General features: G+C 42.1%; 2 protein-coding genes across 3 annotated transcripts; one reads left to right on the top strand and one right to left on the bottom strand.

Annotated features, from left to right (window-relative positions):
* The first annotated feature begins 57,525 nt into the window (after positions 1-57,525).
* TRIL (TLR4 interactor with leucine rich repeats) lies at positions 57,526-62,224 on the top strand. The gene has a single exon (XM_075419086.1). The coding sequence runs from the start codon at positions 57,703-57,705 to the stop codon at positions 59,938-59,940; it is 2,238 nt and encodes a 745-aa protein (XP_075275201.1). The 5' UTR covers positions 57,526-57,702; the 3' UTR covers positions 59,941-62,224.
* A 52,645-nt stretch (positions 62,225-114,869) lies between these two features.
* Positions 114,870-370,724, bottom strand: CREB5 (cAMP responsive element binding protein 5). 2 transcript variants are annotated; one of them, XM_075417436.1, is made up of 11 exons: positions 370,698-370,724; positions 328,787-328,858; positions 325,571-325,664; positions 316,419-316,540; positions 286,717-286,889; positions 187,305-187,431; positions 185,047-185,157; positions 127,230-127,553; positions 121,293-121,520; positions 120,172-120,280; positions 114,870-118,976 (listed from the first exon to the last, which is right to left on the bottom strand). In XM_075417436.1, the coding sequence occupies exons 2-11, from the start codon at positions 328,838-328,840 to the stop codon at positions 118,813-118,815; spliced, it is 1,506 nt and encodes a 501-aa protein (XP_075273551.1). In that variant the 5' UTR covers positions 328,841-328,858; positions 370,698-370,724; the 3' UTR covers positions 114,870-118,812. The 2 variants fall into 2 exon arrangements, with proteins under 2 accessions (XP_075273551.1, XP_075273550.1); XM_075417435.1 differs by lacking the exons at positions 286,717-286,889; positions 316,419-316,540; positions 325,571-325,664; positions 328,787-328,858; positions 370,698-370,724 and adding an exon at positions 215,634-215,678.
* Between the last annotated feature and the right edge of the window lie 78,116 nt (positions 370,725-448,840).

Raw genomic sequence — 448,840 nt, forward strand, 5'->3', positions numbered from 1 at the left:
CCTGAGGTATTTTCTCTTGGGAGAAAGTGGCATTGCAGCTGTGGTATCTGAAGCATAACGGGTTTGCAAAGAAAATCTTGTTTTGCCTTCTCATCTGTTAGAAAATGTATCATCCCCTGAATCACAGGAGGTGTTTGGGTTACTTTGCTGTTGTTGGTTTTCCCTCTTCTGACACAAATATGATGAAATGCCTCAAATGATTTAGGACTCTGAAATGATAAAAAGAGATTTTAAAAATCAGGAAAGATTTTTCTTTATTTATGTGATAATTTTCATAATATGACTTTGAATCTCTGCATTGTGGTGTTGGAAATAGGTGCTGGCTTGTTGTTTGGGGTAATTTTATTCAGTTTGCAGCAACTTTCCCAGCAAATCTCCCTTACAACAGGATCCTGAAAACTGGAGAAATTTTGCAAATGTTTCATTGCTCCCAGAACTGAATAAATTCACCCATGTGAGAAACCACATTTTCCACAATGGGACTGTAGTTGCATAGTTTTTCACTGAAAATACGATGAAGACAATAAAGCCTTGTTAGCTGCATTAATGCATACAAGAGCTTTTAACCACCTAGTCTCTGGTCTTGTTTCTGTGCAGAAAGAAGTTTCCTCACTGCTTACACGCTGCCTATATCCCATCTCCTGTTCATTCACAAATCATTGATCCAGACATTGGGAAGTTTCTACCAAAGCTTACTGGTGTCTCATGAGGAATCAATCAAAGATAAGGCATTGTTTTTGCTAGATCTGCTAATGTGCTCTCTTCATAATTAGGAAATACAGCAAACTACTAGGCAGAATATTAATCCTTCTGTAAAATTTCCTGAAAGAAATCACCCCCCCCACACACAAATCAGTAGAGGGAAGTTGCAGCCCTGAGGTTTTTGACTGAAATATCTGGAAAATGAATTTATAGTTCTCCACCAACATCTGAATTGTGACCAGACTCAGTTGTAGTCAAGCGACTACTAATGCACCTAAAAACACAGCTGGATTTATAATACAGCTTGCTGTAACTCACTGTGTGGGATATGCGAAGGAATGTCCTGTAATAACTGCTGTGATGGGTCCTGGGGCCCTCTGCTCTTTTATCAGGGCACAAGCAGTTGTGGATGAAGTACATAATCGGCACTTTTTTATTTGGTACTTGAAATTACATCAGAAAATGCTCACAGCTTTCTCTGCCAGAAACGGTGCTTGTTGCACTGCTCTCCTTGCAAGCCATGATGATTTTCTTTGGAGGATCTAATAAAAATAGAGGAGCTTCAGTGAAAGTCTACACCTCCCACCTCCCCAAAAGAAAAAAAAAAGCTGCAGTGATGTCCTTGGCCCAGCAAAACGAGGGTGTGGAGGAGGAAGCGATGCAGCCCAGGCTGCAGTGGGAGCTCTGCTGAATCCAGCCCCCTGAGCCAGCAGGAGAGCACAGCAGGACCCACATCATGTTGGGGCAACATGAACACGACTCGGCTGCGCTCTGTGAACGCAGGACCAAATCCATCCCCCCGTTCATGCGTCTGACGGGCTTGCCCCAGCGAGGTGGCTGTTCTCCGCACCTCATTCAGTGATGATGAGGATCAGGCTCACCCCAGAAGGTGATCTGGGTCTGGGATGAGCATCTTCCTAGCACACACCTCACAAGCCATCATCTGAATTCATGCATTCAGGCCGAGAGAGGCTATTCATCATCCTGAAAGGCAGATCATAGTCCTTGAGTATACTGGTCATTGTTTTTAAAAGTTGCAGAATTACAGTCCTATAAAAGACCAGTAGTGTTTTATGTAATCAGCAGGCTAAGCAGTCACTCTCCAAGGCTGAACTGGCTAACACTGCTTTGCCGGAGTTTTTGTTTTGCAAAGAGTGTTCTTCCAGCAGCTGCTCCAGCTGACCATCTCACTGCAAAGCTATTACAGTTTGCCATTGGCGGTGTGGGTACTCTGAAGAGTTTCTGGCTTCCCTTAATTGAACAGAAGAAACTAATTTAAATTTTAAAAAATATAATTAGTTTGACTTCCTCTACCAGGAATTCTGTAATTGATACTATGAATAAATTATGGAATGCAATAGTGAGGGTTCTTAATTACAAAGCTTCTTAGCTGCACAGCTTCTGCACTGATGAGTGATACATGTTTTGTCCTCCAAAATGGAGTATAATCCTTGTCATAGGATACATCTGCATGCCTCAAGCTGGAAGTGCGGGGCTGAACCGAGCGCACAAATCCTGACTGAATGCTTGCTGAGGCAGGTGTTGCTCAGTTTATCTGTGCAGAATGCAAATACAAAGTGAAGCAACTGGTCCAGGCTAGTCCAAAAGCCAGAAGGGGTTTTAACTTCGTGATTACAATTAGCTTAAGCCCTGCGCAATAGACTTTATTTTTCCAAGTGTCTGAATTAATTTTCAGCCGTTGCCATGCTCTCCAGCTGCTACGTGTGAGTTTCTTTCTCTCTGAGCAAATTATTTTCTAAGAAATAATTCAGCCACTTCTCTCTCCTTTTCCTTATCTATGAGTTAAATTTCGCTTTCAAGCATTTCATTAAGCACAAATGACATTGCATACTTGCTCCAAACTTGTAGAGGAAACTTTAGAATATGACTGGATTTAATAGTTATTTGGGGTAAAAATTAAATAAGAAATAAATCTCTTTAATGAAATGTAATCTTATTTACTAAAAATGCCTTTGATCTGAATAGCAATATAGACCTTTAAACATCTCATTTAGCTAAAAAACAGTGAAATCTCATGCATTAGCTGCCTCTAGGGAATGTATAATGGTTGTGTTTTCCCATTTCTCATTGAGATGAAGCTACCCTTTCACAAACTTCACTTCCCATGCAGCAGAGTTTATTTCTTAATCCAATGTAAAATTACCTCTTTATATACTTCCTCCACTCAATAGCTAGCATTGACATTATTGAATTAAAGAGGCCAGAGGCTATTCAATATCCCTGTGGCAAAGCATCCTAGCTTATTTTTTTTTGTATCCCTATCCCTATTACCTCTTCCTCCCCAAAACCGGGTGGCTGCTTCCAAACCACCCTCCCAGGCAGTGCCAAGAAGGCAATGCTGATCAGGCAGTTCCTCCTGGATGGAGCTGCATGGGTGAACGCAAGGGCCGTGCTGGAAATCATGCCCTGCCCTTGGTTTTTAACAGGGATATGGCTATTGAATGTGAAATGGAGAAGGAAGGAAGGAAGGAAGGAAGGAAGGAAGGAAGGAAGGAAGGAAGGAAGGAAGGAAGGAAGGAAGGAAGGAAGGAAGGGAGGGAGGGAGGAAGGAAGGAAGGAAGGAAGGAAGGAAGGAAGGAAGGAAGGAAGGAAGGAAGGAAGGAAGGAAGGAAGGAAGGAAGGAAGGAAGGAAGGAAGGAAGGAAGGAAGGAAGGAAGGAAGGAAGGAAGGAAGGAAGGAAGGAAGGAAGGAAGGAAATATCTGTTTTCCAGCCTCAATCACATCTCAATGTTGGTTGTCGTTAATGTTATTCATTCTTCTGAATGCCCTGCAGTTGGTGATTTTGGCATTTGCTGCAGTTTTTATTTGCTACAACTGTCATCAATTTCATAGCCATCTGCCTGCCCAAAATCTACCACCAAGCCTCCTGCAGCTTCTGAACTTTGTTGCCTTCACTATTTCCAAGGTCGGTGAGCCTCGGTGCTCACCCCTTTCCGCTACCTGGCCAGGCAATGCTAGGAATCACCATGGCGGGGTACTCACTGCTTCATGCTGCTCTAAAGCACCAAAGAGCAGCCAGAGCTAGAAAACCCATCCACCACTTCACAGGAGCAAATGCTAGCAAAATAGTTGTTTTCAAACAACTATTGTACCAAAAATTTTTTCTTTTACTTTTAAAATTTTGATTGTATGTATAAATTCTTTCATTTTAGAAACACAAGGAAGTCCTTTTATTTGAAAGCAGTAATCAACTGCAGTTCGGCGAAGCTACTGAAGGTGAAGGGTTCTGGAGCAGAGGCTCGCGCCGAGGGACCCTTTCTCCGGTGGCAAAACCGCAGCGGCGAGGCGTCAAAAAGCGCCGAGAGAAAGAGGAGACCCCAGCCCCCCCCCCTCAGCGGGAAAGCGGGAAGTGCCAACGAGCAGCAGCTCTGACTCAGCGGGGGCGGAGTCGAGTGTGACAGCGGCCAAACCCCCTCAGGGATAAGAGCAGCCCCCAGGGAGCGCGAGCGAACAGAGCCGGCAAACAGAGGCGGCGCAGCAGCCCGGGAGCGGCGCAGCAGTTCGCGCGGGCAGGGCGAGCGGGGAAGGCGACTGGCAGGGTGCAGCCTTCTGGCAACTCAAGTAGTGGGCATCGCTCTTCCAGGAGATATTCTAGCCATGGTTACCACCCGTGGTAAAGGTGTTGCTCGAAGGAGTGTGGGGACCCAGACGGAGGCCCCACGCAAGAACGCGGGTGTCCAGGTCTCTGGCTGCAGGGAGTGCCTGAGCCTGGCGCTCGTACCGGAGGACAGCAGAGACAACGGCTGTGTTCGGTGTGAGCAGGTGAATGACCTGCTCTGCCTGGTGGCAGAACTGAAGGAGGAAGTGGAGAGGCTGAGGAGCATCCGGGAGTGAGAGAGGGAGATCGACTGGTGGAGCCGCACCCTGCCGTCCCTGAGGCAGCGGCAGCAGGAGGCGGCTCCACAGAAAGCAGAGAACCCCCATCCCTCTTGCCACCGAGCAGAAAGAGGGGGCCTAAGAGATGGGGGGGAATGGAAACAGGTCCCTGCTCGGGGGGGCAAGCGAATTTCCCCCCGGCCTCCCTCACCTGCTCAGTTGCCCTTAAGCAACAGGTATGGGGCTCTGGAATGTGAGGGACTGGCCACAGAGAATGTGGGTGAAGGTGAGGCTCCATCCAGGGGGTTGCCTAGAACGAGTCAGACAGCCCTACGTATTACAACTGCCTCAACTAAGAAAAAAAGGAGGGTCATTGTCATAGGCGATTCCCTTCTGAGGGGAACAGAGGGCCCGATCTGCCGACCGGACCCATCCCACAGGGAAGTCTGCTGCCTCCCTGGGGCCCGGGTTAGGGATGTTGCGAAGAAACTCCCTGGTCTGGTGCGGCCTTCTGATTACTACCCCCTCTTGGTAATGCAGGTTGGCGGGGACGAGGTAGCAGAAAGAAGTCCCAAGGCCATCAAAAGGGACTTCAGGGCACTAGGGCGACTGGTTGAGGGATCAGGGGCGCAGGTGGTGTTTTCCTCCATCCCATCAGTGGCAGGGGACAGCACTGAAAGGGGCAGGAAAACTCACCTGGTTAACAGGTGGCTCAGGGAATGGTGCCATCGGTCAAATTTTGGCTTTTTTGATCATGGGGAGGTATACACAGCACCGGGCCTGCTGGCAACAAGTGGAGCTCAGCTATCACAAAGGGGGAAAAGAATTCTTGGCCACGAGCTGGCGGGGCTCATTGAGAGGGCTTTAAACTAGGTTCGAAGGGGGAAGGGGATATTGCCCAGCTCACTAGGGATGAGCCTAGGCTTGGAGTGCCAAGGCCAGGGGTGAGATTGACAGCCCAGCTCAAGTGTGTTTACACCAATGCACGTAGTATGGCCAATAAACAGGAGGAGCTGGAAGCCATTATACAGCAGGACGGCTACGACTTGGTCGCCATCACAGAAACGTGGTGGGACAACTCGCATGACTGGCATGCTGTCATAGATGGCTACAGACTCTTTAGGAAAGACAGGTCAACAAGGAGAGGTGGGGGAGTTGCTCTATATGTGAGGGAGCAACTGGAATGCATTGAGCTTGGCCTGGGGGCAAGTGAAGAAGGAGTTGAAAGCTTGTGGGTTAGAATTAAGGGACAGGCTCACACGGGTGACATTACGGTGGGTGTATACTACAGGCCACCTGACCAGGAGGAGGAGGTTGATGAAGCCTTCTACAGGCAGCTGCAAGCAGCCTCACAGTCACAGGCCCTGGTTCTCATGGGGGACTTCAACCACCCTGACATCAGCTGGGAAGACCATACAGCTAGGCAGGCGCAATCCAGGAGGTTCCTGCAGAGCATTGATGATAACTTTCTGATGCAAGTGGTGGAGGAACCAACAAGGAAAGGCGCGCTGCTGGACCTCGTGTTAACAAACAAGGAGGGACTGGTGGAGGACGTGAAGGTTGGAGGTAGACTCGGCTGCAGTGACCATGAAATGGTCGAGTTCAGGATCCTGCATGGAGGAAGCAGGGCGATAAGCAGGATCAAAACCCTGGACCTCAGGAGGGCTGACTTTGCCCTCTTCAAGGAGCTACTGGGAGGAATCCCGTGGGCCAGGGCTCTCGAAGGCAGGGGGGTCCATGAGTGCTGGTCGCTTTTTAAACAACACTTCTTCCATGCACAGGAGCAATGCATCCCCCTGAGAAAGAAATTTAGCAAAGGAGGCAGGAGACCTGCATGGTTAAACAAGGAGCTTCTAGCGGAGATCAGGCAGAAGAGAAAGGTGCATGGCATGTGGAAAGAGGGACAGGCCACTTGGGAAGAGTACAGAAACGTAGTGAGAGCATGCAGGGATGCGACGAGGAAGGCCAAGGCTCACCTGGAATTGAAGCTGGCAAGGGATGTCAAAAACAACAAGAAGGGCTTCTTCAACTACATCAGCAGCAAAAGGAAGGCTAGGGACAACGTGGGGCCGCTGCTGAATGAGGCGGGTGTCCTGGTGACGGAGGATGCGGAGAAGGCAGAGCTAATGAATGCCTTCTTTGCTTCAGTCTTCAGTGCTAAGACTGGCCCTCAGGAATCCCAGGCCCCGGAGGTAAGAGAAGAAGCCTACAGAGAGGACGACTTTCCCTTGGTCGAGGAGGACTGTGTGAGGGATCGCTTAAGCGATCTGGATGTCCACAAATCCATGGGCCCCGATGGAATGCACCCACGAGTGCTGAGGGAGCTGGCGGATGTCATTGCTGAGCCACTCTCCGTCATCTTTGAGAGGTCCTGGAGGACTGGAGAGGTGCCCGAGGACTGGAGAAAGGCCAATGTCACTCCAATCTTCAAAAAGGGCAAGAAGGAGGACCCAGGGAACTACAGGCCGGTCAGCCTCACCTCCATCCCGGGAAAGGTGATGGAGCAGCTTATCCTGGAGGCCATCATCAAGCAAGTGGAAGAAAAGAAGGTTATCAGGAGTAGTCAGCATGGATTCACCAAGGGGAAATCATGCCTGACCAATCTGATAGCTTTCTACGATGACATGACTGGCTGGGTAGACGAAGGGAGAGCTGTGGATGTTATCTACCTTGACTTCAGCAAGGCTTTCGACACAGTCTCCCATGATATCCTCCTAGGGAAGCTGAGGAAGTGTGGGCTGGATGAGTGGTCGGTGAAGTGGATAGAGAACTGGCTGAATGGCAGAACTCAGAGGGTTGTCATCAGCGGCGCTGAGTCTAGTTGGAGGCTGGTGACAAGTGGTGTCCCTCAGGGGTCAGTACTGGGCCCAGTCTTGTTTAACTTCTTCATCAACGACCTGGATGAAGAGTTAGAATGTACCCTCAGCAAGTTTGCTGATGACACCAAACTGGGAGGTGTGGTAGATACACCAGAAGGCTGTGCTGCCATTCAGCGTGACCTGGATAGGCTGGAGAGCTGGGCAGAGAGGAACCTGATGAGGTTCAACAAGGGCAAGTGCAGGGTCCTGCACCTGGGGAGGAACAACCTCATGCACCAGTACAGGCTTGGGGTGGACCTGCTGGAGAGCAGCTCTGCGGAGAGGGACCTAGGTGTCCTGGTGGACGACAGGTTAACTATGAGCCAGCAGTGTGCCCTGGCTGCCAAGAAGGCCAATGGGATCCTGGGGTGCATCAAGAAGAGTGTGGCCAGCAGGACAAGGGAGGTTCTCCTTCCCCTCTACACTACCCTGGTGAGGCCTCATCTGGAGTACTGTGTCCAGTTCTGGGCTCCCCAGTTCAAGAAGGATGAAGAGCTACTGGAGAGAGTCCAGCGGAGGGCTACAAGGATGGTGAGGGGACTGGAGCATCTCTCCTACGAGGAGAGGTTGAGGGAACTGGGCTTGTTCAGCCTGAAGAAGAGAAGGCTGCGAGGGGACCTTATAAATGCTTACAAATATCTGAAGGGTGGGTGTCAGGAGGATGGGGCCAAGCTCTTTTCAGTGGTGCCCAGTGACAGGACAAGGGGTAATGGGCACAAACTGAGGCACAGGAAGTTCCGTCTGAACATGAGGAGGAACTTCTTCCCTCTGAGGGTGACAGAGCACTGGAACAGGCTGCCCAGGGAGGTTGTGGAGTCTCCTTCTCTGGAGATATTCAAGACCCGCCTGGACAAGGTCCTGTGCAGCCTGCTGTAGGTGACCCTGCTTCGGCGGGGGGGTTGGACTAGATGACCCACAGAGGTCCCTTCCAACCCCTACTATTCTGTGATTCTGTGATTCTTTGAAACTGTGTATAAATCAGTCATTTAAGATAATCATCACAAGAATAAGCATTACATCCTCAGGAAATCCAGACTAAGATTAAACTTCAAGGCAAGTGAAAGAGATACGGAAGTACATAGCTGAACAACTTTTGCATTGCCTTGGAGCACATAGGCGACAAACATCTTCAGTGCTTTCAATACGCTAGTTGGGATTCAAGCTCACTGCTGCCCTGATCATAGCAGAGTATTCACTGCGTGGCAGCAAAACCAGGTGGAATTAATATGATAGCTGCTTTTGTGGCTGGCGGGAACAAGTTGGTTTTGAAAATTCGATGCAAGAGGTCTTGTTGGTGGAGGATTATTAATATTTGTAACTCTTCACTATATAAGAATGCAATAGCGTTACTGAGCTAAAGGGTTTCTGGGAAACCCTTTTTTGGCTATAAATCTTTTTTTAAGAGGACTACTGGAATTACTGGGAGAAACTGGAGGGAATAGAGGGAAGGTGATTGTTTCCAAATGGTCACTTACTCTTCATTATGCACCGCTCATGCTGGAACAGGGGGTGGATAATTTCCATCAGTTTATCTATTTGATAAATTACAGTTAGGAGGGAGCTGCTGCATTAGGGGGACTTTTGGCTGGAAAGTCTTGGAAAACAGATGACTAAATCAGACTCGGTCCTCTGGAGGGATCCAAAACCTGGTGAACTCCTTGCTGCTTCATCCTCTCAAATCACGTTAGATTCTAGCATGTTTCAGAAGGGCTTTTAATTAATTCATACTAGTTTGCTGAAGATAAAGTGTGCAAAATCTTATGAAAACATTTTCACTGCTTGGACATAGGACAGGGATTTTTTTCCTTGGACTATTTTCTGGCTGTGCTTTGGCGGTTAAGCTGTGTTTTTAGTCTGTTACTTGAATGTATGATTGTATCAAGCTGCCTTTAAAGCAGAAAGAATTTGGTAACTTTCTTTCTTGCAGTTGCTTAAGAATTTCATTGCATTGTTTACAGATTTTTATCAAGCTTTTCCAGAAGATGTTTTATACTGCCCCTTTCAAGGAAATATTATACCAACAGGTTTAGGCAGTGATTAAAACACGGCACATGAGGAAATTTGCCATCTTTCAAGGCTCTCCCACAAATTTGGCTGTATTATTCATACTGAAATCAGAAGACCTCAGGAACAAATTCACATACATTTAAACTACTCGCATTAAGTGTTTGGCTGCTGCTATTTTAATTGAAAGAAAAGGTGAATGATACACTGTGTTCTTCGAATCCCTGTGACTGGCCGAGAAAGATGTTTCATAAACCAACAGTAACCTAGCAAACTCTCTTCTCCACAGACTCATGATTATGCTATGCCACTGGTATATGAGAATGGTACAAAATTCAGGTACTACGTGGCCTGTCAGTGTGAATTGTGTGACTCTTCTGCCTATCTCCCAGAAACTGGTGGTTCATCACATTTTTCACTCTTTTGTTAATTGGCAAGGGACAATTGCGCATGTTGTGGCAGTTATTTGGAAAAGATTGCATATAATGGTTATTGGCACTTCATTCCATGGTTGTTGTGTTCCAGATGGAGTTATTCAGTTGGGACATTAGATGACTGTTGAAAGCTTTTGTCATAGTTGGATATTATCCACCCATCTCTGAAAGCTGTTTCGTAGAGTCTGAGAAGTGTGCAAGCAAGTGGCCTGTAAAGATCAGTCACAGCAAATGTGTGCTCTGTGCTAAAGGAGGAAAAGGAATGAAGGAGAAAAAAACTGTAAGTGATCACGCAGGTATGGCACATATTACATTTCAGCTATCCTAGAAAGATTAAGATTTAAAAGAAAATATTCCCTTTATTGGGTTTTGAAAGCATTAGCAATATGCTAGTGTCTCCCATAGGGAAGCTGAGGACTTCATCGTCTTCAAGTAACTTTTTTATCTGTTTCAAATAACTTTTTTTTATCTGTAACATTCCCCGTGTTAAGATTTGACTTGTCAAGAGTCATGGACAGTCAGAAGCAATTAATGGTTGCAGATCACTTGATACGTGGACCCATGCTTTATCTAGCAGACTTTCTCCTTGATGTTTGTGAACGTTACGAATAGAGTTTTTCTAATGTTGGGTTTTGCTCTCTTTCTGTGTTTGCATTTCTGGTCCTCTTTTATGAGGTGTTTTATTGTAGGCTTTCTTTGTGCATCCTCTCCATCACCCAAACTGTATTTGATGTGGCTGCGGATATTGGATGCCCTTGATATCCTACCCGACTATGGCTACTTCAGAGGATCCTCTTGTCATGAGACAAACTCTTCTAGTCACATAAACTAGATTAAAAGGAGCAGAAAAAAATATTTAGACTAGCATGGAGAATGATGCTTGCTCTGATCAGAGTGAGAAATTTCCCTGACACTACAGGAATTTCCTGTTGCTAAAATATTGCGTAGGTCCTAAAAACTTTGCAGGCAGTTGTTTCTCCTCTGGGCAACTAGAAAGGTCAACGTGCCTTGGGGTAGGACGTAGGGTTGCAGTGTTTAAGAGTTCATCTAGTCAGGAAATTATGGCTGTAAAGTTACATAGCCCTGTCACTTATCATTACACAGCTCATTAAATCTCAGCTAATTGCAGCTTCACCCTAGTATCCAGGTCCTAATGTTTCTGTGTCTAATTAGCACACTGAAATCCTGAAATCCAACTGATTTTCCTTATTTGAGTCACTTCTCATACAGAATGCAATGGAATGCAGAGGTTAAACTCGTTCAGCAAAGCAAAAAATGCACCCTGGTTTAGTTCAGTTGTTCGAGGTAAATGCTTATTCCCAGAAGTGGCTGGAAATGCAGAGGAAATTATATATTTTTAGTTCAAGATACTCCAGTTTGTGCATTACAGTTGTTTCTTTTTCATTTATTGTTTATTGTATTTCTCTTGCTCCTTCTGTTCCTTCCCATGAATAACTCTCTGAAGAACTATCTATAAATTATCTATCACATTTTTGTCACCATATAATTTGCTGGGACGAGTCATGTCTCTCTGACAACCAAAGAAATATTTCATAAGCAAAATCACAAGAAAAAATATTTGAGTAGTTATTTTCCATAAATAACACACCTTTATGTGTGAAGCCAACCTAGTGGCTTTCTATGATGGTGTAACAACAAGGGTGGACAAGGGAAAACCAATGGACGTCATCTATCAGGATTTTTGTAAAGCCTTTTACACGGTCCCCCACAACATCCTTCTCTCTAAATTGGAGAGCCATGGATTTGATGGGTGGACCATTCGGTGGATAAGGAATTGGTTGGATGGTCGCAGCCAAAGGGTAGTGGTCAACAGCTCAATGTCCGGATGGAGATCAGGGACGAGTGGAGTCCCTCAGGGGTCCGTACTGGGACCGGTGCTGTTCAATATATTTATCAATGACATGGACAGCAACATCGAGTGTACCCTCAGCAAGTTTGCAGGTGACACCAAGCTGAGTGGTACGGTTGAGACACCAGAAGGACGGGATGCCATCCAGAGGGACCTGGACAAGCTGGAGAGGTGGGCCTGTGTGAACCTCATGAGGTTCAACATGGCCAAGTGCAAGGTCCTACACCTGGGTCGGTGTAATCCCCGCTATCAGTACAGGCTGGGGGATGAAAGGATCGAGAGCAGCCCTGCTGAGAGGGACTTGGGGGTACTGATAGACGAAAGGCTGGACATGAGCCGGCAATGTCCGCTGGCAGCCCAGAGGGCCAACCGTGTCCTGGGCTGCATCAGGAGAAGCGTGGCCAGCAGGTCAAGGGAGGTGATTCTGCCCCTCTACTCTGCTCTGCTGAGACCTCACCTGGAGTACTGCGTTCAGCTCTGGAGCCCTCAGCACAAGAAGGACATGGAACTGTTGGAGCGGGTCCAAAGGAGGGCTACAAAAATGATCCGAGGGCTGGAGCACCTCTCCTGTGAGGACAGGCTGAGAGAGTTGGGCTTGTTCAGCCTGGAGAAGAGAAGGCTGCAGGGAGACCTGATTGCAGCATTTCAGTACTTAAAGGGAGCCTATAGGAAAGACGGGGACAATCTTTTTAGTAGAGACAGCAGTGACAGGACAAGGGGTAATGGTTTTAAACTAAAACAGGGTAGGTTTAGGCTGGATATAAGGAAGAAATTCTTTACAATGAGGGTTGTGAAACACTGGAACGGGTTGCCCAGAGAGGTAGTGGAGGCCCCATCCCTGGAAACATTCAAGACCAGGTTGGACAGGGCTCTGAGCAACCTGATCTAGTTAGTGGTGTCCCTGCTCGCTGTGGGGAGGGGGAGGTCGGACTAGATGACCTCTAGGGGTCCCTTCCAACCCAAACTTTCTATGATTCTATGATTCTCTGTTTCATTAGAACACTTAAAGCATATTTTCACATCCAAAAAGTTCTGCTGCTAATGTCCAACTTTAAAAGTGTGCTGGAATACATCATATCTTGTACTTGAAATATAAATATAATCTAATTCTCAGATGCTTTTAACAAAATGGTATTTTTTATTATGACAAATTAAAGGAAAAGTCATAACTTAGAATCACTCGTAAATTCACAGGAGTTTAGCTCAGGAGCGATCCCTGAGCCAGAGTTGTGACAGAGTGCTTTTTTCTCCAGAACAGGCTTCTCAAGATGGAGATGACATGCACCAAGCTTAGTATTATCCTTGTTTGTACTGACTTTTATTTTGCAGTTAAAGAAACCGATCGCTTTCCGTCATGCATATATGATAGAGGCAAATATACCTTTTTTCTTACTCTCCCCAAATTGCCTATTTCAATTGACAGAAGTCTTTTTTATTTAAAAAATAGACCTGTAAATAGTATATATATTTGCTATGCAAGTTTAAGAATTTTTGTAGCAATGGGAATAATTCCAGTATAATTTGCATTTAGATCATTGAAATAAATTAAAAATTCTTGTATTTTTGCACGAATCTTCTGCTATTTTTAACACCTTCATCATCTTTATTCCACCTTTACATGCAAGATTCAAAGTGTCTTTTCAAATGAACTGCTTTGGTAAATAAATTCAATTTGTAGTTAAACCTACTGTTCGAGATACATTCTCACTGTGTGATTTTCTGCGAGGAGCTGAAACTGTGGGTAAGCATGCTAACGTACTAGCTATTGCTGCTGTTTTTACTAGGTTTTGCTATACTTGTTAACCTAGATTGATTCTGTTAAATACATTGCACTTACCTATGGGCTGTCTTTTCAGACACTATATTTTTTGAAAGTGGTAAAGATCAATCCTGAAGGGAGAAAACTCATAAAATTAAAAAAAATAAATAAGTGTTGCTGTTAAGCTAAAAATCTAGCAAACACACGAAGATTTCTCTAGGGTGTAATACAGCATGCATTTAATTTTTACAAAGCTACCCTTTTATGCGTAGGAAGAGGCAATGCAGTACTGCAAGATTACCCATGAATCTTCTGATGCTGAATACTGATGTCTGGTTAATAATTACTTCTTGTTCCGAGATGATCTCAACGCAGTTGTTTTTTTATTAAGAAACTCTGGAACCCTGATACTGTCTCATGAGATGTACATTTTCCATACAAGTGCATGTTTATAAATACTAACAAATTAGGTCTTGCAGAACTTGAGCGATGTAGGGAACATCTTCACTGTATAGATGAATAAACATAAAAGCCTGAGAGGTTAGCACTGGGCAAAGTACAGAGAAAAATGCAAAGAGGCCGGTGCTTTTTTCCTGAGCTGAGGCTCATGTGGTGACCAAGCGGAGTCATCTCATGCCACCCTCAGCACCACTTTCTCAGCCTTTATGGACCCAGAACAAAAGATTGTCTTGTAAAGATCCCACATCTCCTGCTTGCTGAACAGTGCTTGTGTGACTGCTATTTTTAAGCACTAGTCACTTACCATTTGAGACCCATATACGAAATATTGCTATCTAGCCATCATCAGAACAAATGAGTCCTGTAAGTTACATCTGGAATAAATGAGGCAGTGTTCCAAGCTCCCCAGGAAAGCCTGCAAGGGCTTCGCGTGGCTGTTTGGTCGATCGCCGTCTTGGAGTCTTTTCCCCTTCCTCTGTTGATTGATGCAGAGGCACTCTGCCCCTGCATACCTCCACACAGAAATACAAATGTTCAGCCCTGATTTTACAGTTCGTCACAGATCAGTTATTAATTTGCATTCATTTGTCAAGTGCTGGAGGCCAAAAATCTTCTCTCAGACCCTTTTTTTTCATTGTTGGCTAGTACAAAGGGGACAGGACAGTTGAGTAGTCTGGGCAGGATATTCTTCATGCAGCCTGTTTTATGTACTAAAGCATGCCCATGCTATTACTCTTTTCAAAGCTGATACTGCTTGATCTTGCTGAAATGCCTCTGTTTGCTACTAACGCTGCAGCTGTTAGACAACATGGAGAATTTGAAGGCGGTGGCTCTCCCCCAAACAGGTTTGTTTAACCCCCCAGAGTCCCACCAGCCGGAGTGGCGGACTGAGGGCAAGCTGGGGTTCCTCTGCTCTTTCAGGCATCACACTTGGAGTCGTGAAACCCTCTGTAGATGAAAGCGACGGTGCTCAACATGCTGGTCCCCTGGGGCTTGGAAAGCCCTCGGTGAAGCCTGTGCCAGGCTCCCAGTGCTGCGCGTGCAGCTCGCAGCCTCCAACAATTATAACAGAACTGACAGCTCTGGAACACAGTAACATTTACTTAAATGATGGACTTCCTTTACTTTAACTTTCCTGGACTTGAATCATGCAGGAATATTTGTCATCATTATTTCTGGATGAACTTGAAAATGTTCAGGCTATTTCACGGTTACCTTGCTCATTAATTTCCAAAGGACAGAATCCATGATGTGCAACTGCCTGTGACCATACACTTTATTCTGAACTCGTCCCGCTGTTCAGGAGCGTTATTGCATTGTCTCTGACTCATTGGAAAACAGTTAGCAGAAGCATCTCTTTTCCTAATTAGGTCAGGCACTATGGTGTCTCATTTCAAATTTTAGATCTAATTTTGCATTTACTTTAGCAATAAGGAACACACTGGTAAAAAAATGTAGAACTTCACTTTGAAAAAGCCAAAATAAATACAGATGTTGTTGCACGCTTGTGCATTTATTTTTATTTCGGAAAACTGTGGACATGTAAGATTCAAAATTCCATAAATGCATTGATCATTTATTTTCTGTGTGGAGCCTCCCTCCACAAAAGTCTTAAACATATAAGCTCTTCCTGCCTCTTTGAAAACAGACAATCACTCAGAAGAAAAGAAAAAAGAACCCCACAAAGATCTTTTTTTTATCCATGAAAGAAACAGCAGCATTAACAAACCTAGATTCCTATGGTGTTGTTTCTTATGACCCTTTACAGCCATAGTCTCAGCTCCTCTCCATTAATCCTTGCTGTAATGTCATTAGATTAACTCTGTGTCTCCTAAATCCTCCTACAGTACCATGCTCTCTCTCCTCTGTCTCCTGAACAAACATAGACTGCAGCCTTGCTTTTCTTAGAGTGTTAATTCAGGTTTCTTTTTCCACTGTTTAGACACAGCTTTTCATGAACATTGGCTTGAAGTCGGCCAATGGGTTCAAAAGTGGTCCGGTAAGGTGGGGAGAGCCAGACAGACACCGCAGCTGCAGGAGCCCCAGATCCTTCAGAGATCAGGCTGAAAATCAGACTGCTGCACTCATCCGTGACTTGCACAAACTCGGTATTATTTGGTATCGCTTGTCAAACTGAAACATGATCTATATATCAATGCCTTCCTCTAAACATAGGCAGAAAATCAGCCCCTTTGATTTGACTCCTTTTTTTTCCCTGAAAGGCGGGAGAAAAAAGCCCTCTGCTTATTTTACCTTTTCCTGCTTTCTCTTGCTGGCCTATCTGTGGTTGTTTGGATAAGGCGCAGCATGGACCGCTGTCAGGGACCGGCGTTTAAAACAATCAGAATTTTGGTCTGCTCTTTTCTGCTGGCTTACTGTGTGATCTCGAGGCAGTCATTTAGTTCCTTGAGCACTGCCTTCCCTTCTCCTTCAGACTGCGGCTCCTTTTCATGGGGGGCTGCGGCTCCGCAGAGGGGGTGAGCCTTCGGTGAGAGGCTGGCACTGCAGGAGGAGGAGGAGGGACAGTGGGGTGAAGGTGTTACCTTCTGGCAACAGCAGACTCTTAGACCAGCTCAGCTGCTCACCAGACCACACCGTTAAGGGTTTTAAAGAGTTGAACTGTTGATTTTAACTTTGGGGTAAACGTAGACTCCAGGCAGTGCTGGAGGAGGGCTGTTCTGTACAGCTCCTTTTAAAAATTCCCCTTAGTTAGTGTGTGTAAATTTTCAGATTCTGTGGGGAGAGTGATAATTCTGTTTAATTGAGCAAACTGGCTTCATGTCACCTAAATTATTATGACAGCTTTCAGGTTTTCCATGTAAAATGATCTCCAAATATCTCTCATGAATTTCACCAGAGGAAACTTTTCCAGATGAAATGCATCTTAACAACTAGATTTTAACATTGCTTTCAGAATGATACTGAGCTATAACACAGAAGAGATGGGCATTTTTTAGCAGTGATTGTTAGAAGAATCAGAGAAGGAAGATTAAAAAAATACAAAGAAGCTTCGAGATCTGAGAGATTGTCTTTTCTCAGCATCCCATTTCTAGGCGAGCTCTCTGAGAGAGGTCAGAGAGAACAATGGGAACAGAGAGATATGGCAACTGTGGATATTTTGAAGATTAATTTCTAAAAGTCTACGGTTATGAGTTATCTCTTTGTTACTAAGAGATGTGACAATGAGGCTCCAACAGAACTTTTGGTGACCCTGAGGTTGTAGTTGTTTTCTCTTGTTATTAATGTTTTAGCTTCTTTTCAGAATATCAAAAATAACTTTCCATTTGAGATGGATAAATATTTTTACTTTAATTGTTGCATTTGTTCGTGACTGCTGAATGAATACCTGTCTTTTGTGATTTGTCTGCCTCAATGGCTTTTATGAATTCCCGGTCTGTATCTTCTCTGAGGGTTTAACTGCAAAAAACTGATATTTTAAGCTGCAACTATTCTTCATAAAGCACAGCTTTACAATGTCTCTAGTACAAGAGAAAAACATGATTCAAACTCACAATTTTTCTGCTGTACAACTTTATTTTTAACTTCAGTGATAAGCTTTAGGTTCCAATATTCAGACACTTGAGTTATGCGACCTGTCCCCCAACCTGTAAGAGCCTTGGGCTGAAAAGCACAAACCGATTGCAGTGATGTATCTGAATACTGTTAATACAAATTTGAGATTGAAATAGTTCCTGAGATTGTCTCTACTTAGGGAATGACATCCTTTGTCTGTCAAACACAGTATCATGGACATGTGTATACACATACACATATTTATGTCCATATTGTAATTTAGTGCAGGTTTTAGAATCCAGTGTCTGATATGACTGCTCAGAACCTTGAAATTTTGCCTCCAGCAAACCCTCTGAAGTATTGCACAATATCATGGTAGGTTGAAAATTGAAAAAAGAAAACTTGGGACCTTACCTAACTTCTACCTTCTTAAAGCAATGTACCTCAGCAAACCTAGTTCTACAGCATGCAATCTGGCAAAAAAGACAAGATGACAGCTATATAGCTCTTGTAGAGGGCCCATAAAAGTCTTCTCACATCATGGTTAACCTTAGAGCCTGGATGAGCAGTATAGATTAGATATCAAACTTCTTGATTGCTTTTAGGCCTTTGAGAACACAAGTTGAGTTTAGGAGTCCAAATAAATAGTTATGGAACCACATAAATGTGTGTATGTGCTCTCCTGCTGCACTCCTGCAGCCATTTCTGGGACAGGGCTGTTTGAAGCACCAGATAATGTTGTTCCAGTTTTCAGCTTGGTAAGGAAAGGAACCAAAATTCACATTCACAGGGACTTGGGCCTCTGAAAGTGCTGGGTATGCTGCCTGGGTCATTTTCACTCAGAATCCTTGTTCTGAAAAGTTCTTGAAATTGCAAGTGTTTCATAATGTCCATACCGTTCTCCTTCAGGCATGCATGGACTTTTGCAAATGTAATCGCTTCAGAAGCTGAATAAATCTGTTCTGGCAGTGCTCGTTGATGCAATACAAGGACATTTTAATTCTGTAAGAGCTTTCTTTTCCGTAATTACAAGTTTTACGGGAAAGGAAAAACCCTCTTCAGACTATTTTCTTTTTTCTTAGTCTTTTCACCTAGTAATATCTCAAAGGAAAATACAGTTATTCTTGAAACAAACAAACAAAAAACAAATTGCAGATAAATTACTGTATTTGGCAACGTCTTCATTGTTATATGTTCAGAGTTTGACTCCAGGTTTACTAAATGTTCTTTAAATATGTATTTATGCTCAAAAATATGAGTGAATGAAAACTACAGTAAAAGGAAGTGTCTTTGCCTTGGTATTTGTCTCTTCACAGTCTGCTAAAACTCTAGCTATAAATCCCTAACAGCAGTTTGCTGTTTCTGTTACTTTAAATTAGCCTTAATGAGGTAAATCGAGCCATTGGTGTCTAACTGGTCTTTAATGAATTGAATTCCTCAAGAAAAGATTTATGGAGAGTTTACCTGACACAAATAATTGCACAAGGGAAGCTCCTTCTCCTCCCCTCCCTCCTCCCCTGCAGCAAGGGAAAAACACAGGAGACACAAAGCAGCACAAAGCTGAAACTATTGCGTTGCTGTAGCTGAAAGTGTTTCCAAATCAGGCAGGAATCTCCAGCACAAGGAAGAAATACGTGCTTTTCCTTGCAGATGTTTCACTGCCATCCTGATTATCATCTTGTTTTGGCCAGTGAATAGAAGAGCGGTCAAAATGCAGCTACCTTGCAGTCAATTGGGATCAATCTGCTGAAAGAGTCGAGGTTGCTTCTCTAGCTCTTCCCCATGCAGGAAACCACAAACCATTCGAGATTAAGGTCACTGGGTCATTAGCGAAGGTCCACAGGTTTGTCTGCAAAGTATCATCCTCTCCTAGAAAGAGGCCAGGATATAATAATGAAAACAGTTTAAAAATGCAAAAGGCATTGAGACTGTCAGGTCGAGGGAGGCTATTCTGCCCCTCTGCTCTGCTCTGGTGAGACCCCACCTGGAGTCCTGCGTCCAGCTCTGGAGCCCTCAGCACAGGAAAGACACGGACCTGTTGGAGCAGGTCCAGAGGAGGCCACAAAAACGACCAGAGGGCCGGAACAGCTCTGCTGTGAGAAAAGGGTGAGAGAGTTGGGGCTGTTCAGCCTGGAGAAGAGAAGGCACCAGTACCTGAAAGGGCCTACAAGAAAGCTGGAGAGGGACTTTGGACAAGGGCATGTAGTGACAGGACAAGGGGTAGTGGCTTCAAGCTGAAAGAGGGCAGATTTAGATTAGACATAAGAAAGAAATTCTTTACTGTGAGGGTGGTGAGGCACTGGCACAGGTTGCCCAGAGAAGCTGTGGATGCCCCCTCCCTGGCAGTGTTCAAGGCCAGGTTGGATGGGCAGCCTGTTTTAGTGTAAGGTGTCCCTGCCCTTGGTGGGGGGGAGGGTGTGGAACCAGATCATCTAGGAGGTCCCTTCCAACCCAAACCATTCAGTGATTCTATGGAAGAGTAAAGCTTTCTCTGCATTGAGCAGGGAGCCTGAAACCACCTCCAGCGGTTGCTGTGAGCGTGTAGCTAAGGGCATCCAGGAAGATGTGACTTGTTTGCATGCCTTGGTCCATCACCTGCTTTCCCAGGCCATGGCTCAGTGGGGAAGGATGTCTCCTGATTTCCTCTTGCTACCTGCACCTAGCTTCAAAAGGACACTTAGCCTGTAGACACATTTCAAAAACCCTTTACACCAATTTTAAATTCTTTGTTTATGCTCCAGGTAGGGCTTTATCTCCTTTGATATACAGATTACTTTATTGACAATTCTTATCCTCTAAATGTCTATGCCTGCATTGTAGGTAAAACCATCCATGCAAATACAAATCCACATGACTATAACACATATTTGCGTGTGTGCTGTTAGCTAGTGATATGAAATGTTGAGCTCATAAATTCTTTAATCAGAGCTTCAAATACAGACACTGTATTTCCTATCACCTAAAAGTAAATGAAGAATTTGTACTGGCAAAACTGTCCCTCTATCTGTCTTCTAAATGGTGAAGTATGTATTAATCTAATATGGGCTTTATGGAACACCACAGCCTGCTATGTATCCCCAAGGACATCTGATGTGCCATCAAGCATTCAAAAATCATGAGCCAGGCTTCAAATATAATTGGATTGCCATAGGATCAGGAGGCTTTCTAAATAACAAAGAAAAAAAAAAGCCAATATGTAACTTGTGGCTCTTTTAATTCACTTCTCTGGTTTTGAGCTTCCAGTTTCCAGCAAAATTAACTTTGCAAACACAAGGGTTAGAAAGTGTATCTGTGAGAGAAGGAGGCAGGGAAGGAGGGAGGAAGATAGAAATTAACCAGCACAGGAGTCCTGAGCTCCGCACTTTCAGAAAAACATAATATCATCATATTGGACCCTGCAGCAGTTTCAAGGCAAAAGGGGGATTTCCTGGTGCTGCAGCAAAGGGTGACTCCTCCTACAGTGGAACAATTTTGAAAAGCATGCAAAGAACCATGAGTTTTTCTGCCAAAAGGAAGACAATCAGACCTCCAGTAGCCTTTTTTGTTTGTTTGTTTGTTTGTTTTTTCTGCTCTGGCTCAGTGGCTCCAGGCCATAGAGAAAGTTTCTACTGTGAAAGTCTGGAATAAATCTAAATCCCTTTTGCTTCAGATAGCAGAACTCCCCAAACTGCTTAAAATTAAATACCTGGCATCAGACAGTGCAATTTGAACATGTCTCCAATCAAACTTTATTACTGTTAAGCGTGGAAGGCAAAATATCTTTTATACAAGCATTACTACTTAGAAGCTAGCTTGCTGCCAAGCTGCCTCAGACCTGCCTTTCATCTGGTTGGCTTTCCTGGGGTCTCAGCTTTCTTACACAGCCTCAAGCTGACATCCCCGCCAGCAACTGTGTGCCCTCGATGGCTGGTAATCCGGGAAGGATCGTACAGCTGGCTCGGAGCCCAGCCGTAATACCAAATCTGCCATAACTCAGCTGCCATGAATATGTCCCTCTGAATTCCTCCTCTGAAAATTAATGGTGTTTGCATGGCTCAGTACCTGCATATCTAATACACGTTGATATACTAGGGGCCAAAATACTGATATCATATTAATAATTACCACTGAGGGATCCTAGAGCCTTAGGAAGAGAAGAGAGAGAATAATATCAACTGAAAATAAAGGAAATTCTGGTAAATTGATAATGCATTTAATAAGTCTCTGACTGCTTCTGAATAAAATAGCGTTAATGAGAAAATATTTTATATGCACTGAAATAGTCTAGCTCATCTTCTCATGTTGTATTCTTCTAATAATCTGCTCAACGCATACAGATCTGCTGTTTTCCTGAATGTTAGAGGTCTCGTTCTTTCCAGTAAGAACCATTAAAGTAGCAATTCATTCTTCTGCATCAAACAAGCAACAATTGCTGATGGAGAAAATGATGGAAAAGGGCTATGATTTCTAGCTGAATTGTATTGTAGTCCCATATTTGCATTACATTGGAATACACCTTATTGCATTTTCTATGTAGATAAAGCTACGTACACTGTAATAAAAAAATTTAGCCATAACAAACAGCAGAAGAAATTAATGCTAACAATGAATGTAATCTGAGTGATTGCTACCATTGCAGAAAGAGTACTTTCTGGAAGAATATCACATTTAAAATGCGCAATCGTGGTTATATAGTAATTTTCTGTGTTTTCACCCATACTGTGTTGTATAACAGTGATATAATGGTGTCTATGCTGGTAAATATAGCAACTGCAGAAAATTCTCTTAAAGTTCTGAGGAATCCAGATTTCTCAACCTCACTTGCATATATAAACATTGCAAGCAGTCCTTCATCTGATGGGGATGAGCCTTTTCAGAAAAACCTTCACGCCTGTCTTGAGATTTTTAGTAGCGCATACAGGAAATGTTCATGCTCTACACACAAGAAAAGATCTTTATCTTGGTTTAAATCCTACCAAATTGCTGCTATCTCCTGATTGATACAAAATGTAAATACTATTTCAGCCTGGAATTTAGAAAGGAGTATTACCCAATGTATCATTTTTTTGACTATTGATAATATGTTTCCTCTAAAGTGATGTGTGGTTTCAGCATATGGGTACAGTTTTTTCTTTACTTCTGCTCCCGGGCCAATGAACCACAAAAAGCATCAGCCTCCTTCCTCCCAACTTGATGAAGTGCGCCCGTGTTGGAGTCCAAGAACATCTGATTCGCACATTTATCATGGTGTCTTCCATGGATTTATGGTTCCTTGTGCTGCCACCATGAACCTATACCAGGAAATGTTCAGAAACACAGTCCAAGGGTTAAGTGCATTTTTTACTGTATCAACCACTTCTGTAAATAGTGATTTTAAGGAAACATTAAATCCTACAGTGTGCGTAAATATTTTAACAAAGTTTTCACCCTGCTTTATTTATATGCTGCAACAGTTATATACCATGTTTTGAAGCACAGTTCTTCAAACCATTTCTTTTTGTACCATAAGTGCACTTATGAAAAGACAGGGTACATTTTTTGCTCACTTAAATGTGCTAAGGGCATCAAGGTGTAATTTTTCAGACACTTCGTATTTTGTTGCTTCTACAGATGCAATTCATTACAGAAATCTTTTCAAACACTGAAATTCTAGTTCAGTTACAGTTATGAAAATGTATGGTGAGACTGCCTTAATGTTTTTGTTTAATTAATGGCTGCATTAAACTATCTGATTTCCTAACTTCCATCACATGCAATCTTTTGCATTGACATTTAGAGGAGTGTTGATGGAGGCTAATCTCTCTGCACTTCCTCTACAGGAACTGGAAAGAAAGGGGCTCCTTCAGAGGTATGATTTAGAGGCTCTGAAGTTAAGCTCCTGCTCTAAATCACCCCAAAAAACTCCCTACTGTTGACGCACCTTCCCATTGAAGTGAAGCTTTGTGAATTCCTCCTTTGTCACTGAAATACGAAATGCATGTACACTATACAGGAAAATGAATAGCCAGATAAAATGCTGCCACTGAAACTTCTCAAAAAGCGATGCTTTTATTCAGTCTCTGGAGGTTGTTAGGAGTCTATGGACAATGTTAGAGTCAAACACACCTTGTAATACCTGGATTTTTAGGTCTTTCTGATGGCAATTTGGGTCTAGCACAGTCTCTACAAATGTACTAGTGATCACCAGCTAATGATTTTCTTTTTAAAAGAGAGGACCAGGGCTGGGAACTGATGGTTTGCAGAAGCCCTGGTAAAGAAAGAGAAAGGCAAAGAGTATGGCCAAAGATGGCTTGAAGTACTTTTCACTTTTGAAATTTTAGGCTGCTTTAAAAGGTAATCAAACAAAGTAATCAAGCAGAAACTGGTGATGTTCTCCAGGGTCCCTACCGGGTCCAATACCGTTCAATATCTTCATTAATGATCTGGATGATGGGGCAGACTGCATCCTCAGCAGGTTTGTTGATGATACTAATTGGAAAGAGTGCAAACTGGAAAGAGTTATAGCCAAGAAATCCCTTAGGATTCAAAGTACCATTAAATGAGAACTAGGACAAGCGACTGACATCAGTCCAACTTTACATCTTGGGTTTGAGCTCTTTTGTAGCTGAGTTTTGGGTCAGGAGTTTAATCCACTGCTCCTCTGTGGTCTTCTTTAAGGTTGTTTTCTTGTAAGTGGCTTCTCAACAACTCTGAAAAACACAGAGCACTTCCCCAAGAAACAAAATGCATTCAATGAAGCCACCCAGCTTTAGAAACCCTCTGCTTGAAAACGAACGCAAACCAGGATGGTTAGTATTGGGCCTGTGTTTGCCAAGAGCAGCATCTTCTTGGTTTGGGAAAAGGTGGTGCGCAGTCTCAGGCAGAGAAATAATTGCTGAGAGTCGTTAACCAACACAGCCCTGGCAGAAAACAGCTCACAGCTGTGGGCACAACCCCGCTGTGTCCTGTCCCTGCATTCAGCAAGAGACTTGGAGGCTCAAGACATTTCCTCACTAGGGCTGTTCTCTTGCTCAAAATTAAAACTAGAGCTTGGTCTCCTGTTGAAAAAGTATTTAATATGGAGATCCACACTAGTTCGTTTAAATTCTTCACTGCATCTCCAGCCAAATTATCACAGAATTAACAATGCAAATACAAGTATCAAAATAATCCGTGTTCTTTACTAGTTTGAGGCCTATTTATAAGATTCTTGTGGTATTTTTCTTCTTAAATATGACCTCCTTGTAGCCCTTGTTAAATTTACTGTTAACTGAATTACAGTTCTAAATTTTTACCACAGTACAGGTAACTTTTGTGGGTAGCTGGAGAACACCAGTAGAGGTGCTTGGAGATTGGATGTTGGGGACAAGTGCAAATAGCTCAGAGTGCTGGATTTTGCCATACTTCATTTCAGAAGCTGGAAAATTGCCAGTTCATGAGAACACTCTAATTTTGGAATATAGCTATGAAAGCTGAGAGTCTGAGGCCTCTTATGGTCATAGTATGAAGCTGGCAAAATGCTCTACTAAATGTCTTTAAATATGAAAGACAACCTCTTGAAGGGGGCTGGCAACAGATGGAGATTCATATCATAGCTGATAGCTTCTTTGATCTCTTTAGTGACCTCTTCTAAAAACACTAAAATATATATAGGGATGTGATAGGGATGAGTTCAGGTTTGTCAGAGTGGAAGATAACACACTTGTTTTCTTAAATAGCACCTCAAAGTGGCTCTTTTTCTTCTGAATATTCTTCCGGAACTCTGTCTTGTTACAATATGCTTTAAACTGTCTGTATTTGCTTACTGGTTATAATGAGAAGATTAAAATGTGCTAAAAAAAGCACTTGATTTGACTCCATTCCACTTACACATGAAATGGTTAAGAAGAAAAGAGCCAGAGCACACACTGATCCTGTAGCTAAAGCCAAGAATAATTTTGTCTGCGACCTTCAGGATCCAATTCAGAGAGGCATAAAAAAGGTGCCCCTGGAGAGCACAGGCATCCTATGGATTTGTAACTGCTTCAGGTTGAATTTAGCCTGTACCTACATTTTTTATTGTGCAAATTGAAGTAATCTCTTTTGAGAATAGGTCCATAACTTTCTGTGCTGCCCTGCTGTTGTGGGCTTTCCATGCATCTCTGCTCTCCCGTTTGCCCCCTCTCCCCCCCACCCTCACATCCTTCTTCTCCTATTCAATTTGCCACCCAGAGAAAGGGCAGCTCTTGACTGAAGGCCTTTCAGTTCCTTGCCTCTGGGAAGTCACAGAAATGCCTTCTGAATATCTTGTTTGACAACAGATCCTGTCCAAGAGGAAAGATTTGTTGAGCGGCTCGTCGCACAGAGCGCACCGAGCAGATGCCCGGTGTTGTCACATGCCATCGCTCCTTGGCATGGGCTGCTCCTGCCCCTGCTCCCACCCTACGGGAGCATCACGCCGCAGCACACAAAAACGCACGTGTTCTGGTGTGGTTCAAGAACCTCTGTCCTCGCCGTGCTGAACTGCCCCAGGGCAGCCCGCAAGGTTGCTCTGTATCTCTGTTACAGCTGGCCCCAAGGGTCTCGACAGCCACATCAGTGATTCTTTGAAGGGCAGTGGATGTACTGGGTCAGCAGCTGGGGGATTAGTTGAACTATTTAGGCTGCCTGAGTGTCCCATATTGCTGCGTACTTCAGAGTTGAAAACAACTAAGCCTTCCTGGAGTTTAGTCTACTGCAGAGAGTATAAACCATATATTCTAAAGTTGGGTTTGTGGGGGATTTTTTTCCTGTTTTATGTCTGGAGATCTACAGCAGGTAAGAAAAAAATCCTAGGCACAAGAAGCTCCTCTTTCAAAAACAAGGTCTCAGGAAACCCTCAGGTTTCCCCCTGTATTTTGTTTCTGTGTATAAACTCTCCCACATTTCTGCCTGGTTTTCTGACAACTGCTGCTCTTGGAGTACTTAGCAGCCTGGAAGGTGGATCCGATTTAAACCAGAATAAACCAGGTATATGAAAAGACAAGCAAAATCAGTTTATTGAAAGCCTTATGAGAAACTACTGGCAAATTACAGGGTGCAATTAATTCTTTCCATAAAATAAGGCACATAATCATAAATAAATATGTAGCTGGCTCTATTGTCATTGCATTTTTCTGATGAAAAGCTTGTCCAGAAAGAAGTGATAGGATTTTTCCTGGTGCCTGTAATAAAGTCAAGGGTAGAAAATTTGGGTCTTAGAAGTCTAAGCCTCGTGATTTATCCAATAGACGACACTGCCTCGACACATATGTTGAGAAGAGATTCTAACATTTTGTAACAGGCAGAAAGGGGAAAAAAGAGACTTACATGTGTTTGCGATAAGTAAGAAGTGTTTAATTCTGTATCCAGGCCTTTGCATTTTTATATAGGTGATTTAAAAATTTTGGCAGAGATCCTGTCTTCTCACTGCTCAAGAATCAAACACAATTGTTGAACAGTAACAAAAAAAGCATTCTCTATGAAACTTGGATCTGTAGAGACTTTACAAATGGTGAGTGTGTGGTAATGGAAAAATGGGCTGTAATTGCTGTGGACTTTCATTTTAGCATTAGTTACATAAAACAGAAACGTATGCTTGTGTTGACCACAATGAAAACTTTTTCTGCCAAACCCTTTGGCTCTTTACTTTAAAACAAACTACAGTATGATAGATGCTTACTCTCTGTGCTTAGTGTGTTAAAGAGAAGCGAGAAAATGTTATGTTTAGAAAAAAAAGCCATAAAATTAAGAGCAAAGAAACATGATCCCAAGTAACTAGGCAGAGTTAAGTTTTGATCTTCAATACAGTTCAAGTTCCTTATTCAAACGAATCAAAGCTAGCATATCACCAACTCAAGCTGGATTGAGAGAAGTCAAGTTTAACATAGCTAAATGTAGGTACGCTTTTGGAGTTTGCACAATTGGCTGACTCGCTTTACAATATATTTTACCTGGCACTATCTTCTTATATAGGTGAGGCCAACGAAAGGAGAACATGAAGATTTAAGGACATGCTACAACCACATGTCTTAAGTCGCTAGTACTGACTATGATATGAATATCTGATGAGTTAGAATCATAGAATCATTTAGGTTGGAAAAGACCTCTAAGGTCATCAAGTCCAACTGTTAACCAAGCACTGCAAAGTCCACCACTAAACTATGTCCCTGAGTGCCACATCTACACGTCTTTTGAACACCTCCAGGGATGGTGACTCAACCACTTCCCTGGGCAGCCTGTTCCAATGCCTGACAACCCTTTCAGTGAAAGCCCTCTCAGTTCACACATCAATTGACATTATAGGAACTGGGTAAAACTAAAGGTCAGTCTAGCCTGGTGTCCTGCCTCTGACACCGGCCAAAAGCAGATTCCCAGGGAAGACTATGAGAGCTGAGCAAGGGCTGTCCCAGCCTGCAGCCATTGATCGCTCAGGGACTGTTGGAATCAAAAGTGACGTCTATGCAATCCCTGCAGTCTCCCTTTGATTTCCTATCAGTTTCCAGTTTTCAGAGTACTGTGAAAAAAAGAGATTGATAGGCTACCTATGCATTAGATGGAGAAACTCCTCCTTTTTTTTGTAAACTTTGCCTGCTATTAGCTTTATTAGTCTGTAGTGCTTGCACTGAAGACAGTGAACAACTGGTTGCTATCCATGCACTTCATGCCTCTCATGATTTACTAGGTGCATATTTTATTTCAACTGTCATCTTTCAGACTGAGAAGACCTGGTTTGCTCAGCCATTCCTTAAGAAGACACTGGTCCATTCTTTTGTTCTTTTCCTTGTTCTTCCTTCCTCTCTCTGCACGTTTCCCAGTTCTACTTTAACCCTTTCAAGTGGAGGAGGGAGTGGCGTTAGAAAGATAACCTCATGCAATATTCAGCCTTTGTAGGAATACATGACAGAGACGGAAAACAGTTGTAAAGTTGTCACCTGATGATACCTTGGTAAAGTAAGAAAAAAAACACATAGAATGATTACACATTGCAAAGACGGCCATACTGGAACATCAAAACATTTGAGGCTAAGTCATGTTAAAGCGTTATTTTAGTAATAGGCTGCTACACTTGTACACTGAAAATGGGATTTTGATTAACCTTACAAATGCTAGTTTCTTAAACCAAACTAGAACAAGTCTAGATATATTGGCCTGTCAGCAAACCAAAACCAAAAATCCCCGAAACAATCCAAATCCCTTTGCTTAGGATTTTTAGTTTAATTTCAGTGAAGCAAATGTGATATTTATCAAACCTTAATATTTGCAACATAATTTTTAAAGCCTAAATGTTGTGGTATGTAATGACCTCAGAGGTGGTAGTATAGAATTTTAACCAAAGCAACTGAATAAATAAAAGCAAATGCTTAGTAACTTTCTAAGCAAGCTCTTTTAGAGGAAAAATATACAGGTAGCAAACCGACAAATCCGAATCAAATATTTCTGCTTTTCCCAATTGCATTACATCGTATTAGTCAATCTGCAAACTGCTAAGTAGATTTGGGAAAATAATTGCTGGAGCAGCTCTTTCTCAGGAAATAAACCTTGATTTTTTTTATTGTGGTCACTGTTAAATTACAAATGCAGATGCCTGCAAAGCATGGAACTGGATTCACATTTGCTGTATAGGCACGGCTCTCTCTCAAAGAACATTCAGTAAATAGTTTGGATATAACCCATAAACAGCACACACCCTCTGAGTATTTGACACTAGTTCTTGCTAGACAGACGTGTGTGCAAACCCTGTAGATGGATGGGTACGCATTTTGTCATCATTAGATTCTCCTTTTTTCCCCCAAATACAATCCTCAGCATATGTTCCTTTCACAATTCCACTACCAAAAAACTCAATCATGTGTAGCACAGGCTGAGTTCAGAGAAGCTTAACAACACTAGGATTTTGTTTCAGTAGTCAAACACAACAGGAATTAACCCTTCTTCTGCATTCTCAAGAGAGCAGTGATTTTAAATAGGAAACAATTCCATGAATGAGGAAGTGGCAGAACAGTAGCTTACCATTGCTGACCATATCACCTTTTAAATTTAGATTTTAAAATATCTTTGGTGGTTGTCCATTCTGTCAAAATCTGTGTTTTATTGTGACTCTGCTTATTTTCACAGCCTTTGTAATCCTAATGAATTAAATAAACACTTCTTGTCCAGCCAGTGAAAAAACTAACATGCCAAATGATTTGTAGCTTTCCACCTGAACTGTTCCTTGTGAAATTGGGATTATACGCCTGCAGGCCCGCACATGGTAACTGAGTCTTGTCTTGGATTGCCTACTGTGCTTCTAGTACTTCTACAGAAGCAGCTGAGGCTTCCAAGAGCGGCCTGAGTAACAAAAATGCCTGTGTGTTAACACCGTGAAGTGCAACTTAGTAGTTTAACTTTCACCTTTATAGAATGAAAATATAAAAATCACAAATGTTTTTCTGTCCATTTCTCTCTCCTTTCGCCCTGTGAAGTGGATGTGAACATCTCACTTCAGCTACCTACACAGATGCAACTTAATCAATTAGGTGTACCAAGATAAATAGCACAGTCCTGCTGCAGTTTCTGGCTGAGGTAAATGTGCAAGTAAACATGTAGCAAATGTTGAAAATTCCTCAAAAAGAGACAGGACTAAGACAAATTATCCTACCACGATACTGCCATACTGTATGGAAGTGGCCTGCTAGAAATCACCTAGATTGGACCGCAAATCAAGTCCAAGGAACTGCCTTGGAATCCAGATAAATACTTACATCTGTAAACCTGTAGCACAAGAAAACTGCAGTCTTAACTAGGCACTTCATAGGCGTTACTGTAAAATAATATTTGATGATTAAATTATACAGTTCTGAATGATGTTCACATGAAAAAGTAGGATTGACCCCAGTCTGGATCATCGATGGGGCCTTCTTCACAGAGCAAGCAAGCAACTCCTCCTCTCACCTCCCCCTCCAAGATTTTTATTGCATTTATTTAAAGTTGATGGTTTTAACTAACTTCAAACAAGTTCTTGGTGACCTCAGTTTTATTTCAAAGCTCCGAATTCCCCCAGTTAGTTGCTGAATCACCAAGGATTCTTCTGTCTTGGAACAAGACTGTGAGTGGTGCAGCTGACACAACCGCTACATAGCACACAAGGGCAGCACAAGGAACAGCTTCTGTAACGTGTTCAAAACACGGCATGTGCTGCCATTAGTATCTGCAGAAAGAAGAACTGCTGCATTCATTTCAGCTGCTGAGGGTCAAACTGGACAGGCACAAGCCACTGGTGTATGGAAAATAGCTGAGAAGCACTTTGTGCTGGCAGAGAAGAAAGGGGCTTTTAATAGCACAATTTTTTTTTCAGAGTAATAAGTGGCAGCAAATAAAATGGGTCTTTATATTGTCTAGTGTTCACAGCTGATACAAAATAGATATTGCCTTTGCAAGCACTGATTACGAGTCAGTGATGACTACTCTGGGGTGTGCTGCGGAGAGAGGAGTGAATCTGTCTTGCACGCTCTTGCTTAGGGAGAGCAGGATCCTCCTCCATTGCATTAACTCTTGCAAAAAGTACAGAAGCGAAGGACAATACACAGTCCTTTTCTAGTGCTGATGTAGGAAGCCAACAAAGGAAACACACTTGTTTGGGTCATAAAAAATTGTATGTGTTACTTTGAACTGTACAATTGGTTTAGATTTTACAATGCTGTTTGACTGTTCAGGATGCCGTTTCATCTTTTCCTGTTGGGTATGTGAGTCAGTTCACATTAAATTCTCCCTGTCTTTCTTACTGTGAAGTCATTGTAGAAGATTCACAGTATATTCTTAAGAAAAAAGCAACTCATTGCTGTAGTTATATTTGAAGTTTAAATTGAAGAAAACTTGAACTTGTCTCTGGTATGTTTCATACAGCTTTATCTGAAAATAGAAAGTTTCCATAGTTTCAGTACGCAAACAATGTTTAAGATCTGTACAAAATCTGGTTGCAAAAACATTAACATATGAATTATGCGATGTTGATATTTATTAATTTGGTACTTCAGTCTGTTTTTCTATATCTACTGGGAACGCCATACGAGACTGTAAGCCAAGACACCCGTTATGCTCATTCAGAGCTACTCCAGCATCAATCTGAGGCTCCTGGATCTCCACCCACCCCACAGCTCTTGGTTGTCTTTCACTTCACATCACATCCAGCCTCTCCGTTTCCTGCAGTTGCCAGCCATCTGCGTGAGGAGTGAAGCTGCCTCTTATCAGAGTTTGGTCTCCAGTTTTCCCTATGCAAGGCAGGTTGCCCTGTGAGCTTTGGAGCAGAGCTCACTGCTTCCACAGCACATCCCAGCCAGGGAACAATAATTCCACATCAGAAGTCCAGATGCTCTCCCAGATGATATTGCACTGTGGTACCACAAAGCCACGGGGCTGTTCAAAACACCCACTATCAGCCAACTCCATTCCCCTGCCAGAGATCAGAAAACAAGAACACGCTTGGCCTTCTCCGCTCGCTGCTTCCAGCAGTTCACCCGCCCAGCTATGCTGGGGTCTGTCCACATCTGTTTTGCAGCACTCCTTTCACTGGCTTAATTGTACATGCTTACTGATATCCTAGACAAACCACAAGGAACCACTTGTATAAAGCCAGCTAATGAAGAAAGGAGAAAAGAAAGACAAAGAAATGCCAGCATTTTAACAAAAATAAATGTGAAACCATCATTTCTGTGTCACAGAAATAAATAGTATAAATTCTCTCTCTGCAGACATTGCTAATTACACACAGCAGTTTAATTCTTTCTTTTTTTACTTAAAAAATCTGCAAACTTCACTCAAAATCTCTGACTTGCCCTTAGCAATGACATTTTTTTGAGAAAAGGAAGGATGTCAGCTTGTTTTGGTAAGACCCTGGACAAACATACTGACCCTTTAATAATCCATTAATTCTCTAATAACATCCTTTAGGGAGACTGGCTACTTCCACTGATTGTTTTAGCACTTATTCTGAACAATAGGCTTACTCATTTAAGAAATTAGGTTAAACTTTAGAAGTCCTCGCTTACAGGCCTTTGACTTGGTTGCTCATGTGAGATGTGGGACAACACTGCTCTGTGCTGGAAATGTCCAGTGTGGAGAAACACTTTCCCTCCAGCTCTTTCACATGCAGCGCTGCAGAGGTGCCCCAAGGACTCTCCAAAGCCTTCCTGACAGCAAGCCACCAGAGATAGTTGTTCGGATTCAGTCCATAGGTGCGCACAGCCAATAACAACAAATGTCCATAATGATCTTGGCTTTTCTGCAGGAGGTATGTTATGAAGATTTGACCACTCTTGGAATCACAGAATCATAGAATCATTTAGGTTGGAAAAGACCCTTAAGATCACTAAGTCCAACTGTTAACCTAACACTACCAAGTCCACCACTAAACCATGTCTCTATGTGCCACGTCTACACGTCTTTTGAACACCTCCAGGGATGGTGACTCCACCACTTCCCTGGACACCCTGTTCCACCACTGCTCTTCACTAGAGCAGCGTTGATCACTACTATTGGAAAAGTTCGGCCAGGAGACAACAGTTGTCAAAAGTATTAGAGGGAAGGGATAGGAAAACGGATACAGAAAAGACAGGCTCTTATTTCAGCTACTGGAAAAGGCAGGTTATAGCATAAAAAACCCTCCATTTCCTTCTAAATTGTGTCATTTATAGAAGAGCAAAAGGCAGCTTAAAGTAAACGGAAGGTAAATAAATACAAACTAGAAAGAAACATTACTCTGCACAGCATGTCAGCAGCCCATGGGCTCCACCATGGCACCAGGTCAGTCAGCTGCTGTAGCTTGCTTCTTAGAGAGGCCAACAATACTAAATGCATTGCCTGTCCTTGAACGTGGGAGGCTGGACGCATGTGGTGAAGGCAGCAACATCTGCAGTCCCCTCTGCCTGAGGTACGTAAGGATTGCTGCATGCAAGGGAGCACGCAATCTCTCCTACACGTCAGAATACAACTGTAAACACAGATCAAAGACTATTTTGGGATTATTTTAATCGGAACCGTGCACAACAGGAGTACAATCACTGAGACACACCACAATGTTGTCATTCAACCAACTCGATGTTTGTTGGTCTTATTTAAATTCCCGACTGCCCCAAATCACACAGGGTAGCTACATCCTACAGCCAGTGCCCTTCTCACCAGCAACACGGAGGTCAAAGAGGAAGGTTGGGTCACGGCCAATGTGAGCAGGGTCACCGCATCCCACCGCTACCCTCGTTTCTCACGAGGGTGCCAAATGCTGCCAAAGCACACGGGCTCTGCTGGGGGACCCCTCTCCCGGCGGTCCTTTGCAGCAGAGCCTGGAGCAAGCAGGGCTGCAGATGTTCACCCGTCTGACTGAGCCAGCCATTGTCTCGGGCCTCAGGTTCCTGCAGGCCAGCAGTTAAGGCAGAAATCTGGAAATCCACAGCACAGTTAGCAGCTTCTGGTCATGGTGGTGATTGGATTAGGGGAGAGAAGATTGTCTGGAAGGATACAGTACTGGCCACTCTGGGGATTTAAACTGATCCCCCAGCCAAAGAAAAATGAGTGTGGTGGCTGTGGTTTTCTTTCCGTTAACATTCTCTTACAGTGTATGTCCTAAAAAAATTGGCATAGCTGGCAAATCCTGGGAGCTCAGCCCAAAACTGATTTAGCATGAAGCCTGAACTTTCTCTCACCCTTTGAAGTCTGGGTCTTCCTACTCAGTGTCAAGGCAAAGCGACAGAGTAACGCAGTAATGTTTCTCTTCCTGTATTTTCTTCTTGTTTCATGTGAATGACAGAAAGCCTGGACCCTAGAGATTTTTTAACACATCTACTAATCTTCCCATCAGAATAATTATACATTTTAAACTCATCTCCAGAAAAGAGACTCTCATACCTTAGAAAGTCAGATACAGAATTTTTCTTCTCAGGATTTAATTAGACTGGTAAAATGAGTTGGATAGAAGTAATTTTTTTTTTTTTAAGGGTGAACCTTATGAGTTGAAAGCAATACTCTGGATTAGAGTCTTTTGTGTCAATGAAACATAAATGATACAAAGTTTAACATACATGCTATTGGACACGAAGATAGCAGAGAAGTTAAAGAAAAGCTGTCATTCTGTGATATAAATCAGATTTTCCCTTATTTTACTTTAGTGGATTTCAGTTTACTAAACAATTTATTTTATTAAACAATTAGCTAATAGACCTCCTTGCTCACATTTATATATAGTTGGAAGAATTATTCAGATGTCATTTGATACTGGATGTATCTAGCAGTGCTGAAACTGTATGCAATCTAATATGCACTGAGTTAACTGCACTCATTTTTTGACATGATTAATCCATTCAAATTTTTTCAGCAGACCAAATAGTCTAGGAATAATTAATTTGCAAATGTCTACTTGGTAAAGTGTAAGTTTTTTTAAAAAAATGTATCTTAACAATACAAGGAAAAATTTTCAAAAGCCACTAATATCCTATTCTCAAAAGCAAGTTGGATGCATTGCATAAATCACTCATCAAAAAAAAGAATTACAGTCTTTATATTGTTCAAAGGCATTTGAAACCATATTCCTAATTGCCACTTCAAAATCCTGTACTAACCAATCAAAGAAATTCAGAAACTTCAACCCATACCCTTTTAGTGCCATACGGTGTTTTGGAGCTTAGCAATTGGCTCTGTGCTTCAGAGGCTGCAAAAGACATATTCAATACTACACATTAAAAAGCAGCTCAGCATGAAGAATTAGCTATTGAATCAGAAGGATTCTGCCCCTGATTAACACTGAAGGAGCTTCACTGCGTGATGTGAGTTACTTACTAACACCTCCCAGACGCAGTGAAAGAGTTGTGACTACTCTCTTGAGCAAAGAGGTTGTGGGAGACGACTGGATTTCAGCCCAGGATGGATGGAAGAGTTTGGTTTATTAAAGTTGGGGCCACCAAGGTCTGTTCAGAGTTGCTACAGCCAGCTGACTACGCTTAACTGCAGCATTCGTAAGAGATTTTAGGCTGAAAAGTACATTTCAGAGAGGTGTAGCACTAGAATCTGGGCTGCAAAAAATGGTGAGCTACAATCCCTGCAGCTGGAGAGAGGCAACTTAACTTGGGGTGGGTGGACAGCTGTTGCTTGCGGATTCCCTTACCGTAGTCCTGGGTAGGCAGGGGATATTGGCTTGCAAAACCGAGTTCCTGCAGATCCTGGAACAGCTGTCAGGCTCTGCCTGAAGTAGTGCTTAACAGTGACACTAATCCACCGTCCTCTGAATATGGCAGAGTTTTAGGAAGACTTTCAGGTTAATGAAAGGATCAGGGTTGCCCAGTTGATTTCTTGCCGAGTCTACAAAAAGCTGCAGAGGACCAGGGCAATGTAGCTGTAAGTACTTCTGGACTTCATAGAAGTCATTGCTTTCATCTCAGGATTGGGGTCAGTACTGCTTTCAAATGTCAAATAAAATCCTAACAGGATCCATGAGCTAAACTGAAGAGTTTTAGAAATCACCTAACCATGCCTCCACTGGAAGGCTTGACAGAAACAGTCGTCTCTTCCTGAGCTTCAGCCTGTAAGGTTAATAAAATGGCTAGCTGTTAGGAGTAGCAACAAATCCTTTGCACACCGTTTGTAACCAGGAACGCTTTTCCTTATTTACATCTTCACGTGGCAGGGTTCTCCCGTGGAGCCCTGTCACTGAGCTGCCCTCAGATGAAATGGGCCAGAAAGCACGAGGTGACAGCTCGGTGGAGCAGGGCTCTCAGGTTTGTTACAGGGCTGAGGGTAAGGAAAGAGCCTTTTCTTACATTCGAGGCCAGTGTTCGCATCCTACCATCAAAAACAAATCTGACATCACTGGTCTGATCAGACCAAGAAGCTGCAGAGTCTTTCCTGCTCATGCCAGCCTGAACCCTAACATTAACACTAATCCTGAAATTAAAGCCACACCTAGATTAGCAACCCCTGTCAAACTCCCGATGATGTTAAAAACCATGTTGATAACAGCCTGATCGGGGCAGCAACACTGACTCAGTGATTCGTATCACCCAACCCTTCACCTTGCCCCTCACGAGGCCTTTCTGTATGTCAGCTCATTCTGCTTCAGCAGCAACCCCTGCCAAACTAAAAGCTAAGCATGGCTTACTAGCTCCCATTTAAAACACATTCAAAATCCTCTAATATTCCCTTTTAAACCCCACGGTAACGTGGACTCAACCATGAAGTCAGCTCAACTTCTAGCCCTTACAGCTGAAATGAAAACACTACCTACAGGAAGCCAACTGGCACCCAGTCCACCTCTAGCTCAAAAAGCTCTTTTCAAACTCAAGACTAATGCCAATGTCATAGCCTTCCCTAGCCTGACACGGTAACCCAACCTGAAGTCTAACACTTGTCCTTCTTGAGATGCATCAAAGACTATCAGTTGCAATTTTTCATTTTTCAATCCTAATGTTACTGGGTGTAGCATACCACTACTGTAATAAAACTGGGTGTGTTGGAAAATTATTAACTCTGAGTCGCTATTTAGCATCAAATCATCAAACTACCCAAAATTTGTATTCTTAAAACAGAATCACAGAATCACAGAATCACAGAATAGTAGGGGTTGGAAGGGACCTCTGTGGGTCATCTAGTCCAACCCCCCCGCCGAAGCAGGGTCACCTACAGCAGGCTGCACAGGACCTTGTCCAGGCGGGTCTTGAATATCTCCAGAGAAGGAGACTCCACGACCTCCCTGGGCAGCCTGTTCCAGTGCTCCGTCACCCTCAGAGGGAAGAAGTTCCTCCTCATGTTCAGACGGAACTTCCTGTGCCTCAGTTTGTGCCCATTGCCCCTTGTCCTGTCACTGGGCACCACTGAAAAGAGCTTGGCCCCATCCTCCTGACACCCACCCTTCAGATATTTGTAGGCATTTATAAGGTCCCCTCGCAGCCTTCTCTTCTTCAGGCTGAACAAGCCCAGTTCCCTCAACCTCTCCTCGTAGGGGAGATGCTCCAGTCCCCTCACCATCCTTGTAGCCCTCCGCTGGACTCTCTCCAGTAGCTCTTCATCCTTCTTGAACTGGGGAGCCCAGAACTGGACACAGTACTCCAGATGAGGCCTCACCAGGGCAGTGTAGAGGGGAAGGAGAACCTCCCTTGTCCTGCTGGCCACACTCTTCTTGATGCACCCCAGGATCCCATTGGCCTTCTTGGCAGCCAGGGCACACTGCTGGCTCATAGTTAACCTGTCATCCACCAGGACACCCAGGTCCCTCTCCGCAGAGCTGCTCTCCAGCAGGTCCACCCCAAGCCTGTACTGGTGCATGAGGTTGTTCCTCCCCAGGTGCAGGACCCTGCACTTGCCCTTGTTGAACCTCATCAGGTTCCTCTCTGCCCAGCTCTCCAGCCTATCCAGGTCACGCTGAATGGCAGCACAGCCTTCTGGTGTATCTACCACACCTCCCAGTTTGGTGTCGTCAGCAAACTTGCTGAGGGTACATTCTAACTCTTCATCCAGGTCGTTGATGAAGAAGTTAAACAAGACTGGGCCCAGTACTGACCCCTGAGGGACACCACTTGTCACCAGCCTCCAACTAGACTCAGCGCGAATTAACCTGCAATTAACTTTGAAAAGGTACCTTTTGATGCAAAAGTATTAGTGTTAATCCATCCCCACCATCTCAAAGGTACATGTTCAAGATGGAGCATATGCTTTACCCCGGCCAGCCTGAAAGAACACTGGACGTGATGGACAGATTTGGCCTGGAAGAAGATAGTGCAATGAAGATTAAAAAGACAGCTGCCCTTCCAAGTCTTTCAGAGAAATTATGACTGGACTTTAGAGAGAACGCTGTCATGTGGAAATACCATTAAAATGAGAACGACAGTAAGTGGATGGAAGCATCATTTTTTCTTTGATGAAAATTATACTTTGATAAAATGCCAGAAAGAACAATGTCTGCATCTCACTTTCTGAAGTTGCCTAGACTTATGATGAAAATGCTTAAATCCGAAAAAAGTGAATCTATCAAAAGATATCAAATAGTTTACAAAACCTACTTTGCATTACATACACGCATAGGAGCCCTAATTCCTGCAGTTGCATGGTATCAAGCATGCATAATTTTTGAAGGCAATGTAGTTAGATCTAGAGTTAGGACAAAGGCTTTTAGTCTGTGTCTGTAAGCTGAAGTTCGCAATAAACTTACTTGTTATGACTCACTACTTAATATATTCACATAAATGCTTTAAAAAGAAATCTTATTCTGTCCACATAGCAGCAAATTTTCAGGCTATGTATCTTGACTCAAGTTTACATATCTTGAGTTAGAGAGACTGGCAAAGTTCCTGAGTGAATTCACAAAATCCCCGAGATCCTCACAGGCTGCAGTAATTCATGTGATGAGGGGAGAAGCAGTGTATCTCACCAGAAACTGTTTTATTTGGTCTGTCATTGTGGAATGATGTCCGTTCTGCACTGCCTTTCAGATTCTTTGCATTTCTCAAGTGGAAAGCAGCCTTGTATATTCAACTTAAAAGTTTCCTAGGTTGACTGGAGTTCCCAGCTGACAGAGAACCAGTGCAACTGGTTCCCATTCAGCCACTTCTTAGGATATTTGACAATTTTGACAGGCTGATTTAGAATAGTGTTGTTATGAAATGAAATTTTCATAGATTAGAGTAGTGATACATGTATCAACAGATAAATCTCTTTAATTTTAAGCTTTCTTTTCCCCAAAGTGTCCAAGCTGCTGACAAGTCAGTCTGATACACTATAGTCATGGAGAAAAAAGACAACCTTTTATTGTATACACATAATGTTACTGTTGAAAAAGCAGAGGGGAGAAGAGGAATTACACATAAAGATGAAAAGATACTGGAAATCTCACTGTCTTCTTATATTTTCTTCATAATATAGAAGCATGGCACCATGGTCTAGTTAAAAGCAGCTGAGTGCCAAGACAGAGCATGTGTGTTCTTTCCCTATCAGTTTAACAAAATCAGTTTAACAAAAGTAGAGGATCAAAGAACTTCAGACGAGACAAAAAGAACCAAGCAACACTCACTGTCAGCCAAGTCATACAGATCCATTACACAGAACATGTAAGCAATCAAAAAAGAGAGAAAAAATGCTTGCATTATCCCAACAGCACTCAGTTCAGAAAGTCAATTAAGAAAGCATAATTGATTGGTTTATTATGGTTTGTAGTGCAAGTAATAATTCATATTAAAACTCTGGTAAAATTAAGTTTGAAACAACTGTATAAATCTTAAGTAGCTTTAAGAGTAAATTAATTTGTAGTAAAATAAATACAGGTTATTATCTTAATTTAATATTATCTTAATATTATCTTAATTTACCATACAATCGAAATTCCTATAAGGGCACACTGTAGATACAAATGTTTCCAGTTGTTGGACAGAGAAATACTGGCCCTCAACTTCTTGTTTAGCTTGTTGGAGACTACACCATAAAAATTAAAGTGTTTTATGTCACGCCATCATCAATCTCTTTTTCTCTTCACTAAAAAAAGGCTGCAGAGAATACAATCTAAATCAAGAGTTGAATCCTTGAGACAGAAGATTCATAAAATCTATTACAACAGTATCTCCTTGGATGTGATATCAGCTATCAATTCCAGTGAGTCCATGCAAAGCATCTGTGCAGGACATGAAATTCAGCCTGTGGTTTCAAGCAATTGAATTAAATGTGAGTTTGTCCCAAGTGCAAATTTTCTCAAAATCTATGTTCTCAAAATGGTATATATTTTTCTCTCTGGAAAAAAACTTCAAGCTTGTGCTCATCCCACCTTTCTAGAAATAAACTGAACAGAATGAACACTCATGCTGCATGAAGAAATCATACAACTATAATAACCTGTTATTCAAGACTATTCCTACACTAGGACCATGAAAGTGAATAATTAGAGAGATATTTCTGCTTCAGAAAGACTATCAGACTGAAGGGCCGATTACTTTGCCCTAGAATGTAACTTTGTTCACATAACTGGTAACAAATACAAATTAGGTGTCTTTACCTTGCAAGTATTCATAGAAACAAGATTGGTGAAAAGTCCAACCTGAATCAGTCTTCCTAGCTGTCTAGATCAAAATCACAGTTTATAAAGAACACTAAATAGCACCTCCTGCTGCAATATGACCCAATTTCCTCTCTAAAGTCACCTAACGTATTCTTGAAAATTTTATATTTAGATTTTTGGCCTCTATATCACATGGAGCATCAGGCAACTTATTTCTCACACTCTGTGGATGGATTTCCAAATTAGTCCATCTTCTTTAGCTACTAAAGTAAATGAAAAAAGAGAAATATAGGCAAGATTAAAAAATCAAAAAACTTGCCTAAGCATCTAAATCCACAGTCAGTTAAATTTTAAGTTAGTTCAATAATGGATTTCTATATACCCAACATTTTTTTTAGATAGTTTACATTGTTACTATGGAACAGCACAAAACACAAACTGCACCCTCTTTATTTACAAGAAACAAAAGCTGATTCTGAATGAATCTGACTAAGCAACATGTGTGGTAAGACTAGAGCTGAGATCAAGCATCAAGGCTTCTTTGGACAGAATACGCATTAACAGAACATCACTTGCAGATGTTCTTTATCCAGTTGGATTCCCTGGATTTTCACTGTCTCTGCTCACGTGAGCCATGGCCAAAACAAACAAGTTGTCCTTTCCTCAGCAAAGCGCATTTGATGGTGCCGCATGGATGGGAGGCCTCCAAATCAAAGGCTCTCAGCATTCCAGCTGATTAGCTCTTCTAATTGGCTCTGTCTCCTCCCATCCCAGGATCTTCTCACAACAAATCTAGTTAGGAAAAGCTGCATAAAATGCAGTATCAAGGAAGTACCAGGGACATGGTCTGAAAGTAACATTGCTTTTCAAGCTACATTCCTAGCATAAAAGACCAAGAGTTTATTTCCTCTTGGCAGATGTAGAATGTAAACAATCTTTCTTGGTCATTTTGCTGCTTGATCATCTGTTTTTATATGTTTTATATCCTGTCTCATCATTAGCAAGTACTAGGATGGAAAGCACGAGAAGAAGTAAAAAAGTTGGGCTGTGCTGGTGCTCCTCAAAGTATTAAAACCTCTCAAGGACAGCGAGTTTCACCTTGTTCACATGCCCACTTAAATAAGTCACATGAATTAGCATCAGAAAGAGAAGTCCTGTTGGGAATTTTTTGCCTGTAGCATGTATACATACACTATATATATACTTCTAAAGATCATGCAGAAACTATTGATCAAAGATTGTGTTACCACATTTGCAATGTTTCATCTTTCTTCCTATGGTAGTTTATAACACCCAGCCTGTTTTACAGGCTTTTGTAGAGTGTGTGGTGGTAAAAGGTGCAGACGGTCTCTAGATCCTTTTAGATTAACCATCTATTGCATAGTTATCTACAATCACTAAGACATGGAGCTGTTGACCAATGCAACAGCTTCTTTTAGAGGGCTGCAGCTAGAAGAAAAAGTCAATGCTTTAGACAAACTGCAGAGTGTCCAGCATTCGGTGTGAAATTATCTGAGATTATTACAAGGTGGCCAAAGTGTAGGATAATGTTTAATATAGCTCTGGAACCCTGATCCACAACAGATGCCTCCTAGATTAAAGCTTCTTTAGATATCTGAGGTTTCTTGCCTTTTTCAATGAGATATAAAAGCCTTTCACTTCAGAATGGGCTCAGTTAAAGCAAACATACTTGTCCGATACAGTAGAAGAAAAGGAAATTACTATTAACCAACTGTGAGAAGGCTGAGCCAATTTATTTGATTCTCTAAAGTCCTTCATGCAAAATAAATGCATGTTCTCAATATAAGTTTGCAGCCAGGAAAGCTCAATTTCAAATAAGAACTGTAATGAATTACAGTAAGTATTTATACATGAAATATCATAAATCACACATTTTTGAACTGGAGAAAATCAAGATACACGTTAGATGCAATATTACACAAGTCATACAGGGGGTTCCTGTGAAACCTGGAACAAACTTGCCTATAGGAATCTCCAAAGAGCAGTACTGGCAGAGATGAAATTTCCATGTTTCTTCCTCTTTAAACCAATTCCCCCCTTAAAGGGGGAACTGGTCACCTGTATGACTTCCAACGTCATTCACCTGTGAACGTAGCTGTCAATTACAGCAAAACTATTAAAACTACTGTTTATTTTGGACAGCAGTTATTTCACAGAACTATGTCTTTGTTACACACATTACTCACAAGGCATAATGATTGCGTACGACCTCGGTATAAGGAGTTAAGAGTTTACATTTTTAATTTCCTGTACCCCTCTTGCGTTTTTCACTTGGTTATTTGGAAAGCTGATACACATACATATTGAATGACTTGTCACGAAAAGTGAATCAAGTTCAGTAATATCTAACTTTCAGAAAGACTGAACAGACTCATGGATTTTTTAAAAAATTACTTCTATGTAGGGTATTCGAAATATGTTTGCAGTTCTGTTTAAATAAGAAAAATGCAACGACTAGTCTAAAAAATTACTTCCCCAATTCATTCATTTGTTTTTAATTTTCCTGATTTTCAGCATGCAGGCAAGCAGCAAGGATTAAGGAAGGGCTGAAAAAAATCTTCATGAAGCAGAAACAGATATTTCGACACTTAAGTGTCAGACCAAAGTCACAGAGCTGTTTGCCATAATTAAGCATTCAGTTCATGCAGCTTGGTAACTATGAAGTGAGTACTTCACAAAAAAAAGGAAAAAAAAAAAAGATAAATCCTCTCTCTACTTGAGTTTCCAGGCTTGGGAGTTGGCATGACAACTGTAAGCAAGTAGACAAGTCAGGCACCAACTGAGAGTAAGAAGCTGAAAGAAATCAACAGAAATATATAAAAACCAGGAATACAGAGAATTGCTAAGAAAAGAAATTATAAAGTGTGGACACCACAAAGCTTTAGAGGTGTGGGCACAAACAGTGAGTAACTATGTCCCTGCATAGCAGTAGGCAGAGTATCATATAGCTGAGGTGGTGACTAGCTGTTTCTCCAGCGAATAAAAAGATTGTGCTACTCTAGGCAAAACTCCAGCTCTGTTGTGTGCCAACAGAAATAGCTGATCAGGCTGCACAAGTGCGGTTTCATAGTGAGCTGCAAGTAGTGATACATAAAAAGCTTATCAATCTTCCTTTACCATTGAAGCAAGTTTAATTTCCAGAAAATAGATATTTGTATCTAAATCAAAGGCAAGAATTAAGAAGGGTATAAAAAATCAGAATATCTGACATTTTTATGGATAACTCTAAATCATGTAAAGACAGAAAAAGGAAAAAAAAAGAAAGAGAAAATGAGAAAGAAAAAGAAAAAAAAACAAAAAAGAAAAAGGAAAAGAAAAAGAAAAAGAAAAAAAGAAAAAGAAAAAGAAAAAGAAAAAGAAAAAGAAAAAGAAAAAGAAAAAGAAAAAAGAAAAAGAAAAAGAAAAAGAAAAAAGAAAAAGAAAAAGAGAAAAAAAGAAAAAAAGAAAAAAAAAAGAAAAAAGAGAGGTAGGTTTGTGAATAAGAGGAGACATTCATGGGTATAGTAGGATAGGTTATTCCACACCTTTCTCTGCAATGTTTTTAGTTTGTTATTGTTACCTCGGCGTTGTGACACAATAAATTCTCTTCTGTCTCCAACTGCCAGGCAAGCTGGAGAGTAGAGCAACAACCCTACTCCACCACTCTGTGCACATGGCCTTGGCTTGGCCTCAGAAACCATTTTCTCCCTATACACTGACATCACTGTCACGTGTGAGGACAATAAGGCCAGATTAGCCCACAGCAGAAGTCTTCAATCCTGTATTTCCTTACCCAGGTACAGTTTTTAAAGTGTTGGAATTTTAATAACCTATTTCAACTGAAATTATGACCTAAAGTCGTTTGTGTACAATTACAATCTTATTCCTTGCATGTCTTCTTTCAGTAACTTGGTCATTATTGTCATGTTTGTCAAATGACTAAAGTCTGCGTATTTTTATTCCATTTTTTAAAACACATGTATTTTAAACACAAACATAGCAGTGGGCTTAATGTGTATTTTATTCTCTAGCCTGCCAAGGCTGCCAGAAGCATGCCTTCAAAATAGAAGCAAGACCAGAGACTCTCTCTCACTTAGATTAAGCCAGAGAGGGTGGACTGACCCCATTGCCGCCGGCATTTCCTACTCAAGAGTCCTAAAGCTGAAAGAAGAGAGTCCCACCTGTACTCCAAGCTTCCTTCCAAGAATCCCATTTTGTGTTTATGCTGCTGGTGGACTTGACAACTCTGAAATGGGAAAAAAATCAATTTTCATTGAGATGAGGAAGCTTGAAAGCTTCTCATATGATAAGACAAAGAAGATTACAGCCTTCATGCCCAAGTGGCAACTGATCAGAATTCTTCCACTCCTTCTGCTTCAGATACTTATTTCCTGACCTGTTTATACAATTATTCTGAGAACTGATATTTGAGCTTTCTAATTTAAACTTGCAAATTTCTAAATCTATGGTATTCACAATTAATGATGGCATAATATAAAATCTCATTGTTTGTTACTAGCAGCAAAAGAGAAGGATCATATCCCAAAGGTGTAACAGTTCTTCAACACACAAATCATATTTCCTGTGATGTTTCAAGAATGAAAATAACAAGCAGCAGTCCATGGAGGAAGGTTTTACTTATTTCAGGTAAAGTTGTCTGAAGGAGGAAGGCTGGAGAGGACAAAGCTGTTCTTAATGCAGGCACCACTGGAGAAGGGGGGAGGAACTTCTCTGCTTACAACGTTGAAGTAAGCGAGCAATGAGAAAAGGTTTTTTACCTCACTGCTTAAATCTTTTATTAGAAACTTTAATAACATGTTTAAACAATTCTATCACTATATGCTCTGTATGTGTGTATATATTCTATCACTATAATTCACACTGAATGTTAAACCCTGTTATTATACAGGGTGAAGTCCTCAGTGAATGACCTGCTTCAGATTCACCTTTGTTCTACATCATGAACAAAATGGATGTTATAACTGAAAAGTTGCAACTATCCTTTCTTCACCTTTCTTATTATATTTCAGCTTCTGAAGACAGTAATATTATCACTAGAAAAAAAAAAAGACTTATTTTGTTGGACACATTTAATTTTTATGGTAATTCGGCCTCATACATAAATCAGTCTCTCCAGGTTATAGAAGATTTTACAGTGTTTACAGGAAAAGTACGTGTATGTTATACCACAGACACAAGTATATTGTTTCATTAGAGATTCCAGCTAAATTGACTATTTTTTTACAGACCAGTTTCCATTACTTTCAGGCTGGATAGCACTGGCTTGTGTTATGCAAGTATCCTGGCGACATTAGCATTTACTTTCTTTTCTCACGTGGACTGTACAATCAACAGTAGGTCAGCTATAACTACTCACTGTAATATAAAATTATTTATGAAAGAATAAGGATAATCAAAAGCCATTTACAGTAATAAACATCAGATCAGAAAGACTGAATTCCTTTGTAAGTAACCTGAAAATAATAAAAAATAGAAATCAACAAGATTCTTCCCTCATGTCTGTAGTTCTCCCTTCTGTTCCTATTCCCTTCCTCTGTCTCTGAAACTAACTTTCTGAACATATTTTGATTAAGATACCTGTAACATGATACATTCGCACTGATCCTACATATTGCTGTTAACAAGCAGTCCATCACAAATGTGGCTTCTATTACGTTTTATTACTTTCAGGATGTTAAATTTGGTACAGACTTATTTTTCCAATTTTGTGCAAAAACACTACCCATCATATTAAACAAACAGAGGTGGGAAGGTGGAAAAAAGTAAGAGTGAGTTAAAACAATGCTGACAGAACAATGCTGATGTAGATATCTAAACACCCAGCATTAATGTGAAATAGTTCCTTTTTGACACTTAATTTTACAGTGGCTAATTGAACAAGACTAGGCACAAGCCCTCTCAAGACCCTACGACATGTGATTCTAGTCACATTATACAAGGCTACAGAAATAAAAACCATATTATGTATGACTATAGAAATCTACATTCTAAATCTGGTGTGCTATATGCGAAATACATAAGAGCTCTTAATCAAAGAAAACACTCAGTTTAGAACGTAACTCAGCATCCACTGTCCAGGTAACCTCAGACTTCCCAGAAGACAGTGACTTTCAAGCAGGACCATCAGTTATCATGGTGATACCTGGGAGCAGGTGAGGATTGTTCTTCACAGTCTGATATGGAAAAGTAGTCAATATTTAGATATTTTCTTTTATAACGTATGAAGAAAAATATAGTACCACCATAGTTCACAGGAGTATTAGAGTACTTAAAATGTTAAGAACTTTAGTTAAAAATATGTAAAAATCACATTAAAATATACTATGATTCTAGAAGTTAAACATTTAGCTATTAAGAAATTCTATAATTTAGGTTGCCATCAAACCTTGTCAGCATGTATATACACATATATTAAAATACATTCTGATATTAAGTATTGCATAATTCTTTATGAATGAGCAGGGATCTTGGGGTAGTGGCATGGAAACTCAAAGGCTCAAGGAAGTTGTTCTCAGCAGGACACGAGACTGAAATTGTACACAAGACAAGAACAGGAAGGGTTAAGGAGAAAAACATTTCTTTAGCCCAGATACTTAACGGCTGCCACAGGGAAGTAGATTCTATCTTTGTCTCTATCGCAGATCAACCGACAGCCCCCATAACTTTAGAGTCATTTATTTCATGACTTGTGTAATTTGAAACATCTGGGAAGTCTGATTTTCAAAAGAAGTGACCTCTAAATTAAAGGTGCAAGTTTAGTTAGCAGAAGCTCTATACTAAATATTTAAATACTACACACATTTTAATGTGTATAAAACAGGTGATGAGCCTCTCAAATTAGACACTCAAAAATTACTGAGCTCTGTTCCTCAGTTAACCACCCCAAAAATAAAAGTAACACTTCCTTGTCTCACCAGCATGTTTTTACTGTAAGACTTCTTACTTATAGTGGCGAAAACAACAGACATGCACATTCCACCAGCCTATATATCCTCTCCTACTATCAAAGCCACTTGTGGCACTCCTCATCCTTGCTGCCTTCCCTGCCTACATTCTCCCCTTCACCATATCCTTTTTTTGAGATAATGAATTACTATTTTCCTCAGACCATTTAATTGTCAAGTTAATTTTGAACTCTGACCCTACTCTCCCTCTCCTTCTGCAGCTCCTCCTCAGTGTAGCATTGCCTGCAAATCAAATGAGCATACTCTACTCCATCATCCAGATTTTTAATGACAGATAATAATGCACAGCAGACACAGGATAAATCCTTGCAGAACCAAAGCTGATAAACCTAACAAGTTTTAGAGTAATTACAAACCCAGATCAGGTTTAAATTTTCCTGCCACTTTTAGCCCCACCTTACACTATTATCATCTAGTCTACACTTAGACCCCGAGAATATCAGAGTAACTTCTTATTTATGTTAGGTCTTCTTCTAACTCTTTCCTCACCAGCTCTATATGTTACACTATAGCAAGCCTCTCTTTTGTCCACAATGCCGGACAATACCACGTACTCTTCTTTGGAGCTAACTGCTATATTCAGCTACAGCAATTTGTAACCCATTATTACAAAATATAATGGAATCCTACCAATAAATCAGCCATTTTAAACAAGTCTCAGCTACAGCATGAGCAACAGCTTTGATCCAATATCACGTTTCATCATGTGGTATGAAGTACAGTGCAATCAAAATGCAAATATTTATAAAAATAAAAGAATGCAAAGGCTACAATGCTTTTGCTTCTACTTTTTTCTAGGTCCTCTCATTTTAACTACTAAATATTTTGAAAAACTCTACAAACACTTTATCAAGGTACTTATACAAATGAAGTGGCTGCACAGAGCAATCCCTAATACAAGATTAAAAACATGTATTTCTCTGCTTCAAAGGCTCACTATCTGCAGCGTTAAGGGAAAGACAGAATGTTTATGTCTGTCCCCCTAAATACACATACATCCACAGGTCAATTTATACAGAAATGCTCAGTGCTTAAGACTGAAGGAGTACATAACACTGCCTTACTGCCGATTTTCACTAAAAAATACGACTCTTCGTATCACATATTGCCACATATAGCAAAAACTTGTTATTAAGAAGCAGTGATAAAATTTTACAGATTTTTCAATCAAATCTAGAGGTGTCACTGTTGACATACGACCAGAAATGTACAAGTTAGCGAAGCGGGTTGAATGAAATGGCCTTAAGTGATTTCAAACTGAGTACAATTTTAAGCATATGAAACTCTCTTCAGGCACTAAAGAGATTTTATCTGTAGATTTCTATCTCTCATATCCATGAAAGAGTAATTAAAACAGAGATGAGACACACTGGCAGCTACAGGGGAATCAAGAGTCTATCTGCCTATGGCAGCTTAAACCAGTTTGGATTGTTTATCACAGCAAAACAGCCTGAAGGGATAGGACTGGGCTCTCCGTAAATATCAGAACAGTAAATGCCAAAAGATAAGCAGAGTTTTTTACATTAAATGATAATTTAGACCCCCGAGAAGAAATGCATACTAACCAGAAAGAAGTTATGTCAGAAATTATAAAGCTGCCTACTACAGCCAGAATGTTCTCAAAGATGCTTCCAGTGGCAGCAAAAAGAGAAAAAAAAAAACCCTGAAATAACTTCTCAAAAGGATGTGAATGGATTCATATGACATTCGCTGATAGCAGATGACTAAACCTGATGATCCAGTCAGTCTTTCTAATCAAAACATAAGTCATGTGCTTAAACGGTTTCTTAAAAACCCTCTAGGACTTGAGGCCAGATCTTTGGCTGAAAGCACATGAGCATATGGCTCTATTAACATCAAAGGTACGCTGAGGCATTCGAGTTTACAGTTCAGCATGCTGTTTTCAATTGTTAAAGACTCACGCATACCAATTATGAAACAGTAGTTGGGAGCACATGTTGATGAATTGTGTTGATGACAATTTTTTGATACAGGGGACTGGCTAGCTAAGTAGGTGCTCTGGTGAACCTGCTTCCATGAAATATCAAGAACCAGCTGGGGTTGTGAAAGTTGAAGGGAACCTTAGCTGCAATGAGCGTAACATTGTGGAGTTTAAAATCCTGAGTCAAGTGAGCAACATAAATTATAAAAATCACAGTCCTGGCCTTGAAGAAAACAGACCTTGCATTGTTCAGGGATCTGCTTTGCACGAGCCATGGGATACTGCCATGAAGGACAACAGGGCCCAGAAGAGCTGTCTGATTTTCAAGGACAACCTTATCAAAGCACAAGACTGGTCCTTTCTGACACTCAGGAAAACAAGCAAGTATGGCACAAGACCACAGAAGATGGACACAGAAACAGACTACTTGAAGAAAGGGAGATATTGCCTGAGCATGCAGGGTTGCAGACACAAGAGCCAAAGCCCAGCTGAACCCAAAACTAGCTAGAGATGTGAAAAGGAAAAATGAGGAAGGCTTCAATACCAGCAGCAAAAAAATGACTACAGGTGAGACCTCTGCTTAATAGGGCAGGGGACCCAATGATAAAGTAAGTGGGAAAGTCTGAGGTATTAAACACCTTTGTGTCCCTGTTTTTATTTGTAGGGGTTTTTTTCAGATGTCCCAGCTCCTTCATCTTAGTAGCAGAGTCTGTGGGAGTGAAGCATCACCCACAACAATGATCAAATCAGGAACCACTAAAACTAATTGGATATACACAAGTCCATGGGCCCAGATAGGCTCCATCTGAGTTGGCTCCTTTCATTGCAAGGCTGCTCTCTACTGTCTTCAAAAGATCATGGGAATTGTGTGAGGTCCCCAACGACTGGAAAAAGACCATCTTCAAGGACAGCAATGAGGATCCAGACCACACAGCCTTGCCTCTGGTCCCAGGAGGGTTATGGAGTAAGTCCTCCAAGATGTGATTTCTGAGCACATAAAGTACAAAGCAGTGACTGAAAACACCCAGTGTGGATTCATCAGGGACAAACTGCATCTAACCAACCTAAATGCCTTTGGTGATAACATGACTGGCTCAGCAGACAAAGTGAGAGCAAAATACAATGTTTACTTTGATATTAGCAAAGCCTTCAACAGTGTCCTGTAATACCACAATAGCAAAATCAGTGAGACACAGGCTAAGTAAGTGGATAAAGGGGATGGAAACTCAGTTGGACTCTCAGACACACTGGGTTCTGATCATTAATACTAAGTCCAGCTGGCAGCCAGTTACTATGGGCATCCCACAAGAACCAAAAGTGGATCTTTACCCACTCTTTAACATCGTTTAATACTCTTTAACACCCTTCTTAACAAGCGGCACAATGGGACAGAGTGCACATGCTGCAGCTTCATAGATGATAACACATGGGGAAGCACCTGATATGCTGGAGGGCAAGACTGATCTTCAGAAGGACCTCAACCAGCTGGAGAAAAGAGACAATTGAAACCTCTTTAAATGGATCAAAGGCAAATGCAAAGTCCTGCACAGAGGACAGTATAAGCACAATGCAACAGTACGATCTAAGATGGCTAAGAAGCAGCTTTGCTGTAAATGACATGGGAGACCTCACAGACAACAAAATGAACATGAGTTCGCAGTGTGCCCTTCCAGCAAACGTGGCCAACAGCACACTGGGCTGGATTAGCAAGGGTGTAGTCAGTAAGTCAAAGCGATTACTCCCCTTTATTAAGCACTTGTGAGCACATGGAAGCACTGTGCCCAGCTTTAGAATCGCAGAATGGTTGAGGTTGGAAGGGACCTCGGGAGGTCATCCGGTCCAATCTGCCTGCTCAAGCAGGGTCACCTAGAGTAGGCTGCCCAGGACCATGTCCAGATGGCTTCTGAATATCTGCAAGGACGGAGACCCCACAACCTCCCTGGGCAACCTGTGCCAGTGTGTGGTCACCCTCACAGTGAAAAAGTATTTGCTGATGTTCAGACAGAGCCTCCTGTGTTTCAGTTTGTGCCCTCTGCTTCTTGTCTCACCACTGGGCACCACTGAAAAGAGCCTGGCTATGTCCTCTTTGCACCCTCCCCTCGGGTATTTATACGCTTTGATGAGAGCTCCCTAGCCTTCTCTAGGCTAAACTGTCCCAGTCCCCTCAGCCATTCCTCATATATCAGATGCTCCAGTCCCTTAATCATCTTAGTGGCCCTGGGGTTTTAGCTATCGGGTTTTGGTTGTCCCAGCACAAGAACAGTATTGACATATTGAAGCAAGTCCCGTGGAGGGCCACAGATGAGGCTTCATGAGGCTGAAGTACATCGGTGCATGAGGAGGGACTGAAAGAAAAGGATTTGTTTAGCCATAAGACACCTTTGGTGTCTTCAGCTAACTAATGGGATGCACTGTGATACCTCCATCCTCGGAGAGTTGACAGAGCCCTGAGCTGTCAGATCTAGTTGGGAGGCTGGACTAAATGACGCTGAGCGATCCCTTCTAACATGATACAGGTCAATAGCATCAAACAGTGAGTGTTTTCTATTTATCAGAACATGTTTTACCAATTAGTAATAGAAGTCCTGGTCCAAGTGGTATTTTGTTTAATCTTTTTCTACTACAGACTCTCCAAATTACGGGATGATAGGAATAGAAAAGAGCATCTATCACACTAAAAACATGGCAAGAGTCTATTACGGCAATCTCTTTCGTAATGGGTAAGTACACATATCCTTTTATGGAGAAAGAGAAGAAGAAAATGTTTTCAAGAACACTTGCCTGATTTGTTACCCCATTATGGAAAAACTGGTCTAACAATACTGCAAAGATCAGTATATAAACAGATAAACATGCGAAAGAATTGCAGACACTGCAACAGCTAATTGGCCCTGCATAAACGACATAAGCATTTGTTTTACATAATTACACCACTGTTATCCTGACACAAGTAGGGTTCTCTCTTACCATCACAGATGCTGAACTACACAAAAAGTATGTACTTCCATTAAAGAGTTTCCCCCTCAGGAAGTAAGTCTTGGGTAAAGCAAAATACATCAGCTAAATAGTCTGTTAGACTTTTGCAAGTACGATTCAGTCAATCTAACTGACGAAAGCCAATTTTTAAGTGATCCATACAGGCAGAGATCACTACACAAAAGAACACAGATACCTAACTCTCCATTTATTGCTATGAAATACTAATATTATAGCAACAACATCCATTACTTGATTTGCATTTAATTGTATAGACTGAGCTGGCTGATTTTTCACTTGCAGACAGAACACGTGAAAACAGTTACTTGTGGATGCAGCTACAATTAGTTTCCCGCAGTCTACAGAGGGAAACCCCAAAAAAACAGCTTTGAAATTGCTTGGGCAGTAAACTAATATGCACCAAGGAACCAACTGCTGTAATCCACATGAAGTCCTGGAACCGCCTGCCCAGAGGAAGTCTGAGAGGCACAGCCTACACTAAGTGAAATTCAGTGGGTTTTGACTGTTTGACAGAGCATGTACACAATGGTAAAAGCATGTCTAGACTAGCATCATATGTCAAAAAATCACAAATACTTTACTCAGATGTTTAATTCTGAAAAGATTTAAAGATACGTGCAATCAGCAGAGCCTTGTAGGCCGCAGACCTCTATGGATGATGGGACCAGGTACCTACTAAACGTCTGGTAGCTTTCGTTCCACAGAGCAGAACAGGCACATACGATATTAACTGCTGGCCTGGGAGTCATGCTTTATTTCTGAAGAACTGGATATGGCAAACAACATTTCATTACAAATGAACACAAACCATCGTATTGGGAAGAAGTTTTACTTCAAATGTTAATTACTACAGTAAATGCAATCAATGCACATTACACAACATAGGTGAACTGTTGGTGCAATTTCAAAGCAAAAAAAAAATAGTACTTTTGGCACTAGAATTCTCATATTTTCCTACACTATGGTATTTGCATTACTGGCACTGACATACAGAATAGCACCAAAACTGGTGACCACTTAGAAGCTGCTTTAATCCATGAGCTGCAGGAGCTGCTACCAAAGACTCTGATGGTGTACGAACTGTTTTGTTAATACTCCGCCGTGCTCCACAACATTTTTATCTCTTCAAAAAGCAAAGATACCTACAAAGGTATAAATTCATACAGTGACACTTTATCAGCTAGAAAATAGGAATGGTGTAGTATCTTTCTGTTTTCCTTTATGCTTACTTGGCAGGAACTTAGCATGACTCATGGAGTCATCATGTACAGCACAACTTCCAATGACAGTGTAAGTCAAATAACTTCAAGTTAAGTTTTTATATTCTAACAACTAAACACGTTGATATATCAACTTAGAGAAGCTTTTTGTCTTGTTTTAAAAGGGAATTCTGACACTAAAGTTGAATGGTTTAAAGTTTCTATGAAGCCAGACAGCTCAGTGAGAAATAAAAGTTTAAAGCTAACACTTCTAGAAATATCTTGTACAAATCCAGATGAAAACACCTGTGATGTGCAGTGGGCAGAAGAACTGTACAGACCAATGAAAAATTCTGCTTTTGAGATAAAGCTCCAGCTCCACATAACTAGTTACCATTCCCAGTAACTACATCAAGCTATGAGATATCAGCCCCTAAACTTACCAGTTCAGCATCTGTTCTCTTATTCTGGAATCAAGAAAGAGTAATTTTGTTTAATGGAAGTTTGTCATGGGGATGTTGCCACAGTCCCAGTACACGCTGGGATAGGCTCCACTGACCACTTTGCTTCTTTCACTCCATTTTGCATTCTGCCTACTAATATGTGTTCAACACTTTCAACCCCCAGTTCTCTGATAAGTGCCTAGATAACATCTCTCGAAAAAACAAAAAAAAAAAAAAGAGAATCACAGAGGTATTTGGTCTTTGGTATCACAAACATATGGATACTATTTAGTCATGAAACAGTACCTTACTTAAGCTCAATTCTCTCATAATCATCACAGGAATAGATACATATCAGCAGAGGGATGGTATTTCTGGTTTTGCTCTTTGTTCTTGGTCCTTAAAAGTCCTCATGCTTCAAATCTTAACCATGAAGGTGTATTTTAAGATAACCTTTACAGCTTTTAAGAATAGGCTACTTTTTAATCCCCCCCTCCTCAATTTTTCATAGTCGGATTTACGATTTTTTGGTTTGGGGTAAGAAAGATTATTATTTTTCAGTTATGCATTAAAAATTTCACTGTGTTCTTGGATAAGGAAACAATAGCTACTGCAGCTGGAAAGTTCCTATTCCAAAGTAGCAAAACAACCGTGGCATCTTTCATCTGAGCAGGTGTGTTCCTAATGTCTTTTGAATAATAACATCCTACTTTAATTTAAAAAAAAAAAAAGAGCAAAAACACCATTGTATTTGTTTCTGGTATAAAATATTTCCAGTGTGAGAACAAGTGTGTGATGAATTCTCTTCTTAAGATTCACTAGTAAAATTTTTAATTGAATTTCTGTCACTTACAATTCCCCAAACCTAGTGAAAATAATGTTGGCTAAGTGTCAGAATGCATAACTCAAAAGCAATACATAAGGCACAATCTGACTTAAACCTTTAGTATTTGCAATGACACATGACTAGAAAAAGATCTATGGTGCTTCTACAGGAAGGACAGTTCATAAATTGCCCTTATAAGCTTGAGCATATTTCAAAACAAAAACCCAAAGGAACAGAAAGTAAGCATACCATTATACAGAATGGTTTTCCAAAATTTCAGTATTTAAAGTATACCACAGTGAAGGAAATTTGTTGGGGGGAAAAGTCACTAGCCAGTTAGGCTTTGCTCAGAAGTAAAGAAAACGTTGAGAACCAGGATGTCTTCCCTCGCACTGCAGTGGCTTTGGGAATGAGCAAAGAAACACAGTCTTTGTAGGGTGAAAAAAATCCCTCTACTTTGTTCCGAATATTAGACATGATGTGATAGACACTGAAAAGAAAAAACTGGCAAGTGAAAACATATTAAGGAAGAGACCGAGCTGAAAGGTCTGGATTCTTAACCCATGGACATTCAAATCATGAACAAATGCTGGACAGGCTTCTTCAGTAATTTGCGAAAAGAAGAAAAAAGGCAAGCAGTAAGTTCCTCCTGTGAAACTTACTCATTTATTTCCAGAAAAAAATGCCTTACTAATCAAGCACGTACTGCTCGAAGTAAAGCAGTTAGAAATAATCAAAACAGAAACTCTCCACTTCATTCAAGAAGTGGACAAACTTCTGTCTGTCCTCAGAAAACAATACAGTGACAATTTAGGACACAATTTTATATCAAGTTAATCTAAGAACACGCTTGTTTGATGACAAGACAGTGCATGTCTGCAGAAGTCAGCAGGTTCTGGAATCGGACAACTTTGATTTCCACCATTTTTGCTTCCAAATTTTTGACGCAATATACTATAGTGCCTTCCTGTGTGCAGATTTTTAAGTACCTCATCTTTCAGTTACTCTTCTAGCTTACCAAGACTGCCTACGCAACTGCCATTTCTCACCAAAAAAACTCTCTAGCTTTAAATTTCGTGATGCCCTTCAACCAGCTCACCTTGCCAAAACCATATTCCAGCACATTATTGTTCACATTGGGTTTTCCCAATGAGCAAGTTATATAATTCTGAGCTGCTGCTAACTTCATTTTAGAAGATACTTGCAAAATTCACCCAGATTATTTAAAATATCCCTCTCCTGCCCCAAATATGACTTCCAACACCAGCATAATGCAGCTACCACTACAAGAAGATTCTTCTTCATAAGGCCCAGCCTCAGCTAACTACAAAAGCTAAGAATGAGAACTCTCATAGAGATGTTCCTTTGACCGAGCCAAGCCTCATCCCTTCTCTTCAAGGTTTCTTCAGACTGCCAGTGTGCTTTTGAAGCGAATCTGTTGATGACATCCATGCAGAACACTGTGCTTCATGCTCCAGAGCAGGCTTGGACACTTCATATTCTCTAACTTCTAAAAAGCGGGACCAAATCAGAGCTAGCTCAAAGTAACAACAAAGCAGACAACAGGGGCTCAGCACAAACTACCATATCATGCCACCTGCTCATGTTGGCACAACGATGAAAAACAAAGCTTCCACATAGAGCTATCTAAATTCTGCCTTCTGGTGAGAGAAAGGAGCATGGCTTGTACACAGCTTTAGTCCAGAAGCGTATGCAAAGTGTGTGCAGTTGGATAAGACATCACACGGTAACACAGTTTCCAATGTATTTATTAAATTTGCAACACGATCTATTGGGCATTATCTTCTTTCTTTCATCATCCTTGACAGCCTTATATACACTTCTAGGCATTTTCTCCTGCCCATAGACACCTTCTTTACACCACTGGCGACATCTTAGGAAAACAAAAATGCCAACAGGAAAGAAAGGCAAGTCACTGAACGGATGGGTACGCTGTCTATTTTGATTTCAGCAAGCTTTCCAACACTGTCCTTTCACTCTGAATTTGCACGCTGTTGAGACAGAAGATTCTTTAAAACGGGAAATCTTTTTAAAGAGCACCTTCATCACCCCGACGAGCCCCTCGTGCAGCTGGAGCTATGTTCAACTTCGCTGGTAGTTTTCTCAGGAACCGACTGGGCAGGATGGTACGGAGAAAGAACGAGAATTAATTCTTTGCTGTACTTACAGGTAGCTTAGTCCCCTGATTGTTTCGTTTTAAGCAATGGGCAAAGTCCTTAATCCGTGGTAAACCGTAACTATTGCTTTTGGCAGGTTTCTAAATGCAGGCAGGAAAAAAGGGGGGGAGCGGCGGTCGACAGCTAGTTTCCTCCTGTTCCCTCCCCCCTCCCCGATGAGCAGTCTATCTGCGGCCCACGGGGCGGGGAGGCAGCCGCAGCCGGTTCCAATTCCTACTTTCCCACTTTGTGCCCCTGCTCGCTGCCGGGGCCAAGCCGAGACAGGACCGGCTTGGCCTTCCCCACCCCCCGTCCTCCCTCTCTCCCGCTCCATCCGATCCTCCGCTCCCCCGGGGCACACTGTGGGAAGTACGAATTTCCGCTGAGTTCTCTCGGCAAGTTTCGGAGCTCGTCTTTCCCCCCCCCCCCCCCCCCTTCCGCGCTCCGCCCGCCCCCTCCGCCCCGGGAGAGCCGGCGGAGCAGCGGGCAGCCGCGCCGCAGCCCGCCGGCCGCCCTCCCGGCCCCGCGACCGCCGAACGGCAGGCGGGCGGCGGAGCCCCCCGGCCGAGCCCATGGTGCCGGGCACCGCGACCCACAGCCGCCGCCGCGCCCGCCCGCCCGGCGCGGAGCTGAGCCCGGCGCGGAGCGGAGGAGGGGCCGATTAGCAGCCGCGGAGGAGGAGCGGGGGGATGCCGGAGAGACACAAAGCCGGCGGGGGAAGCAGCCCACGGCTCGTCCCGGGATGGGGGCGCCGCTCCGCCTGATGGTGCTGCCGCCGGTGCTCTGGGGCTCCGTCCCCCTCTTCCTCCTGCTGCTGCCCGCGGCCGAGCCCGTCTGCCCCGAGCCATGCGACTGCCAGCAGCACCAGCACCTCCTCTGCACCAACCGGGGCCTGCGCTCGGTGCCCGAGGCTGCCGAGCCCCGGGACGTCCTCACCTACAGCCTCGGGGGCAACTTCATCGCCAACATCTCCGCCTTCGACTTCCACCGCCTGGCAGGGCTCCAGCGCCTGGACCTGCAGTACAACCGGATCCGCTCGCTCCATCCCAAGGCCTTTGAGCGCCTGGGTCGGCTGGAGGAGCTCTACCTGGGCAACAACCTGCTGCCGGCGCTGGCCCCCGGCACCCTCAGCGCCCTGGCCAAGCTGCGCATCCTCTATGTGAACGCCAACGAGATCGGCCGCCTCAGCGCCGCCTCCTTCTCTGGCCTCGGCAGCCTGGTCAAGCTGCGCCTGGACGGCAACGAGCTGGGCTCGCTGGGCGACTCCACTTTCTCAGGGCTGCCGAACTTACTCTACCTGCACCTGGAGTCCAACCGCATCCGCTGGCTGAGCCGCGGTGCCTTCACCGGCCTGGCTAAGCTGCGCTTCCTCGACCTCTCTGGGAACCAGCAGAGCTCCCTTCGCCACCCGGACATCTTCGGGCCGCTGCGCTCCCTCCACACCCTGCTGCTGGCCAGCAACAGCCTGCAGCAGCTGGCAGGGGGGCTCTTCCAGCACCTGCCTGGCTTGGCGAAGCTCTCGCTCAGCGGCAACCGCCTGGCTCACCTGGCCCCGGACGCCTTTACGGGGCTGGGTTCGCTGAAAGAGCTGCGCCTGGAGGGAAATCTGCTGAGCCACCTGCCAGCTGCCCTGCTGGAGCCACTGAGCAGCCTGGAGGCGCTGGACCTCAGCGGCAACGCGCTGACCGCCCTGCACCCTGCCACCTTTGGCCGCCTCGGCCGCCTGCGGGAGCTCAGCCTGCGGGACAACGCACTGGCCACCCTCCCCGGCGAGCTCTTCGCCTCCAGCCCGGCTCTCTACCGCCTGGAGCTGGAGGGGAACGCCTGGAGCTGCGACTGCCGCCTCCGCGGCCTCAAGCGCTGGCTGGGGGCCTGGCACGCCCGGGGCCGCCTGCTCACCGTCTTCGTGCAGTGCCACCTGCCGCCCGCCCTGGCTGGCAAGTACCTCGACTACCTGCAGGACGCCCAGCTCCCGCCGCCGCAAGACGGCGGCCCCTGCCACGACGGAGCCTCTCCCTCCTCCACGTCCCCCCCGCCGGCCGCCGAGGGGCTCGGCGGCAACAGCAGCGGCGGCGCGGGGCTGCCCCACGGGCCGCCGGGGCCACCGCCTGCCTCCACCGCCCGCCTGCTCGGAGCGCCGGCCAGCCCCACTCCGCCGCCGCCCGCCCGCCCGGCGGCCTCCGGGCCGGTGCCGCCCAGCGCGGCGTGGCCCCGGAGGGCCGGCAAGCCCCGCTCGGCGCCGGCCGCCGGGGTCCCGCCGCTGGTGTCCGACCCGTGCGACTTCAACAAGCTGTTCCTCTGCAACCTGTCGGTGGAGGCGGTGGGCTCCAGCTCGGTGACGGTGCGCTGGGCCGTGCGGCCGCACCGCAGCCCCCGCCCGCTGGGTCCGGCGCGGTTCCGCCTCCTCTTCGACCGCTTCGGCGCCGCCGTCAAGTTCCAGCGCTTCGTCTACCTGCCGGAGCACGGGGAGCCGGCCGCCACTCTGCGGGAGCTCCGCCCGGACACCCCCTACCTCGTCTGCGTCGAGGGCGTCCTCGGCGGCCGCGTGTGCCCGGTGGCGCCACGGGACCACTGCGCCGGGCTGGTCACCCTGCCCGAGGGTGGCGCGGCAGCGGGCGGGCCCCGCGGCCCCGACCAGCAGCTGCTCACCCTGGGGCTGCTAGCGGCCAACGCGCTGCTGCTCTTCGCCGCGCTGGCGGCCTGGGCCTCCCGCCTGCTGCGGAAGAAGGTGCTGGGGCGGCGGCGGCGGAAGGCGGCCCCCGTCCACGTCCGGCAGCTCTACTCCACCCGCCGGCCCCTCCGCTCCATGGGCACCGGCGTCTCCGCCGACTTCTCGGGCTTCCAGTCCCACCGGCCGCCCCGCGGCGCCGCCTGCGCCCTCAGCGAGGCCGACCTCATCGAGTTCCCCTGCGAGCGCTTCATGGACAGCGGCGGCCCCCGCCATGGCGACGACCACCTGCTGCAGCGCTTCGCCGACTGAGTCCGCCGAACTACAGCTCCCGGCGGGCCCCGCGCGGGAGGCGGGCGGCGGCGGGCGCCGCCGTGCGGCCGAGCCCTCTGGGAGCTGTAGGCGGCGCGGCGCGGCGGCCGTTGGGACGTGAGGGGACGGCGCGGGGTCGTGGCCTGCGCGGGGGAGAGCTGCGGAGCTGTCGGTGCCTGCGGCCGCCCCTGTTACCGGTCGGGGCTGATGCCGCCTGCGAGACGGGCCTTACTCTGTCACCTCTGCTGCGAGGTCACCGTGTTCTCAGAAATCGTCGCTAACCCGAGCGAAAGCCGCGACTGCGGCGGGAACCGTTCCTTGCCATGAGGAGAGCGAAACGGCGGGAGCTGCTGCGAGCGGGAGCTGGTGTCTCCTTTAGGCGGACTCGGCCTTCGACATAAGCGTGGTATTTTACAGGTGGTGTCCTCAGACCGCAGCTGGGAATGACAGTTACAGAGAGCGGCCAGGCCCCGCCCGAGGACGCTTTGAACTGACCTTTTTAAGGCGCCAGCCCTTCCTAATCCAGCCGTTGGACCGAGGGTCTGCTTTTGATGTTGCTGTTGAAGAGTCTGGAGGCCTGGAAGTGTGCGTTTTGCGCCGGGCAGTTTTAAGGCTGTGCCATTTTATCTCAAACGGAATGTGAGGTGATTCAGTGTGTGCGAGCGTGTTTTCATACTTGTTGGTAAATGGGAAACAATAATGCAGCTGGTTAGTTTTACAGAAATATATTGCTGACACCACTAGGATAAACTAACAGAGTTTTGTAACATGTTTACAAATGAGCTATTTTAAAAATTGTTTTTGAATAAATACTGCTTGGTACTTGTACACAGTAATGTGGGCTGTAGTTGTCTGGGTCCGTGATGGTCAGTAGGTCACTGACTCGCACATAATCCATTTGTAAATGTGTGGGTGCAGAGGTGAACTGTTGATGGATAAATAACATTGGTGCCTTCTTTCAGAAACAATAATAGCTGAGAATATTTCAGGAATGTGAAACAGCCTTTATCCTAACAGGCAATTCTCTCTTAGCCTTAGCCTACTGAAGTTAGAAGCTTTATGTACCTCACTGTGAAATAAAACATTTTTGTGTATTAATCTAGGTTCCGTGTTTTGTGTAGCTGAGTTGAGTAATGCTAAAGTTAAACCCTTATGCAGTAGTGTATGATGTTTGAGTTGTTTTGTTTTGGGGTTTTTTTAATTTGAATTTTGCTTTTGGTTTTAGAGCAATGCTAATCATTTTATGATCGGTTGCTCTCTGCTTTCTCGGACTCTTACTTTACTAAATATTTACAGAATGTGGTTCTGTTACTATGAAATATGGTGGTTTAGTTTACATTAATAATTCTTTCTGTGTGGTCTACAAATGAGCTAATTAAAAAGGTCCAAACTGTGGTTACACTTCAAATGCAAATATTTTAGATGAAGTTTGGTAAATTGTTGAGACCGTTGATACTACTTCTGCTCCCTTGAATTTAATGTGCAACCTCAGATTAACTCTTATGGAACTGAATGGCTTGAAGGAAGTGTTAGTGGACTATGGAGACATTCATCTCAATATCCTGCATTCATTGCTGACCTGAGGTGTTCGTGACTACAAGTTGTTTATTACCATATTTGCAAGTAAGTGATTTGCATTTTTCTTCTTTTTTTCCTTTTTTATTCCCTCCCCCCCCTTTTTTTTTTCAGATGAACAAGTGTTTACAAAAGACACCATAGTAACTGCTACCTTCAATTGGAGTTCAGTGACTGAATGGAGAGAACAAGACTTTATGTTCTGAGGGAATTTTGTTCAATCTTTAAATTCAAACGGGAGGAAAGGAGAGAGTGTAGGGATCATTTGTCCTAATCTTTGCTTTTTAAATGGAGAAAAAGAATTTTAAGTCTTGATTCTAGGGTCAGTAGCAAAAAGTCCTTTGGGATTTCATTTTGACAGACAGCAGTTTTCATCAATATTAGGGGCCAAATTCAGTGCACAGATTGAAATTCATAACTCTTATAGATACAATGTTGAATGGAATTAAAACTGAAGGAATCCAGGATCAGGATTTATTTTTTGTTAAGAATCTTAAATTTCTGTTCTTTTGGACCTCTGGGTGCTTTCAGCCATTTACTGTGGAATACACCACTGTTTGTTGTTAGAAATGCAGTGGGGATTATTGAGTAAAGCTGTGTATCACACTAACGTTAGCTCTATCACTGGATATTCTTCCAATGGGAGACGCATAGATGCTGTACATGGTAATAATCAATTATGTCAATAAATCTATTTGCTGAAAGAAAATTGGTGTCTCAGATTGTGTCTGATAATGCATCGCTCTTCAGTCATAGACTGGCTGTAACTTCTTCATAGTACTAGGACTGCTGTTTCTTAGGACTCTGGAGAGTGCCTCATCATTCATTCTGTCATGTCTTTTCACCATACATTACGTTTTCTATTTTGGTTGTAATATGTTTGGATAGTGCAAACACTAAAATAATTTAAATTGTCAGTTCTGAAACAGGTAGATTACTGTGCCCAGATACAGTAATAAGGTCCTGTTACATCAGTGAACTAATGATCCTTTCTAAGCTGAATAAAAAATGATTGTTTGGCATATTACAAAATTTTTACATTCATTGCAAATTACAGTTCTGAGGGTTTTTCAGTGTTATCAGGCTAATGATATAAATGCATTGTCACACTGAGCATATACGTGTTGTTCTAATTAAGAATTCACTGCCTTTCTTTTTAATTTATACAAATGCCGGGAGAATTGCTAGAATGAAATGGCTCTTTGCTCCAGCCTGGGAGAAGTAAATACATAGATCAACACAACAAAAAGAAAAGATGAATAATAGAATGAAGCTGGTGACTTCTTAAAAGTCACACTTACTGTAACTCTAGGATTACTTAGGCTTTGTATACAGATGTTACTTACAGGTTTTTTTGCGTTGGGGAGCTGTACTGGCAGGCAGTTGAGGAAATAATTGTCAATGACATTCAATGACTGAATGATGTAAATATTACATGGCTCTATTTTTACCAGTAGTAAAGTATTTGTAGATATTTGTGTCCTTTTTAAAGTAAGGTCCTGTCTAAAGAATGACTGTAAAAACAGCCCTTACTAAATGGATTAATCCTCCATCAATTTGTGCTCAAAATGTTTCTCCTTCTAGCAGAAATAGAGTTTTACTGCCCTGTCCCCTCCCGGCATCCATGCAGCTTGGGGAAGACTGAACTGGGTGCTGTTCTCCTGCTAAGTAATTACCAAGCATGTTATCTATCAAAGACTGAAAATCACCCAGATATTGTCCCCTGAAATGAAGTGGACTGCTGCTGGGGGGTCCGCAAAAGGTGCAGGGGCTTCGCTGGTGGCAGCCCTGCTTGGTTCAGCAGCATTTGCCCATCGCCTGCTCTCCCCTTAATCCCTGACCCTTTGCCGCAGTCAGCTGGCATACTTGTTTGTGCAGCTGGAAGGTGAACGGCAAAATTGATTCTCCTGGAAAACAACTTTTCCCAGTACCTTCCCTCTCCCCTATTTTTCTGCCAGCTCAATTTCTTTGATTCTGTTCAACCCGCACAAGTACTGGAAGTGGCAAAATGTGGGGGTGTATCGCAGAAGCAGGAAAACACAGTCAAAGACGAGAAGCTGCTTAAATAATCTCAAGTAGTCTTCACACCCAATGTGTCCACAGTCTAAGGAAATCCAGACTGTTCACATTAGATGAAAATCCTATGTGGAGTATATATCTTTATTGGAAATTTGTTAATGATTTGCAAAACTGAAAACACGTAAAATTTCTTTATGAGCTCCTGGAAACATTGACGTTACAGCATAGGGCTAGAGAGAAATAATGTAAGGAGAACAGGGCTATAATGGTGTCAGTGAAGGTTTACGTGTGTGTGAAAAAACCTTGTGGAAAAGCACTCTGCTTGACTGTCAAAGCCTATGTTAACTCAGCTGGGTTTATGAAAATATTGATTTCTTTATGCAGTGCTATCTTTAGTTTTCACAATGCACTGCAAATGCCACATTTTGAAATACCATCATCATTTAAACTATGTTATTACCCTTACAAGAAGAGACCTGGGAAATTCAATATATGTATCTCTTGTGCTTTTTCCTTTCTGCTCTTTCCTGGGAGAGATTTGGAAAATGAGGAACTGGAATAAAAAAAAAGGAGTCTACACCAGTTTTATCAGGATATTTATTTAACTAGTAGACCAATATATGTATCTCTTGTGCCTTTTCCTTTCTGCTCTTTCCTGGGAGAGATTTGGAAAACGAGGAACTGGAATAAAAAAAAAGGGAGTCTACACCAGTTTCATCAGGATATTTATTTAACTAGTAGACCAACATTTAGATTGTAGTGTATGAGTCCACAAAAAAACATTTCTTTTCATGACAGTATATGTATTTGCAGAAAACTCTTTCAGTGAGGAGGAGAAATACTACTTCGTTTCCCAAAACCTGGCTCACACTAATTCATGTTTCTCTGGCCACCAAGGGTGTGCATATGTTGTGTGAGGTCCACAAGTGAAGCACTGCTTTAAAAAATGATTTTTCAAATCAGCCAAATTGTGTGTACACAGTGATTACTTGATTTTTCATCTGGGCAACTCTTGAGAGGAGTTGCTGTGTAAATGTTGGTCTATAATTTGATATTTGTTAAGTAGAAATGGGGAATAAATGTAAGGAAACCATGTGTGTTCTTGATGCTGGATTTGTTCTTTTCGGTCCATGCTAAATATAGCATAGTTTTGGCAGCCTGTCCAAATACTACTGTTGTGTTTTTCTCCATAAAAAGTTGAGTTTTCTCAAGAGCATGCTTTAATTCCCACAGAAATTAAATTCCCATAGAAAAATAGTCAATTGTCTTTAAACACAAGTATTTATCTTAATATCATTGTACATGAATTTATTTATATAGATGCTCCATGATATGTTTTTTACAATAAATCTATATCTCATTTGTTTTTACAAACAAGGCTGTAAGAATTAAAATGAATAAGACAGTATGAATAAATAGCTGGAAGAAAACTGCCTAAAAATATAATAGAGATATTTACTAACAAAAAAGGATCTGACACTTGAAAGAGAATTTATCAGTATTTATAGTGTGACACATATCTCATTTGTTGTTGGATTTTTAAAGGTAGATTTATTTTTAATTTGATAATCTATGCATAATAATTTGATGTCATAGAAATATGCTATTAGTCCAGAGATGGGGAGGTCCCCAGACAGATAAATCTTAAACTATTAAGTGCTGCAGGGAAAATTGGGGTACTGTTTAAAGTATTAATTCTTCACAGAATCACAGAATGTTAGGGGTTGGCAGGGACCTCTGGGGATCATCTCTAGTCCAACCCCCCTGACGAAACAGGGTCACCCAGAGCAGGCTGCACAGGACCTCATCCAGTTGGGTTTTGAATATCTCCAGGGAAAGAGACTCCACAACCTCTCTGGGCAGCCTGTTCCAGTGCTCTGTCTCCCTCAAAGTAAAGAAGTTCTTCCTCATGTACAGATGGAACTTCTCATGCTTCAGTTTGTGCCCATTGCCCCTTGTCCTGTCGCTGAGCACCACTGAAAAGAGTCTGGCCCCATCCTCTTGACACCCTCCCTTAAGATATTTATAAGCATTTATAAGATCCCCTCTCAGTCTTCTCCAGGCTAAAAAAGCCCAGCTCCCCCAGCTTTTCCTTCTAGCAGAGATGCTCCAGTCACCTAGTCATCTTCGTAGCCTTCCGCTGGACTCTCTCCAGTAGGTCCTCATCTTTCTTGAACTGGGGAGCCCAGAACTGGACACAGTACTCTAGACGAGGCCTCACTAGGGCAGTGCAGAGGGGGAGGAGAACCTCCCTCGACCTGCTGGCCACACTCCTCTTAATGCACCCCAGGATCCCATTGGCCTTCTTGGCAGCCAGGGCACACTGCTGGCTCGTGGTCAACTTGTCGTCCAACAGGACACCCAGGTCCCTCTCCGCAGAGCTGCTCTCCAGCAGGTCCGCCCAAAGCCTCTACTGGTGCATGAGGTTGTTCCTCCCCAGGTGCAGGACCCTACACTTGCCCTGGTTGAACTTCATCAGGTTCCTCTCTGCCCAACTCTCCAGCCTGTCCAGGTCTCACTGAACAGCAGCACAGCCTTCTGGTGTATCAGCCACTCCTCCCAGTTTTGTGTCATCAGCAAACCTGCTGAGGGTACACTCTATTTCTTCATCCAGGTCATTGATGAATAAGTTGAAGAAGACTGGGCCCAGTACTGACCCCTGGGGGACACCACTAGTTACCAGCCTCCAACTAGACTCAGTGCTGCTGACGACAACCCTCTGAGCTCTGCCATTCAGCCAGTTCTCAATCCATCTCACTGTCCACTCATCGAACCCACACTTCCTGAGCTTCCCTTTGAGGATATTATGGGAGACAATGTCAAAAGCCTTGCTGAAGTCAAGGTAGGCAACATCCACTGCTCTCCCCTCATCTACCTAGCTGGTTGTGCCATCGCAGAAAGCTATCAGATTGGTCAAGCATGATTTCCCCTTGGTGAATCCATGTTGACTACTCCTGATCACCTTCTTTTCCTGCACTTGCTTAGAGATGACATCCAGAATGAGCTATTCCATCACCTTTCCAGGGGTGGAGGTGAGGCTGACCAGCCTGTACTAAACACCCACAACAGTGCAACTAAAGTATTACCTGTTTTTTCATTGCAAAGCTCATTTGAAGTTGCTGCCAGGCACAGCCGTGCTTAGCTAATACATTAAATGGCGTCTCTTGACTTCAGATAGATAGGTGTAATCCCATTCCTTACTTTACCAAAGTTTTTTTAATGTTCAGACAAACATTTTCTCAAATCACATTAACTTTTTTTCATAAAATTTCAATTTTTTTCTGTATTCAGTGTTTCAAAATACTTTACTGCTCTTCCAAGATCCATCCACGTGGAACCTGTACCAAGAGAGAATCTGGACAAACATTAGAGCAATCTGTCAGTCAACATATGTATACTAATTTGTAACGTAGCAAGTACTCAGAGGTTGTGAAGTGAGGGTTCTATTTTTTATAATCTTGTGAGAATGAACAACCAACAAAATACTCGCATAGGGCCACAGTTGTGCCCTCTAGCTATGGAAAATGTACTACTAGTCTGATTCATTTTATTTTGTCATGTGACACCAGAAAAAAGACTTGATTCTGAGACCTGAATTTCAAGGAAATATAGAGGATAAGCTTTTTGTGAGGTCCTTGGCAAAAATCCTGTTAGGCAGACTTTTGCCTGGTTAATTTAATTAATTTCTCACGTGTGCGGTTTGTTTCATTGTCATTAGTTTAGTGTATGTTTGCTTAGCTGTGGTAAATGTTCAGAAGTCATTTGAAGGCCTGGAAACATATAATAGATAAAAATTATGTACAGAAAGATAATGAGACAAATTTTCTCATGGAGAAACTGATTTATCTCATAAGGGACAAATATTTCAGGGATGTTGTTAAAATAAACCTGAACACCACTTTTAAGTCAAGAAAGAAATTCTCTTTCTTTAGAACATGAAAAAAGTAGGAAGGTTGTAAATAATTACATGACACTTTTATTTAATTCCTTGTCAATAAAAGAAAAGATTGGCATTATGTTAACAAATTATATTACATGGGGATATGCATGTATTCTGTCTGGATCCAGAAAAGTTCACTGAAATTATGTCCGTGCTACCACTTTTAAACTAAGAGATACACTGTTACACTGCTGTAGATCATCCTGACAGTGAGAAAGACCTGTTTTGATTTGTCCAAATCCGTGTTTCAGTACAATTGTTAATTTCACCTGTCACTGTACCATTGACATATGTATCACTGTACCACTGATATTAATTTTCTTTCTATCTTGCTTAATGTTTAAATATTAAAGTTTAGTTTAAATACTGAATTTCCTTAGCATGGTAGCAGCCCCTGTCTGACTGCTGTAAACCAATTTGAAATAAGGGAGGATACTCAGTGGTGATACCTATCAACTGAAGGGTCAGAAATAATTTTACTCTAGAGGAACACACTCAGGAAAATCATGCTTTCAGAAATAAAAATAAATTGTTTTGTTTATAAGTGAAGGATAGCATGGTTTATTTGCCATTACAATGTCATGATCTAAATCTTGAATGAGTATACTACTAGACAAGGCTCATATGTTAGACTTATGAGACAATTTGGAGTGTTGCTTAGTACACATAGCAGATGTTTTAGCATGCCATTTTTTTGCATCAACAGCTTGATCCTTCTTCTGTTTTCACTCCATGAGAGTGGAAAGACTTCAAGTATCTTAATTTAGGTACCCATCGATAACAGGTCTGTGGCAATGGAATTAACTGTATTGCAGAACTGTGCTCTAAGATTCAGTGTTCATCTTATAAAAGAAAAAAGTATTATTCGGTTCTTAGATCTGATCAGCTTGGAGAGATGAACTTCAGTGTTAACTGGCATGGCAATATCTTTCTCAGTTGATAGTTACTGAAGAGGGAGAGTCTTTCATGATCATTGTACTAAGCTGTTCACTCTGAAACCTAAAGATGCCAAACCAGACACCAACTGTTTCACTGTCAATGACATTACCATAAGGACCCAATTAACTCATTTTGCCCCAAATCAAACTTCTGCACTTCCTCATGTTGCCTAAAAAAATCTGCTTATTATTTAAAATATTTTGTCAAAATCTTCATATTTTCTTTCTCCCAGCAGTGCTCCTGCATTAAGTATTGACCGTATAAAACTCTGCAACCTATTGCAACTTTATAATGTAAGAGTGGCAGAAGTAACTCAGAGAGAACTGTACTCAGTCCAATATGAAAATGAATAAAGTAGTAAATGTGCCAACAGATCTGGAACTTGCCAGTAGTTCCCGTAAGCCTGGTGCAGGTGCTGGGGTCCTTTCTGTACAGTTCTGCAGTGCCGCTTGTGCCTTCCTCCTGACTGCTCATACTGTCGAGGCACTACCTTCTTCTAACATCTTACTCATTGACACAGGGTGTTCTCCAACAGATTAGGGACATTCTGTTCAGCCTGGTATCCATTCAGTTATTTGTTTTTTCTTATCTCATTTTTAAAATTCTGTAGAATGGGAGTTTGTTTGGGTTTGTTTTATCTGGTCTGAAATAGAGAGAACAGCTGTTTCAAATAGAGTCTACTTTTCGAAAGAGAAGGAAGGAGTACATGAATTTTAAATAAATCCTGCTTAAACGGAAGTTATTTTATTCAGAAACAATTTGTGATTGGAATCATTCACTGGGATCCCACTGATACTATTCTGCTGGCACAAAGGGAAGTGCAGAGGCTTCTGGTTTTCCTGCCAGGATGTATCCCTGAGAACCTGAGACTGCAGAGGTCCAGTGGGAACTAAAGACATTCCTTCCTTCCATTTCTGTGGCTCAAATGGAAAAGAGATTCAGGGTCAGCATCTTTTTCACTGGCTAAGAACTTTATTTATTCTGTAAAACATATATTGACCTAGGCTGATTTTGTAACTGGAGAGTTATAAATAGGTTTCACACTAAAGGCAGCATCAAAAAAATGACATTTTTTGAGACAAAACCTCCTTATTTTTCCTCTGTAAAACCCAAATCAGCACAGACTAAAGTAACTGGCAGTTTGCTGAAGGTGTTAACAACTCTTTGAGGTGTCTGTAATATGCAACTGGGCACACTTTATTCAGTTAAAATAGTCTGTTGTGTCTTTTATTTAGAGGTATTTAGAATATGTCCCAGGTGGAAAATACTAAAGAATTCCAAACTGTTAGCTTGTAATGATGCTGACCTACTTAGAATTTGGATTCGTTTGTTGTTTAAATTTGCACTTGCAAGTGCACCTGAGGCATTCCTGAACTTCACTCTGACCGTATGTTTTTATCCAACCTGCTAAAATCACCTACCATTCCAACAAGGACAACTGTACTTGGAAAACTCCTGCCCTTCTCACTTACATTTTTTTACTTTTACTCTTTTCACTTATACCATGGTAGAAAATCACCTAAATCTACAAGCTCCTAGGCCTTGTGATATGCAACTGCGTATGAAACAGGAGAATGGACAGTTTCCAGCCTTCCAAATGCAGCCAAACTCTAACAACCAGAACAGGGTTGGGTTGGGTTTGGTTTGGTTTGGTTTTTTATGTGGTAAATAACTACTAGATTAGAGCTTTTCAAAGATACTACAGTTGCAAAAGTCTACCAGTAGTGACAGTATTGGCAGGACCCAAATGTGTGTGCACTGGAATAATCATTTGGATTGGAAACTCTACAAAATTTGGACATGTGCAAAGCATCACTAGGAATTATTTTAGACCTTTAGGACTTACCAGTTATGTTATTGTGCATTTTTTCTCCAAAAAGTTCTTTGTCTTCTCCCCTGTTCTATTACCTCCTTCTCCATCTGGCTAGAGAGTTTTGGATTAATGCAACAAAAGTGACTGGAACATGTGTTTAAGGTTGCTGAGTACCCAATGTGTCTGAGAAGCTGCAGGTGCTTAGAAAATACAATGCCTTAGAGAATGTGTGAAGTATAGACTTCGGGAGGCATTCAAGTTCAACATTGACGGCCGACTTGATCGTAGAGGTCTTTTCCAACCTTAATGATTCTATGATTCTATGATTGTGGTCATTATGCAGAGATCTGTCTGAATTCATGTGTTGTCATTCCCATTTTATCCCCTTATCACAGTTAGCTGCCTGTTGTTCCTTTTTGTGATCTGTAAGGAGGTGTCAAGGTTTGTACCTCTTACATTGTGTTTTGACCTGATCCTGACTACCATAGCCAGTCAGACTGCATTTCTCTCCAGAGTGGCCAGGACATGTATTGTGTATTGTTTTTATGTAGTATCAACGAAGTACAAGAGGTAAAGGATTATGGATTTAGAAAACGTGTTTCTTGCCTAAAGCTTTACCATTCAGCTGACGATAATCCAGGCAGACAGCTCCTGTGATCTATAGTTTGGTCTGATTCTTCAGGAAGGCTGCTGCCTCTCTCCTGAGAGGGGAAAAGCTGTCAGGCTTCTCCTGTTCTGCCTTTGTGATCTTTCCGGTTTGGATGAAACTACTTTCCTACGTTTCTTTACAGAAGGAGGTAAACTCCTGACATACAGGCCAGTGGTAGAGCTTTTATCACCTGTAAATGTTTTCACATCAAAGAACTTGTGTAGCTGCCTGTTTTTCACACAGTGCCCTGTGGACCTAAAGTGGTCAGAATCAGACAGGAACAGTCAGACACCAAATTTTTATTAATGAATCGGAATAATCAAACCAAGAGTATTTCATACATTGCACAGAGGAATTCTGAATCCAGCATAACTCTTCTCAAAGGCACTAATCTCACTTTAGGCAGCCTTGTCTTTCTGGTCCCCAAGGGACCTGCGCTGCGGAGGGGTCCCTCTCTCCCATGCCACCTCTCTGTGCGCTGCTGGGACCAGTCTGCGTTTCTCAGAAGCCTGTGGAGGGTTTTTTGCTTCTTGTTTTGTTTGTTTCCTGATGTATAATAGGCCCTATCCATGTCCCCTCTTTCTTTGCCTTATTAGGCTTATAAAATGTCAGGATTACGGCAACTGGGTCATTACAGCAGAGCTGCCGAAACTGATGTAATGACCTCTCTGTGTTTTGAAGTCAGGAGTTAGAATCGATGTTTTATAATGCCGAAACATTTTAATCAATCTTTAATAATTCCTCTGCCATTTTTGTGTCCTCAAATTCTCAATTTATTTTTCTAAAAAAGTAAGTGGAGTTTTTCTGCCTCATCTTTTCCATGTAAATCATTACGCTGGACCCATAAATATAAAATTCCAAAGAACAAATACTCTGCATCTGAAAAGGTCAGAATGGCATGTCTTTTCCTGAGGGGACAGAAGCCCTCTCAAGATATCCAGGAAGACTTTATTAACCATCCATTTAAAAGCACGTAAAGTTAAATATCACTTTGCAAAAGGGATTGTTTTGGAGAGCTGCAGGGATGTAACTGCAACTATATATATTATATATTACTAGCAAATATAGACTACAGGATTACAGCATAAAACCACAGTTGTTTACTAATCCTCCAGATTAAATTGTTATTCCTAGAATTATTTGTTTTATCAGTGTGAATACATAATGCCAAACCACTGCAGCACAATGGGTCCCAAGGCAGCCCAATTTTTGCTAATTTCAGTGGATCTACATCAGACCTGGACATGAGCCAGTCTTTCTGTTTTTCTGCTTCTGCTGCAAAAATCATCTGTGCGTATTAAGAACTGGTGGTCTATTTAAACAGGAGTCTGATTAAAAAAATCAGTTATTGATTTCTTTCAGGTAACTGTGAAGTTACAGTCTTATCATTTGCGGCACAGTGTGTGAAACTAATTAATTTCTGGAAAATGTTCATCTGTGATTCAGCTACGCCTGTTGTACTTCTTGGAATATCACACGGAAAATGAAGCTACCAAAAGGAAACATCTGTTTGTATCTGAAAACCCAAACATTTCTGAAGTTTAGCAACATGCATTCTTCTTGGAGCTGCCACCTATTATACTCAGCTCTAAAGCAAATACCAAAAGGATACTTGAGGTGACCTTTTGTATCAGATTAAACAAAATGAGAAAACATTTGGCAATCAGACTTCCTCTGCTAGGCCATGGGAAACAGCAGAGCAGAGGAACAGATACAGTAAAAACATATTAATTCAATCTCATTTGCTTTGGAAGAGTCCAGCAGTGAAAAGAACAACTAACTGTGAAAAACCTGAGGTCTCTGTTACTTGGCACATCTTGAAGTCTGGCTAGATTCTCCTGACGAGGGCTATCAAGCAGCAATAAAACAGGAGAGGATGAAGAAAAACAAACGACGAGAAAATGTTATGTGGGAAATGGTTTTCTTTCAAAAGCTATTTCTTAGGAAGAAAATATCCCCAATGGACTGCAGTTTTGCATCAGTGTTCTTGTTGCATGTTAACACACACTGGCTTTGAATATTCTTTTAAAACAATGTGGATTTCAAGGTTCCTTGTGTTTGTGTAAGTCTGTGACTCCCTTGCTTGTTGGTGTGCTGAGCAAAGCTAGGGGAGGAAAACAAACTGTAGTTTCCCAGTGAGGTTAATCTACCACAATCCAGAATGCTGTAAAAATAATAGTCCTGTTTGCTGGTGGATGCTGATTCCTTCCATCTCTCCATCCAGCACATGGTGGGTAATAGCACTCCTGGCAGTATAAATTGTCACTCCCTGCCACTTGTTGGCAAGATCACTGGATTGTTTGTTTGCATCTGTCAATGACAATGCATGGATAATAGGAACAGTCAGCTCTACTAAGTGAATGGTAGATCTATGATCCAATGACATCCCACTCTACAAGGTGAACTGATAAAGCAGCCATCAGGGAAGGGAGCATAAATGCAAATGTTTAACTGTTATGATGATTGGGATTATTATGCAGTAGGTCTATACACCAAGGCTCTATCTATCATGGAATCATAGAATCGTAGAATAGTTTGGGTTGGAAGGGACCTTTAAAGGTCATCTAGTCCAACCCCCTCGCAATGAGCAGAGACAACTTCAACTTCCATCATCTAAGGAGGTTCAATTTTAGATCTTCAGTGCACTAGGGGTAGTTTGATTTGGTTTGCTCAAACTGGTTATTCAGTACCACAAGTGATTCTCTAGCTGTGTTGCAGCCTGCCTCCAGCATGCCTTGCTCCTTGCTGCTGCTGCTTTCCATCTGCAGCAGTTGTTCATGCTCAGATCTTGGAGTCCTTCCCTGTGTACAAGCACTCAATCCCTGCAGGCTTCTCTTAACAGTGTGGGACCCAAAGGACAAAGTCCCTCTGTCTTCCAGAGGGGAGCAGCTCCAAGGAGAGTCACCACAGCCATGCAGGAGAGAAGCCCAGAGGACAAACTTCAGGACCAGTTGTGTAACCAGTAGGCAGGGATGGGAAAAAAGAGAGGGAGACTTTGCCTGTAGACAAAACTGTAGTGACAACAAGGATGATGGCTAAACTAGGGCTTGGTGAGGAAAAAAGGTTGAAGCATGCAGAACCTTTAACCAGTTTATGAAAATTCAAGGCCAGTAGTGCTCACAGCGTTGTTTTGGCCTGCTAAATTCTTCCACTCTTACATCCCTGTCTAACAGCCAGGATATAGAGCTCCCTCTTTGCCTGGAGTTTTTTAGAAGAAAGGAATATGAATGTTTCAATACTCTCCCTAGCCCAGACCCTTCCCCCTTGCCTATCTGTGCGCTGACTAGTCAGAGATCATTGGCGACAGAATTTTTCCTGAAAAAAGTGGCCCATCCACACTGTAGGCAGCTATATCCAGCAGGAAAGTCTCATTTATCAGTAAGCAGATCTAAAAGCAGTTTCAACACGGTCACAGACTCTTCCTGGCTCTGGGGCAGCTGGAAGGAGAGGCACCACAGACAAGTTCCCACCTTTGCTTAACAGCATTGCTGCTTCTGTTTCTCCCTGCAGAAGTTGCAGTGCATCACACTTGCTCTGCCAGGCACCTGGCACGAGGCTTACGGCTGTGGGTTGATGATGGTAAATCACAAGTAAGCACAAATATCACATTTCTTGGAAATAAAAGTAATTTCTTTAAAAGCTGCTGAAAGACTGCTGAATGAGGTGTATGTGTAAGCTCCCATCAGGGTAATGGTGGTGTTGGCTGGGTGTTGCAGCGTAATTTTTAGCAAATGTAGGTGGACTTTGCATGGAGTTGTTCTTCTACTTACAAGACAGATGGTGATGTGTGGGCAGGTACACAGGATTAAACTCAGTTCTGATTTCAGCCACAAAACCCAAAGGTAACTGAGTTGTCTAGGTACTTTTCAGGAGTAAATGGGATCTTCTTCCTCTGCTCTCACTGGAGGTCCCATGCAGAGTGTGCAGAGGTGTGGAGCGATTCCCTGCTGCAGCTGACTTGCCCAGTTGGTAGAAGAGCTCCTGGGGATATTTGGCCTCTGGAGAAGTTGTTTCCTGGACTGAGAGTTCAACTGGTGGTGATGTACCCCGGGTAAACCTGGTGGGCTCGCCTCCGAGAAGGGCTCAAGGCACACCACACAGTTATTTAAGCGTCCTTTTAAACAGTCGGGCTACTCGCTGCAGGCACTATGCAGAATTTGTTCCATTCTGCCTTTGTACCCATATCCTCCTTCTCAAACCTCTCTTCTTTTCCACTAAGAGTCAGAGATCAGTATGAGCCAAAACGCCTACAGACTCTGTGAGGCCAGAGAAGCTGAATGAAAGAGAAAGCCCCACTGGATGTCCAAAATAGTAGCTGAATTTTTTGAAGTTTTGGAACTATTGATAGAGAGAAAAGGGAAAAAAGAGCACAAACATATATACATTTCTTAAAATGCAACCCTTATGCTATTTTTGCCTTTGTGTCATTTTTGGGGTTTTTTTCTCTCTCTTTCCTTCACTTTTTCATATTCACCCATTTTTCTGTATTTTTCTTTGACTTTAACTCCTTTCTACTGACATTGTTCCCACACATCTGTTAGAGCCCTCACGGTGTTCTTTCTGTCTGGGTGTTGATTAACCTTTTATGTTGTATTGCAGAAAAAAACCCAGATTAATTATATTTCAAAGATTCCCAGCATATCTGATGACAGATTTTCTCATGGTAACTTTGACCCGTTTCCTGAGCACAGCTACTCTCTTCTTACTTCACAAAAATCTATGGCTTACAAATCAACTCCTTTAAGCCCCTTGAAAAGTTGTGGTTCGAGCATGCTTCCTCACAAGTTCATCCCTGGGGATGTGCAATTTACCTTCTCAGAATTTTAATGTTGTTGCACATAATTACAGAGTTGGTATATTAGGATTATAAACAAGCTAATCATTAATTTGAGAATGTATATACAAAGCTGGATGACACAAAAAACCTCAGCACATGTATTCTCTGCCTGAGTTACCCTAGCAGTCTGCAACGTCCATGTCTCTAGGCCTTTTCTCACTGTGCATGGCTCCTTCTGAAAACCGTGGAGCATTCCTAGGGCAGCTAGTTTTCTTTGACCCTTTTCTCCCTGTTTTACTTGGATCCCCTTTCCCAATATGAAAGCACACTTATCTCTTTCTCTCCCTTGTCCAAACATCCTTGTTTGATTTGGTGAATGAGTTTATATGTCTCCTTCATAAAATTTGGACGTATATTTATTCTGAAATTAGTGATTTGCAGTCTCCAACCACTTTCATAGACACAGAAAAAAGGTTGCTTTATTAGGTTTCCACCTCCCTGTTGCTCAAGGCATATCCAGTTCAGTAGATGATATTTGGTTTAAAGACTGACTGTAGACTCCTGTGTGGCAAAGTTGTGAAATCATCCTGCACAGATATTGAATGCTGTTCCTTAATTATGTCACAACTTCAACTGGAATAGATTTCCACAAATTATTTTAACAGGAAAACTTTTTAACACGTTAACATGCCTCAGATCCTTAGGGCCTGCCTACCCTCCTGGGTTATGTTGGGAGGAAGCTGCTTGAGAAAGCCGCAGTAGAGAGCCCTGAAACCTGGAGCTTACTTCAGCACAACTTTCAATAAATGGTAACAGATCTGAGCTGAAAACTAGGAGTTACAGTTGTTTGTTCTGTTTTTTTTACTGCTAACATTAACCAGGCAGATGAATTTTGGAGGAAAACTGGAAGGAAGGTAACTCATACTGTTTTTAAAACTGGCTTAGGTAGTTGAATAGGTATTTGGGAATACATTTTTCTTCTTGTTAGGATATGTAGATGCAAACAGTATTGACAGCGTGTCTGTTTGAGTACCCACACACTAGTCACCACATCTGGTCCCAGAACACTTCTTCAGCTCAAAGTACTTAAAGAAACCAAGTAGTTCTCACCATGTGTTCTATCAGCAAAGTTTTGCTAATAAGTAACATAAACCAAAATTACTTTGTCAAACTAAAGAAGTTAAAGAATAGAATTAGTAAGGAGTTGACTCCAAGAACCATCTAGACACAGTCAGAAACTGTCTAGACACGGTCCTGGGCAACTGGCTCTAAGGGGCCCTGCTTGAGCAAGGGATTGGGCCAGATGAACTCACAGGTCTCTTCCAAGGTCACCTCTTCACTTGCAATTCTGTAATTCTGTGTCTTAACTTTCAGCCGTATCCATTTGCATTATTTAAGTAGTAATGGAAGGTATTTTTATCCAAGGTACAAGCAGAACTACTAGTTGAAGATGTGTAGGTTTTTTCTCCTAATCACATATACTGAGGCATATGTGCTGCAGAAGTTCGTTAGGTGAAAATCAGATACGTTTGTTGCCTAGACACTTTGAGCATCCAATAATGCTGGGGTTGGCTAGTCAGGGATTTTTTTTTTATTCCCCCAGAATGAAAATGTTGTCTTCACAGTCTTTGATGAATTTCAGCTTTGTGACTCTTAAGCCTGTTCAGATGACTTTCAGCAAACAACATGGTAAATTAAGTCATTCGTCCTATCTATCTACTGTCCATAAACAGTCACTGTTTTTCCCATGCAGTACCTGAAACCATTCAGTAGATTTTTGTTATGATCAAACTTTCATCTTGATTCTCAGTGAATTTGAGGGTTGATCTGTGTTTTAGTATTCGAATATTGTAGCTAAAACCACAGTCAGTATTATAAATAGCCATCTAAATAACATGGAAACTTCTGATCAGGTGACTCCACCTTTGTAATTACTGCTTCCTTCCTGGAGTAATCATATCATCACAACAATTACAATCACCTGCGGTGAAAATACAAGCATAGACAACCACTAACACTGGGTCATGTCCAATTTAGAAGTCACCAGAGTAATTGCCAGCAATTTACCCAGCTGCAGTCATCTGTGCTTTTAATTTTTTTTTTTTCTTTTCATCGATTCTTCTTGTAGTTTCACTTTGATCAGTGTCTGGGAAGAAGAAATAAACAATGATCATATTGGTCTGCACTTGCAGTTACTCTATTTTGTTTTGGAGGAGGGTTTTGCAGAAATACTGAAGGGAATACAAAAATGGCTTTCATTTACACTTCCCCCGTGCCCTTTTAGAGCCCCCTCACAGTGAATAAAATATTAACTTTTTTTTTTTCCCTCCCTGGAGTGGCATAAAGAAGCCTCAGCAACACTGTGAATTCCAGTCATACAGAAATTGCAAGCAGAGCAAAACAGTGGATTTGGTGTTCATGTTCATTTTAATTTGCTTTCAATAGTTCAAATTGCACTGTTTTCTATCTTAAAAAATTCTCTGTGACTGAGAAGGCTGGAAGCATACTTAAAAATAAATTTTAAAAAAGACGCAAATATCTCTTGCAAAAATGTGGTGGATCAAGAGCTGGATAGTTTAAGGAAAATAGCAATATTTATGTAAAGCTGTAAATTTGAAATGCTGTCACGCAAATCAGACTATAAGACTCATCACCAGAAAACAGCGCTAGATAAAAAAAGGAAGGTTTTCTTTTCAGATGAGGAAAGTCTTAGATATGAATTTTAATGTTTAGCTTCCTGATCAAAATGCAGACTGTAATCTTGGTCCGTGTGATTTTCTGGCTTGATTTAATGGCTTCTGGACAGTCTTGACAATCCCCCTGTGTGTTGTAGTGTCCCTGAGTTCTAGATAGAGCTTTTCTTCCACTTACCATCTGATGAGGCATATTTGGGTGTGTAAAAATCTTTATGAATAACAATTTCTGTAAACAGAAATCAAAAAGAGTGACCAAGCTACACATGATAAAAAAAAAAAAGTGTTTAAGGGAATTAACCTTCTAAAGTAATTTTACATGTACATTTGTGCTACAGTTAAAAAATTTAACTGTCTTGAAAAATCATGTTCAAACATAAAACATTTGAGGTAGTTTAATATTTGGCACTTAAAGTAACTGCAATTTGATGTTCAATTCAAACCAGATGTTTATTTTTTGCAAGAAGTCTATTCTGTTGTCAGGGGAGAGAAGAAAGCATTCAAGGTTATGGAGCAGACATTTCTTACTGCAGTTGATTAGAACAAATTACCAAGAGTTGCACTTCACGTTTGAAAGACTGAGGCGTTTATGATCTCAGGCCCCAACAATTAAAGAAAACAAAAATAAAGGGATTGAAAGTATACATACTGTGAGCAGTTAAACTGCAAGAATGTTGTGGATCCCAAACAGCTGGATTCTATTTGAACTCAAAAAGTTTAATAGCCTAAGCCTGCACATCTTCTTTTCCACTTCTGAGGATCATCTGCCAGATGGAGAAGTCCCCCCCCCCCCCGCCATTTCCTTGCACTGTACAATTGTGTTACAGAATAAAATTACTTGATGTGCTGGAGCAGAACCAGGACTTTTAAACCAGGGAAAGATACACAGCTCTTAAAAGAGATCAGTCTGATGTAAAGGAAACAAAGGTAATAAAACATCCAGCTTCAGTAGTTAAATGATTGCAGGAAAGTTAGTGTATTCAGGTACCCAGCACGCCGGTAACATTGATGCAGTACTGAAATCTGCATTCCTGGAAGTGGGATGCATTACTCAGACCATGTTTTAAGATCATGGAATCTTACAATGTGCCCAAAAGTGATTTCCTACTCATTGTTTTGAATTATATGTCTCCCATTGTCATACTAATTTGATACTCGACAATGACTCCTCTGTACATTGTCCAAACATGATTTGGAAATAACTTTAGTGAGGAAAGAAGTAGGGCGAAATGTAATTCTTTTTCAAGACAGTAGTGGTCTAGCAACAAAGCTGAAAGAAATCAACAGTATACTAGATGTCGCTCTAAGAGGAACTGCAATTTAATGCTCTTCAGGCTCTTGCTGCTGTCTCCAGTCCCACACAGGGCCTGTAGAGACCGTCTGTGGCGTGTTAAGGAATGTACAGTTCCTGTCTCATGTCATAAAAGCTTGCTTCCAGGAAGATACTGGTTCTGCTGTCTGTGGGACCCTTCATGCACATGAAAGGAGAGGAGGAATTGCTTTTTGCCATGTAATTTAACAACACTAATTAAATAAAGATATCGGCAGTGCACTGAATAGCATTAATTACAGCCCATTTTGCACAGAGTGCATGTCTAGTGGAGGAATTGCACAGAAGCCAAATCACATAAATGTGTTTTAAGTACATGTGCTGGAACTCCACCAACTTCAGCTCTAATAGCAGCGCAGGAGTGAAAGTCCTGCTGCTGACCCTGAGTGCTTCGGGGGGAAGAACTGAAAAAAAGTCTTTGGACCAAGCTTGAATTGCAGGCAGGGGCTGTATGAGACAACTTGGCTTTCAGACAGTCAGCGTCCCTGAAGTGCAGCTCGCAGTCTCAGTGTCCGGAGATGAAGGGGAAGCCAAAATCGGTGAGCTGCTCCCAGGGTTTCTGTGCTTCCAGCTTGGTTTACAGTCAAACAAATGCATTCTGTGGTAGAACAAAAGCACATAGACCTCGAAAGCCTGGACGGGTTATCTGCAGCTGTAATGCTGAATTTCAGCCCTGAAGCATCAGCTTGTACAGCACGGTTAGATGGTGCTGTAAGGATCAACTAACTGACCTGTGCTAGAGAGGATGCTGAAACTTGGGTGCAGTTCCATTGATCAAGAGTGTGAGGCCACAGAGCTGCTGCGATGGATCGTTACAACAGTTCACTGGCTGCTAATCCAGCATCTCCCTGTTGCTGAACGGATACTCCTTATACAGTTCACTTTTTTTCCCACAGCATGTTGCTTCTGGCAGAAAAAAAAAAGGTGCCGTCACTTGAGCCACGGTGCGGTCAAGCTTACAGAAATCGCTTCCTGCTCCAGCGGTGTGAAAGAATTATCTGTGATTTTGAGACAAATGTCCTCAGCCTGTTAAGATTTTAAAGTCACTTACTTTGGTAAGAACCGACAGCACTCAGCACATCTTTATAAGCTGTATTAAGACTCATTGCCTGTTTTAGAGGGCTTGAAAGGATGTATATTACTTTCATGGTTAGCTTTCTCCAATAACTCTGTAACTATTTCTTCAGTTTAGAAGTACAAAGATGCCTTTTTAAGTTCAGGTCCCAAGCTCTAGCTGAGTTTGAGATGGAAGCTGTGTTTTTCCAGCTCATCTATCACTAGTAATATGATTTCTGCAGGTTGAAAAGTACCTGTGGAGCCCTGTTGACCCTCCTGGGGCCAAGGACAGCTTGCTTACTATTTCTGCTTGTGAACGTAGCACTGACTGTGTCTGCTTGCAAGTGCTGGGGAGCTGTCTGTCCAGACACAGCAGTGGATGAAGAAATAGAAGATGCTGGGAAGAGATGTACTTCCGAAAGAAGAGTTTATCTGGGATTAAAGACCAGTGCCAATTATATACGTGAGTTTGCAATTATACAATACTGAGGTTGCAAAAATGTGAAGAACAGTGTGTCTACGCTCTTCCTGCATATTTCACTGGGGCTACTATGTAAGAACGTCTCCGTTCATGGGATTACAGGTGGTATTTGTGCCTAGCAAAACTTTTACCTTGGAAGAGGATTTTCTCAGCTGTGCTGGAGCCACCGAGCGCACATGAAAGCAGCGGTCCCGACGCATTGCCACACTCTGCCTCTCGAGAGGAACGAGAGCTGGCACGGACGGCACAAGGGCACCCGCGGGATACCCACGGCCCCCGAAACGAGCCGTGACCGCAGTGACGGGTGGGCTCCGTCGCTCCCGGCTGGTCCTGGTGGGCTCGGCTCGGCTCCGGCCGCTCGCCCGCAGGCAGCGGCTGCCACCCGGTGGTGCCGGGCATGATTGCAGCGCTGCCCATGGTTTGGCTTGGATTTCTTAAAAACGCCGGATTTCGCTTGGTAGTGGAAGAAGCGGCGAGAAACGAGGCCAGTAACATCGATGAAGAAGTGGTCTAAGCTCGCGGATGCTAAATGTCCTTCCCAGGGCTGGGGGGAAGAAAGCAGCAGAGGGTGTCACAAAAGTATGTGGCATGACCTCCTTCGGATGCGAATGAATTGCCTGTGTCTGAGGTGTTCCAAGCTGGTTTACTCTGAGTCTGCCAATACTTCTGCAAAACAACACGTGTATACTAACGTGCAAACTACAGATGTTTGAACAGCCACGAATTTTATGCAGCTTCAGATAACCTGTAGTTCTGTCAGTGACCACAGCTTCTCTGCAAATGGGAAATGAAAATGTTGGTTAATGTACGGAAGGCTATAATAAGGTTTCAAATACTGTTCAAATGCTGCAAGACCCTCAATTTTTTTTTTTTTGTGGAGTTCTAAAAAATGGAGAAAATGACAAATATTGCAAGAATGAAAAAAGGTGTAACTGATCATATGTTGCAGTTGCCATATTATCATGAAGTGCATTATTCTGTTGATATTATATTCACAGAGCGTAAGTCTGTATTATGTTTACAGCAAGCCTTCAAGTCTGAATCTATTTTGCACTTTTTAAAAATGTGCCAGAGCTAAAAACATGTATTAAAAGTATAATTATTCGATTCCGTTATAAATCGTGAAAGGAAAATCTTGAATCCAACAGGTGTTTTTCAGGAAACTCTAAAAAAGCTGGCAGCAAAAATTTACAAAAAACCCTTTCAGCATGGCATATTCATTGTATGGTTACTTAGTGTGTATGAGCTGTGAAAATGAAACCAGAAACAAAGCTAAAGTAGAAAAGAAATGTACCATAAACAGTGAAAAATAAACAGTGGCTTTTTTCCCCCTTTTGTATCTTCATTTTGCAGTCTAAAGTCTTTCTAGTCACATATAAAAAAAGACAATTAAAATTATTTTATTTCAGCAAGGCCTTTATTACAATCTAAACAGTTTCAGAGTTAACTAAAGATGTAGAGTCTGGAGGGTGCCGGGGAACGCACTTGAGATCTTTGTGTGGCAGCAGGCTGATGGTGTAAATGATCTAATAGGGTTTTTCCATCTATAGCTTTCAACAGCTTTATGACTCTATTTTTTTTTTTAATATCAGAACTTATGCATGCCCCCAGCTTGTCACTAGGGACCTGTGCGGACATGCACAGTTCTGGAAGACACTGTGCTTTTCATTAGGCTCTTAGTCCAAATCTCAGTACCAGGCCTGGTCCTGAAGTGTATTAATATGATCTGTGGTGCTGGACTTTCTAGTTTGGCAAATTAAAAACAAACAAAAAAACAAGCTAAGGAGAAGGAGAGATTCATCCACTACACCAGAACAGAAGATACCTGTAAACCTTTTTTTTTTTTAATTTAAAATTGTTTAACTGAAATTATTATGTGCTGTAGAAAGTACTTTATGTTTGTTTATTTTATGTATGCAGTTGACATTAGCCTGTTCCTTTCAATGTACCAAAATCTACTGACTTCCCTAAGAATGGCAATAATCTCCTTTGGTTTTGCTCATGCATTCATGCTTTTATGCTGTCCTTAAGAGATGCTCATTTCAGAGCTTGGACTGATATTTTGGCAGCCAATCACAAGGGGAGCTCGAAGCTTTACAGGGACTTCCACCAGTGCTGAACAGAGCACTTCACAAACGGTTCACGCAGCACATTGCCAGCAGAACTAAGTTAAACAGACAGTTAGTAAGAGACTTGCTGAAAACCTACTTTCTTGTTACTCTGGTAGGTGTTTTTTGGTCCTACTACTGTAGTGTAAATCCAGGTGGAGATATCCTGTTCAGCATTTAAACAGGTGGGAACTAGGATCGTGGGAATGTGGGAGTCTCTACGTATTTTTTATGCCGCTCTTTTTGGAGCAGTATGTTCATTTGCAAGCTGTGTTACCAACTGCTATCAAGGCCAGCAAGTTAGAAATGTCGTGAAATTTCGTAATTTTACTGTTTGGGGATCTTTTTTTCCCTTTGAGATTGCTAACTTACAGTAATCAACAGTTAGATTTCTTTTTTTTTTTTTTTTTTGAGTAGGAAGGGATGTCTCTTGCAACTGCTAGTAAATCAGTTGACCTGTTACTGTAGATCAGTCCTTCCCCCTTTCTGTTCCTTCATTGTTTATTTGTGGATTAGGTCCTTCCTCACCTGCATCACCTTCTGCTACCATATCTGTGGAGGAAACCAGGTCTGGGAACAAAGCTGGTGGATGGGTAGGATGAGTAAACCAAGAAAAAACCACGGGGGAGCTGCTTGTTGCTTTCAGCTGGATCAGTTCCAGGGACCACCTTGGCACGAGAGAGGTGGTGAGGGCAAGTGGCACGAAGACAGGTGAGGGAGGGAAACATCTTTCTGCAGCAGGATGGACTGGGACAAATCCTGAATCATAACCCTGCCTTAAAACATAGAGAGGACAGGTTTTCATCCAAAAAAGAAATCTTTTGGGTCTCCCTTTCATGTTATTTTCCATGCCAAAAGCTTCTTAAAATCCCATCCTTACAACTCTTTAACTCTTTCATGTCTCCCCCCAGCCCTTTGTCTGTCCACTTTAACTGTGTAGTGGGGTCACAAAGTCCAGTTCCCTCTCAAGTCCTCTTTGTGCTGCTTTTAAATAAGTCCTTTGTATATTCATTTATAAATGCTTATTTTGGTAACTATGTGCACAGAAGATTACACAGTTCCTCACTTCAGTGATGGAAATAAGATTGATTGCACTAAATGTCAACAACGACAGCCAGGCCAGGAGGCTGCCATGGGAGGGCCCTGTGAAATTTCTTTTAACTTTGATGAGAACAGAGCTTGGGACTAAAATGGCTGACGCAAATGGCAAGGACCACTATCCCTGGAAAGGGTATAACCCCTTGGGGGTAAGCAAGTGAGGGCAGCTTTGTGCAATAGTTGTCATAAAATGAATAAAATACACATTTTTTCCCTTCTTCTCACAATAAATGCCTTGGGGTTTGATGCATGTTATCCTTAAGAGAATTTTTTCCTGCTTACCTAGATATTATTATTCCCGTTGGCTTTAGCTGAACCATTTGGGCAAGCCGGAGCTGCAGGATCTGAGCCCTTTTGGCATGTACAACGCACATTTAATAACATGACATAATTTTAAGGCACTTCACAGATGTTAGTGAAGCCTCCTGCCACCTTTATGAAGCTAATGGGTGTGATAACTTGGGAAAGGGTGGGGAACAAGGACCATGACTGAAGTTTATTACTCCAGAGGTGTCTTTCCACAGTATTTCCTAAGAAGCCACCTCCCTGCTTTTGCTGTGTCCTGTCTGGGTTACCTGCGCCCTGGTCCTTTCACCTCCCGCATCTGCTTGCTCGCACTCACAGCCCTGCCCTTGGGTCAGGCTGGTGGTGGTGTGGGTGATGCAGGTGGATCCTGCCACAGAGTCACACCGTCTCCAGTTTGTGTGTGATGAAATATTCGGTCAACAGGTCATGCTACTTACAACTAAATTAGTAGTTGTAAGTGTTTCACATGGCGGGGGGTGAAGGGGAGATGAGAATTATGCCTGTTGTTACCAGTAACAGTAGTGGTTGAGACACCTTAAAATCTGGAAACATTTTTTATCGTGTAGGTTTACTGTATTCTGTTTTTCTGCTGTTGACACAGGCAAACATATTAATCGGATTTATTTTAACTCCTTTTTCAGTTCATCTCACAGAATGATACAGTGTTGCTGGGACACAAAAGACTTTTCATGCACTGCTTTCTGGAGAGATCAACTTTGTTTTAATTCCTAACTTGGAAACATTTCTGTCGGCTATGGGTTTAGATTGGCTTCAGTTTTATGAAAATAAATGGTTGTGGGTACATTTAACCTGTTAGTCTTGTTTTAAAATAATTCTCACCATTCCCAGCCTGGTGGAACTTTCTTGGGGAGTTTATTGATTGCCCAGGAATCAGAATCCAGGCTTGTGCTTATAAGTGACAGGCTCAATAGGGTAATTATGGGGGTTTTTAGTTTTTGTTTTAGTGTGATCTTTGTTAATTGCATGGATTCATTTGGTGATTTTTTCTGTTACCCTTACAGTCCTTGCTATGAGTACCACAGAATCACAGAGTGGTTTGGATTGGAAGGGACTACCATAACTGTACTTGCTTTGTAGGCTCTGGGTAATAGCTCCATGCTTTATCGTTTTGACCTGGTTTTTCTGTGTTTTCCTTTTTGATATGGCTGGGCATTTCTATCTCTTTCTCACAGGTTGGTTATTACCAAGGACGTGGTGACATGGCCAAAGAATCAAGTTCCTAGCCAAGGCAAATGGCCACAGACAGTATATTTGGAGCCTTCATGCCTCTCCCACACTAAGTTTCCCCAAAGAACAGAAAGGATATGAAGACATCATATAATATCCTTACTAAATCTTATTAAAAAGAGGAAGAAGCACATAATAAATCCTTTTTGAAACTACAACTGGTGCAGAAAATAGAAACAGATACAAAATTGTTCCCATTGTAGAGCTTGTGTTTTGATCCAAGGGGCAATGTGTCCCTATGTCCTGCCTGACAAGCAGGGAAGGTGTGAGAATCCTGCATCAGCAGACGTTGGATGACTTGCCTCCCTCATTAGAGTTAACCTCTAAGGATACACTTAACCTCAGAAGTGTGAATTGTAATGTCTCGTCCAAAGTTATCACCATTAACGATGATTTATCCACATGAATATTTGGTTCATTTTTGACCCTTGCTAAGTTCATGGCCTTGACAGCTTCCCATTGCAGTGAATGCTGAAACCTGTTTGCACATCATGCGGAAAGGTGTTTTCCTCAGCCAGCCTGGAGTTTTGTCAACACTTAACTTTGACAGAATGTCTCCTTAAGTTCATGTTATGAAAGAGATTAGGAATTTCTCTTTGGCCTCTGTTTTGTGAATAATGCATTGTTTTATATACTCTTCCAATGTCTTTTTCACTTGTCTTCGAAGATGCTCCCTCACAGAATTAATTCCTGACGCTTCTGCCACTCTAGTACATGAGGCTTTTTTGTATTGCTTCACATATAGGAGCCAAGTCTATGACACTGGTCAACAGTAGATGCCTGGGGGAGAGTTTTAGGAGAGGAAAACGTATAGTGATGCTTCCCTGACAAGACTCTCCCAGCCTGCAGCTGTTCATGCTCAGGGATTGCCTGGACCCAAGATGGTGCCTGTAGGTTTTTTGACAGAGTCCTATGCATTAAGAATACATTCAATGAAAAAAAGTTTCCTCTTGTCTATCTGAACCTGCTGCTTGCTTGTATCTTTAGGTGGTTTTTAGTTCTTAGATTGGAAGATAATGAACAACCTTTCCACATTTTACCTTATTCTGATCACTAATGATTTCATTAGCTTGTAGCATATCACCCTGAAGTCAGGTCTGGAGAATCTTTCTCCCTAATCATCTCTGATATGACATCTGTACCTTATCTTCGATCACTATTGTTGCAGTTTCCACATCTTTTCTAGATCTTCTAGAACTTCTTATGTGGGGCAGAACCAGAACTGCACAATGATATCTATTTTGTAGGTGTAGCACTGGAGAGTTCTCCATTTTATTCTTTCCTCCTTTCCTACTATTTTACGTAATATGAACTGCCTTTCTTAACTGAAACATTTTCATAGAGCTATTTTAACTGCAAAATCTCTTTCCTGAGTAGTCCTGAATTGTTCAGAATCCTTCACCATGTACATAACATAGAAGTGATGTCTGGTTTTCCTGGCCATATTCCCTGTGGACTTCCTCTTGCCATTTTCTTCACTCAGTAAAGTATCTTCTGATATTTCTGCAGTTCTTCCCAGTTGTCCTTTAGTCTTATAACCCTCAGAAATATTGTTGCCTCACTACCCACCCTGCTTTCTACATTTTTTTGAATTTGTTGAACACCATGGCTCCCAGCACAGGACTGTACCAGAGTATTTGATGGTCTCCTTCTATTAAGCAGCCTTCATATTTTTTCCTACTGCCTGGAGAGACCTTCTGTCTTGCTCTGTTGCAGTTTAGCTTCTTCTCCAGTCTTTGGTGAGAGAGCTTGTGTAAATCAACTGTACCTTCCTTGACCATGGGCTGGCTGGTTAGTTTAATGAACTCTAACATATTAGTGAGGTATCAGAGACTTTTCTTTTCTGTTCCCTCTGGAATTATTCAGGTGATCATAGTACCCCTTATCTATAACTTATTGCATCTACCACTGAAGCCTTTAACATAGTTCTCCAAGCCACAAAATTGACACTTCATGGGATGTGTTGTGGATGCACTCTGTATGGCTGTTGGCTGGGCAACTCAGGTTTCTCCTCCTCCTTTAGAGGCAATGAGTTCCCTTCCTTTCTTGGACAGGGCATTATTCTGGACTTCAGAGTCTTGCTCAGGTCTTCTTCAGAGTGTCTCCAGGAACACTGCCTTTGGATTCAACTCCTAAGTGTCCTATTACTAGAATTCCTTATTACTGTAGCTCTTGGTATGTTGCTATATGGAGCAGACATGTATGCCCAAAGAGGCATATTAGTTTGAAAGTATAAGGCAGTACCAAGCAGATCAATCTATAGTTGAGTTTAAACCGAAGAGAACTTTTCCTGCTAATTAGATTTTTTTGAAAGAAAAGATACAGGCCCATTGATGAAATACCGGATGGCTGTCCTGGAATAATGAGGCAAAATTAACTAGGAGTGAAATTTAGCCACGGTCAACCAGGTCAAGAGACCAATTTTCATTCTGCATGAGCCTCGTACAACAAAGAGGTAGTGACATCCTTTAAGCTATTTACATTGAAAAATCATTCTGGTTTTGTTTCATAATATACCTGCTCTGTTTCCCTGTGAAATTCTTTTTTGCTCTCTGTGCAGTCCCAACACTTGAGCCCAGTAAAATGGCCCTATTTCATGTGCCTGTGGGAGGGGTATGAGAGCTAAGGGACATCTAAAAGAATTACAGTAGGTTAGTTTAAAACTGAGGAATACCTCAGACAACGTTTTGGCACTGGGGAGGATTATGTCATTTACTCAGGGGTCGGATTTAGCTTTAGCACTTCTCATTGTTTCCATTTGCTGCAATCTTCAGAGGAAAGACTACAATTATATATCGCCAGACTAATTCTCACACTTTTCCAAGAAAACAGATCTAAACGGGTAGAACAAACCTAGGCACTTAATGTCTTTCCCTCCTCAAGTCTGCAGCTAACCCTTCTGAGTTCATGTTTGTGCGCACAATGTTCAACAAAAATATGTGAGCTGTCCCCAGACTTTCTGGGCCATTTAGGATGAATAACCGTAGCTATTCTTGGAAAAAACCTTGTGGCACGGCCAGTGTAGACCTCTAAACGTCCGTCAGCAGGCGAGATTGTTTGAGTGCCGTCAATGGGATTCTGTGCAGGCGAGGGGGGCTGCCACACTGAGCCCATTGTGGGACCCAGGCCTTCCCCCTCTTGCAGGATCAGATCTATTTGAGGACCAGGCACTTAACACAGTCCGGTTTGCAGGAGGTAATGAATAACCTCTCATCCTGCTCTTTAAGGACCCCTTTTAGAATACGCTTTTTCTGAAGTTTCAATGTAATGTCGGGGGGTGGGGGGAGGAATCCATAATCAGTTGCCTGAGTTTTATTTTTATCAAGTGTTGGGAGGAGTGGGGGAAGGAATGCTATGAACCTAAATCTGGTCCCTTCATCAGGCTGATCCACACAAGTGTGAGGGGGAAGGTACAAATATGGGCTGTCTCCTCGTTGTTCAGATGAACCCCATGCTCTGAATATGCCTTGGAGGGAAAAGAAAAAAGCTTCCTATTTTAACTTCCATCCCGTCACGCTCACTAGTTGCTGCATTTCAAACTCTCATTCAAGAACAGCTAGAGTTGTCTGAAGATATGCAGATAAACTGTTTTCACAAATAATAACAATAATTTATTTTAAAAATCAAATCTCTTTCTGTGAGTGATGGAGAGACACTGAATCTTTAATTTCCTCACTGAAAGGCTATAAATCCCTTGAATGAGGGTTTCTTAACACAAAGAAACACAGCACAAAGAAATTACAAGGAAAAAGAAGGGAGTAAAATGCAGGCCAATTATGCTCCAGCTCTGGAGTGTTGCTGCCAAGGCTATTTATTTTCACAGACACTGTTAATTTTGTATGCACACACACAGCTTTGCTTGCTGATACCACAGTGAATTTTAATTTTGGAGGAGGCTCTTGTTCTTGTCACCCTTAAATTCACCTCCCCCATTTACTGGATATGACAATATTTTTGACTGGAGATCTCCAGGTTATTTTCTTACATCTGTTTATTGGATTTACATGTCACCATCTAAAAAGGTTTGCAGGTGATCCTAACAGCATCCTTCTTGAGTGGTCAAATAGGCCAAATGGAGTTGAAGCCTTTCCTCTGGGTAAGACATAGACAAAACAACCTCTCTGATTTAAGGTGCTAGCTGAGCATGAAGGCTCAAAGCCAGGCCACTGAAGTGATGGTGACACGGTGTGATGGTCTGGCATCTTCTCACCAGCTGACTCCATGTCCCTACTTTCCACATAATTACAAAAAGAACATAGCTAAATAATGCCATACATGACTTCTAAGTGAATCATTCTGTAGACCGTGTCCTGAACCTCTCTCTGCCTCACTGGAAAATCAGTCTTTGCACTTGTGCTGCAACAGTTTGAAATGACCTTAGCAATTCGCATCTGGCGTTGGGTTCTTTAGCTACAGCAGATGTTAATTATCGATTGGCAAGGCTTAATGCTGACAATCCAAGAGTGAAGGTACCATACATGAAGCCTTACTGCAAGGACTGCAAGGATTCACTCAGTATTCAGTCTCTCTTGGAATGCATTCTTACACATGAAGGATTGTTCATAATTCTTTTCTTCTTTGTTATAAGGCATTCTTTCATGTTATGATGATGTCCAGTCTTCCATGATTTAATGATATTTGTGAAGTGGGAATGGCAAAAGCAGTCATGGATTTACTTAACTTAGCTTCTGTTTGAGCTTGACTGCTTGAGTGAAATATTAAAACACTGTTAAATTTGGAGGGAGGACAGTAAAACGCCTGTTGAAGCTCAACTTTGTAAATAAGGTTAATGTGCATAAATCACTGCATTGGATTTTATGTTAATTAAAGCTTTTGTGCCTTCAGTACTCTAATTGAGGTGTGGAATGTCTCATTCTCCAGCCTCCTTTGCATGGGGAACTGCAGGTGCTGAGCATTTTTGAAAAGTAGGCCAGCATGGTGCACCCAGAATCAGAAGCCTCTTTGAAAAGCCTGATTCTATTTACTAAACAAAGCTCTTATTTTAACCATGGGCTCTCAATAAATTTATCCTTGGGCTTTCCTTAAAAACCCAGTGAGGCTGATGATAGAAGATTCCTATGAGTTGGACCCCTACTTAGAAACAAGTGAGGAATAGTATACGTGTCTACTAAAGCATCATAAAAATTTACTTTTTCAGATAAAAAAAATTACATTCTTTAGCAGAGTCTCCAAAATGTCAGTTGAACATGCCATGTATTTTTTGGGGAAGCTATTGCTTCTCTTCACAGCAACCACACCAAAGCTTGGCCCACTAAATAAAGTTTTTGGTTTTAACTTTCTTCATGTGTGACAGTGTTTCAGTTTGGGAAATCTGATTTCATAACATGTAAATTTCACAGATGGAATTCACCAGGATTTAGGTAATTCTAAAAGTGAGGGGTTATTTGGGACTGCTCTTTGAAATGTAGAAAACTTCATGAATTCTATGATAGCAGTTGTAAGCAGGAACTGTGAGATGGTTTGGGTGGACCATGGGGGGGGTTGTGTTACCTTTTGCTCTTATTTTTGGTTGAATCTCATTGTTACTCTTCAAAGAAATAGTAAATAATTGCTACAACTAGAATTTGGTTTATAGACTTGCAAAAAGCTTGGTGGAATACTTCATATCCACACATCCTGTACACATTTGATATATTCAAAACCTTCTCTTTGGGTAGATGATACTAAATTATTATGATGGTTCTATGTTGTTTTATAACTGTACCACTGGGATAATAGGTGCCTTGTCTTGAGATTTCTTGGGCATTTCTTACAGTAAAATTGCAGCAAGTCTCTTAATCCTGAACCATAGGTGAGATCTGGTAACAATTTGGTCAAAGTTTGGTGTGATCTGAATGATTAGAGCATATTCATTGGTTTCTTTAAATGTGAAAGATGTTTCTAAATTTCTGTCCCCTGTGTTGCCTTTGAAGCTTCTTGATCAAACCCATCTTCAGACATCCAGCCTCTGTGCTGAAGAACATTGGTTTATAAGAGTGCATTGCTGTCAAGGCAGTGTAAATAAAAGCTCCAAAAGTCAGGTTGTGTTTCAGTAATATTTATCTAACTTTTCTTGATGGAAAGCAATTAAACCATTTGTGTTATTTATATAAATGAGGTTAAATAAAGTGTGGTTCAGTAAAACTGAAGACATTTATAGTGGAATCTCTGTGATGTCATATGGCACATTATCGTATCTAGACAACTTATCAAACTTCTCTAAACACTGAGTTAACTATAAATAAAATTTTGGAAAACCATAAGATCTTATTCTTCTTACTCTCCTAATAGAAGTCTGTGGTAGTTTTTTTTTTTCTTTTTCATCTTTTGTTATTTGATTGCGATGGGGATTTTTTTTTAAAATCCCACCTCCTTTGATTGCCAAGTTAAAGAAAATCAAGTCCTTTTTCAACAGTTCGAAATGTATACAGCAAATTGTCCATAGGGAGCAGAGTTATCATGCAATGTACTTAGCTCATGTAAAAGGTATGAGGAGACCTCACAGCCAACCTGAAGTCAATGACAGTGCTGCAGTGGACACCATGAGAATCAAGCTGTCTCTCTTTTGTGGTTTTATCTACTCATTTCCATGTGGCTAGATGAACTATATCCCAGCTGGCAGCAGTAGCCAACTGCTGCCTCCTTAACTATACAGGGAAGAGAAAAACACTGCTTTTTGAATCCACCTTGTCCATCTGCAAGGTGATGGCTGCTGTAAGCCATTTGTATCAAGATAACAACCCTGGAAAGTCTGGGTGCCCAGCTGAGCTGCAACAACATACTGTTCTGGGGAGTAAACTGGGGATATGGTGCTGGGAATAGAGGGGAGCTATGGTGGCATGTGTGTGAAAGGAAGGGAGGCATTAGTGACCTGATGGCAAACATACACCAAAACAAGTGGTTTTCTGGTAGATAAATAATGATTGTCCACTCAAGTGAGAAATAAACTCTTCATCACCCAAATTTGAAATGGGAGAACTCTGTATTTATGCCGCTCTGCATGTCATGGAGACTAGGTGGGTAAGAGAAGAGTCTTTGAGGTTGATAATCCGTGGCTCCCTGGCATTGTACATTTAATTTTCTTGGCTTTGGGTCAGTCAAAGGTGACAAGAACTGTGAAAAGCTCCTCTTCAAAGCTATACATGCCAGCCTGGAAATCCAGAAGCTGCAAGTCAGTCACCAAATGGCTGAGGAAGGTATATGTTTTTCCCACAAATAGGATTCGAGACTAAAACTCAGTTAAGCAGTGATTGAAAATTGTCACCTCTTTTGAGTGGTTTAAACAACTCAGTGATCTTTATTCTGTTATGAGTGATGTGAAGTTTACATTCCAGAAGATCACCACCTCAACAGGTATCTTTCCATGGACTTGTAGAGAGGCATCATGTGGTGGGCAGGAAGACTGAACAAGTGTTTTTGCTTCCTGGACTTTGCAAGAGATTTACATTTACCCTGTATCCATGTGAAATGAATGCTGATAAGATGTCTTGCACTCGTCTTCTTGCTTGCAGTACGTTATAATGTGAACTCTCACCTGGTGCTGGTTGGAACGGCTCAGAGCAGAAGTGGACAGAGCCATCAGCATCACTCAAAACACTTCTATGGGAAAGCCTCTTTCTATTGTTTTCTAGACAGAAACTCTCATAGGCATAACAAACTTTAGATTTCAGGGTGGCAATTCAAATTTCTTACATTTTGGGGGTTTCCCTTTTAGAAAAACAAGCATGCACTTGGTAAGCAGAGTTTGCACCATTTTTTTATATAACGATGCATGCAGTCTTCCTGCATTTGGTAAGGGCTGAATCCATGTCTGAGAAGCTTCTGATTCAGACACTCCCATCCTGAAAACTGTGTATGAATTTCTACTTACTCCTGCATGCAATCCCAGTGGCATTCAGAAGTGTTTGGGTCTTGTGAGGTAAAATGTGCGTTTTGAAGTAACCACTTCCTATACGCTTCCAGTTACTGGAGTGTGAATACTGTATATTTCTGCTGTAGCAGACGTTTTCGTCAAGTGTTTCCATGATTTTAAACTGATTTTGCATATCTATGTTTCTACATTTTAATACTCCATTGATCCCATAGTACTTTTTGACCTTTTAAGAAGTTAATACTTGCTTTTCAAAAGCTTGTTATAGAATCCAGCTTTTAAAGAATTTTAAAACAACTGAGCAAAAGTCCAGTGGTTATTGCAAAAGAGAAAAGAAACAACTCTGGTGTTTCTCACAAAGTTATGGAAAGTGGGTTGATTTCCTCTCTACCTAGCATGAAGGGCTAGTGCTTTTTTCTCATGTTTTCAAATTACTTCTCAGTCTTCATCAGTATTAGATTTTTTCCAGGGGGGAGAGAGACGCTGGCTGTTCAAGAAAAAAAATAGCAGAGACTCTCAACAAGAGATAGGGCAAAAGAATTTATTGAGCACTCCCCAGCACCCAAATTCCAACACTGCCCCAAAATATTCCTGAAGTACTCATTGCTCTAAAGGCAGCAATTTTTTCTAGCAAGTGGGTGGTGGGAGTGCTGGAGTCTGAAAAGCAGAGTGCATGTGGTTTAGATCCTCAGTTTGCTTGAGATGCTCCTCTTTCCTCCCTGCCTTAAAGTCTGTGGCTGTTAGGGTCCTGTCGGTGGGTCCTTCTTCCCTTGGTATTCATGGCAACACTCCCAAGCTTAAGCAGTTCCTGGCCTTCTTTTGCTTTTGTGTAGCTGGCACAACAGATGGCTCAGAAACATACGTGCTTTGGGGCCTCTCATATTCCAGCTCCCCCTTTCGAAATCCAAACCCTCATCTAATATCCATAATCCTTCATGTCAACTGTTTCACATTAAAAAGAGATATATTTTTGGTTTGCTAAACAAAATTTCCTAAGGGCAGACCTGCGAATGATTAGCTGATGTAACAATGCCCAATAAAAGCAACTTGTAGTGGGGAAGTAAATATTACCGCACCCAATAACCAACGGAGTAATTTCATTGTTTGCTGATTTGCAGAATTCAATTGTGAAAGTTTTAAGACTAATCATGTAACTCTTGCATTCACCTCATGAATACTTCAGGAAGTGACTTGGATTTTTACTAGCGATAACCCAATCTCCACCATCTTTCATTTGAATATTTGATAGTGCTGTACAAACAAGTCTCAGAATACCATGATTGCACTAGTTTTTCTATGCTGTCTCCTTAATGTACTGTTCATTTCTTCTCAGATCATTTAAGTCAATAGGCAAGGTTAATGTCTTAAGACATACCAAAAGTTGAGTGGAGTCATTGTCTCCATGCTCCTTTGCACCAGTCCTAATGTTTGTTTGAGTGTACATGAACTAGTCTACAGCAGGATGCTGAAATGGCTATATGGCTGAGAAGGTAGAACTGAACCCAAACTGGAAAACTCACTGCGACATGAGGTGTGGCATCAGCATCAGTTACAGCAACACACATGGTGGTGTCAGTCTGAAAAGAGCGACACTGGAAGGGAGGCATTACTGACTTGATCTTCTGAGTGGGCTATGACCACAATGGCTAGAGAGCCCTCGCTTAGGTTTCAGTTTTGAACCTGTGGCTTTCTCTTTGTCATTTTTTTAATCATGTTTGCAAAGGAGGATACATTTTTACAAAGGTCTAACCTGAAAAACATGATATTTCATTTGATGTTGCTCTGATGGGATTTATGTAAACACTCTGGCAACAATCAGTAGTTTTAAAATAGTGGGTTTTGCCAAAGCTCTGTTGGCCTATAGATCTCAGGGTCAATTTGTAGCCAGTTGTACCTGAAACAGGAGAATTACTGAACTTTTGACCAGCATTTATTGTAAAAAAAAATTCTTGATGCAGCTGTTTTTCAACCATTGCAAGCAGCCCTGTCATAATAAAAATAACTGTCACAAACTTGTTTCTCTCTTGAGTTTGGGCAGTAACTTACCTCATCTTTAAAGAATAACATTGGCACTCTTGCTCCCAGTATCGCTGTCTCTTTGGAGACCAATATTCAAATGCAAAGAGTCAGCTCTTACTGCCATACAAGTTTTTAATGAAAGATCTAAGTTCCAAGGGTGAAACGTATACCAAATTTTATTGAATCTGGAAAGAAAGGGTTTCTCATTGAGAATGCCCAGAATCAGTTTCACTTGGGCAAAATAATTACCTGCAGTTGTCACAGGTGAAAAGTGTTAGCCAAGGAAGCACATAAGCCAGTCCCTTAATTTGCTAAGAGACTAGGTAGAATACTTTGAACTGAATTTCTCTGCCTATTGGAGAAAAAAAACTGAGTGTGTCCCTTGACTGATTCACAAAACTGTATAATTAATGACTCCAGAGAGAGTGAGAAAGTTAGAAAATTCTTTGAAAGGGTATTCTGAGTTCTGAAATGACATATTTTAACATCAAGTAATCAGCAGATGAGATTCCCAGCCCATTTAAATATTCAATACTTTATGCATGAGGATATCAATCATTCTCACAAAGCACAAGCTCCTGCAAAACCTCCTGTGTTTCTCCTTACCACCAATTTTTGCAGTAAGTATGCAGCGTGATTTACTACCTAGGTCTCTGTATGGAATTTCTATTGACATAGTGAGAAGTGTGTGTGCTCCCAGTCACGGGTACAGTTTGGCCTTTGGGCAGTTCTCCTGCAAATGAGTCCATGGAGAACAGTACCACACCAGGCTGCCAAAGGAGCTCTAATTTCCATGATTTTGTAAAACTGAGTACTGTTCTTTGCAACCTTCCAGAAGCAGTAAAGCTCCAGTAGAAATGTAAGTCCTAGGCCAAACACTAAGAAGCTGAGGGAAACCTTTGAAGCACTACACCAATGGATTTTGTTTGAAGTTCTTTTAATTTTCTTTGCAAGGCCATAGGTTTGATTAATCTTGGGTTTCTCCAGGATAATTGTTCCAGAATTTTTATTTTGCTGTAAGTCCATCCATGGACAGCCTTATTCTGTACAATTCTAATCTCAACTCTGTTGACTTTGGGTAACTACTGCTAAGGACACTCATTCTGGAGTAAATATTTCACTAAATTCTCGACTGTAGAAAACTGCAGAGACTTTTTTTCTTCAGATCACAGTGAAGGTGAATGACTGTTGTCAGTTGGAACACACTGGTTTCATAAGGTAACCTAAAATTAAGACAATGCTCCTGAATTTATCTTTATGCCTTCGACAGCCTTGAATCCCCTGACTTTGCTCTGGATTTCGCACATGCAGCTAACTCCAGGTGGATCTTCATCTTACTAAGATAGAAGGAGAGGTCCAGTAAACACTATGGCATCATTTCTATGCACATCTTACTCACATGTCTACTCTAGAGTCACTACAACATAAATATACTCTGTCCAGTCTGCTTGCTATCTACTTCTTCACAGAGAAGCTATTTCCTCTCCTAGTTTACATTAACTTGTATTCTCACCAGCTACCACCACTCTAACACCTGCCCTGCCAGCCGCTTCTGTTGCCTCTGCCTTCCCACGTCTCAATATTCTTTCACAAGCCCTTCAGTACATTCATCTTCTCAGAGTGCATGTTAATGTCATCAAATACACCCCGGCTCAATTTCAGCCTTTGCATTGGTCAATCTGCTGTTCATCCATACTTTCAAAGGCTTATGCTCTTGCAACCTGTAAATAAACACCTGTTGGTCACTTAATCATCAGTGTGGTGTACCATGCAGTACTGGGAAAAAAAAGAGTAGGCGAATATTATCTGATGTTGTATAAGATTACCTGCCTGCATTAAAAGATGTAATCTTTGCATTTGTGATGAATTACTGCCCGTAACATTGCGATAATAGTTTTAGTATTATGGTATTACAGAAGAGACCCCAGTCTATTCCAGAAGATAGTTAATGGTGAGATACAGAACAGGATATAATAAGTAAGACAGGAACATATGGTCTCTTGTGTTTCCCATCAAATCCAGAATCAGAAGAATTTCAGACCTATGCAGGAATCTACGACGACAGTGCATATCAATTCCAGTGCCTAAGCAATGGTAACCACTGCCACTTTAGACACTCTGCCTGCCCTTCACCTGCCTTTCCAGAGGCTGCAGATGTGCTGTAGAGTCTATGTCACATTTGCCAGCCTCAAGCAGGTGTCTTGGAACCGCAGGGCATCAAAGGCTACTTTGCCTCTATTGCATTAATTGCCTGTGTTTTGGCACTTGAATTGCTCTTTATGTGCCCTGAGTCCCAGCTAAATGCCTTGGCCACAAACATTTTTTTCTTACGAGGATGTAAATTCTCCTGTCATTACAACTAGCACGGAATTGAATTCTTCATTTCAGAAGGTATTGCAATGGAAGAAAATTCTGCTGAGTACTTCTCAATGACATAATTAAAGACATAACACAAATATGAAAATTACATGTCTGCAAGACAAATTGGAAAACTTTCTCTCCTCCCATCCCTTTGAAAGTAAATGTGGAGTGAAACATGAAGACTCTCAACAATCCATGTTTTGTAAGATTGCAAACATCTTAAGTGATTTATTATCATGCTAGGTATTTTCTTTACCACACTTGGCTTTGAAACATTCTTTTAAATACAAACATACCTTCGATTACTCACATGGCGTAATACCGTAAGCACCAGGGTGCAGCGATGGTGGGTGGGCTCTTTTCTTTTTCTTGCTAAACATAGGAATTCTCTAATGCTGTAAGTACCAGCACACACGAACCATCCGTGTGGGATGGTCCCATCCTCCCACTCCTCTGCTGCCTCTCTTTCCTTTCAGTTAATTTAGTAAAGCCTCCTGAGTGTTGGAAGGTGGAAGATGAAGTCATGCAAATCACCACACCTTAAATCACTGGGCAACAAAGGAACCCTGTTGATCTCCCCAGACTTTTCTGTCCAGGAATGAAATCCCACGTGAGGCATACCAAATGCTTCTGCTTATAACAGAAGTGCCGATTCCTCTTTCTGGGCCGAATGCTACTCTTAGATGCATACGTTAGGCCCAGCTGAGGAAATGCAAGCCAAATGGAGCATCCACTAGCAGTCTTTGACCCAGAGATACCAGGGAAATTCCCAGTCCTGTTAGTTGACTGCAATGGTGCTGCTAAGGTTGTGACTTACATCAAAAAGTGATGTTCCTCGCCTTGGGAATTTTGCTGTGAAGATCTCCACTGTGGCACAGGCAGAGGTCTCTCCTGTGTTTCCTATTCCCACCTCAAGCAACCTATGTTGACGTGTCTGATATGCAACATTTTTTCCCCCAAAAAATCCATCTGAATATCTCTGACTGTGATTATGTACTCTCAGGAAAATGGGACAAGCAACACATTTTCTTGCTGAAACCTATTAGAAGCTGGGAGAGATGCGAAGAGCCAGATTCTCTGCTGCATGGAGACATTTTGTACTGTTAGAACAATGGGACCAGAACGAGATGGATCTTCCCACTATGCAATTCATTCTGTTATTGGGCAATCTTTAGCCCCAGTGGCTTCTGCAGCTGGTGGCAGGCAGAACGCTGAAGACAGGAGATGACAGGAATAGTATTGCTGTCCCCTGCCCTTGTGAGCTCTTGATAAACAGCTGGTTTAGCTTAGAGCAGCCCCAAGGCTTTTGGTTTTTTTTAACTGCTCATGATCTGGTTTAGATCAAATTGGAACTGGGAAGCAGCAGCCAGCTCCATTGTCATCCTTCTACCTTTTAGCTGCAACTGGCAGCTGTAGGGTACTGCTCAAAATGCCCAGGGACTTGCTGCTTATCCCCGTCAGAGACGCAGGAGGCTGCGCTGTGCCTGCTGCTGTCTCTGCAGGCAGCTTCTCCCTCTCAAAATTAACTCCTGCTCCTAAAAAAATCCTGATTGCATATATTCCTTCAGAGTCTTGGGGACAAAGAAATACCCTGGGTCCCCGTCTGCCACAGTCTGTGGAGGGGAGGGAAGCAAAGACTGGGTGTCTCCAAACCCACCAAACCCACCAGACTACGTGCTCAGTCCAGGCTGCCCAGGGAGTGGTGGAACCATGGCTTTGTGCCTTGTGTGGGGATGGGAAGGACTGTGCTCACGTCCGCCTTCTCCCTCGATGATGGGGCAAACATTCTCTCTCTCCTTTATCCATCCCTCTCCTTCCCTGAAACTGGTTGGAGCTTTGTGACTGCTGCCCATCTGACTTTTTTGAAGATATCTGATGGTTTCAAAAGTTATTGGTGGGGACATAAAGATGTACACTCGCTCCCCTGCATACAGTGCATAACTATACTTTCCTTAGGAAACTAGATCTAAAAACACAAAATGTAGCTAATTTTGGTCATGTTATTAATGCTGGATTTTCATTAGTGTGACAACAGTAATGCTACTCATTCATAGAGATATGACAACCTTAAAGGTTTACCATTTTTTGGCACCCCTGTAACCAATTACCCCAGCAGAAGGTGAGTTTAAACTGCTATCAGTTGAAAATAGCAGCATTTTAAAATCACTTTGTGGGTTATGTAACACTTCAGAAGGTTCTGTGTAACCATGAATCAAGACTCGAACCTCCTACCACATGTTAGGAGACCATCTAAATCTTCTGATCCTCTCAGTGAGGAACAATAACTTTGACTCGAAAAGACACTTTTAATGGCAAAATGGATTAAAAAAAAAAAAGAAGAGGGGAGAAGGAATAATAATAAAAAACCCTTCAATCACTAGACTTACAGATGCAACTAATTGATTTGAGGGTTGGCAGGGGAGTGCCATGGCAGCTAGTTTGATGTAGTAATTAATGCAATCATCCTTCTTTGTTATTACTTTAATAAGGTAAACACCCTGTTAAAATAAACTGAAACAGTTGTCTGTGGCCAAGAGCTTGCAGTTGTGGTGAGCAGCGTAATAACCTCACAATGTAAAACTTGGACAGGAAAGAATGAATTACATTAATCCCCAAAGGTTCTTACTGCAGACTTTTGAAGTTTTAACTTTAAAGTTAGAGTAGAAAAGGAGATCTGAAACTCGGAGGCTATTCACACTGTGGCTCCTGAGAGAAAGCAGTGTGTGTCTGCTCGAGTACCCTGAATACTGCTAATACGGGCTGGAGATAAGCTCAGTTTCTGCAAACACTCATGTTTGTGCTTATCTGCACTACCACAAATAGTCCCATGGTACTAAAAGTTAGGCACAGGCATAAAAATCAGCACACGCACAGGTAGCTTTTGTACCATATCGGAGTATCAGTATGAAGAGGGAGGGTTTCAGCTTTGATTTTAACCTAATGAGTGTTTCTTAGAAGTAGTTTCCAGCAAAACCCATTTTCCGTAGCATGATTCAAAGGGCTGCTTTATTTGTTTGGGTTGTCTGCTTCAGATCTTCGTTCTAAACAATGGCATTAAGACAGATAGCAGCACTGTGTTGTTAAGGATCCTTTCAATAAAAGGGAGTTGCTGGAACACACAGCAAAATGGAGAAAATCAATTTACCAGTGAATAATAACAGTATTTTTCTCTCCTATTTACTTACAATGTTTTAACTGTAAGATATGTGCAATTGAGAATTTTGTTCAGATATTTGAGATTTAGTGGTTTTACTGAAAAAGCATGAGCACTCCTTTGGACTGAAATCTCTGCACATGGGCTGAAAATTTATGAACAGTTTTACACAAAACCTATCTGGCTTCTTTGAGAAGTCCCATGTGACCAAAAGATTTGGATTTCTTCTCAGTTCTCACTTTTCCCATTGATGCCTCAAGCATGAAGAACCTAAATGACAATATGCCAGATTCCCATCAGATACAGGTCCAAAGATGAATTATATAATTGGAAATGCATGAGTAACTTTTGCGATGAATAATGTAGTTTTCAAGATGGTGAGTGCAGAGTATGTTGTACTGGGGTAGATTTACAGTGTGAATGGGTAATAAGGGGTTATGGCCTCCTTATTCATGCCAGCCAACATAATGTGCTCAGGTGTCACAGGGAAAATAGTCTCAATTTGGGGAATTTTTACTTTATTATTGCCATATAACATAAATTTCCTATTACTGGTTAGGTTACTGAGAAAAATAAAGCACCAACAACTAAACAGCTTTCCTCCCCCTTCCCAATGCTCAGCTTAGGTCAAACACCTCTCCCAGCCCTAACTCATCGCAGCTCCTCTGATTTCCCAGGCAGGTTACGCTGGGTCTGGCCCAATCCCTTCGGCGAGGCAGCTGGTTTCTGTCTGCCATGCTGGGTGTATAAGTTTCTTCTGGTTTCTGCGTGCTTTTTGCTGGTTTCCCTCTGCCTCTTACTTGGGTCACCCTTGGCCATAGTCCCTCAGGTTTGTCCCTGCCCCAGTGTGGGTTGCCAACAGTCCCTCAGAGGTGTCCCCCTCTATGGCAGGGAGAGCCACCAGCCAAGAACACCCCCCCCCCGCCTCCAGCCACCTCCTCCTCTGCATCTCCAGCCCCACGTCTCCAGGAACATCACTTGTCCCTGAAGGCTGCTGCTTGCTTTCTTAAATACGTCTGAGCCACAGCACCACGTGCTCCTCACATGGGCAGAAGTTTTGGCAAGTAATGGGCTGTTTTCTTGCGCTGCAGGGATGGCTGTGCTTGGCACTTGACTCCTCGTGGCCTCCTCCCACACCAGTCAAACCCCTGCTACCAAACCCCTGCCATTTCTTCCCCACGCACAGGGTCCCTGTGCAGGCTGTGCTGTCCCCTCCACAGAGACCTCCACGCTGCTCGTGTCATTTCTTTCAGCATCGGCATTTTAACAGAAAAAAATCTTCAGAGAGCTGAATACTGCCCTTGCTGTACAGAAGAGAGCGCTGCATCATTCACAGCACGTGGCCGCGTATGCTCCTCGTAAGCCCTGGAGCTTTACTCCAACCGAGCATTTTCTTGTCGAATTTTATCATTTCTGCAATGGTTGAAGTTGGTAACAGCAATACCACAGACCACAGAGAAAGCAGCTGAGATGAGATATATATAGATACATAGATATATAGATATACAGATATATAGATATATAGATACATAAAAAAAGAATAAGGATGCTACTAATAATGACAACTCTCTTAATTGCCTTGTTTTCAGTCTGTGGCTGGAATGCTTCATTCACATTCCTACAGCTGCATCTTCACAGCTGGTTTCTTGCTGAAACCCAGAAGCGGACGGCGATTTCAGGTGAGCAGTAAAGGACGTGAGGGGACAGGGAGAACTGTCAGCTCTGAAACAAGAAAGAGAAACCCGCCTGCGCAACCCCCTCCCCGGTCCTTCGGCAGCGGGGCGGGAAGAGCGAGGCGCCAGCCCGCGGAACCCGCGGGGGTTTCCAGCGCCCTGCCCAAGGCTCAAGAGCGGCCCTGGGGAAGGACAGCCATGAAGGACAGCCGTGAGGTGACCCGGGGCAGCGCGTCCCCGGCGCGGCTCGCCGGTCACCAAACTGACGAACGCCGTTCCCTGTTCCCGCAAAAAAAGCACCGCGCCGAGGCCTGACGCCGGCTCCAGCCGCCACCCGGCGCTGGGCCCGGACTGCCGAGCCGGGCAAGCCGGGCCCCCGCCCCGCAGCCGGCGCCGCAACCGGGCTGCCTCGGGCCGACCGGCCGCGGCCGCCTGAGCTTCCCGGGCGCGCCGCAGGGGGGCACGGCCGCACTGGGAACGCGACGCTCCGGGCCGGGCCGCGCCGCGCCGCCCCGCACAGCCGCCGCATCCCGCTGCGCCCAGCGACGCCCGCCCCGCCGGGCCGCGGCCGCTCCCGGCCGGTCCCGCTTAGCGCGGGTTTGTCCCCGTCGCCGCCGGCCGTCCCGGCCCGGGAGATGCCCCGTCTGTTACGGCCGGGCCCTGGCCCCGTGCCTGGGCTGCCCGGCCGAGCAAACCCGTCTGCGGCAGACCCTGCGAAACCTGGGGGCTCTCCGGGTCTGTCCCCGGCCGCCTGCCCGTCTGGCCCGAGTGAGAGCGTGGCTGGTGCCCGCCGGGGCTGAGGATGGCGGCGGGTGAGGGAGCGAGCAAGCGGGGCCTTGTCACGCTCACACTCGTCGTCAGCCTGAAGGTGTGGGAGCAGGGGACAAAGCCCTTCGCAGTGTTTGTGGGGAGCCTGGAAGAAGCGTGGAAGGCAGAGCATCCCTTTTCCCTTCCCTTCCCTTCCCTTCCCTTCCCTTCCCTTCCCTTCCCTTCCCTTCCCTTCCCTTCCCTTCCCTTCCCTTCCCTTCCCATCCCTTCCCTTCCCTTCCCTTCCCTTCCCCAGTGTAAATGAGAGGTTGGCTTGTTTCACGTTGCTGTAGCAGATGGCAGGTGTCGAAAAGCTCTGGTAACCATTAATGAAAACATGGTTTTGCGTGTGGCCCCTGAGCATCTTCGCACGTGCGACGTGCATCTGGCCAGTCGCGGGAGGAGCTGTTGCTTTTTCGCACCCCAGAAAGCAGCCGGCAGAAACTAAAACGTGGAAACCCAGTCACTGTGGTGCGGGTGATGGTGCAGCTCTCTTACACGCTGCCGTGCCCTCACCGGCCCTTGCACACGCGTCTTCCAGTGCCTCGGGCCCTGCGGTCAGAAGAGATGTCTCCTCCCCACCCTGCTGCCCCACAGATGGGTGAACACGGAGGACACTTGCTGTCTGCAAAGCAGACCTTTCTCTGGTGACCAAGGCAAGCAGAGAGGCATTTTTTTACCTCAAAATCTCTTGCGCTTATTCTACTTGTAGGCCACAGTTCTGCGTGTATTTACATGCATGCAGGGGTAAACGGCTGCGGACTTCAGCGGGACGGTCCCTCTGCCTGTGTGTGCGTGCGTTTGGAGGGTGAAGGTCTTGCACGTTCCACTCCCATTATTACAGGTGAAGCTGAGGCAGAAGAGGGCCCTTTTAAAAGCAGGGGATTTTATAGTGGAGCTAGTGGGAATCAAAGAGCAAACATACCTCTGAGAAGCGAACGTGGAGAGGACCCTGTGCCAACTATAATAATCAGTGTGACTAATAGGGAACAAGGAGAACTGTTCCATTATATCATGAGACATTACATGGTGCTTGAAAAAAGTCTTTGATGACATGCAAAGGATTGGCAAGTGCATTTCAGGGAATCCTCCTTTATTTCTTCAAGGGTTTCAACCCATGTTCATCTTGTTACGCATAATTTAACTTTCTCAGAGGTTAGATTGAACTTACTGGTATGGGTTTTATATAGTCATCATTTAAATTTGGGGGAACAGAAGGTGTATTAACTTATTTTAAAAGTTACTCATTTATAGTTCCTTGGAGAAATTAGAAACTGGGACTTTACGATAATTTCACCATGTATTTCCAGCCCTCGCCCAGTGTGCTATGGTTTTGCAAAATAGCAGAATTAACAAAGCTCTGTTTGCATTTAGTCTCGTAGAACGTGCAGAGTAATATTTCTATATAAGGTATTGTGATATTGAGTCATATTTTTTGTAATTTCAGTATCTCAAGTGTCAATCGGGAAGGAGATTGTTGCCTTTATTACAACTAATATAGCAGAGCAAAACAAAGAACTTTTTAGAAAATGAATATGCTCTGGGGAAATTCAATAAATCTTTGTTAGAAGAAAAAAGGTCTTATATATAAATATATAAAAGCTTGCTGTGTATTGTGCAAAAGTTGCTTACTGCTAAAGGAGTAATGCATTGTAAATCAACAGTGGGTCCCATAGCACGTTATGGCGTATTTTATTGGGTTTTTACCTTAAGGTAAGGTCTTTTATTAAGAGTATGTAAGAGCACACTCTGCTGAATACCTTGTTTTTCACAGCGCTCTATACATAATGGCTTTTTTTTTTTTATTTGCTTCATTAAACATTCCTGTAATTAATGCATTTAATGGGAATCCAGCAGTAACAAATATAAAATTTATTGTGGTTTAAAAAAAAAAACACTTTGGTTACTAGATTTTCCATTAGCAAATGGCGATGACCAAATTCCTCAAAATATTTCTGCACTCACCCCAGAAATCTTCTGCTAAAACAGGTGATGTTTTCAACTCTGTAATGGGAAAGAAATGCCACATAAATAATCCTTGTGAAGGAATCAGTATAAACGTAGAGAGAGAGAGCACCAAAAAGTGTCTGTAAAATAATCCCCCCAAAAAACGCTGTTTCAAGCTCGATAAGAAGACGTCTGTATTAGCCCTGGAGCTTGCCGGGTGAGTTATTAGGTGTTGAAAGACACCGTCTAGGAAGTCTGACCCATCAGAATTTGAATGTAAAAGGCAAGTGACAACTGAATACATGAAAAGCCTTAAAGCGCGGTCCCAAAGCCCTCTTTCCCCGCCTGAAAAGCCCGTTTATCTTCGGATGAATAAGAGTTACAGAATTGGAACCTAAGGAAAAAATCGGTGGTATCCGTGGCCAAGGGAATGTCTCCCTCCCACCCGTTTGATTATAACCATGTGCAAGTTTGGCTAATGAGACTGCAGGGCTTTCCCCTCGCCTCTGTGGATGATTGTGGCATTTTATTTGAATGCCGATACGGTTTCCCATTCCTGTTCCTCACAAGATTTTGGTCTGGGCAAATAAAAAAAGAGATGTCAGAACCGGAGAATCTTTTTACAGTGTATAAAAATCTTCCCATCTAATCCAAGAGGAAATCGTAATGTGAAGAACATTGGCATTTTAATGGCCTCCTAATGAGGACGAGCTTGGCCAGAGCTTTGAAGAAGACAAATGGAAAGCAAAACAGCTCATTTCTCCTTGAGGGCAAGGATTAAGATTTCTAGAGAGGACTGCATGGATATTTCTTCAGCAGGTAAAGCTTTGCCTGCCTGAAGTCTCCTGGCAGGGCCCTGATGTACGGGCTGTTGGCATGAGCAGGAAAGGGGGGTAGGAAGGCGGGGGGCGTGCTCACGTTTTCTGGTTTTGCTGTCAGTCTATTCCTCTCCGCATGCTGCTGGGAAAAATTGAAGACAATTATATTTACCTAAATCCCTGGTTAATTAAGGCACTAAATTAAAGCCTGAGAAGCACTTGAAATTCTGATGAAAGAGCCCATACATGGACAGCATGCTTGTAACGTTACATGTCTGGGGTTCTCCCTAAGGTACGGGGGGATACACAGCAAATACTCCATACAGCCACAGATAGGTGATCACATCTAATTTAAAAGCCCTCATTACTCCCTCCTGACAGGCCTGGATGTTTGCCTGCCTGGTTCCAAGGCCAGTGTCGATCCATTTAAAATTAATATTTTTCATTCCTCTCTCCGCCGCATGCATTTAAAAGCTGTCCTTGGCTTCCTCTCCCAGCTGCTGGCTCCGATTAGCCCAGCAGCGGCTGCTGGAGCTCTGCTCTGCGGCACTGGTGGGATCCTACGCCTCTCATACCACGTTAGGAGTAGAGCTGTCCTGGGAAAGGGACTTCCTTGCTCCTGATGTCTTCTGTGGCTTCAACAAGCTGGGGGAGGCTTTATTTCCCATTGGGAAAAATGGGTCTTTTCTTTGTCCCATCCTAGAAGGGAGCTGTGAGAGCCAGGGCCCCGCTGGGTGTCACGCTTTAGCACCATCCCTCAGCAGGGCTCAGCCCTGTGCACTCTGCACTCAGCCAGGGCTTGCAAGGGAAGGAGAAACATGTTTGTGAGAGGCATCAAAATGGTACCTGGCTTTGCTGCTGCAGAAAGGACTTTGTACAATTCTCCTTGAGTGACACGTGGCATAACAAGGCAGAGCAAATTGTCCTTGTGAAGATATGTCTGAAACTCCTCATAAGCAACTAAAAATGTGGGTTCTGCTCTGGAAAGCAACTGTAAAAAGAAGAAAAAAATGCATTGTTTTAGTCAGCAGCTTGGTTTTCCCTCTATCTGCACAGTCAGACTTGCTGACTCTGAAGGCAGAGAGCAGGTCATGTTTTAAAGGTACTTTTGGCTTCGTGGGCTTTGGCAGGGCAGTACATCTCCAGCTGAAGCCTTGCTGCTGGGTCAGCACCGGAAGTGCAGCCTGGTGGGTGAACCTCACAGCGAAGACGGGGCAGCACCATCACCACTGCCGGCACAGGCTGTGGATACCATCTTACCTGAGTGTCCATCTGGTGTCCTGGGCACAGCATGGGGGTACAGATTCGCCACGAAGCAACTCGCAAACATCTTGGCCGTCTCCATCCCACCACCTTCCCTGTGCTCTGTTCACTCCCTGCCCACCCACCTGCGGCTCTCACCTGCCCTGCCCATGGCTCTCAGTTAGCCACGCCAGTTTCAGAAGCTGGCAACACGATAAATGCATTCCTCTGCATTTTCCCCTGGTTTCAGTCAGTCAGATTGGCTTGAGGTACAGCCAGGTGAATGACAGGACCTTGGTTTAGCTCAGCTCTTGCAATGTGGTGGCAGTGGTCACCTGCAGCGCGGGAGCCGAGCGGGTCAGTACAGTGGGACCCCTGCAAACCTCGCTGTCAGCATGGCCACGATGCTTTAGTCTCACGTCGTATTGCCATGGGTGTCCCTGCAGGCCCTCCACCGCATCCCACGGAGTACGAGCACAAAGAGGTAGCAGGAGGGCTAACAGTCTCTCGGCTGTTTGAGGGGATGAGTTGAGGATTGTGGGAATTAGGGGTAAAAGGGGTGTCAGTCAGTGCAGCTTGCACGTACTCCAGCTGAATGATAAAAGCTTTGCCTCTAAAGGCAAGCCACCACTGCGCACGACAAAAGGAATTTAAATTTAATTCTGACAATTTAACTTTCAGATCAAAGTGCAGCGAATAGCTACAGCAAAATGCCAGCAACAAAAGACCCAAGCCAAAACAACGGCTGGTGTTGTGATACCAAACGCAATCCTGTGTAACCGGAGTCCGCGGCCGTGTCCCGCTGCCGAAGGTTCCTTTTTGTCATCCACAGCTACATCCACAGTGTTGTCTTTGCAGCACAGCTTCTTGAAGCTAAGAAAAACTTTTACTAAGCTGGAATTGGTTTGGCCGTCTTATAACACAGAATGAAAATGATTAGTGAACCAAAAGAGGAGGATATAGAGCCCTTCCATACAAAGCCTCCTGTCTTCCTACGTGATCCATTATAATCCAGAGGGCCCCAGATTTAAACTAATCTGTTTCTGCCTTTATTTATTTTTTCTTGACTTAATTTCCTACATGAACTGGCCAGTTATGTCAAGTATTTTTCTTTCTTTTAACTTCACTTGCTGTCAGCTGAATGCAATGCCCTGTGAAAACACTCGCTGACCTGCTGTATACACACGTACACACGGACACGTCTTTACCATCTGCATCTATATACCTGTATCATCTACATGTATCTTTATCATCTGTGTCTGTCTATCTATATTTATATCTATATGTATAATTTGCTTTTACAGTGGGGAACACAGCTTGCAAATTCCTTGAGCCTCTGCTAACTACACCGTCAAGCTCCCCTCTCTTTTGTGCAAGGCAGCTGCCCCGTTGCTTCTAGTTCAGGCTGCTCTGGCTTGCTCTGCCGGCAAGTCCTGGGGGAATGGGCTGATCAGGTTCACTAATGGTCGGGCTCTCATGGTATTTGCTTACCTAACACAATCAGAGCACGCGTCTTAAATATTTTATCAGCTTCGTGGGGTCATTCTTGTGCCGTGGAGTTGTGTTGCACTGGAGAATAGAGCAGGCTGGAGGAAAAATGGTGCTCAAGAGTGCTGCAGAAGGAGGATTTCAAGCAAATGGCAACGATTAATGCCCTGCTTAGAGCTGCTAAAACAAATGTCCCTGATGCAGCAGGGCAGATCAGAGGCAAAAAGAGGTCAGGGCAGTTGCAATAAGAAAGCAGACCAAAGAATTGAGCAAATGGCCCCAAACCCTCAGCTGCTAGCTCTGATCTGAAGTGTGGTGGTGGTCCTGGTTTAACTTTGATCCCTCCTTTCCCACTCTTACTTGCTTAATTTATTGACTCCCTTGAAACTAGTTCTCAGGAAGTTTTGTGTTTAATCTTGTGCTTATTCCCTGTGGGCTAAGCTGTCGAATGACTGTCAGTAAAACCTTCATGTAAAGAAAGTGGGTGCAACAGGATAATTCTGGTGGTAGTCCTGGAGCTGCAGCCTCCCATACTGGGGCCTCAGCAGCCAGTAGCTATTGTTGAGAGGAAAACTGTTTTTCCTCTAAATTCACCCGTTGCCTGCCTTCAGCCAGGCAGTGCTGACTCCAGGGTGGGCAGGGAGAGCAGACAGGTAGGTCTACACTGCAAGCCTTTGCTAGAGCTGTGGGTGGGAGGGCTGCTGATCAGGGGACTGTAACCAACCGTGCCATTTCTGACACTGTCCCCAAGTGCTGTGTGCGGGGAGATTTCCCAGGAGGGAGTCAGACTCGCTTTGGCTCTTTTCTGCTGGGAGTCAGTGTGATACTGGAGAGCTTTGCATCCTTGCATGTTCAGTGTTCTCTCTATCCCAGTATTTTATAAAAATCACCCCACAACTAACAAAACAGCGCTCCTGTCTACCTGCTTCTCCATTCCCTTGCTGAAAGGTTTCTTTAGCACAAGACCGCTTCCAATTTCTCAGCTCCTGCCTCTGTTTATGTCTGGGCTCCTTTGGGTTTGATGCCCTCCTCTAGCCCCACACCCCTTATTTGGGGGGAGGTGTCTGCTTTCTCCGGATGGTTGTTCCTGATCTGTGATGCTGCCTGCTTTGTGGCAATGCCTTTGGGTACCTGCGGTGCCCCCTGTGCTCGCTTATCATCCCTACCCAAACTCTGTACCACACTGCCCTTTAGCTTCGAGCGTCCTTACAGCGAGTAGCTGAGACTGTAGCCTGGGTTTGGGAGAAAGCTGGGGGCAGTTATGAGGGGCAAAGCAGGTCCAGCCAAAGCATGAGGGGCTGGTTTGGCAGGGGCAAGGGGTCTGTCTGCACCACTGCTCCGACTGATGTAAGCTGGAGCAACCCTCTCGCTATTGCAGAGCGTCCTCAGCTCAGTCTAGTTCTGGCTGCATCCCTGCAAAGGAGAGGGGAAGGAGCATGCGCTCACACTGATTCATTTTTTCTCTAATAATAACTTTGTTATGATGTCCAGAGCAGCCCAGAGAGAGCAATAGTAACAGTGGACTGCTTGGAAGAGGAACAAATATTGCGATCGGGTTTGGGAAACCATGAATCAGCTGTAAAGGGCAGTGTTACCTCAGCTTGGATACATCTTGCTTAGCTCATACTGCCAGGTGTAAATATACTGTGTGGACAATAACATAGTCCTGTGATACGCCTTCATGAGAGGCATCTATTTTTACAGATATGATGATCCTCTTTCAGTATTTGGTCCCAGAGCAAGAGCCCTTCTGTACAAATACAGGTTAAGCTGTGGTGTGACAGCCCTGCTTTAAAGGCGATGCAGGAGTATGTGGCCTCAGAAATGGCTCCAGCTAATGCCATGCCTTGATGCTTGGGGAAAACACCTGCTGTACCTCCTTAAAGAGGGAGCCATGTGGGCCCACTGCCCCATCTTCCAGCTTTTACAAAGGGAGAATGGGAACAGGGGCATGGCTCTGCCTTTTTTCCTACCCATTTTAGGAGGGTGAATGCTCTTGGCCAGATTTAGCCTTTTGAAAACCAGGGAGAGAGCAGCAGAAGCTGCACCTGTGCCTGGGCCTCCAAGGGAGAACCACGGTCATGCCACACAGGACCGGTCTCCCGCGGCGTGACACTGGGACCGAGCGCTTGCAGGCGGACTGGTCCCCGCAGCCGAGGCTGCACCTCTGAGGTCTCGGACCCCCATCGCGTCAGCCCATCACTCCAGGGCTGCCAGCAAGGTCATCGAGTTGCGTTGATCTAAAGCTGGCTTTCCCGCTGGAGAGATGGGTTCATCCTGACTAACTTTAGATTACAGTTTACGCATTATTGTGCCAAGGTCTGTATTGGACCAATTTATAGTGAGAAATGAGGTTGGCAAGATAACAGGGGCATCACAATTAGAGCTAATTAGCCCAGCAGGAAATCCATTTCCAGGCAGCTTTTGGCAAGAGACGAGGTTGGCGGGCTAACAAGCATAGAGTGTATTTTGATATAAGCACACTCCAGCTGCAAGGGAAAGTAAAATAACAGCTTGTCTTATCCTTATGCGGAGGCCTCACGTCAGGCTCCACCACGTAAGTCTTTTTGTTTGAGGCTTTGCAGCCTCCCTGCTTGGAAAAAGTTCAGAGAACTTGTTCTTGCAAAGCCTCCTCAGCTGCCAGAGGGCAAAAGGTGGGCCGTAAGGTCTGCACAGCCCCTCGCTCCCACCGCCAGACAGGAGGATGCCCAGCACCCTGGTCTGGTTTCGGGGGAGATGAGGGATGCAGCTCAGAATAGAAATCACTGAAGAGTAGCTTGGTTTAATTGCAGGAGTTATCCGTACCGTAGAATGTCCAGGGTATAGACACAGCCAAACTATTGGAACTATTTGTATTTGAGTGCTTTATTATATTGGAATTGCAGTGATATTATTAACATTTGTACAAATGCACAAAATTCCTGTCTCTTCTAGCTAGAAAGAGATGTAAAAATCAGACCTAGTTGAACAGTCTCAATGAACTCATTGTCCATTTGTAACAATAATGGGTTCACAATGCAACAAAAAGCTTAACATAAAATTAAACATATTAAATGCTGCAGCAAGTATTTACACTTATGTACCAAAAAAAAAAAAAAAATTTATCTCCTTCCAGTAAGGAAGGTGGTTGCTTTACAGAATAAAACAAACAGACAAACAAACACAAAACCTTTGCATACAATACAAACAACCTCAAGCCCAAAACTTACTGTGACAGCACCTTTTTTTTAATATTATATATATATATATTTATCTATAAACTTCGATAGTTTAGGCTTACTCCAAGCAGTGCTAAAAAGTTCCTTAAAACCAGGACAACAACAACAGTCCAAAGAAGCAACGTTCACCCATGAGTGCGACCCAGTGTTTGAACGGAGCTGTTGCAGAGAGGGGTGCAGAGCTCACGGCCATGGGCTGGGAAACGTTTGGGTCCCAATGATCAAAGTCCTTGGCAAAACTCTCAGTGGCAATTATTCGTATTCAGGAGAGCAAACAGACCTTTCGTGCAAAATCGTGTGTGTTGTGGAAGCATGATAAAGATTGTCTCTGACAGAGATCTCTTTGCAGTCTCAGCTCCGAGGGGTGGGGGAAAATTTCTCTGGAATTTCCTAAATTCCAGCAAGAACATAATTTCACTTGAAATGCCCTACCAGCCCTCCCCCCCCACCTCGCTTCCTGACACTGCGGCAGTTTCGGCAAAGCCAGAAGGAGCTCTCAGTCTTCATTCAGAAGGCTGTCACACAGTTTTCTAGTCAAGAAAGAGATTTGGGTCCAAGAGTCTCACGGCATCAGATGGCATGCTCTTACCGTGGGCTTGGGAAGAGTTCCACCAGGTGAAACTCAACATCACCAACATTTAATTTGCATAAATATAGAACTGGAGATCCTGAATCCCAGGTATTACACACTGGTCTAAATATAGCGAGTTGCAATTATTGATTCCAGTCCAAGGAGAGCCTGGGAAAGGATCAGATTTCCACTTAGAGAATCAATCTTGTCTGTGAGCATGTGCGCACACTGACATTTTTGGCCTCACGCAGTTTAGGATTTGCTATAAAGTCGTTTTGAAAGCTATGGAAAACCAGCAATGGTAAGCAATTTAGCTCTTATGTGTAAAGCCACTGATAAAACTGAGATACCTGTAAACTCTGAAAAAAACAGAGATTACGGATGTAAACAGTCTCTTTTGTCTTTGCAGTAAGATGATTATTTCAGATGATGAAAAATCAAACAATTTTTGCTTTTTTGGTGTTCAAATCACTTGAGATTTTATTGCTTTTGTTTGTCCTTAGAAGTTTTTAGTCTCTTTTCTTACTTTTTTTTTAAAGGTGCTGTCCCTAGTCAAGTTATAAGGCAACATATTTTATTGATTCAGAACTCGAATACATAGTATGGCCACTGTTCTCACTGCAGCTTCGCAGCTACCGTGGGTTGGACAACAGTCAAAGTGCATGACAAAGCACAACAGAGCCAGTCTCCTGACCTTACGATATACAGGACACTTTGGTTCTTGGGATGAGAGATTATACATGTAGCTTAGATGCTGCCTCACACACTTTGCATAATAAAACATTTATATGCTGTCATGAAGAGGGTGTAAAGTCTAAGTCACACTGCAGGCTGGCTGTTCTCAGCTTCTCCATTCAGGCAGGTGTGAGAGACAAGTTGTAGATATGCCACCAGTGAAAGCATATAAATGTGTCTGGTGCAAACGTTTTACAAGAGTATTTATAAATGATTCAACAAGGGAGAGCAAGAAAGAGAGTGAGAGCTAAAGTGCAATTTTAAAATAATATAAATAATTGAAACGTAGAAATAAGATACTAATTAGTTGTAACTGGTTTTGTTTTATAGGCACAGTTTAGTTTTTATGTCTACAGATCAATCTTTTTCTCTTCTTCCCCCTCCAGTAATTTTCTCTGATGGATAATGGAGTTTCAATGGTCTAAATCTAAGGAACACTGCTTAGTAAGAGGACAGAAGAGGCAATGATAAGGCAGTATAGTGCAACTCACTATGTGATACCAGAAAAGAAACAAGGATGGGGTTAGATCTTCCATGGTGATGTATAAAATCAGCCTTATAAAAAAAGAGGGAAAAAAAAAAAGACAGGCTTTCCAGTCATATGTTGACCCGTGCTTTCTAAAATGAGAGAGCACATTTTGCAATACAAAGGAAACAACTGAAGGTTCGTAATTTGTTTTGCTGTTACCAAAAAAAAAAAGGGAAAAAAAAAAAAGCAGATGCTGCTTTAAGGAAAACATTTCATTCTAGGAATTTCTGTACAACTGACCTCAGCGAGCTTTTCCATCTTAGATGGATGACTTCTGCTTGAGACCCTGAAAGATTAAGATGCACGCACACCTAGAGTAGTTTATTGCAAAACTAATATTGTAACTTAAAAAACACAAACAGATTCTGTACAAGAATACTGTTCAAATGGAATGTGTTAAAATAACATTTATTAATAAATACTTTATAAAATTCTATGTGAATACTAAATTAATAGATTCCTGTTTTAAAATTGCTTTGGTCCTCATGAATTTTCATAAATTCACTCTATACGCTTTTTTTTTAAAAAAGGTATTAGCTGCTAAAAAGCACATTTTGCCTAAACTAAAAGGCTAGTTTTCAACACTAAATATTGTTGCTTAAAAAAATATGAATCCTCAAAAGTTGGGCATTTAACAACAGTTATAGCTGGCGTGTTAGTTAACAGGACAGAGTCAGTTAGCACACTAAATCCACACGCACTGAGGCACTGAACCATTGACTTTCCACTATTCAGAAGACGGGCAGCAGACATTTAGCTTCGTAGCAGGAATTAACACCCAACAGCGTGAAATTCTCCATAAATCATCACCATCATCATCATCATCGTTGTCCTTACAAAACACACCATGATAGCACACAAACTACTTGTCTCCCACAGGCAGCGTTACGAATATGGCTTGCATCAATCGAGTCAGGGAAGGGGGGGGGCTGGGGATGCAGGAACCGGATCAGAGCATCGTTCCTTTCCGATCGAAGTATTGCAGTTGTCCGTGGCTGAGATTTCCAGCGCGCTCCCCATGTTGCGCGATGAGAGGTGCCGTCCCCCGCAACGCCTCGTCCGGAGAGAGCGGCTGGCCGAGGATCGCTGCCCTGCTAGTGCTGGCGAGGGAAGCGGTCCGAGTCGTCCGCCGGCAGCGGGATGGGGCACGGGATGGGGCATGGAGCCCGGCAAGCCCAGCAGCGGGCTGGATTGGTGTGACAGGAAGGAAGCGGAGCAGCCTCCAGTAGTAGCTCATGGAAAAGCAGGATTTATCCTCGATGGAAAGAGCCCGGGAAGTGCATTTAGAGTGACGTGCTTAGGAAGAGGCTGCCACCACCGACGGCATGGCAGAGGGACATCCCAGGGACAGAGGGACAGGGGCTTCTCCCGCAGCCTTTGCTCAGTCAGCCTCCGGCACCTGGCCGGGCTGGCAGCTTGAGGAAAGGCTGCAGGATCACGCTCCTGGAAAACAAGAGCATTTTAATGCAGAAGCAAATCTGATGAATAATATAAGGTGCCTGGTACGGTTGGTCCTTTTGCCGACGATATAGCCGATATAAATATGCTGCGTGTTGTCTTGGCCTGTGAACCTGCGACAGAGTTACAAGAAGCAATAGCAAATAGCTTTTCATCCTTTACTTATTTCCACATCACTAGCAAGGATTATACCTAAAGGCCAATAGTATAGAGAGGAGACATTTCATTGTAATTACACATTTAGGCCAACATGTGTGGTTGGCTTGCCTAGTTAGCATTAAAAAAAGAAATAATTGAGCTATATATAATACACATCAGTCAAACTGTCAAGTTGCTGAATTTAACAAAACTTAGGCAAGGTTTTTGTATTTTTTTCTTTTTTTTTTTCTTTTTAATGTAGAGGCTTTCAGTTTAACAGCTAAATATTTTAATTGAGGAGACTGAATAAAATGAAGCTAAACCGTAATTCTAGTGCAGTGTAGCTCAACTGGGTATTCTAATATTACCAAAAACTTTTGATTTTTATTTTTTAATGTATTTAAGTGCTACCCATATAGACAGAAAGTTTTTTAAATTAACCCTGCAATGGCATTTTCTTTTTCGTGGTGAATGATGAAATTCAGACACAGGGGAAATGCTTATTTGGGTTTTTTTTACACAGTGGATACTCAGCTGGAACATTTTGCTCAACTGCATATTTGAAAAAAGTTCCCTTGGGAGCCATGATGAAGCAAAACCATTTAGCTATTACAACTGGAGGTTAAAAAAAATTATAGACTCAGTATTTAAAACATTTTAAAAGTATATGTTTGTCTAAAATATAATAGAAAATCCTTTACATTTGTATTTTTTCATAATTTTTTTTGGTTCTTAGACTATATAATCAAGTCAAGATTTACACTGTACATTAAAAATCTTCTTCTTTTGAATGTATTTGCATAAATGGAAAGCGAGCTGTTAAAGAATGCTGACTAAAAGTTAGTTACCAAGATAAGAACTAATTCGGAAACAAACAATCCTCAGAATTTTGCTTTCCCTTCCAGGCAGGCCCTGCTCCTTACGGTGCCTCATGCTTCAGCTGTTTCACTCTGCCTCCCGCATGCAGAAGAGCCACCCTTTTAAACCTCACAACTCCTCTAAATACCAGAGACACACCCTTTCAGGAGGAGAACTTCGTTTCAGAATAAAGTCTGCTGAGGGCTAGAGGATTTGCCAGGAATAACGTGAATTAGCTTTTGCTATTAAAGCTGCAGCTCAAAATGTTTGAACATTTATCACCAGCTTTCCGGGGAAGCAGCGGGAGGTTTTGTTGCTGACAGATTTGAGAGCAAAATCAGGTCCCAATATACAGCAAGGCAGCGTAATTAATGGGCATCATCTCCACCTGATTTTCCCATCAACCACTTATGCCACTCGGGGATGCAAATCAGTCGCGCTGAGGGGCAGGCCCAAAGTCCAAACAAAAACCTGAACCTTTTCCAGACCCTCTTTGCAGGACTGAATTTTATCCAGAGTGTAGTGGGATTTGCCATTCTTGCAGCACTTTTTAGCGGCTGCATGCCTTCTAAAAATTATTTAGCGTCCTAATGAGACAGTTCCTCACCCGCGGTTAACGGGCGTTAAGTGCCATTAAAGTCAGTGAAGCTACATTGCTGTCTGCCAGCTCGGGGTCGCTCTGTAGACGCTTAAAGGAACGCCTGCAGAGAGCAGGTCTTTTCCTCGGAATTAAAAATGGCATTTTTCCAACTGGTCAGCACCGTTACGCTGATTTATTACTCATTTATAGCCCACGAAACTTGAGGCTGTCAGCTTTCGTTGCCACAACAACGCAACCGGGTTAGGGAACAGAACTTTTCTGAATTATTATATGCTACATGTTTTTTAGTTTGTTAACAATGTTTTTTAGTTTGTTAACAACTGGCAGTGCAGAAGAATTGCTGTGATTCTCAGGTGTTGCTTGCTACGCCTGTACCGCACCACAGAAGCTCACAGGGCTGCTAGCATCAACACAGCTGGCTCTCAATCCCGCTTCACCTGGGGCTGCACTGCTTTTGCCTCTCGCTGTTTATTAAAAACACTAAATCAGGAGCGCTCCTATTTTTTAAAAGCCGAATGCTTGGCGTAGCCCAGCTGCGGGTGAAGAGCTAGTGAAAGCAGCAGCCATGCTGACAGTTTTTAGGTGGGCTTGAAGTTTTTGCTTGTTCATCACCATTCTTTGAGAAAAAGAGAGGGAAGTGAGAAAGCCTTGGAATGGAAAAAAGAAGGAAAAAAAAGCTGAGGGAATGAGAAGTGTTTGGGAAGGGAATAAGGAAGGTGTAAAAATAACCAGAGGAGAAAAAGGGCAGGGTATGCGAGAGAGGAGAAGGGGGAGGGCTAGACAAAAGAGCACGTTAATTTGGGCTTGATTTTGTCCTGATAGCCACATCCTATGTAACCGCGTTGAAAGAGGCTCTGAATGCAAGATGGGGTCTGCTGATAGCACAACGCTAACTCATTTTTTATTATGCTGTCAGCAGATGCCCTCTCTCTGTATTTATAGCCTAATTACTCCTAGTTACCTACATGAGACTCTGTTTAATACTTTTCATGCCTCATGTTGGTTAACAAGCTGCAGTTTAACACAACTCCGTATTTCTGAGGCTTCAGGCTAGATTGGTGAGAAGCAAACGTGACTATGTACAGAAACAGTTAGGTTTATAAACAAATAACTGGTACCAAAAAAACTGGAGAAAGCACCAAAGCATTTCTCAAGCTGATAGCATATTAATTGCATAACTCCCTTTTATGTAACTAAGTATAAAAGACATTTTAATAACTATAAAAATGAAAGTCAGAGTCTTTCAAGAACTGAGGAATCTTCCAGGCTTGAGTTAAGGTTGCAGATGTCCTTAGCACAGAGGACGCTTTGATACGCTACCACACTCCCCTAGCAGTTTCTGATCAACCACTTTTAAAGGATGGGGTTGATGTCTGTTCTGTGGCTGGCGAGCTGGGTAAGAGTGGAGCTTCCCACGACGTCGCTGACGGACGAGGAGGTCGTGATGGTGTTGTGCTGGATGACCTGCTGCTGGGAGCAAGCTGGGACCGGGCTCGCGGGAGGACTGCTCTCGGGACCTGGGAAGGGGGCGGGGGGACAGAGACAACACACATTCAATTATCCATCCCACTAACAAGCCCAGGCTTGGCGACACTCCTGGAAAAGGGATGTACTACTACGGCAGCAATACTAACAACCTGAGGCACGCACAAGTCACAGGATTTCAAGATACACAGTTATCCAACGCTTTCCGTCTTCTGATCTTTTGCAGGCTTTTTTTGTTCTGATTTTTTCTTTTGTTTAAAGCCAGCTTCTCTGGTATCAACCTGACTTCAAGAGTTGGGAACTTGAAAAAAGTCCAAGACCTTAACGATTGTGAAAACAATGTCAGGATAAAAAGTCCAATATCTTGAGGTCTACAAAATCAGGTGGGATGCTTAAATGGTTTATTTGCTCCAGCAGGAATCAAAATCAGAGTGCAGTGCACTGCAGTACAGAAAATCTAATTCAAGCAACAGTTGACAGGTGTGTAACACAATTATGTATTTTTTCTCTGAGCACTGTTAAAAAGCCAGATGCATAGTGATGCAGAGGAGACAGAAATTGGCTCTTATTTTAAGAGAATGCCGCAATTTAGCAAATATTAGCCCGGAGGCTCTTCTGAGCCGTTCTAGTGCCAAGCAAAGAATTTGTCCCTAAATTACCACAGTCCTAAAATGCATCAACTAGCCAGAATCGATTTAACGTTTCCATCAGATGAGATTTTTTTGAAAAAAAAAAAAAAAAAAAAAGATAAGAGTTAAAAAAGAGCTGACAAACCTTGAAAACCTGTGCCGCGCCTGGCCTGCGCCACTGTCAGAGCGCAGTACCATTTTCGCTGGAGGGGACTGTAATGTTTTCCTTTTTTAACTTCCCTTTTGAGAGTTACTTTAAGGTGCTGGTAGCGTTGCGCCCAGGAGGACTCTCTGCAGGTTTGGAGCTGTGAGTTCAAGCGGGATCCTCCCCAGGGCAGCGAGCGTCCATCCGTGTGCATCTCCTTGCGGAAGGGAGGGGTGGGGAAGGCTAGCTCTGCTGGGTGGGATGGAAACCAGGGCTTTCGGGGGTTTGAGCGGGGCTGGATAAATAAGGGCAGGAGACTGGACGGCTCAGATGGTGTTTGAGAAGACAAGTTCAAGTGATAATATGACCAAGAAGAGGTTTTGGAAGGAAGAATTGGAAACTTTGCTTTCCTGTGAGGAGTGTGGAGGCAGTGCAAACATACCAGCTACTTACTTAGATATCCTTGCGATTCTTTCTGCATAGCTGTTATCGGACAGTCTTTATGTGTTAGCAATAACTGTTTCAGCTGTGCTACCTCATTTTTCAGCATGGAAACCTCGTTCTAGAAAAGAAAGAGAGGACTTGGTTTGCCACAAAGCTTAAATCAGGCTCTTCTGCAAAGTTTAAACCCAAGAACACAGACAGTTCTCTGCAACTTCGGAAAAATTGAGCAAAAATGGCACTCAGTGCTCATGTGCTAGGTTTATGCTAACACTTGTCCATGACATTATTTTAGAACTTCTTCTGAAGGCAATTTGGCTTCCAGATTTGATGACATAAACTGACAAATGAACTAACTTCAGAGCACCAGAGATACTTGAGGCAATGTTTTAATCCACTCAGGAAATACTCTGGCTCTCTGCATCAGGGCAGGGGGCCAGAACCATGGGGGCAAACGGCAGCCTGCGCACTTGGGGGCACAGTGGCAGGGCTGCTGTCACCTACGGCGTGTCACCTACAGCTCTGCTACAGCTGGTGCCTGGGTGCTGCTCACACCTCTGTGTTTGGGTGGAGGATGTTCTGGGGGAGTGCCATCACGTGAATGGTCCTTCTGCTCTTGGCAGCGCACAGGCACACTTCTGGACGGGGCAGAAGTACTGTGCCCACCATAAGAAGGGCATCACCATAAGGAGGGCTTTTATTGTATTAATGCAGGATATTTTCATCCATTTACTTCATTCTTTTCGCTACTGGTAGACTGAGCTATTTACTCTCCTATCTCGCTGGCTTTGAATGAGCATTTAGCTACATGCCCTGCTCTGAAGAAGTGTTTTACAGCCGAGTTAATGGCACTTCCAAGAAAAAATCCCCACAAAAAGCGGTGACAAGAAAAGAAAATAAATACAACTCTGTCTAGTGAAGGCTTCTAAATCCCAAGACAGCTTTTTCCTGGCTTATCCCGCTAAAATGCAATTATTTCTTTAATTGAAGCACACACATCTTGATTAATCGACCTTGATTATGCCCGCGCTCGGGGCCGGCTGTGCTGGGGCAGCCCCGAAAGCGGCACCGCCAGCCCCTCCGAGCACAAAGAGCCCCTCTGTGTCCTCGGGGGTGCAGACAGTGGCTCGCACCTGAAGCTGCATGTTTGTCTGGGTGAGCTCTTCTGCTTTCTTTTCCAGTGACATCACCCAGACCTTCCTCTTCTGTCTGCAGCGCGTGGCGGCGGCTCGGTTCCTTTCCAGAAATTTCCGCCTCCTCTCATCCGGGTCTTCGTCCACCACCCTCCTCCGGCGACCTCCGGTCGGCTGCGGCGGCTGTATCGTCTGCGTGGGCTGCATCTGCTGCGCCGCTGGCGAAACCTGGCGGGGAAGAAGAGGTTTGGCAGAGGGTGCTGAGGGGGGGAAGGTTACGGAGGGGGACGCTGAAAGAGGAAGGGAAATTTCACACCCTCCTTCCGCTCCCCGGCGAGGTCTGCAGCAGGCACAAGGCGAAAGGCTGCGCCAGATGCCACTCAAATTAGCTGCTGGCAAATCCTTACCATGGGCAAAGGGGAGATATTTTTGAAACGATCCTCTGAATATTAGTAGGGAAAATATTTTCCCCCTTACAGTTAGCTGTTAAAAACATTCACTTAGGTACCTTCTCTGCCACCACCTATTTCAAACCTGAAATGTCAAGTTTCTCTCAGCAACTGTTTTAATCAAAGCAGAGGACTGTAGTGGCCTTATTTCTGTCTCTCTCTTTTTTCTTTTTCCCAATTGCCTCCAAAATTTTAGGACATTTCTATTTCACAGGCTCCCCCGTCTCTGCCTCGTGCTTTACCACCTATGGAGATGGGAGCTGCAGGGTTCTTTGCAGAAGAGTGCAGCTGGGAAACTGCGGGCTGGGATCATGCAAGGCCAGCAGACCTCGGTGGCCCTCCGCTGGGGGCAAAAGAAAGGGTTTAGGTACCTGAACTCCAACTTGCGTTTTAGTATCCCTGCACTCCATGGAGGAGGGATATTCCCCTTCTCCAGTGTTTCCATTTGACCCCTTTGGACACTATGCTCCATTTTATTCAGCAGCCTGGCTTTGACAGTAGCGGCACACCACATCCAGCCCCGCTGCTACAAAACTATGGAAAAATACGTATTTATGCTTTTTCAAGTGCAGGAGAGTATTGACCCCGCTCCTGAGAGTAACTGGCCAATGCCATTACAGAAAAGGTGCGTAGTGAGGGCAGCCCCACGTAGTCCGTGCTCCGACTCCTGGGAGGATGAAAGACATGCCCACATCCCTGTCAGGAACCAGCATCAGACTTCACCTTCAGCTGCCTGGGAGCAGCCAGCTTTCGGACTGCTCTCCTGCCTCCCCGCAGCACCCAGGCCACGGGCTCTGGACTGTGCTCGGGGCTCAGGAGCCCGACCCACCGGTCCCATTGCTCGCACCCAGCTGGAACTGGAGCCGACACTCACGTTGCTGCCGCTGCTCCAACACAGTCTGGAACAGTCTGGAAACTTGAACTGTTGACTCAAAATTAACCCTCGTGTTCTGGCAAAAGCCCAAACCTCCAAGGTGCTTCCTTTTGGCTCCAGGGAGTGGACGTACTCAGTGCTTTGTCAGACCGAGCCCTGAATTTCAATTGCGGCAATTAACATGTGTTTGCCTAACACCTCTGTCTGTCTCAATTAAAACGATACTATCGTCTTGCGAGGTCGCTTTTCTGTCTAGAACCTCGCCACAAACTGCGAAGAAGTGTTTGCTCCCTCTCCCAGCTGACTTGTGTCAATTAAAGTGGCAATTTTATGTGTAATTATTCTGTGCATCTGATAACGCTTTTCACATAAAGCTGAATTTATTCCCAGCTTTTTGTTGCACAGTCAGGGAATCTCTCTCACAGGAGCAGAAAACTGTTTTAAAAAAATAACCTTCTAAAAATAAATATATCACCCCGCGCTTTCTGACTGGTTTTTAAAATTTGTATTAAGTCCTTATGTTTGCTGGTAAAATCTCCAGCCCTCTGTCCACACCAGGGGTTGGAGTCCCAGGGCTACGGCAGCTGCTCCGCACAGGACCTCTGGCCAGGAGATCGCTGCCGAGGGATGCCAGCTGCTCCCTGTCCACTGCGGCCGGGCACGCCTCCTCTTCAGCAAGATGTCTGAGCGCATAGGCCTCAGAGATCCCTTTTAGTGTCACCACCTCATCAAAGGCCTTTCATTTTTTCACATACAACACCTCTCCGGATTTCAGAGATCTGTTATTTATGTTTCCAGACACCAAACGCTTTCTTTATCCCATTTCTCTCCTTTTTCATGCAGCATTAAAAATTCTTGTTTCTTAACTCTCTCCATGGGGTCTGCTACACAGGCAGAAAACAGTAACTCTAGATTTCTCTTTTTTCTCTTTCCTCTCATATGGTTGTTTTCTCCTGAATAACTAATGACTCATTTTGTTTTCAGAATCTGCCAGTCAGTCTTGGGCAGTCAGAGCGCATTTTCAGAACAACACAATCTTCTCTCCATCTCTGGCAGATATTAATTATAAAGGTTGCCATTACATCACTAATAATGTTACGTGAGATAATTCACTGTCTCTTAATAGATAACTCTTAACCCTGAAATCTGTTGGGTTATATCTTAGTAACTGTCTAAGCATCATTCTCTAGCAGGAGTTTGCTGCCCTGCCTAGGGGTATAAAAAAGAAAATGAACATATATTAAAATTGAGGTTAATTTTTTTTTTTTTACAGGATGATAATCACATATCCATAATGAAGACAAACGTACGACAACTAACAGAATGAAACAACATACAAACCCCTACTCTACTAAAGCTATCACTCTCGCAAATTTGATATGAAGAAACCTTCAGGGGAGCAACACGAAAATAATAGCATTATTTTTGTAGTATTTGAGGCAACAAATCTACAATTTGATAAAATATCTGTCTTTCTCAGAAAGATACCTATCAGAAGGTGATTTCTACTTTTATCCTTGATCCAATACTTGTCTCTGTTCTTTGCAACTTACCACAAAACTAATACCCATTCACTCATTCTACAAAAGCATAATTCATGGGCTCCTATGTATCAAAATGGTAGCTGAAAAGCATGAAACAAATTTTGACATTACACCAGGGTGTGGCGTAGACCAACATCAGTCTCATCATGGGACCACATGGCTCACAGCGGCATGGACCATGTCATTTGGCAGGTGATTTGGAATGGAAGAATCTGGCTCAGAAGAATAAGGAGGTTAATAATTAGTAAAATGCACCATAAAATTAATGTCTGCTGGAGCAAGCTGACCCCAAAGAAGCCATTACCATCGGGACTATGGATGAGCTTAGAAAGTAATAACCATGTGGTTACTACTCAGCAAACCCTTCTTTTCTCCCCAGTAATGCATCTGTTCAGAAATCACTATTGCCTTTGCACCATGGGAGCAAACGTGGCAGCAGGAGCTCTGCTGCCCCGGGAAGCTGCTGACCCTAGGACTCCTACTCCATCGCCCTCTGTTCCCAATCCTCTTGGCAACACTTACACCTATGGACAAGGTGAAGACCTCCTTGATCCCTGATGGGCCCATGGACTCCAGTGACATGCTGGGACACAGGGTGGATCTGACACAGCTTGGTGGCTGCCAGTCAGCCCACCTACCCTGGTGTCTGTATCTCTTCTTGCCTGACTGCGAGTCTTTTGGGGTGCCTAGCTAACAGAGAATAAAAGCTGTTCTAACTAGAATAAGCATAAGAAAGACATGGACCTGCTCGAGAAGGTCCAGAGGGTCCAGAGGAGGGCCACAAAGATGAACAGGGAGCTGGAGCGCCTCACATATGAGGACAGACTGAGAGAGCTGGGGTTGTTCAGCCTGGAGAAGAGAAGGCTCCAGGGAGACCTTATTGCAGCCTTCCAGTACTTAAAGAGGGTCTACAGGAAAGCTGGGGAGGGACTCCTTATCAGGGACTGTAGTAATAGGATGAGGGGTAATGGTTCTAAACTGAAAGAGGGTAGATTTAGATTAGATATTAGGAAGAAATTCTTTACACTGAGGGTCGTCAGGCACCGGAACAAGTTGCCCAAAGAAGCTGTGGATGCCTCCTCCAGGGAAGGGTTCAAGGCCAGGTTGGACGGGGCTTTGAGCAACCTGGTCTAGTGGAAGGTGTCCCTGCCCATGGCAGGGGGGTTGGAACTAGATGATCTAGGAGGTCCCTTCCAACCCAAACCATACGATGATTCTATGATTCTATGACTCAAAACCAGCTTCAGCAGCACAGAAGTTAAGAGGAAGAGGCAGCCGTAGTGCACTAACTCGTTGCTCTTATCCTTAAAACTGGGAGGTTTGTTTTATCTTGTACCCATGCCTTCTCCTCACCTGTTAAAAGTGGTAATATGGATGTTTTGCAGTGGTGCTCTATAGTGTGGTATCTGACTCCATCACCTGCATGAACATGTTTATCCTCCCTACCCCTCGATGAGGTGTCAGAACTATTACCCTCGTTTTAAAAGCCTGAGAGAGGTTAAGTGACCTCCTCCATGTCATCCGTGGAGTCTTCAGTCTGCTAAGCACAAATTCATCCTTACTCTGTCACGGATCTCCAAGACAGCCATCAGGTTACTTTTGGGTTCTCTGTTATGAGATAATGTCTTTTTATTGGAGTTTTTAAACAACTCCAAGGAAAATAACTCATTTAACAGATGGGAAAATAATTGAATTCACAAAGTAAAAACTGAACTAAACTTAGGAAAGCTGCGGACATCCTCTCACAGGGGAGTCTGCTGCTCTCTTATTTAGACTGTTTCTCTAAAGCTGACAATTCATTTTACATTAGCAAATGCTTTAGGGAAATCCCATGTGCTTGCAGCCTCTACAATAAGAAAGCTAGATGTTAGTAAATAGTTAATGTTGTGGGACACTGGGATGTCAGCCAAATCCTCTCATTTTCTTTAATGTTTACTAAGAGCTTGCCTGAAAGGCATTTGCAAGCAACACAATACTTCACAGATTGAACTTCTTATGGCTGGCACTCCTCTGTGTCCTCAGTCTATGCACTGCCCATTTGTCCTCCTTAAATTTTCTCCCCTGACCTGACATGACATGTTACAGTCACTGCCCCCAGAGCTTTATTTTTCATGTGCGATCCTGATGAAGAAGCCTATCATCTTAAGACATTAATAGAATTCCTCTTAAAAATGGCTGCTGAAGCCCATGCTCACTAGTTCATTAGTTCAAGAAGCATTCCGTTCAGATCTTGAATTATCTAAATTGCTGAAGCCAATATATCTGGTTCAAAAATGGAGACCTCCACCTCATTTGATGGAGACATTCACTGAGTTCTCATCACCTGAACCCAATTCAAAATTGCCTTCCCGGTTTAAATCTTTCTCCTTGCACTAGCTTCATCGTCTTTTTCTCCTGACACAACATCCACCAACTATCGCCTGCACTCAGCTAATCTTGGCTTTCTCTCATACTGCACAGCTGGGGAGGAGCTATCCCCTTTGCAGCATCTGGATCTTTTTTCCTTTTCCTCTAAGTCAGTGTATCTTACCTTAAAACTACCTCTACTATCTCCAGTTTTGATAGAAAATAAATAGTTCATTAAGTTTGGTGAAGTTATTTATTTACACACACTTCTTGCTTTGAGTGTGCACATGAAGTGCCATTTCACTTCACTACAGATTGTGTTATGTATTTCTGTAGGTAGAACACATACAGCTCTTTCAATTTTGGCCTGAGAAGTTTAGGTTCAAACACATTAAGCAACATATACAACATGCTAATCTCCATAATAAACCTCATCCATAATATGTGGCAATATTCAGAGCTCAGAGCACTGAAAAACCTTGGAGCTCCTTATAAAGTAAGATATTACAAATGTCTAGCAAATTAAGCAGCAAAACAAGTTGTTGCTTCACTCCGTTTTCTGAATAACATTTGTGCTTCTCCACCACCAGCAGCAGACATTTATGAGTAGCCTGAGGGGCTTGTATTTGATGAGACATGCGTGCAAGAAGAAACAATACAGGGATCAGGCTTTAACTCCACAAAACAGCAAAGCTCAGCAATGCAGCACGGCATGAAGCTCTACCTGTGCTTGTCCGCCGGAGTGCAGCGGCGGGTGCGGCGAGGTCTGGTGATGTGCTGGGTGCGCGTGAAGGTGCGAGTGGGAATGGTGGTGGGGATGATTCTGCTGGTGGTGAGGCTGAGGATGAGGATGGTGCGCCGGATGCTGGTGCTGATGCGGGTATGAGTGATGAGGTGGCAGCGTCTGGTGCTGATGAGGATGTGAGTGCATATGATGGTGTGGCGTCTGGTCCTGCCGCGAGCTCATCATTTCCATCATGTGGCCCATGGTGTTCATATTCCCATTCGACATGGCAGCAGGATGATGAGTCAGCGCTGCCTTCAATCTCTGGAACAGAACAAGGCAGAAAATTCAACATTCATACATGATGACCTGAGCAATCAGAGTAAGATTTTTGCTGTTGTAGAAACGGTGCCTTGTCCTGTGTTTTGAGATTTATTTAGGGTTTTTTCTTGCTCTTTCCTTGATAAAAGGCATCTTATTTGAGTTTGAGAAAGAACATTCTTGGGCTCTGATCTAGTTTTACACTGTAAATATGTAAAGATATAAATGTCTGAATTTAAATTTAACAGTTACACATTGCCTACTGTGCTGCTGAGAAAAAATAACTGGTTCTCATCCTTTTCTCTTTGGCCAGCTCAGCAGTGGTAGCTTCATCAAGCTTGTATTCTTGCTACTTTTAAAAAGGAAAGTCTGATTAAGATAAAGGTGAAACAAAGTTCCCCTATTGTTTTTACTACACATATTATTTTAAAAACTCATTGATAAATACATTGCATCGACATGTTTTCCAAATTCAGACTCAAATATATCCTACAGTTATACTAGCACCCAACCTGGTCTTTCATCAGAAAGACAGGAAAATAAGGAGGGTGGCCTCAACCTGACCCTCTTTCTTTGCTGGAAAGTTCAAATGCCTGCTGTGTTGTTACTGCACGCTAATCCCACTCTCCGTTTTGTACTCCTCATGTTGTGTACTGTCACTGGATTAGGCCGTGGATTTCCGACCAGGGCAAAACTCTCCTTAATATCAATGGAATTTGTTCATTTTTACCTGAATACCACCAAAGGGCAATGGGAAGGGCTGCCACATTTTGGACTGCAGGATAGGGCCCTTGTGTACTAAAGCTATACCTAAAACACAAAGAAAAAAATGTTCCCTTTCAGCGCAATTACAGGGTCATCCCAAAGCTGTGAGCTGTACTGGCATACAGGCACCTTGCTGGTGTCATTCTACCCTCTACTGAAATTACCAGCGTCCTAGAAGAGTGTGCCAAAGGCAGAGCCTCACATATGTCAGCTAGGAGCAGGGTTCCTTCCAAACCCACAGAAACCTCCTTGGTATCCATGGTTCATCTTGCTTAACACAGAACATTCTTTATAGGCAGGCACCCAAGACTTCTTTACATTTTTTAAGTAGTCAGTGTAAGCTTGGTTTACCCTCACTGATGCAAGTAATTATTCAGCAGAAAATAGTAAGATAAAAATTAAAGGAAGGAGGTCCATGGTATCACTTGATGCCACACTAGCCTGTGAATAACCACCCATCAACTAGCTCATAATTCATTATCCAACCAGAGGACATAATGAATAGCAGATAGCTCATCAGTAAGAGATGCCACCTATAGACAGCCAGCAAGAAACAGCAGTGGTATGAGGAACAGAGGTGTGCCTTTCCCCATAGCAGATACCTGCAGATCACAGACGATGGTAAGAAGATCCTTCAAGCCAACATGGCTAAAATCTTCCAGTGGAGGAGCAATGACCAGACTGAATACATTTTGGTTTTGTCTTTAAAGCAAAGACAGTGACTGCCAGGACACTCAGAAACTGTAGACAGGAATTTCTATCTACTTTATATTGAAATAACATGTGTCTGTGCAACTCCACTGCAAGGCCACAGGTAAAGGCTCCTATGTTCAAAGCTGCTACACTACTGTGTTTGTGCACCCTCAAGTGAGGAACAAATAAATTCTTAAGGAGAAAAAAAAAAGAAAAATATTAGAGAAAAAAAGGTTGTGGAAAGCAAAAATAAGTAAATAGGGTCAATTATCAAATATCACCCTCAAATTTTGGTATTCTATGTGCTTTTGCAGACTTCATGAAGGTCATTCCACCAAGACACTCTAATAGAACCATTAATCCAAATTTAGTGGCTAATTTCACTAGCGATCAATTGGCTGAACAAGACTTTTTAAAAAAGGATACATTTGCAAAACACAGCAGTGCCTCAGTTTGCATGAAGGAAAACTAGACAGATGACTTTTAAGAAGTTGCCTTAAAAAAGCCCACCAAGCTATGACGGCACTATGCCATGTGTCACAACTTGACAATCTTCTCAAAAAGAGATTGAGGCAACTACGGCAGCAAGGTTAAATACCTCCTTCCCTATATCTAAACGGAGAACAGAGCTCAGTCTAACACCAATAGCAGTAAACCATCCTGGGTATAAAATGGGGGATTTAATCAGCTATTGTCCTTAACATTTCCAAATTCAGGTGCTACCCTGCTTACTGCAAGCAGCTCTTCACAGTGCTCAGAATAACTGGTGTTATCCAGCAGTGTATTATGAAAAATATGGAAAACAACACACGAATAAGTCGAGTAATTCTGCACATCTTCTTCAAAACTCATTATGACCTTTTTCACAGGATTGAGCCAGCAGGCAGATCTAAGCCAAAGCACCAACAAAAGTTGTCGTTACTTTGTTTTCTGAATCAAAATGCAAAAAAAACAAGCTCTCATTAGCCAGCAGTTTTATGTGATGAATATGTAACAAAATCTACCAATGTTATATTTGTCAAAGGTCTCTGAAGCTGAACTACAGCATGTCTTATTCCAAACTGCAGACTCATAAAGCCGAAAAAAAAAAAGGAGGGAAAAACTTAATCTGCGAATAAACATTTTTTTTTTCAGCTGTAAAAACTGTGGCTTATTAGTGTGGCACGACTTCAAGGAGAATAAATTATTTTGTTTTCTTTCCATAGCCCCTTCTACCACATCCATTTATTTGAGATAGCAAATCAAGAGAGACAGTGAGAGGTCTGACATGCAGCTGGTTTCAGTCAACAGGGGTCATTTCCATTTGGTCTGTGTATTTTACAAGCTCCCTGTTCACTCTTCCCAATGGGAGGGTGGGCCAGCTGCCCTGGATCCCAGTCCTGGTAAAAAACCAGCTCTCCACCTCATCCTGTCCCAGTGCAGCAACAGCCATCGCCCGGCCCTCGCCTCCCTGAAACATTGTGCTTAGATCAGCTCCGCAGCGCAGCGGCGAGAGCCCTGCCTGCACACGCACCGGGAGCAACGTTTCTCTTCCATCACCCAGTCGCTGCTGCCCATCAGAAACATTTGGGGAATGATAAACTTTTTTTTTTTTGCTCGGTCTTCACCCAGATCAGTTATTTTGGATGTTTTAGTTAGAGCACAGGGAGGGAGAACCACCAGAGCTTGGGGAACTCTTTGCATTGAGTATGTGTAGAGCTGGAAGGGCAGGCTGCATTTTTGTTACTGTTCGTTTTACGTGTGCTAACTGCAAACAGTTGTTTTAGTTTAGTGCAAATAAAATGCGATGGCATCAAAACTGAGCTTACTGTACTGACCACTTCAGCAAATACCCTCTAGAATGCAACGATAACCCAGGACCTGATCCAGCGGCCGTTCAGTTTTTCAGGAACAACACGACTGACTTAAGAGACTGTGGGTACCTGGTACTACACAAATCGGGGCTGAAACAGAGGACTCTCTACTCAGATCTGCTCTCACCCAAACCCAAAATTTGAGCTAACCTCAGTGGCAGTGATTTTTAGGGCACAATCCCTCTTCTCTCTCTTTTACAGTGCAATTTTCAAAAAAATCCCCACCAACCTCGAGTTCCCACTCAAGCCAGCTGGAAATGCAGGTGCTCATCTTACCTGGCTTTTGGCCCTTCACTGATTATTTTTCTTATTTCATCAAAATAACATAGCGACCAACATCAGCTACAGCTGATTTCCATTTGATCATGACATTTCCATTAATGGCTGTCAGTGACAAAGGCAACATGAGAAATCTTTCACAGAGAACAGCCTGCTTTGCCTCTGGTCGAGTGAATAAAGAAAATTCCCTTTTGATCCTCCAGGAAGCCAGAAGCACAAAAACTCTCATCTTTGATGCTTAGGAGGAAATAGGAATGGTGAGTATTAGTGCTCCACAGGTACGAGTGTTGTGTCCCCTGTACTATTGCTCATGACGACACCCCTAACTGACACATTTACTCTGAAGCCACTCCATTGAAAGTTATATGAAGTTATCACCTCAAAAAAGTTGTCATTTTACCTGGAATATTGTTTTGTTTAGAAACAGAGAGTTTTCACAGTGCTTCCTCCACCTGAAGCCTGACATCATGCTGCAGTGAATTGCTTGATGTTTCCTTTCATCAACATAGATCATCATTTATTTGCTGAACATCTTTGGGCAAACCCTAAGTCTGCCAAAAACGGGCTACAAGCATTTGAGACCATGAATGAAAAATAGTATCAGCTTCCCTAACACTTCTGCAGTTCAGCATCTTGCTGCTTTCTAATTTTTCTCTATCATGACATGTATTTCAAGATTGCCTTGGGTTTTGCCCCACCTTTCTTTCTCCAAAATTGCTAGTGAAAAACAGACAGCATTTTTTTCTGTTTGTTAGAAAAAGGGAAAAAAAAAAATAAACCTGTAAATTTGGAGGTTGCTTTTTCCACAACTGAAAACTCAAATAATTCGGGGATTTTCACATGTATACAAATATTTATAACATTTATAGCATGTTATATTTATAGCTATACATTATGTAGTACAGCAGGCTATAAATAATATATGCCATAACCTGTACATGACAATAAACTACAACTTTCTCCCGTATATGACAATAAACTACAATTTTCTCCCATTTATTCCTCAGTGCATAAATGACAAAAATCTCCTCTAATTTTATAGATGTTATTACTTGGGCAGTCTGTGCTTGCATTATACAATAAGCTATTATATCATCCTGTTGAATTTTAGGTTGGGACAGGTATGGAGTCCTGGTTTTGAGTAGGATTGAACTGTTCCGAATAAGTACGCATTGCTGCACTTAGAAAAAAATGTCTCTTCCCGTTCTGGTCTGCATGCCCAAATCCCACTAAATTAGAGAAGAGACAAGAGCAGCTGTAGTATCAGCTTAATGTCTGGTATATTCTTATCAGGAGATTATATCAGGTCCCTGCAGGCAGATGGAGTATGATCTCAAAGGTATTTTCTTGCACTAGTGACCGTGATTCTAGTCCTTATTATACAGGGGTGTAATAAGTTCCCTGCAGGGGACAGAAGAGACTAGAGAGGGGTGGGAAATCAGAAAAAATACAGACATCAAGCATCCCCACGCATCTGCAATTGGGTAGCAATCTCGGGGTAAAAATCTTGATTAGCCAAACTCCATGGCAAGCATACCAATGACTTCAGTGGCACTAATATTGGTTTCTCATATGCCATGGTCAAGTTTTCTTTTTTACTTGTGCTCCTCTGAGCACCGTACCCAAGATGAATACACGGAGTTAAGCTGGTGGCAGCTAAAGCTGCAAACAGAACTTCATCCAGTGTATTTCAGAGCATCACACTGAATTTTATCCTTTCTTCCAACTATGACTGCGATGACTGAACTTAAGCATAAATGTCATTCAGGTCTTTTATAGTTGGCTGCTTACAAGCATTTCACAGTGTAAATAACAGAAACCACTCTGCAAATGTTCCACTCACATTCATAACAGCAAATTGGAGGCGATTCATCTCCAACCAGTAAGTGAACTGCAGATACTTATGAGCACATTTCAGATACTGGCCATTAGAAAGTCTCTGATGCCACATTAAATGCTTGCTCCTACATTTCTTGCGCAGTAAAATACAGTCCTGCACACTGACTGAAGGAGGAGTGAGAGGTGTGCGAAGGACATGAAATCCAGAACCGAAAGTGACACATTACACTAATGTAAAGAGAAAAGGGGGATGCATTTAATTCACAACTCACCAGTAAACAGCGCCAAACTGCTAATCTTCTAATTATTCTCAGGCTGTTTGGCAAATCTGAATTATACGTCTCCCTTCCTTTGTGCTTTCTTCCCTACTTAGTCGGATCTTGTAACAACACGAACAATGGATCGTCATCCAGCCGTCAGTGCAGCTTAGCCTCTAATAAAAACAAGAAATTTGCTCCCTTGTCCTTCCAAATGCAAACTGAATTAAACTTCAGCAGAAAGCAGAGAATCAACTGCAAACAATCAAAGCGGCAATAAAACTAATAGACACCATGCTGCTCAAGGACGGGTCAGCTGCAAGAGCTGCTTCAGCATCCCTGAACTCGGGGCACGGAGGAGCTCCGAGCAGCCACGCTGCCCGGTGACATCAGTCCCAGTGACACTTCTCCGGACGACTGCCAGTTTTAAGTAATACAATGCAGGTGGCAGCCAGGGTGGCCCAAGGGTACTCTGCCAGAGCTGCCATCTTCTGGCGGCATTCGTTGAGAATGGCCGCGGCTCCAGGCACAGCAGAAAACACGATAGAGTTTATATCCCATCTCCACCCAGCAATCTCCTCCTGTTCACCTCAAAGCACCTTGCAAAGAAGATAAGCATCATTATCCTCATGCAATGCACCACCTTTTTAAGCATTAGAATAGAAAAATACTAAATTCTCCACTCCTATTCTACACTAATTTTTAATGAACAAGTGAATTATAATCCAGACAGAAAATACGCTGAAAGTACAGTTTGTGCTTCTCACCATACACTATTTCTTGTATGAATCATTTCTCAGTGTGGTCTTAAACAACTGGATTTGATTTGCACAGGAGTCAGGAAATGTAAAGTTCAAAAAATCAAACCCCTAATTCCCACCAAGTCTAAGTCAATCCCTGCATGTGTATCCATGACAAGGGATATTTAATTATGTAATCACACAACAGACAGCAAAGTGATTTATTACTGGCAAATGGTGTCATATAATTTCAACATACAATACCAATGGAAGGATCCAAAAAATACAATCAAATTCTGTCTAATTTTCCCTCTGTGTGCCAGAGTCCAAAAGCAAAGCTGCTATTTAGCTGCTACCTACCCCTGGAGAGGCAGGCTTCTGACAGCAAAACGCCTGACATTTGGGGGATTAATTGCCCGTGCCTGCTGTCAGTAGGCAGGCACATACCTAACTGCCACCCTAATTCTCCAAATAGACAGTTTTTCCTATGCATGCCAGGTTGCCACCCATGAAAAACACAGAAAAACAGGTGGCAATAAAATCCTCAATGTTAATAGCACCCTGCAAAGAAGTGGGATAACTTGGGCTCAAGGGAACCTGAGTCCGTACTGCCCATCTTCCAGGTCTATTCTCTAATGCCTGTATCACAGCTCATTCCCGCGCTGAGAGACCACAGGCTCTTTCTTCGCATTGGACATAAAACACTTTGGGAAAGCCTCTGGCAAAGTGGCTGGAGCTCAGGTCTCCCTCACTCCCGCAAGCAAACGCTTTAACTAGGTATCTCATCTTCTAGTACAATGCAAGTGGGAAGTGCTTGTTCAGCGCTTGCACTGCGAGATATACATATATATATTTATCTTGCCTGAGCCCACAATGAACATTCATGAATGTTTTAATGAGAAAAGTAGGAACTGATTTCAGAGGAAGTTTGGGGCATTTCCTATACAAGCCAGGAATCAGAGCACTCTTTAACACTGGAAAGAGTTCGCGTATTTTAATCTGTACTCAAAGATCAGACAGGATTAGCACTGCAAAAATCTCCGTCTGCAGACTACTGCTCTGAAGCCTTGAGACCCCTTACAGAGTGACTTCAGTTTCTTGCCGAGGATGCAAGTTGCTGCTTTCCTTTTCCCTCTCATAAGCATAATAGCCACACCAAGGACATGAGAAAGTCAGGTTCAAAGTCTTCCTCTGTCAAAAGATTTCTGAACTTTCATCGCCCACCTCTCACTAAGGCTGATTAAGTAATTCATATTCAAAGAAAAATACCATCCAAGTATTTAAAATTGGGGTGTTTTTTTTTTCCTTTACTGGTGTGATTTTTGAATACTCGTTCTTCCTGGATTAAACCCAGCACATTTAAAGGGCTACCAGCAAGCCAGAATGGGATACATGTGCACTTAAAAGTGCTTTGATTTTATCCCAGATGTGCAGTGCTCAAGGGCGTACACACACATGTGCATGGGGGCACACACACACACACACACACACTCTCTCTCTAACTGTGTAGGGGATATGATCTGATCTGTAGATTTTGTTTCAGGATTATACCAACCAGACTCTGAAATGTAAAACCAAAGCCCTGACCACTTACAGCCATTAGGGATCCCAGAGCTCTTTGTGAAAGAGTATTGATGTTCATTAGCCTATTGGCCCGACTGAAGAATTCAATGCAGGTAATTAGACTTTGTCTCATTACCACGTAGTTTCAGGTGAAGTTATTTTTCTCCTTCGTTTCTAAAGCTAAGTGATTCCTGAAACACGTTTAAATCGTTCATGGATTTTGTTTTTCCTGAGGAAATGACTAGAATTCAAAGTACAGTACAGGGACATACAAAATAAGAATGTTCTTATGGGTTATTTCATATTTTTTTAAAGCTCAATTCCAGCGTTTGTCCCTCAAAAAATGAAAGTAACATGTTAATTCATCAGACAGCTTTCAATTGTCTGCCTGTGAAAACCTAGTGACTACTGACTTTTTAAATGCATGCACTCACGTATGGCATGTAGCACATAAATACAAACCATCAGGGGTGTGAATAGGTTTGGTTTTTGTCAATATTCCCTGTTATAAACTTAAGTTTTATCTATGCTGAGAGTTCTCTTCATGGATATAATGAATATTCAGCATTCAACATACCAGTGTTGATATGTACTGTCCTGTTACACCCTCATGCAAGATCTCTTAAGCCTTCCCACCTTTCCCTTGACTTCATCCCTCAGGCTGCTGCCCTCCACCGTGCCCCCTTTGTTCTTCCCCTGCAACGCCATCCCCTCAGTTCGCACACAGCTCAAGTTGCTGCCTTGTTTTTCACCACCCCGTGTGTATCAGCTGCTTTCAAATGGCAGTATCTTGGGTCAGTCGCATTGAATTTCAAAGCCAAGTGAGGCTCCAGGAACAGCAACATCTCAACCCTCTACCAGATACCATCTAGCTACTCTATAAGTGCCACAAGGTTTTTTAATACACTTTAGGATAGCTACATTGTGAAACAAGATGTTAAGAAGAATCAAACTCCCAAATAGTTTTTTTCAGCGGAAAAAACAAAGTATGAATGTGATTTACACTAATAAGCTTTTCTTTGTGTTTGAAGGGGCTAGGAACACATCCCCACACACTTTCCATGGCTCGGCTGACAAGCAGTGACTTAGTAAAAGGCATTATTTCAGCTGCTCACTCTCGTCTGGATGGTATGCTTACTCTTTGGCAATACTGCTTTTCAGAGCAACGTGTCAGAGTGAAAAAAACCCACCAACCTTCCCCAGGGAAGGGAAGGATGCCGCCTGCTTGGTAAGCCATTGACTCATCCTGCCATTTCTGGACAGCTGGATTTGGCTTTCCTACAGCACGTACCACAGGATACAGAACAAATCTGCACGGGTCAGGGGCCTGGCTAGACCCACAGTTGCGGTGGCTGTCACACGAGCAGGATTTCCTTTCCGGCACCATGACAGGTACAGAGTATCCTGCCTGACTTGATTGTGGACTCCTGCCTGTCCCTCCTGCCCAAGGGAAAGAGGGCAGAAATAATCACTTCAGGGCAAATCCCTGGTAGAGGTGCCCTGCCTGGGGCCAGGCAGGCAGAGGGACCTGGCAGCACTCTGCACCCCGAGGGAGGCAGAACGGGTCCCGTGTCGGGTGAACATCTCCCATGGCGACAGGGCGATGCTAGACCCGGACACCTTCCCACGTATCAAAAAACCTGCCAGGAGTGCAGAAACGGGCAACTCCGGAACACCGGTTATCCATCCACGCTCACCGTCCTTCACAGCACAGACGAGTCTCTGAAAAGCACGTCAGGCATCCGGCTACTCCTCCTGTTGCCCTGCCTTCTTTTTTTTTAATATTTCTTGTGTACTTCTACTGAATGCAGGAGAAAGGCATAAATACCGTCTTGTTTTGGTGCTTAACACAGCTTCCTGTCTCCTCCTTCAGCCTTGCCGACAGCATTATCCATCTTCCTGACACCAGCACAGTCTGATTCATTTGACATATGCACCAGAAAAAAATGTCATGTTCTGCACAAGATCGTAACGCTGTGATCTCATTCCCATCTCAGACTCCTCAGCGACTCAGCACGTCCCATTTCTTGCTGCTTTAGAAAGAGACAAACTGGGGAGCTTTTCCAGCTTGATCACTGGGAAGCTCATAGAGGAGATGCGATGAGGGAAACCAGCGGCCAGCAAAGGCAGACAAGCACTGACACAAATATGTTGGAAATCAAGGAAATGCAATAGAAACTTCAGCTATTTGCCTCCTACCTAGAGTGTGAAGCAGCAAAATCTTTCTCCTCTCCTGTTACTTAGGGCTGTTGAGGGACTCGACGTACGACACACGCTATTTCCAAAAGGGAACAGCACTTTGGGAGGTGACGGCAGGGACGTTCTGACCACATTACAGAAACCACTGAGTCCCGTCCCACCATTTTCCTCTCTTTTGAAGTGAATAAACCTCACACACTACCCACCTCTGTGGCATTCCGGACTAAGCGTTATGATGAAGTTGCCCCTAGCAAGCCAGTGCAAGGCTTCCTGACGCCTTGTCTCCTCCCGTTCGGCCGCACCCCTCGCTGTCCATCGTGTGCGGCTCCTGTCTCGGCCGCAGGGGTTCACAATTTAAGTGCAATTCAGAGCCCGCTGTGTGCTGGCAGCCGAGGCACGGGCAGTCTCGCCCCAAACATGTGCCTCGCGCTCCCGCAGCCTCTGTCCCTCTTTCCCAGGGAACGTCAGCATCCCACCACCACCTACAGCCTTAATAACCCATTAGCGGCTTGGCCAAATGAGTTACTCTCTCACGGCTACTTCTCTTTGGAGATCTGCCAAAGGAGAAAAGACGAGGGGTGAGGAGGGTGCAGGCAAACCAAATTGGGGGCTTGGGTGGACAGGGGAAGGGGAAAGGAGGGAGAAGAGTGGGAGAGCAAAGGTTGAGGCAGCTAATTTTTTCATTTTTTCCCTGCGGTTAAAGCATTGATAGATAATTTATCACACATTCTGACGGTGCTCCAGCTGGCAGGGAAAAGAGCTCTCTGTTTATTAATTCAATTAGCCTGCTTATTTATCAGCGGAGGGCGAGAAGGTGCAGTCACAGGCGAAATTGTGCCAGTCTCAGACCGCCTGCTGTTGGGCTGAGAGGATGACCAGGAGTGGGAATATCCCTCCCCTGGCCGCTCTGGCTAGTGCACTCATCACCGCATTATCTCAGGCCTCCTGAGGTAAGAAAATTAAAAAAAAAAAAAAAATTAACAGTCTACATTATGCACATCAATCAATGCACAAGGCACGCTTAAAAATGGAGCTGCACAGCTTTTCTGTCACCACTTCAGTGCCCTAAAAGTATTTGTTATGTCTGACATTCTGCCCAGAACTGATTTTTTAATTCGTTAGAACAGATGAATACTTTGAATTTCGAGTTCAATGGGGACAGTGTTCAGACCAACACAGCACGGAGCTGCTGGAGCAGGTAGGAGAGGACAAGAAGGGTGCTGCCCAGGTACCAAGCAACATTTGCCACCTTTGAAAAGGGACATTTGTGAGGGAGGAAGAAAACAGAGAGGCAAAAAAAGCCTGGCTTTGGAATGGCACAGAAGCATCCTGAACTACGAAAGCATTTCAGAGGGCTGGAATAGCAGTGAGGCTACAGCAAGGCCTCCCTGCTCTCTAACTGTAGGCAGGGTTAATACTGCTTTGGTTTTGGCCAGTGCCAGGTATTGTCGCAACCTTGCTCTGACTTGTCTTCAGTCTGCCCTGCGTCGTCCACGGCCCTCTTCTTTGCTCTACGGGGCTGCCTATCTCAGACTATGAGGTTTCTTTCCCATTCGTTAAAAAGTCCAAGACTTCTGACAAAGCTCCAAATTCAGAAAATGTTGTGCAAAATGCTGCTTGGAGCTATCTAAGCCAAGGTGTTTCTAAGCATACAAAGTATGTGAAAAATCCATGATGATGGAGGACAATTTCCCTGTAGCCAAAAATCCCTCTCAGCTCTAGAAACTGCAGACCATAATTTCTGCGCTATGTCAATGCTGTCATAAACAGTGCTTATTTTTCTTTTGCTGCTTCTGTAAAGCATCCAGCTTCCTTTCCTATCACACATAAACACAGTTACAATATAGATGTAGTGGCTTCCAGTTTAGCCTTTAAAAAACACTGTGCAGCTTCCCATTCGTACTTGTGAGCCCTGTGACGCTTTCACTTAAACATGAGACTGCTGACAAGGATAGAGGGGTCTCCTTGGGATAAGGCTAGGATGCTCATGCTTTCAAATGCTGCTATCATCACTCCTTTCATTTTGTTCCTCCACCACTGGATGCTTAAAGAAAATTTGCATTTCATTTTCTTTCTTCTTTTTTTCTTCTAGTTGCTTTAGAGGCATTCTTTCACTTTCTGAAATCTTGAAGGATGTTTCAAGGCAGGACGCCGTATCAAATTTAGGATGGCAGTGAATGTTTCCACTGCAGATGAATTCACAGAAGTCTTTAACAAAAGGTTCGCTAGAAATGCATCCCCTGCACCCCCCGGCTCCACGGCCAAGTTTGCCTTTCAGCCTCTCCTGGCTGACAATTAGCTTAATATTCTGAACCAAGATCCTGCTTGACAGATGATTCCACTACCACTGATAGTTTAGGCCACGTATCAGCATTTTATAAATTCTTAATTTTCTCACTGCAGCCATATTGAACAGTTTTGTGCAAATGAGGCTTATAATTACCCAGATAAATCAGTGCAATGCAGTATTTCTTAGGATCTTTCTCAGTTTTCTCCCTGGAGGATGGGATCCCATCTGCTTCACTACATTCAAGCTAATTGAAGGGCAGTGACTTTTCCAAATGGATTCATTAATTACTCTAGCCAGATTCTCTGTGGGGTTCTTCATTCAATGGGTGACACTTGGGCTGTACTATACCATCCACCCATGTTTAGCAATGTTGCTCTGATTCTCAGCTACGAGCTAAAACATTTGCAGATGCTTTGGCAGGAATGGTTCTGGCCTTAGCTGTACAGTGTTACAAAACAAATGTAATTCCGCTTCTCCTTTGTTTCTAATTTAATATGCATTCAGAATCTATAAATATTGTAACCACGACTGTTTCAATATGTTTTACTCCTTGCCATTATAAATATAAGCAACCACCCTAAAGCAGAAACCGTAAGTTTACAGGTACTGCATTGCCAACAGCAGCAAAAGAAAAGAAACAAGCATTTGCAGAAAATCTGGTGTGTGTGGCAGCATAATGTGAAATTAAACTATTAAACCTGAATGCAAAGCTGTCCTATATAATTCTGGGCCTGCACTGATTTTATTTAGTACAGCAGCAGCCTGAGTTTTCCATACGCTCAGGTGCAATCGTATTGCTCACTCAAACATCAGGCAGAAACCAAAGAAAAATAAAGACCCATCTAGCAAAGACCTAACTTAGGTGAGGAAGGTGGCAGTGGCAATCTTCAGATAGGAGCAGGCAGAAGGAAGCATGCCAGCAGAGTCTGGCTCTGCTGCAAGGTTTATCAGCTTTCCCCAAGAGCAGGCACAACTTCACGCTACTTAAAATATTTTATATTCCAAGTGCTTGGTTGTATAATTCAGGTCTATGAGGCAACTGGCCTGGGAATCGTTGACAGAGTTTGCTGTGAGCAAACAACAAGCCTTCATGCTTTCCAGGAATCCCAAAGTATTTTGTAAACATCAGACCCAGCTGGTCTCTTTGCACGGGTCGGTGCTGCCGCTGCTGGTACTGGTTTAAAGACTAACCCAATGTCACTAAATGTGGGGTGAGACCAAGTTTACAGATCGGTGAATTAAAACTCTGAGATTGCCCCAATATCGTAGAAGGCCTTAGTGGCAGAGCCAGAAACACAGTCCAAGAGCTGACTTGCTTACAAACAGGGAACAGTCCTGCTCCCTTTAACCCTTTCCTGTCAATAGCATTGCAAGTTTCCAGCATGCAGTAAGGGTCTACCTTCTCATGCCTTATTAGAGGCAATAACTCTACTTACATCTATGAACAGACAATAGAAAAAACTATATATATACATATATTTTAGCTTTAACTATATGGTTGCTTTGGGCAGTTAATGTCATGCAAACAAAAATCTAATGATACAAATCATCTAACAAATCAGTGAACATGTAATCCTTCTCATATAACGCGCCACAGACCGAAACAAATTACTCAGAGAAGTAGATCACATCCATAGGGATGTAGATAGGGCCATGGGGGTGTATGTAGGGATATACTCTGCTCTACAATTCAAGAAAGAATTTCTGTTCTCTGCTATCCTTTCCTTCTCAGCTCAGCAGTTGTGCTTCCCCAAAGGCCTGACAAAGATGGACTTGACAAGAAGCTGATTTTTGGGACAGAAAAGATCTGTCTCACAACTTTTCCCTCTGATTGCCAGCTTATCTCTTCTAAATGAGGTACCCCTGCCCTCTCAGCAGCTAATAAATTCACTCCTTCACTTGCCAGTACAGCAAGCTATGCATCTTCAAAGACAAAGTCTGAAGCAACTCTGTCAGCACCTGGCAGGACAGAGTTACACTGAATTTGTGTGGCTGGCTATTTGATCTTCCCCCCCCCTCCCTTCTCATTTTGTTTGTCTCTCATCTCTCCCTGGTTTATAAACAACTGTTTGGCGGCCAAAAAGCAGTTCATAAATTGTTCACAAAGAAAAGTAAAGCTAAGCAAGGAGCCTGTATCTTCTGCCCCTTCTTTGTTTCTTTTCTCTAGAGCCAGTGCTGGCAGATGAAGTGTGCCAGGCGGGCAGGCAGGCAGACAGGCAGGTGGGCAGGCAGGCAGACGGGCAGGCGAGCAGCCCCCCTGCCCTCCCCTCCGGGCTGGAGGGTGGCTGGCCCGGCGGCTGCAGGGGAGCTACAATGATATATGTCAGCTGCGAATCTGGCCCCGTCCACCCGAGCGCATGCCAGCGCTGCTGGTTAGCACCGCATCTGGTTGTGGTTGAGTTCTCAGAAGCCAGCCAGAGACATTTTTGTTTAGGTTAATACATTTTATCACCTTTATGACAGAGAAAATCTATAGCTCAAGTGCTCCAGTTCTTAAAGGGGGTGTCCAGGACCTATGAATCACGAGGAATGTTTTGCAGCAAAAGGGACACTCAGCGTGTTTTGCAATGTAAGAAATCAGTCTAGACATTACCAGCTTTTAAAAAGCAATGTTGAAAGCAGCCCACTAAAACTTTTCTGAATTATTTTTTAAAAAATTAAAAAATAGCTCCACATGCTCAAATGAACTTGATCATGAGCCAAAGACAGTAAGCTAGTCTCGGCCCTAACCGCCGCAGTGCTACACCTTTTTGTTCTGAAGCCGAGGAATATGACATATTATATACACCAGTGTATTGTAAAGTAGTTAATTTTCTGTGCAGCTGATAGGAGTGATTGATTGGGCTCACTCCTTATAACTGCCTCACCGTCTCCCTTCTCCCTCTCCCCTTCTCCCTCCCTGCCCCAGCCCTGGCTCAGACCGCAGCATCCAGCAAGTCACATACGCAATGGTAGCGAAGAGCCTCACAGGACAGCAAGCAGAGCTTCATGCCCACTCCGTATTTAAGTATCACTGCCAGCTGGGCCTTGCACAGCTCTAAATCAGATCCTAATACTACTATTTCCTATCTCAAGCCCTTTTCTGTTGCAGTTGCTTGAAGAACTGCATTACTATTTTATTTCATGTTGCGTTTGAGGTGGAGGGGAAAGGATTCAGTGGCAGCTAAAATTGCCTGCAAGTTGTTTAAAATTTTCCCCAATTCTTTCCTGTCAATTTTATCAGCAACTTTTTCCAGTTACAGTAGCATTCTGAAATATTTTAGTAAGATTCAGAGACGACCTCACTCGTTTAACATCTTCATTCTTTTAAAGGAGAGTCTGAAATAATTTCACCAGTCTTCAAAAGTCCATCCTTCCAATAGGCTATTTTTTCCATTATCATCTTCTGACTGAAAACCATGGAGGCACAGGTGAATGTGACTTTTTGACCTTAAAATCACTGTATTTGGATTAATAAGTAACGTTTTCAAGAGAAACATGCATCTGACAGGATTTACCCAGAAAAGGAATAATAATGATTTATTTTAAAAGTGGTTTGCAAACTGGTACACGCTTGGGTGGACCAAATTATATATTCACTTTAACTAGGCATATACTAGTTTAAATTCTAATTAGACAGATCTCCGTAGCTGCTTCCAGAGGGTATTACTATTAGCCATGTTGATTTAACAATGAAACTCATCCTTGTTCATACACCAGACATACTGCAATTTATTTTTCCTTGATCTGTTCCTCCTTTTGATTCTGGAGGTTTACATTTCTGGAAAATAAGTAAAGAATATACTTTGAAGTAAGAAAATCTTCGCCCATAATGTCAAACTACGCAGCTAATGTCACAGCCTATCTGGAAAGCAGCATCTGACATGAATCCTACTTTCTTCAAAATTTGTTTCTCTCGCACTGTGGCAAAATGGGATGAATTAAATACACCACAGCAGAGATACTGGAAGAGTTCGCTTCACGTATGCAGTTGTTGCCCTGAGACAGCTGAGTAAACAGCTTGCAAAAGTCTGTTTGAAGACTGCCAGCTAGTTACACCCATAATTTCATCTCTATTAACAAAAACAACTCAAACTGTTGCAATGCCCTGAGTTGATTGCCGAGCATCTAAATTATAGAGTGTTGCTTGAATAACCCTCTGCAGCAGCAGGGGCTGTGTTTTGATACCCGTTCAATGCTTCCCACCTTGCTGATTAGTAGAATATCCATCAAAACCAGCAAATGCATAAGAAAAGAAAGAGAGAGGTTTTGGCAATATTATCCCATGACTGACAGAAAAATAGTTGTGTAATACTGTTCAACTCAGTGAGTCAGAATAACAAGTCTTATAAATATGTCTTTCTGAGCTGGATATAGAACAATCTGGGGAATGAGAGAGTGAGCTGGGGGGAAAAAAAAATCCACAGTAACAGCTTTTGCAAATAATGCCATCGTCATGGTCAAACAGCCGGAGTTTCTGATGTGGTCCTCAACACCAGATCATCAACACGGATACCTGCACAGGCTTACTAAACTTCAAAGTGATGTGCTAACAAAAAACAGAAGACTGCTTGGGCTGTGACACTAGAACTGGAATGGAAAATAACAGCTTGCTGGTGACTCTCTTACTGAAAATCTGAGAGTTCCTCATTGAGACTACCCGAGTGAGTTATTCCACCCTAACATCAGGGTCAAAATATGGCCAGAAATCAGTATCAGCAGCTCTGCCTGGTGACTGTCATGCACAAGGCACAGAAAGAGCTGGCCAAACCCTTCACCAGTAAAGAAGGAAACTCCGTTACACATGAGTCTGCCAATGGAAATAACGTGGAGTGGGGGTAAATACAAAAGAAAGACCTGGGAATTATCAAAGAGTGGCTTGAGTAATTTTCCTAATTAAATTGATAGCTTTGTAGGCTTTTTATACTTGGGTTTAATTTCTGTTCTTCCTTTTAAGCTTCATTAATCAAAACAAGCAAAAAAAGCTTGTATGAGGACTCCATGGATTCACATCATACTTCAAACTTAGACCTGTTGACTCTGCTTGATGAAAAAAGGCTTCCCTAATGCAACATCACACTAAATTATAGAATCGGAAATTTAGACCAATGGAACCCAAATTTTTGTCTGTGGAAACAATATGATGGCTATCGTGCAATGCAGCAAAACATATGCACTGCAATACATTTAGGCATGGTATTACACTTAAGCACGTGTTGCACTACAATACATTGGCATTCACTACTGTGAATGTATCAGGTTCTTTGTAATGCATAAAAAATTGGAGAACCGCAAATATCACGTGAGCCGTATGTTGGGAATCCCCGATTTTAGCATCGGTTAACATAGCTATAGCATAAGCAATCTATGCTTCAGCAAAATCTGAATGACCATCACTCGCAATATTTGTAGCAATTTCCAGTTATTTTGATGAATTGCCCTTATAAAAATACATATTTTTAGTCATACTGAGTTTGATTAAGTTTTTAACTGCAAAAGGCCTGGCAAGACGAATGAAGACTTCAGACAAAGATTTAAAAATTATACATTCAAAGAAACATGCTCCCTCCTGTTCAAATTTGTCTTTCCACATTGTCTTAACATATTAAGAAATCTTAACACATTAAACTGAAATTGTGCAATAATTTTAGAGATTAATGACAAGAGTGGGAGAAGACAATGACTTTTCTTTGAGAAATTATCTGGAGGCACTTTGCCTCCAGTCTCCAATTAAAAAGAAACCACAGAACACCTTTTATCTTCCCCTACTGCAATTTCTTCCTCAAAATACCGTGCTAAAGCAGTATCCTGGACCAAAAAACAGGAATGAACTAGATAACATGAGCAATCTGGGTAACAGGCTTTACATAGTCCACAGAATTCGAGTATGATTATGCTCATTTCACAAAAGCTATGTCTGTATACATTACACTTTGAATTGTATTGACTACATGCAAGAGGTGCGGCAAACTCAACAGAATTATATATGCCTCTGTGTGTATCATTCCCACTAAAACCAACTTTTCCAGCTAGGTCATGGTTCCCTAACACAGATGTCCCATGCAAGCCCAAGCTCAGCCCAAAGTGCCAGCAAGCATCCCAGAAATTCAACTGCTCGTACCAATGGTGTGACCCAAGGGTTTATAGGTATTTTGCAGGTCACCTTGCACATTGCTCTGATGTGGTTTTGCATTAGCGTTGGAAGGACAGTGAGATACAATATTAGATTGCAAATGATGATTGCGGCATTTAGGGCAGTGAAGGAGAATGGGTGATTTGTGTTGTCAGTGCTTGCACGTAGAGATTACAGAGGTGAATTGCTGCATATGCGTCTGACAGTAGTTGAACTGAGCCTCTTTCTCCACCTTTCCCCTCATGTTTTTATTGACCGGGCTGAAGATTGAACATTTGTGCACACACCAATGTGTATGTGTCTTGTTCATTGTATCCCCTCTGACCTGCCTGCCTGTAAAACCCCCCTGTTCACCTCCCTTCAGCCCCTCGCAGGTCCCTGGGCAGGGCTCCCACCATCTCGGCATCTCACCCTGCGGCCGCTGCAAGGCAGTTCAAGGTCACTAGGTGGACAGCAGGCTGCAAGCACAGTGTGTTATTGCCACCATGGCAGTTCCAGTGGAAATATCTGCGAGGTTCTTCACAAGCCTGAAATTTCCATAAGGTTCACTTCCAAGCAAGTATAGATTATACGGATGGAGTATGAAAACAACGGGGGCGCTTGGTAACGTTTATAGTTGTTGTGAAGGCAGCAGCTGAGTGAGACCTCAAAGAGTTGGCACAGGATCTTCTCCTCCTCCAGCCTAGCAGGGAAAAGACATTACAGGAACGAGAGGGGGAGAAGGTGGGGATCTACCACTGCAGAGAAGCTCAGCGCTTGAAGAGTTATGAACATGCTGCCCATCAAGGGTAGGATGCTGTTGTTGGACACAGTGACTGCTACGAGTGAAATGATTAACCAAAGTTACAAAATAATGAAAATAAGGCACCAAAAAGCTGTGAGCCACCCACTCAAACACGTATGTGAAACTATAAATCAAACATTAACCGCCCAGCAAATTGGCAGCTGGCAGTATAACATTACACACAGTGCCAACTGAAGGCTTCCTTATATGTTTTGGGTTAACTTTGTTTTTTAAGGTCTTTGCCACAAAAGAAAAGCCTTTAAAATATATGTACATGCAGCTGTATTTAGGAGAGAAGAACAAGAATAAAGAAACTCTAAGAGAGCAGCAACGCTACTCCATCGTCTGTCAGCTCCCACCGTTACTTTCCTGTAAAACCCCGGTGAAGAAACTAAAGGGAATTAGGTTCAGCGTCTCTGCCAATCTGTCACTTCAACAGGAAGCACTTTCTGCCATGCAGTAATAAATGTTTCTGGCTGGCAAATTCACTTTTTTACCACCTCTAGCGTCTTACTGGGACTGGTGGCAGACAACTTCACCAAACCTTAAAGCCAGACTTTTATAACATCTACATAGTGTCTTCAATCGTAACAGCATAAAAAAAAACCCCACCAACCAACCAGCAAACCTTTTAAATTCTTTCTTTCCCAGTGCCATCGGTGAACTTTAATGAGACTCATGGTCCAAAAGGCGAGTTTTGTTCTGAACTTCCTGTTGAACATATTGGCAAAACAACAGCTGTTGTACAGTGCTAAGGCTGTCTCCTACCCACCCCCTGCTTTGGCACCGCTTGCTTGGATGTGTTGATTCATACGTAGGAGAAGGGGAAAGCACTGGACCCACTGGCTGTAGTGCGTAGGAAGGAGGTGCGTCTGCCAGCAAATCTCTAGACTTTGATCACTCCTACTTATTTGCCTCTGTCTCCCTGCTGCACTCATTTTGCCTACAGTCATCCCACCTTGGCAAGGATGTTTGCAAAAGCTCATAAGCCAAGCATAGTCAAGTCTAGTTAGTATAAAGATGGGAAACCTCCAAGGAAAACCTAGCTACCGCAGGAAGATATCCAGCTGGCGTGCTGCTTTCTTTTTTAGTAAAAACCAGTCGCCCAGCATTGCGCGGTGGGTGAGGGGGCAGGAATTCGGTGGTGGAAAGCACTTTTTCCTTCTTTCAAACCGAAGCCTGGGTCATGTATAATCACTGAAGGACCATAAGAATCTACCTACAACAGTCACATGAAAAGAGACATCCAGGTGAAAATCTAACCTGATTCCTATTCTACCTCCTTAAAACTATGCCTGCAAATCCAAAACACGCATCCCCCTTTCCCATTTTAAGATATTGAGTGGATTTGATTCTCTCTATAACAAGCTATTTCACCCCAAAAAGTTTTAGTATAAAAAGTCATTCAAGCTCACTAAAGGCTTTGGCATGAAATACAACATACTTAACTCTCTTTGCATCTCACGTAGTCATTTGGACCCATGTAAAATGCAACATCCCACTACTCGAGCAATGAGGATTGCATTTTACTTAAGTGTAAAAAGTTAATACCAGATGCCCGTAGAGTGAAAGCCAGTATGTCCTAGAGCAGTGTTACTCAAACGGTAGTCAACTAGACATCAGAAGATGGTCCATCAAATGCCTGGAGACACATACACACGTTCCTGTGCAGCTGGGAGATTAGTGTCTATAGGCAGAACTCTAGCTGGGAGCCAGTGCCCAATTCATTTTAGTGTCTAATTAACATGTTTGTAATTAGAGCAGAAAAATTACAATATCACAAAATAATATTTAGTTTACAGTAAGTGCTGTGTATCTCATCACACCACTGCCAACACCGCCTTCCCTGCCCAACAGCGAAACAACAGTGGGCGCAATGTTATCTACAGAGTTTGTAGCAGTGAGATGCCTTTCCAGTTTAAAAACGTTAAGAATCACTTCTCCACAGAAACATTTGGGGGATGCTTTAGTAAAGTTTTGTGCTACTGGTTCATCCTGCCAGTATAAGCATCTCCCGTTTTATGGGATTTGCACCTCTGGGTTTCTGTTCTACCACCCACAGCCACTCTAATTTCTTATTACTTCAGCATCCACCCACAGGTTCTCCAAACAATATATTGGGCTCTTCAGGCACTACGACAACACTGATACATAATAATTACATTGCTACACATTTGCATATCCACCCTGCCTTCTCCAGCAACTCCTGAGCTGGGGCAGCAACAGATTTCAGCTCTACCAAGAAAGCCACACTGCAACCAACTGAGGACTCTACTTTGGTCCTCGTGGTGTGCAGGGGACGCGTGTACATAAAACCCCAGCACTGTTATCACCGCATACGTTTTCATTTCCATCAAAGTTTTCAGCAGAGCGTGACTCAGAAGCCCACTTCTTGATAGAAAGGAGTCTTTAATTTTGTTTTTGTCTAATCAAAACCATGAAACAGCTACATTTCACCCAATTTGCTCAACATCATGTGAAAGTGTTTGCAACTGTAAGCAAAGCATTAAAAATATCCTGAAGATTAGCAAGGGGAAGATGGGAACAGCCTGGCAGGATGGTGGCTGACAGCTGATGTTTATTAGGACTGGATGGAGCAGTAAGCTAACAAAACCTGCCACTTCAAAACAACCAAAACCAAACATGTCCCGAGGATCAGAATCCAAACCAGGAAGGGGAGGGGATGATGGAGCAGGCAACCCATCCTCACAACTGCTCTGACAGCTTTTGCTTTGGGATACAGCAAATCTTAGCACACGATGTACCAGAGCTTCATTATTGAAAACATCACAGCTTGCTGAGCGTACTAGTACATTTCAAGTTTATAGCAACTCCATAGTCCTGAGGAGTTCTCAAAAAATTTGACTACATGGCTTGTATTACAGACGTATCATCAATAAACTACCTGTTTAATATGCCAGGGCACCTAAGACAACCCAGTCCCCCTCATTCTAACATCGCAAACTGCTAAGCTTGGGAATTATAATGATAGTATCACTGTTGCTGTGTAGCAACAGGGGAAAATACTGACTTCCAGTGATCTCAGATTGTTAAAAATCTGAGAGTAATTAAAATTAATGTGGAAATTTCTGCTAGACTGCTTAAGAAATAAAGAAGCTCCCTGCAAACGCTGCTGACTGATGATAAGTTACAAATCTGCTGAGGACATCAGACCATGAGAAAAAGAGAAAAAAAAAATTAAAGGACAGCTTTTTTTTTTTCAGTGGCACATGCACAGCCCATCATGGGCTGGCACACTCATATGCAATATAGTCTTTTAGAGGCTACAGTTTTCACTTGACCTTTTAAAAAGAACTATAGCTAGAATCCCAGCTGGGGGAGAAACATTGATCATAACATGCAAAAATGAATAGAAACAGAACTCTACTGAGTGATACTGCAAGGTTATTTAAAAAATCTTTTTTCTGACAAATGTTGTTGGTCATAGCGAAATCTTCCCTTTTGAAGAAATTAAGAATAAAATTAGAGGTAATATGTTAATCTAATCATTCCACATGAACCAGAACCACCAAAAAAATAATCTAGCATTTCTTGGTAAGATTTACATTTGCGAAACTGATTTGATCCAAGTTTTAAATTTGGACTAATTCATTTGGAAACAGTGACCTGTGTCTCCTTCTACCCAATCAAGGGGGAAAAAAATCCCAGTAGGGCAAGGGTTGAACCATTTTACTTTTAAGTTTATTTTTCCTTGTTGTATTTAATGTTCTAACCAGACGTCCTACAAAATAAACTACAACAATCTTGTCTGGACATTTAATAAGGGCCAGATTCAGCAAACACCAGCTAGTAAATTTAGCATTTAATGGGCACAATTCGTTGGCCCTATTTTGTAAAAAGAAAGACACATATTCAGGGAAGGATATTACATGCAGAGATGTCTCAGAAAAATATTGCTGAAGTGTACATCAATTTTCATTTATATGGTTTAAATCTTGGATGTGATATCTTTATTGTGTAGAGACTTGTACCATTTTAACTTAAAAACAACTATTTTTGAGTATTTCCAAATACATAATTTCAACAGACTTATTCCAGTATAGCATTTTCAAAGCCTGAGAGAGTTCACCCAGAGCCTTTTTGATTTTTGGCTACAGAGGTCAAAGCAGGATGTGGTAAAGACCCAAAATACCCATTTCCCTTCTGAATGTCATTAGAGTATTTTTGTTCTTTATAATACTTAAACAATTAGATCATTATGAGGATACATTTCTTTGTTATTAGTAATATTAATCTAGCTCCATTGGTCAAAAGAGCCAAGCTAAAGAAGGTAAAAAGAACCTGGCTAGTATTAAGAGATGAGTTTTCAGTATTTTTGTTCCAGGCTGTGTGGAACAATGGCTTTACAACTGGCCACAAAAGCACCCAGCTAATGGGGCGTTGAGGACCTGATCCCACTCCCAGTAAAGTCAGTGGAAAGACTTCAGCAGTGCTTGGATCAAGCCTGTTATATGAGGTGAATGAGTAATAAGAATAATACATAGAATGATTCACATTTAATAAGACTATTGTCAAAATACAATGCAAGCAAGAGTTTCAGATCTCTTGAATGTCTGTCAGTGCATGTCTTTTTGCCCCATTCTCTCTCTTTATTTCTTACCACAAACTAAGTGGCAAAGTAAGAGCAAGAACCTGGCTCAAACCACGTCTGTTCACCAACAAATGGCAAAACACACAGAGTTAAGGGCGATGCTCCTTCCTTAGCCCAAGCTGGGCTTTGCAGATCCTAGGGGTGTGTGTGAGGGGAATGCAGGGGGGTTGAACAGGGCCAGGACACAAGGTCAGACCAAGGTGTTGTGGTCAGATGCTCTGGTCAATACTTCGCATGTACGCTGCCCCACGGCCCCTGATGGAGTCTGGTCCTCCTAAGCCAATCTTTCAGTCTAGTGTTGGGAACATGAAGGCGATGATAAAGTTTGCTCACCTCAGGGAAGACTGCACAACCGAGCCCAAAAGGTAGTGCTTTCTCATCTCCCCTGCTAGCAAACATCTTTCCCTGTATGAGTCTACATTACCCCAATCAAAATTACTGCTCCTATGTGTCACAGTGTCTGGGCAAACAGTAGTAAAGCACAGCTCAGCTAGAAATTAGATCCCAGGCCAAGAAGGAAAAATGCATAAAATGAAATTGCTGTAAGCTCCCATCTGCTTACCCACTTGCTTTACTAGGATCAGAGTTGTAAAAGAGATAGTAAACGGCTTAAAAGGGACTTTCTGAATTCATTTAGGTCTATTGTGAAAGTGTAGGAAAAGGTTAGGAAAAGGGAGGTTTTTCATCATGTACACTTGAAGGAAAAAAGAGAAATTAAAAAGGTGGAACATAATACAGTACATTGCAATGGATATTTAACAAAGACATTCAGGGAATGACCACACATACTGCAACTTAGTATATTGTTTTGATATTTAAAATGTAGTTTTGATAAGGCAATTGCTTTAACTGTCTCTAGTGATAGCAAGTGCTTATAACCATTGCTTGTATTTTAGCAAGAGCCCTTTCAACATCTGAAAACAATAAATAGAGCACTGAAAGGCAACCTGTGCTTTCAGTCCTTTTTGATTTAACAACCCCAAACAGCACTCCAATGAGTAATACTGGAATAGCCAAAACCTGACATTACCTCATGTTGTTGCCATTGTCTAAATATTCATTTAGGATATGCTGAATTTTATAAAGAGAATATGAATGATAACATACTGTATAAAATATTTATCTACAAAACAAAACGTAAAAGCCACATGATACACAAATGGGTAATGGTGATTTATATGATGCTCACTGAGTGTAAATGACCCCACTAAATCTCATTATCCTAAGTATAGATATAAATTGCTAGGTGACAACTGAAATGTGGAAATAGCAGAAGCATTATAGATCTCCAGTCTCCAATTACTCTAGGTAAAGTATGAAAGACTTTTTATTAAATGACAAAAGCATCAGAGAAAATAGCGAGTAATATGGTAGATAAAGACTTTATAATCTACTGCTTTGAACTTCTTTTCATATTAACAGGAAGTGAGATCTGGGTCTGAACTCCACATAATAAAAGTGGAGACTTTGTTCCCACTGACATCAGCTCAAATTTTGCTTCCAACCTTCACGGGAACAGACTAAGTGAAATAACACATGAAACAAATTACCCTAAATATGTATCTACCAACTGTTTTTTAACACAGCCTTTCTGAGGTGCTGAGAAGTAACAGCAGAATTACTGCTAAGACACTTAACAGTGACAGTGACTCTCAAGGATGTACATGCTCCTGCCTGCGGGTGCATATACAGAAAAAAAAACAACAGGTAAGAATTTTAATACAAACGTACAGCATTCACTCTCTCTAAACCCAAAGACAGATGAAACACCTAGAACTTCAATGGAAATTAATGTGCAATCACACCATATCACTAAAACAGACTCAGGCAGGAATCACCTTCTGCACAGACATCTTCCCATATTAACAGTCAGACTGCACAGGTGTAAAATGTACCAGTTTAGCCCATTTTATTCAGCAGCAGTCCCACAAAAATAGGATTTACCTTACTTCACGCCCACAATGAGAAAATCTGGCTAACCCTGTCACCTAAGCATCCTTTATAGCCTATGCAAGGGACCTGCGCTTCCAGAGGGTGATTAATCCCACCTAATTTCTGACATTTCTTTCATCCCATCGTGCCTGGGACATCTGCGCTTGAAATGTAGCAAGTCGCAAGGTGTGCCCAGCTCTACAGCAGGGAGAGGACTAAGGAGCAGGATCTGGCAACTACCTGGGTCAGTCCCAATGTGCCCGCATTCACAAGCATGCAAGTTTGTGCATTCCTTACGCATTGTTGTCTGGCCTGATTCATTTTGCCTACTCTTGTCAGTATAAAAATTTCTCCTGAAGCTAATTAAAAGAAAAGGGAAACATATTTTTTTTTAATATATAGAAAAACAGTCACAAATCTGGTTTTATATTTCTTTTGTATAAATTAGAGAGAAACAACATCACTAGGTTTCAGTCTGGATCGAGCCCGATATGCATCAGCCTCTCCTCTCCTCCTCCTCAAAGTAAAGCAAGTAGTGATATTTTCATCTCAATTCATATCACAAATAGGTTCTGAACTTTATGTGTGGTCGAACAAATCCAGAAGAATTGCAGCAAGGCTGCAAGCATGTAAAATCGGGGTGAGACCAAATTTTGTCTCTGCATATGCAAGCCAGGGGTATAATCAACTTCTATATACCTGAGAAGTTCAAACACAAGACACAGCTGTCTCATAGATGCACTCAGCAACCTCAGCCTACATCCCATGTGCCACTGAGTCAATCTGTCAAGCTCAGGATAAATACCCATGAGAAGGCTGCTTTCAATTACAGTGCCCAACAAGCTCTTCCAGGTAGTTTTGAAACAGACACAAGAGTAATTCTTAAATTGAATTCCTTTCCCGGGTTAATTGCATTCTCCTGGATTACCCTCCAGCAATCTGTATCTATACCACACAAAGTTTGCAAAATAAACGTTCAAACCCGCCATTTACCATTCTGGCTCTTATATAAACAAAGCCCTCTTCATTTAATCATGCAGATTGTTTAGGTTCAAGTAGTCAAACCAATAATCTGCGGAGTTTTATGGGGCTCTGTCAATTACTTATCAATTTGCAAAGAAGTTTTGGGAAAAAGAAAGGGGGACAGGGGGTTACGTAAACAGATACAAGGGCTCTTCTCTCAATTCCAGAGGAAATTTGGGATTCCGAAGGTCCAGCCCCCGGTAGGGGTTTGTGTTGTAAAGCACCGACCCCTCTGAGGGATGACTCAAACCAAGGAGCTTTACCACAATATCCTAAACCTGCCCCTCGACCGAGCCACGTGGAGGTAGTGAGGCGGGCGCCGGCTGCAAGCTGGCTGTCGGTCCGGGCAGTACCGTCCGTCAGGTGGTGAGGAGCGAGCGATGCTCCAGCCAGGGCTTACAGTCAGTGCTCAGAACATGGTTTCAGGGACCTGCCAGCTGGGGCCAGAGGCCAAGTCCCACTCGGCTGACACCCCATTACTTGCAGACTTTCACCTCTCTCGTTTGATTCTTCCTCGAATCTCCTCCTGCAGGGGAGGCTTTAGGTACAAACACTCCCATCTGAGCAGATTTGAAGGGAAGGGCCACAACGGATTTGTCCCTTGTTGGCTCTTTTAGCAGCTCCCTCCCCAAAAGCACACTGCCCTTGGCACAGTCCCCATCATGACCACACAACAGCAGATACAGGAGACGCCCGCTACTTCAAGACCTCCCTAAGTATCCCCCGAAGCATCAGCAGGGTCCCAGGGACAGGAAGGTCCCTCTCTACCTCCGCACTGCCCCACCGCTGCCCTCGACCCAGCACCCAGCACTAACCTCGCAGTTGTCCTGGAGCCCCAGCGAAGGGAAGGGGCAGACGTGGGGCTGCCGAACCTCCCACCATCTGTGCCTCCCCCGAAGGGAGAGTTAGCAACCAGGGAAAGGCAAGGGATGACCACGGTCTCTGTTTTTAATAAGGCAGAACTCTTGCTTAAGAGGAAATTGTTTTATGGACCATCTAGGCCTGATCTTGAAACCTTGGCAACGCAGCGTTATAGACCAACTTTCCTAACGTAAACCTTTTGCCAAGAACAGAGATGTTTCCATGAAACAAAAGGAAAAAACACACCTCATGCATAGTTTAAAGTCACTCGTAAAGGGAATGTTTTTGGCTTCCCTCCCAGTTACTTAGTATGTGAGCTCTACAACTTGATCAGAAAGAAAAAATAGGGGAAAAAGGGCGATGTATTGTAGTTACATTCCTGCTTTTTTGGGGGCTGTAAGAAAGAACAATTCATAATTGTTCCAAATAACTGTTGTCAACTTTCCTTTTTTGGACATGTAGACATTACTTAATTACATCTGTGTGATTTGTGGGGGGATCTCTCACGTGCCTGTAATACCTCCGCTGCTCAAACTAAGCATCGTTTGAAAGATATCAGCCCCCGTAATTTGATGTCTATGCTGGTATTATATATTTATTCAGTAGCTTCACAAATAGATTTAAGCTCCCTTGTGTTGGAAATATTATTTGCATAATACCTTATAAGGGAACAGTTTGAACTGATGGATGCAGAACTGTGTGAAGTTAAGAGACCCAGAGACCTCTGGTTGAAAACCAAATTAAAATGCTGGCGACATCTGCATAATTTTCCCCACTTCCCACCTTGCCTAAGCTTTCCTCTGGAAAAGCCTGACCTAAGCTAAATCCAAAATTCATGAAGAACTTTCAAGTCCCAATCTCAGTGTCTTCACTGAAAGAGCAACTAATACCGTGTCCTCTTAGGGCAGCGGCCCACGGAAAGGCAGGCAGAGGGACGCAGCCCATGCTCAGAAGGTGCCAATGCCCTGCTCGTGCCTCTGGGAAAGATACCAGTAAAAAGGAAACTGGAACAGAACGGTTTTTAAAAGGCCGTGAACACCAGCAAGGGAGTAATATCTGCTGCTCATGGAGGTCAGAATTAATCAAAAATTAGTGTCGGTAGTCTAAAATATGTATCTAGATTATTTCTGCATAGGGCAAACCATCCCATGTCTTGGGGATGAATTACCCCCTGGAAGTGATTACAGCTTACCAGAGGAGTTTAGTCCAGGCTGAATGGGACAGCTAATGCGAGGTGACAAGAGGCACACCTTTCAGAGCTCGGCTTTGAACCTTCATACCCGTCAGTGACGATTTCCATGTCCCAGTACCCCAAATTACACAGTCTGGGGGCCCAAGCCATTTTAAGCAGACATAAATGCCGTAAAATCTAACCTGACGTTAGGCTCCACGACATGACCTGATTTGCTGCTGTGCCTTAGCGTACCTGCAGGCTCACATGCTTTAATGCTTCACGCTGCCAAAATGATACAGTAGCTTTTATTAGAAAAGTTAATGCCAATTCATGACAAAGAACATTGGAACTATTACCCATACTTAGTTCAATCCCTTGGGGAAATATCTGAACTGTTTTAGTCATTAACAGCTCACCATAATGCAAAATGATTACAAAGACTAGGAAAGCTTGAGTAGGAAATCACCCTTGAAATAAACTTCTCCTGAGGAGGTATGTTTGTTGTTCAAAACACATTTTCCACAAATAAAATCCAAACAAACCCAGAAGTTCTGCGTGGGAGGGGAGGAAAAGGGAGGGAGAACATATCTGGCGTTTACGCATTGAAGACCATCAAATAATGGATGAGGAATCAGAGCTGACATCATGGCATAACCAACAGTCTGGGACCCATTTGCATGTGGTTAGGAACTAAATTCTCCTCTGCTGCTGATGTCATTTGACAAACTTGCATTAGTGATGTGGATTGGCAGGATTTCCTTTTTTTCCACATAATAAACACCCATGGCATACCGCAGGCCTACGGGAACCTGGGCATGTCAGGAACACTGCGAGGATGCGAGGTATCTGGGAGCAGAATGATTCCCACTCTGGGGCTGCACATGCACAGGCAAGGAGCGATGACACCAGCTGCCATCCTCTGTACGCGCCGTTCAGCCCATGTTCAGCAACAGCAAACAGCGCGACATTTCTAGACACAACGCATTTACTAAACAATTACTATAGTTAGTATGCAAAAGAAACAAACAGGGCGATTCCTCTTTCACCCCTTCAGGCAAAATAGCTCAAGCCGCATGAATGCGTACAGCGTGTAAACCAACTAGGCATGTAGTGCAAAAGCTGTGGTATCCGAATACCCCTCTGCACGACATAGAAGCAACCAACGTCAATTTACAGTGACACTTTCTTTCCTATGCAATTAAATGCAACAGTCTTTTAAGTAGAAAATCAGCTAAAAGTAGAATTGAAGTTTGCTGTGTTTGTATATAGCTTTATTTTATGCATATGTACACAGTGTCTATATACATTTTTTCTAACATACATTAGAATTATACACTGAAAGCTTTAAAACATTCTGAACTGTTTCAATTTCAGTGTACTGTGACAAGGAAAAACTATGTAATTAATCATGCTAATTCAAATGAGAATTACTTTTTGGTTGAACTAGTGTTTCTACAATTGCCTGCAGACTTCGTGCTTTTCATTAATGCTATTAGTGTTGTGGAATTACTTACTCCTCATTTTATAGACGCTTTTCTGTAAGTCAACTAACAAAACTAATTAGTAGCTGTGAAAGAGCATATTGATAGAATAAAAATATATAAAATAGTTCTGAGAATTCTCAGGCTGAACCCTATATATCACGGGATTTTGCTTAGCACTGCAGGCCCTTTTCCCTAATATAAATAAACTTCTGTAAAATTGAAGGTTTTTTAACTTGCCTTTAAGAGAACATACACTTCCTGAATGAACCATTTTTAAATTACACATAAACACATGTAATCAATCTTTACTACGCAGCTAGGAATTTAGCATATGGTTGGGGGGGGGGGTAGGGTTTTATTTTTTTAAAGGAGGCACTTGGCACTTGTAGATGAACACGTACAATTAGCAACAATAACCTGGACTAAGGCAAAAAGCAAATTTTACAGTATCCTGCAATGACAGTACCACTGTAAGAGTTAAATAATCCAACAGCAGCAGCCGTACCCAGTGAGGCCCAGGCAGAATTTGGATTATCAGCTTCACAAAAGCAGAGCAAAGGTGGGGAACATTTTTTGAGTTTGTTTTTACTGTTTCAAAGATTATGAGGCAGAACCACACCTGGAGTGAGTGGATGAAAGCGTGCTGAAGTCAGCCGAACAGTGACAATTTACATCTGCCTTGGGAATATAAAACCACGTATGATTTGCAAGAGCAGCTGAAGATACTGAGTGTATCACGTGTGATGTTTCCAAGCGCTCCCCATTTCTGTAACACTTCTATGCGGCTCTTCCCAGCCCACAGGCTGCTCAAGCACGTCCCTAGCAGGGCTCTGAGCCGCCGCAGGCAAAGCTGCAGGACACATAGAACAGAATCATAGAATGCTTTGGGTTGGAAGGGACCTTTAGAGGTCATCTAGCCCAACCCCCCTGCAGTGAGCAGGGACATCTTCAACTAGACCAGGTTGCTCACAGCCCCGTCCAACCTGGCCTTGAATGTTTCCAGGGATGGGGCCTCCACTACCTCTCTGGGCAGCCTGTGCCAGTGTTTCACCACCTTCATGGCAAAATTTTTTTCCTTATATCTAGTCTAAATCTACCCTCCCTTAGTTTTAAGCCATTGCTCCTTGTGCTATCGCAACAAGCCCTGCAGAAAATATTTTTCCCATCTCTCCTATAGGCCCCCTTCAGGTACTGAAAGGCTGCTATAAGGTGGTGGAACAAGGTGAGAGTTCTCCAAGCATCCCCAAGATGAGCTGGGGATGAGGAGTTCACTGGGATTCATTTACAGCTCATCCTCATGGCCTGGAGGTGGGCTAGGCAACAGAGACCTATGCATCGGGGCCAGGGGAACCGACCCTCACAGAATCACAGAATCACAGAATGGTAGGGGCTGGAAGGGACCTCTGTGGGTCATCAAGTCCAACCCCCCTGCCGAAGCAGGGTCACCTAGAGCAGCCTGCACAGGACCTTGTCCAGGCGGGTCTTGAATATCTCCAGAGAAGGAGACTCCACAACCTCCCTGGGCAGCCTGCTCCAGGGCTCCGTCACCCTCAGAGGGAAGAAGTTCTTCCTCATGTTCAGACGGAACTTCCTGTGCCTCAGCTTGTGCCCATTGCCCCTTGTCCTGTCACTGGGCACCACTGAAAAGAGTTTGGCCCCATCATCCTGACACCCACCCTTAAGATATTTATAAGCATTTATAAGGTCCCCTAATTTATCAGGACCCTCCTCTGCTCCATGAGCACAGACACTTGCCAGTTCCCAAGTGCTTCAAATCTTTCAGTCTCATCTCCTGATCCACTGCTTGGGGCAACGCTGCATCCCTCATGGTCCAAGATCTCACCTGCAGCAGCTACCTGACCTGCTGACCATGCAGGGTGTTGGAGCAGGAGAGGGACAGGAAGGTTATGCAGCAACCAGGCACCACAAAAGACACCGTATTCCTCAGCAACAGCCTAGTACCCTCTCCGACCACAGGATCAGTGTGTTTGTATCATGCCATCACACAACTCTACACTCGCATCCCTGCTCTTGTCACAGACCAGCATAAAACAGCCTCGTGCACCCAGTTTCCAGGGACTTGAGAGGTCTGCATAAATACAAAAGCAAATAAAAAGGGGGAAGCTGAAGGATGGAAGCACACATATTTAAAATAAGATTCCCTGAGGCTTCCAGAGATGCACATAAAAATCCTACAGAGCTTTATTTTTTGGAACCTGCTATCATGCAGGCAGAAGCAGATAGATGGTGCAGGAACATCACTGACCAAGATATAATTCTGCTCCAAATTACATTCACTGATCCTGTACTAGCATAAGGGTGATTACACCAAGGACAGGCAGGTAGCTTGGCTGGAACTGTTTCGTAGACAAAAATCATTTAAATTGCCCTGGACAGAGGCCATTCCCAGTAACACCAGTTTATTCATCTTCACCAGCCCCCCCCCCGAATGGGGCCCCTCCCTGAATTGCCTCTTTGTAAATTTAGTTCTATATTCCTCATCCATTGGTCTCCTCAAAGTTTAATTACTTCAAGGGTAAAAAAAAAAGAGTGCAAAGAGGAAGAAAAGAACCTTCTTAAAAGTGAAATCAAAGCTGCGGGGAACAGCACTCAAAGCTGAATATCCCTGTTTATTTACAGAGCGGGTACAACACAGACAACAGCAGCCCAAACCCTCCCTAGCGACCTTGCCAGCTTGCTGTAATGCTGGCTTAGAGAGACCACCCAGGCGAGGATATGGCGGGCTCGGTGCCCACACAGTCTTTGGCCCTGCTTCTGAAGCTGCCAGCAAAGATGCCAATTAGGGACGGCAGCGATGTGGACACCTGTCTGCTCCGAACCTGCCTGAGACCACCAACAAACGCGTCACACACGGGTTCCAAAGCAGCTATCACTTTCCAGCTCGACTTCTGTGGGCTGGATTTGAACTACTGACCTGGAAGCAAAAGGCTCATTTATGCTCGGGCTGCAAGAGCCTGAATTCCTCCCCCTCCACTTTCCGACTCTCAGCCTTTCCAAAGTCAGACAAAAACAGGACACAGACGTTTGGGAAAGAAGCAACGGCCACCAGAAAATATGATTAAAGCATAACAAGACCAGGCTTTAAAATGCACATTCAGACAAAGGGAGGTTTTGGTGGGAGTGAGGATGATGGGGGAGGCGAGGGGATGCTGACAGGTGGCCAAGGGCAGGAGGAGGAGGAAGGAGAGGGAGGGGAAGCAGAGCACCCGCTCCTTCCGGCAGCCCTGCAAGTTTCCTCTCGCTTCTGCCCCATAACCTTTCCTTTCCTAGAATAGAGTCAGATGCAAGTTACACCAAAGGACAGAACAGAACTGGAAAGAAGCACAAGCATTCACTCTTTTGTGTCGCATAAAAGCAACTTGTGCTGCATGTCCGGCTCCCAGAGACTGAACGTGGCGATTCGAAGCACTACCCAGATACTTCCTTTTTGCCCACATCTGTACCAACACCCTTTTCCTTTTGCAGGGTTTTTACACAAATATGCTTATTTTTTTCTTTCCTAGTTTCTGCTTCCCCTCCTTCCATGTCATTTTTCATCACCCATTCTAACACCTGGCCTCACACCTGTCCCTCCCTTTCTCCTCTTGCTGCCACAATCCCAAACTCCCAGCTGGGGCAGAGAGCCCGAGGAGAAGCGCAGATGTTAGTATGGCCAGACTAGGGCAGCTCTCAGCCTGCCATTTGTAGCTCCAACACTTGTAAGTTGGACATTGTGGGGGCAGGAAAAATAGAAATTATTTTGGTGTTCAGCAGATGCACGGAGCAGAGGCAGAAGAGCCTCTGAACTCCTGTTTCTACAGCGAGGACACACCCATGCTGTCCTGCCTGGCAACCCAGGGTGAACAAGGTCTTGGCTCAGGTAACCAAAAAATGGCTAGGTTTCCCAGCGAAAAGGCTCTCCAAACTTCTCTGCCTCACCAGCTGCTACCGGGTTTTCCTGTGCCAGGCAAACACAAGAGTACTGAATGAGCCACACAGTCTTTCTGAAATTTTAATGATTTTACTTTAATAATACTTGTGGCTCAATCCACTGCCTGTGAAGCAAACGAAAAAAAACAAAGGGAGGGGAAAAAAAAACCAGAATGGGTGACTAAATGCTAGTGTTGACTTGATCAGAAGCCTTCTACAGCAGGAACATAGTACTGAGTGTCCTGCTTCCAGAAACATCAGATGGTTTATCGATCTCACCTCAAGGTTATCAGCGGCTGCATGAGGGGAAGAGTTTGACAGGTGAGACAGAAACAGGCTACTCCAGTAAGTCTGGGTCAAGAAGAGTGGTGGGTTCGCTGCTGCACGACATGGCAAAGGCAATCATGAGCAAGAAGGTATTTCTATTTCGGTCAAATTCGTTCGGAACTCATGGAGCCACGCTGCAAAGCCAAAGCAGCAAGGGGTGGTGTGGGATGAAAACAGAGCCCCTTTGGCTCCACGCTGGGTGGTGAGGCTGGGGTGGACAGTCTTATTTGAAATAGCAGCTGCTCCAAGTCTACCCAGGTTTGTGAGCTTGGAGAGCCTTGTGGAAAAAGGGCGAGAAGGGCTTGCTCACTAGGCAGGTTTTTCCAAGTTCTCAGAGCTCTAATTATGATGGTGGGTGAGGAGCGGCGATTTGCCAGTGTACCCTTGGCAACCTGTTTATATGGCCTTTAAAGTTAATACAAGGAATAGGTAAAATATGAACTGACATACGGATTTAGCAAATCTCGCACTCCTTCAAACGCTGCTTTGCTATGTCACCCTTCCACTGCCCAGCTCTCCAATGCGCGCACCAGGATATGCCATACTGTATATTTGTAAGCGTTCCCACTAGGTACAAAGGTGACACCAATAGGAAGCCATCACTCTTTATAAAGTTGAGTCATTTCTTTTTAAAAGAATGAGGGGGGAAAAGCCCTTTGATGGGCCAAACGCTGCTGCCCCTGATGCTGGCATAAATCCTTGAGCATCAGTGAGTATTACAAAGGCACTGCTCAGGATTTATGCCACATAAGTCAGAGCAGAATGAGGCCTGACAACTGTTTATTTTTTTTTAAATGAAGGCTTTAAAATAAAGCATATGGATTTTCACTTACATTAGATGTGTAAAGAGGTCTCTGAAGAGCAGTTTGTAAAAGCAGAGGAAACTGTATACTGTGCATCAGACCATACAGTAGAGCCAGGAATGCATCTAAAGCCCTGCGAGAGGCATTCAGCTCCGCAGGCAGTGCCCGCAGCGACTCCGACTCGGGCAAAAGCGCTGTATTCCTTTAAGCACAAGCTGGTGCACCATGTAGCAGAGAGGCTGTAGATTCAGCTGTGTTCTTACCTCACTTTCCCTTCTGCAGTGACCTCATCCTGTTACAATGCTACTATTCATGCAGATGGGGTGGAAGACCGCATACAAAAGTTTCATTTAGGCACATAAACATGAATATTTAGCCTGTTTGATTAGAAATGAAAGCCAAATACTTCTACTTTTTGCAATTCAGGAGAGACTGTTCTATTTTTTAGCAATCCTGATTTTACAGGCCAGCACTGAAAAACAATATAATGAACCACATCTAATAATTTATCTGATAACCACATTAATATCCTTGTCCTCAGTGATCCCACGGCATCTTCTTTTGCTTAAATATACTAGCAAGAGAGGGAAAGAGAGCATATCTATATGCAAACATGCACCAGGAGAAGACAAAAGATTGATCAAAAAAACCCAACCCTGATTCCGATTCTCAGCAAGTGTAAACTGGTGCTGAAGTCAACATAGCTCCATAGATAGTAGATTTATTCCTTGCTGAAGCTCTAACCCCAAACTTCTAGTAATACATATGCTGTTTCACTGAGCGGTTACCGTGTCCCTCTCTGTGGCGAGCAGAGTTTTTAACTGTGCACAACCATAGCGATGAACACTGAATACTCCACCGCTGAACTTTGTGAAGCTCAGGGGATGAGCGCTTACTCACGCCACTTGTATCAGTCACCTGGATGGGGAGCTTCGGCTGTCCCCAGTCCCGTGGTGTCACCAGCAAGCCATTCAGAGAACCTAATGTTAGACGTAATTAGCTCTTAACCAAAGGGCACCATGAACTGTATTAGGAGCTTTGGCTCCTGTTTTAGATAGGTGTCTCAAATCAAGCTATGCAAATAAACCCCGGATAGTTGCCATAGCCAGAGCTGACACCCCACCAATTTCAAATGAAGAAGATGAGCAGTTAAATCATTTTTGCACCCCATTTCTTCTGCTCAGCAGTTCTCAGTCATAGCTACCTCCCTGCCATGTCAACATCTCAGTGTTGATTCTGAACAGCTCCATGGGGTATTGTCACTTGTGTTGATTGTATCTTATGTACTTGGGTGGTTACCACTACAGGGCTTAGGTGGTCTTATTGAATTCTGCTGCTCATGGTTTTTGCTGTATCTCTGTATAATAAAAGAGTTTTTATCCCATGTTGCTCTGTATAAGCAATCAAACAACACAGCCGGTGGGACCAAATTGCAGCAAAACAGGACTATTTACAGAAATTGTGACACTTATCATTACTCCAGTGTAAGAGCACTCCAGTTTTGCATGGGTGACCGGAAACACTTCGAGTCTAAGTCCAAACAAACACATCACAATTTACACACATGGTGAATTCACCATGACAGCTATTCATGTGTGGCCTAATCATGAACATGTTACAAGAAAAAGGAACCATTTAATTTGACTTGGGTAGTCCTATGGGTTGTTCCCATCACTGATACATAATTTTCTTTGGGCCTCTTCAAGTGAGTCTGATGCCTGTCTGTGTTCACCTCACCTCGTTGCACGATACATGTCTTTGCAAATTCCCATCCTCCTTCAAAGGTCACATTTCTGCCCATAGCTGAGATTGCTCTCAAGTTTCTTTCTTCCCCTTTCAAAGTTTCCTTGTTTTATATCCTTCTTTCATGGTCTTTTACCTTCATCCTCCCCAGCTTGTTAAAAAAAACAGAGGAGTGAGTTGAATTTCTGTCCTGAGAGCAGCTTGGGAAGGGACAGAACTGTCCACCACAACTCGAGAACTGAGGTCTGTCAACACTTTAGGCATTGCAGGCCAACACTGACTATGGAATCAGCAAAATATTTTGCTGCTCCTCCCTGCTCTCCATCCATGGTAATCTTTTACTCCCTTCCTAATCACAGCCTTGCATCCCTAGACAGCCCCATCAACATCTGGAATCTACTCATGCTTTGCAGCCAAATCCCAATCTGCTGAACAGCCTCAGGTTCATGAGAACTTTGCCCACATCAGGATAAGAATAATGATACGACCAAGATAACGGTTAGCTCCCAAATGAGACCTTGATGTCCATGGAGACTAGCACCCAAAGCAGACTGAAGCTGACAATGGGTAAGCATCAATATAAAATATCCTGGGAAAATGATCTCCTGTGATTCACCTGGCGAATTACAGCTCTTACATCTTGCACTTCCTGCGTTTGCAGTTTTCCCACTTACTGTCAAGGAGGGCCAGGGTTATGATGAGAAAGGGGAACAGCAGACTTGGACTCTGCAAAGCAGATCTGAGACAAGATTTGTGCTATAAATTTGCTAGCCAGTTAATTAAACACATCTTTACAGGGATCCGAGTAGCTATTAATCTCAAACCAATGATGTTTAGAATTTTACAAGCAAATTGGTTTGAGAATTTACACAGACTCCTTCAGCTGAAGCAAGTCAACCAACAGCATTTATGAATTCATGTTTCTGGATGGATTCTGGATCACTCTCATTCCGGAGCAGTGAAAAGTGTCACAATTCCTGTAAATAGGGCTGTGTTGCATGACTGCTTATGCATAGCAACACGTGATAATAACTTTTCTGTTATAAAGAGATCAGAGTCACAAAAAGCTCCTCTTCCTTTCATGTTTGTCAGCATATGCTGAGGTGCTGAGGGACACCTAATCATGTGGTGTGCGTTGCAAACCAGCTCTCCTTCTTCACTGGCTAGTGGAAAATATTCACTGGGTCCCTACACACATTCTGGCATCTGGTAAAGGTTTAAGAATTCCTCATCTTCCACCCAGAGAATCATCTTTCAAATCGAGATGAACTCCCAAAAGATGACAACTCTGACCCAAAAAGCATTTCAAATGCTGCACTTGCAGAAAACTGATTGTTGCAAGATTCCACTGTGATGATTAAGCAAATGTTTGGGAAGACCCTGAAAACTGCAGAAAAGAAAAATTTGGTGTTGTTATTCCATGTAAATTCATCCCTGACAGATTAGATTTTACCCAGTGGCACTTTCAATTACATGCCTCAAATAAGGTTTTAATTTAGATTTAATAAGACAGTTATTGCATGCTAATTAAATACTAATGGATTATTAAAAACATATTTTCTGCAGGTTTAACAATCCCATAGTAAGCACATCTATCTAAACCTGAATACACATGGTTTTAATCAGTGATTGGAATTAAGTTAAAACATAATTGTTGAAAGTTGAAGTATGTGATTGGACTCAAGAAGACAATTACAGCATGTCTCTTATACAAACATGGATTTGATGGAAGAATTAATAGGCAATAATTATATTTATCTGCTAAATAATGGTATTGATCTAAAAGTATCATAGGTCTTATGTATTAACTGTATTTAATTAAAAAAAAAGGATATAGAAGAACAAATACATTGCATTAAGCAGACTCATACACAGGACTGGTCAGTAAATTGCATTTCTTTTAAAAATGGTTCTCGAGTAAAAGACATTTCATTATTCTTAGACACAGATTTTTGCTTAGAAGTAGTATAGTGCTCTTTTTATATAGTGTCTGTTAACAAAAATTTATCTTTATCACTTGCCAAGAATGATGTCATATTTTTAGTCTTTGGCCAATTCCTCAGCCAACTGGAGTCTACTTCTGAAGCATGTAAAACTATTTATCTTTCAAAAAATCTGGCAATCTCATTGAACACTTCTACACATATTGATGTATTAGGTACCCCTAGCAACCCAGTAAACAGAAAATAATCTGGAGAATTATCTTAACTAATGAGATAATTTAGTAATTACAGGTATTTTAATGAACTTTGGTAAAGATATCCTTAAAAAAAAGTGTTTAATGACCAACCATCCTCTGTTGCTTCAGATGACAGAAGTCACAGCAACAGGTTGCCCCACTGAAGTCCTTACCATGCCTGTGTCAGTGCTGAGAGGATACAGGCACTGGAGGAAGCCCTCATCACGATACCTTTAATTAATACTTGGAACTGTAGAACGACAGTAACTGAAGCAAACTACATGCACTGAAACTATTACCAGCTTTTCAGGATATTCTTACATTTCTCTGAACTACTGACACACGCCTGCAAATATAAAGCAATCAAGCCCTTCTTTCTGCAAGGCAGGGACTACCAGCATTTGTTAATCTATTCATACTTTCTGCTCTTGGCAGTTCCCCTCAAAATCTTTCGCACAATGATCAGCTTGGGAAGGGAATAATATCCCTTTAGTTGCACCAGCGCGAAAGTGGAAACGAGGACTTTCACAGCAGGAACCCCTTGTTAAATGCCTTGGCACAAGAGACACCAACATAGCAGTCACAAACAAATCACATCAAAAACGAAAATTAATTTGGTGGTCTCACTGCATACGCCACTTGTGAGCACTTTAAAGCTGCTCTCTGGTCCTGCGCTATGGCAGCAGGACAACCGCTGGAAAAAAAAAGGTGTTGCAAGCCAGACTAGAGGTACCTTGGCAGGCTGTGTGGGTGAGCTTGCATCGCTCCTGCCAGCACTACAATTATTAGATGCTATCATCCCCTTGCATTCACTAGCACATGCAAACTTTTAAAACAAACAAGCAAAGCAACCACACAATGAAGTAATGGGCTGTTTTGCATCTCTCCTGGCGCGGATACAACCTCATTCATCTGATAGCCACGCTACTGAAACCAAAGCACAGAAAACTCAGTCAAACAAATGAAAACGCACAGACATATTCTTGTACTCACTCTCCCAGACAGCGCAGGAAAGGGGAGACGGTACAGAACATTTGCAGCGGTATCTATGGGATGACAAGCACTTAAAACCATTCCACAGCACAAGCTCAGAGCTAGCACTTGTGCCAAGTTTCAATGACATGCTTCAGTAACACGAATTGCTTACTGTTGGGCTTCATTTAACCATCCTGTTTCTAGCAGTTCTCTGCACTATGGATTCTCCTCCCCGTGAATACAAAAGCCCAAGGTATGAGTTCATTGCTAAAGAACGAAAGCATCTCAGCAGCCCAGGCTGCCTGGTGATTTGCTGAGCTCCTCTGTGCTGGTTGTGAGTTTTCTTCTAATTTAACTATTGAGGTTTAAGCTAAAAAGAATCCACTCGGTGAAGCGCTCTATCTATGCAATCATGATCCTAATCCAAGCCAGGAACAACTCTCCAATAAGATTTTTTGTTTGTTTGTTTAATTGAGGAAAGGTAGCGCTCCTAAAACACTACAGTGTTTGCAGTGAAGACTGATGTTATTTGGGCTTCGTAGAAATGCTGTGGTTTGGTCTCACCTTTAGAAGAGATGTAACTAAAGCATCTCTTTTAGCGTTTTATGAATCACTAGACAGGCAGCAGGCTTTTTCCCACAGAAAGCCACATTTGCCTCAGTGCTCCAAAGCAACCTGTAAAACTTGCCTCTATCGCTAATTATTACTGTTAAGCAAATGTTTTTCTAATGCTTATATCTGATGCCATCAGACAAACTATAATTTGTGACCAGCTTTTGTATTTGGTAATAGCCTAACGTGGCAGAGTCAGAATCCATTCATTAGCTCTGGCAGGCAGCTCCAGCCTCCTGTGCAAGGAGCAAAGATTAATGTGGACACTGTACTCGGGGTGGCCCTCATACTGCGAACCCCATGGTTTCAGCTTCATTTCTGAATCCAGAAATCTTTTTTTTCTTTGCTCAGGAGTAAAACTGTTAGTGAATTAAAGCAGTGATATTCATGAAGAAACTTAACCATGTAAGAAATCCCTAATTTTTATGTTATTTACACATAAACTAGGACATTCATCCTACTTAGTTTAAATTACATGCCGCTAGCTGTTCCCCATGCCCAAAAATGCACTGGGACAAATTTTTGATTGGAATGTGACTGACAGGGGTGGGAAAGGAAACATTCCAATTTAGTAATGAGAATAATGCCTAAACGCAAAATAGCAGCATATTCCCAGAAAACAATTCAAAACTGATGAAATTCAGGCATATCTTTTGCTCCGTCTTCTTGGAAATAGGCAGCCCTGCAGTAAGACATACCGTACATTCCTACGCTTCCAGTTTGCACTTCTGTTATTAACTAACAGTTTATTCCTGGCTTTTTGAGGTGGTTTAATTTATGTCATACTTTTAATCCTAAATATTTGCTCCTTATTGTAAATTTATCTTTAGACACTGAAGCTCATGCTGACAAGGAGAAGTAATTTCATCAAGCAATTTAAGACTTGATTCCCCAAACTACTTGAGCATCTGCTTAATGAGATGCTGAAATCACACTATGAAGAAACACAAAGACTCATAGTCTAACTCTGAACTGGGATGTTTATTGTCTGGGTTCTCTAAGTTTTAATTTCACTCTGTATCTGCCATCTATTAGCCAGGCACAATATGTAAACGTAAGTAAACATTATCTAAATTGAACTGTAAATACAACACACAATTGTTCTGAATTAAAGTTTAGTAGATTGCAAGAAAGTAAGATATCCTGAGAATATGCTTAAACTACCTATGCATTTTAAATGTATTCATTTAGCTTAAAAGCAAAACAGAGATAGCATATATCTTGCAGAGTTCATCTATGATGGCAGACAGACTACTCAACATGTCTTCAATAGCTTCTTCTTTTACTGAAAGAAAAGGACTGAAGAAAAAGAAGGCATTCAACTCCACTCCTCCTTCTATATAGAAAATATATATTCTCAAAATGCACATCATTTGAAAGGAAATTGTCAGGAAATTATGAGCTTGTCCATAATTTCTTAAATTATGTGTTTGTTCATAATTCCCGTATGTGTGGAAATGACAGGAGTTACACTAGTGTAATAAATTTACTTTTTCTCATCTTTCTTCAAAGCAAAAGAAGTTAAATTCCAGTCACAGTTACGGCCTCAGAGAATCTCAGGTTTCACTAACACAATAGCAGTGAGTTTATACAATCCAAGACACCCCAGGAAAGCCATGAATAAATGTCAAAATATTCTGTTTCTCTACTGTGTATGTTTCTCTGTCTCGTAGTAGCTTTATTTCAACTAAACTCCATTTACAGGTTCCCATTCCTTTGAACTCAGTTTGCATCACTGGAAGTGTATCTGTAAAGTCTAGAGTCCTCTCTGGTTGTCCTACTGCATGCATACCCCCAACAGCCCCCTGCCCCCTGCCCCTGGACATTAAGACTCCTCCCGTCCTAAACAGCTTCCTCTGAGGGTGGGGAATCTTTCCATTGCTCAGGGGACAATTAATGTGTTTGAGAGGCAAAAAAACCCTCACACCTTAATACTATCCAAGAATAATGCCTAAAGAAGTAATAGCTGCATCCCCTGTGGCCACATGAAATGAGATCATGGGTCCTTCCAGATCCAGAGCTGCTGGTTCCCCTGGGCTCTGCCCATTCAGAGGTCTTCTTGAATTGAACAAACAAGTGATTTCTGCCCTCCAAACATCACAAAAGCCGTTAATCATGACCTCATGGTACACAGAAGGAGGAGAAAGAAATAGAAAGTGCCACACTTCTCCTTTAAGTGCCTTTTGCTCTTTCCAAGTATTTCTGATAGAGGCAAGACAGTTCTTCAGTGCCTAATTCTCCACTGCTCTTTTAGCAATCACCAAATAGACCACATACATATACGTATATACACACGTGTGTGATTATAGAACAAAAAGTAAGAGGACTGATCTAAATGCATCAGAAGTCAAGAAAGCTGAGCTTTTAAGCCGACGAGATGTCAAAGCCTGCTTAGTGTTTGCACATTGTCAGAGTACAGAGCATGGACCTGCTCAGGAGCAGAGACAGGGAGCAAAACGAATTTGGGAGGACCATAAGTCCAGTGAAGTTCATAGGAAGGTTCTGTGCATGCCACAGTGCATCAATAATATACCTTTTGTCAGAGGTAATCAAGTCTTGGCAAAGACAGGTAATGACTCAGGAAGCACTGATAAAAACAGAGTCTCTGAAAAAGTAAACAAAACCACTCCAGCCCATTTCAAGTTTAAAAGAAATACTATCAAAATCAAACACATCATCTGGCAACCAGTCTCCCCACTACCCCAATTTAATTCTGACTGCGCTCCATTAGTGTTCAGAGACAGCTTTAGCAAGGTCCAAAGGCCATCAAAGACAGCCAGTTCAGAGCTGCAACCCTCAGGCAGCTCACGGATCACTTCTCCCCTAAGGAAGCTTCTGAGTATAGAGCAGAAACACCCTCTACGGAATTTCCAGAATGGAAACCAAAATATTTCTCTGAGGATATTTTTCCTCTACTCTTGGTCTGGTAACCTGATGTGCACCTTCTTCCTTGAACTTTCTCCCCCGGGAGAAAGCCTCTCAGGTTGCTGACCCTGCAGAAGGTCCCAGAGCAGCCAGGGTGGCTGGCTCACCTCTGAAGGCAATGCAGGCAAATCTGATTTAGTTTGCATTTTAAACAGATCATGAATACGGACACAAGAAGCTGCCACATCTGAGCTGAGGGAACAGATTCGGCTGTTCAGCTGCCATCCTAAGAGCGCGTCTGACTGTGCCTTAAGGAGAGGGCTCCACCGCGGGTGAGCGCTGAAAACGCGAGGCTCTGCGGGTGCTGTTGGGAGCTGACAGAGGAGGCGTTAGCCTCTCCTGTGCTGCTGGGTCTCACGCTGCAAAAGGGTGTGGAGATGGCAGGCAATGTGGAAAGCAGTGGTCAGCGTTGGGCGTTCTTCATCTCCTAAGCCTTGCTAATGCATGGTATTGCAAGCAAGGTCAAATACGTGAAGTCAGAGGACACTGTTTCTGTATGTTCTGGAGGGGGCTTTTACAGGTACCCTAACTGAAAATCTGGCTTTTCATATTCATTTGAGGAAGCTTTTCATATTCATTTGAGCAAAGCCGTACACATACTACCAATAACTTAGAGTCATCAAAAGGTACTAAGCTATTAATATATCACAGTGACATGCCTCAGTAAAGCTTTGGAGACACAGAGAGAAATACCAGTGGAAGACAGTAAGGTTTTATAGCGGTGGTGTCCTGAGGCCAAATCCATCCTTTGTGAAACTGTGCTGACACCATTAAAGACACCCCAAGGATGAATTAGACTCATTACATCTTACATTAAATAATGAGATTTGTATAGGGGAATTTCTTACAGTTTTACTGCCATAGCTTCTAGTGTCAATAGGATTCGTACATCCCTTACTTAAAATGAACTTTCCAAAGGATTTTAAGGCATATGTCACGTAGGCTATGCAAAACTCATGTATGAAGGAGGTTTCCAAAACATGCATGCCCCAGTCTTTGCCCTGGGCTGTTTCACAGCATCACTATCGGCTGTTAAATTGCGGTCGAAGTCCCACTCAGGACAAGACTGCACTTCCCGGCTGGAAGAAGTGGGCCCTAAGAGATGAGAACATAAAAAGCTGCTGATACCTTGGGATCTCCAGAGAACAAAAAGCAAGTACTGTCCCCATGGCCAATGACAAAATGAGCCATTCAAACACCAAAAAACTCTTCCCAGCCAAGCTGTCTTCTTTTAGGTACCTGAGAAATAAAATGCAAGGCACAGAACTTGTTGTTGCCACTATGGGTTAAACCTGGGTAAAACGGGGTACATCCAATGAACCTGAAGGAGGAGGTGAAGTTAGACAGCCTGCATGGTTGCAGGCTCTGCGCTGTTTTCAAGCCTACAGAATAGAGCTCAGCTTGACATTGAAAAGCTTTGTAGAGGTTGGTCATTCTCTCAAACTTGACACAGTCATAAATCCAAGGCACTGTGCAAGCCAGGCACAGAGTTGTTTTTTTTTCCAGGATGAGAACACATCTGAAACAACATGCTCAGACAGTATGGTATTATTTACTTACAGCTGAGCTTAGAAGATTGAGTAGCAGCCTCAGAAATTATCCCAATTATTTGAAATTGCAGTGCAGTGTAAGAAATCTGTCAGGAGAGAGGAGTGCGAGAGAAAGAGCTGTGGGAAAAATTAAGACGGCTTCTTTTTTTAATAAAGCAAAATGAACGAAGGCAAGTATTCAAAAATAAGTTACTAAAAACCATTTTATAAACTAGCTTTAAAATCTCTTAATAGCATTAGCTTACCTTCTGTTGTGTCTGAAGAAATATATATGAACCAATAATGTTCTCATGAGATTTCATTACTGAAAAGGCTCATTAGAAAAGGCATTAAAATACTAATTACCTCATAAACTATTTAGTTGTGTACCCACTGGGATAGTACTTACGAGTGCTCAAGCTCTTCATAGATCCAACTAATCAATTAATGCTCATTACAGCCAAGAAAGAGTATGCAGACTGCAGCATGCAGGAGAAATAAATAAGTCAGAGGTTAGCAAAGAAAGTGACTTGGCTGTAATCGAGCCTTCCTTTGTAACACAACTGTTGTCTGCTATGATTTAATTTTAATCAGCCTTTTTGATACTTCTGGTAACGTGACTCTTCTCGTCTCAAGAATCTCAGCTATTGTTATTGCTCTTTGAAGTACATAATTCATTATGGGAGATACATCAAATGCCACGTGGAGATTCAAGTGGACAGGTATAGTGTTCACCAACAGCATGCTAACGTTACCTACTGGGAGTGGAAATGGAGAGGGGCTTGGGGATGTGTCTGGTGTGGTTTTCTCCTTCTAAGAAGAGGAGCAGCCAGAGTCACAGGCACACTGCCGGCTTTCCTGCATGTGCCCCCACAGAAAGCAAAGCCCAACACCAGTGCCTTCCCTCCGCCAAGGCTGGGGAAGGGGCAGGGGATGTCTGCCAGTAACTGGGCTCTCATGGTATTTTACAAACACCTGGAGGAAGGGGAGCTGCTCTGCACCCCACAGAGAGGGCACATACGCTCCTTCACTTCAGGAGCACCAAGACTGTGAACCGTCTCTCCTCACCGGATGTGGCAGCCCAGTATGGACACTGGGAGTGCCTGAAGTCTGGATGGAGCCTGCTGGGCTCTTCTCTTCTTCTGCCTAGGCCCCTTTAGGCTCCTGGCGCAGGTGCTGTCACTGTGAGCCTTGTGTGGATATCGGTCCATCACGCGTGAGGCTAACATCCCACTGAGAAACAAAGGATGGAGATCGACCAGCAGGCAGCCCACAACTTCAGGGAAATGCCATTTCCTGACCAAGTGCACATCATGATTTCTCCTGTCCTGTAACAGCCAGGAGGGTGGCAGTGCATTTCTGAAAGAAAGACTCCTTGGGAAGCGTAGCCCTCCAGCATGACCTACAGCATCTCTGGTTAAAGACATCCAGGACTTAATCCTGGTTGCTTATCACCCCCTTCACACATGCAACTCAAGAAAGCTTCACTTCTGCTTGAGACCTTAAAAATCTCTGCAGAAAGATCTTGCATGCTCCAGAGAAATGCATGTTCATGGTCTCTGTTGTTTTCATTGTGGAAGGGACAAACCAAAGATGGGAACTAGTAAAGTGAGCAGCTCTAGAGCTACTTCATCCAGCTGGTCATTGCCCAGGTTGTGGTGGTCAGGAGCCCTACGGCGAGCAAGCTCATCCTCTAGCAGGAAAGCACATGCTGGATAGGTACTACAAGTCACAGCTATGTTCTTTGGATTTTTGTGGCCAGTACTGAACTAGCTTCACGTATAACAGTTTTACTAAGACTAGCATCAACACATCTTGAATTTTAAGTGTAGTAGAAAGGGAAGTTTTACCTTCTACAATCTCTAAAATGGGATCAAGCTACCTTGTTTTCTGAAATGAAGGATTTGTGTATCCTTGGACAATCCCAGTAACCACAAATTCCACCAAGGGAAATTCATTCCTATTTTAATTCTCAGCAGTGATGCAGCTATATACCAGTTTTCACATAAACCCTAAATGACCTCTGGGAAGTCTTTATTCAACTAATTCAAACATTGCTTGGATCAAGTTTCCAATCAAACTAATCCACCACTAACATCACTTAGAAGACTGACAACTCTCTGCAGATTGATGTAGCAGAACGAATTTCCCATTCTTTGTGCAAATGGTAGTCATCCTGAATGTTAGTAAGTGACTTCTGGATAATACAGATGGATTTTCTGTTATTTATTGTTCTTCAACACTCTAAAGTATTTCAGGAAAAGTGTTTCTTAACAAAAGATAAGGTAACGCACAAATAAATAGATGGATGAAGCTAGCCAAATAGGCACAGATAAGATTATGCTTGCACAGTAGAAATGTACAGAATGAAGAAGGAAAAAACCTCACCAAAACCACAGAAAAGAAAAAAAATTACACACTTGCACATGTGCACAAACACACACACCTGCAGACGTTTGACCAACAAAGCTGGAGCTCTTCAGATTGCTAGCTGTTACTATCGCCTGCCACTGCCTCTCGTTTAAATAAAGTACTCAGAGAGTCCAGATTTTGTACGCATTCAGATATTAATGTTTTGGCAGGATTTTTTAATTTAAGAGGATTCCTAGAAGATGAAGTTAGACCACTATCTGTTACAAAACCCCAAATACATAGTTTTCTCTTTGACACACACACTGACTGCAAACCAACACCAGCCTTCAGAGCAGCTGCACAAGTCCATCAGATGGAAAGCAGATCAGGACTTCATCCACCCTTGCCCTGGGTATCTCTTGGCGGCTATGCTGGCAACCAAAAACAAAGTTCATGCTTAACCTCATGCTAAAGAGCTTCTGTTAACAGTTGGAGAACACAGTCCATCCTCTTTACATATATTTCTCCTCAACCACAAGCAGCACATAAAGCAGACTCTAGTCAAATCCAGTAATGATGCTAGGTATTTTGGGAAGAAAAAAAAAAGCAAAAAGTTGGCACAGTAAGGCAAATGTCATACTTTGGTGTATAGTGGTGTTCTGTCAGAAGCCAGACATATTAAAAATATTTACATAATTTAAAATAATTTGTACAGGTCTAGTAAAGTCTATTTTGGGCTCTGGGCTTTAATAAAAGTTTAAACATTTGCTAGATCCCATTGGACTTCATGTGTAACCTTGGCATTTGAGGGCACTATTGAGGATATGCCATTACTAAACTTTTCATATTAGTATGAGTGTGAACTGAAATACCATAATGAAAATATAACAATATTTCTTGCGTCTTGAAAACAGTCCGGGGCTTTATATGTATTTCCAGATGGGAAACTAAAAATGTACTCTATGTTTTCACATGTATACTCAGAGGTGGCTTTTAGTCTAATTTAAACATTCCAGAACAATGTGGCCTAAATATAACAACATGAATAGTCCATTACTTTCAAAGAAATATCTGGCAATTTTTCATTATGAATTGTTAGGGACAGTACCAGTACCTGTCACTGACTGATACAGGAGAGTTAAAAACTCCCAGTGACTGCTTGGTATGATGAATCAATTATAAAAATCCCCTGATACTATTTTGGGGATTTGAGAAAATAATTTACCTTTAAATATTATGTAATGAACACCTTTAGGAAGTGGAGCCGAAAAACTAAGCCAGAAAAAGTTCATATAAGACGCTGGAAGAGTTGGCAAAACACCTGTGTGCAAAAAGAAGAGGCAAATACGTACTGTATCTAAATTAAAGCCAAAACCAACAAAATGCTTACCTGGCAGCATCAAACTGTGGAAGGGCCAGAGCTTGCCTAAAGGAAAATTTTGAGATTCAGAAGTATAAACTAGGTCCTCAGTTGATGCAAAAAACACACAGTTCCTTTGAAGTCAATAAATTGATACAGGTTTACAGCAGCTGAGGATTAGGGCTAAATTTTAAAACTAATCTTTGATTACACCAAAAACGTTGCCTCTGATTTTTTAGAGAGGAGAGGAGAGGAAAGGAGCTGCAGTGTAAAGATGGCTATTCTGTTTTAAATAATTTTCAGTAGACTGAAAAACAAAGCTACAGAAATCCTGGGTGCTGTTTATCTATTTCACAAAAGCTTTTTTTTTTTTTACAACATAATTTTAAGACCAAGCTTTCATGAATGAAAATGTAATATAATGAATATAATGAAGGTAACAATCCTAAATTAAAGTACTTCCACACTGATGAAGAATTTGATGCTATTTGAAAATAAAATTTTTAGAACATTTTTCAATATGGTAATAAGTTGGTTTCAGTGTGACTTTAATACATAAAATAGGAGAAAAAATAGCACACCCATGACTACAAGATGGAGGTTTTGCATAAATTAAATTATGTTCCTAAAAGACTGACAGCCTTTTAGTCACATCTTTAAAGTTCATCTTTAGCTGGTCAAAGTCCACGTTCCCCCAGCCTCTGCAATGCTAATGGGAAATTATTCCATTTACATCAAGTATTTTGCTGCCTTCTTTGTAATATGAGTCACTTAAAATGGGGTAAACTATCTAAAGCAGAGTAACTTGGAGGTGCCCACATTGCCAGAGAAGCTGCAATCAGTCCTCAAGCCCACGAGCAATGAGCTGTGAGTAAAGACCGCTCAGGTCCCTCGGGGGGTCCAATGAGGTGGGCTACACACTCATTTTAGTATAAGGAGGATACAGAGAGCAGAGGACACGACCAACTATGCTACATCCCATGCAGTCTGACTACAGAGCACATTTGGGAAGATTATTCATCGCATTTCATACACCAACATCTCAGATAAACATCACTGGCCAGCAATTTGCTAGTAAAAACCGCAAGCAGAGCGAAGTTTGCTGCGTAAGTGTTTCCAGGGTGGGAGACCCAGCCAGTCCCAGTTTTTAAATTACCTCCTTGATAACTCTCTGAACATAAATAAGAGAAGTTGCACTAATGAACATCTGGAAGACAGTATGTAAGCCTCCCACCGCTGAAAAGTGTCACCGGCCATATATGACAGCAGAAACAACAAATGCTGTGAGCATTTCCTCAGACGGAACACAGCTTGTAGCAGTATTTCAAACATGCCTGTGATCTTAGAAGGAGCTCTACAGGGGTATTTGTTAGTCCTGGTTTGGCTATGGTTGACATTATGTGAAAAGTAAGTGCTCTCCTGAGATTTCAGTGAAAGCCGCGATGCCAGGGAAGCTGATCTCACAAGGCTTCCATCATATTGTATGACAGAAGTCTCAGAAGATCAGTTAATTTTTGTCATTATGAGCCAAAATATCATCAGCAAAGTTGAAGAAATTTCAGGGGCATTAAATCCAAACACAGATTGTCACCTTCATTTGGATTTGAATCCTAAATTTGAGCCTGCACCTCCTGCAAGCTCGCGGAGTTCAGAGTCTCCCCATTCTTTCACTAGTCCTGAAAAAAACACTATATTTCAACAATTATATTGATATTAGCAATATTATTAATTAATATTAGCTTGAAAAAGTACATATACCTAAATTGTACTCAGACAGAAGTTGTGTCTTCTGGAAGTGGCAGCCAGAAATTCTTCTGTGCTTGGTTCCACTGCCAAACTGTGCGGCCTCTAGTGAGTCACTTCACTTTTTCTCTCTCCATTCAACAGTTTAAAATTATTTATCTCACAGGAACACTATCATAATTAATAAACTGCTTCACTAGCTACTGTATAGTATTTAGAAAATGCTTTTTAAGCCTGTCCCTGAAGAAGAGATTTATTGCCATGAGAATTTTGCTTCCAGCTCTTGTGTCCTCAGTGGTTAAAATACAGAGCTGGTAAAGTGTGTAACAACATCCCCTCTGCCCCAAAGCCTATCGCTTGTCATGAGATGCACTTGTACAACCCAAGCAAACATCAGGCTTAACGTGCAACTGCCTGAAGTGCAAAACAACTTCCATTATTCATGGCTCTTGCAAAATCTTGGAAAGTGTACATATTCCGAGCAAAAGACTGAAACATATCTATGCGAAGCAGAGCTTCCCTGTAATGCAACTTTGTTTTTACTTTTATAATTTCCTTTTTCCGTGGCCTCACTACCATAAAGACTTGCTTTTACTTGCACCAGCTCCCACTGACACACAACTTTACAGAAACAAAATCTGGAAGGGACAGTTCGGCACCAAACAAGTCGCCCTCACGTATACAGATGCATCTGACTTAAGTTTCAAAACCTCACAGCACACAAAAGCCAGCAGTTCATGTGTTGGGCTAGATGACAGCTACAGCAAGCAAACATTAGGACTTTATTTCAATTATTGCTATGGTTACAAAATCAGGGTGGACACTGGAGGGAAAAGCAGAAAGAGAAACAAATCTACAAAGATGGTAAATCCTCCGAGGAAAGAGGGGGTGGTGGAGAAACAGAGGGAAAGAGAAAGGGTGAGGGCTGGTGGGTGGGGGAGAAAGCGAGGTCATTTTAACACCCAGCTGAATAAAGACAAACAAAATAATAAAAATCCCAGTTCTTCTAGAGAAATAGTGCTGATAAGTGCAGGATAAAGTGACACAAAGAAAGAAAAATGCGAGGAATTGTTACAACTTGTGTCTGCAACAAGCAATGCAATTTGTACGCACTCAGGAGAAGCAAGATCAAATATTCAGCACATATTTGCAGCAGCTATGAGTAACTGAACCAGCTTGCTTCTCTGTTGCACTTATTGAGCCACTGACAGCTTAATAAGAATTAGTTCCTACCCAGTCTAGTTCATAATCCAGCATTTAGGCACGATGGGTGCAAGGTCCTGTTTCAGTAAACAAAACAAAATCTGATTAGCTTCACCCATCACAATAATACCTTAATCCACAGCAAGGCGTACTGTCTTCAGGTAAAGCTACTGGCCACGGAGGATCTTAAACCATAGATCAGGAGGAGCACACTGAAAAGTTGGCTTTGGGGACTTTAAAACATAAACGCAAATGTAACAGGGGATACAATTTCAGAACAGTGAGTTTTGTCAACAGTTGCAGAAACACCGCGGTTTTTAAGTATTTAACAGTCCCCTCCTTGAAAACATTTCTCAGTTACTGATACAGGCAAATTTGTCACAACTCTTTTTTTTTTGAAATTGGAAGGCTTCACTTGGCACCTTTTTTTTTTTTTTCTATGCTGCTTTCATTGCTTTATTGTGAAGGACAAGGTGAGCAATTGTTGTTGAAAGCTCTGCAGAGATGCAACATTTTTCTGTCTGCTCAGTAGTCCAGAATCTGTATGAAGAAAAGCCTTCTGGCCCTGAAGCAATGCATGTTGCTCTACTAGAACAACTCCTTTCCCAGACAGCTTGACAGGAAAACATGGACTTCAAACCCTTTATTACATTTAACAAAGTATCTTCAGTCACAAAATGTTAAGTAACTAGACCTAGATCTTCAGTGGCTCTGATCATGCCCGGACCGCCTGCGCCAGCCTCCTGCCTGAAATCAGGATGGAAACCTCACAGACCTGGGCCCAGAGCTGGCACCCAGCGGGATGTCCTTCCCAAGGCCACCAGCTGTTCCAGAATGCTGCTGCTGTTAGGGCAACGCTCTTGCTTCCGCATTCAACGGTTGCTACCAGGGCTGAGCCGAGCCCCAGACCGGGGCTGGGGGTAAGAGCTTAGTCCAGCAGTTCCTCCCTTTGCACCAGTCGCACCACCACAGCTCACAGGCATGTAAACGCACACTGTTTGTAAAGCAAGAAGCAGCAGAAGACTCGATCCAGATGCAGATGCCGATCTGCGTCCGAGGAAAGCCGGCCACCTCTGCAGCCGAGCCGTTCCTGCTTGGTTGCTGCTGCAGAAAGTGAGCAGTGCCTGCCTGACAGCTCTATGGAGCGCACCCAGGTCCCCGCAGCCAGTCCTGCCTTTCTGCTGGGATGCAGAGCTGAGCGACGCTTGGATCGGGATTTTCAAAGCCACCAGTAGGATCTGGACCCTTAACTCTCATTAAGTTGAATAAAAATTAGTGCTGATGACAACTGGCTAACCACAATTCCTTTCATTTCTCCTCCTCTGCCGCCAAAGCTGTCCAGCATTCTTAGGTAAATCATAAGGTTCAGTTAATATGGATATTTCACCATTATAATTAGGAACATGCTCATTACTGCTTTATTACTTTTCTTTTCCAGTTATGTTTTCACTCTAACATCTGATAGGCACTTTGAAATTAATTTTCTTAGTATTACTGTTCAACCTAGTAATGTGTATAAGGCAAGAACAAGACCCCATTACCCTACTCACTTCTGATATGAAAACAACTTTTTTTTTTCCTAAAGAATCATACAGATTCTGTCATGAAAGCAGAAACAGCCAAGCTACACATATTACATTTTATTTAAATTTTGTAAAACTACTAATCCAGCAAGGGGCAGAGGGAGAGGGTAAAAGAAAAAATTAAAAGGTCAAACTGAAAACTGTGATTTTAAGTTCAATTAATTTCATTGCCAGCCTGCTTTTTATACCTCCTTTCAGAGCTCATAAAACTCTACAGGTAAAGATCAATGCCTTGCAAAATTCAGATAGAGAGGCATCAGCTCCACCAAAAAGACCTGCCGTGACGCAGCCTTCCAGCGATTCAGCCTACACTATTCAGCTTTCACTCCAGTAATCCACACCGTATTGCACTTCCGAGGTATAAAACCTTAAATACTCCGAAACTGCAAACCAAACTGTATGTGAGCAGTATATTAAGGCAAAGGCACCGCCAACAATTCTGAGTTCGTCATATTCTCAGCCTACTGAACCACACATTAATATGCTACACATGGTATTCTGCATATTTTTACCATGTACCCTTAGAGCTGTATGTTTCCTTCACTTTCCAATGTAATATATTTTAACACAAAATCAATGTGTGTTTTTGGTGGGCAGCAGAAAGGTTTTATCCACTCAGCTCTGCATCTAAGACGAAAGCGGTATTGATTTAGATGTTCACTCATTCATTTACTAGGACAGTTTTAAAGTGTTAGGTGATAATCTAATTGAGAGGTACACTATGAGGGAAACTGAGATTGTTGCGAGAAATTAAATCAGTCCTGGGGTATCACCCACAATACTTTGATATTTGAAGTAAGATTCTCCTGCAAAATTAAACCAGGAAACAGGCATGTTGGGTGGCAGAGTATGGCTTTCTATAAATGCCAGGTAATGCAAGATGATTAAAATACAAATACATAAATAAATTGCATATTATAGAAACATTAATGCAACACACATTCTATATGTGTCTGTGTATGTGCTTGTATATGTATATATTTATCAGTCTGGCTTCCATTTTCTACTACAAACTGATTATGGACCAATGGAGGGTGTAAATCTTTTGCCATCTATCTGCTTTCTCTAAAAAACCTGGCATAACACAGCATCCATACTGATACTATTTATTCATACTTATTTCACAGAAGCAAATTAAGTCACACACTTCACCAAATAGTGTTACGGCTGCTACACACCAAATCATGCTCGTGTTGCTCAGCTACATACTGTCACGAGGCCAGAAGGATTTGACCTCACATCTGGGTCTCACATCTGAGGAGCCTGTCCTGCACTCTGTCATGTAGGCACAAAGGACACGCTGATCCACCCTTCATGGATTTGGACAGCTGATGAATCAGGCCCAAAGTCCCCCAAACTTCTCCAGATACTGCAGTCATCAGCTGCAAGCAGCTTAGATGACTCTGCCTAGTGTTCAACACATATATTCTTTGCAGAGTGGGGCCAGCCAAAGAGAACATATGCCGTGCTGGATGCACCAGCAGTAATAGTATTAGCAGAATCTGGGGAAATCTGAAATTCCTGCCTAATGCAGGACGCAATCCAGTAAGGTACTACGCACACCCGTTTTCAACTTTTATAAAAAAGTCACCAGAGTATGCAAAGTCTCATGCTTTGAGAATGAAGTGAAATAGTTAACAATAAGAACAAACATGCCTGCAATACAGATGATTCAGATTAAAAATTCATGAACTTACATGTAAGAAATAATTTTGCTCTGAATATTTCCTACATTTTTTCCACTTTGTATTCATGCAAAGTATTGTTAATAGATTCGTATTCCTTAAAGCAGTGGCTAAACGAAGAGGCTTTTCACATTGCATGTGTGCTCAAACAGAAAACGAAGTATAGAAGCAGAATTAGAATATTAAAAATAAATGTATTTGAAAAGAAGAAAAGTCCTGGAGCTCTCAATTATGCCTCTTACTCTTAAGACTTAATGCATGTGGACTTTTTCCACCTCTGGAAGAGTGGCAGACAGCCCCTGAGAAGCAAAGGGGCTGCTTGTTCACTATACTGTGTTTTGGAATTGATAGCAATTTCTGTCTGACAGAACCGTGACTTCATACGTTAGGTTTAGGGACAAAACCTGCTTATCCAGATTAAAAGGTAATTTGTATTAATGTACAGTTTCAGCTACTAAAGCACAGAATTCTCACCACATGAACCAATAATTTAATCTTGTTCTTAAGTAGCCTCACACTTCCAGTAAAAAAAAAGGCAGGGGGTAGTGGGGGGAGAGTAAACTACAGAACCTTTAGTCCCAAAAATAGATGCCAGTTTTAGATTTATTCAGCCAAGGAGTATTTAGCTTGGCTCAGCTATGCTTGAGTTGAAAAAACACTTGCCTATTCCAAAAAGTTTTTAACAAGCTCTGCTGCAGATGCTGTTGCCATTTGGCATGTCATCGTCACTGTGTGGTACAGCAGAGAGAGAAGTCTTGACCACAGGTTTTCCTTGGCTGGGGGAGCCAGCATTTTTGGCTATCGCTCTTCTTCTGGCCAACTGGCTGCATGTTTACGGAGTGTGGTTTGAGACGGGGTGTTAACAGAGATTGGGTTAACAGCCTAACCCAGACCAACAGTGAGGCGAAGGCATGACCTATCCAGTCAGAAAACAGAGATGGAATAAGCTCATATATGTTGCTGTTCTTAACCGAGAGTCTCTTGTATGCACCGTACCTATAGACAAGAGATATTCTCTTTGCCTCAGGATAGATGACAACAACTTCAAAAGCTGTACCAGTCATGCAAAGCAGAAATATATAAAAACGTGTAGTTGCCTAATCTTTGCCGGCTTGATTTCATTCTCTCACCTGTGACAGTTTTACCTTGGCGAAATGCCACTGAAAGAAGTTCAGTGAAGTTATTCCTGTTTTCCACTATGATGAGGTATCTTGAGAGGATAAAAACCCTACAGAGTTAAACTGCAAAATTCTGTCCTTGTATTTCCACAAACCAGCAAATGGCAGTTCTGAAACTGAAAAAGCCTAAGTGTTTCTACATGGATGAACTTGGTTCCAGGGATATTAGTGCCGAATACTTTCATGAGAGTGCATATATATAAAGCTGGGGAAAATTTGCAAATGCCCATTTGCGGTTTAGTTTACCTACATTAATCCTATACCAGTACATATGCCTGGGAAGCCTTGACCTTGTAAGACATACAACAACTTTAAAAAACACTATGACATTTGACTTGTATACATGAATTATTTTTGTCCAAATTCTGACTCTTCTTTTTGACAGCAACACCTTTGTTGCACTCAAGCAAAAGAAAATATCTCAGTTTTAAATACATTGCTCGGTCTGCTTTTCTAACACTGCCATTACTCTGGCACTCTGTGTGCCTATCCGAAAAAAAAAAGGACTATGTACACTCCTTCCACATGAGACACTTTTTACTTCACTCTTTATTAACTGACAATTTTCTTTAAGCCAAGTTGCAGAGCACAGACACCATCAGAGAACCAGCCAGACCATTTGCTTAAATTCTTCTAATCTGCACCAAACAGCCTATTTAACACAGTATGGATCAGACAACCCACCCTTCACTTCAGTTCCCTCTCACCGACAGTTCAGCTAGGACTAGGAACATCTTGAAAGTTCACAGACACAAAGGCAATTTAATGCAGCGTATTAAAAAAGAGCATAACATATGACTAAGAATGAAGTAAGCAGTGTCTGGCTACATACCCCGCTGTCTGGGTAACCAGTACGCAAGAGCAATAGAAGAAAAGAATGGGTTTTTTAAAAAAAATTTCTCTTTTTACCATTTTGGCTTCTGAATGCATTGGAGGGACTTGAGGTGAAGCACACGGATTATTGAGGTTCGGCCCCTGCATCCCCATGATGTTGGAGTTCATTGACATTTGTCGCTCCATCTTTTGAAAGAAAAAGAAAAAGAAAAAAAAAAAAGGTTTGAAAACGTCTAGAGACATTTGCAAGAATTTACATTCAGTTTCTACTTAAATGAACTCAGCTTGATTTCTTCAAGTCATGACTGGAAAAATAACAATCTGTGTCGTGAATTGCATGTGTGTATGCAGGCAGGCGTGTGTTTCATCAGAATCAGCCCTGAAAACTCACAGCCAATTATAAAGAAAAGGGTTCTTTACTAAACAAATGTAGCAGCCACCCAGGTCTGTGCTTTTGTGTAATGATTTTCTCCCTTTCAGTATAACAACACTCGGAGTTAAGTGCTTTTAAAAGCATCACTGTATAAAGTTGTGGCTTCCCCTGTCAGTGCAGCCCAACTTAGCTTGTTAAGAACGTAAATAAAAACCTACAATCTTGAGTATATGGAAAAGGAGTTGTCTCTTTTTCCTTCACTCGGACTGCTCAGCTGAGAAGAGTTTTCCATATGTCTTGTAAGGGAAGCTTTCATGTACTGCTGAGATAGCAAAAAACAAAGCAGAACTCCTCCTGGCTATTCTGGGCACTTTCTGCAAGCTAATCTCACTAGGCTGAGAGGGAGGGATACAATTTTCAAGCAAAACCTCCTGGCAGTGAGGACTGGATAAAACAATTCCCTGCAGTGTCCTCCCGGGAAAGAGGCAAGCCCTGTTACACCTCTGGTCATTGGCAGGGGTGGGAAGCAGGGTTCGGGTGCTGCTTTCAGCCGGAGCCGAGCGTCCTGCCTTGTGTTGGGCCAGTCCCCTGAATCTTATGCTCATACGGGAAATAAACTTTGGATCCCCCTGAGCTATTCCAAGCAGGGGAGCTATTTTTTCATGTCTTGTGGTGAGGCCGTGACTCCCACCCTCCATGATCCTAGCAAGAATGGGTGCTGGGCCTCGGGGAGAGGGCAATATCCCACTGCCTGCTGGCAGGGAGAAGCCTCCTCACCCTCTCCATGGGGCAGGAGCAGCTCCCATCGCCGCCTCCTCTGCAGCCCTTTCGGGAGGGCTGTGGGGCAGAGCTGCAGCCGGGGCAGCCAGTGCTGACAGACAGGGTCTATCTTGCCTCCATGCTCACATCTCCGGGGCTCTCGGCCAGAGCACACCTGCTCGTCAGCAAGCAGAGCTGCCCAAAGGGCTCCCCAGCAGCAACCCAAAGCCCCTGAGCTTACACTGAAGCAGGATGTCTGCTCCATTTCAGGTTCCTTAGGAATCATGCCAGAAAAAAACTGCCCATGGTGACAGGGCTTACATTTTTTTGCTGAACTTCCTGGTCAATATTCCAGGAGAGCCTTATTGACTAGTTACTAGTTAATAACTTATTAATGACAGCTCAAACAGCAGCCAAACTTGAATTTTGGAGCCCTGCAGAATGTCCCCCTTGCTCCAGCAAAGCCAGAATGAGCAGTGCTCTCCTCTCTCCCATGGCTGATCGCTCTCAGGTTGTCTTTCAAACTGAACACCATGGGATGAAACAGAAACTTCTCCTTTCCCAGACCCCTCTTCCACGTGCCATCTGTACTCAACTCCCCACCCCTAATCTGCCCAAATGTCTTATATTGAAAGGGCTGTTAAAATCTTTTAAGAATTTGAAGCTACAATTGCAAAGCACCCTTGGTCTCCCAGAAGATGGGGAATATTCCCAGCTCTGCAAAAATGAGTGGAAGATGAACAGCGATCACGACCAAATTCTAATTAAGTGCAAGTTACCAGACTGGAAAAGTAAGTCACTTTTTTTTCTTGTTAGCTGAATATCTCCCACAAACAAGAGGATTACTTAGAGTTCACTGGCATAACTTATGTACATGGTCTTTCCCGTGTTGTCTGACTTTAGAAAAATCTTTTTGTTCCAGCACAGACGTACTGATCTCACCTACATGACCATGTGTGAGAACCAGAAATTGTAGTCTCACGTAAACCGTTTCTAATCACTCTCACAGTAATTAACACGCCATTAACTGCACCAGAAATACTCTTGTGTAAGACGAAGCAGTGAAAAAGGTCCAGCTTCCTTAACTCATTACACTTTGATTTTTTAGAAAACCCAGCATACTTTCACATCTGCACCGGATGAATCGAGCAAAAAAACAACTTTCCTCCGCCCCCAAAAAAAACCAAACCAAAAAACTTACAGGCATGAGTACAGCAGAAGATCCAGGCATGGTAGGGTTGGGCAGGGTGCCAGGCATAGAGGCAGGCATAGGCTGTCTTTGTCGGTTGTGTAGGTGCAGTAGTGAAGACAGAGACCCTGGGACAGGCCTAGGAGAACAGGAAAGAAAGCTGTCACGGGCTCCAGAGACTAAAACAAGCCTTACCGTGCCAGCCATTGCTAGGCACCAGCAACGGCAGCAGCAACTCTGGACAAGCAGGCGCAGATAAGCCAGTCCAGCATTTGTCCTCTTCTGCATAAATCAGTAGGACAGAAAGTTTTCCAGAAACAGATGAATCACCTTCCCTCTACTATTTAACAGTTACAGTGCCAGTATAGTCCATATGATAGAACATGAATGTAAACGTAACAGCTGGTCTCAGTCTACGCACCTCTGCATCTTACAGTGACCAGCAAAAGATTTCTACAGACATAGCAGGAAAATTTCCTGGCATGCCACATCAGTGCGTTGTGTAAATTCAGCCCTCGGGAACAAAAATATCTGGATGATAGTTTTGCAGACTATGACAGAAAATTAAACACTCTTAAATTAATTCTGAAATGTAATCACCTGTAAATAAACTACTCTAAAATGAGTATTTCACCTCATTCTTGATGTTCTCGCCTCTGAAAACCTACCAACTGTTTGTTCCAAAGTGAGGTTCCTGGTTTTACCAGTTAGCATTACATCAGGGCACAGAAAATGGAAAAAAAGGAGGAAAATTAGCAAAATTACATTCAGATTAAGCAGCTTGTAAAGGCAGTAAGTATGAACTACAAAAAAACAGTGAGTTATTTTGGCAAAAGGAGTTCAGGAGATTTAAAAGGATTTTTCAAAGTACAGCATGGGGGAAAAAAGTGTATGTGGGAAAGCAGGCCCAGCCACAAAGAATAATCATAAAATTAATGAATTACACAAAGATGGGAAGACGGTCACTTCTTCCATTTGGTCTGCACCGTGTCATATCAAATGATGGGACTTAACTTCTTGCCTTTCCAATTATAAGCAATACCGGCAACGACGAATACATACACCCCTCCTCTAACTTTAGCTGTCACTTCCATTTATCTGACAACAAGACAAGAGGCCAAAGGCTGTGAGCAATGGGATTCAGACATCCCATACGGAAGACACCACATCCAGGCTTGCAAAGCCTGTCTCATGGCAACACCAGCTTCTTCCGACCTACAAGTCTCATCCTCTTCTGCCCGCAGATCAAACCACCTAATCCCCTCTCCCCTAAAACTCTCCAGTATTGCTCATTCTTGGACTTCCAGTCCTTCAACCCTACTCTCTTCAAGCCCGCTCCTCCCCGAAAAATTTCTTCAACAAAATCCACCTCAAACTCTTTGCCCTGCCCGCTCCCTTGCACCCGGACACCCCTGCTCCTCCCACCCCTCTGCCCTCAGCTGCCCTCTCTTTAGCAGCTGCACATGACTGAACTCCTCCTTTTGTCTTGGTTCTCCATGGAGAGAAAAAGTCTGTGTTTTGAAGAATGTTTTAAAGATCCTCCCAGACACATGCAGTACTTATTCAGAAGGGAAAAAAAACCCATAACAAAACCAAAACAACAACAAATGTATCTCAGATACAGACAAGAAGTTCTTCCTATGCCTCCTTGGTTATCTGCTGATGGAGGAATATGATGTACTTTACATTATGATTACTTTCATACTCCTCCAAACAAACTCAAGACAATGTCTCCCAAATACGTGGTGTAACCCTGTGAGAGGGTGCAAGAAGTGCTGCGAGGGAGCATGAATCAGCTTCTGGGACAGTGGACTCTATGGTCAGCTCAGCACAAGACAGAACCTGGAGAGCTGTGGAAATGGTGTAAGTGGAATGGATGTAGTGTAGGAAAAGTGAGCTAAGAAAATACACTTAAAGTACACAGGCCCTGACCCATCCTACTCTCCACTTAAAACACAGCTGCTCCATGTACCAGCACTCATTCACACAGAAGGACTGATGAATCATTAGGACAGGGTCAAAAAAGCACGAAAAGCAGACTCAGTGATCCTTTGAAAAGAAAGAAGTGGGGAGATACCAGGCTGAATGTGAGAACGATCTCAGTTTGGTTCCCAGGGGTTGTGCTTGCCCCCACAAGCAAAGTCCACATCCCACCAGTCCATTCTCACCGTAACTACAGCCCCGCAGAGCGGCAGACGCCATGCTCAAACAGGTCATCTCTATCTCTTGCCTTTGCGTTCGTGCGATGGCTGCCCGATCGAAGTGCTGAGAGCCCCATGCTGCAGGGGCTGAGGAGCAGAGCAAGGGGTTCTGCAGCCCCTATGGGGACACACCCCAGGTTTCCGCCCAGCAGAGCACACAGGTAAGGAGAAAGCGCTGGTGCACTCTCCTGCCTGTCCTGGGACAATCCCAAGGCGTGCAGCCACCCACCGCCGGAGCTCACAAGCCCTCTGGGTCCACCAGCTCAGACACAGCCTGCGGGAACAGCGCTGGCTAGCAGGAGCAACGCATGCAATAAAAATACCGCTTGAGTTTTCAGTGGGACCACAGTAAAGCAGGTACCATGACAACAGCCCCCCTCCCTTATTCATTCTGAGACTGTCCCACATACAGACCCTTTGTACAGTTCACCAGTTTCATAATAAGCTTAGGTGTTAGGATGTTTGACAGAAACTTATTTTGGCCTGACCCATGCAATTTGTGCAAGTGATTCTCAAGGGACTGCACGGTTTGAGTTTTGCTTATATGTTCCAGAGCCAAAAAAATTTCCAAAATTGCTTTAATGAGTTTGGGAATATGGGACTTGGGCAAAAGGGAATTATTGGTATTTATTAAAATGGCAAAGAAGCTTCCTTGCTGTCCCCAGTTTCACCTTTAACGCTGCTTCGCTTTGGGGGTCTGCATATGCATTAGACTTAGCTAGAGGGGAAAAAAATCCTCCGTACTTCAGGTATTTTTCCTTGCTACACCTCTGCTAGTCTATTCCCAGGTATGTTTTTGCAAAGGGGTGAAGAGCAGTCAGAGAAACCTTGTGCTGCAAGGCTGACCCTCTGCCGAAAAGTCTGCACCACTCCTGCCACCAACAGAAGTGCTACATAATGCACACCAGATTCTGCTCCCCACTGGGGAAACCTGGCATTGCCCAGTACTCATGGACACTTCTCTCGTTTCCACATTCAATACAGGTCATCGATTAGCACATGCTCGTGCGCACTCACTCGCACAGAGCTCGAGGAACATGTATGGCACAGAATCGTACAGGCTGAGATACTCAGTTTGTCTAAGACATTTCTTCTTCCAAGGACAACACAATCTCTTTTGTTGTTGCTTTCTATCCTGCAGCAAAGAAAGTCAGTCAGAGTTTATAATTGTTGTTTTTAATGTTGGACACGCCAACTCTGCTCCTCTCTTTGTAAATGCTAAGGAGATGCTGGCTGCAGCCTGTCAGTCAATATTGCTGACTGAGGGATTTCAATTCCTTGGCACCTGTGTTGCTAAATAAATAGGTTGTTGGGCAAAGAGCCCACAAATAAAGGACAGATAAGATAGAGAACTGGCAGGTGCTCAACCTTACGGAAAATCTGGCCATCCATGGGGTTTTTCCCAACTTTAAGAATTTTCATCGCGTTCCAGCAGGAGCCTGCTGTTGGACATGATGGGGTCTCAGTCAGCATTTGTACACTATCTCTTTAGGCGTACGTGGCCCGGATGGATAGCGTTACAGTGGCTTAGTAAAATACCACATGCTAGCCAAGCTGCTGTAACTGACCATGTTGGCTCCCCTCCCTCTGCACGTGCTAACACCGTGAGTCATCCTTACTCACATTTAAACAGATGGGCGGTACCCTGCTAAGCCATGGTGACTCGATCATGTTCCATCACATGACCCTACCCAACGATTAAAGATAACTCGACTAATGTAATCAAATAACTACAATATATACTTCGCTATGTGCCTTCCTGATTAACACCAAATATTCTGTCTGCTATGATGCAACACCTATCTGACCCAGTTTTCTAGATTGTTTGATGACTAAACACTGCATTTGTCTATTAACAGACTAGGCTTCCCTTAAATTGAAGTCTTCGAGGACAGTTTCTGCAGATGACGATTTGCTGCTGAGGTCTCATGAGATTAGGTTAATACTGACCTAGACCATTCACGGCTACGTGTAGAAGGACAGACGCTATTTAAAGTATCACTGCAGTAAGACTTCTATTATAGCAAAGGACTCAGGTCAATGAGTCTTATCACAACCTCTCTCCTTCTTCTTACTGTCCTGCACGTACCATTCATGCAAGGTCAGCAAGAATACCTACCCCACAACCTGGTTTGTTCTACTTTAGTTAGCCCTGGTGCAGAAAAAGTAAGCCTTACGTATATGGAGTTGCACTGGAGCAAAGAAACTCATATCTTGACTTTCTCTGGCCTCCAGACCCAGCCAGATCACACAGGAGCAGCCCACAGGTGGCCACAGATTGTGCTGTGGCGTTTGACCATGTTGGGACAGCACTGGCTCAGGGATTCCTGCACCATGCTCCAGTTACGCAACACAGACTTGCCCAGACTTTCATCGTTTTTATATATGTGTATCTATATATATATGTATGTACATATATATATATTTATTACAACAGTGCCTAGAAGCCTTGGTTTAAAAACTGTGGGTGAGGTCCTGCCCCCAAAAGCTTATAGACCAAGGATAAAATGAGGGAGGGTCAGTGGAAGCAATAGGGAGACACGGGTATATAAGGCAGCAATGATACCATAATGAGGAGGAACCACTGCACACCAGCAGCCTGGATCTTTTCAAGGTATGTCAGTATGTGCATGTGGTTTGGGTGGCTTTCAGGCTGAAGCACCCAAGTAGCCTACCGTGCTGAGAATGAGCACAGCTGGCTAGGATCTACCCTCTGAACGTCTCATAGACAACAAGGTATTGTCGCAATTAAACTTTTCATTGCTAAAAAGTATGTTCACTGGAGCATGTGGTTCTACAGACCAGCTGCAAACCACTTCCACAGCAGCTACTGAGGCCAGAGTATCTGACCCAAATGCCGTCCTTGGCCTTCAATATTTGAAAAAATTCAGTCAGAGGGCAAAGACATGGAAGGGATGTTTCAACCTGAGAAAAGTGTACTGACTGAAGGGATTGCCTCGCTTACTGCTGGTCTGCTGCTGTTTGATCCACAGTGCCATTATTTAAGCCTATCAATCCAACTACAGCTTTCCTCATTTGTGGCCCATTAACTGAGATGCTCCCTCCCCCCAAAAAGTAGGGCAGTTCTGTCTAGTCTCAATGTATTCATTTATCATTCAGAGGAGGAAAGAAAAAACAAACCAAAAGAAAGCAACAACAAAGCATCAGACAAGTACTTGGAATACCTCGCATAGTTGCAGGGACCTCACCCGACCTGCCGTATCCCATGTTTAACGATGTTTTAATCACAGCATCACCAGAGCGCCAAGCTTTCCAAGAAGTGGGAGGTTTGTGTCGCCAGGTTTTTCAGAGTCAAACCATATTCAGGGAAAAAGAAAACTGGCACCTACAATTAATGGCTCCCTGCCAACCTAGTAAAGATCCCTGTTTGTATTTCTCAGACAATTCAGACATCTGCATGATGTGGGCAGATTATTATTATCAGTAGCAGACATTTATATTGTGGTGGTGCCCAAAGGTCCCAGCCGGGACCGGGACCCCATTGAGCGTGGCACTGTACAAACACAGATAAGAGACAATTCTTACACAACATGTTTACTATCTAGAGACACAAAACAGATGAAAAGCAGAAGACGGAGACAGAACACACAAGCAAATAAATATACTAAAGAATTGGAGACGGTGTAGTGGCACTCCTCGGGTTGCTTTTTTGTTTCTTTGTATGTTTTTAACGTAACTCGTATGCTCAGAAACGACAGGATCGAGGAAGTTTGCAAGAGGAAGGGAGTAACTAAGATTGAGACACAGGAAGGGCAATACTCTAGAGAGGGAAAATTGTGGCTCGTAACTTAGAGGACTTGGGGAGCATCCAGACAAAGGTATGCTTTCTGTAGAGATTTTTAAACAGAGTGTGCGTATATTTTCATATATGTGTTACCTTAAGTTATTTTTCCAGTGTTGGATGAGAAAAGATTTTAGCCTAGGAAAGAGAAACTAGCTGATGGTAAAGACACTGGCAAAGTGAAAGTGATGCTTGACACTGTAATGAGAAACTGGAGGACTGAGATAAGATAAGGCTAAGCTGTGAAAAGTCTTAAAGACAAGAAGCTTGGTTCAGAGTGAAGGGAAAGCCCATGTAAGTGTTTGAGGAGAGCTGGCACAATTAAGATAACAAGCTACAGGGTTGCATAGAGGTAGAAGGAATTCAGCAACAAGCATCACAAAAGGAGCACAATGCAGCATACAGATATTAAATGACACAGACAAAGTCAAAAGCAAGCAAAGAGATGTTACTTCTCAATTCACAAATCTCTTGATGTTCATGTGAGAAGCTGTTCACCGGGAACAAAGCAACTCCATTGGAAATGCGTTCTTGCTCACTCACTTTAATTCACAGGGACAGAACACCTAACTAAAGGGAAAGAATAAGCCCCCTCCCCTCCCCCCCCCCAAAAAAGCGCAAAAAAGACAGAGAATGAATGTATGTACAGTCAAATACTAGAAACCTGTGGAAAAATGCCTCCAAAATTTGTTAAGAATGCTGTATTTTTCACCCAAGCTCGTAGGAGAAAACCCCCCAAACCAGCAGCCCCACTGCTGCCATGTATTTAGTGGGCCCAACTCTACTTCAGGATTTAGTCAATGATAAATCTTGCCTTTAGAAACTCCAATTGTGCTAATGCCATCTATATTTCCTGAACACATGTTTAAGGAACCTCTGCAAATTCAGCATAAGTACAAGGACCAGCAGGTCCTTGGAAGCCTCACAGAACCCATTAACATTTGCCTTTTGGCTCTTACAGGTCTTAGAAACTGCTGGTTTCAATCTTCCCTTCCCTCTAAATATTTCACTGGGTCTTATTGCCTGACCCATTACAAGAAAAATAAGAAAAGTTAGAATGGTTTCTTAGACTATAACCTCCTCAGAGAAGTTTATGTTCTGCACAGTGTTATGCACACAGCTGGAACTCACCAATGATATGTGGAGGATAATGGCACAGTTAAAGCGAAACAAGGAAACACTGCGAAAGGCAGCTTCAAGGGATTATAAAGAACTAGTTCATATAAAAACACATTCTTGTAATAAAATAAAAAAGTGGGATAAAAACAAAAAGCTGCAGCATAAACATGATTTGATCATAAAAACAAGCAACGATGTCAAACTGATTCCACTGTCGTCACAGTCTCCCGGCTCAGACAGGACCAAGCTTAATTCTTCAGGAGAACAAATGATTTTGCATCACCACAAATAAAGCTGTATCAGTTTTCACTGAAGAAAAAAAGTGGCAATAATACAGAAACATACCAAATGGCAGCTGACTTAAAACGAGAAATAATAACAGCAATAAAGCTTACACAAACACTTTCTAACATGTCCATTCTTTTTAAGGGTCGGGCTTAAGACTCCAGCCTGGCAAGCAAATGCAAGAGAACTTGAAAATTTAAGGCTCATTGAGAAAAAATGTCAACAAGTTCAACAGCTGGAAAGAAACCTAACCCTTGCATCCAGACAAAAGTGACAACTGAACATCAAGTAACTCTTCCGCCAGGTTTGTGCTACCTGAAGGTACTGGAACCTTCATTTGCTCAGGCAACTCCATTTGCAGACATTACAGTAGTGCAAATGGCTTTTATTTGACCTCATAACTTTGCATCTGAAAAGAATAGTGGGTTGCAAAAAGGATGGAGAAAAAGCTCCTTTTACTCTTAAAGGGCCGAGAGGGTATTTGGAGAGCTCTTCCTGAGTACTCACTACTGACAGATCCCTATACTGGAAATGTGGTAAAACAAATTTCTCAAAAATCTCTTTCTATTTACCCTTATTATTTGTCCCAGTGCAATTTAACAGAAATACTAAGATAAAAGAACTTTGTAAACCCTGCTTTATAATAAAAGTGAAAAAAGAATCTTTTTGAAGTGATTTATTTTTCCTTTTTTTTTTGTTCTTTTTTTAACTTCGCAAACAAAGTAGAATTTTGTCTCTGAAAATAAGATGGTGAATTACAGCAAAGTCATGAAAACAAAGAACCAACAGTTTCTCCAGTGCAGGCTTGTTACCATGAGCTAATAATTCCAGACTTTAAGCAAGCTGAGCCTCTTTTTTAATAACTGCATGCCTCTAGGCAAAGTATTTCTACTAAAAATTATTGAGGCATGGAACAAGGCAAGGTGTGTGAGCTAATGTTGGATTGTTCAGTTACTAAACCAACTCCTATAGCAATGAGCCTGCTCTGAACTGACAGATTATTTCTCTGTATACACTTGTATAAACACACTGCTTAAGGTCGAAATCTGTGTAAGCTTTCTTTTCAATTAAAATGTCAAAGATGACAGCACATGTTTTCACTGTCCTCCACAGGATGATGGATGCCGCGGCAGCAGTTTCATGCCCCTGTGTTTCAGAGATGTTTGCCTGCCTGGGTGTCTAAGAAAGATGTGCTTGCTGATCTTCTCATACGCCTGCCGGCAGACAGGACTGCTGCGGAGACCTTAGGGTTCCGATAGCTTAATAGCTCTTGACTTTTTCTTCCTCAATGTCCCTGCATGTGCCCCCACATCCAATGTTGGAAAAGTCAAAGCGGGAAAGTTGTTGCGCCCAAAGAGTGTGGGAAAAGGGAAAAATTAAAACACCAAATTGCTGCTTAAGTGTGAAGCCTTAAATCCCAGGCTGGTTTCTGATCGTGGCAAATTCACTTCAGGCACCTGACTAAAGTCCCCACAGAATCACAGCTGCTGTCAGCAGAAAGACACAGTGCACCCCAAAAGGAGCTTCCAGCAGTTAAAAAAACAAAATGGGATTAATACAAAACTTTACATTTCTTCAGCTGCATATCCGTAAAAATGAATAGAACTTTGTCCCTCAGCTTCTCGTTCATTGTCATCAGTCTAGAGCTTGTATGGAGCCAAAGACAGTGCCTCCAAACATTGCTGGGTCTCAAGACCATGTGGCAATACAACTCATAGCACACATAGCCATAACGCTATGGTTGGACCTGAAGCATCGATTTGGTGACAATTTTGCAGAAAAAGTTTGACTAATGAGAATGGTCTCAGTGAGTGAAAAACACTCCAGCATCTGCCCCTGACAGATTCAGTCTGTCTAACGCTGACAAGACACAACTGTGCTGTCTGCACTATGGAAAGCAGTGTTTGCCCACAGTCACTAGTGAGGAAAACAAGTAGATATATATACGTGAGATGATTTATTTACTGAGACTTAAATTCTGCCCTCAACACCAAAAATACTTTAGCAGTAACACACATCACAGAAATCTTTAAGGAAGGCGTTATATAAGAAAATACAAACCTGATTTCTGAAACAAAATAGCAAATAAGTAAAATAAAAAACCAGAAGCTTGGAATAGTCTCAGATGACATATGACATCAGCGGCAGACCAAAATCCAGCTCTTAATCCCATCCTTTAACAAGAATACCATAGAGATACTCTGTGCTTGTTAATGCTCATTGCTTCCCTAGCACTTCCGCCATCAGCACATGCTCCTGCGGTGCCAAGCTCTCTCTACAGTCTGGAGAAAAGTTAGCACTTGTGCACAGCCCACCACGGTCACAGCCCCAAGCATACTCAGTGTCTCAAAGCTGCCGGTTGTTTCAGTGGGTGGCAGTGGGGGAGGAGGGAGAAGAGTACGTACATGAGAGTGTATTCTTAATTACCTGTTTAACAAGTCACCTCCAGGTGTAAAAATACCTTAGAGCTGCCAAATAGCTATGTATCTTCAGTGACCCTCTTCCCATCCCCAACCCACTTCACTGATTCCTTTCAAACTTTCATAAAGATCAAAATGAATGTATGTCATTTCCTGGGAGGAACCTTTGCACGCGCTTCATCTCTTCAACATGCTAAAAATCCCAACTGACAGCTGTATTAGTACAAATGACAAGAAGCACGGGAAGAGGTGAATCTCAAGGCACAAAGAACAAAATTGTGGAGAACTGCTGTACTTCAACAGAGATCACCTCCAAGCCAGCATTGTCTGCTCTCATTATTTAAAGAGCTCATGCTGTCTTCTCTGCCTGCATCTCAATGGGAGCTACCACTAACTGGGAGCATCAGTCAAGCAAACAGGAATCACAAACTCATCTACGGCTTTTTTTTTACATAGCTAAGGTAAATTTCACCGAAGGGTGGAAACCACATTAGCTGCTATTTATAATAAAGTCCCTCAGAACAGCATATACTACTGAGCGGTGTGCTCCAGAAGTACCCCACAGCAACGGCAGAAGCACTACAGGCAGCGGCTGCTGGAGATTTCACTGACACTTCGGTGCCAACACAGACCAGCAAAGGTTTCCAGCAGCGTGCAAGTGGAAGAAGGGATAGCTAGCAAAAGCCATTGTCTACTCATGTGCAACCACAGATACATGGGAAAACTTCTCTCCCTACGCACGCTAAGAGAGACAGCAAAAAACAGCAGGCATTGAAAAAAGGTTATTTTATTCTTGCAACAAAGTGTATAATCTCATAGTAATTTCCAGTCACTATCTGTGCCCACTGCCTCCCTCTTAAGCACTGGTTCGAGCATGAACCTGCAGCTAATTTTGAGGTTGGAGTTCATTTGTTTTCACAGCAATGCAATTAATTTCCACTGGAAAATGCATCTCAGGCATTCAATCAAAATAGGCCTAAAATAATTCTGAAAAGCTCATCTGTCTCCAATCTATATAATGTTTTAAAAATTGGATGCATGCCCTGCAATAATATTGCACTTCACAAAGCTTAAAGCTCTAAACTTGAGGGTATCAGTTACACTGAAACTGTAGTAAATTAAAACATCCAGTTTCTGGTTTGCATTGATTTATAAATATCGACAAAACTACTATTGCAGTCATTACCACTTTGGGTGCTCCGAGTTGAATTTTCAACAGTTCAAGGTTATTTTCATTCTTATTGTGGCTACAGTAGCTTTTCAAGTTATAGATCAAGTTCCAGATAACATGTAAATCTTAAATCTTAGTTTTAAAAATACGCATATAAACCAGCCAATACTTACAATAAAAAGTAGTAAGTCTAAGTGGTTGGTAACCTCAGATACCAAGCACATTTTTTTCAGACTTTCCAGCTTAAAGCAGAAGGTTACTTACTATTAGGAAATGTTTTAAGTAGAAGCAAGTGGAAACGGGATAAAATACAAAAAGGCAAATATCTCTAGTTTTTTACAAGGAATTTGCTGTTCTCTTTTGAATCATTCTTTGGAATGAGAGAATCAGAAGCATATGCAAAACTTTCCTCCTAAAGAGCTTTGCACATTAGTCTACCTGGTGACCTTCAAAATGTGCTTGTTTATGAGCAAAATATCACTGAGGAAATACAAACCTGAAAATTAAAGGGAGCTTACAAGCTGTAACCCAGTTAACACAATAATTTGAGAAAACAATAAGAAAAGCATTAACATATCAACAGCAATAGAGCCCATTCTCAATGGTGTACAGCATGCAACTTTGCCAAAGACAATGGATTTAAACCAACTGGGAATCTCACTCACGCACACACGCACGCACACTCCATAAACACACAGTATATAACATGCATCGCATCTAGTTGTAAAACAAGCTTTGACAGTGATCTATGTCTTATGCTTCAGAAGAAAACAAAAATCCCCACCTTGCACCTTGACATCTGTGGACTACCACCAAGTAATTTCTCCTGACCCCTGGTGGTGATTCCCTTATGAAGTGAAGCAGGAGAATCACCATTAATATTCACAGCATTTCTCCTGAAAGCACTGGCCAAATTCTATCCTCACTGCTCCTCTTGATACCATTGCTGAAGCCAATATGCTGATCTGCAATCCAGCTTTCCACTGCTCTTTGCATTCAGCATATTTGTCTTGTGCACCATGTACAGTCCCATTGAGAAACACAAGGCAAGGTTGATGCTACTGTGGCAAGTGTTCTTTTGGACATGAGGCTCTTGCCTCTGAAGTTCTCAGGAGTGCTGATAATACAGTCATTTAGAACAGAATCAGACCCGTAAAAATGTATGATACCTGTGAAGATATTTTCCTAAATTACACCCTGAAATGCTGACTTGCGCATGTTAATGACACACTACATCTCACAAAGAAAAAAAAAGTTTATTTTACATCTTCACCTTCAAATTTGTACTGATGTTTCCAGTTTAGTGTTTCCCAGTTGGTTTTTGATTGTTGTTTTTTTTTGTCCTGAGAGACATGTTGTCTTAAAGAGGAAACATTCCCCTAAAACAGAACTTTGTGCAACATCCACTGCACCAATTTAGAGAAAAGGGCTTAACGGTCAGCAGGCAGTCATGCAAACACTCAGGTCATCCTGTCAGCTTCTAAGAGTGTGCAGTATGAACTAACATACTGTTGATTTTTCTTTTTTTCCTGATTATTTATTTAATGTGTCTTTAACATGAACCGTAAGAGTTCACACACCCCGTGAATACTTTTGGTTTGCACTGTTTCATTTTGCCCCCGCTTTCCCTTTGAGAACCACTGCTGAAACAGTGCTTAAGCTAGAAAGCTGCCATACCAGGGAAGTAATGCAGCAGCAGTATGATCAGCAGAGTCAAAAACTGAATTAAGTGGATTTTGAAACTCTGAGGGTACTCTATAACCTTAAAATTTTGCACATTTCTGCAATTCACGTCACAGTTTTCAGCATCATAACTCAGCAAGGAGGAACCATCTTTGCATAAAAACAGTTTTAAAAGACCAGACTGGCCAGGCTAGAAGGACTTCTCCAGCTGCTTTTGCACGGTTGAAGTAATGTCACTCGTCTACACACAGCCCAAGCCTCCCACAGCCACATGGCTCAGCCGTTCAAGAACACAAGCGGCATTTCAACTTGCACTGATGCTGTGAAACCAAACTCCAAAGCACCGCTTTTCAGTGAAGTGCCACTATAGCCATTGGAATCAACTGCAGCATTTGCATTAAGAGTTTCCAGATTTAAACTGTGGGAACGGGTACTCTGGAGTTGTCAGTGGAAGGGCTCTGACAATGTAATTTGTTTATCCTGCTGGCCTGACAAAGTCAGAGCATGCTAATATTGAAGAAAAATTAGTTGGGTTTGGGGTTCTCTGTTTTTTTTTTAAACTTTTCTTGGAGCTGTTGGGAGGGCAGAGGAAAAGGACGGTCAGCTTGGGAAGGGGAAGAGGCAGAAAAGGGAGAATGGAAAGGAGAAGATGCGCCCTTTTCTAGATGCCTCCTATAAAATAAGCAAACTCTGTGTCACACGCATAACCCGAGACACACCAATACAGTGCAGGTGAACATGTAAAAAAATGTTAACTTTACCTAAACAGCGAAGTAGCAGCTCCACTCAGTTTACAATAACATCAGACCTATTTGATTTGGCCCACCGGGAGCCAGACATTTGACTGATCTGTTTAAAATATCTCAACAGTCACATAAATAGGCCCGGTCAAAGCCTGTGCATCACCTGCATTTATTTTTTACTGTTAATATTTAGCAATGGAAGAACGATACAGATCTGTGCTCTATACACTTGCCATCTCCAACAGTATGATCTCAGCTCAGAGAGCAGCAGGAATTTGCACAGCAGTGAGTATGGCTGATTTCCAGGGTTCGGAAGCCATGGCTTACTCACTCTCCTCTGCGTTTTCTGCTATCGTTCTGTTTCATTTTTTTAATAGGAAAGGCAAATATGACGAATCTAAAGAAAAGTGGCAAAGTTAGACTGCAGGTTAGCATGTTTTGGGGGTTTTCCCCCCCTGCTCTCTCTATTTTGTGAAGCATGGATTTATCCCTGGTATTAGCCTACCAGACAACAAGTCCTTAAAATGGCTCATACATAAAATCTGACAGCAAATTGAGTGTTTAGGAATAATGGTTCAGATGTGTACCTTTTAGAACAACATGGAAATCTGCCTTTATCTCTTGCTCTATAGCAACAAACCATCTGAATCAACAACATTACACCTCATACAAATCTGGCCTGGTCTATGTAGGATATGTTTCAAAGGTGATCTGTGGCTTAAAAGAAGAAAATGCAGCAGTACATATGCAAGACACTTTGCATTTGGCAGACACATACAACCAGCTGTTTGTTCTTTAGCTTGTGGCTATACATCCACTGGGACATCCCCCACCCCTGTAAACCTTGCTTAGCTCCTGGTCTTATTTCCACTGTAGATTTAACCCTAAGCTATGGTCAAGCGCAGTGTTTGGGATTTAAAGTTAAGTGTCATTCAGTATCATTTCTGACATCTCCATACATTATAATGAGCTTCTTTTTCACAGGGGACTTGGGATCTGATTTTCATTTGTGGTAAGGTTATGGTCACAATAAATGTCTATTTCAGATATTCATGAGAAGTCTCTAATGCAAATGGAAATAGAAAGTGGCTGTTTTCTTGTAGTTTCAGAGCCATGTATGTAAAACACACAGTACAGATCTGTTCCACATGCAAACCCATTATCGATCCACCATTGCGCCCTGGCTCCTGCCCTGGCAGCAGGCACCCCCATGCCAAACAATCTCAGCAGGTTTTATAGCTTGCATAATAAAAGAGCAGGTTATGAAATCATTAGCACCTCAGCTGAGGCTGCCACAGGGATGCCCCTCTGTGTTCATTGTGAAACGTTTCTTTGGCAGCTGCATCCTAGAAGCATATTTGGATGTTGTTGCTTCAGTATCACCACACAGAGCGGGAAGTAAATCAGTATTTTCATGTCCTGAACTTAAGTGTGGGGGAGGAAGCCTCTCTGGTCCACCTCTAGGCTAATTTTCCCCATTTACACATGCCTAATTCCAGGCACAAAGACCTCTAGGAAGCCCAGATGTCTATAATCACCCTCCCAGCCCCACGCAGCCAGCGCTGCCAAGGTCCTGGGCCATGCCTAGGGAGGCTGGAAGAGACTTCAGCTTTGTCAAGCACCACACGTTCCAGCTCCCCTTGTCCCACAGGCAGCCACTGCTGGCGGTGCTTCAGAGGAGGCTTGGCTCCCTTTGGCTGGAGCCCTGGCTTGGGGCACAGCACGCAGCTCGTTGGCACTTTCTCCTCCACAAATGCAAGCTCAGGTGAAACTCTGTCAGTCCAAGCAGCTGAAGCTAAACTTGCTTGCCCCTCCATAGGAGAATCCAGATCCCTGACTGAGAGGAAAAAACTCCACTGTTGGTCACTGAGCAAGGCACCTAGGGCCCTTTGGATGTTCCCTACTCCAACTTTGAGACCCTGCTTTCAAGGTTCAGCAATATTTGTGAACCTTGCCCTCGCAAATGAGCAAGGTAGCACAGCTGTGATCTGGCTTGAGGACAACCGGTGGCCCTAAATATCTAAAAATCCAAATCTAAGAAAAGGGGAAGTTGTGCAACTTGAAGTAAAGCACCAGCACCAGGTGGGGAGGGGAACTGGTTGAGGGCAGTGAAACTTTACTGGCTTGAGGCACCCAGGGATCTGGCCTGCTGGTATTTGCAAAACTAAATCCAGTCAGTTTTACCAACTGTATGAGTAGAGCACCCAAAGAAAGGACCTGTGTCAATCAGGTCCCTGAGCATTAAGTAAAGCTAGCTTGTGTTGCCATCTTTCTGAATCAATGCACCGGGTCACGATTTAAGTAATTGAGGTGCTGGGGCATTTTAAAGCAGTGTGAGTAAATAGCTAAGCTTGATGTGATATAAAAAGCACCACAACAGAAAGGAGAACTTAATGTAGTAATGAAAATCACTTACCCTTAATCATCCCTGAGACAGTGTTTTTACAACGCTATTTGATTTATTAAGCTAGCAAACATGCCTCCTTTGACTTTTCTAATAACAGGCCATCTTAGCCATGCTTGTTGGGATTTGAGTTCAGGGTTTTTTTAATCATCACCCCAAGTGCATTATTTAAATGTCTTTGATGCCTTTTCTTTAAAAGGAATTGCTAAGCAATAAATCATATTTATTTGCAAAGAAGACAAAAAAAAATCCCAAACAGCCCAAAAAAAGCATTACTAGGAAAGTTTGCAAAAATAAGAGGTTCGGTCACAGGTGTGTAACCAGGGTTGCACATTTCTAGAGCACGTTATTGCTTAAAGACTTACTGCAGCCGACATTCATTGCTGCTGACAAGCATGCCACTTAGTGTACGAGATTGTGTGGAAGGTTGCTTGCTGCGTGATTTATGATGGTGCCCTTACGCTAAATCGGAGGGACTGTGAACTACCTGTGCTCTGCTGAGCAGCTCCACGCTTCCTCTCGAATGGAAGGGCCTCAGCTTTTGGAAAAGCTGGACAATTTCTCAAGTGAACACACTCTTGTGACACTGAGGCTAGCCAGACCACAAACTATTTTATTATGTTGTGCAAAAACCTATGTGCAAAAAAACCCTCTTTAATTAAGATAGAGCAACCAGCACTGCGGTCGTAATTACCTTCGACTGCTTTACCCACGGGCATAATGAAATAAAATTGGGCCCTCTATATTTTTGTTTTTAAACTAAGTAAACCCAAATTAATTTATTCAACTCAAACCAGACAAGTTTCTCTTTAAAGGGAAGGCATATATGGTTGGAGGGGCTGGTGCAGGAGGCAGAGTGACATGCAATGATGACTGTGAACTGCAAACTGCTGGCAAAACATTTGGCTTGCCGTTGGTCCGTGGCCAGTATTTTCCTTTGTTAATGAATCCCACATCTTTTCTAAGTTAAGCATTTTTTTCTTCTCCCCCCTCATTTTATTTGAAACATATTTTAAATATTTTTGTTTTTATGACGTAGTGGAACATGATACAGCCCCCTCCTAACCCCGAATATGGGAAAATCAATTAAAATTTTGACATTAGAAGCTGTGATATAAACATATGCTCAGGCTTCTTTTTTTTAAACAACACATCAAGGATCAGCGCGAAGAGAAATAACCAAATGAGACCCCCACAATACTGGATAAAAATGACACCAACTGAAAGTGTATCGCAGCCAGGACCTTACTACTATTCACGAGACACAAAACACCCTGCAAATTTGGCAGGTTTTGACAGACTTCCTCTTAGACTTAGGATTACCTATTTTTCATTTGTGTTCTTTTCTGAGGAAAATGCCCATTAAAAAAAAAGACATCCTGAATGCTGTGTTTAATATTTAACAGATTTTGTCTCACCCAAAGGACCTTCATTTTATCACTTAAAGAATGCAACCTTAAAATGGAGTTTTATGGGCTTCCTCATTAACTTCTGACTCTTCCCTGAGCAAAATAAAAAAACCCAAAAAAATGGTAAATTTCCCATCAGAACAGAAATATAATTTTCAAATACAGTGATCATTTTGTGCACCCAGTCACACCTGCCCTGCTGACCACCAGTCCTCAGGACTACTTGACAATGAAAACCCTTCCAGCTCCCTTTGATATCTCAAATGATCAAAAAGCCAGGCAGACAAAATGAGAAGTCACTGAAACTCCTGGGAACACAGGCACCAAACAGAAGATTTAACTCCTTAGGTCACTATGCACAAGGTTCCCGCTGAAGCAAAGAGAAGCTCTTTCCCAGAGGTCTTGCATGACTGGAAACGGTGTTACAGGCAGCTTAAAGTGGAGAGTTATTTTTAACCTGTCACTGGCAAGAAAGCAAGTTTTTTCAGTCATCTTCTATGGACATCTAGTCTTCAATCCTGCAAGCATCTAGCTACATGAACTTACATGTCCTCCTTTAATATTCTCGAGTTTTACAAACCTTGCAAGATTTCTTCTGCCACTGTAACTCGTAGCTAGTTCTACCGATGGCAGAGATGATGAAAGCGTAGCACTGTGCATTGCTGGCCCTACAACCCACACCGGTTGAGGACAAAGACACACCGGGGAAAAAAATAAGTTGCAAAAGCCATTTCTGTACCAAGCTACTTAACTTTTCACAGTGCAAATGGTGCTGTGCTCATGCTAGAAATGACAAAAAGCTTTTTCTAGAGGCTCCTGATATCAGCTCAAATGCCAAAGTTACATGAGGATAGAGACTTCTATTATCTATAGAGTATGTGCAAAATAAATACACTCTTGATCGCAGTGAATTCACTTGCATTGTAACAGACATGATTTAAGCAGAAAATTGCAGCCAAGCTCCAGAGCAAGAGCTGCATTCCTTTTCCCCAGGTCAAATAGAAAATTTACCAGAAGCAGCACTTTCAAGTTTACCAAAATTATTAAATTTCATACTAAATTATATTTAATATATCTAATACATGGAGAAGAATAGATACTTGGAAAAGCAGAGGTTTTTAACATTCCTAAAAATTCCATTTGAAATGCCCTACTAATTTGCAAATTTACCTGGCTCATTTTAAAGAGTTAATTTTTTTGTAAACATGAAATTTTTTTGCTCAGAGTAATTAAAAAAATAACTGATATTCAGTTAACCTAAATTATTATTTATTTCAGTTACTAAGACAACAACTTTGTTACTCACGTAGAACTAGTTACCATTACAGCTCACCTGCCACAAACACACCAATAACACAAAAAAAAAACCCTAAATCTGTCAGTTATTCTTCATTTTCTGTTCTGTTGAAAACAACCTAATATTCCAACTCTCTCTCCTAACTTTTTCCTAATGGATTTTAACAGCTAGTTAGGAACCTGAACATCAATGTCAATGTATTAATGAAAAACGGAACTAACATTGATATTTTCAAAACTACCTTACTTAAAGACTTATTAGGTTCATTAGTAAATTAACTGGGTAAGAATGTTGTTTTCAAGGCAATGGGAAAATAGTATATTCTACAGGAAAGTATGGGACTTTTTGTTTTGTTTTCCGAGGAGATCAGCTCTTCCAGCCAGGAAGTTTTTACCACACGTCCAGATTCAGCGATTTGCTCCCGATCCGACAGTGGTACAAAATCATCTTTGACATTTACTGAAGCGTCAGGCACAGCAATTTAAAAGGACAAAGCCTGGCTTGATTACAAGAAAAGAGGATGCAAACAAGGTGAATGCAAGACAGTAAAGAATGTGCCACCGGTGTAGTGAGAGCCAGGCTGTAGCTCTAGGACTGCACTTCTTGAAACTTCGTAACTGAGAACAATACCCTTCTCTAAGCCTTTTAGCTCAAGACGAACGCAAGACTGAGTCAGAGTCATTGCACAGGCTTTTATCAGTGAAAACTCACATTCAGTGACTGTTCCGCAGTCTTTACGTTATATCCCATAATAAATTAATAATTTTGCAATAATAAAATAACTGAGCATGTGGAAGGGCAAAGCATGATGTTACATGGGATATTAGTGACAGCATATTGGATAGTCATTAGTTAATGGACAAATATGAACACAGGATGAGGTATACAGGGAGTTCGTTGCAAAAAGGCATTATTGTGCCATTACTTTTATAGTGGGAACAGCTTTTGCTAGCTAAGTTCCTGTAAAACATATATTTGAGCTTACAGGGATATTAGCAAATGAATCTCTCACATGGTGATGGACAAAGCTTGTCCTCTAGTTTTGCAAAACATACTGAAGATTACCACAAAGGCCCAGAAGTTTTGTTGGTAATGGTTTAATTCCCCTATTTTTGTAAAAAGAAAGGGGTGGGGGGAAGTGATATTTTAAACAGCTGACTGGTTTGGAAATACCTCAGAGATGGATTTTCTCATAGCATTTTGGAACTCCCTTGCAATTTTTGACTATAAGCAGAAAATACAGATGCTTCGTTGAGCAGGGAACAAGACTTCATTCAGCTGTTCATAAACAGAAAAGATATTTGGCTTCATATTGGCTCACTTTTCAGCCAAAAATGACTGGTTGTCAGGATTCCCATTTTATCTTTGCCTGTTTATCAGGCACCTTCTAAAACTTAGCTGACCATCACTTACAGTGTGGTGGGAAAGCTAGGAAACGAAGCACCTTGAAGCGCAATTCAAGTAGCAGCGATTCAGAGTCCACAGTTACACCTCTTACCTGAGGTGCATATATTATTTACTTCTCAAAACAAGGTGTACACAAGCAGGCACAGGATATGCTTGAGATGACATTATGCTCTTGTGTCACATTTTCTTACTGCTTTTTCCTCATCAAAATTCTTCCTGCTTCTTCCCCTGTATAGACAGCAGCGGGTGCTGCCATCATTGCCCAGTGCAGGACCAGAGAACAGTTTCAGCCAGAAGGCACCTCTGAAGGTCACCTTGTCCAACCTCCTGCTCCAAGCAGGGCTAAATGCAATATCAGAGCAAGCTGCTGGGGGCTTTTCTAGACAAAGTGTGAAAATCTTCAGCAACGGAGACTGCACCACCTCTCCAGCCTGTCGCTGCGCCTTGCCACGCTCCTCCAGTGGGAGCCTTTCTTTCTTTAGGTCCCATGGGAATTTCTCTCCCTGAAGCCTGTGACTGTTGTCTTTCATCTTCATGCCACAAAGTGGGGCAGACCCTGTCTCCTCTGTAACTACCCTACAAGTAGCTGAAGGCTGCAGCCAGATTCCCCTGTTAGCTGCCTCTTCCTGGGCTAAATAAACCGAGTTCCCCTGCTCTCTTCTTCTCCTGGTACTCTCCCCCTTCAACGTAGGGAAGATGTCAGTAATGACACCTGTCCTCTGTGCAACTCACTCACCTTCCTCTGCTGCAGTGCCACAAGTATTTGCAGTTTTGGGGTGCCCATTTGCTTGGAGCTATTCAACAGCCCGAACAGATCTCACCCTAAGCTGCCCGAGATTTTGTCTGGGCGCAGAGATTTTGTATTCTCCCCACAACAGAGAAGATCTTTCTAAGTCCCCTGGGGATTGTTTGGGCGAACCCAAATATGTGACCCTGAGCCAATCAGTTAATTATTATATCTAGTGTTTGTCCTATTTGATAATTACTGTGCATAAGAGATACATGGCAACGCAGATGTGCTGCCGAAATCCAGTGCCCCTGAGCTGAGTGCTGTAGGGGGAAGCAGCAGACTCATACGCTTCCTGCCTCCTGCTCAGTAAGTTACAGACTCCAAAAAGTCCTCTTATTGGAGCACTGCTTTTTAAAACAAGCCTCCCCGAGACAAAGAGTTATCTTTTAAGGAAAAAAAAAGAGACATTAGATAGTGCTGCTGCCAGCTGTGCTATCAGTCAAGAATTTGTCCCGGGCACCAGGTGAGACCAAAGTTTAAAACTCTGGAATGTAACACGTGTGATTCCCAGAATATTATTGCCTGTTTTATCATTTGCTACTCTTCACTCTTTCTGGACATTTTCCCACAGCAATGCATCAGAAGTAAAAGAACCATTTAGAGGAGACACTGGCCATCAAACAGAAAACAAAACATACAAGCTTAATCGCACTTCAGTGTACAGCAAGTGAGAAACTGTTACTCTTTTTCAAGACCTTTTTAAATAACAAAAAGAAAATATTTCTCAGCAAAAACAATTACCAATTTGGAAGGGAAAGCATTTTCTCTTGAAACAATTCCCAATTTCCCTTGAAACAATTGTTATTTCTCAAAAGCCCAAATTTTAACAATTATTGAACCTTGTTGGAAACTTTTCAATCAACTACTTTTCTCTTTTCTAAATAAATCTTTATAAATCCATGCTTTTCTAACTAACTCTATACTAATTTTTTTTCTGCAATATTCATTTATTTTCTGATTTTATTTTTATAAATGTTGCTGGCAAGGTATTCTACTTTTCCTGAAGTATGCTGCAGCTCTTTCATACGGCACTACAAAGTCTTGTCAAAATAGTTAAAACTAAACTAAAAATGGCTAAATTAATTACTAAAAGGGAATTTGCTACATATTGTTTGTTCATTCAACATATTACAGTGTCTACTGAATCGCAGTAGCTGCATCAGGTTTTGCTCTGAATGGAGAAAGTTCCATATTGCACAAGATTAGCAAGTAAAAAACCACACAAAATACTGATGCATAGCAATGTCCCCCTTTAACTTTTGCTTAAATTTTTGCCCAAGATTTGATTTCTCATTCTGAAAAAAGTTGAAATGGCAGGTAGAGCTGAGGGATGCTAACACAGTTTCAGTTTCAAAAAGAAAGAAACTGTCATCCAAATGTGTACACCACCTTAAGTCACGCAACTTGGAATCTTATTCATGTGATAAATTCTTTCTCACAGGATTGCTTAGGAATAACAGAAGTCAATTTTTCTTTGAAGCCTCAAATGCATTTTGGGGAGTATGGTGACTATATACACATACAGATCCCCACATACAGAGATTTCTGTACTAATCTGCACTTTGTGCACCACATCTCTGCTTCATACAAATGGCAACAGAAGATATTTGTCAACACTGGTTTCCAATGGAAAGAAGTCCTTTGGTTCAGGCAATCTGTAAACTCAACTGTAATTTAGTCTTTATTTTGAATTTTCAGTCAATCTTATTTCTATGTGAATTTACAAAAGAAAACTAAAAAGTATTCAGAGCAATAAGAATTCCTGCAGTCCTGTGAGTGACAGTTCAAGAGAAATATAGCTCAGGCCCTTAGTTGCAGTGAAAGAAAAGTTCACTTAGATCTGGAAACCGAATGACAGCAAAGAACACAGCACTGGAACTTTTTTTATGTGATACTGAGCACCCTCAAACTGAGGTCAAGAGAAGATCTGGTCCAGTAAGTTTTTTTCTGTTCTGTTCTGGTTTTTAAGACTCAGTTTGGAAAAACTACCTCATGTTAAAACTAACCTATAAAATTACTGGTGCTGATGGGCTTTTCCAATGTGGCAAAATATTTTACTGGTACTATTTCTGACAGGGCTTGTGATAACTAGTTGACATTTAGAAAAAATGTAATGAAGTTTTATTATTACTATTTTGCTGCTGCTAATGGGCACAGATTTATTGATCTCTAGAAAACAGTGCCCATTTGAACTACATTGGCCCACATTTTTTATGGCCATGGAGCAGCACAAGAGCTGTAGGTATCTGCAGTAAAACCCTCCACCTTGTTATTTATATGACTACATCTTCAGTTCATACTAATAAAGAGCTTTAATATGTTTGACTTCATATGTTTGACCAATGGCTAAAATTTGCAAAACATCCTGTGATGCTCTTGAATGAAAGATCTTATGTTAAAATAAAGACCACCACACAAATACAGCTTGTGCAGATCTGAGAGACTGCAGTTCTCACTCTTGACTAATAATTTTACCAAGACAATGGCTGGTTTTATTATAACATGCAGAAATCTTTCAATAAATTGAAAGTTAGACAGCTTCACTACAGTTACTCATTTTAACATAGGAAGCTAATGTTACAAGGAAACATCAGGACATAAAATAAAGAATGGAAGTGGGGATGGAATAAACAGTGTTCTGCTAAGTAAACGATACTTTCCTGGCTCTGGAAGGATTCAAAAGGCCTAAAAAGCAAAATGCGTGTCACTGGGGCTGAAAAATAATTCATCCTATTTGACAATCAAGGCCTTAAAACTGTGTTTGGAGGAAGTGGAGAGGGAAGACGGCAAGCATCACAACACAGAAGTTCCATGCCACCTTTAAAAACAAACACAAGCACCCACGTAGAGAGGAAATGGCCCCGTTGACAGGGATCCAAGGTCCTTCAGTCTCTGGGATCACTGTGGCTGAACAAGCAGTTTTTCAGGAGGGCACATCCCAAAGAGATGTTGAAAAATATACGTGGGTGCTCAAAGGAATGAAAAGAGGATAATTTTACAGATTTTATCCAGAGCCCGTCAAGACAGCACTCCCATTCACTGCAATAAGCTTTGGATCAGGTTCAACACCCAAGCGTAGTCCTCCCTCACTAGAACTGGCTGGTTACGTCGGAAACTGTTTGGGCAAGACACCCCACCCATAAACAGAGCACTCGGGGAGAGTATGGTAGTAAAGCAACAAATAATTTGTCTCTTTGCCAAGATTAGGGGTTGTGTCTCCTACTCGCTCACCCTCTGAGACAATAAAGCAAAGGCCATAGCAAGGTAATATCTCTAAGGCAATCTAAGGAGGAGTGCCGCGTGAATGAGGAGCGAGAGAATAAGGGTTCCTTCAATGTTGATGTCGAAAGTAAGCCACTAGCAGACGGATGCAGTGTTTCCATCAGCTCCTTTCTCTGGGATCATATAAGTATGGAATAGAAGAGGAATAGAAAGGAAATACAAACATGAGTGTGCAAAGAGAGTTCCACTACAGGAATTGCCACATCAGCTAGGTGGAAGACAGATACATGCAAGTCCATTTGCAGGAGAAAGAGAGCATAAACACAGTTAAGTGGATATTAATGAATGCTAAACAAGGATGGCAAGCCTGCTCTGAACTTACAAATCATATCCGCATTAATACCAAATGAGTTCATTAAGATTAACATTATTATGATGAGTATCAAAGGGATTAAAAGAGATTATGGCAAATAAGAGAGTCAGATAGGAATGAGATGTAATTACTGTCATATCTGGTTTATCTATAGCTGCAGAGAAAGACCCAGCATTCACTTCACAGTGGAGGAACCTAACTCACATTTTGATCTGAAGTGTAATTTTCGGCAAAGCTGATCTCAACAGTTTGGGCTGAACGCGGCCCAGGCATGTGCAGGACGAACAAAAGAAGGGTGGGAAGGCGAGCAGAGAAAGACGGGCTAGGGAGGAGAAGGCCCGCTCCTGCCCCAGCACCCTCACCCAAGTGCAGGAGACAACTTGGTCTTCATCCCCGCCATGTCCAAAACGTGACGAGAGCCCAGCCCTGACACCATCTCTGCCCAGCACCTGGCCCGCTCTGACCCCAGCGCTCACCACGCCAACTCTGAAAACTTCACTGGGCTTCACAAATACCAGCCAAGCCTCCCAAAACTGTTCTAGGGAAATAGTCTCACTGTAGAGCTAGGAAAATTGAGGAATCCAGGGGCAGAGGGATCAATTTCAGTGAAATAAAAATAAGCTCTCTGATTTTTACCTCTTGCATTCATACTGCAACTTCAGAGCCAATTCTGTGCATGCAGAGACCAGCTAAGAAGCAACAAATTACGGCTTAAAATCACACAGCTTATGGAGCGGATATTCTGCCAATGCACACATTCAACAATGCGGGAGGAAATGTTACTTGGGATCTTGGTGGGGAAAATTTACTGGGACTTTTCCAGCCAGGCTCTGCTCTGAGCAGATTGCCTTTCTTCACAGGGTGACCGCGCACGGTTGGGTCTCCAGTGCAAACATCGCTTCCCAGTTCTGGTGTATTTGGCCTCTGGTTTGTTTGACAGGTTACATGTGCTTCTGAATGTATCTTCTGATGCTCATTTTCAGAGTGCTGTTAACGTTTCTCTTGGCTGCTGTTTAAGAATTAGGTCCCTAAAGATATCAACCTTCAATAAGACAATCCTCTTGCCAGGAGGCCCGGCTTCAAACATGTTGAGGCCAACTGTCAGAGCTGTTGACCTCTGACCATGGAGCTGGAATTTCACAGGCATACCTGCACATCAGCTCCAATGTAGCGCAAGATGGGCAGCTAGCACTGGAAGAATCCAAAACGGGCAGCTACTTTCATCTTCTGTTGTCCAAGATGAATGCTCATTTCAAAAGCACCTGTCAACCACAACCAGAACTGTATGGGTCTCATCAGGACTGTTATACCTCATTAATTATATGCTTTGTTGCTTCAATAGGAGATACACATATGTACACACACAAACACACGTATGCATATGGAATTTACATGGTTTTGAATAAAGCCTTTAAAATGGGGTTTTTCTGTGCTGCTATGTTGGAATCAGTTAAGTAGCAGAAGTAAATTGTAACTTAGAGTTGTAATGCACTTGTGGAAGAGAAGAAGGATTTACGTCTTTCCACCCTCTACCTAACTTCACCAAGGACAAATCAGCAGGATGGAGAAGATGAAGTTGCTTTGTGAAAGTCACGAGCACAACGCAGGGTCATCCGTCAGCCCACACTGACTAAAGCACCAGGATGTTCTCCTTTGCTGCCCTCCCAGCCAGGTGAAATGTTAATAGCTAGTACCAGACAAGGGAGACTGCGATCCCCGGTGGAATGCAACCTGATGCCCAAAGACTTCCAAGCCATGGTGCACAGCATATTTTACATGGTTTTATAAGAGAAAGAGCAAGGATGAATTTCTGTGTAGGCAAAGATGGAGCGTGACAAAGTCTGTCAATCTCTGCCAGTATCTTGCCAACATGGCTAGACACTATCCCAGGACAACACTGGCAGACTTTTTCCACACCAAGTCTCCAGCCAGGAAAGCCAGGAAGGGAAAGAGTGAAGAAAAGTCCACCCCAGCATCCGAAGCGGGCAGGCAAAGGGAAGAAACTACTCTGCTTTACTCTGATGGTCCGTGGAGCTGCACTTCCCAACATTTCTAGGAGAAAATGTGAGTCAGAAATCCTCCGGGAACTCCTGCAGCAGCACAGCTCCCTCCACAACCCACACATCCTCAACAGAGCACTGCGCAATCTAATCCATATGGTATATCTGCACCGCAACGTGGGCCAGAGCCGGGTGCGGCCTTACGTTAGGCTCTCAAATGATAAAAGTCTGGCACATGAGCAATTGTTTGTGCTTGAGCAGTTGACTGAGGAGCTTGGAAATCAGGGCATTTAGGAAAAAACTGTGAGTAAACTGTGGGGACATCACAGCTAGACACAAAATGGCTTTGCAGAGGGCTACCGGAGGGAAGGGAAGGCACGAGCTGGTCGGGGGCTCTTGCCTTGTTCAGACAGACATGGGGAGGTTTTGCCATCACCACAGAACAACACTGTGTGGTGTTTTGCTCAGTCAGGCCCCAATCCATGTTTTTTAAAAAATCACCAAACCCTCAAGAATGTGTTTAAGGCTATCTTCAGTCATCCAAGCAAATCTCTGGTCCACTGCTGATCTAGCGGACATGGATACAGTGCTTCCCTCCGAGACAGAAATTCCCTGAAGGGGGCATTCCGAGAGCAGTATCTTAGGAGCAGACAGCTCCTGACACAGAAACCTGATGCAGAGCTCCTCCGAGCAGAACGGGTATCCTGAGGACACCAACACACACCTGGTACCTCACATTCATCCCACATCTAAACAGAAGCAATGCCCGAGCAGGGGCTTAGTCAGTGTTCAACCCTGCGTGGCCCACCTACAGGGTAATGTACTCACTGAGATCTTGGGGAAGAGGTAACTTTTCTCCCTCCCTCCCAGACCTAGAGGCTGTTAGCTACGTGGAAAAAAGGACTAAAAGGTCTGCAGGGAGACAGACAGACTTGGTAAGACAATCACAGTGCTCTGTCCCGCAAAGGAAACCTACACGGACAGGTGCCCCAAATCCCAGGCAGCTCTGGAGAGCAGAACCATGACAGGAGGGGGATCTGCCGTGCAGGATCGGGACCTCAGCAGTCCCAGTAATGGCGAGAGAGCAGCCCCTGGAATGAGCAGTGAGCCTGGGGCGAGCTAAGGATCAGAACGCTGCTGACAAGTGTTCAGGATACACCGAGGCTCCTCGGGATGAGCTCTTCAAACTGCCTCCCTGGAACGTTTTGTTTTCTACAGCGGCTTTCCAATGGTAGGAGCTTTTACTCGCTCTGCCAGTCACAGGCTGAACTGCTTTCTTTGTACAGTTTCAAATTCGCTAGCTACACTCAAAGAACCACCCCTTTTTGCCTTTGCCTTTCTCTTTTCTTTTTGCTTTCTCTGGGCTTTTTTTGTAAAAGAGACACCCAGTTTCAAGCCATTTAAAAAATATCAAAAAACCCTGGTGGAAAATAATTTGCAGCTGTGATAATATCACATTTTTTAAAATACCATAATATAGTTTTACTTTTAATAATAAAAGATAAAAAAGGGGAGTCTGTGAATAATTAGAGAGTGCAGTCTGAAGCCAGTTACAGTCGCTGCAATTGATAATAAACTTAAAGCCCCTTGACAGCAGGTAAATGCTTTGCAACCCTGACCCCCTTCCTCTCACATTACTTAACAACCCTGCAGTTCCAGCATTACATCACCGTCCAAGCGATTGGTTCTTGCATTTTAACTCTCTCCCTGTCTCCTCCGATTAGAAGCAACACAATGATGGGGGGGGGAAGACGGGGACACCAAAACACAACAAACCACCAAACTTCTCTCAAGTTTGCTGGTGCTCCTTGTTTGGGTTTGGTTTGGTCAAAAAACCAAGCTTCTGCTGCTAAGAGCTGAAGTTATACGCACCAGAAAAGAAACTCTGTCGAAGTGGAAAAGAGAGTGGGAAAGGGGGATGAGGGAGGGGAGGAGGAGAGCAGGAGGAAGGGGCGGGGGGGGGGGGGGGGGAAATATATAGAAATCAGAAAAGGAAAAGAAAATTAAAAACAAACCTCATGGACATCACTGAGCCTGAATTCCCTGCTGAGGTGCAGAACATGAGAGCCCTGGAATGAGTGTATGTAGAACTTGAGCCAAAGCTTAACTAGCCCGAGTGAGTCATATCCTTCCCATTTGATTCCCGTCCAAATAATGATGTAATGCTCTGGCCCTCTCCCTCGCTCGCTCCCGCTCGCTACACTACCTCCCTCCTCCCCTTTTCTCCTTTTTAGCTCAGTGCTGGTGAAGTCACCATTTAAATCTGGCAGAGCTGAAGCAAAAACTTCAATGTAACCAAAACAGCCCCAGGCCAAGTTCCAGACGTACTGAGACTCGGTGGTGCAATTGCCATTGGAAACGAGTAAACAGAGAGAGAAACAGTGCCGCCTCCGAAGGGCCTGCGCAGCTGCCGGACGGATCGCAGGAAAGCCCAGGGACGGGGCCGACATGATTGACTGGCGCTGATCAGAAGATATTGCACACAAACGCGCTCCCTCCCGAACGCCCGCATAGTTCCAGGCTTTGGGGAGATCCGGCCATTGGAAAAGGAGGAGATCGAGCTGGAGACAGGGAGGGCAGCGGGGAAGCCGTGAGGCGGACGGTTTTGCGGGTCTGGGGAGAATGAATAACGCTGCTTTTACAGGTTATGTGTTAGACTGGGATGTCTCTGCCTCAGCCGCGCAGGGCTGGAATGGAGCCCTGAGTTCCTGAAGGATAACTATGGGGCTGTTCCTTGGTGCGCCTGCAAACGTACAGGTGCAAGGCACTTGCTTTTTCTGCTACTTAAAAAGTACCAGAAAAGCCCCAAGCCGTACAGCACTGCAAGCTTACAAACTCACTGCGGTGCTGCTGCTACTGCCTGCCTGTGCTTAAAACAATGTCCTTCTGGGTTTATCTCCCAAGTCTGAAATTCGTGATTTTTTTAATGACAGAGAATGTTTCTGTGTGCAACTAGTAATAATTTTTCGAAACAGAAGCTTTTCATGTGCACAAGCATCAGGTATTGGTGTGCGAACCGCTCTGCTGCATCATATCACAGTTTCTAAGTCCTTCTGATGTTAAATGCTACAGTGACTGTGGATGAAATACCTCCTGTGTCCTCCCCCACAGAGACTTTTTTTCACTGTCCATCACTCACAATTAATTGTAGCCAACACGATACAAAACAGTTACTCCACAAAAGAATGCAAAGCCTGAGCAATAACAAGAATAGCATGTGAAAATGTTTAAGCACACATACCATCCCTCAGTAATCCAAAGACCAACAGTTTCCACGTCAAGCTGCAGAGATGTAAACATTAACGGCACCGGAAACACTGGAGAGGTATTTAAAAGTTATTTCCTTCTTTATAGATCAAGAAGTCGGCGTATTTTACAGACTCACCTCACCCCATGTCTCAGAGTGAAATTCAGTCTTTCGACAGTCAATGGACACACCTATCCCCCCAAATTCAGAAAGCAACAGGAAAACATCCAAGCCCATGTGTTTTCTTCCGCATAATGATGTGAGTTTATGGAAAAACAATTTATATGGCCCAGCAGCATCTTACCAAAAAGTTGTTGGTTTCTTGCCTTTTTTTTTGGGGGGGGGGGGGGAGGGGAGGCAGCCATTAATTGATCACAGCAGCGATTTAATGCTCCTTACGTAGCAAAGCAACAGACATTATTGTAAAGTACCAAACTCTCCTCCCAGGAATGCTCTTACGGTTATAAAATATCTTTAGAATATATTTCAATGGATCGACACAGTTTCAGTCATGGTTCAGTCTTGAATTCAAGTAGTTTTAGTCATGAATTCAAATGATTTTTGTTTAAGGTATATATGATACTTACAGACAGAATGAGAGGAGGAGAAAAACCAAGGGTTTATCCTATTTGATTAAAAAAAGTCAGTTCTCCACAGCAGGCTGACCTGCTGGATAACATCCTCAATTGATATTGATGCTGCAGCCACTCAGAGTGACACCTTTATCAAGCAAGGCAGCTCTGAATTAAAGGTGATCGGCCATAATTATTACTGGCGCCACTGAAGCCTGTGGCTTGACAGCATCAGATGTGGTTGTTATAAAGTTTGGTCCATTGTGTCAATGGCCTGTATAACTCATTTATGTCTGAATTACCAGCTATTGATTTTTTGTCTTCTGTAATGTAATAAAATAAAAGTTAGATCATTCCTAAAGCTTTCTTTTAATTCCAGCGTTGCTGATAGTTTCATTTTAAGCTCAGCCCACTTCTCCCTCGCCATTTAAAAAAATGTGACTTCCAACCCTTTTTCTGTGCATGTCTAAGAGGTCATCTTCCTTCCCTCCTCCTTTTTATTTTGCCCCCTTACAGTTACATTGCTGGATTACACAGCTTCTGCTCATCCAGTTATACCACTTGCATTGCTATAAACTTTGTCATAAGCCTAGGACAGATCCCTGGCCAGAACAGCTTCAAACTGATGGGGAATGTGGCTACAACCGAGGCACAAACAGGAAGGAAGGGAGGAAGGGAGAGAGGGAGGGAGGGAGGGAGGGAGGGAGGGAGGGAGGGAGGGAGGGAGGGAGGAAGGAAGGAAGGAAGGAAGGAAGGAAGGAAGGAAGGAAGGAAGGAAGGAAGGAAGGAAGGAAGGAAGGAAGGAAGGAAGGAAGGAAGGAAGGAAGGAAGGAAGGAAGGAAGGAAGGAAGGAAGGAAGGAAGGAAGGAAGGAAGGAAGGAAGGAAGGAAGGAAGGAAGGAAGGAAGGAAGGAAGGAAGGAAGGAAGGAAGGAAGGAAGGAAGGAAGGTGCCACCGAAGAGAAAAATTATTACCCTGAGGAACCCAGGTTACCCTGGGGCTGCTTGTGTGTATGCATCCATTCCTGCAGCCTTTGTCTGGCAGTGAACCAGCCTCTTCTTACCCCTCTGAAAGACCCATGCTTCCATCTCCCTGCTGTATTCAGAGCAAAATGCAACCAAAAAGATGATGCAGGCACTGCACGGCAGTTCACAGTCCTCCTGAGGCTCCAAGCGCTTGCCTGACAACAGTGCTCTTTCCAAAAGAAAACTTTGTTCACCAGAAGCAAGAGCAGACCCATTGTCCATCTGCGAGCATCTTAATCAAAATATTACAGGAGTGACTGTGTTTGTATGAGAAATGGCCCTTTTAATTATTATTACATTCATAGACTCAAGAATTAAACTGCCTTGAAAACAGCCTTTGTCTTATGGAAGATATTTCCAAGAATTAGAGCATTTTCTGAAATGAACAAGAAAGAGCCAAGCAGCCCGAACTGCGAATCATTTTTACATGACGTGTTTACACTGATGTCCCATTTCAAGAAGCAAACTGCTTTAAAACACAGCTCATGCTCCAAAGGAGTTAAAAACTTCTTTGTGCTTGCTGGTGGGAATACAAAAGGTTCTTTCCAGGCAGGTATTTCCAAAGCCTATTGATTTTTTCTTCCCTCTAACAGGAAACACTGTTTTCCCATTTTCCTTCCTGTGACAGACCAGTTAATGATAAAGAATGTCCTGTGCTCAGAGGAAATTCCACTTGCATGCAAGAGCTCCCTCTTTATCTGTTTACTTGTCTGTCTTTTCTTTCTCCTCCCCACTCCACCCCCATCCTTAAATTTCCATGTTCAGCCGCGCTCAAGAATAGGGCTGTTGTGATGAGAGTTGTGGGATGTTTTAATTCCAATGGGAGCCTTCTTCAAAGCAGCGCCCTGGCCAGCACAGTTATGACTCCAGCTTAGCTGTCTAGTTCAGGAATGCTTGCAACACCCTCCCTGCAGCGTGTTTCATCCTTGGGGAAAGGGTGGTGGGGCACACCACAGATGTTTGGTGTAACAGAAACTCGACAAAAATCACTGCTCCTGCTGAAAATTTCCAGTCTGGACAACCAGAAAGCTCTGAATTTCAAGAGCCCAAATGTCAGAGCTCACTGGGATTATCTCAAAAACGTATTGTAACAAGGAACTGCGTGTACTACGGTTGAGACTGCGGATGGACAAATCATCAGTTTTACATGCATTTTAGGTGAGTGTATCACATACAGCCTTTGGGACTGACTTGTGCCTATTTCGATCAGTGGCCCAAAGCATCAGCCAGGACCCTATCTGTGGATGCAAGCAGTATAGCCTGATTTTTTTTTTTTCCTGCTGCTCGGCTCTTAAAGAGGCTTGATTAAGAAAATATTCTGTAATAATGGTCCTACACTCAGGAAAGTCTCATTTTCATTCTGACATTATTTTTCATTTCTAACCCAAGAGCCTTACAGTCCCTGTGGAATTAAAGAGGCCAGATAATTTCAGGGTTAAATAAGCTTTAATGACTATCACATGTATGGAACCTTAAACCTAGTATTAAAAATTATTTTTTTAAAGTGGCATCTCTTCCTTTTTTAATTTAAAATAACCATCCAGGTGGTTTCCTAAGGATTTCTTTGCAAATTGCTTCCAGTGAACCTTTTCAGTTACAGACCACTGCAAACCCATGTGGTGTTCTTCAGTGTTCTGTTCAACTTGGGTGTCCCATGTTTCCGTAGTGGACAGAGGGACTGTTGGCATAAGTGCCTGCACACAGAGAGTGTGAGGTCTGAGCAGGCCAACTGTCTCTAGCAAGGACATGAGAATGTATAGGTCCACCAGTTTCAGTGGAACTAAAGTAAGGGAGGGTCAACAGTGGATTTTTCAAATTGCTCATGAGATAATGGGACATGTGTCACTTGGGTGCTTCGGAAAAAGCCATTCTCGTTTAAGGAGACTCAGGTCAACGTGCTCAGCATTGAGCTGTATCAGAGGCAGAGCTGTTTTTCAATATGAGCCCTCCAAATTGTTACAAAATAGAGTATCTGGAAATACCATTTGTGAGAACTGCCCCAGATTGCTTGTACATAGCATTGTAAGAAGCTGGATTGGACTAAGTCTATATGAATCCTGGAACAAAAGTCTCCCTCTCTCACTCATACGCACAAATGTGCCACTAAATTAGAAACACAATGGTGAAAATATTTAAGGAAGAAGAACTAGCATGAGTTTGGGTCCAGCAGCTCTGCAGACAGGTCCGCTGTGACAATCCACGCAGACATGCAATGGGCATGATTGCCAGGAGATCTCCCCACAACATTTTGGCAATGAATCTTAACCCAAATCTCCAAGAATGATGTCAAGAGAAGAAACCCTTCCCTGGTGACAGCCCTAAGCACGTTAATGCTACTTGGGATCATGTTTTTTGTGCTGGGGACACTCAACCACTAGGAAATGGAATTGCCTACTTACTATACACTTGCCAAATAGCTGTGGGCCAGTGATGAGCAGCTGACCTGGAAGTGAAGAGCTCTGTATCCAATTACATATCACAAAGTCATCTGGTCCGAGTAGCCAGCTATTTTATTACAGCTGTAAACCACAAATACTGAAGACAAACAATGCAGCAATTTATTCAAAGTGATAAATAATGCTTTACATTTCCATGGAACCTTTCACCCTGAAAGATCCCAAAGAACCTTGCAGGCCAGCCATAAAAAGTCATGCAATGCAATCACCCTCAACATGGGAGATGGCAGCCAGCCAGCAAACAGCACAGGGGTGCAGAGGGGAGATGTTGACTAAGGACAGAAGTAAACAGCTGCAATTATTTTAAAAATGCCATGTAATCTTTAATGTTCATGCGTAATGAACAGGAGGTTCCCTTCCCTCAGTGTGATTCTAATTATTCTAATAGGCAATTAGCACATGCTGGTTGAAAAGCTGAGCCACTGCTATTTTTAGAGTTGCTTGAAGACGCTTTGCTATCTGTGTACCCTAAATATTTTGACCCCGGAACTCAGATACCTTAATCTTTAGCGTGAAACTCTGCAGGCTTTACCTTGGACCCAGTTTAAAACTTCTGTCACTTATAGTCATCTCTCAACTCTTATAAGGATCTGGTTTAGATGTTCTTTGCCCATTGCGCTTCTAACACAGAGAAAAGTAAGCTGAAATTGCAAAACCTGGATTAAAAGAGCAAAGTCATATACTGTAATTAAATATGTGCTGCGAAACACAGTATGGTAAGCACTGAATAACAGTACGGATTAGCTCTGAAACAAATTTTAGTCTTCCCCTAAACTGTCTTCTTCACGCATTTTTGTTAGCCCTCATCTTTATTTTTCAGCATGATAAAAATAATTATTATTCTAATGAAGCTTAAAAAAATAGGCAAAGCCCTGGGACTCAGTTACAATTGGAAAAGGAGAATGCTGGGACTCAGATCACCCTCATTAAAGCAGCATAGATTTACAGTGCTATTGATAAAAACACAAACATCACTTGTTTTTAAAGGTACGTCCCCTTTTGCTAGTAATGATACATCAAAGAGAAATTATTTCTCACTTCACTCCCACATTCTGTGGGGCAGGATGCTTCTTTACTTTTAACACCAGTTTCTATGAATCAAGACGTACAGCTTTTCTAGCCTCGCACAGAAAAACCCAAACAAAACAACAAATCCAGAATAACCTAACCTAGCTATAAAACACGCATGTACACTGAAATACCCAGTAGGTAAGTACCTATTCCACACAAACTGTGCCTACCAGATTTACACATGGAACAGTCATCTTCTTGGACACCCTCTAACGCTAGCCTGTTCCTGCCACTGCACAAAACCAAAGGGTTGTGTTTGTCCTTAGTGACCACAGCCCATGTCAGTGAGGCACTTCTGTAAATTCTGTATTGGAAAAATACCTCTGGCATGCTGGCATCCCTGGTGACTTTTCACATAAGGACAGAAGATCAATTTTCTGTTGAAAAATGAACCGCAGTCAGCTCAATTTAAAAAAAAAAACCAACAAACTAGACTGTTGTTTAAATGAAAAAAAATTATTATGGAAACTAGATAAACAAATTAAAACAATGATGACTAACTCATCTGAGAACCTGCAGAGTTCACTTACAGCCCAAGATTCCCTCTAACATAAGCGGGCACTTCTTTTAACATAGCTGAAGAGTTTTGATATGAAAGCAGCAGCTCCTAGATCAGTTTCCACACTTAACTGGGATGTGTCCCTTCAGTTTTTAATCTTCCAAACCCTGAGCCTTTACTGTTTCACTCTTGTCTCCCCGAAACTTTTTATTTTGTCCCTCCTTCCAAATAGCGTGAATTCAATTTCTTCGATTTAGAAATTTTCTACTTGTCTTTGTCCCTCGTGCTCAAGCTTTTGTGCGTTAATTATTCTGCATGGAGATGCCAATCTGAGTTCAGCTTGAAACCACTTCAGGGCTTATATATTCTTGTAATTGCTTCATAACTGGAACATACGTCTCGCCACCCTGCACGTCAGTAGTTGCAACATCATTTTCTCTGGCTTTTACCAATGCAATTTTACCTCTTTTATATCTGTCCAGACTCCTGCTGCAAAGCCTTTTTTCCCAACCCTTTGTGTTGAACATGGCACCTCTCTCTGTATATCCCTTCATAGCTCAGCCTTTCATCCTGTGGTTAGTTACTTTCATTTTCTAGACCTTTGGTAATCAACCTCCCCCCTCCTTCCCTAGCATGTTTTCATCAGTATTAAAAGTTAGCTCCGGATCAGTCCACCATGCCAGTATAATACCTCCCAATGCCCATGGAAAGCCATCTTCCTGATGTATCGGTATTTAAGGGTGCTGGTACCTCGAAATGAGCAGACCACCACAGAAGATTCCTGCCACTCCATGACCACTTACCACTATCCATGAGCCCTCCTCCTACAAAGCCATTTCCAGATGATGAGCTCCTAGCTGCTTCTTTTTCTTCTAGAAATTGTTATTAGTCCCCCCAGGCACAGCCTTGCATTTTTTAATATTGAATTTCATTCCATTGCCATTACTTCAGTACCTAAAGCTCATCCAGGTTTTTTTGGGTTGGTTTTTCTTTTTCTTTTCTTTTTTGTATGATGTCCAGGTCCTTCTCTCTATTGCCAATGTCTCCAAAGCCTGAGTCACCAGCAGTACTTGTTATACTTGTGTTGCCGTCATTAATGAAAATGCTAAACAAAATCAGGACCGTACTGAACATTGTGTAGCTCCACAAGCAGCCTCCTCCAACCTGACACCTTCCTTTTCAGCACCACCCAGTTCCTTCCCCTCCAGCAAACCCCATTTTTAAGCACACTGAATGAAACCTACCTGCCCTATTTCCTAGAGCAGATTCCCCCACATCAGCTGTAGCTGTTGAGCGGTCCGCAGCTGTCAGCAGCTTTTACTGAGCGGGAATTTGTCAGCATGAATAATAGTGCAGGACAAAGTTTACCCTTATTTACTGATTCACTCCCAGCCCTGCCTGAAATTTCTCTTCGCTGACAGAGTGGGATAAGCAACCTTTTGGAAAGTTTTGCAGAGAAGAAGTGTTTTAATTGCAATGCAGATAATTAGTATTAATACTACTGAAATATTCAAGCAACATTTCAGATGTCTGCTGACCCTCAGCATTTTTAACAGAGGAATTTTTCATCTGTGCCCCACAGACCTGAGAAGCCCCTTGTGTCACTGTGAGCCGTTCTGCTCTGATTACGCTCATTATTAGGAACTATCATTATGTAGAATTTTCAGTGTTCCTAAATGGGATTTCAGGAATGCCACAGCAAAAAATGGATGGTTTGTTTACTTGATTAATGCCGTGATCTGTGATTACAAATCTGTCTACTGTTGCTTTCACAGGAAATTATTGCAAGAACTTCACTTCTGGGTGTTGCTTAACGTCCAGCACCAACTCCACTATAAACTCATACACATGATTTATCTGGTGGCCAGCATGTGTGGGAGGAAAGATCTAGGAGTCTGACAAAACTCTTCACTCCCTCTGACTTTCAAGCCATCAGATGTACAAATCTAGACCGTTATACTCCTAAGCCCGTTTGTAAATCCTCAGCCAACGCAAACTATTAATATTGAGCTGAGTGCAAAATGAAAGTGATTAGGCACATCCTTTTTTAAAAAAATTTATACGCACATGTTTTACTAGCTCTAAACGTTAAACCAGCCGATTACATCACACCAACACAGTAAAAATTACTCCAAGGTAACCTAGGAAACTGTTTGTACTAAATGACAACTCAGTCCCTTCATTTAATCTCAATTCACACAAAATGCAAGTTTAGCTTAATCTCCCTGCACAGCAATCTCACACTGTAATTCCATGCTGCCTGTTCAGACCAGCTGGGATGCTCTTGCCATCGGTTCGTAGGGCAAAGCTCTCCGGGGACTGCAGCAAGGCTTTCTCAGATTGAGGGGCCCTTGTCTGTTGAATTTGCTATTCTTGGTGGCCTGCCAGCAGCCCCAAATTTGGCAAAGTTCAGAGCACACGCTACAGTTGGGTTGTTTGATTATCATGAATGTTATTATTTTTATTGTTCAGTTAATATATTTTCACTTTGCTGTGTTTTAATTTTGCTGTGGTTGTCCATGTTGGCTACTCTGTGACTCCAGCCTAAAAAGATGTGAGAAAGGGCAGCCATCACAGTCATCATCTAACTCACACCCAGGATGGCTCATAAGATCCTTGTTCCTCTATATTTTGGAGGCCAGTTCATGAAATCTCTATTCAGTTGAGTCTGATTTCTTAGTTGGTCAGCACTTCCACAGAGCTCAAACAAAAAGGTATTAAATACTCACAAGTACTGTTAGAAGAAATGGAAGCTGCAGGTGCCCAAAAGCAGGTTCAGGGATTTAGTCAAATGGGAGCTGCTCAGGTAAACACAAAGCAAAACCAGAATTAATTCTGGGATGTGATGGGTGTGATTTCACCTGCCTTGCTGCCGTGCTCATAATATGCATGTGCAGGGCACATGTCTCATAAACACACACCTAGATAACAGATACTATCAGATAGAAAGCATTACACATATATAATAAATGTGACTTTGTAAAAAGAGAATGCTGACTTAAAAGAGTATTGCAGGATGAATGACATTAAAACTTATGTTTACAGTTGCATCTTCATTCTATCTCCCTTTTTTAGATACTTTTAAAACTTTCCAAAACTTTCCCTTTTTAGGCTGAAACACTGCAGGCCTGGTCTTTGCCAGATAATGAATATTTTAAAAAATATTTCCTTAAACCACTTTGTCTGTCTTTTATAAGGACAGTGAAAAGTGTAGAGTCATACAGCCAGAAACCCTGGGAACTGAGAGTTGAACTCTGCCATGAAAACAGTCCACTAAAAAATGCTTTACAGTGCATTGATAAAAATTAGATTTTACTGGGTGAAGACCTTCAAAGTTTTGTTTTGTTTAGGCCAGTTATGTTTTCCACAAGTTTTCTTGCTAAGCTTTAAATCATGCACCCAAGAAAAACAACTCTATTTTTCATTTCAGCTAACCTGGCTTCCATAAAAAAATTACAGGGATGAAGAAAAGGGTCTGTAAAGTGCAAAGTGCTAGTGAATTCAGAAAGAAGCACAGATGAGAGACAGGCTGATATACCTTCTGGAACTCAGATCAGCTCATTCGCAAGAAATGTTTTCATATAAGAGCTTTCTGTTTTGTCTTCTTCACACATATATTTGATCTAATCTGTTGGCTCTCCTAGTCTATGATACCAATTTTATTCTTCCTGTCCTCACTTACTCAGCGTACTCCAGGCTACATCTGTGACCTCCCTAGTCCTTCAGCTCCCTTCCACCCAATCTCTTCCCTTGCAATAAAAATACCAACCCCTTGAAGTCTCACTCTTCTTTTTCCCGAGCAAAAATTCCCAACTCAGTTCACCAAACCACTGGTCTTTTTTCAAATCCCACCCAACTCATGTCCTTCATATTGCCCACCTGCATTGAGCTAGTAGGCAGCAAAACCAGCACAAGCGACCAGCCGAGTTATCTTCTCTGCCTTAACATACTTCCATCGAGCTAAGCTTTCTTTCCTGCATACGAATCTGCTCTTACTCAGACTCACCAAGTCTTTCCTCTCACTCAGTAGTCTCGCAAACAACACTATCTTATTTGGAAACAGCCAGGCCCACTGTACCTTTATAAGCTGCATTAAAAACCATGTTTTTAGCATGTACCTGGTAACATTGTAAACAGCAGGTAGAAAATGGACTGAAGGGTCACAGAAATAGCATAAAATAATAAGGATCCTTTTTTCATCAGAATAGTCTTAATGACTGAGAAAATTCAGAATTCACATGTTTTACAGTCTAAATTGTTGCAAAAAATGTTTTTCAAACATTTACCACAAGGTGCCAGCAGTTCTTTAATGCTTTTTTATTTTCAATTCCTGCTGCATACATTCAAAGCATGAGTACGATGAGGCAAAGACTTCAGACAGGAAAGTCCTAAGGGGTATTAATGCCAGGATCAGAGACCAACCCTAGAAAACAAGATCCCCGGCATATACTAGGACCTTCAAAAGAAAACAAAAGGTGAAGGTCCAGTTTAGCACTTTGTACAGAGGTATAAAGCATGCCAGTTTGTGGTGGTTTGGGGTTTATTCATACTTTTGAAACTATATCAACTATACTAGTCCAGCCTATAGTGAGGATACTCAGCTACCAATGTCTTTTTTGCCTAATCTTAACCCCTATAAAAATTAAAGAGAGGAGTAAATACCTTGTACAATACAGCAGCAACCACTCTCTTCAGATTGTAACCCCTCGTAATAGTGGAAGGCTTACACAATACTGCTGTAAGTTACCTACTGGGGGATGTGTGTCTTACCTAGAATGAGAATATGAGGTGAGAATATAGCAAAGCCATCTACCCTTTGTAAATTTATTAATAATAAAATATCAATAAGGACTTACTGCAGTCAAGAGGAATTGTATTCTAATTAATGTTAGCTGTATAGTGTTGATCCTAGTACCCACTAACGTTAAACAACCATGTTGGTGAAGATTTAAAAACAAAAAGATTTCAAAAACAGACTTTCAACAGTGAAATCAGAATAATTCAGTACCAAACCAGCAGAACTTAAAAGAGCCTGCCTTCCCAGCCTGTTTTATTACATTTTCAATTCTACAGCTATAACATGAAAGGTTATTACAAAAATTACCTGAAAGTATCCATACATGTTATATACACTCCATTAAGTCTTAGTATTTTATACCTATGCAGTTCGTTCCCCTCAGAAAGGGTCACAAAGAAATTCACAAATAATATACGCAGAACTAACTTGAGGCATTTAATGCAATATGGTCTCCCTTCATGGAGATACATGACTAAACATCCCCAATGAGTAATATGGCCAGCAGCCATAACAGCCCCAGGCTGTGATCTGGTCTGCTCTCATAAGCTAAACAGGGTTGGTCTTGGCCAAATGCGTTTGGGAGCCCTCCAAGGAAATCCCAGGGTGCTTCAGGAAGCAGAGCTGGTGATTCAGTAGGTGGCACACTTCCCCTGGAGTCAGCTCCGAACCAAGGGAAACCTCGAGAGGTGCAACACAATTAACCAAACGGGATTTCAGGCAGCATCCCTCAGCTGAGACTGGTCATTTGTCATGATTTATTAGTGATGTTATGGATTCTGCAATTAAAAATAAAGAAGTCGTTGCTGCTGAGCAGTTCTCTCTCTGCAGAGATCCTTTAGTTTGGAGAAGTTGAAAGAATTTATTTCTAGCTTTTCCAGTTGCAAACGTTTTGTTTCAAATGGGAACCATCTGTAAGTGCTGCTGGGTTTCTTGGTCCTCACCAATACCATGAGAATTTTTTACCCCCTACCCACATTTTCAAACATAGGTGCATGAATCCTTTCCTTGGCATCACTAGGTCCCATCTGAAGTACCATATCCACTTTTAGGTACCGTTCCCAGCTAAAGGTGGGTCAGCCAGAGAGAACCCTTTGGATGGCTAGAGAAACACTTTGAAGTCTGGAAGAGGACTAAGGACAGATTGAGCAAGCCAGTTAGTCTATAGAAGACAAGACAGAAGGTGGGCGTAATGCATTTTCAAATATACAAGAGTCTGCTGCAGACAGAAAGAAGAAATATCTTTCCCCCTATCTATAGTGAGTAGAACCAAAAACAAGAACTTTTATATTTACATCAAGCAGGGTTCAGGTTAAACTGAAAGAAAAACTTCTCTCAAAGTGAATACAGTTAAGCACAGCAATAGGATGCGTGCTCTGCATTTCTGGAGGTTGTCAAAAACACATTAGAGATATTTCTGTCAGAAATGATGTAGATGTTACTTAATCCTACTTTGGGCAGAGGACTGGATGAACACTTGAAGTCCCCTCCAGCCATACAGCTCAATGATTCCATAATTTTTATGAAAGCAAAAGATTTACAGCTTGGGCATTACAGATTTCTTCCTATTTATATTAAGTTTAAAATAATAATAACTCCACCCCACCAAAAAAAAAAAAAAAAAGCCTAAAATACATCACATTTGATAGCCTCAAAAAACTGCCATGATTTTAGTAGGATGACAGCAAAAATTACACATTCATAAAAATTTTACGCAAAATTAATCTTTTGACCGTGCTCTTCTTTTATATAAACATAACCAGAGCTTTCCACCATTCCTTCCTTGAAAAGTCACACAGAAGAGCTGAATTTCACATCTGAGTCAATACACAATGCCACAAACGATGAAGAATCTACTAACACTTGGGAAGTGTCAGATCATTTCTTATTTAAAGAAGAAAAGGGGGAAAGCAGAGGAAAAGGGAAAAAGGAAGACATTCCCTGAAGCATAAGTATGACCTCAACAAACACACCAACTTTTCCTGGAGGCTTCCTCATCAGTTGGTTACCTGTTTAGCTGCTGAGTTCAGGCCAGTTTGGGTCTCCCCCCTGGAGCATAACTTACAGTGCTGGCATTAACTGATAACCCTTTTAGCCGATGGGGCCTCTTGCACCCTGCATTAGAAAAGCTAAGGATGAACATAGTCCCAGAGAATATATTGTTAAAGTTCCTTTAAACACCCTTGAAACATCCCTTCCCTGTTTTATTTTGTTTTGTTTTCTCTCTTTTGAACAAAGACAAAAAAAGTACAAAGCTACTCAGTAATTTGGATGATCTGGGGGAAAAAAGTTTTTGCCAAGCTATTTTTTAGGGAAGGCCATGCAGGTAGATTGTTGTCACATTGGAAAGAAATGAAGAGGCAGCATATAAATATAAGAAGAAAGGTTTAACACAGCCTGAGCAGTACTGGCATGTGGCCCTGAGAAAGAACACGCTTTTGGGTCAGGATGCCGAGGACAGGAGACTGGGGCTGCAGAGGGGAAGCCATCCTTGGTCCTTTGATTGCTCCCCACACTCACGAGAAAAGGACCTAATTTCCTGCAGTAAACATATATACATCAAAATATTCATGATCCCTTCAACAATTCCCTTTCTAATTCAAAATTACAATACAGCCCCTCAGGTTTTACTTGGCAATCTGCGTCAAGGCAGGAAAAAACCGTGAATGTCAGTAAACTAAATTTCTTATAAACCTTAAAATGAGTTTTTCCTAGAATTTAGGAAAACAGTTTCAAAATGTAGGTAGGACAACATGTATCTGCTAATTGCCTTTGTTAGTTTGCAGGCACATAATCAGATTTGTTAGAAAAATAGCCTCACAGGAGAAGGCATAGTTTATTCTTCAATGAAAGGCTCTTAACTGAGATTTACAGTACAGACAGATTACAAGCTTCACTTTCTCCACAGAAAGAAACAAAGAATGGAGCCCTTCTGAACAAAATATTCAAACAATTCAAGAGTCTAAAGAAAGAAAAGTCTCTCCTCTTCTTGGCTAGACGGTTTTGATACCTTAATGACTGTAACATTTTAACAGCTGTGGGAAAACTGACATTAAAAAAATACCCAGCCCAGAAACATGGTCTGTGTACAACATCTTTGAGCTCTTATGTTTTATTAGCAATTTGGATTCATTACTGTTTTAAGGAGGAAGGAAGGGAGGTAGATGTTCCTGAGAGCTGTTTCTCTAAATGTATTAACCAGAGATTTCCAAGCATGATTTAATATAACACAACCCAATCCTCAAAAACTGGCTAATGGGTGAGATGTCACCATTTATCCCTTCATTGAAATTCATGCTCCGACACAAGGGGTCAAAGCAGGTATTTGAGCAATCTTCCTTATGAAAATGAGATAACCTCCTTTCATTCCAGAGCCTGCTCTGATCTCGCTCCCCTCGCTCCCTTCCAGCCCGATGCTAGGCGGCAGCTCACAGTTACTGCACTGTCACCTTCCTTTTGAATTATGATGCTCTGAAAGAGCGCTGTAGTATTTAATAGCCTGAGATCACAGGTTCTCCTGACACAATACTTAACCAGGTTCTGCCTTTGTTTCAGTGTGCTCATTATTTGCACATGGTCTATGACATCCAGGGAGAATATGTTATCACACAAGTTCTCTTTTCTCTTGCTGTTTGCTCTTCCATTGTATTTATCTCCCTTACCTGACAGGTTCTCGACCGTGCTGTCAATTTTGTCAAGAAAAGAGCATTAGCACAGATTTGGGAGGCCCTGTTCGCTAATCTTTTAGGAATCCTAAAGTGCCCTTTAGGATTTAAAACAAACACTGAAGCCTGAAAATGACTTATGTTCTGAAGCTCAACACCCACCTTCCGATTATCCCATTAGAAATCCCTCGAAGTCTGTGTTCAGACTTCATCAGTCTCAACTAGTCAGACCTCAGGGTGGAGAAACGGACATGATGAGTGTTCAGAAATACTGCACAGGGAGACATTGAGAGAATGTCTTGTGGCAAGAGAGTTTTAGGGGAGTAGTTCTGCTTAATTACAGCTGTATTGAAGCTGTGCTTTTGGGAGGGATATAAATAGGTAGTTAACAAGCTGAGACACAAAATGCACTTCTTTTGCCCTTACAGATTCTGAGATCCCAATTTTGTTACACTTAAAAGAGTTTGTTGCTTTATTTTTAATACTGAGCTTTCTCTCCCAGCTCTCTCCCTCCTCACGATAGCACTGAAAAGCAAAATGAGGTTTTATTACTTGAATATATTATAAATTCATCTTTTCCCTAGGAGGAAGGCCAGAAATTACTCTTTTAAGTAAGCCATACAGCTGCCTAACACAGAAAAATCCTCTCCTTTTAATAACAATTTACATTCAGACCATGGGTGTTGTATCCTCTTGTGATCAAAGAGCCCTTCAGGGAAGATCACAGCTCTCGATCAAGCAGCGTTGGTGATGCCCTGAGCGGGACAGTCCTAAAAACACTACATGGGCTTAAGCGATAGTCCACAGCCAGAGGAACATCTTCCCAGTGCAGCAACCCATGTATCAGTTAGCAAACTCAGTTACCTCTCCAAAATGTAAATGCCATCTCCCATGTCAATGATAGTTTAGGTTGTTACATTCAGTTTCTTTCAGAATTATTTTGCAGTCTCACTGTAAGCAGTATTAATTTTATAATGTATGCTAGATGCTTAAATATCTGAAATTATGATCTCTTTCTACCAGTGGGAAGTTCTGCACCTAAAGCAGTCACTAAAACAGCTCCTCCTACATTTATCCACATTATCTTCTTTTTGTGTGCATGCCCACGCTCCCTCAACTGAACACATTTTTGTAAATCAGAAATGTTTGCTCCTCTGGCTTCAACAACTATTCCCAAATTAGGCAAAGGATATAAGATCTGACATACGAACTCTTATTTTAAATCTTCCACCTCAGTTTCGAATCAGCAGGAAAGAGTACTTCACAGGAACCTTCCCCATGAACCTCCATCACGCACCTGACCTGCATCTGCTTCAGTACCCTTACAGAGCACAGACACAGACGACTTCAACAGGAGGGCACAGAATCTGCAGCCCCTCGCAGAAGCCTCTCTCGCTGCTATCAGCCCAGCCAAGTGGCGTTACAAAGTCTTGTTTCTCCTCCTTTGATATTAAAAAGTTTTCTCCTTCACTAATAGCTAGAGAGACCTTAAGTATCGTGCTCAAATTGCCCTAATCTCACTCGGCTCTCACCTTTTAAAATCACTGTTAGTGGTTGGCCCCTGGCACACCACAGCATTTTAACTCAAACTTCCATGCAATAAATAGCTCAGATTTCCTTTAAAAGGAACACATACACGCAACAGACTAGGAGTGCACAGAAGTTTTATGCATCTAGCAGTTTTTACATATTCCACTGTTATTCATTTAAGGCTGACCAAGTAGTCCTCAGGGGACGGCATGCACAAGCATAACATTATAAGTGTTAATAGGAAACGGATCTGAACAAAGAACCGCATTTCCCCATTATATTGTGTTTCTGCTTTAGTACACCATGTTAGTTTCCTTCACAGCTGGCTGGCTTGTCTGTTGTTTCAGGGGCGACTATCATTTGCTCATAACTTTCCTTTTTTCAGTTTATTTTATATACACATATGGTCATGTGGGATCCTTGCTTTGGTTTTAATGTAAATGGCTTATCTTACAATGTGCTTTGGAAAGCTCAGAACATAAAATGGGTAGCAATTTGAAAATGACAACAGAAAAATATGACCTGTGCTGCCATGCTAGAGAGAAAAATGGAGTCCAGTCAGCATAAAATGTTATCAGAAATACAAATCAATTAGTTGGTTATTAATATAAACAAAATAACCAGAAAGGTGCAAGGCAAACTCTTGCTTTTTGTAACTCAAACTGATTTCAATAATACTCTGTTGTTTATGAACCCTTGAATTAATTTCCTCCCTCTCAATGTGTATGCAATTTGTCCTGCAGAATAGCCTTACTCTTCTAGTGATGGGGGGAAAAATTCCTCAAAATAAGCACAAAGAACACCAGAACATGCACTTTGGGAACTCCCTTGTGGAAAGTCAGAAGAGGATTAATCTCATTATACTGACTAAATCTTCTGAAAGACACCGAGGCAGTCAGGTAAGCACGCGTGCCCCTGGCGCGCCTGCGGTTTTGTGGACTGTCACTTGTGCAGGCAGTGATGGAGTTCACGCATGGGAACGCCACCACCTGCTCCTTCTGCAAAATAAATGGGGCAGCATGCCTAAAATGCCTGCACACGTATGAAACGGCTACCATGGATGTACAAGACCAACTTTATACTGATAAATCAACGACTACGCTTCCACACTTCAACATGTGATGTCTCAGTTAAAACAGGCATCTTTTTTTTTTCAAAATTTCAAGTTCTTGTACTTGCTGGCTTTTCAAGAAATAGGTACCACCCTTTCCCACTGCACTCTGCAGTAGAGTTACACCCAGAGCATGACGTGACTGTAATTACTTTCTCCAAAAAATACACCATGTCAATGTGCAACTTGGAAAAGAGAAAGGTCTTTCTTATTCTTAAAGATTTTCTAACTAAATAACACCGCTTTTGTAGCACCCCACTTTCACAGGAGAAAGATTTATTTCAGCCTCCAGAAAAGTTCCACCAGTGACAAAAACTGCCAGGCTCTTCAAAGCAACATTCAGTCTCTCAGCCCTGTTTCAGCTTATTTAATACTCCGTGAAGTCCCAAGGTGTATACTTTCCCCCACTTTCCTTGCGTTTAAAGATCTATTTCCTAAATGAGGCATGACTCCTTTCAGGATGACAGCTTGTAAAAATCACTTTAGGGTACATTTTCCCTTTTAAGGAAGCAGCTTAGCCACTCCTTTATCCCCAGAATATGTACATCCCATCCCTCCGGGCAACAGTTCTCATCAGCAGTGTTTCCCATTGCTCACATCTGCTTCTGAGAGAAATCTCAGCCACATCAATCAGCCTCATACATGCACAGACTAGGCAAAAACATTTCTTGTGCTTTCAGAGCACAGTATCAGAAAAGATACCAAGTTACCAGAAAAGACATTAAGGTAGAAAAAAAGCATTTCACCCACACTGCCCACTAGACACAATGGAGTCTATCTCTGATCTCTAAAGAACTCACATCAATGTAAATAAAAGTGTGGAGATGGGATGGTTAGAAATATTTTACTACATTTGGGCAGAGGAAGCCAACTTTGAAAAACTAGAAATTTTGTAGTTTCTCATTTTCACAGAAAAAGTTTGTTTTCCACAAGAACGTCCTGATGTGCTGCCCCAGCCCAGCAGACAACACCCTGGAATACTGTTGGGTGTTGAATGAGAAATCTGGTATTCCGTGTTGAAATTTTTGGCTTTACTTTATTCCTGAGAAAAATAAATTTTTTTACAGAAATAAACCCAATGGTTACACCATTCTGCCGAGACAGCCTGGTTGATACCACAGCTCAAATCCAGCTCAAGAAACTATATTCTTGGGCATAAGTTCTCCCAAAATTTCTAATAGTTATTACTTGAGTACACTATTACCTGTCACGTTTGCTACTTTGGGGCATTAGTGACACTAATAGTGATCCTATTACAGGGTTAGCAGCACCAAATTGCTCATATTTCAATGTCAAAGGGATCTTAAATTAAGCATGCAAAGCTCAGCTGCGATTTGAAAAGTGCTTTGGAACCTGCAGTATGTAATGGACATGCATGGAAAGTATAGTAGAAATTTGCACTTAAATGAGCCAAAATATTTTTTTTTCTTTTAACACCAACAATCCATTGCACTAGCAATGTGCAGATTGCCGCTATTAGTCTTTAGATCCAATGGTTTGATTATGGGGTTTTTTGGTAAAACCTATTTATTTTTAAAGGAGCTGACAAGAAACTTGCTTAATTATTTGAGTTCTAAATTAGAATATGATTTTAGTGAACTCTAGAATGGCAAAAGAAGTCTTTTATGGATCTTTGTAAACTCCTGTAACCTGACAGAGCAACTGCTGATCTGCCTGCTACAAAAGACGTTCGAGCTGTTGTATTCATTTTCAGCAGCTCAAGACACTTCATTTTATAAAGGATAAGTAGCCAAGGAGCAAAAGGTTAGTGGAAAGAGGTGGCAGTCAATATTCTTTCTCTTTTCCATTATCTAGTCAGCTAAAGAACCAGGTAGGATAATTAAGGAGATGATATGGTATGCAATGCATTGCTTAATTTTCTGGCAGTTAAACCTGGACTATACGGGTGATGAGTTAAGCCCAGGGCTACAGCCCAAGTGACTTCAGCCTATCCTTAACTGCAAACTATGTAATAATCTCACTGAAGCCACACGATCTTGAATTTACCTATAAGAACAATCTTCAGAGCAGAAAATTTAAAGGACACTGGCAAATCGGTTAGAAAAGAATACATTCAGAAAAATCAATAAATCTTTGGCAAGCCGTCTATTTATCACTACAATTAATTTATTGTACTTTCTGGAGGAGCTATATCATGTGGTCTGTCATAAGAAAGTAAGTTAGGCACCAACTTTTTAAGAACAAAAAAACAAGGGATCAATTTCAGAGACAGTTAACTTTCTGTGTAAATCCTATTGACTAAAATCATTGATTATACTTTTAGAAAGTACGTAATTGCGAAGTTTGACAAATAGGATTTGGTAGCTCTACATCCTAGGGATTACACAATTAAAATCCTTTCTGAAAGTCCTCTGAACTTCATATATTCCTCAGATTCAGCATTATAAAGTCTCAAAAAGATCTTGCCTTGCAGGACTTAACATGAGCTAAACTAGGCATAAAATCTCATTCATACATTTTCAGCAGGCTTCAGTACCAGGTTTAAAATTCTGCCCAGAGCCTTGGTAACTGCTACCAGGTACTTCGCAGTGTAACAATTACGTTTTAGAAGAGATGTAGGGAAGAAATGCAATTACAAAAACCTCATGTCATAGTAAATTTTCAGACCTGAGTTTTCTATGACTTCTGTGTTTTTAAGGCAAGAAGACTTCAACAAATCTCAAATATGAATTTTGCAAACTTAAGAGATGAGGTCCAGATTTTATTGTGATGATGTGCCTGTGTTTCTACAGTGACAATTATCTCTATTTTCATGATATGCCAAAAGCACCCATATCGAAACCTACTTTCCCCACGAGCAGCTCTATAGTTCCCCAAAGCAGTACCCCCTTTCCACTCCCCAACACATTGCCTCTTTCTACCCATACCCCTCAGAAAGAAGTGATACCTTTACATGATGCCCATGGACAAACTACACAGGTTACTTTTTTCGAAAAGGATCTCCTGTGACAATCCTAATCACAACTATGAAGTACATAAACACCATCACACGTTAAGAATGTATCCTATTTGTTCCCAGTGAGTTCTGTCTGTTTTGTGTCCGACACTGCTTATGGTACAGGCTCTTTATGGCAGGGGCTGTCTATATCATGTGTCTTCTACAACACGGAGCACTCACGGTGTTCAGTATATTAGTATTATATATACTTAAATTTTGCTAACTGGAACTCCCATGTTTTAAGAGACAGCAAGCATAGCACTCTGGTACCTTCTAAGTCTACTCAGAAATGTAATTACTATTTTGTGAATATATGCATACCCTGAAGAAAAACACAGGCATACTAGAATTTAATTTGTTCTTGACTATCACTCCCTAAAGCTGATTTTCCCATACTTGCGGCTGCTATCTGTGCCCCTTTTACCCCCAGTTGCAAGACAGCTGTCAGCTTCTTCCCCTAACCCCAGAATCGAGACTTGATATGGCTTAACATTACCTCTTGTTTTAATCAGCTCAGAGCCTGAGAAACCCAGCCTAAGTCCTCCTGGGAGCCCTGTGAGCTGCTTGTGGGCCAGCGGGCTAGACCCCATGTAGCTGTCTATCTGATACCGTCTTCTACATTTCTGTGTGAATCAGTGCAGACGTGCTCTTTTTGGTGCATGCCAGAGTCCTCCAGCACAGCTGTGACATCTGATTGATCTTTTGTAAAGAAGATACAGAGTAGGCAAAAAAGAAAAGACACAGGAAAAGATACAGACACATGCACTAGGTGCACAGCAAAAAGCAGTCAGGGGCCAGGCATGACAAGGGGGCACATTTGAGAAGTATTTCCAAAAAGCATTATTTATAGAAATTGGCAGCCACTGTTATCCATGGCTGCAAAATGTTCTGAAGCAGTCTTCGAAATTTGGCTTACTTCTGGACTCCTAGTACATGAGATAATCAATATATCTCGGTACAGGGAAGCATGCAGTTGGACAAGTGCCTACAGAGTCAGTGGCGAGCCAGAAGATTGGCATCACATTGTACTACTTCCTTAGCAGCAACTACTGGCAGTGCACAAGCTGCACATGGCACGGTCCTGCCCACGTACCTTATTTTGCACCTATTCATTAAAGAGGTGATAGGTGCCGAGTGAACGATGTCAGAAGCAGCTGATGTAAAAGCATGAGAGTCATAAATCGGGCTATTCTACCTGCCCAGTAAACAGGCCAGAAATTATAACTAGCGGTTGGTCATCCTGCTCAATCAGTGCTCAGTGTGTGCAAACAAAGATTTACAAACATAATAAAGCAATAAAAACATCTCCCAGAATATTTCAGTGAATGAGTGTGTGACTGCGCTAACAGCTATGCCAGCATATATCCAACCAGCCAGTTTAAGATGGCTGATTGGTTCCACTATATTACACAGGAGACTGGCCAGCTAGAATTTTGCAAAATGAATTATGCAAGTGAAAACTCAGAGCCTCAAATGACAACAAACTATCCCACCATCACTATAACATGAGACAGACACACAGTCCAAACCAGACCTCTGGATGCTAAGGGTAAAATAGTAGGAGGTATGAATTGAGGCTCTATTTTAGATCATTTACGTATTAATCTGGCGAGCTGTATTTGAACATCAGTGTTCTGCTGATCCTTCATACTAGCCATTTATTCTGCAGGGTATGGAAAAAAGCCTAAGCTGCCAAACAGGTTGCATGCCAATTACGGGGAATCCTTATAAAGAAAGAGATATTGAACATATGTCAGTACACAAAACACAAACATGAGCTTCACGTGCACTGATAGCTGAAAAGCCATGTCGTAAAATGACTGTAAAGAAATAGCTTAGACATGGCAAAGAACATGGTTTTAAAAGTACATATTTCAAGGTAAAAAGCTACACTGATGCCAGACTTGGATTCTTTTGGGATTGGGATTGATCCAAGTAGTTCTCACCATAGTCTTGGATTAAGTCTTTCCTGCAGTGACTATAGCTCAGAGTATGCCAAGTCAGTTTGATTCTATGTAGGTCAGGCTCTGCAAGCAACACAGTCACAACAGTAAAGAGGTTAGTATGGACTACTTGCTCAACCTCCATGCGGCACAGCCTGCAGAGATGACAGGAGCTCAGCCAGCCTGTTGAAAGTAACATGAACCACAGAATGGATATTCCCAGCCCACAGATAACAGTCATAGTTGGACAACAGCTGCAAATAGTGGAAAAGCAAATCTTGCAGTCATCACAATTCATAGCCTAGAAAGTCTAGTTAATTAGCCCAGATGTGATGGCCAACTAAATCCTAACAGTTATCAGCCTCAAAGAAATCACAGCATATGAAACTATGATTTCATCATGTTTCATTAGGCACTGCATTGCTGTGCACGATCACATTTTTGGCTTAGTGGCCTTCTAGGCAAACCCAACTGCTCCGTGTTAACAATTCAGTCAGTAGCACTCTACCCTCTGAGTCAAAACTGGCTGAATGTCAATTGACTACAAGTCAAATCCTTCTATTGGTATTAGGAGCTCTTTGGCAGGGCTCTGCAAGATTACATTTGAAGTCCACACCACTTAGAGTGGCAATTATGCTCCTCCACCATCATTTTTTCATACGACTAATGATTAGCACTTTATACTCAATGTTAAATACCAGCTCAGATTATTTTTTCTCTTCACAAATCCTCCTGTGGATAAATTAGGTACAATATTACCCTTAATCACAGATTTTAAACTGTTGATGTTGACTGATCTACCATCTGCTGTAGTCACACGCTATATAATACTAAATCATTGAAAGGACTGAAGGTGAGGGGTGGGGAACAAAATAAGTTTTGCACATCAGATGGAGAACACATGAAACCTCCCACTGCTCTATGGTGTTTGACTACCAGAGTGGCAGACCGCTTTTCTGCAAGGCTCCTTTGCTATTAAGCTAAGCTTAATTTGAACCCAAACCCAGGGCAGAGTGCTGGGAAGCAGGAGAAATACCATTCCTTTCAGCCTCGTGCCCCAGGCCAGACACTCAGCCATCAACAAAACATCAACTTTTACCTGTGCGGCTGAAAAAAGGAACAGGCAAAGTAGCAGGGCCAGCTACATGGCTGTCCCAGAGTGCAAAAGGAAAAAGTCTGACACACAGTAAAAGGAAAGAATGAAACCTAGGTGGGAACCATGCCGTAATTCACCCTAAAATACATCTTTGTCAGAAGGATAAATCTCCTGCTCCTGTAAGGAGTTCAATGCACGGCCCAGCTTATATTAATATCACAAGTGTAATTGATTGGGTCAAACCTCTACCTGTTGCACTCACACTAACACATGCAGGCTCGCTAACTCCCCACTTCAGTGCAAGCATAGACGCAGCCCAGTAGTCAGGGTTGAGGTAACTGCATATGTAAACTGAATTTTCACATACATTTCTTCTGTATACAGTCACAAACTTTTTAGATTTTAACTCAACCCAACAATGAGAATTTTTCAGGAATTCAGTAAAATATCCCATCAAATATGTTCTTTATTAAATAAAAATGCTTTTGTCTCCACAGCTTAATTTTTGGATACTGAACAGCGTTTGCCGTCTAAGTCACATAACTTTCTAAATAAGCATGTTTTCTTCAGGTCATAAATAATGTGAAGGGACATGATGGCTCAAAGCCTTATAAATGCATGTGACTGTAAGAGGAGCAGAACAAGCCAGTATTTTTTTTTTCTTATGATAAATTATTTGGAATCATAGACTAAAGCAGAGTAATAGAAGAGGGATGCGTAAAGATGTCGACTAAATGCAAAACTTAAATCCTTATTCTCTTCTGGATTCAGATAAAATATCCCTTTGCTCTGTAACTCCATAGCCGTGACTGTCTGATTAGCATAATCTACAGTGACTGAATGAAGAAAACAGCTACAAGAAAACTCTGCTTAGAAGATGCAACCTGAACATTTGAGTAAAGTCACTGTGAAGTAAAAGATTGCAGTCACCTTCCAATTAGACTTTCTAAATGAGAAGAAGAAATGCTTTTTCAGATAAGCATCAAACAGGATTATAACAGAAAGATCAGAAATACGTCATGTGGGAGTTTAAAAGACAACTGGTAGAAGGGCAATTAAGCCCTATAAAGATGTCTTACCTAGATAAGCAGGCATGTCAATAAAGGCTTGCTATATAACCATTGAGACCAGCCATACAAAAATAGGGTTAAATGATTGCATGCCTTTATTTTAGAATGTTTTAGTTTATAGAATCCCATCTCCAGTCTGGGTTTGTCTTATTTCATTTGATCAATACAAAACCTGGCCTTTTTCCTCATTTTTTTTTTAAACAGATTCCACATCTGTAGGCGTAGCTCATCTTTTTTAGCAAATTTGTTGATTGATTTTCTAAGCACAAATTTTGTTCTTTTTTCCTAGTTTAGAGTAGTAGCAGAAATACATTACAAAATTAATGGAGAAAAAAAAGCCAAAACAAAATCAAAGTTCAACAGGATATGAATGAATAATCTTGGAAACAGAAACAAGATATATAAAGTAGCCAGCAGGCTACTTCTTTTTTTGTTCACTTGCAGAAAGGCAATTTTTACAGGTTAAATTAGCCAGTGGGTGAATTTTCTACCATTGCCTGAATTCAGTAGAAGTACTCTCTGAAGTGAAATAAAAAAAATCATAAAATGAAATAGAATTGCTGTGGAATTAGTGCAAAATGCGTTTCTTCATTCACAAACTTTTACTGCCTATATAATTTCATGCAAAACAAAATGTATAGTATATTTTCTTTCTCTAATAATAAAGTAAAATAATAAACAACAAAAAATTGTTAATAGCTTCTTCATATACAGAGTGCCAATTATTTCCTTTTCTCGTATTTCCTGTTAAAAATAAAAAATGAAGTTACAGTATTTGGTGCTCTCAGAACACTGTGTGCTGCTCACCACTGAATGTGGTTTGATGCAGATACTAATGAGCATGTTTCATTCTGGTTCACACTTTGACAATTTCATACAAGCTTAACATTACTCAAGGAAATATCATAACTGCAGTTAGTGAAGAAAGTAAAACAACATCAACACAAGTGTACAAGTACCACAACCTTTACCATCCTGCTAAGTATCACTGCAAGTGAGTAATGGAAAAATCTCTCAGATTATTTGCTTAGTGTGTGTGGGAAGATATTTATGGGAAAAGAAACTTCTTTTGACTTGCACAGGACGTTCTGCCCCTCTTTCTTAGGCTCTGCATATAATGCACGGTAGATAAGTTTGCATTGTGGCAGGCTTCCCCAGTCGGTATTTAAAGATATCAGGGATCCAGGCACAAGATGGAAAGTGAGCCCTAACATATACAAATAGAAAGAGAGATGAAAAACCATTTAATTGTGAATCCTAACTTTAAAGAAAAAGTGAACTGAATGTGTTTTACTTCGGCACAAAAGGTTAATGTTAATGGATAAGAGGCTTTTAAACCCAGAGGCATGGCAACTGTCTGGGCCTCTTCAGCACAGTAAGCATGATGTCTTATAGCCACTATAACTCCTACAAGATCAGCTTGGCTCAACATCTTTTGGTATCACTACTGATTAGATCTACTTTATGCACGTCCTCCAAACCACCGTCCTTCTTCCAACTGCTATTAGCCAAAGGCCTTGCCCTGCTAAAGTAACAGTGCTCCGGACCAAGATGGACTGCTTGAGCCGTAACAGGAGACAGATGTCAACACCTGACTAAAGGATATCAAGTAAACAGAAGGTGAACTAAAACTTCGAAAGACTACACAACTCTCAGCTACTGAGAGTAAAGGCACACTGAAACCACGTCTTCTCCAAGCTTTAGCAGTTAGATTTCTGTTGGCTACTTAACAAACAAGAGCCTTCATCAGGAAGTGACAGCATGTACTAGCCCTCTTTCCTTTGGAAAGCGTAACATAATTCTGTCTGTACAGTCTTAATGTTCCCAGGAGCAACAAGAAAGCAGGCTTGATCCTGTCTTGCTTCAATAAGGCAGCTATTTCAAGACTATAAAACCAGCCCTCCAGTCTCCATGGTGTATCTAACCAGCCCTCCAGTCTCCATGGTCTATCTGGATGCAACAGCAGCTGGGCATCCTAAGGATTCTGTGGCAGGAAAGTCTCCCTCCACGTCCTCGCTGAGCCAGTGGAGGAGATGGATTGCAAAACCACGCAGAATAAAAACAAGAGTAGGCTCCTCTCAAATAAACAATTCTCTGTTTAAGTGACCCATCTTGGTGCCCCGACTCCTTCTCGACAGAGTTTTGCAGCAGAAGCAATATCCCTCTGACAGGCAGAAGACAGTTGCCTTACCCATTTCAGCAGCATGCAGGCTGCTTGCTCAGCTTGCACCATGACTTCCACTCTCTTATCTCTACTTTCCTGTCGTTTAGGGAAACACGCGGTTTGCATGGACCACAGCCCTAATTTCCTTGAGTGAACTGACAACTGTTAACCTGAGGGAAAGCACACAAAGTAAGGTCCTTCACAGTTTTAAAGAAACATATCCGACCACCTCAAAGTCCAGCTGCATGCTTCAGACAATGCTTGCGGTGCAAGAGAACACTCACATTGCCATTTGAGGTGTGTCCTTCAGAGAAGGAACATCCTCCCTCTGATGGATGTGGGACGTAGTGGGGCACAGCTCCTCCAGCCGCTGCTGTCTCCGTGTTCAAGGGGAAGACAAGGCAAGAGCATCTTGCCTCTCCCTGCTTTTAAGGTAGCGATTGTGCCTGGCTCTTCGGAGGACTGCAAAAGGTCTGGGAAGGCTCCTTACACCTCCCTTGCCACTGAGCACCCTTGTAAGGCCAGATGAAGGCCAGCCCTTAGCTGAGGATTAGCGGTGCTTAAAAATAGAAGCTGAGACGTGCAAACAGACTGAGTTATAGCTACTAAATTCCAGTGTGAGAAGAAAGTGTCAGCTGGCAATGCTGGAGCTTCGCTGTATGGGCAAGAAAGGTGTTGGAATGTCAATCCAAGCACCATCTCCCATCATAGCATGTAGACAAACAGTCCTGGAAGCTTGGGATATACTACTGTAAATGGCACCAGAGACTGCCATGTATAATGCTGCTGCATTACTGAATAAGAAGGTGCTCAGCAATATTAGAGATGCACTAAAGATCCTCCATGATGGCATACAGTTAAATATAATTTTGACATGGACAAAGATTAAAACCATCAGAAAAAGCTCATGCAGCTGCACCAGGGGGCCATAACTGCACCACAGCTTTGAATACTACCCAGATAATAATTGCTAGTAATTTTTACAGGTATATCAAAGTGTAGGATGCCTCTAAGGCAATAACCAGCCTAAATTTTACCTTATACTAACATAACCCCATTGGCTTCAGAGGAGTTCCACCACGCACACATCAGTGTGTTTATTATTATTTACATTATGGTGGTATCTACAGGTCACAAACCATGAAGACATGAAAGAAGTATTCCCAGCTCCCGACCTAAAGCAAGAGAGAGAACATCTGGCTTTCTGACCCTACCCTCAGGATTCAATAATCAAGAAGCCAGAGATCCAACTGGGAGCAGTACCAGAAGCTAAAAATACTTTAAAAGTAAATAATCTGTTTACTCAGTATGGATACTTTTTTGGCTTCTTCTGAGGTTGTAGAAATTAGTGCATTGTGTCAATATACCATTTGAGATATTTTTGTCTGAATTTAAAATATTCTGTGATAATAAAGTTCACTTTGTTTCAAAATGAAAATAAACATTCCCCAGGATAGAAAAAATGCATTGGGAAGTTGGTATCCTGGTATTTTGTTCTTATTAAAAATGGATAAATGGATATTTCTAGAAAATGAACATGAAAAAATAGTACTCCAGCAAGCAACAGCAAAGGTAAATTTTTCAAGTAATTCTATTCTCTTTTCCAATCTTGGTGACTAAGCTAATGAAAAGCACCCATATTTAGGCTTCTATCTTATAATTGAATGCAAAATTTCAGTTCTACCTTATTAAATATGGCAACAGATACACTTTGGTATGTTATCTAGACAACTAGAGGGGAAGTCCTCTTTGATTTGACAATTTGCTGTATCTTGTTCCTCGCAAGCACCTTGATCCAATAGTCTATGGTTACCTACAATTTGTGGAGAAGACTTAGCCCTTGTGTGCTATCTTTTGAATGAAAACAAGGCATGCTTTCTCCACAATTCACATTTCTGGTGTCATCCTGGAGAGATAGCAACATCAAGAAATACTGTGAGGATGGCAGTTGATACAGTACTGTCCAAGGATTATGGCTGCATTTCAAGAGAAGCTGGTTTTTTCATCTACTCATCTGGGTTCTTGCATGGGCAAGGGGTCTTGCAGTAAGTCCAAGAAAACTCTTGCCTCACAGTAAGCTGTGTCCTGCACAGCAACACCAAACCAGGAAACAGGGGATGGCTGATCTAAACTTCGTTATCTCACCATGCAAGAAAAAATTAGATCCATTGTGAACAGTATACCCTCAGGTGAACTGAGTTCCAAGGCTTTTTGAGACCAAATGCAGCTTACTCCATAGACAAGCAAGGAAAAAAGAGACAACACAAATGTCTATTAAGCACTGAAACGTATCTGCAGCAGGAGGGAGACTTTTTTTTAATCTATCAGTTCATATTACCTTGGGCTGAAATCACACCAGACTGCAAGGTCAGGGGTGGCCAGTAGTTTAGCAGATTACCGTAAAAGGGGCTATGTATTTTAAGAAATGTCAATAGCGATCCAACAGGTGCCAATAATTCTTTCTCCTTCACTGAGAGATTTTCCAAGGATCTCACTGACCAGTTTAAATTGCCTCGTTGGTATTTGTACATGGGAAGTATAAGCTCATACACTAGAGTCTCACAGCTGAGCAATACCCTTCCACCTCAAGTTGTCTTAAAAAAATAATCACCTTCTGGTGAAGAATGGCTTTCCAAGACCTGCAAGTAGTTACTTAAGACATGACTCGATATAAAGACTTTTAAATAACCCACCCGAACTCAAAAGAGTCCTGTGTCAACAGAGGGTCCTTCTTACAAGCAAGTCGCAAAACATTTTTGAGCATTACGGACAGGCTGGTGGCAGTATTACAGAAATCCTAAACTCCTTCTCAGTCTTTACCCACAAAATTGGCCAAGTCTTATCTGGGTGGGGGTCTTCCAAGTCACCCTGTATCATGTTTCAGTCTTGGGAAAGATAGTGTATAAATATCATTATTATGTAACTGCTCCTTCAAATCTGGACAGCTCTCAAAAAGATATGCAGGGTAATTAGCTCACTTCTGTGTCCAGCTATTCTCTTGGGAGAGACCCTAAGTGGTACAAAACACAGGAGTCCATCTCCAATATTTTCAACTTGAGAGCGTTAAAGTCACATCTGATTAAAGTTCTTAATTGTTCCATTAGGAAATAATTGTTGTCAGGCTGCTGAACAAGGTGTTTGTTTCCATAATTGTTATACCTGTGAAACTCTTGAATCAAATTAAAAGCTTCAGATTCAGAAAAGCCCTTTGTAAACCAAATAGTAAAGTAAAATTTCAGCTTGACCTATAAAAATGAAATTAAATAAAAAACACAAGTCAGTAAATGCATGATTCTGTTGTGCCAAACTCTATGTTAGCATTAGTAACAGCTTCTCACTTTCTGGAGTTTTAATTATGACTCAAGGGACTGGGAAAAAAAGAGGGTGGGAGAGAATGTAACCTTTAACAGCCTCACTGGTTGCTGTCCCTACCTTTACTGCTGTTGAACTAAAAATCTCCACAGGCTAAAATTCCTTACGTTGCAAATAAAATAGTTTTTCCCTGTTTTTTGTCAGCCCGGGTCCCACAAGGAACTGACAGCCGGTTTATGTCAATGAACAAGAGTTATTGTTTTCAGATATTCCGTGTTCCCCCCTCTCCCCGCCCCCTGCCAAAAATGGTGAGGAACTGAAAGCAAATGTTACTAATAACAAACAGAAGGCCCCAAGGTTGGGGGTTCTACTAAAACAGAATTTTGGGGCATAACATATGGTACAAATAGGTTTGTGGAAGATGCTGTTCCACTGTACTTCTTTATTGAAGTCATTCATCCATGTCACTGATGCTAGACCTACCACCATGAATCTGAAGTGATGTGACCAGGCTGTCTAAACCTCCAATCTTTTTCAGAGTCGACCATTTAGGAAGGGAAGGAGCTGTTGATTTGGGGACTGAATCTTGAGGAGAACATAATACCACACTTTCTCTCTGCCATGATACAGTAATTCACAAAAGGTCTGGAAGATGGGGAAATTCACTCAGGCCTCATGCTATCAGATATTTCTACTAAGGTGCTTAGTACTTTCAAAACCCACCTTCAGACACTTTCCCGAGAGATGGAAAGCAAATGTAAATAATGTAAAATATTGGAAACTCTTGCACCAGTTTCTCACATCTGGGCTCACTGATTTGGCTCTACTGATCTTGTGAGATACCACTGTGCAAATCTATTTAGTTTGTGGATGAACAAAGAGAGTTCACTGGATTTCCTGTGTCCCTCGGTGTCTATCATAGTTAGACCGAGTGACTATCTTCAAGCAGATACTCCGTCAATAACTGTCACATGATGCATGCAATATAATATGTAAGCAATCGGGAAGCCCTGAGGATGTGTTTAAACCTTTTGGAAGACAATTTAGAAGAGATGTTTCAACTAGAAGAAGTTCAAATACTGAGTCTGGAAAGTACTGTGACTCTTACGGGCATGGCAGGGTTGCTGTTTCATTGACTAAGCCCTGCTTCCAGCAAACACTAACACAACACAATGACGTAGACAGTAAGTCAGGAAGATGACTGATCTGAGAAAAGAAGAAGGACTAGAACAGACCACAGCAGTACATGAATATTTTCTTTATGTTTACTGAAACCCCCAAATTATATCCCAGGGAGATATTTCAAGCTCAGCAAGGAAGGAAAAATCTCTGGTCATTTCCTTTCTGAAGCATTTTAAAAAGATGTTTGAGATGGTTATGACATTTAACTGAGTCTCCCAGAAGCTTGTTCTCGGACTCGGACAAAACAACACTCTTGCTCTTCCCTCCACCCAATTACTTTTCATTGTCCTGCAGAGTATGGCCATCTTATCTCAAGCATTACACATCCAATCTGAAGGGAAGCCATATTCTCAGTATACATATAGAGAATCTCTCAAAGGATCACTGAAATCTTATGAAAATTATTACTTGGTCAACACTACTACTTTGAAAGATGATCCAATTTATTCCTAAATAACATGATATGTCCGCTGGGCAGGGAGAAGTCTAGGGCTAAAATTCCTACTGATTTTCAAAGTATATAAACTTTTAAGTACTTTCAGCACCTTTACTTACAAGGCACAAAATAAATCAAGTTTTTCACCATTTTTCTATGGTATTCTACCTATAAAGTAACAAAATATAGCTTTCAAAAAAGGAAAATAAGTTACATTTTATCAAAGCTTTTTAAATGCTGTATAAAATGTCTTTATTCTCCCAGATCAGCATTCAAAAGATAACATGTTAAAAAAGAGAGAAAGGCAGAGAGCTCTAGAGAACTCCATTTATTAGTAGATAAAGCTGTGCGCTGACTTCAGATCTGCTAGTATTATGGCACTCAAATGAAATAATTTCTTTGTTTCTGCAGTCTTGTATTTTTAGATGTATTGAACAATTGTGAAAACAATTTTGCAATATCCTCCCCCCTCTGAAAAATGCGTATCGTTGTTTCCCTGTTTTTTAAAGAGACAGCATTGAAAAGTATAATTTCAAAGGCAAGAGATTTTAATTAAGAACAGAAAGACAGAATTGTTGGGATGACAAAGTTTAATATTAACAGAAAGGTCTGCATTGCTCTAGTGAAGGAAAAAATGTATTTGCACACTATAACAGCATAAATTTGAAGTGATAAAATTGGGTATAGGGAAAAATCCTGAAGTTCTGCCTAGGAACTCCAGCAAGTCCAACAGGAAAAGTATGCTAGCATATCAATAAAGTCACAAAATTTCATGCTGCAGGTGAATAAAACACAAAAGATTAAACAGATTTTATAAACAATGTAACGTATTTCTGAGTTTTAGATTTTTAAAAAGACTTTTCTACTAACAAAGGTGAATTTTTTTCCCTTACTGTCTCAACAGCATCTCTGTTAGCCAGCTGAACAGTCCTGTTTATTACCATGTATCTGAGAGCAGCATGTTTCAGTGTAAGTGGAAATGTCAGTCAGTGTGTGGCATCGTGGATCAAAGCCCTGTCTCAGTACATGTACCTTCTCATCTCTTCTCATAGGGGCTTCCAATTTGAGATGGAACAGAAGGAACGCGAAGTCAGCTTCAAACAGATGTTGTAAAATGTCTGGTGGGAACAAGCTCCCCTCAGGAGCAGTCAGATTGTGTGCAACAGCATCTGTTAACTTTCATTTGAAAGTCTCCACATTGGAGAATCAGAACTCAGTGAAGGAAAAAAATAGTAACAGTAATGGAAGAGATGGAGAAAAGGAAGAAAAGGATTGGGGATTTTATGGTGTGCGGTTTTTCTATTGAACTGCCTATTGTTCCTACTTTTGCAACATTTAACATACAAAAAAATTATTTAAAAGCAAAGATATTCTTCAATTTGAAAAAGGATGGATAGTTATAGCAAGTAAAAACATGCCCCAGATGTACTCATAAGAGTTCTATGTGTATTCTAAATTCAGAGGACTTTAATCTTTCCCTGCTTATGTAAAAACCCAAATATCTCTTCTACTTTCATTTACCAAACAAGGCTAAAGTCCTATTTTAGTCAATAATAACAAGACAATGTCACCAAAGTAAGAATATGTGTTAAAGAAATAGCTTTTAGTAGTATTCCAGAAGTTGAGCCCGTTTTTTTTAGAATTTTTTCACAGGTATATTTCCCAGCAGGTATTTAGGTGTGGTTTACATCTGTAAGATTCACACACAAAGGAACAATCTGATTCTAGATCACAGATCCGTAAGCATTGCTGCCACATGGGAGTGATTCCTTGTACCTCTTAACCCTCGTATCACTACACAACTCATTTCTATCCCATCTTTCCACCTTCCTTGTTTAGAAGCTTAAATTTTTCTGTTGCCTGTGGTTTCAGCTGTTAATCTGTGTCCAGCTTTGAGGAGGTGCTTCTAGCTCCAAAGCAAGCATATATAGTAGCACTTTAGGACACTGGTATCAACAGCCAACACGTTATCAGCTAAGGAAGTAATCTGTAAGTCTGTTTTTCTTTGCTACTGGACTCTCTCTACTCACTTCGATACCATTACTAATCAGGCCAAGGGATACATGGATATTTGACTTTTTGTCATAGAACATCATTATAATCTGATACGTACAGAAACACAGATCTATGCATCTCAGTCAACATAAAAGAAATGGAACAACTGAAGTTTTAATGACATAATGAGAAAGAAATCCTCCAGCCAAGAGGAGAGACAGTCTAGCCATTTCAGAGAAAAAGCTTAAGCTATAAAATAAAATTCATTACATTCCTTTCCCTCTTGGCAGTTATACTCTCAGTACAAAAGATAGCTGGGAGACCTTAGAAATCCTATTTGAAATATTCTTAATTTTGAGGGTGCATAACCTAACTATGTGTAAACCAAACCCAAGCTAATTTCCAACTGTGGAAGATCTTATCCTCTTTTCCTCTTAAAGGCCACTCATTTCAAATAATGGATTTTCCCAATCATTAATGATCTTTGTTGAGCAGAACATGTGAAAAAGGACATACAATCACAGTACTGTATCTCAGTTTGGCCTATGATAATCTTCTTTTTGTTAAGGCAATAATAATACTGCAAAAAATTAAAAGTCATTTGAAGTATGCTTGCCACAGTGTGCTTAGACTAGACTGATACAGTACCCTAAAGGTATTAAAAAGACAGAAGCATAGTGCAGAGGGGGGCTCCATAAACACAGCTATAGCACCTCCTTTCAGTCAAGAATTTTAACCCAGCACTAGCCAGACAGCTCAGCTGCAGCCATCAATGTCCTGTCATTAGTCAACTTCAGGAAATATTCAGCAGTTGTTACCCAATCTGCAAAGACAGGAAGTAGAGGAAATGGAAACACTGGGGGAGGGAGAAGGGTCTGCACTTTAGCAGGTGATGGAAAACAGTGAGAACATTACTGCACTGTTTGTTCGATCTAGTCATCTAGGGACTTCTAGAGGAACAAAGACCTTTATCTCCTTTTGTGGGAATAAACATTGCAGAGACAGAATTTGAAGACAACTTTTGACTTCAGGACAACATAAAGGAAACTCCAGAGCCAAGAAATGTAAGCTGTATTGCTGTCTTCTTCCAAATATTCAGTGTTTTAGACTTAGTTCAACTTCCAGGGAGGGATACAGATCTAAAGCCTATTGAAGTAAGTGGAAAGACTCTCATTCACTTCAACAGGCTTTAGATCACAGCCAGCATAACAAGACTCCACCACCACCACCACCTCAAAAGCTATCTGTAGACTCAAGATGTTAAAGGGCTTTTTTCCTAAGCAAGTCCCAATGCTTATTAGCGATACTCCAGAAGAACATCAGAGACAAAAAAGGGATCACAAGTATTATCAAATGGATCACTGCAAAAGACAAGGATAAATGCCCTAAGCTTGAAACGCTAGTATATGGATGGTAACTGAATTTTGACCATTGAAAAACACCACAGTCTAGGAAAGAACAAAATCTTCTTTAAAGAATTCAAGAGCTTCCTACTCTCCCCACTCCTTCATTCCTGCCTACAGCTCAAAATACAGGCAACTATGTAAATACATTAACTAAATAATAAACTAATACACAAACTTCAAAGAGCTTTCCCTTGCTCAGTTATTTCTCACATCCAAGTGGGTCTCCTTTCCATTGCCCTCATTCAGAGTTAGATTTACTACAGTTGCTGGCTCATAGCCCTGACCTCCTTAAACCTCTGTGATTTTCCTTGTAACTCAGAAATAAGTGTAGCATGTGACAAGAGCCCTTAATGAAGTGTAGGCGGAAAGGAAGATGGTCACACAACTCTACGAGTGGCAACTATTGCATCAAGGAAGCTTTAGTCATCTGAAGGGGAAGCTGAATTGCTTGTTGAGGGATATCAGTTCCCATTTCTAATTGTGTGGAAGGAAGGAGGTAGTTGTGGTAGGCCTGCTGGTGTATGTGAGAGGCAATGGTGATAAAGAAGGGCTCCTGGATGTAGTTAACCACAGAGCACACATCTGAAATCCCGTTTCAAGAATTGCAGCAGGCCTGATATGCAAAGGCATCATCTGCAATTTCAACACAACTCAATAAAACCACAGGTGTTCACCTCCTTTAGAAGTCAAGTCCCTAAATAAAGATTTGGGAACCCTATGTATCGCCACACACACTTTTAAAGCGATGCATCAGAAACTGGTAAAGACATAAACAGCTCCTCGCAAACTCTGCTGTCAGTTCAAATTCAGCTTGGATCAGTAACAGCTGGACAGCAGATTGATAGCCTCATTTAAATGACTTCTCACAAAGGCAATGCTATAATAGGCATTAATTAGATTTTCTTGTGGGGATACACAAAAAGACTAAAAGCCTGGAGAGCATTATCTCTTACAATTAGCTGAAAAGAGCATAGGGAGTAAGCTACAGGGATAGCCTAAGAACAACCCTAACTCAGCCAAAATTTCTCCTGGGTTATCTGCGGAGCAAGTGTTGCATGATGCCCAAGTGCTTCATTCTAGCCTCACTGACCACTTGTCAGCGTGTGGCAGCCCCCAGCATGGTCCTCAATCCAAACATCCCAGTACTTAATACCAGCACAACTGGAAGGGAATAGTTGCTGCGAGAGCCAGAGAGATTGCAAAAGGCAAATCCATATGTGCTATCCTTCACATGCTTAATGGAAAATCTGTAAGCAAACTTTTTGTAGGTGTTCTGTTCCCTTTCTTTCCTAAGGAAAACAATTCTTTTCAAAAGTCATATTTATCAAACAAATGTGTCTCTGCACTTCCGTTCATGAGGAAAAGGCATGGCTGCTTTTGTTTCCTTCTTTTCCTTCCCTTTCTATTTCTTTCATCAAAAAGAAAAGACAAAATGTCTTTTTTCATTCCTTTAAAAAAAAAAATGTTTACCACTTACAGCAAGCTCAGGCTGTTGATCGTTGAATGTACCCTGGTATTAAAAAAGTGTTCACAGCTCAAGGGTGAAGCAATAGTTTCCATGAGAAGAGGTAAAATTATATTGTCTTGCTGTTGTCCTCTTAGCATATCAAGAATAATATTTTAAATCTAACATTAACTAACATGTGAGAATAATAATTAGATTCGCTGCCAGCCTACAAGAAGTTATCTTTGCATTTCACTTTAGTAGTAACTCTCGTTGTAAGTAATACAGCCTAGGACAACAACAATTTCACCGCCCTTCCAGAAAAACAAAACTACTACATAGTGTTACAGCATTCCTCACACCCTTCAACAGCACAACACCCTCAGCTAAAATAGAGTGAGCATCAGAGAGCTGTACTCAGGGTTAGGGTTTTTCTTTCATTAGATGCGTGCATGCCTTTTCTCCCCAGTGGATCTGCTGCACGGCACGGTAGTTTCATTGCCTGTATGGGATCCAGCAGGAAGAAACGTCCAATCCCATATCAGCATCTGGATGGGGCTTGGCTGAACCTCAGAGGTCTGCAGCACATAGGTCCAAGGACTCCTTCCTTTTTGACAGTTCACAGCACACTGCTACTTTACCATGCATGCTAACATCTTCTCATTATTAACTTCTCAAAAAATTCAAAAGAAAAAAAAGCAAAAAAAAAAAAAGAGAAACAGAATAATAAGGGGAATATGCCAGGTAGTAGTGATGATACATCAACACAAACTCTCTGCAGTATTTACTGTCCTTGCAACAACCAAGAAATGTCAGGTAATGTACAAAGACGCATTAATTAACTACTTCTGTTAGGTAGGACTCAGTGAGCACAGAGTACACCGCGGTGCTTGCAACCCTTCCACTTCTGAGTGGAAAAAACAAAAGAAAACCATCTTCAAAACTGCTAAACGCTGAGAGACAACTCCATGACAAGGTGGTTTTTGACTCATATTCTTCCCCACCCCCCTCCCACCCCCCCCCACCCCCCACCTATCTACCCTCTCAGAAAAAGAAAATTCAGAGAGCAGACAGGAGCAAAACCTTCCACCCCAAATAAATTACTTTGTATCTAGGAAGAAAAGCAGAAAACAAAAACTCATAGGACATGGGAGTGTCTACATTTGCCCATTTTTTTCCTTAACTTGATCACAAAAAGTTCGCAGAAGAGTGCAACAGACATTCAAAAGCCATGAAACAACTGTCAGAGGGTCCTTATATTACAGGTCAGGGTGAAAAGATATTCCCTACAGCAGCACTATTTCAGTTTGGAGCCATCTCTTGATCAGAAACAAATGCTCCCCATAGAATCTGTTTCTTTGAGATTCTAAAAATAAATTGATCTATAAGTGACTCTACTGTAACACAGTGAGTCAGATCAAGGAGTAAGAGCCATTTTTAGGCTATGAAGTAAAACTTACCCTGAACTAAAGGCTATCACTGCAGGCAGAAGATACAAGCTTTCTCAGCATAATAATTTGGGGACACAGAGGAGAGGGAGGAAGGACAGAGAAAGCCTTAAGTGAGCGAAGGAAAACCAGCAGCTTCTGAGCAATGTCTTGCTCTTCTGTGATGAAAATACAGGAACAGTAGAAAAACCTAACAATAATGATAAAGAGGAATAACAACTAATAAATCAAAAGTTCTTTAAATTCAGTTATAGCTGACGATACAGGGATAAACAGAAGCGATACTGTGCCAGGAGTTGCAACGTAACAAGCACAGAGGTCCATGTATGAGACAGGAGCCATGGGAGACACAGTGGGGCAATCTCTCCAGTTTTGACACCAGCTTATAGCTTCTCATCATCCTTTATTTCTTGGCTGTTAGACTGTGAAAGATTTCCCTCTCCTGTCTTAAATAATCCCTGTTCAAAATGGGCAGTAATGTGTGCAAGCAGGATTTCAATCACACAAAGAGGTTAGCAGAAGATGCATAACTTGGTTCATGGTTACAGAACCTCACAACTTTTTACACTTTTCCTATGGCAATCATTCCGGTATAAGGAACAGAAATCAGGCATTTCCATTTTTACGACTTACACAGGCAATACTGTATTAAGAAGCAATAATTCTTCAGCGTTACTAGGTTAATAAATGGAAACAAAATTTTGTGACACTTAATAAGTCATTTCTATTATCAAGGTACGTCTTGTTCCTACAAAAAATCAAAATTGTATCTTTGTTTATCATTATATCATATTCATTACTGTCACAGAAGACATTATAGTACACTTGATAATTATCAGAAAAGAGTGATTATTGTATGTGACTACTCTGTGACTCTTGATTAAAAGATATTAGATTATTTGGGTTCAGTTTGCAGAATTGTGTGTACTTTCGAAATCCAGGACACGCCATTAACTCCACAAAGATACTTTTCAGATCACACAACATGAACAACTGCAGCTTGTTCACAGCAGACTGTGGCACAGTAGTTAATATATTCCTAACTTAAAAATAATATAACTCCATGTGTTCACTTGCAAGAAAAAAATATAATTTCTCAATAAATAAGGGTATTGGAAACTTCATGCAACATAGCCAGTTCTTCATCTATATGACCCACAGGTTTAAACCCAGAATGTTTTTTACAGACTATAAACTGGAGTATTATTGTCTGTAGTTGAAGAGCTATATACAAAGATTCAGAAAACCACAAGGGGGGACCAAAAGAGAGAGAGAAAACAAAAGCTAGCTTAAAACACCAACTTGGTGGAAGGTCAGATACCTTCCTCTCAAGTACAAAGCTCAATCAGGCAGTGATTTTACTGCATGTTAAGTATTTACAACCCAAAAGAAGTTTGCCAGAAGAATAACCTCTGTCAGACAGGCCAGCAGAATTTTGGTTTAATAAAGTTTAAATGCTGCCAAGTGTTTGTAGGATAATTCAGCCATTTTCTGTGCCGTTGTGAGCATAAATTAAGCATAAACTTTAGTGTAATTATAAAATGGGAAGTGTTGAATGCTTCATTGTAAATTAAAGCAACAGGTGCCTACCATACCTACACTAACAATTATTAAAACTTCTGAGTTCTACAGAAAGGGACCTGAAAACTGTGGCAATGTGTAAAATTTAATAAAGAATTCTTCTCAGAACACAAAATATTCTATAGGCCAGATTTTCATATATATTTAAGTACCTTTTATGAAACCAAAATGGTGTAAATGGGACATTAATAAAATAGAAATTCCATCCCATAGGTGAATTCTAAACTTCTGTAGAGAAGTCACCAATCCTGATTAAATGCTGCACTTCTTTGAACAGAGGTTTTGCAAGAAATACTTTTATTATATCAGGTGCAGATTGCCCTTCCTTGGTACATTTATTGATGCATACGCTATTTATTACAGACTTATTTTTGCAACAGAATTTTTAATTTAACATTTGAAGTATGATGTTAAAAAGAAAATCTTACTTCTTGTTGTTACAGCTGTGACGTCCAACAGCCATCAAGAATGCAATTAACATTAGTTCACTTACACAGAGCAGAATGATTTAGAAAAAAAAACCCCACGCTTTCTTGATCTAACTTGTTGAGAGCAGATATGAGATATGACGACTCTGGTAGCTGGCATTAAGATTTTGTTCATATCTGACACCCAATACAGGCCAGATAAGTCCAGCACTTTGGCTGATTTCCTTGTATGACACCAAAGCAGAAGAAGGGTTTGGGTAACAGTTCATTGGCTTTGCTCACAGGAACCATGTGGCCGTCCAGAATTCTCTCCACATCCTCAAGTTAGAGCATGTGTGACGTTTTAATGCTACTTTTACTTACAAAAAGGCTCTATGAGCACTGTGTAGTGCCAACAAAAGAATACTAGGACTAAAGAGCATTTGCTAAGGAACAATTTCTCAGCGCCTCTGATGTACACATGACATGGATATAGTGATGTTCTGCCAACATCAAACAAGGGGTTCCCTCAGTATTTTCTGTCCTGATAAAACCCCTTGGGCTCAAACAGATTTTGGGTGTCATCTCCAATTCATGCTAACAGAGACATCCCACAGCTCACACAATGCAAAGCTCTGCTGGGCCTCCTCAGCTCCCACACAGCAACTGATTCCCACCTGGTTTCCTAAAAACCATCCCATACGCTCCTGTCACCCAGACTCTGCAGCTCCCCCAGACTCCTGTGCACAGCAAGGTGCCGCACACCACGCTTCTGCACGTACGATAAATGGGTTGGACCCACCACGGTGACTGAACAGGAGGACACCTCCAAGCAGGAACGTTCAGCAGCCTCCACATGTGTAAGGACAGTGCACCGTTAAGTGCTAAGTGTGACAAGCTCCAGCTGAGTAGTGGCCATTTTCTGACCTAGCACAGCAAAAATCACAGAGCTGGCATGCCCCATGGAAGAGAACGTGATGTTGATAGGCTTTTGAGAGTAAAACCGCAGAAAAGTCTCAGTGATTGTTTTATATGTCTCGTACTCAAGACAGCCTGCAAGTATTCTCTCTCTTTTTCTCTACAGATATATTGTATTCTGCACATTCTTTCCCATAAGCAGAAAATTCCATTTTCTTCACAGGATTCTCTACAGCTTACAATCCAATGTTACAGGTAGATATACAGAAAAGGGGGGGGAATCTAAATGTCAAATTCTCATTTTTAGCTGGGACAGTTTCACTGTGTCAGGGGCAGCATGTAGCTCTCCTGGACTGGTTGTAGGAGTTGGAGCAACCACTAAAATGTGTGAATGTTATTGCAACACTTAGGATGTCATAGGCCAACTAGAATCATACCAAGTCAAATACTAGGTTTTATTGCCCAGTACATTAAAAGCCATAATCTCCCACACACGCTTACACAGTTTGGCACAGAAACAGAATTAACAACAACGTAGAGGCCACTTTCTTCTGGCATCCACTGTCAATTTATCTAAACATACACCCTGGGCATCTTTCTACAATCAGATGGGTGGTGGGAATTAATGTGATCAAGTGTTTTCTCATGTCTACATCCATGGGATGTCTTTGTTGTACAAGCATACTGGTTTTATACATCTCTTCCAGTTGTTTCTTCTCTCCAGAGGATAAAGTAAAGCCTTGGAAACATATCTTCATACTATGGCCAGCTGCTTCAAGAATTCACATCCACAAATTCTTTCTAAAGCATCTGTCTGATTTTCAGAGAGAGATGCTTTCACGGATATGAAGAAAACAGATATGCAAACACAACTGGAAAGATATTATAGGTAGACCGTAACCCAAGATTTGAATGTAGCATTCACTGCTCCAAAATCCTCTTCCCTTCACACATGCTCCCCCAGGAAAATACGCATAACTTCAAATGAAAGGTTTATAATTTGGCTTGACCTCTAGGATCCTGAACACTCTTGATCTTGAACTCAGTCAGAAGCCAGTTGTGGGCCATCATAAAATTACTACCCACCCAAGGAGAAATGTTACTGCACAGGCTGTTCATCAAACAATAAAACTAAAAAATACAGTTGCTCCACTCAAAAAATCCTTCTTCCTAATATGTCTTCCCAGCTGCCACACAACAAAACTTTTAAAAATACTAGTTTTTCTGAGCCTGTCAACATTATCCAAGCTCTTAAACAGACTGCTCTCTCATAGAATCAGATTCTAATCTGATATGCAGATATCTCTTTCCTATTAATAGTTACATGCACTTCTTCAATCCCATATAGGAAGGTTAGCAGTACAAAAGGTTAATGCTTTACATACACCATGATAAAAGCATGGATCTCTCCTAGTGCAAAAAGCCAGAGTTCAAAAACAGATTATAGTGTTTACCCTTTAATAACCCTGTGAGTGAGGGCAGTGGTAGTGATAAAAGAAAGCATTAGCTGTACCTAACACTGACCAGCGGAAGGAAACAGCACTAAAGCTGGACCAGATAGCCACAGGGTGATAACCCACAAGTCAAGAGTGTCCTGAAAGGGTGCAAGGCCAGGATAACGTCTTTTAAACTCTGCAGGCATAGCTGGAAAGTTTTCCCTAGGGAAAAGTACATGGTGAGCAGCATCACGACTGCCACAATAGACACTCACTGGCAAGCGGCAGTGCTGGAATCCTGCAGAGCCCTCCCAGGCTTAGATGGAAAACAAATAGTTAAAAAAATACCTTTTACATGTCCAACTTGAACTGCACTACAGGGTCTTTATGTGTTGTCTATCTGGATTTTGGCTAAACCTTCCCTGCTTTTCCTCTGTGATTTTGTGAACTAAGGATTACAGCTCAGCACGGGCAATGAGCAGAACACCATGGAGAATGAAACTCTGAAGAGAGAAACAATCAGTTAACACTAACTACTTCTCAAAAAGTCTGCACAGAAGCCAGGCATGCAGCGAGCTTTACGACTGCAGCATGTCTTTACTCAGTATTCACAAATATGGGGAAGTAATCATTATTTATAAAAATCCCATAAAAGGTATCCATTTTTTTTTTACTCCATAAATGAGTAATAGCTTGATCATTTAGCACCCATGAGTCATAAGTTTTCTCTTGTAAATAGGATAAGATCAAATCCCATGGCAACATGTTCAGTCATATTTAAGTCTTAATTGTATGTTTTTCCCCTTTCTTCCTCTGCCTTCTACCTCTCGAGCATTCTCTGCCCTATACTATTCTCTAACTTACAAGGACTCAGTCTCATCTACAATACATCAAAACACAGATCTTCATTTTTTAAGCAAGGATATTAGTGGAGAAAACCAAAACCCACACCAAAACCCTTCTATGGAGTCCGCTCATTCAAAATGCTCACTGTCCTGCTGAACTGTTATGCAATAATGTTCCCCACTGCCACAGATAATGGGAACACTGACATGTTGAATGTTTGGAAGGATTTTTTGTTGTTGCTGTTATTTCCCTCCTCAGCCTTGACCAAGGGAAAAGGAGAATTGCCTGTAGGCTTTAATCACGATGCAGTACACACAGGCTGCTAGTGAGATACTCTGTGTCTGGAAGCTAACAAAAAAAAAATCTTGAGGGAAAATATTTTAGATTTCATTGCTCCCTTGCTATGTCTATGCTTTGGGGAAGTTGCATTTTTCAATGCCATTTGAGCAGGGTTGAACACACAAATCCCATTATTGTTAATGGGATTTGTGCACATAATTCTGAATACTTTGAACACTCTCCCGTGAAGTTTCTCCCAACCCCTCAAGAAGTAGGAACAATTCTACGTTATTTAAACATAATCTCACTGACAGGTAATATTGTGACACAAAATTTATTGCTGGCTTGTCCTTTGAGGGCATGTTTCACCATTAATGTTTCCTTTTAAAAACTCCAGCATACATTAAATGCTCATACCAAGCTTCCTGGTGTTTTCCTTGGAAAATCTTGCTTTCTGTGGTATTTCGCATTATCCAAATCCCTCTTTACTTCCCCCTCCTCCTCTTCAAACACTCAGGACACCCTTGAAAATGAAATATTTGATCTCCAAAGACCCTACTGGTCAAATATTTTTTTAAATAAACCCTTTACAGTATTCACCTATTACCTCAGACATTCATGTGGTGTAAATTTTAAATAAAAGTCTACCAGCTCGCAATTGATCAAGTGAGCTAGAGGCCATGAATTTAACATGACTATTCCTGTGGGCTGCCTCTTACAACCTACCATTTGCCACTAGACTTCAATGCGGTCATTAACAACACGGGCCACGGGCTCACGGTCCTACAGGCTAAAAGGCTATCTCAGATATCAAGCTACTCTGCCTTGGCTTTCGGCCCTTCTGTAACACAAGTGGCTTTGGCTCATCTGCATTTATGTCAGTGAGTCATCTGGAGATCTCAGACATACCTTTGAGATGGTGAAGTGCTGAAACAGGTTGTGCTATCAAGTAACATGAAAAACAAAGTAATTTCCTATATGTGAACAGACGATGGGACTGGGAGACGGAAATTAAAAACGCCATTATGTCACATGGCCCAGCAAGGCTGGAGCAGAGCTATTGCACAGATCACAGTTATAACACATTAGAAACACACAAGCTAGGACTTGATCACTGAGGTTTAACGTACAGCATCATTACCTTAGAGGAAAGGCTCTCAAGTTCTAATAAGAAAAGCATCTGATGAGATGAAAAGTTAAGAATAGGACCTACGTAGCTCACTTAAAATACTTGGGGTGTTCTCGTGGCCGCAGTACTGGGAAGGGTTTCAGCCAACAAGGCTTGCTCTGTCACTCTGCCAAGGATGTCCAGCATTACTCTGAGACAAAATAACTGAAATCAGCAAATGGTGTAGGCATGATACTGTATGTACAGTCTGTCCCAGAGACCTCCTTCTCTTATTCTCAAGGCTTTACACCACTATGGTTTTTAATGAGTCGTTTGCTTAATTGCTATCAGCACTTTCAATTTCAAAAATATAAATTTTGCATAAAGGATTATTATTAATAGTATTAAGGAACTGTCCCAGGGCATAAGCCATTCATCGGTTCAATGCTGTGTAACCAACTGACAAAAAGACGGTGAGTTAAGCATACAGTGGCACAGGGGAGGACTTCACCTGCAGAGAGGACAGCTCATCAAACGATGCAGAAAAAAGGGTTTTTTCCTAGATCTTCTCCCAGGAAAGAGCAGAAAACAATACTCCCTTCAGTAGAGCACAGTTAGAAGAAAACAGTCCCATGTTCTAGAGTACAAGCAAGACCCTCGTCAGTTTGAATGCCTCATTTCCCCATTGCCAGCCACTCTTAAAAACCAGATCTGGCAGCTGAACTGAAAGTCCTGCCCATGTAGTTCTCCCGGCTCTTGTCCCCAACGACATGCATTGCTTCACTGCAAGACGTGGAGGAAAATTCCGGTGTAATCCTAGCTCGGTGTCTCTGCTCCTGCTGCCCTGAGACCATCGGAGAGTGGGTATAGTCCTCAGGAAAAGTATGACGCAGGCTGAAAAAGCAGTAACTAACGCAGGAAAAAGAGTTTTACATGTTTGTTGCTGGGACTCACATGGCTGCTGATGGCCTGAGGAAGAGCTGCAGCTTCTGACTCTCAGAAATGCCAGTACAAGCTTTGTAAGACAAATCTCACATTGGGCATCAGACATAGATACAGTTGATTTTACTAGATTGAAATCAAGTGAAAATCTTCCACCAACATAAATGCAAACAAGGCTAAGTCCACAATTTATTAGGAAGACATAAACGGAATAAACAAGTAAAACACAACATATTTTATGACAAGGTGTTTTCTCCCTTGTGGGAAAAATTATTTCCAGATTCAAACACGTCATAGTAATGTACATTTCTGTAGTAAATACCATTTGAGGATCTTAACTGCAGCCTCCTGGCAAACCTGCTTTCCAGAAATCATTGCCTTTCCCGTTTAAAGGGAGTCCTAAAAGGCTGACTCCAGAAAATCACACAGTATTTCCATTCTGTATCATCTTGATCATCTCCATCATCACCGCAAAGCTATTAGCGCACGCACGCACACATGCAAAAGCACACCAACACACACATATGCATAGCAGTAACTAGGGCAATGGAAAATACGTTCCATCTTTGCTCACTTATTCCATATACAGGCTAATTTCTAAACCACAGGGGAGCAAATGTTCTATAAAGCCCTCTTATCCTACAACTAAATACCCTTGCTAACGAAGAGTTAGCAGCACAGCCATCACTATCAAAAGCACTAACTTTTAGATTAGTAGCAGTTGGCGACTCAGTCATCCATTTTTCATTTTAAGGAAAGCTTTTTAAGGCTGCACTCTTATTTTCAGGAGAACTATAAATGCACTTCTCATGTTTTTATTTTATTTATTTTACCCTGGGGATTTGGGTCCCTCTCTGCAAGCAATAAATTTTTCCTTAAATCTTTTTGGTAATAATATATTTTAAAATGAATGGGACAAGGGGAGCAAAAACACAGGCCTCCTCTTTGAGCATTTTGGCAAAGCATCACTGCTACACGGTGTTTGTAATCAACTTGCGGTCACTAAGCAGAGTGCTAATGACCCCTGCAAAAATGGAAAGCCACATGTGTCAAAACATGGCTTTCCTCCCCTCCGCTTTGTGCCACCCCCACCTTCCATGCACGGCCACTTTCCCCTCGCCACCATATAAATTAATAAGGAGGAAGGAAAGACGGAAAGACAGACAGACAGACAGAGACACTACGGCAGCTTTTAAAATTGTTGCTGTAAAGGATTTATCTGAGAGTCTGAAGGGACAGCACTCAGTACCTGACAGAATGAGTTACAGTGGTTGGTGGGGGAAGGAGGAGGAGGAGGAGGTGGAGGAGGGAAAGCAGCCTGGGAGGAGAAAACCTCCAAAGTCTCTTGTCTAAAATGCTCTTGGAAAATTTCCAGTTATCAGTTCAGAACAATGTTGACATTTAGCCTTTTCTAATCGGCGTTGTCCGTCACCCAGGGCAGAGATTCCTGCTGTATGACGGAGCTCTTCCGCAACTGGCAGCGGCATCCTCCCGCTGCTCTGCTCCTCTTTGCCCACAGCCACCACCCACCGGCACCCAGCCCAGCACCCCTGTGCTTTTTACCAGCCCAGCACCCCACGAGCTTTAACCCCCCAGCAGCAGGCTGGGGCACACAGCAGCTGTGGGCTGGGAGAGATGGGTATGGTAGGATACGGCGCAAGATTAATAGCTGCCTGCAAGAGATTAAACCACACTGATGCTCCATGGTCAGGCTCCTGGCAGAGGACAGGGCAAGTAGAGAAAAGTCTCATTTTCAGACAGGTTCTATTTAAAGAAATTCAGTAGACACTGTAAACTGAAATATCTCACACAGCAACCAAGCCCTTAAAGGTAGTTAAATTCAGGTACCGGATTTTAATTTGACCAAAGTGATGTTGCAGAAACCTGAGGTTTTACTCGTTTACCAGTTTCTGCTTTCAAGCAGAGGGGAAAAAAAAGATGACAGAACTGCAGGAAAGAAAGTATTTAATTGCTACTAATAACTGTTCCTATTATTTACATATCAATTCAACACTCTTAGACCTCTGACAAGTTCAGTGTCATTCACTGTGCAGATCAGAGGAGCACAGCACGAGGCTGAGCTACATCATGTTACATCCATCATCACAGAACAAAAAAAAAAAACAGCTTGGCACAAACTAGACCTAAGCTGCCATCAGCTCAGAAACACCAGGACTGGAAAAGGTCAGAGAGCACTATGAAGCTGGCACTGATAGAGCGAGATAAGGTATGCTGCACAGCGATAGCCTGCCTTAGCTATCACAAAAGCAAGGACAGTAGAGAAGGAGGAACGCGCTGCCGGCACAAGGCAATGTGCTCTGCAGCAGCTGGCTGTCATCGTGGACGCTTAGGTACCAACCCCACTGACATGTCAGAGGGAGTTCCCTTGCAACAGGAGGCAGAAGATCGTACTTGTTTCATCTTTACTGCAGCTACACTGCTTAAGGATAGTAGTTAAGCAGCTGACTGATTTAAAATCTGTTCTCTAGCCGCAGTGATTTCAACTGCACTGTTTGTTCATGCAGAAGTAGATGCGACTACATAAACATCAACTCAGGTAAATGCAGGATTAAGGTTATGGCTCCATAGACATAAGTAAATTCACTTTCAGAAGTTATTTAGGAACATAATCAATTAATTTTTAGTGAAATTTAAAAACTTCTTAAAAGCATCGTCAAAAGTCTCTCAAGAATATCCTTCAATTCAGTGTTTTGAAAGACCTCAGGTGATGAGACTACTCACAAGTAAGTCTGTACATCTTAAGTTCTTGCAAAACAGTAGCATATAGCTCTGAGGCAGTAAGTTATTTCAGCCTGGGCTTCACTGCAAGCAGGTAAGCAGTGCTGTAGTCAGCAGAACGTCTGAAGTTTGCGCATCCCAAAGTATTTACAGTGTCCTGGCAGGATGTCCTGAAACTGAAACAGCCGATTTCAGCTGCATCAGACCTGGACACGGACCTAGGTCTAGGAAAGTCTGGAGAGAAAAAGCCCCTGCGAAACATAAATTTTCTATAGCCTCAAAAATAGTTGACTTAAATCTTACATCATTTTACACTTGCTACGCTTTTTCTGACAAGTTTCATCCCCTGACAAAATTCTTTCAAAACCGTCACCAAGCTTTTGACAAGGAAGACACAAACCAAAACCAATGTGTCCAGTCAGAGATTTCAAGGCAAAACAGTAGGCACAGTTAAGGTTAGAGAAGCGGTTTTAAATGGGCAGTGGTGGTGAACAGGCGAGAATGAAGTGCTGTGCTGGCTTCATCTCAATCTTCAGACACAGGTCCCCATGCTACAATAAGCACCATTCATACCAGTCCTTGACTTGGGCTTTGTGGGAGGGAAAGACCAAGTCCGAAGTACGATATCAGACAAAGAAGTCAGCTACGGCAAACTCAGTCACAGTTCAAATGTAATTTTTAGAGGAACTTTGGTTCTTTAAAATACGTTTTTACTTTGTTCCCAAACCTGTCAGCATTTATAAAAGTCATCATTTCATAAATTTTCCAGAATTCATCTTCCATTTTCCAAAAATAAGCCAAATAGTTTAGCTTCATTGTGCTCAGGACAACGTGGTTTAATTCCCCTATTTTCATCTCTTTTAAGACTTATTAACATTTTATGATGCAACAAGAACAAAACAAAGGAAAAAAAGCATGTTAAAGGCACTTGGAAGAAATCCACATCCTGATTCCAGCTACAGAGGAAGGGCAGACATGAATGGGGAAGAAAAGCAGAGGGGTTTCAGGGAAGTCTGTCTAGGACTAGATGAAGAAATAGAAGAAAATATCTATGCCCCTGATAAACAATTCTCTCAACCATTGACATAGCCCAGAAAATCCTGCGTCCTGTGTCATTTTGTGTTTCACAGAGCACATTAAGAATAAAAGACCGTAAAGAGAGTGATTTGAAAAAAAGTATTGTAGTAATTTTTCTAAACCAAGCTTCCAAAGAAAAATTCATTTACTCAGCACAAAATGTTCTTTCTAGGTGCACTGTCTTTTAAAATGCAGATGCCAGTAATCAGCTCTTCACAAAAATGGATAGTCTTGGTAAATTTGATTATGGCAATTTGCTCCACAAAAAAAGATGTAGTAGGCAACAGAGAAGTCTTAGCTACGCTGAAACCAATAAAAGTTTTGCCAATAGCTTCACTGGGACTAAGAACCAGCTAAAGAAGTTGACTTCTAAATCATTTCTTCAATAAAACACTGAGATATTTATTAGATCTACATTAGTTATCCTCCAAACTGTCCACACGAGTTTTAACACATACATTCATTAAAAAAGAAGTACTAATTTATGTTCCGGCCAAATTTTTTGTACTTTCTGAGCGCATTACTATGCGAACACCACACCCATGGGACTTTGTTTTTCAAGACTTTTCCAGAGCTGAGACATGGAAGCCTTTTACCATGTGCTTGCTAGCTGGCTGTTCCTCCCTCCCACCCATCCCCAAAGGCCTGATGACTCTCCCAGCCAATTCCCCTCCAGCTGAGGAAGGCTGGACACAGGTCCCTCAGCATCCCACCCATGCCAGCACGTCAGCCAGACCGCGTCCCTCCCTGCCTGAAGGAGCAGGCTGGGCTCAGCTGCAGCACTCCAGCCATCCCCGTGCCAGGGCAAGGATTATGTACCAGCTTTTTTTTCCCTCCCTTTTTCTTTGAAAAAGCACGTATTAAAGCAGGGTCACCATCTTTTCCATACTGTCATCTCCCGTGGGTGGAAAGCTCCTTAACTGTAGCAGGCAACAGCAACAACAAAAAGCAAGCGCCCAATTTCAATGCGAGCTACTTTCACACCGATGTGGACAGCAGACAGACTTCCAGGAATGTGCCAAAGACCTTGGCAGTAGCTAACGTCATTTACACTTTCCCCCTCCCCACAACTGCAGTTTACCACTGTTAAATATAAATAAAACGTATACAGATCCTGCACTTACAGAAATATCATCAGTTGAGAGGCACCAGCATTTGTAAGACAAGCAAAATTCTCCATGATTTTCTTCATATGTAAGTAATTGCTGGTGGAAACAAACATCCAGGCAGCAGCCCTTCGCCCAGGCACAGCTCGCTTAGTGGAGATGGCTGCCACCACCGGGAAAGGGAACCCAGAAACTTCACTGGAAGGTCCACACCAAAACTGTTGAGTGGCATTGTGAAACCTCAGCATTAGATCAAACCATTCAACATATTTTTCTCTATCATTCATCTGTTACTACCATTACTACCAGGAGCCTCACTGCGCCTTTCTTTTTCGCAAGTGGCAGATGTGAAAAGCTACCCAAGTAGAGCTGGAAAGCAACCATGGTAGCAAGACAAGATGTTGAGAAAAGAGGTAACTGAGTACTGCCAAGATGATGAGAGACCCCTTCTGGCCTTCCATTATTATCTCTTCAGTTTGAATGTTAGCATTACCACCATGAGCCTCACTGTGCCTTTCTTTACTTCAAATACTGGCTCTGAAAGACTTTGATGCTCCATTTAAAAAGAAAACTTACATTACTAGACCTCATGGACACAGAGAAAATGTTGAAAGCATGACTTGAAAGCATGTCTCAACACATCCCCATAGGATGAAAAAACAGATGTCAAACAAAAGGAACACCTACTTTATTATCAATTTTATTAATGCTTGTGCCTTACACTTGATTAGGGCCAGAAAGATGAAAAACAAGCAAATATTTTTTGCTCTTCTTAGAGAATTGCTGGATCATTTTCAAGATTTTTCTGCAATTCTAAGGATTTGAAATGTCTTGAAAATGGGAGATAAACATCACCTACAGGTGCAGAAATGTGAAAGCTGGGGCTTCACTAAATGAACCCCAAATTGCAAGATGTGAGTGAAAATCACTTGTGGGCAATGCTGTGACAAGGAGTACCCTCGTTTGGGCACCCAGTTCTGGTGACTTTCTAGAGCCCCGACATTCTCAGTTTTTTTCTTTTTTGAGATCTTGCATGTGAAAATGCGATAGCTATTCTAGTATGGTTATATTCTAATATCGGTAATACAAGAACAGCAACAGACTTATTTTGAAAGAATAAAATACATGTTTTGTAAAGCAGTTTGCAGCAGTTATTTTGTTTCTGAAAACAATGACAGGAGTGAAAGTTTCGAACGTCTGTTTTATGCTTGCACTGACATATAAACAAATGGCTCTTCGCAGTATGTACATAAAGCAGACTGAACAGCAGCAGTGAGGTCGGATTCAGGCCCAGAGCGCTGACAGGACTAGGCAACACCACCAGCCATCCAAGTAGCCAACACCAAAGCAGTACCGCAGTATTGCAGCCTGCATTTGTAAGCCCCGCGTCCGTTGCACCATGGCTCCCTCTAAGCATGAGCTCTTCTCATACACTCATGCTGGTTTACTATTTCTGTACCGTACAGAAATAGACAATGGAGCACATTCAATTCTATTGTTTTTTTCTGTGGGCTGACTTTGGCTGATTTCGTTGCACTATTGGCAATTTTACTTCTCCAAATATAATAAGAAAGAGTGAGAACCTAAATGATTGATAGCAGTGCTCATTGAAACACTAGCAGTGTTAGGAATTAGTGTGCTCTCTCCCCCCTTGTAATGATCCAAAATTCAAGGCTGTGACAAAGAACAAGCACAAGGGAGGATCTGGCTTGTGCCTTCCTTTTCAGCAGATGCATCCTTGGGAATAATTTAAATATCGTATTTCAGCCTTGTTTTGCACACAGAGTGGAGTGGAAAGCAACTGCTGTTTTTGTATCGAAGGCAGGGGGTACGGTGGGACAATAGTTTTCCCAATCCTTCATTTCAGTCTAGCTGAAGCTTCCTGTGTCCATAAGCCCAGAAAGGACTATTGCCTGCTTCCCACACTGAATGACCTGGCTCTCCGAGAAATCTTTGAAGGGCATTTCTTTCAGCACCTCTCTCACGTTGCCTTCTGGCAAGTTGTCCTAGCTGAGTCCTAGTGCATTATAAACATTGCAATGAGACACGCAGGTTTCTACGAAAGGAGAAAGAGGTTTTATTCGTGCCTGGATGCCTGAGCTCAGTCTCTGATTTTATGTGGAGGGAGTGGTGATAGGGTGGAGGGTGAGAACCGATAAATGCGTATGGCTGGGAAACATTTGGAAACACTTGAGCATGAGCACTTTTCCGTTCTTACCCTCTCTGCTGCTCTCTCCCAGCACAGAGGAGTGGTGGGTGAAAGGCTGCGACGAACTCCTGAAGTTTCCACTTAGTGAAGACAAAGGGACAGTTCCAGGTAAAGTCCAAAGCAAGCACCTTCCTCAGCTTTTTTCCCTTCCTTTCCTTTGCCCTTTTTTGAGCTCAGTCATCACTCCATCCTATGAATCCTGCTCCCAACATACATCTGCTTACTTACTGCTAGTCTGAACTGAGTGTGTCAGTCCCGTGTACCTCAGGTGCACGGGCTCTGCTCTCCGACCCTGAAAACTCTGCCTCCCCACCATCTCTCCTAAGAGACGTAAGGGAAGAGGGCACTTCCCTGTTGGGTTGCAGGGTGGCGAGTTGGCCTCACTGCCCTCGCTCTCCAGAGCTGGTGCTTGGTGTGGGGTATACAAATTCACATCTCTCCATTGTTTGAAAGGAGTGAAGTGCAGCTGCCAACATTGGGCTTTTATATCCAGTACATTCATCTTACTACAGAGGTTACAAGTTCACAGAGTCTAAACAAAGCTGTCAGGTAACGTGTTCACTTGAACCTTTCTCTTTTTTTTCTTGAGTTTCTTTTTGCATTTTCCTTTTTTCCATCTTTAAACAAAAAAGCGTGCTTAACAAGGCAAGGTGCTAGACAGCAACACTGCATCACTTCATCATCTCTTACAGTGTCATAGTATGTGCAGCACTCACAGACAGGCAGACACGGGTGTTTAGCATCCCTCAGGGATGGAGGGAAGGCTACACAAGGAACCAGGTCTATATTCTGTGGTACTAAAAACACCGGCAATTACCTTAATGCAGAACGGATTCAGCAATTCCTACCCAGAGCGTATGAAAAAGATAGGAGAGACCTCACTTTAATATCTTACTGGAAATTCAGGGTCTGTACCAGTGCAGCATATTCCCCTCTCCCAGGCCAATGTGCGCAGTCAGCACCAAGCTTTGCTCCAAGCCTCAGTGGGGAACTTGAACCCCTTGACCTGCTGGCCCAGAGAGGAGAGTGCAACCAAGTCCCGCTGACAATAAACAGAGAAAACTATTAAGACGATTAACACTCTGGCACCAGCAATCCCAGCATTTGTTTTAGACAGAAAGAGGAAGTCTGGTGAAAAGAATATAGTGGTGATGAAGGGTTAAATAAATGTGAACTGGGCAGGATCCTGCTTCGTGACTCTTTTCCATTGTTTGCTGATGAGGTGCAGCCGCTTGGCTGTGCAGAGAGAAGTCTTTAAGCAAACCCAGAATCCGGGAGTACACTGCTTTTAAATGGGGAAAGCTGATCTTTAGACACAGTTTCCCTTGGCACTTCATTTTTTAATACAAGGCATCCATATTTTAGATAATCTCAATTTTAATGGCAGCAGAACTTGATTACAGAATCTCTAAAAGTGAATCTGCAGAAGAGGACAGTGCAGTCTCCTTGTTTCAGTAGTCTTGAAGAAAGCAGGGGAGGCAGTGACTGTCAACCAGCAGGCTAGAGCCTGGCACGGCAAGCAGGTACTAAAGAAGGTTCTCAAACTGGTGTAAATGCTGTGTAAAACCTGTCCAACTGGGGACACCTTTGAAAGGGTGCCCACTAGAAGGGGGTTAGGAGAGCACTTGGTCCTGTTCCTAGAAGCAGCAGCCTGGTATTCTACATTTAATACTAGAAGTTGTGAAGGGCACAGAATCAAAGCTGGTAACTCAAAGGGAATGTACTCTCCTTCTTAGACCGCTATGCTTTCCTAGAGAGACACCAGTAAAATAGACGCGGTGACCAGCAAAGGCACTCTGACAGCCAGCATGTCTGAAAGGTCAGACTAGATTGAGCACTTAGTCTTTATCCATTAGCAGAAGCTAATAAATCAGGGAGACTAGTAATGGCCAAGAAATAGCTGTGTCTTTGTAACATAACCATGTCTTAAACCAGATTGAAAGGGCTCCAGGAAATCTGAGGGCTCTAGATAATACTCCAGATAATTTGAGAGCTGCTTCTCAGTGACCTATTTGATAACCTTCCCCACATAAGGATGTTTACAGGCTAGGTGGCAGCTAAGATGTTTAGCTATACTGAGATGACAACTTTACGAGGTAAGAAAAATAGCACAGAGTTTTATTGTTGTTGTCGTCGGATGTGGGTGCAGCTTTGAAAGGTTGCTGCAGCAGTTCTGTCAATAGGACTTTTTGGAAATAATGATTTTTCTGGTTAGGCCCCAGGCTGCATTAATTGTTTGGAGGGTGTTATTCTTCATCTGTCATTACTAGCTTGTTCCAAAAAAAAAAGACATGAAGTGCTCTTGGAGCAATCTGTTCTAGGAGCCTAGAAAGCGCACCAGGTGAAAGTTACTTTAGAAAGGCTTTTACTATGAAGGGCTGCCGGACAATCTAGTGTTTGATTTTAGTGTGTCCCTGCTCATGGAAGCTGGCGTTTTCAGACTATGGCATAACGGATTTCCTCTTACACCTTTAGACTGGTGTTCTCATATCTCAATGAGAAGCTCAAGTTTGCTCTTATGAGAGCACAGGCAGCACCTCTCTGTAGTCTCTAAACAGCTTTCCAGCTGCCCTGTGAGGCTGTTGCAGACTGTCCATCGAAGGCCCCAGAGGAACTCGTGGAATTCAGCAGGCTCTTTCCATTAGGGGGAAGCAAAAGGAGTTCCTCTGGATGTACGTGGAAAACTTCTTTTTCTTTCTAAAGCGCTTTGTCTGATTTAAGTAGCCTGCACAGATGTGCCTCCAATATTTGCTGTCATAGTGTCACTTTTATCTGCTGCGTGTCCGACTTCCCCCATAGAAGGAGGGGGGTTAGGGAAGTGTATTGCTGTCATTTTACTTCTGTTTAATAGGCAGTATGCATGCTGCAGTGCTTCATAACTTTCACTAATGGAAAGGAATCAGGATGGAAAGCTTCTTCAGAGCCTGTCTGCCACTAAGACAGTTTGCATAGCCTAGTCTAGGGAAAACAAGGAAAACACACACGCACACAAAAGATGGTGAATGAATGGATACCTTCTAAAGAGACAGAAGAAAGCATGTAATAGAGAGACTGAAGACAAGGGACAGGATTGTAGGCTTGTATTTCTCTTTACATAAAACTAATTTTTTTGAGTATTTTGCAAAGAATGAAGTCTGTTCTAGAGTCTTTGGGGGCTACCATAATAGAATTAACCAGAATGAAAAAAGAAAAAAAACTGAAGGAAAATACTCTTTACAAAGAAAAATCAGTGTTTGCAAGATTTGTGAACATCTGATTCAACAGGACATTAACAAATCTATTTTAACTGAGAAAGAAAAAATCTAGAGAAAGAAAATGAAAGTCTTCCTACACTTGAATATGTTGAACTCCTTTAAAATAATCTTAATATTTATTAGCTCTTGTTTTATCTTGATTTTGAGAAGTTAAAGGAAATTACTTTGTTACATTTCTTGTATCAGCATTCTATTCTTTTTACAAAATATGTCTGATAATTAACTTCCATTTCAATTTATTTCCTGCAAATCACAGAAAGGTTTGGGTTGGAGGGGACCTTTAAAGATCATCAAGTCCAACCCCTCTGCGATGGGGGTGACTAGATTATCTCAATGTCCGAAGAAATTCTAGTATAAGCATTCTGACTTTTCTCACTCTGTTTAAAGCATCTTCTGCAGCTTATTTCAGCTTCCAGGAAATTAATAGTACGTGATTTTAGACATCATTACATACTACTATCAGTCTTCTCTATAACTGTGGCAAAGAACTATATATTCAGAAAAAATCCTGATGTTTAATTACATCAAATGTTCAAGACATTGTACCAGAAGAAACCTATTTACTTTCTGCTCCTGTAATACCTAAATTCCTTTTAACGTGCCTGTAAGGTGAGGGAGTATTTCTTTCCATATTTTACAGCTGGTGAACTGAGGCTGGGAGAGACCAAGAAATTTGCCAAAGAGCGTAAAGAAATCAGTGGTGAACAAGAAGACAAAGTGAACTTTCCTAGGTCCAGGCTAGCACTTTAATAATTTCTGACACTGCTTTCTGTGCATCATCAAACACCCACCTGATTTGATCTATTCTTTGATGGATTTTCTGTTGTTGTTGTAAACAGAACTTAAGTGTTTTCCCCATTTACAGCACCTGTTCTCTAAAGAGCTTGATGAAGTCCTCAGTTTTTCTTCTTTTCTGATTCACAGAGCGCAGTGTTAGAAGTAGCAGCCATTTTCCCACTTTAACCTTCCCGGGATAGAGCCCTTTTCTTAGCTCCACGCAAGCATCTTGAAGTACAGTATACAACAAAAGTGAGAGAGAGCAGGGAGTGTGTCCCCTTCCACTCCACCAGTTCTGGTCCACACACAGCAGAACACTCTGTGCATTGGTGCACATGGAGATTTTCTTCCAAACAGCGCTTCCACCACTTCTGAGAATTAGCAATGGCAGCCCCAGCTCCCTGGATTAACGCTTTGAAACAGCTGGCATTTCATGAGCAGTACATCGGCCACTGCTTGGGAATGGTGACACAAGGGACATTCCTTTACAGAAAACAAGTGTTTTGCTACATTTGCAACTGAGACTTTAAAAAAACAAAACAAAACCACAGATCCTTCCTCTCTGTCTGCTTCTGGAAAACAAGCATGAGAGCAGATCTTCAAGCTGTTTGCCCCAGGGAGAGGAGGAGAGCTGCTGAACTGCTGTCTGAGTCCCAGGGAGAGAACAGCACTCACAAAAAAGTCTCGGGGATACACAACCTTAGGTTTCAATCACGCCAAAGCGAGCGCCCCGTGCCTGAACACGCTCTCTGCCACATCAGCCCCAAAAGCTTATGGGAAAGGGAGGGCAACACAAAGCCAACAGAACAACTGTCTCCATGCGAGGAGCCGGGAGGAAAGCTGTTACACACACTGGCACATCAGGCCAGCTGTTAGGCAAAACAAGCTGTGTTCACTCAGGCTAGCACCACGCTCTGGAGCCAGTAAGCTGGGCTCCATTGCCGATAGCCAGGTGGCTCTGTGCCAAAAACCAGAATGGCATGAGGTTTGCATTTCAGTGTCTTGGAGATATGAGGAAAGGGTTGGGGTCCTAGGAAGTTCTTCCTTCAGTATAGCACAGACAAGAGCTGTGGGCTTGATCTCTTTGCCCAAGGCCCAAAAGACCTCCAGAAGTCCTGGAAAATCATTTTTATGGAGCAAAAATGAGGAAACTGATCCACTCAATGATACTGGTTCTAACTAAGCCAGTAATTTTGTTCCCTTTGGATGTAAACTGCACCACTTTCCTGAAGTTAGATGTGGGACGTAGGCACATTTGGCACTGTCCACCTCCCGTCAGATCTTCTGGAGGCTTCAGGATTTTGTTCAGCAAATAAGAGAAACTGAACACATACCAGTCTGCACCAGTTGAACACCTGTTTGCTCCACACATAAGGCCTATCTTATGTCAGCGAGCAAGAAGTGCTTATGAACAAAAAGCTGCACACACATCTAGTGGTTTTAAGAAAGGGGACTGCATATAAAACACCTATTTTCTTATCCTCACATACTCATACTCTTATTGTGCCAAATATTTTAAATGTCCGCTCCTCTCGACTATCTCAGAACTGTATGACCAATCCCCAAACTATGTGCATCAATGGGAACATCAGTGATTCCACAGCATATCCAAACTCACCCCAAAACACTGCAAATAAAAGACTGTGGGTTTAGGATTGCTTTTTATCTTATTAAAATAAATGTTTGGTTTAAGAGAATGGCTATTGTCATGCTAAAAGCTGAAGACAAAATTACTATATATATAAGGTAGTTTTAAAATATATCACTCATTTATATTTCTTTAAGAGGAAAAAAAAATTTGGCTGTAGTTTCAATCAGTCTTAATTCATTCTTTATTGCTGCCCTGGTTCTGTGTTATTTGAGCTGGTTTAACTGTTAAAAGCGTTTCAAATGTTCACATGGTCTGCATTAGGTTACAGAATAAAAGTAAGTACAGCCCACCAAATGTAACTTTCTGAAATGTAAACCACATGAATTTGATTTCTTTGTGGTACAACTTTAATTGGGTTCAGAGGTCTTTCGGTCTTACCTGTCTATCTGCTCTCTGATGGCCCGACCTGATAAAGCTAATACAAAGAATCTGCGAATATGATCCAAACTGATTACCTCAGTTACAGTACATGGCTTCATTCTTGACAGTAATGGCCCCTTAGCCTAGTTCATTTTTAGGCTGCAAGTTTGAACCCTGGAACCACCACTGAACCAGGAGTGGAAAAGTCACAACTTGAAGTAAAAGATCACGTCCCCTTGCAACTCTGCAAAACTAGAGAACTGGAGGGAAAGAGAGCACGTAGGTGCAACCATAAGCAATCACGTAGCCTAAAAAAACTGCAGGAGCATGTGTACATACATATATGCCTTACACTGTCACAGCAAATGTCAAAACAGAGAATGCACCCAATACACACTACATGGTACAGAAGCGACTGCAAACAGAAATGACAGCAAAGCCTGAAATCTTCAAGAGATTGATCTTCAACAGATTTTGGATTTTTTTTTTTTTTTCTTTTGACAATACACTCTGTTGCCTTAATGACAATGACTCATCATTGACTCATCATCTCTCCTCTGTTACACCGTGTTGTGCCACACGCCTTGCTGGGGTGAAACAACAGTACTGCTGCTTCCCATCCAGAAAAGCAGCAACAACAAGGCACTGTACAACAGGTATACTCACCTTGTATCCTGTGACCCAACTTGCAAAGACCTGTATCAGCTTGTGGGAGCAGATCTGGAATTAAGCAGACAGCTCAGGAGAAATGTAGGGAGAAAGGGAGCAGCGTGCTGAAATACTAAAAGTCCCTTTGCCTGGGTAGCTTGCTTTCTTGGTTTTGGAACGCACAGTCTCGATTTTGAAAAAATACCATGAAAAAAACTCACAGTGCTCATAGCTCTTGGATGAAGACACTGTAAAAAGAAACACTCTGCAGATCCAGTAATAAAAAAAATTACCCAATATTGAAAATTGCTCAACTAAAACTTCACTGCAATTCATAAGTTTCATTCAAGTAAATGATTAACAAGTAGAAACACAAGTCATCTTCTAGTTCAGGCAAATTACATGCTCTTTTCCCCACTGGAAGAGGAAAAAAAGAATTGCTTTCAAAGCCAACATAGCAATTTTTTTTTAGGTTAATATTTTTCATCCTATTCCCTGAAAGCTGTTGTTGCTGTTGCCATTTTTCTACAGTTCTATTACAGACCACTGTTCTTTACTGGTAGAACTGTTCTCCCAAGTAATTTCCACCAGTGAACATATGAGCACTAATAAACGGGGTCCCTTAATTAGTTCCAGGTTTTTCCAAAAAGCAGTGTTGGCAATACAGTTTTTAGCTCTCTGTCCATCATACAAATAACAAGTCAGGGCCTGTAAACATGGCAGGAGTGTCTCTATTTTCCTGTTTGTATAATGGGCAAGCAGGAGGCGTAAGAAGGAAATGTATACCTCAGTGGTGGGGTTTTATTGTCAATATGGAATAGTTTTTTTGGCTTGGAGTCATTTACACCGTCTTCAAGGACACATCTTACAGCTTCCCAACTTGGTCATAAGGAAAACTGAACAATTCCAAAGACGTTTCCTCCAAAACAAAAATTGATTTTTTTTCCTTTGAGGTTTGAAATGTGGTTTTTTTTGCTTTTGTTCTCAAACCCTGTTTTCTTTTATATACAGGGTTTTGCTTCCCTCTTCATTTATGGCTTCTGCTTGGGTCCAATGTTGTTTCTAGCATTTACTTTACAGGAGTTAGGGCCCCACATCCCTTGATGTCGCATTAATGTGCAACAAAAAGCTCCAAGCTACTAGGCTGTGTACCGAAAAAGACCAGACTGGAAGGGACCCCAGCCTTCCCCACAGAGAAATATAGTTTCACTTGATGGCTTCTGGAATGAACTTTGCCTGTTATGTTTTATATAGATTTTGAATAAATCCTTCGAGTCACAAATTTCTTATTGGAACAATAGAACTATATAGAGGCCAGGGGAAAATTTGGAAGCCAGTATGGATTTTCTTCCCTGTCGTGGAGCCCAGAATCCATATCTTTCTCCACATCCATTTAGTATGGCATAAAGGGAACTCACTAGCTGCTTTCTTCCAGCTTTTTTTGCTACTTCACAGTAGAAATATTATTCTGCTTCCTATTTTATTTCCCTACAGATCAGAAGCAATTCAAAGACACTCTAGGTCTCTTTCCTCTGTGGGCCTGAAACGGACTGCAGAGAAAAAAGAAATTAAAACAGGCTAGAAAGGAAATTAATTGTAAGGAAGTAAAGTTTTCCACACAACTCTTCCATTTGGTGTACATATTAATCAGCTCTGATTTTATAATCTAGTGACCACATATCTTCAGTATAGACTTAGTTTAATACCCGTGCCATGTAACCTCAAACAAATGAAACCACTCAAAACAAGCACAAATTGAGAGAAAGAAGAAGAAACTGGTTCAAATTTGGTCTCCTTTGTTTACCAGTTCCAGTTCATTTCTTCAAATGCTGCAGCAGTTATTTCAACCAGGATCAGCCATCTATTAACAGCCTGTTGGGTTTTACAGACCTTCTTGTTTGACTGAATATCTCAAAACTATTGCTGCCTTTTGCCCACTTCCATTTGCTGCCCAAAAAAGTTACAACAACTCGCAGCAATAATGAATTAGTGATATCCAAAGAGAGATTTCTTCAGGCACAGTAAGTCAGCAGTTTATCTCTCCAGGGGCAGTTTCCAGGAATGGTGTAAAAACACTTGTTGAGAACACAAGCTTTACCCACAAGTACGTCAGGGCAGCTTCCTGCACGCAGGTCTGACCAGATACTCCAAGGGCTGTGTCTGTCTTGAACATCTTCCCACACAATACGTGGGACAACCCTACTGCATGTTATAAGCATGTTACAAGCCAGGGACACGTGGTATGAGAAACCAACCTGTCAGCAAATGGAGCCAGATATTCAACTGCAGCTAGTGTTTGCTTCCAACGTGCTTAAAGGATCACAGGTCCCCCCACAAAGCACCCTGCAGCTGAAGTGCAGTGGCATGGTTGCTCTCTAGACACCAGAGGTAGCAGCCTGTCTAAGATACAATAAGCGATATCTGCCATACGAGGACTAATATAAAGGGAGAAGCTTTGATGATGTGTTGTATAAACGCCCAGCTACAGGTGTGAAAGTGGATGCTCACAGTGGTGTGAGCTTCAAGCCAAATGAGCTGAGATTTAACCAACCTGGAAACCCAATTCATTACTCTTTAAGAAACTTCTCATTATGGTCTCTATTTGTATTCTTTTTAGGTCCTCTTACTTTCAAGGGTGAGGTCATCTTATCTTTGCGTGGAAAATCACAGATACGGGGGGGGGGGGGAAGGTTGGAGAAAATAAAGGTTATGTTTAAAAGGTTATGTTTAAAGACATCTGGACCCTAAATAAAAATGCTTAGTGCCAGGAATGCTGAGAACAACAAAAGAATTCTAAAGGAACATTGAATGGTCTTCACAGAAAATTGTGAATGCCTCAACATATACAATGACACCAAAATGTCAGGTTATACTTGAACCTGTGCCAGAGATCCTTAGGGACTATTAGATGTACATAATCACTCTCAAAACCACCATGAGCTGAACAAATGATTCAGAACAACTGCTCTGCTAAGAAGTCAGGATTAACATCTGACAAGGTCTAGAAAATTTTAAGTTGCTTGAAGAAAACTTACGAAGATCAAAAGCTACTATTTTCATTAAAGAAATCATGGGACTAGAAGCACCAGAAGAATTTCTGTCTAGGATCATTTGATGCTAACCATGGCTTTTTTTTAATCTCACAAAAAAGAGCAAGGAGGGGCAGAGACAGAAAAGTATAAAGACACAAGCAAGAAAACACAGAAAACGAACAACAGGCATGATTTTTTTTTTTCTTATATCAAATGTTTCATATGTACACGCCGTATTTCAGTTTGGAGGGTTAAAAAGAAGAAAGAATGTTACTTTGAGCCCTTACATTTACAGCAGTGGTCAGCCTGGATGCCATGGTTAAAGAACTAGATAAAAGTAACGTTAGTCAGAATTCCCCAGGAAGTATATACAATTCTCTACAGACTGTCAAATAAGCGAGGGATTTGGATTTCACTCATTTGGAGAATTGTCCACTGAAAACATTTTATTACCTTGCCAAGTTTTTATGGACCCTATCTGAACAGCTGCGATTCACTTCACTTGCAGCAGAGGAAGCTGGTAATAGCTCAAAGATTGCCCCCTTCATTTCATAAACCAATTAGGACCTGGATCCTACAACTGGAGTAACACAATCCCTTCTTTTACTGGCAAAATTCCACTTCATTTATGTGAGCTCAGAATAAAGGTCTCTTGGCAGAATACAGATGCTCACAGAAGCAAATGTTTCTACAACACACTCTCTGTTCCTTCTTCCAAGGAACACTCTTCCTGCACTCATCAAAACAAACTCTTCTTAATCTACCTGCAAGTTCTGTCTAGTCACCAGTTCCTTGCAATTTGTTACTAAACATTGCTAGGAGAATTTAAAATGACGACTTACACTGTGGACCTTTGCTAGAAGGTCTCCAAAATTAGAGATTTTTTTTTTTTCCCTCTAAATCAAGCATCATTTCATTTGTTTAAAATAAATCATTTTGGTGTTGTGGCCATCTTAGATTTATCTGTGCTTTTGTTTTACATTGTATTGGGATTTGGTTTGGGTTGGCTTTTTTTCACATGTGTATTTGTCCTGTCTGTAAGTATAAACAAAACCACATATATGCCTCACATGGCACCATACTGACCACTGATTTCTAACACTCATCAATTAATGGGAAGGCCTGATTTTACAGGTGGTAAAACAGTATCCTTACACTTTATGCATAGTCTGTAATTTCTGTGTTTTCCCCCAAACATTTTTCTCTGAACTATTGTCATTGGTTTTCGGCCAGGTACCAGCCTAAAAAACAGAACAAAACAAAACCACCAAACCAAAACATTAACACTTCACTAACTTACAGTAGTTTACTAACTTACAGTACATTTATATCCATTTGAAAGTATTCAAAAATACACTGGCAAGACAAACCATGTAAAATCAAAGTGGTTTCTGTTCACCACATCAATGCCAAATTCCCATACTGAAACATTCTTAGTAAGCAACTAAATTTTTATCAGAGTTCTGTGCACATAAAGCTCTTCACTTTTTACTCACTCATTATAGCCATTGTGCCACTCCTGGCAAACATTTAATCCCTTCTCTGAACTGACATGGTGTGAGGCAGCACCCCAAAGCTTGCTCTTTCTCTGGAACCTGCAAATTACTCTCTTAAATAAACAGAAAAGAAATAAATAATAATAATAAAAAAAACCCCTTACACCAAACAAAGTCTACATTGTTTGAGTTAGTGTTTTACTGTGGCTTAGTTACCTGTCAAACAGGCTGATACTTGGATAAAACACATACTGGAATCATGCATCAGGGCATGTTAAGTGCAAACCTGTGATGAAGAGCAGAGCTATGCGATTCGGCTGCGCAGAGCTCTAATGATCATTTCTGGTCTAGCAAAGCTTGATCTGTCGGATCAAACCCACTGCAACTCCAAGATCCTCTTCCATCCAAAAATGACTTTACATCTGTTTTAGTTCAAAGAGTCATATAAATCAGAAGCTCTGACTATAAATTTTGATGACACCTTTAAAGAAGATTTATACAGTGTGTATTGTATATATACGAGAGGTACATAAGAGATACCAACCACTAAAATTAAGCAATCAATGCTGTATTCTCCATGTTCCGTATATCATACTTAAATCCTATTTATGACTTACTCTGATGTGAGAGCCAACCTATGCCTATGAAAGCTTGCTATTTCTGTTCAAATACAGTTATGGTTGCAGTACGCTACTCTGATCTCGCTTTTGAGAAACTGCTTATATAAGAATTGGCTTGAGTGCGACTTCGCTACCTATCTGAAACAACCATCAGGAGAGGGCTGGTTTCTCTGTATAACGAAAGACAACAATTCTAATAAGAGTGAGAGGCCAGCAAGTCACACAATACCTCTGATGCGTTTTTTTGGTGATGTTGCTGTAAACAAGCAACATTTCTAACAAGCTTAGGACTTTTGTCAAGTAGAAAGTATGAGGCATAACATACTGCGTTCATTAATAAATCTAACCAACATACATAACAAGCACATAACTTCCAGGATAACAGTTGACTTCAAGGCAGATAAGAAACACGCTAAACCATCTCCATTCCTGGTTGACAGGTTATTTATTACCTGGCTGATGATCCTCCTTTCAGTCCCCTGAAAGTCATCTTGATATATGTCAGTACTTTCCAACCTCTCCCTAGACCTTACAGCAAGGAGGAGGTTTTGGAAAGGCATGGGAGTATGTGGCTGGGGATACAAGCGCGATGGTGTGAACAATCACCCTTTTGTGCTGTGGTTGACAGGCAGACCGGTCCTGTTTGCTCTTTTTCTTCCTGACTCAGCAGTGTCAGGAGAGACTGAGTCAGTGGCAATTGAACATGCTGTTGCAAACAGCAACAGGGCAGGCTGGGGAGCAGAGAGAGCTTCCAAATGTCACACACACAGAGCAGCACGGTTCGGTTTACAGCTCAATGGGTGGACCTGGGCATCAGCTAGGTAAAAGCAATGAAATTGCTTGAGAGGATCCACCTGTCAGAGTCCATTTTCTCCCACATCACTCTGTCTACTAGCCATAAGCTATGAGACTTGTTTCTGTGAATGGCTCGCTTGTAATTGTTTCCTAAGTAATTCACCTGAGCTTCCCAGAGACCTGCACACATGTGGTTTGATGGGATTCCATGTTAAGGTTGGCCGAGGTCAGTGTAGTAGAAGGGACTACAGAAAACATGTCTTAGCATAAACAGAAGAAAAAGAAGCAGGAGCATTAAACAGGGAATAAAGCCCAACTTTATTGATGTACAAAGATGGGAAAAAAAATTTGGACAGAACGACGCTGTCAGATGCTCTCTCTTCCCACCCCTCCCTTTTCCTCCCCTTCCAGTGATCTAACTGATGTTATTGCATCCTGTGCAACCACGGCTACAGACTGGACCTGATCAAGTAACCAAGAGGTCATTTGATACTTCATCTCTCACTGCCTACTTCTTATCATCTCACAACATACTGTGGTGCTTCAGTTCAAATACATGGGTTAGAACAGAGCCTTTTATCCCAGATTTCCTGGGAAGGGAACTGGTCTTTGAATTTAATAAAAGCACATCATTCTACGGCCTCTTTGATGCCACACACTCGTCCAACTTACTAGGAGCTTAAAGACTTTCTCTGGCATGTACAAAGAGCTTTCTGAGTTACCAGCCTATTCCAAGCGTCTTCCAGAACTAGCTGTATTATGGAAGAGTTTCTGCCCATGAAGATCTCTTACAGGAGTCTCTTCCGTCTACTCAAGCTATATAGGATGATAGTAGGATACTCTGAGAACTCAACCAGCAGCTGCAGTCTCAGATAGCTTGCTGCTATGACAAAACTCCTGGGCTTGCCAGAGAGGAGCCCTGTCCTCCTGCCATCTTGGGTCCCTCAGATTAAGACTACAGCTGAGAAGTTTTTTTCATTTTCCAAATCCCGAAGGCCAGTCACAATGAGTCTGCCCTTCATTGTGGCACTGAACACATTACATGCAGTTTTCACGGCCACTTAATTTTCCATGCTCCTCTGTTTGTAAAGCATTCAACCCCACAAAGAGATGATAAACTGGAAGCAGAGAGAGACATATGGCATCATGAGAGGGAAGACAGAAGAACAGGAAGGAAATGCATAGGTGTTAAAATACATGCTGCATGTGGGGATTGAAAGGCTGTCCTTCCACTGGTACCGTGATTCTTCGGTACATAAACGCATCAAAGGCATCTTTCAAATCCCTCTTGTTGCCTTCTCCTACCTGCTTGCATTTCACCAAATGTGGTTGCAATTTTTCCCTTCTGATGCTGTGCCAGTAGATCATCTTATCTTGATTAAAATGCTCTACAACACTTGTAAAACAGATAATCTACATCACATGGTTAGTGCGCTATGTCCACTTCGGAGCCTGAGTTCACTCAAACTGGACTCACGTCTCCCTCTACATTTAGTACTTTGTTAACAACTTGCTGGACCTGTGACAACCCTGAATCCTCCTGTGTTCACTTTTGGCTACAGAGCTGTACCAGCGAGTTTCAAGCCAGAATAATTACTAGTTACGTCTACTACTAGCTTGAAAAACATCAGCAGGTTACTATCTCCAGGAAAGCTGAGCTGTTAGGCTGCAGCCACCTACAGCCTTTGCTGGTCTAAAAAAGACATCTTACCTAGCAAAAGACATGTCCAGATAAAGCAACCAGTGTACTGTGTTGTCACAAATTTGTCTGACCATAATTTTCACGCACATTGCTGAATACCCAGTCATTGAAAAAATTGAGTTATTTTAACAAAAAGACAAGAAGCACTGCTATTGTACAGCCTAGTTCAGAGTCCTGTATCTTGAGCTGATTCAGCTTATCTGCCTTTCTATACCTTTGACAGATGTATGTCTGCTATCATTTTTTTTTCTCCCCTTCCTCCATGTATCTTATCTCTAAATGATGTGCTATTAATCAGGCAAAGACACCCTTCACTGCTAAGTGTTCCTCAACTGATTTTTCATCAGCACAAGTAGTTACTAGTTACAGCATTCCTCCCACATGCTAAAGGCTTGGGGGGGAGGGAGGAGGGATTGCAAGGAGGTTAGAGACTGCCTCACCACAAAAATACTATCTGGGACCTTTATACCAGCCTGCCAGTTTGCTGTAATGATAATGTTGCTGTTTGTTCTCAACCAGGTACATGGTGGGAGGAAAGCAGGACTGCACCCTGTCTTATTTTTTAAGTTATTAACCTTCATGCTCTTCCCTTTTTCTGATTAATCTGGCTGGATGCCTGTTCGGTAGTAGCTGAAGCTTAATACCTGAAACAATGTGTGTATATTCACCGTGCCAGTAAGGCTTGCCCAACAATGATCATTCGGTCATGTTTTCCCATGCCTTGTGTCAATTTTACATGCAAGCCCCCAGAGGAGGGGATAGGAAAAAAGAGAGAGGCAGGGAGGGAGGGAGGGAAAGAGGGGTGGAGAGAGAGGGAGGAAAAAGAGAAGGAGAGAAGAAAGTAGGGAAAAATTACATCCCTCGGGAACGCCAGCTGCTGTGAACTCACCCACTCCTCACCATGGAACGAGCTGTGTGCGGGCACAGGTGGGTCCCATTCTCTGTTGCTGGAGCACAGCCTACAAGCAGGGTCTAAATGAAGACTTTCATTGCTGTTGCTTGTTTTCATTGGAGTAAGGCCATCACAAACATTTGCAGGTGGCTTGGCCATAGTCTGACACTAAAATATTTGTGGTTGTGATAAAAATCAGAATATTGCTACAAGATGGTTCTATATAACCTTTAGGGCTTGATCCTGCTCCTACAGAACTAGCTCAATGGGAGTTTTACTCAGTTGCTCTCTGCTGTTTTTATTGCTTATTAAAAGGCATATTCCCTGGCACAATTCTCCATGGTGAAGACTCATCTACCCTTCAGGGCAGCTTCAGATGTTTTTAAAAAAGGGGGGAACCCAACCCAAAACCACTGATTTGAGCACCTCAGAACGTGGGCTTGTTAAAAAGCTGAACCATCTCAACTGTGTCAGGCCAAATCAAACCCACCAAACTTTGCAGAACTCAAACATTTTCTGAATTCATCTGGATTTTTCTTCAGTTGCCTAATACCGAAACCATTGTCCAGTCTGTATTCCTCATGAATGAGTCCTGGATATAATTCTTAGCACATTCGGAAGGACAAGATGGAGATAAATGGAAATGACAAGATATGTTCTTTGAACAAATAAAACAAGCACCACAGGGAAAAGACTGAAGGAAAAGAAGACAAACAACTAGGATGCTCCACACTTTGGCAAGTAGATGAAGTCCAAAACGCAGCAATTATCTCCTAGGACACACCATGAACAAAAAACAAAACCTCCTCAGAAGAGGGAAGAATGGGGAACAGAGTATGGTGGAGGTCACACCATAAGTCTCATTCACACACCATCTCACGCAGACTAAAATGCTGACAATTGCCTCCCAATAGCGCAGCTTTAGGCTCGGACTTCGGAAGCATTTGTGTGATTCAGACACAGGGGAGAATTAAGATATGTCATGACAAAGTATCCCAAATGAGATGCTCATCACTGTCTAAGAAATAGGCCTTTTTATCCTCAACCCCTCAAACTCTGGAGATTCTAATCACCATGGCCCCAAACCAACGCAAACCTAAAACCTGACTGACAGGGTCTTGCAAAACCACATGCAGGATTTTTTTTCTCATTATATAGAAACAATGGGTTGGAAGCCAAGTACAGTCCCATATAACACACTTCACCACTGAGTATTAAAAGTTGTTAGGGCTTTTTTTGTTGTTTTAATTAGGATCATAATTACCACTAAACCTATTAAGTCACAATTTGAACAGAAGCTTAATCATCCTTAACCCAAACAATGGCATTAGCTGTTTTTCTTTCTAAAACTGAAAAACTGTTTCTTTCTCTATCCCAGCCCCCTGTCTTTGAAGAGAATGGGACGTTCTTGGATTCATTCTTGGATTCAGAGGCAAATGGTATTGAACATGAAATCTCAGTGAACACTGTGTTTTGTCAATCTGTAACACATACAAAGGCACATCCATCAAATATGTTTACCTTACACATACTATCAGATTTCTATATTAAGAACCAAATCCTGAAACTGTAATAAAAAAGAAAGTAGAGGAGCTTTGCCAGGAGCGCAAAACTGGGGCAGTGGATGGAATCCATGTCCTGTGCGTGGCTGGGTGACCCTTACAGAGCGGTCAGTGCCACGGGCCATGAGCCATCCCTGCCACCACAGCACTGGGAGACAGTGAGCCTGTGGTCCACATCCTGCCCCAGCCACCAGAAATATTAAAAGAAAACTGGATTTTGAGTTTTCACTGCCAGGATTTCACTTTTTGGTTTTACTCAGAAGAGACTGCAAGTTGCTCATCAATTATTTAGGCAATGACTGGGGACAGAGACTGCTTTTGCACTTATCATATAATGGATGTGACCAAATTACAAATGACAGATAACGAATCTAGACTGCTGCTTCATTCTCAGTCCACTGATCTATCTTTTTATCCATATGTTTTCATGCATAAAACCCCCCAAATTCTCAGAGTTGTGCAACAAAAAAACTGTACCCTCAAACCAGCTGGGAAGTTTCTGTATAATTAAAAAAAAGTTACTGTAACTTATAAGGACCTCAGGTTTGCTGGAAGTAACCAAGTGTACAAGACACGCATGTTTTTGTACATGCAGTTATCCAAACACGAGCACACAGTTGGCATTCAAGCCAATATGATAAGCATCCATATTGTCAATCTATGGGAATAAGTATCGATCCATCATCACAAATTGAGCAACTGCTCACAGAGGTGGCTGTGCCAAACTCCATTTATCTTGATGGTCTTTTTATTTTGTCTTCTCGCATTCCTCAATTAAACAGAGTACCTAGGAAACAGCCTATTGCCACTGAGCACCCAGAATTCCCACTGAAGGAAGTGAAAGCATCAGGTTCAGAAATACTCTGTCTTTCTTCCTAGAGCAGTTACAGAAAAAACATGAACTTTGAATGTAAGCAGATAAAACCAAAAAACTGGAAGGAGAAAGCAGGACTTCCCTGCAAGTACAGCACTCTGCCCCTTTTGAACCCAAGTGCCAGGTCTGGAGTAGATGTAGTACCCTGGCCATTCCCCCACAGTCTGCAGCACGTGTTGCAGGGGTCCTTGCCGCACGCTGGCAGGATCAAGTACGAGCTCCCCATAAGCTCAAGAACCACGAGGACAACATCTGGTCCTGCATGCAGCTGAACCTTAAGAACCACGAGGACAACATCTGGTCCCACATGCAGTTGCCAGAGCCAGAAAACCAGAGAAATGAGAAAACAGAAATGAACTTACCCAATCTGTCGATTTGTGGAAGGTGCTTGCGTAATGACCGAACTGGACTGTGGAGACGGCATGGCTTGTTGAATCACAACGCTGGTGTCGTGGTTTGGCATCCTTGTATTTGTCAGCTGGTGAGATCCAGGTCCTGCCATTGCTCCTCCAACTGTGTTATGCATGGAGATATTCTGTGAAAAGAAGGGAAATGGGGGATAGTGGAGGAAAATGAAAAAGAAATAAATCTCTTATCTTGCTTTTGTGTTCTGTAGAATACAATTAGAAATCGGAAAGTATCTACAATATGAAAAGTTACTGGCTCCTGGTAAACCCCAAGTCAATAGATCTTGTAACCAACAACGATAAAGGAATGAAAAATAATTATTTAGTTTTACAGGGCAATATAAATGGAAAAATACCTGTAAGTTGACTAATCACTCTTCTGTGATTCTGAGTTGTGATTTATAATGGGGATATTTAGCACACATTCTCCTAACTGAACACGACACATATTTTGTTTGAAAATGACTGCTGTGGTGAGTGCATGGCACCTTGATTTACTACATGGGTTGTTTGCTGTGTACTAGGTCTGCGTAGACTGACAAGCAAATCAGGTTTTATAGTCCCAAAGTAACAAACAGTACATGGCACATCACGAAACAGCCACTGCTATTAGCCTCCATATATTTTGTAGAGCAATAGTATCCCAGAGGCCTAGAATAACAGCACTGTATTTGCACATACATAACCTCTGCTTCAGGTAAGTTGGAGGCCTTAAAAAGTTCTTTAAAAAAAGTTCACAGATAACTCCTATGCACAAAGCAAACAAGCCACAAGAGACCAGGATACTACTGAGGAAGGAACCCTGGAAAAAACTCCTCTCCTGTTATCCCTACACACACAATGCACACTGCTGCTAAACCGCAGGATTTGACTTGGCCCGCATTTAAAAACAAACAAAACTCTCAAGCCAGAGATAACCCACAGTGTATACATACAAAAAATATGGTAACCTTGAGCGTATTGTTTTTCCTATCAGGCATCAACATGTGGATTGTTAGCAGTAAGAGGAAAAGAAACTTTCCATTGTCACCTCATGCTAGGCTGAGGAAAAGGCGGGAAAAAAATACCTTTACATGCACAGTCTGCCAACAAGACTCAGGCAAAACATCTTCCTGACCACTGCAATACTCAGGATTGAAAACTAAAGTTAAATTTCATTCAGACTTCCAATTTATGAGCCAGTTTGTCTAGGAAACACATAAAAGCACAAGATAATTATAGATAAAGCTGGTGAGAAATGAAACTCAAGAGCTCTGCTCAAATGTGGAGGACAGGAGAGGCAGACAACATAGTGAATCCCACACCTAAAAGAAAGAGTGCATTCTGAACGGAAACAAAAAAAAACCCCTTTAAATGACATTTCTCAGTGAAAAGGAGCCAATTATTAGAAGATCCACTCTAAAGGTTTTAGCTGTCATCCCCCTGTCTCCCAATTCTTAAATACTTCAGGTGATTGCCCAGGCTGCTGTGGACATCAGGATCTCTCTGTTTCTTTTACAAGACTTGTCGCAGTCTTCATAAACATATACAGAGCCAGAGATGCTGCCTACAGACACGTGGCCAGACCACTCACCCAGTATGAAGATGACCCAGCTCTAAGTTCCTGTTCTGGTAAAGAATTTACACAGTATGAATCAGGTCCAGCAGCAGAACAGCCAGTATTCACTTACGAGCACGGATTGCAAAAGGAAGCCAGACCAAGGGCTTTAATTGTCATTTTTCATGCAAAAAGAGCATTTTTCAGGCAAAAAGAGAGAATAACCTTAGATACATGGAATCTTTTCCAAAGAAAGTTCTCCCTGACCTATGACATTCCTATAAAAATGTCGCTTCTTCAATAGGTTAGTGTTTTCTGATGAAAAAAAATACCTAGATTCAGTATTGCCACTTTCTTCTCCTCCTCTTTCCTTTTTTCCCCCCTATAATTCAAGACCTCTCTAAGGTACAAATGGTATATGATGGGCATGAAAAATTTTGTTTGCGCATAAGACATTGTAACTGCTAGCTTACATGCATAAACTTGTAATGCTGTTTCAAAATTTTAACCATTTCCAATAAACTGCATCTTTTCAGAAAGTAGGCTGAATATGTGATCCATGGAAAGCAAAATCAGAATGAAAAATTGTCAGTGCATCCAGATGTCCACTCTTCTCAATAAAGCAAGCACTGTTACTGGGCAGGAACTATACCTTTATACTACACCGCCAAAAGAAAAACTTAAGATTTCCGAGCAACATGTCAAACTCAGCATGACTCTCGCATTCATAAGAAAAGGATGTGGTAATATCAGAATAATTTACATCAGTGAGATGCTTGTGGATTTACAGAGAAGGTCAAGCAAGTTCATACTCAAATGACAATGTCTATGCTTTGAAAGACAGCAGGAAGGTAATGCACAATAGATCTAACGCCAAGCCTATCTGATCTAGTCATATGCATAACGGCATGCAGAATGACTATAACACCAGCACATCAAGACCAGGCTTGTTTTGCATGTGTGATGCAGACAGTCTTCAGCACTCCCCAGATGGCCTTGCTGTGTTGAGCTTTGCACTCTGATTCTGAAAAGACCTGGACAGGGTATTAATAAGCTCCTTGCAGACTCAACTTTAGGCCCTTGTAGAAACAGGACAAATTCATCAACGTTGGCTGAAACTGAGACCTCCACTTTATAACTGAATTGCTATTTGGCTAGCCTGCTTCCAGGAGTGTTGCGCACTCTCCCACCAGGGATTCACGAAGAACATCTCACTTTGACTCCTTCTTTTCATTCTCCTCCTCCACCTCTTAAGCCAATTGCTAAGATTAATTGCTACTACGTGCTGGGAGCTCCTGGCACACCAACTCAGAGAAGGAGTTGACAGGAGTCGTGACACAGAAAGAGCTCTCTCCCTCTGCTTTTAACACTCCCAAGACCTGTCCATACTCTCAAAGAGTATGGCACACAGTTTTTGCAGAATGTGAAATCTTCACAAAGATCTTCACAACTGTCCTTTAGCATTAGAAGAGATCATATGAGCTTGTTATTATTATTCCTTTTATTAAACTGAACCTAAATGTTCACACAGGGAACAGACCACCCACATGCCATAAGTTGTAGAGACATAAAAGACATCCCCTGACCTTAAGATTCATTTAATGGATCTTAATTAGGATCTAATAAATTAAGATAAATTAATTTTCTCTAGGACTAAGTTTCACCCTCACCAAAGTTTCCAGTCATTCCCACTGAAGCAGAAACTAGGATTACAACACTGAAGAACTTTACAGAAATGCTGCCCTTGCACATGTACACATACTGTACTCTCCAGCAGTATTTAATGTTCAAATAAAGAGAAAACAACAAGCCATATCCACAAACTGCTTTTAAATCAACATGCTCATTTTCAACCCTTCCAGCTGCAAGAGAAAAGGGAATAGATCATCATCAGCTTGACTTCTCCCCAGTTACACTGTATTCCCCATTTTAGCAGACTTTCAAGAAAACATTTGAACATTTTTCTGCCACATGCAACCGTTTAACTTTGGATAGGTGACACGTTTCTTTTTTCTAAAGGCTAAAAACTTCTTGAAGTTATGCTTCCATATTCTGGTGGAGAAGATTACACATCACTCCACAAGAACACACACCCTGTTGGCAAGCACAGCAGAGAAATGATGGCTCCGCAAGCACAGGAGAAATACACCCCATGACTTCGGGCAGTCGGCATTTCCAGTAAACCCCGGTTCTTCCAGAGAAACACTCATCCATGTCACATGGCACCACCTGTATCACACATCCCCGTCTACTGAAGGCAAAGGATGAAGAATGTGAATCCATCCTTTACTATCGATCATAATATTCTGAGTTGCAGACCAAATTTGTTTGTGGCATTAAACTATCAGAGCTAGTTTCTGAACTGAAGCCAACTTGTGTTTTCCTACTCTTCTTTTTTCGCTGTGAGTTTTAATGAAAATTGCAAATACCATTTTTATACAAACTGAAGATTCATTCAGGATTGTTCTGAGTGAGCTTTTAGATCAATAGAGCTGTCACCTATAACCAATAGTACATAAATATATTTTGCAGAGTATTATAAAAATTCTGAAGTTAGATGGTATTTGCCTTGAAAAGTGAGAGAAAAATACAATTCATCTCAACAAAGACACAAACACATTTTCATATTTCTTTCCTGTTTCCTGCAAAAAAACAATTTACATGTATTTTCCTAAACAGCAACTTCAAATATTTGTTAAATAACTCAAGAGGAAAAGCATCAACTTAAAAAAAAAATTAAAAATAGAAATCACATCAATATTTCAGAATTTATATAGACTGGCCTCTCAAGGAGAAACTGAATTAATTTTAACAAGGAGAAATATTCTAAGCTGTCTCACTTTCAGGCATTTTACAGTTTATGGGGAAAGAAAATATGTATTTCTAACAAAGTCTTCTAGACGGCTCTACAGACACACAGCATTCAGGGCAACCAAGATACACATTTAAATGGCAGCTACCTGTGCACTTTGAAGAGCTGTACAGTAGCACCTTGCCTGATGATGGAGGTCATGACTTCACAATACATATAACACAAACATGAGTGGAAGCCTCCACTGACACACTCCTCCACTGCACATGCTGCCCACACAACCTCCCCCCCAAAAAACAGAAGACATTGTTGTAAAGAAAATTATAGATTAAATGTGGAAAATAATGGCACGCTTCAAAATAATTTTAATCATATACAATCTCCATCAAAATTACTAAGCCTCTATGAATTCTCCTGACAGAAAGATCATCTCAAAACCACAGTTATCAAATCTCCCTAGAAACAGCACCAATCCATTTATTTTCTCATTATTCAGATCAATGTGTAAGGAAAACACCCTCACATCAGCCCATCACAACAGTTTCATCTGCTACTAGTGTGCAACATCTGAACTGCCATAAGCACAGAACTAAGCTCACTGTCCACCCAGTGCCAGCGAACATAGCAGAGGAACTAGGGAAGAAAACGGAGATAAAAAATTAATCAGATTACTAATGCAGTTGAAGGATTACAGGAAAAAGAAAGTTTATTATAAAGATTTACATTCTGAAAAAAGAAGAAAGAAAAAAGTTCCATTATGCAAGAGGTGGGGGAGCATAAACTTGGTGGAGACTGAAATGCAATACTTTTTCTTTTTTTAAACTGTAACATCTGTATAGCTTGAATGAGAAAAAGTACTAAAGCAGGAAAAAAAAAAGGTCACAGAAAAGTAACATTAAGCATAGGGACAAAGAGCAAGGAAAACCTTATTGCAGACCGCTACAATCCATTTAACTCTCTCTCTTAGTGAGGGGTATGAAGTCACTGAACGAGGCTGACACGCAAAAATACAGAACTGATGTCAAAGGATCTACTCCTCAAAACATTTCAAAGAAAGGCATATGCTCACTTAACAGCCACCTGATAAAAATGGCACATTAAACAAACCAGCAGGCCTGATAAATCCCCAGAATGCGGAAAGACTCTTCCCTGCCTCCAGGTCCTGTCCAACAGCTACCCCTGAACTGGAGGCCGCCAGCTGTCCACACGATGCTGGAGACTCCAATGTCAGGAGGAACACCGGTGGATCTGACTTCCTGAACCCCAGGCACCAGCATTCGGTCAAATGTTATCAATCTGATCTCCTCAGGGGTAAAAATGTAAAGAAAAATTAAACTCCTTACTCAAAAATGACAAGTAATGACAGGCAGATGGGGGAAGAAGGGAAACATTGCTCCCACTGAAATCATAAAGCTTTGAATATGTACTTATCAGTCCCAGTCACTGGTTTCCAATTTTTTGGATCACAGACCTCTGTCAACCCTCTGAATTTCTCTCAGAGCACTCTGTGCTCTTATCATAAATTGTGTAATTAAGGCAAGATGGTTCCACAGACCAACTGCAGATGACTTACCACAGCTTTGCGACCACCAGCAGTTCACAGACCAGAGTTTAACTGTCACCCAAATACTGCTTCAGAGCACCGTGACTATAATTTCTTGACAATAAAGATAACATTTCTAAAGGTATCTACGGACTTAACTAGCCCAAGTCCTTTATTTAGAATGTTTTCAGTCTTTTGGAGCCTTTATGGAGAGTTACTGCTAATTAATAGATCAGATTCGTGTACTGAGGCTGGCAGAAGCTTTGCAAAATTTTATCCTAAGTATCTATGATGGAACATGCAGGGAAACTTCCTTTTTATTTAAAGTTAAGATGAATTATTCTGAAACATAGATATGCTGGCTGCTACTAAAGAGGCACAAACAAAAAGAAACACCTTTGTAAACAATCTTTTTTTTCTTATCCTGTTTTCTTTCAATAGCTGTCACCATGTTATCAGAAAGACTTTCTGAGATACACTGCGCAACGCAAATGAAACCTCAAGCCTGCTAATCTCCAGCGAACTCTGTGGTGCTGCAGAGAAGCATAGCACAAGATGCAGGACAGGCATATGATGTGCTAAGCCAGGTATAAGCCATATCAAGGCTGCAGCAGTCACCACCATAACTCAAAGTCCGAAGGGCCCATTTAAGCACTACTAATCCTCTTAAGGCTGCTGCCTGAAGGGTGACAGCCCTGCACAAAATCTCCAGTGCGGGGACAACCTTTGATGTGCCTTTCAGCTTGGCCTCTGCCCCATGGGCACCAGAAGCAAAGCCACCTTCTCCGGTCTCCTCCTCACACCTTCTTGGCAAAATGCACATGAACTTCCAGGGGCACGTCAAGCCTCCCTGCCTGTCCTCCACTTCGGCTGCTGGTTTAAGCAAATGCTCTGACTCCTCTGATATTCTTAACAAAATGCAGGAGATCTAGAATTTTTGGTCTTTTATCTTAATTTTTGTGACATGATCTAATTACAGACATTCAGTGGTGCCTCTAATTACCAGTAGAAATGAATACTGAAAGATGACCCTTGTCTTCCACGATTCCCTCCCCTCTCCCCCCACTACCCTCCTCATGCCCTTTTCGGCATGTCCATCCAGACTATGTTTTTGACATATGAAGTTTTCTTTACATACACAGTAAGTAATATATGGCAAATACCAGATGTACCCACGATAAACCATTTACTAGGGGAAAAGAAAAAAGTGATATAAAGGAAATGCAATGAACTTATTTTAAAGGAGATGGAAATTTTGGAAGACTGCTCTCACCAGAGTTTGAAAGGAAATTGCTTCTCTATGGGAAAAGATGACATCAGATTGCATGCTTAAGTCTTGAAGTTTCCTACAGATATCTCCCATTTTCCTCAGGGTTGCTTGTTTCATACAGAATTACTTGCCGAAGATAGCCATTTAAGCAACATAGCACAAAGAGCTGCTTCTGTTCAAATAAACGTCAGTAACACTAAGTGTGCATAGCCCAGTTCGGGTCACTCAGGGTGTTTTGCACTGCGAACACCACACTACATGCTGCTAACTGGGAGGCTGCAAAATAGGGGGAGCGCAACTGGTGGCTGCCTGGCTCTACCCAGTTCTGTCATACTTTACGCAAAAGCCATAAACTATTTCATTTCTTCCAAGTTGCCTATTGTGACATTTATAAACAGGAACCTGGCAGCATGTCAATGGTGCAAACTGATTTCCTTTTCTAAATACAATTTTAAAAAGCAAATAAACAAGGTTATGCCTGCTAATGAAACATTATATGCCATGCTGGAGCTAGTTTTTCTCAAATGTATTCTCTAGAGCAGATGTAACACCAATAAACACAAAACAACAAACCTTTTTATAAAAAGCATGTTTACAAGAAAATACATTCTCCATAGAACTTTGTCTAAGGAAAAACTGGCTTATATCTGTAATGTTATCTTGGGGACCCAATTAAGGTCCCATTAGACTGCTGTAAACAAGGGAGCTAGCCATGAATTTCAAATGGAGAAGGGCTAGTAAGAAACATGAAAAGGAAGAAAAGAAATTTGCTACTATACTTACTAGGTGTAATTCCTAGGAGTCTCAGCTGAAATCAAGGCCTTATTGTGCTAAAATCTGTACAGACACATTGATGGACTACACTTGCCCACAAGCCTTAGAGTTCAGAGACAAAGCAAGGAAAGAGGAAGGAAGAAAAAGTGATTTGTGTAGCCAAAAATCAGGACTCAATGGAAGGCCTCTTTTCTACCAGTCCAGTGTCTTATCCACTATTTTGCACTGTTTCTCTGCATGTAATACTTATCTACGAATTCACAAAAGCAGGAAACTTTAAGGAAAATAAAATAAAATGAACCAGTGAAAAAACAGTATTATAAGCTCTACTCTGAGCTTTTTTCCAGCACTATAATTTCATTTCTGTAATTCAGACAGAATGCACGTACAAAGTGGGTACTCAAAGAACCTTCTCAAAGTAGGTGCATGTCAACTTTTGCAGGACAAGCAATTAGACATCCAAAAGCAGCTGCCAGATCTGGAGGCCAGTCCAAGGGTAGTTGAAAACCTGGCTTTCCTTTCTTTATTGTAAAGAGTTTTGTTTTTATCCATCATGAAACAGAAAGCTGGGGGGAGGAGGGCGGCAGTCCTCCAGGAATTACTTTAAACAAGCCTTTGATACCGCTAACTGAAGGCACTAGGCTTTTCAACATTATGCAAACCATTTATAATCTGTTAACAGCAAATTCACAGAGACAGCACTTCAGCATTTGAATTTATTATATATTATTTAAATCTTCTTTGAAATGCTCATCACTGATTTCACTGGCATAAGTTATTGGCATCATGCATGAGTTACAGCAATGGCCGCTTGACTGCATTCAATGACCAGAACATTTTTTAGACAGAGCAGCTGGTAAAGGAGAGCAAGGATGGTAGCAACAAAACTGCCAGTGATTTTCCATTCAGGCAGTTTCAAGCAGAAAACCAGCAGGCTTAACTTTTCTGCTAAGAAGTCAAGTGGAAATGCTGCTACCCTGGTAATAAAATGCATTGCCCAAATATTCTTTTAACCCCAACCCACTGCAGCAGCTATGTTGGGCCAGGCTGGCTAGTACTACATGGTGACTACAACAAAATGCTGTGAACGGTTCAGGAATCAACGCTAATGGCGGTCTCGGAAAGCACGCAGACAGACCATTTGCTATATACATGGGATCATAGGTCTAGGAACACCGAGCACCAAGCTGGGATCAAGTTAGTTCACCAGACCTCCTGGGAAGTAATCACACCGGGAAGCGTGCAGTTTTGTAGCATCCATGATTGTTTAAATCAATTTTAGGCTGATGTTTTGGGAGAGGAGAGCTAGTTTATAGTCTAGATCTTGGACTGAAAGAACTTCAAGAATTAGGTTCATCAGCTGGAAGCATTCAGACAAAATTAATAATCTTTGTAGCCATAAGATTTTAAAATGTTAGGGGTTAGGCAGGCAATCAGGCTGTGTATATAGAAGGCAAAAAAGTCAAATACACTTCTAGCTAAGAAAAGTTCACTTCCAGTGAGTACAGCAAGGGTGACAGACTAACAGGTATTACAGGAAAGTGTTCTCTGAATCCTCAAAGATGTTTCTGCCATTCTGCAGTCAGGTTAAGAAGAAACACACTGCCCTTGTCCATCTCTGCCTTGGTTTCAGCAGTTACCTTCTGCAGTGGCAGACAGACAGGAAAAAACACTGGCAAGACTAGAAGAACAAACATGCTTGGAAGGAAGAGAAACTAATGGTCCTGCAAAAAACAGAGTACACCGCCTATTGATAAAGGCATGCGACTCTGGTCTGAAACCACAGCTTGCTGGGCACCAGTGAAAGGCCTGGGACAGCAGAAGAGATCAGAAATGTAACCCCTTGGACTCCAGAGGTGTTCTGCAGGTCAGGTACACCAGGAACTGCATAGCTGTCCTTTTCCTCACTCTGCTACAGATTTACTGCATGACTTTGAGCAAATTATTTAACATTCTTCTGCCCTACATCTAAAACAGGACGAGTATCTTCAACAATGGAGTGCTTGGAATTGAGAAGTGAACAGCTTTTAGAGACAACACAGTATACCTAAGTAGCCAATAGAACACAGCAGTGGCAGAGCAGAAGGGGTTTTTTGGTAAGAGAACAACTCCATAGGACTTCAGTGTAGCATGCATTTGAACTTCAACCCCACAGAAAAGACAAAAGATCATAACCAAGATACTTCAACCAGTATAGAAAGGAGTTATATTATGAATACCATTCGAAGAATAGCAAGGCAAAAGAACAGTTCTTTGGTGACTAGAAACAGGAGAGCAGAGAAGGACATGTAAATTCGTAAAAGCGAAGAATGACTGCATGCTCAAGTCCAGATAGCACTGCAGGATCTATTCTTCAGAGAAGGGGAGCTCATCATCTGCAGAAAACTGGATCCAATTAAAGCATCCCTGACTATACATCCAAATCTGGGCACTAAAAATCACAAGCCATTTTAGAACAGTCAGACTAAAAATCTCACCAAGCTTATACGGGGGTGGTGGTAGAGGGGGTGAATTCTCAGTTGTAAAAGCAGGACACATTTGGCTCAGCCTCTTTACTGACTGGAGTAAATGCAGAGAACAACAAACAAGCTGCACTATATTTGATAATGCTACCAGACAATCATCCAGATGTACACGCTTCCAGTCACACTAATTAAATGCGGTGTGGAGCCATCCTGGGGAAATTATGTGCTGTTCCTTTAGAGCACCACACGCTTCTGAAATGCCTTGATGAGGCCTCACTCCACCTGAGGAGCCACAGTGCGCATTTCCTAAGTAATAAACAATTGGTCTTCCTGTAATGGTGTGATCTAGCCCAACAGAAAACTTTATACAAGGAGACAAAAGATAATTCAGGCAATGGAAAGCAGGAGTTTCAGCTGAGTCATGAACAAAATGGGGTAGGATTGCATCCTTGAGGAACAACCTAGCTGCACATGGAGAACTGTAACTGTCACTGAGTGCCCTTCTCCACCCAGCAGCTTTTGCCTACAAAGTGGATGTCAGTGGGATGTTTACAACCAAAACAACTTGACACTTGAAAGTTGAAGGGCAGAGGAGAGGGTCAGGAATGCCATCCTGGCATGAGTAGCACCATGATCCCGTTCTCAAAAGCAGCTAGCTAATATGGTATCGGCATTAAAGAAGAGCACATTATCCTTGAACACGATAACAACACTGCTGATTTTAAGCCCACCTAACTTACAGTTAGGTTGGAAATTATTACTACACAAGACTCAAAATACAGCTGCTGTGGAGTCCAGGAATTGCTGTCTGGTTTTAATTCATCATCAGAAGACCATGGAAGGGACTGTGCTTTGGAAATCCGTTGGATCACATTGTCTAAGCAGAAGGAAATAGGTTTTCCAGTAAGACGGTGATCTGAAGGTGATTCTGTGCGTGTTTTAAGCCCATCGGCCAGTTCTCTAGGAAAATTACACTGGCAACTCCTGGTCACAGACAGTATTTTAAAGACTTAAGCTGAAGACAGCTGCTAAGTAACATAACCTTCAGCATTCCTGGTGATTACTATATAGGAAAAGACAATGCAACCCCCATGTGATATTCTGAAAGCCATTTCGCAAACATCACATAACGGAATGCTTGCACTCCTTTCAAATACTCAGCACAAACTGTCAGATTTGAGATCAAAGGTTAAAAAGCCAGCACTGACTGTGAGTAAATGCAATGTCTCCTTCAAAACATGGGACACCATCTCACTTTCCTGACATACAGTTGTAAAAGGGTTTGCAAAGCTGAATCTGGTGAGTCTGGATTGCTAGAGGTGACCCAGAATTTTGTCCAGAGTTCCACACTTTCAAAAGATCCTAACAAGAAGGCTGGTAATTTGTCTGGTTTTACTAATTGTGTCCCATGTAGTAAGATGAGAAATTTTAATCCTCCCAACAAGATTTATTAGGTATTGGCAGGGATGTGTATGTAAGTCTAGCATTCAGAGAAAAGCTATTCAAAAGAGAAATAAAGAAAAAAAAAAGTAAACCCAATGAGGTTCAAAGCAAAAAGAAAAAAAAGAATAAATATTTGTGAGATAGTAGAGAATATTCTTTGTTATTTTTTTAGATTATTTGCTTTAACAAAGAAATATGATAGGCTGAATTTTCATAAGATATGGTAAAGAGTCTGTGACGTAGGGAGTCCAAAATGATCATTCTTCCTTCAAAAAGGACAGACAGCGTACTACCCTACAATACTTGGTCTGTCTCTTCTTACAGTAAACATTGCTAATGCTCCTGGAGAGGGGCTGACCTTGCCAGCCAATTACATTATGCTAATTTGTCTGTTACTATAACTCCTACAGAGGCATTCACAGCTCAAAGCAGGACAGAGATTTATATTGTCTCTTCCAAGCTGCAGACTACGGACGTTAATCTCTCTCTCCCGCTCCAGTTACAACTCTACATGGCAATATCTACACGCAGCGCCACTGCACATTCAAAGCGACAGTTATTGCCAGTTTTATTCAACTTAAAAGACAAGCCATGGTACTACCTTGCCCTTTTAATAACTGTCACTCTATCTAAGAAAGCATATGCTTGGTAACAGCCGTTTTCCTATGAAAACATATGGTTTCTCATATGCTTTTGAAAGCACCACAGGAATGTATTCATTTACAAGACGCTAGTGCCATGTCACTGTATCAAGCAACAAAATCATCAAAAGGAACTGCAATACATTTTCTATGTTATACTCATGTATTACAAAAATACCTATTGTTTTAAAGCAACAAAAAAATCATCCAGCTGAAAAGATTCAGTGTAAAAATAAGGCTCCTAATATAGGAGTTATGTGCACTACAGTATTACTCAAAGACGGGATCAAAACGGCCTACAGACACATAGCAAACAGCATGCTTCACACAAACAGTTTACAGCTCATATTGTATCATGAAAAAGACCTCATGAGACGTGGCTCTTCTAACTGCTGGAAAGATCAGAAGCTTCCCTAACATCTTTCAGTTGAGATATGATAAACACAGTATCAAAAACAATTGAGTCACAGCAGTTTATAATAAACTACTGTCCATCAAGTAAACCACAGTAATAACCTTTACATGATTCTCTCCCTCCCTATATAATATTTAGGGCAAACTAAGAGTATTTGCATGGCCAGTCGCATGTCAGAGGAGATAAAAAGAAGCTAACTTGCTGGGCTACTTTAGCTCAGATGTGTTCGGTCTCCGGCGAGGCTAAACTGAAAGCTAAATATTTTAGTAAACAAAAGTTCCAGCTGTGGTTTTGAAACTCATTTCAACATCAACTGACATAAAAATACAGAAAGCTTTCAAAGTGTTAAAAAGACAGTTAGGGAAGTTACAGTTCAGCATGAAAACAAGAAAAAAAACAAAAACATGGCTTATGAGAAAGTCTTACAGAAATTTCCCTTTGACTCTAAAAATAATTCCACTGGGATATCTGAAGGAGAGAAGAAGGAGAGAAGAAGAAGGAAGAGAAGAAATTATAGTCAATCCAGTTTGTGCTCTAGGATTAACATCATCAAGAAAACCACCTAAACTTACTGCAAGAGTTTCTGAACATACCAGTATCTCTAGGCAGTATTACAGTACTTCTCATATAACTTCAAAAATTTACACCTGTGTCTTTATGGCAATTAAACACAGGGTCAAAACAAAAAAGACCCCCGTCACACTGAAATGTTCTTGTTTTATTACCTATTAATAGTGAGAGGGCACACACAGAAGTGCACACAACTCTGTATCACTGACTTTACAGTTTCCAGCAGATCACGTTGCACTACCGCCTGCAGTTAATGCCCTGAGCCACGGTCTGACTTTCAAGAAGGCGCTTAAGCACATGACGCACAGAGGTCAGAAAAGCCGACGAACAGCAAGAACTGGTGAAACAGCTGTGGCAGATCGAGGTACGGCCCTCGGGCATTTGGTCGGCCCCTTTCCATGGGTTATGATCCTTCTGTGCAGCCTGTGAAAGGTAACACTTGCCTGGTGGGCACATACATCACTACGAGGATCTAGTGTTTTGCAACCTACTGGCAGATGTGCCATAAACCCATACTGACCTTCTTTCTAAAAGCAAGCAGCAACCAAAGACTTAATAAGATGCCCTGGCATGGGAGACATAAGAAAACAAGTTGATTCCCTGTGCAACTGTTCCTACCAGTGAGCATCTAACGCATCAGGGACAAACCTACAAAACCCTCAGGGGAGATTAATACAGGATGTTTCACTGGGAATGCAGGGACTGTGTCTGAAAGTGATACAAGCCAAGGGAGGGAAGGGAAAGATACCTTCACCTGACAAAAAGGCACTTTGCAGTTAGCAAACAGAGGTATAACCTTGTTAGCGTGGTTAGACGCCACAAGCAAATTATGAAACCAACTTCTTAACAGTGTCCAGTGCTCTCAATCACAGAAGATAACTGAGAGCACCTTTTCCCTAAAGCGACTCTTTCAAGCTCAAACAAGTAGCAAGGTCAGAAAGCAAAGAGTCCATGTCATGGAGGCAAACAGTTCATACGTGGCACTGGTCAGACCTGCAACCTATAAGACACAAAGATTCAGCATAAAAGCACCACGAAATCAGATTCGCTCCTTTTTCTGTACACTAAAGACTCAGAAAGAAGAAAGGAAGGGAAAAAAATAAGGTACAGTCTGCCATTCAGAAGTTATATATTCCGCCAAAAACAACAGTAAAGCATTCCCATTTGACTTCAGTTTGTTATCCATAATCACAGAATCACAGAATAGTAGCGGTTGGAAGGGACCTCTGTGGGTCATCTAGTCCAACGCTCCTGCTGAAGCAGGGTCACCTAGAGCAGGCTGCACAGGACCTTGTCCAGGCGGGTCTTGAATATCTCCAGAGAAGGAGACTCCACAACCTCCCTGGGCAGCCTGCTCCAGGGCTCCGTCACCCTCAGAGGGAAGAAGTTCTTCCTCATGTTCAAACGGAACTTCCTGTGCTTCAGTTTGTGCCCATTGCCCCTTGTCCTGTCGCTGGGCACCACTGAAAAGAGCTTGGCCCCATCCTCCTGACACCCACCCTTCAGATATTTATAAGCATTTATTAGGTCCCCTCGCAGCCTTCTCTTCTTCAGGCTGAACAAGCCCAGCTCCCTCAGCCTCTCCTCGTAGGGGAGATGTTCCAGTCCCCTCATCATCCTTGTAGCCCTCCGCTGGACTCTCTCCAGTAGCTCTTCATCTTTCTTGAACTGGGGAGCCCAGAACTGGACACAGTACTCCAGATGGGGCCTCACCAGGGCAGTGTAGAGGGGAAGGAGAACCTCCCTCGTCCTGCTGGCCACACTCTTCTTGATGCACCCCAGGATTCCATTGGCTTTCTTGGCAGCCAGGGCACACTGCTGGCTCATGGTTAACCTAACTCCAGTTCTTCACTAGGAGGGGAAAAAAAGCTTGATTTACAAATGCATGTCCAGTTTTTCTGAATGTATCAGATAATTTTGTATGATAACAGGTATTTTTGTATGGCACAACAGTGTGAGAAGACTTCAATGCGCACACAACAAAAATGAAATCAACTGCTTAAGATATCATCCTGTACACAGCATATGAAAAATTCATAAAAATATTTGTAGAATTATATTGTTCACCTACATTTCTCTTCTGAATTGGAACATTGGGTCTTCCATGAAGCCAGTTAATTTGCTGGTAATGATCAACACATGATATATTTCTGAAGTCTCCAAAATTTAATTTTCTACTCATTTTCCAGCTGATGAACAAAAGGAAACTGCTCTTCCTGCATAATTAAGTTAGCTCATATACCTATCATGAACAGTCTATACAAGGCTATATCTATATCTGTACTATCTATATGACAAAGTCTCATCTATGACCTTGCTATAGATGCGGGGGGGGGGGGGGGGGGGGGGGGGGGGGGAATCACACTGCAGACTCCCAACAACTTCAGCAAAACTGACCTCATACCAGAAGTGACCTAAGATTACCTTGTTTTACACACATATATCCTCTGTAGTAAGCAACACTGTCAAAAGACGTAGTAAAAGGAGAGCACAGTATGAAAATATTTTGAAGCATAAGTGTTCCAATCAGTTCAGTGGGTTTACATGAGTCCTGGTCCCTTTGTAAAGTTTTTAAATTTCTCCAGTGCAAGATTAACTTCTGATTATCTCTTTATAAATTATTATGGGCAGAAGCTTATCTGCTTGACAGTAGAGAGAAGGAGCATTTAAAATTACCAGAGTACCACACTGCTTTACATCCCAAAAGGGATGAGGGTGTCTAGCTGGCACAGCTTGTGGAAGCTGAAGTGACAGGGATCTGACGCAGACAATATCTGTACAGATAGCATGTTCAATTCCTTACCTGCTCAGCTCTTTCACCCTGTATTAATAGTCTTTGAATGCACCAACTCTGGAACAAGCAGATATTTTTTTATTTTCTTGGAAAACATGCTGTGGTTGGTAGGTTAGTAATTTAATCTTGTTGGCAATACAACAGTTATGGTATAATCCCTCACTTTTATAAAAGTAATTGCCACAATCATAACCTACATTCAATTATTTCTTTTGCTACAGTGCAGCTGCAGTGGTTTCCCACTCCCAACCTGCCGTCCTGTCGCTTGAGGAGACAGCAAAGGGCAGAAAGCAGAGCCCACAAAACACTACTACAGCCCATCCCTCTCCCTTGCCTAATAGCAAGTGACTCCCCATCCCAGTTAATAAAGAGCTCCTTGTCCCTCCATTATGCAGTGTAATCTTTAAAAGATTACATTCTCATTTGGGAATGAGCCAAGAGCCAGTGGGAAATTCTCTAGTAAATTGGATAGGGAGACAACAATATGAAGGGCAGCTGGATGGGAGCACATTTTTTTTCAGGGCATTCCTATTCCTGGGGCCCTCCGGCATTGTTAGAAGTCCTGCAGTCTCGGCTCTTTTCACGGCTGTGTTGTCAGGATAATACTATTCAAGAAGAAGAGGATACAGATTAGCTGGTTTGAAGATGGAAACAAATACTGAAAAGTAGTAAGAAAAAAAGGGGAAAGTCCAATTATATTTTTAAGTCTTACCACCTTACACAAAAACTAGGGAAGAGCACTTTGTTTTAAAACACTGTATTAAGTGTATCAACTACAACAGTAAAATACGGGGTTTTTTTCCATCCCTGACTGTCATCAAGAAGGCAATTCGAGCACTACATCACTGACAGCATATTAAGAAGTATTTTGAAAGGAACATTTGCCTCACTGACTCTTTCCCCTTGCCTGCACCTTCCGACAGATGCATTTGCTCTGTGGAAACCACTTTCCATCCCACCATACCTGTGATCCAGGATGGAGAAAACCAAAACAACACAGGGCCCGCAGCCCTATCCCATTTATCCCTGCACACAGAAGGATGCAAGTGAATGAGAAAGGCAGCTGCAGTGTTGTTGTGGCTTTTCTTTTTTATTTTTTTTGTGGATTTTGAGGTTGGTTGGTTGGCTTGTTTTGGGGTGGGTTTTTTGTCGATTTTTTACATATATATACACACACACTTTTATTGTCCTGTAAATGTACTTTCTCAAGAAGTCACACAAATTTATGTGTCCAGAAGCTGGATAGGTGCCTCATGTTTATTTGGTCAGTAATGTAATACCTATACTACTATCTTAGCACTACATTTACAAAAAAAGAAAAAAGCTATAACACATTACTTTTTTAGTCAGCAGATCTTTTTTATTTCTCCAGAAAAATAAGTTTTTAACCATAATATGAAATTCCAATCATTATTCCCTTTCATGTAATATAATTAAGTTATTCATTAGGAGGAAGTAAAAAAAAATAGTTGTCACAGCAGGGTATCAGAAAGATTGTTTTTACCCTTAAATTACTGTTCAACCAGCTACAACTTTCTTCACCTGCAGGACTCAAGTAACAATAGTTACCTATAGTCTGTGGGAGGTAGCAGTTAAAATACATTAAAATACAGGATTGTTTGAAATTTAAAATCTTAGTGTTGGCAAGTCCTGATTCAGCAAACTATCTCTGTTCAGCAAACCCCTACACACATGCTTGAAGTTAACCACATGTTTAAGAGCTATTGAAGTACATGGACTTTGGCCCCGTTTCAGAAAATCAGTTATATACACATTTAACTGGCTGAGATGGATGAAGCAAAGGAAAGAAATGGGGATAAGAGAACTGTACCTGAAAAAGATTCCAGCCAAACAATAATCCACAAAATAAGAACTTATGTGCAGAGGTGTAATACACTTAATAGCTTTCCTGGTTTACCTGAAGCATATATGTTGGCATTTACTCTTGCATGAGTTACTGTGGTGGAACAAAAAAATAGCATAAATGGCAGAGAACTATGGTAACTTTGTCACTGGAGAAACAGGCCTCACATAGATGTATACATCCCAAAGGACACAGACATAGATCTCGGAGATAAGACAGTAGTGTGATTAAAGAATATGTCATAAAGACCACTGAACGCAGAAACAACGGAGTCCAGGCTGACTCTCCCTTCCTCTTTTTCAGGGAAAACCTATTCTAATACCCAGCATTAACTAAGCATCTTCATGTCTCCTCTTCTCTTGTACAGCCGCATCCCTTGACATCTCAATTCAACATTAAGTGGAGAAACTAGCTAAGTTTCCTTGCGCTGGGGGGGCAAGGTTCGTGGGGAGAAAAGGAAATTATACTTTTCACATTCCTCTATCTCTGCTCATCCAATTCTGCTAACAAGTACATCACAAGAATATTTTAATACTCCACGTCTCAGAAAACAAAGAACTGCCTTTTTAATGTCTGCCTCGTGTGCTGTTCTTTCTTTCATTCATCTTTCTCTCTCACTTGTACAGCCTCATGGTAGCCCCCCTCAGCATTCTTCATGTCTGAGTAATACTACTTTTCCTCTTCTTCTGTGTGAATTTTCTTTTCAATTTTCCCCACCAAATATGATGTGGTGTAGGAATAAGTCCTTTATAAAAGGGAAAATGAAAGGTACTTTTCTTTCTTTCATTCCTTTTTCCCCCTTCATCAACCCATACTTACCCATCTTCCTCCTTTCTCTCCCCTCTATCCCATACAGTGTCAGGGCATCACAGAGGACTCTCCCAACACAAAGGAGGAGGGACTAGCAATGCATCTTATATTTGATTCTCCCTTCATTGGAACAGAAAAGGTAGGACTGGGGCAAAAATAAGCTGCCAGATAGATGCCCAGACAATCTGCAGATGGGGCAGCTTTTAACTTTTGTTCCAGGTGCCAATTCTTAGTGATGAAGCCAAACACCAGCTCCCTTTCTGTGCCTACTTTGAATTTCCCTGTGCCTTGATAAGTCCACAAACAAGTAGAAAATACCACCCCCTGCCTTAGGCAGGAAAAGCAAATATCTCTTAGTGTAGGAATCTCTGTTGAGAAGGAGCTCAGAGACCTACTCAACTAATAACTATACAGTACTTTTAGCTTACTGAAAGGTGCTGTGGCATGGAAGTCGAGCACCTCCATCACATGCATTGCACTTACAGGCTACACAGCTTAGAGTTTAACATTGTACCTTGATGGTTTTTTACCGTAGTTCCTTTTGCAGATGTCTTTTATTTAGAAAGGGACTTTCTAACCTTTAATAAGAAATACTGGAGCAAGCTACAACTAATGAAAAGGAAGAACACAAGGCTTACATGACAAGCCTTTACATGACAACAAATTTCCCCAAGCACTACATTGTACATTTTTCTTGAGACTTGCAGAAAAAATCAGAGAAATCTTCATAAAATAAATTTCCAAAGGAAAACTAGCATAGAATCAAAAGGGGCAGTAGTCATTTTCTGGAATTCCAAAGAAAGAAGAAAAAAAAACAACCCACAAAAACAATACTCCAGGCTCACAGCAATTTTCCTATTCCCATTAAGCACATTTTTCCATCAAGAAGATTTCTCTTAATAATACTATGCCACAAAAGATCATTAGGCAGGAAAAATGGGTCAGAGCAAGGATAACAAAGATGAAAAGAAAACTGCTGAGAGTTCACCTCTGCTGTTTATTTTGAGGCACGCTTAAGATTCAAGTCGGACTATTCTAATTGTATTCAAAGATTTGGTTCTCTAAAGAACATAAACAAAACTAGCAAGGGCCATCAGCCAGAATAAAGCTTTTCTCATAAGCACAGAGTAAGGGCAGCTTTTGTTTGTTCCTTTATGTGATAATCTCGACTCCTCTGGTGTTGACTTTTGAATTTTTAAAAAAGGAAAAAATAAAGTTTCTTAAGACTAATGGCCTGCTTCTGCGGGGGCAGCTTTTTTAGCATGCTCCCATATTTTCTAGCTTCTTTTGCCTGTGCTTTCCTTATCAAGTATTTTAAAGCTTTTACAGCTAATCTAGGTTAGCATGCTCTGATTAGAAGCTTGTATCCTTTGAAAGGCGAGGCAATAATCCATCTAGGTTTAGGGCATTTTCATAGAACTGATGCAGAGCTGTGTCAATTTTAATGTCATGCTACGGAGAGTGCATGCAGCTCTTTCCACTTTAGAGGATTAAAAGTGACCTCTCTTACCAAAATCAATAAGGGCAGCTTGCTGTGACTAATAGGTTGTAGACATTCAAAAGAGACAGTTTGTAATGCTGAGTTCATTCTCCCGGTGTCTCTTCCCAACCAAGCCCCAGACTGGCTGGCAGAGCTGCACTTTGACATGTACATTCACGTGCCCCCTTCCCAGGGACCAGACCGAGCCACACACAGTTTACTCACATTTCAGGGAAGAAAGCAAGATGAAATTTATTTTATAAGAGTGGATTTCTGTAGAGAAGCGTGTGAGAGAGAAGCTAGGATAAGGAAACAGTTAAAATCTACATTTTTTTGCTCCCCAGCATAGTTTTTAAAAGTCCCTATTCTTATATATTATCAGGACATCAACAAGTATCCAGATACTTCTCATCATTTCATGACCAGTTTTTTTCTTCTAGTCTCTGAGCAAAGGCCTTCCTTCAGATCTTTGCCTAGTTGTAATAGGCTAAAAATTTAAATTCCATTAAAGTCAATGGAACTGCCCCAGAGATGTACGAGGCTATACATCCAACTGCAGCATTCATTAACTGCCATGGCATGTGCTCAGTTGTTCTGGCTTCTTTCTTTTCTCCACTATTCCTTTTGTCACTCCAAAGTACTTTGGATTTAACAGTCAAGTTTGGGGGCTTTTAGAAACACAGTAATTTCGTACAGTACTGGAAACAGGCCATGCCACAGAGTGCACACAACTGGTGTAAAACGAGTTTTCAGTTTTTAAGTTTCACGTTTTGTAAGACTCAAGAATACCAGCAACTCAAATCAGGATCTCCTACCTTATGGTGAAAATACCCTTACTCTCCTGGATGTCTCTAATTTCCAAATTATTTTGCTTGAGGTACAAATTAAAAATCCTTACCCACGATTCATAGCTTGTGGACATTTTCTCCACATAACAATCACCATCATTGTCTTTATGCCAAAAAAATAAGACTTGCCTTGGGGGAGCAAGGGAGAAAAGGGGCTGAAGTGGTGGGAGGAACCCAACTGTAAAGGTTTAGGAGTCCCTACGGAGGTTTATAAATAGACGACTGCCATGTGCAAAACATGAAATAAACCCAGTCAGCATAAGAGCTGTTGCTGTTTTGAAATCTTCTAACTACATCCATTTAGGCAGTAGACTGAGTTATAAACAAACAATAAATCCAGAAATTATTAGCATTTGAATTTTGGCAAGATAATAAAATGTGTAGGGTTATAATCAGCAAATAATAGGAAAGATCTGCAAGCGAACCCCTCAATTAATGATAAATAGGACTTGGCACAGAATAAGTTCACCAATGTGGATCTCATTAGATGGCCACAGAACCTGTTCCCACAGCAGCCCTCTCTGAGCGAGGGAAAGGTGAGCTAACCGCAATGTCAGCGTACCCACCCCTTTACGGCTCTCAGGCTACGGGATTGTAACCACCTGGGCCAAAATGACAACCTCATGCTGTGGGAAGGCCACACTGTGGTTCTCCAGTCTTTAACCAATGTGTGTCCTCGTCTCAGCTTTTGAACCTTTGCTCTGCAACTCCATCTCCACAGAGGTGACCAAACACGCAGCTTTGCTCGCATTGGAGAGTGAGAATCCCTCTCTCCTCTGTTCGTCTTTCTTTATTAACAATACCTCTTAAAGAGAGAAATGCCCCCAAGCAAGCGATATCACTTAAACAGATAAATAGTTCGCAGGTAGGGGGAAGGGAAAAAGACCTTGTCTTATTAGACTAGAAACAGACACACCGTATTAATACAAAGAATCAGCATATGGTTCTAATAGGCTTTCTTAAAATGATTTATCAGCTGTGATTAAGCCCTCGACCAACATGTCTATCTTCATAAATAAAAGTGCACCTTGCTCTGAAATATATCAGCAGTATCCTATTACCTACCCAACCATATAGGCTGCAATCCACTCTGGGGAGCAAAGAGCTTGTGTTTAATAGCAGAGCATATGCTCTAAAGAGATTGCCAAGATTTAGGGGCTTTACCTAAGAGATAGCCTTATAAAAATGCCACTATAAGGAAGGTTTATCCCTTCATCGTGTGCCATCCAGTCCATGCTGCTGAAATCTGAACTGGTAACAAGAAAGCTGTGCCATTAAAAAGATTCGTAGGAAGACCAAGGCAAAATGCACAGCTACGCCATGTTGTGAAACAAATGTCAGAATGAAATCAGGCAGGCCTCCTTTTTATGGGGGGAGCCAAAATATACAAAACACAACAAAAACCCAAACATTACAAGCGGGTGACTCAGCTTCTTTGGGATAGAGACAATAAGAAGCAGAAGGAAAGTGGACTGTCCTGACTGAGCTCTGCAGGATGATTCATCAGCTGGAATTCAGAAGAACATGGAAGGCTTATGGTTAGGGAGGTTTAGCTCAATCAAAAACGTATGCCCTCAAGAATTGCCTTTCTGTATGATACAGGGCCTTACTGCTGGGAAAACATTCAGGTCTCCTCTCAGAGTATGAGGATCTAAATCTGTAAATCCATTCAAACACAGTACATTGCTACAGAAGAAAAGATAAGATAGACCTGCCTGCCAGCAGAAGATAACATGTCGTAAAGGCAGTGGTGAGCCTAAGTTAAAGCCTGTTCCTCTGAATGTTTTTGCAAGGTGATGTTATGAACTCTGTTGCCTTGATAGCTTTTCTGTACCATTACGCAGAAAGTGTCCCTTTTGTAACACAGTTCAATGTGGTAATTAAGTGCCTGGAAGAAGTGCATGGACATAGACATACACTCGAAATAGGACTCACGAAGTCAGGACTACAGTGCCAGCTGCAGAATCACCATATAAAATATAACGTACCACCCCCTGTGTAGCATGAAAGCTCTGCAAGTTAAGCAGTTAAAATCCAGCAAGTCTACCCATCTGGAGAGAGCAGGAGAGCATTCTTCCTGTCTTCAGCAACACTGAACAACAGCTGATAAATCTTTAACACACATGGTTTGTGGGATGCCCTATGCTGAGACCAAGGAGATATGGAACCAATCCGAGGCTCTGCCACAGACTTCCTGCACAATTTTTAGTGTGTCATTTGAGCCCAGATCCTTTCTGGTAGCTCAGCGATCCGCTCCTGCTTTATTGCGGTGAAAGCAAGGCACCAAAATGCCTTTGAAGATGTCTATCAATCTTCTGGGGCCACATTGCTAAAGATATTTAGGAACCAAAAGAGACAGAAAGCCGCTTGCTTGGCAGAATGGTGGAGAGGACCCAGCTCCCCTGCAATTCTCACTCCACGTCTGTGATTCCTTCAAGAGTTTGGTGTCACACTACAGATGCGCTCTGGAAAATAACATCTTCTGGAATCTGTTTTTCCTCAGAAAATAAGAGGCAAAGTATTTCCCTTCTCCATAGAAACGCTGCAAAAGGTAGTAATTAAGAAAAATGAGGTTTTATAAACCAACAGTGAGCCCATAAAGCAGATCAATAACCTCATGCAATTAATGCATATGTAAACTGAGAATAACACACTGGAAAAATTCTGATACAGAGTGATGTATCTTTACAGTACCTTAATGCGTCACCCAGAATAAATGCTATGCTGTGAAGTTACTCACATACAACATACAGATGTTGTATTTAGAGTATAGTAAGTATTATATGAAATCTTTGAATCTGGGGTGATATTTTGGAATTTGAACTTAGGAGTTTTGAGGTATCACCTTGACAACAGCTTTACTGATTGATAAAGTAACAGCTTGAAGTTATTACAATGCCTACAATGGTACTCTGGCCTTTAAGCACTACATTAACATAAATCACACCTAGTCTTATTTCCCATCTGCTATACCATACCCACCATATAAGATACTCAATCTCAGTCGGAGAATAAGTTGTCAGGAGATCTCTTACTTGAAAAAATATGGACATTCTTACACCTTGTTTAGACAAATGCAAAGAGAATGTATATATGTGTATATATGATTGTGTCATTTAAAAAAAATAGTAAGCATTTAAACATAGGTCTTTGCTTTCTTCTGCTATACAGACTGTCAGTCAATGAGTCAAAAGCACTCCAGGATCAGGCTTATGAGTTTGTTGGTTTGTATTACCTCACAAGTGAAATTCAGCTGTTTCAGAGCACTTGCCTCTGAAATGTCTACCAGCACACTATTCTTCTTGGCAATCCCACTGGGGTTTCAGAGTATTCACAAGGGGAGACCGCAGCTAACGTGACTGCTATAGAGGCAGGGCATACACTCGGAAGTCATACTGTTTTGCACCAATGCACTGCAGCTTTGACACCACCTTCCACACAACCATGCTTAAAAGAAAACGAATCTGCAGACCTCCTGTCCTACACTACTAGAAAACTGAACAAAAAAAAAAGTATACATATTCTTGAAACAAGGCTTTGTACTGTACATTAATCATGTGAGGAGGAAAGAGTCAAGTGAGTGAGAGTAGCTGTTTTTCATAAATGGCCAGTGTTGAATTGTAGTCCATCAGCCAAGCCAACCACCATAATGAACCCTTCATCTGTATTTTTCTCTTCTTTCAGCAACACAGTGCATTGCCAGCGTTATCATATGCATCAATATAGTCCTCTAAAACCCAGTGAACCTTCTGCTGTGATGGAATGATGGACCAGATTAAAACAAGAAGCGTCTTCTTATATCTAAACAACACAGCTCTTGTAGGTTCTCCTACTGGGGAAAGTCAGAATATTTCAAAATGGCATCTGCTGCAGATGAGTAGTATGTCTCCCAGGGCCTGCCTCTCTCACCATTGACATAAGCAAACAGGATCAGACCCCTTTTTGGTTGGTTTGGTCATTAACTTAAAATAAGCCTCTGAAAAAGAAACCCAGGAGCAAATCCCACTAAGTTTCTGCAATGCAAGAAATGCTTATTGGACATTCTTATTCAGTCAAATTTAGGCCTATTGATTCGGTATGTACTTTTAATCTCCTTGTTGCAATGCAAGAGGTTTCCTTTAAAAAAACATGCTTAAATCACACAAAACCCATCACATTTTTTTCTGTCTGCATACTTTTCAGAAGACAGAAAGTAAAACCTGCAGGCCAGGTATACATTGTGTCAAATTTAAACAAGCTGTGGAAATTAAGTGAAATTTTCCACCAAACTACCCCTGTTCGAGAGAGAAATTCTATCATTTCCAGCTTGCCTTCAATTAGATCATCTTCCCCATACTCATAGGCTACAATACAGAGCTATGAGATTCAGAAAATATTTGCAAGAATTTTCTTCTGAAGGTCTGAGAGTCACTGAGTTCAGCAGGAAACAGTGAGGTGGTATAAATTAGACAAGTGCATTTTATCTATCTTCTTGCGCTGATAGAGAGAAATCTATCCTGGTATATACGAGGCAGAAGAACATAGAAGGTACAAACCGAATTTATACCTTTTATATATGCATCAGCCTGTAGCATCATTCCTTGCTTAACAGAACTAAACTGAATACTCAGACTTTAAATCATTCCGTAGACAGAGCCTATTCAACCACCAAATGCCCTGTATTTGTTTTTTGTGGGGTTTTATTTTCCCTTTACAATTAGTTATTCAAAAAAAGATCCGGACTGTCCCCATCTTTGACATTATACTCTCAGACCCAACCTCAATGCTCAAAATAAAATGCAACAGCAGGGCCTATCCAGTAGCAGCAAAGGTCATGTGTTTGCAAGTATAAATCATTACAAATGCTTTGGATACTTAATGCCTCGAGCGGTGTAAACCTAAAACCTGCAGCTAGTAGGCTAAGATGGTCATCTGATCTGCCAGCACTACCTGCCTTGTCGATTTGGGTTGCAAATTTTGTCTGGGGCCAAGTTGTCAACTGCTGCGTGCCTCAAACCCCTATGAGCTTTAATATTTGCACTGCTGCAGGTAGAAATACAGTATAGGTATGCTTTTACCTGCGCCAATTTTGGTGGTGAGCTTGGCAGGTAGTATCCTTGTGTCAGGAAGAGTGCCGTCAAGAGGATGCAAAAAGCCCCCTTCTCATATGCTCATCAATATCCTTCTTGCTGATCTACAGCAGCCTTTACGTTTAGGGAGTAGGCGTTTCTCAAGCAGAGATTTTCAGCTGATATTTGATGGTACAGGCAACAGAGGAGCCAAAAACAAACTGACAATCTCACTTCCATTTATAAGTTTACTTTTTTCCTTTCAGTTCAGGTCCTGGAGGTTACCATCATTATTATTACTTGAGTCTGCTCTGTCCTCGAGCAAAGGCTAACCCACATACACTTTAAGACATGGTGCTTGACAGATGAGCTGACAATCATAAGACGTATCAAGTATGGGAGGCAGAGACACTACTCTCACTTTACACATGAGCAACTATGACAGAAAGACATTAAGTGATTTCTTCCAGGATAAGCAGCTGGGATATTAATGCAAGCGCTTTTCCTTCAATGCCACCTTTACATAAAAATCTACACACAGTGTTCCTAAAACTGTTCACTCAGTTCTTCACAGCTAATTTGGAATGTCACCAGTCCACATAACCAGCTTAATCACAACAAATTCTCATGGATTATCCATGGGCTCCCACTCAGAAGAGAAGAAAAAACAAACAGAAAAAGAAAAAAAAGAACACAGCTAATTGGACTTTATTCTAAGTTTTCAAATGATGACTCTCAAGGAAAGAAAAAAAAAAAAAGGGAAAGTGTTTTTCCTCTTACAAGATTTCAGTGTCAAGCTGTGTGCTAAGCCACAGTGATACACTAAAATAAACAAAATTATTTCTTTCAGAATCCAGAGAAATTAAGCAGACCAAAAATATTTTTGGAAGACTTGTCTGAGCTGTAAGATTTCCATGCAGCTAGTCTTAGTCTCCAAGTGTCGGTAGGTCCATAAGGACAACGCTATATTGCACTCATATTCCAGGGGCAGCCTGTTAGAAGCATTTCGCTAGCGACAGTTGCCGCCCGAGGAGTCCCCTTCTGTCGTGGTCTTTGTCTCCTGCATTTGCTTAAAGCCCTACTGGGGCCCGCTTCAGATTCCTATCTGACAGTCAGTCGGTAATGTAAGTATGAACATACAGCAGACTAATTGGAAACACAGAGCAAATGTTACAGGTTAGCTAGCTAGTGGGACTTTTGCCTTTTTTACCTTTTTTTCCACCCCCTCCTTTTTCTGTTTTTTAATTATTTCCCTCCCGCCCATCACTCATTTGCTCCCTGGAGATCACCCATGGCAGCTGCAGGGTTTGGTAGGAGGAGGGCAGAATAAGACTTCAGAGGCCACTAAACAATTGGAATTATCAGGTAACTTGATGCCCTTGTCTAGGTTTTAATCAGATTGTGCAACTACCCCTTGTAAGCTGAAAAGGACTCTGCAACATCAAACGTTGCAGTCTGTGGCTAACTGCGCAGAAGTCTATATGAGTAGATTTCTCTGCATCTCCTACTCCTGCAAAATAAGCACCACACAGAAAGAACCACTTAGTAGTCATCTAATTTGCAAAGAAGTAGGAACGTACAGAAACGTTCTTGATTTTGGCCAAATCTCTCCCCTCTGCAGCACACAAGAAATAAAGCATTAAATGTGTCTAATTTTAGATTTAACTTGTTATCTCATTACATGGCTGTTGCATCCTGCACACAAAGCTGTGAGGGTCAGTCTGGGCTATTTTCCCAATCCTTGGACTCTCTCACATTTGGACTCTCTTTTTCCTTGCTCAGCGTACCATGCCACAGCCTCTGTCCTCTTCTCTTCTATTTGTCCCAGTCTCTTTCCTCATGAGCCACAAATAAACGATCCCTAGACTCCCTTTCCTATAAGCCAAAACTAAACCAATCCTAGACTTCCTTCCCATCTTCTTTCTATATGCTTCATCGCCCATCCTGCACCTCAGCAATCAGTTTTACCTCTTTTTTCCAAAAAGTCCCCTTGGGCCTTTACTTTGCAGACCTCCAGCCCCCTAAATGCCGCTACCTCCCGACTCCACAAGCCCCAGCAGCACACATACGCCTCACACGCATGAAATTCGAGTTGGACAGCAATCACTGATAGGCAAAGCCAATTACAATACAGCAGCTACAAGAAAGAGTTCCTATAGACGTAGCCCTTGCAATTGGAGGTACAGACACTCCGAAAGGCAAAACAGCGCCAAAGCAAGCTAAGGAGAAGTGCCCTCTGGCTTTAGCACCATAGCTGCTTTGTGGCTGCCTTTTCCTACTTGTAGTCTGTGGTGTTGGTTAATGTTCAAATTAGACAAATAGAGATTACCGTGAGAACTAAGCAAAATAGCACAGTGTTCAATAACTGGGGAACTCCTACAGCAGGGGCCACATTACCTAAGAATTTCCAAGAGCTGCAGAAATGGGAGACGGGAAAACAGAGGCACAAAAGGGAACATTGTGAAGGGGAGGCACTGAGCAGGTTGTTGGAGGGCTGCAGGGAGCAATATGCTCCTGTAGGCAGCCCCACATTACTGGCATGTTTTAGTTCTCAGAAGCAACCAGAACTTTGGATGCTTATTTGAAAAGTTAAAATTTCATCCATTACCTCTTGCTGGCCTCTGTAGTGCATTAAGCTCTTTTACAATTCCTTGAAAATTTTAATAGCTCTTTAGGATCCCTCAAAACACTCTAACAATCTTTGGGCACAAGAGTACAGTTAACCCCATACAAAGTGGCCTATATAATTCAACATAAACTTGCAAATACTAAGACCAAAAGAACAGTAATTGGAAATGGAATATGTTATCAGCTAGGTATTACGATTTAAAGGTTCCCCCTTCCACACCAATAGGAGAAATACAGAAACACAATAAAGCTGGTAACGATGACAAATAAATCCAGAGGCCCATCAGGTTACAGAGGAAAGAGCAAAACTTTTTTTTTTTTAAACTAAATTCCTCTTCATAATCCACATTTCCATGTAATATATTTGAGCAAGTTTGCAGTTCTCACGTCAAAGATGATATAATTTTCCCAAGTCTCTCCCTCAAGGTGTGTGGTTTGTATTACAGTTTACTTAAAAGTAGAGACTTGGAATCAAACCCTGGCAAACACAGCTACACACTTCTGCAAATTTAATGCTAGTTTTTTGTTGGTTTGGGGTTGGTTTTTTTGTCAACTGTTTCAATAGCTCAGAAAGTGTGTCACAACTTACAGTGCCACCTAGTTTCTAACCAAAAGGTTACTAACAGGTAGTACAGCTCAATCTGCTTTCACACAGCGTCTTTCAACATTTCATGGAATCAAAAGGGGACAAAGTGTTCAGTACGCTCACACTCACCCTTTTGTTGTTCTCTTCTTCTTGTGCCTTTCTGAACTCGTGCTCTAGGGAGCAATCGATGTCGTTGAAGAGGCCCACTTCCTCACAGTTCTTCAGAAAGCGTGTTGGTGTAGGAGTCTGATCTGAGAATATGACAAGAAATGATCACTGGCATTTAATATTAAAAGGAGAGGGATGCAATTAAATAGTCTTCCAGAAAAAGAGAGGTTCTAGCCAAGCTCTCTACGCCTTCCTACCCATACCACACCATCTTAAAAACCAACCACGTAGCACTGAATTTCGACACTATGCACTGCAGGCAGTGCTTGCCAACCATGTCCAAAAACAGGCAGCAGTCCTCATTCCACCAGAGAGACTTTCACAGGGCACGTAACACAAGCACATATCCTTAGCGTGTGCAAATGGTCATCATAACTGTTTATAAACCTCCAATAATAGGTGCATGCAAAACAACACACAATGCATATAATGCACATCTACACCACGGCACACAGGTAACTGCCACAGATATGCCCCAATTAACACCTTCAAGTGCTTGATAACCGCCTCAAACATACACACACTTTGCAAAACACCTGAAGTTAGCCACAGGGAGAAGTTCTGTTTCTGACACAATTATTGAAGGAGTGAAATGATATTTAGAAAAGCTATGAAATGTTAAACTTTGACCACAAAGAAGTGTCCTGGTGTTTTATACCTGAAAGTATTGATAATACATATAAACCACAAGGTTTGGAGTCAAAAGATTTTTAATGCGTGCCTTCATCTCCAGGAAATTTTTGCCCTCAGAAACAATTTGGGGAAGGACAGGATTCTCTTTGGAGCCACAGGCAGGAGTCACTCAAGAAAGCACAAGGTTTTCAGCTTTCTTTTCAAAAACCTGCAAGACAGATGAGCTCAATTGCCCTGTGGACTGTTGTTTCAGTGATGCCCTTGCCTAATCTTTCTCCACCAAGTGAAAAATCAAGCCCAAACTTAGGAACCAAAGACTCCTCAAAGGTCAGCTCTGAGGCACCTCCATTCATTCTCAGGCAAGTTCTTAACTATTCCACCTCAGCTTCCCCATTTCCCCCAGCAAAATTACAATACAGAAGCATATTAGCAAAAGAGGGAGAGTGTCCACATGGGCCTATCAGCTTTACATATATTTTAAAAAAAAGTAAGTAAATCCTCTCTTGCATGTTAGTTTCTTCTTCTCCAGCCCCCATTCCAGCTCAAGGTGCTTTCTAGTACCTGATTTTATGGAAAGATTGGACTCGTTCTCCTCAAAAATAATCTTCTGCATAGTCAATGACAACTATCTTCTTGTTTGAAATTCATTCTTTAAAGAATTGAAACTCTGTTACACTAATCCCAGTTGCCCATATTGGGCCTATTCTGACCTCAGAAGGAAGCTTCCCACTTCAGTGAGTTCTGGAAGAAAAATTTGGTTTCTTGCACCTCGCTAAGCTGGGTCAAGTTCTATTATTTCCCCCTTAAAGGGAACAGTTACCAGACACCTGAACTTTACATGATCAGCATAGAAACATACCGCCATTCCTAAACAAAAGGCAGAATAAAGGGAATTCATACAAAAGCAAATAAAGGTTCTACTTGGAAATTAAGGGGGAGGATCAGCCTCCTCCATTACAAAAGCAAGGGAGGCCCTCACCTGTATGAGGTGGGGTCCTACAGGCTTTGCCTTGTCAAGTGATTTAAGGGCAAACTCACTTGCATTTATATTTCTGATGGAACATATTGTTGTAAACATAAAAAGGAAGTCCTTAATGTTGAAATGGTGCTTTATTTCTTTTGGCTTGAGCATCATACTTGTGAGCTTAAAGCAAACAAAACTCCAGTGTTTGGGAATGCACACATATTTATCTATTAGTTTTCACTGCTAACTACCGTATTACCAGAGTCAGAAACATAAGACTTTCCAAGAATCTTGCAAGAACGTAGCACAAGGAGCCGAGTCAGTGTGGTGCTGACATTGATGGGAGCTGAGGACACTCAGCACTTTACGGGTCCATATCCTAAACAAGTAGCGCCAAGCTAATCTCTAGGGTAACCTCACTGAACTCAGTAGATTTACACCAGGGTTGTCTTTGGCCCTTGGACTGGAATTTGTACCAGAAATAAAGTGCACTAAAAAAGCAAAAAAATAGATTTTATTTCCAAAAAGGATTCAATATTACTTCAGGGAAAAACAGGATTGCTTTGTAGAAAAACAAAGCTAATCATTGCCAAGCCTTCCTGGACATAAAGGGCATGTTAGTATTTGAATGTCAGGCAAATACTGGAAATGTTTTATTTTCAGAAGTGGTATATCCATATCAAATAAGCAAGGTATCAATTTCATGACCAAGATGAGACACTAGGGTTACGTAAAGAAGTTGACTGCACCACTTTCACTAAAATAAAAAATCCTAAGGTTTTTTCAGAGTTGCCTGAGCCCAGAATTTAGGGGGAAGGGCAGAAGAGAATACACTAACACAGATAAGGTCCTGTTATTTTTCATCAAGGTGCCCAGCTGATCCAGAAATCGGGCATTACTACAACAGGCTACATTAGGTCAGAGGCAACTTCATGGGTAACAAGGTGGTGATCAGACACAGGACGAAGTTCCTGATCTATTCAGCATCTATTCCATGAACATTAGACAGACAAAAAAAAAAAAGTTTTCTCAATGAAATAAATCCATTTTAACAGTGAAAACAAGCAACCCAGAGCAAGAATGTGACTTTAAATGCAAAGGTCTCATTGGTTTTTCTCTGCACATGCTGAAGTGTATCTTCTGCGCCACAAGCAGTCTGAGATAATCACGTGTTGCACAGCCTACAGTTGATCTTTCCAATTAACCTCTTTAGTATCTTAAGCATCAAAGCTGATAGATTAATGACACTATTTACACCACCTATATATTGATCTCAAATTACTAGCTTAGTCTCCCCATAAGATTACTGTAGTTTCAACATTCCAGAAATCAGACTGGCAAGAATTCAGAACAAGATTTTGCTAAAACAGACAGCCCCCCTCTCTTCCCAATCAGGACGGGGGAGCAGGGAACACCACCAACCACCCAGCCTAAACTCCATCCACAGACCTTCTTCCAGACCTTCTGGAAGCCAGTTCAGCCAGACGTAAACCAAGACCCATCATCCTTCTACCTTATAACACTTCATCCTTCAACGTTCATATAAACCAGAAGTCCATGAAACCACTGTGTGTGTATGAAAGCAGAACTGGTAAAGATCCAGACTTTAAAATGTTGAGACTTTACATAGTATGTTAGTTACACTGGACATACACTGCACCCACTGGTGTCAGGACTTCAGAGCTTCCAAGTCCAGTGGGCTTTCTTTGCTCCTGAGGCAACCAACTCTTCTGCCCCTGCAAAACACCATCTCTCCCTCAGGAGGTGGGCAAACTAGTAGAAAACATTACTCTCAACACCACTGTAATTGTCTCAATTAAATTAGGCAAGCCCATGTGTTTTAACTGGGAACGATACCACAAAGGAGACCCTAGCATAAGTTACACATTCAGGTCTCCCAGAATTAATAAAATATTCCTAATTCTCAGCACTTAAAAATGCATTAATAGTTCCAATAGCTTGTGCCTGACCTCACTGTTCCCTGTTGGTACAAACAAACCTTTTGTTGCTATCACCAGCGCCCACAACTATTGCAGGCTCACCGAGAACAGGGCTCTGATTTGTTGTACTTCAGCAACTGGATGTGCCAGACTCATCTGGACCAAAATTCAGACAGAGCTAGCACCACGCTCGGCATTCCTGCTGAAGACATGTGTTACTGTAAGAAGCTGTCAGCATGCATGCTGTTAGCCACACAACCCAGGAGTTTAATGGCCCAAGCTGTATTTTGAAGTGGGCAGCCTGGGATACAGGTCTGTCTGGGTTAACCCTGGAAATCCGGCTATTATACTGACCAGCCACCCCAGCCCAGTCCCGTTGCTCAATATGTGAAAAATCTATCCATCCCCAACTGCTACCAGAACTAGTTTGCTATGCGTGAGGCATCTACCTCTAGCCAACTGTTACTTCACAGGTGAACCTGTGTCATCTGACAATTACTTAGGAAATTATATCTATCTTGCTTTTACCACCAGGTTGCACACAGAACCTGTCAAGTTTCAAGCTAGGCAAAAAATATTAAATTCAGCCTATGAAAGGTGAGTAATCGGCCTCTCTGATGACACAGTCACAGCCAGAAAAGCTGCAAGAAACATTAAGTTTAAATAAACTTAAAAAATGTAAGCAGACAACACAAAAGCCCCAGAGTGAGATCAAATGGGCTCACCTGTGCAGATCCCAAGTCAACTTACTGTATTTTAGAGGAGAGGATTTCAGAAGCACTCAGCAATCAGGTTCTGACCAGAACCTGACATAACGAATCTATTTTTGCTGCTGATCATTTTGAAAACCTGTCCTCAGTGTCTGAAGTGATACCTGATTCTCCAGACTAATTGAAAAATATATGCTAGAAGGGAATGAGAAATTTGAAATCTTCAGTAAACAGATGACATTAAATATTCATTATATTTGGCTATGCAAATTTTCATGTTGTTGTTTGGGGGTTTTTTGTAATTACTGAAATAATCTGTCTCAGAAAGGACACTCAGTCACAATATACAGGTTTCAAAACAACAGCCCAGGAAATGCCACATTAGCTTGCTATATAGTTTATTTGAATACATTTTGTAAAGTTACCTTGGATGCTAGAGTTTCCCTCAAAGCATGAATGAAAACTTTAAAGCATGATAACAGTCAAGAAAAAAATGGAAAACCAAAGGACAGTTATGTGAAACAACATCTCATTCAGGGGAAAAAAAATAACCTGATTCAGTAAGAGATATCTAACAGCACAGCTCCAAAGTGTGTAACTTGATTCTTCATCTTTCTTTAAAAAAAATTTAGTCTGATGTGCAGTAATAACAGGCATTTGGCTTGTTCAGCTGTGAGCTCTGTTGAAGTTATATACCTAACCATGTTATACTTTCACACAAGGATAACAAAGTCAGAGGAACAGGGCTAGCACTGAAATTTGAAGGGCTGCCTATCAAGCAGCCACAAGGAAAGCGGCATGTCCTTGAAATTCAAAGAGGTTTCTTCACTGATATGTCAGGTTACTACCCAAGTGCACCAAGAAGCTCAAGGTCACGACACCTCAGGCAAACGATGGAAGAGGAGGAGGTGCACCCAGTCGTACCTGGTGGAATCACCCTCACCCAGGGCCTCGCAGACGAGGGCTCCCAAGAATTCTACTGCTGAAAGATTGCTGTTTAAAGTGCTGGTTGGATTTTCTGTGGGGGTACACATACTGGGTACAACACATCTATAATCTCTTCTGGTCGCTCAGACCCTGACCAGTGGAATTTTAGAACACTCTTCATTACATTATTCAGTAAATCAAAGGACAGAAGTGAACATGAGATCTAAAGAAATTATTTTTCTTTATATCCAATATATCCAACCATTTTGCACTCTACAACAGTCATGCCTAGATAAACCTCCCTGTGTAAACCACAAGGAGAAAAAAATTAAGCCAACCAAGGGTGCTGCAATTTACCTCAGTGACACAGGCAGTACCTGGAGAAGCAATACATTTTCACTACCTTTAGCATTTACTCTTTTTATCTAGAGGAGACTGTTTCTATCTCCACAGTGGGCTTTACCACAAAAAAAATCTAGCAGATCGGATTTCAGTAAATAAAATCAAGAAGAAACAAGGTTTCTATACAGATAACCCTGGCCTCTCCTGTATCTGCTAGCAACACTTTTGGAAGGACTTACCCCCCTCCAACAATGGTAAGGTGTCATTCCTTCCCTTCCCAAATTTGATACCACAGGAATTTCAGTGTCCCCAGCTCCCAAAGTTCAGTTCCACACAGCTTTTGGTATTTACCTGGAGGGAGCAATCTGTCCCACGGCCATTAATATTTCAGTGTTCAAACCACAAAAGCTTTGACACACAACAAACCATAGAGTTTCAAAGCAACACGATGTTTGGTTAGCACAACAGCAGAGATGACATCTATCTCAGTCAACCGAAATACAAAGTTTCCTGCAACGACGACTGGCATGCAAAACTTACACGAGATATTCAGCTCTTTCTTGGCTAAGAAAGATGGAAATGGAAACCGTCAATGACTCTCTATCCATACTCACAACAAGGTTTTCTAGCAAACAAAATACACTAAGAGGAGCAAATAGCATTCCAGTCTTTTTTCTGTCTTATTAAATGAATGTCAAATTACCCAACAAAAGGATCATTTGCATTTTCATGAAATGCCTCTAGCGAACTTCCTTTCCATTTATACAGAACATAAAGCTATTTAGTGTATGTATGTACCTGCAGCTTCTGAATTAGCTCAGGAGTCACTGGATTTAGTAAGATTTCTTCTTCTTCACTGAGCATCAAAACATTGAATCAAATATAATGGAGCTAGTTGATAACGAGGAAGCTCGTGGCTAGACATACCTGATAAACCAGTATAGCACAAATAATTTCAAATCAGGTCACAGAAACTTGTTTATTAAACACTGACCCCACCTATATAACAACATATAATTTTACATTTAACATAACTTTATCTCTCACTTACAAATTGATATTTCAGAACTCGGCACAGATTTCACACAAGAAACAGTTTCCTACTTCTCAAGTCATTTTTTGCTCAGTTTCTAAGATGTTGTATTGATACAAGACCAACAACCCCTCAGTTTTAGTGCCTACCTCCAATAATAGTTTATAGAAGACATGCTTAGTGTGTATTAAATATTACTGATATTATACTGACCCCAGACTGGGTATTAGCTATCTCTGGAAAGAGAGTAGATAATTCTAACCGCTGCCTGAAAGCATACAGCCCATTATTTTGCATGACTAATTACTGATAATGAATGGATTCAAATACGACACATTAAAAGGTAGTATACAAAAGGAAGGAGGGAGGGAGGGAGGGAGGGAAGGAGGGAAGGGAGTCTGACTTCTAGGCAGCTTAATAACAAGAGGAAAAAACACCCACCATCACACACTAACACTGCACCTGGCTTATTAAAGGGCAGTTGCTGCTGCAGTTCTTTGAACCGGCTGATGACAGAAACAATTTAAAAAAAAAAAGTCAAATAAGCAAAAATGTAAAAAAAAAAAAAACAAGAAGGAAGAGATGAAGACAAATGTCTAAGAGAAAAGTCTGTCTCTTTTCCCCATATATCATTAATTTTTCATTGTGAAATCTAAGAATAAAATATCTTAAACTTTAAGGTATTTAGATTTCCCCAGGGTTTAGGTGGGTAATGAAACAACTATTTTTCAATGTCTCCCTTCAGAGAGTAGATGATCTATGACACTTCCAAACTAAGGACTGCAAAATGCCAAACAAATCCACTACATGAACACTAAAAGAAAAATCATACACAGCAGCATCAGGTTGCTAGGCCCTTACGGTCAGTCACATTCGCTGCAGTCTTTGAGAACACATGCAGCTTTCTACTCTTTCTTTACTACAGAGGATCATCGTCCACAAAGAGCAAAGAATACATCCCTCAGAAGCAGTCTTGGAGCCCTTCTGGCCACAAAATTCTGCGTTTCTACATACCTAGTTGGCTAACTGGAGGTCTAGGCGCCCTACTGCTGGTGGTAGTGGTGGAAGCCAGTCAGAGCATTTTGCCTGGGAAAGCAACCCACTGGAAGGAGCAGAACAGCTATCCCATCAAGGTTACCAAACAAACAGAGCTACTTTACTCGGGGGACTGCTGATGACAGAATATGCTCTCTAGAAACTGCCCTCCAGCCAAAGTCTTGCCAAATAGAAAGTTCTAACAAAAGCCAGCACTTTCACAGGGTGAATGTGCCCACAGTACAGCTGTCTTCAAGTAGTTTCACTGCCAGAGGACATGGCCAAGTGCAAAAGCAGCATTTTATCACTCATGCTTGCAAACACAGGATTCTGTGGGCATAGCTGGCATGCATGCACTTTACAAGCCCTACTCTTCAGTGTACTGTGTACTGTGCCTTTCTAAACTTAGTCCATTGTGGCATTTTCAAGTGTAAGAGGAAAATAAATTCTATTTGGGACAAGGTCTGTCTGATTTCTTACTGGTGCCTAAAGTCCATGCCATCGTGCGCCGCCCCCCGCCCCCGCCCCCCGAAAAAAAAGTCTAAATCAAATATTTGCAAGCAATTGATACCCAGTTATGATCTTTGGGAAAATGGAAACAGTTTAGCCATAAAAGAGGTAGTCTGCTGGAGACCCTTTAATCATGATGTATTTGCACTGAAAATGGCACAACTGGTTAACATACACACACACATTTGCATCATAGGGTTTGTTTCTACAATTACTTTGAAACCTGAAAAATCCTAGTGACATTATTCTTAATAATCCATTACTATAGCCCAAGGAATATACAACAGGAAAGGGAACAGGACAGGAGAGAAGCGGTAAGATTAAGGCTAGCTTGACCATACCCAGTACTTGTCAAACGCCAGCAAGCCACCAATACGTGGTTACTTAGACAAGAGTATGAAAAAGCTACATAGGAATAAAACTACATAAGAAACTGAAGGATATAATTACACATAATACCAGGGAAAAATCAGGGAAGTGCAGAGTGAGATGGTTACCTTTAGGGGGAAAGAGTACTGGATATTACCCACTGGTTTACCTTTCTGGTTATAGCTATTTACAGTGGGCAGGTCTTGAGCCACCAAAGAGGTGGCTCATACGATGTGGCCTGTTATAGTTGCTGAAGTGAGCCTGTCAAACTTGAATAGCGTCTTACAGGCACAGCACAAAGGCACTTCATTAACACGCTCGCTGCTGGACTCCCAGGTGACATGCGCTTAAGTGCCTATATTTCACTGGCATGTTGACAGGGGAGTCAGCGATAGAGCTGCCAGCATGGCTGAAGTTCAACAATTTCTCTCCTTCTCATGCCAGACCTGTGGTAAGGCATAAGAATGGCAACTGTCTTTTTGTTCATAGACATGCATTCTAGCTTATTCCATCTCTACTTGTTATTTAATTGGAGCTAGGGCTTTTAAAAACCAATCTTTGAGGTATTTTGCCAGTAGCTTTCCAATAGGAATCATGCTTTCAACATCATCTGAATAGTTATCTTGACTCTTGAATTCATGTCTTCTTACCTGATAACATATTATCTGCTTTTATTGAAGGAAACTTCAAAGTCATTTCATGTTTGTGCCTGTGAATCATCAGATGATCCTCTGTTGGAAAACGCTGTCAGGCAAACAGAGAAAGAAAGGGGGAGGAAAAAAAAAAAAAAGAATTAAATTCTCTAATAAAGTTTTGGCATTGGACAGAATTTCAAAAATGAGAGAAAGAAATGTATCCAGCTAGAAATGTGTCCAAATGGCACAGGAAACAGGATATTTGAAAATGCAAGTGAGTATTGAGTAACAAATAGCTGTACTCTACATATCAATGTATTTGCTGCAGTGGTCTTTGGGGTTGCAAACCACAAAGTGTTATGCATTTGCTTGAAAGACTAAGTTTTGGATTCTGAGGGTCTCAGACACCCACTCCAGCTACCACAGCCTCACAAGTCACCACGTGCCTGAGGATCTGCGATAACTGCTGTTGTGTATGCTCGTCGCCCACGGCAAACGCAAAGCAATGCGGCGTATCTTAAATCACTTCACTGGATTTTTCTGCTTTTGTGTCTTTCTGCAACCTATATCTGCTGAACAGCAACAAAAACAATCAAATAAGCCAGCCTTTCCCTACTCCAGGGTATGTAGGCAAAACGCATCTTTAATTTTGGAAACCTCCGATACTTTGACTTGATTCAAAGTGGCAATGCAAAGGTGCTCAGTACATAACAACTATTTATGACCCTTTATGATACTAAAATTAAATTCTTTTCCTTTGTCAAGTAGGGAAGGTGGAGAGACGTGCTTTGTAACAAACTAATCAGTGTGCTAAGTTTGTTTTACAGTCTGATAATGGACTTCAACAACTAGCTTCTTTTGAACACCAGAAAGAAGAGACAAGCTTGAACAAATGTTCAAGCACTTGCACACTTGGGCTTTTAAGCTCTGTTAAGTTTCCTTCACCAGCAGGTACATACACAGACCTTAGCTACAAATGACTGTAATAATTTTAACAGGGTTATTTCAGGACTAACAAAGGCCAAAAGTTGTATCACCAGGGCTTGAGGAAAAACAAAAAAAACACCAACAAATTTTAAAAGCAGCTTTTTAAAGCAACAGGTACATAAGAGACTGTAAAAAACTGGCAACAACAGAGTTAAAGTGAATTCAGGCTTTCAACACAGTATATTCTTGGCTAAGTGATTTTGCTTGTGGCTATAGCATAAATAGTTGGAGTATGTTACACCTGAGAATCTCTCTAAGCCTGCAGACAAAGCAGCATAAATAATGGGAATGAATTCTCTGGAAAAAAAAAAATATCCCAAAAACCTTTTCCTCACTGTGAAATCTAGTTTATTGCTTACTCATCTGGAAGAAATGCAGCACTAGAAATTTATGTTAAAAACAAAGTGATTATGTGAAAGACCTTGCTCACTGAAATTGTGAGGGGGAAAAAAAACCGCATTTTCCCCTCGTGGAAATGGCTTTTCCTTCATGGACACCATGCTCTGTCTTCAGGGTGAAATCAGCCAGCTTAAAGCAGGCGTGGGGCAACTGAGGAGCAGCTATTGCTCCAGCCCAGACTTCGTCTTTTTTGTAAGTCTACTTTCTTCCTCATGCAGGAGGTCAACTCCCTCAGCCCTCAATCCACATCCGCACCAGCTGACAGAAGCCAGTCCCCAGAGAGCTTAGCTGGATAGGAGCGCCACAGCATGTGTGTCTGTCAAGTCCTCATTTACAATAAACGGAGGTCATGTTTTGAAATGGGAAATTAAATGTTTTTTAAGATGAAGTCACACCTACATTGCTTGTCTTTCCAAATTGTAACATCATACAACCAAATCTGCTCTCTGAACACCTGAATGACTTGCTTGTATCAGTTTCTCCTCCATTGAGGAAATTAATTAGTAGCTGACACAAAAACACTCAGGTTCACTGATCTGAGTGGAAGTTAGTTTTAAAATTCAGTAAAAAGGTAAATAAGACTTGATTATAAACCTCAGAGTCTTTTGTTCTACCTCTGTGATAGAATGATTGAAGTTTTTAGCTCTGCACATGGAGATCTGAAATGACAAATCCTCGACCAGAGGGACAATCCAAACAATGCACTCCGACACCCACAGAAAGACTCCCAGTTAGTGAAACAGCAAAGCTGCTCAGCCAGTTGTTAACTGGACCTCAGGCTTCTCCCTTTCCTTATTTCAGCTCTTGGCAAAAATCAACACCTACACTCCAGTAACAGTCACTCATCGTTCCACCAGAAGAGCCTAAAGGGTTGTAAAAATAAGAGACAGCTGAAAACTCCCAACGTGCAGTTAAAGCAGGGAAATATTACCCTCATTAAGAGAGGAGGACTCCGGGAAATGGGGAAGCTAAATCACTTCGAACAGATGCATACAGGAAGCCTGTGGCAAAAGCCCAAAAGATGCCCTTGCCTGAAAATTTTACTCTCAAACTCGTGTCACCAAACTGAATCAGGGTTGGAAGTGCCACACGTGGAACTTCCCACGTGGCTGCATGGGGGGGAACTTCCCTCACCACTGCAAAACCATCGAAAAAACACTTAAGTCCCAATTCAAAATCTCAACAGGTAAAATCCTTGTCATTTCAGGTTTCTTAAGATCACTAAACATCTAAAGTTACAGGTCAGATTATACCCTCAGAAGCACACGGTAGATCACCAGCAAACAGGAATCCCAAATGTACATCCTGGGACAGAATTTATCTACAGACTGCATTTTCCATAGAGAATATTTAGTAGGAAGATGTCTTATTAGCTTTTTTAAAAAAAAATCTTCAAGATATCATTGTATTTAAGTATTAAAAAAGAAAGTAAAAGTCAGGAGGGTTACAGCATCCAACAGGAAACATAATATATTCCATCGCACATCTAAGCAGAAGACAGGCAAATGTGTCCTGCCTAGCGTGTCCTCTCTTGCTAGGCACTAGAGGAATTTGCAATACCTGGCTTGAAACATTAGGCTTGGGGATGAGGGAAGGCACAGAAGCAGAGCTTGAGAAGTAATTTTACCAACTCATTTTTGACTAGCTATTGTATTTGCTTTAAATATTTTGTAATATCTTGTGGGGAAGGAGGAAATGCGGGGGGGGGGGGGGGGGGAGGGGCAAGGGACTTAAGAAAAAAACAACACACATTATTATTAGACATGTGTTAATATATCAGGACGCATTATACAAGCCAGAGCTAGTGCTGAGGACTCAATTAATATCACCGCTGACTCCACTCACCTGCGAGCAGCCTGGGGCACTGCAGACAAAAGGCCTCTCCTGCTCCAAGTTCATCTTTGATTCCTCATAAATCTACATGTTAAAAGGGGGAGGGGGAAAGAAAGGGAGCCTATGAATATACACGTTCTAAACTTCACACACATATGCAACATACAATTGTCACAGTTTGTGCTTTTTTCAAACTCCCAAAACAGACCAGAACAAAGTTTTCATCCTCACAGTACTAAATTTGCTAATATTCAGTAGGCTCCCTATGGTCTAAGTTCTTATTACTCCTTCCTGAGTACATATTTACTTTGAAGGAAGAAAAAAAATCCATTAAGCTTTCACAGCAGAAATCTGCCTCAGAAAAAAGTGTATGTTCAGTGTTGATATTAGATAAGACCGTGTCTACTCAGAAATATCTCGAATTAAGGGTTTTTACCTTTCATTCTTCAGTTCCTGCTGAACAACAGTAAAACCAGACGTCTACGTTACTTCTGAGAAAGTACTCACTTATTGAACTTCTCCATCCATACTCTTCAACATCAGTAACTTCAATGCATTACATACATGCTCCCTATGACACAAGGTAATTGTGCATCCCCATCCTATAAAAGGTCAACTAGACCCTCAGGAGCCTGAGAAATGAAGTTTTGCTTAAAACTGTTGCTTCCTCATAGCAGTTCCAGTCCTGTAACCTTGAACTAAAGCCTGGGGGAGAGATCCTGGGTCTCAGATAAAACCAAAGGAGGAAATATTCACCCTCAGAACACAGTGAGGCAGCTGAATTTGAGTCAATATTACAGCAGTGTCCTTGACCAGCGTCAATAAAAATAATTTTTTAGTAACATTCTAGGACATAAAATAAATAAGTCACTTCTTTCAGAAATGTTTTGAGGCTGTTGGTACAGCGGGCATTACAAGCTAGAATATAATACCTGACCCACCTTAGAGCACAATATACAACTTCTCCTTACATTATGCCTCAAATCCCTTAAAATTCAGCCCCACTGCAGCCCTGCGTAGACATATACCTGAGCTGCATTTGTGTGAGCTTTTCATAATACAAAGACAAATATCTTGGTGGAGAAGCAGAATTTGATTTTAAAGCTACAAAAATTTGCAGAAGGACAAGTGCTAAAAATTACTCCATGCTGTTGTAATTTTTTAAAACTACAATTCATTGCTTCCTGTTATTAGGAATATCTTTACCACACTTAAAGCTTTTCTAACAACAAGTGTATTTTCAGAAGTGTTGCTACCATCCCCTGCAAACAATAAATACACAGTTAACCTGAACATCAGCCAGACCTGTACTTACAGCGATTATTTTCAATACTTTAAGTTCTCAAAAAAAACACTAAAACTTTTGGATGGTAACTTGTTCTTTCTAATTGAAATTCATTCTAGTGGATAGCATTACCCTGATAGGGTATTTTCTGAGTTATGACCCCCCCACACACTCCTCCTCCCCCCAAAAAAATTAGCAGAGCACTCTTTACCTATCTCCACTGACTGCCAGAAGCAGCATCCAAAAGTGATTTTTTTTTTTCCCTTTAACCTTCACAAGGGCACTACCCCCCAAAGGTGATAATTAGCATCAACTGTTTTTCTTGATGTGGACATCTCTACCAACACCTGGCTTAAGACAAGTGATTCATTGCACCAAATACAATCAGGTGTCAAGAAAGGCCCTAACTCACAGCTAACCTATCTATCTACACAAGGCTAGAACTCAAATCACTAAAATTGTACCTAATTTATTCCTTTAAGATTATTCATATCCTGTTTTGATTTAACTTACAGCTATGTTAAACTGAAATAAGATACTCATAATCAGAAATGAAAGAGTATGTTCGCATAAAGGCTTATACTAAAATAACCAAAGGTGTTAAATTACTTCTAATTTCAGTTATTTCGGTTCCAGACTCTGCATAGACAAGCTCTTCAGAGGTGAAGCAATAAAAATGCTCTGAATTGCTCTATCCTGTCTGGAAGAAACAAGCAGCAGAGAGATAACTAGCTAAACAAACAAACCCCCGCAAAAACAAAACCAAAACTTCCCGCAAAGTTTGATTTTTAAATCCACCTCTATTTATGGGATGTGACCGGGGGATGTCGTCTTTCCTAAAGACCTTTTCACAGAAAAAAAAAGGGGGGGGGGGGCTATGTGTGGATAATGAAAGGCTTTATCTGATATCTCAATTACCCCTTCAACTGAAGAACTGCCAAAGGTTTCTGTTACCCCTTCTCCCCTCCTCAGGGGAGAGTGACAACTGCATTTTCAATAGCAGAACAACGGATGAGACTCAGTTAAAGAAAACAAGAGAGCAACAATTCCAGTCCCAAGTGTCCTAGTGAATTTCAAAACACTACCAGGAAATATTTGGAGTTTGTTTTCTTATTGAGCATTGCAAGTCTAAAACTGCCCTCCTTGCGCTGAGCTTGAGCTTTAGTCTCTAAATCCATCAGCACATGCTCTGATACAATTCAATGATTCTCAAGGTTACTACATAGATAAGCACGGACTAAGCACCAAAATAACATACTCGACTTAGACCAGAATCCCAAGTGTGGGGATTGACTGCAGGAAAACATGGAGTTGGGTTTTATTCTCTGCATTTTGAAAAGCTGTCAGATTCAACGTCTAGTCGTTTACCACAAATGTACAAGTAACTGCTGGTTCCCATGAGAATCACTCTTTGCAGGCTATTTGCAGACACTAAACTTTAAAAAAATAGTAATAATCCAGAATGGCTATATCATATGTGCCCTCCAGGATACTGTCTAGCATAACTTGACCCACATAACATGTTAGCAGATAGTACAATGCCCTCAGGACAAACTGCACCATGCAGAATTCATATTTACATGTGATGCTATCACCGCGGTTGAGACTGTAGTACTATTGACTCTCTTACAATAGTAAATGAGAAAGAAGCTGCCTACTGCCCACAATTTTTGAGAGGGTGTCCAGTGCTTGGCTATCTTACAGCAGTAGTTCGAGCTTTATGCTTGAATGTTGACAAGAAACAAGCAGCTGAAAATCTGGGCTGTGAGTGTGAACCTCCCGTGTCCCTCGTCCCTGCTGAACTCCACAAGACCTGTGGATGCACAAGCAACGCAGGATCTCACCCCAGGTTTGCAGCAGGGTAAGAGCTCTCCGCAACAGTGGTGTTTTGGTTGTGCACAGCACAGTCTGCATGGCATCCTTTTCAAGATGCAGTCACACATCTCCCATCCTTCAGTCGCACACATCCTCTGGCACACCGTTCACACAGCTCATGTGTGTTGCTGGGCTGCACAACTCAAGTCTGCTTTTCCACAGTGTGTGCAGGTGGTTCAGCATTCGTGAAGGAAATAACGCAAGCAATGGCAACATTTCGACTTCACCTAATAAAAATAAATCACAGCAACCTTTCCATCTAAATTAAGGTGCTTATTAGCCTTTGGGATCTTAAAAATTCAAGTTACACTCATGCACCTTTCATAGTACTACACATGACTGACACAATTAATGCGCATTAAGAATATCAGGCAAATCTAAGATGATTGAAAAGTTAAAAAATTGCTCAGGCCTGAATTTTTTACTTCCGTTATCAATAGTTTAATTTATTGCAACTTTGTGACCTCTTCAAAGAAACAAACAAGGACTATAAATATAAGTGAGCACTAATATTGATATGTCAGCATTAGTTCTGATATTATTAACAATAGGCATGAGTGCATTATGCAGCAGAAAAGGGGGCTGAATTTTAATAGACATGTTAACAACATCTGTCAGCATTTATTGCCCTATTGTGACCACATAAAGAGCCTTATTGGCAGAACATGTAAGTGAGGAAATCTGCTACACTGTTGTAGCCTGCCATTCTCCTGAAATATCACTCTGCTTAAGAGAAGTTACAGTATTCTAATTAGAAAAATAAATAAACAAAAATACAAAAGAAACATAGAAAGACTTCTGCAAGCCATGTCACGTGGAAGAGAAGTAAGTTCTGCAGCAAGCCAAGATTCTCTTCTGTTCCTTGACTTCTGCATAAGATGCTTCTATACATTTTTATTATAATTACTAAAACTGAAACCCACAGTGAGGAATGCACGAACGTAACAAAGAAATAAAAAGCAAACAAAAGAAACAAAACCACCCTCAGAACACAGCAACAAACTACAACCCCTCTCAGCAGCATCCAATGGGAAGTACTCTGCATCTTCAGGCTCCTCAGGGAGATTTTGCAGAGCCCCGTAATCACCCTTTCTGAATCAGAAAAATAGTTCTAACATCTAACACCAAGAAAGCACGCTCCCTTCTGTCTCTCTCTCCCCCTTCTTAAACTCAGCAGTAATATTTTTGCCTTACTGGTAAAAACATCAAGCGGGCTTGTTTCCTGTTTCAATGTTATTCTTGAAATGGGCTGCAGTAAGAATCTGATTTTCATTGGGCTATTATTATTTGCAGCTGCGTGACCTTTTTAACCCTCTTTTAAAAGTGACATTTCAGCCTTCAACCTCAAGCTCTCTAAATGTTGCAAGGTTTTCAGTCCTCTGATTAACAGTGAAAAAGAACCGATGGAGAGATGTATGCTACAACGTGTCTAATACAGGTCAGTGCACCCAACCTGCCATTTGCACAAGTGAGTAATTACACTCTTATAAGCAACCTGTTTGCTGAAATTAATCACCTGGGCACATGCTTGCAAGACAGGTTTCTTCAGCCTGGTGTGACCAAGGTCACTGAGATTTCCAAATACACACACAAAATACACAGTCGCTAGAGTCAGCAGCAGTATGCAGAGACATGAGCAATAAATGAAGCATCACCTATTTTTTAGGGTCATGGCCACAACGTATAAAAAGTGAGAGGAGACACGGTTATGCTGCACTTGTGGACATTAAAGAACCCCATCGGTGTATGCTAGCTATGGCTATTGAGTACAGCACTATTTATAGATAATTACAGTGTTATTACAAATGCTATTCAGACTTGTTGGGTTTGGAAGTGTAGTACACACAGGGTTAATGCCTACAGTTGTTCCCAATATGTCCTTGCACAAGCAAAACCAGTTTTAAGTACCGTTGCGCTGAAACGGTGCATGGTGGTTTTCGTCAGCACGGGCTGTTCAGTGGAAGCGACTGTTTTCTGAAACCAGCATCGTGCTTTCCACATGCACGCATACAGGGCTCATTATCACCGCCCTGCCTGCTTCGGCTGCTACAACGAAGGGTCTGTCAGCATTTCCATTAGAAAACCCCTCATTTCAGCACTAAAGCATTTCCAAATGGTTCTGGATGCTGGAAAACAATTTGTGTCTGGAGTCCCCAAGAAGGACTTTAATGTGATGCACATTTGAGCTGGGGCTCGAGCCCTCACTGGTACTCCAGTGAAGTTTTTGTGATTGCATTTATGACATTTATATGTGGAAAAACACTCAGCTTGGGCCTTTATTCATTTGTTTTAAAAGAAGAGAGCCCCATAAATCTTTAGGCAGAGCCGAGTGCTCTCAAAAAGCGGTTGATGTGTGAATTGCCTCAACAGCAAGCAGCCTTCGGTCCTGTCCTCGCGGCTGGCAGCACCGCCGCCCAGCAGCAGCACCCTCTGTGTGGCCTGGGGGTGCCTCGCAGGCAGCCAGCCCCTCACCACCTCTGAAGCTGCTGGCCGCTAGCACGCTGCAGGATCATGTGCAAATGGAGTACCAAATAATGCTTGCTTCATGCTGCCAAGCACCCCAGGTCTTTCTAAGGAGCCACTGGGTTTGCCTATTGCCTGTCTGAACACAATGTAGTGTTAGGAAGGGTCCCTAGCAGCCCAAAGGTTTTGTCCCATCTCTCTCTCTTCCAGGTATACCCATTTGTCCCCATATCAGCTCATCATTTGGCCATTAAAACCCACTGTTTCTGTTATCCAGGAAAACCAAATAGCTGCCTTCTGCCTTTTTTCTGCTTATGCAGAGCTACTTTCTCCTCAAGAATGAAAGAGCAGAACTGGGGATAACTAAAAAAAGACAGGGCAGAGATAGGAAATTTCAGAAGTGAACACAAATGAAATTTGTAAAACCCTGGAATTAAGGAGGGGGGCAAATAAGGGGAAGAACAACCCCAAAGGGGCTAGGGGCAAGGAGCCACCAGTAGAAATGGAAAAGAGAAACTAAGTGGAAGTGAGGACTGCAGACCACTGAGGACTGGGCTGAGGAAGAGGAAGGGAGTAAAAGGGAATACCTCTGAAAAAGAAACTCAAAGTAGAGTGGAGGCCCCATCCCTGGAAACATTGAAGGCCAGGTTGGACGGGGCTCTGAGCAACCTGGTCTAGCTGAAGACGTCCCTGCTTACTGCAGGGGGGTTGGGCTAGATGACCTCTAAAGGTCCCTTCCAACCCAACGCATTCTACAATTCTACTGCCTTCCCACATAACAGCAGCGTGAGAGCCAACACCACATACCCATGCATGACAGAGTATTTGGTAAAGGGCACAATTTGTCCTCTACACTGGATGAGCTGTATCTCCAGTCTGGTAAAAACGCATGAGTCTGAACGATTACATTTCATGGGCTCTCCATTTCAGCCTGGGAAACCCAGCTTGGATTTACTTGGTACAGAGAAAAAAGATTTGCTCTTTTACAGAAAAGACCATTGAGTTTCTAAGCACAGACAATAGAAGACAAAAAAGGGAAATGGGACAACAGAGGTGAAGAGCGAATTTAAAACAAAACCAGAAAAACCCCTACTAAAACCCCAGCACTTTTGAAAACAGTTCATGAAAGTTATCTCAGCACAGAACTATTCTATAGGAGAAATCAGATCTTTATAGGGAAAGATGGCTATTACTTCAACTCTGGAAAAACACTTTGAGGAGTAATGTGGTTATGCTGCACTCTGCGATTGGCAAAACAGGGCTGGCCTGACCTGGAAGTGTCCCAGGCTTGTAGCTCTGCAACTCTCCCCCACTGATGGCATTTGCAGAACAGCCCTAATACCTGCTCTCCCCAGTTACAAGTCTGAAACGACACAAGAGACCAGGCTGTAACCTTGCTGACAGCACTGAGGTTTGCTCAACAGAAGACGCAGCAGCAGCAGCACAAGCTACAGCAATGTTAAAACCACAAAGTTAAGAAAGGAAAAGACACTATTCAACAATGAACGTTTTACACAGCAGCAAGCTGAAACACTACCTGTATTACCTCCATTTTCCCTACGTGCAATTCTTCCACGGGCTTTTCAGTGCTGGAAATTCAACAGCTAACCCAGACCTGTTGAACTATAAAACCTGGGTCTACGGACTCCATATGCCAAATGTTAGGAAGAATGGGTACTCAAACAGCATCAGAACTTCATGTTTATCTCAACATGAACAAATACTGTCCTTGCTCTGTATCATCAGGCATTCAACTTAAGTGCTCCTGTTCGAAGGCTAAGTTAGATTTCAGGATCTTTGGAGTGAGGGAAGGAAGGAGGGAACAAGGGGCACGCTACATTAAAGCAGGATTCGCACAGATCCTTTAAATCATCTGCTACAAAAGGACTCTCCCACTACCTACCTCACAAGCTTCAACACTCAGATTTCTTTGATCGGATGCATATATGTGGTGCTAAGTCACCTTAAGTCACTGTCCATCTCACAAATTGTTCTGCACAAAGGGAGGTGGGGGAACTGCAAAACAACTGCAGTAACACAAGTGAGAGGAATCTGGCTTCAAGAGACAAACACTAACAGCGAGCATTTTAAAGGAAAAACATATTTGCTCTGCTCTTTATGAGCAAGTCTTGGCTTCTGCCTGTTTGGGACACAGTCCCTTGGGGCACAAAATCCACACACAGAAGTTAAAACCACCATTAGCTGAAATCAATATTTACTACCAAACTCTTGAAAGATCTAAAGGAGAAGATACATACAGAGAACGCCATTCCAGGCTCTTGCAGTCATTATTAACATGGATCTGATAGCACCTACTCCCTCTCACTACTAATATTCAGTAGGTTACACACTTAACAGCACTACAGTGCAGTATTTGATGCCCTACCAAGTTGCTAGTAACATAAGAACAGTTTGCTTAAAATTGTATCTACAGTTATTTTCCAGGCAAAGGGATAAAAAAGAACAGAAGATGCTTAGCCTGTTAGACACTGTCTTCCCCAGTTGTCACTCCTCTCCCAAAGGTTAATAGTGCTAAGTGAGGTGGGTCCTCTGTCTCCTACAAATGCCTTCACAAACACAGCCCCATTCCCAGAGCTGTAGAAGTCGCTAGGCTTCCTATCAGTGGTTCCTATGCCAAAAGCATTATCGTGGGTGTATGAAAGAAAAACAAAGAGTCTTCAGATCATCTTCACAAGTTAAGATGGTTCATCATGCCTATTGCTGTGAAAGAAAAAAAAAGCCTACTTCAAGGAAAAAAATCAAGCATTATGCACTGGCGAAGATCTCCGGGAAGCCTGCAAAGGGCAGAAAAGGCAACGGCAACTGTGGCGAGAGATGAAGCCCATGAAGCAGAGGGTGTCAATGATGAACTCCCAGTAACATCTGGCAAATAAGCTAATCTTTTGGGACTTTCCAACGTTGGCAGATAAGTGTGTTGTCTGTCCCTTCAAAGGCTGACCTCATTTCTATCCTTGGGTTAATGGCATGCAAAGCTCTCCGCTACACTTACTTTTTTCACTCTTCCCCCCGCCCCCAACAGTTATTATTAAACACCAAACAACTTTGCCTATTGTTGTAGTTTGCATACAATTTAATTAAGAGTTTTCCCTCCAGGAATAATATTGACTGAAGGTTTCGAAGGGTTGTTTTGTTTTTTAAGTGTACTGTAACTGCAGTATGCTAATTGCTTTGGTTTACAATACACAAATAGATAAAAGAATTCACCTACCTTGCATGCAAATAAACACTTGGATTTCCAAAGGGAGAGAAGAAAAAAAAAGAAAGCATAAAAGATATCCTGGGGGAAACAACAACACAAGGCTGCTTAGCTGACTTTCATACCAGAGGCAGTTAGAGGCTTTAACACGAGCTTTGAAAATTCTGCCAGCCCAAATTTTCCTTCTGGTTTATTATACAAAATGATCCCTAAACCAGAACTCTGCAAACCAACTCTATACATTTTATGGATACAACTCTGCAATTCAGTATACTTAAAATAATTTTAACTTAAGACCAATCTCACTTTTTACTTCTTTTTGGCTTTTTAGTTAACATACAAGGCAGCTTAAAACTTTCATTACATAGAAAAATTAGGTCATTAATAAATGAGCTACAAGCCATTAATTATTAACTTTCACCAATTTTTAATTACAATTTTTAAAGATTTTTTTTTTTTTTATTGGGAACTTCTCTCTCTTCAAAATGACCAGAAAAATCCTCAATCAAACCTTCAACATTCACTGTTCTTGGTATAAGATAAAATCCTCTGGGGTAACAAATCTCTGCTGAGAACACTGGCAGCCTGCACGTCCCCTCAGGTGGTACTCAGCACTAAAGAGTCTCAGACATTAAAAACTAAAAACCGTTCTTTTCAACCTTGACAAATCAAGGGCAGGCTGATTTGCAGCACTTTAAACTTTGTACGTGCAAAGCTACCGGCAATCTCCAATACATACACCTTATCATCAGACACTTGGTTTCTCGCCGTCATGTAAGAAGGTTTACTAACAGCAGCGTAACAACCTGTTCCAGGTAAGTGTCAGCTGGATTTAGGCATATCCATATGTTTTTAGGAATACAAAGATGGAATCATCCTACTGTTAAAATACCTTCACTAAAACAACAGGTTTTGAGTTTCGGAACCAGGTTAAAAAGCTGTTTCTAAATCATCCTTACTAACTGCACAGCACAATTGCACTTTAAAAGGGCAGCACACAAGTAAAGCAGTAAACAAGGATTTGCTTGAACTAACTAGTAACTCGGAAAAAAAGATAGACTCAGAGAAGCTGCTGATAATAAAACAAGTTTCTGTATTTCGGTGGCCCACTTGCACATTACAAGCAGCTCCTTCTGGAGAATCTTTTGTCAGACTGGAGGCTTTCAACTTATCAAAAAGGTTAAAACTATGGACCAGAAGCACAACTCACAAAAGTTAATGAAAGCCTTTTTTGGGAAGTCAGTCACCTGGAGTACCTGAAGCGACAGCAGTAATCACAGGACACGTCCCGTGCAGGTATTATCAAAAAATGCTGCCCTGCTGCAGGCAGAGCCCTCCCCAGGGCTCCGAAATCAGGAGCCACTACCGGGGCCTGGAGCCAAAAAAGCTCAGGAGAGGCAAGCGGTGCCCGGGGCAGGCAGGCTCAGTGCCGAAGCCCCCTCCTCTCCCCCCATTACACAGGCCAGCAGCACCAAAGGACTCCTTCAAGCTAGCACCGGAGCGAAGGATGAGTGAGGACCGTCTGCCCTAGCAATTCAGGTATCTGACTTGGAAACAGCACAGGACAGCCTGCAAACTGCTTGGGAGACATCCAAAACAAAAACAAAAAAACCCCAAACCATTTCGTACTACTCCCCCTGCCCTCCTGCAGACCCCCCGCTTGGCTCTGGCATCCACCTCCGCCCTGGATGTGTCCGCAACCCTTGGGTCCAGCTTCTTGACCATTAAAGGACTGGACCCAAGAAAGGGGCTAACTTTGATGAGAATCCAACACAGATCTTCAAAGACTTTTTTTGCAAATATATGCCTGCACTGAGCCCGCAACTCGGCTGAAAGTGAGGGTGCCCTAGAGGTACTCGCGAGACCGGAGGTGGTTCTCCAGCACTAATGATGTCTTCCAAATATGGCTGATGAATGTGAGAGACAAGCCAAAGTGTGCCTCCCTCTCCATAACCTGAAAGAGCAGTTCAAACATCTGCATCTCAGAGGAACCCCAGAGCAGGCAGGGATGTGCTGATGCCTGGGCCTGGGGCCGCCCTGCTCCCTAGCTGGGGAGGTGGGATGGGTTCTGCCCTGACACCCCCAGTAGCCCCCGGAGCTCCCAGCTCCCAGGGAACTCCCTGGTCCCCACGGTGCCTGACATACAGCTTTCCTGGTGGTCTCCATTGGAGCAGGCTGCGTGGGCTAAACAGCTCGAGGCACTTGTGGGGAGGCTGTTCAGCTGTTGGTCCCTTGGGAGCACTCCCAAGCCAACGCTGTTGAGCGCTGGACCCAGGGCTCTGCAACAAACCCACATAGGTATGGCTAGTGTACTTCTGTCCAGAAAAACCTCAAGCACTGTCTCAAAGAATGGCAGATTTGGGGTGCAGAAGGGACATAAACACAGCCTTTGCTCCACTGCCACTTGACCAGCAGGGGACATCCGCCATGGGTTGCCACTCTGCTCTCGACTAATACAGCTGCTGCAAAGCAAACTGCTACCACTGGTTGGGCAGAGGGATGAGTCTCCTTTCCAGAACTGATTGAGTGGTGCTCATCATTAGCCAAATACACATGCAAACTATGGGAAACCCTCCTAGGAGCAGATACACAGCAGAGAGACCTGCTCAGCTAGCACTGAGGAGAGCTCTGTGCTGCAGGAGTGAGCGTGCGTGTCTACATGTGCCCATACATGCAAATCTGTGGGGTAGGTGGGAGTGTGCAAAGGGACATTTGCTTCCCTCCTGAAGGGCTGCAAGTACATTTGAGCAATACAAAACTCTGCAGGACTCTCCTCAGAAGACTGCCACATTGCGGTCAAAAAGCAGCTCCCTTAAGGAGGCAGTACATCAAAATGAAACAATTCCCAGGCAGTGACTAGCAACAAATTTCTGGCAGTGACCAATCCATAACTACAAACAAGAACATTAAAAACTGAGACGCATGAAAAAAAATACTACTTTTCCTAAAAAGGAGGAGGCAAACAAAGGAGTAATTCTCCATAGGCTGTACATTCACAATCTGTGAACAACTCACAGCAACTTATAACATGCTGCAAGTGTAAAGCGGTGAAATTCAAACATCTCCAAAAACCACAGATTTGTAACTTGCGCTTATGTAAATACACAGCTTTCAAGCCTCAGCCATCCTGGCCATAGCTCTTCTGGGAAAAATGAAAAAATCTTGGCTGAGATTTTCAAGAGCAAGTGGTGATACTGAGCGCCTTCAGTTTCTAGGTGTCCAATCAGAAATACTTTAAAAGGCTGAATTATCAACTCATGCGGCACACACCCTCTTCCAATCATATCCCTTTAGGGAATATTTGTCTTAAAAAGTAAGCAAATAAGGAAAGGTCAGACACATACACATTATTTTGTTGATTCTTCTCTCAGTATTCTCTCTGACCCGAAGATGTAATACTGTGCCAAAATTATAGACAAGTGGCTAAGGAACACATATTTAAAGACTGATTTTTTTTTTTTTTAAATCGAGCTTAAAGATGCCCAAAATCATAATTAACTTCAAGAGGCTGTAAGTGTCTTATATCTGTAGTTTCATCTGAAAAATCCCAGCTTACATGATCTATCCTAAGTCATGCAAAGTCCGTGGCAAAGCCAGGAAATAAATATATATATATATATATATATATATATGTATATTTATAGTTACAATGTACTGCTTAACTACAAGATCATTATTTTGGAACAGGACTGCATAGACTGATTTGACTTTTTGCATTTTTAATTAACATAATTTATCTCATTTTGAACTAGGGTGCAGAAAGTTATGAATAACGAATTCTTTGTGTGAGAAGTTAAAATAGAATTTTAAAAAACCTAAAAAGCTATCTCAACATATAATTGTCTCAGTTTCTAAAAAGAGGATTTAATACATAAGCTGTTCTGACGGTCTAACAAGCATATGAATACATAATTCCTTTGTCCTCCCCTTGCCGGAACAGAAGATCACTGAGATTTCTAGCAGGACAGTGAAAAAGCACCCTTATTTTGAAAGTAATCAGAATGTAAGCGTTAACACTCCCTAAGAATATAGATAGTATAACCCACTACACAAAAAACCCAAAGAGTGGTCCATGATGTTTGCATACAGAATCACTAACCTCATTGCCACCCATACGCCTGTACCGCAAACACACTGTGGATGTCTGGTATCAACTGACTAGAACAATCTATGCTTCAGAGTACCCATGCTCTAGAGGTAGCAGTCAGAAAATAAAAGCATAATTGTGGTGGCAGAATTCATGTGAAAGCAAATTTTACAGGTTAGTAACATCAGTGACTGCATCCAATAAAGCAATAAAGCCATCAAGTGATTACAAGTGCGGGTTTCAGTGTCTGGAACTTCAGAGCACTTTTTGAAAGACTCAGCCGGAGCGCTTGACAGACTCTCTTGGTGCACCATCTGCCTCCCATCAGGCACCTGAGGAGGGTCTCAGAAAGCCGTATTACTGCAAGATCCTTTTTTCCAAGTATACACTAGCAATATGAAGGCCATTAGGTCTGTATACTCTAGCTGTCATAATTCTGCATGAGATAGCATCCAATATTTTTGTAAGTAAGGCTAGTTTTCTTCACAGAGAGCACTATTTATATGAACAATTTCAGATACTAACTAATACTTTTGCATTTATCAATGCCACAAACAGCTTTTTGAATATTAATACCACTTGTTTTCTTTCAGGACAGTTAGTGGCAATCATAAATAGGTTCCATTATCTTCTCGTGTCAAAACAGACTAAGAAAATGCTTAACACCCATTTCAACTGGATCATCCAAATAATACAATTCTCTGCAAAACTCTGCAGAACAGAAAATGTCTGGAGAGTATCGAGAACAAATGAGACCATCATGAGCCTCCTTCCGAGGACCACCATCCACCTCTGGCAGACTCAACTGCTACACTTCCCTCCTTCTCCCCTCATCATAGAATCACAGAATGTTAGGGGTTGGAAGGGACCTCTGTGGGTCATCTAGTCCAAACCCCCTGACGAAGCAGGGTCACCTAGAGCAGGCTGCACAGGACCTTGTCCAGGCGGGTCTTGAATATCTCCAGAGAAGGAGACTCCACAACCTCCCTGGGCAGCCTGTTCCAGTGCTCCGTCACCCTCAGAGGGAAGATGTTCTTCCTCATGTTCAGACGGAACTTCCTATGCTTCAGTTTGTGCCCATTGCCCCTTGTCCTGTCACCGGGCACCACTGAAAAGAGTTTGGCCCCTTCTCCTTTCTTACACACTGTCTTGGTCTCACGTGAAGAAGCCTCTGATCTTGGATCATTCATTTTGCATTTACATACATAATATTTTGGTTTATGCATTTCTGTATTACTTCACAGCATGCGTGTAGCTGTAGTACACAATGTGTTATGAACTTTTTGGTGTTACAGCATTTAAAAAAAAAATGAGGTCCTTCTCCAAGACATTTTGATACTACACCAACACCTTTGGTATTGTCTTGGCTGGGCTGTAGACCTAAGAAGTTGGCTCCTTTATGTTGGTAATGCTAAGAAAAGAAGCAGCAAGATATCCCTACTCATGAAAGAACATCTGGGCTAACCAACCAATCTAAAATACAAGGATCTCTTCTGGTGTCACTCCACGAACAACTAAAAACTTATGTTGAGATACAGGCTGCATCTACTATTTGAAGTTAAACTGAAAAAAAAATTTCTAAGCATTACCTAGGCTGTAACAAACATAGAAGAGCAGAGATAAATATATCGAAAGCATATTTCATTTCAATTGTTTGTGAGAAGTATTCACAGATTGTCTTGCTTCCAGCGCCAGTGCATAGCTCTTTAAGTAGACTCTACCCTTTTCTTTACAGATTTCAATCTTAGGTGTACAAGGGAGCAAATTAATCACTTTAGCAGGTAAAAATCAGAGCAAAGGAAAAGAAAAAAAAATTCAGTCATTGTGGTCCTTCACGCTAACAAGAAACTTCAGGAGTATACTCCATTTTTTCAAGCAAGTTCTTTCTATTTTCTTTTCTTAATGGCTTTCTCTGGCACCCTCATTTCCATTTTTTCTCCTGTTTTCCTACTGAAACAGAAAAGGGAAAAGACACTGAAAACACAGTGAAAAAAAGTATTTTGGGGAGGTTGTTTGTATGGCAGAGTTCAGGGGAGAATTATGGAAATATTTGGGTTTCATCCTCAATGCAGTCTCTAGGAAATTTTATCATTCCAGGTCGGCTCTTCTGCTCACGCACATGACACAACTGACGACGAAATCCATTTTGCAGGAGTTGACAGGGCAATGTTAGTAAGGCCGTCACAACTTCCAGACAGAGAACACAGCCCTGCGACTCAGCAGTCAAACCTCATTGTGGTGAAGATCCCAATTTCAAGATCTGTCAGAGAGGTCAAGCCCATTTCAGTACTGGATATGACTCTGTATTTGGGGGGCGAGGAGGAGGAAGCAAAGCAAATCAGACTACATGTATGCTGGCAAAGATTCCTTCTTCCCTTCATCCCTTTTCACAAAGCCAGTATAGTTTGTGCTTTTTGATGGAAGGCTTTAATTGTGTGATAAGTCATAGCTGGTGAAATAATTATTTCTAATTTAAATCAAATGCCTTTTGGAGGGCTTTACCAGAACAGTTCTGCCCGCAGATCTGCAGTAAGCGAGCCTGTACAGCAAGACTAGTTCAGGCACTTGCTGATAGACCACGAACGTGAAAATGCATATCCACCATGGACTGTGATTTTACAGTAACTTTTAAAGAAGCGTAGCTAGAATATTGCAAGGCTACTCATTCTGGTGTGTGAAAATCCCTTTGGTGTTTTCCAGTTAATAAGGATGAAAGGAGAAAAAACACACAAGAAAACAACATGGGAAAAAAATTACAGGGCTGCATAGGCAGCCTTGAAGGAATATGGATTGAACAACCTTTGAAGTACTCAACTCTAAAATGAGATCATATAAGAATTTTTTAAAGCAATAAAAGTAAAGCCTCAGAAACAAGTGTAAGTTACAGCCTGAAGTGCTTTATCACAGTTCCATGAACCCTCTTCCATAAACCGCAGTTGTTTTAAAAGTTTATTTACTTCATGGCAAAAACTGAACTGATTGTGGGGGGATGAAAAGGTGGGAGGGATCTATAGTTTCCCAGAGGCGTGTTGATAAATAAGGCCTGCATCTCATGACAGCAAATCATTGCAGAAGGAGAAATGTCTCCTGCCAGCCTGCAAGGAAGCATTTGCCACTTGGGGGTAAGAACAAATACCAGCGCCTTACATGCTTCTTCAACAAAATGCCTGCCCTCTGGAGAGCAAAGCCTTCCATTTAACAACATGCCTATGGGTACGTAAAATCACAAAGTAACTTCTAAGCCTGTTGCCTCAAAAAGTTATGCCTGGGCTAATGGTACGACTCTGCTGTGCCACACGAAATACCCAAGCTGATTCTGAGGGAACATACCTGTTTACACAGCATGATGCAGAGCTGGGCAGAGATACTAACTCACATCATGGAAGTAATATCAGCACAACATTGCTCTAGAACTAATCAGCCATGTCTTTCAGTGCGACTATCTAATCCACACACAGAACGCCGCTGATGTGGACATGCCTCTTCCGGATAGAAATCTGCCCACCCATGCCGACCTGGGAGGCTTCTGCAATGTATGATGCACACATAATGAACTTGACTTTAAGCACCCTCAGCACCTCTATCCCAGTCAATCATTTCAGACTTCCTCCATAATCAATGGAGAGAAATAGGCACACGAACAATATCCACTTGACATAGACATCCATACTGGGAAGAGAGGAATCATGAGCTGGAACTGCCAGTTTCTCTCTATCAACTCTGAAAGACAAGCCTAGAGGATTAGCTCAGACACCACGTAGATCATAGAATCATAGGATGGTTTGGACTGGAAGGGACCTTATAAATCATCTGGTTCCAAGCCCCCTGCTACGGGCAGGGACACCTTCCACTAGACCAGGTTGCTCAAAGCCCCATCTGACCTGGCCTTGAACACTGCCAGGGAGGGGGCATCCACAACTTCCTGGGTGACCTGTGTCAGTGCCTCAGCACCTTCATAGTAAAGAATTTGTTTCTTGTATCTAATCTAAATCTACCCTCTTTCAGTTCAAAGCCATCACCCCTTGTCCCATCACTACATGCCCTTGTCAAAACTCCCTCTCTAGCTCTCTTGCAGGCCCCTTCAGGTACTGAAAGACTGCAGTAAGGTTTCCCCAGAGCCTTCTCTTCCCCAAGCTGAACAGCCCCAAGTCTCTCAGCCTTTCCTCATAGGAGAGGTGTTCCAGCCCTCTGGTCATTTTTGTGGCCTCCTCTGGACCCTCTCCAACAGGTCCGTGTCTTTCCTGTGTTACAGATGCCTGTATGTCATCAGACAAAGCCATTCCTCCATACCTGAAGTTTCAGCAGCTGAGCTGGATGCCTGTCTGTACAGCACCTTTAAACCTATGGATAGAAGCGCACTGAAGAAAAAAATACATGACACTGTTGCTACTGATATCCTTAAAGCACAGATTAAAGAGAAAGTGATAGGTTAAGAAAGCGCCTGAGATGTGTCACCTTTTTTTTGCAACTACATTGTGTTTTGCTGCCAACAGAGCAGAAGGCTGGCTCCAAGCTCCACACCTCCATTCACGCGGCACCTCCCAGGACTGGCAGGAATCAGCGAGAGGAAATATCCTGCACCATCCCAGGGAAAGGAGTGCCTTGCCCTGTGCACACTGACCTGCCTGATGACATAAGAACAACCCTCCAGCTGAGTATGAGCAGGCCTTCCTTAGGTGGAAAACAAGTGTGATGCAGGACCCCAAGCAGGGTGGGGTATCTCACACTATGGGGACACTTCAGTGCAGAGACTGTCTAAGCCACTGGAAACAAGGAGCATTTTCTCATCCTTCCTTCCCCAAATTCCAGCTGTGTTCAGATAATAGCTGTAAAAGATATCACTTTAGATATCAATTGAGCTTGTACACCATTGCATACAGAAGTTACTTTTAAATAGATTTAAATGATAATGTTAGCAATATAACTTACATTGGGAAGCTGTAACAAATTCATAACACTTAATTTCTGCTTCCAGCCTCAAGGTTTGGCTGCCACCAGGTTCTTTAAGACCCAAATTTTGTACCCTATACATGCAACTATTTGTTATGTAGTTTTAAGTAATCTACAGGAGCCCTGGAAAGAAATACAGGTAGACAGCTGGAGGAGAGAACTTGTTCAGCTCGGAGACTTGCTCAGAGCCATTTACAGATCTGTCCCGATTTCACAAATGACGTAAGAAATACAGATTTTAAAATTATACAAATGCTAAATCATTTGTTTTGGAAGATTTGGTGAAATGCAGCCGTTAAATTTAATTATTCAAGTTATAAAAGACTCCATCCAGGGCAGTTGTTATGGTAGGCTGACTTCATCCTCTAAGGCAACTTTCCGTTTTTATTCCTAAGCCCTGTAACACCCTGCAAGCCCCAAGGGCACCCCTGCAGCAATCTTCAGAGAAAGAGAGACAGAGAGAGAAAGTTGTCCTTGGATTTATTTAGCGAGAAGGAGGCCAGATCTGGGACAGGGAAAAAGGTTTGCATAGAGTCAGAGCTCTCGTGGATTTGTAAAATCATCCCTGCACATGGAATATATTGAACCTTGAACCTAAACTAAGGTCAAGCAAGTTTAAGGCTTGATACAGATGTTTCACAGAACTCTGGTAAATGAAGGTGAATGTTACTGTTAAAGCAAGAGAAAAAACAAGCTATAAAAATGGTTGGTCGATTGTTTATTTTTCTTTTCAGTCCATTGTCGAGTTTACTTTGTCCCCCTTAAGCCCAGCACTGGTATTTCCTGCATCTGGGCGATGACAGCAATCTCTTACACACCACATAAAACAGATTTAGAAGTTTGAAAGCCACTCCTGGCCTGGTTTCTCCCCGGAAATATATCCCTCCAGCACAAGGGAATATTTTCCTTTTCCTCATTTGTCTTTAATTTATAAAAACACTGCTTGCCTTCTGGTGCGCAAAAAAAAAAAAAAAAAACAACACACATTATAAGCAAAGTACCAACCCCTCCATAACCAATGAGAGGGCTTTTGAACCAAGATTACTTTTTTATTTTTTATTTTACATTAAGTTACAGAACAATCTGAAGAGAAGTCCCTCAAGGAAAATTAACATAATGACTTTTAAAAAAAGATACGATGATCACTTGTTTTTAGCCAATTACTTTTCCTCCTTTGGTATGAATGTGTTTGAAATGGTGCTCAGAACAGGGGCCAAGACCTTCCAAGTGTTCGATGCCATGACGGAGCATAGGCCAGCATGGAAGAAATCCCCTTTCCAAGCAAGTTCTGACTAACAGTGATAATGTTATTGGCTCTGAATCTGGAACGAGTCTCAAGATTTGGCAAATGCAGGAGAAATACAAGTTCGGAAATAATTTGGAAAAGTTAAAAACTTTTAGAGACCCACAGTAAATTAATGCTGTAATAATAATAATAAGCACTTTTCAGTTGCAAAGAGCTTAGAATAAATAAACTTTCAACGTCACAAGGTATGGAGGTGGTATTTTCTCTGTTCTGTTGACAGGGCACATGAGCAAAGGGACTTGAAGGGAGAGATGGCATCAGTATCAGAACAAATTAAAACAAGAGATGATGGGCCATGAAGTCTTGTGTTCAGAATAGATAAAAATGAGACATCTTCAAAGTTAAAAATTTAATGAGGGACAAGTTTGCAGAGAAGACAGGAGTGGTATTAGTATTTTTGGTCTTCCCAAGCTAACTACGTGAGTACAGTGGTTGCAGAATTAGCACACCTGCTTCTGTAAATCAGCTTTAAAGCTGGTTACTTGCTTTGTTTTCTCCATGTTCCCACTGAAGTCCCAGGAATCCTGGATCTAGCTCCCCACTGGTTTGCACCTTGGGTAATGATTAGTGCCCAGATTCATCAAAGCGCTCGATTGCATGCTAAAGTTTCAGGGCCCACAAGTACTCCCAACTCTCAATTATCCACGGGTGGTTTAGCCAGATTCAGTGGATTAACTATGCTACGGACAGAGAAATGCTGGACCCGGTGCTACACGGAGCCCGTGAGGCTCTGGCAGGGCTGTGAGGTCAGGCTGGTGGTCCAAACACCACCCTCCTCCTTGAGCTGTTATCATGAGACCAATGCAGACTAGTTTGCACCATATCAAATTTACCTCCGTATGACTCGAGCACTCGATGAACAAGCATCATATAGAATCTTACATTGACAAAAGCAGCAGACTATTTTTAAAAAGTTTGATTTTAGAAACAGAATCCTCTAGCATTAGTAACCAGCACCCAACACATTAAAAACCTGGCAGCAACCAGCCTAGTGGGACAGCTGCAAGGAAAGAGTTAAAAAACAAAGACAGACATAACTTTTAGAAACAGAAAGTACTGGCAACACGGGGATTCAGACTACCAGAAAAGTCAGGTTTTCAGACAAAATGCATTGCACAGTCATAGGAGCAAGACCTGAATTTGTACAAATTTTTAAAAGCTTTACTACTCCATTGTCCCGTTGTTCTCCCAGCCTAACAGGGAAGAGACACAAAAAGTGAGCGAGATTATATTTGAAATGCTGGCAATACTGGAAAAATTTATAAATGGTGTACAGTGAGCTTTGTGACCTCAAATAAAATGATACTGTACAAAAAAAATCTAACCTGATGTCATGACACATTAAGAAGGAATAGATGCTTGCATTAGAGGACTAAGAATGAGGCCATCCACTTCAAGATTAGAGAGACAAAAATCATTATTTAAGGCAAGAGCATTTGTAGAATGATCAATAGACGGAAACAAACTTAACCCAAGGTAAATATCTGCAAACAAGGCAGGCAGCTGAATGACACAGGGAAAGGATCACAACAACGATAAGCTCTAGTGAAGATTAAGTACACAGAGACACGTTTGAAGAATTTAGTGGGCAGAACAAAGACAGCCTAACTGAGATTGCTGGCACCCTGAACCTGTGCACACGATCTGGAAAGCATCAGGAAAGGCTGAAAGAAAAAACATGCACAGACTACGGACAACTGTGGGAAATTTATATACTAATGCCACAGTAATCCCACGGAGGGGGGTGAGTAGTTCATGTAGTTCTACGGGTAGTGATTGAGGACAGAAAAATTCCCTATAAGAGGAGAACATACGAAATGTAACTTAAGCAAACACTGTCTGTGTACAAATACTGTACAAGCAAACCATCAGCTATATCTGCAACTGTGCCACTGGATCAAACAACTAGCTAGATTCCAGCTGGGTTGTGGAGCCAGACGCAACACGATCACTGCAACTGTGAAGAGCGGCAATATTAAACGGCAGAAATGTGACCGAGTGCTGGTGATGCAGGACACTGCCAATAAGAACATCACGAAGCAAAAGATGCTATCATTTGGCATTTATAGCAGATGACTCACAGGAGTACCACCCACTGCCCGGACACGGGGCAGACGAAGACACTGATTTGAACACAATACAACACCGCAACTCCTTCATCTAATACCCTGAGGATGAATAGTCACTGTGGGTCATGCAGTGCTCTGGCTGAACACATAGGTTAAGTTTCAAAGATAAGAACACCTAGAAAATAAGGTAGAGCCAAGCAAAAACAAGGAAAAATGCAGAGTTTTTTGTGCTTTAGGAGAGCTTCTGAATCCAGCAACCCTGTGAAAAGTCACTGTACCTGTAGAAACTAGTAAAGACTAGATAAGCCGCCTTAGCAAAAAAGAGAGGGTGGGAGGGGGGAATAAGAGAATGTACACCAACTCAAAAATGCTGAGAAAAACGGCACAGCAAAGAGGTCAAAAGCCATTAGCACCAGCTGAGGGAGTACTATCAAGATACACCCAGGGCATCTTTGTTTATGGTGATAAAAGTAGGTCTGGCACATTGCCACATCTATTGGCTACCAAATATAAACACCAAGGGCACCAGCCTTGTCTACTGTTAATCAGACCAGACATGAGAATAGACTCATGTCTTAGTGTTGCTCTCATTACAGAGGAAGATGTTCAGGAAGAGGCATTTCAGGACTGTAAGAACCTGTTTCAGTTATTCCTCAACACAAGTGGAGTAGGAGGCTGAAAACCAGTACACTGCAATGGAAAAGCAATACGACTTCTTGCTTTGGACATGGGGACTCAACGCTAAATCCTGGGAAATCCAAAACCTCCAAGAAACACCCAGACACAAGTGGGTAGAGTGTTTGACCATCGTTCCAGATTTGATATGCATCAGCGATATGACGCTTGTACTCAGTTAACATCCAGCAATGCACAGGGGGTGGGGGTGGCAGGGAGCCTGGAAGTCAAAGCCCAGATAGTGAAAACAGGCAAAGGCAGCCATGAGATGCCAGCTCTAAGGCACTACAAGCATGAGAAGCAGCCAGAGGAAAAACATGTGAGGGAAGCCCAGGAACAAAGCTAGCCACCCACAGACTTCTGTTAGTAATGCCTAGCACGCGCATTGGAAAAAAAAAAAAAAAGAAGAAGAAAAGAGACTACATCAAATTGAGAAGGATCTAGCAGCTAAGATGGACCACAGCAATCCCAGCAGTTCACTCCCAAGCCGTGAATGGGCACCTGGTCACCAGTCGTGAGTGAGCAACAATCCAGCCTCCCCCAGATAAACAAAAAAAACCCCAAATCCACTTTTATGAGATCACCCAAGTGACTACAGCTTATGCATGCAGTTTATGTGCACCTGGATGCAATGACAGCCAAAGCTGCAGTACTCCCATAAATAGTTCTCTCACTAAAAGTAGCTTCTCTTAGCAACACAGTGTCCACTCATGCTAAAGCCCAGCATATCCTTCGTGAAATGACCACAGGCTCTGTCATGGCCGCTGCCCCTTCACAGCAGGAGTCTCTTTCCTGATTCCCAATAGTATGTTTTGTGTAGAAGGGGAGAGCTATAAAACACAAGGTTTTCTCTCACAGTTGTCCTTGTTGTAGCCGAATGTGTTACTGTCATAGACCCACTATTAACTGGGAAATCAATGACAAATACTGCAGTCGTTACTCTTCTAAGTTACCTTACGTACTGTACACTGTGCACTTGTTGGCATACATTTGTTTACACATTCTGGTATGTAAACAAATCTATTCCCTATAGTAAAGTGACTAATTATACCTTTTCTTGTTCATTGCTAGAATATAAAATTTCTTATATGTGTTAATTTAAGGGTCCTGCACTAAACTGGGAGGTATCACTACGCAGTGCTTGTGTTACCGGTGCATGCGGTAGTACATGTCGTGAAAAGAAAACTATGCAGAGCAACCAAATATTCACCAATAAAAGCACTCACTACAATCGTGTAAAGTTTTTCATAGATGGCAGCCTGGTAGCCGTACGTAGGTCTGAAGAAAATATCTTTCACAGACTGAGCACTGACAGCTCCAGCTGACCACAGCGGGAGCGGTGCACACCCAGCACAGCACCTTCAATTTTCAATAACGTGCCTAGCTACACTTTGAAGTCTCGCATTCAGAGTTAACAAATTTCCAGGTGTATTAAGTCAATAAGACTACCAAAAGCACATACATGCATATATGTAGTCTCCTGGAATGTCAGATACATATTCCGTGTTCACACTGGGCATAGTAATAAAATATGCAGAATTACTTCACCAAAAAAATTAAACTCCCTTTGTCTCACTAGGAAAAATTTTCAACCATTTTCAGCATGACGCAGCTGTTAGGACTGTAATTAGACTAAAATGTAGATGTTACGTGCTTCGGAACAGCAGTTATGCAAATGCCAGCACCGCAGTCGTAGGCTGACTCCGGCGAGCCCTCTTTGCAGGAAGCCGGGACTGTACCTCGCCAGAGCTCCTTCGGAGAAAGCCTTCCAACGCCGAGCAAGTGGGTGGTGGATTTACAAACTACAATCTCCTGACGCGAATGAAGAACGCAACTTTACACCGGTGAAGAATCTGACCTCCTCTCTATCCCGCGTATTCCTCCCTCCCTGTCCTCCAGAGCTGAACCCTGCAAGCAGACTGGAGTAACTGCAGCAGGTAATTACAAGTTATTATTGTTGCATTAGAGTGAGTAGCTATTCAGTAAATTAATACTTGATATTAACTAAAGCTATTCATTTGAAGAACACAAGAATCAGCCTCAAAGTACCAATTAACAAATTATTCCTAAACAGGTGTCACTTGAAGCGTAAGTCAGGCTATCATTTTTCTGCAATTCACCAGTTAAGTGCTGACTTCTTCCACACAGAAAACACAATTTAAGCAGACGGTATGCTCTCAAAAGGCATGAGACCTGTACTTAAATAAATCAGTGTTGTTGGATGTGAAGCCTTACACTGACAGCAGAATTTGTGAAGCATCTCCTTAAGATTTCGGAATGATTTACTATCCTGCTGAGAGAACAAGCCCAAGATCTGAATCTTGCTGATTAAACTTCACGCACTCTTGGGGAAAAACACAGAGCTCCTGTTTGCCTATACAAAATAATCACTGACACCTATGCTGCTCTGGTTTTCTAAAGCGTGACGTACTATCACTACGATATTAGGACGCCTGTTCATGTACACAGCGTTTCTAACGCCCCATGGCAGAAACACATCAATTCATTGCCTTTTAATCTTGATCTCGCAAACACTCAGTTCTCTGCGCAGCTCTCCCGCTCTTCAGGGAGATTTATATACAGCTGACTCCGAGTCCCTTGAGTGATTACTGCACGCTTGCGCATGTGAAACAAACTGACAGGTTAAAGATTTTGCTTTAAACCCAATATCGCTGCAGAAAGCACAGACAGAGTGGATGTAAAATTCACATAGAAGCAAAAAGTGCTTCGAGTTCCTAAATTTAAACTCCACGGCTCTTTTCATAAGACACATTTCAGTGGGGAACAGGGGTTTTTTTGTTGTTTAGAGAGCTTTTTCACAGCAGGCAAGATTCGCCTCTGTGGCACCGTCAAGGTGTTCGCGTAGGCCGGGGCTTTGGCAGGCAGCGCGGGTGAGCCCTTCCCACAAGCTCCCCGTCCACGGGAGGCAACACACCCGCCTCTCCAGCCGCCCTGAGGGAGCCCATACCCGGGCAAGGCCGGGCTGGGTCGGGCCAGGCCCAGCCCCGGCCCGGCCCGGCCCGGCCCCGGCCCCGGCGGCAGGCGCGGGCTGGCAGCAGCCCCTGGTGGTGAGCGGGAGCACGGCGGCGGCCCAGCCCGACAGCCCGGGCCGGGAGAAGGGGGCTGCTCTGCCCGGTTACCGGCGTTTAACGCCGGGTCGGGCTACGCGAAGCACCTTTGCGTCGTGGGGAGGGGGGTTCGTCGCCATGGCGAGGAGCGATATTTTGCTTCCCAGAGCTATGATTTTCTTCCTCCTGGCTATTCAGAACAGAACGCGGAGAGGTCCTCTAGGTTTTCAAACTTTTGTCTGAAGAAACCTGTAAAAGGCAACCAAAAATGACATTCCGTGATGTGAAGCGTGGGCAGATGCCTGCAGTCAACTCTTAAAAAGCCTAGACAGCAAAGACAACAAACCCGGACTTTCACTGGACTGACTGCAACAAATTACAGCACACACATACTAATTTTCTTTATTTATTTTACACAAACCACATAACTGAGAAAAGCAGCCCTCACACAGAGGATGAGAAGGTGCGCTCGCTGGTTTGAGGCAGAAAATAGCGTTAGAGCCCACTAGAAGTTGCTGGAAAGTAAACCCAATGCCCAACACCAACGTACTCCCTGTTGCCTTAATTTGCTGGTAAAAGAGTTGCTGAGTGAAGATCATTTTCCAATTGATGTGATTAGCACAAACAATTTTAGCCTTCATTACCCACTATGTTTAGTTTTTCATGGGAGTATTTTTCCAAGCCTTTGGAAATGCAGAAATCACAAACATCTTAGAGTAGAGTCCCAGCACAACAGCAGAAACAGCAGCAATCTGGTTTAATACCATACCAATTTACGGCAAGATTTTTTCTTCCAGCTGGCACAGGAGAATCACGAAACCCGAATCATTTATTCAGCAAGAAACCACAATCACTACACAGCCTGGTAAAAAGAACGTCCAAAAATTCAAAGCATTTAATCATCCTGAAAGTAAATTTGTTTCAATAGGCAAAAAGTTAAAGTATAAACAACAGTATTATATTGTAAATAGTGTAACAATGTTTACAGCCAGGGAAGAACTTGTCTTTTGACACAGAACACCTTCACTGACTTGCAGATTCCTCTGAACTAGCATTTCCCCTTTGCTTTGAAATTAAAGCCAATGTTGTTTTGGAGTCTTCTGTTCATGATAAGAAAATCTGCCTTATCTTACGGTAAATGAACTTTATCCTGGAGATGTGTGAAGGGCTGAGAACATCACTGATAGGGAAACATCACATTTCTGCACTTTCACCCCTCTTCCAATTCACCTGGGGCTGTTTCCTCCACATTTTTTCCAGCAGCCTTAAGCGACTGAGCACAGGAAGCCACCAGAAGATGCTGCCCGAGGAGCACTGAGCTTCTCTCCTCATGAGCATGGCCTGCCAGAAAGGAAAAGCCCATCTTCCAAACTGGGTCCAGCTGATGGGGAAGGAACATTCACCCACCTACCACAACTCCTACCACCACCGAACACCTCCGGAAACCTGCAAACAGCCCTTCTGCTCTGGTAAGCTGGTGTTTCCTGTCAGAAACACTGTAGCGCACCATGTTTAGACACAATTTTGATGACCCTAGATTTGGGGGAATTCCCTGACCTACGTGCCACAGCTTGTGCTCACGCAGGGAGCCCAGGCAGACCACTTACTGAGAGCATGGCAGGGGACTTGCCTTCCCCCTGCCCAGCAGGTACCTGCAAACGGAGGACCTGCAGCCCCCTCGGCAGGGGTCAAATGAGCGGCAAGAGCTAACACAGCCCAAACTCTTGAAGAAGAGCCTCAGCTCCCAGCAGGTCCCAGGTTTCTGCTCCCCTTGATGCAGATGGAGCACGTGGCCAACCACCGCTGGAAAAAACCATACCCACAGTGACAAGCAAGCTTCCAGCTAGGCCAAGCAGACCTCTCGTTTCCAAGTCTGAAGCAAAACTTACAATGAAAGCAAAGAGTTTGGACAGAAAGCTCTGTAGCTGCTTTTTTCTGTCTCGTCATAGGTACATGGCAGGGGGAGGCGGTGAGCTGTGAGTTTCTCAGCTGCTTACAGATTTGTAGCTGTAATTTCAGCTGCATAAAGTTGTCCCTCACACAGATACCTTACGGAAAATAAAAAAAGCACTGAAACTGAACTGCATTCTTCCAACCAGGCTATGCACAAACAAAATTTTACAGTCAAGGGAATTCATCTTCTCCATCACCACACCCACTGGGCCTTCTCCCTTTTTTTTTTTTTTGTAAACTCTCAAATTCTTTGACCTTTACCTACCACTCCAAGTACTCACTCTCTCTGTATTTACAGCTTCACAATCTTTTATGCTTAATAAGGGGTTTGGTATGTCAGAGGAGAGACTGGGTTCAGGCTGGTTCAGACTGGCGCCTGGACGCAAAGCTGGGTGCCACCTAGAACCTGGCTAAGGGAACCCGCCATTAATGCAAGAAGAATGGGACATATACTGTTTCCAAAATTGATAATATATATAAATATATTTGAAAATCTTGAGTAAAAGGAAGCATGAAAGCAGATGTGAAGAGAGAGATACAGCATCGCCCTTTTTTCTCCCACACTACTGGCTCTGCATCTTTTTTTTGCAATTGTACATGGAATTCCCCTTTAAGTCAGTGCAAGGTTCTACACCATTGAGCACTAGGGCTTTTGTGGCTGGTTTGGGGGGAAAATAAAACAAACAAACAAAGCACATATACAAGCTTCTCTGGCAGAATGTAAATCAGATGTTATTCATCCACTGTGTGTTATCGGATCATAGTCAAAACAGGGTAGAGAGTGGAAAGTAATTCCTTTCCACTCTGGTAGCATCTTACTTTTTGTGGCTGGAATTTAAAATGCACAAATCCTAGTACTAGGATCATTGTACTAACTTTTATTAGGACCTAAGTTTACTGTAAAAGGTCAACAGTATCTAGCAGGGATGGATTCCACCTGTGGATGCCAACTTCACAGCTTTTTTCAGAGCCTCCACAAAACTCAAAGGCTTTGACAGAGAAGCAGATTTCAGCCTGCTGCCAGCTAGTCCAACCCTGGCTCTACACCACCTCCTGCCTCCAAAGCCCCACTAGGTAGTCTTTCTCACTCCAAAAACAGACCAGAAAACTGGCTCCCAGCTCTTCCACCTCTCTGTTACTAAGGATTTGTTTACCCCTCTGCTGCTCTGCCATGCTGATGCACCCAGTCACCTTACAACCTCTTGGTGTTGTTCTCTCGGGTTCAGTCTCAAAGAAACCTCCTGCAAACACTTGCTTCTCTGAGCAAGGACAGAGCCCTTACTTTGCCCACAGGATACAGCTTTTCATTTTAACACTTAAGCTGAAGGCCAACTCACTTGGTAAACTACTAAATATCCAGCTACAAAGAGTTTGAACTGAAAGGGAAGATGCAATTAAAAATAAAATTAAAAATAAAATTTAAAAAAACACCAAAAAAAATCAAAAAATGACTTATCTGCATGCAGAAAAATAAAGAGTGAGTTTGGCAGAAAGGAATATGCCAAGAGACTCCTACATGTAAATTCTCAGTGAATAAATTTTTGGGAGGTTGCTGACATGGGAAACAAACAGAACATCAGGAATCACAACACACCAAGGAAACCTCTTTTTCATCTTGCAGAAAGCTGTTTTGCCTTAGCAGCATATATTTTAACCTCTGTGTGATCATATTGAAAAAAAAGTATTACTTCATTTTTCATTTTCTTGTTTGAAGCAAAAATAAGTAATATACATTTCACATTTACACCCTGCTCTCCCGATACACCTTTTAGATATTCTCAAGTCAGCATCATGCCTCATTTCTGCGAAGGGCTCAGCCCCAGCTGCCCAGGCTGTACAGTAGTCATGTGACAATCGGTTCCCATTAGGTAAATCAAACTTAAATCCTGTCCCAGGACAGAGCACTTCAGTCACTGGCTGCACGTGGCTAATTGACAGACACTGGACAGAAAGTGAAAGCTACGTTAGCAACAAGTCAGCCTCGTTTTCAGTTTTTGGGGATGAGAGGAAAAATCCTTATGATTTATTGTTAAGCCTCAGATAGAGGGGGGTTTTCCTGTGTACTATAGCTATTTGCATCTGAAAAGTACACCAGCACTTTTTGTAGGTTCTACATGTACAGAAATCATGACAGAGCAAGCTGTGGTAAGTAACTGATAGAACCAGACTACAAAATTATTGTCCTTCACTGGCAAAATCCCAGACTGAGATCAAAGGTCCCTAGAAAGGTTTTTCATTCATTTTAGAGGATGCGTGCAGATAAACAAACTAGACTTTTTTTTTTTTTAATCACATTTTAGATACCTCTGGGATCTGTCCAAACTCTCCTGCACAATTTCTCAGCTTTTTAATTAATTTGGGAGAAAATATGTTTTGTCTAATTTCTAAGATTTTGTATGTCAGCTAAAATGATCTTGTAGCCACTCTTTTGACAAAGTTAGATTTTGCAATCTGTTTTTTCAAGTCAGAGAGAGGTAGCTTTTGCATCTTAATTTGGTTAAAGAAAAAGACAAAACCAACTCTCATTTAGAAGATCCTGAACTCTGACAGGAGGGGGTAACCAAATTACCAATTCAATTCTTGCTGCAGCAAAAGTCATTAGCAGTGGTCATGAAGCTCAATTAAATGGATCACACAAAAACTAACAGCCTGAAATGCTGTTACCCTTGAAGGCGACAGCAAAAGTCTCACAGATTCCAGTGGGTGCATCCATAGGCTACAGCCTTCACAGGGAAACAACCTGCAGCTTTGTAATGCACTCAGTAACTACTTTCCCAAGGACGGATGTTATCTACATATGATCATCTCCAGCCATAGGTGTAATTTTCTTTGCACTGTAGAAGGAGACATCTAAACCGATTTGCAGACAGTGCTGCCAGAAGAGATGGACAAGCCACCAACAGACTCTACAGCAGTCTCCTAATAATGCCTTCCTTTTACAGAGCCTGACCTCCTTTCACCTTGTTAAAAGCAGTAAGTAGTAAGTAATAGATCTTGTCAAAGGTTACTCTGTAGAATAACCTCTGGAGATATTAGATAGAGGTGTCCAGAGAAATACCACAAAAAGGTGCTGACAAGGAAACCAAGGGGATTATGATTAGGAAGTGTGAATAAGCTAAGGTTTCAAACGTACTCAGATTTTGGTTAGAAATGCTGGAGTATGGGAAGGAAATGTTCTACATACCTTCAAGCCACCAAAACACACACTTCAAAAGACAAGTTAAAAAGCCATCGCATGGAGATTAAGAGACTCCACACGATTTAAGAAAAGCTGCAAGAAATGCAATTCCACAGTTAGCTAGAATAAGAATTTCTTCTCCCTTAAAACCCAGTATGTCTCACATTTAAAACCAATGAACTAATTTGCTCAACGGCAAAAAAAAAATCTGTACCTATAAAACGCTAATCGTTCCCTCAGACCTCCCTTATCCATTTTTGAATATTCAGATAAACCTAACCTTTTATCAGAACTTCCACCAGACAATTCCCAATAACCAGTTTCCATTTAAGATTTTACTTATTTCCCCTAAAGAAAAAACAAATCAAAAAATAATCTAAAAACCTAAGCCAGTAGCATAATCAAGAAAGACTGTTTCTCCATTTACTCCACTTTCTGAATTTAACAATGATTCAATGATTTAATTGAAAAAAACTCCAATATATTTCTGACAGCGTTCTTAGAGGACAGCCTCTATTAAATTCATTCTCAGTGAAGTTGCCGTACAAAGACTTGGTTTCTTTCAGCCAGTTTTTGCTGACCCCATCCGCCGACAAAGCCAATTGTGTACTGCCCTCCAGGGAAGGCAGTTATCTTCTCTGTCCCAGTCAGATCAAACCAGACCAGATCTCAGGAAATCTTTGGGAGATCTAGCACTTCTGCCAACAAAAGGCCTCTACCCAGCCGTCCAAAGTTCTCAACCAACACTTGCAGCAGTGTTGCCCTGTGCTATATGTGCAATGTTATACTGTGCAGACAAGAAAGGTAAAGCAACTCCAGTCCCCTAAACCGAGAACAGACAAATAGAGAGAGATAAACAGAAAAATGTTTGCATCAACCCGAAAGGCTCTACTCGGCATAAAAAAAAAAAAAAAGAATCTCTGAATGATTTAGTGCCTTGTGTCTTCCTTAATGTAAGTCAATCTTCAAAGGAGCTGTATCTCATTTTGAAAAAATGTCGAAAGCGAGTATTTTGACTTTTTCGCATATTTTCCTCCCCTTTCATTTTGGCTGAAGCTAATTAAAAAATTTGATCTGCAACTACGAACACTTTCAGGTCTCCGTGTTTTTCAGTGAACTTCTTGTGAAAGTCTTTGATGAATAATTTTCTTTTTTTTCTTCCAAAAAAGTCACCAGCCTGGCAGCATAGGACAGACAAACTCCCTGCCAAAGCCACTGCTCGTGGGATGACCACCTTACCCCTGGCAACTGCTACTTGATTTAACTTGGGACCGGATGGGGCTGCAGAGGAACCCTGGGGCCCAACTGTCTTCTCTGCACAACGGCAAGGAAATCCCCTCTGTGCTAAATACGGGGCTTGGCAAGAGACAAGAGGCTCTGTCAGGACCTTGCCACTCGAGAGGCCATCTCACATGCACCATATTTGAGACCACACATGGTTCTAAGCCGAGTTTGTCATTAGATGGAGAAATAACCAGCATTTTAATGTGGGCACCAAAAGGATGACCCCTTCTTTTAAGCATACATTTTGAAGATGGCCATTAGGAAGGCACTGGGTATATGAGGAAAATGCTATCCATAGAATTATACAAGGCTAAAAAAGTATCGCTTTCTGGATTTTCATTTCACTCTTTCACAGCCAGACTTTAACAAAGACCTGTTATTTCCACACCACTGAGTATCTGCTTTTGCCTTTCTTTCCCCCAGCTATGAGCATCCCAGCTTATTGCTGTGTATCATTTACTATGTACACAAAAGTCTCTCCATACAAACCAGTCTGCTTGATGGCAGCCTTGGGTTTGCTCTTAAACTTCTGTGATGTCAGGCTACAAATGATGGATGTTTTACAAAACGCATTCTCCATGTGATACCTTCCCACTTCAGGTGTTACACGGCATTAAAGGCTCTGTAAATGTAGACATGGGCATTTCCCTGTCCAGTACCTTCTAAGTGCTGGAGCCAAGTAAGAGATTTGCTCGAAATCTTTCCTGGGCTTTCTGAAGGCGCTTGAACCCTGGTGGCTGGCAATTTTATTAGTGGGAAAAGGCATAAGGAAGCTTCTGCGGCCACATTTGCACCCGCCATGCAGTGCATGCTCCCACACTACGCAACGTGGCCACGCAGCTCAGCAGCACTCCCAGCACTGCATCTTCCCCTGTTTAAAGAAGGGAGTTTCCCCAAAAGAAGAGATACAGCAAGGAACTCATCGTACACAGCATGTGACATTCTGTGTAATGTAACAGAGGCCAGAAATGTTTTTCTCCAAAGCAGGATTTTTGTACTGTTAAGGTACATGCAGAATATGAGCTCTTATTGTCGGTCTTGGTGTTGAAGGACTCCTTGAAGGCTACAGAATTAGAGCACGTACTTTTTTAGCTCTCTGTTGAAGAGATGGAGGGTATCTCGATCTTTAACAAAGAGAGCTTTTCTCCCAAGAACTTGCTCAGAGTTTGAATTAATGAGGAATTAAGTTTCATCTCAGCAGTTTTACTAAACTTTGGAGAAAAAGGTCACAATGCCACTAGTCCCTGAGTGCCCTCAACGCCCATTGACTTCAATGGGGATTGAGACGGGTCCTTCTTTTAGCTGACACAGCACCTTGCAGAATTAAGAGACAATCCCCTTCCACTAAGAATGTATTTTTCCCACCAGCCACCCGATTTTTATTTTGCTTTGACCAGAGATGAAATTAATGTGGATGTTTTGTTGCTGACAACCTCCCTGTCAAATTATATATAGTGACTTCTCATGCTAAAACTTGTTTGTTTTCACACCATCATCACTGATGATCTCAGCACAGCAGTGCTCCGAGAATAATGGTTTAGTCAAACGCAAAGCCAGCAGAAGGAACATAAGACAATGTGTGCTTATATAGGGCCTACATAAATAGTGCTTTTTTAAAATGTTTGGCAATGAAATAATAGTCGTGGGTTTTTCATTTTTTTAATAAATTAACCTCTGGATTGTGAAGGATCCAGAGAACCTCTCCACACCGGTGTCAGTTACAAGGCCTGAAACTTTTCCGTTACATCCTCTCACAAAAGATTATATGCAGAAGTTGCCCCTTGCGTGCCATTAATAAACAACTGTGGGCCATACCCTCATTCCGCACAGTTTCAGAGAAGTCAATGGATTTATACCAATTTCAAAAGTTACAGAACTGACCCCACATATCCTGGGTCAAAATGAGAAAGCTGGAAGCGAGTGTATGTGATTAGGGCTGGGGGAGGCGGGGGTTGTACACTGTACACTGTCTATTTACCACCCTTTACAATGTTTTTCTTACTCAAAATTCCCTGTTGCCAATTGCTGTTTCATAAAATCAGAGTAGATCAGGCAGCGATGAGAATTTTCCCCATTTCTGAAAGACTCTGTGTGCTCTCACTTGCAGGTCAGCCTGGGAACAGCGCAGGATGCTCAAGTGACTTGGGCCTTGCTTTCCAGTGCTTCAAATAAGTATTTCAGTTTATTAAAACTGCAGGGCTACGCTGCCTTCCCACTTCTTCCCCCCTCCACCTCTCTCTTTAAAAAAAAAAAAAAAAAAAAAAGAAAAAAAAAACAAAACCCACAAAACTCCACAAATAAAAAAAAACACCACTGAAGTCTAAGGTGTTACTCCCAATTCACAACAGTATCGTTAAGAGTGAAAATGCACATCATATTTAGGAGCAGAATTATATCCTGCCATGTTTCAGTGAAAACCTTGGTAGGCTTTTCATCTACTGCGTGCAAGCCTGAGGCCAGAGTGGTGACTGTCACCGTCAAAGACACACAGACAGATAGATGATGGAGAGTGCAGACTGCGCACCCACACATAAAGCGCGTGAGAGGAAAGAGAGTGCACGGAAGGAATATTAATTGAGCACAAAATAAGTATTCTCAATATCCCCCTGCCCCCTTAAAAGTAGTCACAAGATGAGGAGAGCTATAAACGTGTTCATCTTGGGGGAAACAGCCGTCCTTAACGTGACATGTCAGGCTATTACTTCAATAATGGGATTTGCACAGCACACAACTGATAGGCTACGCTCAGAATAGCCCCCGTGAATCTAATTTTCTTCTCAATGACTGTTATAGCAGTCGCTAACTCCACAGTTTTCAATAGAGTTGCTCCAGATTTCTGTTGGGGTGAGTGGAGAATTAGGCTCTACTATGATATTTTTTAAATCCGCAAGAATGTAATTCTCCTTACCCAGTCATAAAACCCAAGGCTCTTTTGATCCTTTCTACTTTCATAGAAGGTTATTTAGAGGAACTTCTCTTTTAAAGATTCATATCAAAATAGTTAAATTACTGCTTTCTCTCACTTTTTGTGATAAACCAGCAATTACTCACATTTGACTTATTTTCATGCTTGAGTCCATGCACTGCTTTATTTATGCTGAAGAATGAGAGCGCAGTACGAGAATTGTAGAAAGTGGTTTAGTTTTCATATCATTCATTTTTTCCCTACCATCTTTTTAAAATACTTTTCCATTGCACTGCCAGTAAAAAAAACATACACTGACCTTATTTAATAACAGGTATAACATAACCTTTAAGTACTACACAGATACAGTTAAGGATGTGGAAATGAGGAAAGAAGGAAAATTCCTTAACTTGTTTTAACTACAGAATCTCTTCTGTTCCCTCATTTTGCGTGCTCTCTGGGAAATGATGGAAGTCTCTACAGGTGTTGATCCTGATCTCTTCAACTTTAAAATAAAAATGTGCAAATGCCCCCGCCCTGCTATCACCAGCAAAAGCAGCTTTTTTTTTATCTTAAGTCACAAAAAAAGGAAGTCGATGGGGTGGTTGAAATCCTCACAAACCCTTAACAAAGATTTTTTCTTCCTAAAACATTTGCTCAGTAATGAGGTTAAACAACAGGTACTACAAGGTATTCCTGAACAAAGCAATTTATTATCTTCTTCCTATTCTGTTGCTCAGCTTTTTGTTTCTTTGGGTTGTATTTTACTACCACTCCAAGAAACAAAGTTTCCTGTAAGTGAGGCATTGGCATGCCCAAATTTCTAATACAGACAGTGTTCGTTTCTGGACCAGCACAATTCCAGGCTCTTTGCCAGCACACACTCAGGTCACCTTTGGAGTTCCTGCTGGGCTCCTAAAAATATTTAGTGGCAAACTCATTCACTGACCTGACTATAACCAAAACAGGCCCAGATTAAACCAACCGGCTAAAATTAATTTGGAGTAGTACCTACAGAGGTATGATTTACTATTCGTAATCTGAAGCAACTGACCTAGCAACCAACTATTGCTATTGAACGTCAGGTTTTCTGAAAGTGAAATAAAAGGTGTATCTGGACTTGGGATAACAGTAAACTAGTTCACCCATGACTGAATTACTGGCAGCCGGTTTGTGGCATCAATGTACAACAGAGTGACCTACTAATATCATCATCCATATCTTGGAGTGCTCCATTGCTTACTCCAAATACAACTCCACAGGTAATCATCATACCAACTCCGCACCCCAAAACTGAAAGATTTAAAGCACAGTGAACGTAAAAATAGAGTACAATACGGTAACATCTCAATTTAGTGCTTACTGTTGTAGCCGCTCCATGCAACGCATCCTAAACCCAATCTCAAACTCCGTTTATTGTGCTACAGAGCCCCCTGTGTTGAGCATCACATATTAACTCACATGACTTACATTTGGCCAGAACAAAAAGACTCAGACGTTAAATCTGGGAACCACTGCTCCAGGTTAATTTCCCACATGAGCCAAATTAATTTCTGAGTACTTGCAAACAGCTCGGAAAAAAGCTGGCTATAAACAACGCTGCCTTATATGCAATTCAGGAGGAACTTATGGCACAAACCCACAAAGTAAACACGTAAAAAGGCCACTTCTTCCTCTCAATGAGAAAAAGATCAGCCAAATTAGACACGTTTCTCTGATAACGCTTGTATTAAATTTCAGCAGTGTGTTCAAGGATGACCAGCTTAAGCTCAGTACATCCCTGGACAGAAAACTTCAAAACACACAAATATACCGAGACTGGGACCAAGCACTTCAACAGCATCAAAATGTTCACTGCATGGTGGCACCCGAAGGCAAGGCCCTCAGGGAGGAAAGAAATTGAGATGAGAGCAGAGAACCATTTGAGAAAATACTGCAAAGGACAAAAAGGCGACAGAAACTATCTGCAGAGTTTATGTGGGGTAGTGAGCTGAGGTCGAGACCAAGCCATGCCCAGTTCCTGAGCTAATCAGAGGTCTCCGTACCCTAGTAAGAGTAATGAAAGCATTCAGAGCCAAAGAAAAGCAGACTCGGCTCCTGATGCTGGCGAAGGTAATAGAGGATTTGTAGTATTTTCCCCCAATTAAATGCAAATCTCACTCCTCTATGATTTTTCTCAAGACGTTGCCCTTCATATCACCCGCTGAGTGGAGCTCTCTGGCCAAGCCGGGCTGCACCCCACACCTTCAAATCACCTTACGTGGAAGGGTGTCACAACGGTGACATGAGCTGTCTCAGCGGACGAGGTTATTACAGCTGCACACCTAGACAAACACTGCTGATCACAACATTTCGAGGCATTTATTTTGAAGTTGTGCGTGGGACTGACTTCTTGAACAAACTCTCAAAAAAATACAAGACGGAAACAAGAACCAAAAGCAAAACAATTTTTAAGCTAAGGAAACTGTCGTAAGCTCTCAATGTTTTACTTTGAAAACCCTACAGCCTTCAGCAAAATCCTTGGAAAATCTCTTTGTGTTTATAAAACAGCATTCGATATCACCATCTAGAAGCCTACAAACCAGGGCAACCAACCCTTTCTAAACTCTTTAAGGGCAAATAACAGCTGCATTTCCCATGTGATGGCTAGTAAAAAAAAAAGCTGACTCTCAGTATTTTTAATTAGCAAGTAAAATAACACCTTTGTGAAAAACAGTAGACGTACTATTATTTTTAAAGTGTCGGGCTTGCACCTTCAACCTGAGCCATAATAGGAGCAAATCATCAGTGCACAAACCAACAGAACAGCTCCTTGGACGTAACGAGACACAACAGCTTATCTGCTTCAACAAGTCTTTTTGCCGCATCACCGAAATAATTATTTTATGTATGTCATGTTGTGCTTGTTATGTACACCTGAGATGATTTAAATAATTTCTTTGATTATATGTATAACCAAAAAAAAGTATTTCTATAACAGCATTTTGGTTTTGCATGTCATGCGTACAAAAGCTAATTTCTGTACTTACTGCTGTAATACAGCTAATGTTCAAATACAGCATGATAAGATATTGTCCAAGATCATTGTTTTGCCTGTGTCAGAAAATACTACACCTTAAAAAATGTAAATTAGCACAGTCATATAAGTTTTGGTAAGAGGAAAAAGTGTTTTCATAGTTCTTATTCCAAACTGTTGCTTTAAATTTGCAATCAACTTTGATCACTTCTCAAGGCTGAAAAATGCAAAAGTCCTAAAAACACTAATTTAGGTCTGGAGCCCTAAAAGCCCTAGAGCATTATAATTTGCAGAGCAGAATACATCACTTACCTAGAAATCAGGGGGTTTTGTCAAGGGTTCAACAGCATGCAGTGTGGCGAGAGGGAGCGGACAGGCCAACAGAAATTGTTCTGAGACATTGCAGAGTGGCAATGACCCACCAAGATGTCTGATCGGCCCTGCCATTAGTACTTATGATGGACAGAATCTGAAAGCACTTTAAATATTTCCACAAGGACTCCTAGGTATTCGCTGTAATAAGAGTTTATACACAAAAGATTAAGCCAAATAAGCTATCTTTATTATATAAGTCTACCTATTAATTTGTTTAGTATGAGAAAACCAAACCAAAGCAAAGAATCACCTGGACTTAACGAAGCAGAACTGAAAAGACCCTTTGCTTCACACACCTGTCTGTGTTTCCAGCAACTGCGTCTACTGAGTAGAGTTTTCCTGTAACAAGTTACAAGAAAAATCAGTATCTGCGGGCCTTAAGAAAAATTACCATTTTGTTCCAGTAATAAATCATGTGGTCCTTAATAACAACAACAACAACAAAAATCTTTAAGTAGAAACAGTTTTGCTCATCTTTTACTGCAAAATCTTGTTCAGAAATAGTTCTCTCCATAATACAGGGTTCATAGGAAAGACCATCATTGGAATTAAAATTAAGCTTGAAAGACGGCTAATAATACATAAACAGAAGTCCTCAAATCAACAGGTTTGCAGAAAATCCAGAAAGTTAACTAACAGCAGAAATCAGAGACACAGGATGACAAAGATTAGAGGAAAAGTCTTTGATTAAATAAACTGTTTTAAAAGGAACAACAACCTTGCAGGCAGTCTTCTCCTATTTAAGATCCTCATGCCTTGATTAGTGGCGCAGAGACAGGTTTTTGCAGGGGGTCACAAGCAGACAAGTTACTAACCAAGTTTCAGACCCTTCTGCAAGACTTACTGAGCTCACAGAGACTCTGCCCCCACGACGCTGAAAGGCTCAGTACAGGAAAGCCACCTTCCAAAGGCACTGGGAGATTGCCTCTCTCTTACCAACTCCAGAGTGAACTCCGGCTCTCCCTGAAATAGTCTTTTACAGAAGACTCCTCTGTAGGGCACAGAATAAATGGAAGCGACTCCAGCGTATTTCAGGTTCTGAAAGCAAGAACCTGAATATCAAATTAAAAAGTACCTATTATACTTTATCTGTGAAAATCGTTCTGATAAATGATGACATAAATAAAATGACATGCACTATCTTGCTTCTATCTTTCCCTGTAATCTATATACATGGTTTGCTTCCCTTTACATTCCCCGGGTTAAATTAGCAGAGGTAGAGTTCAATAAACTGAAGCTCAACTATTAAGGGATATTTTGGTGAGGGGCGAAGGGTTACAACTGTTCTAAAAGTGTGAAGTTTTTGAAACACTGCAGATTTAACTCCTGGAAGAGTGCCATCCAATATTCAAGAGTGGCAGACAGAGCTCATTGCCTTTTTTATATGCTATTACAAAACTTTTTGATTTTAATCATTAGTCTGACTACTCCTAACAGCCTCCAACTAAAGATGTAACAATAGGATACTACAGCAATTTCTTTTTCTTGCCATAAGTTCATTATTTCTATTTCCTGTTTCACTCCAGTTTTTCATTTAAAGTTTTGAAACTTTGATGATCTCCACAGATGCCAACCAACATAAATCCCATTTAAGCTAACAGGACAGCAGAAACATCCCCAAGTCTATGCACAGCAGTAGACACCAGTGCTTCAGAACCCACGTGTGATAGAGTGATGAGAAATCCCTGGTTAGTTTTCAGAAAAATAGACTCCTTACCATTTTCTGTAGAGTACAGTCAGGTCCAAGTTGTTTTGTTCAACGACCACACCAACTGTTCTTTCTTTTTAGTGACTTTTAAAAAAAGAAAAAAAAAAAGAAGAAACACCAACCCTCACTTTGCCAGTGATAGCTGGAGGAAAAACTCCCGAGTGCTTTCAGGCTTCAGTAATTAAGGCCATCAGAACTGCACTTCATTAAAGCGGTACAGCACAGCTCAATGAAGAGCTACGCCCCAGGTCGAAGCTCCTCGTCCCTCTCTCGTCCTCCCCGTCTTTCTCTCACTCACCGTTTCTTTCAGTAAATGAGACTAATTTTTCCAGTAGCCTTTAACTCACTCGATTAACTGACGTGGAAAATGTGACTACAAGCTCGTCGCACCGCCTAGCCTCCAGCCCCGCACAGAGCCAACCCTGCAGCCAGCCCGAGGGACTGACACCCAGGCAGCCGCCGCCGGCCGAGCCCGCGGCCCGGGCGCACGGCCGGGCGGAGCAGGGGACCGCGCCACCCAGCCCGCCGCCGGCCGGCGCGGCTCTGCCCCCCGGGCTCTGCCGGGCTGCGGCACCGGGCAGCGCGCAGCTTTCTCAAAGGTTCAATTGGGGGCTCGGCTGGGGGGGGCGTGTTTTTTTTTTTAAATAAAATATCACTGCTGAGATAATCCACATCTAGTGATATGGGAAAATTTAGGCTATAATAGCGCAGCGAACTTCCACATCCATCTTTGATTTACAAGATAAAAGCAACTTTTAAATTAAAGAGCCTTTCTGCTAATAGAGCTTATTGTGCCAGAGACAGGAATGATTTTCCTAGAAAGTTGTCCCTGTGTGCATGCCTATTATCTTTGCTTTCCCCCTTCCACTAATGAGCATTTATCTAAAGAACCTGTTAATCCTCTGATGTGTGCTTCTGGTCAGAGGTAACAGTTTGAATAAAACCACTAATCACTTATCACTGATCATTAATCACACGTTTCCCTAGTGCTTTGCGACCTGCACAGCTCCCCTTAGGATTAAGGAGTCACAAATAAGGATTTTAAGCCATTTTTTAATGAAGAATTTCGAGGGCTTGATACAGACAACCTCATGCACCGCACGAAAGTTCCAAAACACCAAGCAGGGACTTTCAACACCGCACACTCTCCCGCTGAAAATAAACCATACCCTTATGAAAGCGCACCTCCTTCTGCAAAATCCCCCCAAATCACGCTACGTCTTCGCATTCGGCTCTCACCTTCCACCTCCCAATTTCCTTTCAGTCTGGTTTCTGGATTATTTCTGCGTGACAGTTCCTTACAAGAAAGTTTGCGCTGGCTCCCAGGCAGGGAAAGGCTGGTGCAAGCCAGCGGGCGAGCGCCTCTCTGACAACTGCGCGGTCCCAAGGGAAGCCCGAGCAAGATGCTTCGCGGTAATTATTACGCTGACGTTCAAGCTTTAATTTCATCTAGCTAAGCACTTTCCCTTACTGATAATATATGGAAATCTTCTAATCCTGCTGCTTAAGATACTCCTAATATCCTTCTGGATTAGGAAAAAATAAAACAACCCACACGTGGGCATTTCATTTTCCTTCATTCCCACCCCCGTCTTTGACCGACCCCTCTCTTTCCGACTGTAAAGCTTGCATTAAGCCCTGGAGATGCAGGCTCACTCACCATGCTGGGACATAAATAACCGAGGAGGCAGAGTTTAGCAAGTATTCCCCTTACACTCCCGAAGCTCTCCGCGTCCCCAAAACTTCGCTGGGGAGAGAGAGAAAGACCCCTGCAAGAGAGGGCAGTGGCGGTGGGGCAGGCGGGGGGACGCGGAGCCGGGGGGCGACGAGCAGAGCAGCGGGGCTGCAAAGGGAGAGCGGGACTGTAGAGCGGGGACACTGCCAGCGCTCCCCCCCGCCCCGGACCCGGAGGCATCAGACGCGGAGCATCAGCCCCGCACCGGCCCGCAGCATGACGTCAGGGCCGCGAGCAGCCCCGCACCCGGGGTGTCTCACGGGGGAAGGCGGCCCCGCTCCGCGCCCACCCCCGGAGGGTCCCGGCTCGGTGCGGCCGCCGCCAAACTCGCCCAGAAGTTGAGGGGCGAGGGGGCGGCGGGGCAGCGCGCCGCCGGGCCGTCACTGCCCGCTGCCGTCCGTCCCGCCGCGGGGAGACCGCGGCCCCTCCGCCGGCAGCTGCCCGCCGGCCCGGGGCAGCGCGGAGCGGGGGGATGCCCGCGCCCCGCGGCAGCCGCCCCGTCCCGTCCCGGGAAGCGGCGCGCAGAGACTTCCCCAAGCCCCCGAGGTGCGGATCCCCCGGCCCCCCGCCGCCCTGCCCGACCCGCCGCGGGGTCGGCGGGATCCCCGCAGCCGGCAGCGGCAGGGACCGGCGCTCCCCGGCTCCGGAGCGGACGCGGCGGCGGAGGGACGAGCCCCCGCGGGCTGCCCCTGCTCCAGCCGCTCACCCGGGCGCTGCCGCGCCGCGCCGCGCCGGGCACCTTCCCGGGGCAGCCCCGTGCTTTGAGGAACTTACCGCCCGGCGCGGCGGGGACGGGACCGGCGGCGCGGCCGGAGGAACCACGTTGGACTGAGGGACGGTTACAATACGTTCTATTTAGAGAAGCATTACATCACCCTCCGTGACGTCACGTGGGATTCCTGAACTTCTAAATCATTGCGGTCCGTGCCGGGAGGGAGGGGGGGGGCTGGGGGGGGCGGCCGGGCGGGCGCGCGGGGCTGGGGCGAGGCCTCCCTCGGCCCCGCCCCCGAGGGGGGGCGGAGCGGGGGTGAGTCAGCCTGGAAACAATGTCCCGCCCCTCGCGGGGGGGTCCGGCGGCGCCCGGCCGGGGGTCGCGGGGAGGCGCGCTCCGGCCCTTGGCTCTGTGTGTGTACCCCCCCCCCCGGGCGTGCGGGGGCTTCCCGCCCCGTCTCCCTCCCGCGGGCCGGCTCTGCGGGGAGCCGGTCCTCCGGCCGTGCCGGGGGCTCGTCCTCCGGTTGGTTTTCTCATTTAGAAAATGGGTAACAAATAACGCGATGTCAAGAAGCGAGGAGGGGGGGGGATATCCTCCGTCCCGAGCTGCCTCCGCCTGTCCCGCTGTGCCCGGCCCACGCGTGTTCTCCCGGCACAGGGCTCGGTGGCAGCGCGGTAGTGAGGAGCCTGACCTGACAGAACCGGGTGTTTCACTGCTCCTCCAGCGCTTCCCGTTCCGCGTGGAGCTGGCAGCGCGTCTGTAGGTACCCGGGACGAGTTTGTTACTCCACCCTGCAACTCCTTCAGCGCCTCCTTTTCTGGGTTTTCCCGTATTAAGAATCCCTGGCTCTCAGCCTAACGCTCCCCAGCAGTGCCACCAGCACCCGGGTCTGGAGGTTCCTCCAGCACCTAACCATCCACGCCGTAGTCACCCGGGAGGTGTTCTTATCAAAGGTACACGTGGTGATTAACTGGATTTTAGCTGCTGACTCATGCCAGGAGGTATGACTTAATTTCGACGCAGTGTTTTAGCACCGAAGCCTGGCATGACTTGTGAGGAAACCTCAGTGTTTCGAGGCAGGGTCGTAGAACCTGCAACGTGCTGCTTGGTTTGGGTTTTTTCTCTGATAACTCAATTAATAGGGGAGAGAGTGATACAACACGTGCTGCCAAAATCAGGAAATACTTCATAAATGGCTAAATGCAGCACTTTACTCCCAATAATACCATTCTTTTGCAGGCTTATATTAGGCTACCTAATAGTCATCCTCAGTTGTTAACAATTCACAGGCACTTTATGCAGGATTTAAAGCCAGTAGAAGCGGATCCTATCAGTGACTGACGATAGGTTTTGAACTCATTTAACTACTTAGGATAAGGCTCAACGATGCTGTCGCTGTAAGCCCTCCTTTTGTCAGGTATTATCCTTGGAAATTGCGTACCGAGTGCAAAGTGCCTTACCTCTGAACGTCCTGAAATCATAAACTACAGAGATGACTAAACTAATAAATGCAGTTACTTCTGTCACACAGGAAGGGTTTTAACATACAGAAACACCGCAGTTATTTAAGGCCATGACAAAAAGATTTAAGTGCGGGGAGCAGCTCTGCATCTCTCATTGAGATTCCATCGTACAATTTAGGTACTCACACTTTTTACAGACAGAGCCGGGACTGTGGCTGATCGATGAGTTTTCCTGGGGTAGGCGCAGCCGGTTTTTTCTTCAGGTTTCTCAGTGAGACCAAACTGGAACTGGCAATGGAGAATTCTGGTGTCAGTCAAGGATAACGGCCCAAATCCCCCAGGTACCTGTGCAGTAAGAATCAGTTCTGGCAAATTTGACACCGATAGAAGCAAACAAAATGCTAGGTGAAGTATTGGCTGTAGTTGTGTTATCAGTCTAGTGGTGATGCTTTCTTACAATTTATATTGTAGACCCCATGCGACTTGTAGACAGATTCTAGTGAGCAAATAACTGGACCCACTTTGGGTGTACACTGTGCTCTAATTTAATAAATTTTGTTTAAAGTTCCTGACTTGAATATTCTGCATGTCCTTTTGCCCTGTGCAGAATGTCGTGCAAAAAGACATCCTAAAAGCAAGCTGAACAAGACGGGCACATTAGTCAGATCAGTAACTTTACGTGCCACGTACCTACTTGGGCCGATCTCTGCCACTTGAAGAGGTGGGCAGCTCTCAGCAGCGGTTTGTGTGTGTCTGCCGCTGGGAGGGTGGTGACAAATGCTTTGATAGTTGGTTATGTTGGCTTTTGCTGACAGCAGAGCAAAGAGGTTCTGGATTCCTGAAATGAGTCTCAGGTCCCGAGGGAAGACTCTTGACTCTTGAAATGAGCTGTAGTCCTGGCGGGGAATGAGTACAGAATAAAGTCAACGGTTCCTCTCGGGTTCAAATCTGCCGCAGTATGCATCACATATCATTGCTTTCCCCCATGCCCAGCTTCTGCTTCACTCATCACCCTCAGCTCCTCTTGCTCTCCTCCCTCTTCCAGCTCTTTCCTTGCCTATTTCTACTTTTCTCTTGCCCGTTATCAACCTTCTATCCATCCGAAGACAGCTACTCCGATCTCTGAATGGGGATGTGAAAAGGAGCACCGAGCGATGCAGCTTCGTTTTGTTCTACGTTCACTTCAGAGCCTGGTTGCTGAGCAGCTCACCAAGGAGAAAATGTGTCAGTCCTCCAGCCTGAGGACACCAATCAGAGGAGTGACTTTGAGAAAACGTAACTGCCGAGTTCTTTCTGGACGTAAACTGTGTGGTGATGATAGGACAAGAGGAACTCCCCTGCCTGCAAAGTTGCTGCTTTCCAGCTGAGCTGATGTCTGCTTGCCTGTTGTCACTGTGAAGAACAACTCTTTAATATGAACTCCCATAAAGGTGGTTTAGATTAGCATATTCTACTCAGCAAATGAGGAATGTATGCAGAGTCAGTTACCACAGCTGAGCAGACAAGCCATAACTTGAGAACATGCCCTACACAGGGGACAAATTTGGGCAAATCTTAGAGGCTAATCAAAGGCACCTCCTGTGACAGTGAGATGATCATTCTGCAGAACTTCAGGTTCCTGCTCCAGAAGCACTAGATGTTCCCAGCAAAAAAAAAGCCTGGTGAGATCTGGGGATAATGGTAGACACGGAAATTTACCTTTTCTGGAATATTTTTTCAGGAATGATTGAATTTTGGAAGCAGCTTTCCAAAATACTCCTGCCTCGGGCAGGCACCTGGCATGGAAAACTCCATCCTGAATGGTTCAAAACTTGGCAATGATTTTAAGGGACTGAAGAAACTTATAATGAAAAGTACTGAGCAGTCAACTACATGAGGCACTATGTGATTTATCTGTAATGTTCTTTCATAACTAACTTAAAGGTAGAAAGTCATATGCTGCTTTTCTATTTTTATACTCAGGCTTTTATAAAGTTGCTTTCTTCTGATGGCAAAATCCCTACTTAAATACTTTTCTGCATTATATGTTCTAAGAAGTGTTTTCCAGATAGGTCTTTGTCATTTTTATTCTTTAATTATAAAACCCCAAAAGAAGAACATACTCTTTACAGCAGTAGCTTAATCGGTGTGAGAACTACTCAGACTTCTGCAGCGAGATGAAATAGAATGACATTTTGTTTGATTGATAGTAAATGACAGGAGTGCTGTTTCAGCAAACACCTAAAATCTTTGTCATATCATTAAAATCATTGGGAAGTAAAGATATTAAAATAATTATAGGAGTTTTGTATGTCAAATATCAGTCTCAGTAAGACACTATTGCTGTCACATAAAATGAATATTTACTGCTGGCACAGTTGAATATTTTACATACCCGTTCTTCCTGTAACATCATTAACCACATGTTTAACTAAGCTGCTGCCAGCGTTGAGTGTTACTCTCAGCTTTGGCACTTGCAATTATCTTGTTACAAGTACTTTTCAGCAATATCTTTTAGTCTAATCGAACAGTAATTTATTCACCTCCTTACATGCTACTAAACACTTCAGATCTCCACATTTATCATGTGAAACTACCTGCAAAAAGTAAAAAAAAAAAAGTAATTCAGCACTCTTCTCTTTAGCAGAGATCTATACTGGTCACACAGAAGTGAAGCCTTAGAAATAAAACGGTAAGGGGAAAAATTGATTTCTAGATCTTAACATATGCTTTAATCCATGGTCATAGTAAAATGCATTTTAAAAGGGGGTACAAATTATGCTATTTCATGTATAATAATCCTAGTAATATCCTGACCAAATGCAAACCTGGTGTTTTTATGTAACACTTGATTCCATAATTATTACATCTCTGTTCAGATCTCATCTCTACTTGTTTTGATAACAGACTGAAAGGGATATGAGCAAAGGGAACCAAGTACTCTGTATGGTTTCAGGGGCTCACTAGGAAGTACCAGATTAGTCTTAAAGCTGAGACAGAAATTGAACAGTAAGTAGAGTTAACCAGAAGTTCAGTAGTATTCAACATTAAAAAACCCCTTCTATTAGCTGAAATTTAAATGGTAAGCAATGTTCCTGTTCAACCATGTCATTTCCCCAGTGGGCTGGAGAGGAAAGGAAGTGTGATACATCACAGGGATGTGAAACAGTCCTGTGGGATACCAAGCAAGTCATATGTGTTTCTTTGCTCTAAGTATATCTCCTCACCCGCTCATCTGATGGTCTCACCTTTATTTAATGACATTCCTCTGTCTTCAGCAGGTGTCCTGCAACAAAGGGAGCCAGATCTCAGCAGGAGCTCTCGCAATGCAAAAAATTGCTTTGCAAGAGAAGGCTAAGTGGCCCTGTTTCTTCTACATACATCTACAGTATGGATTTACATGGGAGCATGTTTGGTCCCATAATAGTATCAATTGCCACAGTTCGCTGTTTTCTGGAAATAAAGATGCCTAGTAGTACCTCCTGGTTTTTACAATATCAAATTGAAATCTTAATTATCTCCTATTTCTGAATGATGTCCTAGACTCTGGCACGCCTGCAGATACTGTGTGGCACTGAGAATGGATCTAATACGGCATTCATGTTCTCTTCAACAGCGTTTATCTGCAAAGGCAAAGCGACTCAAATCTGGGTGAGCCAAATAGGAGCTGTCTGTGTTTGACCACAACTATGCTGCAGAAGCCACAGCCCAGAAACGCTGCCATTTCTTTTCCATTTCCTGGAAGGTTACCTGTGAAGCATCAAATTGCTTAATGCCAAACTCTCCTGTCTGAACTAAACTGTTGAGGGTCTGTAGGACAAAGCCAGTGTGCGTTACGACTGAGAAGCGACAGAGCTGGTGGTGGCAGGAGGCTCTTTCTAGGCCTGCAGGCTTTTAACCAACGTTAAAGTTGTGTTGATTTGGTACATCTAACTGAGCTTTACGCAGCACTTAAAATGATGGCTTCTGGCTCTTCTCAAGTTACCCACAACCAGACTTATTCCGTGCTTCTCCTTAGTCTTGGTAAACTTAAGAGGAGCCATGGGTTATGTTTGTGCCATCTAAAAAGAATGGGGAGGAGAATGGAGAGGCACAGTCCTTCCCACAGGTGAGACCCTGACGGAAGCTAATCCATGCAGGAAGGTGTGTGCTGGCCGCCTCAACTCAGTGAGCACAGCCAAGGCTCACGCAAGGCCCAGAACTGCAAGACAGAGGGTTATCTCGCCTCTTCTTTCATCATTTCTCTTGCTCCGCTCATGAGGGATCCCAGTATGTCAGGAAGGCCACTGTGTTTGTCCAACCTCCTCTCCCCCAGATCTTGGCGTACTTGATGCCTGTTCTGAGCACACATGTTGTCTCTGCTCTGACATGCAATGTCATTTAATTCCTCATCTTTTGTGCATGAGTGGGTACGCAGCGGTTCTCCAAGTGGGTCTGATCTCAGATATCCAAACGATCTCTTCATCGTAGCTGTCTGCCATGTTGTCTATTCCAGGGAGACAGAAAAGAGAAACCTTTTATTTCCTTCTATATCCACAACAATTCAAAGAACAGTTTGTTTCCTCCATACTCAAGACACCATTATTTCATGCATTTTTTGGGATGAGGTCACAAAATTATTCACATTATTATTCCCCCGTAGAGCTCCTGCATGCCTTCTTTTGTATTTAGTTTACCCTTTTTGATGTTGTGCTTGTTGGAATACTCCTAGTTCTAATTTAATTGTTTCGTTCATGAACATGGAAGGCTGATTTGATATACAGTTTTTGGATAGTACAGCTCCAGTTAGACACATATGGAGGTTTATATAGATTTTTGCTGTTTGGTTGGGCTTTGGGGTCTCTTTTTTGTTGTCTGGGTTGTTGGTTTTTTTAGTCTTAGGAGCAGAATGAGAAATAAGTGATGAAAGAGATGACATTTTTATATGTTTCCGAGAGCCTAATTTCGAAACCATATTTAAGCAAGAAGGAAAAACCGTGAATTCTTCTACAAATTCTAATCTGCCTCATTTGGTCACATCTCTGATTATCCATGGACTGGAATAACATAACAGCTGTATTTATGCATAAAAATCATGGACTCATGTGGCAAAAAGATCTTACAGATATTGTAAGTGCAATTAACTTTTTTTTTAATGGACTCTCTCTTACTAGTTCTCTTCTGGGGATGTCAAGAATGTTAGAGATAGAAAGGTTGTTCTTCCTCTTTTAAAAGTGCTATAAATATGGTTCATTCACACCTTCATATGACTCACTTTGAGTTTTTTTGCTGCTGAAACAGAAGGGGAGAAAGTATTTTGCATTAGAATCTTCAGGTACTCTATTTCAAATGCTTCCACTAACACTGTCACTTACATCAGTATGCTTAAAAACCCAGAAGATGAGCAGAAATACATGAACTGACCTAACAAAGATGTCCCGCAGAAATTCAAGTTATGTCGATCAAGGGTAAAGGTGTAGACTGTCAGGGGTTCATGTTCTAGCCCACAGGTGAGGGCTGCAGAAAGACTGCAACGGAGCCTCCCCACAGTCAGTGGATTTATAAACCCTCTTGAAGTTCTCTGCATAGCCTGCTCAGTTAGGCTTTGTGCAGGGAGAGTCAAATTCCTGCCTTGTTTTCTAGCCGAAAAGCTGAGAAGGAGGTGACGAAGAATAACTCGAGCCGTTCCCATGCAATTGCAAAGTTCATAACTGTGGCAGTGCAGCAGCAGAAGTGAAGTGCTTGCTGCCAAGCAGCACTGCCAGCATTTCACACAAACATCAGCAAAGCAAGCTAATAAAAACTTTTCAGTGTGATTCGGTTTAGACACATGCAATGAGCAGCTCTATGAGGAAGAAATAAAAAGCCGTAGCGACCTAAGGGTTAAAATATTTTTTTTGAGAAGAAAATTGCTAAAAATCACAATAAGTAAACCAAAGATCTGTCTGTGCTACTAAACCTTCTCTGCCACTAAGAACTTACATAAGATACTGTTGACATCATGGCTATACAAATTACATGGTACTTTCACGTGTGACATAAAGGTTATATTACTAGTGTATGAAAAAACCCTTTAACTTCCGATTTTTTAATTTAGGATGAACTACTGCAGTATGTATTATAAAATTAGATACACATACCAAAACGACGAGAGCAGTTTGGCTTTTTATTACATTTACCCCAACAGGTGCAAAAACATTAGTTTAATCAAAAGCTAATAGATGCACAAAGTAATTTTTTGGAAATGCTGTAACTTTGCTTTCGTTCTTGTAACACAGAATGTGTCATGGGTTTTACTTTAGCTGAAGTACAGAATCAAGTTTGTTGCGTTTTGCTGCTGTAAATCCAGGAGTGAAATCCTGGCTTCACTGAAGTCAATAGGAAAACTCCCATGGATTCAGTGGGGCCAACATTTCGTCCCGTGTCTGTAATCAATCACTAAAATGCAGCAAAGTCCAATGAGTGACTACACTGGAAAAAAATTACTTGGAGGAGTTTGCAAATATTTTGGAGACTTGAGACTCGGGCATTAATGCCTCTCCTAGTTACTCCTAGAAAAACATTTACAAAACTCGTACGTAGGTGAGTTCCAGACTGGATTTTCAAGGCATGTTCTATATTTGACATTAAAAAATACATCAATTTTAACTCTTTCTCAATGACTCGCTACTTTTGCTAGATTCTTTTGCACATTTTGTTCTTTGGTTGAAAAGGAGAAACATTCAAATATCTTCATTTCCAAAATGAAGATGTTAATTAATCTTAGCTGATAATGCAAGAAAAGAAGACAGATAATACTTGCAAGTCATGTATTTTATTTTGCAATGCATTAAGTTTGTCTCCAAACTTCAGTACGGTAGTATGAATAAGAAGAAATGACATATGAAAGTGACAGAAAACCGAGAAGTAGAACAAGAGACACAGAACATGGCATGAACCCTGATTTCCTCTTCTCCTGCCCCTCCTCTCGCAGATCAAGCAACGCACTGTATGCTCCAAAGACAGTTATATTTGCAACGTAATATTCAAGATGAGCAAATTAAAAAGGGTTTCTAAAATACAAGGTACATGAAATGCAGTGAAAGCTCTAAGGAGAGATTTGTCTTACATATTACACAAAGTTACAAATAAGACACTTACTCAGACACAGCTGAACTTTAGCTAATAGCAATGCTAGCAGCCAAATTAACATGTCATGTAAATGAGCAAGAAATTCCAATTCAGACTCACCTGATACAGAAGAATACAGTAATTTAATTCCTTCTTTTGAAAGTGATGCATTTCATTCGGAAGAGCAACAATAAAAGAAAACTCCTAATATATTTGTCATCATAAAAGTCTCTTACAGCCCTGTCAGTAAATTACAAGGAAGCATGGGCGGATGGGGGCTCTAAATGAGCAAATAACAGGGAAGCATAGAAATTAAATCTCATCCTTCTGACTCAATAAAAGCCCACCTTAAATTCAAGGGAATTTTACCTGAATAATTGCCATATGAACCAAGCACAGAGTACTTGTCATCCCCACTCATATAGCTGGAATGAACATAGCGGAGCTTGAAGAGAAATCGGAATGGGGAATAAACCAGCTTTTCATATTCTCAGCTGCTAGAAAAGATGAACGCACTTAAATACCCAGGACTGATTACCTAGCTCATATAAGCAAAGAGCACCACTAAAAATCATTCAACTATAGGAAGGTTGACCAGAAACGCCTTTAAGAAATACAGGTGCATCGTGGAAAAAGAGAGAACTTGTTTTTCTGAAGCTGTAGTTCTAAACGGTTTCAAGTATTGTTTTAGGGGTGAAGATAAATAGCTAACGTCAGGAGAGAAAACCGACACAACTCTTGCCAGAAGATCCGATGACACTCAGCACAACACAGCATGAAATAAACAGCCCTGTGAAGATCACAGGGTTAGAATGGAAATTAAATGGCCAGACAGTGATAGAGCTGGTTTTCTTCACGAAAAATAGCTGGGGAAACACAGAAATGTAACAGCGTATTTGTGTGCAGAAGAGTAGAACAAAAGAACGCGATTGCAACTGATTGAGACATCAATTTGTTTGTGGAAAGCCCTAAGAGATGGCAAAAAGCCTGCTGGAAGCGCAAGGGGAAAAAGACTTACACTGAAATCCTAGACTCGGTGATGCTCATACAAGTTTTACTACTAATTGCTGACTCAGTGTTTACATCCCAGTTTTTCCCCAGTGGGGAGGACACACAGGACACACCAGGTAAGACGATCAGAGATGATGAAGAAGTGCTCTGAGTTACTAAAATATACACACAGATAAATGCTGAGGCTGTCGATGACTCAGGAATGAGATTACAAAGAGAACGTTTGTCTAGAAGTCTGTTGCTGCTAAATATTTCTAGATGAGAAAGACTCTGGACGACAGTAATTTTGGAACAGGGATCTGAGCATTTCCTAAGGAGTTTAATTTCTTTTGGAAGTGTTGGGCTTGAAAGCAGAGCAGAAGGAAGCCAGGCACACCATGAGATGTAGTATGTGGGGACATCTTTGGGGAATCAGAGAAGAAATAAAACTGATCAGAGCTTATAGGGATATTATTAGATACTTGGCTGTACCAAAGTCATCCTTCTTTGGAGATAATTATATTTTTGTTTACCATATATAGAGAAACACATGATAATTTTTCACACTTTGTAACTGCAAACTTTTGTCAGTGTGTATATAGCGCTAGCTTGTAACTTGCTAGAGGGTGTTTAAAAAGCAATATAAAACCGAAAATATTGCAAGTTGTTCAATCTGAGAAAAGTTCCTTGCATTTTAAAGATTATTGTAAACTGAAGGAAAGCATCTTTAATCTTTTATTTTAAAACTCCTCTTAAAAAATAGTATCTCATCATGCAGATTTCTTTTTTTTCAAATGTGCAGTAGTTTTTAGAAGTATCTATAGACTGTGCCTGCACAGACATAGCCCGTATGGGGTAATGCAAACTCTGAGCCAAGCCTACTATCAGAGATATTAACACAACTGATTACACTGATGGAGTGAAGCCACTGTTTTTATTTTACCTGAGGTAAGGCACACGGGATATAAATTGCTGTTCGAAAGGCAAGGGATAAAACTAAAAAAATGAAAAAGAAAAAAAAAAAGGGAAGAAAAATTGTATTTTAAAGGCACGGCAGCAGTAAAGACTACAAGGGAGGGAGAACTGTATTAGGCATGTTCTCTGTCCCCACAGTGGTCCAGAAAGACACAGCAGGAGGGAGATCGAGCACCGCCTGTGGCCCAGGGCACCAGGGCAGAACCAGCTTCCATCTCAGAGCAATTAATAAAACCTCGCAACCCCCTTATCCTGCAGAGCACTCATGGCACATTTGCCAAAGACACCTAAAATTAGCGCCCTGGCACCATTCCTGCCCCTGTGGCCAGTGCTCCGATACCTCCAGGTCCCGCACTCTGCAGGGAGGCACCACCAAAATCTGGCAGCTGTAACAGAATTAAAGTTTGAGAGTTGAAAGGTTTTTTTGACCAAAATTGCTTTCCTTCATCTGTGGTGCCTTCCCATGCGGTGAGCATTAGCTAGTGTGTGTGTCCAGAGACCAAGAGCCAGATCGGGTTGTTGCACTGAGATTTTGTCACGAGGGTTGTGCTTAATGTTGACAGATCCTGCATTTTCGAGACATATTTCTCCTCCTGTTGTTTCAGATCTCGTGAGGCTTCGGATCAGAAGCAGAGCTTAAGGTTCTCTACTTCTGCTATATCTGGGACTGAAGATGAAAATGCATATGCGCAGCTGAACACGAAGCCGACAGGCATTTGGTTGGCATGTAACCCCTGCGACACATGGATTGCTGGGATCCCTTGCTGCTGCCAAATCTTATTTTTTAAAGCAAAGTTCTGGCTCCTCTGAAAACGGGAGTAAAATTTCTGGTGATTCGGATGGGGGTAGGATTTCACCCCTGAGTTGGACGGTGAGAATAGTCACTGACCCACCTCAGCCACTGACTGCAAGCAGACAAACCTGCAGGCAAGAGTCTCGCTCTCAGCTGCCGGTAGAGTGACACAAGGCAGACTTTTCAGCCATGAAACAGTAGCTTTGTTGCAGCCTTCAGAGCAAAATGTAACTCCCCGCTTCTGCATTAGCTTTCCTGAATTAATTTCTTCAAAGACAGGAAACAAAAATTAAATAAACAGAAATTTTTATCTTAGCCTAGATATAAATGTCAAATAAGACCACCCAAAGAAATCTGCTAGGAAGTGCAAAGTAACATCGTGTCTGATTGTTACGTGGTGTTGTTTTTTTAATCTGGTATATGTAAATGAGCTCCCCTTTTAATTGTTAGCCTAGTTGCAACATCTTGTTGCTGACACTTTCAGAAATTTCACTAACCAGACTAGCTAAAAAACCTGCTGTATTTAAGCTAAAACACTACTTGTATCAGAGGCTCAGCTGCAGAAGTTGGAGTAGGTCCATTGATTTCAGCACGGTTATAACTGCTATTAATATGATGAAGACACAAAACAGTTTCTATTAGATAATTTCATAAAGTAGATCTTACATACTTACCTTCATATAGGACAGAGAACAGTGGTAAAAACTTGAGAATGTAAAAGTGCATTTTTCCTTTCATAAGGAAAATACCTGTTGTGTTTCCGCACATGCTCCATCCCAGCGTTATTTCACAAACACGAGGTATGCTAGGAGGCGATCGCTCCCCAGCTTCTCCAGTAAAGCTGTACAACATACATGATTTATCACCGGGTTATCTGGGAATGTCTTTAATAGGTGCATCTTACCATTTTCAAGATACAGGTTAAGACTCGGGCTCTGTTTCATCTCCAGTAGTAACAAGTTCTGTAGCTCCAGGCCTTCTGTTAAGAATGCTCGTGCTGTTCCCCACCAGTTACATCAGCCCATTCATCCCAATTACATATACTGTAGCTGATGTAGTGCTTTAATAATTTGTTTTATTTGTGCACTGATTAAAAATTTCTAGATCAAACATTTAATGAAAAGCTCTCCAACCTGACAGGTTTGCTGCTGAATGCAGTCATTTACAACTCAAACCTTGTAATAACCAGAGCAAGTGTTGGAAAAGCTGTTCATGCCAAATGCTCAGCAACTGACACATATAATCTTATATCTTTTCATTCAGACTTTTTTTTTAAAAAAATCCGAGACCTAATTATATTGGTTGTAACCGTTCTGAAATGAATGGTGGCAGGAACTAATACTTGTTTATTTTCTTTCCTGACAAGTGCTCTGAATAAAAACAGTTTCTAGACATGATGGAATGACTTTTCCTATGACTCAGACACATTCAACGAAATAAGGTTTGAAGAAACCAGAGCTTGTTTTCTGTCTAACAATAGTAATTGAAAATACCCAGAACTTTTAAGCATTTATACCATTTAGAAATGTCAGACTAAAAACTACATAGGGAGGCCAGAAAGCCTCCAGCAAACAAGCGCTCGCCCCTCACATGTTTTTTCATGTGAGTGAGATATTGCACTTATTCACTCCGGCTTATTTCAATTTAATTAATTTCTCTTTTCAGTCTGATTTTCTATTTAATTTTTAATTTACAGATGCCACTTAAAGTAAACAGTCATATTTCCAATTGGCAACATACTTAATGTTCTTCACAACTCCAGGGCAAACTGGAGTTTTAAAATATACGACTCAGTAATACAGGAAAGGCACATAAAACTCCACATTTGTTTGCATGTTGCAAGGCTCTAACTAGCACACCTTTTGCGAGCTGCTTAGCTCCCAGTACGTCTGTTGCTTCAGCTTTTCTAAAAGCAAGCTACCTATTTTGGCTCTGTTTTATAATAAAGTTATCCTAAAATTTTGTTGTTGCTCTGCAGTAAGTAGTTTAAAAGAAACTAAATATCCATAAATATTATTTGAAAACTTGGTGAAGTGTCTGCTGGAGAGAGAGACGTATCTGGTAATTTAAGCACAGTAACTGCAAAGGCATGAGAAGCCGCTGAGAATACAGGTTTCTTTTTTTAAAACTAGCTTATTAAATACCTTTGTCTACATCCTTCCCTCGTCCCTCATAATCCAAGCGTATCTTCTGATCCCAGGGAAGCACTCCAGCCGCCAGCTGTCCTGCTGCAATGGTGCCTGGAGCCCCTCGGCCCTTCACCTGACGTCTCGGGCTCAGAATGTGACAGAGGTGCATTCCCGTGCTAACGCTGGTGACTTCTCCCAGGTAACCAGCGATAGGACATGGGGAAACGGCCGCAAATTGGGTCGGGGGAGATTTAGATTGGATGTCAGGGAAAATTTCTCTGCGGAAGAGTGGTCAGGCGTTGGCACGGGCTGCCCAGGGAAGTGGTGGAGTCACCATCCCCGGAGGCGTTCAGGAAACGTGTGGATGTGGCACTTCGGGACATGGTTTAGCGGGCACGGTGGTGGCTGACGGTTGGACCTGATGCTCTCAGAGGTCTTTTCCAACCCACGAAGCTCCTGTGTGTGAGCTGCGAGGCCCACACCCGCTGCGCGCCCTCGCTCGGGCCGCCTGCGGCCCGCCGGCTCTGGCACCGACCCCCCCCCTCCCGCGCCGCCACACGGGCAGCGCCTCCGAGCAGCCCCTCCGGGCCGCGGGCCGCAGCACCGCCCGCCAGCAACGCGCCGCAGGCCCGCCGGCCACCCCGGCCTGGCGACGGCCGGGAGGCACCAGCAGTGCCGCTCCTAGGCGGGGACCGGCCCGGCCGGTCTCCGCAGGGACCGGGAGAGAGCCGGGGGAACGCGGGCCGGCCCGCGCCCGGCCTGCCGCGCCATTCCGCGGCCGAGGGCTCCCTCTAGAGGGCACCGGACCCGCCGCCGCCCGGCACCGCCTCCGCCGGGCTGGGCTCCTCACGGCAGAGTGGGGGGACCCGAGCCCGGTGCGGGTGTGGTGGGGGGCAGGTGGGTGCAGCCGGGGGAAGGCAGGTCGCTGCGGACAGCAGCACGGTGGTGCCCTCGCTGGGTTCACGGCCGGCGCCAAGGCGACTCGTGAAAGGATCCGGGGCACCGGAGTTCCTGCTGGTGACGGGAGAGCAGTTACAGTGCGTTGCCCCAGATCGTGAAAACTTGGCCTATAGGATGGGTTTGGGGATCAAAGGACGGGTGGAAACCGCCCTGGGTAACCCGGCCGCTGAGGTATGCCGCAAAGATCCCGTAAAGGTAGCCCACAGCTGCCTTTCTTCACGCTGGTGAAAGCCGCTGCGTGAGGAGGAGGAAGGAGCCCACTGCCCGTGACCCCTCGAAGAGCAGCTGGGGGGTTTCCAAAAGGCAGCAAAATGAGGGGCGCCTCGGAGGCGGGGAGGGGGTGCTCCACAGGGCCTTGGGATAAGCCCTGCTTAGAAGCGGTAAGAAGGGGTTTAAGCTCAGGCTTTCGAGGCTGAACAGGAGCAGCATCCCAGTTCCCTCACTCCGCATCTGGGTGACGAAACATTGGCCTCACGGGCAAAGCCCGGCCTGCTCCGCGAGCGCTCGTGCTGTGCTCAGCACCGCAGTGCCTCAGCACCTGCCGAGGGACCCTCATCCACCACCGCCGCCGCCTGTGTTTCTCTCACCTGTCCCAAACGCAGTCCTCTGTACGCAACGCATCTTCCTAATCACAAACCAGAACACCTCTACAGTCTGGATCGTCTCTTTGGTTCTACACCCGTGCTCAGTATGGCAGTACTTAAAATATTATTTGTACTGAAGTATCTGAAATATATTATGCAGTTTAGATTGTTTCTTCGGTTCTACACTCATACACAGTATGGCAGTACCAATATTATTTGTACTAAAGTATCTGAAATATACCACACAGTTTAGATTGCTTCTTTGGTTCTACATTCATACTCAGTATGGCAGTGCTTTAAATACTATTTGTACTAAAGTATCTGAAGTACATTAAGGCCTGATGTTGTAAATGGTGGGTAAAGTAATGACAAAGCTTGTTGTACCTACAATCCTTGAGGCATTTTCAAGTAACTACAAAACTGTTCCACAATACCAGTGCAACACAGTGTAGGTGTCTGCTACTTGTGTGGTAATTCATCCTCTGGAAGGGCACCGCTCCCGACACCAACGACAGAGAGGTCTGGAGATGTAGCATAGGTGGGCTTCCTGTAGGTTTCAGACATGTGGGATAGTAGAGATGAATCTCACCTGTAGTTTATATAATACTTGCAATTAACTAATCTGTTCCTTAAAGTCCGGTCTCTCTCTAGCAATAGACAGCTATACTTGGCCACTCTGACTTCCAAGACGGGTTGACGGTTGGACTTGATGATCTTAGAGGTCTTTTCCAAGCTAAATGATTTTATGATTCTATGATTCTGTGATCACTTAGCATGCGTCTCCCCCGTGCAATGGAAAGGCACACGGCAGGCAAATCCAGCTGGCATTAACCAAGCTGGCATGTCTGCACAGAGGAGTACAGAACCTATGCGAGGATCCTAGCTCTGTCCTGAAACCACATGTAAGCTGTGAGTTCAGCCTCTTACTAGGATGCATTAATGCAGAACAGAACTCTGACATGACTATGCTGCCTCTGATTTTGGTCATCATTAGCCCAAGCATCTGTACCATACCTGTATCCAGTCTAAAGCAGAGATATGGACCAACATTGCTACGTTGAGTTTATAAAGCTGACTAGCTCGGATCAGTGCACAGCTGATCCTGTATATAAGTTATGCCACAGAATGCCATAGATGGAGGTACTCCAAAGACCATTTCAATAGCATTGTTGAAAGAAAAAACAAAGCCTCAAAAATAAGCTTAAGTGGCCCTGACTTATTTTCTTATCTGTGTTCAATTAAACAAGTGCAGTTATTTTCTATTTATTTATAGATGACAGTTTTGTTACACCAGAGTTTTATTATATGTTGTCCAGCTTCCAGAGAACAAAGGAGTGTGTTTATAGAGCTCTTGCCTATAATTAGTGTCACCCAGTTAAACAAGGCACCTCTGTTTTATAACTGCCAAAGCTGTCACGTGTTTTTTCAGAATGAATTTCAGTGATGGACTACTTGAGCCACAGTTTCTTTAAAAAGTAGCATAAAATGTGTTACTACTCTAGACCTGCTATTCTAACCAACCATATCAGATGGCAGGCTCTGCCACAGTGCCAGAGCTCAGAAAATGCTTCCTCTATTATATTTCCACTTAATTATTCTTGTACTTTTCAATAGCTTTGTGTCATAAAATCATGGCATATAGTCGATTTGGATTAGCTTTATCCTACCAGGTTACGACAGACTTTCAGCCTAGTCATTAATCTGTCGCCATAAGTTTTGGAATCGTATAGACAAGAGAGCCAGCCATATTTAAATTGGGAAGGTGTACTTTTTTATGAGTCTACATTTAATTAGAATTCCAATAAAAGTGACACATCCATTTGAGGCAGGCTTAATATGCTGAGTTTTAACTTTTCTTTGAAACACCTTTCTCTTACAGAGAAATGTCTGCAAAGAAAAGCAGTATTTTCTCTAGACATACCAATCTTCTTGGCCTTTCCTGAGGAAATATGGCCCCCACGGCGAAGGCCCCAACTGACACTGAGCTCAAGAGGAGACTGGGAGGTTGGTGAACAACTCAGGTTTGAGTCCGTCACTTCCTTTTGGCCATTTACTCACTTGGTGTTGCATTAGCAGTGTGAAAGGTGGATAGAGCTTCATGGGGACAAGCATGACTGAGCTGTGTTTGGCGTTACCGATGCTGCTTCAGCTGTATAAAGGATGTATGAGCTGGTGATAGATTTCTCCATGTCCCACACATCCTCCTCTCCACTCTATGTACCTCTCCTCCCTGCTTCACATGGATCTCGGAGATCCCCAGGCTGATGCTGCTGCATCACCCGCTGCCTAGGCTGCTCCCTGCAGATGAAGGAGGGGGGAGAAGGTGGTGAGGATGAGTTTGGGTGGAAGAGGGCATAGGCAGAAGAGGCAAGCCACAATCACAGAAATGACGCACAGGTAGGCTCTGCACCTACCTGCTTCCACAAGCCACCAAGACTCTCACAAAGCACTTCCTTGTTCTTCAGATGAAGATGTGGGTTGGTTTCCAACCTGGTCAACTACTCCCTGCCAAGAAGATGGGATTCTGATCCCCCTGGGAGTCAAGGAAACAGCCTCTGCTTTTCATGGCCAGTCTATCAGCTCCCACAACACTTTCTTGTTTCCCTGGCCAGGCAACAAATGGCCTCTCTGTCTAAGGACTTAAACTCTGTCAGTCTCCACACTTAAAACACCCACACCAAAATCATCGTCTAACTACCAGACCTTTAGCCCCTTGGACGGAAGGACACAGGCTATCGGCACCACCAGCCTCAGCCAGACAGATAAATTTTAATTTACGTCAGCCAAAATAACCTAGGAAACTGATGCATTTTTCAATAATTCTAACAGGATGGATAACATTTGCTGTTTTATAGCAGCTAGTATTTTATCCTACTTAAACATATTTTTATTAAAAAAAAATAGGCCTGCTTAAAGTTACATTTGATTTTATAACACCCTACATTAAGGCCAAGATTTAATACCCAAAAACTGTTTACGTACACTTTAAAAATATTCTGAATCAATGAGCTCTCCTTAAACTCCAATGAGATAAAAGGTGCTATTCTTTAGTTATATGTAGTTAAGGAAACTTCTGAGGTCAGCTCACCTTATAAATATGTTGCAAAGTCATGCACTACATTAAATATTTACATTATTTTCAGTCTTTGCAATTGAGCAAGTTCTGATATTTACATTTCTCCTGACTGAAAGCACTCTCAGACTCTGTTGTACATTTAAAAAAAAAGTTTGCCTGAATTTGCCCTGAGCATTTAAGTTAGCTCACATGAGCAGGAAGAATCTTTACTTCGTTTGCACTGCTGAGAAATGTGAGAGATAGTTGAAAAAAAAAAAAGAGACAATAAAATGGATTTCCCTGTTGAAATCACTGAACAGAGAATATCCTTCATCAGGATCAGATCTTGGAGAAAAGGCACCCACTTTTCAAAAGCACAAGACGACACAAAGGTTTCAGAGCGTGTGATTGCCATTGACTTCACCTATCGTCGATTACGGTGAAAGCAGCTGGGCTCTACGCTGGCCGGGCCCTTTCAGAAATGCTTCCGAGGACAGAGGTTACCTTACGCGACTCCCGGACACCACACCTGTGATATCATCAACTGCAGTGACTGCTTCTTTCGTAGAGTCATTAGCTTTGTTGATTTCACAGGCAACACAATGATTTCATAAGTTATCTTATTTACTCTGTACTTTCTGACAAGTAAATGACTAAAATTAATAATGTTATCTTTTGACCATTAACAGTCAAGGTACAGTTTCGAGCTTATGCAGCTTGATAAAATTTCCAGTAAAAATTACAGTTCAGTAAATAAGAAATGCTTCATTTGCCGTTTCTTAAGATGAGGAAATGTAAACACTGAGAATCTGGATAAACATTAAACTATTTCATTGCTTAAATAAGTATTTCTAGATGTAGTGTGTCTTTTTTGGCTAAAAAAAAAAAGCACCAAATTGAGCATGAAGTGTTCATTTGTTTTAATTGCTTTTCTAAACAATGAAAATGAAACTTTTATAGGAAAAGCAGTAAGGAAAAAAAAAAGCAAAACAAGTTTAAGCATCACTATTTTAAAAATAGAAGCTTACTACTTACATAATTGTTAAAACGGTGATTCAAATTACCAAGTATGGGATTCCTCTGATCAGCTCTTATATGTGAGTTTAAAGGGCCCTAAATTTCACTGGGAATAAAGAAGTGCTTTTAAGGCACAGTTCCTCTCATCTGAAAGTAGACATCTTAATCAGATGAGATGTACAGCATTAGATATAGAGTAGGTCAGTTGGAAGAGACCTACAATGATCATCAAGCCCAAGTGCCTGACCACTTCAGGGCTGGCCAAAAGTTGAAGCATGTTATTAAGCGCGTTGTCCAAATGCCTCTTAAACACTGACAGGCTTGAGGCATTGACCACCTGTCCAGACCTGTTCCAGTTTTGACCACCCTCTCAGTAAAGAAATGCTTCTTAATGTCCAGCCTGAACCTCCCCTGGTGCAGCTTTGAACCACTGCCACGCATCCGGTCACTGGAACACAGGGAGAAGAGCTCAGCACCTCCCTCTCCACGTCCCCTCCTCAGGAAGCTGCAGAGAGCAATGAGGTCACCCCTGAACCTCCTTTTCTCCAAACTAGACAAGCCTGGTGTCCTCAGCTGCTCCTCACATGACATGCCTTCTAGCCCATCCACCAGCTTTGTTGCCCTCCTCTGTACACGTTCAAGGACGTTCACATCCTTCTTAAGTGGTGGTGCCCAGAACTGCACACAGTATTCAAGGTGAGGCCCCACCAACGCTGAATACAGGGGGACAATCCCCTCTTTTGACCGACTGGTTGTGCTGTGTTTGATGCACTCCAGATGGGGTTTGCCCTCTGGGTTGCTAGGGCACCCTGCTGACTCCTGTGGAGCCTGCTGCCCACCAGCACCCCCAGACCCCTTCCCACAGGGCTGCTTTCCAGCCACTCCTCTCCCAATTTGTACTTGTGCCTGGCATCACTCCGTCCTGGAATCCCACATTTTTTTTCATATTAAATTTCATGCCATTGATGATTGCCCAATGCTCCATTCTATCTAGGTCACTTTGCAAGGCCTCTCATCCCTCGAAAGAGTCAACACCACCTGTCATTTATTATCAGCAGCAAACTTGCTAATGGCGCATTCAAACCCTGCATCCAGATTGTCGATAAAAATATTGAGCAGAACTGGCCCTCGAATTGAGCCCTGAGGAGCACCGCTGGTGACCGGTCACTAGCCAGATGTAGCCCCATTCACTACAACCCTTTGAGCCCTGCCCTTCAGCCAGTTCCTCACCCAGTGCACCATCTACCTGCTCATCTCACAGTTGGACAACTTGTGCAGAAGGGTGCTGTGAGGGACAGTACCATCAGACCCAAGGTCCAGCTGGCCCAATACTCCATCTCTAAAGTGGCCAACCATCAATGTCTAAATGAGGGTGTAGGAGCAGTGCAGGTCTACTTCTGTCAGGGACCTGGGGGTGCTCAGAGCCCTCCATGGCTGGGAGCGGCCTCCCCTGGGACCCCCACCCCCACCACCTCCTGTCAAGGGCCCAGAGGTCATGGTGTCTCAGCTCAGCCCGGGGCCTTCAGCCCCTGCCTGAGCCATGTTGTAGGTGTGTCTGTCTCTGCCGCTGTGTCCTGGGTGGGCCTGGGACCTGCACTGCAGGAACAGTCTAGTCTAGTCTAGTCTAGTCTAGTCTATTCCCTGCACTCACAATGAATTGAATACCGAAGAGGCTGAAACGCCAGGGTTTTTTCAGCTCAAATAACACTTTCAAGGACACAAATCGTAAAGCTTACAAGTGGAAACAGGATTTTATTTCATTTCATTTCATTTTGCTTCAGTTAGTTTTGGTCTGTTTCATTTTGGTTTTATTTTATTTTAATTTTTAATTTTTATTTTATATTTTTTATTTTACTTGATTTAATTTTATTTTACTTTAATTATTTTTATTTTTTATTTTATTTATTTCATTTAATTTTTATTTTATTTTATTTTATTTGAGTTTAGTTTAGTTTAATCTATTTTACTTTATTTTATATTATTTTATTTTAATTTTAATTTTAATTTATTTATTTTATTTTGTCTTATTTTTTCTGAATCTGTTTCAGAGCCAACGCTGACAAGCATTAACACAACGTGCATGTGTAGCCAGGAACAGACTGATGTTTAGCTTCAGTTTGGCGCTTGCAGTCCGGCAAAGGAAAGTCCCGGAGCTACAGAAGGCAGCAGCAGCAGGAAATCAGGCCAAGCAGATTCTGCTTGTTGAAGAGTGAGAATCTGAAGAATGAGGATCGATACTGATCACACGCAAAAGAAGAAGAGGTGTGTTGTAGCGTGGGGTATTTTCAAAAGTATTCCACCTATTGATGACAATCATACTTTCTGGCTTAAGAGAATTCCTCCGCCGTGCTTCTTGGCCAGCAACGTGTGAGAAGTCAAGGAAGAGCAGAGCTCGCTCCCGCTGCCGACCTGCAGTGGCAAAGAGAGCCCGGGGAGCCAGGGCACAAGCGGTGCCTTGGTGGTGCAAGAGCCACGGGCACAAACTGGGCCAAAATGGCCCAGAGGAGCCCTGGCAAGGGGCTGCGCTCAGTGTTGCAGAGGACAAGCAGCAACCCCCGGGGCCACCCTTGGGCCCACCCTGAGAGCCCAGAAAGCTTCCTCCCGCCGGGTGCAGGGCACCAGGGCCACCTTCGTGGAGCTGGAGCAGCGGGCACCTGGCCAAAATGGCCCAAAGGAGCCCTGGCAAGGGGCCGTGCTCAGCATGGCAGAGGAAGGCAAAAAACCCCCGGGGACCAGTGCCAGTCTGCCCCGGGGGAAAATTCCTTCCTGACCCCAGCACTGGCGATCGGCTACTCCCTGAGCATGTGAGCAAGACCTGCCTCCTGGTCCCACAGGCTGGTCACGCCTCCCCGGAGACGCTAGCACTGCCCATCCCCTTTCCTCCCTCAACCTGGAGCCACCTCAGGGGCTTCCAAAGGCAGAAAAATGCCCATGGCCTGATCGACCTTGGCAGCAAGAATCCTTCCCATCTATGGCAGGACATCAGTGGGTGCTCCAAAGCACTTGGGGAGGGCGCTGGGATGTCTCTGCATCCCATTTCTTACGGCTGCTGCCACTGGCTCCTCAGGGGATGAGGATGGTCAGCTCTGCAGTGCTCCTCAAGTGCCAAGAACGCATTCCCTTGGTCTCGCTGCTGCTATCCAGTTGAAAAAGCCTGATAGCCTCAGGCACCTCCAGGTCTTGGTGGTTCTTATCTCCTGAGGAGCTTGCATCTGTTCCCTAAAAGCTGAAGCACGATTTCCATCCATCAGATGAGCTTTGAATGTAGCCCCACCAGGAGCTGGAATTGCAGTGAAGAACCTCCAGCAGCCTTGTCCAGCCTCAGTCTTCCTCCCTCAGTCCTCTCCAAGTAATTCCACCACCTCCTCAAGCAGTTCCTCTCGTATGTCTTCGGGCTGCCCCCAGGCCAGCTCTGTCCCGGTGGCAAAGCCGGGCAGACTGGCAGCAGGACACGGGAGGGTGCCCTGGGGCATTGCGACTGCTGCGCTGCCGGGCGATGGCACTGTGACATGGGGGTGACGGGGGTCCCCATGCACATCCCCACCTGGCGCCCCTCCACCCGGCATCCCTCGGAGGAAGGCCTCTGGGCTGCTGGCCCCGAGGCAGTCCCTGTGCCCAGGAGGCCCTGGGGGCTGTCCCTGCCCTTGATGGCCATGCACTGGGCACAGCTGCTGGGTGTTCCTGACGCCTCCTCTGCCACTCAGCTCCCAAGGACAAAACTCATGCTGTTACACTTCTCTCAGGCCATGGCAGAAACCAACCCTGCACCCAGAGACCACCCCTATTAGCCATGCCCAGTCTGCACCAGAGCTAACATCCCTGAGTCCACGAGGACCAGGGACTTGATCTGGCTGGACACAAACCCTTTTCTGGGGGGGGGTGGAGATGATTTTGGCAGCCGCAGCCTGAAGGAAAGCCAAAGTGTAACCAGAGCCATAGGTTGGGATGGACAGTGCCGATAGACCACCATGGAAATAATAAGAGGCATCGAAAAACAAGTGAGCGGAAGACACTGGTATGGTGGAAAGGTTGGGCATTTTCACACCTAGAACATTTGGATGCGTGCCCCAAGCACAGCAAAGCACCAACGACTCTTCCAAACTGTAAAAATAGACCATTGCCGCTATCGCTGTCACATCAGCTTGTCCAACTGAAACCAAGCTGGCACAGCTCCTCTGGGACCCCACACCAATGGGCTGTGTCTATATGGGATACAAAACACGCCTCAGCCAAGGGGTAAAACTTTTACAGTTTGTTGGTGACTTTAACCTTTCTGAGGGATATTTGCCTACCTCATTTTGTGGGAAGGTGTTCATATCTTACCTAAAACCCTGGCAAATCTCTTTTGCCTTTAGGATTTGGTATTTTTAGTATTGAAAGATCAAGGAAGATACTATTCTTGTAATTTTGTATGCTTTAACCATACTTTACCAGGCCAAAATATTCTGTGTCCTTTGATTTAGCTGGAATAAAGAAATAAATTTTTAAAATATTTTGGTTTTGAGCACACATTCCATAGGTTGTTTCTTAGTCCCCTGCACTGAACCGGTACATATCAAAGCCACCTCTGCCACCAACTTCTTAAAGATTTTCTAGCAGACATGCTCATTTTAGGCTGGTCTTCCTCATCTGCATTAATTACTGAGTAACCTTCAGAAGCCCACCTGAACCTAGGCGAAAGCCGCTGGTTAATCAGCAGCATGCTGGGAGGAAGATTTCTCAAAGCCATCTCCGCTGAAGAGCTACGTAGAAACGCAGAAGATTGCACAGACTTAATCACCCCACGGATATACATGTAATCAAAGAAACAGAATGAGGTCAGGAAAATACAACTCTGGAGGAACTATGGGGAGGTAGGGATATGCTTTCGGCACTAAGGAGAGTAGCTTTTATCTGCATTATCGGGTGAAAGAGTTACAGCCCAAACTGCAGCCTGGATTCTGACTTTCACTCTCAAACAAGTACGAGGGTATGACCTTAAACAGCTTCAAACCCATGAGTTATGAGACTACCACATGCTGCAATGAAAACGCCTAGGAATGCTTTAATACTTCATGGACAAACCCAGACAAACTTCCTGCTCTGCTCTGCACATATATATTTACCCTCCAATAATATACTACTCCTATACGTAGCCATCCCTTTTTGCAGCCTGACCCAATGGCCTTAAATGTCCATTTTTCTTTGGAACTGAATGATCTTCTAATCAGTTATTTGTGTTATGTGAGTTAGTGTGATTTATTTGCTTGCAAAACATAAGCCTCCTCGGCAGAGTGTAGGAACTTTTGACTCGTTGGGATGCTTTCCCTCTTGCATAAAACCTCAGGTGAGTCGTGCAGCTCTGCCCAGACCTCAGAGCCCATGGTGAAGAGGCTTTCTGTCTCTCCAAAAGCTTTTTTCAGCATCGCACTTTGGATACTCTTAGCCCAAGGCTGTTAACTGAAGAAAATGGCTGGTCCAACATAAATAAGCCCCAGTTGAGGAAGAGCTGCACAGAGGAGCTTTGACAAAAGGAGAAAAGGACAAGGTCTGTCCACAGCTCACCCAAAGCATCTCTCTGTCTATCGCACCACGCGGTACCTTAGCTCATTATGCAAGAAGTTTCATCCCAAGCAATTAGGCAGCAGTGACACCTAATGCACGAGCTGGTAATTAATTCCTTTTAATACAAAAATGGTGAAGGCGCCTCTACCTGCCCATTTCTAGAGTCAGGGTCAGGACTGTCAAGGACAGTCTGCGAGTTTTAGTGAGTTTCCAGGTAGCTGGTGGACACAAGCCCATCAGCACGATTTCTGAGCACTTGCTTATTATCAAAGGCCACAAAAGTTTTGGAAAAAATAGCAAACAAGCTTCTGCCATACAAATCTGGTTTTTATATAGTGCTTTCCTTTTAACATTTTAACTGTTTACTTTGAAATTATGGTCACCTACTTATCTCTTTTAAATTCAGATTTAAAAAATTATTTTAAAAGTAATCATAATAAAGGAATACATATTTGCTGCTGAAAGTTTTTTTTAACAGATACGAGGTACTGAATTGGAGGAGTCTTTTCCTTACCCTGTAGAAACAGAATATGTTAAGGGATAAACTCACGACCGATATAGGCTCTTTCACAGCTCCAGAGAGAACATCCTCCTCATTGCTATTTATTCAGTTTTGCCAAGTCAATAATGAGTTCATTCACACCGAGAAACTGATTTGGATTTGAATAGTAGGAAAATTTGTTTTCCTTTTCCAAGCTATGAAGAAAAAGTCTGAGGGGCTTGGTTGTGCTAGTTCTAAAATTCTGAAGGACTGAATGACCAGAAATAATAAGATGACCATTTACTGCTAAAATGTCTTTAAAAGAAATCAGTTTTAAATGAATCATATTTTTCCTGTGCATCCAGTACATTCCACATACTATTTTTTTTTTTTTTTTTGGCAGATCAGATTGTTTTCAGAAAGATTTTTTTCTGCACTGTTACTTGAATTTCTCTTTCTGTCCAAAGGCATTTCTACCCAACAGTGAATAAGAACAAGTATTCCAATAAATAAGAGATATTATTTACTGTTTTATAACATAATAATATTTACAGAATTTCCTTACATTTTAAAAGGCAAGTTCTATTTTCACTTATATATGAAAATAAAGCATTCTGCTCTTTAGCAAAAATAAATATTAGATACAGCATAAAAGCACACTTGTAAATCAATATATATTAATATTTATCTATCAAAAACTTAACTTTCTTAGGAAAAGAACTAAATTATACAAAGGCAAAACAGGATGAATGTTGCTTGTTAAAATCATAGTCTTCTGAAGGTCAAAATCTTTTCTTTAAAGCAACAGGCTCTTCTTATTACAGTCGAGCTATTTGGGAATAAAGGTATTTCTCTGGGCATTGCTATATCCGTTTCTGTGGTTCTTTATACTTTAGTTTGGAATTTTGAAAGCTGGTGGTGATTTTGAAGGTTGATCACAATACAAGGTTTTCCTCCATTATGAACTATTATGTAAACCTAGCTTGAATAAGCTACATAATTTTGCCAAATGATTCCTGAACCTTAGCCAATAATCTGATTAAAGAGAGCAAGAACTCACTTTTTATATTTAAAAAGTGTGTTTGGAGAAACTCCACTGGTCATTCAGATTTCATTAAACTCCAAGTTAATAATTCACATTCTGTCCATTATATTACATTCTGTCTTCAGGCCAAATTCACCCCTGGTATGTTCAAACTTGGGAAAAAGTCACTCAGAATGACTCTATTTGCTCAGAAACAAGTAAAACTAGAACAAAAAGAAAGAAAACATATTACAGTGCAGGTCCTTTTCTTAAACTGCTACAAACTTGCTCTGCTGCTATGAGTGCTGTCTAGAAGGTAACATAGCAGCAGCTCTCAGATGAGCAGTATAATGTAAGAGTGAATTTAAAAACACGTAAGACAGCAGCACAGAGCAGGAACTGTAGAAAATAGCTTTCTTACCTAGCGTGTACCCAAAGCATTACCAGCTATGCTGAACTGAATTCTGCACAGAGCATTAGAGGAGCAATGATGATTCATAGAAAGATAATATACTGAGCTATCTCCAACAGAGTCCGTAGCAGATCTTAGCAGATGGGACAGATCTCCCAGGGCGCTCCCCTGCCAGCATCCATTACCTCTCTTGTAAATATGGAGCCAAGACATTACTCAGTGCGTGACTTGTCCATTCACACAAGTCATGTGCTCCTTTGAGAAGACCCAGGGAGTAGAAGCAGGAGGGAAGGCAGATTTTACGTAAGTCTTTTTTGTTTTAATAATGCTGTCTGTAGTTTCCTCTGCCCTGAATCCCAAAATGTGTTGCTTCCGTGTTCCACTTCTTCACAGTGCAAGAAGTATTTGGCCTTAAAAACATGCTGAGCCTTTTGCAGAAGAACAGCTTCACTTATGCTCAGCTACGTGTATGAATAAGATGGAAGTCCAAAGGGCTCAAATGTTATTTTGGAGAAGAATCTAAATATTTACATGTGTCTCCAAAGTCTCAGACTGGAATATTGTGCCTTATTCCCAAGGTTTCCTTATTCTCGCCGATCCCCATCAGCAATGCCTAGTGCTGAAAGTCCTCGAACGAGGCAATAGATCCAGTTTATCTATCCATTCTAACTCACTTGTGTCAAGAGCAGCCCAATTCTGTCCCTCCCTCGCCATCATTGACCTTCATCGGTAGACACATTACAGTAGAAAGCAAAGCAGTCGTCTCTTGATTTTTCTAATGCAGGATGACTGACATCTAGGTAATAGATAGATCCTACACACTTCTTTGAACAACTCTTAGAAATATTGTAGTCCCTACCACCTAGAAAAACAAAAGCAGCTGTTTCCTTATTTTTGTTGATTAGACCACAAAAATCCAGGACACTATTTCCATGGAGAAAATAAACCAAAAAATCCTCAGCCACCATTTCTGAGAGCAGGCTAGACTAGAAATGGATAACATACAGTTTGAGGCTTGAGATTTTTTTCACTTGTCCACTCCTTGCCCAAACACTCAAAGTCAAATGCATCCATATAATCTACTTATAAACATTTCCAGACTTCCAGACAATGCAAAATGATATTCATGCCCAGCTCTGACAGCCTTTTTCAGAGATATTGCAGAACGTTGTCCAAAATGTGCTGATCTGCAGACACTTTACGTATTCAAATCTAAGCAATTTCACATCAAATATTTCTTGCAGGTCTAATTTTAGAGAAATTCCTGAAGACTATTATAGTGTAACAAAATCTAAAGTGAATTAATATGACCCAGAAAGTGAAGTACAAAAAGCCTGGATATTCAGTTCTTAGAGGTCAAGCTTTTGCGATGCTTTAAAAAATAAGACTATCACAGAATCACAGAATGTTCGGGGTTGGAAGGGACCTCTGTGGGTCGTCTAGTCCAACCCTCCTGCTGAAGCAGGGTCACCTGTCAAGGCCAGTAGTCAAAAATTAGAAGTTTTGGGTTTTTTTTTTAATAAGCTAATGTGTGAAAAAAAATCAATAGATGCCTAATACACCTGGTGAAATATTCACACACGTGGCTGCCTCATTTTTCTGTGAACGTGCTGCTCTCGTGGGAGTCTGCTTTATGGCCTTTTGGTATCTGACTACGGATAAGTCCTAGTATCAGGGCAAGTCTGATTTACATTTTTAGTGCCAATGACCTTAGAAGCCAAATAAACTTAAGAAAGCAGTATGTCTGATATCATACAAAGTAGTATGTTTGATCTCTACCAACCGTAAGAAATTTGTGTTGTGCTGCCTTTTCTCCCATGAAGGATGCAGTGTAGTGTAGCACTCCCAAGAGTAAACCATCAAGGATATTGTTTCATTGGGAATTTGTGCTAGAAGTTATCTGATTTGGATCTAACAACCTGAATATCAAATACAAAAGGATGACGAGTAGACGGTGTCATACAACCATTGACAGAAAGCAGCAAGTCAGTCATAAGCAGCTTTCAGAGATATTCCCCATCCTTTCATTTAAAAATTCTTGGTTATGGCATAGATAGTAAAAAAAAAAAAAAAAGTCCAAGATCACCTCTCTATTGCATCTAATATTGCTGCCAAGGTAAGCAGACAGTATTTCATCAGAAATTGTTTTGTTATGGAATGGCACATACATTTTGCAATAACAGTTTTAGAAAGAGCTGAATACTGCTCCCTTCTCCATGAAACTGAAGAAACAACTGACAGACCTTTTACTATGAGAAGCACAGGAAACATTCCTGAAAGGAGGAGAGGACTTCACAAAACATGGCCATCTCTTGAAAAATCGCTTTTTCAAGCAAAATGAAGCAAGTAAAGATGCTTCACATCCGCTCAGACTCATGTATTCGACTCAGAGTGTCTTTTCCCAGAATATAAGGATGCAAAGCACGATTTTTTTAAAAATGTAAAAAAAACCAAAGAAAAGCAAGCAAGAATATCAAGCTGCACAGCAGCCCTGCCGTCAGTTCTCACTGGCTGCAAACAGGACCCTGTGTGCTAAACAAGAATTGACAGATTACCTGCTAATTAGCCGAGAATTTAGAGATGGTGGATTTGGAGGTCAGTTCACAATAAAAGAGTTGGTGGGCAGCACCAAAGCAGCGGGTGCCCGTGTGGCTGGGGTCATCAGCCTCTGAGCGGATTAGCGTGAGCAGAGTGCTGTGTTGGGCAGGGACTAGAAATTACAGTCAGAAAGGTTGTTGGGCACTCTAGGCAGACTGCTATGGCTTTCAGAACACGTGTAGCTCTTCCCAGTTTCCTGGTTTTATACTTGGAATACAAGGATTCTTCAGCTACTTTTCAACATCTGGACTGCCCGCCTTTTGAAAGGGATGGGGGGATTTGTCTTGGCATATATTGATACGACTAATAATTTTAGCCAGTCTTGGGAAAAGGATAAGCCTGATACTGAAGAAGTGTTCAACTGTAGGGCTGATTTAATGGATGAAGAATGATAAAGCAACAGAAGCGGATTATCCCAACAATGGAATGGGGGAAAAAAATCTACGGTAACCTAGAAATGAAAAAAAAGCCCTGTCTTTTAGTAATATATCCAGGTATTATAAAAAACTGTGTACCAGTATGTTATCTCTTTGACTGCATGCACCCCACAGCAAAACATGCAAGAATAATAAACTAGATGTAGTAAGAGGGCCCCACTGAGTGGCAAAGCTTTTGTAAGACCTGACAGAAGTTCTGAGAAAGGTTCTGTTAAACCTAGAGAAATGTTTTCCCATGACAAAAGTCATATGAAGACAGCAGCAGATACCCTAACTAGGGATGAAGATCCAGGAATTCCCTAAAGAACCAACCCTGCTGTTCTTTTCTCTGCAGGAAGAGCAAGGGAAGACAGGAAAGGGGAGAACTGAGCAATAAAGGAAATCTCTCCACTAGCTTATAATGACTGTTCTAATGATCCCTTATTACTGACCTGTTTGCCTACATGGAACTATATCAGAAAGTGTCACTATGAGAAGAAAACAGGAGACAAAGCCATGGATGGCTGAGGGATCATATGTTCAGTTAGCAACACAACAATACTTAAGAACAGCAGGAAGAATATTTATTGGGAAATACTCTCTCCATATACCATCTGTATGTCTCAGTCCTAAGACAATGCCCTAATAAAATAAACTAGGTAAATAAAAAGGTCCAGAGGAAAAAGAAAGGAAAAAGCTAACAACCACTGAGATAATATTGGTTAGACAGAGGGGACCATAAACGAGCTAAGTAGAATTCACCAGCCTTTACAATGAAAACTAAGTTTTAGTAAGAATCAGTTGATTTTGCCTTCTTTTTCTGCAGATATCTATAGATGCATAAATAATAGTTTGTTGTGAACAGATAACACATTAACAGACTAGATCATAGGCTTCTAAGCAGAGGACTTCTGGTGTCAAACCCACATAGGACGGTCTTAATGAGTGGAACTGCAGCGACCCAGTCCTGGGAGAAAGACAGGGAAGGAACATAGGATTCTTCTGTCACATCAGGAGCCGAGTCTGTTACCTGGGAGCTGAACTCCCGATGGAATAAAAGCTTAGTCTATAATTATGACATGCATCATGGATCAAGCAAGTGTCCCAGATATGACCCGTGCACTTTGAAAGCTTTGGTGCAGCTCACACATCACAGTCATTCAATAGCATCTTCTGTAGAATGGATTTTCAGCATAATCCTGTGTTTTCTTAACTTTTTGAAAACTTTGCATTTTGGGTTAATGCCAACTCTTGGGAGTAGCACTACTAAAATAAAAAACAAACAAACAAAAAAAGCAGAACGGCTGTGAAAACTTGCAAAATTAAAAAAAAAAGTTTCAACATAGAACTGTATAAAATGGTCATGCTTTTGATTTTGGTATTTGGAGTGATGTGGGGACCAGTGCATTGCTGTTTTTAAGAAAAGATTAGGGGTTTTTTGTTAATAATGTGATCATTGAATAATTACATTATCACACTCAATTAAAAGTTTAAAATAAAAGAGTTCACAGGATGACCTAGAAAGACAGAGACACTGGACAGATACACACAGCCAGGAAAACATGCAGCAGTCTGCACTGGTGTTAGGGGACTTAAAAATATCCCAGGGTTAATTGGCTCCCTTTACCTCAATCAAGTGTGAATGCTGGATAACTATCGATGCCAGAGAAAAAGAATGATTCCACCCCCTTATGCCCCTCTTAATCATGTCTGGGATTATCCAAACATCTGAAATGAACATGTGTGTAGGCCTGGAAGATGCATATTATTTCCTCTAGTACCTGTGACCACTTTGAATTTCAGGAGTCTCTGGGAATTTACCTGGTGTCAAAGAAAATGATTAACAGATAGACTAAATATGCGTATAGACATATGGAAATATCTTTCTCCATAAAGCAGCAATCATAGTCTACCTGTCTCATACATATTATGCTCCATGGAAGTGTTTCTTCATGGAATCATAGAATAGTTCGGATTGGAAGGGACCTTCAGAGGTCATCTAACCCACCCCCCCTGCAATGAGCAGGGACATCTTCCACTAGATCAGGTTGCTCAGAGCCCCATCCAACCTGGCCTTGAATGTTTCCAGGGATGGGGCAGCTACCACCTCTCTAGGCAGCCTGTGCCAGTCTTTCACCACCCTCATTGTAAAAAATTCCTTCCTTATGTCCAGTCTAAATCTACCCTCTCTTAGTTTAAAACCATTACCCCTTGTCCTATTGCAACAAGCCCTGCTAAAAAGCCTGTTCCCATCTTTCTTCTAAGCTTCCTTTAAGTACTGAAAGGCCACAGTAAGGTCTCCCTGGAGCCTTCTCTTCTCCAGGATGAACAGCCCCAACTCTCTCAGCCTTTCCTCACAGCAGAGGTGTTCCAGCTCTCTGGTCCTTTTTGTGGCCTCCTCTGGACCCGCTCCAACAGGTCCGTGTCTTTCCTGTGCTGGGGGCTCCAGAGCTGGATGCAGGACTCCAGGTGGGATCTCACCAGAGCGGAGCAGAGGGGCAGAATCCCCTCCCTCGATCTGCTGGCCACACGGCTTTTGATGCAGCCTAGGATACAGATGGCCTTCTGGGCTGCAAGCACACACTGTCAGCTCATGTCCAGCTTTTCATCCACCAGCACCACCAAGTCCTTCTCCGCAGGGCTGCTCTTTCTTGCCCATGATCCACAGATCCCTGAGGTTTGCAAAAGCTTCTGAAGGAAATCAGTACTGGAATTGTACAGGGGTCTCCAAGTTTGAATCTTCAGGTTGAATTCACCACGGCATAACTGTTTCATTTTTATCTTTTCCCTTTTGTTGTTCTTTCCAGAGAATAAATTAAAACATTTAAATGAAATGTTAGAAGAAAAAGGGTACTCAAAAAAGAAAAAAAGTAGCCTAGTTCAGTCACAGGGCTCCAGTTCCAATCCATTATTGACAATACCTTAAATTCAGAATAAAACTTTGCCAAGCGTCCTTGATAGGATTTGGGCTAATGGGCAGAAAGGGACCTGCAGTTACAGTACAGGAGACACCAAAGACTAGGGTTTATACTGCACAGAAATACAGAGGATGTTTGCTCAATATTTATACTCACAAAAAATGGTAACAGCCTCCCTCCAGTAAAGAAATTGGTTAATCATGACAAGATAAATTGATCAAAGGTCTGCAGATCTGAGTCACTGGGAGCAGCTGGTGTTTAGCAGCCTATGTGTCAGATACCAAGGAAACCTTAAAAACAGGAAATATCAAACGCAGCTCAAGAGAGTAGAACTGTTGTGAATTTGTACTGTTCTGATTCATTCAACGATTTGCAGATGTCCCCCAAAACCTATGGCCAAGTTATAAGAAGCTAAGCAATCCTAGGCTTTAAATGAAGCTGACCCATCAGTCACTAATAGCGGATCCAGGCTAAAATGCTACGGATTTTTTTCTGCCAGGTAAGAGAAACATCTCAAATTATTTTGTTCTTACAGAAAGCTGTTGGTTAAAGAAGTGGTAAAGCATCTGTTCTTATTTTTAGAATTTCAGTAACTAATTACATTACAGCAGGTCAGCCAAAGTCAGACCTGCAGCCAAAATCTGCTCTGCTACAGTGGTGTAAATCTGAAATAGCTGACCTGCTTTTGGGGAAAATTTAAACTGATTTTGCGGAGATCAGAATTTGCCCCCTAAAACCAGCAAGTGCAACTCTTCATCAGCCTAGATCAATCCCACGCTGTTGGAAAGATTGGACAATCTACTCTCACTTTGCCTTCAGCAAATGTACAGTAATGTTGAACAATTCGACAGGCATCGTCAAACACCACTGGTATCAGGAAAAGTCTTACCATTAGAACTGAGGAGGGTTGTTAATCATTAGAGGAACTGAGTAAGCAAATAGATACATGACAAAGGAACTTGTTCTTTTCCCCCCCAAAAAATGTTAATGACAAAATTCCTGCCTTAAGAGAGGGAATTGGTGTGTTACTCCAATACTAAGCACTGGGAATAGAAATTCCTTCCACGAATGCAATTTATTTACTGTGCTTTCAGCTGGACAGAATTTGTTTCCCCCATATTCTGGGAAAAAAAATTTTAAAAGACTTTAAATCTGTTCTTTAAAAGACTTCATCTGTTTTAATTAGAGATATATGTGCACACATGAAGACCTGCAAATCCAGGTCTTTTCCTCTTCCCCTCCCCCCACTGCAAGCAAACTTTTTTTTTTAAATCATAATTTGTAATTAACAACTACACAGGAAAGCAGTAACCTGGATGTTTTATTTTGCAAATGAGCTATTGCTGACCTAAAACAACCTTTATTTTAACATCTGAGAGAACAATACACTGAATGAGAGCCGAGTACAGCACTACCACACTCATACATAGTGCTGTTAGAAAACTTCTTAACCTACAGAGAATAAAACATTTTTCCTCTCTCTGGAGTAAGTTCTTCCCACCAGCTCAGGAGGTTTATTGACTAGTTGTTGTGAGAAACATTAAAACTATTATGAAGCCTCTTAAGCAGTAAATAAGCAGTAAATAAAAGAACAGTCTAGGAATTTTGGAAGAAAGCCCACCATCCGTGGGTAGACAGATTTAAAAATAATTCCCTAAAGACTACTGGGTTCTAAATTGACAGTTTTATTTAAAGAGAGGGACCCAGACATTGCCCTGGATACCCAAGTCACTTCATACCAAGATAAGGTCAAAAAAAGCAAACAAAAGGTAAGAGGGTACAAAAAGGATGGACGGTGAGAAATGTTGCTATAGAATGATGCCATTATTTATATCAGGACTTTGTGCTCCTCTGCAAATACAGTTGGTACTATGAACTCTATCTCAATAAAGGTACTGCAAAATTAGATAGAATTAAGAGCTTGAAGTGAGGAAGAACATGAAGAAAGATCTCATAGAAAGAGAATTTGAAAATGTTGGAGTTGTCTGTTTCAAAGAGAAAACTAACTACAAGGCATCATAAGAAAATGCCAGTCATCTAGAAATAAAAAAGAATATAGACATTAATTTACATTATACATAACTAAGTAGGCAATCAGTGAAAAAACAAAAGGTAGTAAATGTGAAATTGCTGAAGTGGACTTCTCCATGCACAGTTCATCTGCAGAACCTTCTGAAGCCAAAAATTCAGAAAGAAATGAAAAGACAAATGCAAGACAAAAAATTTATAGAAATGTTTTAAAGCACAAATGCTTCATCGATACCCCAGAGAACAGAGTAGATGTCCCGATTCAAAACCTTCTGAAATCAATGAAATGTTTTTCCATTTGTCTTGAACTCTGATGAGCCTATTGTTATGAATTTCCATGATTTGTGAGAGAGGATATAAATCCCAACTTTAAAAGAATACAAATGTAGTTTCTGTGTCGTTATTATTATTTCAAAAGTACTTGTCATGGTTTCCCCCTTGGGATAGATAACTGAAATGGTATAAGAAGAAACACAATGAAAATGAAATTTGAAATATAATTTACCAGAAAAAAAAGAAGCAGAATATATCAAATAATAGCACTCCCAAAATTGAATACAGTTATGGAAAGTTGCCATCTGAAGAGCTGACTTCTTCACATCCATTACTCAGAAATCACTTCGAAGATGGCAGATGCCTAAATGTGTGATTCTTAGTACTTCATAGAAATCTGCAGTAGACACAGACACATGTAAAAAGTATTTCAGCTGTTTAAACAATCTGTTTTGCACAGAAAAGCTTTTGATCTTTTGGCTGGTAGTTTTCGTGAAATATGGGGAAAGAACTTAAACGTAATAACACTATTAGTGAAAACAGTACTTGGAGGCACCTGAAACAAAACCAGATTGGTAAAATTAACACAGACACACACACAGACACACACAGAAAAACTGGACCAGAAAATAAAATAAATGTAATTATGCAGCTCAATTCACAGAGCAACTGGACCAAAAACTTCATTATTTCAAATACTCGCAGCATCATCCCCCAGTGAGTTGGACGTGTGAAAACTGTCTTTGTGAGGACTGGAATCTATTTGTACCTTAGTGACTAATAACAAAATCAATGCTCCTTTGTGCTTGTAGCATGTATCATGTGGGCCTTTAGCACTGAACAGCCAGGAGAGCAAGGTGGAGAAAGACAGCAGGTGGAACAAAAGAGCAAACAGCAACAGAAATAGGAAATGGAAGAAAGTGAGAAGAAACGAAAGAGACAGCAACATAAGCAAAAGACGTAAAAAAAGAGAAACTAATATAATACTTACAGATGAAGTGACTGTTCATCTCAAACTCTGTTTTATTTAAGTCAGAGAGGGATTTCCATGGCCCATTGACCTTGTGCTCACCTTTCTCAAAGGGCTGAGTTCTCTTCACCATGCTCTACAGCTACAAGGACTCTGAACTTTGCTTAACAAAATTTTGGAACAACGCTAATTACTTTGCAACTTTTTCATCAAGTACTGAAACCATTTTTGCTGCAGGAGTTGTTCCCCACCCTTATTTCTTTTCCTAACTTATTAGTGAGAGGAAAAAAAAAAGATATAACCAGAGAAAACTGTTCAAAAACACAAATTAAAAATATTTGCAGAAAAAGGAACACACATACACACACTCAATGAAAACTAGGTGAACAGAAACACATTAAGATTATGGGAGGGAAAGAAGTTTTGCATAGAAAGCAAAATATGGAAAAAAGACACAAACTGCTGTGGAAACTAAAAGAGAAATAAAATATGACACAAGAAAAAATGTAAGGCAACAAAGGCTGATTTCATGAGTCGTTAGAAACATGATAAATATTATAGCTACCGAAATCTGAAATAATCCTGAATCTAAGACGACTCCATGAATTTTCCAGCTTGATTTAGGAAAATGTTTTAAAATGGATTTTGCTGGCATTTAAAAAACATTTTTAATTAATGCAAAGCATATAATCTTGAGTTACCTTGCAGTTATGGAGGCATAAGAACAAGCAGCCCAAGCGGGAAGTGAGCGCAGCTTGGTTACTCCCGTCCCACCACACCAGCCAGCAGCAGGGCAGCTGAGGGCAGTGGGGACAGTCCCAGCCTCAGGCATGGGGCACCTCCGTGGGGACAGGGACAGGCTGAGCCTGAACCAGGACATCCACTCATGGGTCGGGGGCAGGATCAGTGGGGTCTGTGGCCCGACAGGGCTCCCCGGGCTTTTGCAGGCCCTCAGCAATGGCTTGAAAAACAAGACTTGCTTCACTTTAGTGTCCTTCCTGGCCTTCTTCCCACCCCAGAAGAGAAGTGGTTGCCTCTGTAGGGTGGGCCTCTGGAGCAGGTGACTGCATCAGAGGAAAGAAGAGACGGTCCATGATCCTTGCAGAAGATGGACTACAGAGGAGGAGATCCCACACTCATGAAACAAAACTGAAAGGGGGTCCTAGATGTAGAGGCCGAAAGAGAAAAGAGCAGAAGGAGAAAGCTTCATGTAAACCCCCAAATCTGCTAGCTCTCCAACCAGTCCGTTCCCTCAGCAAAATCATAATGCAAAATTTTGTAGCCCCTCCATGGAAACCCTAATAACTCTTCCAAATCCCCCTTCCCTCCCCCACTCTCCTTTACCTGCTCCAAAATTGCTCAGCCACCACTGCAAGACTGAGTCATTATGCTGCTGAGAAACTTTGAGCCAGCTCTGGGACCAGGTCCAGCAGCAGTGCAGCTGCTCTCACACGATGCTGAACCTGAATCATTAAGCTCTGCCAGACGTGAGCCACAAGGGTATCTCGGCACACAGATCCCCTGTGCTCCCGCCTGTCAGAGAGTTTATTAGTCCAGGCAAAGTGCCAGACCTTGGCAGACCCACAGGTCTGTGGGGCGCAAAGCTTGAAGGTGTGGGAGCACTTCATGCTTTTCCAGGTTTTCCATAAATTGAGGTTAAACTGAATTTGCCAAAGGGGTGACTGATCTTGAGCTATTTTTCCCTTTTTCTTATTTTCTCTACAAACAAGTTGACTTAACTCAGCACCTATTGTAATTCTTTCTGTAATAGGTTAGAATACAGAATTCACTGAAAAGTTTTGTGTCAGTCTTTCCACCTGCTGCTCTGGTACCTGGTTCAGTTGTGCTTTTGATCAAACTGGTAGCCTAGCTCCAGGTCAAACCACTGCACTTCTGTGAGAAATTCTTTTGCTCAAAGATAATCTTGAGACCTCCAAAGAAATCCACATAATGGATCCAGTGCACAGACCTCCTTCTGTGCTGAACAAACTGAAGCATAGGAAGTTCCAGCTTAACGTGAGGAAGAACATCTTCCCTCTGAGGGTGACGGAACACTGGAACAGGCTGCCCAGGGAGGCTGTGGAGTCTCCTTCTCTGGAGATATTCAAGACCCGCCTGGACAAGGTCCTGTGCAGCCTGCTGTAGGTGACCCTGCTTCGTCAGGGGGGTTGGACTAGATGACCCACAGAGGTCCCTTCCAAACCCTACCATTCTGTGATTCTGTGATTCTGTCAGAGCAGTGATCATAGGCCCAGTGTCCACTCTCCAGCTACAGTCCAAAAAGAGGAGCCTGGGGCAGGTAAATGACTTGTACAGGTATGATATAGTAAGTACTTGGGTTACCAAGCTGTGGTGGTCCTCAGCCTGTGTATTCAATTTCTGTATCAGCCCAGTCGTATGTTATTTGGAGTAATTTGGTTGTAACATACCCAGATCCAAGGGAAAACAGTATAATATTCAGAGAATGAATTGTCAGCATACTTTCAGAGGTTAGTAGAGAAGAAGTCTTTAAATTCAGAGGATAAACACAAAAGATGTTTTGCTTCCTCCAACAGATAGAAAAGTGCAAGACAAACTCAAAATATAATGTGAAGTTACATAAATAATAAATGCAACAGAAGTTACATACTTCTGTGTTATGTCAGAGGAAGGGTATACGAGAAGCAGCAAGCCATTAACCCCTGGAAAAACTAAGGAAACTATGTATTTTGTTGGTTTTATGAACTAGACTTAATTAGACAGAATATGGCTTGTCTAGGATCTCGCTATGGATTCACAGATTTTTGCTTTACCTCAACTGTTAGAGGCTAAACTGACACATCTTTGGAAAAGAAGGCAACGAGGCAGCATGCCCACCTGGTGAAAGAATGAAAATCTACTGGATAACAGGGTTCATGTTTGTAAATTACTTCTGCAGTCATAAAATACACATCTTGTTATCATGTTTAGAGCTTCCCCTTCATGTTCTCACCAAATGCATATAGTTGAAAGTAACTAGCATTACCATCATAGAAACAGAATTCCCCCATTCTCAATGTGGAAAGCATTTTAGTAAGATTACTTAAGTCATAATGATAATGATTGCGATGAGATTCACAGCATATCAACTTAGTTTAGAAAAGTGACTTTACCAGCCCTTTATATAGAAATCTATTACAATTTCTTTTGTTGGTACCTTAAAAAAAAACCCAAAGCCTAACTTTCAGAAACTTAGCACTCTTTCTGTCACTTAAGTTTTGTATTACATTTATCACCATGGTATCCAAACACAAAAGGCTTTTAAAATCTCTCTCTAGGAGCTTTCCGTGTTCTGCAGAGAACAAAACAGACACTTTGCGAGTAGGGGAAGGGCAAGAACCACGACGCTAACGATGTCACCAGGGAGGGGTAGGATTTCCAGGCAGCATGTCAGAAGACAGACACCTCCATGTTTTTCTACCTGCTTAAAGAGCTTATAGAGCACAACCAGGTTTCTAGAGTGCTTTGAGCTTTACAGAGAAATTATCGCCCTACCAATAACAAGACAATGACAGGAAAAGGGCATAAGAGCCCTTCTTTTTTGAGCTTGAGCTGAGTTGCAGGTCTTCATACTGCTGCTCATGCTGCATCTCCAGGCATTTATTTGAAGAAGGTACACCAACCAGCCTTCTCAAATACTCTCACATTCTCTCTCATTGTTACTGTTTACACTGAAATAACTGCTGCTGGCCATACTTTACATCACACAAAACAACAAATCAAACTCATTTTTCTGTCTCAGGTTTTTCCTAAGCATCATACCTTGGATGACTACTGACTGTCGGGCACAGAACAGAGTTCCAAATTTTTCACTGACCACCTTATATTCTCTGACTCACCCCCTAATGACTGTCTTCCCCAAAACAAATATGATACTGCAAGACAGTCCAGAAGGTAGACTTTCCCAGACACTTCAGGGGAAGCATATTAAAAAGCTTTTGCATGCCAGGGGAAAAAAGTGTTATAAATAAAAAAAGAGGAAATGTGACTACAGGAAAATGTGCTGGAACTTGTCTCTCTCGAAGCAAACCTTGTGGCATCCGTACATTTGGTGTTATAATCCAGATAACCACTTCTCAGTGGCACTATGCCATCTTCTGTAAAGTCATAGGAGGGAGCATGCTTTAAGCTATATAAATAGTGCGCTTTTAGAACATAGGAGGACAGCATTACACAGAATTATCACTAAATAAAATATTCCTACTCTTTTAAGTTAGCACATACCATAAGCTAACACCCAGTATTGTCAGAAAGCTAAAGAACATCGCAGATGTGACAAAAATGTAATTTCTTTCTGGGAAGGAGGAATGAAGGTAAAAATAAGGAGGTAACTGGATGGGTGCACTTTGTTTATCCTCTCTAGCGGTACTTCCATCTACCTTTGTCTAGTTTGGTGCAGAATTCTGGCAGTTTCTTGTTCTCTTATTTAGCAATCAAGAAGACAGATCTGTTTTCTTTTCAACTCGGATTATCTAAGAGACATTCCTGCTCTGACTGACTACCAGCCGCCATGTACAGTCACAAAGCAGCAGCAGCATACAAGCCTTCTTAACAACACTATCCCAAAACTGTTCCACAACAGTGACTTTCAAGAGAAAAAGAGGGTGTAATTCTAGTCTTCCGTCTTTGCTGAGACTTGTAAAAGAGCAGTTACTGAATGGAACAGCTGCCGGCTGAGAAATGGAACTACAAAAGCATACAATATGCTATCCATACAGACAGCAATCATTTTATTCCAGAGATTAATTCAAATTAAGATACGGTTCCCAGGACAGACATGAACTGACAATCTAAAAGTGAAAATCTTTGGAGCTTATAGAAATGATGCACCTTTTTAGTGCACAAGTAATAAACTATATGTTGGAGATGTCTCTGACTTCTGGATTAAGGACCAACTGCATAGCAGCGTGTTCTGAACAAATAGAAAATGCAGCTAATAGGAATACACAATTCATCCCTCTGTTATAGATCAGAGCTTACAAACATTTCAGGGTAATTCTCTCCCCATTCAGTGGAATCAAAGGAAGTATAATTCTTCCTAGGAAACCAGAGATCTCAGTACATTAGTTTGTTATTTTGCTAAGCACATACTCCTGTTATCTGATATTTTGCTATTAGCAGATCCCAGAGTTACCCTGAAAAGGTAATTGCAAATCCTTCAAACTAAATTTTTTCTTTAATAAGTAAGGATTGATTTGTTGCAATTCACTAAGGAAAACAGTCATTAAAAAAAATCTAAATATGTTTTTTTCCTTACTGATTCTGCTTTATAGCTGAAATGATGCAGCAAATACTGTTATCCCTCTATATCACAATAGCTGGTTTTCACACAATTTGCAGTCCAGTCTCTGAGATTTTGCAGTTGTCTTCCTCCGGGTGACGTCTGCAAAAAATATATGTTACTATAACTCTGCATAAAATCAAAGTCAATGATAAAATGGAAAGTGGAGAGGGAGGAGGAAGGAATGAGAGCAGATCAAGCCTGCTAAACCATTGATTTATTAGCATATAATACTGAAAACCTTCAAAAAAAAAAAGGCCCACAACGTCTGTTTTTCATAATTTTTGCCAAGAAAAGAAAACTGACATATAGGGATACATTTTCAAAGCACTGCACAAAGTTTTAACAACATGATTCCCATTGACATTAATGAATCACATGGCTGAAATCCTGCACAGTGCTTTGAAAATACACCCTGCAGCCTTTTAAGCCTGCTTTTGGGAAACCGGAGCACTTGCCTCCTAAGTAACCTTTCGGTTGCAAGTTCCGATTACAACTGCAGGCTCCAGTCTTCACCCACCGGAGGAAGCTTCCTCCCATGCTGTGTGAAGACGGCCGCAGCAGAAACGTTTTGTGGGTGTGCGTGGAGCTGCTCCAGCGACAACCCCGCTCCTCCGTGACCAGGGAGGGGTGTGGGTAGGGAGAAGAACGTGGTCTGATGGCAGCTGCCATAACTGGAAACAGCTTCCAAAATTATTTTAATTACGATGAGATTGGGCCTGGTATTTACTGTAGCCAGAGTCAAGATCACCCAGCCTTCTGTCTTGAGCTATGCTCTCACTGTTGTATTGCAGGATTTTCAGATATGTCAACAGGCTCAAGAATTGTGATTTTTTTATTTTCCCCTTTTCTCTACTAAATGGTGCTACAATAGGAAACAAATAGAGAAGTTTCCAGGGAAACGTGGTAATTGTATTATACCGGCTGCTAATTTACCACTTCACAGAATCTCACCGGCCTTATGTCCTCAGTCCATCATAGCAATAACTTCACTTCCTCACTACCTTCTCACCAGTAAAATGAACATTGGAATTGAAAGAATTCCTCTCTAGCAAGAAACAGGAAGAGGTTTCTCCTCTCCTCCTGAAAAAAATGGATAAATTTATTTTTGAAAGCTTAACATCTTGAAATTAAGAAACGGAGAAAGCCAGTAACAGAGCAAATCTATTTGCAACATGCCTTCACTGATGTTAATTAAACTGAATGCTATTTATATCCTCTCAGATATAAGGAGAGGATCTTGCAAACCTTTGAAATGTTAGACCTGGACAATCCATAGACACTACAGATGAGTGTGGGTTTTGTTAAGCCTGAAAACATTTGGTCATGCAAAAACTGTAAATACTTCAGACATACATCAAAAGATGATGTAGTTAATGACTAAAAAGGATGCAGACTTTGGCTAAGCTCCATGGCCAAAGTACTGAGCATTTTTGGTGAGCTGCTTAGTTAGATGCCTCAGCAGACGAGCTATGCAGAGAAGCAATATTGTCTCTGCGTGGGACACGGGCACCTTTCAAAGGCTGTCCCGGGATTACTTGGTGTGAAAGGCACAGGATGGGTTAAGGCAAGAAACATGAACAGAGGTTTGGATTTTCGGTGCATTCTCTTTCCAGCAGATGGCTGACCAGTGTTGTTCATGTATTAGAAGCCTATTTTCTTTATTAAAAAAGATAACACTAAGCTTGCACAATTAGTTGTAGAAAAAAAAAATTACAGAATCAGTAGGCAACACTGATGCCACCTTTCTGTATGTGAACTATAAAATTTATACTTTGAAGACAGATTAATGTTGATACAGTTATGTTATATAGTTATGCATGCACAGTTTAAAAGTGAAGCATTTACCTTCCTAAATACGGATGAAACAAACAAAAAAGTAAGTCACGCTCACTCCCAGTCACAGCCAGTGTAGCATAACGCAACTTCGCTCAGTTCCCAGTAGGTGTGTTACCTTGCACTGGCTGTTGGCTTCTAGTGCACATGAGGACAATCACTCAGACTCAGCTGGGGCTTGATAACAGGTTACCTCGGTCATACATTTGAGAAACTGGAGAATAAATAGCAAGGTATTTGCACAATAGCGTAGAGGTTAGCAACCAGCATTCAGTCCTACTTCTTTGTCTTTCAGCGTAATCTGCACAGTAAAGTAATGACACATAATTTTTAAATGGCAGTGGCATTTGCTTGCATTGCGAGTGTTAACTCTTCCTATGCGAACTTGTGTAAATAAACTGCAATAAACACCCAGTAGTAATGTACAAACTAAAGCACTACTTTCCTCTACAAGAGAACTTTTCCTCTTTTTTTTTTTAATTTTTGGGTGAGTCTGGTTTTCTTTGTTCAATACACTCACTGGCATACATCATGACATACAGTAAGATAAAATGGTCACATCATTACCAGGAGCCCTAGTTAAAAACACGAAAAAAAGCCCACTTTTTTTTTTTTTTTTTTTTTAGAAAAGGTTCTATAATGTAATAGTCAGACTATTTCTTAGTTTACATGTTGGCAACACCATTTTCCCCAGCAAGCTGCAGTCAGCAAAACGCAAGTCAGAGTAGGAGACCTGTGACATGACTTGGAACAATGTATGAAGTTACTCCATTTACCTGTTAATTACTGCCTTTCAGCAGAGGTTTACTGCTTCCAGAGACACAGGACCCGACAGCAGAAATCCTCAGTCTTCTCAGTAGAGAGTAAAACAGGTTAATTTGGGTCATCATCTGTGGAGGTGACCATGAAATTCCTAAAGTTCTGTTTTTGCTTTGCAGGTAAGCTTCCTCTAAGGTAACAGTGCCCATCAGTTTTAATAGCAACTTTATAGCAGTACTGTGTTTAAGACCAATATGGCACAGACACAATTAATAAATAAATAAGTTATGTATTAATTCTTCTGGGATAACACTTTCTTTAAAACTTCTCTGAAATTTTTCATGTTTTGTCAAAACCTGGATGTGAAATATTTCCTTCAAGATTTTTTTATTCAGTATTCTGGTCTGAGTTTCAGGAATAAGCAAAGGAGAAAAGGAAAGACAGAAAAAAAATGTACTGCTGGCTTCAGACTTGTAAATGCAAGCACAAACAAACAAAAAAAAGAATTTTCTACTTTGCTTTACACAGATGACAACACCAAAAAACAGATTTTGCAAATAATTTGTTGCAATATTTCAAGGAGAGTCAAGGACTTAGCCCAAAGTCATAATTTTGGAACAATTCTATAGCCTTGTGTGGCAAAATGTTTAATTCAGATGTTTCAAGCACAGGAGAAAAATGTTCAAAATTATGGATGTTCCTAAGATGCATTCATTCTGCTTACTTTGAAATATCCCAACAAACTTAATAAGCTGTTAAGAGTAGTAAGGACATCATATTAAGTAGTTGAGAAAGCAGAGAGAATACAGCAAGCTCAGACTTCCTTATCTAAAGAAAGCTGCAACGCATACTCCGGGTGAGCAATCTTCATGCCCCTTTCCAGCAGCATTAACATATTGCAGTGTCATTTTCTCATTTCTAGAGTCCCTTAACAAAAAAAACAACAGTAGAGGCAATCAAGACAACCGTCCATTGAGTAAGGCCTCCCATTCTAGAATTTCATTAAACACATTATGCCCAAGGATTAACACAAGGGTGGTGTTACTGAATCTGTCAGTGCAAATCAAGTTACAGAACTCATAACAGTTGAAAGTCATAGCACAAAGCAAACAAACAAAATTCATACAACTCCAGAGACGGCCAGTCCTGAGCTTTATTTTTCTTCTCTAAAATCCTCAGAAATAAAAAACACACTGTTTTGCACTTCCTGCAAGACATTGGCTTGGACTACTCTGCAGTCCAAGAACTGGTGCATAGTTCCCTTACAATTCCTTGGGAAACGGAAATCCCAGGGAGTACCAAACACCATCTCTGTGCAAAAAAAAAAATGTCCAGCATATTACATGCATGGAACAACTACAGTGAGCAAGTGTAGGCTGACACGGATACCAACAGCTGTGCTGACTTTATGTATCTACATCCTTGCACACATCCTAAATCTATACGTGGGCTCGAGCTTTTTCACGGAGCTGAAATGTGTTGTACCTGGCAAATTTGCCACTGCTTTGGACAGTAGCTTCATCTGAAACATTTTATTAAACATCTGTGCTCACCAGTCTTTCTAACAAAAGGTGCAGCCATGGGTGGACACCAGCTTATTCAGTTTGACCCAAGCCTGTCCAACTCTGAGCCTGCTCTAAATCATCTGCAATACAAATGATCTGCTGTGAAGTCAGACCTTTTGTCATTGCCCATCTACCATAACCTGTGGCCCACCCAGATTTCTGTTCCTAGCTAGGCAACTGTTTCCAGTGGCATAGTTACAACATTATAATGTACTGAATAACACATTTCACTTGTCTCAGGTGATTTATGACACTAATACTTTTGAATTCCTCTTCTCATAAATAGTGGAAATGGAAACTTTTTACTTTATTTTTCTTTTCTACCAGAGTTACCACCACTAATGTGTACAAAGAATATCTGAGCTGGTAAATAACTAGGACCTATTCAGAACAGCATGTATTTTTGGTTCAGACTATAAAACTTTTGCTTTTTTTTAAAATAGAAAGCAGACAGCTAACTGTGTAGGTCTGTCTGGTTAGATGCAGACGTCACTTAATGATTATGATAAAACAAGGGCTATGTTACAAGAGGTTGGGAAGGGAAGACAGTAGTCATTATCCACTAAGCATGGTTTAGGGGAGATGCAAACTATTAATTTTTCCTGGAACACCAAATACAAACAGAGCAATATTCTTTGCCACGTTAAATGGCTATCTGAAGGCTTTTCCCTACAGTACAAAGCACTGTTTCAGAGCTATACAAAAGAGAAGAGAAAGAGCAAGAGCACACAAGTAACCTGAGAAACCTGTGGCTGGTTCCCCTTTGGCCAGATCATCTCCATGCAGAAGGGAGTTTAGCAGTATGTCCCACCGAAACCTTCACGCAATTCAACTCATGAAACAACGTGCTATCAGATGAGACAAGAGGTGCCTCCATAACTTCAATAACTGTCCCAAATCACAATGAAGATCCAAGCCTTATTTGCTGTATAAACGTACAACAAAAGACATTTCCTGCCCTAAAGAGATCACCATTGAAGTAGACAAGACAGACAAAAGCTGGGGCAAAAATAATATTTATGTTTCCCCAACACAGTTGGGAACTGTAGCACTAACTGATGCAATCCATTGTAGTCCTTAAAATACTATTCACATTACAACCTACACCAGGCCAAAACTTTAAAGTAGCTTGCTGGGTTGTGGCACACAATATTTAAATATTATAGTGCACAACACTTAAATCAGAAATCTTACTGAATGTCTATTCACAGACCCAAAGGGATTATGGCAGTGCACTGAAGTTTATGCTGCCACTCTCAGCAGTTATGACTGATCCAGCTAATTTAAAGTTAGCCCACATAAGTAAGTCCAAGCTGCAATTACACCTCCAGATGGAAGTACACCTATTCTCAGTGACTTGCCCAGTGTAGGAAATAAAAAGACTGTAAAAATGCTAAGGTCTGAACAAGGATATTTGAGTCCTGATCCTGTGTCTTGCAAGTCTACCCTTACTCTTTAGGGTCTTTTTAGGTGCAAAAGTTCATTCCTGTATCTGTTAAATTCAGATTGCACTGGTACCTCTGGCTGGGGTGTATGGGATGTAGGAAGCGCATGAACTCAACAGCAGGAGAAACTCTTTTCCTTCCCTCAACACTCAAGACAGAAACAGTTTAACTGCCAAGAAAGCCATATAACACCCGTGTGAATGCCTGTATAATTTGGGTGCCTTGTCCCACGTTAGACCCAGCTCTGGATTTATATGGTGTTGAAACGGGAGGAGGGGAAGGACAACACAAATTAACTTGGGCTGTCAGTGATTGTTCTGGGCTTGTGCACTTGTACTCTATAGTTTGGTGTTACTTCTAGATATATTTTTTTAAGTTAATACACTCCATAAAAAGGCATGCCTTTTAAAAATAAGCTTCCTTTAAAAGAAATTAAAACTCATTGCAGCTTGTTGATTAAACCTTCATCTTTGTGGAACACCTGAGCACACAATAGCAGCAAACTTCTGACACCAATATAGGCAACTTTCTCCCGAATCGCTGCTGAACTATATCGGGTGATAAATTCTGTCTCTCCGGTGATGGCAACAAAGGCATTTTCCTGCACACCACAAGGTGTGCTGCTAGGTAGGAATCCTCTTTTGGTGAGACTCAGAGGCCCCTGGCCTCCTCCCTGCTGGGCACTGGAGCAGGAATGTGCATTTTCTGAAATCTTCTAAGGCAGCTCTCCGACAGCCACCAAGCATCGTCTTGCAGAAGTATCGTCAGCTTTAACTTTTTATAGCACAGCCATTTAGTTGCAACACTTTTTTCCCAGGAGGGGATAGGGGGTCAGTATCTCCCATCAGTATTTTGACAGCTTGTGAGATGTGAATATAGCTGGACGACACATTACAATTCTGCAGACCTACACAAAAGGAGGGAATTTTACATTTCACATTCAGAAGACTGCACAGCGCTTCACACTGGTGGCCATAGGATTAAAAGGGAAATTAAATTTTGATAAAGAATTAAAATATTTTTTTCAAGTCTTCCCATCTTTGGAGCAAATTCAAATTCCCTCTTTGTTTTTCTTTCTTTTCCTGAAATAAAAGGTTCATTTTTTAAATCCTGCTTAGAAGATGTCTTGAATAATTAGATTTTCTTAAAATCTGTATAAACCTTTAAAGATATCACAGTTCTTTAAGTTCAGTTAATTTCTTTCTAATATCCATCCCACTGAGGTAAGCCACTAACAAAGGTCTACTTTTCCAGTCACACTTTTGTCAAAATTCTACATTAAATGAACAGGAGACAGATCATCTGCTCAACATGTGGTTCAAAGAATTCAACATGGATATCTTCAATTATATAAAAAAAAGTTCTCCCAGAAGCAAGAGCCATCTTATTCCTTCTCTCCTTGCCTGGAGAGCTCCGGCAGTGAGGTCTTCAACCACCCTTACAAACCAGCTCTCCAAGGATAGGCAGTAGGTCCCTGCATCTGAACTTCTCTCCAGAGTTACTCCTGATTTGTCATCCAAGTGAGCTGCATACTCTGCTCAGTTTGCCCGCAAATGGTGCCCCATGAATTTTATTCTACATGCCTTGCACCTTCCATCTCTTTGATCTCATTTCTTATCACGATGCCAAGTGGTGGGATGCATTTCCGTCACAGAAAGCAAGTGGCTCCAGCAGGCTTGGCCATACACCTCACATGGGCTCTCCCATTCAGCAGGAATGGCAAAGTTCACCGAGGCCAAAAATTTACTTGTCCTTTCAGGGACACTGGGGCGTATTCAGTTTAGGACACACCTGTGGTAGGAAAAATGCTGTCCATGTTTCTGGGACATGCAGGGACAGCAGGGAGGGCAGCAGGGAGGGCAGCAAGTGGACCTGGAGGCACAGGGGCTGCATTGTGACCTGTCTCGATCTTTCCACAGACACATGAATCATAACAATGGGTTCTACTATAGAGGATCTTGTCAACTGGTGGATGAAAAGCTGGACATGAGCCAACAATGTGCGCTCACAGCCCAGAAGGCCAACTGTATCCTGGGCTGCATCAACAGTAGTGTGGCCAGCAGGGCAAGGGAGGTGATTCTGCCCCTCTGCTCCGCTCTGGTGAGACATCAGTGGGAGTCCTGTGTCCAGCTCTGGAGCCCCCAGCACAGGAAAGACATGAACCTGTGGGTCCAGAGGAGGCCACAAAAATGATCAGAGGGCTGGAACACCTCTGCTGTGAAGAAAGGCTGATAAAGTTGGGGCTGTTCAGCCTGGAGAAGAGAAGGCTCCAGGGAGACCTTACTGTGGCCTTTCAGTACTTTGAGGGAGCTTAGAAGAAAGATGGGAACAAACTTTTTAGCAGGGCTTGTTGCAATAGGACAAGGGGTAATGGTTTTAAACTAAGAGAGGGTAGATTTAGACTGAAGATAAGGAAGAAATTTTTCGCGATAAGGGTGGTGAAAGGCTGGCACAGGCTGCCTAGAGAGGTGGTAGCTGCCCCATCCCTGGAAACATTCAAGGCCAGGTTGGACCGGGCTCTGAGCAACCTGATCTAGTGGAAGGTGTCCCTGCTCACTGCAGGAGGGTTGGGCTAGATGATCTCTGAAGGTCCCTTCCAATCCAAACTATTCTGTGATTCTAATTGTAGCAGGAATCTTCTTTCAGACATTTTTACAGAGAATGAGGAAGTACCAAGTCTAGTTGGACTGAGAATAATTCAGGTAGCAGACTTTGGTCATTTAAAATCACCACTATATTTGATATTCAAGACCAGTCATGGATTGACTTTCTTGAAGCAGCATCAATTCCAGCTGGGAGTATGACAAATTGTGACCCAGCCACTGAAGATTTACATGCTTAGTTTTGAAGGCGATTATCCTTTGGGCATATTGCACAGTCTCACTTAAATGAGTGGTAGTAAACACATACAGTCAAAATCGCTGTACTGATTTTGCAAAGCTGTTAAAAAGCACTAGAATCTGTTTTTTTCTAGTAATACATTATTAAGGTAAAGTGATTTAATAAGCAGTAACTTCAAGTAAATATGCTGCTGAGTGTCTTAGATCAGACTTGCATTCAGCCAGGAGCCATACACACCTTTGCCGCTTCTTTTAAAGTCTCATGTGAAAGGGGACAGTAGATACTCAACTGTCTCTAATGGAGGAGGACAGAAGATAAATACTGTAAACTCAAAGTTTTTTCAGGTAGAATTTCCTTAAATGGTTTCCAAATGGTGGCCAGTGATGCTCTTGTGCCTGTAACATCAGCCTGTACTTTAATGTTTCTGGGTACAATTGAAGCGAAGGAGCAGTCGGGAACCAACCATGTTTAGACATGCAGTTGCAGTGATTTGCAGCTTGCGCTGCTTCACCTGAGAGATAGTACAGTGCCCCTGCTCCTCCTATTTGAATGACTCATGCTGAAGCAAGGTCTTTGTTCAGACGTGATCCTCTGCGGCCTCTATACTCTTCTGTGGATTTGTCAAAATCTGTCCCTTTCTACAGCAAAAAAATGCTGCGCATTGATGCAGCATTCATGAGTGATGGTGGCAGTTCAACCACACCTCTTGTGATGGAAGAAAAGTTGTCCTGTAACAGCTGCTGAATGAGGTGTGCAACACTGTACTGGGATGTTTACTGTTTGACCACACTGAAGCATATGTGAGCACGTTTAGGAAGTCAGTATGGTGATTTAGTTAAATAGCACTGAGTTGCTGTCATGTTCCTTAAGGAAACTGAGGTGTGCCTACACAAGCATATCCACTCCCAGCCCAACTTTTCTGAAGTGATTAGGCTGCTCAGGGATCATGGGAGTCCAAGAAGAAGACAAAGGGAGGAAGTTAATGGCTGTAAGACAGACATAGGTAGTGTAAACTGTTGTGTTAGAATGGGGTCTTTCACCCAGGTTGCCCTTACTTCTTACTTACCCCTGAATTTGGTCCCAAGATGGCCTTCGGCTGACTGACTTTACTACTGGGCAAAGACTGGCCAAGGGAATAGACCCATAAGAGTGAGAACTCAGTCTCAGATCTTCTTAGGAAGTGTGAAGAATAATCTGGAGTCAGCCTAAATGAAAGAGGTGTATCAGTCTTCCCCACTGGAGGTGATGGCATAATACCAAATACAGAACGGGTGCATACTTATAAAAGTCAGGACATCTCTGATGAAGCTAGTCCAGTTGTTATTACGCTACTTGTCTTTATCTATTGAAAACTGTGGCATTTACAGTGGTAAACATTAAAAACACAATACTCAATAGTGACCAATGTTTGTGCCTCATAGTATTCAGAGAGGACAGAAGCTCCTTCAGAGGGTCTGATGATTGGCAGCAATAACACTTTCATTTATACTGCTTCTTTGTGTGAGCGTAGCAGCTGGAGAAAGTCTTTGACTGGTGTTCTTGAGACTACAGACTCCGCAAGAGAAAAGCACGGTCATATAAGGAGGTTTGTTTTGCTGCACTGCCAATATGACCACATTTTACTACAAGAATTAAGTTTGTTTACAGAAAAAGAAATGCCATTCTCGTTCCTTTGCGTGAGGTGGATGCGTGCTCCTCCTGCTCTCTCTGAAGGCAAGGCCTTCCAGTGGTTCCTGTTGGGATGGCACAAGAAAAACTCTCCCTTCCTTTCCAATCTGCTTTAGCCACGACCTGACTTCAAACCGTGATGAAAGAACAGTGTTTTTACAAGGCGCATACCACATTTGATTTCTCTGCTGAAACTGCTAGCAGCCATGCTCCCCTCCAGGTTGGCTTTTGCAAGGACACCTCTACACTCTAGAATTTAGAGGACTAGTGTTCTCTGCCATCCTTTAGTTTGCTCTTGCTTGTTTGATGGTTTTAGACTTTTCTTGGGGTCGTATCAACTTAGTTAACCTAACCCGATATAGCAAATGCTGTATCAGCCTGTAACTTACGTGACTTCAAACAAGGCTGGAAAGCAAAAGGCACGTGGTAGAGGTTATGCTGCCTACGCATTTGAGACAGTGGTCTTTCAACAACGCTGGCCGTGCATTTGGGGAAGGTTATAGAGGCAGGACTTGCTTTGATGGTTTAAGTCACTAGGATCACAAGTGTTATTGCCAAAGAGGCTGCACCTGGCCTAACCTGCGACGTCAGGGTGTAAGGGGATGTTTTTCATACTTCTCTTTAATATTCTGACCACTTGAAAAGAACAAACTAGCAACACCGTAACAGCTATGCCTTACTTCACACTGAGGATGCCATTTCTCAATTGCACAAGGTTTGATAATACCATTTTAATGGTTTTACCTACATTTTTAACACACTCACAAGAAGCCCTACTGCCAACCTGTTAAAGCTCTGAACAGAAAGGGAAAACCAAAACACTACAGCAGCAGTAAAAAGAGCTACTGGAGAAATAAAGTTCCACTAACTTTTCTGTTATATCGCTGTGCATCTTCAAACAGTGAGGTTTCAAAATCCCCTTGATGAAAACAATTGGTTTCAATACACCACTTGCTCTAAAACTTACTGAAAACAGACTAAGTATAATTTAACTGTTCCATTGTCAGTCTTTTGGAGTTGTTCCAGGATCATCTGAATATGTATCAGAGAGCCAAGCTGAATATATTGAAGATCCTAACAACCTGATCGACCCATCCCGTATAGGGTCTAGAGGGTCCTGCTTTGTCCCTCAGCCTCAGACTGAGGAAGGAATGAGTCATTTAGGAGAACTGAAAGGTTACTAGGACTTGGGGTGAAAGAATGAGCTTCTGAGAAGTACTGGGAGTTAGAAAGTGTCTCAAAGAACGAAGAGAAAAGGGTGATACATGGGAATCTTTTTGTTTTTATTAAAGGCCATCACATGCAGTAACATTTGCATCAGCCTCACTGCAAGATGAACCCAAACCACAAGCAGAAGGCTCAACTGGTTGTTACACTAGGTATACAGCTTGGCCCCCCTTGGTAACCAAAGTTATTTTTTATCCTATTAGAAATGACACAAAACTCTCAAAAAGAAAATACACTTTGTTTTTAAGCTATCTGTCTCTTGATCATTTTCTTCAAGGTGTTTTTGAACCTCAGTAAGCAAAAATCCCACAAAAACACAGCTCATACTCTCTCTTGTTAGTATCAACTCTTTTATAATTTCCATCTATGATTAAAAAAATGTGTAACACTACACTGAACATGAGCACTGATGTAGTCCAGTTCCTTCTAAAAATAACAGAAGTTTTCAACATTTGGTTAGCTTACAATTTCACATGAGTGGGTGTAAAGAACAGTACTTCACACAGAATAGATGACAGCTAAATTTAAAGGACCTCTGATATAAATTATTGCAGTTCTGTCAAAGTCAGCGATACCAATTTAGGCTGTCCATCAGATGCCAGAGTCTTTAATATTCTTACTAGTGCAAGCTGATGAAAACATCCCTGCAGTTACCTGGTTTTAATTTCGCCATTCTAAAATCACTCTAATTTCACTCTGATACACACAATATGAATGAGATGGGTCCTGACAGTATCACACTCTGCTGCTTCTTGGGGTGCCAGTGAATTGTCACCGCTGCTGGTGGTTAGGCTGACTGTGGTTTTCTTACCTCAAGGGCAGCTAAACTGCAGGTATATTGGTCCAGCCTGACTTCAGAAACAGGACTTTATTTTCTATGCATATGCCTTACAAGGGCAAGGCTTCTGCTATTAGCAGGTATTATTTCTGTAATAATCTTATGATTCTGCTCTATCTATCAGTATTTGAAAAACCTAGTAGTGAGTGATGACACTAGCGTGCATTAACTGAACACAACCATTTGTGTACACCACAATCAGCAACTGTTTGTATCAGCAGTCAGAGAAGCAGCACAAATATAACTCCAATCTGTCTTGAACTATGATATTACGATGTCAGAATACTTGTGACATCATTTATGAGTATAATAAGGAACACAAGAGAACCATTTGCCACTTGCATTTTCTTAATAAAGATTACTTCTGCTTAAATTCAGAAATATTGCAGTTGAAAACCAAATCCATAGCATAAATAGTTCAAAAGTCTTTAATTTTTCATACACGGTCCTAAGAATAATGCACAACAATAAATTGCCCTGCTTTATCATACTTCTTATTTTTTCCTCAGGCATTTTGTAAAACACCTAAAAAAAGAAAGCCTATACCTAGAATCCTGGTTTATTCCTCTGCAATGACTTAGGAAAACTAACCATTCAGTAACTAAATTTAAGTGTTATACAATCTACGTAACCACAGGCCTAGCCAACAGAATGCCATATGACAAATCAAATGTTACTACAATTCACTTTTGCTTAGAAAAAAAGTATTACATTTCACAGAAGCCACATGAATATTGTTGTTTAAAAAAACATCAGGATAGATTTTCATGGTAGTAACCACCAGTGAGTTTTCACAGAAGTTACTGTGCCAGTTACTTCCATCACAGAATTTAGCCCAGAATTCTAATTATTACAGTAACATTTGGGTAGTGTTAAGTAACACTTGCTGACCAAATTTATTTCCATGAATGCTGAAACCTCTGCAGGCTTCTAATATTCTCACTAAGTGCAAAATTTCATCATTAGAAAAAGTTGGGATATCAACCGACATAATATTTTGGAGGCAAGATTTGGGACATACAACTGGAGTTTTGTCCTAAAATGAACAGAAAACTCTTCTACTTATTTCAAAAGTTAAGTTACACAGGCTTTCAGAACAGACTGAAAAAAAGGAAATTACTGTCTTTTAGTTCCCTCTACTCCCTAACTTCTGAGCTAAACAACTAAGCGTTAAGATAATAATTTACTTCTGAGAGTCTGCAGGATAGGATTTTGTTTTTGTTTGCTTGTTCCACAGACAGTACACTGCTTTCCCTACACCTACGCAATTCAAGCATCTGTCTGTAGATAGAACTGGCTGTACTTCATAGCTCAAACCAGAGGAGCTCCATTTAGAAGGGCGTATCACCCTGATGCCGTAAGTTTATTTTTGCTTTGTGGAAGAAGGGCAAGAGTAATAATTACGTGCTCTCCTTCTGGGTCTCGATATACAAGTCCTCATCCTGAACAATAAACAATCACAGATAGCAGACACCTATGATTTACTAAAGTTAAACTGAATTTGAGGCGTGGTAGTGCACATGCCAGTCCTTGTACGGCCGGGAACTGTCTTTTGGGGAATTGTTTTTGTTTGGTTGACAAGAATTTCACTTTATTAATAGAACAAGGGATAAATGCAAATACAGTACAACTATTTCTTCATTATTTCTTTGGTTTCAGACATTCTTCTGTGTTAAATGACAATTCAACACTCAAATAGCCTGGTAAGTAAGAAACCCTGCAGTAAGTAAACTTCCTATGTGAATAAAGAAGAGATCCTACTCTTCTGTAATCAGACATACCCTCTGAGATATGTTCAGTGACGCCAGAATGGTTTTCAGTGTGCAAGCAATCAGTAGTGAAGAGCAGTAAGTCTGAATTGCGTTTTCACTGTATTTACTACAGATTCTAAGAAGAAAAGAAAAGCTTTGGATTTGTGATGCAGTGACAAACGGTGAGGATTTCATTTTCAGTGGCTGTGAGAGTAGCAACTCAAAGCGAGGAACTTCTGAACAGAAACAGTTCTCTCTTCACACAAGAGCCTGCTGTCCCAGAGGCAGACGGCATGCTCGCTGAAGCCCAGGACTGCGCTAAAATAGCTGTACCTGGCCCTTGCTCACAGCTGGCTTGCAGCCAGTAAACTCGAGTGTGGGATGAGGACCCTCTGTCTGTCTGCAGCTCTCTATATAGATATATCCTGAGGCTTCCTGGAAGCAGCTTCCAGCTTCCTCAATTTGCAGAGCTCATATAGGCTTAGAAATGCCTATGGGGTACTTTTAACAATGATATTTAGCTTTCCAAGCTAAGGAATATCAAAATGCAGGAGCGGTCCATTCTTATTTCTCCCACTTCCTATGCTCCATCCCCGGAACGTTTGACAAACACTTTACTTTTTCAGAACTGAATTTCCCATACACATCCTTAAGGAGTCTCATTAAGTGAAATACAGGGTCACTTTGCTTCTCTTTGATTCTCAAAACAGCCGTGAAGAATGAGAGGGGCTCATGGCATTGTGCATGTTTTGTGTGGAACAGGGGATTCAGAAATGGATGACAATAAAACACTCCTGGAAACTAACATATGAAGAAAGTAAATGTCAAATTAGTTGAGTCTTAGTATGTCGTTCAGCAAATTCTAGCACCCACCTCAGCCTGCTCTAGTGGTTTTGAAAAAGCTTGTGCAATGCAGTATTTGGAAGAGAACTACTGTGAGCTCGTCCCTTCCGAAGAGCTGCAGAACAACCCCTGGCTGCCTCCCGCCAGCCACCTCCCACACGCACCTCAGCTGCACCATTTGGGGGGACAGATCTGAAACACACTTGAAAAGGGTCAAAATTGCAAACAGGAATCAAATCCTTGATTCCTTTTCAGTGATCCATGTTCAGCACCAGATAGCACTACACTGGGAAGCACTTTTCTTCTCAAATACATCCTTTTGTGATGATGGCGAGACTTGAGATTTAGTCGTTATTCCATTAGAAGAAAACAGGATAATGAGGAAGAAGGCACTTCTTCCCCCTTATCACTGACTGACACAATGAGCATCCCTGCATCACATGATACAACCACACACCATGAAGTCCTCCTCCTATTGCCCTACAGAGTTTGATTTGCCAAGGTGAATACAAAGCCACTCTCAAAAACATTTTTTTAACAAATAGCCCTATTGACATCAATAACGTTGATGCATAGGATATAGTGTTCATCATGCTACAAGTAAGGCAGGCTAAGAGATCATTACACCTATTTCTTAGTTAAAGCCTCTGTTTCCACGGTGTTAGGACTGCTGTGCATCTGCTGTGCGTCTTTCTCTAATTCCATGGTTTCACCTCTCTCGGAGCTGCACCCCTTGAAACTCATTTGCCACTCCCCAAAAGAGATCAGTCAGCTCAGAAACACCTTAAAAAATCCATTTCGAACACAGAACTTACGGAATGAGGAGAAAGGATTTTCCTCTCAGACTGTTAAAACAACTGGGAAAACTCCTAGAACTGACCATATTGTTCGTGACACTGGATGTCTTTCCAGGGTTGCAACTAATTCCCAGCCTCATCTAACACTAAAAATGGGTTTCAGAATTACTCAGACTAGGAAAATACATTGCAAGGTGAAACTTGACTCGTGAGCTCATCCCACATTTAGAGAACAGGAAATATGAAATAGTCAAGCAGTCTCTGAAAAATGCAAAGTGAAAGTGGAAAGATCAAAAGGAAACCACAAGAGGGCAGATGGACTACATAACGGATGATGAAATGATTAAATACAGAAGGAGGAAAAGGGAAGGTGTCCTATCCCTTATGAGAAACCTCATCTGGGGAAACAAGTATCTTATGCAGAAGATGACAAGTTAGGAGCATGAAGGGAATTCTACTTTTTCCACTTAAAGACTGTGGAATTTTTAGTAGGTGAGTAGTGTTATATCAATGGATATGGAGGTTTGGAGGTCCTCCAGTTACCCACGGGAACAACTGACACCTTTGCTCCCACTCGCTTTAGTCTTTCTGGAGGGACAGGCAAGCAACGGAACAATTAAATTTTTGGTCTTGTGACAGAGACTTTTAAATGCTCATCAGCAATTAAATCAGAGCTCAAATGATAGGCCAAGTCTTTATTCACATAGAAAGTCACAGGGACCGAACCATTTGGAAGGAGACTAGTTAGGAAAGGGATTACTTGCAGGAATAAGACATACATGGCTGGGACCATACGCTTACAGAGACTTTCTTCACTTATGGACAACATCATGGTCTTCTTGAAGTCCATGTTAAAGTGCTCCCTTACTTCCATGGGTAGCATTCACCTGTATTTACTTTACTCCTAGAGGGCTAGTCAACCACTGTACAGAAATTTTTAGCATCTTTTGCTTTGCTTAATGTGCTTGAGCTCTGGATCAGGCCTTTTCAGATTTTGAATTCTCTAGGGGTCGCTCAGCTTTGGGGCACTCTGCAGCAGGGATTGTGCCAGTTGCCACCAGCACTTTGCTTAGGGAAATAGTCTGGACCTGCAGCTGTCCTGCTAAAACAATCTGGCAATTCTGAAGCTTGCTTAAAAAGGATACAAGTAACATCACCAAATTGGGTGGTACTATGATGAGCAGAAGGAAGAGTGGGCTCAGTTCATAACCTAAAAGATGTAGGTTAGATGCCTGCTTAGCTATTTCCAGGGTCCTTGACTAGAAAAGCCTAAAACTACCAGCTGCCACTTCTACCAAATACAGACTGTTCATCTTTCATTAAATGTGGCTATGTCCTCTACATTAAACCATTACAAAAACCTCCCAGTCACATTTCCTATCTGCTATGTAGCTTATTGTAAATGTATTTGAATAATCTGTAAAACTTCTGATTTCAAAGGTTCCTTTTTTTAACATTCGCTCCACTGTCTTTTTTATTTTTATATTTATTCCTCTTTTAATCTTAAAAACCTACAATAAAAAAAGAAACATATGCCTATGCTAAACATTCAGTCCAAGTTCTGCTTTAATGCACAACAGTTTCGCACTGACTTCAGTGGGAAGGAATCCAATTCCAAAAGAGAAAACAACTTTTAAGGAAAAAAAAAAAAAAGTTTAGTCAGATTAAACCCCATGTTTCTTGACGTCGGTTCACATTGCTACACAGATGATAATGTGAAGGTCTTGTGCTCTGAACTATATAAATATTCTCAGCATGGCTCAGTTTATGGCAGCAACTAATATAAAAATCTGCAGACAAATTATTTGGAAGGGCTTGTACCAGGTGTAAAAAGGGGAAGTATCCTCATCAAGAATGTGTGGCATCTGTTACATACATAGATCTAAAAATGAGATTGCAAACACTGTAGAAACAGAAGGCTGCATTCTTCCCTGGTTTATAATGTTTTAAATCAACAGCTTTCATTTCATTAGGTATACACTGGCTTAATCAAGAGTCAACTTTGACACAGAAAATTTCAGAAGGTAATGCAGCTTAGTCCTCTATAAAAAGACGCTTATACAATGTATTCCTAATCTCACATACAAAAACATAGCAATCAGTGGAATGAAGGCTCTGTGTTACTGGTTGTGGGACCCGAGACACTTCAGCTCTCACCTGCTTGTTCCAATCTAGCCTAGGCAAGTATGATCAAACCACTTACTAGCCCACAACTATCTTATGAGGTCTGTAAAATGAGCTTGTTGTTAGCTCAGTTGCTAGCGGATATCTGACAAAAATACCCCTGCATCTTCAGTTTTTATTGTTAAGTTTCAGATTAACACTTCTAAATGGATAACCTTAGAGACAGCTTCCCCAGATAATATTGAGATATATTCATGGGGCAACACAGAAAACCCTGGACTGCTGATTTCTACATTTACACGATCCATGCCAGAGGATATGAAATTTCAGGGGCCATCATAGTGGCATATCTGATGGTACTGATGAAAAAAGATAGGTTAAAAAAACATATTCTAGTGTAATGGAAAAGCTAAGGAATCGGAGATAGTTGAGCTTGCCTAAATGTTAGCAGAACAAAAGCAAGAGCTCCTTGGGATGTTGTTCCTCATACCTTGCTGTCACAATCTTTCCACAAGGTAGCGGAGCCCTCGGGAATGCCAGCTGCTGTGCTCTGCTCCCACAGAGAGCACTTCCCAAGCAGGAAGGATCCACACACCTATCACTCTCAAGCAGTATAGAAAAAACATCATAACTTCTGATCCTCTGTCCAAAGCTAAGGCAAAAGGAAAGCTGGGGAGAAGACTGGCATGTGGTTACTTCTCAGCTGATCATACATGATTTAGCTCAGGAAATGAACTGAGGTTTGGATCCATCCCAAGTTACGGGAAATCAGATTGATAGTTGGGACTGTCAATGTAGTTTACGAACTGAACAGCTACATCAAGTACCTTTTTCTTTCTTTTTTTCTTGTAGGGTTGTGACAAACAAGTTTAAACACAACTCTAACACTGTTTCAAATTTCTGCTTTCAGTTGTTCACAATTTTGCTGCAGTCAAAACAATGCTAATTAAGTTAAGTTGCCTGTGTAATAAATACTAAAAATGTCAGAATTAACTCTGATCTTCTATGTATAACAGAAAACAGGCTATCACATAGTATTTTCTCCTGTAATTCATTTATTGCATTGGGCAAACAGTAAGCTACTCTTTCTAAGGCACTGGGCTGGTTCCAGGAGATCTGTTTCTCTCCCTAATTCTGCCACAAAGATGTTACACGAAAAATCAGCATGAAGGTGCTTTTCCATGTTTTAGTCAACGGACCACCTAAGCTTCTTGAAAAATTCCCGAGAGCATCTTTTGCAGTGCTTCCATGACTGTTTCCCCTCAGTAAATAGCTAGACACTCAAAGTTTGCTTTCGGCCATTTTGCTTGCTTTGTTGTACATACAGGAATATAGGTGAATAGTTTTGCAAGCCTGATAGTCCATCAGTAGTTCACAGTTAAAAAGCATGGTACTTCAGGACCGACTTAAGCTTGTCGTAGCCTTAATTTTGACATTTACTGAATCAGGCAAAATTGATTTTGAAAGCTTAACATTTTAATGTTTCTTTGTATGCTGTCAGGGGTTTTGCCTACAAGGTTTGTAGAAGGCTGGGCTTGACCCCAAGACACTCTCTGTAGCTTCTTCACCTCTGAAGCAATCAGGGCAGCCATTTCCCCCACATTCTGATGTATAGATAGTATTAGTTTAGCTTTGTGCAGCATGGTAGCTATTCATACAGAGTATCTTCAAAGAAAAAAAAATATTGCTGCTTTCCTATTGTTTCCTATCATTTCCTGTATTCCTATAATTTGTGTTCTTTTTCTATATCTGATACAGCTAGATGAGATTTTTTTTCCCAAGCAGAGGTGAGATAGGAATGAACCACTGTCATTCTGCACTGTCTCTGTCTCCAAGACTTTTTGAAGTCTCTCTTTCAGGAGGTGAAGAAATCTTGCTCCAGGAGGGAGATTGTATCCCTTGACCCACTGATCACAGAAAATCCTTCCATCTCAGGGAGTTTTCTTAGTACAGAGGAAACACCCATGCAAGATCCCACTGAGAAAATCATTGTTATACAATTTGCAGTGCAACTACTTCTCCACCTACACCTCTTGAGCTCCATACAACTTACGCACAAAAGCCCTCAGGTAGCAGTCGTGGTACACACTACCTTCTCCCTCACCATCCATGAATTTTAATTCTCATTCCCCTGTGAATTAAGGCAAGTATTTTGCCTGTAGGAATCCAATCTTATATTTAATATACAAACCTACAGCAAATTACTGTGTGACTATCAGAAGACTAATTTGTCTCAGGTTGAAAGTGTAACATAACAATTTATAACAACCTCACTCAGAGTGTTAAAAATGGTCTTTTTCTATCACGTAACTTATGAAAGAACATCTTCAGGAATTAAAAACCTACAAAACACATCACGCTTCATTAAAAGTTCACGAATTTTTACTTACCTTGAGTTGTGAAACAACGTGAAAATTGGAATTGAAGTGCATGATTTCTCGTGTCAGACAGCGTATATTCTTGATGTGTGAATAAAAGGAAAAATAAGATGATGCAATGCTTTCTAAAGGAGATTCCAGCAGAGCTAGAGTCAGAACCGAATTAAATGCATTTATGTCATTACACTGTTTGAGTGTACCTAGGCTAGCAATTTTTCCATGGAAATTTTCTGTTTAGATTTATTTCTTATGTAACCTTCCCCTCTGAGGGGAGGGGTGAGGCATATACTGAATAATTAGTCTACTATATAGTGAATATTGACTATATTATCTATTGAGTTTATAATTTTATTATTTTTATAGGTAATTTCATATCACTTATGCAATCCATCCCTTCAAGAATAACATGGGACACCTGATTGTAAAAACCATTTACAGAAGACAGAATTATTTTACAAAGTCTTGGTTGTGTATCCATGAGGTGGATTTTGTAAACACAAATTTAAAAATCAAAGCTTGATTTAATATACCTATATTTCAAGAAAGCAATGCAGAGAGAATAAAGTTAGCATTTACTTGTGGGCATTACATGTTAAATACTGCAAGTGAGGTATAAGTTACTAAACTGAGCCAAGCCAGAACAACAAGCCTACCTTACTCATTTGGTGCTTTCTGTTCCATCTAGGAGATATGAGTTGGACAAACCAAAACAGAGACTTAACACCCAAAGTTTTGAACTGTCTGACATATTCAGCAGAGAAATCAAAGTTCTGCAGAGATTAAACTGTTCCCATAGAAGGTTCAGACATGCTGTCAGGGCAGCCAGTATAGGAAGTTTAGTGCAAGAGCTGCCCTGTAAATAAATAGAGGACAGTGCTTTCCAGGGATTTGCTATCTTCACCAACACTTGTCAAGACGGACTTAAGCCCACAGAAAAGCAGTTCTCTGTAACAGTGAAATTTTTTTGCTCTAGGACACATGTATTTATTCACCCAGACAAGTTAGAGTTTGCAGTACCCCCTGCAGTCTTTGAGAAATCCAATGAATTATGGTTGTTCCTGTATTATCTGCTGTTGCCTCTCCAACATTGAATATGCTTAAGCTGTATCACATGCATAGATGACATCAGTCCATTTTCCTGATCTATTCTTTTCACCTGTCTTGGGGCAAAAACGGACTATCTTTTTCAGCAGTAAAGCTACAGTCTTTTTAAAGTGAATATTAAGTTTGCTATATGCAGTTTATTTGAAAATCCACAAATGAGCAATGAAACGGTTCACAGAAAAATGTATGGATCAGCAACTACCTGCAAAACCTCAGGTGCAAAAATGGAGCCACATTTAAGCCCCAGCAAAACACAAAGCAAAGTCAAAAACATAAGACCCTAAGAATCTAAAATGTATCCTAGCATAGAGCCTGAAAGCTCCCATGGGCCTTGAATGGTCTGAAAAAGCTACGCCGCTTATTTACAGTAAATTGCAGTTTTTGCTTCAGTCATATTGTCATTCCTAGATGAAGAAATGAAGGAGGTAAAAGGTACTGGTCTATGAAATGCAGCATAGCCATTTGGCAAATACTGAAGATCAATAGGGCCTTACTCAATACATTTATAGTCACATTTCATATTACAGAAGCTCATTCAAAGATACATATGCCACAAAAAATAGTCTTAACTTCTTTAGAAAATCTGCCAGGATTTTAGTTTTAACTGGTACTTGCAGTGAAAATATAAAAGGCAAAAATCTATGCTTATAAAATGTTCAAAGTGATATTCTTAGGCCATATTGTAACCTAAACTCCCATGGTTTCCAGGGGCTACAAGCATGAACAACACTTAAGGAATGTGAAGTATACTGAACATTCTATTTCAACAGACATCTCAAATAAAACTCCATAGGCCAGCTTTCCCATTGGAAGGAAAAAAATATTTTTCTGAAGGAAAATGGTACTTCGTGAAAGCACCCTTGCTCAAATAAAGGATGCCATCAGCTGTCTCAGTAACAGACTGATAAAAGTTACTTTAATAGTTGTAACTCGTAACAGGACTTTTAAAAATAATAACCAGGCGTTTAAAAATAAAAAACCCATGCTGCATGTTGTAAACTTTTGTTTGTAATTTTTCCTGAGTCAGCTTTACTGTACAGATAAGAATCACAATTTGTTTCACAGTTTTTGAGATTTAAAAAAACTTTTCAGGAAGCAAGGACGTGGGTAGGACTGCCTAATTACTCAGGCTTAGAATTTGCTTAAAGCAATATGTCATGCATCGTTAAAACCACAAAATCACAGAATAATTTAGATCAGAAGGGATCATAGAATGGTTTGGGTTGGAAGGGACTTTTAAAGGTCATCTAGACCTCCTGCAGTGAGCAGGGACATCTTCAGCTAAATCAGGTTGCTCAGAGCCCCATCCAGCCTGGCCTTGAATGTTTCCAAGGATGGGGCAGCTACCACCTCTCTAGGCAGCCTCTGCCAGTCTTTCACCACCCTTATCGCGAAAAATTTCTTCCTTATCTTCAGTCTAAATCTACCCTCTCTTAGTTTAAAGCCATTACCTCTTGTCCTATTGCAACAAGCCCTACTAAAAATTCTGTCCCCATCTTTCTTATAAGCTCCCTTTAAGTAATGAAAGGCCCCAATAAGGTCTCCCTGGAGCCTTCCCTTCTCCAGGATGAACAGCCCCAACTCTCTCAGCCTTTCCTTGTAGGAGAGGTGCTCCATCACTCGGATCATTTTTTTGGCCTCTGCCTAGCCCAATGCCCTCCAGAGAGCAGGTTTCTCAGAGCCTCGTCCAGCCAACCTTGGTCTCTCTCCAAGGATGGAGATTGCTCACCCTCTCTGGGCACCTGTTCCAACATTTGATCACTCTTGTGGTGAAAAAAATTTCCCTAATGTCTAATCGGCATTCCACAATCCAATTTGTGTCTGTTGTCACTTATCCTGTCACTGCACACCTCTGAGAAAGGCATGGCTCTGTCTTCACTGCACCCTCCCATTAGGTGGGTTGTGAGAGGAGTAAGATCCCCTCTTACCTTTCTCTTCTGAAGGCTGAAGAAAGTCTCTCCCTGCACATCATGTCCCTGATCATCTTGGTGGCCCTCCACTGGGCCCACTACAGTATGTCAGTGTCCCTATGCTGGACAGTCCAAAACTCACAATAAGTAAAGACTAATATATATTCTATACCGTACACGTACTACATATGCATACATATATAAGCATGGAGAGAGAGAGAGGAATGGCAAAAATACTTTGCGTTCCAAAGTAGTATTGTCTTCTGATTAGACTTTCATTTTTAGGTCCTTATTACTTCAATTATTTTCACTGTAAATTTAAATTTCATTACATTTAATTTTCATTTAAATAATTGATTGTATCTGAGGGAAAAAAAAGTCACTATCTATGGGTCTAAAACTGCAGGCACACTTAACTCAGGGTGAAAAATCATTCGCACCGTAGTTGCTTTTCCCAGTTGAAGGCAGAAAGGTAGAAGCCAAACTCTGAAAATGCTCAAATTATTTAAAAAAACATTAAGTGTTTGGGAAATTAGCATTAACCACACCATTATTGCAGAACACACAGAGCGAATGTTCATACGGTCACCACACATAACAAACGAAACCAAAAAAACCACCAATGTTCAGTAATGTGGGCTGGCAGTGACAAGCTGGAGCATTCCCCTGCAAAAAGAGGAGGCCCTTTCTGAAGTTTAATTCCTTCTAAGATAGGATGGCTTCTCGCCTCTGCAGGCTGCAGATGAAGTCTGTCCAAAGGGCTTGCTTTCAGTTTTGTGGTTAATATACTCCCAAGAATTATTATCCCAACTGCAAGGGGGAACTCTTTTCTTAAGTGATATAAATTACCTTGTGCAAAAAGTGGTGAGGACAGTCTTATTCTGGTTCAGACCGGGCTTATTTCAGTTTGTGTTCCATCAACTGCTTTAACCAAACGGAGACCAAGCCATTTGTAAACCAAATAAAGTGCCTTTGTAGAGATTTGCAACTGCATAACCTAAGCAGAGCAGTTTGGGGTGGATATAATACAGCTGGCTAAACCTTGTAAAACTTTACATGGTCAAATAAAAATAGGAATAGTTGAGGGGGGGCTGTTGTATTATGGGGAAAATCACTATTTTGCTCTCCAAAATTTTTTACTGATATCATTCAACATAGCAATGAATCAGAATGCTCCTGACACTGCCTTTCTGAGAAAGTCAAGAAGCTTCAAGAGATTTTATTTGAAGCGACATCTTTGTTCTTTTTTGTTTATCACTCATGCATTGCTTCCAGTGATTTAAATGGGGCCAGAATAATATTGCAGGTATTTCCAGAGGTGCTTGAGATAGTAGTATAAGCATTTTCTATAGGCAGAATTCTGGCTTCTGCATATATGTTCATGATTTTTCTTCCCTAATGCCTTTTTCTGATCACACCAGCAACCTAGCCTCCGTTCATTTTAGAAGGAAAAGACTGGTAAAAATATTGCACCTTGCCTGGGTACTTACTAATGCCTGTTCTTGTTCAGTGATTATACAAAGACTGTTTGTACAAAGAAGTTGCACTGGCTTGAGTTTAATGGGTTTAAAAAAAAAAACCACCACCACTATGTATTTAGGTCAGTACAAATTCCTGGTTCAAAACTTTTAGATAATCTTAAATCTTTAGCTATATAAACTTTAAATATTTTACTAGGAAAAAAAAAAAAAAGCAGTGTCAACACAAAAACTTCAGCTAAAATAATAAAAGTTAATTTTAAGAAATCCAGTTGCATTTCTGAGTAAATCAGGCCTGGCAAATTCCCCCCACCTAGTTTTATTTTCAGAGAAGGAAGCATCATGTTGGAAGGAAGCACCACTACTATAGCTGTACAGCTGTAACCAATTGCTTTATGAGCGTGCAACCTGAGATGGAGTTGAAAGGAATGCTTCAGCTGTAGGTGCACTAAATTCCTGTTTGCAGAGATTTAGTGATTTTTGCTTCTTGTTTAAGAGTTTGGGATCTTGCTGAAGGATTTTTTTAATCACTAAAAGAAAGAATAGGTTCTCAGAGAGACAATGACTAACGTGTGTTTAATCTGTATTAGGCAATATATAAACCTAACTCAGCAAAACACATATGTAGTATTTTATACAGACTTGTTAATAATTATGTATTTTACAAGTTTTACTCCTATGTTTTTTGCTGTATAGAACCACTGCATCATTTTTTTTTTCAAGTTCTCATAGCCTCTGGCATTATTGAGGCCCTTAATAGGATTATTTCTTGACTCTCCAGTTAGAGCTGTGAGAAGGAGCAAGGCACTGTTCTGCAGTCCAGAATTACAAACTACGATCCCCTCTCTCTGTTAGGTTAAATGGCAGTTTCATCCTCAGAACACCATGCTGTCAGAAAATCCAGGCACTCCACTAAACATATAAGCAGACCTATCAAAACCCTATCACAAACAAAATAAGCGTGTGTGTTCTATGTGCATATTTTTACACACACACATATATATATATGCACGTATGTGTGTATATATATAAAAGAATATGTGTGTGTACGAAAACAATAGAAAAAACCTGACTGTGAACAATTCCCAGAACCCCAAACCTCAAATCTCTGCTCAAGCAACACTCAGCTTCTACAAGCAAGGGAGAAAAGGTAGTCCTGAAATATAACAAGCTTGGTCTACTACAAACCAAGGAAAGAAGAAGATCCAATGGCCCAGGGCCACAGAGAAGACTGGATTGTCACAACTCTTTCCTCACGCCATTCATTCTCAACCTACTTCAAATTTAGGGATGCCAGAGAATCTTTGTGCTACTTTTGATGAGTCCAAAGAAAAAACAAGGCCTTTGTCTGTACCTCTGTTAAAAAAGCTTTAAGGGATCTGCAAACACTAAAAAATGATGGATTTCAAGCCAGGCAGCTCAGCTGGCCTCACGTGCATCAGTATATCACAGAGTTGGAGTAAGTATCTCAGCTAAGAAGAGCTCTGGTCATTTACGGTTTTATAGATCACAACCAACAGCTAAAAATGAGTCCAGAAACCAGAAGGCAACAATGCAGACCATAAGGAAGACTTATAATGTAGCTGGGAAAGAGACGTTGCTTAATAAGCAAACCACCGATTGCTTCTGCAGTGGCTGCAATTCATTTGAGATTAAGTTTTCTAAGGGAGTAGTCTACAGGAAAATGACCAGCACGTATAACAGATTACAGAACTGTACTGTTCTACTGGTTTACAACACGCTCGCAATCTTCTTTGTACTAGTTGTCTGCTCCCCTTTGCACTGGGTCATCTGCCCGATGGGCTCATGTCTCAAGATGAAACGAGATGGATCACCCAAAAAAAAAAAAAGTACAGCCTTGCCATCCCTGAACAGGCAGCTTCTATCCCTGCTGACAAGAGAGGAAGGAATGAGCAGCTAGGTGTCTAAAAGGGTAGTCCAAATGTCCTGAAAACCATGAGACAGAAACCATAGTTACCTCTTTCAGTTGTTGTAACCACCTTGCTCTTGTCTTGACTAAGTAACAACTGCTCGCCCTTACGCATCCCAACCACTTTCTCCTGCTACTAATAGAGCCAGCCTGGTGGCCGAGTGTGGAAACGGAGTATGAAAGACACTGAATGTGTACTCTCAAATGACCACTTACGTGCATTAAATGAGGGGAAACAAGCAGGTACTGTATGAAACTCAGTGAGGTGACAATCTTTGGCCATTGGAAACAATCAGCAAGGTGAGAACACCACCATCCAAAGGGTACCTCATCCATTTTTAGTAGCAAATGAGACAAAACCATTTTGTGATTCAAGGCATTGAGAGTCTTAATAATGTCAGCACAGATCTTAACCCATCTCCAGGAGGAGATGCCAGTGTGTCCCTATTCCATTCACCACTCGGCAAACAAAATGACGTGGGTCAGGCAACACTGTGGCCAAAAGAAAGTATGTCAGCTGTCTCTCTACGGCCTCAAAACTGAAATGGAAAAACACTAGTAATAAGTACATCTGGTAATAAGAAGAGTATTGGGTAATAATTAGCAATAGGTTATCACTAGACAGTAAGGAAATTGTGTGCTTCTTCAAGTCAAGAGTTCATAGTCCTTAAAGAAGCACTGACAACTACCGTCACTATGGGACCCAACACTTCCCCATACACTACCAAAAGTGAAAAGGAGACAAGTCTCAAGCATAAAAGACAATTAGAAGTGCTCCCAAAACTTCTATTATTCCAATGAAAAATGCTGGCAATGAGGAGGTGGGCCTCTTTGCAGTTCTACTCCTCCGCTGCAAATGAACAGTTCTGACAGCATTGAGCAGCATCACTCACGAAGTAAGAGGCAGTTTTCTTGCAGTGAAGGATATTCAAACAACTTGGATGAGCAATGCTGGTCTGGATTTACTTAACCTGTCCAGTAAAATCAAATCTGCTGACTGTGATTATGCAGATGCTGTGGTGACAGCATTAACTTCCCATCTCTCAAGCATGAGAAGTCTGGCCTGATGACTCCAGGAATAGACTTAGCCTGGAACTTTCTATGAAATAGACCTCTCACCTGAAAATAGCCTGCACAAGCACAAGATTACTTTGTAAAATCAAGAGGGCCACTGGAAACATGCTCCCATGTCAAATGCTCCCACCTGGAACTTAAACAGTATGGAATAAAATAAAGGCCATTTTCTTCCACTTGACCAAACTGTCTACATCCCTCACACATGAATCAACTGCCTTTCATTCTGGTTTTGATTTGTCTAGCCTATTAAGGTGACACACAGCAGTTAGAGAAATATTGTCACCTACACTAGCTTCCTGTGGTCCTCCAGAGATCACTCCTTTCTCTCTCATCAAAGGCGCACAAGACAGCCACTGCAGAATTGAGGATATTGCCTGAGTACTAACAGCCCTTTTAATGTGTTTATGAAACAAACTGACATCCCAGAGGAAGGAGGAAAAAGTCTTTGGCTCCTGCTTTCCCAGACAGCAGAAACAAAAGAAAAAAAAAACAAAACAAAGTGAATCATAAGTTCCTCACTGCCAATCTTGTTAATTTGACACTGCAGATCAGACAGAAGAACTGTATTCAGAAAACATTAATGCTGCAAAGCAGCTGTGAACTGCATGTAAACCCATGCAGGTGTGGAACCCCTCCAACTTCAGCTGGGGTTAGTTAAAGGATGGGGGAAAGGAATCCATCTGTTTTCTGTGATCAGGGCCTAAAACAGTGGTGGAAAACCTGCGGTGTGGAGGCAAGGGTATGGCCAGAGTTCCACATCACGTAGTCTGATCTCTCCTCTGAAACCCTACCCCAAATGAAAGTTCCAACAACTTTTACAGATCTATGAGAGCTTACTTGAGCTTGTTTGGAAGTTCTAGCAGGGGAGCGCAGCTACTGTATACCCTTGACTGATGAATGGTATGCCTCTGTTGGGGAAGGTTGTCCTCTTTGACCAAGTGCGCAGCTTTGGGAGGGACACACATGGAGTGGTGAGGGAGGACAGGAGACCCACCTAGCCAGCCAGATCAGCCAAATCAACCCTGGCAATCAATGGGGTGACAGCTGTCGCAGCCAGATCGCCCTCACATCACCTCACATCTGACACACCAGAAGGACAGGAAGCCATCAGAGGGACCTGGACAAGCCCAAGAAGTGGGCATGTGTGAAACTCATGAGGTTCAACAATGTCAAGTGCAAGGTCCTGCACATGGGTCAGGGCAACCCCCAGTATCAATACAGGCTGGGCGATGAAGAGATTGAAAGAAGCCCTGCCGAGAAGGACTTGGGGATACTGGTGGATGAAAAGCTGGACATGAGCTGACAGTGTGCGCTTGCAGCCCAGAAGGCCATCTGTATCCTGGGCTGCATCAAAAGCCGTGTGGCCAGCAGATCGAGGGAGGGGATTCTGCCCTTCTGCTCTGCTCTGGTGAGACCCCACCTGGAGTCCTGCATCCAGCTCTGGAGCCCTCAGCACAGGAAAGACACGGACCTGTTGGAGTGGGTCCAGAGGAGGCCACAAAAAGGACCAGAGAGCTGGAACACCTCTGCTATGAGGAAAGGCTGAGAGAGTTGGGGCTGTTCATCCTGGAGAAGAGAAGGCTCCAGGGAGACCTTACTTCAGCCCTCCAGTACTTAAAGTTGGCCTATAGGAAAGATGGGGAAAGTCTTTTTTAGCGAGGCCTGTTGTGACAAGACAAGGAGTAATGGCTTTAAATTAAGGGAGGGTAGATTTAGACTGGATATAAGGAAGAAATTTTTTACAATGAGGGTGGTGAAACACTGGCACAGGTTTCCCAGAGAGGTAGTAGAGGCCCCATCCCTGGAAACATTCAAGGCCAGGTTGGACACGGCTCCGAGCAGCTGGTCTAGTTGAAGATGTTCCTGCTCACTCACTGCAGGGGCGTTGGGCTAGATGACCTCTGAAGGTCCCTTCCAACTCTAAGCATTCTGTGATTCTACTTCAGCTGAAGGAGTCCTTCTAATCTACATAATAAACTGTTTACAGATGTAATTATACTTCTATCCGTATACAAATTGTGATAATACTCAAAGGACAAAGGAATTACCAAAAAAAAAGGCCAAACAGAGCAACAGTTGACTACTAACACAACGAGAAGATAGACAATATTATAGTTATAATATAGCTATAGTTATAGTTATACAGTGAGACCTTTAAATTAATTTATAATTTTTCTATGTTTGTACATCAAAGAATCATTTCAGGTTTAAAATTTACGAGGCACTATTTGTGCGTATTTCCAAGACAACAGGATGGGAACATACAGTCTCTCAAGCCACAGCTAAGCTGCAAATGTGCCACACAAACCAGTTGATGGCAAAGTGTGAACCTGCCAATGCTTTTGATTACCTTTTTACTACCATCACAAGGAGTGACATCTGTTAAACACGTAAGAAGCCTCTAACTGTATTCTTCGGTGGTCACACATCTGTACACCCAAAACTATCCAAAATTAAGCAATAAAAACAGACGTAGCACAAAAAAAATCAGCCCTTTGATACTTTTGTGGGGCTGGCTATGGTCTAGTTACAAATACAAACATACAGAAGTGGGAAAAATAACTGAAGACATTGGGATTGTTACCTGTAGATATACACAGGCACTATTACAAAGATATATTTCCATTAACAGTTTTGTAAGAAAGAAACTGAAAATGAGTAGGGCTTAGGATACACCCTTTTGCCCCTTCTTACTTAATCCTTAAGGTTAAGTATCTCTATGCCCATGGAACATTGTTTTTTCTTTTACATACTGTAGTTTGGAAAAGTTGTTGGACCATCAGTAATTTGTTTAGGCTGAAAGATGGTGAATTTGCAGGATGCAGACATAAAAGCTGGAAATAAGAGGTGAGCCACTTCAGCATTCTGCCAGTGCTTTATAATACCTTATCAAAATGCCACAAATCTATCCTCTTTTATTTCATGCCTTCCCTCACTAGGAGCTCCTAGCATCTAGTGTAGAAGCGTGTTGGCTTCTTTTGTTTCGTGTGAGATAACTAAATCAGGAGATGTTCTGAAGAGTGAGTAATGTCCAAGTTTGTTTCCAAACACTGCATTATGCATAGCCATTTTTGTTTGTCTGTTTATAAAGCAGGCCCATGACTTTCTGAAACTATGATGAGTAGTTTTTTATTTATGTAAAGCAGGAGCTTCCGCAGCTGTTTACAGATGAAATTCTGCGAAGTGCTGAATACCTAAAATCACACTGAAGACAATGGGTATACACAAGTCAGAATATATACAAAATGAGTGGGGGTTCAAAGTAATTAAGTATCGCATTGCTTGCAACCCTCATACATTGTTATGCAGATGAGGAAAAGGATAAATTTTGCTGAAATGTGCCAACTTTTTTTTTTGAAACAGAAGATTTACGATGTAATAGACATTGAAAGATATCAGAGGAATGCTTGAAGCCTTCACAACTATGCACTCCTCTGCACGGAACCTGGGTTGTCTTGGCACTTATCTTCAACCGGCATTCATATTTTCAGTGATACAGAGACGCGTCCCTTACCTAGAATGGCAGACAGCAAATATGGTCTTTGTGGAAGTGTTAGATCCCCATTCTTGATCATGTTTGCTACGTTTCTCTCTGACAAACTGTTCACGTAGTTTCTCCCCATTCCTTTTTTTTTTTCTTAGTAGTGTACTATTCACCTGCGAGTTTCCTCATTCTGGATTTTTTGCACAGCACCATTTTAATATTCCATTTTAGCAGTCCAGAGATTTTGCTTTGTTATTCCTCTTCAATATCACTTCCAATGATGCAGTGTATTTGTGAATTTGAACAGGTGATTCTAAGTAAACCCAGTGTAGCAATTTGCTCAGTGGAGGGGAGAGTCTCTTTGGAGGTCCTCAGCTGCTATTGCAGAACTACAGCGATTTTCACTACTTGATGTTCTTCTGTTCGGAACTGTAGCATCCATATTCAGTCCTCATGATCCGCGTGATGATAACAGGCACGTTATTTGTATCTCAGATTTAAGCTGTCACAAGAAATACATGTTTTTTTTACAAACCACCCTTGGTGGTGATTGAAAGTGATTTGCAATATTCTTGCAGCTGAGCTTCTGACCGTTCATTCCCCATAGAAAGTCATCTGAGAAGTTTACTAAGATGGACGGTTCTTTCATTAAAAATGGATCTTATTCTGAACTGTGGATCTCCCTTCCAGTGATGTCAGGCTTCACAGTCAATGACTGCCAAGCCTCCTGTTAACAAAGTTACCTTATTTCCCTTTCTCAGAGGCTGCAAACCATCCCTAGCTGTAAGTTAACTTTATGCTAAAGCCTTCTTCCCTAACCTATCTTAAGAATGTGAGAAAAGCATGTCTTTTAAGAGCAGGAAGAATCCCCTGTGTGATTGCCTGCTTGAACACTGGGGATTCTCCGACCCTATGTACAATTTAGCAAGTGGATTTTTGCTGGCATCTATGCTTCAGTCCAGAATTCTCTGTCGATGGTATTCCTGGCGCAATGAAGAATTTTTTAACAGGGAAATTCTCAGGCTAAACAGAAGAGAGTTTGTTCTGAATGTGAAGGATCTAAAACACACAGCTCCCTGCAACTACGAGATCCAGAAACGAAGGACCTTGATTTTCCTAGGTAAATTTTGGTTTGGGGCAGGAGAATGCTAGAATACATGAAAACATGAGATGGCACTAAACCATGTGGGACTTGTGTCCTGTATCTTTGCACTCCAGATCACTGATGTAAGTTACAGCTGCCTTAGGATTGCTTTATGGCATCCTGTAACTATAGCATCCTAAATGATCTTCAGGGTCAGAGTATAAGAGTTTGACATTCTGTCAGTTGTGATGATAGTTCTACTCCAAACAAAGAAAACCAGGAAGTGCTTGTTCCAATTTAGGATTTATTTTTGTGAAAATGATACTATAATCTCAACATATTTTGGAATGAATGTCTTTTTTCCATTGACTTCATAAACTATTATGTCAGTAGATGCCATGAAATCCTGTTACAAGTTGGGTCCTCAATTTAGGAAGCAATTTAGTGGAAAAGGCAAAAATTTCAGAATGATAGACCTCTGCATTTTTGAGATGCTGGAAAAGCTATTAAACTGAAAGTTTCACTCTGTACTATCAACCTTCATTAAATAACAAGTTCATTTTTCATTAAGATAAACTTACAAAATTGTGTTATTTTTCTAGCCAGTTATTTAAAAAAGTATATGGTAATTATCTCAGATTGTCTGAGTAGAAAAACATAAAGGGTTTTAGTAAAGTATTCCACTATAACCCATAGTAAGAATAGAGTAGGTTATTCAATACCTATGTAATTGCAGGTTCTTACAAGAGACCACTGAAATAGCTTGCATTTTACAATTCCAGGGCAGACTAACACTGTTACAGTGGTTTATGCTATAACATGATGTTAGCTCCAAACTTCCCGAAGTAGTCAAAACAAGACAAGAAAATTCCTGTTTTGTAGGTTACAGGTAACTGGAAATACAGAAGCAGCTTTGATCTCCTGTTTATTGAAGCTTTGTCCTTCTGAAAATGTGGAAGTCTTCTCAAAAAGTTCAACTAAGCAGGATTTCTATCTATTGTTTTGGGGCATCTGGAACTAGTGGGGAATACAGTGCTTTCGCAGCTTAACATTTTGTTTTTCCATTGCACCCTGAAGCTACATAGCGTACTGCCAAGAGAAAACTAACTCAGCAGTATAAATTAAAAATAGGATTCTTGTGACACAAACTGCATAAATGTTTTACTTGTATAATGATTTTGCAGCAGTGATATGTCTCTGTTATGAAATCTTCCCAAATTGTGAGACATTTCTTATATGGCCAGTATGCAGAGGCAAACAAAAATAAAATTATTAACATTGTTATTGAAAAAATGAAGCAGTAATTTTTTGGGGGGAAGGTGTTGCCAACCATTTCTTTGTAATATCCAATTATCCTTGGTTTATTTTTTCTTTAGAACAAACATAAGCACATATTTTCAAGTATGACGACAGTGCAAAATCAGAACTGTAGGAAGACTGTAATTTTAAAGTTTCACAGATTCATGTGATCCTTGTGCAAGAGTCCTAATAATCTTCTCAGTCACGCTCCACTATTACAAATGCAGCTGAAAACAAGTATCTAAACCACGCTTTAAATAAGACTCAGAAGCAAGTATTCGGTTTTCCTTGCTATTTGGCAGAGCGGTGGTGTCTTCAATAAAAGTCTTATCACCCTCAAAGCACCAAGGGCTGCAACTACCACGTTTTTCACATTCAGACCTCTACCCTTCCAGAGAGCATCAGGACAGAATAATCAGCTTTCGGGAATCCAGAACAGTACGAGTGGCTAGCAGCAATCTATCCTCAGATAAGGCCCAGCAGTTAATTACCACAATATAACTACGAAGTCGTTAGTAAAAATTGGTTATTAGAAAGACCAGCAGTCAAAAGTCATTGAAAAAGGTCTAAGCGCCAGACCAACTGATGAGATAAGGGATCCAAGGCCATAAACCATCAATTCAAGGAAGAAATTACTTACATTAATTAAATTTACTCTAAACATGTTTCTTACTTTATCAAAGTGAAATTAAAATGAGGCACAAAGACATGAAGTTAGAAAAGAAGTGGTCCTAACATATGCATTTATAAACAAGTAATCAGATGATCTAGAAATCTACTCACTCAGCCCTCAGCTTTGCATGGAGGTCTGAACAGCAGCACATCCTTCTCACACACAGCCCTGCTCCCAGTTGTGCCTAAGCTGAAGGGACTGTTAAACTAGGGGTCTTAAGGGCCTTTGTAATAACCTTTTTCAAAAGCAAAGAAAACAGGGCCTACCAGCGATTCGCGCTTTTCCACAGCTACATTTATTTGAAGTAGCCTTTAAGATAGCTATTATTGCCTCTGAAATGGATCTACTCAGCACTTAGCCCTGGCTTGACAAATCACTTGGGCCCAGTCTCTATTTATTTCTCCCACAGAACCAAACGACAGGGGCAACTTCTGAGCACTTTCCCTTAGTTTGCCAGTTTGTCATATGGATACCCTAGTTCTCCATCCTAGTAAATGCTGAATAAGAGAATGATCATTCATAATAAAGAACTTTAGAATATATTGGATCAGGTAAACTACTGATAAGAAGTTTGATAAAAATACTACATCTCCCAGATACTTGAGGAAAGAACAACAAGCACATGGGGAAGAGTACATGTTCTTTCTACAAACGCTACTTATTATCAGGACGTAATGTATTTTGTCTGTAATACACAGATGGCAATACGACAACAACAGTGAATTTGGGATGAGAAGAGTTGAGTTTGGGGCATTCTTCACTGGGTTTGTTCATGCCTGTTAGTCACCAGCCTGGTCCCTTGCCCTGACACCATAAACTGGGAGCAGAAGATGGCTGGGAAGAAAACCCTCCTGTCTCTATGGAAGAAAAAAAAAAAAACAACAAACCAAAACACAGCGAGACTGTTTCAAGTACGTAAATCAAAGGGCAAAAAAATACAAAGGGGTTTAACGATCTTAAGTTCTAGTGAAGACATCACAGCTGAACATCTACAAAATCAGGCCCTACAGACTAGGAGGAGTAATTTCATAAAGACACTGACCTGAATCCTTACCCTATGGGATACAGAATAACTCCTGACTTTCCAGCTCTTCTTGGCTGCTGCGAAAGTTAAGCGCTCTCCCTAGCTCAAAAGGTCTCAAAAATCCAGAGAATTTAGCAAACAATGTATGAAAAGAGACCTGCAGCTAACTGAGCAATTTAACACATCAGAAAGCAATCATTGCATTGTCTATTACTAGCAGGTCGTTAACAATGAATGTTTATTATTTGACAGCTACAAAACTACTTTCTTTGTAGGTGACCAATGTTCTTTGTTCATAGCTATTAAAACTTACTGATGCCAGCCCAATGTCCATCACAGTTTTGATTCATAACAGACTAAATCGCACAGCTGTTGACTTTGACAGATCAGCCACAGGGAATTCTTATATTTCATAGTCATTCTGATTAATCTTGATTTCCTGCCTTAGAAATTCTGTTTGAATTATGCTGGTGATTGACACTGAGACAGTGTGTACTGTACTTTGCAAGCAAAGATGTAAAATCTACAGTCCTGATGCTGTTAACAGTGCCGAGAATTCACACTTACCAAAACCACTAAAGGTTGAAAAAGGCCTACGTGTTTGACTGTACAAATTAGTCTCCAAAAGCGCAGCTTATTAGGGAAGATGCTTATCTTACCATTTTACACCTCTTGCCACTTGCTGTTTATTGCTTTACGTCTTGATCCACGTAGGCACTTGCACATAGCAGATTTTGTAGCATTATTCACGACTGCAGCTTGCGTGGCATGAGCTTTCAGTATGATGGTCTTCAGCAGGAACAACTCCTCCTTTGCTGAGCCAACTCACAGTGAGCAAGTTCCTTTGATAAAGTCAGGAAGACAGCGGACAAATTAGAAGAATAGCAGTAACCTGTGAAGTAGCTATGCTTGAAACAGGTGGATCCAATGACAGATGACTGATACCAAAACCGTCTGTATTATTCAAAAGAATTACCCATTTTCATGAAATGCCTAACAGCAGCAGTTCCCCAACCCTCTAGGCTACAGGTAGACCACAGTCAACCCTGAAAACTTACTGTGGACTACCATATGTCCATGTCAGCATTTTTTTTCAAAAGTGTAAAAGCTACAACATTGTTATAGTTCTGCAGTTCAGCATTTCCATTTACAAACTCTAGCTCTATGTGTTGAAGTAAGAGAAGGCTTCTTCAACATGGCATTCTTCTGGAAAGCAGGGCTTGTGCTTGGTTTTCTTCGATATAAACTAAATGGAGTGGATTCATACATCAATAAAAATATATGGATGAAGGCAAAACACCAGAAAAATATTAAAGTGAATGTGTAAGAAAACGACTAAAATAACCTGCAAGATAAAGCTTGTTTTCTCACCACGAGCAATAGGTTCTCTGATCTACAGGGCACCAGGAACTAGCTCCAAAATTTCTCATGCTTTAAGAAAGTGGGCAAATACTCATTTTTCCATTCCCTAACCACTCCACCACATTTTTAGGCTTTGCTATTCTTTGGCTCCCACAGCAATGCTAGGGACATCCCCACCTGCTCTACAGTTAAGTTAATAAAAGAGGCAAGGGCTCTGCTTATTCTTACGCATACGCTTAAGTTTAGAGAGATGAGAACAGCCTGGGACCATTACCCATCAGTAGGATCAGCAGAATCACCCCTACCTACACAATTAAGAGAGCCTTATGCAGATATTGAGGCTTTTTTTTGCCATACTTTTGCTCAAAATTACGAACAATATTGTAGAACCATACAAATATGGAAAAAAGATGATTCTAAAACAGATGTGAGAGAAAAAAAAAAGCCTTCCTGACAATCTCTTTTTTTTTCCCCTTTTAATTTTAAATAAAGCTGTCTGCGAATTTGAGCCTAGGGAGACCTTCATTAAAATCAATTAATCAGCCAGTCTCTCTGCTGAATAGCTTTCTGGAGACAGAAAGTCAGAACAGGGCTTGGGAGCGAGGTGCGGGCGGCTCCTGCTAACTCCCCCCCCCCCCCGCCCCCCGCCTCCTCAGGGCCACGGCCTCGCACCCTGCCCCGCCGAGGCGGGCACGCCGGGGGCCGCCGGGC

Source organism: Opisthocomus hoazin, chromosome 4, assembly GCF_030867145.1.
Source record: "Opisthocomus hoazin isolate bOpiHoa1 chromosome 4, bOpiHoa1.hap1, whole genome shotgun sequence".
In the NCBI taxonomy this organism is placed as follows: domain Eukaryota; kingdom Metazoa; phylum Chordata; class Aves; order Opisthocomiformes; family Opisthocomidae; genus Opisthocomus; species Opisthocomus hoazin.

Bases quoted from the DNA above. Each gene is read 5' to 3' on its own strand.
- TRIL (XM_075419086.1), top strand. From the start codon at position 57,703: ATGGGGGCGCCGCTCCGCCTGATGGTGCTGCCGCCGGTGCTCTGGGGC.
- CREB5 (XM_075417436.1), bottom strand. From the start codon at position 328,840: ATGAACTTGGAGCAGGAGAGGCCTTTTGTCTGCAGTGCCCCAGGCTGC. The intron at 286,890-316,418 runs GTGAGTGTGAGC...TTCTTTTCACAG, and splicing joins AAGAAGAGAACAACAAAAGG to AATATCTCCATGCATAACAC. The intron at 127,554-185,046 runs GTAAAAAGAGAA...GTTCTGTTCCAG, and splicing joins TGCATTCAGAAGCCAAAATG to AGATTGAAGGCAGCGCTGAC.